General features: G+C 36.9%; 1 non-coding gene and 1 pseudogene across 1 annotated transcript; one reads left to right on the plus strand and one right to left on the minus strand.

Annotated features, from left to right (window-relative positions):
* LOC102173889 lies at positions 43,410 to 44,186 on the plus strand (annotated as a pseudogene).
* Positions 475,007 to 475,079, minus strand: TRNASTOP-UCA. The gene has a single exon. It is a non-coding gene; the product is annotated as a tRNA-Sec (tRNA).

The raw sequence follows: 576,716 nt of genomic DNA on the forward strand, positions 1-576,716 counted from the left end.
GTTGAAAGAGGGTGTTTTCTTGGCAAAACTCTGTTAGCCTTTGCCCTGTTTCATTTTGTACTCCAAGGCCAAACTTGCCTGTTACTCCTGACTTCCTACTTTAGCATTTCAGTCCCCTATGATGGAAATGATATCTTTTTTTAGTGCTAGTTCTAGAAGGTCTTGTAGGTCTTCATAGAACCATTCAACTTCAGCTTCTTTAGCATTAGTGGTTGGTGCACAGACTTGGATTACTGTGATGTTGAAGGGTTTGCCTTGGAAACGAACAGAGATCATTCTGTCATTTTGGAGATTGCACTCAAGTACTGCATTTCAGGCTCTTTTGTTGCTGTGAAGGCTACTCCATTTCTCCTAAGGGATTCTTGCCCACAGTAGTAGGTAAAATGATCATTTGAATTAAATTTACCCATTCCCATCCATTTTAGTTCACTGATTCCCAAGATGTCAACATTCACTCTTGCCATCTCCTGCTTGATCACATCCAATTTACCTTGATTCATGGACCTAGCGTTCCAGTTTCTTATGCAATATTGTTCTTTACAGCATTGGACTTTACTCACACCACCAAACACATGCACAATTGCATGTCATTTCCACCTTTGCCCAGCTACTTCATTCTTTCTTGAGCTATTAGTCATTGCCCTCCACTCATCCCCAGTAACATATTGGACACCTTCTGACCTGGGGGCTCATCTTCCAGTGTCAGATCTTTTTGCCTTTTCATAATGTTCATGGAGTTCCTGGGACAATCATTTCCTCAGACCACGTTTAATCAGAACTCTTCATTATCATCCATCTGTCTTGGGTGGCCCTGCATGGCATAGCTCCTAGCTTCATTGAATTACACAAGCCCCTTTGCCGCAACAAGGCTGTGATCATAATGAAACCTTGCACCCCTAATTGAGAGTCAAACCCATGGTCTTTTAACTGAGATCACACAGCTGGCTTCAGGATTTAGTGAAGCTCACATTCTTGATGGTTCATTGCAGAAATAATTCAGTGAGAGACAAAGTGATGGTCAAGAATTTTTTTTTTTTTTTTTTTAAGAGAGAACCACACTCCACAGAGTATGGGCTATGTAAGAAGGCAAAAATGACCCCATGGTATGGGGTTGTCAGATTTTATACGGGTGGGTAATTTCTTAGTCTAAAGAGTGAGAGGAGTATGCCAGCTCTTTGGGGGAAGCTGTGGAGATTTCCATGAATTGGGCCACCACCCACTTTTTACCTATATGGTTGGCCTTGGAACTGGGGGAAGCTGTGGAGATCTCCGTGAATTGGGCCACCACCAACTTTTTTACCTATATGGTTGGCCTTGGAACTGTCATGTACCTAAGCTTATGCCATTTAGCTTGCTGTTGTGTTACAGTGAGTGTATGAAAAAGTGAAAGTGTTAGTCCTTTTACTAACCCTTTCATGGTCCTCCAGGCTCCCCTCTCCATGGAATTTTCCAGGCAAGAATATTGGAGTGGATAGCCATTCCCTCCTCCAGGGGGTCTTCTCGACCCAGGGATCTGCGCTGCAGGCACATCCTGCATTGCAGGCAGATTCTTTACCATCTGAGCCACCAGGGAAGCCCACAGTGAGCGTATACTGAGGTTCAAAGCCTAGTGAAAGTTAACGTGTCTGCCATCTTGGGATCTGTTTTGTTCTTATCAGTTTATGTTGTGTTCTCGGGCAATGTCATTCTTTTAAAGGTTGTACTCTGCCCCCATTCCATCTTGTTCCCTCCATCAATATCACATATACTTTTAGCGATTACCTGAAGTTTTCTTTGTGTGGTCAATGTATTACACACACACACATACATACACATGTCCTATTCCTTATCATTTGTAAATTAGCAATCACATTTTGAATTGAAATTATTTAATCAATAAATTTGACAGGTCTGTTTATTCTATCAGCGGGTTAATTGTATGTTTTTTTGTTCGAAAAGCAAATTTCTTATCTATTCCAAGGCTTGAATATATCAGATGCCTTTCTGATAAAAACTGATGTTCTTAAAAATAGACTTTTAATAAGGGTTCAGGTTTTAATTCTGTTATGTCAAGAGCTTGAAAATGGTCATTCCAGTCAATAACATTTTAATTTCTTACAGTAAGGAAAACCTGAACAGACTCAAAAGTAATGGCTTTTCTTAGATCCATTAAACAATTGAGAACTTAGAGCAAACTGTCACCTTGAAGTTTAGGGAGACAGGTATATCCAGGGAGTCACAGCTGAGATCAGTTTATATAGAACAGAAGCTGCTAAAGTCATAATCTGGAGGAATACTTAAGTGATAATCACAAATTGCTAGAGGTTGAATGTAGACTATCTTAATCATGAGAAACTCCCAAAGGAATGAAGTCTTAGGGGTCCCTAACACAATTGTGAGTTCTCCCAGTGAAGTGTCCAAATACATTACTGATTCTGGCAGAAGGAGGGGAAAAGTAATCTGTTTCAAGAAATATGATCTGTTGGCTACAAGAACCACTGTAAATATTAAGAGAAAGGGATACAGAAAGAGAAAGCATAGTAACATTTTTTAAAGTCTTAAATAAACAAAATGTTGTTGCAGAGATAAATGAGACAAAATCAAACAGGATAAAATAGCTATATCCCAAGATTATCTCTAAGCAGAAGTTTCTTATAAGGCATTAATAGTTTTATTTAAATCTGCAGAACATAAATAATAGCCTTAAATTACTATGTGATCATGCCCTATATTTGCTTATCCCATAACTGCTCGGATCCAATGGACTAGTAATTCCTACACATTTTCAGAAAAGGTAACTACTTGAAGATCATAATACAAATATCAGTTGTAACAAGTCTCAAGTGAATTAATGCTTTCCTATTCATTGGATATTTAAAATACATTCAAATAAACAATGTGATTGTAACATAATTGTGTCATAGCATAATAATAGTATGAAGCATGGCTTGTATAATAATTTATTTTACCCATGTACATGACAACAGGTAAGACATCCCACTTGTTCCTCTCTTCAGGCACATGGGATTTTGATTATGACCCTAAAGTCACAAAAATTATTTTCTATCTCATAACGTGTAATTCATTTGTTAAATGCTAATATAATCTGTTGGGTTTTGCCACTGTTGCTAAGTTCATTCAAAAGAGTTATCAAATTATAATTAAATGAACCGGGATCTGCTTGCCCTGTGTAAATATTGTAATTGGTTCATAAATAATGTAAAGCCATTTGTGTTGTCCCAGGTAATGTTGAAATAAGTATTGCTGTCTTCATGGCCATCTTATACATAAAATATTTTATCTCCCAAGAATATAGTTTGAAAAGAAATTCAATGTTTAAGTAGAACTTTCCTATAAAGTAAAGACTAGGGAAATACTAGAATTATGTTTCACATATAGATGAAAATTGCCAAAGACTTTGATGGATTATTCTATAGGACTATTCTCCTTTACCATCATAGTTAATGGGAGGTGCTGCCAGACTTCCCATTCCTATGAAATGGCTACAACCCTACCCCATTAGAAATACCCATGGAACATGACAAGTTGTACCAACTCTGTCAATTCCATTTCTTTACAATTAAAAATTTATCTTCACAGAGAGAGTTGATTGGTCTTTAGAAACATATCATGCACATTTTTGCTAAAATGTTGCATTGTCATCATTTGTCTTTTCACTTCTATATGTTCTAAATATTCTTTAATGAGCAGATTAACTTTCAGTTTTAAAAGATTCAAGAATAGAAGGTTTTATTTTTTGCCATCTATTAGCTTCCCTGCTAGCTCAGTTGGTAAAGAATCTGCCAGGAATGCAGGCGATCTGGATTTGATTCCTGGGTTGGGAAAATCCTCTGGAGAAGGGAAAGTCTACCCACTCGAGTCTTCTGGCCTGGAGAATTCCATGAATTGTATCATCCATGGGGTTGCAAAGGGTCAGACACTACTGAGTGACTTTCACTTTCATTTTCTGTTCTCTTGGTTCAGATTTAAGAGAACAACGTGACAGATGGCTGTATATTTTCTTCTTTACTGGAATCACTAAAGATTTTACCATAATAGTTAACCCCTTTAAAAACTGGTAAAGCCATTTTACTTTCAGCAAGCCTGTTCATTCATGACTCTTCCTCTATTTTTATTTAATATTTCATTCAGTTCAGTTCAGTTCAGTCGCTCAGTAGTGTGTGACTCTTTGCGACCCCATGAATCGCAGCACGCCAGGCCTCCCTGTCCATCACCATCTCCCGGAGTTCACTCAGACTCACGTCCATCGAGTCCGTGATGCCATCCAGCCATCTCATCCTTTGTCGTCCCCTTCTCCTCATGTCCTCAATCCCTCCCAGCATCAGTCTTTTCCAATGAGTCAACTCTTCACATGAGGCGGCCAAAGTACTGTAGTTTCAGCTTTAGCATCATTCCTTCCAAAGAAATCCCAGGGCTGATCTCCTTCAAAATGGACTGGTTGTATCTCCTTGCAGTCCAAGGGACTCTCAAGAGTCTTCTCCAACACCACACTTCAAAAGCATCAATTCTTTGGTGCTCAGCCTTCTTCACAGTCCAACTCTCACATCCATACATGACCACTGGAAAAACCATAGCCTTGACTAGATGGACCTTAGTCGGCAAAGTAATGTCTGTGCTTTTGAATATGCTATCTAGGTTGGTCATAACTTTTCTTCCAAGGAGTAAGCGTCTTTTAATTTCATGGCTGCAGTTACCATCTACAGTGATTTTGCAGCTGAAGAAAACATTAGCCCAACAGAATAGTAATTCTGCTGATTTATTTATTCTGTTGATGTGATTTCAAAAAATAATGAATTGTGTCCTCATTAAATTGTTTGACTAAGAGTATAAAGTAAAAAAGGGGTGAACAAATAAATATGTTAAATTCAGTCATTAACTAGATGAGGTAACAGGCACTTTTTTGGGGGACTGAATAATGCTCCTTTCAGATCATATCTTGACAATTTAGAATAAGCACATTTCACCAGGAACTTCTGGCATTAATATAGCATCTATAAAATATTCATTCATTTGCAGATTTCATTTATGTCAAATCTTGTTAGAACAGTTAATTTTACATGAAAGTTATTCTCAAAGGAAGCTCTTAACAATTGGATATTAGCATTTTTGAATGAGTCAGCATTTTTCATGTAACAAGATTCCTGTCTTGTTATATTTGCATAATAGAATCATTGCACAGTACGGCATAGATCTAAGAATGCCATTTTCTTGGGTTAAATATCAAAATTATGTGTATAGTAAGGTAGTCAATTATAAGAGAATATATTTTATTAGAAAATTAACAGGAATGAAATATGGCCTTAATTCATTGTTTTTTACTCAAAATGTTAAATCATTCATAGGAAGTAAGAATTCTGTCATCTGGACAATAACTGCTGTTGCTGCTAAGTCGCTTCCGTCGTGTCCAACTGTGTGATCCCATAGATGGCAGCCCACCAGGCTCCTCTGTTCATCTTTGCCGGGATTCTTCAGGCAAGAATACTGGAGTGGGTTGCCATTTACTTCTCCAAGGTGAATAGCATGTATTCTTAATACTTCATTAACTGTAGTTACATTTTATAGACAGTTATTGTAGATTGTGTGGGGTGTGCTGTTCAATGCTAAATCACTTCAGTTGTGTCTGACTCTTTGTGACCCTATGAACTGTAGCCCACTAGGTTTTTCTGTCCATGGGATTTTCCAGGCAAGAATACTGGAGTGGATTGCTATGCCCACCTCCAGAAGATCTCCCCAATCCAGGGATCGAACTCACATCTCATGCATTGCAAGCAGATTCTTCCCCCCTGAGCCACCGGGATGTCCCTATTGTAAATTAGTGTAATAATTTGCCACACAAGATTATTTTGCCATTGAATTTAAATTTATACCCAATAGAAATACAAGTGTTTCTCTTAGTTAAAAAATATGTTACATTTACCACCTAATAAAAACCTTGAGATTTTCTTTGGTTTCTTTATTTAAAAAAAAGATAATGTTGCTAGTAACTAGGTTAATACTTAAGATTTTTTAGCAAATGGCATTCTGAGACTGTCTTCTACATCTTCCATTACTAGCTCCAAACATAAGCCTCTTCTCAGATGCTTGTTTGATATTAGAGTGGGAGTTTGGTCCTGAGAAAGATAGCCTTGCCCTTTCCAGCAGCTTAATTGAACTTTAGCCAGACTTCTTCTTGCCTCTAGACCCTGCCCTTCCTCTCATCAGGGCTCTTCAGAAAGACAGCCTAAGCATACAGGTCCCTTCTCTCACTTTTCTTAGAGTATTTACTAAGAAAACTTGCAATTATAAATCTCCTCTCTCTATATATATGTTTTTAAATATATAACTAAATCATTTTAAAAGTTTCTTCTCAGCTTTAAAACCCAGGACCTGGGACTTTCTCAACAACCTAGTATTCAATCTTTTGAAATGAATCATCAAAGATATTGTCTGTATCTCCTATCTTTGGGGCCTCCCAGGTGGTGCCAATGGTAAAGAACCCACCTGCCACTGTAGAGGATATAAGAGATTTGGGTTCCATGCCTGGGTCAAGAAGATCACCAGGAGAAAGGCACGGCAGCTCACTCCAGTATTCTTTCCTGGGGAATCCTATGAGCAGAGGAGCCTGGGGGGCTATAGTCCATAGGGTTGCAAATGGTCAGACACACATGAAGTAATTTAGCATGCGTCTCCTATCCTCAGTGAGGATCTCCACTTAGGTGGGCACCGTTCTCCAACTTGTAAACTACATCCTGTCAAACAGAGGTGAGAAAGTTGACTTTTCCTTTGGGTAAAGCCAATGAAAGAGCAGATGGCTTAGCGGCTCCAGCCCAGCTTTTATAACCTCTTCTACCTTTTGTCTCAGTGAAATTGAGTTCAGACTGTGTTGTGGTTTCTGTCCGTATTGAATAATTTCTTCCTAATTATCTCTGGTATGATTCTTGTTTTGACCATCACAAATAACTGATTTCCTTGGAAACACACATGGCAAGACTTGCAGATTGGATGTGCCAAGGTACTCCCATCCCTGAGTATTGGAGGGCACAGTGATTAGAGAAGAATGAAGTTTCCTGTGAGGGACTTCAGCCACAGACTGGAGGCCTTTTTACTCAGTTGGCTCATGGTGGGGAGAGACTGATTGATTTCCTTTCTCCACTTTCAGAACTGAAGATACTTAGAAAGTGAAAAGGAAGTCACGCAGTTGTGTCCAATACTTAGAATGAATAATAAAGACCTAAGTTGTGATATATAAATGAATACGGGACTGGTTAAACAAACCTACAAGTAAATAGCTAACCTCTCACAGGGCTCTGCATCACGAAAGAGGGGAAGTAGACAGGGAGAGAAGCCACATAATCCATAAAGTAGTGCTGCGGCAGGGAAGCAGATGGCAACATGATTTTTTAGGAAAGCAATTTAATGAGTAAATTGATGCTACCTTTAAGTACTGAGTACCTTTAAATGTATTCTTGAGGGTTTTTTAAAAATGATCTTATTTATTTTTGGCTGTGCTGGGTCTTCCCGACTGCGTGGGCTCTCCTCAGTTGCAGCAGGTGGGACCAGTCTCTAGTTGTGGTGCTCAGGCTTCTCATATAAGTGGCTTCTCTTGTTGCGGAGCATGGGCTCTAGGGCACCTGGGCTTCAGCAGATGCACGTCCCAGGCTCTAGAGCACAGGCTCAATAGTTGTGGTGCACATGCTTAGTTGCCCCACAGCATGGGAGATCTTCCTGGATCAGGGATCAAACCCATGTCTCCTGCATTGGCAGGCAGATTCTTTAACACAGAGACACCAGGGAAGCCCTTATTCTTGAATTTTAAGAATTTTTTTAAATATACATATATATGTGTGTGTGTGTGTGTGTGTATTGGATAACAGTCCCTTCCAGAAATGTCTTTTCATATATTTTCTTCCAGTCTATGACTTGTCTTCTTCTTCTTTGACGTTGCCTTTCACAAAGTAGAAATTTTTACTTTTAATTAAATCTACTTTATCAGTGATTTTTTTCATTGAGCAGACCTTTGGCATTATATCTAAAAAAGGCATACCATATCCAAGGTCATCTAGTTTTTTTCCTATGTTTTCTTCTAGGATTTTTTTTTATAGTTTTGCATTTTACATTGAGCTCTTTGATCCATTTTGAATGACTTCTGAGGAAGTGTATCTACATTCATTTATTTTTCTCCCCGTATGTAGATGTCTAGTTGTTCCAGCACCATTTGCTGAAAAGACTATCTTTGCTCTATTGCAGGGGTCCCCAACCCCAAGGCCATGGACCAGTACCAGTCCATGGCCCGTTAGGAACTGGGGCCATACAGCGGGAGTGAGTGCCGGTGAGCTAGGGCATGAAGTACCATCTATATTTATAGCTGTTCCTCATCACTGGCATTACTATCTGAGCTCCATCTCCTGTCAGATGAGCAGAGGCATTCGATTTTTATAGGAGCGAGAACACTATTGTGCTTGAATCATCCCCAAGCCATTCTCTCCCTCCACCCCATCCATGAAAAAATAGTCTTCCAAGAAACTGGTGTCTAAAAGATTGGAGACTGTTGCTCTATTGTATTGCTTTTGCTCCTTTGTCAAAGGTTAGTTGACTGATATTTGTAGTGGAGTATTTATGGGCTCTCTATTCTGTTGCATTATTCTATTAAATATTTTTTGCCAATACTGCACTATCTCTTTTCATTTTTATCTGTTTATTTTTAATTGGAGGATAATTGCTTTACATTGTTGTATTGGTTTCTGCCATACAGCATGAGTCAGCCATAAGTGTACATATGCCCCCTCCCTCTTGAGCTTACCTCCCACCCTCAACCCATTCCACCCCTCTAGACTGTCACAGAGCACTAGGTTGAGTTCCCTGACTACACTGTATTGATTACTGCAGCTTCATAGTAAGCCTAGAAATTGGGGGTTTCTGTTCTCCAACTGTGTTCTTCTCCTTCAATATTGACTGTTCAGGGCCTTTCATCATGCCATATAAACATTAGAACCAGTTTGCTGATACCATAATGTACTTGCTGGGATTTTGATTGGGACTGCATATAATTTACAGAGTTGGGAAGAACTGACATTTTGACAACATCGAGTCTTCTTATGCATGAACATAGAATCTCTCTATATTTATTTAGCTCTTTACTTTCATTCATCAGAGTTTTGTAGTTTTATTCTTGAAAATCTTATTATATTTTGATAGATATATACATAAGTAATTCAATTATGGTGTGCTGTGTAAATGGTTTTGTGTTTTTAACTTCAAATTTCCTCTTCATTGTTGGTAGAAGAGAAATTGACTTTTTCATATTAATTAGTTGATTTTAATATTAAATTAATTGACTTTTACATATTAATTAACTACACAGAAGAATATATAAAAAAGATCTTCATGACCCAGATAACCATGATGGTGTGGTCACTCACCTAGAGCCAGACATCTTGGAGTGGGAAGTTAAGTAAACCTTAGGAAGTATCACTATGAACAAAGCTAGTGGAGGTGAAGGAATTCCAGTTGAGCTATTTAAAATCCTAAAAGATGGTGCTGTGAAAGTGCTGCACTCAATATGCCAGCAAATTTGGAAAACTCAGCAGTGGCCACAGGACTGGAAAAGGGCAGTTTTCACTCCAATCCCAAAGAAAAGCAATACCAAAGAATTTTCAAACTACCACACAATTTCACTCATCTCACACACTAGCAAAGTAATACAAGAGAGGCTTCAACAGTATGCGAACTGAGAACTTCCAGATGTTCAAGCTGGATTTAGAAAAGGCAGGGAAAGCAGAGATCAAATTGCCAACATCCATTGGATCACAGAAAAAAAAGTTCCAGAAAAAACCATCCTTCTGCTTTATTGACTAAGCCAAAGCCTTTGACTGTATGTATCACAACAAACTGTGGAAAATTCTTCAAGAGATAGGAATACCAGACCACCTTACCTGCCTCCTGAGAAATCTGTTTGCAGGTCAAGAAGCAACAGTTAAAACTGAACACGCAACTCTGGGCTGGTTCCAAATTGGGAAATGAGTACACCAAGGCCGTATATTGTCACCCTGTTTATTTAACTTATATGTAGAATACATCATGCAAAATGCCAGACTGGATGAAGCTCAAGCTGGTATCAAGATTGCCAAGATAAATATCAACAACCTCATATATGCAGGTGACAACCTCCTTAATAGCAAAAAAGAAAAAGAACTAAAGAGCCTCTTGATAAAGGTGAAAGAGGAGAGTGAAAAAGCTGGGTTAAAACTCAACATTCAGAACACTATGATCATGGCATCCAGCCCCATAACTTCATGGGAAATAGATGGGTAAACAATGGAAACAGTGACAAGCTTTATTTTTCTGGGCTCTAAAATCACTGAAGATGGTGACTGCAGCCATGAAATTAAAAAACACTTGCTCCTTAGAAGAAAAGCTATGACCAACCTATATAGTGTGTTAAGTAGAGACATTACTTTGCCGACAAAGGTCCATCTAGTCAAAGCTATGGTTTTTCCAGTAGTCATGTATGGATGTGAGAGTTGGACCACAAAGAAAGCCGAGCACCAAAGAATTGATGCTTTTCATCTGTGGTGTTGGAAAAGACTCTTAAAAGTCCCTTGGACTGCATGGAGATCAAACCACTCAATCCTAAAGGAAATCAGTCCTGAATATTCATTTGAAGGACTGATGCTGAAGCTCCAATTATTTGGCCACCTGATGTGAAGAACTGACTTACTGAGGATCCTGATGCTGGGAAAGATTGAAGACAGAAACAGACAGCAGAGGAATAGATGGTTGGATAGCATCACCGACTTGATGGACATGAGTTTGAGCAAGCTCTGGGAGGTAATGAACGGGGAAGCCTGGCATGCTGCAGTCCATGGGATCACAAGGAGTTGGACTTGATTGAGAGACTGAACTGAAATAATATTAATTTTAAATTTTGAAACCTTGCATTAACCATTTATTAGGTCTAGGAGTATTTTTATCTCTTATTTCATAACATGGTCATGTTATCTGCAAAAAAGACAATTTTATATCTTCTTTCCCAACCTGTGTATCTTTTATTGCCTTTTCTTTCCATATAGCATTAACAAAGAGTTTCAGTATGACATTAAAAAGATGAGAAGTTAGCCTGGCTGAAACCTTGAATTTGATCTTGTGACATCCTCAGCACACAACCAAGCTCAGCCAACCCAAACTGTTTATCTAACAGAATAATAAATAATGACTGCATAATGGAACTATAACTGGATATGGTTTTAAGTTGATTGTGATAATTCGTTATGCAGCAAAGAAAACTAATACACTTATAATGAATCAGCTCTTATTAAAAATGGAAGCTTCATATGGTTAATCAAGTAGATTTGCCTGTTAACCCCAAAGTATAAAAACTGAGCAAGACAATAAAGTATTTCATATATTATCCTGGGATATTCTTTATGAATATCCTTAATTCACTCAGTTGAATTATGATGTTGCTTTTTTAATTTTTTTAATTTTTTATTATTATTTTTTTTAGTTTTTTTAAATTATTGTTATTTTTTTAAATTTTTTTAATTTTTTTTAATTTTAAAATCTTTAATTCTTACAGGCGTTCCCAAACATGAACCCCCCTCCCACCTCCCTCCCCATTACATCTCTGTGGGTCATCCCCATGCACCAGCCCCAAGCATGCTGTATCCTGTGTCAGACATAGACTGGCGATTCCATTCTTACATGATAGTATACATGTTAGAATGCCATTCTCCCAAATCATCCCACCCTCTCCCTCTGAGTCCAAAAGTCCGTTATACACATCTGTGTCTTTTTTCCTGTCTTGCATACAGGGTCGTCATTGCCATCTTTCTAAAGTGTGGAGAAAAGGGAACCCTCCTACACTGTTGGTGGGAATGCAAGCTAGTACAGCCACTATGGAGAACAGTGTGGAGATTCCTTAAAAAATTGCAAATAGAACTACCGTATGACCCAGCAATCCCACTGCTGGGCATACACACCGAGGAAACCAGAATTGAAAGAGACACATGTACCCCAATGTTCATCGCAGCACTGTTTATAATAGCCAGGACATGGAAACAACCTAGATGTCCATCAGCAGATGAATGGATAAGAAAGCTGTGGTACATATACACAATGGAGTATTACTCAGCCGTTAAAAACAATTCATTTGAATCAGTTCTGATGAGATGGACGAAACTGGAGCTGATTATACAGAGTGAAGTAAGCCAGAAAGAAAAACACCAATACAATATACTAACACATATATATGATGTTGCTTTTTTATGGTTAACTACTAATTTAAAATATTTCCAAAATGTCATGACGGACAATTTAAGTTTTTAATATCAGTTGGCTACAGTACTGCAGAATATTTTTTAATGTAGGAAAAATTCTTGTAAGCATTGAGATAAATAAAATACCAGTAATGTCATTGCTCTGTCTACAAAGTCATCGTAGGTCTTGTCTTGAAACCTAGGATGAAACTGCTAATTTATTGTTTAGTCACTAAGTTATGTCTGGCTCTTTTGTGACGCTATGGACTGTAGCCTGCCAGGTTTCTCTGCCCATAGTTTCCCAGGCAAGAATAGTGGAGCAGGTTGCCATTTCTTTCTCCAAGGGATGTTCCCAACCCAGGGATCAAACCTGCATCTCCTGCATTGCCAGGCAGGTTCTTTAACACTATGCCACCAGGGAAGCCAAAACTGATAATTAAAACTGGGTAAAAGAGGGCAGTGATTCAAGAGATGTGAAAAATGTGAAGTTTTCTACACTTTCTTGTTCAATGTATTTATAACGCTCTAACAGAACAGTCACTAAAACTAATGGCAAGATAAACTAAACGGGGAGCTAAACTAGTGCCTTACAATGAAAGTTCATTTTGCCTGATAAAAGCAAAACCTACTGCACTATGGAGCGCTGGATCCCACAGGTTCATGGTTCTTGGGATTTTTTTTTTTTGTTTAAATAGCTATTCTAAATTTATGCTCCATTGATTCAGTGATGATAATAAAAAGGTGTTTCTTTTTACACACTCTGATAACTGGTTTGTCAGCTTAATAAGCTTCATTATCCTAGTTTTTTCACAAGTATAAACAAAATGAGTGAGTGGATAAAAAAATGCATTGTAAAATAGCTGGTTAAAACATAGTCTTGATATAATGAAAGATTTCATATGCACAAGAACTAGACATTTAAGGAAATAATTTTAGGAAATAAAAATATTACTTCTCATATAAATTATTTGATTTGAAAGCAAATAATTGAAACCAAGGCATGTATACCCATTTTATGGCTGCCATTCTTTCTTGACAATGTGACTGGATTTTCAGTCCCAAGTGTTATCCTTTTTTGTAGAGAAGATAGATGGAGAAAACCTCTTTGAAATGATCAGTTTTCTTTGCTTCCTCAATAGCATTTGTTGATTACATATTCCATCAGTCATTCACTGCCCTATGAAATGTTTCATTGTCCAATTAAAAAAAACAGCTTTTGTTTCTAAAATTTAATTTCTGGAAAATACTCTCAAGATTTGGCTTCCCCATAGCTGATAAGAACTGAGGAGACAGAGGACAAGTGTAGTCTCTTTTTCCCAAGTGGATTTCAGTACAATTTAGTTTCATCATCCCATATAGGCACCCCATTTATCTTGTTGATTAGTGCAGTTGACACTTCCATTCTGGAATATCTGTAATGGTTTACTATATCTTCAGGATTCATTCCAGTTGGTATGAAATCTACTTCATCAAGACAATGGATTATAAATAAAACAAATAGTGTTATGGGAAATTTAAAATAGTCTGAGTCCAGTGTTAGGTTAAAGCAAAAAGATTACATTCCCAAAGCTATAAAATATAGTTTTAGAAGTTTTCAGTAACTATCTGCTAAGATAGTCTTAAGCTCTTTTACTGTAGACTTTTAAATAAAATTCTAGCTGCCAACATAAATGGGAAAATACAAAAAAGAAAAGAGTTAATTGGTTTTTTTCCTAAAGCATGGGCATATTTTCCATCCATGCTGCTGTTGCTGCTGCTGCTGCTGCTGCTAAGTCGCTTCAGTCATGTGCGACTCTGTGTGACCCCATAGACAGCAGCCCACCAGGCTCCCCGTCCCTGGGATTCTCCAGGCCAAGAATACTGGAGTGGGTAGCCATTTCCTTCTCCAGTGCATGAAAGTGAAAAGTGAAAGTGAACTTGCTCAGTCGTGCCCGACTCTTAGCAACCTCATGGATTGCAGCCTACCAGGCTCCTCTGTCCATGGGATTTTCCAGGCAAGAGTACTGGAGTGGGGTGCCATTTCCATCCATAGGGAACACAAACAAAACTCCCAGAGACACCAATTCAAGAACAGAACCAACAGCAAATAGTAAGAATATTAGCCAACAAACCTGAAACTAAAATTGACTTATGCCTGAAAAATCCTAAATATCAAGTAGTATCAAAAATGATATTATACTTTGCATTTATTTTACTCTCTAAAGTAAAAATAAAATAGTTTTCTGATGTGAGCAACTTTCTGATAAAGAGAACAGAGTATATTTGAAGGAATTTTCTTGTCGCTAGATATTTTTCATTACATTTTTTATTAAGAGTTAGATCCGTGAAAACTTACTGAATACCCAGCATCCAAAGAGGGAAGCAGGGAGCAGATGTTTAATAATGTATTCTTCTAATCCTCTATCATGAAAGATTTTGGTTACCTTTCTGGCATTAAAAAAAAAAAAAGTATGTACCAAATGAAGCGTTGAATTTTCCCTCTTTAACAGTGAATATTATATCTATTTTGCCACAATAGAAACAATTTAATTCATATGCCTTGAGGAAAAACACATTTTTCCCAAGCTCAATGAGAAAAAAAGTCACAAATATACCTATGGGACTCTCTTGGGATTGAAATCTGCGCTGTTTAAAACTTTTCCCCCAGTGGTCACACGTGAATATTGAGGCTTAATATGAGGCTACTGCAGCTATGCAGTGTTGCAAACACAGTGGGCCAACCTCCTGAAAGACCGTAGAAAGCTGACAGTTTTTATGAGTTAACAGCCAATCTGTATAGCCTCAAGACAGAACATTCCTGATGGAAGGTTGGTGTTAGGTGATTGATTGGGGCCTACAGGGAGTTTACTGGAGTGGGCATCTTTGCTTAATTTGGAGTCAGGAAGCTTGTTAGTAATGATCAGGGGCTTTTGAAATGGTTACCAAGGGTCTCAATGAACTTTGGAGGTGTCCTTGGCTCTGGGCTCCACTTTTGTGGCCTTGGTATAGGATTTCGTACCTGTGACCCTGGGGCAGGACTCAATGTCTACCCTCTTAATTATACAGCTGGAATATGTAATAGGTTGACTAATGGAAAAAAAATAGTTAAATAAGAGAATTATAAAAAATGAAACTTATAAGCACAATTTTAATAATTTATTTAAACTTACAACATAAGCTTATACTCATCCATTGATTGGTAGTTAGTTGTAGGAGCAAGGCCTATTCACCATGATACATTTTCTACCATTACGAACTTCAGTTTCTTTAAAATAATGTGACAGATTTTTTTAATGAATCTAAGAGCAAGCTCTTAAGATATTTTTATGTTTTTTTTCTCAGTCTTTCACTGTTTTCTCATCCATACCTAATTCAACTTTTAAAACTGAAGCATTTCCAAAGCATTCAGCCTTTTTTCTACTTTTCTATATCAGTTAACCTAAGTTTTAATTAAGTACACAACTGTACATGTAAATGTGGCATGGATATTTTGGGGACCCACCTGACTGACTCTTGATGTGTGTATAACCCAGAACTGTGAGAGTTGAATCCAGCCACAGCACTGAGCAAGAATAGGCTGGGTCTACTGGAATCAAGATTGCCGGGAGAAATATCAATAACCTCAGATATACAGATGACACCATCCTTATGGCAGAAAGTGAAGAGGAACTAAAAAGCATCCTGATGAAAGTGAAAGAAGAGAGTAAAAAAGTTGGCTTAAAGCTCAACATTCAGAAAACAAAATTCATGGCATCCGGTCCCATCACTTCATGGGAAATAGATGGGGAAACAGTGGACACAGTGTCAAACTTGGTGACTGCAGCCATGAAATTAAAAGACACTTACTCCTTGGAAGGAAAGTTATGACCAACCTAGATAGCATATTCAAAAGCAGAGACATTACATTGCTGACTAAGGTCCATCTTGTCAAGGCTATGGTTTTTCCTGTGGTCATGTATGGATGTGAGAGTTGGACTGTGAAGAAGGCTGAGCGTCGAAGAACTGATGCTTTTGAACTGTGGTGTTGGAGAAGACTCTTGAGAGTCCCTTGGACTGCAAGGAGATCAGCCCTGGGATTTCTTTGGAAGGAATGATGCTAAAGCTGAAACTCCAGTACTTTGGCCACGTCATGCGAAGAGTTGACTCATTGGAAAAGACTCTGATGCTGGGAGGGATTGGGGGCAGGAGGAGAAGGGGACGACAGAGGATGAAATGGCTGGATGGCATCACTGACTCGATGGACATGAGTCTGAGTGAACCCCGGGAGTTGGTGATGGACAGGGAGGCCTGGCGTGCTGTAATTCATGGGGTCGCAAAGAGTCAGACATGACTGAGCTATTGAAATGAACTGGCATCAGTGCTCTACAGAATGCAGACAAAGAGATGGATAAGTGGAAACTGGCTAAGGGAATTTCTTCTGCCCTAAGAAGAAATGACAGGCATTGGCATTTGATCTACAGAAAATAAGGGAACAATTCTGAAGTGGGAATGACTGGATGAGGCACTGTGTGTGTGTGCGCATGTGCTTCAGTCATATCTGACTCCTTGAGACTCCGTGGACTGTAGCCTGACAGGCTCTCCTGTCAATGTGATTTTCCAGGCAAGAATACTGGAGTGGGCTGCCATGCCCTTCTCCAGGGAATCTTCTTGACCCAGGGATCAAACCTGAATCTCTTTTGTCTCCTGCATTAATAGACGGGTTCTTTACCACTGGTGATACCTAGGAAGCCCTGTGTATTATTAGGTTGGTGCAAACATAATTGTGGCTTCAGATCAGCAATTTTAAATCATTATAACTAGACTCAAACATATCTTTATTAATCAAGATAGTAACCTTTACAATCAACACATTTTTGCCAATGAGGAATAAGTTATTTATTCTCATAACGTAAAAATCCATGCTTTGGGAGTCAATGCACTCTTGGAAAGCATTTTTGGCCTCCTGCTGGTTGTGAAAGTGTTTTCCCTGCAAACAGTTGTTGAGATACTTGAAGAAGTGGTAGTCGGTTAGCCAGAGGTCAGGGGAACATGGCAGATTAGGCAAACCTTCATCGATCAATTCATTCAAATTTTGAAATGTTGGTTGTATGACATGTATCCATGCATTGCTATGGAGAATTGGGCCCTTTCTGTTGATCAATATCAGCTACAGGCATTGCAATTTTTGGTGCGTCTCATCAAGTTGCTGAGCATACTTCTCAGATGTAATGGCTTCAGTGGCATTCAGAAAGCTGTAATGAATCAGATCAGCAAAAGACAATCAGTGACCACGACATTTTTTGTGTGCAAGTTTGCCTTTGGGCAGTGTTTTGGAGCTTCTCAGTCCAACCACTGAGTTGGTCATCACCAGTTGTATAAAATCCACTTTTCGTCATGTCACAATCTGATCTAGAAATGGTTCATTATTATTTCATAAATCAGATGACACTTCAAAACAATTTTTTTATTTACATTCAGCTCATGAGGCACCTACTTATCAAACTTTTTCACTTTTCCAACTTGCTTCAAATGTGAAATGACCTTTGAATAGACAATGTTGAGTTCTTCGCAACTTACCATGTGGTTGTAAGTGGATCAGCTTCGATGATCCTTTCAATGGGCTGTTATCAACCTCCAATGGACAGTCATTGTGCTCCCCAACTTCAAGGCTCTTGTCTCCTTTGCAAAACTTCTTGAACCTCTACTGCACCGTATGTTTGTTAGCAGTCCTGAGCCAAATACAGTTGTTGGGATGTTACAAGTTGTCTCTACCACTTTATGACCTATCTTGGACTTGAATGAGAAAATTGTTTGGATTTGCTTTTTGTCTAACATCATGTCCATAGTCTAAAATAAATATAAAATAAGCAGCAAATAATATTTCCAAAAAGAAAAAAACATTACATGAGAAAGTGAAAGTGAAGTTACTTAGTTGTGTCTGACTCTTTGTGACCCCATGGACTGTAGCCTGCCAGGTTCCTCCATCCATGGGATTTTCCAGGCAAGCATGAGAAACATGAATTAAAATGATGTGTAACATAACCACATTTATTTAAGAATGTATTCCAAAAGCAAAGGACAAAGTTAAACAATGCAAAGCCACAGTTTTGCATAAAACTAAGTTATCTAGTACTGCAAAACAAACTACTCTATGCTCAGCAAGTTGAAACAACACATGTTCATTCTCTAACAGTTTCTTTTTGTTGTTGTTTGTGATTTTAGTACCAGTTTTGGGTGGGGTTGTACAGCATGTTGATACATTTAAATATCACAATATGATTGTCAGTGTAGGTTTGGCTAACACCTGTTTGATATTTCCTTGATCAGTTTATTTAACTATAAGCAAAAACAATTCACCCACTTATATTTTAATAAATATAAGTTTAGACTAAAAATATAAAGCAGTACAAAATAACTTTTGTATTAACTCAATATTATTATTCTGGTAGGACTACATTTAACTTTAATGGTGGCATTGTATACAAAGGTATTATTGCTGATTTTTTGTGTGCCTGTCAGATGCCTACTTTGTTGCCAGAAATACACAGGAAACAAGTCACTTATCCACTTTGTGTCAATGAATTCATTTAGTATAATCAATATATTAATACTTTATACTCTAAAGGTGAAATGGTAAAATTGTCATGTGGTAATTTGGATACTTTATTCAGACAGCATGAATTACAGAAATACCTATGAAAATCATCAATGGTAGATACATTGAAAATAATACAAATTTTAACAAATTTATTTTCATGATTAAATCATAAACATAAATACATTTGAAAATTCAAAATGAAGACATCCTACCTACTGATGCTCTGTTAAGCAGAGATACAGACAACATTATGAAGATTAGAACTTTAAAGGAAAATATAGATGGAAAAAGGGTCTGTAACAAATATCATAGTATGAGAATCACAAATTGCTGTGACAGACAGAGCCCAACACAAATTTGTTTTTTGTGTAAGCTCTTTTGAAGATAATAATGTGGACAATATTAATATTTTCAGCAAAATGTATGAGCTCTTCAATTAAGCATGAAACATTTATTTGTAGAACATAAGCTTTTCTAAAAATACTGAGTATTAACTGAGTCAAAATTTGAAAATTAAAATTTTTCTTTAACATTACATGAGTCATGCATTATAAGACACTGAACCATTAATACTTTGTGTATGTTTTGTTTTATATGACTTCAATTCACTGCCCCAATAATCAAATTCATTTTATGAATATTTTAGAATCATCTTAATCTGCTAATAAATAATTTCAAGTAGATGTGAAGAAGTTCACTTCTGTAATTTTAAATAAAGTCTTCTAGTTATATTATCAAAAATCGGGGCTATTTGTACTTTTAAAATAGAGATAATTGTTGATAATTATATAAGATTCCACTATATGATGCAAAATGAAAATAGTGTGACCTTATTAAAAGTACCGTGCAGTTATTTAAAGTGCCCAATATTTATTTGTAAATACTAGTAATTAACTAACACAATTTGTTATTTCTAGTGACGATGCTGATGTGACCCTTGTAGGATCCTCACTGAACCTTTTGCCTCAAAAAGGCTCATTGAGCACTGCTATCTATTTTTACTAAAGAAAAATATCTGTGATATTCTGCTGAAAAATACATGGATAAATAGATAATGTCAAATACATGGATAAATGTTAACAAAAAGAATTTAGTGTCAGAAAATAGCAGAGTTTCTTTCAATTACAGTGGCAGTTCAATTATGAAAACTCTTGATGGTTTTAGGTATAAATTGAATATTTATTTTCTGTAGACTTTTTCACTAGTCAGCTTTCCTTCCTGCTACCTCCACCTCAGATTGTAGTCTTTAGGGATTTGTTGCAATTTGTTTTTCTAGTTAGAGCACTGGAATTAGTAACAGAGTATTAAAACTACATTAAACGTGATAGTAAATTTCATTTACTCTTTGCGTATTTTCATCTTGCACAATACACCAGAGTTTTGTTTTATAACACAATTCTTACAGAGCAGGTACAATAGCTACCAGGAAAGGAGGACTAAGAATTTACAGTTGAAATACATTGTTGTAATAATGTTTGCTGAATGTTATTAAAATAGGAAATAATTTGTCTTAGAACATGGAATATATGTTTTCCTTGGGAGGGAAGAAATTGAAGGATTTTTATAGTATAATTTTTTTATTAGCATAGTTAGTAATCATTGAAATGACTATGATTGCCAAAGTAGGCAGAAAGAAAGTTAAATCAGTTTTGTGAATCCTGTCTACATAATGAGAACAGTTGTATTCACATTGATTTACTCTTCAACATTAACTAAAAGTCAAAAAAACAGGTTTCTATGTAGACCTGGGTTGGAAATTAGGGTGAACAATCTAAAGCCGCTTTTTCTTGTTAAGTGAAGATTATTTCCTCATTAAAACTTCAAAAGAGCAACATGTAGAATTATGTCTTCTTGAGAGATGTTTTTTCTTTTTGTGTACAAAGTAATATTCCATTTATAAGTTAAAGATTCAGTGATACTGCTTCTAGGATGGCTTTGTAAAATTTTGACAAAATCATTTTCTTTCAAGTAAAAAACCTGGACATACACAAAAACTACAGGAGGGATTTGGAGAACAAAACAAAGTAGACATATTTAGGGAGGCAGCTGAATTTGGGGAGAAAGGGCTGATGTGGTGTGAGCTGATATTGCTAAAGGTCCTTCAGATGTGACACACGACGGCTAATGGCCTGAAAGTGGGAGCAAACTTTGGGAATTATATGGCCCATACAGAATGAGAGGGGTTACTGAGCAAACACAAAAAAACCAGAACTATGGTAGTCCCAAATTCTCTTTGTTAACTTTACTCATCTCTGGCTGACCTCAAGCAAGACGTGTGCAGACAGACTCAAAGCAATGAGTATGCAAGTATTAATGAGTTGCCCGTCACCACCAAGGTATAATAAAGCAATTTTTGCTGTTCGAATTGTTGTCATTGTTTAGTCACTGAGTCATCTCCAGCTGTTTTGTGACCCCATGGACTGTAACCTGCCAGGCTCCTCTGTCTACGGGATTTCCCAAGCAAGAATGCTGGAGTCAGTTGCCATTTTCTTCTTGGGGGAAACTTCCTGACCAAGGGATTGAACCCAGTTTTCCACATCGCAGGCAGATTCTTTACCACTGAGTCACCAGGGAACCTGCAGTTTGAACATAACCAGGTTAATGTCTTTCTTAAATAAAAATGTTGACAGTCTACCCAAGTATATATCAGAATGCTGATTTCTCATAACATTGACAATATCAGTGTTACACCAGAAATCAATAGGCATATAAAAATGAAATATATGACTCATTCTGAAGGAAAAGTAATATTCATATCAACAGAGGCTAGTGCACGATGACTTGATTTTGAGATTATTGGATGATGATATTAGAGCAGCTACTATACTTATGCTTAATGAGGTATATATTCACAGCAAGACAGTAGGCCTGTCTATGCCCTGACTAGTAATGCTGAAGAAGCTGAACAGTTCTATGAAGAGCTACAAGACCTTCTAGAAATAACACCCACAAAAGATGTCCTTTTTGGGACTGGAATGGGGACTGGAATGGGGACTGGAATGGAAAAGTGCCAGGAGCCAGCATGGGGAATCCCGCCCATGGCAAAGGTCATGAAGAACGGGGCCTGACAAAACGCAAAGGCAGGATCAGGCCTCAGGGGTCCCCCCTGGATTTTCTTGAGCATCTACTCCCAAAGCCAGAGTCTGCCTGCTTTACTATGTTATGCTTTCCACCTACTCTTCTGACAGGGGGCTGTCCCCCCACCACCTTTTTCTGGAAAAAGTTAATTTAGAGCTTTTAGATAATAAGTCTCCTGGGCATAATAAGAGTGTCTCAATCCAAAAGCCCCTCTGATGGCTTTCTAGCCTGCCTGCTGGACTTTTACAGCTATGCATGTGATTGTTTGCGGCCTCCCGACCGTGAGAGGCGCAGGAAGCTTAAAACATACTAGGAATGTAAGGGCTTCTGAGGAGTCAAAATCATTAGAATAGGACTGATTAAGGGTTTCATTTGTTGAGCCAATATTTGCTGCCAAATTTTCATATCTTTTATTTCTAGATATGGTTGGCATGTATAAAAAACAGGTAGTAGCCCTGGTATTAGCAACATTAGATCTTTGAGTTAAGTGCTTTCTTTGTTATAACACACTGCACCTTTGCTCTACAGGAATGTAACTTTATTTAGTACTTTGAGGGTGATGCAGATTAAAGAAAAAACACTTCAGGGGAAAATGAGTTTCCTGGTTGATAGACATTTATCTAGGAAGAGAGCCATAAAAATGTTAACAGGCCCCCTGGCCAGAAGATGATGTAAAACCACCTGAGACCTTTTGTATACGTGAAGGTATGCAAAAGGAAAGCCTGGTCTCAAAAAGGGTCAGGACTTCTGCCCCTGCATAACTCTTCATATTCCATTATTTCTTTATGTACAACTTGGGGTATATAAGCTGCTTTTGAAAATAAAGTTGTGGGTCTGGCACCAATGCTTGGCTCCCCCATGTCCTTCTTTTCTCCCTTTTCAGGCTGAATTCCCATCTGGAGTGCAGAGGCTCGCCAAGCCTACTAATTTTGCCTGGGCTTCTAAGATCTGAATGGGAGGGCACTTTGTGTTTCCACTCCTTCGGGAGACCGGGAAGACGCCTGTGGCCTATGTAGGTGGTGCAAACTCCTTGTCTCGGAGTTTTATTGGTTCTCCACGTAAACCAAGTTATTCAGCCTCTTTTCTTCACTAATTTTCTTACTACACTATTCTTTCCTAATCTCTCTTTATATTTCTAAATAAATAAATCTCTCCTCGCTGACTCCGTCCCTGCTTCTAATTCCCTGGATCCACCAGGGCTGGAACCCGGCACAAAAGTAGGAAGTCAAGAAACACCTGGAGTAACAGCAAATTTGGTCTTGGAATACGGAATGAAGCAGGGCAAAGGCTAATAGAGTTTTGCCAAGAAAATGCACTGGTCATAGCAAACATCCTCTTCCAAACACACAAGGCAAGACTCTACACATGGACATCACCAATCCTGGAATCAGATTGATTATATTCTTTGCAGCAAAAGATGGAGAAACTCTATACAATCAGTAAAAAAAAAAACAAGCCTGGGAGCTAACTGTGGCTCAGATCATGAACTCCTTACTGCAAAATTCAGACTTAAATTGAAGAAAGTAGGGAAAACCACTGGATTATTCATGTATAACCTAAGTCAAATCCCTTACAATTATACAGTAGAAGTGACAAATAGATTCAAGGGATTAGATCTGATAGAGTGCCTGAAGATCTATGGACAGAGGTTTGTGACATCGTACAGGAGGCAGTGATCAAGACCATCCCCAAGAAAAAAGAAATAAAAAAGGGCAAAATGGTTGTCTGAGGAGGCCTTACAAATAGCTGTGAAAAGAAGAGAACCCAAAGGTAAAGGAGAAAAAGAAAGATATAACTGTCTGAATGAAGAGTTCCAAATAGCAAGGAGAGATAAGAAAGCCTTCCTCAGTGATCAATGCAAAGAAATAGAGGAAAACAATAGAATGGGAAAGACTAGAGATCTCTTCAAGAAAATTGGAAATACCAAGGGAACGTTTCATGCAAAGATGGCAAAATAAAGGACAGAAATGGTATGGACCTAACAGAAGCAGAAGATATTAAGAGGAGGTAGAAAGAATACACAGAACTATACAAAAAAGATCTTGATGACCCAGATAATCATGATGGTGTGATTACTCACCTAGAGCCGGTCATCCTAGAATGTGAAGTCAAGTGGGTCTTAGGAAGCATGACTAAGAGCAAAGCTAGTGGAGGTGATGGAATTCCAGTTGAGCTATTTCAAATCCTAAAAAGTGATGTTATTATAGTGCTGCACTCAATATGCCAGCACATGTGGAAAACTCAGCAGTGGCCACATAACTGGAAAAGGTCAGTTTTCATTCTAATCCTAAAGAAAGGTAGTGCCAAAAATGCTCAAACTACTGCACAGTTGCACTCATCTCACATGCTAGCAAGGTAATGCTCAAAATTATCCAAGCCAGGCTTCAACAGTACGTGAACTTCCATATCTTTAAGCTGGATTCAGAAAAGGCAGAGGAACCAGAGATTAAATTGCCAACATCCATTCAATCATAAAATAAACAAAAGAGTTCTAGAAAAGCATCTACTTCTGCTTTATTGACTATGTCAAAGCCTTTTACTGTGTGGATCACAACAAACTGTAGAAAATTCTGAAGGAGATGGGAATATCAGACCACCTGATCTGCCTCCTGAGAAATCTGCATGCAGGTCAAGAAGCAACAGTTAAAACCAAACATGGAACAATGAACTGGTTCCAAATTGGGAAATGAGTACACCAAGGCTGTATACTGTCACTGTTTATTTAACTTATATGCAGACTATAAAGAAAGCTGAGCACTGAAGAACTGATGCTTTTGAACTGTGGTGTTGGAGAAGACTCTTGAGAGGCCCTTGGACAGTAAGAGATCCAACCAGTCCATCCTAAAGGAAATCAATCCTGACTATTCATTGGAAAGGTGATGATGTTGAAGCTGAAACTCCAGTATTTTGCCCACTTTATGTGAAGAACTGACTCATTTGAAAAGACCCTGATGCTGGGAAATATTGAAGCCAGGAGAAGGGAACAACGGAGGATGAGATGGTTGGATGGCATAACTGACTGAATGGACATGGGTTTGAGTAAATTCCGGGAGTTGGTGATGGACAGCGAGGTCTGGCGTGCTGTAATCCATGGGGTTGCAAAGAGTTGCACATGATAGACTGAATTGATCACGCACACACACATATATGTGTATATATATATATATATATATATATGGTATAAGTGTATATATACATATATGTGGAGAAGGCAATGGCACCCCACTCCCGTACTCTTGTCTTTAGACTCCCATGGATGGAGGAGCCTGGTAGGCTACAGTCATTAGGGTCACGAAGAGTCGGACGCGACTGAGAAACTTCACTTTCACTTTTCACTGTCATGCATTGGAGAAGGAAATGGCAACCCACTCCAGTGTTCTTGCCTGGAGAATCCCAGGGACAGAAGAGCCTGGTGGGCTGCCATCTATGGGATTGCACAGAGTCAGACATGACTGAGGCGACTTAGCAGCAGCAGCAGCAGCATACATATATGACATTAAAGTTAAAGGTTCACTTATACATTGTGTATATACACAATGAAGAATGAAAAGAAATTTCAGCAGAGGTCTACAAAAAACAAAATACTGAATGCAGATTTTAGAACTAAAAATTATAATGCAGAAATTTTAAAATAATTGGGAAAAGGGAGATAGACATGCTGAACAATCCCTAGATTGACCACCAAAACTAACTGCTAAGCAACTTCTAAATTAAAATTCTAAAAAGCTCATAAAATAGAGGACAAGAAAAAGAAAAGGGGAGAATGCCCAAACCAAAAATGTCTTTTCACATCATGTAACATATATTCTACAGTTTTTACTTTATATTTTATCACTCTTATCCTCCAGTGGAATGTAACTTATGTGAAAGGGATATTTTTCTTTTTTTATTTTAATGTATTTATTTATACATGTCTATAGGATTCTCTCAGGCAAGAATATTAGAGTGGGTTGCCATACCAAATGTGCCTGCAATGCAGAAGCCGCAGGAGACACACGTTTGATCCCTGGATGGGGAAGATCCTCTGGAGGAGGGATGGCAAGCCACACCGCTATTCTCGCCTAGAGAATCCCATGGACAGAGAAGCCTGGCAGGCTGCAGACCATGGGGTCGCAAAGAGTCAGATATGACTGAAGTGACTTAGCATGTACAAGCACAAGGTAGACCTAAGCATCTCTTGTGAGCAAAATATACTCACTTGAGATAATAAAGGAAATCGTTTATATTCTTTACCTGAGTGCTCAATTCAGTTGCATGTTTTCTGAAGCTGTCTATTATTATAATCATGCATTCTTTTTTAAATTTATTTTGTATGCAGGTATAGCTGATTAAAAATGTTGTGATAGTTTCACATGAACAGCAAAGGGACTCACCATACACATGTACATACCTGTGTCCATTCTCCCCCAAACTCCTCTACCATCCAGGCTACCACATAATAGTGAGCAAAGCTCCATGTGCTATCCAGTAGGTTCTTCTTGTTTTTCTTGTCCAGTTGGCTAAGTTGTGTTGGAATTTTTTGTGAACCCATGGATTGCACCGTGCCAGGCTTCCCAATCCTCCACTATCTCCATGAGATTTCTCAAACTCATGTTCATTGAGTCGGAGATGCCATGTAACAGTCTCATCTTCTGTCGTCCCCTTCTCCTCCTGCCCTCAATCTTTCCCAGCATCAGGGTCTTTCTCGATGAGTTAGCTCTTCTCATCAAGTGGCCAAAGTGCTGAAGTTACAGTTTCAGCATCGATCCTTCCAATGAATATTCAGGGTTGATTTCCTTTAAGATTGACTGGTTTGATCTCCTTGTTGTCCAAGAGACTCTCGAGAGTCATCTCTAGCACCACAATTCAAAAGAATCAGTTCTTTGTCACTTTGCCCTCTTTATGGTCCAACTCTCACATCTGTACATGACTCCTGGAAAAACGATAGCTTTGATTAGACAAACCTTTGTGGATAAAGTGAGTCTCTGCTTTTAAAATACTGTCTGGGTTTGTCATAGCTTTTCTTCCGAGAAGCAAGCGTCTTTTAATGTCATGGCTGCAGTCACTGTCTGTAGCAATTTTGGAGCCTAATAAATTAAAATCTGTCACTGCTTCCACCTTTTCTCCATAAGTTGATGGGACCAGATGCTGATCTTAGTTTTCTGAATATTGAGTTTTCAACCAGGTTTTTCCACTCTCCTCTTTCACCTTCATCAAGTGGCTCTTTAATTCCTCTTCTCTTTCTGTCATTAGCGTGGTGTTATCTGCATAGATGAGGTTGTTGATATTGCTCCCAGCAATATTGATTCCAGTTTGTGATTGATCTAGCCTGGCATTTCATGTGATACACTCTGCATAGAAGTTAAATAAGCAGGGTAACGGTAAACAGCCTTTTTGCACTCCTTTCCCAGTATGGAACTAGCCCATTAATCCTTGTCCTGTTCTAACTGTTGCCTCTTGACCTGCTTAGGTTTCTTAGGAGGTGGGTAAGGTGGTCTGATATTCCTATCTCTTTAAGAATTTTCCAAAATTTGTTGTGATCCACACAGTCAAAGGCTTTAGTATTGTCAATAAAGTAGACGTAGATGTTTTTCTGGAACTCTCTTGCTTTTTCAATGATACAGTGGATGTTGGCAACTTGATCTTTTGTTCCTATGCCTTTTCTAAATCCAGCTTGAACATCTGGAAGTTCTCAGTTCACACACTGTTAAAGTTGAAGGATTTTGAGAATTACCTTGCTAGCATATGAAATGAGCATATTTGTTCTGTAATTTGAACATTTGTTGGCATTGTCCTTCTTCAAGGTTGGAATGAAAACTGACCTTTTCCAGTCCTGTGGCCATTGCTGAGTTATCCATATTTGGTGGCATATTGAGTCCAGCACTAAACATCAACTGTTAGGATTTGAAATAGCTCAGCCCGAAGTCCATTGCTTCTACTAGCTTTGTTCATAGTAATACTTCCTTAGGCCCACTTGACTTCACACTAGGATGCCTGGCTTAGGTGAGTGACACCACCATTGTGCTTATCTATTTTTTGGTTATCCATTTTAAATATAGCAGTGTATAGTCACATATTATCAGTTTTTGAGTTGTAATTTCTGAGTAGTTGGCAGCTCAAATCCTATCAATAAAAGCCTGATGAAAGATGAATGACTCTCACTGAAATCTGGTAGTACTCAGATTAATGTTTCCAATTGCTTTATGGAGATATAGATGTTATGTGAACTTCTTAATTCTTAAACTTGTTCAGTTGAGCTACATAGTCCTTGAGGGACCGTGTTATAACATTTTGATATTCTAACATGTGGTCTTGGAAGCAGCAATTCAGTTGTAGGAGTATCTTAGAAGCTTGATAGGAGGGTTATTTGAATTTAATGATTTTATGTATATTCATCATTACTGGTTTTATCATTCTGACATTTGGAATTCATGCATATGTTTTACATTAAACAGTTTAAGTATATAAAGTACTTTTCAAAGTATCTGTCACATTATTTGTCTTAAAATATAGGTAAATAGAATTTGATGAACTTAAAACAATGATTTCTCTTATTTTATACTAGCTTTATCTATTTATTGTGGATAAGCAAGGCTAAGATTACCTCTGAATTTGCTAAGGGTCTTGATTGGAGACAGAGAGACAAAGAGACAGAGACAGAGTTTGAGTGAAAATCGTTTCCAATATTTATTTCTACATTTCAACAGATTACCACAGTGCAAGAAAAGATATGACTAAAATATTACAGTGTGTTCACTCAAGCCAACAACTATAGCTTCTGGGTATCTGGAAAAATTAGAATACAGAATGAGAATGACCCAAGAGAAATGAATTATTTCTATAGTCAATCATATTAAGGTGTTCCTTTTATGAAATACAAATTTTAGTAAATGAAGAAACATCAAGATAGCTCAACTGTCTCAATAAATCTTTAGCAAAGCCTCAATTGTGGGGTGGGGGGAGGCAAGGAGACAAAAACAAAACAATAAAAAGTCGATCAAACATGGCCTAATTCTTAACAAACTCAAATGGAAATTTTTCTCCACTAAAAAAATGAGATAATTATTTGTTTAGTTAAAGAACTATTAACAAGGCCACTTGGGAAGTTTCATTAAACCAGAAATATTCCTTAAAAAAAAAAAAACTAATTCTCAAACACTTTCTCATTAATTTAAACATTAAATCTAGTGGAAACTCTCTTTCTTAGAAGGACAGCTGAGTGCCTCACCTGCACACTGGAGGACTCACTTTCAGGATTGATCATTGTGGTGGCCACCATATGATGGCTGCTGTGGGCACAATGCTCAGCAGGGCACTTCCACTGTTCTCAAAGGTAGTTCTGCAGGTTACTTGAGCTTTTGCCAAGTAGGGTGGCTTGGTTACAAGAGGGATTATCACTAGAAGGCTGAAACATATACCATTTTTGTGACATCAGTTCAGAATTACACGGAATCATTTATGCTGCACTTCTTTATTGAACCAGTCAGGAAATTCTACCCAGTTTCAAGGGAAGAAGATAAAATCAATCCCTGATGCAAGAGTGGTAAAATTCTAGACACAGAGTAGCAGCTGTCTTTAGAAAATCCAGACTTCCACGCTTGGCCACTTTATGATCTACCCACAATATTTCTGTCAAAATAAGCTCTTTAGCCCTCAGTGAACATAAGAAAAGCTCACGTTTCCACACATATTATTTGAGCAATTTTAGATGCTCAAGTTCAACTTTGATGGGGAAAGTTTTAGTGATTCAGTTGTTCTGCTAAATTTATTCACAAATATTTATAATTGCTGGCTTATATTTACCCCTTTGCATAAATCTAGGAAATACCTTCATGCAAATATGCTAATTTTTATTATACTGAATTTAAAAATGTATGTAATTATTTCTAAAATTTACAAAATTCTTTACATCAAAGCATAATTAACCAAACTATTGACACTGATTTTTTACTTCCCTTCCTATTGACTTTATTTTTTACTTCTATTCTTTTTAATTTCAAATTGCCCTGTTCTAAATCATATTTACATTAGAAAATTTTTAGAACTTCACTTTTTGGCTTTATTTTAGAGACAGAGCATATCAATTTGGTATAACATAGTATCTCTTAGATATTTCTTGAACTTATCTTTGAAAATAAATGAGGAAATAGTTATTTCTAAATTTTTAAATTAAATTAATTTTGTTTCTTTATTATATATTAAGTTAGTAGCAGTTTCTGATTGTTTTCCAGATATATAAATACATTTTGATAATCTAGAAAAATTCAAGTGAATATTATGAATATAGTAATGTGAAATATACACAAATCTTCTGATATATACAGATATTAGAAACCTATCTCAGTACAGATGTTGGCCGTGATTGTAAACTGATAGCTAAATTGTTGATTTGGGGTTCTTTTGGGCTGAGCCAACTAAATGAGTCACCTGAATTCTAATCTACTGTATAAGATATACATGGTCCTCAAAAGTGAGTTCATATATCAATAAATATAATTATCAGTAATTATATTAGAACTTTTCCTGGTGGTCCAGTGGTTAAGACTTCATACTTCCATTATAGCTAATGGGTATTCCATCCCTGGTCAGGGAGCTAAGATTTCACATGCCTCCTTGTGTGGCCAAAAAAAATGATAACATGTGCAATAGTCCAATATAAGCTCTATTTTTCTAAGTGCAGTTTTTCATATATATGTTTACCTCAATATTTGTAATGAAGCAAGTCATGAATATAAGCAGTGACTAGAAAGCCTAAGATAATTGTCTTCAACATTCCTCTCATTTTCCAACTGAAATTAGTAGGATAATGTGTGGTGACAGTACAAGGCAAAAGGAACTGTACAATTGTTTTACTAAATGGATCAGATGAAATTTGTGATCAGATGCCCCGGTGGCTCAGACGGTAACGCGTCTGCCTGCAATGCAGGAGACCTGGGTTCGATTCCTGGATCGGATCCCCTGGAGAAGGAAATGGCAATCCACTCCAGCACTCTCGCCTGGAAAATCCCATGGAGGGAGGAACCTGAGAGGCTACAGTCCATGGGGTCACAAAGAATCGGACAAGACTGAGCAACGTTACTTTCACTTTACTAAATGGATCAGGTGAAGCCTTTTTACTTGGTTTGCTTCAGTTTTGCCTCTGCTTGCATTTCAGCAACTAAATGTGATTGGTAGCCAAAACAAATTTCTCTTTTGTTGAATTTCATTTTATGGAATTTCTAGGATCATGGAAGATTTCCAGTGTGTAGAGAAATGATTATAAAATAATAGGAATATTTAACCTAGTAAAATGTTCATCAGTTCAGTTTAGTCGCTCAGTCGTGTCCGATTCTTTGCGACCTCATGAATCGCAGCATGCCCGGCCTCCCTGTCCATCACCAACTCCCGGAGTTCACTCAAACTCATGTCCATCTAGTCAGTGATGCCATCCACCCATCTCATCCTCTGTCGTCCCGTTCTCCTCCTGCCCCCAATGCCTCCCAGCATCAGAGTCTTTCCAGTGAGTCAACTCTTCGCATGAGGTGGCCAAATACTGGAGTTTCAGCTTTAGCATCAGTCCTTCCAAAGAAATCCCAGGGCTGATCTCCTTTAGAATGGACTGGTTGGATCTCCTTGCAGTCCAAGGGACTCTCAACAGTCTTCTCCAACACCACACTTCAAAAGCATCAATTCTTCGGTGCTTAGCTTTCTTCACAGTCCAACTCTCACATCCATACATGACCACTGGAAACACCATAGCCTTGACTAGACAGACCTTTGTTGGCAAAGTAATGTCTCTGCTTTTGAATATGCTATCTAGGTTGATTATAACTTTTCTTCCAAGAAGTAAGCGTCTTTTAATTTATGGCTGCAATCACCATCTGCAGTGATTTTGGAGCCCAAAAAAATAAAGTCTGGCACTGTTTGCACTGTTTCTCCATCTATTTCCCATGAAGTGATGGGACCAGATGCCATGATCTTCGTTTTCTGAATGTTGAGCTTTAAGCCAACTTTTTCATTCTCCTCTTTCACTTTCATCAAGAGGCTTTTTAGTTCCTCTTCACTATCTTCCATAAGGGTGATGTCATCTGCATGTCTGAAGTTATTGAGATTTCTCCCAGTAATCTTGATTCCAACTTGTGCTTCTTCCAGCCCAGTGTTTCTCATGATGTACTCTACATATAAGTTAAATAAGCAGGGTGACAATATACAGCCTCGACGTACTCCTTTTCCTATTTGGAACCAGTCTGCTATAGAGTATCCAGTTTTAACTTTTGCTTCTTGACCTGCATACAGGTTTCTCAAGAGGCAGGTCAGGTGGTCTGGTATTCCCATCTCTTTCAGATGTTCTTAGAAATTTTTAAGTATATAAAGCCCATTAAATTGACCATCATTTGTTGTCTTTCACAAATGTTACATTTTTATTCAATGAAGTTTCAATTGATTAAATATTTTTGGTATTCTCTCCTTTAAAATGTTCCCAAAAGATATGACTAGAACACAGAATTTTATTGTATTTTATATCTTTAATGGGAAAAAAATATTATTCTTCTTTGTTAATTTATTATTTATTTAGTAATTTTGTGTTCTTGTTTAGTCTCTAAGTCATGTCTAGCTCTTTGCAACCCCATGGACTGCAGCATGCCAGCTCCCCTGTTCTTCACTGTCTCCCGCAGTTTCCTCAAACTCATGTCCATAGAATCAGTGATGCTATCCAACCATCTCATCCTCTATTACCCCCATTTCCTTCTACTCTTAATCTTTCCCATCATCAGGGTCTTTTCCAATGTGTCAGCTCTTTACATCAGGTGGCCTAAGTACTGTAGCTTCAGCTTCAGCATCAATCCTTCCAATGAATATTCAGAGTTGATTTCCCTTAGAGTTGAATGGTTTGATTTCCTTGCTATCCGAGGGACACTCAAGAGTCTTCTCCAGCACCACAGTTTGAAAACATCAGTTCTTCAGTGCTCAGCTTTCCTTATGGTCCAAATCTCACATCCATGCATGACTATACAGACATTTGTGGGCAAAGCGATGTGTTCTTTTTAATACGCTGTCTGGGATTGTCATAGCTTTGCTTCCAAGGAGCAAGCATCTTTTAATGTCATGGCTGTAGTCACCATCTGCAGTGATTTGGGATCCCTAGAAAATAAAATCCTTCACTGATTCCACTTTTTTTTTTTTTTTTCCAGAAAGTGATGGGACCAGATGCCATGACCTTAGATTCTGAATGCTGAGTTTTCAGCAAGGTTTTTCCACTCTCCTCTTACATCCTCATCAAGAGGCTCTTTAGTTCCTCTTGACTTTCTGCCATTAGATTGGTACCATCTGCCTATCTGAGGCTGTTGATATTTCTCTCAGCATTCTTGAATCCAGCTTGTGATTCATCCAGCCCAGGATTTCAGATGATATACTGTGCATAGAAATTAAATAAGCAGGGTGACAGTACATACCCTGGACATCCTCCTTTCCCAATTTTGAACCAGTCAGTTGTTCCATGTCCGGTTCTAACTGTTGCTTCTTAACTTGCAAACAGGTTTCTCAAGAGACAAGCAAGGTGATCTGGTAGTCCTGTCTCTTGAACAGTTTTCCACAGTTTGTTGTCATCCACACAGTCAAAGGCTTAGCAGAGTCAATGAAGCAGCAATAGATTTTTTTCTGGAATTACTTTGCTTTCTCCATGATCCAACCAATGTTGGCAATTTGGTCTCTGGTTGTTCTGCCTCTTCAAAACCCAGTTTGTACATCTGGAAGTTCTCAGTTCACGTACTGCTGAAGCCCAGCTTAAAGGATATTAAGCAGAAACTTGCATGTGAAATGAGCACAACTGTGCAGTAGTTTGAACATTCTTTTCATTGCCCTTCTTTGCGATTGAAATGAAAACTGACCTTTTCTTGTCCCATGGCCACTGCCAAGATTTTCAAATTTGTGGACATATTGAGTACAGCCTTTAACAATGTCATCTTTTAGGATTATAAATAGCTCAGTTGGAATTTTGTCACCTCCACTAGCTTTGTTCATAGTAATACTTCCTAAGGTCCACTTGACTTTACATTCTAGGATGTCTGACTCTAGTTGAGTGACCACAGCATCATGGATTTCCAGGTCATTAGTAATTTCCATGTATAGTTCTTCTGTGTATTCTTGCCAGCTCTTCTTAATCTCTTCTACTTCTGTGTTTTACCATTTCTGGCCTCTATCATGCTCATCCTTGCATGAACTGTCCCCTTGATATCTACAGTTTTCTTGAAGAGATCTCTGTTCTTTCTCATTCTACTTGTTTCCTCTAAATCTTTGTGTTGTTCATTTAAGAAGTCCTTCTTATCGCGCCTTCCTATGAAGTTGAAAGTTGGTCATTCAGTTGTGCCCGACTCTTTGTGACCCCATGGACTGTAACCCACCAGACTTCTCTGTCCATGGAATTCTCCAAGCAAGAATACTGGAACCGATTGCCCTCCTCCAGGGGATCTTCCTATCCCAGGGATCAAACCTGTGTTTCCTGCATTGCAGTCAGATTTCTTTACCATCTGAGCCATCTGGATTCTTAGCCATTGGCCCTTTCTGTCAGTATCTTATGCTAAAAATAAATCCAGATTATTCAAGTATCCATTATACATGGGAAACATTTAAACTATACCAGGTTGATGTGTCATAACATGTCTTGATGCCTTCCTAACAGACTATAAAGTCTGGAACCAGACTACTTGTGTTTCAATCCCTGGTCTACGATTCCCTCTCACCTTAGAAAGCATTTTACCAAACTCCTTCAGCGCTATCTATAAGATGGTTAAAGTGAAAAGCTATATCAGTTATGATATTGGCCTGAGAATTAAATGTTTTATCTAATTGTTTAGCATATAATCTTTTAAAAATGATGTAGCTTACTCTTTTTTGATGATGTTCTACCCAAGACCACATGTTTAGGTGATGCAAATTATTGTAGATTTGGTATTATCAGAAATAATTATTAGCAATGTAAATACTAATTTCTACAAAAATTAATTCTATCAAAAGCAAATAAAAATGACATTTAAAATTTCTTTTTGTTAATGTTTTTTCTGTGACTTTCATATATTAACTTGAAAGAAGTAAAGCATCACTTTATCTCATTGTTTCTGCCTCATGAACATTGACTTTCAGAAAACAGAAAAATAATCTGATACTGACTGCAGATTTTCTAGTGATTCGTTTCACTGATTCAGCACCCTTGTTGGATAATTTTCACAATTTATTTTCTGTTTGCAAATTTTACAGTGCAGTTGTCTCAGTACTCTACATGAGAAAACTCAATATTATAAATGAATTTAAGCACATCAAAGCACACTTGTGCTTTTTTTCTTGCATTTATTCATTTCCTTATCCAATAGAAGGAAATAAAACTCACAATACCTGTCCACGGTACATTATAATGGTTGGGCTACTAGATTTTATCAAGGCTGTTTACTCTGACATCTTTCTAGTAACTGTGTTCTTCCCTCAGAATCAGAGTAAAGCCAAGAGATAATAGTCCTTCAATTACTTGGTTTTCAGTATGCTGATAACCTTTCACCTCAGCTAGATTATTAAGAACTAAAAAATGAAAAAAGAAATTTAGGACACAAATTCATTTTACAGATGTCTCTTGGGGAAAATTAGAAATATATCTCATATATTTTGCTTTGTTGACTATGCCAAAGCCTTTGACTGTGTGGATCACAATAAACTGTGGAAAATTCTGAAAGAGGTGGGAATACCAGACCACCTGACTTGCCTCTTGAGAAACCTGTATGCAGGTTAGGAAGCAAAAGTTAGAACTGGACATCCAACAACAGACTGATTCCAAATAGAGAAAGGAGTACGTCAAGGCTGTATATTGTTACCTTGCTTATTTAACTTATATGTAGAGTACATCATGAGAAACACTGGGCTGGAGGAAGCACAAGCTGGAATCAAGATTGCTGGGAGAAATATCAATAACCTCAGATATGCAGATGACACAACACTTACGGCAGAAAATGAAGAGGAACTAAAAAGTCTCTTGATGAAAGTGAAAGAGGAGAGTGAAAAAGTTGGCTTAAAGCTCAACATTCAGAAAACGAAGATCATAGCATCTGGTCCCATCACTTCTGGGAAATAGATGGGGAAACAGTGGAAACAGTGTCAGACTTTATTTTTGGGGGCTCCAAAATCACTGCAGATGGTGATTGCAGCCATGAAATTAAAAGACGCTTACTCCTTGGAAGGAAAGTTATGACCAACCTAGACAGCATACTGAAGAGCAGAGACATTACTCTGCCAACAAATGTCCATTCAGTCAAGGCTATGATCTTTCCAGTGGTCACGTATGGATGTGAGAGTTGGACTGTGAAGAAAGCTGAGCACCAAAGAATTGATGCTTTTGAACTGTGGTGTTGGAGAAGACTCTTGCGAGTCCCTTGGACTGCAAGGAGATCCAACCAGTCCATTCTGAAGGAGATCAGTCCTGTGTGTTGTTTGGAAGGACTGATGTTGAAGGTGAAACTCCAATACTTTGCCCACCTGATATGAAGAGCTGACTCATTGGAAAAGACCCTGATGTGGGAGGGATTGGGGGCAGGAGGAGAAGGGGACTACAGAGGATGAAATGGTTGGATGGCATCACCTACTCAACAGACATGAGTTTGGGTGAACTCTGGGAGCTGGTGATGGACAGGGAGGCCTGGCATGCTTCAGTCCATGGGGCCGCAGAGTCAGACACGACTGAGCAACTGAACTGAACTGAGCTGAACTGAATGTACCTTATGATTATTTTAAACTAAAATAGTTTTATGCCCTTATGATTTATGTGTTGGTCTAAAATTTATGAGAATAATACTAATATCTGAGTATTTATAATTTTATTAATTTATTCCACATATTTTGCTGCAAATGATCATGTTCAGATGACTCTTCTAGCTGAATGCTGTGAAATATGAGAAAAGTAATTTAGGGAAATAATAATAACATAGTGTAGATAAATAAAGGGCCAAAATAGTTATAGCTTTTTTTTTTGGTCTTACTTTCCTGTTCCTTAAAAGGAAAGATTGAAAAGGATTTCGATGATTCAGTGCATACTAGCTAAGTCTGGTCTTAAGAAATTACTGTGTTGTCCTCAGTAAAATAAGATTGAAAAATGTCATGATAATGGGAGTGATTAAATCTCTTTTTCAGTCTTAGATGTATAACTTCAGAATAGGGCAGAATCAAAAAGTGAAAATAATTGTCAAATACATATATGTCACACTGAAGTATAAATTGTAAAATTTATTTTCTTTTTATAAAATGTTTATTATTGAAATTTTGAATGACAAAGTCACTTTACAAAATTAAGAGCATCCTTCCACTTTACCAAATGACTTGACTCTTTGGGTCTTGTAAGAATAATTACGAAATCAATTGAGGTGCTCAAACATGTTGAAATGCTAGTGGCAAATGTTCATTTTCCTTTCATAAATTCACATACACTCAGAATTGAAATGTATCAATTTTCTGTGTTCTTTTTTATCTAATCCACCAGCCCACTAGTTTCAGCTCAAGTATATATGTCCCAAATGGCTAAACATTTGTATTTGGAGAGGCATGTTGTTGTCACTTTTGTGTTATAGATGATATCTTTTATATGAAGTTTTATCATTAAAAAATACAAATATGATATAAAACTGTTAGCAAAGGTATAATTTTCATTGCTTTGTTATATAGCTATTATCTCCCTGCAGAATTACTGTTACTAGAGTTAGCAGTTGCTGTTCAGTGTTCAGTCGGGTCTGGCTCTTTGCAACCCCATGGACTACAGTACGCCAGGCTTCCCTGTCCATCACCATCTCCCAGAGCTTGTTCAAACTCATGTCCTCTGAGTCAGTGATGCCATCCAACCATCTCATCCTCTGTCATCCCCTTCTCCTCCTGCCTTCAATGTTTCCCAGCATCAGGGTCTTTCTAATGAGTTGGTTCTTTGCATCAGGTGGCCAAAGTATTGGGGCTTCAGCTTCAGTATAAGACCTTCCAATGAATATTCAGAATTGATTCCCTTTGGGGATTGGCTGACTTGATCTTCTTGCAGTCCAAGGGACCCTTAAGAGTCTTTTCCAACACCACAGTTCAAAAGCATCAATTCTTTGTTGCTCATCTTCTTTATGTTGCAACACTCACATCCGTATATGACTACTGGAAAAACCATAGGTTTGACTAGGTGTACCTTTATCAGCAAAGTAATGTTTGTTGTTTTTTGTTTGCTTTTTAATATGCTGTTTAGGTTTATCATAACTTTTCTTCCAAGGAGAAAGTGTCTTTTAATTTCATGGCTTCAGTCACCACCTGCAGTGATTTTGGAGCCCAAGAAAATACAGTCTGTCACTGTTTCGATTGTATCCCCATCTATTTGCCATGAAATGATGGGTCTGGATGTCAAGATCTCAGTTTTCTGACTTTTGAGTTTTAAGCCAGCTTTTTACTCTCCTCTGTCAACTTCATCAAGAAGCTCTGTAGTTCCTTTTTATTTTCTGCCATTAAGGTGGTTTCATCTGCATATCTGACATTATATATTTCTCCTGGCAATCTTGATTCCAGCTTGTGCTTCATCCAGCCCAGCATTTCGCATGATGTACTCTGCATAGAAGTTAAATAAGCAGGGTGACAATATACAGCTTTGACGTACTCCTTTCCCAATTTTGAACCAGTCTAACTGTTGTTAGACTAACTGTTGGTTCTAACTGTTGTTTCCTGACCTGCATACAGGTTTCTCTGGAGGAAGTTAAGGTGGTCTGGTAATCCCATCCCTTTCAGAATTTTCCTGTTTATTGTGATCCACAAGGCATAAAGTAAATAAAGCAGAAGTAAATATTTTCCTGGAATTATCTTGCTTTTTCTATGCTCCAATGGATGTTGGCAATATGATATTTTTTTCTTCTGCCTTTTCTAAACCCAGAATGAACACCAGGAAGTTCTCTGTTCATGTACTATTGAAGCCAGCCTTGGAGAAGTTTGAGAATTACTTTGCTAGTATATGAAGTGAGTGAAATTATGCAGTAGTTTGAACACTCTTTGGTACTGTCCTTTTTTAGGATTGGAATGAAAACTGACTTTTATAGTCCTGTGGCCACTGCTGAGTTTTCCATATTTCCTGGCATATTGAGTGCAGCACTTTAACAGCATCATCTTTTAAGATTTGAAATAACTCAGCTGGAGTTCCTTCACATCCACTAGCTTTGTTCATAGTGATGCTTCCTAAGGCCGGCTTGACTTTACATTCCAGGATGTCTGACTCTAGGTGAGTTATCACACCATCATGGTTATCTGGGTCATGAAGATCTTTTTCCTATAATTCTTCTGTGTATTCTTGCCACTTCTTCTTAATATCTTCTGCTTCTGTTAGGTCCATGCTGTTTCTGCCCTTTATGGTGCCCATCTTTGCATGAAATATTCCCTTAGTACCTCTAATTTTCTTGAAGAGATCTCTAGTCTTTCCCACTCTATTGTCTTCCTCTATTTCTTTGCGCTGATCACTGAGGAAGGCTTTCTGATCTCTCCTTGCTATTCTTTGGAACTCTGCATTCAGATGGGTATATCTTTACTTTTCTCCTTTGCCTTTATCTTCTCTTTTCTCAGCTATTCATAAGCCTCCTTGGACAGACAATTTTGTCTTTTTGTATTTCTTTTTGGGGGGATAATTTTGGTCACCACCACCTGTACAATGTCACAAGCGTCCATCCATAGCTCTTCAGGCATTCTATCAAATCGAATCCCATCAATTTATTTGTCACTTCCACTGTATAGTCATAAGGGATTTGATTGAGGTCATACTTGAATGGCCTAGTGGTTTTCCCTATTTTATTCAATTTAACTCTGAATTTGGCAATAAGGAGTTCATGATCTGTGCCACAGTGAGCTCCCAGTCCTGTTTTTGCTGACTGTATAGAGCTTCTCCATCTTTGACTGCAGAGAGTATAATCAATATGATTTTTGTATTGACCACCTGGTGATGTCCATGTGTAGAGTCGTCTCTTGTGTTGTTGAAAAAGGGTATTCGCTATGATCAGTGAGTTCTCATGGCAAAACTGTTAGCCTTTGTCTTGTTTCATTTTTACTCCAATGCCAAACTTGCCTATCCATCTGCTTATAACTGGCACTTTGTGTACTGAGAAAAATAGTTTATATAAGATTTTTAGTATTTTAACTTTTCATTGTGACATTTCAAACGCAGAGAAGACAGCAGAAATTAATATTACATATACCTACCAGTTTATTTTCATAACCAAGTGAATATTATATTACCTTTAGATGATTTTATTTCTCTTTTAGAAAGAAAACTTGCAAAAATGGACTTCAAGTCCACATATTATTCTTTCCTTTCTTATTATCTAGAGTTAATAAAATTCCTGAAACTGATGAATATCATTCCCATATTTCCCAGTATTCTTTTGTTGTGTATGATCAATATGTAATATATATAGAACTTATATCTTTGCTTTGCTTTGCTTCTTGAAATGTTACAAAATCATGGAATCAAGAAACTGTCTTATGTAGGATTTTTTAAATCAGTGTGAAGAAATGAAATTAGTCTGTATTATTCTATTCATATTTCCCTTTTTGTTTTTAGTATAAAATGAAATTACACTAAAACACATATTTTGGGTTCAAATTCTGGAAAAGCTATGTATACACACTACCTGTGTGTCCCAATGAATTCTGAGGGCCCTCACAAGCAGATAGAGCAGGCAGAATCTACAGGCAGTTTACCATTTCTTCTCCTCTGGTATGTCATGATTTGAACCCAAAGTGCCAGGAGACGCCACTGGGCACAAACAGAGGGAGCTCCAATACAAAGCTTAGTCTGGCCAAGGAGTGTGAAAGGGAACCTCTAACACTCAGAGAGTGCATATAACTATGTCTTTTGTTTTCTTCCTTCCATTTTTCTTTACTCTCATCCTTAAGCTATCCCATCACGGCAGCTTCAGCTGGCAACAATAGATCCTAAAGAAGCCAAAATTCAAAGGGAGAGGAATCTTCTGTCTTCTCCTTTGGAAGTGTGTTTCCAACAGAGTGGGTGGAATTCCATTTTGTTCCTTGTTTGTTTTGGTTTTTCCCTGTCCTTGTTTTGCTTGATTCTGTATGCAGGAGCAGTTTTGGGCCTGATCAGCAAGGCAGAGTATAGAATAGAGTTCCAGACATGAACCCAAAGAAACCAAAAGTATAAGAGATGATGTGTAGAGGGAAGCGCTGAGGAAGGAGATACACTAAGCTGTTTAAACATTTCTTAGCTCTTCCTCAAACTCTACATGTGTGCATCTGATCCCATTCAATACATCAAATGCTTTAGGAATTGAACAGGTAGACCACTACCTAGGTCTGGATATTGACTGGTACACACATGGAACATTTCTGAATAATGCAAAAAGGATTAGAATAAAAACTGAATTTAAAACAGTAGCTCATGGAAGGCTGTCAAATTAAATCCTGTTCACCACAGGATTTAATCAAGACTCAGAGTCTCATTGTCCAACAATAAATAAGTCTTGGGTAAAATTCAGAATTCCTTGGAATTTGAAGAACCAGGGAAATCTTATCTCAGATGGGGGAAAAAAATCAAGACACACCAGTGATGGAGTGACATATATATTGGAATTATTTGACAAAGACTTTAAAGACTATTAATTTCACAAAGCTCTAGAAAACAATTTAGAAAGCTACTTGAAACCAAAAGGAAAACTAGTTTCAGCAATGAAATGTAAGATACATGTTACTTGGGGGAGAAAAAAAAACAAACGCCAGTCACTGCACACAGGGAATAATTAGCAGACTAGAGATGACAGAGGAAATAATGAAACTGAAGATAAAGTTTATTATCTAATTGAAACATGAGTGAATAAAATTAATGACAATAGCTTTATGTCCTACAACAAAATATGTATATTAATTCTGTCTTTGGAGACTCAGGAGAAGAGAAAGAGCAAAGAGCTAAAAAAAACTTTGAAAAAATCAAGAACAGAAACTTCCTAAACATGGTGCTGAGACGTAAACTTACCAGTTGAAGAAACTTAGTGAATCCCAAAAAAGGTAAATAGGACTCCGTGACCAGACACTACTGAAAATGACATATAAAGAAAAGTAATATTTAAAAAATTATCAAAGAAAACAACATAGCAAAGCACTGTCTGTAGGGAACAAAAAATTAATGACTGCAGATTTCTCACTAGATACCATGGGCTCCTTAAAACAGAGGAAGCTGTGCTAAGTCCTGAAAGGAAAAAGCTGTAAACCCAGCTTCAGTATTCAGGCAGATATCAGTTAAGGATAAAGATAAAATAAGAGCTTTCTCAGATGAAGCAAAACTAAAGTCATTGCAAGAGAACTGCTCTAAAATAATCACTTAAAGGAGTTTCTTCAAAAAGAGAATGTTAAGGGTTGATGTGTCTCCCCGCTCATCTCCCCCAAAAAGGTATATTGAAGCCCCCAAATTTCTTACAGAGGGAATCATGTGATCATTGAGGTGGTCTCCAATCCAGTATGACTGGTGTCATTATACAAAGAATTTTGGACACAAAGACAAGGAAGGAGGGAAGACAAGATGGAGACACAGAGAGGAATGGAAAAATGTTCCTTCACAGACCCCAGATAGAACAAATCCTACAAACCACTTGATCTTGGACAACTAACATCTAGAACTTATGAGACAATAAGTTTCTGTTTTTGAAGACCATCCACCAAGTGTATGGTACTTTGCTTGGCAACCTTAGGAAGCGAATACAAAGGGGATATGACAACAGAAATTTGAAATATCATAAATGAAGACAAAAAGCAGTAGCTTAAATATAGAAATTAAGGAGAGCATTAAGACATTCTCAAATAATGGGAAGCAATTTGTTGCCAGCACACCTGCTGTAAATGAATGGCTAAAGGAAGTTCTTTAAGCAAAATGTCCGTAATAAAAGAAGGAATCTTGGGAGTTTAAGAAGAAAGAAAGAACATGGAAATAGCTAATATGTGGGCAAATTCTATTTTTTTTTCAAGTTTTCTATTTGATGAGTGAAGTACAAATTGGAACACAGATTCATGTAGAAGAGGTGATTAAGATATGCTTTCAAGCTGTGGTGCTGGAGAAGACACTTGAGAGTCCCTTGTGCAGCAAGGAGATCAAGTCAATCATCCTAAAGGAAATCAAGCCTGAATACTCATTGGAAGGACTGATGCTGAAGTTAAAGCTCCTATACTTTGGCTACCTGATGTGAAGAGCCATCTCATTGGAAAAAAACCCTAATGCTAGGAAGGATTGAGGGCAGGAGGAGAAGGGGATAACAGAGGATAAAAATGGTTGGATGGCATCACCGACACGATGGACATGAGTTTGAGCAAACTCTAGGAGACAGTGAAGGACAGGGATGCCTGGAGTGCTGCAGTCCATGGGGTTGCAAAGAGTAGGACACGACTGAGCAACTGAATGGCAACATAGAGAGTGAGCAGGCATTGGGAGAACTGTAGGAAGAAGGCGATGAGGGTGGGAGTATGCAAGCTATGTGGTGTGTGAGTCAAGCTAGGGCAGCTGCCTCTGGGCAGTGTTGAGATAACTCTAGTCCCTTTGATCCTACCCACCCTCTCCACCACCAAAAATTGAGTCTTTCAAACAGTGGGTTACCAATGAGGCAGAATATTTGGTGGAATACTTTTCCTCAAAGATGTTGTTATGACCTGTCAGTTTTTTGAATGAACCAATCCTAAACATTCATAACCTGACTCAGATCCACTCAGATCTGAGTCTGTGGTCCTTGGTCCTGTTCTAGTCACCAATAGCCACAATGGACTGGAAGATCCCACCTCCAAGTGGCGAAGATTGAGTGAGTGTGAAGAAGCCTTCCATGGAACCAGGGTGTTTGTGGTGCATGGAATGCTAAAAAGCAACCAGCAATTAGTGGACATCTTTGAGAAAGTGAAACCTGAGATGTGGCTGCTGATCCTGAAATGTGACATGGCAAAAATGTGGGTATAGCTCCTAACTCCTAGGATAGATGATGGGGATGACTTTGGGGTATATATTCAGGAGAAGACAGTTACAGAACGAAGAATGTTGAAAGCTGCATCTCATCTGAATCAATTTCTAGACATTATGTTACAAGAGCCAAATCAATTTTCAAAATAGCTAAATATCCCCACATGGAGGACTTTCCTCCTGAACCATGACAGAGATTGATGAGAAAGAATATGACAGCCTTCAACTCATTGTATCAGAGCTAAGGAATCACTATGTCACTCTAAATGACATGATCCTGAAAAACATCAAAAAGATCAAATGCAGAGACTCTGTACCAAGGCAAAGGCCAGGGAACTTTGTGAGTCTGGCTCAAGACCCAACATCACCTTGGTCTGTTACATGACTGTGATCATGGGGCTGCTGCTGCTAAGTCGCTTCAATCATATCCAACTCTGTGCGGCCCCATAGACGGCAGCCCACCAGGCTCCCCTGTCCCTGGGATTGTCCAGGCAAGAACACTGGAATGGGTTGCCATTTCCTTCTCCAGTGCATGAAAGTGAAAAGTGAAAGTGAAGTCACTCAGTTGTGTCCAACTCAGCGACCCCATGGACTGCAGCCTAGCAGGCTCTTCTGTCTGTGGGATTTTCCAGGCAAGAGTACTGGAGTTTGGTGCCATTGCCTTCTCCATGATCATGGGGCAACTGGCTGGAAATAGTAGTCATAATTCTCTGTTTTTAGCTGGAGTCTAATGAGACTCTCATGTAGTTCTGTGACAGCCTCATCTCTTTTTGCAGGCCTCAGTGCATGTGTACTAAGTCACTTTGTCATGTCCCACTCTGCAACCCTATGGGCTTCAGCCTGTCAGGCTCCTCTATCCATGGAATTTCCCAGGCAAGAATACCGGAACAGCTCGCCATTTCCTTCTCCAGAGGATCTTCCAATACAGGGATCAAACCCACATCCCCTGCATTGGCAGACAGATTATTTACCACTGAGCCACCAGGGAAGCCCTATCTTAAGTTAGTAGTGAAATGTATATTTAACCATAGTTATAAATATACATCTATTAGAATGTCTATAATTAAAAATAATGACAACACTAAAGACTGACAAGGACATGGAAAAACTAGATTGCTCATATGTTTCTGGAGGAAATATAAAATGGTTCAGTTGTTCCATAAAACAGATTGGCAATTTCTTAAAAACCTAAACAAGCAATTACCATCTGAACCTGCTATTGCACTCCTGGGCATTTATTCCAAGGAAATGAAAATGTATGTTCACACTAAAACCTGGGAATGGATATTTGTTCAAAGCAGCTTTATTTGTAATGGGCAAAATCAGGAAACAACCCAATTATCACTTATTAGTAAATGGTTAAAAAAACTGTACTATATACCTATCATGGAATACTATTAATATTCAAGGATAAAAAGAAGTAACAGTTGATACAGGCAACACATTGAATGAATCTCCAGAATATCATGTTTTTGTAGTGTATTCCTGAATTCCCTTATCCTCTTCTGCATCTTCAGATAAACTACAACTCTAAATTCTTGGCACAGGTTTTGCATTTGTAGAAACCTAAGATAAGTCCCATCACTTCATGGGAAATAGATGGGGAAACAGTGGAAAGAGTGTCAGACTTCATTTTTTGCTCCCAAATCACTGCAGATGGTGATTGCAGCCATGAAATTAAAAGACACTTACTCCTTGGAAGGAAAGTTATGACCAACCTAGATAGCATATTCAAAAGCAGAGACATTACTTTGCCAACAAAGGTCCATCTAGTCAAGGCTATGGTTTTTCCAGTGGTCATGTATGGATGTGAGAGTTGGACTGTGAAGAAAGCTGAGCACTGAAGAACTGATGCTTTTGAACTGTGGTGTTGGAGAAGACTCTTGTGAGTCCCTTTGACTGCAAGGACATCCAACCAGTCCATTCTAAATGAGATCAGTCCTGGGTGTTCACTGGAAGGACTGATGCTGAGGCTGAAACTCCAATACTTTGGCCACCTGATGGGGAGAGTTGACTCATTGGAAAAGACCCTGATGCTGGGAGGGATTGGGGACAGGAGGAGAAGGGGATGACAGAGGATGAGATGGTTGGATGGCATCACCGACTCGATGGACATGAGTTTGGGTGAACTCCAGGAGTTGGTGATGGACAGGGAGGCCTGGCGTGGTGCGATTCATGGGGTCACAAAGAATCGGACATGACTGAGTGACTGAATTGAACTGAAAATAATTCAATTCTATAATCTGTTTTTTTTTTTTTTTGTAGTTTGGTTTGTTTTGAAGAAATTCTGCAAAGTATACAGCATATTCTTAACTTTAGGAAGTGCTATTTCAACATAGGGGTGTTTCCAAGGTGGCCCAGTGAGAGTCCACCTGCCAATGCAGGAAATGCAAGAGACACACGTTCAATTCCTGGGTCAGGAAGATCCCCTGGAGGAGGGCATGGCAACCCACTCCAGTACTCTTGCCTGGAGAATCCCCATGGGCAGAGGAACCTAGCAGATGACAGTCCATGAGGTCACAAAGAGTCAGACGCAACTGAAGCAACTTAGCACCCACACAGTTCAACATAAATGCTCTTGGCACACAAGTGGAAAAATACTTAACACTGCTGACTTTGATATAACAACATTCTCTGAAATTGAGCTACTTTATAAAGCTACCTTTTGAAGGACAAATTATTCTGATAAAAACATGATTTGAATTAAATATAGTTTAGTTTGTTGCTCAGTCGTGTCCAACTCTTTGCGACCCCATGGACTGTAGCCTACCAGGCTCCTCCCTCCATGGGATTCTCCAGGCAAGAGTACTGGAGTGGGTTCCATTTCCTTCTCCAGGGGATCTTTCTGACCCAGGGATAGAACCCGGGTATTCCACATTGCAGGCAGACGCTTTAACCTCTGAGCCACCAGGGAAACCCTGGAATTAAATATAGGTACCAAAAAATATTGTAGCTACATGCATATCAATAACATAGTGTGATTTACATATCTTCCAAGATTATCAGCAAAATGTCTATCTAACTTGGTAATTTTATACCAAATAACAAATCTGTGTTTATATTCACATTAATAAGCCAATATACAAAATATTGAGCAGGTGATTTTCTGCAACCTTCATTGCAACTCTCCCTAGGAAGTATTAGCCCCATGTTATTGATGATATCATGGCCATGAGGACTGTGAGTACTTGTCTTAGCAAGTGGCAAATCAAAGAGCTCTTCATTGTTGTCATAGTCTCAAACTCTACACTCCTTTAACTCTGTGTGGTCTTACTAAATAAACCTCTGTATCTGTACTGCAACCTTGACCTCCATTCCCTGGGGTCCAGGTCTCTGCCAGGACCGAGGATTTGTCTGAGCCCCCAATCCAGTAGTAGTGTTTTCCTTTGTTTATTTAAAAATTTGTTTAGGTGTTATTTTTTTCTCTTATAATCAATCACTCCAGTTACAAAACTACTTTATAGATTTCACATAGCTGTGTACTACTCAGTAGGTTTGAAACCTCAATGTTGATAATTTAAATATCATCCCTTTTGCATCTCAGGAGAGCCTTTGGTGTTCTGCTCCTTGAAGCAGTTTATTCCATCTGCCCACTTCCTCTCCACATGAGATGTTTGTTGTAAAGTGTAGATTTCCTTCCATCTTCAACCACCATATTTCACTGAAAGCAGATCATATAAAGCTGTAATTGTATGAATATATGCAAATAGGCTTGTTGATAAATCTTTGAGGGGAGGAAGTGAAATGAACCTTAAGAAAGAAAAACAAAATCCGCCAGAAGATTAGCAAAGGGATGTAAAAACTAAAAATTGACATTTTCCTTTTTTAAATCCTCCTTATTCAAGAACCTAAAAAGAAAGAAAACCAGACATCCTGGAAACCCTAAGAAATGGAAAGTCACTTTGATCTTGGTGGGAAATCACCTAAATGATTAATAAGATGTAAACTTATAATTTGTATCTTAACATAACTATGGTAATTAAAATATAAGTGGTAAGAAATTGGCTTGGATTATTTAAGTGACTAACAAATTTCTAAAACATCTGATTGATACTGGAATATAAATTCTGATTAGGAGTCCAATACTTATTAATGATGGTAAGGAAGACTTTATTCAAGAAAGGACTACCCCAAGGAGGCGTTGCAGTAGAGGAGCATTGGACTCTACTCTGACTACAACCCCAACTAAAAAAAGAAAGTGGAGACGTATAGCCAAAAGCAGGATGGGAATCAGCGGATGGTTGCTTACTAAGGGGAAGCATCAAGGAAAAAGAGGATTCTGGCTAAACAGACCCAGTGAATTTCTTGCCGAAGGCAAGTCAGGGTTCTCAGATATCACCTGGGGACTGGCAAGGTGAGGAATCTGATCAGAAATGGAGAGTAGTCAGATATCAAGATCTCAAAGATGAGGATTCTGGCTAAACAGAGTAGGAATCAAGAATACAAAGATTGAGATGGAAATTCAAATCTAGAAACCTAGCTGAGAATATGTCTTAGAGGAGACTGGCTGAAGTTTGGTCAAAAAGAACATCTTTGTGATACTTTATAATGTACATCCTATTAAACTCCATTAGCTACAATATTATCATTAGATTTGTGATTTTTAAGAGCATGTATACCATCATATGTATTTGGAAATACAAAATGCTAGACTAGAAAGGGAACTTAATATGTGAATGATAACTAAGTTTCTTAGTTTTAGTTTTATATTTTTTTATATAAAAACTGAGATATTTTTAATGTTTAAGAGGTTTTCCCTTTTAGCAAAAGAACATTACATATTCTTAAGTGAATTTGTTCAAAAACTGCATCCAAAATGGAAAAACACTAACTTCATTTATAAATTTACCAGTTTCTCAAAAAGTAACTGTGGAAACATATTAGCAGTGTGTTATAGCTAGGTAGTCTGATTCTCATGAATTCCTTTGATTCTAGTTGTGTGAATCATTTCCTTTTCATAATGTTTATAGGTATACATGATTAATAACCTGATATTTGACAAACTTGTACTCAATTTTCATAAAAAGATTCTACCAAAATCAGATGTGTGGACTTTGTGCCACTGAAGTAAGGATGGTAAATCCACTAATATGTCAGTGGCTATTTCAAAATAAAATTGCGGAGGTTCTTTTTAAATAACAATCACCATTGACTTACATCTTCTACTTATGGCCAAGGAAATGTAATGAAATAATTGTGTTTAACCTTATATAGATTTTCCAGGTTCATTTGAATGTAAAATGGGACATATTAACAATATCCAGATTCTTGTGGAGGAAGAAAGGAGAAAGGGAGGGAGGAAAAGGGAGAAAAGAAATGAAGATCTATTGCCAAAGATGAGACAGATATAGAATAAATAATCAAGTGATGTTTTTCCTTCTGGCTTACTTCACTCTGTATAATCGGCTCCAGTTTCATCCACCTCATTAGAACTGATTCAAGTGTATTCTTTTTAATGGCTGAGTAATACTCCATAGTGTATATGTACCACAGCTTTCTTATCCATTCGTCTGCTGATGGACATCTAGGTTGCTTCCATGTCCTGGCTATTATAAACAGTGCTGCGATGAACATTGGGGTACATGTGTCTCTTTCAATTCTGGTTTCCTCCGTGTGTATGCCCAGCGGTGGGATTGCTGGGTCATAAGGCAGTTCTATTTGTAGTTTTCTAAGGAATCTCCACACTGTTCTCCATAGTGGCTGTACTAGTTTGCATTCCCACCAACAGTGTAGGAGGGTTCCCTTTTCTCCACACCCTCTCCAGCATTTACTGCTTGTGGACTTTTGGATCGCAGCCATTCTGACTGGTGTGAAATGGTACCTCACTGCGGTCTTGATTTGCATTTCTCTGATAATGAGTGATGTTGAGCATCTTTTCATGTTAGCCATCCGTATGTCTTCTTTGGAGAAATGTCTGTTTAGTTCTTTGGCCCATTTTTTGATTGAGTCATTTATTTTTCTGGACTTGAGCTGCAGGAGTTGCTTGTATATTTTTGAGATTGGTTGTTTGTCAGTTGCTTCATTTGCTATTATTTTCTCCCATTCAGAAGGCTGTCTTTTCACCTTGTTTATAGTTTCCTTTGTTGTGCAGAAGCTTTTAATTTTAATTAGATCCTATTTGTTTATTTTTGCTTTTATTTCCAGTATTCTGGGAGGTGGATCATAGAGGATCCTGCTGTGATTTATGTCAGAGAGTGTTTTGCCTATGTTCTCCTCTAGGAGTTTTATAGTTTCTGGTCTTACATTTAGATCTTTAATCCATTTTGAGTTTATTTTTGTGTATGGTGTTAGAAAGTGTTCTAGTTTCATTCCTTTACAAGTGGTTGACTAGTTTTCCCAACACCACTTGTTAAAGAGATTGTCTTTAATCCATTGTATATTCTTGCCTCCTTTGTCGAAGATAAGGTGTCTGTAGGTGTGTGGATTCATCTCTGGGCTTTCTATTTTGTTCCATTGATCTATATGTCTGTCTTTGTGGCAGTACCATACTGTCTTGATGACTGTGGCTTTGTAGTAGAGCCTGAAGACTAACGCATATATATGGAATTTAGAAAGATGGTAATGATAACCCTATATGCGAGACAGCAAAAGAGACACAGATGTAAAGAACAGACTTTTGGACTCTGTGGGAGAGGGAGAGGATGGGATGATTTGGGAGGATGGCATTGAAACATGTATACTATCATGTAAGAAACGAATTGCTAGTCTAGGTTCAATACAGGATATAGGATGCTTGGGGCTTGTGCACTGGGATGACCCAGAAAGATGATATGGGGAGGGTGGTGGGAGGGGGGTTCAGGGTTGGGAACTCACCAACCTGTGGTGGATTCATGTCAATGTATGGCAAAACCAATACAGTATTGTAAAGTAAAAAAAAAAAAAATTAATTAAAAAATCAATTAAAAATAAAAATAAATTTGATAAAAAATAATCAAATGAATGAAGAGAAATATAGCGGGCTTAAGAGAGTAAATATTATTTTTGAAAAGTGATAGCTAATTCCCTTTAACTATATACTTCTCTCAAAAAGTAATGCTGCTCTTACCGTAAAGAAGTCTCAACAGATAATGATTTCTCCTCCTCAAAGACAAGTGAAATGAAGTGAGTTAGGAGCAAAAAATTAAAAAAAAGTGGAAAATATGATGACTTGGGGATTTAGTTCGGTTGCTCAGTCATGTCCAACTCTTTGCAACTGTGGCCTCACTGTCCATCACCAACTGCTGGAATCTACCCAAACCCATGTCCATTGAGTCGGTGATGCCATCCAACCATCTCATTCTCTGTCATCCCCTTCTCCTCCTGCCTTCAATCTTTCCCAGCATCAGGGTCTTTTCACATGAGTCAGCTCTTCACATCAGGTGGTCAAAGTTTTGGAGTTTCACCTTCAACATCAGTCCTTCCAATGAACACACAGGACTGATCTCCTTTAGTTGGGCAGGTTGGACCTCCTTGCAGTCCAAGGGGCTCTCAAGAGTCTTCTCCAACACCACAGTTCAAAAGCATCAATTCTTCAGTGCTCAGCTTTCTTTATAGTCCAACTCTCACATCCATACATGACCACTGGAAAAACCACAGCCTTGACTAGATGGACCTTTGTTGGCAAAGTAATGCCTCTGCCTTTTAATATGCTGTCTAGCTTGGTCATAACTTTCCTTCCAAGGAGTAAGCATCTTTTAATTTCATGGCTGCAGTCATCATCTACAGTGATTTTGGAGCCCCCCCCCCAAAATAAACTATTTCCAGTTTCTCAACTATTTGCTATGAAGTGATGGGACTGGATGCCATGATCTTAGTTTTCTGAATGTTGAGCTTTAAGCCAACTTTTTCACTCTCCTCTTTCACTTTCAACAGAGGCTGTTTAGTTCTTCTTCATTTTCTGCCATTAGGGTGGTGTTATCTGCATATCTGAGGTTATTGATATTTATCCTGGCAATCTTAATTCCAGTTTGGGCTTATTCCAGCCCAGCATTTCTCATGATGTACTGTGCATATAAGCTAAATAAGCAGGGTGACAATATACAGCCTTGACGTATTCCTTTTCCTGTTTGGGGCCAGTCTGTTGTTCCATGTCCAGTTCTAACTGTTGCTTCCAGACCTGCATACAGATTGCTCAAGAGGCAGGTCAGGTGGTCTGGTATTCCAATCTCTTTTAGAGTTTTCCACAGTTTATTGTGATCCACACAGTCAAAGGCTTTGGCATAGTCAATAAAACAGAAATAGATATTTTTCTGGAACTCTCTTGCTTTTTCAATGATCCATCAAATGTTGGCAATTTGACCTCTGATTCCTTTGCCTTTTCTAAAACCAGCTTGATCATCTGCAAGTTCACATTTCACATACTGCTGAAGCCTGGCTTGGAGGATTTTTGGCATTACCTTGCCAGCGTGTAATATGAATGCAATTGTGCGGTAGTTTGAGCATTCTTTGGCATTGCCTTTGTTTTGGGTTGGAATGAAAACTTACTTTTTCTAGTCCTGTGGCCACTGCTGAGTTTTCCAAATTTACTGGCATATTGAGTGCAGCACTTTCACAGCATCATCTTTCAGGATTTGAAATAGCTCCACTGGAATTCCATCACCTCCACTAGCTTTGTTCCTAGTGATACTTCCTAAGGCCCACTTGACTTCACATTCCAGGATGTCTGGCTGTAGATGAGTGTGAGTGATCACATCATCGTGATTATCTGGGTTGTGAAGATCTTTTTTTGTATAGTTCTGTGTATTCTTGCCACCTCTACTTCTGTTAGGTCCATACCATTTCTGTCCTTTATTGAGATCATCTTTGCATGAAATGTTCCCTTGATATCTCTAATTTTCTTGAAGACATCTCTAATCTTTCCCATTCTGTTGTTTTTCTCCATTTCTTTGCATTGATATCTGAGGAAGGCTTTCTTATCATTCTTTGCTTGGGTGTATCTTTCCTTTTCTCCTTTGCTTTTCACTTCTCTTCTTTTCACAGATATTTGTAAGGTCTCCTTAGATACCCATTTTGCTTTTTTGCATTTCTTTTTCTTGAGGTTGGTCTTAATCCCTGTCTCCTGTACAGTGTCATGAACCTCCATCCACAGTTCATCAGGCACTGTCTATCAGATCTAGTCCCTTAAATCTATTTCTCACTTCCACTGAGGGATTTGATATAGGTCATACCTGAATGATCTAGTAGTTTTCCCCACTTTCTTCAATTTAAATCTGAGATTTGGGGATTATGTATAGATTTTTATGATGCTATTAATAGCTATTACCCTTTATCAAATGCTTGATATATTTAATGTACATCATATACATTGCTTACTACATTCAGACACATTATCTTCATTTGTCTTCCCTTGACAGTCACTTTATATTGAGGTAATTAATAACCTGTTCCTCTTCTGTCATTCATATTTCTTCTTTTAAGGAAAGACATAAAGAGATTAATGAAAAAGTAGAAAAGTCTTTTTGTTCCACTTTTACTATTAGATAGCATATGCTTGTTAGTGAAGGAAAGATTCTGTACTTAAATTTTGTATATCTTACCTTCATGTTTGATATCTTTTTCTATTTACAGATTTCTTTAATGTATTCATCCCTTGTCACTGGCAGTCTCAGCTTGATCTTGTCTCCTTTGCTCCGTGAGTGGAGTTGTGTCAGGTACAAGTCTTCCAGGCCCTTTGTCCTTGTCAGCTTTCCTTCCAGTGTCATGAGAATTGACAGCATGTCCCTGTTCCCACCTCCCTCTGCATGTTCACAATACAGGTGTCACCTTCCTAAGTGACACCTTTGAAAACTGCTTAATCTGAAAAACAAGGAAGCTTTTGATTTATGTTTTTTTTCCTTTACTTGCTTTCTGGGCCAACTGAATGTCCTGCAAATGTCTGAAGAACTCAGGTTCCTGATAGTTAAAATTGAGTTTAAGGAATCTAAACACAATCTGTACCCTTAATTTCAGCTGGAGAAAAGGCAAAGTGGTTACCTGAATCTATTAATTGTTAACATATTATAAGTGCTTAAGTTAACTTAAAAGTTTAGTACATGTTCTAAACTCTTTACTAGCATTCCTTCATTTAATCATGAAAAATGCACTGTGAGATGTCAGATTTGTGCACGTGTTTGTCTCATGGGAGAAGAAACCAAGGCACAGAGAAATTAACTGAGTTCTCTAAGCTCGTTCAGCTCACCAGTGGTGTCACACATTCTAAGACAGGTCTTTCTGACTGTAGATTTCTCATTCTGAACACTATGCTTTCTAGTCCCTTTGGGGGAAAGTACAACATTATCATTTTTCCTTCCTCTGGCAGATGAATCTTTGTGGTTAATGCTAATCAGTCTCTCTCTGTAAGACAACAGCATAATTACTTTGTGTTTTGTAAGATTTTCACTGTGACCTCTTACTTCTGTCTTTAAAAGGAGAGCAGGAGAAAATGTCACATAAAATCTGGGTGATTATTTTCAAAGCTACTGTAAAACAAAGGCTAAAAATATATTTAGAACAAGGCTGAGAAAGAGAATTGAGTGAAAATTAATTAGTTCCTAAGTCCCTTCAGTATTCCTGACAACATGGAGACCTATGATTTTACAGATCTTAGAGTTTATTTTATAATTCATAACTTATCTAAACATTTACGTAACTTATTTTGACTTTTTCCTGACTTATTTAAGGATTGAAGGCATCTTCTCACTCTGGGTGGCAAGTTTTTATTTTCAAACATAAAAACGTTTTCAAATGTTTCAAAATAAGACAGATGGAGCATAGGAGCCCTTCAAACAATTGTGTACATGCTAAGACAACAGACTTGTGAATTCTATTCATAGTCATAGTAATTAAAACAGAAGTTTATATAAATTTATTCATTTACTTTAAAAGTCTCCAGGTGGCAGTTACTATCATCAGCCTGATCCTACGAACAAATATATTGAGATTTAGATTGATGCAACTTGTATTTTAAGTAGATAAAAATAACCAGCAACTTGGAATGCAGAAAAGCTGAAGGCCCAACCTATGTTCCTAACAATTTACTTATCCTTATGCATCTTTTGGGCTTCTCTTATGGCTCAGCTGGTAAATAATCCACCTGCAATGCAGGAGATCTGGGTTTGATCCCTGGGTTGGGAAGATCCCCTGGAGAAGGGAAAGGCTACACACTCCAGTAGTCTGACCTAGAGAATTCCTTGGACTATACAGTCCATAGGGTTGCAAAGAGTCAGACATAACTGTGCAACTTTCACTCACTTTCACATGCATCCTTTGGCCTTCCCAGATGGCACTATTGTTAAAGAACCAACCTCCAAGTGCAAGAGATGTAAGAGGTACGGATTCCTTCCATCCCTGGGTTGGGAAGATACTGTGGAGGAGGGCCTGGCAACCCACTCCAGATTTCTTGCCTGAAGAATCCCGTGGACAAAGGAACCTGGAAGACTACAGTCCTTTGGGTTGCACAGAGTTGGACATGACTGAAGGGACTTAGCATGCATGTATCTTTTGTCACAATTAGTGGTTGAGGACAGAGTCCATGAACTATATACAGTCACTATCACTGTGGTTTTTACTAAATGTCGACAGTTTATATATACATATTTTAATTTGTGGGTATATTAATGAATAAATAATTGAATTAATAAATGTTCTTAGATATTTTTGCTCAATCTCAGAATATTTGTTAGAGTTTGTCTCATTTTGGTATATCAGTGTATCTGATATGGTGAGGATTTGTTTTTTTACTTATCTTTAACACTTGTCCTAGTTGAGGAGTTAACAGCTTTGAAGTAATTTTTGCTTTGGTCTTGAGAAGATGTTAGAAACGATTCCATTTTTCTCCCTATTTAATAAACTCATTAAGATGATTGTATATTAACCAACAATATAATCAACCAAGACAACAAAAGGTAAGCTAGAAGTAGAATAATGTTGGTGGTTATATAATAGTGTACTTCTGAGAAAAAGTGAGCTATTAGTTTTTCTATAACAGTTTGATAAAATATTAAAAGAATGATAGTAATTATATAAACTTGTCTGCTAATATCTATTAATAGATATTGCTCCTGCTGCTGCTAAGTCGCTTCAGTCGTGTCTGACTCTGTGCGACCCCATGGACTGCAGCCAACCAGGCTCCTCCATCCATGGGATTTTCCAGGCAAGAGTTCTTATCCCTCAATTCTTCTTTGGGTGTTAAACAATTTTATAAGGCTGTCCCTAAGTATGACAGCTCAGTTTGAGAGAAGTGCTGAGAGAAATGACTGTTCTACACCATCAGATTTTCTGTAAATTAATTCAGGTATATTTTTCCTCCCTATTCTCTATTTAGAAAGTATCCAAAGAAAAGCTCTTAAACTACGAGTTTTGTTAGGTGCTAAAATAAAAATAATATATATTAATTATAGTTTGTGATCACAACATATTTCAATGACTTTGTTGCTGTGCTGTCTCCACTTTATGTAAATATAATTTTCATTTAAAATACATTCTTAAAACCTAGAAGTCAGTTGACAAAATAACAACCTCTCTGGCTATTCTGTAACAAATATGGGTTACTGATTACAATCCAATCTAACTGTGGTAAGAAATGAAACATATTTTTGTTATATTTTAGTTGAAAAGTGAAATTGAAAGTGTTAGTCACTCAGTCTGTCCAACTCTTTGCTACTCCATGGACTGTAGCCTGCCAGGCTCCTCTGTCCATAGAATTCTCCAGGCAACAATACTGGAGTGGGTTGCCATTTCCTTCTCAAGGGGATCTTCCCAACCGGAATCAAACCCAGGTCTCCCACATTTCAGGTGGATTCTTTACCAGCTGAGTCACAAAAGAAGCCCAGCCCCTATCCTATAAATGAGTTAATCTAAGCAAACTGAAGAACAATTTTGCATTTTGTTAGATTAGATAAAAGAGTACTACTTAAAGATGATAAAAAATGTACTGTGTGGAATTACAGTTGCAAGTTATTACTCAAAGGAAGTTCCAATTATCAAGTTGCAATGATTTATCTATACATATTTATAATTTCAAACCAGACAGTGTCCTCTAGAATAGCCTTCTAAATAAAATAATCTCAAAAGCAATTTGTGATAATGAATAAATATTCAAGCTTAATTTATTTTGATAGATTTGATAGAGCTCAAATAGAGGATTTAATCTCTTGTTACACTAGAGAGCAAAATTATTTGACATGCAAATACATACTTTGAATTAAGATTCAAAGGGTTTACACAGCATTGATTTTTTTTTTCAAGTGGGAAGTGGAAGTTCTGGACAAGAAGTCTAAGGCTTGATTTTTCTTTTATTCTATGAAATAAGTTAAAAATGACTTTCAAATAATACACTTTTGAAGTGTTTTTCAAACTCTTCTAGAGAACAAAAGAATCAAATATTTCTAACTTGTTTTTATGATTCCAGCTACCAAAAAAGGAAAGTAATTGATATTAAGAAAGTCAAAATACATGATATCCATGATAAAGAAGGCAACTAGAAGTACATTTTTCTCAAAAATCCAGACGTGAACATTTTAAGGCAAATATTGTCAGGTCAAATGTAGCATTTACTGAATGATAGACAAAGTGGTTTTATTGAAGAATACCTGAATTAGAAAATATGTAAATATCAGTTACCATAGTACCATAAAAATGATGTTATATAGTCATTTCTCTAGGATACGAATTCACCACTAACTCTTCTATAGATTCAGTGTAGATTCGGTTCCAATAAAAATTCCAACAAATTTTTACATGAAAATTGTTAGGTTGATTTTTAAATTTACATGGAAGATTAAAAGGCTGAGAGAAGCTCATATCCTATATTCAGAAAAAGAAGAATATGAAGGGTAGACTTATCCTTCCCATCATGATATGTTATTATAAAGACCTTGTAAATAAGATATTATAATACATAGTTTTTTTTCCTTTTGGTTGGAGTATAGTCCATTGAAATGTAAAAAGAAACCAGACATAGAGCTGAGATAGGTATGGAAATTTTATATCTGCTGAATTTCATGCCTCATAGCTTTGGGTCAAGGAAGAATGACCCAACTTTACTAAGATACACTTAATGTACAAAAAGTTGCGTATATTTAATGTATACATTTGTATGAGTTTGTACATATGTATATACCCATGATACCATAACAAGAAGAAAAGGTAAAAGACATATCCATCACCTCCAAAAGAGTCCTTCGCTCTTCTATCTTTTCTCCTTTTTTTTTTTTCCTATGTGTGTGTGTGTTGGGGGAGGGGTGTTGGGGGGCAGGTAAGAACATTCAGTATGAGAGCTAAGCCCATAAGTTTTTAAGTGTACAATACCATATTATATCACTTCATGGGAAATAGATGGGGAAACAGTGTCAGACTTTATTTTTTGGGGCTCCAAAATCACTGCAGATGGTGACTGCAGCCATGAAATTAAAAGACGCTTACTCCTTGGAAGAAAAGTTATGATCAACCTAGATAGCATATTCAAAAGCAGAGACATTACTTTGCCGACTAAGGTCCGTCTAGCCAAGGCTATGGTTTTTCCTGTGGTCATGTATGGATGTGAGAGTTGGACTGTGAAGAAGGCTGGGCGCCAAAGAATTGATGCTTTTGAAGTGTGGTGTTGGAGAAGACTCTTGAGAGTCCCTTGGACTGCAAGGAGATCCAACCAGTCCATTCTAAAGGAGATCAGCCCTGGGATTTCTTTGGAAGGAATGATGCTGAAGCTGAAGCTCCAGTACTTTGGCCACCTCATGCGAAGCGTTGACTCATTGGAAAAGACTCTGATGCTGGGAGGGATTAGGGGCAGGAGGAGAAGGGGACCACCGAGGCTGGACGGCATCACCGACTCGTTGGATGTGAGTCTGAGTGAACTCCAGGAGATGGTGATGGACAGGGAGGCCTGGCGTGCTGCGATTCATGGGGTCACAAAGAGTCGGACACGAATGAGCGACTGAACTGAACTGAAGGTAGGAACTACAACTCAGTGGCAAAGGAAAAAAAAAAAAAAAAAAGGAACCTGGTTAAAAAATAGGCAAAAGACTTGAATACATATTTTGCTAAAGAAGATATATAAACAGCCAACAGGTTACTGAAAATGTGTTCAGTATCTCTAATCAGAGAAATGCACATCAAAACCACAGTATGATAGATGTATTTGCTTTTATTTCAGGCTCAAATGAAGTTCATATTTCCAATATGACAAACATGGCAGAGCAATGGCTAGGATCTTAGACTCAAGAAGGTAAAAGGAATCTGTGAGGAGACAGTGTTTTCTGAGTTCCTTAAAGTTGTAGCTGCTTCAGGAATGTTGTGGTTAATCTTTCCTTGGTTCATAATGATCACATTCGTGATGAAAAGACTAGAAATCTATATCAAATCTATATTTATTTATAGTTTATTGCAAGTGTTTATACACAGTTCAGTTCAGTTCAGTTCAGTTGCTCAGTCATGTCTGACTCTTTGCGACCGCATGAATCGCAGCACGCCAGGCCTCCCGGAGGCCTCCGTCACCAACTCCTAGAGTTCGCTCAGACTTGCGTCCATCGAGTCAGTGATCATTCTGCCAGGGTTTACCATATATTAAATAGTAATGGTTATCTGTACAAGAACTAGAGATAGTATCAAGAAGTTGATTACTGTATTGAATATTGGTTGGAAATGGATTCTAGCAGGAGGTAATATCTAAGTCCATTGATATGCATGGTAGTAAAATTCTTAGGCAAACATGAATATAATGTTGCATTTTTCCTTGCCAAGTTCACACATTTTTAGACCAAAAGTGCTGATGTGTGAAGAATCACCCTTGTTTCTTCTTTTCTGATTTCTGTCACTAACTCCCACTGGTTTAACTGGCTCATAAAATAATTAGAAAGAAAGTGATGCCACTTCATAGAAATAAACCTTCCAGGATACAGAGTAAAGTAGGGATTGAATCTAGAAAAATGGTAGAGAAATGGGAAAAGCAACACATCTATTTTAATTACACAGTTCCAGTAAATCACAGCCTCATGTATCCCACTTACCCTGTCCTACATTTAATTTGGCTCAGTAGTTTTCATTGCTGCCATTATTGTTTATATCTCCGCAGGGGAAAAAGGACCTTATCTCTTTTATTCACTTATGTATCCGAAGTGCCTAGAATATTGCCTAGCATGTGGTAGACACTCAGTAAATATTTGTTAAATAAGCAACATAAAATATTTCTCCATTTAAATTACTTCATTATCTATAAAACATCCTGCAAGTTAAAATAAAATTCATTTCAAGAAGGCTCAATCCCTGATATACTAACTATATCATATACTATTGATATACTAATTGATATACTATTGTGAAAAAATAGAATTTTTTTTGCAAATCTATGATATGTGCTCAACCTGATTATAATTTCCAAAGTATCTCATTTAGCCCTTCCATAGCTTTGTGAAGTATACTTTATTGTTTCCATTTATCTAGAAAATGTAGCCAAGAACTCATAAAGATTACATAACCAGCCCAAAGCACACAGCTGATATGACAGACTGGATTTAAAATAATTGATTTTTCCCCATTTTATTTTCCCACACCCAGATTAGATATATCATCTCCTGCTAGAATCCATTTCTGATCAATATTCAGTTACAGTGACCAACTCCTTGATACCACCTCTAATTCTTGTACATATAACCTTTACTATTTAATATATGGTAAACCCAGACAGAATGATTTGCAGTGAGTTGTGTGTAAATATTTGCAATAAATCATAAATAATATGTAGATTTGATATAGATCTCTAATCTCTTTGTCATAAGTCTGATGAAAATTCTTAGGCAAACATGAATATAATGTTGCATTTTTCCTTGCCAAGTTCAACAGAGTTCCTCTTTTTGTTACACTACTCACATTTTCCTATCTTTTTTTTTGGCTAAATATGATTCTAATTTCACAACAGTCTTTCCTAATTAAAAAAATGCTCTTTTTATTTAGGCCTTTTAAACTCCTTACAAAATACCTTTATTCTCTACTCATGCAGTTGGATAAAGTTCACTTAAGAGATTGTCAATACTTTATCACATTAGTTTGCTCATACTGCCAGATCCATGTTGTGCAAATGTGCATTATTTGCATTTTATTGTAACAATTACAGTGCAATGCAATGGTATTTAATATTGTTGGGCAGGGTGGTTGGTTGTTGTTCAGTCCCTCAGTCCTATCTGTCTCTTTGTGACCCCATAGACTATAGTATGCCAGTCTTCCCTGTTCTTCACTATCTCCTGGAGTTTGCTCAAATTCATGTCCATGGAGTCAGTGATGCCATCCAACCATCTCATCCTCTATAGCCCCCTTCTCCTCTTGCCCTCAATCTTTCCCAGCATCAGGGTCTTTCCAATGAGTCGGTTCTTCCCATCAGGTGTGCAAACAAAGTACTGGATCTTCAGCTTCAGCATCAGTCCTTTCAATGAATATTCAGGGTTGATTTCCTTTAAGATTGACTGATTTGATCCCCTTGCTGTCCAAGGGACTCTCAAGAATCTTCTCCAGTGCCACAATTTGAAAGCATCAATTCTTTGGTGCTCAGAGTCGGGCAAGGTAGAGGTAGTAATTCCAATGCACTATAAGGTCTATGTAACTAATTAATCTGTTCAGTGGAAATTATATATAGGTCCATTTGTCTATCTTTTTAAAGACTTTTTAAAGAGAGTTTGTATGTTTACAACAGAACTGATAGGGAGGTACGGAGATTTCCCAAACACCTCTTGCCCCCACACACTGCATAGCTTCCCATATTATCAACATCACCTACCACAATGCTACATTTTTTTCTTTAACCAAGTTTGTCAGTATGAACCCATACTAACACACCATAATCACCCAATGTTCACAGGTTAACTAAAGACTTACCTTGGTGTTGCACATTCTATGGATTTGGACAAATTTTTAATGACATATATCTATAATTATAATATCATATAAAATATTTTTACTGCCCTAAAAATTCACTGTGCTCTGCCTGTTAATCCCTCCTCCATCAACAACCACTGATCTTTTTTTTGTTATCTCCATAGTTTTAATTTCTCCAGAACATCATATGACTGGAATCTTACAGTATGAATCCTTTTCAGATTGATTCTTTCAGTTAGTAATATGCATTTAAGCTTCCTTATGTCTTTTCATGTATTGATAGCTCATGTTTTAGCTCTGAAGATTATATTGTTTGGATGTTTGTTCGTGCACAAAAAATAAATAAAACCAAGAATTATTTATCCATTCACGTTCAGGAAAACATCTTAGTTGCTTCCAAGCTTTGGAAATTATGAATAAAACTGCTATAAAAATCTGTAGGCAAGTTTTGATTCATACATGAGTTTTCAAGTCCTTTGGATTAATACCATAGAGTGCAATTGCTGATCAGATAGTAAGTGTGCATTTGGTTTTGTAGGAAACCACCAAACTGTCTTCCAAAGTGGCTGTACAATTTCACATGTGCACCAGACATATATGAGAGTTCCTGTTGCTCCACATCTTTACAGACATTTGATATTGTTCGTGTTGTCCATTCTAATAGGTATCTAATGTCATCTTATGGTTGCATTGTTTCATTACCCTGATGACATATGATGTGGAACATAATTTCATAAGTTTATTTCCCATCTGTCTATCTTCTTTATTGAGGTGTCCATTAACGTCTGTTTCTATTTGCTTTTAAGTCTTTGTTCTATTTTATTTTATTTTATTTTATTTTTTTAAATTTTATTTATTTTTTTATTTTTTAAATTTTAAAATCTTTAATTCTTACAAAATTTTGTTCTTTCTGCATTATATGAGTCACTAGAGGAAATCATCTTTAGAGTTAGGGATCAGATGACATATATTTGTGACAGAGGAGATTACAAGTTTTTTAACCATCTTGATTAAGGCCATAAATTGAAGTTAGGTGGCAAAAGTAGAAAAGAAATATAAAAATGATAAATATAATAAAATTACAGACATTTATCAAATGCTTGCTAGGTTTCATTATTCCTCAAAATAATCATATCATATGGTAGCTGATACTATTAATTCCAATTTATGGAGGTGTCACTGAAGTATTAAAGGAAAACAGCTTGCCCCAAATCATGCAGATAGAATGTTTCAGCTTAACACAGTGTCATAGTTCTATGCTATTAGCACTAAAGAATTTTTATAACACATTTAAAAATAATTTTAATTATTTACTGGCTATGTTGGGCCTTCGTTGCTGTGTGGGCTTTTCTGTAGTTGCTGCAAGTGGGGGTTAATTGCTCTGTGCGGACTTCTCATTGCAGTGGTTTCTCTTTTTCCAGAGCGTGGGCCCCAGGGTGCTCAGGCTTCTGTAGCTGCAGAGCTTGGGCTGAGTAGTTGAGGTTCCTGGGCTCTAAAACACAAGCTCACTTCTTTTGGCACACAGGCTAAGTTCTTCTGGGGCTCGTGGTATCTTACTGAACCAGAGATCAAACCCATGTCTCCTGGCAGGCTGATTCTTAACCAGTGAGACACCAGGGAAGCGTTATACCACTTGTTTTGCCTGGAAATTATTTGCTAATATGCGTTGACAGTAAAGATATGCTTTATTCATATCAGTATCCTCAGCTTCTCCTGGTATCTGGCCCATAGTTAAACACTCAATAAATTTGTTCATTCATGTATTAAATATTTACATTTCAGACACAAAGACTCATGCCCTCATGGAGCTAATGTTTAAATAGGAGAAGTAGCCAATGGAAAGAACAAATATCTAGCATGTTAAGGCTCCTGTGTGGCATAGGATCCTGTGATTGAAGAAGAGCATAAATGTTGATGTGGCTAGAAGTCAGAATGGTAGAAGTAATCACTGAGACTGAGTGAGGCCGCATAGTCTTTATCTTTGAAAACCATGCTAGAAATTTGGATTTTATTTGCACTCTTTAAGTCAATAAAGGAATTTCACAAGTAAATGATAGGATCTGACATATTTTTATAAGTCAGAGGAAGTCTATGACTGTTTAGTAGAAAATTAACTGTAAAAGATTAAAGTACATTGACTTCAATACTCATTTAATTACATGTGTCTTTAAAATTAGGATGTGATACTCATAAAAACTTTCCTAAAATTGGTTCAGTTCAATCATGTCAGTGATGCCATCCAGCCATCTCATCCTCTGTTGTCCCCTTCTCCTGCCTTCAATGTTTCCCAGCATCAGTGTCTTTTCCAATGAATCAGTTCTCTGAACCAGGTGGCTAAAGTATTGGAGCTTCAGCATCAGTCCTTCCACTGAATATTCAGTACTGATTTCCTTTATGATTGACTGTTTGATCTCCTTGCAATCCAAGGGACTCTCAAGAGTCTTTTCCAACACCATAGTTCAAAATCATCGTTCTTTGGCCCTCAGCTTTCTTTATGGCCCAACTCTCACATCCATACATGCCTACTGGAAAAACTATAGCTTTGACTAGATGGACCTTTGCCAGCAAAACAGTGACTCTGCTTGGTAGATGCCTACTATATAATAAAAGCAAACATAAACACAAAAAGTCATATTTAAGATATTTTTGTATTCATAAAGGGAAGAAATATTAGCTCTGATATTTTAAAATGCACATTAGCAATTAAGACTATTAACAGGAATAGGTAAAACAAAAACATTGATTAAGAGATACTTTTGTAGCAAGAGAAGAATATTTATAAAATAGTTATATTTTATGTTGATGTTTTGATAATTTTAAGATGAATATTTCACAGTCTGCAAAATGAATCCTGTTTTATTATTGTTTTTAATGTAACACAATATGAAATTTTTCTTTCACTGGTTACTGAACAAAGGGAATGATAACTTCTGATATTTGTCCGTGTCACTTTGACAATGTCTTTGAAAACATGGAAATGTTTAAACATGGCATTTATGTTTCAGAAAATTCTTTCATACTGTATGTGAATAGAAAAGAGATGAATAAATTCACAACTTTGACTTAAATTTATATGACTAGGAAATGAACATAATATTTTTCTTTCCTTCAGGCAAAAGTTGATACTCCTCACGGCACTGTTCTCTTGTGTTGTAAATCTTGTGCATGACAAGAAATTTTCCTACCATGACTTTGCAGAATTTAATTAATCTATAGGTATACAAGTGCACTCATGAGCTTAATTTCCATCTGTTGTATTTTACACTTGAAATATATACGTAATTGAATAAAAGCCCTTTAATTTTGTTTTATATTATTCATTAATGTGGTTTATATGACATAGAGGCAATCTTAAATACTTTATAGTCACCAGGAAATGTAAGAATCCAACCTATTTTTAATGATAAGTTTCTGAGAAAACTTTAGCTGCAATTGAAGCTTAATTAGTTAAAGCCCACAAATTATTTTTAAAATCTAGAAAGTTATTAAAGATTATTGTTTCAAGTTATGAGTATCTAAGGGATTTAATGAACATAGAATGTCCACAAAACTTCTTGAGAATAGGGATGTATTGTGTTATAGATAGACTATGTTTGTGGAGTCTGACAAAGTTGGCTCTGTAGCTGTGCTTCTTCACTTACTAATTGTGTGGCCTTAGACAAGTAATTTAATTCTCATTTTCAATATCTTTGTGGGGAAAAAAAATAAAAACAATGCCAAAAAAGTTTAAAAGAAAGAAAGAATCAACCTAATAGCAAAAGTATTTAAAGATTTGTAGGTATGTTAGTCTGGGTTTTCCAGAAAAACAGGACTGAGAGGCTATGTATGCACACACATAAAGAGATTAATATAAGCAAATGTCTTATGTTATTATGGAGGTTGTCAAGGGAAAGATAATTTTTCAGTGTGAGTCAGAAGGCAGGAAAAAAAGAAAATGATGTCCCAGGCAGAAGCCAGACAGATGGGAGGAATTCCCTCTTAACTCATAGGAGGATAAACCTGTCTTCTCTATTCAGGTATTCTACCGATTGGAGGATGTCCATCCATTGTGGAGTCTAATCGCTTTAGACTTTAAATGTTAATTTCACATAACCAATTAATGTTTGACCACATATCTGGTCACCTCATGGCCTAGTCAAGTTGAAACATAAAAGTAACCATTACAAGAGAGTTAATTTGAAATAAGATTGCTGTAAGGCCTTGAACAGGGTCTGGCACATAGTAAATACTAAATGGATTGCCTTCATAGATTACAACTTTGTCGTGAAGGGACTTGTGTAACTCAATGAAGCTCTGAACCATGCTGTTCAAGGCTATCCAAGACACACCAGTTATAGTGAAGTGTTCGGACAAAACTTGGTTCACTGGAAAAGGAAATAGCAACACACTTAATATTCTTGCCATGAGAAACCCATGGACTGTATGAAAAGACAAAACTAAATGATTCCAGAACATGAACCCTGCAGGTTGGAAGATGTACAGTATGTTACTGAGGAAGAGTAGAGGGCAATTACTCCAGTATGAATGAAGTAGCTGGGGCACAATGGTTGATGTGTCTGGTGGCTAAAGTAAAATCTGATGCTGTAAAGAACAATATTGCATAGGAACCTAGGATGTTAGGTCCATGAATCAAAGTGAATTGGATGTGGTCAAACAGAAGATGCAAAATGGTTGATACCTTAAGAATCAGTGAACTAAAATGGACAGGGACAGGCAAATTTAATCTGGATGACCATATATCTATGACTGTGGGCAAGAATATCCTGGAAGAAATGGAGTAGCCCTCATATTCAACAGAAGAGTCCAAAATATAGTGCTTGGGTGCAACATCTAAAACAATAGAATTATCTTGGTTCCTTTTCAACATCGGGGTCCAGTAGTCATATAGAGATGTGAGAGGTGGACCATAAAGAAGGCTGAGTGCTGAAGAATTGATGGTTTTGAAGTGTGATGCTGGAGAAGACTCTTGAGAGTCTCGTGGACTGAAAGGAAATCAAACTAGTCAACCCTAAAGGAAATCAACTCTGATTATTCATTGGAAGGACTGATGCTGAAGCTGAAGGTCCAATACTTTGGCCACCTGATGTGAAGAGCCAACTCACTGGAAAAGACCCTGATGCTGGGAAAGATTGAGGGCAGGAGGAGAAGGGGGCAGATGAGATGGTTGGATGTTACCCTCGACTCAATGCACATGACTTTGAGCAAACTCAGATAGTGAAGTACAGGGAAGCCTGGTGTGCTGCAGTCCCTGGGGTCACAAAGAGTCAGGCAGGACTGAACAGCAATAACAATAGCAATAGAAGTGATTTATTCCTGTGATCAAGCTCAGAAAATCACAGCCTCCTTGAGAAAAAAAATGTTAAATTTACTATTTTTAACCATTCCATATTTGAAAACAATTAAACATATTTTTTAGGTTTTTTTCTCTGTCAGGGTCTAAAATTAGTGTGTAAAAGCTATGACTTTGTTCCACACATAAATGGAACAAATATTATCTGAAGTCTCTTTACTGGCTCATGTCATTCTTCATTGAAATATAGTTGTGTTCATAGCTTCAATAAGAGTGAAACTACTTTCATATCTGGCTATAATTTTTTAAGCTTCTGAGAGCTCCAAAATTACAGATAAATTCCATTTTATTAGCTACAACAAGCTATGGAACTATGGAACAAGATCAACCCTTCATATATACCTAAAATACCCTGTCAGTACCAGGATGTTTAACTAGTATTTACTAAATGGTTTAGTTCACTCGCAGTTCTAGTAATGTGATCTCACATTAAGAAACATATGGGAAAACCTTGAGAGGAAACACTGGATTCTTAATTTCTGTCCTTTAAACATAAGAAGTGGTAATAGGGCAGTGAAATATCATTATTTTAATTTCTGAGAAAATAGAAGTAATCAAAAATATAGCTCTGGATTCCTGTTTTTAGGAATTGTCTTGACAGAAGTTCATTCTCTTACCTTAGTTCATATGCGTCACTTGTTAGAACCAAACCAGACCAAGAACTTTATGTGTGTTAATACTTCTCATTACACTTGCAAAAGAGAGAGAAGAGGGGAGAGAGGAGTAAAGAGGAAGGCAAATAAATTCAAAGATACAAAATATAAAGTTTCAGGTCCAAAGACTAACTGAAATATCTACCATGGAAATTGAATTGCAAAGAGATTTTTGTTTGGAAAATTTCCCTTATGTAGTAAAATTATTTAAGAGAATCATATCAATGTATTTACAATATTACTAGTAATTATGACTGCATATTTACTATATAAATTAGCCAATATCTGTATGGAATTTTAAAAGTAATAAAATAACCAACAAATCCAATTAATAACTTTTTCAGAAGTAAGCAGATATTTTATTCACTGGAACTGAAGAAAGAAAATGGTCCTAAGTCTTTTGGATACAGAACATCCTTGTAATTCAGCCATTTGTGTGCATATTTGGTATTCTGAATTAAATACTTGAATGATATTTTGATAGACTTTAATGAAACTAAAATTCTTTGGAAATTTAGGATCACTAGTCACCTGATAGGATAGTTTAATAACCTTTAGGCAGATAGTCCAGCATTTTACTATCTTCTTATTTATACTGCCTCTTCTTCTCTCCCTCCATACCCATCCTCCCCAAGCTAGGGCTTATTTTTCTTCTCTTCAAGTTTCAAATATAAATTTGATGCATGGTTGTAATGTTTTTTTTTAAGAGAAATTTATTTAACATTATATTCATCCCAATGAATGTGAATGCATACATTCATCAGTGAAAATAGTGCTATGCATTAAGTTTTTCAGAGTCAAGAGGTACAATAGATGGCATAACTATTGTGATCAGGTCTTCACAACGGTGGGAAATACATGATATGCTATGTTTTATATATTTGATTCATTTCAAGAAACCACAAGTTTCTTGAAAACCACAAGTTTTTCAGAATCAAGAGGTACAATAGATGGCATAAATTGCTTTTTTACCTGAGGTCCTCACTCCGATCCTCGGACCTTCCTTTGTTCTGTTTTCGCAGGCTTTTCCCTTCTTTGTCTTTTAGCCACCTCCATTTTGGACTCTTTTTTCCTATTCTAGCTACTTAACATGTGAGATTCAGTTCAGTTCAGTCACTCAGTCGTGTCTGAATCTTTGCGACCCCATGAATCGCAGCACGCCAGGCCTCCCTGTCCATCACCATCTCCCGGAGTTCACTCAGACTCAAGTCCATCGAGTCAGTGATGCCATCCAGCCATCTCATCCTCTATCATCCCCTTCTCCTCCTGCCCCCAATCCCTCCCAGCATCAGAGTCTTTTCCAAACATGTGAGATTAAGAGATACAAGCTGCATAAAAATCTTGAAGCTGCAAACTTTTAAGATCTGAGCGTGTGTTCATATGTCAAATCATGTAAGTTAGTTCATGCATCTGGCATATGTTGTCATGCGTGCATCCTGTATAAGTCATTGTGCTTTTGTGTACTTTACAGTACTGTATAGAGTACAGTAGTACAGTGTATTTATTTCAAGCCCAGGATATCTGGAAGCAACCATAAAAGCAGTGGTGATGTATCAATAGCTGGTACTACTGAAGAACCAAAGAGATTCACAGTGGCAAGGGGATTTCTTGAAGAGGCCCTGTTAGTTTTTGAAGCACAGGACCCAAACTTTTAAACCATACAGGAAGGTTGCAGCAGCCATTCAGAATGTAATCCAGTAATACCATGTCATCTATGATGAGACAAAAAGGACTGCTATCCAGACATCACTGTATCATTTATTTTGCACGAAAGTAGAATTGACTCCAGCAAGGAACCAGAACCTGTGCCATCAACATCAGGTGTGAGTGAAATTGCAGCCTGCTCTCTTTCCTGTATTGCTGATGACCCTTCAGCTCTACTGTCTCCCACCCCCTCTCCCTCCTCCAGTCAGTAACCCTTCTTGCCTATTCACTCCATGCGAGCCCCTGCATGTCAGCTATTGTACTGTACTACTGAACTTTTCAAGATATTGTACTGTAAGATTGAAAATGTTTTAATTTTTGTGTATTGTTATGTATTACTTGTGTGTACTCTATAAAAAGACTTTCTTGTCTTTCTCTTAACTGTAATAATATACAAGGAGGAGTTGTGGGGGAAAAAAGTTACTTCTGTGCTGTAATATACAAATAGGCAGTTTAATTGAGCATGTTCTCAAGTGGCATGAGATGGACCTACTCTTTATCTTCACCATAAGGCCTGATGTGTTTTCCTACCATATCTTTGCTCAGCTTTTACTGTGCCCACCATCAGCACTACAAGGAAAATTCTTTCGGGACTCCCTTTTGTTCATCCACACCCTTCTATTTTTTCCAAGATCATGAGGAAATTCTATCTGCTTTGCAAGTTTCCCTCTGGGTATTCTAGACAGCTTCAATATTTCTTTTTTGAACTTTATTTGAAATTACATATAATGTCTCACTGTATTTTTTATTTATTTCAAGAGTCTTCTCTTCCTGCTTTCAAAAAAAAAAAAGCACCTTCTTAAGTGAGACACCAAAAAGCAACAAGTTCTTTAGAAATAAGTACAAAGATATGCTTTTTGAATATGAAACAGACATGAAAGGTATCTGGCTAAGTTACTTGGTTTTTTAGATGAAAGTAAAGTCTTGGAAAACCTAAGGGACCTGTGTGTACAAGGTTCTTGGAGAAAATATATTATCTGCTTGAATGAAGAGAACTTGGCCTCCTGGTTGCAAGTCTTAATCTGCCACGTTTTTAGCCTTTCACCTTGGGCAAGTTTACTCAAATAATTTCTTCATCTATAAAATGTCCTCAACATTTTCTCTGATGAAATAGAACTTGGTCTTATAAAAATATTTGGAAGGACACATTTTAAAGGAGCATTCAGTATTTTAACATTTAACATTATATTTCTTTATTAAATCAAGAAAGCCATGCACAGTTTTTATAAATAATGTATGTAATATTTAGCTTATAACTTTTCTCCATAGACACATACCAGTTTATGCTATTTTTCTATAACAGATATCATTATTTGAGACAGAAATTATAGCAAAAATCCATCCATTGTCATGAAATCTAAGTAAAAATAATATGTGAGTAGTCTTAATTTTAAATTACATATATGTAGGTATATATATATATATATTCTAAGGCAAATGGAGGCTTATTAACAATTTAAAAATAACTAGACCATACAAATTATGCCCTTTTATTAAATTTTAAATCTCTAAGTAATGGAGATTGAATAACTGATGTTAGTGTTAGCATCATTGCATAGAGATTGTGGATGTTAAGTGCACATTTGAATTTTCAACAGAGTACAGTTTTTATATTGCTAATTACTTGATATTTTGCCTTGTAAGATAAAGCCCTTATTTCTCAAACAAATGAATTTCAGAAGATTAATTAAGGCTTCATTAATAAATAATTAAGCATTCTGTCTCTACATTGCCTGAAAGCAAGTGTAAATTACATCTTGCCTGTATTGCTAATTTGATGTACAGCAAACAGCTTTGCCTATGGAAATTTTGTAAATCAAGTTTGTGATATATTATCCATAGTTTTCTTGTCTTTTAATCCTTGGTTGTTGATAATGCAAATCAAGCCACACGAATGAAAACCTATCAGAAAACACTGCTTTGGAAAGCCATACTCACATTAATACTAACTGTTCATAGTAGCTCTACGGAACATTTCTTTCTATAATTAAAAAGTCAAACATGACAAAGAATATGCTGTTTCATCAAGTTTTGCTTGGGGATCATTCCCAAAGCAAACTTTTAAAGAAAGAATAACATAAAAAGTATCATGGTACTTTAATATAGCTAAATCAGCAAACAGACATCAATATGCATAATAAATTTAATATTTAATTATGTGTACTAGAAGTTTTAAACTAAATTCTGCTTAGATGTTAGAAGTGCACATGGTTTTATCAAGACAATAGTTGAGACTATTACATGAATCTCCAACATTGTATTCTAGGCACAGCTTTCTTAAAGCTCAGTTTCTCTATGAGATAAATCAATCCAATGAGACTGTATTTTCTTCATAGTTCTACTAACCACTAGATCATATCTAGTGAAAGCATTCAGTAAAAAGTTGTATGTAAATAAAATTACTATAGGAAAATAAGAAAATAGTTGCATTTATGAGCGAGCTTATTAAGTTTTATCATTTACTCTAAGTCACTTATTTCTGTTTGGGAAAACTAGTTGTGTCCTGGAGAGGTCACTTAACTAAAGAAAAGGAACATGAAGGAGCATCCAAATTAGCTATGCTTTGCCTCAGAAAGAACTGATGGAAAAGGAAGATGGAAAATGTGGTAGTTTAATCTGGTTAAGACTACTGACCTCAGAATGGACCAGGCAGAGACTCAATGCATGCCTTTCTTGGTTGAAGCCACCTGGCTGCTAAAACTCAGTGCACATCTTACTTTGGATCTGTATGTCAAAAGTGAGTTTCCTATTCACTGTTGTCAATTACTACCTCCTGAGTATATTTTATAAGACAGATTCCGAATAAAATGTTGCTTCACTAGCTTAATTGAAAGGAGAAAGCAATGGCATCCCACTCCAGTACTCTTGCCTGGAAAATCCCATGGACAGAGGAGCCTGGTAGGCTGCAGTCCGTGGGGTCGCACAGAGTAGGACATGACTAAAGCGACAGCAGCAGCAGCAGCTTAATTGAAAAAAGGAAACTTAAAGAAGGGTAGAAATGCTTAATACCATAGTAATGGAAATTTTTCATATACATAATTTTCAGAACAATTTCCTATTAATAATAATAGAGCTCAGAGTATATAATATATATAGAATATATACTATATAATGTATATATTATATATACTATGGAAATTTTTCAGATATGTAATTTTCAGAACAATTTCCTAATAATAATAGAGCTCATAGTATATAATAAATAATACCTAATGACTCAAAATATAAATTATATATTTAAGTTTTACACTTTTGCCAAATAGTAAAGTGAACCACTGATTTACATTGTTCTGTACTACTCATCTAGAATCATTTTGCACCTGTCTCTTAACAGGAATATTCACAAAAGTAACTGAAGAAATAAGCTATAAACTGATCAATATTTTATTCTTTTCCTTAAAGCCTCTTATTTAAACTGTGAAAGGTTTCAGTGCATTAAGGCAGTGCTTTATAATGTAAAATGAATCTAATAACATGCAAATATGACTTTATAACAACAAATCACATGTTTTTAGCAAGCGTTTGCTTGTGCATTTTTACATAACTGAAAATGTTCAATCTTCATGCATTGAAAGAATTTGCATTTAATAATGGCTACGGAGTTGAAATGTAGACTGTAAATTCTTAAAGGTTGGGACAGAAGTTATGTTCTTCAGAGGGCAGATGTCAAAAGACAAAGTTTAATACTTAATATTATTCAAAGTTTGAGTAGAAATGTACATATTTAGCCACTTCCATATGTATGTGTGTCTGAGACAGAAAATGCATGTCACTCTCAGGAGAATGATAAAGGGTAAAGCCTTATAGTGATGAGCACTCTGTGCTCTCCCACAGCTGTTCTTCCACTTAGAACACAACCAGCAAGAGACAGAGGAGACTGACAACTTGACTGGTTGTGCCATTTTCTTAATATTATGGGCTGTGTCACTTTTTGAGGTTTTTAGATAAGATCCAATTGCTCCTTGGTCCTTTTTAATTACCTTTCAGGATTCCTTTGTTACAGGATTTGTTACTATGTATCCAAGAGACCTTGTCTTGTCACTCTGACAGAAAGGATTGGGCTATTTAACCAGAACTAATGAATATCTTCTATTTCCTTCATGAACAAAAGTAATAAATGTTATGCTACTTCCTGGATTGCATATGTAATTGACAGCAAGTAACAGCCTTGGAATAGTAATAATACAAATCTTCTTTGCTAACTCCAAAGCTTAACAGCAGAAATTTATAGAAATATAATCTAAATTTCTTTCATTTTTCTTTCCAACTGAAATTTGCTGAGAAAATACTTATGAATGCCATGTCAATTTAGTTTTATAATGAGAAAATGATTTATTCCTGTTTTCATTTTAATTACAATTGACCAAGTAATTCAGGTTTTACACCAGGCGATGACTATCACATGGCATGTAACATGATAATAAAGAAAATAGCATTGATTTCTAACAAAAATGATTATTTATATTCTCTAACCACCAGTGACACATTTCAGAATGTGAGTGCATTGTTATATTATTTACATTGTTTTCTGTTTTCCTGGTTATGTAATTGGTCACTGCCAGGTTTATGATTCTTTTCTGTGCAATAAATACATCACACAATATGTGCAAACAATCTAATAGTAATGCAACAAGCCATAGTGAAATTTCCATTTCTGTAATAGATTACTTGAAATGTCAACATATGCTAAAATTGATATTATCTATCAATATATTGGGATTTCCCTGGTAGCTCAGTGGTAATGCAGGAGATGTGGTTTCAATCCCTGGGTCAGGTAGATCTGGAGAAGGAAATGGCAACCCATTGCAGTATTCATGTCTGGGAAATCCTATGGATAAAGGAGCCTGGTGGGCTATAGTCCAGACGGTTGCAGAGTTGGACACAACGATTACATAAGAATCAATATATTGCTCCAGTTTATAACATACTACAGTCGATAGGGTCACACAGAGTAGGAAATGACTCAAGCAGTTGAGCGAACAGATCTGAAATTTTCAGTCTTATATTTTTTCACTTTTATATAATTCTCCATCTTATTTTAAGATTAATATAGTTTTTATAAAAGTTTCTCTTTGTAAAGAAAGAATTTTGGCCTACTTTATTAAATGTGGAACCATACCTTCCATATTTATTTATGTGCTAAAATAGCTGGGGTTTTAGATGCAGAATATTATATTAAATTAATATATTTTATGCAATATGTCTTTTGTGCATAACCAGTTTAGATAACCTCTTTCAGTTATTTTATGTCTTATCCTTTGCAGTCCTGTATTCTAATCTTTGTTTCTTTTCTGAGTCAGAAAGAGGTTATAATTTTTGACTTTATGCACATTTTAAAACATCTTTTTGCTTTTTCTTCTGTAAATGTTAAAATTATTTGGTCCTACATTTTGGAAGAGAGAACATAACACAGCACCATAGTCCTTATTATAAAGCCTGAGGTCCTAGCTCTAATTCCTATGTCAATCATTTTATAAGATCTATCCTTGGATAAGAACTTTAAGCCATCCATGCCTCAATTTCCTCACTTCTTAAAGAGAGATAACACTAGTTCTTACCCGACAGGGATTTTGCTGTGAATAAACTGTGCCAGACACATAGTAAACCCCCAATATATAGTCATCATTGCTAACCCCAGTACTTGACACTGTGCTGACTTCTGGCATTTGAAAACAGAAATCCAAGGACAGTCTGAATTTGTTACACAGTAGTTAATATTTTCCTCTAATCTGATGTATATAACATTGACTTTACCTTGTAATGTTAAAAGACAAATATGTGACAATTATAGTTTACATTTTGGTTATTTCATTGAAATTTTTTCTTGAATATGTCAAATTTATTAACTACTTTCTTAGATTATCCTTCAGCTGAGAAAATGGCTTGAATCCATGTTCTATAATCAGCTGAAAGGTACATGATACTTATTCTCCATCTTTCTTTACTTAGTTATTAAGCGAATCTCCCCTCAGAGCTACAATCACAGCAGGAAGTCAGTTATAAGATTCTAGTCAATTCCCTGTGACGAATACAGTTCTGCTGTCTTGAGATAACATTATTCATCACTGAGATTCCTAGTCCTGTGACATAGAATAGAGTAGAAAAGTCTTGATTATTCTGTCATCATATGCTGATACTGAAGTGTTTTTCTTTAAATATACCCCATCAGTTATCTAACCTCAGTCCAACCCTGCTTCTCCTTTCTCCAACTATTTCTAGGAATGTGTAGCCTGCAAGTAACTGTATGTAATAAAAGAAAGTAGAATCTTCAGAAAACAGCTTTTACACAGATGAAGAATAGCTCAGATTTTTCACTGGTACAGGGCTTCCCCTGTAGCTCAGCTGGTAAAGAATCCGCGTGCAATGTGGAAGACCTGGGTTCAATCTCTAGGTTGGGAAGATTCCCTGGAGAAGGGAAAGGCTACCCACTCCAGTATTCTGACCTAAAGAATTCCATGGACTCTATAGTCCATGGGGTCGCAAAGAGTCAAATACAACTGAAAGACTTGCACTCACTCATTAGTACAAGACTTATATTTGTAAGCCAGATGCTCAGAAAATAATTCCAGACTCATACTCTTTTTTTAAAAATTATACTAAGAAAACTTAACAAGAGATGGACTCTCTTAATAGATTTTTAAATGTATAATACCCTATCACTATTTGTAGTTACAACTTTGTACATCAGATCTCTAGAACTTACTCATCTTGCATGACTGAAATTTTATACATCCTAATCAGAAATTCCCCATATCTACCTCCCTCAAGCCTCTGACAGCCAGCATCCTATCCTCTGCTTCTACATTTCATTATTTTATATACCTCATATAAGTGGCATCATGTGGTATTTGTCCTTCTTAGATTGGCTTATTCCACTATGTCCTCCAGTTTCATCTACATTGTCACAAATGACAGGATTTCCTTCTCTTTTCTGTTTTCTTAAGGTTGAATAATATTCTACTGAAATGTACAGTTGACCCTTGAACAACATGTGTTTGAACTGCCTGGCTCCACTTATACTCATTTTTTTTTTTTTTTTCAAAAAGTAACGCACACTATCTTTGATTGGTTGAATCTGAGCATGCAGATCTTGGAAATGGACAACTGACTATAAAGTTATGTGGAATTTCAAATTGCTAGTACGGTCATCACCTTAACCCCCATGTTTGTTGTTCAAGATTAACAGTATGTCCCATTTTCTCCAATTTATTCAGTACACTGAAGGATTTTTAGGTTGTTTCTACATCTTGGTCATTGTGAAAAGCACTGCAATGAATAGTTTAATATGTTTTTGAGACCCTGATTTTAAATATTTTGATAGCTAACCCAGAAGTGAGGTTGTTGGATAAAACAATAGTAGCTCTGTTTTTGATTAGCATTTTCTGATGATTAGTGATGTTGACCATTTATATGTCTTCTTTGGAGAAATATCTGTCCAAGTCTTTATTTCATTTTTTAAATTGGGTTATTAGGGTTTTTTTTTTTTTTCTTTTTGCTACTGAGTTGCAGGAGTTACTTATGCATTTTGGAAATTAACTCTTTATCAGACATAAGATTTCACAAATATTTTCTCCCATTCCATAGGTTGCCTTTCACTCTGTTGTTTCCTTTGCTGTGTAAAAGCTTTTTGGTTTGATGAAGTCCCACTTATTTATTTTTTATTTTGTTGTCTGTGCTTTTGATGTCATTTCCAAAACTAATATCATGAGGTTTTCCCCTTATTCTAGAGGTTTTATATTTTTCATTTTATGTTGAAGTTTTTATCTGGCCTGGAAAGTCCCCTGGACAGCGGAGCCTGGTGGGCTACAGTCCGTGGGGTCGCTAAGAGTCTGACGAGACTGAGCGACTTCACTTTCGCTTTTCACTTTCATGCATTGGAGAAGGAAATGGAAACCCAATCCAGTGTTCTTGCCTGGAGAATCCCAGGGATAAGGGAGCCTGGTAGGCTGCCATCAATGGGGTCGCATAGAGTTGGACTCGACTGAAGTGACTTAGCAGCAGCAGCAAAGCTTAATTTTGCGGATTGTATAAGTGTGCTGGTTGCTCAGTCGTGTCCGATTCTTTGTGACCCCAGGGACTGGAGCCCACCAGGATTTTATGTTCATGAAATTCTCCAGGCAAGAATACTGGAGTGGGTTGCTGTTTCCTTCTCTAGGTTATTGTATACGATAGTTTAATTTTGTGTATTCATTTTCTTACATGTGGATTTTCAATTTTCTCAGTGTTGTTTGTTTAACAACACTTATCCTTTGCTTATCCTTTCCCACTGTTTTTTCTTGGCACAGTTGTCAAAGATCAATTGACCATTTTTGTGTGGATTTATTTTTAAGAAGCACATTCTTAAAAGCCCTACCTTAACTTAGTTTAGAATGTTCTAAGTTGAAGAGGCATCTTAGCTGAAACATTACTCATAGTGTCTAGTAGATTATTAAGCACCCTACTCTGCTCTGAGGCTCACCTCTCGCCTCAACATCAGGTACTATTTTCCTATTCCTAAAAATAATCAAATTATATTCTTTGTCTTTTTTTCAGTATTTGTGCTCATATGTCTAAGAAATATGCTTGTACTGTATTTCCTAAATTTTCAGATTTGGCCATTAGCTATTTAGCAGTTACCTTGGGAAATGAGTATTTAGCTAACTTTTACTCACTTATCTTTTCACCATCCTCCACGTACAACTTTCCTGTCCCCCATATTTCCCCATATGTTTGTGTACATATACATAATGTACACATACATACTAGGTAATTTTATTTTCATATCTATATAAATGTAGTTCACAGCTAATCAATACAATATGACTATTTTTGCTCATTTTTGAGGTTTTAATTTTTCCTTTTTAATAAGCTTCCTTATTGTTGGTTGCTGTTAGGATTGTTTTCTCCATTCTTAAAGCTAATTCATATCTAAACCATACCTTAATTGTCTACATATTTTTCTCAGTACAGTAAAACATATCCAGTATTCTGTCAGTTTTATCTTCTTGAAATCATGTCTACCAGAATTTCTGACTTGCTTCATTAAAGATATGTTGCTCTAAAAGTCAGCTCTACAGTTATCATTTAGGGACTGTCCTTATCCTTAACCTAAGGTTTTCCTTTACTTCTCTTGTAGGTTGAATCAACTGCTTCTTGGATCCCAAGCTTTCCCTCTTGTTTTATTCCCTCATCTTATGGAAGCATCATGTCTAGTAGTTTCCTGAAAAAAAGATGGGTGTGGAATAAAATCCATGGAAATCTTGCATGTCTGCAAAGCTTTTTATAATTACATAACTCTGAAGTTTGGAATAGAATTCTAAGTGGGAATCTTTTCCCCACAGCTTTGGGACGCTGTTTCATTGGCTTTTGTTTACAGTGTTGTACTTAAAAAGTCCCAGCTCATCCAATGGTTGGTCATTTGTAAGTAAACTGTTTTTAGTTTATAGGACATGCAGTGTCTTTGAGAAAAGTCCTCAGATTTTGTGATTATTTAAGACTTGATAAGCATCTACTTGTATCTATCATACTTATATAGCTATATATATATATATATAATGCTTATATCTATTATATTTGATAGTCTCTTTCCATTTGAAATTCAAACAATGGTTTTCCTCCCATATCTTCATTTCTAGAAATCTTCTGTTTAGAAATAACTGCTCTTGGAATTAATTCTATAGCCACCTTTTCCTATAGACTGGGAGGTGACTATGGTTCAGATCATGAACTCCTTATTACAAAATTCAGACAAATTGAAGGAAGTTGGGAAAACCACTGGACAATTCAGGTATTACCTAAATCAAATCCCTTATGATTATACAGTGGGAGTGAAAAATAGATTCAAGGGATTAGATCTGATAGACAGAGTGACTGAAGAACTATGGATGGAGGTCTGTGATATTGTACAGGAGACAGGGATCAAGACCATTTCCAAGGAAAAAGAAATGCAAAAGGCAAAATGGCTGTCTGAGGAGGCCTTACAAAGCTGAGAAAAGAAGAGAAGTGAAAGACAGGAAAAAAGGAAAGATATATCGATTTGAATGGAAAGTTCCAAAGAACAGCAAGGAGAGATAAGAAAGCATTCCTCAATGATCAATGCAAAGAACAGAGAAAGTCAATAGAATGGGAAAGACTAGAGATCTCATCAAGAAAATTAGAGATACAAAGGGAACATTTTATGCAAAGATGGTCACAAAAAAGAACAGAAATGGTATGGACCTAAGAGAAGCAGAAGATATTAAGAAGAGTTGGCAAGAATATGCAGAACACACAAGAATACAACTGTACAAAAAAGATCTTCATGACTCAGATAACCATGATGGTGTGATCACTTACCTAGAATCAGACATCCTGGAATGTGAAGTCAAGTGGACCTTAGAAAGCATCACTACGAACAAGCTAGTGAGGTGATGGAATTCCAGTTGAGCTATTTCAAATTCTAAAAGATGATGCTGTGAAAGTGCTACACTCAATATGCCAGCAAATTTGGAAAATTCAGCAGTGGCCACAGTACTGGAAAAGGTCAGTTTCATTCCAATCCCAAAGGAAGGCAATGCCAAAGAATGCTCAAATTACTGCACAGTTGAATTCATCTCACATGCTGGCAAAGTAATACTCAAAATTACCCAAGCCAGCCTTCAACAGTATGTGAACCATGAACTTCCAGATGTTTGAGCTGGATTTAGAAAAGGCAGAGGAACCAGAGTTCAAATTGACAGCATCTTTTGGATTATTGAAAAAGCAAGAGAATACAAGATAAACATGTACTTCTGCTTTATTGGTTACATCAAATCTTTGACTGTGTATATCACAACTGTGGAAAATTCTTAAAGAGATGGGAATACCAGACCAACTGACCTGCCTCCTGAGAAATCTATATGCAGGTCAAGAAGCAAGAGTTAGAACCAGACATGGAACAGACTGGTTCCAAATAGGAAAAGGAGTACATCAAGGCTGTATATTGTCACCCTGTCTATTTAACATATATAAAGATTACATCATAAGAAACACTGGACTGGATGAAGCACAAGCTGAAATCAAGATTGCCAAGAGAAATATCAATAACATCAGATATGCAGATGACACCACCCTTATGGCAGAAAGTGAAGAAGAACTAAAGAGGCTCTTAATGACAGTGAAAGAGATGAGTGAAAAAGTTGGCTTAAAACTCAACATTCATAAAACTAAGATCATGGCATCTGGTCCCATCACTTTATGGCATATAGATGGGGAAACAATGGAAACAGTTACAGACTTTATATTTTGGAGCTCCAAAATCACTGCAGATGGTGACTGCAGCCATGAAATTAAAAGATTCTTGATCCTGGAAAGAAAAGCTATGACCAGCTTAGACAGCATATTAAAAAGCAGATACATTACTTTGCCAACAAAGGTCTGTCTAGTCAAGGCTATGGTTTTTCCAGTAGTCACGTATGGATGTGAGAGTTGGACTATAAAGAAAGTTGAGTGCCAAAGAATTGATGCTTTTGAATTGTGGTGTTGGAGAAACTCTTTTACAAGTCCTTTGGACTGCATGGAGATCAAACCAGTCCATCTTAATGGAAATCAGTCCTGAATATTCATTTGAAGGACTGATGCTGAAGGTGAAGCTCCAATACTTTGGCTACCTGATGTGAAGAACTGACTAGTTGGAAAAGACCTTGATGCTTGGCAATACCGAAAGCAGGAGGAGAAGGGGATGGCGGAGGATGAGATGATTGCATGGCATCACCAACTCAAAGACATGAATTTGAGTAAGCTCCGGGAGTTGGTGATGGACAGGGAAGCCTGACGTACTGCAGTCCATGGGATCGCAAAGAATTGGACACGACTGAGTGGCTGACCTGAACTGAACCGAACCTTTTACTTCTCTTAACTTTCTTTTACTTGTATTTTCTTTAATTTTTGATGTGTCCTTGAACTTACTCAAGAAATACTTATTGAATTATGCTATAATTTTGCTTTTAACATGTCTTTTTTAATATTAATAATGTGCTTTTACCAAAACACTCTTTTTTTCATGGATTTTTGTATTCAGTTATTCAGTGAGATTTTAGAATTATCTTTACTTTGTACAGTTTCTTACTCCTCCATGTTTCTATTTTTCACATATTTAATATGTGTATATATATATGCATACCTATATATAGTTTTATTTGTTTATTTTTGCTGTGCTGGGTGTTTGTTCCTGCTCAAAGTTTTCTCTGGCACATGGGGACTACTCTCTAGTTGTGGCGTGTGAACTTCTCACTGCAGTGGTCTCTGTTTTGGACGATGGGCTCTAGGGGCTCTAGAAGCAATAGTTGCGGCTCCCAGGCTCTGAAGCAATAATAGTTGTCGCACGCAGGCTTAGTTTCTCCGTGGCACGTGAAATCTTCCTAGATGAAGGATTAAACCCATGACTCCTTCATTGGCAGGTGGATTCTTTGCCACCAAACTCCCAGGAAAGCCGTATTTACTTGTTTTGATCTCAGTATTACTTCTTAGACATTTTCTTCAGATATCTAGCCTCACTTGACTGTCTATGAAGACATGAAGGCAGCACTAGATTGATGGAAATTTCTGTGTATGTGTGCATGGCCATCACTTCTGAGCATCAGTGGAGAAGCACATGAATGGGCTTTTTCCCTGAAGAATTTCCTGTCAGTATCTAAGGCTGTTTCTCTGGCATGTTCAGAGTTCATAAGGAAGCCTGAAAGTCTCTGTCTTAAGTAGAATAAATCTCCCTGTCAGTATTCTAAGAGTAAAGTTTGGATGAAAGCTGGTAGGTTTGGGACCCTGTTTCACAGAGTCCCAGTTTTCACTATAATATTTAACATCTACTGGGTCTGAATTTTCTAAATATCTCATACTCTCTAGACCAGAAGTCTCCAACCTCCTGGATCTAAAGCCTGGGGATCTGAGGAAGAGCTGTACATCATTATTATCTGATGTAATAATTATAGAAATAAAGTGCACAATAAAGATAATGCACTTGAATCATCCCAAAAGCATCCTTCACACACCATCCATGGAAAAATTGTCTTCCACAAAACCAGTCCCTAATGCCAAAAGGTTGGGAACTGCTGTTTTAGGCAATAATTCTCTAGTCTGCTTGTCAAGTTAAACGGGTGTTTGCCTCATAAAAACTCTCAGCTTAAGTTTTTCTTTTATGCTCCTCCTTAAACTCTGCTTCCAGAGGCATGTCCTGAGTTTTTTGATGTTTTCTTTGTTACTTATGTTGCTTTCAACTTCTCCCACCAAAGACTTAGAGTTGCCACATAACATAGAGGATTCTCAGTTAAATTTGAACAGACTTATTCTAAAATAATCATTCCTTGTTTTTCTGGGATTCAAATTTAACTGGACATCTTCTATTTTTATTTGCTAAATATTGCAATCCTATTTAACATATGACATCCCTGGGTTGTTCAATCAGCTATCACCTACCCTCTAGCTTACAGTTCCCAACATGTTTGGCTCTCATATCTCCTGTTCTCTTTGTACTTATGCATTTGCACTTTAAAAATTAGTTTTTTGTCACTTGTGTGACTTGAAGACATTAACTTTTGTTCTGTTCACTACCTTAATTGAAAGAAGTTGTTTTCAATGAAAAGTGCAAGATTTTTTTCTTAGTTACCAAAAGAGAACCTGAATCCTCTTGATTTAACTATGCTTAGAAATACAATTAACCTTTAATGAAAATATACATGAATTTGCTTTTAAAATGGTATCATCAGTGGGATTACAATGCCTCCAAGTCCAAAGGAAACACATTTCATGAGCTATGAATGTGCATGTTTGGACATGGAAGCTAAGTCATACTTTCTATATATACTAATTAAACAAATAGTCTCATAGAACAGGAAAGACAAAATTAAAGCTCTTCAGGAGTTATTGTTAATTCATTGTCCTGATTGTCATTTTACCAGAGTGCTGTGTTAGTTTTGACAGAGTGAGGAGATTATTTTCAGGTTCATTATATAAAATTCATGCCAAGTTTAATCAGTAAACCTGCCCATAAAATGACATATAAGAGAAAGGTTGAAATTTCTCTGGGACTAAAATATGAAAGCTAGAGGAGATCTTAAAAATCATGTTTTCTCTGTCCTTCTGATAGCTCTTTATATGACTCTTATCTCCTTTACATGTTCAACTTTCTGCAGACTTATTAAAGCATGTACATTTTAAAATGCATTCTTATAAATAGCATAATATACAACATGCCAGTTGGGATTCTTTTTCTGAATTCTTGGAATATATTTAAGTTTAAAATAACCTGATTTTACATAAAACCTTAATCCCTTGATTTTCATACTAGTAACACTTTTTTTTTCAAATACAGATTAAAATAAGGCACAAAGTATTTATTTATAAGTGACATAGTCAATATAATACTTTACTGTATATCTTAGGACAGCTGTAGTGAATCATGGTTAAGGAAAGTTAAACATATATAAACAGTGTCCATGCTGCTGCTGCTAAGTCACTTTAGTCGTGTCCTACTCTGTGCGACCCCATAGACGGCAGCCCACCAGGCTCCCCCATCCCTGGGACTCTCTGGATTTGGATTGCTACTGGAGTGGGTTGCCATTTCCTTCTCCAGTGCATGAAAGTGAAAAGCGAAAGTGAAGTCACTCAGTTGTGTCCAACTCCTAGCGACCCCATGGACTGTAGCCTACCAGGCTGCTCCATCCATGGGATTTGCCAGGCAAGAGTACTGGAGTGGGTTGCCATTGCCTTCTCAAACAGTGTCCATAAGTTTTGTGAAATTGTTGGAGAACTATTTCTACTACCCTAAATCACCTTGGATACCATTATGAGATGTTATCTTTTTAAGGGAAGTCTCTGGGGCATAGTTTATGATCCAATGTCTTTTAAGGGTGATGCTTAACTTCTACACATGAACTTCTTAATGTAGTTCAGTGCTGTGTGTGTGTGTGTGTGTGTGTAAAACAAGGGTCTCTGATGTGTTTGTTTCTCCTTTCTGACAGTTAGCATTATTGCACTCTGACAATTGGGTCTGTGCTACCATCTGTCACTCGGGGAATGTGTCTGTCAATTAGCACTTCGACAATGCTATCTGTCGACCCACAAAAATTACCAGGAAAATAACTTGAAAGCTACTGTCAGGAGGAAATTGAACTAGGTGTTGAGTTCTTTGGAAGTACATTTATTTCACAGCATCTGTGTGTCAAGTAGTGATGAATGCCCTTTTTAACTAGGTGAGAAAGTGAAATTTGTCTCCTTAAAGAAGCTTCTATAGTGTAGGCTATGCTCTTTCAGCAATGCCAATCAGTCTATAAAATGATTTTCATATTTATTCATTTATTTATTTATAATTTTCAAGTATACTCAGGAAAAACCTTATAATTTAAAAAATCTAGATTTAAGAAATGACTAGAATCTATATTTAAGAAGTGACTAATACGAAAATGTCTGATTCCATTTATTCTGGTGGTGGTGGTTTAATTGCTAAGTCATTTCTGACTTTGCAGCCCCAAGGACTGTAGCCCGCCAGGCTCCTCTGTCTATGGGATTTCCCAAGCAAGAATACTAGAATGAGTTGATATTTTCTCCTTCAGAGGATCTTCCCAGCCCAGGGATCAAACCCAGTTCTGTACTACAGGCAGTCTCCTGCATTGCAGGCAGATTCTTATCAACTGAGTCATCAGGGATGATTGCTTTTATTCTACTTTAACCTGAATGCATAATATCTTGAGATTCAGCTATTGAGGGTGAACATCCTTTCCAAAAAATTTATCCTTGTATTTTCATATTTCTCCAAAGATTGTATAGTCAGACCACTCAGGATGGCTGTTCTCCTGCTCTCTATACATCACTTGCTCAACCAACACCTGCTTTGCCCTCACTCTATTCACGTCTGACCTTCCAACCTTGCTAATGATTGTTCTTATCAAAGTGGCAGTAAAGTATGTGCCCCTCTGCAGGTTTCCCTGGTAACCAATGAGCCAACCTGATGTCACTTCCTTCTGAAACTGTAACCTCCTGCAACCACCCCCTGCTCCCCTGGGAGCAAGGACTGCCACCATGTCCTGACCACCATCTGTTGTACACAGTGGGGTGTTGCTCCAGGACTTTGCTTCAGACTTGTAAGATCCCATATCCATTAAACCACTGATGTCTCTGTTGCACACGCCAGGCTCTTTCTTTGGTCTTGAATTTGGGCAAGTATGGACCTGGGAGGCCCATGAAGTACAACCCAACAAGTTCATTTGAGATTACCCATAAAGTCCTAGGTCATAAGAGTATTATACCTATATCAGGCTTCCCTGATAGCTCAATTGGTAAAGAATCTGCCTGCAATGCGGGAGACCTGGGTGCGATTCCTGGGTTGGGAAGATTCCCCTAAGGAAGGGAAGGGCTACACACTCCAGTATTCTGGCCTAGAGAATTCAATGGACTGTATAGTCCATGGGGTCACAAAGAGTAGGACTTGATTCAGCAACTTTCACTCACCTATTCAAAGGATAGATTTCTAAAACCTAAATGCACTGGAGAACAACTGTGAAGGTATAAGGTATAGTCTTGTCAGTTATCTTCTTTTCTGCTTGTTCAAATACATCCTCTAATTATACATTTTAGAGCTCAAAAATAAAATCTCTTTAGTCCAAGGGTCTCATCAACAACCTTTGTTATATACCTTTCCAACACTAAACAGAATAAATAGATTTGTGAACAACTGTGAGTGTGTGTGTGTATATAGTATACACACTAACTAATATATAAATATATGCATATTGCTATATATACAGTTCTTATAATAAATGGACTTTATTGTCCTTTAAAACTAATTTCACACATTTTTGTAATTTTTAGTTTTTTCTAACCAGTTACACTGCAAATGACAAAAATATCTACACATGTGAAAACACATGTATACACACACACTTTAAGAAACATGCCATAATGTACATTGGAGTACACGTGTCTCTTTCACTTCTGGTTTCCTCAGTGTGTATGCCCAGTAGTGGGATTGCTGGGTCTTAAGGCAGTTCTATTTCCAGTTTTTAAGGAATCTCCACACTGTTATCCATAGTGGCTGTACTAGTTTGCATTCCCACCAACAGTGTAAGAGGGTTCCCTTTTTTCCACACCCTCTCCAGCATTAATTGCTTGTGGACTTTTGGATAGCAGCCATTCTGACTGGTGTGAAATGGTACCTCATTGTGGTTTTGATTTGCATTTCTCTGATAATGAGTGATGTTGAGCATCTTTTCATGTGTTTGTTAGCCATTTGTATGTCTTCTTTGGAGAAATGTCTGTTTAATTCTTTGGCCCATTTTTTGATTGGGTCGTTTATTTTTTCTGGAATTGAGCTGCAGGAGTTGCTTGTATATTTTTGAGATTAGTTCTTTGTCAGTTGCTTCATTTGCTATTATTTTCTCCCATTCCAAAGGCTGTATTTTCACCTTGCTTATAGTTTCCTTTGTTGTGCAGAAGCTTTTAATTTGGTACAGGGAGGGAGGTGGGAGGGGGCTTCAGATGGGGAACACGTGTATACTCATGGTGGATTCATGTTAATGTATGGCAAAACCAATACAATATTGTAAAGTAATTAGCCTCGAATTAAATAAATTTATTTTAAAAATAAAAAATAAAAACATGCCATATATATGTGTGTATGCATATATATGTATATATATATACATAGGTATACACATATACATACATATACACACAAACCTATGCTTTTATATATGTATATTTGTGATTGTGTATATGTGTGTATAAATACATGTGTGTATATGTGTGTATATATGTATGTATTTATCTTCAGTATAATTGGCTAGAAAAAATAGAAATCTATAAAAATAGGTTAAATTACTTAAAAAAGACGACAGAGTTCACTTAGCATGACAACTGTATACGTACTCGCTAGTGTGCAAGATGTCTTGGAATCAAACAATGACTCAGATCCACCACATTTTAGCAGGAAAATAACATTTTTTAAAAAACTTATCAGCATGAGGTTTCTAATTTATAAAATAAAAATATTCTAATGAGTATTAAGAAAGTAATAAATATAATGCTCTTAACTAGAAAGTGATACATGATAAGAACTCAGTATATTTTAGCTAAAAAATTTCAGACACCTCTAAAGGTATAACTGTATCATAACACAGTGAAATAATTCCATAATAATAACATTGAACTGTCTGAGTTATACATGATGAGATTGTACAAAAGGAAAAGGATGGATAGGGGATCTTCAGTCAGTCAGTTCAGTCGTTCAGTTGTGTCCGACTCTTTGTGACCCCATGAATTGCAGCATGCCAGGCCTCCCTGTCCATCACCAACTCCCGGAGTTCACTCAGACTCACATCCATCGAGTCCGTGATGCCATCCCGCCATCTCATCCTGGGTCGTCCCCTTCTCCTCCTGCCCCCAATCCGTCCTAGCGTCAGAGTCTTTTCCAATGAGTCAACTCTTCGCATGAGGTGGCCAAAGTACTGGAGTTTCAGCTTTAGCATCATTCCTTCCAAAGAACACCCAGGACTGATCTCCTTTGGAATGGACTGGTTGGATCTCCTTGCAGTCCAAGGGACTCTCAAGAGTCTTCTCCAGCATTATATAAAAATCTGAATGTCTGAAGTCCTTGATGAAGAAAAATGTAATTGTTTTTGGTTTTCTGTGTCAATTACAGAAATGTACAGTTGATCCTTGAGCAATATGAGGGTTAGGAGCACTGGCTCTCCAGGTAGTCAAAACCCTGCATGTTACTGCAGGCCATCTGTGTTTGCCTTATCTGACATTCTGCATCTATGAACGCTGTCAACCACAGATCACATAGTATTTCGTGAAAAAAACCATGTGTAAGTGGACTCATGCAGTTCAAACTCATGTAGTTCAAGGATCAATTGTATAATGAATTTTTGAAAACTACTCACAACATAGTGAGTATTTTTTCATCATTGGTGTCCTCTAGCTTCAGTGTTATTTAAATTCTTGGTGTCTGCCATTCCGATCAATAGGATGATATATTTTAGCACATCCTCTAGAGAACTGACTCTGCATACCACAAACTGTTCATCATTATATGTCTGCAAAGCAATGCTTGTAACCATAAAAAGGTCATGCTTACACTGGAGTTCAAATAATGTCTTTGGGGAGGTATGAGAGTTGTGATAAGCCCCAACTTGGGGTCTTCCAAATTCTGATATCATTGCCACCAACCTAAGTGTTGTTCACGTGAAAACTTATGTTGGGAAAGAAGAAATTTCTCTCTACCCTTCTAAGTTCTTCTGACTGATATAAGAACTAAATTGACATGATACTGAGCAACAGGAGAAAATCAAACAAATGTTTAGTGACAGGTATAAGTAAGAGAGACCCAGGAAAACCAAGTAATTCACTAAAATGTCCAAAATCCTCGCCTTAAATACCACCTACAATGAAAGACAAAAGAGAATATTTGGGGGTAGTAGTTTGGGACTTCCAAAGGGAGGAAGACGATTCATATGGAGATGGATGTTTATGTCAAACCTCCAGCCTTATCCTCTATGGGCTCCATTATATGTCCATCTTTGTTATCAGGGAAAATGTTTATGCTTCTCAGTGCAAGGTTATATGAGGAAATACTTCAATAAAACACAAAAAAGGAATTACTGCCTTTTACAGCAGTTTGAGATTCTCCCCAATATTATATTATAAAGTATAACATTTCGTTCAGAATATTTCCTTGTGGTCTGAGGTTCTTCCATTACGTCATTCTTCCAATCTTTTTTTTTTTTTTGGTAATAGTTTAGCCATTTTTAAAACTGTCTGGCTTGATCAATAAGCAAAATTTTGCCTACAAAATAGAAACTGTTAAGGTCAGGATGTATGAATGTCATTATATTATGTAATTTTACCATCAGAGCAAATGATTCTCAGTGTCCTTTCTTGTCTGTGTTAGAATTGGGGCAGTAAGTTAAAAGAGCTTAAAGAGATACAAAAGGATACAGAAAGATACAGATACAAAAAGATACAAAAAGATACAGATACAAAAGAGAAAAAAATGACTCATTGGTCTAGAGGGGAAAATGAAATAATGTGGTATGGAAGATAAGTATTAATGTCTGGGTTTTATTCCTCAGCAAGGGGGCAAGTCCCTTAAAGTCAGACCTGTTAAATTCAAGAAGAGTGTGTTGTTTTGAAAAAATAAAGAGTGTGCAGATTTGGAAGCTACTTGGAAATTTAAAATAAGAGACCCTGACCCTAAATTAGGCAAGTGGGGAAGATAGGCCATTTCTATCAAAATATTATTTTATAGGAACTATTTAGTTGCTGTGATTTGTGTTTTTCCTCTTATTCTCACTCTTAAACTCTCTCTCTGTCTTTCTTTTTGTGTAAAGGGGGAACATAAACTTCCACACGGAGGAAGAAATGGAGTGAGACACAACGAGTAAGAGCAAGACAGTTTTGAGTGACGTCAGCAAGATGGAAAACTAGATGTTTCCGGACTTCAGTTCCCCTTAAAGTGACCAGCATCTGTCCACAGACAAGATAGTTCTATGAAGATCTTAGAACCTGGGGGTGAAGATGAAACATCCTGCTAGACCACAAAAACTGAGAAAACCTACATTAAAAAGGTAAGAGGAGTGGTTTCGCCTTGACTACATTGCCCCTCCCCAGGCTGATGTGATGCTATAGTAAGGGGGTCCCCCTGGACTGACAGCGTCTCCAGTGGTAACACTAGAATTTAAGGCAGGCATTCATATTCCCCAGCATTCCCAGATGCTTCCTGAGAGTCCCATTTAGGTATTGCCTCATGGGGTTGGGGGCCCACAGCAAGAAGCACATGGATCTTGGCAGACTGCATTCTTATGTGGATGATATCTAGGCAGAAACCCTAGCTGGTGACTCTGTTCCTCTGCAGAGCCAAGCCTGGGGCACCATCTAGCCTGAGATCTCAGTTGGCAGTTATGCCCAGTTTAGGTCCCAAACCATTGATTGGACCATTCCATCTGTGGAGCTGTATCTATGGCCCTGTCTGGACAGGGAGCCAGGCCAGCAGCCGCACCCATCTTGGAGCGTAGCCTCTGGACCTGCCTGACCAGGGAGCCAAACCAGAAACCCTTGGCAGTCATCGGCCCTTCCTACAGACCCTGTAAGGCAGACAGCCACACCAATAGCGATACTCTACTAGGGAGCATGGCTTCTGGCCCCACCTCAGAAGGACCCTGAATGATGACCCTGGGCAACCCTGGAACTCAACTCCAAGATGAGGCTACCCTTGTTTACTCAAGGGTGCTTTACTCAAAATATTAAATGGCTCAATCTCCCTAAAATAGGAATGATTTTATTAGAAAAGCTGAAGTAATCAATTAAAGCTCCTCAGTGATAGCAGGCATTCATTACAGAATATCCAGGTAGGATTCTGACTGAATTTGAATCATCACATGTGGTTGCAATAACTATTTGGAACTTTATGTGTTCTTTTGGTGATTAAGCAAGGGTATCTTCATTTGTAGAAGGAATAGTTGTATTAAGCAAAAGTATGATTTGTTGTAATTTTGTTATATGAAAATATACATCTTGAAGGGATCCCCTAGTTGTCCTGTGGTTAAGAATTAATACTGACACTGCAGGGGATGTGAGTTCAATCCCTGTTCAGGAGAGTTAGATCAGAGAGTCTGTTGTTTCTCAGTATAGCTCACTTATTAGGGCTCTTTGTTATTAGGGCTGCAAGTCTGTAAACCAAATTTTCCAGATACACCTGCTAGTTGATTTCCTGTCAGGTTTTGCTTTATACTTGCCCTAAAAATTGCTTTTTGCAAAAGATGGTCTCATTCCATTATAATTGCATTGTTTAAAGGTAAAGTGAAGGATAACTGGCAATCTGAGGCCATCCAAGCCATCTACACTGGTTGTTTTCTGATACCCACCATGACAAGCAGGCACATTATGGTCATACTGCCCCACAGCCTTTAGCTGACAACCATTGCTTTTTGAAAAGCAAAGAGGAAAACACTGATCCACACAGGAAATGTTGGCAAAAGAAAGAGCACAAATCAAAAGCTCTTCCTTATCTTATCCCATAGTTATGTCATCTGGCTCTCTCCTTCTCTGGGACCTTTAGTTTTCTAAAAATCCAAAACATCTTATGGAATCATAAGACTGTATTTTATTTTCTTATATTATAAATAAAATCTAAAGGAAATCTAATGGTACTAGTTAGAAAATTAAGATTTTGGCATGCTATTTTATAGATTTATGCTTTTAGGACTATGAGCTACTCTTCTACTGTAATATTTCAGTGATATTTATAGATGTCAGAATATTACATGTCAGATTAACAAGATTGATTTTAAAGTGATTTTTTATCAATATATTTCTACTTTGCTCTATTGCAGAATATTGCATATTTGATAAAACACGCAGAAAATGAATCAAGCAGAAGCTTTAATAATCTAAGTTTTCTTTAAAGAGAAATTTCACCTATTTTCTCAGAAAAAGAGAATGTATTTTTTAAAGTGTATATGGGCTTCCCTGGTGGCTCAGAGGTTAAAGTGCCTGCCTCCAATGTGGGAGACCTGGGTTCAATCCCTGGGTCAGGAAGATCCCCTGGAGAAGGAAACCCACTCCAGTATTCTTGCATGGAAAATCCCATGGATGGAGAAGCCTGGCTACAGTCCATGGGGTCTCATATTGACTTATTATTCAGAGCTCTGAACAATAAAGAATGGCTCTACAAAATATGCATGAAGCTGATCCTCCTCCCTCCACACCACATTTCTTTCTCACCTCTGTCTTTTGGATCCTTAACTACAGTTGCCTTTCGCTCTCAAACTTCCTAATTCTAGTACTCTTCCCTTCTGGATTTGCCCACAGTCCAGCATAAATTTAAACCATCCCTCGTTTATGTATAAATGGCTGTTAAAAATCTTGGTGAGGGAGTCTATATGTGTGCTAAGTTGCTTTAGTCACGTCCCACTCTCTGTGACCTCATGGACTGTGGCCCACCAGGCTCCTCTGTCCATGGGATTCTCCAGGCAAGAATACTGGAGTGGGTTGCCATGCCCTTCTTCAAGGGGTCTTCCCAACCCGGGGATCGAACCTTCATCTCTTATGCTTTCAGCATTGGCAGGAGGGTTGTTTACCACTAGCATCTCCTGTAATCTATATAATGCCTAATTCAAAATAATTTTTGTTAGAGGAGAGTTTCTAAAATAAAAATTTTGGTAGAATGAGTCTTTGTGAAGAAACTCTCAATCACACAGACATAGTAGCTTGTAACTCTTTGTAGTCATAACTCTGGGAATCATAAAATGGAATACAGCTCGTTATAATGCAAGCAGATGAGCTAATAGAAGAGTAGACCCTATTGTACATGTACCATCACTGTTAACATTATTATAAAAGTATAATGCTAACATTTTACATTAAGTTTGAGCTATGTGATTTCTTCATAGACAGCTACAAGATACATTACCTATGGTATACAGACTTGACAAAAATGGTTCTTTTGCTGAAAATAGTTTCACATATTGGAAGAAATATATCTTAATCCTTAATATAAGTCTGTGATTATGGAACAGACATGATATTTACTTAACAGTTTCCAAAAAATCATTCATAAATGTTAATGAGTATTAAAGTTTAATAACTATCCAATATTATTAAATTTTAATTATAAAGTAGTAGGTGAATATGTTTTTCCTTATAATATATGCATATTGTTAACAAAATTAAAATTATCCCCTAATCATCATTCCAGACCCTTGTCACTTCACTTCCTCACCAGAGACAATCATTATTTTTTAAAATCATTCATGATTGATTTTGAGTTTTTATGTATAGTTAAAACATTATAACAATTGAAGATAGTATTTTGTATAATTTTATACATGTTTAAGGTAAATTATTCTTAAATACTGCTCAGAGACTTTTTTGAATACCCATAATAAGTTATGCAGATTGAATTTTCATTTATACATGCTTTGTATTAAATTGTAGGATACATCAAATTTATATAGGCATTTATTTTTGGTGGGTACTTAGGTTTTTTTTTTTAAAATAAGTGATACAATTAAGATCTGAGACTTCCAGTGTATAGTTGGATTTTTTTTTCCAATGTTAGACTTTCAAAGTAAAAGTTCTGGGACATAAGTATAAGCATTCTTAGTTTCAATTGATGGCACTATGCTACTGTGATGCTGTGATTTATAATAAATATTTATTTTATCCCCCCCATTATTGGTATATAATTCTTAAAATTTATAATTTCCTAAGGAATGAGAGAGATGGAGTATCTTTTGTTATAATATTTATAGAGTATTTATGTCTTCAAAAGCTACATTTCCTGAAATAGTTCCAGAGTAAATAGCTCCAAAGGTAAAAGTAAGTTTTTTTTGTTTTTTTTTTTTTTAATAACTAGCTCCTTTTAACCACCCTGGTAGTTTATATTAATAAAGTAACTTTTGGAAAGCCCAACTTTTGGAAGAGAGGCTAGAGGTTGAGTTAATCAGTAATAATCAATGATTCAACCAGTGATTTAATCAATCATGCCAACATAATGAGGCTTCCATAAAAACTCTAATTGAAGGGGTCTGGAGAGTCTCCAGGTTGGTGGTAAACGGTGGAGATAGTGGGCCGACGGTAACCCAGAGAGGGCATGGAAGTTCTGTGTCCCCTCCCACATACCTTTCTCTGCGCCTCTCCTCCATCTGACCATTCCTGAGTTATATCCTTTCAATAAACCAGAAATCTAGTAAGAAAACTATGATTTGGTTCTGTGAAGCATTTCAGAGAAAGACTCAACCTCGCTAGAGGGGTCTTGGGAACTTCTGGCTTATAATGGGTCAGACAGTAGCCCACATGATCTCCTGGACTTGCAGTTGGCATCTAAAGTTGGGGATAGTGTTGTAGAATGGAGCCCTTAACCTGTGGAATCTGATGTTATTTTCTAATAGTGTCAGAAGTTAAATTGTAGGACACCCAAGTACTGTCACAGACTACTTGGTGTGGAAAATCCATCTATTTGGAGTACAAAAGTATTCGGTGAGTTGAAGGAAAAAAAGAGCTCTGTTATTTGCTCTGAGTAGAAACCTTTTCTTCTTCAGTTATCGTCACATTTTAAGTAGAAGATCAGTGATGTTTCTAAAAAAAAAAAAAAACATTTTTTTTAACATTACAAAACTTAATTCAGGATCCCTTATGATGCTCTACTGGTGAAAAGTGACAAGTTTTACAATGTATATAAAATATCTTCTAAAAACCTCAATCATAACATAGGCTTGACTTTCTCTTTAAAGCCCCTGAAGAATGAGGCATCTTTTCGATTTATTATAGGGCTTCCCTGGTGGCGCAGTCAATAAAGAATCTGCCTGCATTGAAGGAGATCCAGGTTTGATCCCTGGGTGGGGAAGATCCACTAGAGAAGGAAATGGCTACCTACTCCAGTATTCTTGCCTGGAGAGTTCCACGGACAGAGGAGCCTGGTGGGTTACTGTCCATGGAGTCACAGAGTCAGACACAACTGAGCCGCTGACACTGTCACTTCACTATCAAGCAGGTATTCATCTGTAAACTGAGTTAGTTATGATGGTGGATTGGTAGTATCCCTCTGCCTCCATAAATGAATCCTAAAGATAAAGATATTTCTCCATAGAGAAATCCATAAAAGAAAACTCTGGTACAAAGAGGAACACAGGCAGGATGAAACAAAACTAATATTTCTATTTAAAAACCATTAAACAGAACCACAGCATAATTCACCAAAGTGTGACCATTAGCAGTTTATTTTAATTCCATGGGAACTCAGTTTCTATTCTCTATTCTCAAAATGTCTTCAAATTTACTACTTCATTTACCTAAATATCATTAGATTGTGAGTATGAAAGGAAGTATATCTTTTATTTTGTACAGTCTAGCAATTTATATTGAGATTCTGTTTTCATTGGCACTTTAAATATAATTCCACCAGGCTTTCTTTATTTAAGAGAAAATATTAGTGTATTTATTTGGCAGAGGGGACTTTGGTGAGGAATCATTTTTCCAGCAGAGCAAGTTAATGCAATGTCACTAAAATGTTATTTAACTACATGATGGTACATCTGGGAGTCCTCAGAAATGGACTCCTTTGTTTATATTAGGCATAAAGACATTTTAAATCCAAGACCTGCATTGGGGATTTACACACATTCTCTCTTATTGTGGCTAATAAAAGCATTTTGCTTTATTCTATCATTTTAATTATGTTGTCTTCGTTTGCTCTCCTCTAGGGATTTCATTACTTTATATGACTGGCTCCAACTGACATTTCCTTCAGTGTTTCATAGAGGGGAAAAAAGTAGGGAAACCATTTGTAATTTGGAAAAATAATGAATAGGCTATCATCCTCCAGCAGAGGAGAGCATGCCCCGAGGCAGAGGCACACACAGTGAGCTGCCAGACCCTCTCCTCTTCTCTCCATTGATCACAGTCTCTTTTCAGAGTTCCCAAGTAATCAACACAAGATATGCCAAGAAACAGTTCACAGAATGCCCACTTAGTAAATGAACATTTAGTACCAGGACTTTACTGAAAAAAACCCCACAATTCCCCAACTTGCATAATGGAATAAGTAAATAAATTTTACAGTTCCTTACTTCATTTTAAGCAACTTGAATCTAATTAGAAGACAATTGCTTGTTAAAGGCAGTCTAATCAAGGAAAAAACCAAAGTTTCCCTGTGATTACTTTTTCCTCATGGGACCAGCTGTTAAATCAACAGCACCTGTGTGCTAAATAAATGTGTACATTATAAGCATTAAAAAAGTCATGTATTAAATGCATAGTAAAGCGTAATAGAAGAAAAAAAAAAAACTTGATGAAACAACCTGACTTCTGAGAAGAATAACGCCTGTAGTTTGTAGTTGGTACTTCAAAACACTCCCATTGGTGACTAATGGGTCTACAGAATTTGCCATTCAAAAGCGTAGGAAATAGCAGCAGCTGTCATTGTAAGAAGATAATTGAACTAGAAAAGCAAAACAACAGAGCACAAAAGTTTATCAATAATGTATTTGAGATCAAGTAAAGTATGTGTGTATGTGTTGAGAGAGATTGTGGAATCAACAAAAGAAATACAAGTCAGGGCAATGCAGCTGAAGTTTCAAATGTCCATATGAAAAACAAAGAGAAAAGAAACTCGCATCATTAGTCAATATAGAAATGCAACTTGTAATGAAAACGACATGCCTCTACATATCCACTCGTGTTCAGTCACTCAGGCCTGTCTATTGTGAACCCATGGACTGTAGCCTGCCAGGCTCCTCCGTCCATGGCATTTCCCAGGCAGGAACACTGGAGTGTGTTGCCATTTCCTTCTCCATCACATTCACTAAAATAGCTCTAAACAAAATGACAAGCAATAGTAAGAGTTGGGGAAGAACTGGAAGTACTAAAACTCCCCTGTGTTTCTGATGTGAATATAAATGGCAATGTCACTTTGCAAAACTGTTTGGCAGTTTTTAAAAAGTTAAATAAATTTACCATGTGACCTAAATTTTCCACTTCTGAGTATCTATCCAAGAAAAATATAAGACCAAGTCCCTAAAAGACTATGCATTTTCAAACCTGTATTATTTATAATGTCCCCAAAATGGAACTATTGCAAAAGTTTATGGCTCATGGTTAATGGCTAATCAAACTGCGACAAATCTACATAATGAAATACTATTCAACTGTAGGAAAGAAATAAAGTATTTATACACAACAGAGATGAATCTTAAAAATATTACATTATGCTCAGTGAAAAAAAACCAGATGCAAAAAAATTACAAATATTATGCATCTGTTTATCTAAAATATCCAGGAAATATACAAAGTATATAAAGACAGAAAGCAAATTAATGAATTTGTGAGACTTGGGTGGGCTTTCGAGGTGGTGATAATGATAAAGAACCCACCTGCCAATGCAGGACATGTAAGAAACTCAGGTTCAATCCCTGGGGTGGGAAGATCCCCTGGAGAAGGGCATGGCAACCCACTCTAGTATTCTTCCCAAGAGCATCTCCATGGATGGAGGAGCCTGGTGGGCTACAGTCCATGGAGTTGCAAAGAGTTGGACATGATTGAAGCAACTTAGCAAGAACACACACACACACACACTCACTGGGACTTGGGTGGAAGCAGAAAACTGACTATTAACAGGTAGGAGTTATCTACAGAGTAATTGAAATATTCTAAGGTTTGTGGTGATGTATGCATATGTCTGTAAATTTCAAAAAAAATCATTGAGTTGTATATGTCAATATAAAATAGGTGAACTTTATGGTATATAAGTTACAACTCAGTAAAATTGTTAGAAATAAATGTAAGAAACATTTCAGCATATCCAAAAGAATAAAAAAGACAGAGAAGGCAAAGTTGGGAAAACTAAAAGCAGAAACTAGCAAATCACACAGAATCTAACCCATGTGGCACTGATTGCGTACTTTCTTCTGGAACTTGATGTTGGGTTAACTATAAAATCCTAGTTCAGTAGCTGAGCAGCAAATGCTGTAGATGGGGCAAGATAGGAAAAAAAAAAAAAGGCATGCATTTGCAAGCACTTCTTTTTTTTATTTTTTTTATTTTTTTTTTATTTTTATTTTTTAAATTTTTTATTATTTTTTTTAAATTTTAAAATCTTTAATTCTTACATGCGTTCCCAAACATGAACCCCCCTCCCACCTCCCTCCCCACAACATCTCTCTGGGTCATCCCCATGCACCTGCCCCAAGCAAGCTGCACCCTACGTCAGACATGGACTGGCGATTCAATTCTTACATGACAGTATACATGTTAGAATTCCCATTCTCCCAAATCATCCCACCCTCTCCCTCTCCCTCTGAGTCCAAAAGTCCGTTATACACATCTAAAGCAAAAGCTGAGAGAATTCAGCACCACCAAACCAGCTCTCCAACAAATTCTAAAGGATATTCTCTAGACAGGAAACACGAAAAGGGTGTATAAACTCGAACCCAAAACAATAAAGTAAATGGTAACGGGATCACACTTATCAATAATTACCTTAAACGTAAATGGGTTGAACGCCCCAACCAAAAGACAAAGACTGGCCGAATGGATACAAAAACAAGACCCCTCTATATGCTGCTTACAAGAGACCCACCTCAAAACAAGGGACACATACAGACTGAAAGTGAAGGGCTGGAAAAAGATATACCACGCAAATAGAGACCAAAAGAAAGCAGGAGTGGCAATACTCATATCCGATAAAATAGACTTTAAAACAAAGGCTGTGAAAAGAGACAAAGAAGGCCACTACATAATGATCAAAGGAACAATCCAAGAAGAAGATATAACAATTATAAATATATATGCCCCCAATATAGGAGCCCCGCAATATGTAAGACAAATGCTAACAAGTATGAAAGGGGAAATCAACAATAACACAATAATAGTGGGAGACTTTAATACCCCACTCACACCTATGGACAGATCAACTAAACAGAAAATTAACAGAGAAACGCAAACTTTAAATGATACATTAGATCAGTTAGACCTAATTGATATCTATAGGACATTTCACCCCAAAACAATGAATTTCACTTTTTTTTCAAGTGCTCATGGAACCTTCTCCAGGATAGATCACATCCTGGGCCATAAATCTAAACTTGATAAATTCAAAAAAATCGAAATCATTCCAAGCATCTTTTCTGACCATAATGCATTAAGATTAGATCTCAATTACAGGAGAAAAACTATTAAAAATTCCAACATATGGAGGTTGAACAACACACTTCTGAATAACCAACAAATCACAGAAGAAATCAAAAAAGAAATCAAAATATGCATAGAAACTAATGAAAATGAAAACACAACAACCCAAAACCTGTGGGACACTATAAAAGCAGTGCTAAGAGGAAAGTTCATTGCAAGCACTTCTATCTGAAGGACAGCAAACCCATTGAATCTTCATGGAATTGGTAAAATAGGTATCTCAGTGCCATTGGATGAGACTGCTAATCAGAAAGATACCTTTCTTGGGGGTGGGGGATGTTGGAGATACTTAGAGTTGGCTTCAAGTTTAGTGAGGAGTCTGACTCTGTTTTTGGATAACTGACATCTCTTAAGGCTCAACCCTCCCTCTTTCAAGTTGTGCCCCATATCTTGGCCAAGTGATAAGACAGCCTCAGTAGTCTCTGCTTCGGTGAAGATGGGAGATTCAACCCTCACCCAGGCCCCACGCCCTGACCACAATAAACATCTAGGTCAGTCTCCTTTTTTCGCACACTGAAGCTATTTCACATCTGCAGAATTTTGTAAGTAACATGCTTTCTATACCTTTTGGGGACACATCAGATATGTAGTGTCATCAGCCTTGATATCTGAACTGAACTTTGAATGGAAGGCCAACTGCCTCACAGGTGACCATAAAAATTGTCTTTTGTCATATAGAACCTGATGTGAAAATTGGAAAAGTTCATAATCCTTTAACATAGACATTTATATTGTGTGTGGTAGTTATAACTATTTTCTTACTCAATAGTTTATTCATTTATTGATCAGGTTGACAATTGACAATATACTTAATTTTTAAAAAGTCTCCACCTTTACAGCTCCACAGATTCCTTTTTAATTAAAGGAGATCCTTTGACCAAGTTCTGACCAGTGAGATGTAAGCAGACATATAAAATTAAGATTTTGCGGAAATCTGTTGTTTTCCTACCTAATGAAAAGGTTTTTCAGTGATACATGTCACTTCTCCCTTCTTCTACCTAGTAGGAGGATATGATGCTGAAAGTTGGTACAATTGTTGCATAAGGATAAAGATGTAAGTATCATGTTAAGACCAGTGGACAAGAAAATGAGGTCATGGTAATACTATTCCAGTCCTACTGTGCCTGCCTCATGATGCATTAATGAGAGAAACAAACAAACCAAAAAACATTCCTTAGGGTTGCGGGAAAATAAAAGTCACTAAGGAAAAAGACTTAATTCAGATAGCCCTCCTAAAAAGGCCATTATTCTGTGAGGAAGATAAGTTATGGTAATCAGCTGGTACTGGGAATTTAGATTTTTAAAAAGACCATTATAAACTCAACAAAGAATTAGACAATATACTAAAAGAGATGGGGAAGAGATTGTCTGAACTCAAGAGGGCTATTAATTAGCCCAAAGAAAATTTTCCAGGATACTAGCCCCAGGACCACAAGCTGTAAATCCTGGGAAAATCATGGCTCTCCTAAGCTATGGCATCTCACAAATGATGAATGCAATTTATGTATATATTCTCTTACAGATGAAAATTATCATTTAAATATAAATAAGACACATCAATTTGTACAGTTGATGATTATAAAAAATATATTGAATTTGGCTATTTTCCATAGAGGAAGGTGAAAAATAATTGTAGAAGAATAACTTTGAGAACATATATCAGACCAACATTTATTCAGAAAAAGTATTTTAGCAATGCCCACCAAAGATCTGGAATTTGGAACTTAGTGAAACTTGGTTCTTGACATATATTTAACTTTATGTTAATCTTGATATATGAGTAAAGGACAATTTTTCTGGGAAGGGATAGATATTCCTACACTAAGTTAACGTATTTCTTTTGTTAGTAATGAACACAATCCATAAAATAATTGTTTGTTAATATTTATTACAAAATTAATTTGTTTAAAAAACAAGATAATGATGTAAAACAAACCAGTTTCCACATGACACAGAAAATGCCACTTCTCGTATTAAAGCCCTAGATAATCAAAAGCATGTGTCTACATAAAAATGTGAACATGAAAGAGTGAAAGTGACCTAGGGAGAATCCTGGATAAGCATGAGGAGGTTAGGTTTAGAGTATGCATAGACAGAGGACTAAATCTACAGCTGAAAAAAGGGTGATCTTTTTTCAAAGAAATAAAAGAGGAGTATATAAGTATACTTTTGATGCAAAGCTGTTTTAGAGTACAGAAAATTGACACAGAGGGAGTTTTCTAATGGAATTTTTCAATAAGCCAGGTTTTATTCTAGTGCCGATAATAATGTGGTTTACAAGATGGCCAAGGATGGAGGTGGTTTATAGAAATAAGTGAGTGAAAGTGTTAGCTGCTCAGGTGTGTTTGCTTCTTTGTGATCCCATGGATTATAGCCTGCCAGGCTCCTCTGTTAGTGGGATTCTCCAGGCAAATAAGAGCTACCTAACTCATTAAGTTTAGGAGAGAAATATACACAGGAATAAACACCCAAATTGATTTTGATCAGCCTAGTAATCTCTTAAAACATAATCACATGCCCACAAATGCATATTTACATAAATAAAGTGATTTAATAAGAACTAAGTTATATGAGAAAGACTGATATAAATTTAGCTGGCCCTCCATATCCACAGGTTTCACACCTTCAGATTAAGCTAACTGCTAATTGAAAATATTTGAACAAAAACTTCCCAAAAAGCAAAACTTGAACTTGCTACATGCCAGCAACCACATGCATAGCATTTACATTGTACAAGGTACTATAAGTAATCTAGAGACAATTTAAGTATACAGGAGGATGTGCTGAGGTTATATGCAAATGCTGTGTCATTTTATATAAGATATTCAAGCATCCGAGAAATTTGAAATCCACAAGGGATTCCTGAACCAATTCCTCTTGGATACAGAGGGATGCCTATACCTCATGAATTCTTACCAAAAAGTTGCTAAAAATGTTATTAATCCCAGTTTACTTGTTAAAGTAATTTTTGAGTGTACATTTTTACTACATTTGTAGCTAAATCAGTGAGCACATAGTTATAATTCACATAAATATTGAATACAGGTGGTAAAAAGTCACAAAATATGGCTCTATCATATGCATCGTTAGTCACAATTATTTCAACTATGCACATGTTTTTTCTTTCAAGGCTTGAATCAATAGTCCCTTACAGAATAAATTTTCATATTTGAAATAAGTGAGGATTTAATCCCAGCTCAGATATGTTTATTTTATAAGATTGGAATTAAAACCCCTCAGTTCCTCTAGGCCACCAGTGATTGAGTTCAGTAAAAGATTCAGTTCAGTTCAGTCACTCATTCATGTCTGACTTTTTGTGACCCCATGGACTGCAGCATGCCAGGCCTCCCTGTCCATCATCAACTCCTGGAGTTTACTCAAATTCATGTCCATTGAGTCAGTGATGTGATCCAACCATCTCATCCTCTGTTGTCCAGTTCTCCAACCCTCAATCTTTCCCAGCATCAACACCTTTTCAAATAAGTCAGCTTCAACATCAGCCCTTCCAGTGAATATTTAGGACTCATTTCCTTTAGGATGGACTGGTTGGATTTCATTATAGTCCAAGGGACTCTCAAGAGTCTTCTCTAACATCACAGTTCAAAAGCATCAATTCTTTGGCGCTCAGCTTTCTTTATAGTCCAAATCTCACATCCATACATGACTACTGGAAAAACCATAGCTTTTACTAGATGGACATTTGTTGGCAAAGTAATATCTCTGCTTCTTAATATGTTGTCTATGTTGGTCATAACTTTTCTTCCAAGGAGCAAGTGTCTTTTAATTTCATGGTTGTAGTCACCATCTGCAGTGATTTTCAGTTCAGTTCAGTCACTCAGTCATGTCTGACTCTTTGTGACCCCATGAATAGCAGCACGCCAGGCCTCCCTGTCCATCACCAACTCCTGGAGTTCACTCAGACTCACATCCATCGAGTCAGTGATGCCATGCAGCCATCTCATCCTCTGTTGTCCCCTTCTCCTCATGCCCCCAATCCCTCCCAGCATCAGAGTCTTTGCCAATGAGTCACTCTTCGCTTGAGGTGGCCAAAGTACTTGACTTTCAGCTTTAGCATCATTCCTTCCAAAGAAATCCCAGGACTGATCTCCTTCAGAATGGACTGGTTGGATCTCCTTGCAGTCCAAGGGACTCTCAAGAGTCTTCTCCAACACCACAGTTCAAAAACATCAATTCTTCAGTGCTCAGCTTTCTTCACAGTCCAACTCTCACATCCATACATGACCACTGGAAAAACCATAGCCTTGACAAGATGGACCTTAGTCGGCAAAGTAATGTCTCTGCTTTTGAATATGTTATCTAGGTTGGTCATAACTTTTCTTCCAAGGAGTAAGAGTCTTTTAATTTCATGGCTGCAGTCACCATATGCAGTGATTTTGGAGCCCCAAAAATAAAGTCTGACACTGTTTCCCCATCTATTTTGCATGAAGTAATGGGACCGGATGCCATGATCTTTGTTTTCTGAACGTTGAGCTTTAAGCCAACTTTTACGCTCTCCACTTTCATCAAGAGGCTTGTTAGTGATTTTTAAGCCCCCCAAAGTGAAATCTGTCACTGTTTCCGTTGTTTCCCTATCTATTTGCCATGAAGTGATGGGACCAGATACCATGATCTTCGTTTTCTGAATGTTGAGCTTTAAGCCAACTTTTTCACTCTCCTCTTTTACTTTCATCAAGAGGCTCTTTAGTGCTTCTTCACTTTCTGCCATAGGGTGGTGTCATCTGCATATCTGAGGTCATTCATATTTCTCCTGGCAATCTTGGTTTCAGCTTGTGCTTCATCCAGTCCAGCATTTCTCATAATGTACTCTACATATATGTTAAATAAGCAGGCTGACCGTATACAGCCTTAATGTACTCCTTTACCGATTTGTAACCAGTCTATTGTTCCATGTCCAGTTCTAACTGTTCCATCTTGACCTGCATACAGATTTCTCAGGAGGCAGGTCAGATCATCTGCTATTCCCTTTGCTTGAAGGATTTTCCACAGTTTGCTGTGATCCACACAGTCAAAGGCTTTGGCATAGTTAGTAAAGCAGAAATAGGTATTTTTCTGGAACTGTCTTGCTTTTTTGATGATCCAAAGGATTTTGGCAATTTGTTCTCTGCCCTTTTGTAAATCCAGCTTGAACATATGGAAGTTGATGGATCAAGTACTGTTGAAGCCTGGCTTGGAGAATTTTGAGCATTACTTTGCTAGCATGTGAGATGAGTGTATTCATGAGGTAGTTTGAACATTCTTTGGCATTGCCTTTCTTTGGGATTGGAATAAAAACTGACCTTTTCCAGTCCTGTGCCCACTGCTGAGTTGTCCAAATTTGCTGGCATATTGAGTGCAGCACTTTCACACCATCATCTTTTAGGATTTGAAATAGCTCAACTGGAATTTCATCACCTCCACTAGCTTTGTTCATAGTGATTCTTCCTAAGGCCCACTTGACTTCACATTCCAGAATATCTGGCTCTAGGTGAGTGATCACACCATCATGATTATCTGGGTCATGAAGACCTTTTTCCTATAATTCTTCTGTGTATTCTTGCCACCTCTTCTTTATATCTTCTGCATCTTTTAGGTCTATACCATTTCTACCCTTTATTGTGCCCATCTTTGCAGGAAATTTTCCCTTCTTATATCTACTTTTCTTGAAGTGATCTCTAGTCATTCCCATTCTATTGTTTTCCTCTATTTCTTTGCATTGATCACTGACGAAGGCTTTCTTATTTGTCCTTGCTATTCTTTGGAACTCTGCATTCAAATGAGTATATCTTTCCTTTTCTCCTTTGCCTTTTTTTTTTTTCTCTTCTTTTCACAGCTATTTGTAAGGCCTCCTCAGACAACAATTTTGCCTTTTTAATTTGTTTTTCTTCGGGTTGGTCTTGATCCCTGCCTCCTGTACAATGTCATGAACCTCCATCCGTCATTCTTCAGGCATCTGTCTATCAGATCTAATCTCTTGAATCTATTTGTCATTTCTACTGTATAATTGTAATGGTTTTGATTTAGGTCATACCTGAATGATCTAGTGGTCTTCCCTTCTTCCTTCAATTTAGGTCTGAATTTTCCAGTAAGGAGTTCATGATCTGAGCCACAGTTAGCTCCTGGTCTTGTTTTTGCTGAGTATAAAAATAAGTAAGTCTCAGTAAATGATTGAGATCCACTTTTTATTAGTACTCTGTGATTGATTGAAACATCAAATTTCTAGCAGTAGAAGACAAGTCTAGCACAAAAAGTACAAGAAACAAAATTTATAATGGAAATTGATAGGTATGGCTATTTTGAAATAGTCCAAATTAGTAATTGTATAAAATAAATCTGTAAACACAAGCTAGGGATTCCCAGGTGGCACAGTCATAAAGAATCCACCTGCCATTGCAGGAGACACAAGAGACACAGGTTCGATTCCTATGTCAGGAAGATTCCCTGGAATAGGGAATGGCAGCCTGCTCCAGTATTCTTGCTTAGAATTCCGTGGACAGAGAGCTTGGCGAGCTAGTCCTTGGGATCACAGAGTCTGAGATGACTGAACATGCATGCGCACAGACACAACCTAGTTTGAATAATTGAACAGTTAATCAAAGCTATCAAACTGTGTGATTTGAAGCACATGTAGGGAGAGTGGGCTTTCTTCTCAGTATTAAGACACCCTGCTTTTCCAATACAGCAGTTCATTTCATACCCCAAGGAGTTTAGAATCTTAGTGTTAATAGTGCTTCCTTTACAATGTGAGAGAAAAAAATTTAAAAAAACACAAATTATTTACTAAATGGAGTGCACACAAAGTTGCTTCAGTTGTATCTGACTCTTTTTGACTCCATGGACTATAGCCTGACAGGCTGCTTTGTCCACAGTATTGTCCAGGCAAAAATACTGGAGTGGGTTGCCGTGCTCACCTCCAGGCTATCTTCCCAACCCCAGGATCAAACCCACGTCTCCTGCATCTCCTGCACTAGCAGCCACTAGCACCACCTGGAAGCCTGAATATTTGGAAATCTATTTACATTTGAGTCTTGTATATATTGAGACCACAGTATATATTGAAGTTTTTCATGTTTATGACAGATTCCAAAAAATTTTTGAATAAGAGTCCTTGCTGCATGCTAGGCAATATGTTTAATGCTGGGTATCAGTGAGGAATACTTAAGACAGATGTTCCAACTATTGTGGATATATATATATATATATATATATATATATATATATATATATATATATATATATATATATATTTTTTCATTCTGGGTTTAATTTGCATATAATATTGTAAATAAAAAAGAAATAGACACTTTGATTTTTTAATTTCATCAAATTAAGAACAAAAGTTCATCAGGATGTGTATATTTTAGAATTCTAAAATTTAATATATACCAAAATTGTATAACATAAACTATTCAGTTCAGTTCAGGCGCTCAATCATGTCCGAATCTTTGCGACCCCATGGACTGCAGCATGCCAGGCCTCCCTGTCCCTTACCAATTCCTGGAGCTTACTCAAACTCGTGTCCATAGAGTCGGTGATGCCATCCAACCATCTCATCCTCTGTTGTCCACTTCTCCTCCCACCTTCAATCATTCCCAGCATCAGGGTCTTTTCAAATGAGTCAGCTTTTTTCATCAGGTAGCCAAAGTATTGGAGTTTCAGCTTCAACATCAGTCCTTCCAATGAACATTCAGGACTGGTTTTGTTTAGGATGGACTGGTTGGATCTCCTTGTAGTTGTAGGGACTTCAAGAGTCTTCTCCAACACCACAGTTCAAAAGCATCAATTCTTTGGTGCTCAGCTTGCCTTATAGTCCAACTCTCACATCCATACATGACCACTGGAAAAACCATAGCTTTGACTAGATGGACCTTTGTTGGCAAAGTAATGTCTCTGCTTTTTAATATGCTTTCTAGTTTGGTCACACCTTTTTTCCAAGGTGTAAGCATCTTTTAATTTCATGGCTGCAGTCACCATCTGCAGTGATTTTGGAGCCCCCATCCAAAAAAGTCTGCCACTGTTTCCACTGTTTCTCCACCTATTTGCCATGAAGTGATGGAACCAGACACCATGATCTTTGTTTTCTGAATATTATTAATCAGTATCTATTTTATTTTATCCTCATCTAAAAAGGAAATCCCCTGAAGGTCCAATGGTTAGGACTCTACTTTTCCACTGCACGGGGCATGGATTCACAGCACAGCCAAAAAAAGAAAAAGAAAGCGTCAATAAAAATGTAATAGTTTTTTACAACTTATGCTATGAAAACTGTGAGTGGACACAAAATTCAAAACAGTTTATCCATACCTAAATCTAGTATAATAATAATTTAAAGAAAGCAAAGTTCCAACTAAAAAGCTCAAAGAAAAACTGCTACTGAAATAATAGCCATATTGAGAAAAACTTTGATTTAGTCCAATAAGATTTTATCTCACAATATTAAATAATTCCTTCTTTCTCTCAACAAGCATTGATTCAATTACATTAATCATTTTTTCCTTGTTACTACTCTAATCTACTAACAAGTATAATAGCAATTTCATTTGACAAATTGTATTTAATCAAGATAAATTTTCTATGAATAAAATAAATAGCTTCCACATCAAAGTTGCTCAAACCCTTTGTTATCTTAAAAGACATTCCTTCTTTTTGGAGAAAAACATATTAGTCAATATATTCTCTCCATGCAAAGTTATTTCAGGCCATCATTCTATATTATCAAGACTTAATATACAATTAGTTTCAAAGGGTATACATTAATAAAATTGGTCATTATGGAGTTCATAGCAATTCTTTGAAATTCTGGGTGACTTTTATCCTTGTTATATATTTGTTCTTGAACCAAAAAAAAAAAAAAAACCTCCTTTTATAAGTAGTGTAGTATTATTCATAAGAACTCATTCACAAAATCTTGCTAATTGCAAACAGAAAAAAAATCCGCCAGCAGATGTAATCTATACACAATTTATTCGAAACTTTAAAAATATATTTTACATTTTTCCCCAATTTGTGTTTCTCTCAATGTGTAGGAATTACAAAGGGACCAAAGTTTTGACTAAATAGAATTCATGTTAAAATATATGTTAAGAATAGGAAAACTAAGAAAGTACATCTCACCTAATTTCAGGTCATAATTTATTAAAAGTAGCAACTGTTTAGTTATTTAAACTTTATTTCATTTTGCAAATTTTTATTGCTTCTACTGAGTTACTAGAAATATTTAATTGCCTCAGACAATGAAGGGGACAACAAGAAGTATAACTTGCAGTAATCAGTGATGCCCTTGAGGAAAGCATTCAAAATGTTTTCCCAAACTTTGGTATTGTAATAATAAATGTTATCTAGAGGTGCTTGCTAAAATACAGATTCCTGAAAATCATCTTTCATATACTATATTAGAATGTTTAGACAAGAACTCTGCATTATTTTCACATACAAAGTTAAACCTTGAGTTAAGCAAAATTTATTAAGTGGAAATCTTCATTTTTGCAATGACTGGAATTGAAATAGAAATCTTGAGACCATAAGCTAAAATGCCACAAGCTGAGAAAGATTCAAGAGGAACGATTTTTTTTTAAAATTTTTGATTCTTTGAGCATTTGCCACAATTCTATTGGCTTACATCAGTTTTTGTTTTATTCGGTATTGAGCATCTCATAGGTAAATACTGTCCTACTTGATCCTAGTGCATTAGTCTGGAAACTAAAATATTGAAAATTTTAAATACATGCCATAAAACCCCTTATTGATTTTATATATTATTTATAGTAATATCTCATTTCTGATGTCTATAATTTAAAGTCTTTTTCAAAATTTATTGCTATGGCCTGTAGTAAGAGACAGCATGGTATAATAGGACCAACCCTAGCCTAGGAGTCACAAGTTCTGGTATCTTAAAGTTCTATTCCCTTACCATACAGTATATATAAAATGGAGAAATAAACTTACAAGATTATTCAGTTAAAATATTATAATCAATTATCATTAGTCTTTAGTCAATAAATGACAGCAATAATTAAAGGAAAAAAGTTTTTCAAATTTGGCTGAGAAGATGTAGATGCTTTATTATACATTGCTTTCGATGAAGTAGCATCTTATAAACGAATGTGGGAGATTTAGCAGATCTGGTAAAAAAAAATTTGAAACTGTAGAAATTATTAAATCTTATCATGGGAAATTAACCAATTTTAAAAGCTAAAACTTATAATTCATCAACATGGTGGTTAACTAATTTTTAACACAGATTTATTGAAGCATAATGGACCTACAAAGAATAGAACATATTTAGTGTATACAATTTGATGAACATAGCTATCTGCAAACACCTAGAATGCCATTACCACAATCAAGGTAGTAGACATATCCAGAATCTCCCAGGGTTTTCTTGTGTCCCTTCATTTGTGTCTGTGTGTGTGTGTTATAAGAATGTTTAATATGAATGCTGAAGCATTGCTGAAGTGTACAAAGCTGTATTGTTAACTATAGACACCGTATTGTACAGCAGTCTGTAGAATGTATTCATTTGCCTAATCAAAACTTTATACCCATTGAACTACAAATCTCCCAGCCCTGAGCCCCTGATTATCACTCTTATATTCTCTGCTTTAATAAGCAAAGGAACTTACTTATGAGGCTTGTCTTGAGTAGATCTCTGCACTCACCTGTCAAATCTTAAAACTTTAGGTGGATAACTTAACTGGGTTGAGTCATGTATGCTATCCAGATGGTCTCAACATCTTACTCTCTCAAGGATATGTCCTTGAAACAGCTCCTAATGTGGGAATGATGGGCAGAATATCATTCCAAAGTCAGGGGTGGGAGTGAGGAGCATTTGATCATCAGGATTCAGCTTGTGAGTAAACCAGCAATCATGTCCTCTCAATTCCTGACCCCCTCCACAACATTCTACCCTTCATGATCAGTTCTTAGAATCTTCTACCACCTTCTCTTCCCCAGTGTGCCCTGAGAGGTCAGCAAGGGGTTTCACTTGGACAGAGGTGGCTTGTCTGGTGATTATCCGTTTGCCCTGGAGGCAGATACCAGAGTAGTGATAGAGGCACATGCAAGACAAAGCACAGATAAAGATAATGATTATCAAATAAGTGACAGCTTTTACTACCAAGAGGCCCATATCAGAACCACTGATTTTTTAAGTTTTTATACTGGATTGTATCCTTGAGGGTGTTTATCTGTGCTTTCGTATGACTTAATAAAGATGATGCATTAGCAGACTCATCAAATATGAACACAGAACATCTTGTTTTAATAATGGCACAAGTGCCTTCTTGCAAAGCATCAATAATTTCCAAGTCCATCCTACTTTGGAAAACATCCTTTTTCTTTAGAGATATTTCAGTGTTTGATAAGGACGGGCATTGCTAGCTATCATCTAAGACTTGCTGAGTGAACTTAGTATGGCCTTACTTTTTTAAAACTTTTTATTTTGTGTTGGTATATAGGTGATTAACAAACAATGATATGATAGTTGAAGGTGAACAGTGAAGGAATTCAACCATATATATACATGTGTCCATTCTTCTTGCTAAGTTCACTCCCATCCAAACTGACACATAATATTGAGTAGAGTTCCATGTCCTTATAGTAGGTCCTCATTGGTGATCCATTTTATAGCAGTGTTTACATGTTCATCCCAAACTCCTTAACTATCATTCCTCTCACCCTTCCTCCTGGACTTTCTATTTAATACCCTCCAAGGCCAATGGAGGGAAAAAAGATGGTGGCCAAATCATATCAATGGAACACAGAACATGCCCACCTGGCCTTGAAGAGTAGAAGATTGGTAGCTTTAGGGACTTGATCTAGTCCTGTACATCATGCTTGTGCAAGAGGCTTGCTCCTTGGAAGAAAAGTTTTGACCAACCTAGACAGCATATTAAAAAGCCGAGACATTACTTTGCCAACAAATGTCCATCTAGTCATAGCTATGGTTTTTCCAGTAGTCACGTATGGATGTGAGAGTTGAACTGTAAAGAAATCTGAGTGCTGAAGAATTGATGCTTTTGAACTGTGGTGTTGGAGAAGACTCTTGAGAGTCCCTTAGACAGCAAGGAAATCCAATCAGTCTATGAAATCAGTCTTGAATGTTATTGCAAGGACTGATGTTGAAGCTGAAACGCCAATACTTTGGCCACCTAATGCAAAGCACTGACTCATTTAAAAAGACCCTGATGTTGGGAAAGATTGAAGGTGGGAGAAGAAGTGGGCAACAGAGGATGAGATGGTTGGATGGCATCACTGACTCAATGGACATGAGTTAGATTAAACTCTGGGAGTTGGTGGTGGACAGGGAGGCCTGGCGTGCTGCACTCCATGGGGTCGCAAAGAGTCAGACATGACTGAGCGATTGAACTGAACTGAACTGTACTTCATGAATGTTGCTCAGAGGAGATACCACTGTCAGGTATAAGGAGATGGATTAGGCAGGATATACCAGACCAGTACCCACTTTTTTCCTTTCTTTCAATGATATATGTTCCATTTCAGGTAGAGTGTCTTTCAACGTGTCCAGTCTGCTGCAGGACAACAGAGATTGAGTAGTTTCCCCTCACACAGGAGTGCAAAGTAACTCACCCATCCTGGCAGTATATCTCATTGCATATTCAAATAGACAGTTTCTTTTCCAGGCATGATGAAGTTTGATGTTCTCAGCAGCATAGCACATTGATCCATGGTAAGAGTCAGTGTTTATGTTATTGAGTACCTCAGTAGGGTAACCCAGTCTCTTATATGGGGCAGCAGGCCCTACTGGTTGATCATTCAAATATATTAAATCCTTGACAGTACTGTAGTTCATCCAGCCAAAGTGGTTTTATCCTTTAATAACTTTATCTGCTGCTTTAACTTTCCAATTTTCCTTCTATTAACCCTGCTGATTGTGGGTCATAGGACAGATGGAACCTCAATATGATGCCATGTTCTTTTTCCCAGACTTGCATATCCTGACCTTTGAAATGTGACCCTTGATCACTGTCTACTTGCCAGTAGCAGCTGTGTATGGTAGTCAGCTTCTCTAATCCTCTAATGGTGGCAGCCTGGTTTGCTTAGTGATAGGGAAAAGTTTGGGTTAAGCCAGACACAGTGTTCACACAAAGCAAAACATATTTCAGTCCTTGCTCAGAGCTTTCACTGGTTGGGAACTCTAGTGTATGGCAAAGGTATACATTTATTTTTTTCTTAAATCAATTTTATGTTTTATTGATTTTAAGCTTGTTACTTTGAAGATAATTTTAAAATTCAAATGTTATAAATTATCTTAATTTTCTTGTTCATATGCAAATGAGGTGAATATGCTGACTATGGATACAAAGGAATTATTCTTGGCAATGCCTCAAGAAAATCATTTATCTCAATATTTCCAGGGAAATGGAAATAATTTAATTACACTTTAAGTGTATGCTGTAATTTAAATCATAAAACCATAAATCAAAGTCAACTATTTCTGCCACATAATATATTTCTATTGTTTAAAAGAGAACGGAGACAATATCTATGATATAAAATATTAATTGTGATTATTTTTTTCTAATATGTACATAAAAAGTTCATCTGGTTTCTCCTGCTCTTACATGCATACAAATACATTTTAATTTATTTTACATTTTAATTTTTTTTAAATTATATCATTTTACTTGAATTCTTATATACTTTAAGGACAAAATATAGCCCACAAACCCTGAACTGCTACTGACTTACTTGGTAAATAAATAAACTTGCTTTTGAATGTCAATGTTTCATATTCCCTATTTTATCATACTGAAAATGTATTTAATCTATACTTATATTTAAATATTAATTAACTATTAGTTAATCATCATTGACTCTATTTTCCTAAATTCCTATTTGTGTCCAAAATTTCTGTTATTATTAAGTAACTAGCCTTTGTACTGGAATGTTTAATAATAGACTGAAATGAAACCATTTATTTAAAAATAAGTATATAGTCTTTTATAGTGATATATGATATTAAAATATTTGATCCATGATTGAGAATAATGTGAGTGATTATTAGATTTTCTACTTATTTCTGATAGAATATCATATAGTATCAGTGTGGTCTTCTATTTCATATTATCAACTTTTTTTTGTTCTGAAATTGATAATCCTCATGATTTATATACTAAATGTAACTTTAACTCTCTGATTAACATCTTTGTGAGTGGGTTAGTCACTCAGTCGTGTCTGACTCTTTGAGACCCCACAAACTGTAGCCTGTCAGGCTCCTCTATCCATGGGATTCCCCAGGCAAGAATACTGGAGTGGATTGCTGTTCCCTTCTCCAGAGGATCTTCCTGACCCAGGGATCGAACCCAGGTCTCCTGTATTGCAGGCAGATTCTTTACCATCTGAGCATAGCAAAAATATACAAGTGTAAATGAAAATCCATTGAACATGGTATTAAAATACTCCATAGAATAATGCCAAATTGGATATCTGGTAAAACTTAGTTTTTTAAAAAGAAATTATTTTGATGGCTATTTTTATGCTCCTGAGAATTAATTTTAAAATACAAGTATAACAATGCCATAAGACTAAAAAAGCTCCAACTTATAATTTGTATTTTAAAATAACTTTACATATTCATTGAAAAATGTTAAAATAACTTGCATGGTTTAGTGTAGGCGACAGTGTTCACGGATGCTAAAAGAAAAATTACAAAAGGATAGAGTGTATTTCTTATTAAAAATAATTTATCAAACATTTACAATATGCTACCATTGTAAACACAGTGCAATTAATAATGAATTATGGTCTTTGCCTTGAATCAACTCAGTCTAGGGGGATGAATAAGCACAGAGTTACAATTCAGTATGACAAATATTTTGATAGAAGTTGCTTTAGATACTAGCAAGGAAAAACCTATTGGTGGGTTATCAAAAATTTTCAGGGGGATATAACCAACCAACAGACCTTATGAAATTAAAAATAAAAATGAATTGTAATGCAACATTTTTGTTCCCCTCAGGAAAAGGGACTTTTAAGGTAATTAGTAAATACTTCTGGAAGAAGAAGACCAATGTTGGCCTTAACTCACCTTTTTTTTAATTTTTAATTTTAAAGTATCCTATTGTTTGTTTTAAAATCAACACCCATCTGTGTTTAACATATTTACTATTTTCTGATTAGAATCTTGAACAAATTAAAACCTGACATTGATTATATTTCATTAACAGTAAACAAAACAAAGCAAAATGTGTCTTCTTTATTTTACACATTGAAGCCAATTCAACTTTTAAGGAAAAAATAAATCCAGTTTTTTCTTTTCATAAAACCAATAATTTCTCACCAGTTATTAAACTCTTTATGTTGATGATTATCTTAAGAACATGTCTATACACCTTCTCTTACTGAAAAAAAGTAGTTTTGAATAGAGTTTCCATAGTCCAGATCTGTATTGCTTCAGACTAACTGCTTGGAATATTTTTAATGATGCTTCATGTAACAGAGTTCAAATACCTGAAGTCTCTTAGTCAATACCCTTGTAATATCTTTGAATTTAAGAATGGCACCTTATTGTAGATATATTTAATTTATATAACACTTGAGATAATATCTCAATGTCTTAAAGAACTTTTTAAAATCTATTTGGCATAGGTCATCCCAGCTATGCTGCTGCTGCTAAGTCACTTCAGTCGTGTCCAACTCTGTGTGACCCCATAGACGGCAGCCCACTACGCTCCCCTGTCCCGGATTCTCCAGGCAAGAACATTGGAGTGGGTTGCCATTTCCTTTTCCAATGCATGAAAGTGAAAAGTGAAAGTGAAGTGCTCAGTAGTGTCCAACTCTTAACTGCGGCCCACCAGGCTCCTCCATCCATGGGATTTTCCAGGCAAGAATACTGGAGTGGGGTGCCATTGCCTTCTCCAATCCCATCTATAATTATGGATAATTTGACTATGAGCTAATCCACAGTTTCTGTTCTGGTAACCATATTAAGCTACTGTTTTACGACTATTTAGTACATAATAAAGAAGTGAAAGTGAAGTCGTTCAGTCGTATCCGACTCTTTGCCACCCCATGGACTGCAGCCCGCCAGGCTCCATTGTCCATGGGATTTTCCAGGCAAGAGTACTGGAGTTGGTTATTGTTTCCTTTTCCAGTAGTACATAATAGGAACACAATAAGTATAGGATGATACGATATATTAAACATTTTCAAAATGGATTATTTTTAGATTCGTCTCCCTTGAAACTTTTGCAGTTATATTTGAGAATGAATATTCAAGCATTTATATACATTGCTATTATATTAAATCTTATAAATTTACCCCATTATACAAATCTAAATGTCATCCTAATTTTGTCATCAATTCTCATTATTAACAGCTTTTAATAACATTTCAAATATGTCTTTATTTAGGTCATTAATTTAAAATGCTAGAATGGGTTAAGGCAAAGTAGTGATTCTTTACACATAACTAAGAGTTCTCCTGGAGAAGGCAATGGCACCCCACTCCAGTGTTCTTGCCTGGAGAATCCCAGGGATGGGGGAGCCTGGTGGGCTGCCATCTATGGGGTCACACAGAGTCGGACACGACTGAAGCAACTTAGCAAGAGTCCTCCTAGAAAATGGCATTCTGTCTTTAGCCAACTCCTTCTAGTTGAGGTCGTTGATATGTTACTAATTTACCTGATTGATTTGGCATCAAACTTATATGATTCTTTATCTTAGCTATAAAAAATGTGAGAGACTTCATATTACATGTTCTGTGGATTTTCCAGTGATATACTGTTAAGATATTATTTAGGTGGAAGGTGGCTCTTCCTTTTTATTTAATTTTTAATTTTTAAAAATCTACTTATTTTTAATTGAACAGTAACTGCTTTAAAATATGTTGGCTTCTGCCAAACATTAACATGAATCAGCCTAGGTATACATATGTCCACTCTGTCTTGAATCTTCTTCCCACCGTCCACCCCTCTAGGTTGTCACAGAGCCCAGGTTTGAGTTCCCTGATTCATACAGGGCTATCTATTTCACATACGGTAGTGGGATATGTTTCATTGCCACTGTGTCCATAAGTCTGTACTCTATGTCTGTGTCTAAATTGCTGCCCTGCAAATAGATTCATCAGTCTTTCTAGATTCCATATGTATGTGTTAATATGCAATATTTGTTTTTCTCTTTCTGACTTAACTTCACTCTGTGTAATAGGCTCTAGGTTCATCCACCTCATTAGAACTGATTCAAATGCATTCCTTTATATGGCTGAGTAATATTCCATTATATATATGTAACATGCTCTTTTTATCAATTCACCTGTTGATGGACATCTATGTTGCTTCCAATGTCCTAGCTGTTATAAATAGTGCTGCAATGAACACTGTGGTATATGCGTCTTTTTCAATTATGGCTTTCTTAGGGTACATGCCCAGTAGTGAGATTGTTGGGTCATATGTGAGTTTTGGGCTTCCACAGTGACTCAGTGGTAAAAAGTCTGCCTGCAGTGCAGGAGCCGCAGGAGATACGAGTTTGATCTCTGGGTCAAGAAGATCCCCTGGAGGAGTGCATGGCAACCCACACGGTATTCTTGCCTAGAAAATTTCTGGACAGAGGAAGCTGGAGGGCTGCAGTCCATAGTGTCACAAAGAGTTGGACATGACTGAAGCAACAGCACACACAAAAAATAGTTTTATCTCTAGTTTCTTAAGTAATCTCCGTACTGTCTTCATGGTTGCTGTATCAGCTTACATTACAATAGTGCAAGAAGGTTCCCTTTCCTCCACACCCTCTCAGGCGTTTATTGTATGTAGATTTTTTGATAATGGCCACTCTGACTGCTGTGAGGTGATATTTTAGTTTTGGTTTGCATTTCTCTAACAATGAGTGGTGCAGAGCATCTTTTCCTCTGTTTATGAGCCATTTGTTTGTCTTTGCAGAAATGTCTGTTTAGGTCTTGTGCCCACTTTTTGATTGTGGTGTTTGTTTTTCTGGTAATGAGTTGCAGGAACTGCTTGTATAATTTGGAAATTAATCCTTTGTCAGTTGTTTCATTTGCTATTATTTTCTCCCACTCTTTGGGTTTTTTCACCTTGTTTATAATTTCCTTTGCTGTGTAAAACTTTTAAGTTTCATTAGGTCCCACTTGTTTATTTTTGTTTTTATTTCATTACTCTAAGAGGTGGATCATAGAGGATCTTGCCTTGCCTTATATCATAGAGTGTTCTGCCTATGTTTTCCTCTAAGAATTTTATAATTTCTGGTCTTACATTTAGGTCTTTAATCCATTTTGAGTTTATCTTTGTGTATGCTCTTAGGAAGTATTCAAATTTCATTCTTTTATACCTATTGATTTACTTAAAGTTTAGCTTTGAATAAGCTAGATATACTGGGGAATGTTTAGAGTTAACATGTTGCAAATAGTGAAAAATTGTTTACTTCAGCATTCTGCTTGACCTATGCCTGTTTTCCTTTACCTAAAAATTGAGGGGTTTTTGTCATTGTTATTGAGCTTTAGTGAAAAATTAATCCATATAAACTCATTAATAATGTTTAAATACATGAAATATTACCTCTCAAGTAACTTAATAGCATTTAATCTTCAGTAATTTTTTTCTGAAAATAATATCTTATGTTGAGACATCAAAAATGTGGAAAAGCTTTGAATAGATTATTTCTCAGAGTTGGTTTATGCCTCATAATTTGAATCCTTTGTATTTTTAACAGCAAAAACATTCTACAACATTAAATTTATCTTTTTGAATTTAAATACTTTCTTTAGATTGATTCCTCAGAAAGGAATTCTAAGATATCCAATGCCATATTATTGTTGATATTAAAAACACACACAAAATTTTATATGACAGGCACTGTTCACTTCTGTGAAGATTAGCACTAGAAAAACTAAATGAAAAACTTTCAACCATTATATTTTTCATATGACATACTTAAAAGATAAAAGAATATTGTACTTGGCAATATATTTTTTGAAATAGTTACTTTGTGTTGTGATCACTTGCCTGAACTCTTAAATATATATATATATATATATTTAAAATTGATGATGGCTGCTAGCAAACTTTCTGTTAGTTTATTTGCAGAATTCTAATGCATAATGTTAGTTCCAGAAACCACAGTTCAGAAATTCTCATTACTGGTTTATACTACGAACTTTCAGCTATGATAATAAGCAGTTTACTCAACATAATTTAGGAATTCATCATTTGCATTAACCTATTTACTATCACTTCTTATTGATCCAGGTTTTATTTTGAATTTATGTATCTGTCCTCACATGCTTCAACAATATAGATGGCAAATATGAATTGAAGAAAAATTAATATGAAGTTTGAAATAAAATTTCCACAATAAAATTAGAATATATTTCTTAAGGGGAATAGCTGGAACTGGAATACTGATAGTCTGATTTGAAAGCAAGAGCTCTTAACTACTAAGAAAAAAGAAAAACCAGGAAAAATTTCAGTACATGAAATTGATTTTACACGTTTTATCCTCTAATAATTTTAGTATGTAGCTCATCACCTTGATATCCTTTAAATATACACAGATTTATACATAATCCTTCTGGTATTAGTGAAAATAGTAATAGCAATGGAAATAATAATCATAATTAAAGTAACAAGAACAGAAAAAAAAACAATAACTTGAATAACATGCAAACATTTAAAAAATGTTTTCAAGTTTAATAGTCACACAGTAGTATCCAAGAGGTTGACGCTATGAGTATACACATGTGCATATCAGGAAATCAGATTAGCGGATCAGGAAATCAGATTTGTAGATCAGGAAATTAGGCAGAATAAGGCATTGCAATTTGCTGCACAGTATTGTGAAACCAGCTTTCTAACCCAGATGGTGTGAGCTTCTAATTTTTACTTTTAATGATGACAATATCTCTGTTTCCTATTTAATTTAGTCCCCTCCATCTCTTATTTCCATCAAATAGGATATAGAATCATGACTAAAATGTCAATCAGGCAAATAAAACTTCTTTCTGTAAGAAATTATAGTTTGTGCAGTAAATAAAAGCCTATGGCTATGTTTTATACTTGTATCTGGTGGCACAGTGGCAAAGAATCCACCTGCCAATGCAGGAGATCTTTGGAATGGGAAAATCCCCTGGAGTGGGTAATGGAAACCCACTCCAGTATTCTTGCCTGGGCAATCCCATGCATAGAGGAACCTGGAGGGTTATAGCCTCTGGGGTCTCAAAGAGTTAGACATGACTGAGCAACTAAGCGCAAACACAATCACATGTAACTTTAAGCCAAAATCAGCCATAACAGGCTTCCATGAGTAACATTCACAGTTCCCTTATTACCTAGTTATATTCAGTATGGTGAAAACAGGCCCTAAAATGATGAAGCAAACTAATACTTTAATGTTTTACATGTTTTAAATAAAAACTTGAGTTATAGATTTTATCAGTAAATTTGTTGACTATGTAGGAATTTGCTGAAATGTACAGCAGCCACCTTGCTACAGGTTGCTATTTGAGGGCTGCCAGGACTTTGCAATTCTCAGATAATTTCCCACTGATGAAATCCTAAATGCCAGCCCTAAACTCTTAAGGCTTCCCCAGTGTCTCAGCAGTAAAGAATCCTCCTGCACTGGTTGGATCTCTGGGTCAGGAAGATTCATTGGAGAAAGAAATAGCAACCTACTCAAGTATTCTTGCCTGCGAAATCCCATGGACAGAGAACCCTGGCAGAGAGACTCGTCTGAGCACACAATCATGCATGTCTTAAAGATGACCATTAAAGCTTAAATATGTTTCCTGGAAATGATAATGGTATAGTCCATTGTCAGTCACTTAACAATTAAAGTATTAATACATTTATTATTTATAAAAATAGATTTTTACATTATAACGGATAGTCTCTTCAGTTCAGTTAAGTCGCTCAGTCATTTTTGACTCTTTGTGACCCCGTGAACCACAGCATGCCAGGCCTCCCTGTCCATCATCAACTTCCAGAGTTTACACAAACTCAAGTCCATTGAGTCAGTGATGCCATCCAACCATCATCCTCTGTCATCCCCTTCTCCTCCTGCAATCAATCTTTCCCAGCATCAGGGTCTTTTAAATGAGTCAGATCTTTGCATCAGGTGGCCAAAGTAATGGCATTTCAGCTTCAACATCAGTCTTTCCAAAGAACACCCAGGACTGATCTCCTTCAGGATGGACTGGTTGGATCTCCTTGCAGTCCAAGGGATTCACAAGAGTCTTCTCCAACACCACAGTTCAACACAGTTCAACAGCATCAATTCTTCAGCATTCAGCTTTCTTTATAGTCCAACTCTTACATCTATGCATGACTACGGGAAATACCATAGCCTTGACTAGATGGACCTTTGTTGACAAAGTACTGTCTCTGCTTTTTAATATGCTCTCTAGGTTGGTCATAACTTTTCTTCCAAGGAGTGAGCATCTTTTAATTTCATGACTGCAATCACCATCTGCAGTGATTTTTGGAGCCCCAAAATATAAAGTCAGCCACTGTTTTCACTGTTTCCCATCTATTTGCCATGAAGTGATGGGACCAGATGCCATGATCTTAGTTTTCTGAATGTTGAGCTTTAAGCCAACTTTTTCACTCTCCTCTTTCACTTTCATCAAGAGGCTCTTTAGTTCTTCTTCACTTTCTGCCATAAGAGTGGTTCATCTGCATATCTCAGGTTATTGATATTTCTCCCGGCAATCTTGATTCCAGCTTGTGCTTCTTCCAGTCCAGTGTTTCTCATGATGTACTCTGCATATAAGTTAGATAAGCAGGGTGACAGTATACAGCCTTGACGTACTCCTTTTCCTATTGGAACCATCTGATGTTCCATGTCCAGTTCTAATTATTGCTTCCTGATCTGCAAACAGTTTTCTCAAGAGGCAGGTCAGGTTGTCTGGTATTCCCTTCTCCTGAAGAATTTTCCACAGATTATTGTGATTCACATAGTCAAAGGCTTTGGCATAGTCAATAAAGCTGAAATAAATGTTTTACTGGAACTCTCTTGCTTTTCTGATGATCCAGCGGATGTTGGCAATTTGATCTCTGGTTCCTCTGCCTTTTCTAAAACCAGCTTGAACATCTGGAAGTTCATGGTTCACATATTGCTGAAGCCTGGCTTGGAGAATTTTGAGCATTACTTTACTAGCATGTGAGATGAATACAATCTTGCAATAGTTTGAGCATTTTTTGGCATTGCCTGTCTTTGGGGTTGGAATGAAACTGACCTTTTCCAGTCCTGTGGCCACTGCTGAGTTTTCCAAATTTGCTGGCATATTGAGTGCAGCACTTTCACAGCATCATCTTCCAGTTGATATAGCTCAACTGGAATTCCATCACCTCCACTAGCTTTGTTCCTAGTGATGCTTCCTAAGGCCCACTTGACTTCACATTCTAGGATGTCTGGCTCTAGGTGAGTGATCACACCATCGTGATTAACTGTGCCATGGTGATCTTTTTTGTATAGTTCTTCTCTGTATTCTTTCCAGTTCTCCTTAATATCTTCTGCTTCTGTTAGATCCATATCATTTCTATCCTTTATTGAACTCATCTTCGCATGATATGCACATCCAAGGTCAGGAGTAGTGGCCGGAAAGAGACACCCCACATCCAGTGTCAGGAGGGGTGGCCGAGAGGAGTTAACCCACATCCAAGGTCAGCAGCAACAGCCATGAGGAGTTACCCCACGTCCAAGTCAGGAGCAGTGGCTGATAGGAGTTATCCCACATCCAAGGTCAGGAGCGACAGCCATGAGGAGATGCCTCACATCCACCATAAAGAGTAGCGGATGTGCTTTGCTGGAGCAGCCATGAAGAGATACCCCACATCCAAGGTAAAATAAACCTGAGTAAGACCATTGGCGCTGAGAGAGGGTATCAGAGGACAGACAGACTGAAACCACAATCACAGACAACTAGTCAATCTGATCACATGGACCACAGCCTTGTCTAACTCAATGAAACTAAGCCATGCTGTGTGGGACTACCCAAGATGGGCGGGTCATGGTGGAGAGGTCTGATAGAATGTGGTCCACTGGAGAAGGGAATGGCAAACCACTTCAGTATTCTTGCCTTGAGAATCCCATGAACAGTATAAGAAGGCAAAAAGATAGGACACTGAAAGATGAACTCCCTAGGTCGGTAGGTGCCCAATATGCTATTGGAGATCAGTGGAGAACTAACTCCAGAAAGAATGAAGCGATGGAGCCAAAGCAAAAACAACACCCAGCTGTGAATATGACTGGTGATAGAAGCAAGGTCTGATGTAAAGTGCAATATTGCATAGGAACCTGGAATGTTAAAGGCAAATTGGAAGTGGTGGAACAGGAGATGGCAAGAGTGAATTTCGACATTCTAGGAATCAGTGAACTAAAATGGACTGAAATGGGTCAATTTAATTCAGATGACCAGTATATCTACTACTGTGGGCAGGAATCCCTTAGAAGAAATGGAGTAGCCATCATAGTCAACAAAAGAGTCCGAAATGCAGTACTGGGATGCAATCTCAAAAAGGACAGAATGATCTCTGTTTGTCTCCAAGGCAAACCATTCAATGTCATGGTAATCCAAGTCTATGCCCCAACCAGTAATGTTGAAGAAGCTGAAGCTGAACGGTTCTATGAAGACCTACAAGACCTTTTAGAACTAACACCCAAAAAAGATTTACTTTTCATTATAGGGGACTGGAATGCAAAAGTAGGAAGTCAAGAAATACCTGGAAGAACAGTCAAATTTGGCCTTGGAGTACAGAATGAAGTGGGGCAAAGGCCAGCAGAGTTCTGTCAAGAGAACACACTGATCATAGTAAACACCATTTTCCAACAACACAAGAGAAGACTCTACACATGGACATCACCAGATCGCCAACACTGAAATCAGATTGATTATATACTTTGCAGCCAAAGATGGAGAAACTCTATACAGTCAGCAAAAGAACAAGACAAGAGCTGACTGTGGCTCAGATCATGAACTCCTTATTGCCAAATTCAGACTTAAATTGAAGAAAGTGGTGAAAACCACTAGACCATTCAGGTATGACCTAAATCAAATCCCTCATGATTATACAGTGCAAGTGAAAAACAGATTTAAGGGACTAGATCTGATAGACAGAATGCCTGATGAACTATGGATGGAAGTTCTTGACATTGGACAGGAGACAGGGATCAAGACCATCCCCAAGAAAAAGAAAGGCAAAATGGCTGTCTGAGGAGGCCTTACAAATAGCCGTGAAAAGAAGAGAAGTGAAAAGCAAAGGAGAAAAGGAAAGATGTACCCATTTGAATGCAGAGTTCCAAAGAATAGCAAGGAGAGGTGAGAAAGCCTTCCTCAGTGATCAATGGATAGTCTCTACTTTTCCTTTTATCACAGCCAGTCTTGAATTGTCTTTTGCAATATCTACCAAAATAAAGCTTCTCCAAAAGAGTAATAAGTATTTGCTTAAATAGAGTGTATATAGAGCAAGTCACTTTTAAGTGAGCTAGAAAATATCTGAGGCATGTGTGCCAGTGTAGGAAATGTTGACTTGGATTAAATATCCCAGGGGGTTGTTCCAAGCACGTAGGAAAAGAGCAGGAGGATACTGGTCAAAACAGCAGATCTCAGAGTAGGAAGTAAGGTGAAAGCCAGAGATTAAGCTAACTCAAAAATAGAAATGGATATGATAATGAACTATATTTATATCCACTTTTCATCAGAAGAGAATTTAAGGGGTTATTCTACTGAATATTAGAAATGCAAATACTACATCTCATCATTAAAAAAAGATAAGTCTACCCAGGAATTTTTATTTGAACTTTACCAGATATTCATAGAACAGTCCAATCTACTACAACTTTTTTTTTCCTACCAAAAAATAGCTGAAAAAAGAAACTGAATAACTTATTTTGTCAGGCAAGTGAAACCTTGATAACAGAGCCTGACAGGCTTGGCAAAGAAAAGAATATCATAGGCCAATCTTAATATTGAACATAGTTATAAATTATAACATAGTTTATAACAGTGATAAACAAGAAGTAGTCACAAAAATTTTTTGGAAAACACATATAGTACTCTAGATACAAAACTTAATGCAATTTAACCTGAAAAAGATAGCTAATAATTAAAAAAACACTATAGCATTCATTAACTCAATCCATTTAATGTACTAAAAAGTATAACATTAGTCAGTAACAAGACATAAGTTTCATACTACTTTTCTATTTAACAATGCAATTTTAGGCACCAGGTTCATACATACAGTTTTAGGCACCAGCAAGCAAAACAAAAATCAAAAATAATATGACATTTACAGATGCAATAAAAAATTTTAAACACTTCAAATAAGTAGAAAATATGTTCATGATCTTATAAAGAAAAGTTCAAGTGCTTTGAAATATATTTTAAATAGATCTAAATAAATAAAAGCTCAACATTCAGAAAACTAAGATCATGCCATCTGGTCCCATCACTTCATGGAAAATAGATGGGGAAACAGTGTAAGACTGTATTTTGGGGGGCTCCAAAATCACTGTAGGTGGTGATTGCAGCCATGAAATTAAAAGACGCTTATTCCTTGGGAGGAAAGTTATGACCAACCTAGATAGCATATTCAAAAGCAGAGACATTACTTGCCAACAAAGGACTGTCTAGTCAAGGCTATGGTTTTTCCCGTGGTCATGTATGGATGCGAGAGTTGGACTGTGAAGAAAGCTGAGCCCTGAAGAATTGATGCTTTTGAACTGTGGTATTGGATAAGACTCTTAAGAGTCCCTTGGTCTGCGAGGAGATCCAACCAGTCCATTCTAAAAGAGATCAGTCCTGGATGTACTTTGGAAGGACTGGTGCTAAAGCTGAAACTCCAATACTTTGGCCACCTGATGCAAAGAGTTGACTCATTGGAAAAGACTTTGATGCTGGGAGGGATTGGGGACAGGAGGAAAAGGGGATGACAGAGGATGAGATGGCTGGATGGCATAACCGACTCGATGGATGTGAGTTTGAGTGATCTTTGGGAGTTGGTGATAAACAGGGAGGCCTGGCATGCTGCGATTCATGGGGTCACAAAGAGTCAGACAGGACTGAGCGACTGAACTGAACTGACTAAACTGAAATAAATGAAGTTACCTACTATATTTATAAGTGAAAATATACAAACATAAAATTGTTAGTATTTCCTCAATCCATCTGTAGATTTATCGCAATTCCAAACTCATAAGTAGGATTTTCATGAAATTTGACAACTTGATTCTATAACTTATTTGAAGATCCAACTGTCAAGAAAAGCCAAGATATTTTGGAGGGCACAAAAAAGAGAAATTTGCCATAATTCTTTATGTTAATTATGAAACTATAGTATTTAAAATAATATGCTATTTTGTAAGGATAAAAAATTAAGTAAATAATAGATTTCCAGAAAAAATGACCAAAATCCTCAAAATCCTAATTAATGAAATAGATGGGAAGTTAGAGTGAGAGATAATTGGAAAATTGATTACTCTTATACTTACAGATAGAAATGCGATCTCTTCTTGACACTTTACATATATTTAATTTCTGATTGATTATGAACTTAGCATTGCTTATTTGCATTTACAGGATCATTTCTAAACAAGACATAAAATTACAAAGTATAAAGATTGATATATTCAACTACATGATAATGAAAATAGTATTAATATCACAGAGGTTTATTTACAATTGTTAACTGATATAAAATTCATTTTTAATACAAAATAATTTATGTAAAGTAGTAAAAATCAGTTTATGGGAAGAAGAAAGATGATGTCATTTTCACTGAAGCATAATATTGCAAACATATATGATAAATACTCTATCTCATAGAAATTGAGACATACAAATAACAAGATAAATGTTTGTACCCACTAGGCTGGCAAAAATATAAAAATAAAATAGTAGTAAATGTTAATGAAAAAGTGATCTTCTTTCCCTCCTACCCATAGTTTACATAAATATAGGTATGTAAAAACAGTTTTTCTTTACTAAATGTAAGTTTAAATGCTCATATACAATGATCTGGGCTTCCTTGGTTGTTCAATTAGTAAAGAATCCACCTGTAGTGCAGAAGACCCAGGTTCAATCCTGGGGTCAGGAAGATTCCCTGGAGAAGGTCTGGCAACCCACTCCAGTATTCTTGCCTGGAGAATTACATGGACAGAGGAGCCTGGTGGGCTCTAGTCCATGGGTTCTCAAAGAGTCAGACACAACTGAGTGACTAACACTTTCACTTTCACAATGATCTAAGAATTTCAAAAACAGTATGCACTACAAAAGATATTTGATAATTCACCCAATAGATATATTCAAGATTACTTCTTGCAACATTATTTGTAATAAAAGTAAATGTGGACACAACCCAAATCTCCATCAACAATGAAGGAGATAAATAAATTATTGTTTATATGCTCAAAAGAATCTCACACAATGGTGGAAATTAGGAACTAAATGAATCTCAATATAATATGGAGTAAGCAAACAATATTGTTTATGGTATTATTCCATTTACGTATATCTAAACTGATGATGCTAAGCTGAAACTCCAGTACTTTGGCCACCTCATGTGAAGAGTTGACTCATTGGAAAAGACTTTGATGCTGGGAGGGATTGGGGGCAGGAGGAGAAGGGGACGACAGAGGATGAGATGGCTGGACGGCATCACTGACTTGATGGACATGGATCTGAGTGAACTCCAGAAGATGGTGATGGACAGGGAGGCCTGGCGTGCTGTGATTCATGGGGTCGCAAAGAGTCGGACACGACTGAGCGACTGAACTGTACTGAACTGAAACTCAAGAGGCAGTTCAGGTGGTCTGGTATTCCCATCTCTTTCAGAATTTTCCACAGTTTATTGTGATCCACATAGTCTAAGGCTTTGGCATAGACAATAAAGCAGAAATAGATGTGTTTCTGGAACTCTCTTGCTTTTTTGATGATCCAGCAGATGTTGGCAATTTGATTTCTGGTTCCTCTGCCTTTACTAAAGTCAGCTTGGACATCTTGAAGTTCACGTTCACATACTGCTGAAGCCTGGCTTGGAGAATTTTGAGCATTACTTTACCAGTGTTTGAGATGAGTGCAATTGTGAGGAAGTTTGGGCATTTTTTGGCATTGCCTTTCTTTGGAAATGGAGTGAAAACTGACCTTTTCCAGTCCTGTGGCCACTGCTGAGATTTCCAAATGTGCTGGCATATTGAGTGCAGCACTTTCACAGCATCATCTTTCAGGATTTGAAATAGCTCAACTGGAATTCCATCACCTCCACTGGCTTTGTAGTGATGCTTTCTAAAGCCCACTTGACTTCACATTCCAGGATGTCTGGCTCTCGGTGAGTGATCATACCATACCATCATGATTATCTTGGTCTTGAAGATCGTTTTTGTACAGTTCTTCTGTGTATTCTTGCCACCTCTTCTTAATATCTTCTGCTTCTGTTAGGCCCATACCATTTCTGTCCTTTATCAAGCCCATCTTTGCATTAAATTTTCCCTTGGTATCTCTAATTTTCTTGAATTAGATTCTGAAAGAGATTGGAATACCAGACCACCTGACCTGCCTCTTGAGAAACCTATATGCAGGTCAGGAAGCAACAGTTAGAACTGGATATGGAACAACAGACTGGTTCCAATAGGAAAAGGAGTACATGAAGGCTGTATATTGTCACCCTGCTAATTTAACTTATATGCAGAATACATCATGAGAAATGCTGGGCTGGAAGAAGCACAAGCTGGAATCAAGATTGCAGGGAGAAATATCAATAACCTCAGATATGCAGATGACACCACCCTTATGACAGAAAGTGAAGAGGAACTAAAAAGCCTCTTGATGAAAGTGAAAGACGAGAGTGAAAAAGTTGGCTTAAAGCTCAACATTCAGAAAATGAAGATCACAGCATCTGGTCCCATCACTTCATGGGAAATGGATGGGGAAACAGTGGAAACAGTGCAAGACTGTATTTTGGGGGGATCCAAAATCACTGTAGATGGTAACTGCAGCCATGAAATTAAAAGACACTTACTCCTTGGAAGGAAAGTTATGATCAACCTAGACAGCATATTCAAAAGCAGAGACATTACTTTGTCAACAAAGGTCCATCTAGTCAAGGCTATGGTTTTTCCAGTGGTCATGTATGGATGCGAGAGTTGGACTGTGAAGAAAGCTGAGTGCCAAAAAATTGATGCTTTTGAACTGTGTTGTTGGAGAAGACTCTTGAGAGTGCCTTGGACTGCAAGGAGATCCAATCAGTCCATTCTAAAGGAGATCAGCCCTGGGTGTTCTTTGGGAGGACTGATGCTAAAGCTGAAACTCCAGTACTTTGGCCACATCGTGCGAAGACTTGACTCATTGGAAAAGACTGATACTGGGAGGGATTGGGGGCAGGAGGAGAAGGGGACGACAGAGGATGAGATGGCTGGATGGCATCACCGACTCGATGAACATGAGTTTGAGTGAACTCGGGGAGATGGTAATGGACAGGCAGGCCTGGTGTGCTGCAATTCATGGGGTCACAAAGAGTCGGACAGGACTGAGCGACTGAACTGTACTGATATCTAAACTCATGGCGAAAAACGATCCTATGATTTCTATGTATAAATATATGTGTGGAATATCAACTAGAAATTCAGTTAAACTACTCATTGATACCTTATTATAGTAGCTCAAGTAATTTAAGATTTTATTTTTCAGTGGAAAGAAGTTAGAGGTAGATAATCCAGAGGTTGCATGGAAATTCCAGTAAAATTCCTTTTTTTTTTTTTTTTCCTGTAATGCTTCTCCTTACTTAACATTGCTTCTGCATTCAAGTTGAAAAGGTGACTGTTGAAGCTTAGACATCAAGAACACATTCTAGACATCAATAAGAGGTAGAGAAAAGGACAAATAGAAAAAGAATTCTGCTGGGTGCCCCATTCAATGACTTTCACTTAGATCTTGTAGAGGTCACCATTATCTTCAAAGGAAGCCAGAGAAGGCAGCGTTTTAGCTGAACACATTGTCACCTACAATAAAATCAGGGCTCTGTACCAAGGAAAATAGGGGGAAGGGGGAAGAACATGGGATACATAATTGGCAGTCCTTCCCTCTTATGGTTGTTGAAAACAGTGCTGTACTTTATGACTTAGATTATCTTCTAGGAAGAGAGCCTAAACCTGTATGGGGCAGTGACATTGTCAGGCTCTAGATGTATACTTTACATTTTGTTATATGAAAAAAAAAAATCATTTGTCTTTTATTACCGGTAGATAATGTTTCTATTTTCAGAAGAAAACAAGGCAGCTTGCATGTCTCAAGTGGATCTTCCCTGACTATGACAGTTAAAACAGACCACGATACTTTTTGAACTCTTCATCTTCTTTATATCTTATATGTGTCTTCAAATAATTTATTTTCCATCTTCAGACAAGTCCTTTTCCTGTATGGATTCTTCATATATTCAAGTGCCTTACTGGTGCCTGACACATATTAATAATATGTTTTTCACATATATTATTAAATGGATGGATGCAATTGTGTTAGGCTATATCAGATTTGTTATTCCTTACTTACCTAGCTCTGAGGAGTTAAAAACAAACAAACATAACTTTCTAAGCTAGTTTTAGACTCTGAAATAAAAGAAAACGATTTAACCCAGCTGAAGTAGCTAATGCACTTGAAAAATCTGTTTTGGCACAAAGTACATTTTTCTTCTAGTACTTGATGTTTTTGTTATCTTTGGTAACATTGACAGAAGTAAGGACTAACAATAGAAATGATACACAGTACTCAGAAAGGGGAAGAAAAATGGGAGCTGTGAGAACAGGCTTATTAGAGGATGAATGACGGTGTAGATGGAACCAATCACAAAGCAAAAGTCAAACAAACAAAATTCACAGAAGCCTGAGTTGTATTGTATATATTCTTTCAGGGTTATTAGACTTCAGCATAAGCACAATATACCCATTTAAGAAGATATCTATTTAAAAATCTTATTAAATTATAAGAAATAAAGTCAGAACTTTATTATATCATCATTCATTGAAAGATTTTTAGAATTATTTTATTTAAAATGGCAAAAATTGAAAGTGTTAATCACTCAGTCCTGTCTGACTCTTCGTGACCCAATGGACTATAGCTTGCCAGGCTTCTCTGACCATGAGATTCTCCAGGCAAGAATACTGGAATGGATTGCCATCTCCTTCTTCAGGGGATCTTCCTGTCCTAGGGATCAAACCCAGGTCTCCTGCATTTCAGGCTGACTCTTTACAATCTGAGTCACTAGGGAAGCCCTATGTATAGTGATCTCTGTCCTGCTTCCTGGCACACAGCTCCTAAAACCCTTATAATTTCCTACGTGATAAGAACTAGGACCACCTATTATTCTAATATTTGTTTGACTCCACCTCTAAAACAGGATCCTAAAACCCTTGCACATGCTTAAATGGCAGGAGTACCAGGAGCATTTTTTTCCTGGTGAGGTGACTCTTGCTGGGCTCCTGGGAGGGGCTGGTTATCAAAAAGACAAAACCATGATTAAAAACTTAGTTTTCAGCTCCATCACTCATCTTCCAGAGCAGAGAGAGGGGCCGGAAATAGAACTAAGAATAATCATGCCTATGTGTGGATTCCATATCAAGAAGCAACAGTTATAACTGGACATGGAACAACAAACTGGTTCCAAATTGAGAATGGAGTACATCAAGTCTGTATATTGCCACCTTGCTTATTTAACTTATATGCAGAGTATGTCATGAGAAATGCCAGGCTGGATGAACCACAAGCTAAAGTCAAGATTGCCAGGAGAAATATCAATCACCTCAGATATACAGATGACACCACCTTAATGGCACAAAGTGAAGAGGAACTAAAGAGCCTCTTGATGAAAGTGAAAGAGGAGAGTGAAAAAGCTGATTTAAAACTCAACATTCAAAACACTAAGATCATGGCATCCAGTCCCATCTCTTCATGACAAATAGATGGAGAAACAGTGGAAACAGTGACAGACTTTATTTTTGGGGACTCCAAAAGCACTGCAGATGGTGACTGCAGCCATGAGATTAAAAGACGCTTGCTCCTTGGCAGAAAAGCTATGACAAAACTAGACAGCTTATTAAAAAGCAGAGACATGACTTTGCCAACAAAGTAAAATCATAGTTAAAGCTATGATTTTTCCAATAGTCATGTATGGATGTGAGAGTTGGACTATAAAGAAACCTGAGCACCAAAGAATTGATGCTTTTGAACTGTGGTGGAGAGACTCTGGAGAGTCCCTTGGACTGCAAGGAGATCCAACCAGTCCATCCTAAAGGAAATCAGTCCTGAATATTCAGCATCAATACTGATGCTGCAGCTGAAACTCTAATACTCTGGCCACCTGATGCCAAAGAACTGACTCATTTGAAAAGACCCTGATTCTGGAAATGATTGAAGGTGGTAGGAGAAGGGGATGACAGAAGATGAGATGGTTGGATGACATCACCAACTCAATGGACATAAGTTTGAGTAAGTTCTGGGAGTTGGTGATGGACAGGGAAACCTGGCATGCTGCAGTCCATGGGGTCACAAAGAGACACAACTGAGTGACTGAACTGAACTGAACTGAACTGATGTGTGGAAGCCTCTATGAAATTTCAATAGTATGGAATTTGGAGAGCTTTCAGGTTGGTGATGGAGAAGGTGATGGCACCCCACTCCAGTACTCTTGCCTGGAAAATCTCATGGACGGGGGAGCCTGGTGGGCTTCAGTCCATGGGGTCGCGAAGAGTTGGACATGACTGAGGGACTTCACTTTCACTTTTCACTTTCATGCATTGGAGAAGGAAATGGCAACCCACTCCAGTGTTCTTGCCTGGAGAATCCCAGGGACGGGGGAGCCTGGTGGGCTGTGGTCTGTAGGGTCGCACAGAGTCAGACACGACTGAATCGACTTAGCAGCAGCAGCAGCAGCAGCAGCAGGTTGGTAAACACGTGGAGTGGCTGGAAGAGTAGAGTATCCTGAGAGGTCATGGAAGCTCTGTACCCCTTCCCACACACCTTACTCTACAGATCTCTTCCTTCTGGATGTTCATCCAGATCCTTAATCATATTCTTAATAAACTAATAAACATAAATTTTTCCCTGAGTTTTGTGAGCCACTCTAACAAATTAATCAAACCCAAGGAGTTGAATCATTGGATCCCCTGTTTTCTAGCCTAATCAGAAACACAAGTGATACCCTGGCTAGCTATTGGTGTCCAAAATATGGGGGAGATGGGAGACAGTCTTAAGGGACCTAGTCCTTAATCCTCTGGGATCTGGCACTAACTTGAATAATACTGTTAGGTTTAAGATTAGTTTCAGGACACCCAGCTAGTGTGGGCTTTCCTGTTGGTTCACACAGTAAAAAAACCTGCCTGCAACACAGGAGACCCACGCTCAATTCCAGGGCTGGGAAGACCCCCTTCAGAAGGGAATGGTTACCCACTCCAATATTTTTACCTGGAGAATTCCACGGTCAGAAGAGCCTGGCAGGCTATAGTCCATGGGGTCGCAAAAAGAGTCAGACAGGACTGAGCAACTAACACTTTCACACTTCTTTAGCTGGCCTAGCAGAGAATTGCTTGGTGTAGGGGCAAACCCTCATACATACATTTGGAGACCAAAATTGAAGTATTTATGTGAGTAATAAAGGAGAATCACAGGAGAGAAAGATGCAGTAGGTAAGAACTGAATTATTCTATATATAGGCAGGTAAAATCTGCAGGTTTTTCCTTTAAAGTAACTTTTCTGGATATGTGCTTTTATACAAAAAGACTTATTTTCTGATATTACTGGGTGGGTGAGCAACATTATTGGATTTTATTTTATGCAAAGTTATTTTCATGGTTGTCTCAACAAAGTGGAAATTATAGGTTTGTACTTCCATAGCTAGGACTGTACTATAGCATTTCTATCTAAAATTGTCATAACTGTATTCACACAGACCCTTGTGAGTTCACAGCTATAAAGACCTTTAGGCAAGATGGTTATAAATAAAGTGGATTAAATATTTCAGTAGGGATATAAGGATTTTTTTTAATTACCCCAAACATGATTTCATTTTAAATTACACATAAGGAAACAATAAAGTATCTGGAAAAACCAAAAGAGGCGAAGTTAAGAAAAAGAAACAACTAGGAGATACTGCAATGACTTTAGTCTATACACTTTGGACTCTTCTTGAACTAATTTGTAGCTAAGGTCTAAACTTAACAAAGACTTTCCTGTAACATATAAGTTACAGAGTCACCACTGACTTTCTTCCTCAGCTGGCCTCCTTTCTCTACAGAGCAATTGCAACCCAGTTATACGCAGTATAACTGTATAAACAGTATCACTGTTTTTTCCTGTTGGTAGTAGAGCCACAGCAACATGCTTAGATATCAGCAGCTAATGATTTATACTCAAATAAAGCATCTCTGTTCATAAAATATCCTCCATTTTATTCTTAAAACTTTTCTTTCTTTCTTTCTTTGGGGTCAGAAACAGCTGGAGAAAATATTCTGAGGGTTCTCTTTTAATTTTTTTCTTCTGTTTAATGACATGAAAATTTTGCCTTTTAATCACTACCTGTTTAATGAGTATTTTTTAAAATGTAAGTTTATATGTCTGATACTATGCTTATTGCTCAGGATTCAGTCATGAGACGGAAGGAATATGTCCTTGGGCCCACCATGATCAAATCCTGGTGAGAAATAGTGTTAACAGACACCGAGACAATGATGACATTGAATGTATTGAGATAGCAGCAACAAATAGTCGATTTATTAAACGATTGATTGTCAGTGGAGAGAATGTGAAAGGAGTGAAAGTTCAAAATAAAAATTTTTATTGCCAGCAACTTTCATTTTGAAAAAATCAAATGTTAGGCTTATGTTAGTCTGGTAATGGTTTCAGTTACTGCACTTTGCAGATATAAAGTAATCAAGGAGGCAACTGCAATTGCCTGAGTGTCGTCAGATGTGGCTTTTGCCACAGGGTAGGTGATCCATGAGCGAAGGCAAACCAAAGGCCATATGTGTTTTATGTATTTTATGCTTTAGCACCAGAAGTCATGCACTGACACTTTTGTAAAGTCGTGTTGGTTACACAGCTCTATATAATGTGAGAGAGAGCTGCATAAGGAGGTGAGTGCCACCAGGAACCATCTTGGAAGCTGGCTACCACTTTCAGAATCATTTCAGTTACTCTTTCTTTGAGATATTTTCCATTGAAAGTCTGTTTTACTTAGTATCAGTGATGATCACATGCAACATATTTTCCAATCTATGTAACAGATGCTATCTTGTTTGTAATTAAATAAGTTTTTCTAAAGCCATAAGGCAAGACCCTTAGAATTAAACATGGGTTGTACTTCCTTTATTTATCATGTAATCTAAATTCTGAAGTCTATATTTGTTTCAGAAATTCATAGGCTGTCTTTTGTTCCTGATTTTAGCTTGTTTTCATGCAATGCTTTTGAAGTTAAAAATTATATATATATTTTAAATTTAGAGATTGCTTAGTGTGTGTGTATTTAACTGCTCAGTCATGTCCAACTTGTTGTGACCGCATGGAGAGTAGCCCTCCAGGCTCCTCTGTCCATGGAATTTTCCAGGCAAGGATATTGGAGCAGGTTGCCATTTCCTACTCCACGGTGTCTTCCTGACCCAGGGATCGAAATCACATCTCTTGTGTCTCCTGCATTGGCAGGAGGGTTCTTTACCACTAGTGCCTACCACCTGGGAAGCCTAAATATTGCTTTATCCTGCTCCCTGATTTTACATATGAGGTTTCTCATACCCAGACAGTTTGACTAACTAAGGATACAAAATTTGTAATAAAATCTAGGAATCATGATCCCTAATCCTTTTTCTTTCCTTTGCAACTTACTAGCAGCTGGTTAGTTTTCAATAATTTCATGCTACTGTAAGAAAGCACTCATAAATTCAGCATTAGAGATTTGCAGGATGTCTATAATGGAACACAGTGCCAAGAGCTATAAACTTTCGTGTATGATTACCTTCTTTTCATTACACTGGAGTTTCAGCTCAGCATTTCAAATCCCTAAAACAATGAAATAAGACTTCCCTCAGAGAAAACAAACAAGCAGTGCAAACATATGAGAGAACTGCAGTTTCAGAAATTTGTTGATTTCAAAGTTTTGACAACAAAGCAACATTTTAGGAATCTATGTATATAATTCATGTCCTGTTTGACATGCTACATTGAACAAATGAGAAGACTATGGAGACCAAGTTAAAACACACATATTATGGCTCTTTTAGCCCTTAATATCTACTTAGCACATCTATGTTTTCAAATATATTTTATTCCCTTTCAAATAAAAATAAATTTCTTGTTCCCAAACTAACTTATTGGTGCTAGAGGCAGTACACCTAAGGACTGAATCACTTCAGGAGTTGTATAAAATTAAAATTAATTTATCAGTGAGCAAAAATAATGTAGATACAATAGTGGATCACAAACTATTAGAACATGCTATTTTCTTGGTGTATTGGCATTTGATACAATATTTTGTGATCTTTATCACCTCTGGTCTTAACTTTTTATTCTGTATAATAAGATGTAAAAAAGAAAAATAAAACATGCCACAAAGCTAAATAAAATAAAATTATATACTTGAATACTTTAAACTTGGTTTTTAATAGATCATCTCATCAAAATAACTGCACTACAACACATCTGTAAAATAACTGTAGGGTAAGTAAGTTAAAAGAGCTGCCTTATAGTTCCCAAAGTAACGGTTTTGTAAAAAGGAAGAGAAACTTGTATTTATAATCAGAACTTAGTATTTCACTTCAGCATTTCACCCTAAATATCATAGTGCAGCTCCACTTTAAAATAAATTTCTGTTTTAGAACAGTTTTAGAAATATAAACAACTGAATAGATAGTCAAAAGAATTTCAACACACCCCACACTAGTTTTCCTAATATAATATTAATATCTTTTATCAATATGATATATTTTCACAATTATTAAATCAGTGTCTATATATTATTATTTTTATTAACCAAAGTTCACACTTTATCTATATTTCCTTGCTTTAATGTCATAAGGAAGATCAAAGGAGTAAAAAGCAATACTTTTGTAAAGCATGTATATAACTGACTGATCAATGTTGTAACACTATCTCACTCTATTCATTGTGAGTTCAACTTCATGTTTTCATGACTTATCATAAATCAAAAGAGCATTACCAGTCAAGTGTGTGGGATTAACTTCACGTCTATGAAGCATAGATGCCACCAGACAAGTTTCATAAAGTCTCTAGGCTTTTGTACAATTGTTAATTTTTAAAAGTCTGAATAAATTACCTAGCTTTCTTCATAAATATTGGAACCTGAAGCTCTGAAAATTATATTCAACTTGGTGACTGTAATAAATGTCATATCATTCTCTGTTGTAAATCTGCAAAACTACATCCAGAATAAATTTCCAAAGTTAGATTCTCTATGAATTAGTTTAATGATCCTTATGAATGATGTTTATTTCAAATTTGATAATTTCATCTATAAGATTTTTTGTTTCATAACAATGAATAGTAAAATTCAATTTTGATTAAGTTCTGAATATATTAGCTATATAATCTATCAATTTTGCATAATTATTTCCTGACAGAATATCAGAGGACATGTATATTAAATATGCTATATGTATATAGGTCATTGCTATGGAAGTGATCTAGATAGATGAAACATAAGTGCATTTATGAAATGTGATATGTTTGAATTTTACTTTATATTTTAGCTGTCATATGAAGTATAATAATATGTAATGTGGAAAAATGTTTCTTTTTCTGGTAGAAGCTGTTATCCTCAGAGCAAATATTATTGTCAAGCCTGAGATAAACTGAAAAATTCTATATCAAGACCCTTTAGATACACAGTTGACAAGACAATAATCACAATGGCTGAATCATTCCTTTTAAAGGAGCAACCAAAACATCTAATTTTTCTTTGAGAAAGAGAAGTTTTAAGAGTGAGTGAATAAACTAGTAACTGTTGACAGTACTAGTGAGTTGAAACACTTGACCTTGGTTGGAGTATAGTTTGAACAGAGATTCTCAAATTCATCTCAAGATGTTGTTAAAACACAGATTTCTGAGTCCCATCACTAGAGATTGTGATTCAGTTGTTTAGCAAGGGACCTGAACATTTGAATTTTTAAAGTCCCAAGTGTTGTTGGTGCTGCTGTTGTCCATCCACTTCATACTTTAAGAACCAAAGGCTAGTGTGTGAGCTGTGTGACCTAAAACAAATAGACCATCAGTTATTTCTCCAGCAAAAATGGGTTCATCTGGGATCAGCAAAGAATTTCAATTTGGAGTCTTTAACCATGGCAAACCATGTGCGATTCCCTAGCAAAAAATGGAAAGGAGACCTCTCATAGTAGGAAAATAAAGTTCAGAGGATTATCGGGAAATGAAGAGTCCATGATTTTTTCATTGGTTGAGTTATGACAGTCTCTCATTGGCTCTTGCCAGGAAAGAAGAGGAAGTCTTTTTCCTTCTTCCTGTTGGGCTCTGCTATCATCATATGACTTGAGAGCTCTCAGTTATGGTCTCCTGACTCTATTTGAGACTTATGTTTATTTATTTATTTATTTTTACTTTTCCTCATTTAAATACTTTTAGGTTTCAAATGCTATTGTCCAGGGGTCCACCTATCAAATTGGGTCAGGGTTGTTGGTCCTTAATAAAATATACAGGGCTTTGCCCATAGAAATGTGAAATCCAATTTCTATAATAACCAACTACCCCTAGGAAACCTTACAGTCAGCACTTAGATTTTGGAAAACTTAGAATACTATGAAGTTGTTGTTGTTGTTGAGTCGCTAAGTTGTGTCTGACTCTTTGTGACCCCATGGACTTGCAGTATGCCAGGCTTCCTTGTCTTTCACTATCTCCTGGAGTTCAGATTCATGTCCATTGGGTCAGTGATGCAATCTATCCATATCATCCTCTACCATAAAGCCTGTCAGTATCTAATGTAAACCTTGTTCAGGTATCAGACACCCTAAATATTTAGCCTGGGTTTGGACAAACTGCAAGGTTTGTTTTGTTTTGTTTTGTTTTTGGTAACCTCATGTAGCTTTAAGAGCTTCAGTGTAAAGCTTTCATGCTTTATCAAATAGATGCTGTCTCCCTTTAAAGAGGCTAGAGAAGGAGCACAAAGAAGCAAATCATTCACATACTGTGAGAAAGTAGAGCCTATATCATCCAGATCAATCCTCAGGATTTGTATGAAATAAGAACTCTCAGTAAAACTGAGTCACTACTGAGTCATTACTGTCCAGGTGAATTGTTTTTCTTCCCAAGTGAAGACAAAAATCCACTGACGAGCTTTATCAACTGCAATATTAAAGAATGAGCTGCACAAAGACATCACATTAAAGAATTTGCTTCTAGTGGGGAATGGATGTAATAATGGATGAAGATTGGGAACAAGAGTGTGGAGAGGGATAACAATGTTGTTTATTGCTCAGAGGTCCTATACAGAACTCCACCCTCAGCCTTTAGGCTTTCTCACCAGTGAAATACAATATTACAATATTAAAGGACTGGTACAGAGGAGAATGAGGCCTTGGCCCTTATAATCGTCTGCTACTGGCTTTATGCCTTGATAGACTTATTTACTTCTAAGGTATTGATTAATTCTAGGCAGAAGTTTTGTGAGATCTCTTTGAATCTTGATGGGAGGTGCTTCGTGAATTTTACCCTTGTCAGTTGGAGATTTTGCACACAAGACCTATGGTATAACTGTCAATAGGGACAAATGACCAGTGTTTCCAGAATCAGTTCTAATACTACCACAGATGGAGCAAATAAAAGATATCAAAGGCCATTTAATAAACCTGGTTGGCTGCTTTGATGACCACTGCAAACTTCTGCAATTATTTCCCCCCTTTTCATGAGTATCTGTCTCTGCCTAATAAATGGCACCAAAAGAAAGTAGGAGGAAAGGATATATATCACTCAAAGGGCCTCAACAAGAGGGAATAGTTTTGGAAACAGGAACCCCTTGCAGTTCATTAGACATCCTTAGAATCTGAGCTGTTTTTTTTTTTTTATAAGCCAGGACAGTGATTGTTTTATAGTAATAGGGTAGAGCACCAGGAGTGTGGCTCTGGTTTCAATTAGAACTGGAAGAGATTTTTCCTCAATCTGGAGAAATGTTTTTCTAAACTGATTATGAGGGAGAATTGGGAAGATCCCTTGTGGTTTCTCAGAGCCCCATCATTGATAATTGAAAGATCATTAGAAAGGCTGGCTAGAGGTCTGAGAGCAGCTGAAACATTTAAATCTGTAATATTCTGTCCATGTCCTGGCTTCTTGCAATAATAGCGGAAACTAGGAGGGTTTGGGTTTCATTTAGGGCCTTCAACTGCTGTTTTGAAGATTAAGAATCTTGGTAGTCTTACTTGGAGGTGATTCATTTACAGTATGAGAAAGCTGGTTTGATAGATTAACTAAATCTGGACGTTTTTCATTTCATCCTGGTTCTTTCTCACTAGAAGGGAAAAGTCCTGGTTCAGCCCATAATAAACACAGTGTTAAAAGCTACCTGGGTGGAATAAACATCTGAAAAAAGACCAGAATTTTCTCTAAAAATAATCAGAAGTCAATTGTAATGGTCATAAACCATTTATCAGATTTTTGTGTGTAAGTCAAATTTTAGTTCCCATCACCCAGCTTTGGAACAGATTTAGGAATTGGAACAGTCCAATGAAGTAGCCTAGTGATTTTCCAAGCCTGTTCATATAATAAGTTAATAGGCTAGTCTCCCAGTTTTTGCTGTAGAAACCTTGAAGATTTCCCCAATTAGCATTTTTCATTCAATGCTGGGACTGGCCTTTACTGACTAGTATATTAACTAGTTGAGTTCTCTGGTGGCTCAGATGGTAAAGAATCCACCTGCAAGGCAGGAGACCTGGGTCTGATCTCTGGGTTGGTAAGATCCTCTGGAGAAAGGAATGGCAACCCACTCCAGTATTCTTGCCTGGGGAATTCCATGGGCAGAGGAATTCTGGTGGGCTGAATGGGCTGGTGGGCTACATACAGTGCATGGGTTTGCAAAGAGTTGGACATGACTGAGTAACTTCCACACACACACACGAGCTAGGTGATGTAAGTCAGAGAAACCAGGTTGGTAAATTTAAATGACTGTATTAAATTCATCAGCAAATCTTTGAGAATCTTTGGTTACTTTAGGAAAATCTTTGACAATAGCTCACAGTTCAGCTTTCAGTTCAGTTCAGTCGCTCAGTCATGTCCAAATTTTAGCAACCCCATGGACTGCAGCACGCCAGGCCTCCCTGTCCATCACCAGCTCCTGGAGTTGACTCAGGCTCATGTCCATTGAGTCCATGATGCCATCCAGCCATCTCATTCTTTGTCATCCCCTTCTCCTGCCTTCAATCTTTCCCAGCATCAGGGTCTTTCCCATTGAGTCAGTTCTTCGTATCAGGGGGCTGAAGTATTGGAGCTTCAGTTTCATCAGCCCTTCCAATGAATATTCAGGACTGATTTCCTTTAGGATGGACTGGTTGGATCTCCTTGCTGTCCAAGGAATATAAGAATTAGTCCAGGGAATATAAGAAATTAAGAGTTATAGTGTTTAGATCCTCAGATGTCCTAAGTTTAAAGGGAGAGATTCTGAAAATTTCAGAGGACGATGGGGTGGAGAGAGCTTCAGGGAAAAAGGGAAGTTCAGGGAGATAATCATTATGGAGGAACTGAGGGTACAGAGGAGGTATCAGAATTATAAAAGGGAGGGAGGAAGATGGGGCCTAAATGTCAGGAGCCCACGGAGACAGACAAGATGGAGCAGTCTGAGACAAAGAAGCCAAGGAAGAGCATTAGGCTTTGGAAGTTATTTGATCTTTTTTTGATGTTTGTTTGCATGGGTTAATCTTAAAATCTTATTTGACAATGACACAATTTTAGACTTCTGATAACATTTGGGAGCCTCAAAATACCAATCAAAATAGGCATTTCATTCAGTTTGGGAAATTGTAGAGCTATGGTTGTTTGATTCTATTTTAAGAAATGTATGTTTGGGGATTTCAAAAGTTCCCCATAATGTCCATTGATATTCTGAATTCCCTTTGGTTAGATTTCTACATTTCATTAAAAATGTGCATGAGGATAGAGTGTGGTTTTCAAACATAAAATTGGACAGGGTTTCTGCAGGAGTAGGGGCATGGGGTGCCCATAAAACATTTATATAACTGAGATCCTGTTTCTCAGGGGTTTTCCCCTAGAATAAGAAAATAATTTTCAAACAGGCTAAAAAGCTGAAATAGCTTGAACAGCTAAATAACCTACAGGCCTAATACCAGCCAGTTTTAAGGGAACAGTCTAATCCTGGGGAAGCCAGGCCAAAAGCTGCTTAGCACAGTTCCAATAAAAAACAGCCTCTGCTCCAAAATGAATGGGCCAAAGCCTAGCCAGCTGCAGCTAAAACAGCCTACTTTCAAAATCAGGCTAAAATGTCAAAGGAGTACTCACATATAGAAAAAAGGCTTAACCAGAAAGGAAGTGTCCTTAAAATAGATCCTGAATAAAACCTAAAGGACTTTAAAAATGCAAACAGGATGGAAGCCGGGATCCAGGAGAGAGATTTGCCCTCCAAGCCCAGGTTTGTCAGGAAACATTGCTCATCTGTTTGCTCACCTGCCTCAGCATCATGAAGGGTCTTCTCTGGATGCCCGTGCAAGTTCCCAAAATGCTCACCTGAAACATAGAAACTGACAGTCATTTTTCTTTCAAAAATAGGTTCATTTGATGTTAGCAGAGTTCCAATTCAAGGTCTGCAACCATGGTGAGCAATACACGAGTCATCAGCAGAAATGCAGAGAACTCTTTATATTATAGAGAGCAAAAAGGAAGTTGAGAGATCTATAGTAAGCAAAATATCTATGGTATTTATTGGCTGAGTTGTGACAATCTCTTCTTGGCTGAGATCTTGCCAGGAAAGAATAGGGAGTCTTTCTTCTTGTTGGGGTTAGCTATCATCATACTGCTTGAGAACTCCCCTTTCTGGTCTCCTGACTCTTTTTTTTTCTTTTTTTTAATGGCTTTTTAAAATGCTAAAACTATGGTGATTCTTTTTTTTTTTTTTTTTTTTTTTTTCACTGAGAGATAATTGCTTTACAGAATTTTGTTCTTTTCTGTCAAACCTCAAAGTGAATCAGCCATAGGTATACGTATGTCCCCTCCCATTTGAACCTCCTTCCCATCTCCCTCCCCACCGCACCCCTCTAGGTTGATACAGAGCCTCTGTGTTTTCTGAGACACACAGCAAATTCCCATTGGCGATCTATTTTACATATGGTAATATAAGTTTCCACGTTACTCTCTCCATACATCTCACCCTCTCCTCCCCTCTCCCCATGTCCATAAGTCTATTCTCTATGTCTGTTTCTCCATTGCTGCCCTGTAAATAAATTCTTCAATATCATTTTTCTAGATTCCGTATATGTGCAATAGAATATGATATTTATCTTTCTCTTTCTGACTCATTTCACTCCATATAATAGGTTCTAGGTTCATCCACCTCATCAGAACTGACTCAAATGTGTTCCTTTTTATGGCTGAGTAACATTCCATTGTGTATATGTCCCATGCCTTCTTTATCCATTCACCTGTTGATGGACATCCAGGTTGCTTCTATGTTCTAGCTATAGTAAATAGTGCTCCAATGAACAATGAGATACATGCATCTTTTTCAATTTTGGTTTCCACAGGGTATATGCCTCGGAGTGGGATTTCTGGGTCATATGCTGGTTTTATTCCTAGTTTTTTAAGAAATCTCCATACCATCTTCCATAGTGGCTGTATCAATTTACATTCCTACCAACAGTGCACACCCTCTCCAGCATTTATTGTTTGTAGACTTTTTGATGATGGCAATTCTGACCAGGGTGAGGTGACATCTCATTGTAGTTTTGATTTGCATTTCACTAATAATGAGTGATATTGAGCATCTATTCATGTGTTTGTTAGCCATCTGTATGTCTTCTTTGGAGAAATGTCTGTTGAAGTCTTTTTCCCACTTTTTCATTTGGTTGTTTGTTTTTCTGGCATTGTTTTCTGGTATTGTATGAGCTGCTTATATATTTTGGAAATTAATCCTTTGTCAGTTGTTTCATTTGCTATTATTTTCTCCCATTTTGAGGGTTGTCTTTTCACCTTGCTTACAGTTCCCTTTGCTGTGCAAAAGCTTTTAAGTTTAATTAGGTCTCACTTGTTTACTTTTGTTTTTATTTCTGCTATTCTAGGAGGTGAGTCATAGAGGATCTTGCTTGGATTTCTGTCATTGAGTGTTCTGCCTATGTTTTCCTCTAAGAGTTTTGTAGTTTCTGGTCTTACATTTAATTCTTTAATCCATTTTGAGTATATCTTTGTGTATGGTGTTAGGAAGTGTTCTAATTTCATTCTTTTACATGTAGCTGTCCAGTTTTCCCAGCACCATTTATCGAAGAGACTGTCTTTGCCCCACTGTATATTCTTGCCTCCTTTGTCAAAAATAAGGTACCAATAGGTGCACAGGTTTATTTATGGGCTTTCTATTTTGTTCCATTGGTCTATATTTCTTTTTTTGTGCCAGCACCATACTGTTTTGATGGCTGTGGCTTTGTAGTATAACCTGAAATCAGGAAGGTGGATTCCTCCAGCTCCATTCTTCTTTCTCAAAACGGCTTTGGCTATTTGGGGTCTTTTGTGTTTCCATATGAATTGTGAAATTTTTTGACCTAGCTCTGTGAAAATTGTAATTTGATAGGGATCACACAGAATATGTAGATTGCATTTACTAGTATAGTCATTTTCAAAATATTGATTCTTCCTACCCAGGAACATGGGTATCTCTCCATCTGTTTATGTCATCTTTGATTTCTTTCATCAGTGTCTTATGACTTTCTGTGTACAGTTCTTTTGTCTCCTTAGGTAAGTTTATTCCTAGATATTTAATTCATTTTGTTGCAATGGTGAATGGACTTGATTCCTTAATTTCTCTTTCTGATCTTTCATTGTCAGTATACAGAAATGCACATGATTTCTGTGTATTGATTTTGTATCCTGCAACTTTGCTAAATTCACTGATTAGCTCTAGTAACTTTCTAATACTATCTTTAGGGTTTTCTATGTGCAGTATCATGTTTCCTGAAAACAGGGAGAGCTTTACTTCTTTTCCGATCTAGATTCCTTTTTTTCCTGTTTCTCCTCTGATTGCTGTAGCTAGGACTTCCAGAATTATGTTGAATAATAATGGTGAAAGTAGACACCCTTGTCTTCTTCCTGATTTTAGGGGGAATGCTTTCAGTTTTTCACCTCTGAAAGCAATGTTTGCTGTAGGCTTATCATATATGGCCTTTACTATGCTGAGGTAGGTTCCTTCTATGCCCATTTTTTGAAGAGTTTTAATCATAATGTATGTTGAATTTTTTCAGAAGCTTTTTATGTATCTATTGAGATTATCATATGGTTTTTATCTTTTTATTTATTAATATGGTGTATCACATTGGTTGATTTGTGTATATCGAAGAATCCTTGCATTTCTGAAATAAACCCAACTTGATCATGGTGTATGAGCTTTTTGGTTTGTTGCTGCATTCTGTTTGTTAAAATTTTGTTGAGGATTTTTTTTATCTATGTTCATCAGTGATATTGGCCTGTAGTTTTCTTTTTCTATGTTGTCTTTGTCTGGTTTTGGTATCAAGGTGATGGTGGCCTCATAGAATGAGTGTGGAAGTGTTCCTTCCTCTGCTATTTTTAGAAAGATTTTTAGAAGCATAGGCATTATCTCTACTCTAAATGTTTGATAGCATTTTCCTGTGAAGCCATCTTATCCTGGGCTTTTGTTTTCGGGGAGATTTTTGATCATGGCTTCAATTTCAGTGTTTGTACTTGGGTTGTTCATAATTTCTATGTCAGGCACATAGAGGGGCCTCCCTGGCTGGGGTCATACTCTGCAGATCAGCACATCAGGCACTTAAAAGGGCACCCTGTGTGGGGTCCTACTCTGTAGTTCAGTAGTCAGGCATTTGATGGGCCAGCCTCTCTATTGTTCAGCTGTATTGCTGAAGTGTGAGGGGAGAGAGGCTATGGTGATGGCTTCACCACCAACCCACGGCCCAGCTTTATTGTCTTGCTTCTGTGGCTCTCTGGCTTTCCTTCACAGGCATTTCCCACCACAGTTTCCTCCCTCACATGCCCTCGATCTGTCTCTCCACAGTCAACAGCAGACCTTGACCTGGGATTTCTCCAGAATCCCTAAACTCCAGCTCCCAGCTGTTGCACCTTCTAGGGGATCTATGTCCCTATCCAGGGTATATACAGCTGAGGAAAGGACTGTCTGATTCTTGTTCCATCTCACTCACTTCAGTTCAGTCCCTCAGTCGTGTCCGACTCTTTGTGATCCCATGAGTCACAGCACGCCAGGCCTCCCTGTCCATCACCATCTCCCGGAGTTCACTCAGACTCACGTCCATCGAGTCCATGATGCCATCCAGCCATCTCATCCTCTGTCGCCCCCTTCTCCTCCTGCCCCCAATCCCTCCCAGCATCAGAGTCTTTTCCAATGAGTCAACTCTTCGCATGAGGTGGCCAAAGTACTGGAGTTTCAGCTTCAGCATCATTCCTTCCAAAGAAATCCCAGGGTTGATCTCCTTCAGAATGGACTGGTTGGATCTCCTTACAGTCCAAGGGACTATCTAGGCTGCCATAAAGCAGCTGTTTCACTCTCAGCCTTAAATGTTTCTCCTCTGACTCAGACAATTGCCTCAATGTGGGGATCAGACCCCTGCTTCAGTTCCCCCACCCACTGAGGGCAGGTCTAGTCCTACTAACACTCCTGTTTTTATCCCTAGCTCCTTCGTTCTACTGAGTTTTACATGGGCCTATATATTCTTTTCCTCTGGTTCCACCGACTCTGTCCACTCTCAGCTGGTGTTCTGCATGTTCTTCTGTTTCTGAAGCTGTTTTCCTGATGTATTCATGGAGAAAGATGTACTCCATGTCCATCTACTCCTCCACCATCTGTTCTTCTCCTGACTCTATTTAATTGAGGCTCCTGTTATTGACTTTTTGCAGCTATGATATTCATTTATCCCTTCCTAAAGGGATATCTCTAAAGAAGAAATTATTATTATTTAGAATTATATTTAGAAGAGATTATATACATTAACTAAAGAACAAGTTCCAAGTGTGGAGAAATGGAGTTAATTCCTCCAAAATTCAAATAATCTGTCATATAAAAATCAGCTGTCTGTCCTCATAGTTATATAGTATGTTTTAAAGTACAATATCCAAAAGGCATGATGGCTGTGTATCACTGGAGGGATTTTGTGAGCAGATATCAAGAATCACTTTATGATCTTTAAATCTGTGTTATTTTTTATAGGTTATTTGTTCTGAGCATTACAAAATGGAATGCAATTAGGTAGAGAGAAAATTAAAGTACAGAAAAAAATTAAAAGCTAATAATTAAATGTTTTAAAAGTCATATTTTCCTACAGGTCTTATGTTATTCAAGTGGTATGTATTTTTTTTCTACCTTTGTTTAAACAGAAGATATCAATTATTTTCAGTGACACTGATGATTCTGTTAAAATTGGTATTTCTGAAATGGCTTTCACATAATTTAGATAATCAAAACGACCATTTCTAGATAATAACAGATAATTTTATATATAGTATTTCAAAAAATATTATCATTAATCAGCTATTATTTTACTTCAAACAGTCATGTAGAAGAGTTAAAAAAGGAAAATGAATATCATTCTATAATGGAAGTATCCATATAATTTTTATATTTAATGTGTATTGAAATTACCTTCTGAATTTTGAAATCACAATACATTCAAATATTGTCTGTGCTTTGAGTGAGTACAATACTACTAATATTATTTTAGCCTGTCTTTCCACTAATAAATATCCAATTTTAAATCATCACTAGTTTAGAAATAATATAATGAATACTAACCCTATATGCCTGTATATCCTATACTGGCATTCTCTACAATCAGTTCACAGCTCTCTACACAAAATTATTATGATTTCTGCAAAGATACCAACATTACAAGACTATAGTAAAATTTCCCTCACGTCTTCTTTGAAATATTGTCCCAAAGCATGTCTCATCAAAAAAAGAGAGTTTACAGATATAAATAAAATTGCTTTGAAATTTAGCTTAGATATTTTCATACTGTAACTTCTTTTTTAAAAGAGCATACCTTTGGGTATTTAGTAATTCCCTAATATTTTCATCATGAATTCATTTCAGTTAAGGAGTAGTTACAAAGTAAATCAAGCTATGGTGAGACAACAATCAAGATGAATGCTTAAATGCAATTTCCTGAGCTTAAGTCAATTCTCATTAAAGTTGCAGACACTACACATATAACATTATATGTAGAAAATGTTTATCAATAACCTAATGAAATATCTATTTTAGAATAAGTTATATATTGATATAACTATAGATCGACTTTAATATAATATATAAATATATTTTTCATGAGAGAGTTATATGTATTGAAATGGTGGAACCCTATCTGAATTGTTTTTTCCTTCAATACAACTGAACAACCAGTTTGTTTAAAAAATAATTGCAAATTAACTTTAAAATTAATTCCAATTAATTTGGACTCCTAAGGATAGTGAAATGTCAATGTTTAAAAATTCAACACAAATCATAACCTATTTTCTAACATCAAATATTTCAATATTATTTAAATCTCTCAGGCCATTTCTGAGGGAATAGAAGAACTCTGGATCCATTTGACAATGTAAAAATCTTACTGAGCATTTCTTATTTGATTTTACCTAAAATCAGACAAAATTCAAAATTATAAAAGTTATGAACAAAAGAACATACTTGTACTTTCAAAAAAAAATAAAAATCATTATTGCAAATGGTATAGTTTCAAATAGATACATCACAATTAGGTATCATTTATATATCTCTTCTGTCTAGCTTTTTCCCTGTGGTTAGAGAGGAGTGAGGGGAACAAAATAATACAAGGGGAGAGTTTGAGAATGGAAATTCATTCATTCGTTCTGTTGATGCCAGTGCAGGGATTTAACGAGTCAGTCAACAGTGGAGAGTTATCAGTTTTGCTGCAGAAATTAGACAACAGATGTCCCATAAATTCCAGCACTATAGCAACAGGGGTGTTAACCCCTTTTGATCATTTCCTGATTTGCTATATGACCAAGTCTGATGCACCCACGCACGTGCATGGTTTTTCTGATTCTGCCTTTCAACCGCTGTTTAAATTGATTTATTCTACATGATGTTATTTATGGAAAGTGTTCTAAAACGAAATAGTCCATTTATCTTAAAAATGGAGCTGAGTGTTCCCCAATGGGGATCATCCTTTATGAGCATGAAATTTGAATAATCTAATTAAAATCTCTTTTTTTGGTCATTTTTCTAGTGAAATGTCTTTGTAGCTTCTAGTTATTCGTTAAGTAATGTCACTGATACCTTGTGGCATTTGGATCTTCTGATTCCTGAATTCCAAAAAACAGTACTATATGTTTATTTTAGTAAAAACAAAACAGAAGTATGAGCTCTTGAGTTAAAGTTATCTAATTTCCCAATGAATTTCCAGTTTGGAGCATTTACATTTTATATTAATAATAGTAACCATGCTTAAATTGTGTATGCTATATGAAATCACTATAGATTCAAGGACAGCAATCAGCTAGGTCTTCTGTGTGGTCTGTTGATATTTTCGGTGTGTGTCAATGTCATAGTTGTGTCCGACTCTTTGTGACCCCATGGACTGGGACCCACCAGGTTCCTCTATCCATGGGATTCTCCAGGGCAAGAATATTGGAGTGGGCTGCCGTTTCCTTCTCTAGGAAATCTCCCTAAACCAGGGATCAAACCTGGGTCTCCCACGTTGCAGGCAGATTCTTTCCTATTTGAGCCACCAGGGAAGCCCCTGTTAGTATTAGAATTTTTAAATTTTATTAAGAAATATCTCTAGTCACTACAACTATATGCCAGTTTAGGTCCTGGCAAGAAACATAATTAAATTCCATCAACACAAATTAAAATACTTTAATACCAGAGCTATCTAGAAGCCTGGATTAAAGAATATACTAACATATATATATGGAATTTAGAAAGATGATAATGATAACCCTGTATGTGAGACAGCAAAAGAGACACAGATGTAAAGAACAGACTTTTGGACTCTGTGGGAGAGGGAGAGGGTGGGATGATTTGGGAGAATGGCATTGAAACATGTATATTATCATGTAAGAAATGAATCGCCAGTCTAGGTTCGATACAGGATACAGGATGCTTGGGGCTGGTGCACTGGGATAACCCAGAGAGATGATATGGGGAGAGAGGTGGGAGTGGGGTTCAGGATTGGGAACTCATGTACACCTGTGGCGGATTCATGTTAATGTATGGCAAAACCAATACAGTATTGTAAAGTAAAAAAAAAAAAAAAAAGAACAAACTAGGGATGATGCTGTGCTTGGAGACCAGCAACAGCAATTGGTCTTACCCCACAGCTGAAGGGACTAGGAAAAAAATTGTCACCAGTGCTAAGTGAGACCTGCTGTCTAGGTAAGGGGATGGGGGTGTCAATCTGGAGCTGTGGTCTCCAGGAATGCAACTAAAATGCAGAAGAGAGGCACTGAAGTAGGGAGTAGGAACAAAACACTGACAAGATAGGGGGAAAACGCAAGGAACTCCCTAAGCCCACTGTGCAGCTTTGTGGAATGTCTGCTCTTCACCCTATTTCCTTCAGATTCTATCACTTGCGTTTTTGTGTTCCTAGTCAGCTTCTGCTCCCTCAAGGGCTCATAGTGACCACTGACTACTTGAACACTTCCCTCAAGTGTCGTATGTTACAAGCCAACCCTGGATCACACTTAGAGGCATGATTAGCAACTTGTGGAGAGAAGGAGGAAGAGCAGGAGGAAAAAGAGAAAGAGAAGGAGGAGGCAACCAAAGAAAAGGAGGAGGGGCGGGAAATGGGGAAGGAGCAGGCAAAGGGGAAGGCTTTCTTGATCCTGGTCATGCTAACCGATTTCTCCTTTTTAATATGTTACTCCTTCTTCATTTGTGAGCGGGAAAGAATTAAATGTCCAAGCAGGTTTTCAGCAAGAGTTCAGATATTTGTTTTTTCCTTTTTCTCATTTCTGTAACTTTCTTTTTTACTTACCACTGAGCACTGCCTAGACTGAGCAAATGTTACAGGTTTCATAAGTTTTCCTGTAACATTTCTTAGATCTTGTTCTAATATCCAGGGGCATCTAATCTTGTGGGGAAGTTTGAAGCAAGCTTTATTTCTTTGGAGGATGATCTGTATTATTTCTGGATAAAATTAAAGATTCTGTCTTTCCTTAAATTTAGCGATTTCATCAAGATTAAATTTATTTTTTTTTCAATGATTTATGCTTCTTCTTTTTACAATATGTCTTTTCAATTTCAGGTTAAGATATTTCTTTATGTATATATACATATGTATGTATATGTGTGTGTATATATATATGTATATATATGATTTAGTCATGTATGAATGTTAGAGTTGGACTATAAAGAAAGCTGAGTGCCAAAGAATTGATGCCTTTGAACTGTGGTGTTGGAGAAGACTCTTGAGAGTCCCTTGGACTGCAAGGAGATCCTACCAGTCAATCCTAAAGCAATCAGTCCTGAATATTCACTGGAAAGACTGATGCTGAAGCTGAAGCTCCGATACTTTGGCCACATGATGCAAAGAACTGACTCATTTGAAAAGAATCTGATGCTGGGAAAGATTGAAGGTGGGAGGAGAGGGGGATGACAGAGGGTGAGATGGTTGGATGGCATCACCGACTTGATGAACGTGAGTTTGAGTAAGCTCCAGGAGTTGGTGATGGACCAGGACGCTGGGCGTGCTGCAGTCCATAGGGTTGCACAGAGTCAGACACGACTGAATGACGGAACTGATATATGATTTTCCCCTAACAAATAGTAAATATATATTTTTTACCTCTTTTTTCTTCCTTCAAAAATAGTTATCCTATGCACACTTAATCTTTGTTGATTCTTGCCTGTATGTAGTTTTTTCCCTCTAAATCATGCATATATTTCACTTTTTATTTCTTGTCTCTTGGAGTTTATTCCAGACATTTCATTGATGCTGAAGATTGTGAGAGGCTGCCTGAAATGGGCTATTGCAACAGGATAGAGGGCTTGAGTCTGTGGAAGCTACGTGGAGTCTGTTAGGACAAAGGATGTGTGGAATTGTCTCCTCAAAAACAAACCAAAACACCACATAAGAATCCACTAAAACACCCAGGAGAGAAGGATCAGGCTTGAACATGTGCTAAAGCCAAGACTGAGCAAAGCCAAAGTTGTGAAGTAAGAAATTTTGGGTCTCTCCTCCATCCTTGCTTTAGTTTGTATATTCTTTGTTCCAAACCTGGAGGTGAGAAAACAACTTTATTTAAAATGCACCATCTTGATAATTTGATAAGCATCCATACTATTTGACATTTAAGTCATAGAAAATTTTCCAGGCAGTAATTAAATGTCTTTTCTCATGAAATCATCAGAAGTCTGATTGAAAATTAAGCCCTCTTTGTAATACATTAGTTAAGCTTGTGTCCTAACTTATCTCTGAGTTTCACATCTAAATTGCTACTTGCAAGATTTGGATTATTATTCCTATATTTCATTATTCAGAGAATAGCTAGCCTATAGTATTATTAATTAGGCTAAGTACTGTGTCTATTGCTTTGAATAATTCTTTCTCTTCCCTTAAATACACACACCCTGAGACAGGAGAAGGCTGAAGGCAAAAGGAGAAGGAGGCAGCAAAAATGAGATGTTTAGATAGCATCACTGACTCAATGGACATGAATCTGAGTAAACTCCAGGATATAGTTAAGGATAGAGGAGCCTGGTTGGAGAAGGAAATGGCAACCCACTCCAGTGTTCTTGCCTGGAGAATCCCAGGGACGGGGGAGCCTGTTGGGCTGCTGTCTATGGGCTCACACAGAGTCGGACACGACTGACGTGACTTGGCAGCAGCAGCAGCAGAGGAGCCTGGTATGCTACAGTCCATAAAGTTGCAGAGTCAGATGTGACTTAGCAACTGAACAAAAACAACAAGCTATTAGAAAACTTGTATTTAGGTGTTTAGTCAACTCATGCAACTGTCCATTAACCGCATTCATTGTTTTCCCTTATGCACACAATATGTCAGCTCTTTCCTCAGGTAAGACTGAATTTAAGGCTCATCCATTGACTGTATCTGCCTTGAAATCGGAATCTAGCATATGTGGTTGTTGTATCTTAGGGTCTGATAACCTGTAACCTAAACAACAGTTTATGTTTGGCTAATACACACTCTACAGTGGCACCAAAGGAAAAGGAAGCAAGGCCTTTTCTTCAGAGGAGTCAAGGGAAAAACTTGAATGATTCATCTGTAATGATTCATCTGTAGCAAATATCAATGTTAGTTGATGTGACTGTGAGGATAGCCTGCTCTTTTAGCTAACACAAAAGCCCTGATTTCACTTTTGGAAGAATCCTACTTATGCATTACAACTCGTCGTCATTGTCATTTCTGAGTGGCTCACAGGGAACGACACTGGCCGATTGGGTGGATTTATCAACCCATTTTGAGTTGATGGAAATTGGAAGCTTATAAATTACTTTAGAGTTAGAACCATCACATGCTGTTGCAAGCTGTACCTGAAGTTCCATATTGGCAAAAGTGTTCCCTCAAAACTTTGAAAGATACCTATTAGCTTGAGTAGTGTGTGTCTCTAAATACAATCAGATCTTCCAGCAACAGTCTTTAAATTAGAAGATTATAATGTATCTTTTGCCTAACCTGTAGGTTAATGGCTACACCATTCCATTTTCCCACTATACAGAGTAGTTTTGTGGTTTCACTCTACCATTTCATTTGGCAAAAAAAATCTTATTAGATGGTGCTCAGAAGAGTTTGAGGTCTCAGTTATATATATTGTTAAAGCAATCACTTGACTTTCTCTACTAATAGAATCAGTATGTACAGAAATGCAGCTTTTTCTACCTGGCATGTTTCTGAGCTGGAGAAATCTGAGACAAGTTTTATTTCATGCTGTAAGCAGAAAGCACATCTCTTCACACAACTGATTTTATTCCCTGCCACCTCCCTTGGCAGTGAGGTTAATTCTGCCTTCAGTTCATCCATCTCTCCTAGGACTTTACTGAAAGCTGAACAAAATTAGCAAAATCAGACTAACAATAAGTTTTTGCTAAAGTTGTTATTGCTGTTTTGTGTTATACTATATAATCTACATTATGGTGCCACTGAGTGTATAGCCTGCATCCCAATGAATATAGCAAGTGATCTTGAAAAGTAATTTTCTATCACATAATGAGGGGCTGAGTAATTTTCCAACCTGCAGTGGGTATGTACTTAACTCTCACTGATAACCAGAGTAAGCCAGTATCATTCATTTGTCTTACTGCCTGGTACATTTTGAACATCTTTCTATAGCTTGGGAAATTCTCCACCTTATGTCCCCAAAGTAGAAACTAGAACACATGCTTCTCCATGCTTCTTTGCATCTTGGGCACTATCAGGTGATGCCCTTGAGCAATACAAAGAAATGAGAGCAGAGCAAAAGGAAGGTGGAAACAAGCATTCCAACTCTGAAGACATCAGAGATTGTAGGAGTGGCTATATTGTTTGTGACAGGAGCAGCAGCTGAAGACGATGTTCATGGCAGGATTATAGACACTAAATAGGAGCTTCCTGGCTACTGTATTCAGGGTAGCTGTGGCAAAGGCATTGGTGACCTCCTGTCAATTGTGCAAAGTTAGATTAAGGCATGATCCCCCAAACCCTAGCTTCAAGCAAGTTTCTCCAGCTCTCCCAATATTCCAGTGAGATCATTCCGCTTCTTTTACTGCACTCTTTTCCTACTTTTCCCCTCTTTCTGTCAGCTTTAGGGTTGCTTGAAATTAACAACATCAATATATAGAAAGTCAGTACATGCTGATGAATATGCTTGGAAGCACCAAATACATCTAAAGGAGAATATGAGAGTATGAAGTTATGATGATTAGAAAAAGTGTTTGTATGTTTGAATGTTTGTGTGTGTTTAGACATCATTTATTAAATGTTGCAAATGCCATCAGTTTCTGTTTTACAGTTATCACAGAGACAGACATGGGTGCACACACACACATGCACACACACACATATCAAAAAGAAATAATTATAAACATGAAAGTCAGTACTCCTAGGAAAATTGCTTATAGGGATGGAAGTATTTTGTCTTCGTTAAGATAAAGCATCTTGTTAGAAATAAAGGTAAACTTTTGTCTTAGGCAAAATTCATTTTTTCTAAACACTTTCATTCTCACAAAATACTTTAGAAGAAATAAACTTTATGTTCTATATTTATGCCAACTAAAATATAATTAATCATGAAAATTACTGATGAAAGAAGTTTTAAGAGAATTGATACAAATAAAAATTCTTGCTAAAATAGAAATGAAAATGTATTCATCTACATATAATGCATACTAAACATTTAATTATATAGATATATTATTTTATTCATTGGTTATTTTATTCATTTATTGTTGGTTAGGGGTCCTAATCTTGCTCTTATATTTTTACTAGATAAGTATAACACAATATGTTCTCTCCATTAACTGAATTAGTAAGACTGAGCTTCCTCAACTCAGTAGCTTGGAACATTGTTATGAGGTCATGAATCTGGTATGAAAGTACTGGCGCTTTCCAAAAAGATGCTGGGGAGAAAGTAAATAGTACTTCTTTCTGATTCTGTTACTGAAAGATTGTATATGATCACAGTCAACCAAACTTGTGACCAAATATGATTCGATTCTCTTGATGCTTTCTATTTCTATATGTTTTAAATTCAACCAGTGTAAATTCCTTAGGTTGTTTTTGTTTACTTTTTACCCTGAAAATTTGTAGCAGAACACAGGCAATAACAGTCTGCAAGTTAAGGCTATTTTGACTCAAAATAAACAATGCAAACCAGATGTACCTACTTAAATCTAAGGCATATTAAATTAGAGCTATAAAAAACATTCTACTTTCTTGGGGGAAAAATACTACATTAAATTTCCTGCAAATATTAAATGGAATTTGAAAAAAATGAACAGCAGAAGGAACAAATTATAAAAAAGGAAACTATAATATAAAAATAGTATTTTACTTTTTAGTTATTGTTGCCAAGCTATTAAAAATGAAGGAAAGCAACTTAAGTGCCTCATGTTAATCAAGAAGCATATGCATATATCATTTGTATAAAATAACTCCTAAAATGTTTAAATGTTTATAAAATTATCTATAATTTTCAGAAGAATCTCACCTTTGCCTGTGTTTCCAGATTTGACTGGGAAACATTCAGGAGAGGATTTTACCTGTCTTGATGCAGACTTCCTTTCCACCAGCTGATAATTCAGAATTAGAATATTTGGTTTTCATACACATAGAAAATATCTTTTCAGACCCTCCTTCCTGTAGTATCACTATTGGTAGGGAATTGAATGGAGCTGAGTTGATAATTTATTTAAAATATAGTCATAAAAGTAAAGAGAACTTTAATAATAGCTTAACAGATAGTTATACCCCCTATTACCCCCAAGAATATAAAAAGCTGCACTGATCCATTGATGCTTGCCCTTGAATACATTAGCTGTTCAGAAGTGCAGCATAATGTTAAATTTAATCATAATGCTAAATCAGAATACAGTGCTGAGGGGTTTTGCGGGTCTTGTGCTACTATTATATATAATTTGGCTAGTTTACCCAGAAGTGCCAAATTTCACCTTGTTAATCATCTGTCTTACCCTCTAGATTCTCAAGAAGATAAAAATTCTGCATAACACATACACGCAGAAATTAACAAATGGTACAGCAATGCCATACTGATTAGCAGCCATTCTAATGCCTGATACCAAAGCATGAGGTTCCCATATAGCTTTGTTAAATCCATTCAGTTTCATCCCTTAACAACAAGAAAAGACTACACACAGACTACTTCACAGAATCTGCCTACTTTGCCTTTATTATTTCTGATTTTGCACACTTGACTGTATGTATTGTATTCATTCACTTGAATCATTCTGAGTAACCAGGTAAATGGAGAGGAACAGATCTATACCAGGGCTTGTTTATTATAATTGGATGTTTATACCACTGACTTGGACCTCAGAAGTTGCAAGCAAATTTTCCAAAGTATTCAGCAATTTTGCATAGAATTAAAAATTTATTCCCTAAGTGTGAATATTGTTTTTGCCTTCTTAGTTTCTATTTTCTATGTGTGCATACATGCTAAGATTCTCAGTTGTGTCCTACTCTTTGCAAGTCTGCGTCAGTAGGTAGCCCACCAGGCTCCTCTGTCCAGTCTCCAGGCAAGAATACTGGAGTAGGTTGCCATGCCCTCCTCCAGGGGATCTTCCCAATCCAGGGGTGGAATCTGTATCTCTTATGTCTTCTGCATTGGCAGGTGGGTTCTTCACCACTCATGCTACCTGAGAAGCCCCCTATTTTCTATACTAATGGGTTAAAGAGAAGTTTATGGATCCCAGTATATAAGCCATTCTTGCAAAAATATGCTGGAATGTCATTCAGTATACTGGAAGAAGCAAATTTCTGTGTTCTGGGAAGAAACTGGTGAGTGATGAATTGGTTTCTATAAGTAATTTGGAAGAATATTTTCGCATTTATTTGTTGTGACTTTGTTGTTGTAGTTACTTAGGATGTGTTTAACCTGATTAGAGAGAGGAAGAGAAGGGAAGGCCAGAAAAGATGACAGAGTGGCTGAATATCATATATAATATTAGACACTTTATCTTTGCAGCAAAATAATCACTCTCCCCTCTCAAAATTTGGTAGAGTTGGAACTTCCATGGTGGTCCAATGGTTAAGACAGTTTCCAGTGCAGGGAGCGTGGGTTCACTCCCTGGTCAGGGAACTAAGATCGCTCATACAAAAAAAAAGAAAAAATAAAAATCGAGAAAGTCAGCCATATACAAAGACAATTTAAAAATAAAAATGGAAAAATGTTTTATATTATCATAATCACATGTGTACTTTATCCCATATTTGACACTAAGTACTTAATGGTTATTCTTTGTATTTTAACTATTCTTTATTTACTGAAGTGCCACGAACTAGTGCCCTAATGGGGTTCAATAATTGTCAAATGAAATTATATATTGGATCTTATATTTATGAAAAAGATACCTGAACTTTAAACATGAAAATTTGTTAGTTTTTAAGTCAGTTATTATTAGCAATCAATTAAAATTATGTATATAAACCAGGTTTCTAAAATTCACTCACAGAGAAGTTTAACATATAATTACAAATTCCTTGAACATTCTAGAGAGACTGTTATTACAATCAACATGCAGAAGCAAGTAGCAAAGTTAAACATGTGCTAATCTATTTATTTATTTATTTATTTATTTATTTTTAGTGAAGAAAGCAAATCCAGAACAATACTCCCACAAAAATAAAAACAGCCTTTCATAGTAAGGTACTAATTATTTATTCAAATATTAACAAATTCAAAAGATTTTGTTAAACATGGAATCACATTCTAGTTAAAGCCATTTTTTCTGTTGTAAGATGAAATTTAACTCATGATTTCCAAGTATGGGTTGAGGGCCAGAAAGTAAGAATTCCAGTTTTCATTTCTAGCATTTACTGGTCATTTGATTCTAGAAAACTCTCTCAACTCCTCTGAGTTTAAATTTCTGCATCTGCAAAGTATACAGGCCTCTTTGGTGGCCAGACAGTGAAGAATCTGCCTGCAATGCAGGTAAGCCCTGGGTCAGGAAGATTCCCCGAGAGTAGGAAATGGCAACCCACTCCAGTATTCTCTCCTGGAGAATTTCATGGACAGAAGAGCCTGGCAGGCTACAGTCCATGGGGTGGCAAAGAATTGACAGGGCTAGCGAGTAACACTTTGACTTTTCATGAAGTATACACTCAGTTCAATGTTTCAAAATAACAGGCTTTCTATAAATACTTAAAGCCTAAATAATTGACCATAATTATACATGTAGAAGAAACAAGCCATACAATTCCCATCAAATTACCACTCAGAAGCCCTTAAAATAATAGCTTGCAAAGTTGTGTTTTAAAAAGTTTGTTGTCAGTTTTGAGCAGAAAATTGGAGGTCAAATAGCTAGATATTAAGGTTTCTGAAATGCACTTATGTAATATAATATTTAGCATAATCAGTATGAAGTTACCATGTTAAATAAGCGGAGAAGGCAATGGCACCCCACTCCAGTACTTTTGCCTGGAAAATCCCATGGACAGAAGAGCCTGGTAGGCTGCAGTCCATGGGGTCGCTAAGAGTCAGAAACAACTAAGCGATTTCCCTTTCACTTTTCACTTTCATGCACTGGAGAATGAAATGGCAACCCACTCCAGTGTTCTTGCCTGGAGAATCCCAGGGACGGGGGAGCCTGGTGGGCTTCTGTCTATAGGGTCACACAGAGTCGGACACTACTGAAGTGACTTAGTAGCAGCAGCAGCAGCATGTTAAATAAGTGAAAATATTTCATCATGCAAACCCCTTTCTTCAAGATCTAAAACTATTTCATGATATTAAACCCCTTGCTTTAAATCTTTTAGTGTTGTCTTAATGCATAGAGATTAAACTATAAACATAGTATTATGATATTATCTTTTCCTTCCTTCCAAATTGTGCCCATCACAGTCTTATCTTTCCTGTCTATATTTCAGCTATACTGTTTATAACTGTGCCAGACTAGGTTCTATAATCAGTATTTGAATATGGTATTCTCTCTACCCAAAGCCTTTTCTCTACCATATAAATATAAATTTATATGTTTTTATGTGTGAATATGACACGTTCCTTCTATGAGACCCTAAAGTCGGGGGATCAGTTGAGCTACGTAAGAGTCAGGGTTAAGTTCTTTTATTGCTATGATTACCCTCTGTGCACCTAATACTTTGGATCCCTTGAATGATGTCCTGTGTGTAGAGGTGTGGGTTGAGATGCAGTATTTTTTTTCCTCAGGATCTGCTCTGCTTTCAGGGTGTATCTTTGCACTGTGAAAAGCACCTAACATATATTGGATGTTCAATTGCTATCTCGTGAGAAACAAAGAAGAAAAGAAAGAGGTTCGTCTATTAATCTGCTTTGGAAAAATTTCATCCTTCCAACTACAGAAACTTAGGGAATAACTGGGTTTTTTTTCCCCTCCTATGTGTCTTCACTTTTTTTTTTTTAAACTTATGAGTATGTAACAGGATGGACATCTCAGATTATAAACTGATAGCTTTTTTCCTTCTTTATATTTCTAAATTTAGGCATTTTCTTGGTTTCCAATATAATTTTTTTTCTTTTTAACCTTCAATTTGAAATAGCTTCAAACCTTTGAAAAGTTGTAAAAAGAGTACAAAGATATCACATGTGCTCTCATCCAGATTTTCTAAATTTTGATATTTTACCACATTTATCTCATCATTCTCTGTCAACCTACCAATGTAGCAATCTATCTATCTCCAGGTATATATGGATATATACATATATAATACTTTTATGAAACACTTATGTTGCAGGCACAATGCCAAACTGCTGCTTACCATTTTAGTGTGTATTTCTTACAGAGAGCAAGATTTCCTTTCATCACAGTAGTACAACTGTCAAAATTAGGACATATTCACTAGTAAAATTCTCTCCTCTATCCCTGGGATGTTAAATATTGCTGCTGATTTTAATATTTCATTTTATAGGTTCAAATCCAATTCAAAATCATTTAGTTGACATCTATTTAGGTTTCTCCAGTCTGGAAAACTTCCTGAGTTTTCCTGTGCCTTTCATTACTTTGGTATTTTTGACCCAAACAGGCACTTATTTTGTAGACTGTACCTTAACTCAAAGGTTTTTCTGATCACTTAAAAAAATTGATTCATTATGAGCATTATATTTGTTAATGACCAAAACATATATTAGTTATATTCTCCACAAAATAATCAGATTCATTTAAATATATACTAAAGGAGGGAAATAACTAAAAGAGATATTTACAGAGAGTAACATGTGTTTTATTTATTTACAAGCTATGTAGAATTATGATATGAAATGCTTATAAATCTGTTGAAGTCAAACAGCTAACCCTAGCAGTAGTGACTTGATTAATTCATCCCATCTTGTATAGATATAACATCTTTTTATTCTTCCAGATTTTCATATGCATCAGAAGAATGTGCGTGCATGCTGTCTCTTCAGTAGTGTCCAACCCTTTGTGACCCCATGTACTGTAGTTTGCCAGGCTCCACTCCTCATGGGATTCTCCAGGTAAGAATACTGGAGTGGGTTGCCATGCTCTCCTCCAGGGGATCTTCCCAACCCAGGGATCGAACCCATGTCTCTTATGTCTCCTGCATTGGCAGGCGGGTTCTTTACCACTAGCGCCGCCTGGGAAGCCCACACCAGGAAAACAGGACCAGTTCCTGAAACTGAGAATAAAGTACCAATTCCTTCCATGTAGTTTTGTGTAGAAGGTTGGATTCCTTTCATTCTTGCTTGGATAATGTCTTTTTCCAAGCAATGTAGTTTTCTTAATTACCTTGAATGTAGTAAGCTGGCTGATTTTATTTGGTAATTGTTCAAAAGTAGCTGTTCAATCAAACTGCTATTCCTTAGCTTCTGAGCTTCTCTCATCTGTACTTTGATGATATTAAGGCTGAAAACATTATTATTATGTTCTATGATCATGAATAAGATACACTAATCTTTGTCTAAAAGTTGATTCTAAGAGCAAGAAAGGGATAAATACCATTTATCATATACTGATGTGAGTATAATGCTTACTACTTTGTCAGACAGTTGGAGTTCAAGGGAGCACAGGTGGGCTCTTTTCTCCGTCCAGGTCTTAAGTTCAGGTTGGGTCTGTTCTGTGTATTTCTCCTTCTTGAACAAGGCTGTCCTAGGATGGTTTTCTCCTAGAGGTGGGGAAAATGTAAGAGGAAAACTGCTTGGTTATTGGAGCTTCTGTATCACTTTGTCAGCTCTGAAATGTTCTTTTCTGACAAAGACGTAACATTTTGGTATGGTAAATCAGCTGCTTCATGAAGTAAAGCAGTAAGAATCTCTAACATTTCAATAGGAAAATTTTTATATTTCTATAAGAAAAAGATATATTTAAAGTATAGGCTTTTTGAGTCAGAAAAAAATCTTGGTGGCATTCAAATTTTGGCAATAATAAATATAGCTACTGTAAACATTCATACATAGGCTTTCATGTGGAAATATATTTTTACTTCCTTCAGGTGAAAACTAAGGTGGCCACTTACTGGATCATATGGTAAGAGTATGCTTAGAATTGTAAGAAACTTTCAAACTGTCTTCCACCATAACAACAATTTGCCTTCCTTCCAGGAATGCGTGAGAATTTCTATTGTTCTACGTCTTTGCCAGCATTTGGTGTTCTCCGTGCTTTGGATTATAGCCATTCCAATAGGTGAGTAGTGGTAACCCAAATTTGTTTTAATTTGCATTTTGCTAATGATATAGGATGTGGAGCATCGTTTCATATGCTTCTTTACCAACTGCATATCTTCTTTGCTGAAAGGTCTTGGTTTGGGCTGCTATAAAAATCAGTATAGATTGGGTGGCATATGAAAAGCAGAAATCAATTTCTCATTCTTCTGGAGAATGGAAGTGTGAGATTATGGAGACTGAGTTCAGTCTCCATGAGGGAGAATTCAACTAAAGAAAGTAGGTAAGACTCAAAACAGTATTTTCTTAGTTTATTAGATTAACCTGGTTGTTTTTACTAAATGTGAAACTGAGGAATGAGACAATATGATATATAATTACCTGGGGAAAGAGGTACCACATGTTGCATATGTAATGTCTTATATGTAATTGTTTTTGGAACAGCGGGTAGCGTGAGTTCCAAACTCATTCAAGCATCAGGCTAGGCAGAGGCAAGAGGAAACAAACTGTTTGAAGATAAAAGACAATAATCCTTAGAGTTATAACCTAAGATAGAGAATAAATTCACTTTGAACTAGCAAGATAATTAAGAGATCAAATCATTTAAGACAGATTGACAACAAATAAAAGAAATGCATTTTGTTGTTTGAGATATTCATATTAAACACCATGGAAATTTAAAATAGCAACAGCTTTAAGGTGAAGCTGGATCAGAAAACTTTGCTGAAACATATATGGGTTTATTAACCACTATCTATTTATAATATTTTTATGTTCAATTTTCACAAATATTAAAACATATACTTGCAATACCACTTGCTGTTAGTTTTGACTGTGAACATCTTTGTTGGTCATTGTTTAAATATACAAATACAGTAATTGATTCTTTATAAAATTATAAAACTTAACTTGAAGTTAATTGCATAAACTAATTAAATTTGAGTTAAAATTTATCTGCTCTGTGTTTTTTAATTCTTTTTTAAAAATCTCATGAATTTTATTATTTGGGTTAACTGGTTATTCCATGAGCATTTATAATTTATTTCCCAGAGAACTAATGGAAATACTAAAATTTAATTTCAAAATTTATAAAAATGTGAAGCCTTAAATGCTAAAAGAGTAGAGTGATGTGAAATTTAGCACAGAGGAATGTGGGTAAGTTCTTTCCATGCATATATCCAGAGGCAGTTGCCACAGAGTAAAATATAAGTTGAACTGTACATACAGAATTTGAACTAGAGTTTGTCAGTCAAAGTAAACACAATTAAAAGCCAAATAAGAAAACGGAATTTTCATAGTCTCAAAAATGTGTCCCAAGATATTTGTTAACCACAGAGAAAAGACATTGAATTTAGAGTGAATGATTTTGACAGAAACCTTCTTAACTAATTGATCAATATCAGAAGTGAACTAGTATTAAAATATAACATGATGGATGAAAAAATACACATAATTTTTCTGGTTCCCTGAACAAGTAATTAATTTCAGTCCAATCTTTGAAAACTTCTGACAAAGCTAATTTTAGGGACATTCAGGAAAATGACTAGTGAACTTCAAAAATGTTAATTTTAAGATGGTGGAAAAAAAAAAAAGACATATTCAAGAACAATGACAGATTGCAGAAACCTGTGGAGAATAAAAGCAAACAATAACGAGGTTGGATTAAAAAAAGAAAGCAGTAGAAAACTGGTGAAATTCTAATAAGGTATTTAGTTTCCATAGCGGCCCTGATAATTTTGTAAATTGTGAAAATTACGTAAGATATTATCTTCAGTCTAAACTGAGTAAGGGATAAATGGAAACTTTCTATAATACTTCTATAACTATTTCCCTTTAGTCTAAATATAGTTTAAAATAAGAAAGTTATTTAGGAAAAAGCTACTGTGAAATTCAGAAAAATTGTATTTTGTCAGGACTTGGTGTAAGTAGTGAGATTGATTACCAAATGATAACAGGAGGAAATTCTTTTTGATTTTGGAATTATCTTGATTGTGGTGGTGGTTGCATGATTGTCTGCATTTGCCAACGTGCATAGCAAGGTAAACCAAATACTTCATTCTATTATATTTAATAATAGATAAATGCAAAAATAAATACAGCAAATAACCCTGGGAAAGCATTTGCAACAGATATATAATATATTAATAATGAAAAATAAAAGATATGTTAATAGAAATTCCCCTACATGAACAGCAATTCTTTCCACAATTCCAAATAACAGCTATAAAAATAATTGTGGTAACTGTTCAATATCTTAGTTATTATATAGAATTAGAGTGAAATGTCATGATAAAATAATATAAATATAAATAATATTCAACTCTTTGAAGATTTGATAAGGCATTGTTGGTAAATCACTGTATTAAAAATATTTAAATATAGCTATTATGTCTTGAGGGACTTCCCAGGCGGTACAGTGATAAAGAGTACACCTGCCCATATAGGAGACTCAAGAGATGAGAGTTCTATCCCTGGGTCGGGAAGATCCCCTGGAGGAGGAAATGGTAACACACTCCAGTATTCCTGCCTGGTACAGTCCATAGTGTCTCAAAGAGTTGGACATGACTGAGCGACTTGAATTCATTATATTTTGAGGCTTTAAAATTAATTGTGTCAATATATTAATTCAGTTTTTTTGAATCTCTCAATTTTATTTAACTAATTTTGGGGTAAATATAAGGTGAACTCCAACTGTGTACCAGGTACTATAAAATTCATGGGCTTACAATCATGGCAGAGACAGAGGTGATGAAAAGTTAAAACAATAAATACGAAACTAAATTGATGCAAAAACTCTCTGCTGCAAACAAGGAGTTATGCAAAAAAAAAATGTAAGATATACATATGAAACACATACACACCTCAGTTCATGTAAATGGACAGAAAAGATACCTCAGAATCAGAATTGAAAGTTTAGGCTGGTATCAAATTAACTAATGTTGTTCCCTGGTGGCTCAGTGGTAAAGAATCCACCTGCCAATGCAGCAGACATGGGTTCAATCCCTGGGTGGGGAAGATCCCCTGGCAAAAGAAGTGGCATCTCACTCCAGTATTCACTGAGAAAATCCGGTGGCCAGAGAAGCCTGGGGGCCTATATTCCAAAGGGTCACAAAGAGTTGGACACGACTTAGCAACAAAGCCCTGCCATTAGCTTCTGCAGCTGGGAACTGAGGTTGTAAAGTGCAATATGAGAAACAGCCTTCCATTGCGCAGCAGGACCTAGCACTGAGACTTCCAATTAAATGTGTAACTCTAAGTGGTCTAATCTTTCTACATAAAGGATTTCACAAATACTTCACTCAATGACCTTATAAAAGAGTGTGAAATGTAATTGATACCTTAAGATCTAGATGGATTAGAAGGGATCCTGTGAGAAAGCCCAAATTAAAGTATGCTGAATGTATCCTGCCTGCTCCTTATAATATACTTTCCCACAAATTCCTTCTTGCTCTCTGCCTGAGACTGACTTGGGTAGGTTAGAGCAATGGAACTCTCCTTACTGCATCTTCTGGTCACCTGAGTCAAATGGAAAACTAACTGAAAAGCAAAGAGAGTAAGGAAAGTGAATTTAGATTATTTAATCCCACTGCTCACCTTTCAATGTAGCATTGCTAAATTTAGAGGGGAAAAAAGATATTCAGATAACTGAATATCATATCAACAATTTGCTCATGTAACATTTGGGACATACTTTTATGCTGTTGTGTATCTAAAATTCAAAGTTAAATGGCAGCCTGTATTTTATCTGGCAACCTTACTTCAATATTTTTGCCATGAAGAATCCTTCAAAGATTATGTAATGTGGGAAACATATTAGCTAATGCTAGAGTGGTAATCATTTGCAATATATAAGTGTGTCAATTCAACATCTTGTTTATCTTAAGCTTTATGTGCGTGCGTGCTCTGTTGCTCAGTCATGTCCAACACTTTGTGACCCAAAATGGACTGTAGCCTACCAGGCGCCTCTGTCCATGGAATTTTCCAAGCAAGAATACTGGAGTGAGGTGCCATTTCCTACTCCAGGGGATCTTCCAGATCCAGGGATCAAACCCATGTCTTGCACTGGCAGGCAGATTCTTTACCCCTATGCCACTAATATGACAATTGTATCTCAATAGAGCCAAAAAAAGAGCATGAATATTTTCAAGGCAACTCCTACAAACAATTCCCTCATACAGGATCCTGCTGTTTTCAAACTCTCAACCCCTTTGTGGAGCCCTGGTCTCTCTCTCTCTCTCTCTCTCTCTGATAAGTGTACTCAGTTAAAAAAAAAAAAAAAAAATCCATGTCCATATCACTCTAAAATTCAGGTAATGTAGAAGAGGAAAATGGAATTTTTAACCCCCAAATTAGTCAACAACTTATAAATCCCTTATTTTGTTGATCTTATGAATTGCTTTTAGCTTTAGATACAGTGAGGTCACTGTTGAGATTCCACTGACGCTCTTCGTATGAATTGATAACTGGACATCCTATGAATCTGAAAATATTGGCCTCAACCTAGATCCTGTTTATTATGTACAAGTAGACTGTGAGATCATGAATTGAGGAATCTTAAGAATTACCTAGAAATAGACGATCTTGGTCTAAGAGCAGGTAAACCAACACCTTCAAATCAAAACAATATTGGCATATGATAGAAAGCTTCCATCTACAATCACAGAAAAAAGAATCTTGTTTTGAGATCTGTGCTATTCTTTTCTTCTTACTTTGTTATAAATTTTCTTATTTTATGTAAATAAACCTTAGCAATTGCCTAAAGGGATCTTTCAAAATTCTTTTATACTTTTCTGTTATTATCACACTCTTAACTCCCATTTACTTTTCTCTGTTGTGTAAGGAAGTCACTCATCTCTGCATTTATCTGAATCTATATGATTGCTGAAGCCAGTTTCGTTCACGTAAGCCCCTGATGAAGATCTGATTAATATAGAGTTTTAAATACTACAGAGAGCAGATTCCTTCCACCAGGTCTCTTTCTGCTTAGGAATTATTCTCACATGTTAATTCTCACTCTCAATCTTGTAGTAATTGGACCCTCAGCACAAATCACCAGAATGTTTCTGTATAGAGCATTCCACCCCGTGGGCATAAGTGAACTCACCAGGGGGAACAACTGATGCAGGAGCTATTCTCACCACAGTAGACAGTCTGTTCTTTTCAGAGAGTCTCCAGCCTGCTTCTCAGGAATTACTCATGTCTACTAAGAAAATCTACTAATCTCAAGGATGGATAATTGGCTTATCCCTGATGTGATAAACTGTACAATATGTTCCTCACCAGGGTATTAATTCTTAAGTGGAAAGCAGACTTTCAATTGTCTACTGCATACAACTTGCCTTGTGTTCATGCTACCGTTATTAAAGATTTCCATATATCCTTATTCCTCCAAGAGACAGTGTTCCATTGGGAACTGTACCTGGAAGTCTCCAAACTAAGGCATGCACATACCACTTAGGATTACTACCTGGAGGGACAATAAATGTTCATATGCACTATCTGGGCTGCTGTTCCAACACCAAGAAATAAGCAACGAGAAAAATTGAACTAAGAGTTTATCATTGAAACAGGTAGGAGTAAAAAAGAAAAAAAAAAAAATACTGATTTTGCTGTAGAGGACAAATTTGCATTCATTAACCAAGTTCTAGCACTGCTCTGGATTTATTTTTGCTGAGACAAGAGACCTAACAGTTAGTATTCCATGTTTACTAATATAAATAGCATTGGTCAGGTGAAACTATATGCATCTAAACTTAAGGTAAAGGACATCTGCCTTCCTAAGATTAAGCCCCATTTAACATTAAGACATGTTTATTATATTATTTTTAGAGGGATTTAATAATCCCTCACAAATTTAATTTTTTCTCTTATTTCAGTTGGTTTCTACAGCCTTTGAGTCTTAAATGTTAGGATTCAGTCATTTCACATCAGATGATTTAAGAGCTCTTGCTAAAATAAAAAGAAACAACAAAACATACTTAAGAATTGAAATTTTATTCCAAGTAAAGATAGTATTTTTGTAAACTGACAACCAAATCAAGATTTTGTATTGATATATAGTTAAATAATAATCTTTAAAGTACAAATTAGTGTTTTGTTTTTTCTTTTACTGTATTCACAAGGTTTGCAACTATCCCCACTAATTCCAGAATATTTTCTATTTGTATATAATTTTTATATTATTTGTGGAACTATCTATTCATATCCTTTCTCTATTTAAAAATTTGATTATTGTTTTTTTATTGTAGAATTATAGGTGTTCTTTCTATATTCTGGATACCAGAATTATACCAGCTATGTAATTAAAAATATTTTCCCTGATATTATGGGATGACTTTTCATTTTCACCATCAGTTCAGTTCAGTCACTCATCTGTGCCCAACTCTTTGTAACCCCATGGACTGCAGCAAGCCAGGCCTCGCTGTCCATCACCAACTCCCAGAATTTACTCAAACTCATTTCCATTGAGTCGGTGATGCCATCCAACCATCTCATCCTCTGTTGTCCCCTTCTCTTCCTGCCTTCAATCTTTCTCAGCATCAGGGTTTTTTCCATTGAGTTAGTTCTTTGCATCAGGTGACCAAAGTATTAGAGTTTAAGCTTCACTGTTTTTATCACAGTGTGCTTTAAAATATATTTTTAATTTTTATGAAGTCAGTTTATGTGTTTTATTTTTCACCTGTGGTTCTGGTGTCATATTTAAAGAGCCTTAATCTAACTCAAAATCTTGAAGATTTACTCTTTTTTTTTCTATGAGTTTCATAAATTTCTCTCTTTTATTTAGGTTTATAATTCACTTTTGAGTTAATTTTTATGTATAGTGGGAGGTCAAAAACTAGTTCCATGATTTTGATAAAGTTAATTCTTTGCCCCCCAAACCACCAGTCAGAGCAAGAAAAATCTTACTGTAACAGTAGTAAAACACTACTCAAGCATGAAAATATTTGAAATGCTTACTTTACAAAGATAAGGCTAACCATTAAAATTAGAAAGCACAAAGAAACAGTGATACTTTATAGTGATAATTCCTCCAAATAAAGTGGCCCTCTGACACATGATAGAATTTTATTATCTGCAGGTTTCTAATCAGGTGGGGCTACATTTATGGAAAGAATATGAATCTATACACACAGGGCATAATTACTTCACCAACCTTAATTTTTAAATCTAGGAGCTCTGCAGTGTTCCTCATTGAAGAATTACATATGTAAACACATGCACCATGTACACTGGACTCCCCCCATGTTGTCTTACTAGTTTGTCTTGAATGCCATAGTGGGATTTGAGGTCTCTGTAACATCCTTTTCTATCTCCACCTAGTATGCAATGTATGAGTGGAAGAGACATGACTGTTCCCTCTGCATTTAAACCATTTTGGATGATCTTATTCTTTTTACCTCCGTTACTGTTGCTATTGTTTAGTTGCTAGGTCTTATCTAGTTTGTAAATCCCAGGCAGAGAACAATGGTGTGTGTCTGTGTGACACTGGTCTGAGCACAAAAATTGGTTCACGCTTTGTTCAAAGTATTTGAATTTCAGAAAATTTGCTAAGAATATTGAAACAGATACTTTTCCTCATGAGATGATATGTAACTTGAAGCTTGGCTCTGCTGAAGCCATTTGCTTCTTTAAAACAAGCCAGTTTGAGGATGAAGCTGTCACAAAAAGGAAAGAATATTTGATAGGAACATAAAATAATGGAACTGTAGTCAAGAATCCTGACTAAAGGAGTAAGAGTCCATATCTTTTATTCACTTTTTAGTGAGTTTTAGTTGGGTTAGTATTTAACCAACTTTTAAGGCAGCAGATGCATAAATCATGCATTATTATTTTCTATATATGTTTATTAAAACATAATATACATCAACTGTCTATGTAGAACCTCTGCTGATTGACAAACTTTAAGGTTAAGAGCGGAACTTTCATATCACGTTTACAGTTGACTTTCACATGTCTAAAATATCAAGTTTCCATGAACAGGGCTTTCCTGGTGGCTCAGTGGTAAAGAATCCACCTGTCAATGCAGGAGACACAGGTTGGATCCCCGGCATGTAGAAGATCCCACACGCCATGAAGCAACTAGACCCATGCACCACAACTATTGGGCCTGTGCTCTAGAACCCATACTCTGCAACACGTGACATCACCCCAGTGGGAAGCTCGTGCGCCACAACTAGGGAGTAGCCCTCACTCACTGCAACTAGAGAAAGACTGCGCACATCAGCGAAAGCTCAGCACAATCAAAAGTAAACAAACGAATTAAATTATATAAAAAAGTTTCCGCCAATAAAAATAACATGCTCCTGATGTGTTTATGACTTGAATCTTCCTGACCCAGGTATCAAAACTCATGTCTCCTGCATTGGCAGGAAGATCCTTTACCACTGAGTCACCAGGGAAACCTGGGGATGACATTAAATCTCACTGATTTTGGAGATTTAGCTAAGTTTTTGACAGTGGTTTAATATTTGTATTGATATAATTAACATTTATTAAACACCTACTATCTAATAAGCACCATAATCACTGTAGCCAAATCCATTCACAGTTGATGATTTTCTTTAAAATTTAATCACAGAGGGAAATACATATTATTGTAAATGAAATAATGCAGAGATAATGACTTGCCCCAAGGAGAAGTCTGTTTTCACTCTGTTTCAAATATTTCACTTTGACTAGAAGGTCTTATCTTGGTAGAACCATGTGCTTTGTGCATTTCTGCTGACCTAAATATACTCTTTGATATGTAATGAATTAGTTTAAAAGACCATTTAAATAACTCCATCTAGAAAACCTATTTTCCCTCTATTCTTACTCAAGATTTTGTTTTTTATATTTAAAGAGATATTTTCTAAACATGCATTAAGGAAATTTTGTTAACTGCTCTATCCTATATATGAAAAGCATCTGCATAAATATATTGATGATAATAAATATCTATATTATCATACTTTATATACAATTCATATTATTATAATAATAATACTGGAAACATTTCTACCAAACAGATATATTTCAGTTTTGATTATGATCTGGCTTGTGGAAGCCAATGTGTACTTCTAACCATATTAAATCTGAACCCACTAAAATAGTCAAAAATTTTGAAAAATCTTTTTGGATCACATTATATGAAATATGTTCACTCATAAATGTATAAAATGAATATATGCATAATCTCACCACCTAGTACTGATGCTTAAAATTTTCATAGACCTCTTCTCTTCCTTAAAAAATGTAATACATACTGATATATCTTGTTTATTTATTTATTATATTTTTAATACTTAAAAGCTATTCTTCAGTACTCCAAGACATGTTTTAGTGACAACAGAACAGACTATTATTTTATAAGGATCCTTTATCATTTTGAAATTATGCTAAATTTGGGGCAATTATGCTGTTTCCAATGTATTGTTCAAGGTAGACAGAAATGTTATGAATAACCTATACTTAAGTCCTTAAAGAAGAAATATAGTATTTTGCCTTAGTTGAAATTTATTAAAAGCAGTCATATCTTTTTAAAGATGCTAAAACATTGTCAAATCACCTACCAAACAGTCACGTGTGTTCTAAGCCACTTCAGTCATGTCTAACTCTTTGTACTCCTCTGGACTGTAGCCTGGCAAGCTTCACTGTCTATAGGATTCTCCAGGCAAGAATGCTGAAGTGGGTTGACATGCCCTCCTCCAGGAGATCTTCCCACCCCAGGGATAAACCCTACGTCTCTTCTGTCTCTTGCACTGGCAGGCAGGTTCTTTACCACTAGCGCCACTTGGGGAAACCACACAGTCATACTGATTTACAAATGATATTATTTCAATGTATTAATTAAGATAGACTAAAGTTTTATAACAAAATATGTTGTTGTTGTTCAGTTGCTAAGTTGTCTCCAACTCTTTGTGACCTTACGGACTGCAGCATGCCGGGCCTCCATGACCCTCACCATTTCCCAGAGTTTGCCCAAGTTCATGTCTATTGAATCGGTGATGCTACCCTCCTCTCCTTTTGTCTTCAATCTTTCCCAGCATCAGTGTCTTTTCCAATAAGTCAGCTGTTTGCATCAGGTGGCCAAAGTATTGGCCTAAAATCATATAACTTGTTGCAAAAAAAAAATAGACATTTATGGATATTCCTTTCAGTGAGGCCACTGTCATTCAATCAGTCATTAAAGACCAAGTTTCTTCCTCTTTGGCATCTGCATCAAGGAGGCTTGGAGGTAGGAGAAATAAAGACCGCTTTGAAAACCTTAGCCTGAAATATATCATCTCTACTCACATTCCTTTTGCTGGAACTAAGTGTATGACTCCAAGGAGTCTGGGACACTTTTTTCTGAGCTGCTTCCAACCCACAGCAATATACTACGGGAGGGGACAGCCAGTAGTTTTTCTCTGATCCAAGTTTGGGCACCATTCTACCTACTGAGGACATATCCACATCCTCCCCACCCCCTTCCCAAGGAAGACAACTCAAATTTACCTCCCCTTATGTCCTCCAGCTAAAATCCAGGTTTATTGGATAATGTAGAAATGTGTTTCCTTTTGGTCTGGAAGTTGTTCAGGTTGAGGTCATTTCTCAAGAGAGCATTCAGTTTTTCACTCCAACCCTCAACTATCTGTGAATTCTCTGCCACGAAAGAGTGCTTCTTTTCTTAAACATGTAGGCTACAGTCCATGGGGTTGCAAAGAGTTGGACACAACTGAGCAAGTTCACTAACCATGCTAACAACTAGTAAAATTGGTAAGTTTAATCCATTAATGTGTTAGCTTATTTAACTGTCAAGAATAATTCCTGCATACTTTGCTTTTAAGTTAATATATTAGGTATATTTGTCATTTATAATTCTAAATTTCTATTAATTTTTCCCCAAGAACTACTATTAAGCCTGATCTCCAGCTCTGAATTATTTTGTTGCAAACCAGAAATATCATAATCCTGCTTATAATAGCTTGTCTCTTTAGATTTCCACTGTGTTTTTAAAAATATTTTAATTTTCTTTGTATAAAAATAGGCTCAGCAGAAACAGCTGATTGTCTTTACACTATGATGTCAGAATCTTTACTTTCATTCTTCAGCCTTTTCATAATATAGATTACCCAATTTGATATTGGAGTATTTTAACTTGCCCCTGTGGTCCAGTGCTGTTATACTTTGTAACATGTTCCCTGAATCCATATAATATCGATACTTTTCTAAACCTGTCTGAATACAGGTTTTCATATATCATCCCCTTTTCCACTCATAGTTCAACATCTATTTGTGGAATATAACACCCATAAAATTGCACTGTACTGAGATAATGAAAGTGATATGCCTCATCTTCAAAAACAAAGTTTTTACTATCCCATGTAGCATATTAATTGTTGATGACAAGGGAATGAATTCTGGAAGCATTGCTTTTAGAGTGCTTACTATTTGGGCATGGATACATACCACTCACATTTATACCACTAAGGTGAAAGTGAAGTCGCTCAGTTGTGTCTGACTCTTTGCGACCCCGTGGACTGTAACCTACTAGGCTTCTCCGTCCACTAAACCTCATAGAACCACTAAACCTCATAGAAAAAACTTGCAGTTAGGACAGGTGAAGATGCCCTCCTTAAAACCCAGTAGTTCAACTAAATTGCGAAAGCTGTGTATTGGGTATAAACAGGGCACGTTGCTTCACATCACAATGCCCTTTGTACTAGTTCTCTTGAGCTGGTATAATAGCTTGTCATAGACTGGGCAGCACATAAACAATGGAAGTTTATTTCTCACAATTTTAGAGGATGGGAGTCGAAAATCAGACTGGATTCTGGTGAAGACTCTCTTCAGGTGCAGATAGCTGCCTTTGGCAGTTCTCACATGACAGAAACCGTGAGAAAGTTCTCTTCACTTCTCCAACAGTAACTACTTTCAATTTGATCAAATTTACATCTGCATGCTTGAAGTTAGACCATAAGGAAAGCTGAGCACCGAGAATTGATGCTTTTGAACTGTGGTGTTGGAGAAGACTCTTGAGACTCCTTTGGACTGCAAGGAGATCAAACCAGTCCATCCTAAAGGAAATCAGTCCTGAATATTCATTGGAAGGACTGATGCTGAAGCTGAAGGTCCAAATACTTTGGCCATCTGATGGGAAGAACTGACTCACTGGAAAAGATCCTGATGCTGGGAAAGATTGAAGGCAGGAGGAGAAGGGGACAGCAGAGGATGAGATGGTTGGATGACATCACTGACTCTATGGACATGAGTTTGAGCAGGCTCCAGGAGTTGGTGATGGACAGGGAAGCCTGGCATGCTGCAGTCCCTAGGGTCACAAAGAGTCGGACATGACTGAGTGGCTAAACTGACTTGAACATCTATATGCTTGGACTCTATACATATACATATATACATTGATTTTCTGTTCTGAATGTTCTGAATCGAAACTCATCTGTTTCACAGATTATATGACAGTTAAACCTAACACTTTACTATCAACAATGCACTTAAGTGAACTAAAGAAACAAAATTATGACAAATATGATTTTTTTTTGTGCACAATGAGCAATGACAACTATGCAGTAACTATTCAAGCAGCAGTGATATTAACATCACTTTAAGACAAAGCTCAGTTTCAAAGTCATGTGGAATGCATGACTCTTAGAATTATGAAATGTTGTGAGATATAGATAGGTGTAATCTAATAGGTTTCTAGAGAGAACTCTAGGTAGAAAAAAGGAAAGAGGTACATTCTAAATCCATGATTTTAAAAATTGGCTTACTTTAGAAAAGTTATGGAGAAGGCAATGGCACCCCACTCCAGTACTCTTGCCTGGGAAATCCCACGAGCGGAGGAGCCTCGTAGGCTATAGTCCATGGGGTCATTAAGAGTTGGACACGACTGAGCGACTTCACTTTCACTTTTCACTTTCATGCATTGGAGAAGGAAATGGCAACCCACTCCAGTGTTCTTGCCTGGTGAATCCCAGGGACAGAGGAGCCTGGTGGGTTGCCATCTATGGGGTCGCACAGAGTCAGACACGACTGATGCAACTTAGCAGCAGCAGCAGAAAAGTTAAGTACTTTAATATCCTTCAGTTAGTTATTTGACTGTGGTGAAATTTAGAATGCAGTGATAAAGTGGAGACCAAAATATATTCAAAATGAGCATATAATACATTGAAATTGACAGTAAACATACAAAATTTCCTGTTACAATTTGAAAGCTTAACAAAATTAAAAATAATAAAATCAGAAAAGATGAGGACAATGTAATATGCAACGGGTTAAATTCTTAGAGCTTTCAAGTTGTAAATATCAAGATTTCAGGGCAAACTGAGCACTTGAGTGTCTCCCATTATGACCTACAAATTAAGTTAAGGAATTCATTTTTGGTCAGCGGGAATTCCTAAAAGGAAGACTGTACTAAGTATGATCGAATTTATTTTAAAAGCAGCAGTACAAAATTGACAGAGGGCAGCTCTTGATATAATTTTCTGACCTTTAAAAAGGCTTTTGTTACTCTGTTTTACAAAGGACTCTAATATAATGGAAGAAAGTATGGCCTTGAAGACAAGCTGCTTGAATCTGTGAAAGGATGCTTTCCCTATCAAAGGAAAATGATACTAATTGAAATGGTTTGGAACTGAATAGAATATTTGAGAACTTAAAATAATCTAAATTCTAATTATTTCCTTTACTTTAGCAGCAATTTAAATGAAATATCAAACAAAAGTGGAACATGTGTATCCATTATAAACCTTGCACACTGGGACAAATGAAGCTCAGTCATTGATAAAATGCCATTCAATTATTAATCCTAATTAAATGCATTAAAATAAAAAGGCAAACATAGTGAGATTACTGATATGAATATTCTATATTGTAAATACATATGTTATTTTCATACACATACCATAGGATAATTAAGTTTATGGGGAAGGTTGGCTAAACAAATATACATGTATATAGATTTATACATAAAAATAACTTGCAGCTGTGCTTACAGAAAAAGAACATAAAAAATAAAAATTTCCAGAGTTAAAAAAAAGAAAAGAAAAAAAACAGTCAAATTTTTAGCTCAAGACCCACCTCTGTTAAAGCACTAAGAGGTCCACATGTTGTTGTGCTTAGTGTTCTTGGAGATTGCTTTATTTTTTTATTTAATTAATGTTCAGTTCAGTTCAGTCGCTCATTCGTGTCCTACTCTTTGCAACTCCATAAACTGCAGCACGTCAGGCCTCCCTGTCCATCACCAACTCTAGGAGTTCATCCAAACTCATGTCCATCGAGTTGGTGATGCCCTCCAACCATCTTATCCTCTGTTGTCCCCTTCTCCTCCTGCCCTCAATCCTTCCCAGCATCAGAGTCTTTTCCAATGAGTCAACTCTTCGCTTGAGGTGGCCAAAGTACTGGAGTTTCAGCTTTAGCATCATTCCTTCCAAAGAACACCCAGGACTGATCTCCTTTAGAATGGACTGGTTGGATCTCCTTGCAGTCCAAGGGACTCTCAAGAGTCTTCTCCAACACCACAGTTCAAAACATTCACGGCATCAATTCTTCAGCGCTCAGCTTTCTTTATAGTCCAACTCTCACATCCATACATGACCACTGGAAAAACCATAACCTTGACCAGACGGACCTTTGTTGGCAAAGTAATGTCTCTGCTTTTGAATATGCTATGTAGGTTGGTCATAACTTTCCTTCCAAGGAGTAGGCATCTTTTAATTTCATTAATGTTACTTTTGTATAATTTACTTATGGGAAAAGCATAGATCTAAAGTGTACAGATCCACGAGCTCGGTAGCTTGGGGGAATGGCGGCAAATTATCCCTTGTCCTATGACCCCTCCCTTGGCCAGAATGGTCCCACACTGACTCTGGGGTGGCCTTGTGACTTGGGCTGGCCGATGGTATACTGAGCATGAAACATAAGCAGAGCTGTGAAAAGTCCGTTCACACATACTTGCTAGAGTGCTGCTTTTGACTGTGTGCATGTTAAGTCACTTCAGTTGTGTCTGACTCTTGAGACCCCATGGACTGTAGCCTGCCAGGCTTATCTATCCATGGGATTCTCCAGGCAAGAATACTGGAGTGGGCTGCCCTTTCATTCTCCAGGGGATCTTCCAGACCCAGGGACAGAACCTGCGTCTCTTACATATCCTGCATTGCCTGGCAGATTATTCACCACTAGCACCCCCTGGGAAGCCCCAGAGTGCTGCTTTTAGGAACCCTCAAAGTACACTTGTGTGAGGGTTGTGACTTTTGTTAAATTAACATTTGTTGGAGTAGAGCCCCGATAGAGTGTCAGCCGGTGGGCCTCTGTTCAACAAAGACAACATGGTCCTGGGGAAAGAACACGGCAGCCTTGAGTTGCCACTCAGAAGGTCAAGGCAGCTGCAGGCAGAGGGTGAGCCACTAGGATCTGGAGCATGTGCCTTCATGAGCCACAGGAGGTGGGGCGCTTTAAGCTTTCATGGGGTAAGGCCAGATTGTCAATCTAACCCAAAATAGTGAAATTATGGTAAGCTCCCAGGGGATCTTACCTAAGGGAGTATAGGAGGAGAAGGAGCTGGAAGGCGGGAGAGAGTTCTTATCATTCACGAATTAGGGAAGTCTTATCAGAAACTTACTTGTGATGCTACAATATAGATATATTTCACAAACAATATGGATTAAAGGAAATAGACACAAAATAGTGTGTACTCTGTGATTTAGAAATAAATTCAGGTTTGAGAGTGCTGAGGAGTGTATGATAGGCAGCTTTTTTTAAAAATCAGAATTTTTTCCATTATTTCATTTCTCATTTTATTTTTGTTCAATATGAAGCATACAGTTTAAAATACTGATCTGTTGGTTTGTTGTTATTTTTCAGTAGCGAGGTCAAATCCAACTCTTCGTGACCCCATGGACTGTTGCATGCCAAGCTCCTCTGTCCTCCACTCTGTCCTGGACTTTGCTCAGATTTATGTCCATGGAGTCAGTGATGTCACCCAACCATCTCATCCTCTGCTGCTCCCTTATCTTTTTGCCTTCAATCTTTTCCAGCATCAAGGTCTTTTTCAGTGAGTCAGCTCTTCACATCAGGTAGCCAAAGTACTGGAGTTTCAACTTCAGCATCAGTCTTTCCAATGAATATTCAGGGCTTATTTCCTTTAGGATTGACTGGCTTGACCTCTTTACAATCCAAAGGGCTCTTAAAACTCTTCTCCAGCACCAATTTGAAAGCACTAATTTGAAAGCATCAATTCTTTGGCGCTTAGCCTTCTTTATGGAGCAATTCTCACATCCATACATAGTTACTAGAAAAACCATAGCTTTGACTATGCAGACCTTTGTCAGCAAAGTGATCTCTCTGCTTTTTAATATGTTGTCTAGGTTTGTCATGGGCTTCTGGCAGTGGCTTAGTGGTTAAGAATCCACCTGCCATGCAGGAGACTAGGGTTTGATCCCTGAGCTGGGAAGGTCCCCTGGAGAAGGAAATGGCAACCCACTCCTCCAGTATTCATGGCTGGAAAAATTCTGTGAACAGAGGAGCCTGATGGGCTACAGTCTACAGGGTCGCAGAGAGTCAGGCATGACTGAGTGACTGAGCATGGACTAGGTTTGTCATAGCTTTCTTTCCAAGGAGCAAGTCTTTTAATTTCTTGGCTGCAATCACCATCTGCAGTGATTTTGGAGCCCAATAAAATAAAATCTTCCACTTTATCTCCTTCTATTTGCCATGAAGTAATGGGACCAGATGCCATGATCTGTCTTTTTTAATGTTGAGTTTCAAGCCAGCCTTTTCACTCTTCTCTTTCAACAACAGTAACAACAACAATCTATTGGTTATGCTATCTTAAATTCTCGGTGCTTTAGTCTTACTATTAGGAAATCCTATAGGCAGAGGAGCCTGGTGGGTTACAGACCATGAGATCGCAGAGAGTCAGATACAACTTAGCGACCAAGCGCATACACACACACACACACACACACACACACACACACTCCTATTATTATATGGAAATTTAAGTTTAGAATGATAATCTTACATTTCCTAAGTTGGTTGGTGGATATATAGTTGATTTCCCTTTGAGAGAATTCGTTATGCTGAACACCTATGATTATAGAACATTTTAAAAATTAAACAAGCCTCTAAACCTACTTTAAAAATGTAGATGGAGTATCCAATTTCCTTGGGAAAAAGTTACATACCAAAACTTACTGTACAAAAATTAAAAATTTTAATATCTTGATGAAAGTTGATGTAATGAATTTAACTGTTAAAAATCTATCTACTATTAACATCAGATCCAGATAATTTTACAAAATTCTTACCACTCAGGAATGCAATAATTTATACCTCTAATTACATTTAAACTAATTCTGGGAAAGGCAGGTGAGAAAGAGATGCTCGCAGGAGATTTCAACTACAGCCATAATGTTTATTTCATTAAAAAATCTCTAAAGAGAATACGACAGCATGTTAAGATTTAACATGGCTCAGCTTGAATACACATGAGTATTTGCAAGTATTAGACATCTCCATTCCCATAATGTAGTGATGGGCAATGGACGGTTTTCAGTTCACATATTCTACTGTTAAAAATTGGGCTGGCCCATCATCTATGGCTGCGAAGAGACCATGCCGATCCAGATAGAAGAGACCAAGAAAAATTCTGAGTTTTCTGATGCTCAGTGATAGATTATCTCTATAATGATATAGTAGGGCTACGTGCTTCCACCATTCAGAAGCTAATTATTTGGGGCTTTCCAGGGGGCCCCGTGGTAGCCAGTGCAGAAGCCTCGGGAGGTACAGAGTTGATCCCTGGACCAGCAAGACGCCCTAGAGTAAGAAATGGCAACCCGCTTCAGTATTCTTGTCTGGGAAATTCCATGGATAAAGGAGCCTGGCTGTCTATAGTACACGGGGTCGCAGAGTTGTGCATGACTGACCATGCATGCGCAAATCAAGCTATTATTTTACATGTGTTTATTATGTAAGTAATTGTGACTATTGTAGAAATGGGAGAAATGCAGACTATTTTTCACAGATTGTTAGACAATATGTCATAAGGTTAAAATACGATTTGTAAAGAAACTCTGTAACTTTATTACTAGCTCAGCTCAGTTCAGTCATTCAGTCATGTCCAACTCTTTGCGACCCCATGAACCACAGCATGCCAGGCCTCCCTGCTGGGGTCCTGCCCCGGTGGATCCAGGGAATTCGAAGCAGGGACGGAGTCAGCGAGGAAAACATTTATTTATTAATATAAGATTAGATTAAGAAACAGTAGTATAGGAGGAAAATTAAGTAGAGAAAGAGGGCTGAATAACTTGGATTGTGTGGAAGACCAATAAAGTTCCAGACAGGGAGCTTGCACCATCTACGTTAGGCCACCCGCGTCCGTTTGAATATCGGAGAGTGCCCCGCCTTGGGCTCTCTCTCTTAAGGATCTTAGAAGCCGGGACAAATAAGCAGACATGATGAGCCTCCCTGCTCCAGATGGGAATTAAGCCGGAAAAAGAAAAGAATGACACGGGGAAGCCCAGCATCGGCGCAAGACTCCAAAAACTATTTTTCAAAATCAGCTTATATACCCCAAGTTGTACAGAAAGAAATAGAGTTATGCAGGGGCAGCAGTCCTGACCCTCACTGAGACAAGGCTTTCTTTTTGCATACCCTCCTGTATATAAAAGGTCTCAGGTGGTTTACATTATCTTCTGGCCAAGAGGCTTGTTAACATTTTTATGGCCCTCTTCCTGGATAATTGTCCAGAAAACTCCTTTTCCCTAGAAGTGTTTTTTCTTTACTCTGCATCACCCTCAAAGCACAAAAAAGTTACATTCCTACAGAACAAAGGTGCAGTGGGTTATAACAAAGAAAGTACTTAACTCAAAGATCTAGTGTTGCTAATACCAGGTCTACTACCTGTTTTTCTATATACCAACTATACCTAAAAATAAAAGATATGAAAATTTGGCAGCAAGTATTGGCTCAACAAATGAAACCTTTAATCAGTCCTATTCTAATGATTTTGACTCCTCGGAAGCCTCGACATTTCAAGGATGTTTTAAGCTTCCTGTGCCTCCTGCAGTCAGGAGGCCTCAAACAATCACATGTGCAGCCATACGAGTCCTTCAGGCAGGCTAAAAAGCCATCAGAGGGGGTTTTGGATTGAAACACTCGTATTATGCCCAGGAGATTTATTATGTAAAAGCTCTAATTTTTTTCCAGAAAAAGGTGGTGGGGGGACAGTCCCCTGTTAATGACAGAAGAGTAGGTGGAAAGCATAACATAGTAAAGTAGGCAGATTCTGGTCTTGGGGGGTGGATGCTCAGGAATTTCCAGGGGGAATCCCTGAAGCTGAACACATCCTTGCATTTTGTCAGGCTTCCTTCCGCATGACCTTGTCACGGGTGGGATTCCTCACGCTGGCTCCCAACACCTCCCTGTCCATCGTCAACTCCCAGAGTCTACCCAAACCCATGTCCATCGATTCAGTGATGCCATCCAACCATCTCATCCTCTGTCATTCCCTTCCCCTCCTGCCCCCAATCCCTCCCAGCATCAGGGTCTTTTCAAATGAGTCAGCTCTTCCCATCAGGTGGCCTAAATATTGGAGTTTCAGCTTCAACATCAGTCCTTCCAATGAACACCCAGGATTGATCTCCTTTAGGATGGACTGGTTGGATCTCTTTGCAGTCCAAGGGACTCTCAAGAGTCTTCTCCAACACCACAGTTCAAAAGCATCAATTCTTCGGCACTCAGCTTTCTTTATAGTCCAACTCTTACATCCATACATGACCACTGGAAAAACTATAACCTTGACTAGATGGACCTTTGTTGACAAAGTACTGTCTCTGCTTTTGAATATGCTATCTAGGTTGGTCATAACTTTCCTTCCAAGGAGTAAGCATATTTTAATTTCATGGCTGCAGTCACCATCTGCAGTGATTTTGGAGCCCAGAAAAATAAAGTCAGCCACTGTTTCCACTGTTTCCCCATCTATTTGCCATGAAGTGATGGGACCAGATGCCATGGTCTTCGTTTTCTGAATGTTGAGCTTTAAGCCAACTTTTTCACTCTCCTCTTTCACTTTCATCAAGAGGCTCTTTAGTTCTTCTTCACTTTCTGCCATAAGGGTGGTGTCATTGGCATATCTGAGGTTATTGACATTTTTCCCGGAAATTTTGTTTCAAGCTTATGCTTCCTCCAGCCCAGCGTTTCTCATGATGTACTCTGCATAGAAGTTAAATAAAGCAGGGTGACACTATACAGCCTTGACGTATTCCTTTTCCTATTTGGAACCAGTCTGTTGTTCCATGTCCAGTTTTAACTGTTGCTTCCTGACCTGCATACAGGTTTCTCAAGAGGCAAGTCAGGTGGTCTTATATTCCCATATCTTTAGCTGATATTAAAATACATGATATCTGTTTGCCTCAACTTCCACATCAAAATTAATACCCATGAGAGGTTAATTCTCCCAGACAAATTTGTTGGGTTACTTAGGCTATCCAGCCAGTACAAACCCAGGGTCTCCCCAGGTCTAGTCAAGACAGCCCTGTTATACAAGCTTGTGTTTTTGCTCATTCAAGTCAATCATGTCTGACTCTTTCCAACCCTATAGTAGCCCACCAGGCTACTCTGGCCATGGGATTCTCCAGCAAGAATACTGGAGTGGGTTGCCAAGTCCTCCTCCAGGAAATCTTCCTGACCCTGAGATAGAACCTGCATCACTTATATCTCCTGCTTTGGCAGACGGGTTCTTTACCCACGGGCTCTACCAGGATGGTCATATAAATCACATGATCCCTTTCCAAGCCAGCTCCAGCCAGAAAGCAAGCAAGGTGAGCATGGAGGGCCCTGGTATTTGTCAGGGGAAGAGATGCTGGCCAGAATAAGTGAATTTGGATCAATAAATGCTGCTTTGAAACTTTTATTCTTAAAATTTACTGTATGTAACATTTTTTTTTACACTGAAGAAAATATGTCTTTACACTGCAACAAATATGTCTTGTAGTTTTTAGTCACTGGACTACTGGTGGGAGCATTTTTTAAAATCGTATTCCTTCTATTATGAATATTTTGAGTAAATATTTTTGCCACCAGATCTTTGCAGTCAGTTTCTGCATGTGGATTAGCTGTGTCAAATGCTACATACATTTTTATATATGTCATTTTATTGTATGTCAAATGCTACATACAGTTTTAAATGGTAAAGATGTTGTTAGTTTGTTTTCCTTCCTGAATAATTGTGCCAATTTACACTTCCTAAGCTGTTTGCTTTACTTGCCTACATATAGTCTTGTCAATCTGAGTTCTTAATTTTTAACTCTCACAGTTTAACTTGGGAAAAATATGTAAAGTGTTGTTTTTTTCATTTCATTTTTTAATTTTAAGTGATTTTGAATTATTTCCATTTTTTAACCATCTACACATATTTTCTCAATGATGTATATATTTTACTGTCAAAGTAAATTATTGCTACTATTATTTCCTATTGCTATTTAGCACACTATATTTAAGAACATACATCATTCATAGCAAATTCTTCCCAGCAATCATTTGCCTTTTCCTTTTTATTCACTGGTGACTATGCCATAAAGATCTATTGTTTTCCAGTTATTTTTAATAGAAGTAGATCTAACAGTTTTTATGTCTTCTCTTAAACATCATCTTAAAGAGACTTTCACATCATTATGGAAATATACATTTTCAGTTATTTTTTATTATTATGATGTTATTTATTAATAAATGTTTAATAAACTTAGATTTTGTGTTGGAATGGTGATTATAAATTATATATTACTAGTGGTAACATTATCTGTTCATAACTTTCTTTTACCTGAAGATTTTAATGTCATTTTTATCCTATGTTTTCTAACATATATTTACATCTCTTTCTGAATTTTCTGAATATAACCAGTATGTTGCACACATACCTACAGTATTAACATCACCTAAGAGCTTGTAAGAAATGTGGAAATGCAGAAAGTGTATTTTAACCAAACCCCAAGGTGATGCATAAACCCATTAAAATGTGAGAAGACTATCTTAGATAGAACCTCTGGAAAAAAAAACTAATTACGCTTTCCACATGCCATCCTCAGATTTGCGTGTCTTATCAGAGTCTGCTACTAGTGGAAACCAGCACTAAACTGGCTTGCTTTCTTTTCTGCCACCAGTTGTCAGTTCTTATGTGTCTTTCCGATATTCAAGTCTATATACCCTGAGTGTGTGCTTTTTCATTATAGATAAGGCACATAAATGAATTCTTTATTTTCTTTAGTTTTCTTTTTTGTCTTCTCTATTCGCCTGGACATGCTTCTTCAAAAAAAGAGAGAACCTGGCCTTTTGCTGCCTTCATTTTGTTCCTTTCTAAACTTAATATTGGAGAAGGAAATGGCAACCCACTCCAGTGTTCTTGCCTGGAGAATAAAAGAAATGACTCAATTTTTTATACAATATATCATTCTTAATTGCATTCTACTCCAGCATATATTTCATTCTTTTTGTGTAATTTTTTGGTCACCTATATGGGGTTCTGGTCATATAGGCATCATATTGGTTATTTATTGTCCAATAAATGAGTTGTTTATTGTTATTATCTGGCAACTACCAAAGTCCTGAATAATGAATCAACCAAGTAATCATATGCTTTCTGTTTGTAATAGTGGTATTTATCTTTTGGGCTTGGTCATGTCAATTCAGCCATTACAAATGATACAAAATAAGACTTACTATGAAAATTAAACCTTAAATTTATAGGTTAAAGCTGGGGAAATAAAGATCTGAAAGATGACAATTAACAACAACAAAGAAAAAGTTACTTACAATTGACCACAAACGTGTACTGGTGAAGAAGTTTATGGAAGAGTCTTATTCCTTTGTCCATGGTGGGTCTAAAGTTGCTATAGGTCAACTCTGTATGTAGTCTGGAAAAAATATGGACATGGGATTAAGGAATACTAGAGAACAGTGGAACTTATGAGGAAGAGTACCACCAGTGAGAACAACTGACAGCTACTCCTGCTTCACACGCTTTCCTTAATGTTATGTGTGGAATACTCGACAATTACTCGATTACCCCCGGTCCAGTCTTGACAAGTGGAAGATGGAAGCTAATAAATAAGTGTTTCTTACAGACAAACCTTTTATAAAAACAACTAGACAAATTTTGGATTCCCTAAGTTCATGATTTCTCAGTTTATTGCATTGATATATATTACTGAATAGTTACTCTTAAAAAAATGACAAAACTGATTTTAACTTTACATAGCTGCCTTAGGGCTCCCGCCGCTTATCAAGAACAGTCACTATGTGGTGGGTTTTGCGGTTATCATCATGGTACTTGCTAACATATTCTAACGATATCTATTGCTTTGCCTTTAAGCACACAGTGTAGACTCTAGTTCTAGTCATTTGTCCCTGTATTTTTAATCTGCCTATACTGCCATCTTTCAAACATTGCTGTGATAGACAAATGTCTTGTTCCACTGATACTTTGCTTCAAGTATGAGGCTCTTGCAGTGTTGGGAAAGTATCTTCTACCATATCCCATTTGAGTAGTTCACAATTATGACAGTAGCATCCAGACTTGATTACCTTAAATCTGTTCTTCAAAAATCTTAAGAATTTTCTTCTTTTTCTACTATGTTTTAGTCCCATGCTTTCTAGAACTTTTCTATCTACTTTTCATCTATATCTTGTTTTCTCAGGAATATGTTTCTTTCCCTATACACCTAATATGATAATCTCATACAGGCTCACAGGTGATCAATTTATATTAAAGCAATTCACACATACAGAATGAATATTGGAGTTGACATGATGTAAGTGAATAATGAAGATAGATTTTTTTTTTTTTTACTTTCTTATTATGGCTTTCTCTCAAGGAACATTTTTTAGCGTTCTGTATTTTTCCAATATATGAAAAGTGTACTGAAACCTCATCTCTCGGGAGATAATATTACTAATTCCAAATTAAGAATAAAGCTCAATAGTGTCTAGAGATATTGACACAAGATGGCAAGTGGCATTCTGAGGTCAAGATATGGTTGTCATAACTGTAAGTAAATATCTGCCCATGTGAGTCCATCCCAGGTTGAAGGATTGGGAAAGAACTTGAGGAGTGTTCAATATCCAGAAAGTTATCATCATCATAGTATATTTCTTAAGTAATGAGTAATAAGATGTTTACTTAACAAGATAAATACAGTAGTGGATGTAATTTTCTTTAATAGTTACTGTCTGCAATTTAAAAATAAGTATGTCTTTTATTGATTTTATTAGGTATTAAACCAAATGCAAACTAAGAAATCATTTAATTTTGCATTGCTGTATAAGAACATTTTGCACACACATCAAAAATTGCAAACAAGTATATAAACAAACTCTAAAAATTCTTATCAGAGGATTCTTTTTATGCACAACAGCTGTTCAGGGAAGTGACTTGGCTAATATTACTCTGTGGACCACTACACTCAGCAGTATCTAAGACAAATATTTAAAGCTTACATGAAATGAGTTGTTTGTAATGTGAAGAATATATTTTCCTTACATTTTGATAAAATTTGAAACCACTACTAAATCCTACTTTTATCATATGAAAATGGAGAATTAAAACTTTAATAGTTCTAAACTGGAAAAGGCAATGGCAACCCACTCCAGTACTCTTGCCTGGAGGAACACATGGATGGAGAAGCCTGGTGGGCTACAGTCCATGGGGTCTAGAAGAGTCAGACACAACTGAGCGACTTCACTTTTACTTTTCATTTTCATGCATTGGCTCAGATGGTTAAGCGTCTGTCTACAATGTGGGAGACCCGGGTTCAATCCCTCGGTCGGGAAGATCCCCTGGAGAAGGAAATGGCAATCCACTCTAGTACTATTGCCTGGAAAATCCCATGGACAGAGGAGCCTGGTAGGCTACAGTCCGTGGGGTCGCAAAGAGTCGGACATGACTGAGCGACTTCACTTCACTTCATGCATTGGAGAAGGAAATGGCAACCCACTCCAGTGTTCTTGCCTGGAGAACACCAGGGATGGCAGAGCCTGGTAGGCTGCAGTCTATGTGGTCGCACAGAGTTGGACACGACTGACACAACTTAGCAGCAGCAGCAGCAGTTATTTTAAACTATTAATAGAAACTTTTTTTCTATAAAACTTTAATAGAAAGAAAAATAGGACACATGAAGAATAGTGAATCATTAATATGACATAAAACAGTATCTTATTTTCTGGACTACAGCTGATATTATAAGCATGTTAACTTTTTGACAGTTTATCATCAAGTTCAGGAATGATGTGTCTTTCTGTAAAATTTTAATTCAGTTGAAAACCTTGAATCCAAGATGTGGTAAAATATGAGAAATACACAGATGAAAGTATAAAGAACAGAATATATAGATGACATAAACTATAAGTGACAGCATATCTGAAAGAGATTTTGGAAAGCGATAAATTATTGTTTCCTAAAATATGTTAACAAAATTAGAATATAAGCTATGGGTAAAAAAATTAAAGCTGAAATTTTAATAGCACTATGACTTCATATATGCTGATATGATTGAGAGACCTCAAAAGAAAAGTGGTCGTGGGAAAGTGACTAGCTAGAATAGGATTGTAAGTCAATAACAGAATATATAAATATAAATCTTAAAAGGCATGGTAAGATGTTGGATATTATTTAGATGAAGGTAAAACTAGTGAACTGATATAACTCACAAAGAAAGAGAGCATCATAGGAGATTCAAAATCTGCACCAAAAGAAATCATTGAAGGCAAGAAAATCTTGACTTTCATATGGTTATACCAAAATCAGATCATCTAATAAATTCTGTCTTTTCTGATAACCTGCATTATCATTGACTGCAATCACAACTGACTGATTAAACTTGAAATCAAGTTTAATACACCATAGTGATTATTCCATTTTGTTACACACAAGGACAAATGAAACAAAGAGGAAGTAGCATATCTTGAACTTCTATTTTTCCATTTAAAAAACCCAAATGAACCTTTTGGCCAACCCAGTATTTCCTTATTATTTTACTTTCAACATGGCTGTATTTTTACTTTAAGTTTATCCCTCGTGTAGTTTTAATACTGTAACCATCATATCCTTCACATCTACTGAAGCCCGTAATGTACTGTTTTAAAAGCTGGAATTAGTTGTGCTTCAAATAAGTTTTATGAATTTAAAATGTCTCATATTTTGCTGTATTTTAGATTTTTCTTCAGTTTTTCTTCTTTATCCAAACCTTTCCTGTTTTCATTACCTTTAGTTTGAAAAACTTGTTATTAATTCTTCTGCTAACAAACAATCGCATCTTTTGTATTTTAAATGTCTTTATCCCCCTCTTAAAAATATTTATCTTCTGGTCCCTATTATTTCTAAGACAAAATCAGATTTCGTTTGTATAGTTGATTTCCTTTATATAATGCATTCATATTTTTCTCTAGCTACTTTCAACATTTTAATTTTTTAGTTTTCAACAGTTTTTCTACATTGTAGGTGTGGTTTTCTTTGTATCATGTTATGCACCTGTTGAGCCTTTTGAAATTATAAATTTATATTTTTCATCAATGGTGAGAAATTTTAAACCATTAATTCTTTTTTATTGCTTTTGCTTAATTCTGCCTTTCCTTGCCTCCTGTAGCTCCAATTGTACATTTGGTATTCACCTGATATTTTTCTAGAGGTCGCTAAAGACATTGTCACTTTACTAAAAACTTTTTTTCTCTGTCATACAGATAGATTCTATTGGTTTATCTTCTAAGTTACCAACACTTTCTCTAACTTTTTCCAGTATGATATAAAACTCATACAATGAAGTTTTTATTTAAGATATTGTAGTTTTCACTTAAACAATTTATATATATATATATATATATATATATATATATATTTCTGTAGTACTTCTTCACCTGTTTACTCATTATGACTATGTTTTACTTTAGGTCCTTAAACATATGTATAATCCTACTTAAAAGCCGTCTTTGAATTCTAGTATTTGTATGAATTTTTTGTAATTTGTTTCTACTTATTTCGTTCTTATCTATTGGTCTACATTTTCCTGTTTCTCCATATAGCTCGTGTTTTTTTTTTTTTTCCATCATTTTAACTATTTATTTTATTTGTGTATTTTTGACTGTGCTGGATCTTCGTTGGTGTACCGCCTTTTCTCTAGCTAGAGCAGGGGCAACTCTCAAGCTGTGGTCCTTGGGCTTCTCACTGCTGTGGCTTCTCGGTTGTGGAGCAAGGGCTCTAGGGTGCTTGGGCTTCACTAGTTGTGGCACGTGGTCTCAGTGGTTGTGGTTCCTGAGCTCTTGAGCACAGGCTAAATAGTTGTGGGTCACGGGCTTAGTTGCTCTGCCACCTGTAGGATCTTTCTGAACCAGATATCGAACCCATGTCTCCTGCATTTGCAGGCAGATTCTTTACCACTGAGCCACCAGGAAAGCCCACCTGGTGTTTTAAATTGTGTACTCTATATTGCAGATGATGCCTTGTAAAATCCCTAATTCTGTTGTCTTTCACTGAATAATTTTTATTATATTTTTGCAGGTTGTTACCTGGGGCTTCTCTGCTGGCTCATTGGTAAAGAATCTGCCTGCAATGCAGGAGACACAGGTTCAATCCCAGGGTTGAGAAGATCCTCTGGAGGAGGGCATAGCAACCCACTCCAGTATTCTTGCCTGGAGAATCCCACTGACAGAGGAGCCTGGCAGGCTGTAGTTCATAGGGTTGTACAGAGTCGGACATGACTGAAGCAACTAAGCAGCATCAGGTAACTAAGGTTGTTGCCTTAGTTACATTGAAATTGCAAACTCAGTCTCACTTGAAACATCAGGGAATAGCAGCTGAAATTCCTGTTCAACCTTTTTCATGCCTCCAGCTGTTGTTTTCTGCTCAGACCCTCAGAGATCCTGCATATGTTCTGTTCAGATGTCTTTCAAGGAATTAAGCCTAGTTTAATGAACATTTTAAAAAATTCCAATACATCTTTCTGTCTGGTGCTCTCCTTCTGAATTTTCAGAAGCATGATAGCCCCAAACTTATTCCTCTAATGCCTGAATTCAATAAAAGTTTTATTTGAATTTTACAAGTGCCAGATTTTTTTTTTTTTTTTGGCTTGGATTATAGCTGTACTACATTCCACAATTTGAAGAAGGCCTTCAGGTAAAATCCATATGAATGTGAATCTCATCCAGCATAATTTTCATCATTTGTGAGTATATTCTCTAATTTCTGCCTACATTTGGTCAATCTCCAGTGTCTTTGATTATTATTTTTTTAATCTGAAGTTTACAAAATTGCTTTGCTACTGGAAGTTGTTTGTCTGATTTTCCCTGTAGACTTCCTTGAGTTTCATTTGCAGGAAGGTATTGCACATCATTCTTGCTCAATATGTGGGAGTCAAAATATGATTAATTATGCCATACATAATAAAAAACTATAAGTACAAGCCTTTGTATTTTATCAAAGTGAAAATGAATCGATTTTAGCATAAAGCAAGTGTTTTCTTAATAGCCTGATCTCCATGAAAATGTTTTAATTATTCTATAATTCATTAAAATACTTTTTTTAAGCTTTTATTTTTTCCTATTTTCATATGTACTGTCTTCACTGATTTAAGATAGTCCTCTATTTATTCTGTTTGACCTTTCCTTTTCACCTTGCTTGCTCCTAGTGTTCTTTAATGATGCACATTATTAATACTGACAGGAACATAGACAAATATAAATCTGATGCTCATGTAGAAGACAAACCTATATAGTCAAATTATCGTTATTTCACAATTTATTACCTGGATAAAAAACTATCATATGACATCTGGTTGATTCTTTGAAACACAGTAATAATCATCAGATATTAATTACATAATTGACTTCTTTGAATATTAGTGACTTATACTATTGATATGGAAACTTTAAAAAGCAGAAAGAGCTTTGAGATAGCAAATTTGAGAGCTACAGGAAAGTAGGATAATTAATGATAACTTTTGCTGATGCATTATCTTGTCTGGTCAAAGACCTAAGTGTTATGATTTATCATAGGAATGTACCAGAGAAAAAATACTTCACTTTTTTCTTTTCTCTTGACAAACATCAATTGTTGATAGGCTAGTTGAAGTCCCATTTATTGATTTCTGCTCTGCTGTGGGAGAATTCTATTGAATTAGAAAATATCACAGTCGCTGAAACTGCTACAGTCACAGATGCAGACTTTGAGTAAAATAAAGTGTGCATTGGTCAGTCTTTCTTTGTTTACTTTTTTTAGTCCATTCTCCCAACACCCTGAATTGCTTAATGCCAACAGTAGCTTAGCTTTCTTTCACCTTTAAGTATGCATCTTTATAAGAAGCAAGACGAATTCAGTGGTGTTTAGCTCAGTTTCCTGGCACTGTCTTATACATTTGTGGTATTCTCTCATCAATCTAACTACAGAGTTCTTAGTTTGTTTTTGGTATTTCACTACCTTCCTATTCCACCTCCCAAAAACTCAAGCCAAGTCCCCACCATTTCACTGATTTTATTAAAAGGAATTTAATTGTGTGCCCTAATCTTGAGATCTGTCTTAGTCAGGTTTGTGGAAGTTTTAAGGCCCTTCTCGGTACAAATTTAGTTAAACCTTGGGATATTCAAATCATTCATCTAGTATCCTTTCATGATTAATTTTTGGGGGGGTATGTGTTTTTTTTTTTTTTTTTACATTTGTTAAAATGTACATAACGTGAAATTTAACACATTATCCATTTTTAGATGCACAACTCAGTGGCAATGTACATTGGCAGTGTTGTGTAACACCACCCTGTCCATCTCCAGAACTTTCCATCATCTCAAACTGATACTCTATAAACAGCAAAAAATAATTTAGTATTTCCCCCTTCAGTCCCAGTTAAACAACTATTCTGTTTTTTGTTTCTATGATTTGACTATTCCAGGCACTTCACATAAATGGAATCACATAGTATTTCCTTTTTGTGACTGGTTTATTTTCCTTAACATAATGTTTTCAAGGTTCATGCACACTGTAGGATATATCAGAATTCCATTTCTTTTTAAGGTTGAATAATATTATATGGCATAGACCTGGGTAGGATTCCTGGGTTGGGAAGATCCTCTAGAGAAGGAAATGGCAACCCACTCTAGTATTCTTGCCTGGAGAATCCCATGGACAGAGGATCCTGGCAGGCTACAATCCATGGGATCCCAAGAGTCAGACACAACTTAGCGACTAAACCACCACATAACAAATTTTGTTTGTCCATTCATCTGTCAATGGACATTTGAATTGCTTCCATCTTTGGCTATTGTGAATAATATTTCAAGCAGGCTTAAATTATGGCTGTGTCGTTTGGCTCAGCTCTTATGATTCTTTCCTTATGAGATTTGTATATGCCAGCTATCTATCTACTAGTACTGACATTCACATGGAGCTGACCTGGTCCTAACCTGGAGTCAAACCTACCTTGAAACAACACTCTGGAGCCAAGCAGAGACTATCGATCAAACTACGCTCACCTTGGAAACCTGTGTGAGAAACCGTTTTTGCTTTCTAAGCTACTGAGCTTTGGGAATATTCCAGCATTAAGTGCATTACTGCAAAAGTAGGTAACAGATGTATGCATGCGTGCTAAGTAGCTTCAGTCATGTCCAACTCTGTAACCCTATCAACTCTAGACTGCCAGGCTCCTCTGTCCATGGGGTTCCCCAAGCAAGAATTCTGGAATAGGGTGCCATGTGCTCCTCCAGGGGATCTTCCCGACCCAAGGATCACACCAGCATCTCTTCTTCTGTGTAGACAGGTGGGTTCTTTACCACTAGCACTACCTAGGAAGCCCCAGATAACAGATATCATTATTTTTCCACCATGTACCACCTTGACAGTCTAATTAAGCTGCTAATATTTGCAAAAGACACATCTGACAAAGTCATGTTATCCAAAATATATTATGAAGAGCATTTAAAACACAACAGTAAGAAAATGAACAACCTGATTTAAAAACAGGCCAAAGACCTTAACAGACACCTCACCAAAGAAGATGTACAAAAGGCAAATAAGGATATGACAGGATGTTCTGTATTGTATATCATTATGATATGGAAATACAAATTGAAACAGCAATCATAGCAATGAGATACCTCCACACATCTATTCGAATGAACAAAATCTAGACCACTGCCAACAGCAAATGTTGGTGAGAATGTTGAATAGTAGGAACTCTTTCATTGCAAAATGGTACAGCCATTTTCAGTCTGGAGGTTTCTTACAAAAGTAAGCATGTTTTTACCATACTATCCAGCAATTGGGTTCCTTGGTATTCACCAAAAGAAGCTGAAAACAAGTCCACACAAAACCTGCACACAGATGTTTATAGCCTCTTCATTCATAATTGCACACACACACACACATACACACACACCAAAATTTGCATTTAGGAGTGTTTTGAAATTTTCCTATTTTGTCTATATATTAAATGTATATTATGAGTCACTCATAATGGTATATACCATCATGACATATATTCTTTTAAACATTTCATTATTTATAAGAGAAATATGAGACCTTTGATTTAAACTCATTATCATATGGAGATCAAGATTAAATAATATTTGCCTGAGATTATTCAAATATCAAATAATACTGAAGTATATTCTAAATCACCAACTCAGCACAACTCTAGTTAAAATAACTTTTTCAGTTTGAGCTTCAAGTGTTCAGGTTTCTTTTCCTAGCAGGATACCATAACACTGAGTTTTACCTAGGATGAAAGCAAGTGAGAAGACTAAAAATTGAACAGATCACCAAATAATCTGATATTTGAGTGAGAATACAGAAGAAAGGAATGAGCAATGGTTTAGGAAATATGAAGACCTGAATTCAATTTTTTTTTTAACAATGGTGTGAAATCATCTTATCTCTAAAACCAAAGCGGGCACTTACCCACCTGGAGTTGTATTAAGAATCAAAAACTTTATGTTGTCAAAATCTATTAGTAGATGTAGATTTTAGAAGACTTTAAGAGCTTAACTGGGAAACAGAGTCTTGTTAAACATTCATGTGCAGCATCACCCAGTTCAGGCAAGCCATTCACCACATTTCTCCTGCAATGTCTTCACAGAGAGAAACAAAATCTAGAGAAAACTGCAAAGACAAAAGGGTAATAAACAGGACAGAGATTGATCAAAAGCTATCCCCAGGATAGGAAAGTCCACTCTATGTATTAAAATACTGAAAAAGTCTATCGGTAGATCAAAGCACTAACTACAGAAAAGGAAATTAAAGGCACACAGGGAACATAAGACTATTGCTTTAGAATGATAATGCCTTGAGGACAGGAGAGAAATAGAAGCAAGTGTGAGGAGCCCTAAGGAAATAGGCAGCAAAGAGAACAACCACGACGCATCAGGGAAATTTAGTGCAGAACAACATCAAAAAAGAAAAGTAAAAATGGAAAGAAACACGAAACTCTCCCAAACTTTATTTGAAACAGTTTGTTCCAATAAAGAAACGATACTTGGCTATACTAACAGAAAGGAGTGAGTGAGTGAAAGTCACTCAGTCATGTCTGACTCTTTGCGACCCCATGGATTATACAGTCCATGGCATTCTTCAGGCTAGAATACTGGAATGGGTAGCCATTCCCTTCTCCAGGGAAAAGAAAGGAATGTTCTTGAATTAGACAGTTGATAAATGAAATAAAATTGTCATCCTTGTCCACAGAAGTGCAAAAGAGCAAACTTCTTCTGTATAAAGTGTATTTAATCAATATAAAACATTTAAAGATAAAACAGAAAATGAGAATCCCAATAACCCAACAAACAACCCTGACCCCTCCCCTGCACACGTAATAGCAAAGTGGAAGAGGTGTATAATGCAGCACCCCATACTGAATTAAATATCCTCTCTGCCTCTGGCCAGGAGACATGGAAAGATAACATCAAACAGAAAAGCTTTTTAAGAATCATGTCTGAAGATGACATGCATCACTTTCACTCATAACTCATTGTGCTGCTTTGCTTAGCTGTTCAGTCATGTCCGACTATTTGTGACCCCATGGACTGTAGCCTGCCAGGCTCCTCTGTCCGTGGGGATTCTCCAGGCAAGAATACTGGAGTGGGTTGCCATGCCCTCCTCCAAGGGATCGTCCCAACCTGGGATTGAACACAGGTCTCCCACATTGCAGGCGTATTCTTTACTGTCTGAGGCACAAGGGAAGCCCATGAATACTGGAGTGGGTAGCCTATCCCTTCTCCAGGAGATCTTCCCAGCACAGGAATGAAACTGGGGTCTCCTGCATTGCAAGCAGATTCTTTATCAGCTGAGCTACCAGGGAAGCCCTACCATAACGCATTGGCCAGAGCTAATTTCATGACGTCAACTAAATCTAAGAGGACTGACAAATGTACTGCAGCCAAACCCGGAACAGAAGCACGCCACAGATATTTGTGAGAGCCCGCAGTCTTTATCATGGCTTTATCCATTCGATGGACTTCACTGGTGGCTTAGATGGTAAAGAATCTCCTGCGATGCAAGAGACCCAGGTTCAGTCCCTGGGTCTGGAAGATGCCCTGTAGAAGGGAATGGCAACCCTCCCTAGTATTCTTGCCTGAAAAATCCCATGAACAGAAGAAGCCTGGCAAGCTACAGGTCATGGGGTCACAAAAAAGTCAGACACAGCTTAGTGACTAAGCAATAAATGGCTTGATCAGGGTGATGAAGGAAAAAGGACGGTTTCAGACCATAGTCAAGCAAGGATTCCATTTACTTGTTTGTTTTTTGGGTTTTTTTTTCCTAATTACAAAGTCAGTGAGATCCCATAGGGATAAAACTCAAATGAACAGCCAATGGGACAAGGTCCTAGGATGCTTCGAAAACATGGAAATGAGAGTAAGGCACCTATACCAACAAAGGAAATTGTAAAAAAGAAATATGGAGATTGGAGGAAAACAAAACCAAGGTACAGTCAAGGACTCCTTAGAAAGAGACATCCTATAAGGAATATTAATTTATTGCAAATTAAAATGTGGGAGGCTTCTGGGAAGACAAATAAAATGTGTTCTTAGAAGTAACAGTTGGATTAGGATAAGATGATGTCATTTGGTGGCATTTTTGTAAGAGTCATTGGGGATAAAAAGCAGCTAAAATGAGTAGAAGAAAGTGTGAGACCAAGAAGTACTACAGTGATTCAGACTGGTCCTTTAGGCTTTCCTTAATAAGCCATTACTGCTCTAAAGGAAGCACCAGAATAAATAAATTAATAAAACATAACTTCAGCTCTCGAGAAACCCGCAATTTACTAGCTAGCCAATTCACTAAATCCGATTTCATGTTTTCAGCTTTATACTAGCTGTAGAGAACATGGCTCACTGGGGAAACAAAGAAGGACACTATAAGCTTAATTATTCCATTGTCTCTGAAGACAAGTGATGAGTGAATATTTCTATCTGCTGTCAAAGTTAAAATATATTCCTGGCCTGACATGTATTGGTAGCTGTCATTCATTTATGCATTTAAATTTCTTTTATATAAATTTTTACCACTTGTCTTTGTAAATTTTAATATGAAGAAAATATTGAACTGCATTTACTATATAATATCACTTTGTATTCTCCTTAGCCTCTATATTATCTTCCATTTCCCTTATGTTTGTCAATGAATTATGCTTATCAGTCTGATTATATCTTTTGTCCTAAATTATGATAGTAAATGATGCTTTTAGAGGTAGTTTTAAAAGTAAGATTACATAAAAAATTTTTGAAATCTTATTCCTTAAGTAAATTTAGCAAAATAATTTTTGTGAAATGATTTAGGATCATATAGTGATTTATCTTTTTCCTCTAATATGAGGTCACTAAAGAGGAACAATTTAATAAAGAGCATTATGTTTCCTATTAAGTCATATGATAATTCAATATTGAATTCCTACCCAACTAATTAAGCTCTAAATGCAAAATATTTAACAAAGGCACTTGATATTTTGATTCTCTTTTTAAAGAATAATCTCAATAATAGGATATTGAGATGAACTAATAAGAATAAATATTTCATGGTCTTCAAAAGCTATATTACCTTATGTGGAAAACTCATAAAACTGATAAATAATGAAAACTCAATTATACTTGTTAAATTAACAAAATATGCTACTTCATAAACATATTTTATTGTATTTATATATCTAATAGCTTTTCACCAAAATCAGCAATTTGTAATATTTCTTTTCAATATTAATGTATACAAGTCATTATTCTTAAACCAGGTGAGTAGCATTTTTATTGTTATTAGATTATTGCTTTCTACTTAAAAATTGTTTTACAAGTTGTGAAAATTTTTTCAGTACACTTATAAAAAGCCAAACTTATCTTAACATTTAGTTAAAAAAAAACAAGCTGAAAATAGGATCGAATGCCTGCACTACTTTTAATGTGAGTTTGAGAAAAGACTTTTCTTCATAAATGTGGTTTAAACACTTTCCACATTTCAGACTTAATTATGTGATAATTACCCTAACCCCTAACCTGTAGGAAGCTAACCATAGCATTATAGTCAAATCTCCAGATATTATCTAATCCAATCCCTTTTATTTGTGATCTTGTGAATTTCCAACACATATAGCAAACACTGCTTGGAGAATTTCCTCATTTTGATATGAACCAGACATTTCCCTTTCAGTTCTACTGTAACTGTAATTGTTTATCACCAGTAGAACATCTGAATAGCAGAACATAAAACATAACTCTATCTATGTTATGCCTTTGTCAAGCTCCTCTAAGGCTATCCCTTCCCAGGGTGAAGGTCAACAGAGTTGCCCTGACCTAAGAGGCCTTCATGATCTGGCTCTAGGTTTGGAATCCGTCTTCATCTGTGACTCCAAGCCCATTTTTTTTTCTCTCTCTTTCTCCCAGTCACAGTATTCTCCTTCCTATTCCTTGATCACATCATGCACATCATCTGCTCTGGTCTTTGTTCTTAATCTTTCTTTCCCCATTGGAGAATAGTCGATTTACAATGCTGTGTTACTTTCAAGTGTAAAGCAGAATGACTCAATTACACATATACATATATCTGCTCTTTGCTTTTTGGTTTGAGATTATTTCCCATATAGGCCATTTCAGAGTACTGAGTTGAGTCCCCTATGCTATAGGGCAGGTTCTTATTAGTTATCTATTTTATATATAGTAGTATGCATATTCAAAAGCAGAGACATTACTTTGCCAACTAAGGTCCATCTAGTCAAGGCTATGGTTTTTCCAGTGGTCATGTATGGATGTGAGATTTGGACTGTGAAGAAGGCTGAGTGCCAAAGAATTGATGCTTTTGAACTGTGGTGTTGGAGAAGACTCTTGAGAGTCCCTTGGACTGCAAGGAGATCCAACCAGTGCATTCTGAAGGAGATCAGCCCTGGAATTTCTTTGGAGGGAATGATGCTAAAGCTGAAACTCCAGTACTTTGGCCACCTCCTGCGAAGAGTTGACTCATTGGAGAAGACTCTGATGCTGGGAGGGATTGGGGGCAGGAGGAGAAGGGGACAACAGAGGATGAGATGGCTGGATGGCATCACGGACTCGATAGACATAAGTCTGAGTGAACTCTGGGAGATGGTGATGGACAGGGAGGCCTGGCGTGCTGCAATTCATGGTGTCGCAAAGAGTCAGACATGACTGAGTGACTGAACTGAACTGAACTGAACTGAGTATGTATATGTCAATCCCAATATCCCAATTTATCCCTCCACTTCCTTCTCCCTTGATATTTTTTATCAATTTAGCCCATAAATTTGTTTTTTACATTTGTGACTCTGCTTCTATTTTGTAAATAAGCCTATTTGCAACTTTTTTTTGACTCCACATAAAAGTGATATCGTATGATATGTCTTTCTGTGTCTGACATACTTCACTCATTATGGCAATCTCTAGATCCATCCACGTTGCTACAAATGGAAGTATTTTGTAATTTTTATTACTGAGTAATATTCCATTGTTTACATGTACCCCATCATCTTTATCCATTTTTCGGTAAATGGACATTTAAGTTGCTTCCATGTGCTGGCTATAGTAAACAGTGCTGCAATGAACATTTAGGTTCATATATCTTTTTGAATTATGGTTTTCTCCAGGTATATGCCTAGGAATGGAATGACTAGGTCATATGCTAGTTCTGTTTTTAGTTTTTTAAGGAACCTCTGTACACAAAAATAAATTCAAGAAGGATTCAAGATCTAAATGAAAGGCCAGGCAGTATAAAACTCTTACAGAAAAACATAGGCAGGACACACTCTCTGACATCAATTGCAGCAAGATATTTTTGATCCATCACTGAGAGTAATAAAAATAAAGACAAAAGTAAAGGAATGGGATCTAATTAAACTTTAAAGGTTTTGCACAGCAAAGGAAACTAGAAACAAAATGAAAAGAATGGGAGTAAATAGAATGGGAGAAAATATTTGCAAACAAAGCAAGCAACAAGGGATTAATCTCCAAAATATACTAAAAGCTGATGCAGCTCAATATTAAAAACTAAGATTTGCCTCCTATTAAAATAAATTTAAATTAAAAAATGAATCATTCAGAACTAGAATAAAAGAAGAAAAAAGAAAAAAGAGAAAAGAAGAAAAAAATAGAAAAAAAATTAAAAAAAACAAAACTAAGATTTGGACACAACTGAGCATGCACATGCATGAGAAATGACTATTTTGCAGTAAATGCCTTCAATTAGATATTTAAGCTATATCTCATAGTGTAAATTTAATGGAAAAGAAAAAAGTATAGGTTCATCAAGAATCATCCTGAAAGAACCATTGGAATTCAAGCAAATATGTGTTTTTTAAAAATAGATCAATTATTTAACTTTATTTTCTAGGTAAGATGTATTCATAGGTACAAGGGAAAGTATTGAATTTAAATCTAAAAAGTATCCAAATTCCTTTTTAAAAAACATGCAAGTGACTCTGTGTTCTAAACTTCTAAAATTATCTAAAATTCTTCCAAATTGGGAAAATATCTACTTTCAAAGAGAACAGTAACACTGTTCATTATGTCTTCAGAAGAAATTGTCCTTTAATATCTTGTATGCATTAGAAAGGGTTTCCCAGGTGGCACTAGTGGTAAAGAACCCACCTACCAATGCAGGAGACATGACATATGGATTCAGTCCCTGGGTCAAGAAGATCCCCTGGGGAGGGCATTGCAACCCACTCCAGTGTTCTTCCTGGAGTATCCCATGGGCAGAGGAGCCTGGTGGGCTACAGTCCATAAGGTCACAAAGAGTCAGACACGACTGAAGCAACTTAGCATGTAAGCATGCATATGCATTAAAAATATATTATATGCATAAATATGTATATTATATAGATCCTCATTCAAAATGATAAGAAAACTGGATTGTTAATGATTACAAGCATTTGATAGCAAGCTGTATTGAGTGTCTGCAAAAATATCCATTCACACATTGACGGTATTGTAAAACTGCTATAATCTCAATGAACAGCAATATGAATGTAACTTAAAAAAAATTAAGTGCACATGGAGCAGAGTGGGCATACAGTTAGTTTTCTAATGTTAGTAAGTGAATACAGAGAAATTCTTATATGAGAAAGTGGAAAGCTTTTCAATGAAAATTTTAAAAACTAGATTTTAAATATGCCCTGTTTGTAGTCTGTTGACATCCAACTAGAATTGGGGCATCCTATGTGATTGGCCAGGAAAATATGTTTGGATTTCTCTGATTGGCCACAAATGGAAGTGAAACAAAGATCAAGAGGGAATGATCAGTTACTAATCAAGTACTGCTATTTGGAGCTAATGCTTATAGGGGTTATGTTTGGTTTCCTGGACCCATTGCTAGAGATAATGATCTGACTTTCCATAAGTCTGATTTATAGATAGCAGGCTGGCCTCCTGGGCTGGTTACTGGAAATAATGGATTGGTTATTTCAGAGAAAAGGGAACCCTCTTACACTGTTGGTGGGAATGCAAACTAGTACAGCCACTTTGGAGAACAGTGTGGAGATTCCTTAAAAAACTGGAAATTGAACTGCCATATGACCCAGCAATCCCACTGCTGGGCATACACACTGAGGAAACCAGAATTGAAAGAGACACGTGTACCACAATGTTCATCGCAGCACTGTTTATAATAGCCAGGACATGGAAGCAACCTAGATGTCCATCAGCAGATGAATGGATAAGAAAGCTGTGGTACATATACACAATGGAGTATTACTCAGCCATTAAAAAGAATACACTTGAATCAGTTCTAATGAGGTGGATGAAATTGAAGCCTGTTATACAGAGTGAAGTAAGCCAGAAGGAAAAACACCAATACAGTATACTAACACATATATTGGAGAAGGCAATGGCACCCCACTCCAGTACTCTTGCCTGGAAAATCCCATGGATGGAGGAGCCTGGTAGGCTGCAGTCCATGGGGTCGCCCAATTTGGGCGACTTCACTTTTACTTTTCACTTTCATGCACTGGAGAAGGAAATGGCAACCCACTCCGTGTTCTTGCCTGGAGAATCCCAGGGACAGCGGAGCCTGGTGGGCTGCTGTCTATGGGGTTGCACAGAGTCGGACATGACTGAAGTGACTTAGCAGCAACATATATATATGGAATTTAGAAAGATGGTAATGATAACCCTGTATGCGAGATAGCAAAAGAGACACAGATGTATAGAACAGTCTTTTGGATTCTGTGGGAGAGGGCGAGGGTGGGATGATTTGGGAGAATGGCACTGAAACATGTACATTATCACATGTGAAATGGATTGCCAGTCCGGGTTTGGTGCATGATACTAGGTGCTCGGGGCTGGTGCACTGGGATGACCCAGAGGGATGGGATGGGGAAGGAGGTGGGAGGGGGGTTCAGGATAGGGAACACATGTACACCCGTGGTGGATTCATGTCAATGTATGGCAAAACCAATACAATATTGTAAAGTAATTAGCCTCCAAAAAATAAATTAATTAAAATAAATAAATTTAAAAAATTAATAATGAGGTGGGAAATCGTTGAGGTGGGAAATCGTCAAGTTGGAAAGCCCAATAAGAAAAAGATTGCTTCATGACCATAGGATTTAGCAATTATAAGCTCATTAGTAGCCTTTGAGAGAATAAATTTTAGCCATGATATGTAGGAAAGGCAAGTGAAAGTAGATTGAGATGTGACTCAGGCCTTAGAACATAGAGGAAAATATGAATTAATATTTAGGGAAGTTTGGCAATGCAAAGGTAAATTATAGGACACATAAAATAGATACATTAGAAACAATGAAATTTCTGGTTTTGTTGAGATGAGAGGGATTTGAGTACACTTAAGTGAAAAGGGCAAGAAACAGTGAGGTGATTAAAACAGCCAGAGTAATTAAGCATAGTTCCTGGGAGACAAGAGGGAAGGAACAGGCTCTGAGCCAAGCCACAGATCTCCCTTAATGTTTAACATCTCTGAGGAAAGATAAGCCACACTTTTAAATGTGGTATCTCTGGAATGTTTCCTGAGATATAACATTTCTGCTCTTCCTCAAAGTGAACTCCAGCAGTGCTTCTCTTTCTGATCTGGTTTTGCAGAGGTTGAGGAAAACAAGGAGAACCTTTCTTTTCCTCTTTGCAGTGTAACTTACCAGTTCTTCATCTAAGAGACCTACCATTTACACATTCTCCCTGACTTCCAAACTGTCCTAGAAAAGGCACCCTCCTATTTGCTCGTGGACTGAGACTCATTCTGCCTCCAGTGCTTTTTTCTTCCCTCTCCCTTCCTCACTATGGAATGATTTGTGTGATCTTGCTCATGTATGGTTAGGATGGTTTCCCTTCTTTGGTTCTAATTCTGTACTGCTACCTATTTGCCTTCCTGATTGTACTAGTTGATTATATCCTATTTTTATTTTTCCTGTTATGCACATAAGTTACTACTTATCTTTATTACAGACTTTACTATTATATATTAAATTCAAACATAAAGTAATAAATCATAATCAAGTAAAGTCCCCTTTTTCATAAAACTGTCAAATTTTGCAGCATAAGCAGATTCTTAATCTTCCAATAGATTCCACAAAATTTTTCGTGGATATGCTCCTTACTTAGTGCTCTCTGATCTGCCTTTTTTTTTTTTTTTTTCCTTTGAATTTCTTGGAAAATGCCAGCTTCGGTTGGATTATCTGTATCACCCAGCATCTCTCCTGTACAGCTGCAGTGTAATACAGTAAAGACATTACTCAGGCTTTGTATTAGACAAGAAAAGTCACTTCTAGGTTAGATCTTAACTGGAAAATAGTACTAAAATGGGCAACAATTGTTAATATAAAATAACTTTAAAAAGCATACTCCCTGATAAGTGCTATGTGCTCAGTTGTGTCTGACTCTTTGTGACCCCGTGGACTGTATGTAGCCTGCCAGGCTTCGCTGTCCAGGGGATTTTTCAGGCAAGCATACTGGAGTGGGTTGCCATTCCTTTCTCCAGGGGATCTTCCTGAATCAGGGATCGATCCTGCATCTCTTGAATTGCAGGTGGATTCTTAACTTGCTGAGCCATCAGGGAAGCCCACTCCCTGATATAACAGCTCTTAGTTTTTTTGTTTGTCTACTTTCAGACCTCCACAAGATAAGCTGTCCCAAATTGAGAGCAAGCTTCCCTTTGGGAGTTTGCCTTTAGGAGGTTTATGAAATAAGACAGGTCGAGTGTTTCACAAACCTTTTATTGTTGTGTATACTTTGTGAAGAGGAACTAAAAGCTTCTTGATGAAAGTGAAAGAGGAGAGTGAAAAAGTTGGCTTAAAACTCAACATTCAGAAAACGAAGATCATGGCATCTGGTCCCATCACTTCATGGGAAATAGATGGGGAAACAGTGGAAACAGTAGCTGACTTTATATTTTGGGGCTCCAAAATCATTGCAGATGGTGACTGCAGCCATGAAATTAAAAGACGCTTACTCCTTGGAAGAAAAGTTATGACCAACCTAAATAGCATATTCAAAAGCAGAGACATTACTTTTCCAACAACGGTCCGCCTAGTCAAGGTTATGGTTTTTCCTGTGGTCATGTATGGATGTGAGAATTGGACTGTGAAGAAGGCTGAGAGCCGAAGAATTGATGCTTTTGAACTGTGGTGTTGGAGAAGACTCTTGAGAGTCTCTTGGACTGCAAGGAGATCCAACCAGTCCATTCTGAAGGAGATCAGCCCTGGGATTTCTTTGAAAGGAATGATGCTAAAGCTGAAACTCCAGTACTTTGGCTACCTGATGCGAAGAGTTGACTCACTGGAAAAGACTGATGCTGGGAGGGATTGGGGGCAGGAAGAAAAGGGGACGACAGAGGATGAGATGGCTGGATGGCATCACTGACTCGATGGAGATGAGTCTGAGTGAACTCTGGGAGTTGGTGATGGACAGGGAGGCCTGGCGTGCTGTGATTCACGTGGTCACAAAGAGTAGGACACGAGTGAGCGACTGAACTGAAGTGATACTTTACATCATGCCAAATGTGTTTAAATTTTATTTTTTCATACGTTGTATTATTGTTACATTTGGCTTTTCTTTTACAGCTTTTTGGAGATATAATTGATAAGCAAAGAACTGCACAATTTAATGTGTACAATTTGATGAGTCTGGATATGTGCAAATATCTGATATTATCACCACTCTTAAAAAAATAGAAAATAGACAACACTTTCCAAAGTTTCCTTGTGGTTTGTTGTTGTTGTTGTTGTTGTTGTTGTTAATTTGAAGTGCAAAATACTTTGTTAACTGTAGTCAGTATGTTTTACAGCAAATCTCTGTAACTTACTCATTATAGCATACACTTGACTTTTCAAAAGGAATATTGCAGTTTGAAAAAATGATTGGTTTTTAATCAGAAATAGGTAGCTGTTTTTATAATTATCTAGATATAAAATATTGATATTTGGTAACTTCATTATATAACAAAGGTGAAAAGGCCAACTGAAGGAAAATCAAAAAGGCAAAAGATTTCCTGATGCCTGGTTATAGTGAAGTATAAAAATAGTGAAAAAAGAAATCTATTAAGATGTTCATTTGAACCAACTTACATTTCCACCAACATTGCTTTCAAATTGGCTGGCATTAAAAAGACAAGAAATAGCAAGTTTTGGCAAGAATATGCAGAAAAAGGAAATATGTCTTTTATAAAGTACTGATATAAGACTGTCTTGATAAATCAGAAACATTGAATATAGGAAGACATTGGAACAAAATTTTTCAAAATTTGGAATTATTATTTTTATGGACCAATAATTGTATACTCCATTATACTATCAGGTAAGTGTGAGGCTCGGTTACTCTAGCAACAACAAAAAAAAAATAGCATTTTTGAAGGACAAAATTATTTCAAAAATTCACTACTCATTATGCCTTGACAAAAAGTAAGAAAACAAATATGAGAATCAAAGAAATGGATGTTAGAATAATAAATATATGTCTGAAAATGATTTTGCAATAAAACATACCCCAAATTAAAATCATATGGTGCACCTAAAAATCAGTTGGTAAAAGTTAAAATACAGAATTACTGTGCTTCAGTGGTAATATCTTCTGAAACAAAAAATAAAATACTTAAACTAAACTTAATTGAATCACCACTTGGTTGTATTTCATAAATATAGCATTTTCTTGTGAAAAAGAAAAAGGAAAGCTACAAAGTTAATTTATAAGAAAAAGCCATAATTAATATATTTTGCAAATCATGTTTTAATATTGCATGATTTTCGAAAAATCGATGACTCTATAACAAATACAAGTTAGTTTTACCTGTATAGTAGCAATGATTGTCTGATTGGAGCAGAGGTTATTAAATTTTATCTTTAAAGAAGGAAAAATAATTCTACCTACTGTTGGTAGGTAGAATTTAAAAATTGTTTACTACAAAAAAAATAGAATGCAAGCATTGTCTGTATATTCAGTCAACCTATAAAACATTCATAGAAGAATTGAATATTTTTACAGAATGTAATTTAAATGTTATCAACTTTGACAGGCACTACTTAAAATGAGAAATTGGTAAATGAAAAGAGTGAGGAGAGGAGCGAGATATCAGGGTGACACGCGTGTTATTCTAATATACTGAGTACATAAAAGGAAAAACTTTGGAAATATCAAAACTTTGAATGTCAATATAGTGGCAGCTATTGGGAAACCAAAACAACAGAAGTTCCTGGAGCAAATTATCTTGGTGTAGCAAGGTTTCTAATCTAAGACTTATCCTTCAGAAGCCCAAAATTAAGAAAACTCCTAGAATTCTCCTGAAGACTGTCCCAAATTTAAAGTCTTTTTAAAACTAAATCATTTTTCTTTTCCTGAATTAATGGAAAAAGTTGTGAAGAAATATGTGAATCCTGGAAGCTTACTCAAGTGCTAAACTTTTTGGCAGACATAGAGCATCTAGACCTGCAGTTTGAGAAAAGGATGTTGTCTGAAACTAAAGGATATTCCTGCAAGGGAATGGAATTCACATTTCAAGCAGTTGTATAAATATTGACAGAGAAATGAGAGCTGTGAGTGTGACATAAACACTTATGACGTGCACCGACTCCCACTTTCATCCTCTTCAGTTCAGTTCAGTTCAATTCAGTCGCTCAGTCCTGTGCGACTCTTTGCGACCCCATGAATCGCAGCACGCCAGGCCTTCCTGTCCATCACCATCTCCCGGAGTTCACTCAGACTCACGTCCGTCAAGTCGGTGATGCCATCCAGCCATCTCATCCTCTGTCGTCCCCTTCTCTTCCTGCCCCCAATCCCTCCCAGCATCAGAGTCTCTTCCAATGAGTCAACTCTTCGCATGAGGTGGCCAAAGTACTGGAGCTTCAGCTTTAGCAACATTCCTTCCAGTGAAATCCCAGGGCTGATCTCCTTCAGAATGCACTGGTTGGATCTCCTTGTAGTCCAAAGGACTCTGAATGCTCAAACTACCGCACAATTGCACTCATCTCACATGCTAGTAAAGTAATGCTCAAAATTCTCCAAGCCAGGCTTCAGCAATACGTGAGCCATGAACGTCAAGATGCTCAAGCTGGTTTTAGAAAAGGCAGAGGAACCAGAGATCAAATTGCCAACATCTGCTGAATCATCGAAAAAGCAAGAGAGTTCCAGAAAAACATCTATTTCTGCTTTAGTGACTATGCCAAAGCCTTTGATTATGTGGATCCCAAAAAACTGTGGAAAATTCTGAAAGAGATGGGACTATCAGACCACCTAACCTGCCTCTTGAGAAACCTATACATAGGTCAGGAAGCAACAGTTAGAACTGGGCATGGAACAACAGACTGGTTCCAAATAGGAAAAGGAGTACATCAAGGCTATATATTGTCACCCTGCTTATTTAACTTATATTCATTCTTTTGGTCTATTGTGAATATGGATAGACCTTAACTCTGAAGTTGTTCAATAACAGTTAATGGTAAGTTCAAAGGATAACTCAACTCTCTCAACTCTCTAGTAAAATTTGGAAGTCTATTTTTGAATACACTTTATAGACATGCAATAATTCCACCCATTTTTTCTTAATAAAGGCTTTCCAGGTGGCACTAGTGGCGAAGAGCACACACACCCATGCAGGAGACATAAGAGACGTGGGTTCAATCCCTGGGTTGGGAAGATCTCCTGAAAAAGGGAATGGCAACCCATTCCAGTATTCTTGCCTGGGAAATCCCATGGACAGAGGAGCCTGGCAGGCTACAGTCCACAGTGTAGCGAAGAGTCAGACACAACCGAAGTGACTTAGCACATGCACATTCTTCTTAAAACAGTTCTTTCTCTGGAATTGGTCAGAAAGGTTTGTGAAAATAGGTAGACGTTCAAAAATGTTTGGTACGGAAAAGCATGAACGTGAACTATGTAAATCGCTTTCAATTTCATCCAGCTCATTGCTGAATGTTTTCTTTATTTTTATTTAATGATTTTACATTATTACAAAGAAATCTCTGTCACAAGTTTTATGAAATTTTTTTTTTACCAGTTATTGAGAACCTACTGTAAAAATGGGACATTTAAAAATTTTGTTTTGTTTTTCAGGATGAGTCTTATATTTTTAATGAAACCTTCCATCTGTTTTGTCAAAGTAGCTTTTGGGAGATAGTTAAATCTTTATTGTAAATGCTGAATGAACAGTGACCTGGCCTCCAATGAAAGATAAAGGTACATCTTCATCACTCTCTAGGTAAAAGAAACCACTCACTTCCACTAGAAGGAGTTGTAGTTCTCATATTCGAAGATCCATGGATGACTTCTGAGCTGCAGTTATACTGATGCCTGACCAGGCACCACTTATTTCCTATCCCAGATAAACACATTAAAGCGCTTGTGTGTGGGTGGTGGTGGAGAGGGATGAGGAGAGAGACAGAGAGATTGATATTTGACTCTTGCTAAAGATACAATAATTGCAATATCAGTATCCACAAGGATATGTGAACTATGTAAATCACTTTCAATTTCATCCAGCTCATTGCTGAATGTTTTCTTTATTTTTATTGAATCATTTTACATTATTTTGTCTATGGTATATTTAAATATGATTCCTTGAGATTACACAGGCAAAAGAGTGTTTTTATGTTGTTTCTAATTTTAAAATCAGACAAAAACGGGATCTTTTACTTTTTAATATCATTTATTTATTTATTTATTTATTTATTTATTTGGCTGCTCTGGGTTCTGCTCGTGACATGGAGGGTCCTTAATTGTAGCATGTGGGATCTCATTCCTTTGACCAAGCATTGAACCCAGGCCCCCTGCATGGGAAACTCAGAGTCATAGCCACTGGACCACCAGGAAGTCCCCCATGTTGTTATACATATATATGTTCACATGGATGGGTATTTATTTATTTATTTTGAAGTTATTTATATGTGAATGCATATCACATAGAATATATTGTTCACTTGTGACAAATTCTTGCCCCAATCCTCGTTATACTCAGCCCAACATCTTCTCCATGTCCATACCAGGTAGCTGAACATGTTTGGGGAAAAAGACAAAACTGTGTCCACTGATCTCATTTTAACTTAATGACCACACACCTACATGAGCCCATAGTGTTAATATTAGTAAGTCTAATACGTTTCCTAGTTTGTTCATGTTTCCAATTTCAGATGAACATGGTCTCCTCTTTTCTCTTCTCGTTAATTTTCTAGCACCTCCTGCCTCCTCCTTCACCCCTTGTGGATAATCTTCTTTTCTGTTTCACTGATAAAACATGAAAAAGAAGAGATGATTTCCGCACATTACCAATCTGTCCGTATTCTCTCTCTGCCTTCTTTTCTGCTATTATGGATAAGTTGCCCATTCATATTTATGAACAACCCGTCATCCATTCAAGTACAGCACTGTATCAAAGTACATCATTGTATCAAAGTGCTCCGTTTCCATCCTGCATTGTCAACTTCTCCACTCTATTGAATCATTCTCATGATCATGTAAGTATCAGGTAATACTATCCTACTTAAAACAAACAAAACCTGAAGCACACATATCTTTCCAGATACCACCTGCTCTCTCTGTTAATGTCAAAAGACTTGCCTACTTTTGCTGTTTATAATTCTTTTTTTCTTGTTCTGATTTAAACCTTCTTAATTAAACTTGTTTTCATTGTTCTTTTGTAGATTTTTGTTCAAACCATCAATGCCTGTCATATCAGTTTTCAACTTATTTGACATACCCTCTCTCATCTTATTGATGTATTGACTTCATCACATTCTCCTTGATATGTGGTCCTGCCAAAATTTCTTTTTGTTTTCTTTCTATTTCACTGCCATTTCTTCACAATCTCATTCATGGGTTCCTTCTCATCTTCTTATCCCTTGGCTATCAGTGTGCCTCAGAGTTTAGTTGTGGCTATTTCCTTCATACCCTCACTGTCTTGATGATCTCATCACGTGGCTTTAAATACCAAGTATGTTAAGAACTCCCAAGTCTAGAACTATTGCCTGAAATTCATCATTGTGATTCTAGTTGTCCATTCAGCTTCATAAATTGTCTAACACACATTTCAAACTCAATGTATTCCCAAACAAACTTCTTGTTCTACATCTCTTCCGCTTGTGTTCTTTCCAGTCTTCCTCATCTCAGTATATATAACTGTTTTTTGAAAACTTTTTATTTTCTTTTGGAGTACATCTGATTAATGATGTTATGATAATTTCAGGTGCACAGAAGAGTAACTCAGCCATACAACAAAATTCACACTTAGAGAACAAACTTATGCTTCCCAGCAAGGAAGGGTGGGAGGAAGGGATAGTTAGTGAGTTTGAGATCAGCATTACACACTGCTAAATTTAAAATGGATAACCAAGGTCCCACTGTATAGCACAGGGAACTATATCTAACGTAGATATAATGCTTATGGATGCTTTATAACATTCTTACAGATACTCATGTGACAACCTTGGTGTCCTCTTTGACTCTTTTCTAATCACATTCATAAATCTGTTAGTAAGTCCTGCAATTTACATATTCAAAGCACATATAGAATCTTACCATTTCTGCAAAATCCGCTGAAACTACCTTGGTCCAAAATGCTATCATTTCTCTCCTGGCTTCTTACCTTTTCTTCTTAAGTCTCTAATATCACAACACCAGAAGGTCCTATTAAAACATATTTCAGTTGCTGTTACTTGTACTTTCCAAATACCCTAATGACTTCCCATTTCTCTTAGACTAAGCCATAGGTTTTTGAAACTAGCCTATAAGTCCCCTCTGGAACTTCTGTATTAAATCTCCTACACTCCTCCCCTTACTCCCTCAGCGCTAGAATGATGGACTGAATCATCAGATTATTTATTGAGTTCCTATAATGAGGTCACAGATAAGGCAATGGCACCCCACTCCAGTACTCTTGCCTGGAAAATCCCATGGACGGAGGAGCCTGCAAGGTTGCAGTCCATGGGGTCGCTGAGGGTCAGACCTGACTGAGCGACTTCACTTTTACTTTTCACTTTCATGCATTGAAGAAGGAAATGGCAACCCACTCCAGTGTTCTTGCCTGGAGAATCCCAGGGACGGGGGAGCCTGGTGGGCTGCCGTCTATGGGGTTGCACAGATACGGGACACGACTGAAGCGACTTAGCAGCAGCAGCAGCATAATGAGGTCAGGACTTTTGAAATACTATGGACAAACTGGTAAACAACTCCTGGTGGCTTCCTTGCATTTCCTCAAAGATAATATGCCTACCATCATGAGCTTTTCATTTGCTAGTTCTGTCGGGAACACTCTTCACCATATGTTTACATGGATGGCTACTTTCTTCCAGTCTCTTCTGCAGCAAAGACTTCGTTCATCTCACTTCTTCCTTTCCACCTCAGAAATATACCTTAACAACTGTTACCCTTTTTTTTTTGCTTTATTTTTTCATGCCATTTATCACTAACTGACATGCTTTACATTTCATTGTTTATTTAATTATTTCATATCTCCACCATTTAGAATATATCAAAAATTTTATGACCATAAAATACAATAGAATTGAGAAAGGAAGAATAAATATAGGCCACGTTTTAAACCAGGGGTATAAATAACACAGGCATAAGGCTATATTTATTACAATTTATTTCACTTAAGTATATGTTATTTTGTCTTTATACCATTTTTACCAATATTAAGGCAACAAATACCGTGTGACTTATTTGGGATCACTTGTGAATAATAATTCTTCATTAAGACAGATTTTTTTTAGGCTTTTTTAAAACAGAACAATAGTGCTGAATACAATATTTCTGATTATTTATCAAAATATTATCCAAATTCAAGCTCTATGTACACAGCCAAAATATTGTCTATGTTAATTAATAACTAGAGTCCTTGCTGGGAGGATCCAAGTGGCTCTCAACTCTATTCATGGACAGGAGCCAACTCTAATCTAGTTGTTGGCTGCATTCATCACCCCAAAATATTCTAATGTAGTCTAATGCAATCAGAGTCTTTATTTCAATGTATATTTATATTTTAGTTTACTTGTTAAAACACATCATAAAAACCTCTTAAATAATTTTCAGCCTTTGTTGTTTAAAGCAGTCATCTTTTCACTAGCAAGACAGAGAAATAGAAACCAAATCTGGTAGATAGATTGCTTATGAGGCAAATATCCCAAAGTTATCCCTCTTATCCCTCAGATGTATGATCTATAATTTGATAAACCATCACTAATCTGAGATAGGACTTTGAAGTTACAAAATCCAGACTTCTTTCTAATCTTGTTATCTACGTAATGGATAGTATACTATTGTTTTATAGTATTCTTTTAAAATATTTAAAAATAAAGCTTAAAAATTATGTTCATAACACAAATATGGTGCCAATATACCCTAACATATGAATTAGTCCTTTAGAAATTGATGGAAAAAAGGCCCCAATTTCTGATCACGGCATAGAAGCTCTTTCAAAACATACCCTCAATCTATCTTTGCAACCTCCTAAACCATCACTTTCTACAACTATATGACTAGGATTTTCACTATTTCTCAAATACCTTCATGTTTCACAGCCTTTGTGAGTGCTGTTGATTTTTGCGATTCCCTTATACTGTTTGTCTTTCAAGTACACTTATTTTGCTTCTTCTAACAGATTAAGTGTGCAATACCTTATTGTTAACTACAGATACTATGCTGCACAGATGATCGCTAGAAATTATTCATCTTGATTAATGGTAACTTTTTACTCATTGAACAACAAATCACCATTCCCCCTCCCCCAAACCTTGGCACCCACTATTCTATTTTATGTTCCTATAATTTTGACTATTTTATGCCCTTCATTTAAGTGGAATCGTGTATTCTTCTGTGGCTGACTTATTTCACTTCACTTAATGTCTTTCAAGTCCATTCATGATGTCATATAATAGAATTTCCTTCCCAAGTGGCACAGTGGGTAAAGAATCTGGCTGCCAATGCAGGAGGTATAGGTTTGATCCCTGGGCCAAGAAGATCCCCTGGAGAAGGAAATGCCAATCCACTCCAGTATTCCTCCCCAGAAAGTTCCAGGTACAGAGGAGCCTGGCAGGCTGCAGCCCATGGGGTGTCAAAGAGTTGGACATGACAGAGGACACACACACAAATCACATTCCATTGTATGTGTATACCATATTTTCTTTATCCATTCATCTACCCACAGGCATTTGGGTATCTATAATTGGCTATTTTAATAATGCTATAATGAACATGAGGGTGCAGCTATCTCTTTGAGATCTTGATTTCAATTCTATTGAATATATACCCAGAAATGGAATTGCTGAACCATATGATAGTTCAATTTTTAATTTTTTGAAAAAATTCATAGTTTCCAACACTTGTCACTTATCTCTTTGATTGTAGCCATTCTAACAGATGTCAGGTGACATCTCATTGTGTTTTTATTTGCAATTCCCTGAAGTCAAGTGGGCCTTAGAAAGTATCACTATGAACAAAGCTAGTGGAGATGATGGAATTCCAGTTGAGCTGTTTCAAATCCTGAAAGATGATGCTGTGAAAGTGCTGCACTCAATATGCCAGCAAATTTGGAAAACTCAACAGTGGCCACAGAACTGGAAAAGGTCAGTTTTCATTCCAATCCCAAAGAAAGGCAATGCCAAAGAATGCTCAAACTACTTGCACTCATCTCACACACTAGTAAAGTCATGCTCAAAATTCTCCAAGCCAGGCTTCAGCAATACGTGAACCATGAACTTCCAGATGTTCAAGCTGGTTTTAGAAAAGGCAGAGGAACAAGAGATAAAATTGCCAACATCCACTGGATCATGGAAAAAGCAAGAGAGTTTCAGAAAAACATCTATTTCTACTTTATTGACTATGCCAAAGACTTTGACTGTGTGGATCACAATAAACTGTGGCAAATTCTGAAAGAGATGGGAATACCAGACCACCTGACCTGCCTCTTGAGAAATCTGTATGCAGGTCAGGAAGCAACAGTTAGAACTGGACATGGAACAACAGACTGGTTCCAAATAGGAAAAGGAGTACGTCAAGGCTGTATATTGTCACCCTGCTTATTTAACTTATATGCAGAGTACACCATGAGAAACGCTGGACTTGAAGAAACCAGTGGAATCAAGATTGCCGGGAGAAATATCAATAACCTCGTATATGCAGATGACACCACCCTTATGGCAGAAAGTGAAGAGGAGCTAAAAAGCCTCTTGTTGAAAGTGAAAGTGGAGAGCAAAAAAGTTGGCTTAAAGCTCAACATTCAGAAAACGAAGATCATGGCATCTGGTCCCATCACTTCATGGGAAATAGATGGGGAAACAGTGGAACCAGTGTCAAACTATTTTTGGGGGCTCCAAAATCACTGCAGATGGTGACTGTAGCCATGAAATTAAAAGACGCTTACTCCTTGGAAGAAAAGTTATGACCAACCTGGAAAGCATATTCAAAAGCAGAGACATTACTTTGCAGACTGAGGTCTGTCTAGTCAAGGCTATGGTTTTTCCTGTGGTCATATATGGATGTGAGAGATGGACTGTGAAGAAGTCTGAGCGCCGAAGAATTGATGCTTTTGAACAGTGGTGTTGGAGAAGACTCTTGAGAGTCCCTTGGACTGCAAGGAGATCCAACCAGCCCATTCTGAAGGAGATCAACCCTGGGATTTCTTTGGAGGAAATGATACTAAAGCTGAAACTCCAGTACTTTGGCCACCTCATGCGAAGAGTTGACTCATTGGAAAAGACTCTGATGCTGGGAGGGATTGGGGGCAGGAGGAGAAGGGGACGACAGAGGATGAGATGGCTGGATGGCATCACTGACTCGATGGACGTGAGTCTGAGTGAACTCTGTGAGTTGGTGATGGACAGGGAGGCCTGGCGTGCTGTGATTCATGGGGTCACAAAGAGTTGGACACGACTGAGTGACTGAAGTGAACTGAACTGAAGGTTAGTGATACTCAGTATCTTTTCATGTGCCTGTTCACCATTTAAATGTCTTCCTTGGCAAAATTATTCAGATCCTCTGCCTAATTTTAACAGGATTGCTTGTATTTTTTTTTTACCATTGAGTTATTAATATATTCATTCTTCATATATTTTAAATATTAAGTATACTATCTTTGAGTGAAAACTAGTAAGTTAAACTTTATTAAAATTAAGAAGTTCTATTCTATAAGAGCCATTACTAAGAGAATAAAAAGACAAGCCACAGACTGGAAAAAAAAATATGATACAGGACTTATGTTCAAAAAATACAAAGAACCGTAAAAACCCAACAGTTAGGAAATTAACAACAACAACAAAATTATCCCCAAATCTAAACAGTTACCTCAGTTTAAAAACCTATAGATGGAAAAACATGTAAAAGGATGCCCAACATCATTTGCTGTAATAGAATTCAAATTTAAACAGTAATATATCATTGTTAGAATAGCTACAATTCCAAGCACGAGCAGTACCAGTTGCTGGCAATAATTAGAGCAACAATAATGCTCTTTCACTGCTAATGGGAATACAAAATAGTACAGCCACTTTGAAAGATAGTCTGGTACTTTCTTACAAAGTTAAATAGAGTCTTATGATTTATCTCTTTCACTCCTAGGTATTTACTCAAATTATTTGAAAACTTATTTCTGCAAAAGACCTCCACATAAATGTTTATATCAGACATATTCAAAAGTATCCCAAACTGGAAGCAATTAAGATGTCCTTCAGTAAGTGACTGGACTACCAAACTGTCATATATTAATACAATGCAATATTATTTGCTGATAAAATTCCACAAAAAGACATGGGTGAATCTTAAATGCTTGTTCCTTAGGGAAAGAAGCCAGTATGAGCAAGTTTTATCTCTAATTCCAATTATATGACATTCCAAATAGGCAAATATAGAGATAATACACAGATTCATATTTGCTAGGAGTTTGCTTGTGGAGAGGTGTGGTGGTTTGAATAGGTGAATCACAGGTGATATTTCAGATGGTAAAAATATTCTGTATGATACTGCATTGGTCAAACCCTTTGGGATTTTGTATGGGCTTCCCTCATTGCTCATTTGGTAAAGAATCTGCCTGCAGTGCAGGAGACCCAGGTTCAATCCCTGGGTCAGGAAACATCCCCTGGAGAAAGAAATGCAACCCACTCCAGTATCCTTGCCTGGAAAATCCCATGAACAGAGAAGACCTAGTGGGCTGTGGTCCATGGGGTCACAAAGAGTTGGGCACCACTGAGTGACTAACACTTTACTTAGACTTTTATAGCACAAAATGAGAACTTCACTTTATGCAGATAAAACAATCATTTAGAAAACTGAATGATGCAAGGATAGAATGCAGAGTGTAACGAAACAACTTAGTATGTCAACCACTCATAGGAAATAGCCTCAGTGAAGGGAGGTGAGGAATAGGCTGCTGACCTAATGACGTTGGGAAGGAGTTTAACATTATAAAGGGACACAATGCAATCCTTTAACATTATGAAAGGACTCAGCGCAAGTAAAACTGCACAGTAACACTGTACTCTAATTGATCAACCTGTTCCCCATGGGGTACAGGTTAATAATTATGGTACTGCTCATATTAGTTTCTAGGGACTACCCTAACATGTACCCCAAACTGGGTAGCTTAACTTCAGAAATGTATTATCTCCCCTTCTAAAGACCAGATATCTGAGGTCAAGGTGTACTTAGGGCCAGGCTCCCTCCAAAGTCACTAGGGAAGGTCCTGCTCCAGGTTTCTCTCAAGATTCTGGCAATTTCTTGGCTTGTAGCAGAGAGATGTTTAATCTTAACATAGTGTGTGTTAGAGGAAGTCATCCAGAAGATACAACCACCCACAGAGCCAGGATCTGGACCAAACCCATCTGAGGTTCTTCATCCCTCACATATGTTGGAATTTACCTTCTCTCTACTGCTCCCACAGTGGGAGTCATTTTCAAGGATGAAGCCCTGAGAGACTGATGTGCTACTGAGACCATCTGGATGGTATATGTGACTCAACCCAAGTGATCCCTTCTATGTAAACCCGTAAGATTCTGGCAGATGGGTATGGAGATCTACTCAACTTATCGCCACCCAAGACAAACCTTGCAAATTAAGTTCCCTTGCTTTTCAAAATTGCCACTTATCAATATGGCTAGATTTCCCTCTTTTTCTTGGTCTGTCCTTGCCTTGTATATATGTAGACCAGTTTCAGATTTACTGGGAATTCCTGAGGTTTTTGAATCAACTGTGTTGTCCTTTTGTGCTTATCTGTGTCCAAATTTCCCCTCTTTATCAGAGTCCCAGTCATAACAGATTAGGGAATCTACTGTGCTTCAGTAGGACAGCATCTTAACTATATCTGCAACAACCCTATTTCCAAATAAGATCACATTCTGAGTGAGGGGAGGAGGCCAGAAGTATCTAAGGGGGATTATTGGAAAAATATGAATTCTTTATCTTAATACACATATAAATGGTTATAGATATATTCCTCCCTCAAAGGAGTATACCTCACTTCTTAAGTGTCAGTCATTTGTGATAACTTTATTTTAAATAGTACAGCATGGAAAGGGGGAAATATCTTACAAGTGAACAAACCTGATAAACACCATCTTGGCTGGTGATAAAGGTTAACCTTTACAGTAAGTCACAAATGCTGTCACACCTTTGATATGTGATGAAAATGGCATTTTACCTCTGTAGTCTTCTCCAAAACACATTGGACCAGCTGAATCATGATAAAAACAACAAAATCATGATAAAACCCTAATTGAGGTTAATTCTTGACCAGTACTTCTCCAAACTGTAAAAATTATTAGCAATAAGTCTGTGAAATTATTGGAGCCAAGAGAAGCTTAAGAACATATGATAAATATACTATGATAACTGGATGGGATCCTAGAATAGAGAAAGGACATTATATAAAAACCAGGGAAATCCAAATCATGGAATTTTAAGTAATAATCTATTAAAATTAGTTAAGCATAGCAAACGTACCACACTGATACAAGTTGTTAATAATAGGGGAAACTGGATGTGTAGTACATGAAAACTTCTGTATTCACAGTTTTTCTGTAAATCTAAATTTATCCCCAAATAAAAACTAATAATAACAGTTTAAATAGGAGTGAATGTTTGCTTTGGGGCTGTAACCTATTCTAGCATCCTAAATACCTTTTCTCTAAGGCAATTAAAGATAATTGCTTATATATTTCTACAGCCTAGTTACTATTTAGAGAATATAAATTAAAACTGTTTTCCTTTGTTACTTTATTAAATTTGAAAGGCAATGCTATTACAATTTCTCCCTTGATGTAGTTGCTACCTTGAAGTAAAAAAACTTACTTCCCTATTATTCCAGAAAATGAATACTGGATTAAGATATGTCAGGTGTTTGTCTTCACCTTTTAACCACTAGATATTTAACTTAGGCACATCATTTAACACAAGATAAATAATTTCCAATTTTTAAATTTATCTTTTAAATTTTCTCTATATAAATCCTATACATACACGCATGTATGCACGTTTAAATTACATATATTAAATGATTCAAGGTCTCGTAAAGAATCCACTTGCCAATGCAGGAGATGCAAGAGACACTGGTTCAATCCCTGGGTGGGGAAGACCCCTGGAGGAGGCAATGGCAACCCACTCCAGTATTCTTGCCTGGAGAATCCCATGGACAGAGGAGCACAGTGGGTTACAGTCTGTGGGATCACAAAGAGTTGGATGCTATACTCACATAGCATGAGCAGGGGTATACTTGCCTCCACGAACTCAACATAATTCATATAAATTCAGCTAAAACAAAGAATCTTAGAATTTTGCTCACTCTGTGCAAATGTTTAGGCCTTTTGAAATATTAAAGCTAATGTGGATACTTCCAATACTATAGTAGCTAAATTGAGTCCACAAATCCCAAACAGAAAACTGCATTACTAAATGACCTCAAGTTCAATAATTCTACTAAATAAATAATTGATTGTATTTAGACTAATAAATCCCAATTCTAGATCTTTACCTTTCTAAAACGTCTGGATTGTATAAAGCAGAGGGGTCAAAAAAAAAAAGTATATATGTATTTATGGTTTCATGATTTCTGTAGTTTCCAAGGTCATTAAGAAAGCAACATAGGAAGATGCATTTGCAGTCAGCAGGAAAAAACACCTCTTCCACAGTTAATGATTTTTTTTTTTTTTTTTTTGCTTCACGCAGCAGGGGTTTCACATAAGTGGTAGTTTTAGAAGTGGGCCTGAAAGAAACTTTTTTCTTTGGAAATATAAGAAAGATTTCAAGCCAAAAGGGGAGAGCAGAGGGCATGAATGCATGAAAGCATCTGTTTTTTCTTAACAGGCACCAGCTTCCCAAATCACAATCTTTTCCTTCAGTAAGTCTTTTATAAGGTAAGTGTTTAATAAACATTGTTTTATCATGATAAAAGGGTAACTTTTAAATGGTTCTTCTGTGTATGATGAATTTAACCATGATTAGAATTTCCACTGCATTCTGAAACAAGATTTCTATTTTGTTATCTGGATCTATGTACTATAAACTCTAGTACTAGTTATTTCTTTGTCTCACTAGCTAGCTAGCTTTAATTAAACACACAGTTAATATGTGAAAATTAAGTGCTTTAATTTTCACACTCCAGTAAAAAGAAAAATACCATTTTCCATTAAATAGATTATGTGTTTTTATTATAGTATAATTCTACTTGAAAATATTTTGGTATATCTGCATCACTACTATGTGAGATAGCATCATCATTATGTTCTAATAATAGTATGAAGAATTATTACTTTCTAGATATTTCTGTTTTTCAGAAAATTATTATATTTTAAAATTAATAGCTCAATAAAATTGCATCTTATTGGGTTCACAGTTGTGAGTCACTTTTACTATAATAGCTGGTATTTTTATCCAAGTAGGCAAAACTTACTTTAAATCTCATAAAGATATTTTATAAAAATTAAATGAATTATTTTCTTTTACATTTTTGCTTCTAATGTTATCACAAATTATGTATATTGCTAGAGTATATATGTAACATAAGACAATTATATCTTATCTTTGATTTCATGTTTGCTTTAATATCTTAGCTATTCATAGTTACTGGTAATTTTAGACCTTCCAACTGATGCTCTCTTGAAAATCTGAGGAAAATATTGTGTGGCTTTAAGGAAGAAACCACTGAATGTGAGCACATTATTGTTGAAAAGCTGTTTTCATTTTGCGTTAATTCCAAAGCGATTGAAATTCTTCCTTGGAAACATTCTTTCAATGTGAACTACTATAAGAATTTGAAACTTAAATTCAATATGTTTAATAAAAAAGAGTTTAAATATTCTCTATTAAATCAGCTATCTTCATTCATATCTCCTTTTCCTATGTTCATAGACTAAGATGATTACTTCCTGATTGACTGATCGACAGTACCTAAAGACAAAATTAAATCTTTGAAAACAGGTGTTCTAGTTATTTTTAAGATATCCTATTCTTCTAATCCCAGCTCTTCACTCCATTACAGTGAAAAAGAATTCCATAGAAAGAGATGCTTTTCTTCTGCTTTTTGTTACCCAGATCATCCCAGACACAAATGATTTCTAACCACATGCTGGACACGCATCTCTGGCTCAGATTTTCTCACTATTGTCTCCAATGCATTTTTAGCAGATTGCACATATCTGTACTCTGAAAAATCCCTTAATTCACATTTCAGCACAATGCTCTGCAGACTTACTGTACATAAAATTGCAGATTCAAATTCAGTAGTTTTAGAATAGGATTTGATATGTACATTTCTATCTGTTCCCATGATACTAATGCTGTTAATTGGAGAACCAACTTTGTGATATTAAGGCAAAAGTATCACATTAAACCCTGATCACATGAATGTAACCCTGATCACATTAAAGCTTATGGTAAAGAAACCTATTTAACCTTCACCCAAAGTTTTATATTTTCACTAGAATTTTTTTTTTTTTTCTCTTTCCTGGGATACTATTTGATACTTTCTGGGGCTAATGATCCATGAAACACATTCTGAGAAATGTCGCACCAGGTTTAGTAGTTCTCAACCTTTAAAGTGATTCAGAATAATCTGAAGAGCTTTGATCGAATAAAGATTTCATTCCCTGCCCTGGGATTTTCTGATTCAGTAGAATTGAAATACGACCTTAGTAGTCACACACACTAACAAGATCTTCTATGATGCTAACTCTTCTGATCTGGAGACAACACCTTGAGAATCATTGCTTTAGTTTCCTTAAATTCTTCATCTGTGGCAAGTCAGATTATCAGCAACCTTTAATCTTATTTCATTTTCTTTAGTCTTCCATAGAAAGTTCCTTAGGGCTTTAATTTAAACTTATGCCTTTGGTTTTCTAGAAGGTAACTTAAAAACATCTATACAGATAATATGGAATATAATTTTATAAATATCTTGTTGAAAGACTTGCCCAGTACATAGGTCAGTATTCTTTAAATAAGAAATCTGAGATATTATTGTTAGTATTTTCATCTTGAAAAAAAAATTTCATGATAAGACAGAACTTTTATTTATGAGAGTACCTTTGTACATATATACATACACACACATACATTATTTCCTCTTCTCTCATTTGGGACTTGATTCTTTTCTGATCTCATTGTCTAATGTTTTCTGATGTCAGAGTCTATGTTGAATATATATGTGCTTAATATGCATATATGTTTATACCAAGCTTCACATATTCTTTAGAAAAAATCAACAAAATAAAAAATATACCACAGCATTTAAACTCACACATGTGTTTATTTACCCTATTACACATTTCTGCAACCTGAAATCACAAGAAATGTTATTTCAATACTATTCCAAAGCCCTTATTTTCTCAGAAATTATACATTGAAGAATTATAGCACAGTAGAAACATTATAGAGATCTGACTTGTAGACATTTTGGTTTGTAGCATAAAAATTATGCTATGTCATTAGAAGGAAACTTTGCATAACTAATAATTAAAATGTATTTATACATTCAAAATTTCTAAGTTCTATCCATATATTTTTGTTGCAGAATAAGTTAACTACACTAAATACATTTCTTTCTCTATGACCTTAATCTTGAGGAGGAATTAGTGGTGGGGCTAATGGTAAAAAATTTGCCTGCCGGTGAAGGAGATGTAATAGGCACAGATTCAATCCCTGGGTCAGGAAGATCCCTGGAGGAGTGCATGGCAAACCTCTCCAGTATTCTTCCTAGAGAGTCCCATGGACAGAGAAACCTGGTGGACTACAATCCATGGGATTGCAAAGAGCTAGACACAACTGAAATGACTTAGCATGCATGCAGGGTCCAAAAGAGTACATTGTCAGTTTGTCTAGCTATCAATGTCTGAAGTTCAAATTTCTCACAGTCTGTGTATTGCTAGGAATTTAGTAGGTATTTATTAATGTGATAATATAAACATAAATTCTTTGCTACTCCTCTTCAAAAAGTTTTATACTTTCTATTACTAAAAGATACAATTGTCAGAGAATATATGTGTACTTCTTTATGAAACTGAGTATATAGAAATTATGAGAAATATACTTTGTCACCTCACATTCTTCAGTTTAGTTATTGTTCAGATGTTTAAAAAGTTGGATGCATCACTCTTCAACATTTTACCCTTAGTAAATGGCAGGATATTAGTCAGCTGAGTGGCATTGCCTCTATAAAATAAGCATTTTGATTTAGAGTTTTCTCCTATTTTGCAAGGAAATAAAGTGTGTTGTCAAAAAATAAATAGCACTATTGCTTCACAATAAAATTATATATAGTAGATTTACAGTTTTTTGTTCTTTTATGTCAAGGGAGGATTTATCAGTTAAACTGCTTGATCAGTCTTAAAGAGACAAAACATTTTTAGCAGTGTTCTTTTTACTGCTTTCTAAATATGCTTTAGGGTTTACCACATGGAAACTTGTCTAGCCAGCACCTGTCAATCATTCAGAGGCTTTACAGTAGGCATCCAGGTATAGCATGAAAGAATAATGTGTTGTAAGCATTAGCTTATGAGTGCAAGGCATAGCAGAATGAAGACCTTTCATAAAACAATGAGAACTGGTTCTTCAGGGAAAGCAATTGTGGTAACTTTTAGACAGGGAAAATATCCATCTGAAAGTTGAAAGCAGCTCGTACAGTTCCTCTTGCATTACTGGTTTCTACTTTTGAGTAGTTGTTCAAAAATAGAATGCTAGGCAAAAAGCAGAAAATAATCAGTATCAGAGCAGAGATGGAAGCAAAGAGAAAAATAGACGAGAACTCTGGGAGACAATGACAACCAGATTTCAATGTTTTCTGAGCTAACCCAAATTAGGCATTTATCTCACTTGTGTAGAATTTTGCTTTATATTACTTGGGTAATTAGGAAATGAAAGCTATCCACCTATCCTAAAAACTCTGCTTAGTGATTTAGAATAATAATCAAGGTATGATTATTGTAGATTTTTATTCTCCAGACTCTATAGATTTTTAAAATTCTACATTCCCTCACTCATGTAAAAAAAAAAAAAATCATTCTCTTTAAACTTACGCAAGCCAAACTTGGGCTATTTCTACTACAAACGAAGAGGACAATTACAAGCAATTCAAGTATGTTTCTAGAAATATAGTTCCCAAACTATTATACATGTGATAATTTATCATACGACTTCAAATTTATTGTGAGAACTACAGTTAGAAAATACTAAAGTTGTCAATTTTAAGAAATTAAAACAGTGTTGTCTTGCCTTTGAAAGAAAATGTATTCTTCTTTTTTCTTTTGTGTCTTTAAAAACATGGAATATAAGTAGACTTTATTTGTTTAGAGTGCTTTTAGCTTCACGGCAAAATTCTGTGAAAGGTAGGGAGATTTCCCATCTGCCCCTGGTACAATGGAGAACTCTACACTGACACGTCATTGTCAGTGTGTCTAGGTATCACACTGGCGTTGCACCTTCTCTGGGTTTTAACAAAAAATGACCCACCATTACTGTAGCATACAGAATAGTTTTACCCGCCTAAACATCCTCTGTGTTTCACCTGTTTATTCCTTCCTTCCCTCAAGCCCTTGCAACCTCTGAACTTCTTACTATCACCATAGTTTTGTATTTTCTAGCATGTCATATCATTGGATTCATAACATGTAGGCTTTTTAGATTGGCTTTTTTTCACTTAGTAATGTGGTTTCCAGTGTCCTTCATGTTTCTTCGTGGCTCGAGAGTTCATTTCTTTTCAGCACTGAGTAACATTTCATTATGTAGATGTACCATAGTTTATTTATCTATTCACCTACAGAACAAACTGGTTGCTTCAAAGCTTTGGCAATTATAAATAAAGATGCCATAAACATCCATATGAAGGTTTTTGTGTGGACATAAATTCTCATTTAATATGAATGCATGCCAAGGAGAGTGCTGGATTGTACAGTGAGAGCATGTTTAATTTTGTAAGAGACTGACACACTGTCTTCCAAAATGCCTGTGCAATTTTGCATTCCACTGACAATGAATGAGTGTTCTTTGTGTTCCACATCCTTATCACCAATTGATGTTATTGGTGTTTCTGACTTTGGCCAAAATGTTTTTAGAGGGAAATAGTCTTTCTGGTTCATTCACTTCCTGTGAAACTTGGTTTAGCCTTTCTCATTTCTTGAATGCATTCTTTGTTCATCTCTGGACCAAGTGTGAAAGCGAAAGTCACTCAGTCCTGTCCAGCTCTTTGCAACCCCATGGCGCTCCAAACCTGTGTTCCACATTTTTCGCATTTGCAGGCACTTTTGTTGTTGTTGTTTAGTCACTCAGTTGTGTCTGACTCTTGGCAACCTGCAGCAAGCCAGGTTTCCCTGTCCATCACCCAACTCCCAGAGCTTGTGCAAACTCATGTCCATCAAGTTGGTGATGCCATCTAACCATCTCATCCTCTGTTATTCCCTTCTCTCCCTGCCTTCAATCCTTCAAGGCATTATGAGTCAGTTCTTCACATCAGGTGGCCATAATATTGGAGCTTCAGCTTCAGAATCAGTCCTTCCAATGTATGTTCAAGATTGATTTCCTTTATGATTAACTGGTTTGATCTCCTTGCAGTCCAAGGCCCTCCTTGAAAGCACTGAACCACTATTTTATTTTCCTTGTAGAGTTTTGGGCTGATTGTGTGTCTCTTATACCGTAGTTCCCTGTAAAGCCAAACTGTATTGAATCTTTGAAAAATGAAGCAGTATTTATTTTTGGTAGTGTGTGTTCTCTGTCTTTTTCCTGTATCAAGAAAATCATGTACGTAAAATGATGGTAGAAAATGTAGAGTGCTAAGATTTCTTTGGGGATATATTGAGGGATCTCAGTAGAAGAATGGTCATTGTTTCATTTGAAAAGTAAATTCTTGAACCTTTAAAATTTATGACAGCAGCTATGAACAATAGCTTGAGTAAAACAGATTCAATTTCAGTGCCTATAAACGTGAAAAATATTCTCCCCCTCAGGCAAACATATTTTCACTGCTAGGTTTTATTGAAAGCTGACTTTTTTTGTGAAAAAAAAAAAAAAAAGTAACAGCCTGAAGTTATGATCTCAATAATATAAAACTTTGCAGACAATTTTAGATGAATTTGTTCCTATGTACATATTGTTGGTCATATATTCAATTGTCTACTAAGATTAATCAGTTGGTAATTAAAGGGAATTAATGCATGAAAGTTAATAATTTGGAGGAAATTGCAATAAAGCGTCCAAGGTTTAAGTTCAGATTTTTGTTGTTTTCTTCGTACTTTCTCTTCTGGTTATTGTCTTTGTGACTTTCCATAGAATTATCTAGACTAGGTATACAAATCATTCCATCAACTTGATAGAGATGAAAAAAGATTTTGCTTTCATTATAGTCTGAAGTTTGTGTCTGCTCAGTTTACTATAAACATATATCTACTATCAAAATAAAGTTCCATCTGATAAAAATGTTTTTTCTAGCTTAATTTTGAAAATGTTCTTTATACCTTCTGTTCACTTTTCTGTTAAGTTTAAATAATTTTCCAGGAAAATGCTTTCAAGTTTTCCTGTGTCACATAATAGCACTATGCTTTTGAAAAAAAGAAACATAAAAATTGGCTTACTTATTTTGATAGCAAATAGGGATCTCTAAGGGATTTTGTAGTACTTGAAAGTGAAAGTGTTAGTTGCTCTATCATGTCCGACCCTTTGTGACCCTGTGAACTGCCGCCCACCAGGCTCCTCTGTCCATGGATGTCTCCAGGCAAGAATACTGGAGCGGGTTGTCATTGCCTTCTCCAGGGGATCTTTCTGACCCTGGAATCAAACCCAGGTCTCCTGCATTGCAGGCAGATTCTTTACTGTCTGAGCCACCAGGTTAATCTGTAAGTATATATTTGATAGCAAGTAGGTAGTTTTATTTTTCCCGCTGGTTTATGATACCTTCCAACAGAAGATTAATGTTTCTCTACATTGATTAATTTTCCAAAACAGTATACTGGAATCTGTATAAAACAAAGTATTTCATGCATTTCAAAATCTTTTCCACGTGTTGTTGGGCACATAGTTGACTCTTGCTGAATAACAGAATGTGAATAGAAGAATATATGGCAATAAAGGAAACTTTATCTAAATCTACTAGAAGAGACATGACAACATGTCCAAGTTAGCCTGTAAGAAAATTTCCTTGAAGAGCACCATGGCATCCTGGCCAGTAGCCTTCCTACTGCCAGTTATGAGAATAATGATATCTTAGACCATTTAGCTCTAGCAGAGCCACCAGCTGGTGGCAGCCACACGTGTCAACCAGGCAAGATCAGCAGAACTATTCAGCTGAATTTAGTCCAAATTGCTAATCTATGTTTTGTGAACTGATGAATGATGGTTTTTTTCAGTCCACTAAATTTAGGTGGTTTGTTACACAAGAAATTGCCAATACATATAGTATTCCATGTGCAATAGAAGTTGTTCAGAATAACTTAAAACATAATTGCAGAGATACTTATATAATGTTTAAAAATAAAGTGTGAATTGCTTTCACATTTAGAAATACTGAATTAGTGCAACAGGTGAAAACTTATTGTGAATAAATATATCTTAATGTGGCTCAGATGGTAAAAAATCTGCCTTCGATGTGGGAGACCTGGGTTTGACCCCTGAGTTGGAAAGATCCCTGGGAGAAGGGAATGGCAGCCCACTCCAGTATTCTTGCCTGGAGAATCTCATGCACAGAGAAGTCTGGTGGGCTACAGTCTATGCATGGGGTCTCAAAGAGTTGGACATGACTGAGCAACTAACACAGTTATTATGAAGAATATCCACCTAGTATATATCTATAATGAACCAATAAAATATACCAATATATAAATAAAATGTAGCAAAATATAATTGAATATAATAAAGAACATGTAGATCCTATTTGTCATGCCTGGGGGAAAGGTACTGAAAAACCAGTGCAGTTACAGGGACTACAAAATTCTCTATTGAGTCACATGGATTGGCTGTGATAAATCAGACTTTAGCATAAGTGTCTAACATTAAGCTTTTTGATTGTAGTGTAAATGCTTGATGTCAAGCTTTTGACTGCTGAGGTGTCTATTTCCAAAAATATCCATCTTGAATCATCATTGCCAGCTATATGACACAGCTATGAGCAAAATAATCAGTTCAGGAATTAGGTGCTGAGATCAGCCCTGGGATTTCTTTGGAAGGAATGATACTAAAGCTGAAACTCCAGTACTTTGGCCACCTCATGTGAAGAGTTGACTCATTGGAAAAGACTCTGATGTTGGGAGGGATGGTGGGCAGGAAGAGAAGGGGACGGCAGAGGATGAGACGGCTGGATGGCAACACTGACTCGATGAACATGAGTCTGATTGAACTCTGGGAATCGGTGATGGACAGGGAGGCCTGGCGTGCTGCGATTCATGGGGTCACCAAGAGTCAGTCAGGACTGAGCGACTGAACTGAACTGAAGCATGAAGGTTTCTCTTCCAGAAAGCCTTGGTTGCTTGAGTGATCCCACGTCTTCCTTCCCATACCCTACTTCCTTCTCTTAAACTTTAGCCAATAAAGTGTGCACCTCAATGGAAAAGACCCTGAGGCTGGCAAGGATTGAAGGCAAAAGGAAAAGGGGATGACCAGAGGAAGAGATGGGTAGATAGTATCACCAAATAAATGGACGTGAATTTGAGCAAACTCCGGGAGATAACGGAGGACAGGGGAGCCTGGAGTCCTGGAGTCCATGGGGTCTCAAACAGTGGGGTATGACTCAGTGACTGAACAACAATAACAAGGAAATTCTAGACATCCCACCCTTGTACACTAATGAAAGTAAAGCCCCAGGTCTGCTGTCTCATTTTACTTGAGATCTCACTGTGTGGCCCTTAAGCATACTGTATACCCTCCTGGACTTGCAGATATCACAAAAGTGATGCATCTTGTCAAAATTTCCTGAGAGCTTCTGCTAAAGTGCATTCTGCCATCATAAGAGCCAAAAGGGCCAGTCCAGACACAATATAGGCCCCAGTGGAGAAAATGTCTATAGTGGTTCCCTATGAGAAATACAGGTCAGGCATTCCTAGCCCAGAACATCACCTTCAGTACAACACAACACACACATAGACACACACAAACACAATTTTGTGATTCTGCTCTATGAGAAGAACTGAGGTATTGATGTGCCAAGGATCATCACAACCTACCCACTTTCCCTAGGCAGCAATTTCAAGACACAGCTCAGTGCTGCCAGTGAACATACCATGGAAAGAATGAGCAGCTCTACAGTGAGTCTGCTACTGTGCATTAGAGGCCCAATTAAACCAACACAACCCACTACGCCACTACAGCTCTTGTATACAGACAAACAAAACCCATATGTTTTCTCCCATAAAGGATTACAGGGCACAGACAAAAGGCTGATTGTCAGTATTTCAAATGGATTTGTAGACTAAACATGTTTCTTATTTGAGTTTTAAGCATGAGCTGGATTCCTCCAATGTTTTGTTCTTTTCCATTGTGTGAAGTCCCATTAGAAAAGGAGACAATCAGATACTCATACGTTTTTCAATCTGGAGAGGGAGCCTGAGAAACGGCTACCACATCCAAGGAAGGCAGCAGGCGCACAAATTACCCAGGGAAGCTCTTGTATGCAGATAAGCAAAACCCATATGTTTTCTCCCATAAAGGATTACAGGGCACAGACAAAAGGCTAAGATTTTCAGCATTTCAAATGGATTGGTAGACTAAACATGTCTCCTATTTGAGTTTTAAGCATGAGCTGGATTCCTCCACAGGACTTCCCTGGTGGCTCAGATGGTAAAGCGTCTGTCTACAATGTGGGACACCTGGGTTCGATCCCTGGGTTGGGAAGATTCCCTGGAGAAGGAAATGGCACCCACTCCAGTACTCTTGCCTAGAAAATCCCATTGACGGAGGAGCCTAGTGTCCATGGGGTAGCAAAGAGTTGGACACGACTGAGCAACTTCACTTTCACTTTTTTCAAACCAGTTTGGGAGAAATGTGAAGGGCAGTTGCAACTGTTCTTGGCATTAACACCAGTGGAATATCCCCCAGTAGGTTCACAAAAAGACAACACTACTATGCAATGTAGTATCAGCTGGTTATACAGGTAAATCTATTATAATATCTCCCAGTGCAGGCTGAACAGATCAAAACAAACAGAGCATTTACAAGGATAATTTTCATAAGTATCTCCAGTCCATTTCACAAAGGATGGTCTGTGGAGTATTAATATTATGCGAATTAATGGACAAGGTTTTCTGTGTGTTTGGGGCATGCAGTGGAAATGGATACTTCTGAATATTGTATACTTTATACTACTTTTGGAGATTTATAAATATATGATAGTTTCTTATAGGCTCTGCAGAATACAGTAGAAGAGAATTCTGTTTAACTTAGTTTAGCTCATCGTGTTCCTTGTGCATTCATCACAGAAATTTCTTGGTGTGTTTTCCTACTAATAATTCTTGGAATATTTATGTTTTTATGAACATAGTTTGAGTAATACTTGTCTGTAAAATAAATGCTGTTGCTCACAGTCAAGTCTTTAAAATTTCTTAAGTGGAAACAAGTTAAAGATTAATATACTGACAAAGACTTTATGCATAGCTCTTCAACTAAGGTTAGAATTAACTTTCCCTGTGACAAGAGTGTGTCCCTGCACAGATCACCTAATTGGAAGGGGGCGGCAGAGGGGGAGGTTGTATGCCTCACAATGAAAACATAATTTGGCTGAGTATAAAATTCTTAAGAGAACATGTTTTCTTCCTTATATCTTTGCATTCACTGTTGCTTTCTTTTAAAGTATTTACTGAGGCAGAAGCAAGCCAGAGTTTGTCCTGGTTTGTGCTTACTTATAAATAATCTTGCTTTACTCTCTTCGCTTTTTCCTCTCTAAATGCTTGTAGTTGTCTCTCTCAAAACTTTTGTTGTCTGGGCTGGAAAAATTGCAAATTATTTTGTTCTATAATTTGTGTCACTTTCAGATTGAGAGTATTTATTTTATATTTCATGACAGCTTTTGTTCCTGTTCTGCATTTTTTCCTCAGTACTATGATGAGGCCTCCATTTTGTTGGAGGCACATTCATCACCTTCTCACTCATCAGTTTTTTATCTTTTCCCTTTTCTGCTTCATTCTAGGAAAAGGAAAACTTACTAAGCTTATCCTCTTCATTACTTCTCCATAAACATTCCAGTCTTGCTATCTCAAGAAAGTGAAAGTCACTGGGTCATGTCCAGCTCTTTGTGACTCCATGGACTATAGTCCATGGACTTCTCCAGGCCAGAATACTGGAGTAGTTAGCTGTTCCCTTCTCCAGGGGATCTTCTCAACCCAGGGATCGAACCCAGGTCTCCCACACTGCAGGTGGATTCTTTACCAACTGAACCACCAGGGAAGCCCAGGAGTACTGGAATGGGTAGCCTATCCCTTCTCCAGGGGATCTTTCCCACCCAGGTATTGAACTGGGTCTCCTGCATTGTAGGTGGATCCTTTACCAGCTAAACTATCAGAGCAGCATTAATTCAGGGTGACAATTTGCAGCTTTAATGTAATCCTTTCCCAATTTGGAACAAGTCCATTGTTCCATGTCTGGTTCTAACTGTTGTTTCTTGACCTGCATACAGATTTCTCAGGAGACAGGTGAGGTGGTCTGGTATTCCCATCTCCTGAAGAATTTGCTACTGTTTGTTGTGATCCACATAGTCAAAGGCTTTGGCGTAGTCAATAAAGCAGAAGTAGATATTTTTCTGGAATTCCTGTTTTTTTCTATGATCCAACAGATGTTGGCAATTTGATCTCTGGTTCCTCTGCCTTTTCTGAGGAGAAGGCAAAGGCACCCCACTCCAGTACTCTTGCCTGGAAAATCCCATGGACTGCTCCTCTGTCCATGGGGTCGCTAAGAGTCAGACAGGACTGAGTGACTTCACTTTCACTTTTCACTTTCATGCACTGGAGAAGGAAATGGCGACCCACTCCAGTGTTCTTGCCTGGAGAATCCCAGGAACGGCGGAGCCTGGTGGGCCACTGTCTATGGGATCGCACAGAGTTGGACATGACTGAAGTGGCTTAGCAGCAGCAGCAGCAGCCTTTTCTGAATTCAGCTTGAACATCTGGAAGTTCTCAGTTCACATATAGTTGAAGCCTTGTTTGGAGAATTCTGAACATCACTTTGCTAGTGTGTGATATGAGTGCAATTGTGTAGTAGTTTGAACATTCTTTGGCATTGCCTTTCTTTAGGATTGGAATGGAAATACCTTTTCAGTCCTTTTCTAGTCCTGTGGCCACTGCTGTGTTTTCCAAATTTTCTGACATATTGACTGCAGCACTTTCATAGCATCATCTTTTAGGACTTGAATTAGTTCAGCTGAAATCCCATTACTCTACTAGCTTTGTTCATAGTGATGCTTCCTAAGGCCCATCCTCAATATGGGTTTCCCTAAATACTCTCCTAAAATTTCTCTATACTCCCAGAAGCCCTTAAATTTTTTCTCTATTTATTTCCCCCCATAACACTTGTCTTCTTTGTATCATCTGTTTCCCCTAAAAGAATGCAAGTTTCATGCATTTTGTCTGCTGTGTTTCCTACTTTCTCTCACACATGGAATAATGTCTAGTGCTTGTTCAGTAAGTAGGTTTTTTGGGAAATAAATTAATAGTGGGTCCAATTATGATATTATCATTTTATAACTAAGTAAACTGAAGCTCATGAACAGTATGAAAAGGCAAAATGATAGGATATTGAAAGAGGAACTCCCCATGTTGGTAGGTACCGAATATGCTACAGGAGATCAGTGGAGAAATAACTCCAGAAAGAATGAAGGGATGGAGCCAAAGCAAACACAATACCCTGTTGTGGATGTGACTGGTGATAGAAGACTCTAGAGAGTCCCTTGGACTGCAAGGAGACCCAACCAGTCCATCCTAAAGGAGACCTGGGTGTTCATTGGAAGGACTGATGCTGAGGCTGAAACTCCAATAGTTTGGCCACCTCATGCCAAGAGCTGACTCATTAGAAAAGACCCTGATGCTGGGAGGGATTGGGGGCAGGAGGAGAAGGGGACGGCAGAGGATGAGATGGCTGGATGGCATCACTGACTCAATGCACGTGAGTTTGAGTGAACTCCAGGAGTTGGTGATAGACAGGGAGGCCTGGTGTGCTGTGGTTCATGGGGTCACAAAGAGTCGGACATGACTGAGTGACTGAACTGAACTGAACTGAAACTGAGACTCAGAATTGTAGATAGTAAGTAGCAAAACTAGGATTCCAACACAAGTCATTCTGATTTCAAAGTCCGTGATCTTAGCTGCTAATCAGCCTTGTCATTAATAATGGTTAAGACAACTTAGTCTAATTTTGACATTTAAAATAATAAGTATATCTTGATATGTGTGTAGATATTTTCTCAGTTATCTAAAATGTGAGATATGGCCTAATATTCCTGGTGATTGAGGAAGCTCTAAAAAAAATGTAAAAAAGAAAAGGGGGACTTCCCTGGTGGCTCAGGTGGTAAAGCGTCTGTCTACAATGCGGGAGACCTGGGTTCGATCCCTGGGTTGGGAAGATCCACTGGAGAAGGAAATGGCAATCCACTCCAGTACTATTGCCTGGAAAATCCCATGGACAGAGGAGCCTGGTAGGCTACAGTCCACGGGGTCACAAAGAGTCAGGCACAATTGAGGAAGCTCTACCAGCAGCAAATAACCCCGCACTTCTATTTCTCAACTTCTACTTATTACTGTCTTCAACTTATAAATTTTCCTCTTCATACCATCAAATGGTTTAGAGAAATTAAATATCACCAGAAAAAAAAAAGATTATTTAATTTTACATGGAAAATTCTTGTTGCTTAACTGACCTTCAGAAAATAAAAATCCAATTCTATAAAGTCTTGTTTCAGGCTCTGTGATAGACAGAAATAAAGGTAATTTGGCACCTGACTGTTATCTATATATAGGCACCAGGTACTCCTTTTATTCCTAAAACTATCTGTGTACTTTGTACATAGTAACATGTCATTTGGTATTTCAATGTCCTTTTCATAGTAAGCAAACTTCTCTAATTTTTATAAGATGATTATATACACTAATTAGAAAATTAGAAAAGTTTTGGAAGATGAAAATAAATGTAAGCAGAAAATGAGAAAGGAAAATTAAACTAGGTGCTAGTTTGTGATATTAATGCCTTTGACATTTAACTTCTAAATTTGATTTTTGCTGTGGGAGTTTGCATCTGGGGGTCATCAAAATGCACAACTTTAGTGGTCTGAATATCACCATTTATGAGATAATCTATCAGGGAAGTCAATATGATGTTGGGACTCAAAGCATGAAAGATTGCAGGGTATTTAAAATGCTGAAGGAGAATATTTACTCTCTTGGTTATGAAACGTTCTAACTATGATGAATTAAAGTGCTAAATATAGAATTGTACACACTAGAGTATAACAAAAGTAGGATTACAGAAATACACAGAATTCAATATGCTGAAATATTTTGCTGAAATGTGAGATTGTCACTTAGGTTATTGTTAATTGTGTAATCCTAACTCTACTGCTCCCATGAAGAATCTATGAACATAGAACATTTTGGCTGCTCATTATTGGATCCCCATTTCCAGAACAGTGTTGGCATTTGCTGTAACTACTGAATGAACAAAGTGAAAAATTAATAATGTGGACCTTGAATGTGATTTTAGTCGAACAGACTAGTTTAGACAACTGGCCTGATGTTGAACTCCTTTGAAGTTTATATTTTCTTCACTTTCATAATTTATGAGTCAGGAATTTGACTGACTCATGAAAGGCTCAGCGAGAAAAATCTAGAAGAATTACTCATCTCCATGTGACACTTAATTGTGGTTCCTTCCTGATTTGTTGAGCAGCTGCTCTGGTCTTAAAAAACTAAATTGGTTTTATTCACATATCTGATGCCTTTGTGAAGATGACTGGACCCTTTTCCATTTCCATGTTATCATAAGGCCCCTAAAGACTCTCTGCAACTGATTATCAGAATTCATAAACAGTCCAGTCCCACAGCTTCCTACTGGTGAGGTTTTGAGCCAATTATTTAACCTTCCCAAACCCCAAGTCTTATTTCTAAAGTTGCTAAATGTACCCACCACATTATAATATTGTAAATGGTAATTTCATAACTGTTTGGCACAAGGCCTTGTACATAAATAATCATACTTATGAACCATTGATGACTTATGTGCAAGGCAAGTGAAAAACTGGCTTAAAACTCAGCATACAAAAAACTAAGATCATGGCATCTGTACCCATCACTTCATGGAAAATAGATGGAAAAATGGGGGAAAAAAAGATTTAAAAATGGATATAGTGGCAGATTTTATTTTCTTGGGCTCCAAAATCACTGTGGACAGTGACTGCAGCCATGAAATTAAAAGACACTTGCTGCTTGGAAGAAAAGCTATGACAAATCTAGACAGTGCATTAAAAAGCAGAGACATCACTTTGCCAACAAAAGTTGATATAGTCAAAGCTACGGTTTTTTAAGTAGTCATGCATGGTTGTGAGAGCTGGTTTCAAACTGTTAGCCTAGAGAACTCCTGAGAGTCCCTTGGATAGCAAGGAATTCAAATCAGACAATCCTAAAAGAAATCAACCCTGTATATTCATTGGAACGGAAGCTCCAATACTTTGGCCACCTGATGAGAAAAACTGACTCATTGGAAAAGACCCTGATGCTGGGAAAGACTGCAGGTAGGAGGAGAAGGGGGTGACAGAGAATGAGATGGTTGGATGGCATCATAGACTCAATGGACATGAGTCTGAGCAAACTCCAGAAGATAGTGAAGGACAGGGAAGTCTGTGTGCTGTGGTCCATCGGATCACAAAGAATTGGACACAATTTATAACTGAACAACAATAAACTGTTATTGAGTCGGACTTTTTAAGCGTTTAAGCATTGGGATATTTTGCTGGGTAAAGGAAAGAGAAAGGTATCCTGGTTAAAGTGAATGTTTTAAGCCAAATCAGCGTAATGAAAATAATGGAAAAATATTGAGGGGATTTATTTGAAGGAAATAAAATATGGGAGGTATTAAGAAATCATTGATGCATTGGGTGAGCATGAAATATAATAGCAGGTTTTAAATTAGTAGAAAGTAGCTTCACTGGTAATGACAATAGCACATCTTAGTAAAAATTAAAACCATATTGGATCACTGCTCAATCTGAATAGCTCAGCTGGTAAAGTATCTGCTTGCAGTACAAGAGACTGGTTTGCTTCCTGGGTTGGGAAGATCCCCTGGAGAAGGAAAAGGCTACCCACTCCAGTATTCTGGCCTGGATAATTCAATGGACAGAGGAGCCTGATGGGCTACGGTCCGTGGGGTCTCAAAGAGTCAGACACAACTGGGCCACTTTCACTTTCATTTTCTTCCCTGATAATGAAGATTTTTCTCTAAATATCAAGTATAAAAATAACTTCTTTTAAATAATCTCAGTTTCTTCACATGTGCAAATGTGTACCATGAACAATTGACATTTTATTTATGGCTAAGTGTATAAATTCACACTTCATGGAATAATATTTTTAAATAATTATGAGGTGATTGACTTTCAGTTCAGTTCAGTTGCTCAGTCGTGTCCGACTCATTGCGACCCCATGAACCGCAGCATGCCAGGCCTCCCTGTCCATCACCTCTTTTAATTCCCCAATATTCCCTTTTCTAAAGTGTTGTCTTAATAGGATACAGAGATTGGTTATCTTGCTTTAAGGAAGAAATATTTATCTAAATACTGGATTCTATGAGTCAGCAAGCAGTTCTATGTAAACCAAAGGAAGCTGCTAATACTGATATTATAAATGGGATTATATACTCCTGGAAGATGCTTCCAATTTAATCAAAGTGATTTGGAGCTTCGGAAAAATATCCTGATGTGTAGTTTAGCATGGAATTAACAGATTGTTTTAATTCTAAAGTCTGTAATTACTAATTTTCTTCAGTCATGGAAAGCAAAGCTTATTTTGTAATATTGTTCCATTCATTGGGTATAAAATTATAGTAGTTGCTTATCCCTCTTGGTAGCCCCAAATACTGTAGCTTGTAACTCGTATACTTATTAAAGTCTTTATTGAACTTCTACTACTTAAACATTACTTGTGCTATGCTTAAAGTTCTCTTTTTTAAATGTTTTTAATATTTTATTTTATCTTAAAAAAGTTTTTCCATGCTGTGCGGCTTGTGAGATATTAGTTCCCTGACTAGGGATCAAACCCTTGCCTTTGGCAGTGAAAGCTCAGATTTCTAACCAGTGGACCACCAGGGAATTTCTAAGAAATATCTTTTTTTCAAAGTTATAATGTTCCTAAGTTATATACTCATCCATGCAAACATATGCATAAACATAAACCCATATACACCCTAACTATTGATATTTTTTTTCAATTCTGTAAAATATAAGATTAAGTGAGAACACTGTAATTTTGGGTTTTCCTGTAGTTAAAAAAAATGTATATATTTGAATATGTAAGCACCCAAAGTATTTCTTAACATTTTCTTGGCAAACAAATATAGATTAAAAGTAGTTACTTGTGATATTTATAAACTTTCAGGAACAATGACTGAAATTAAAGTCTATACAACTATCAAATTGAAAAAGGGAATACTCTGAGCAATATAGAACAGGTATATTTTATAGGAAACCTTGTATTTTAGGAATGTTATTTATTACTTACATTTTAAGTAATACTAAAGCAGAAATCAATGTTAAAACCACTATTTTCATATTTTTCAGAAATTCTTGGCTTCATGTTCTGATTCCTTCTAAGCCCACCCTATACTATTTATACATATATACACGGGCTTTTACTCTGGTTGTAGCAAGCAGGGGTTTCTCTCTAGTTGTGATACACAGGCTTCGCATTACAGTGGCTTCTTTTCTTGCAGAACATGGGCTCTAGGGCATGCAGGATTCTGCAGTTATAGCTCATGGGGTCAGTAGTTGAGGCTCTCAGGCTCTAAATCAGGGGCTCAATATTGTGGTGCATGGGCTTAGTTGCTTCATGCCATGTGGGATTTTCCTGGATCAGGGATTGAAGCCGTTATCTATTGCATTGGATGGCAGATTCTTTACCATTGAGCCACCAGGGAAACCCCCTACCCCATATATTTTAAACTAAATTTTTTAATTTTTATCTGTTATCAGAGACAGTGGCCGATAAAATACCATGTTTTGAGAAACTCATCATTAAACTCATAATCATAATAGATATGACTTGACATGCCAAGCTAAAATCAAAATTAAATTTAGGTTATGGTCAGTCCTATGAAGAAATAGGTGTAGTCATATGAAGAAAGCTGGAAACCGTCATCATGAAACTGTATTGTTTAAAATATGGAGATTCTTTACCAACCTAAAAATAGAGTTACTATATAATTCAGCAATCCCACTCCTGGGCATATATACAGAGAAGGTGAAAATTCTGCAAACTGTAATTTGAAATGTTCAGAGCAGCAATATTTACAATAGTCAAAACATGCAAACAACCTAAATGTCTATCAATAGATGAATATGTGACCAACCTAGGCAGCATATTAAAAAGCAGAGACTTTACCAACAACAGTCCATCTAGTGTCATATATGGATGTGAAAATTGGACTGTGAAGAAAGCTGAATGCTAAAGATTTGATGCTTTTGAACTGTGGTATTGGAGAAGACTCTTGAGAGTCCCTTGGACAGCAAGGAGATCCAACCAGTCTATCCTAAAAAAGATCAGTTATGAATATTCATTGGAAGAACTGATGTTGAAGCTGAAACTCCAATACTTTGGCCCCCTGATGCAAAGAACCGACTCATTGGAAAAGACCCTGATGCTGGGAAAGATTGAAGCCGGGAGGAGAAGGGGATGACAGAGGATGAGATGGTTGGATGGCATCACCGACGCGATGGACATGAGTTTGAGTAGGCTCCCAGAGTTGGTGACAGACAGGCAGGTTTGGCGTGCTTCAGTCCATGGGGTTGCAAAGAGTCGGACACAACTGAGCAACTGAACTGAACTGATACACATAATGGACTATCACTCAGTCATAAAAAATGAAATACTGTCATTTCTGGCACCATGGATGGACTTAGAGATTATCATACTAAGTGATGTTAAGTCATACAAAGACAAATATCATGTGATATCACATGTATGTGGAATCTAAAAAAAAATAATGCAAATGAACTCATTTGCAAAACAGAAACAGACTAACTGACACTGGAAACAAACTCCTGGTTACCAAAGAGGAAAAGGGGGGAGGGATAAATTAGGAATTTAGGATTAACAGAAAAGCATTATTTTAAGTAAAACAGATTTTAAAAACAAGGACCTACTATATAGCACAGGGAACTATATTCAATATCTTGTAATAACCTATATGAAAGTGAATCTAAAAACTGCATATATATATATATATATATATATAAATCACTTTGCTGTACACCTGAAGCATTACAAATTAACTGTACTTCAATTTTAAAGGTATATAGGCCATATTCTTAGAAACAGAAAAAGAAACCATACTGTTTGGATATCTTTGCCTATCTACCGGATGGTTGATTTGATCTAAATCAAAACAAGCAAAAAGCAAACAAACAAATATACGACCCCCAAAACTCTGTGATTGGGAAATGTAATATAAGATATAATGGTGCTTTGTCTACATGAGTTTAAATCCAGGCTCGACAATTTTCTAGTTGGTGATCTTGGGAATGCTCCGCAACTTCTCTTCACCTCAGTTCTGACACAACTCAAAGTGTCTTGTGAGTATTAATTAAAATCATCTGTGGAGGCTCAGCATAATATTTAGTACATAGTAAATATATTAGCTATTATCTGTTATTGGTGATTTAAATGTTATTATCATTATGTTCAAGCAATAACCGATTTAGAATAGTTTCATTAAAATAATATTTATAAATTTGGAATTGTTATTTTTGCTTTTTATTCTGAAACAATTGTAGACTCATGGGAAATTGCAAAATAATATAATAGGAAGTTTCATGCATACTTTACCCAGTTTCGCCATAGTATAATATCAACACCAGGAAATTGACACCGGTACTATTGGTGAGGAAGAAATTTTACTCTACCCTTCTAAGTTCTTTTGGCTGTCCTAAGAATTAAATTCACATGATGATAGATTAACAAGAGAAAAACATACAAAAGTTTAATAACACATGCACATGGGAGAGACACAGGAAAACTAACTCGCCCAAATGGCTGAAATTCTCACTTAAATACCATATTCAGCTAGAGAAAAAAGAGGATATTGAGGATAATGGGTTGGGACTTTAAAGGGTAGGGAGGCAATTGACATAGATAGAAAAGCAAATCAGTTAAAAAAAAAAAGTTTGCTGGACCACATGAGGCATTGGGACACAAAGTGGCCTCTAATCTCTAAGAGATTCCCCCAAGCACATCTAGCCCATATTCACTGCAGATATCTGATAATAGTTCTCTTCTGGGAACAGACTCTCTAAATTCTTTAGGCAGTTTTGGGAGAGGTGAAAGTGTTTCTCTGATTCATCTGAGGCTTCATTATTTTCAGCATGAAATAATCTTCATCCCAAAGAGCCATTTTGGGGTGGCAAGTTTTGTTCCCCTACAATACAATCAACAGAGTTCATTCAGGTTTTATCAGTTATGCATATTCTTCCATTCCAAAATAGGCCGGAAATCAGAGGCATCTGTGGGACTTTCTATAAGCAGATTAAAATCTGAAGGGGCTAAAATACAGCATCTGTCTAGCATAATTTCTGAACTAATTGGAAGAAAACAAATAAATGTAGCTAATAAATCTTAAAATATCACTTTTATTACTCATAGAAACAAGATTGAAGGATGTTTTCAACATGTTCCTATTCTTTCCTTTTCTGGAATATTGGACTATCTTGTTCTTCATTCAGATGTTAACAAGGGAGTGTTTTCTTTTGGAAAACAGATGGAGTAATGTACCTATAAGTTGCAATTCTGTTTACTTATAAGTTTTCTATATTACATTATGAAAGTGAAAGTGAAGTCACTCAGTCGTGTCCTGCTCTTTGCGACCCCATGGAGCCTACCAGGCTCCTCTCTCCATGGGATTCTCCAGGCAAGAGTACTGGAGTGGGTTGCCATTTCCTTCTCTAGGGGATCTTTCCGACCCAGGGATAGAACCCGGGTCTCCCGCATTCCAGGCAGACGCTTTAACCTCTGAGCCACCAGGGAAGCCCATATTACATTATAGTTCAATAAAAAAAAAATTAAAGGTACAGAAAAAAGATTCTGTGTGTGGATGCGTACAGGAGGAAGCTGTAAAGAATAAGGATAGACTCAAGGAGATTCAGGAGGGATTTGCAGCAGAGTATGGCGGTTAGAGCCCAATGTCATACTAGCTATGTGTGTTCAAAAACACCAATGCATAACGCTTCTTTTGCTGTGGGATGACACTGATGTTTTGCTTTTGTGACTCTTGCTGAGTTGATAGCTAACTGTTATTCAGAGGTCTTAGATAATAGAGATGTTTTCACTGAAAATAACACAAACACAAAGTTTTGACCCATTTTTTCCCCTTTTCCTTTCAGCAGGATCTTTAAAGAGTTTGATCCCTCTGAGAGAGTATGATATAGTCTTCAGGCTTTATGTCAGCTATCTCTGCAGCATTTCAGCTACTGACCTCGATAGTTAGAAAACCAACCTGAAAAGTTACAAAATTGAAAAATGAGCAGAAAAGAAAGGTTGGGGTAAAAAGAAAATCGTTAATATCATCATCTCTTATATTCAATTTAGATCATGTATATATTTTCAGCATATTCTACAGACTTTATTTAACAATAAAACAAAGCCTTGTTAAAAAGGTCTGTCTGTGGAGAACAATCTACAAAAGGAATAGTTTTGATGCTATGCGTATATTGTTACATGGAAAATAATTATTTGAGGCTATTTTAAAACCACTGAAAAGCCTATTTACCTTAACAATTATAGCCTGATACCTGTATTGCCCCCAATTTGTCATTTTTATAATTATCTTCCAAAGGTTCCTATTACTCATGGTACTCTACATCTGTGTCTCAATTCCTGCCCTGCAAATAGTTCATCACTACCATTTTTCTAGATTCCACACATATGTGTTAATATATATTTGCTTTTCTCTTTCTGACTTCACTCTGCATAACAGGCTCTAAGTTCATCCATGCAGATGTGGACGCAGCAGTGGAAGGAGGGAGGAGATATATATATATATATAATTTGTGACTGATTCGCCTTGTGGTATGGCAGAAACTAATACAACACTGTAGAGCAACTTTCCTCCAATTAAAAAATAAATTAAAAAAAAATGATTCCTATTACTCATGGTAAGGGAGTATGCCCATGACAATATGTAAGCTCTGCCTTTAAAAATGAGGACTTAGATCATTAAATACACACATGGCTATATTCAAATGTATGACATTAACTGTCATAATTTGTCTTCCTCTTGACTTTGTCATGATTATCATGTTAGTTTATGAAAGAGCATTTTCAGTAATATTACATCTTACAGTAATAATTGTTTTATGATGTTTCTCTTTCTCTACATGGACTCAACTAGCTCTCCCTGTGTGAACATTCCCATGTGTCAATGTATGGAACTATATTGATCTTTTTTTCTGGGACTTATTATTTTCCGATTAGAATCTTATCAGAAGTTTGTCATTTTATTGTTGTTTTCAAGTACCTTCTTGGACTTATCCTAACTTACTCTGACATTTTTCACATTTCATTTCTAATTGTGAAAATCTTAGTCCTTCTTCAGAATACAGAGCAAATGACAATTTATTCATGATAACTTTCCCACTGACTCAGTTAAAAATTATTTTTTTACCTGTTCCCATGTAAAAATCTTTGAGCAGTGATTATTTCTAAGTAAGGAATCAGTAAGAAAAGCATAATATCATCATCACCAGCATCAACTTTGATACTGAGTACATGACTCTTGAGAGTCCCCTTGGACTGCAAGGAGATCCAACCAGTCCATTCTGAAGGAGATCAGCCCTGGGATTTCTTTGGAGGGAATAAGGCTGAAGCTGAAACTCCAGTACTTTGGCCACTTCATGCAAAGAGTTGACTCATTGGAAAAGACTCTGATGCTGGGAGGGATTGGGGGCAGGAGGAGAAGGGGACGACAGAGGATGAGATGGCTGGATGGCATCACTGACTCGATGGACGTGAATCTGAGTGAACTCCGGGAGTTGGTGCTGGACAGGGAGGCCTGGCGTGCTGCGATTCATGGGGTCACAAAGAGTCGGATAAGACTGAGCGACTGAACTAAATTGAACTGACACTTACATTGCCTTGTGTATTTGTGCCTGTGCCACTAGACCTCTTTGGCTCTGGAGAAAGTAAAATTCCAAATAATCCAGATACTTCTCAGTGGGCTTGCTCCAACTCATGTCCATTGAGTCGGTGATGCCATCCAACCATATTATCCTCTGTCGTCCCCTTTTCCTCCTGCCTTCAATCAATTAATTTGCCATATGAGATGATTGTTATCAAATAAAGTATTAGTAAAATTTTATATAATATGATTTTTCTAAGGAGAAAATTTTATAAAGTTACAAAACAGGATAATGAATAGGGGATGAAATAGCAGGATGTACTGCCATGCTGGGGGTGGGGTGGCCTTGGAGATCACTGAATAATTATGAAAGTTCTGGTCACCTGGGTACAGGGTTGTGACGAGGTGAAGATAAAGAAGAAAACCTTAGTGAGTGGCTTACTCAAAATAACTAAAAATAATTTAGGAAATTTCACTATGGTTATATCTGATAGGAGAAAACAAACCTATGGTAATGTTATGAATGCTGAAAATTATTAGACATATAATTGGATGTTATTGGATAACTGAATTTTGATTCCCAACTGATTCAAGTAGACTAGAATACAGCCAGTGAAGCCAAAATCTGATTCCAGTATACAGTGCATTAGTACTTCACTGCTATATTACACAGAGGTTCTGTGGTTCTATTACACTATTACATCATGGCTAGGCTGTAATATTAAATCATATATAACAGAAAATAGATAATTTAAAGTGTGATATTCAGAAATGGAAGTACCTTAATAAAATTAACTGTTTTTCTACTAGCATTGGTGAAATAGATTAGTTTTTATAGCACATGAAAAAAATGTGAATTAAGTATATGGAGACATTATATTTTGGCCTACTTAAAAAAAAGTGAATTTCAACCTGATTAATCATTATTATTAATATTTATTATTTATGGATCAATAAGACCCTTAAAATCTTATAGCTGGCTATAGATATAAAATATATATGACCTTTAGCAAAGAAATATTTTGAAAATGTCAGAATCATGGTATTTAATGTTAAGGTTAATGCTGCTCCATTAGAAATTATTTGTAAAAAGAAGGCGCTTTCCTTCTTTTCTAATGTTCCCTATTTGAAAATGAGCTGGCATTGATTTTGAATTCAAATCTCATATCAAATTAATGGATCTTTAAGAGTGCAGCCAAAATAGAAAATAACCTTCATCCTTATGTATGCAAGGGGGCCTAGTTTCTATTATACCTAAGTTTTGTTTTAGCACTATGTAATCTAGTCCCCATTTCAAAGGTTATTAGCTTATTTGGTGCCAAAAGGTCATCCATATTAGCAGTAATTGGCTTTTATAAATATCGCTCATTATGCAAATACATTATTTACAAGCACCATTAGGCCAAAGTGGATTTTAGAACTTGGTAATAGGTTCTCTGCATTCATTATGAGGCAAAATATTTGACAATAGATAAATTAGGAGTTCATCTTAGACATTAAAGTATAATTTAGAATATGAAAAGTTTGGGATATTTCCTGGCTTATAAGCACTGAAACAGGACTTTTGGGGAGACAGAAATGAAAACAGATGGGGTATGAATATCTGAATTTGGAGACTCATCCTTAACTATCTAAGTTGGAAGTACTTGTTAATGCCTCCAACCAATCTAGTATGTGGCCATAATATACCAAGTCAGTATCAGCTTACTTTGTTGGAACTAACACCAAAATATTTTGTTCTGAACACATAGCCTACTGGAAGCAATCTTGTTTTCAAGTTTTATGAACATGCAAATCTTACTTTCTTCTAGACTGAGAAAGACAATTTCTCTCTAGTTTAAATGATTTGAAGTCATTCTGATATACAGCATGCTGACCATAGTTAATAATACTGTATTGAATTCTGAAAATTTGCTAAGTGAGAAGATTTTAGGTGCTCTCATCATCCACACATGCAAATGGTAACTATGTGAGTAGAAGAAATGTCAACTAGCGTGTAGTAATCATTTCCCTATTTGTTGTTTAGTTGCTCAGTTGTGTCCAACTCTTTGTGACCCCATGGACTGCATCACACCGGGCTTTCCTATCCTTCCCATCTCCCAGGGTTTGCTCAAACTCATGTCCATTGAGTCAGTGATGCCATCCAACCATCTCATTCTCTGTTGTCCCCCTCCTCCTGCCTTCAGGAGGATCTTTCCCAGCATCAGGGTCTTATCTGATGAGTCGGCTCTTTGCATCAGGTGGCCAAAGTATGTTAATTTATCATGTGTACATCTTAAATACACACAATTTTTATTTTAAAAATTAATTTAAATCAACATAATAAGGGTCACTCTGCAAGAAAGCACAGGGCTAAAGAAACAAGCAGACCTCTACTGAAATTGTCTAGAACCATGGTGAAAGCAGCTATGGTAACTGCTAAATTGTGACAGGTACTCCTTGATCATTTCTTTTAGCTAGTATTTATTGACCTTTTTGCTCAATATTTTTGTATCATCTTAATCTATGTTGCTTCATTTCTACCAATTGTCCCCCATCTCTGCACAGCTTAGTGATTGCCGAGTACACTACACCATCATATTGTCTTCAAACCTTAAAAACGGAAGGCTTTTTTCTTTACCCAGTAGACCTTGGTGTGGGTTGCAAGCACATTTCAAAGTTCAGGTACTTTTTGAACCTGCCTTGGTTTATCCCTTCCTGTGTTTCCTCTTCACATTTGCAGTTTTCTGGTCAATCAGGAATGCATTTACATGTTGGACCCTCTTTGGTATCCCTTTGGATGCATGTAGTCTCACACTAGGCCCAGGGACTATGGAGAGAATATCAAACCCTCTCTGTGGCTTTCTCATTCCTAAGATTTCTCTTTAACTGTTTGGTCTTCCCCATTTGCTTCCCACTGAGATCACCCACTGAAACTGCTATATTTTATATCTTCTGCATCAGATCAAGTAAGCACTCCCCAGCAGCAAGGTTTCTTTCACAACCAGCCACACCCTTGGAGAACATTTTCCTTTCTAAAAAAAAAAGGCAATGCAGAATACTGTATTTAGTGTATTTCCAATTTTGCCTTGTGTGAATGACCAGGATAATTTATCAAAAGCCTCAAAGAGAGTATTGGCATTGAGGTAGGTATGAAAAAGAATTCCTGACCAAATATGATTTTATAAGAAATCTAGAGTCAGAACACGCATTAAGCTCAAGCAATATTCAGGTGCAATAAGACGGCTTTTGAATTATGGTGGAAGCAATAAGAATGAAGTATCTATGTGATACAATGTGAAAACATTAAACATATGATGGTGAATATAATTTTGGAATTTTTAGCATACAAAAAGGTAGAACAATGAATCAAAGGAGAATTCAAGAAAAGCTTGGTTCCAGAGGAGGGCAATACATTATCTTTTAGGCATGTTAAATTTGAAGTGCCAGTAAAGGACCTTCAGATGGTAAAATCTAATAGACATTGAAAAATGAGACACAGGTATTGGGAAAAAGTAAGATGTGGAGATAAGATTTGTAAGTCATTCTCACAGGTAAGATTATTTAATTTATGGGAAGAAATACATTTTCTAAGATTATATGTAATACAGATCATATATAATCTAGTTTTCTAATCCATATTGTGTGTATGTGTGTGTGTGTGTATAAATTCTCTCAAGTTCCTCTGAGTCAGAGATTGCTAAGAGAAATAAGAGGCAGAAGAATGACAAACTACTTGCCAAGGTCTAATTGAGAGAGAGAGAGAGAGAGGGAAGAGGGAAGGAGAAAGGGAAAGAGAGAAAGAAAATATAAGATAAAGAAAAATTGAAGAGGGTTCTCCCTGAAGGCAAGAGGAGGAAGGAATCTCATTAAAGGAGACAGAAAAAGAATGATCAAGGAGGAAGGAAATAAACTAACAACGTCTCCTGAGAATTGACGATGAACAAAGTTCGAAAGAGAAATCTAGATTGTGCCAAATGCCACAGAGAGAGAGAGCAAGAGGATGATGGAGCACAGGATTTTAGTCATTAGGTTGTCCTTGGAGATCTTGTCCACATAACTCCCAGGGAGTCTAAATTTGTGGTGGATAGCAATTTTAAGCAAGATTTTTTTACAGAAAGAGAATATTATATCTAATTAGATTAATGCAAAATCTTATTTTAAAAGTTTTTTAAAAACTATTTTAATCGTGATAAGAGTTCAAAATCTTTTCTACTCCATCTATTCAGCAAATACAGTAAGATGTAGTAGAATGATATGATAATCATGTTAATAACTATTCCTCTAAAGTTTGTCTTCTTTTTTCTCTTGATTTTGAAACATTTTTAAAAGGCTTTTTGAATACTGACTACCTGACAGACTGAACCCAATGCTTCTACTTCCTATGTAATTTCGTTATTATAACGTTCAACTGAATTAGAGACTGTGTAAGAGGTTTTCGCAGGTGGGATAGTTGGTTAGGAATCTGCAAGAGACGCAAGAGATGCAGGTTTGATCCTTCGGTTGGGAAGATCCCCTGGAGTAGCAAATGGCAACCTGCTCCAGTACTGTTGCCTGGAAAATTCCATGAGCAAAGGAGTCTGGTGGGTTACAGTCCATGAGGTCACAAAGAATTGGATACCACCGAGCACATACACACGAGAATAAGAGTGAAAAGGGTGGCAAATCACTTGCCATGATCAGATGGCCGATGAGTGAAGGAGCTGAGATATGAACCCGCATCTGTTAGAGCCAGCAGTCATTCTGCTGAGCCGCGCTGCTGAGGAGCAGAGGACACGCACGCCCATGTGCCCATACAAACTCACAGCATTGCTCACAAAAGCAGAATTTCATCCATGCTCACTCTCAGTGCTGTGATTCATACTCTGTGATTCATATTCATACATCTTACCTACGTTTCTTCCTCTGCTAATCATTCCCCACTTCTAATTTTACTTTCATACTGCTGTCTCCATGATCTTTTAAAAGTAAAATAGTTATTATCAAATCAGAAATATATATATATATCCTTGCCTTTTTCTGTGCTATTGTACATATTTGTTAACTTTTTTTTTTCATATTACATACATTTTTCCTATTTGGATTGTTATTGACTCATCTTACTCCTGTGTCCTATCAGTGGTATGTATGTGTCATTAAACACTTTAGTATGTGGCACCTTTTTCTCTCAGATACTTAATATATACTTATTGAATATGTTCATGGATATAGGCTGAAAGGTTGTTGTTGAATCATGATGCTGGGATTCTTGGCCCCCGGAGGAGAAGAATTCAATCCGGGGCCAGAGACGAGGCTTGATTGCTCAGAGCTTTTGTGTAATAAAGTTTCATTAAAGTATAAAGGAGATAGAGAAAGCTTCTGACATAGGCATCAGAAGGGGGAAGAAAGAGTGCCCCCCTGCTAGTCTTGAGCTGGATGGTATATAGTCACCAGCAGTCTGTTAATGACAGAAAGGAATGTCTCAAAACTTAGAATGGCAGCAGGCCCCTCACCCATAAGATGTATTTTGGGATAATCTTGGCACCAAATGGTTTATCTTGGACCATAAAAGGATTAACTTGAATCTTGAAGAAGGGCAGAGCACCATACAAATAGATTCATTTACATAGATTAGAAGAACAATATCAGAGTATAACATACTGGTTTATCAAGTAGCTCCTGAGCCCAAAAGGCAGAACCGACTTGAAGACAGAGTTTAGGGTAAATGCATAGTACGTTAGCATAGCTTAAGATAAACATTTCCATAAGAAAAAGACAATGGTTAACTTCAAGTGAAACCAGGTGTCATTATGGCAACACAGAATTTTAACAGAAACCTCCTTTTAAATGTGTATAGAGAAGGAAAAAATATCACTAGTTTGTTTCCTCCTGCCGCTTAAGAGAGATAAAAATGTCTGACGCTTGCAGGCTGTTTCCTCCATTTGGAGACCCCTGGCCTTCCTGCCTGTTACCCTCTCAGGACTAAGTGAAAAAGAAAATTTTAATTGGCTTCCAGGTGCGCATTACTCTTCGGGTATATACTGCAGCTTATCTTTATCTACTGTGTTTTTTTTCTTTGTTTGTTTGTTTTGTTTTTTAATAAAAGATCAGGATAAAGGAATAACACATTATTTTTGGTCTAATAAAGATATATTTCTTAGAAAATGGGAGTGATTATCATTTAACTAAACTACAATTTTTAGAGGCCCACAGACGTCTCAAGTGTATGTAATGTGTATGTATGTGTGTCAGTGAGAGTTGGGGTAGAGAATTATGTAAAAGACAACAGAATACTGCAGTTTTAAACTTAGGCCAAGTACATATGGGGCTTCCCCATATGGTGCAGTGGTAAAGAATCTGCCTGGATATTCTCATTTTTCAGGAGACACGAGAGACATGCGTTCAGTCTCTAGTTCGGGAAGATCCCCTGGAGGAGGGTATGACAACTCACCCTAGTATTCTTGCTAGGAGGATCCTCTGGACAGAGGAGCCTGGCTAGGCTATAGGCCATGAGATCACCAAGAGTTGGACGTGACTGGGGAACTCAGCAGGAATGCAAGTACATACTTTTCTATAGCTGAAGTTTGTGGTAACACGGCAACTAAAAGGTAAATTTAAAGAAAGGGTAGTCAATAAATTGGCTTTTTCTTAATAATTGCTTGTGATAAACACAGCTTTTGATTATCGGAATTTTTACTTTTTAATTAGTTGTGTTGAAGATTGGTACATGGTCCATAGTCAAGCACATTGTTGCAACTTTACATAATCCAAACTAAATGTGAGTAGAAATTACACTCAAAATTCCATGATATTTCGAACAGCATTTGGAGATCATTATGAAGACCAATCTTCTCTCCCTATAGCTAAACAATGGATAAAGTTGCCAATTACAAATTAGGAATAAGATGATAAAATTATTGGTTGTATTCTGATACTAGGACCATAATCACCAACAGAATATTTTTGCTTCGCTGAGTGCTGATGGAATTGCTCGAATCAGCAGGTGCTTCCTTTCTATGCCAAGAAATCTCTTATTGAAATCCACTAAAGAATTAGAGCTCTGTGATGGGGGAAAAATAATACGAAGCACCTGGATCCAGGTCTAGTTTGATTTTCAGGATTGATGAGGGGAGTTAGAGGTGGACGAATAAACAAAGACAACAGAAGGCTTAAATGTTAGGCAGGTATGTATTTTGGTACCCTTTCCATACTTAATATATGTACAATTTCCTAGAATATAAAGATTAAAATATGAAGCATTTTCAAGATAGTAATGGAATGTTAGCAATATTGGTTCCATATTAATTAAATTGCCTGATGGGGAATATGTACTACCTCTAGTTTTTCAACTTACTTTTTTCTCAGATTTTAAAATTATTGGGGATAAATAACAATGCCTAATTACACTTTATCTGAAATTTTTATTTCCTTTATTATATTTTAAAAGAGGCACATCTGATAATATGTTACCAGCTTTCAATTATCGTTGACTATGGAGGTTCATGTTATATCATTTTGGGGACTTAGTTTAAAAAAAATGTTTCTTGGTAAGTAAAAATATTTCAGTGATTTCCAATGTTCTCTTAAAAATAGTATAAACATTTCAAGATATTGTTTTGATATGATAATGATGTTAAGGGTGTTAGCACTCTGAAGTGTTTGAGGAAGCAGTTATACTTTTATTGTCTTCAGACTCTCAGTAAATAATTCCTTGTAAACTGAAACTGCAGTACCTCAAACAAAAACCAAAACTTAGGGATTCTTTGGAACACCATGGCTTCTTCCTTCTTCTCACCCCTTTTGTTGTAACTAAGTTTGCAAAGAGGAATATAACCACTTTTAATCAAATGTCCCTACATATTGAAGGATTTGTACACGTATATTCAATTTATTGGAAAAACTATCAATTTGTTTCATAACTATCCTAAAAGAACATCAGTTCTGTTGCTCAGTTGTGTCCAATTCTTTGTGACCCCATGGACTGTAGCATGCCAGGCTTCCCTATCCATCACCAACTCCCAGAGCTTACTCAAACTCATGTCCATCAAGTCAGTGATGCCATCCAACCATCTCATCCTCAGTCGTCCCATTCTCCTCCCACCTTCAATCTTTCCCAGCTTCAGGGTCTTTTCAAATGAGTCGGTTCTTCGCATCAGGTAGCCAAAGTATTAGAGTTTCAGCTTTAGCATCAGTCCTTCCAATGAAAATTCAGGACTGATTTCCCCTAGGATGGACTGCTTGGATCTCCTTGCAGTCCAAGGGACTCTCAAGAGTCTTCTCCAACACCACAGTTAAAAAGCATCAATTCTTCAGCACTCAGCTTTCTTTATAGTCCAAATCTCACATCCATATGTAACTACCGGTAAAACCATAACTTTGACGGACCTTTGTCGGCAAAATAATGTTTCTGTTTTTTAATATGCTCTCTAGCTTGGTCATAACTTTTCTTCCAAGCAGCAAATGTCTTTTAATTTCATGGCTGCAGTCACCGTTCTGTAGCGATTTTGGAGCCCCCCCAAAATACTCTCACTTTTTCCATTGTTTCCCCATTTATTTGCCATGAAGTGTTGGGACTAGATGTCATGATCTTAGATCTAGATGTTAGATCTATATTTGTATTCTACACACATATATCAGGCATAGAACTTGGTATCATTTCCCTTTATATTTTTCTCACATATCTTTTTCTAAGCTCTTCCTTATAGTATTTAATAACAAGATTCATGTTTTCTTCTTTAAATTAAACATACATGTGTAAATAAATCTTTTTTTGTTTGTGTGTCCATTATTGAATTATGTATTATTTTAAAATAGCATTTTCAAAACAATCCATATAAATTATAACTGACTTTCATATAAACACTTTTACTGTATTACCCTAAGTAATAAGGAGCAAAAACTAACTGGAGAGTAACTGTTTGCTTTCAAAGGCTATGAGCCCCCATTCACTCATGGGCTTTTCGTGTTCTAATGATCTAGAGTCAAGTATGTAAGAACTCTTTCACAGCCTGTATAAATGACATCACATGACTGACATGGCAGCACACAGGTCCATATACCATGTGTGAGTGAGAAGTGAGTGTGCGTGTTCAGTTGCTCAGTCCTTTCTGTCTCTTTGTGACCCCAGGGACTACCGTAGCCTGCCAGGACCTTCTCTCCATGGAATTTTACAAGCACGAATACAGGAGTGCGTGGCCATTTCCTGCTCCAGGGGATCTTCCCAACCCGGGGACTGAACCCAAATCTCCTGCAGCTCCTTCTGGACCAAAATTAGGATTTACTTCTCTAAGCTCAAACTATCTTTTAAAAGCATAACATTATCATGCTAAATAAAATTATGACTCTTTACTTGAGTTATTACATTTCTTCTGGAGACTATATAAAAAATTAGGTTCATAGTCTACCATTTCCTAAATATTGCTCAAAAAGTCATGCTATAATGCTAAAATTATGGTTCATTATTATCAAGTAAGAAAATAAAACTATAATTTTAGCTGGTTTTTGCATATTTTAAATTTTTTTCAATTCCAAATCTGATTGATTTATAATAAGTATTTTCTTCCTCACATAATATGCTCATAAGTATGAGTCATTGACTTATCAGAGACTCAGTGTGAAGGAACAGCCTCTATTTGGAACACACAGTTCTCATTTCAGAAGGGAAAGAGCAAGTTAGCTTCTGAAATATAATGACTGTTAAATCTTCTGCCAATGGAATATCTATTCACATTCTGTTGGTCAAAGAAAGTCACATGACCAAGCCCAACATCAACAGCAGGGGTTTATCCTTCTACAATAGGCACTGAAATTCCATGAAATGTAATCCTTTTACAGTCAGGAGGTAAAAAGCTGTGAACAATATCTATACATAGTGTTTAACACTACTCAGTGAGTGGTAAAATTGGACTTTTAATCTAAACCTACTTGCTTCTCTGGTTGTTCAGACAGTTAAGAATCTGCCTGCAGTGAAGAAGACCTGGGTTCAACCCCTGGGTTGGGAAGATCTGCTGGAGAAGGGAATGGCAACCCACTCTAGTATTTTTTCTCTGGGAAATCCCATGGGCAGAAGAACCTGGCAGGCTATAGTCCATGAGGTCGCAAAGAGTTGGATATGACTGAGTGACTAACACGTTCTCCTTCAACAGACCTCACAATCATTGGCTTTTCAAAGATAGCTTGTTTTATAGATTAAAATAGCATTATAAAATATGTGCATTATTTGTCCTTATGGTTAAATGGACAGAAGTTGAATTTCAATTATCATAGGGGACAGGCCCATTTTTAATTATAAATTCCAATATTGGTTTTCTTTAATGAATCACTTACTCTGCTTCTTCTGTCTTGGCAGAAATTATATTTGTATATTTCACATGACATTAAAGAAGATGTTTAGGAAGCAATAAGTGGTTAATATGACAGTTCTTTTCACAGTTTACTAATTGAACAAAGGTTCTATTTTTGTCAAAATAGTCAGCTGTGCCTGAGAATATTACCAAATAATTGAATCAAGGTTTTCTGTTTGTTTCCTGGGTTATGGCTGTCGAAAAACTGTATGTCAGGTCTATAAATGGGATGCAAAATATAAAGCTTGAAAGAATTAACCACCCATTTCAAGAAGCCAATCCCTTGCTCAAGCACTGAGTGACCAAGTGTGTTAGACTCATGAGATTAGAAATTGGAGATAATCAAAGGCAGTACAATAACCTTCTCTTTCATGTGTCAAGAACACATTGCAACAATGTCAAGAAAGTGTCATCACCAGTCCTGTTCTTCTTGTCTATATTCCTGGAGGTGTCTGGTATAATTAGGAATAATTAGCACTCTGCCTCCACTGTGTACCATCTACGTCAGTTCTGCCATTCTGATGAACAGAATCCAGGATGGTCTGGATGTTGCCGGCAAGTTCAGATAGCCAGACATAAAGAGAGTAGGAAGGAAACTTGCAGGATAATAAGCTCTCCATTGTGTGGAAGCTCAGAAACTTTTATATCTTCATTTTTGTATACAGAGAGGTACTATTCAGTTCAGTTCAGTTCATTTCAGTCGCTCAGTCATGTCCGACTCTTTGCGACCCCATGAATCGCAGCACGCCAGGCCTCCCTTTCCATCACCAGCTCCCGGGGTTCACTCAGACTCACGTCCATCGAGTTGGTGATGCCATCCAGCCATCTCATCCTCTGTCGTCCCCTTCTCCTCCTGCCCCCAGTCCCTCCCAGCATCAGAGTCTTTTCCAATGAGTCAACTCTTCGCATGAGGTGGCCAAAGTACTGGAGCTTCAGCTTTAGCATCATTCCTTCCAAAGAAATCCCAGGGTTGACCTCCTTCAGAATGGACTGGTTGGATCTCCTTGCAGTCCAAGGGACTCTCAAGAGTCTTCTCCAACACCACAGTTCAAAAGCATCAATTCTTCACAGTCCAATTCTCACATCCATACATGACCACAGGAAAAACAACAACCTTGACTAGAAGGACCTTAGTCGTCAAAGTAATGTCTCTGCTTTTGAATATACTATCTAGGTTGGTCATAACTTTTCTTCCAAGGAGTAAGCGTCTTTTAATTTAATGGCTGCAGTCACAATCTGCAGTGATTTTGGAGCCCAAAATAGTAAAGTCTGACACTGCTTCCACTGTTTCCCCATCTATTTCCCATGAAGTGATGGGATTGGATGCCATAATCTTCGTTTTCTGAATGTTGAGCTTTAAGCCAACTTTTCACTCTCCTTTTTCACTTTCATCAAGAGGCTTTTTAGTTCCTCTTCACTTTCTGCCATAAGGGTGGTGTCATCTGCATATCTGAGGTTATTGATATTTCTCCCGGCAATTAGTTGTTTTTCTCAATCCAGGCTTCTCTTTGCTCGAATCCCATTTTAATATTTTCTAGTTGTTGAACATTTTCCAAATTACTCGGTGTTACAGATTCTATATTTATAAAATGAGGATAATAGGTTTGTTTTGAGGATTCCATGAATTTTATATCTATGTATCGCTAATATAAATAGATATATACATATATATAAATTTTACATATAATAATTTATATATAAATTTGAATTTATCTATGTTTAAAAATATAAACATATTTTGTATGTTTGTATTTGTATCTCTAATAACTCAGAGCTAATACCATTTGAAAAACAGCTAGCTAAGTGACAGCTCAACTGAAAAGGATTCACATCAGAAGACAGTATATCATCAATATTAGTTTTGCCTGGGAAATCCCATGGACGGAGGAGCCTGGTGGGCTGAAGTCCATGGGGTTGCTAGAGTTGGACACGACTGAGCGACTTCACTTTCACCTTTCACTTTCACACATTGAAGAAGGAAATGGCAACCCACTCCAGTGTTCTTGCCTGGAGAATCCCAGGGACAGGGAAGCCTCGTGGGCTGCCGTCTATGGGGTCGCACAGAGTCGGACACGACTGAAGTGACTTAGCAACAGCAGCAGCAATGCTTCATTTGAAATCATTCTATAATTGAATGGCTTAATACAATAACAATAATTTATTATTTCTCATGGTTCCTGTGGAACTTGAGAATGGCTCAGCTGAGATTCCATCTTGGAGTCTCTTGTGAGTTTTCCACTGAATGTCAACTGATGCCATAGTCATCTGAAGGTTGGGATGGAGATGGAAGATCATTTCCAATGTGGTTTGTACATATAGTTGGGATATTGGTGCTTGCTGTTGGCTGGAGTCCTCTCTTAATTTCCACACTGGTCGCTCAGTGGTGCTGCTTGAGTGTTCCAACAGCAGGTGGCTAGCTTTCCACCAAGCTGGAAGCTGCAAAGCCTTGATGACCTAGCATTGAAAGTCATGGACTGTTATCTGCACTGTATTCTATCAGTTACTCAGTCTAGCACTGTGTCAAGATGAGAGGGTCTCTACAAGGACAGTGAATTCCAGGAAGTAAGGGTCCCCCAGGAACCTTTGGAGGGGCTGGCTAACAACATAAGGCAGTGAGCATTAAATGGAAAAGAAAATCAATTACTCAATTTGCAATGTGAAATAAAACATTTAGAAAAGGATCTGTATGCTTATGTTAGGGTAATCATTGTGTTCTCCTATTCATAGTATTTCCAAGGTGAACTTTAATAATAATTGAAGCACAGCTTGTTGATTATACATTTTAGCATAAGGAAAATTAGGTGGAAGTTTAGAATATTTAGTTGCAGCAGGCAATAGAAACCTGATACTTTCAATTTTGCAGTTGCGGTTATACCTGTTCCAGATTTAAATCTCTGAGCCAAAGCCCTACTACCCACTGACTTTCAGTGTGCTTTAGTTTCTCAGTCATGTCAACCCTTTGAGATACCATGGACTGCAGCTGGCCTGGCTCCTTTGTCCATGGAATTCACCACTGGAATGGGTAGCCATTCCCTTCTCCAGGGGATCTTCCTAACCCAGGAATCAAACCCAGGTCTCCTGCTTTTCAGGCAGATTCTTTACCATATTGAGTCACCAGGGAAAACTCACTAGCTGTTGCTGGATAAGATTTGTCTTCATTCCATTCTGCCATTCTTCAAAAATCTCTTGTAAACAATGACTGACTCTACATAAACGGCAACTCTTTTCTTCATTCAGGTCTTTGCTTGGGAGAAACTCTGTTCAATTAAAGCCAATTGAATACCTGCATTTGACCAGTTGCCTTACTGATCTTACAGTTAAATGCTTTGAGAAAAGTTTCATCAGAAATGATAGGAGACATCACAGGGTTCCCTCTCTGCACTGTGTATAAACCCTATGCTCTGTTCCATTCTTTCCCACTTTCCTTGGCTTTGTCAGGATTTATACTTCAGGCCCCACATGGTCTTATAGAATTTCTTCCCAAATTTAGCCTTTATTTCCTCCAGTGGGAGGCTATTAACCTATAACTCTTGGCCTCTCTCACCCAGTTCAGTTCAGTTCAGTCACTCAGTTGTGTCCGACTCTTTGCGACCCCATGAATCGCAGCACACCAGGCCTCCCTGTCCATCACCAACTCCCGGAGTTCACTCAGACTCACGTCCATCGAGTCCGTGATGCCATCCAGCCATCTCATCCTCTGTCGTCCCCTTCTCCTCCTTCCCGCAATCCCTCCCAGCATCAGAGTCTTTTCCAATGAGTCAACTCTTTGCATGAGGTGGCCAAAGTACTGGAGTTTCAGCTTTTGCATCATTCCTTCCAAAGAAATCCCAGGGCTGATCTCCTTCAGAATGGACTAGTTGGATCTCCTTGCAGTCCAAGGGACTCTCAAGAGTCTCTCACCCATCTCACCCCTATTCCCTCTAAGAGATGAAACACTGAATCTCTCTTGGAGCAAACTGCCTTTGGAAAGTACGTTTTCCTTTGGGTTTGAAAGCATTCAGGAGCAGGGCCTGTGAACAGAAGCTAATTCTAGTCTGAGATGATACTCCTGGCTTAGAGGGTACATTTAGCCAAGTTTTTCTTTGTTTTTGTATTTGGAAACCAAATTACCTTAAAATAAAATTTTCAATCTTTATCGTAATAAGATTATTTGACTTACTATGTAAAACTACCTAGAGTATTCTATTATTTACTCTTTCTTCAGGAACTTTCTCTTTGGTACCAAGGTGATGGGGAATAAAGGACCATACGGCCAAGATAGCAGGTTGCATTCCAACAGTGGTTTTTTCTCATCAAAAGCCCTTTTGTATGATAGATCCTATATGATTTTTATTTTTTGGCTTCATGGGATCTTTGCACATGAAACATGACTTTCCTTTTCTTGTATAGGATCTTGTTTATTAGTTAATTATTGTTATTTACACTTACAGTTTAAAAATTGTGGTTTAAATACTATGCTAGACAATACATTCTAAATGTCTTGTGAACAAATTCATTTTCTCTTATGTTGCTGCATAGTCCTATCTGTAACATCAGTTTTCCAACTGGCTGGATGGTATTGATGTATAGCTCAGAGACTTGAATTCAAGTCCTAGCTTATGACTCTCCAATTTGTGTATAATTATATCTATATATTATAATAGCTGTGAAGAGCAAATAAAATAATTTATGTGAAAGAAATTCAAAATTACTAAGAAAGATTACCACAATTATAAACCATTAGTATCATAAAGTATATCTCTAAGAGTTGTAAACTTAAGATACTTTTCCCAGTCTTTGGTGGTTATGGGGGAGATGACTATATTTCCATTCTAGAAGAAGTTTATAGTCAGTATTAAAATGATATTTTAAACATGTATGTATCATGTTAGACAATTCAAAACCTTTTTTTCAAATACAATACTTTAATCAGAATCTGGAGATAACAGCTTGAAGTTGTTCCTGACAAATGACTAAAAAAGTATAACCAGATTCCATAATGTATCCTTGCGACTTGCTGATGGTAGATAAAATGGTTATGTGTATATGAAACTTATTTTTAGTATCAGAGAAATACTTGTGCTAAATATAACAGGAATAGGAGTGCTAACCAAGTATGTTCACTGCTGATAGCTGTAGTTTATATTCTGTGTTATTCAATCCCAAATTAATTGCAGATTCATGACTGTGTACATCCAGTATTTCTATTTGATTTGTCTCATTGTAATTCTTACTCTAAATGTTTTTTTCTGTGCCCATTTTCATCCAGAGGTAACAACCTTGTGACCCAAGGACAGAAACTGGCTCAGAAATATATTAGATACAGGCTGCAGAATCCTCACATTTTTTTAAGGCAGTGATTAAAATCTGAACATTTTGTATAAAAATACACTGGCTAGATTCTTTTGAAAAATTAAAAATAAGAAGGATTTTAACAGTAATCATTTCTCCATGGTTGAAATTCAGTGGAGCCAATATTCCTTCTTTTAATGAGATAAATTCAAATTCACCATAGCCAAGTCTTGCCACATGCCCCAGATTCCCTCATCTTCTCCTCGTTTACTTCCTTTGTATGTTATCTGCTGACTCCTGGCTTCCTTGGTAGCTCAGTGGTAAAGAATTAGCATGCAATTCAGGAGACAAAGGAGACATGGGTTCAGTCCTGGATGGGGAAGATCCCCTGGAGGAGGAAATGGCAGCCCATCCCAGTTATTCTTGACTGGGAAATCCCAAGGACTGAGGAGCCTGACAAGCTACAGTCCATAGCGTCTCGTAAAGTCAGACACGACTGAGCAACTAAGTAGATGCTGACTCCTAGCTTTTTGGATCCTGTCGCGTTTTCATTCATTTGAGTATTTTTTCTCTTTGACTTTTGTTTACTATCCCTGAAATACTTCTTATTTTGAAGTAGTCCTTCTAATTTAAATCTTAATTGATGAAATTTTAACATAATTATTTTTTATTCTTAACATTTATAATTCTTTTCTTTTCTGGGCTCTTTGACTGTATAAAGGACACACAGAATAAGCCAAAAAAAAAAAAAATTTATGGATCTTCACAGCTTAAGGGTAGGAATTTATATAGTTAGAAACTTGAAGAGCAGAAGTGTTTGAGAAAAGCAAATTGAGATCATGAAGTATTTACTGTAATGTGTCAGATAATTCCAAATTATCCTATCTTTTGTTTCTCATTTTCACTGTGGCTAGTCAGTCTTGCCTGGGCTGCCATCTATGGGGTTGCACGGAGTCGGACATGACTGAAGTGACTTAGCAGCAGCAGCAGCAGCAGCAGCAGTCAATCTTTTCTTTGCCAAATCTGCTTTACAAAGCGACTGGCATTTTAAAAAAATATGAAATATTATCTGTTAAATGGACATTTTAAAATGAATGATCTTGAATTATAGGGGGAAATTTAGCAGGTTGTATGCAAAGTATTAAGTATGTTATGTCTCAGACGAGTGTTTCTTAGGTGGATTCCTTAGAGTTATTGAAATAATCCCACTGTTAACAGCTTCTTTGTTGAGTTTCCATATCTGTTTCCACACAAAGCAGGTTGTGAAACATCTTAGGAATGATTTTGGTTTAAACAATGTCTCAATCAGCTTCCCCAGTGGCTCACTGGTAAAGAATAAGCCTGCAATAAAGGAGATACAGGTTTGAACATCGAGTCAGGAAGATTCCCTGGAGGAGAGCCTGGCAATCCACTCCAGTATTATCGTAGAGAAAATCCCATGGACAGAAGAGCCTGGCAGGCTACAGTCCTTAGGATCGCAAAGAGCTGGACAAGACTGAGCCCACACACCACACAGTGTCTTGATAAATGGTTCCAGTTTAGATCATTGGGATGGGTGGAGCTTGTACCTAATAGCTCTAGTCAGGCATAAGGTAAATGTCTCACTAGTATGTCTTTGGTTTGGGATCATTTTGGAATGAATTTCAAAGAATACTGCTCCTCTATAGTGAGGACTACTGTTTCAGCATCTGAGAATAACCTGTCTTGTTATCTCTCAGGAATACTAGTACTCCTGGTAGGCACTAAAGAGAAGCCTTTTTACGTATGCACTGCATCCTTGGATCTTGTTTTCTCTGAGTTTGGTTAAAATATTTTATTTTCGAAGTAACTAGAATTTGGGGATTCCTAAATTTCAGGTTAGGACACTTATTACTCTTCCATGTGTTTTACACATCTGGCATAGAAATATGTTTTACCTTGCGTTTCAAATAGACCTGTACTTTGTATGTGTGCGTGCTCAGGCACTTGAGCTGTGTTTTACTCTTTGTGACCTTGGACTGTAGCCCGCTGGGCTCCTTTGTCCATAGGATTCTCCAGGCAAGAATACCAGAGTGGGTTGCCGTGTCCTCCTCAGACCTATATTCTATTTCTACCTAAAAATTCTTTACAATCTCATCAAGAATTTGTTCTTTACCTGTATTTCTGTCTTAATCTTCAGCTTGCCATTCTTTACCTGTATTTCTGTCTTAATCTTCAGCTTGCCATTTATTACCATGAGATCTTAAGGAAGCATTTTGCTTTTCTCAAAAATATAACAACCAAACACATCTCTATTTATACTTTTCAGAAAGGCCATACTTGATATGGTATAAACAGAGGTTTTAATTATAGAGAAGGTAAAAGGAAGATGCCCTATCTCAGACTTCCTGTTATCATCTATTATCTTGCAGGGCAAAGCTCCAAGCTCAATGCTCATTTATCTCAATTACTAATAGAACACTATTAGAGCAAATTAATTCTGTGACAAAAAAATCTCTTGGGAACTGGTGCTATGTTCCCAAACACTTACGAGTGTCTTCAACATTTTTTAGACTGTTGCTCTGTTTGTGGCTCACTACCGTGACACTGATTAGGACAGAGTATAATCCACATGAATTAAGTGGTCTGGTTAAGTAATTATGCATAACAAGATGGAAGGAGAATATTATATTTCATTTGTGTATAAGAAAAATAATTTATAAGCTAGTACCTAGTTTGCTAAATTTGCAGGAAGAACATTATTACATGTTAACAAGTAATTTCTAACTATTAAGTATTTGTCCAGAAAATCTGATTTACTTGATAGAGTTATTGATAATATATAATGCCTTTATAGAATTCTATTCAGTCACTCTGTTCACAGCGCATGTTCAACTGTCTTTTTGTTCCTTCCCTCTATAACAAACCCTCAAGCTCCTTATTTCAGATAAAGATTCCATTTAATGTAACCAGTTTAGAGATATGCTCTCTGATTGAATCCAGCCTATCCAGCTCATAGATATTTTGTCTCTAGTACCAACTGTCAGCCTCCTAATATTCTTTTCAGACTGAATGTCACCAGAGTGTTACTCGTTCTCAATAACATTGCTTTCACCTCAGAAAAAGGCCATACACAGACTCAGCTGCCTAGATGTTTTCTACCTGATTAACTCCTTTTCCCAGCAGTGGTGACAAGCTTTCCCTTTTATCTCCAAAATGGAGAAATTTTCATTCAAAGTTGTGTATCTGGGGATTTATAACGTTTTCTATTAACATGTGTATACCCTTTTCAAATAATACAACAAATCTTACCACATGAAATTAAATTAAAACCAGATTAAGCTTGAAAATAATAGCATTAATATATAGCTTCATTAAAAAACTATATGAAACTAAAGGTAATTATATTACTTCATTATTTTACAACTCAGGTGTATTCATATATATGTGGGTGGTGGTGGTTTAGTCACCAAGTCGTGTCTGACTCTTGTGACTCCATGGACTATAGCCTACCAGGCTCCTTTGTCTATGAAATTTTCCAAGCAAGAATACTGGACTCGGATGCCATTTCCTTCTCCAATATATATGTGTATATATCTTGTATTTTATTTTGTATATATACATATATATATATATTTTTTTTTCTCCTTTATTCAGTCTTTAACATTTTCAGGACTCCCAGAAGGCAGTTTCACATATGCTCGCAGAGTATTTGCAGTAATAATGTGGCAACTCTGGTTCTATATTTATCCTTTTCCTCAACCTCCTTTGAATGGGCACAGACAGGTGCTCTGGCCACCAGTGACCCTCTTGCTCTGTGCTATAGCTTTTGCGTGTTCCCTGGTGGATTTTTTGGATCCACTGTGTGTCCCATACAGCACCCAACTTTTAGACTGGCTCTGTGGTCTCCTGACTTCATTCCAGAGACACCAGAGACAAATCAGGTTGGAGGGCATGCCTCTTTCTGCAACAAATGGGCATTTAAGATTTTGAGTGTCTCTAGTGTAGTTTATATGGATAAATGTGGCCTCTGAGTTGGGAGAGGTTCATAGTGATAAACAATCTGCAACGTTACCAAGTCAGAGGAGGAAAAGACCAACCATGAACGGGTGAGATGTGACTGGCTGCTGATTTGGGGAAACCTAGAGATACAGTGGTCAAGCCAAAGACTTGGAAATGGGAACCATGGTCAGAAGCGATGTTTTGTACTTTAGTAGTGGTGTTTCATAAACATTGTTGGTAGGAAGTAGGGCTTTGATGCTTTAGACTAAAGCTTAAAAAGGGAGGCCAGGTTAATTTTGCCAAAACAGTGTATCTGTCCAGTCTCTGGGGAGCTGATCTACAAACGAGCCTTGAACCATGGACATGACAGAGTAGGTGCTCCTGCTGGATGCTTTGTGCTCACTCCGCTGCCCTGTGTATCTAGTTCCTTCTCTCTCTCATAGTTTTGTCCATTCATCCATTTCTATTCTGGGCTGATAGTCCATTTGTTAACATGTTCTACAATAAGATAACCACATGAGTGTTTAAATAAAAATACTGGGTTTTTAAATAAAAAGTATCTTTAAAATTTCAAATATAGCCACGTGCAGCTGATGTATCATCGGCTCAAGCACCTGGAACCGGGAGACAAATCTGAAAAGCAAGCATGATGTTTCCCTCAAAATCATCCAGTCCTCCTTAAGCCTAAATTTTTTATATTAGTTCAAACTCATTTGTAGTATTTTTCTTTGTTTAGACTGTTTTATCTTTCCAGGAAAGCAATTTCTGAAAATAGTCTTCTGTTGGACCTACACAAGTGATTCCCAAATATACCTGAATTGAACTGCAAATAAAACTCAGACCATGGAAGAGGCATCTTCTATATTTGTATTGTATGAACAAATAGCATTTGTTGACATAATTTACATGACCACAATATTTAGTAGCTATTTCAGATGTCACCAATCACATACACATTTCTGCATTTAGCTTTTGAGTGTTATTTACAAATTTCAGCATTATAAGTAGCAAAACATATTCTTTAGTTGCTTACTTGGTTTTATTATCTCCAAAGTCAAATATGAATAGTTTATAACTCATATATTCTTCCTTTTATGTTCATTCAAAAAGTTTATTGAGCAATATTGAAATTCAAGGCATTCAACTATAGCCTGGCTACATATATGGTAGACAAAATAGACATACTCGATACATTTATGGTGCCAAAAATGCAAGCCCAGAAAAATCACTGAACTACTAGATATACAAATGCAAATAATTAAATGATATAGTAGAGTTACAAAGAAAAAAAATAGGGAGAGTGATAATTTAGACCTGGAATTCCAGGAAGTTCCCTATTCTAAGATTTGAATCATCTATCTTCAAAGCCAAGAACCAAGGAAGAATTGCTGCATTTTAACAGAATGAGGGTCACTATGGTTCTATGGTAGTGAGCCACACAATAGAAGTGTAAGAAGAGGTGGGCAAGATGAAATGCGGGTATGTAGTGGAATATGGGCTACTGTAAGTATTTAAGAAGTTATCCCAAGTCTATTGGGAAGCAGTTGAAAGGTTTTAAGCATGAGACAGATAACAATTTTATTTATTTATTTAAAAAAAAATATCACTTTGTTTTCTGTTTGATAAATGGAGGGGTGGAGTGGAGAATTGTAGTTAGGGAAACCAATCTGCAGATATTTACAATAGCTCAAACAGTAGGTGATAGTAAGTGGTTCTATGTTAGTGGGAATGGAAATGGACAAAATGCAGAAAAGAGAATAATCTTTTGGAGGTAAAATTGTAGGATGTGGTGAGCGTAAGGTGTCAAATCTCTCTTTCATATCTAAGACTTGAGGATAAGCCTCAATTTGATGAATATGTGTTATCTTATTTAAAGTTGAGAATACTTAAAACTTACCCATAAGTTCATTTCTTTCTTTGAGTATGATTAATCAATTGTGCACTTATTCAAAACATTTATTAGCATAGCTTGTGTGCCAGGCATTTTACTAAGTATTGAAGATATAAAAATGAATAAGATACGGTCCTTGCTTCAGAAGCCATAATTATTCTGCAAGAGATTGACAAATAAACAATTATATGCAAGCAAATTTTGTTCATGAATATTTATGAAATAATCCAAACAAAGTATTAGCAAAACAAATCCATTGATGTACAAAAATGATAGCACATCATAACCTAGTTGGTTTTGTCCTAGGAATTCAAAGGTCAGTTAACATTAGAAAATATGTAATGGATTAAAGAGGAAACATATATAATCATCTCAGTGGGAACTTAAAAAAAAATCTGCAAAAATCCAATGCCTCTTCATGATTATAAACCTTAATTGAGTAAAAAGAGAAGGAAATTCCTTTCACTTGCTGAGAAACCTACAGTAGGTATTGTTTGGGAAAACTTTAGAACTATTCCTTTTAGAGTTAAGAAAAAGAAAAGAATGCCCATTATCCCACCTTTTTAAATGTAATTTAATTTGTTTATTTATTATTTTTGGCCTTGCTATTTCTTCATTGCTGCAGGAGCTTTTCTATAGTTGCAGTGAGTGGGGGTTATTCTCTAGTTGCAGTGGGATTCTCATTCCAGTGGTTTCCCTTGTTCCAGATCACGGGCTCTAGGGCATACAGCTTTCAAGTAGGTATGGTTCAATAGCTGTGGCTCCCCAGCTCAAGAGCAAAGGCTCAATAGTTGTGGCTCATGAACTTAGTTGCTCTGAGACATGTGGGATCTTCCAAGATCAGGGATTGAACCTGTGTCCCCTGCACTGGTAGGCAGATTCTTTACCACTGAGCCACAGGGAAGCCCTGTCCCACCTTTTTTTGTCACTACCCTGGGAACCTAACCAATACAGGAAAATAAGAAAGAATTATATTCCACAATAACAGGGAAGAAAACAAACAAGATTTAAGACTATTCTGTGTCAGGTTGGACTAAGCTTTTTAAGGTAATAGAAAAACACCAGGGGGTTAACATGAAAACTTTTTACTTCTTGATAATATAATACTGAATTCAGTACAACAAGAGTTGTGACGGATCTGATATTTTACCCTACTTGCAAGCAATAAATCAGCACAATCCATCAGAGGTAACTGATTTTATTACCCATGGCAGCAGGCAGCCTATAGATCATGTTTGCTTTGTTCCTATGGCCCAGTTCCCAAAGGATAACTCAAAGAGGGCAAAGTTGCATTCATAGTCAGGAGACTGCGTTATAGAGCCCTGAGCCTGAGAATCTGAATGTTTTATACTAGAGAGTAAGTGTGTCTGCTCTTTGGAACAATGCAAGACTAATTCAGTACTCCAGTGTTGTTGGCTACACAGACCTTCTTGAAAGAAAGAAAGTCCAAATAGAGATAGTCAGTGCCTTTGCTGGTAAAACGTGCATAAACGTGAGAAAACAATGAAGACATTGTCTCCTAAGACAGTAAAACTGTTGTTCTCATCCTTTCCTTGAGGATTCAGACTTTCTTCTACATCTCACATGTGATCTTGTCACCAAGTGAAGGGAAGAGAAATTTGTGGAGAAATCACATGTATGCATGTGTGAGTCACTTCAGTCATGTCTGAATCTTTGCAACCCTATGGACTGTTGTAGCCCGCCAGCTTCCTCTGTCCATGGGATTCTCCAGGCAAGAATGCTGGAATGGGTTGCTGGGCCTTCCTCCAGGGAAAAAATCACACCCATTCCCAAATGTTTCATTTCAGAAGTTTCAGGCATTATTTTCTCTCCTAGTCCATAGTGTAAATAAAACGCCTCAAAATGAAGGTATAGGGATTTGGCAAACATACAGTGCCTGCCATAATTTCAAATCAATATTGCACTACATGCAACAGTATGCAAACACACTAGAAACAATACTAAATGAAATAATTTAAAATAAATGTATGGGATAAATCTAGAAACTTATAAAAAACTGAAAATAAATAAGAAAAATATGAACGCAATTTCTGGGTGATTAGTTCTTCAGGGCCAGAGGTGGTCTGAAAAAAGAAAAGAGCAATTGGTAGTTTCAATGGTTTAAAAGTCATCTAGTCTGTAAGCCAAATGGTAAAGTATGAAGTGTTCATTTTATTATTTTTATATTTCAAAACATATTTGTGTGATAGCATGTTATACACACATGTGTATATTAGATATGCAACGTGAAAGGGATAAAAATTAATTCTCTGGGTTAATAATAATTGACTATTAATTCTCTGAGTCTAAGTGTATAAAGGGGACAACAACTGGGAGAGAATTTGCGAAGTACCTTTTCGTCAGGTTAGGAGAATGGAACAAGGCATTCTGGGCAGAGAGTATTTAACAAAGGCAAGAAGTTTGTAAAACTGCCTAGAATGTGTAGAAAAGTCAAGCATTCATGAGGGCTATGGTATAAGTTAGTAATTAATAATTAATAATAATGATTAATAAATAATAATAAAAAGTCTGAAAATTTTGCTAGGGTCAGATTTTTTTCTGAAATTATGTTTTTTAGTTGAAATATAGTCAATTTACAGTGTTGTTACTTTCAGGTATACAACAGAGTGATTCAGTTGTATGTGTGTGTGTTCAGTTGTGTAGTCATGTCTAACTGTTTACAGTGCTATGGACTGTAGCCCTCCAGGTGCTCTGCCTGTGAGATTTCCCAGGCAAGAATACTGGAGTGGGTTGCCATTTCCTCCTCCAGGGGATCTTTCTAACCCAGGGATCAAACCTGCCTCTCTTGCATCTCTTGCATTGTGTGTGCCACTGAGCCACTCAGGCAAGTCACACACACACATGCACACACACACACACACACACCCCTACCACTGCTGTCTGTTGTCTCACAAGAGGATGCCAATTTTCCTTGAAACCACTCTCCATCTTCTCCAGGTCAACGAGTTGAATTCCAGCATAGACAAAGGCAAGGTACCACAACTGTATGGGAAAATAGAGCCTATGTACTGAGAGAAGTGGGGCACTTTACAGTTAGTATTAGTAGGAGGCTGGGGAGTGTCTGAGTTGAATTAAATCCTCCCAAAAAGATATGTTGAAGTCCTAACCCACTGTACCTCAGAATGTGTTTTTATTTGGAAATAGTCTTTGCAGATGCAATCAATTCCAGTTAAGACCTTTAGTATAGATCCTAATCTGACTGGTATCCTTATAAAAGTGGGGAAATTTGGACACAGAAGCGGACATGCATGTAGAAAGGATGACTTGATGACAGTCAGGTAAAGGTGGCTATGTTGCTGGGATGCCGCTAAAAGTCAATGACACCAAAATTTGCAGGCAAATATTGGAAGCCAGAAGAGACAAGGAAGGGCCATGCTCTAGAGCCATCAGAGAGTTTGGAACGGCCGGCACCTTGATTTCGGGCTTTTAGCCTCCAGTTCTGTGACACAGTAAATTCTGTTATTTTAAGCCACCCAATTTTTGCTATGTTGTTAAAGCAGCTATAGAAAGGGGCTAATGCACCATGTGGATCCAGTAGCTCTTAAATGAGTGAAGTTGAAATATCAGATTAGTTAGAATCAAATTCATGGATGCCCTCACCTGGGATTCAGGATTTAACATAGTAGCTTGAGCATTTGGGACTGGTTTTTCACTACATTGGTGAACTGATGCCTGGACTCATTGGTGGCCTTGTAGTTAATGAGAGTGAATTTCTAGACTTTCACTGGCATGCTGAAAAAGAGTATGAATGTTTGGGAAGGTGATAGTTTTGAATGGGTTATGAACTAATTGCTCAACTACTCCCTCAGTATCCCCTTCACTAGGGCCCACAGGATATGCTCTTTGCCAAGAAGTAATGAATGGGGCCTTGATGAATTGTGGGGGCCATCATGGGAAGCCAGAGTTAGCTGTGGTAGATTTCCTAACCTTAATGGAAATAATGAGCCCCATGGGGATAGAATTAAATGGAAACACAATTATAAAAATAAAGTCACAAGGACAGAATAATAAATACACTTCTGACCTGTTGACATTTTGGGCAATGGCACATTGAATCCCAAAGATATTTCAAAATAGAATAGATGACACTTGACATATATAAGAGCTAATGTTAATCATTTTGGCTCTATAAATTACCCTGACATTTAGGAGCTTTAAACAATAGGCATTTATTAACTCACAGTTTCTAAAAATCAGGAATTTGGGAGCAACTTAACCTGGTGATTCTACATTCAGGGTTGCTCATGAGGTTGCAGTAAATATGTCAGCCAGAGCTTCATTCATCTGAAGGCTTGACTGAGACAGGAGAATCCATTTGCATGGCTATTGGCAGGTCTCAGTTCCTTGCTAACAGTTGGCAGAAGGTCTAAGTTTCTTGCTGCAGAAGCTCTAAGTTTCTTGCTACAGAAACCTCTTCATAGAGCTGCTTGTGTTTCTTTTATGACCATAGCAGCTGAGTTCCCTCAGGAAGAACATAAGCAAGGATGAAACCCAAGTCCTTTTGGTGATCTAGTTACAGAAATCATACAGTATCATTTCTGCCACTTTTTCTTTTCAATAGAAGTTAAGCCATTAAATACAGCTCACAACTAAACAGAAGAGAATTATGTTTCACCTCTCCATGGGAGTACTTGTACCTTTATTTGCTAGATGACACCAAACTTGAATCACCATAGTGATGAATTTCCCTGGGTCGCTCAGATGGTAAAGCGTCTGCCTACAATGTGGGAGACCTGGGTTCAATCCCTGGGTTGGGAAGATCTCCTGGAGAAGGAATTGGCAACCCACTCCAGTATTCTTGCCTGGAAAATCCCATGGACGGAGGAGTCTGTCAGGCTACAGTCCATGGGGTTGCAAAGAGTAGGACACGACTGAGCAAATTCACTTTCTTTCTTTTTTTAAAAAAATTTAAATTAATTTATTTTAATTGGAGGCTAATTACTTTACAATGTTGTACTGGTTTTGCCACACATTAACATGAATCCGCCATGGGTGTAGAGGTGTTCCCCATCCTGAACTCCCCTCCCACCTCCCTCCCTGTACCATCCCTCTGGGTCATCCCAGTGCACCAGCCCCAAGCATCCTGTATCCTGCATCCAACCTAGACTGGCAATTTATTTCTTATATGATATTATACATGTTTCAATGCCATTCTCCCAGACTGTTTTATACATCTGTGTCTCTTTTGCTGTCTTGCATACAGGGTTACCGTTACCATCTTTCTAAATTCCATATATGTATGTTCAGTTCAGTTCAGTTCAGTCACTCAGTTGTGTCTGATTCTTTGCGACCCCATGAATCGCAGCACACCAGGCCTCCCTGTCCATCACAAACTCCCAGAATTCACTCAAACTCATGTCCATCGAGTCAGTGATGCCATCCAGCCATCTCATCCTCTGTCGTCCCCTTTTCCTCTTGCCACCAATCCCTCCCAGCATCAGAGTCTTTTCCAATGAGTCAACTCTTCACATGAGGTGGCCAAAGTACTTGAGTTTCAGCTTTAGCATCATTCCTTCCAAAGAACTATGCAAGGCTGATCTCCTTTAGGATGGACTGGTTGGATCTCCTTGTAGTCCAAGGGACTCTCAAGAGTCTTCTCCAGCACCACAGTTCAAAAGCATCTATTCTTCAGCACTCAGCTTTCTTCACAGTCCAACTCTCACATCCATACATGACCACTGGAAAAACCATAGCCTTGACTAAACGGACCTTTGTTGGCAAAGAAATGTCTCTGGTTTTCAATATGCCATCTAGGTTGGTCATAACTTTTCTTCCAAGGAGGAAGCGTCTTTTAATTTCATGGCTTCAGTCACCATCTGCAGTGATTTTGGAGCCCCCCCCCCCCCAAAATAAAGTCTGACACTGTTTCCCCATCTATTTCCCATGAAATAATGGGACCAGATACCATGATCTTCGTTTTCTGAATGTTGAGCTTTAAGCCAACGTTTTCGCTCTCCTCTTTCACTTTCATCAAGAGGCTTTTTAGTTCCTCTTCCCTTTCTGCCACAAGGGTAGAATATGCATTAGTATACTGTATTGGTATTTTTCTTTCTGGCTTACTTCACTCTGTATAATAGGCTCCAGTTTCATCCATCTCATTAGAACTTTCTTTCTTTCTTTTGTAAACATACATGTCTGTTCACAAACTTGGAACCCTTCAAATGGTGGAGGTCAGAGTACTTTGAGTAAGAACCCTGAGACGCAGCCAATATGATACACTGTGACTTTTTCTCAAGTCTTTACAATTTATTGTGACTCTACTGGAGAAAAGAAGATGCTCCTACTTTCTGGAGGATATTAGATACTGATCCTGAACTACTGCTAATCCTCAGAAACACAAAATGTCATTGTGGCTTACTGTGCAAAGGAAGCCTAGTGATGCCAGACATTGTGTTCCAATTCCAACTCATAATATGATAGAAAGCTAATGAGGCAGTGGATAGCTGGATCATATATATATATTTTTCACTGTGGAGGTTGGTATTTTCATTCATACAGGTAACAAGATTAGGTACTGACAGAAAAGAAGTGCTGGACTCTGCTAGATACTGTTGGTCTCTCCAGACCCACACTTAGCCTTGTTTTGTGTCTGGGAAGGCTCAACTTAAGAGACTTTATCAAAAATCCTACCTTGACCTAGGCATCCCAATTAAGTGTAACCAGTAGAAAGCACCAGAGGAAAATGAGGGTTGCAGGAGAGTGAAGGTTAGATATTTATTCCCCTACATCCACCTTCTTCTCTTTCTGCAGATAAGCAGTGGCTGCTTCTCTGTTGGAGATCATGGCTCCTATAGCTACTGCTATCTCACTGAGTAACCAAGGTAACTAGTCCCTTTAGATAATAATTTCCACCGGGATATGTTGAATTTAAATGTGACTATCTCAAGCAGGTAGTTAAATACATGACTTTGAATCTCAAATATGCTGTGCATGTATATATATGTATATATATACACACACATATATATGATATGAATATTATCTGTTTAATGATGGCAGCTCAAGTGTTGCTGGTTGATGGAGAATCTTCATAGCAAATGTACACAGTGAGAAGAAAAGAGGACTGATGAGTTTCTTTGGGGGAAAACTCATGGGCTGTTTAAGTGACAGTCTAAGAAAAAGTACTTGAAAAGGAGACTGAAAAGACATGACCTGTTCTAATAATTTTCAATCAGGAGCAAATAGTTAAGTAAAAGACTTTATGAATCTTGTTTGTAGAGGAGAAGAAAATGATTAGAAGATGTACTGGGGGTGGGGAGAGAATGAGAAGTATATGGTGAGGAAGAATAATTTCCTTCTACCCTTCTAGATTTTTGGTCAAGACTCCTCTGTAGTAGAAGACAGATTAACAGGAGAAAAACAGAAGTTTAAAAGCATGTATACTTTCTGTATAGGAGGTACCCAGGAAAAAGTGAGTAACAAACTTTAGTGTTTCAGGATGCCACATTAAATACTATCTTCAACTAAAGGTAAAAGAGGTTGGCATTCAGGGAAGCCAGTTAGGGGAGACTGTCAGGAAAAGCACAGAAAACAAGAGTAAGATTGTTATAGAAATCTAACTCTTGCCCTTCTCCGTCTATCTAGAAATTTAGTCATCTTTCTCCTTCTGGGACAGAGAGGAAAACACTCCTACAAATGAAGTAAAAAGTTTTTATAAAACATTTACTCTTATAAAAGTAATGTCTCTTACAAAAAGATATATAACCCAATTATTCATTATAACAGAAATCAGGCATTCATGATGTTAAAGAAAATATTATTCTGAAACTTGTTAAAATAGTAAGAAAGACTTTGTTCAAATCTATTGCAATAGGGGCTAACTCTACATCAGTAGGAAAGAAGGATTTTAAAAAATTAATTTATTTTAATTGGAGGTTAATTGCTTTATAATATTGTGGTGGTTTTGCTATACATTGACATGAATCAGCCATGGATGTAATTTGATCGACTCCAAATACAGTGAAGACAACTGAAGATTTATAGCCAAGGAGCAGAGTAATGGGGGTCAGTGAAAGGTTAATAAACAGACTTCAAGGGATTTTTGCTAAACTGACAACAGGATTCTTGCTGAAGTCAGGCCAAAGTGACCAAATACCAAGGGTAGAACATGAGAAACTTGAGCAGATATCTAGGGCTTGTGGATTCTTGCTAAACCATCTAAGCAGTGTCCTTTGCTGAAGCTGTCTAAGGTAGAAGCCTGAATGAGAAGGAGAACAGGGGAGCCTAACTAAAGTTTGGTTGAGGAAGATGTTTCATCAATAATTACGGTGAGATTAACTAGTTGGATTGACTTAAATCTGATTAAAAATATTTGCTAATGGAATCCAGACAGTTTTATGCTCATATTTTATGATTGACCAGTGTAAATCACCACCTTGCTGCTGCTGCTGCTAAGTCGCTTCAGTCGTGTCCGACTCTGTGTGACGCCATAGATGGCAGCCCACCAGGCTCCCCCGTCCCTGGGATTCTCCAGGCAAGAACACTGGAGTGGGTTGCCATTTCCTTCTCCAATGCATGAAAGTGAAAATCACCACCTTACTGTATTGAAAATGATAGCATTATGCTGGAAGGGGTTCATACTATTGAAGAAACAATGAAAGAGAACAAAATAAGGTAATATCCTGTGTAATTATTTTATCACTTACAAAGTTAAACAGAACTATGTGGAAAATCATGCAATAACACATTGTTAATCATAAATTTCTCCTTTCATACTAGCTACATAAGTTATTTCCACATTAATTTGTCTAGGGGAACATTTAGTCAAAGCTGTAACTTTCTCTTTTTATGCCTATGATTTACTCCCCCAGAGAAGGGTATGTCTAACCACTACAGTATTCTTATCTGGAGAATCCCCTGGACAGAGGAGCCTGGTGGGCAACAGCTATAACTTTCTCTCTCTCTCTCTCTCTTTTTTTGTTTGCTTATTATTGATTCCTGTAAACAATAAAAAGGAAATAAACTAAGAGAGAGCTAGTCATAAAAGAAAGAAGTGCAAAACTCCAGTGAACAAAAAAGAACTCTCTTTGTTTTGCTTTCTTAGCATGTTATTTCTCTCAATTATATTATTTGGTAGTATGGAGTTTGCAAATCAACAGTTTAAATAATTTCACATTGACTATGCATGTCCTACTATTTAGAGGCAGTGAAAAAGAAGGCCTCAAAAGCAAAGTAGCAACAGAACTTAATATTTTTTACTGTTGTTCTGTTTCTGTTAAACTTGAGATAATATACAAATTAACGATAACTTACATCTCACTCCAGTATGCTTATCTGGAGAATCCCACTGGTAGAAGAGCCTGGTGGACTGCAGTCCATGGGGTTGCTAGGAGTTGGACGCAACTGAGCAATTAATTTTCTCTTTCATTACCTTTCAAATGCTGAAAGCAAAAAATGAGCTATAGTTTCTCCTGAAGCAGTGCAAGGTAGACATCATTGTTCTCAATTTTTTTTTTTATATGATATACCAGCAATTGCTTTTGAGTGGGAAGATATTAAGAATTTAATTAATCTTTCCAACTCTGATTAAAGAAATAATCATTCAGTAAAGCCAGATTGGCTCTAACAACCAGTATTTTGCTGCTTATTTATATATTCAGTCTTATGTACTTTGATGTAAGCAAAGCTGTTAGTGAAAAATACCAAGGGATCTTTTATAAGGAACTCTGCAAAATCTGTCAACTTTTTATATTTTCCAAATTTAAAAAAAAAAATTCCCTCTGGTTATTTCCACTTCTTTTCATCATGGAGACTGCATTGCATTTTGCAGAGTTAAACCAGATGGCTGGTAAAAGAAATTTATCATCAAGCTTAACTAGTACATTTCATAGAAATTTTTCAATTTATACATGGAAATTTTATGAAGTGTTTCTTCTGCAGATCCTTATGTAAATTAACACAGGCCCTAAAGCCCAAAGTTTGAAGAAAAAAAAAAAAAAAAGGCCAGACTTAAAATCCCCAGGCCATGCAGAAAGAAGCATAAAGTCAAGTCACAACACTAATCTATACTCATACCTTCAATTGTACTGACTCATAGTCTGGTCATGATTCTGCATAGAGGAAGTTAGAAAAGGTTGTCAACTGACAGGATTAAAAAAGGACATATAATCTTATCCAGATAGTTAAGCCTTCTTCATCTTTATGTCCTTGTTTTTTTTTTTTTTTTTTAATAAATAGACAATTTAAGTAGTTTAGCCAGTTTGCCAGAGCTAGCTTTCTCTCTCTATTGCTAGTCATTGCTTTTTTCCCCTTCCTCATTTCCCTGTAGTCATCCCTAGAATTAATATTTATAGCTCTGATGGTATGAACACTCTGATGAGATTCAATTTTCAATCTTCATTTTATTGCAGGGTACAGCTTTAGAGGGTGAAGAGTAGATCAGATTAGGGTTTACTCTGCCAGGAGTTTCTATTCATAGACTTTCTTTAAAAGCAGGATGTGAGAAAGACATTAATAATGAAGTACATCCTGTCCTTCATATTTGAGGATGATACTGTGACGTATTACCATTTCAGGTTTTGGGTGTGGTTGAAAACCAAGAGCTTTTTGTAGCAGGTTTTTCTATGCTCTTAGAATGTTAAAGAGCATCTTTCGGCCTGCAGCTGCTGATACAATTCACTAAACCTGATGCAGCTTGAGCTGTTTTCCATTTCTTTTTCAGAAATTAATTCAGAACATAGAAGGATTTTGGAATGAGCATATGTTGTGGCACACATGCTAATAATGCATCAGTGAAAAGCCTCCAGTTGTAAGTAACAGAATGTGACTCAGTCTAAATGAAAATAGATTTATTATCAGGACACTAAGAATCAAAAAGAACTTTTAAGTCTGAAAAACCTATGTAGCAATGAGGATAATCCATATTGAAAGTTAAGCACAGATGACTGGTCTTTTCTTCATCGATGTTGGAAAGACAGATGTCAAATAGCCTGTTACCTTTTTTGCAAAGATGCTTGAGATTCAAATTCTAGAAGGAGAGAATTTGATTGACTGGTTTGGAGACATAGTGAATGGCAGCTCTGCCAGAACACTGTGGAGTTGTGAAGGGTGGTAATTCTGAATTAATTGATCCTGAAAGAAAATGGAAGGTCTGATCAGTGGGCGATTGGTCTTATTACACTACTGCTACTGGTTTTTGGATATTGTGATCAATAAAGATTTATTTTTGGATCCTGGTTTCCACGGACTCTCCAAAAGATATCAGACATTAGACCTAATCCAACCAAAAATACTATTAAATCTAGAACAGAGAACTCTCCTACATGGGTAAGGGAGTAAAATATGCTTCAGTGATGGATGAACAAGCATTTAAACTCTGAACTGATTTTTGCCAATTATGGGTAAATATATAAGAAAAGTATAAGTGCTTTTGAGAGCCTCTGCTGAATAATATTAATAACATTCTCCAATATAAGGATACTTAATATAATCATATTTAAAAGGGTTAGACAGTTATTGGGGGAGAAACTATTTGATTCCTAAAATTTTTACAGACAAAGCTGTATGTGTTTTGACATTTCCCATTTAAAATTAGGAAGTGCTATACAGCAGGCATTTGTACCACCAGAGTCATGGAAATGGCATATCTTTCCATTGTGGCTCATTGCATCTTTAGTGATGAGAACATATATAGTTTTACACTGCTGAATTTAAAAGATTTTTTCTTCTTTATTTTCATAGATGTTAAATATCTGTAAAGAATCTTCTTAAAATTTCTGATAAATATATAAATAAAGATAATAACAATAATGACTAATGTATGTAATGTTGGGTATATGACATAACATTAAAAGTATTACTCCTTTAATCTTTACCACAAATGAAACAGATCTGAGTTTCTCAATTTCAGCACTTTTGACATTTTGGACCAGATACCTCTCTGTTGGGTTGGGAAATCAAGGGCCATCCGGTTCAATTAGATGTTTAACAATATCCATAGGCTCTACTCACTAGAGGCCATACAAGCCTGTCAACCTCCCCCCCAAGTTGTGACAACCAAAAATGACTCCATATACTGCCAAATGTCCCATTCAAGAACCACTGTAATAGATGCTATTGTATTCTGCCTTCAGAAAAATATGTTGGTCAAGAAAAGCTTTCTTCACTTAAATTTACTGCAGCAGGAAAGAATACCACTTCAATAGTAAGTTAACTCAACAGATACAAGTTCTGTTCCGTTCAGTTGCTCAATCGTGTCCAACTCTTTGTGACCCCATGAATCGCAGCACGCCAGGCCTCCCTGTCCATCACCAACTCCCGGAGTTCACTCAGACTCACGTCCATCGAGTCAGTGATGCCATCCAGCCATCTCATCCTCGGTCGTCCCCTTCTCCTCCTGCCCCCAATCCCTCCCAGCATCAGAGTCTTTTCCAATGAGTCAGCTCTTCTCATGAGGTGGCCAAAGTAGTGGAGCTTCAGCCCTAGCATCATTTCTTCCAAAGAACTCTTTGCAGTCCAAGGGACTCTCAAGAGTCTTCTCCAACACCACAGTTCAAAAGCATCGATTCTTTGGCACTCAGCCTTTTTCACAGTCCAACTCACATCCATACATGACCACTGAAAAAAACATAGCCTTGACTAGACAGACCTTAGTCGGCAAAGTAAAGTCTCTGCTTTTCAATATGCTATCTAGGTTGGTCATAACTTTTCTTCCAAGGAGTAAGTGTCTTTTAATTTCATGGCTGCAATCACCATCTGGATCGATGGTGCCCATGATGATTTTGGAGCCCAAAAAAATAAAGTCTGACATTGTTTCCACTGTTTCCCCATCTATTTTCCATGAAGCGATGGTACCGGATGCCATGATCTTCGTTTTCTGAATGTTGAGTTTAAGCCAACTTTTTTGCTCTCCTCTTTTACTTTCATCAAGATGCTTTTTAGTTCCTCTTCACTTTCTGCCATATCTAAGGTTATTGATATTTCTCCCGGCAATCTTGATTCCAGCTTGTGTTTCTTCCAGTCCAGCGTTTCTCATGAGGTACTCTGCATATAAGTTAAATAAGCAAGATGACAATATACAGCCTTGATGTACTCCTTTTCCTATTTGGAACCAGTCTGTTGTTCCATGTCCAGTTCTAACTGTTGCTTCCTGGCCTGCATACAGATTTCTCAAGAGCCAGGTCAGGTGGTCTGGGATTCCCATCTCTTTCAGAATTTTCCACAGTTTCTTTGTGATCCACACAGTCAAAGGGTTTGGCATAGTCAATAAAGCAGAAATAGATGTTTTTCTGGAACTCTCTTGCTTTTTCCATGATCCAGCAGATGTTGGCAATTTGATCTCTGGTTCCTCTGCCTTTTCAAAAACCAGCTTGAACATCAGCAAGTTCAATGTATTTTCAGAGGTTTCTTACTTAGGCTCAAGTAAGAAAGGTGGGTCTTTCAAAGTAGGGTATTATAGCACAGGGAACTCTGTTCAATATTAGGTAACAACCTAAATGGGAAAACAATTTGAAAAAGAATAGATACATGTATATATATTGGTGTTTCCCTGATGGCTCAGTTGGTAAATAATCCACCACCTATGCAGGAGACTTGGATTAGACCCCTGGGTCAGGAAGATCCCCTGAAGAAGGAAATGGCAACCCACCCCAGTATTCTTGCCTGGGAAATCCCATGGACAGAGGAGCCTGGCAGGCTACAGTCCATGGGGTCGCAGACTCAGACACAACTTAGGAACTAAACCACCACAACCACCACATGTGGATATATAATTGAATTGCTTTGCTGTACACTTGAAACTAACACAACACTGTTAATCAACTACACTCCAATATAAAATGAAAAATTAAAAAAAAAAGTAAACGAGGATTGATTAGGACTGGGTAAAGTTCATGTGAAATATTCAGGTTTGGAGGACATAGGAAGGAAAATGTCTTCAGGTGAGTCTTATTGTTTTAATGAAAAGAGAGCTGTTCTTGAAATGAGCAAACTCTTTGCCAGATATATTGATTTCCAATAATCTCCTCATGTAAACAGTAAAGTTATTTATAGTTTGAAGTCTCATCTTCTCCATAAGAATTTCCTGGTGCAAATTGTTTGATACAGGTTGTCTAAGTTTTCCATCCCACCAGTTACATCGATACAGGTAGTCTGTTTTCAGTCGTTCCAGTCTGGTCACATTGATAAAACTGTCTCGATTTTCAGATTTCTATTATCAACTCTTTCGAGTCTGTCCTCAACAAGGGTGCTCCCTTCCAGTGTCACGTTGAGCCAATAGAACACAAAAGAGACTGAGCTCAGTTTGGAAACAAAGGAAAATTTGACTCTGATCCAATAAAGTAGATGCCAGGTCAGGCCCTAGAGCTCCTCCTCTGTGGGACAGGCTGTGGGCAGGGATGCTTTATGAGATCTTGTCAGTGGAGAGAGGCAAGGAGGAGTTCCCAGGGTGGCACAGGTGTACTGCTCAGGGCAACAGATCCTCGCACCCTGGCACAGTGCTTTTGCACATGGTGTGCAGAACCAAAGCTCTGAGGGCAGCCATTTTGCACTAGGAACTCCGATCTGAAGACCCCAGCAAAAAGCCTCTGCATGCTGTACCCTGTGAGCAAGTAGAACCAGAGGAAGCATGCACAAAAAAAAAAAAAAAAAAAAGGTTAGACTTTATTTTAATTAACCAGATTCTATCGTTTTGTTTAATTTCCCAGGAATTGTTAATGGGCTTTAGTGGTGACAATTTTAATCCTTCTCTAGACACAGCTGAGCGGAGAAGGCAATGGCACCCCACTCCAGTACTTTTGCCTGGAAAATCCCATGGACAGCAGATTCTGGTAGGCTGCAGTCCATGGGGTCGCGAAGAGTCGAACACGACTGAGCGGCTTCACTTTCACTTTTCACTTTCATGCATTGGAGAAGGAAATGGCAACCCACTCCCGTGTTCTTGCCTGGAGAATCCCAGGGACGGGGGAGCCTGGTGGGCTGCCGTCTATGGGGTCGCTCAGAGTCAGACAGGACTGAAGCGAGTTAGCAGCAGCAGCAGCAGCAGATGGAGCTGAGGGGTATAGTTACCATATGGGACATGATTTACCCAAATCTGTACTGATGTATGAGGTGTTGGTATCATGTATTGCGCTTTGGAGAGTGGCCATTTTACCACCTTTATCAAATGTTTTTGTTCTCTCTTTCTCTCCATCTCAGTCATTTGATGGGACAACATTTTGATCACTGTAACTATTATGGGCTGAATCAAGTTTCTATCCTCTCAAAGCTCATATGTGGAAGCCCTAAACCTCAATTTGATAGTATCTGAATTTTGGGCCTTTGTGTGATAATTAGTTTAGGTTAAGGTAATAAATCTGCAAGCACCTTGATCTTGGACTACCCAGTCTCCAGCACTGTGAGATAAATGTGGTGTTTAAGCCACCCAGTCTATGGTGTTTTGTTATAGCCACCTGTGCTAAGATAGTAACATTGATAAATTCTAAGAAAAGAGTACAGCTGAGCTTCCCAGGTGGTGGTGCAGTCGTACAGAATCTGCTTGGCAATGCAGGAGACGCAGGAGACCAAGGTTTGATCCCTGGGTCGGGAGGAGTCCCTGGAGGAGGGCATGGACAGAGGAACATGGTGGGCTACAGTCCATGGGGAGGGCAAGAGTCAGATACAACTGAGCGACTAACTCTCTCTCATACCTCTGTGTATTAGATTTTATTTTTAGATGTATTAATGGTGTCACCTGTTTTTCCTTTGTCATACTCATAAAATCAGCACTTTTTAAGTTTTTACTTTATCTATTTCTCAACTATATGCTCCAAGAAGCTAGGATATTTAAACCCTTACTTTTATATCGTCAGTGTCCAGCAGAGTTCATGGCACATACCAGACAGACAGTAAACATTTTTTGTTAATTGATAAAATGACAAATGTTGCATTTAGAAATTACTTTAAAATCTAATGCATTGCACATAGCATCGCATTGGACATAGCATAGCATTGGACATCTCATTTATATTAGGTGTCTTTTTTTCTTCTTTTAATTAACTATTGTTTCCTTCCAGACAGACATAAAAGTACAACTATTTCCATCTATCAGAATTGTTCATTTCACCGCCATCAGCTGTATATAAGCAAGTTTGTGGAAACTTTCCTACTAAGAAAAGATTTGTCAGTTATCCCTGAATATATTTTAGGATACATTAATAAATTGCTGCTATGCCTAAAACTTCACTTTTTGAATTATCAGTTGTGAGATTATAAGTATTAATTATATGGTAGATAATATCTTAAAAATCCATGGCACATACCATTGTCTATGCTGTTTACTTTATTTATTTCATATGTCTCCTTTGAATGGAGATCTCTTACTGTGTTATTTTGCTTGGATGAGCCAAATATTGATTTACAGTTTAATATACATCATTCTATTAGAGAAAGTTACACATTCCCTCCAAAAAAACACATATTTACAGTAGTTCATTGAGCATTTTTTCTGAACTCTTTGCTCATTTTCTCCTTATCAAATTGTTTCCATGGATTTCTCACACTATTAGTATAATAGACTGGCAGACACTTTTAGGTTTGATTATTACACAGCTGGCTGTTGTACACTCTACACTGTATAAAAATGTGCTAAAAATAGCTTAATATTTTTATAGCTTGTATTGACTTTGTGGGCAGAAAGTAGACATGAGCTAAAATGTTATCAAGGAACCCCTGTTACTTCTAAGAGAGTCCTCCTGGAAAGTGAGGTATAAATACAACGTTTTGACAGATCAGATAGCAATGTCAACTGTGTCACTTTAGGAATAGCATTTTGAATCATTCTCTCTTAAATTTTAAATCTTAATGATTTACAGACATTTTGTAAAGTTGAGTAAACTGAATGTCTGTTCCGTTGCATTGAGAAATAGTCATTTTCTACATTAATAGTTTTAATGACATGGCATCTTAATTATCATATCACTCATGGCTATTTTATATAAAGTTTTATTTTTAAAGGAACATAAAAAAGGAAGTAATGATGAGGGATGGGAATACTAGGTGTGTTCCATGTACTGAACAGCTCTCGTGTGTTAGGGCTGGTTATAGATCTTCTGTTTGGTAAGGACATGTGTTCCTCTGGAAAATACATGGGGGAGAAATAGATATTTCTATCACATTTATTGCTTTCTGTATCTGCTATTTAACTTCAGAATGTATTAAAACTTCTCCTACTAGTCTTATGTATGGTCTATATACATTATAAAAGTGTTGTGATTTTGCTTTTCTCTGTCTTAAATCATGGATTCTTTACAACTGGCTCAAGAACACTCAATTTATATCTGTTTTCTTCTTCAACAATTTCTCATGAGGCTTTCACAGTAGCGATGGCTGTGCATGTCACTGACTCTTATGTAATCATTTGTGACACTGGATTTTAATTGTTTGCTTCCTGATCTGTGTATGGTCTTCTTGGGGCCAAACTGCATTTTAATTATCTTTGGTCCTCCTCCCTCTTCCCACTTCAAAGTTATCATGATGTATACAATGACCACAATTAAGTGGCAGGATCAATTCTTTCAATTTCTGTGTATGTCCTGTATTCCTTCCCCATTCTAGGGACACTAGCTTTGAGCAAACAGAGAAAAGAAACATATACTCTGCTAAAGTATGCATCAAATTCATATGTGGTCTATATCAGCAAGCAAAAGATTTATTTGTCTTGGGGACATTTTACCTGGAAGAGTGAGAAAGACAAATACCCTTTCTATTGACAGACTGACACTGATCCTATTTTATGAGAGTTACACTACATTGTGTTCAGTGGGGATATGTAAAATGATCTAGAAATTTCATGGAGAGATTGAGAAAGGGACCTGAAAGATAGCCATTTTAGGTTGACTTGATAGAGAAATTAAGGAACAGACATGTTAAAAATACATTGAGTACATTTTTTCAGTGATAATACTTTCTGATAATAGAGTGTTGCATTTCATTCACCTAGATATTATGGCCACACAAAGCATTTACTAAATTTTGTGACATAAACAACTAGTTTCACTTTTATAAAACTACACACAAATATTCTTTGTCACAAACTATACACACTCTGTTAAAAGATAAACTGAGGCATATTGCAATTTTTAGGTTTATTTGAGCAAAAGTCCACTTGAATTGTTGTTGCTCAGTTGCTCAGTCATGTCTGACTTTTTGCAACTCCATGGACTGCAGCATGCCAGACCTCCTTATCCATGATCAACTCCTAGAGCTTACTCAAACTCATGTCCATTGAGTTGGTGATGCCATCCAACCATCTTATCCTCTCTCGTCCCCTTCTGCTGCCTTCAATCTTTCCCAGGGTATCTTTTCCAAAATTGGGCAGCACCAATTAAGAAGTGGTTAGGAGTGCTCCACTCACAGGAGCTGAGGTGGGACTTTCATAGAGAAAATATGGAAGCAAAATAAGGAAATGATTGACTGAGTGTAGCTCAAATCCTGCTTTGCTGTTTGTGATAGTTTATCCTTAGGTTTTAATTTTGTAACCTTGAACTGTTTATAGGCTTAGATTTTGCTTTGTTTAAGAGGCATCCCAGGTCCTTAAAACAACCCCATTCTAACAGCTCCCTTGTTTAATTAATTTAACACTCCTAAAAATATAGTTTGTAAATAACATATTTGCTAACAAGTAATTCTTGATTTAAGGAATCATATGAAAACTTTTTATAAGAGTGAATATTCATGCTTTTTTCTGTTTTGCAAATATTAGTATTTTTATTGGTGATTTTCTTTGAAAACATCCTTCACTTAAAATGCATGTAAACTATAGATGGACTAACAAGGTTCAGTACATTTGCTTATGAAAAGATGATCATTTTCTACAAGTTTTTCAGAGTGGTATTATTTAACAAATCTGTCTCCTCTAATGCATTAAAATTATGTACTTTATTTTAAAAACCTCATTTTATAAAAAGCACATTTTGTGTACTAAATATTTTAGTTTTGTTAATATTTTGTTTTAGCAGATTTTTCCATCCGTTTATATGAATATGTTTTTCACTATTCCCTGACCTTTTGCTGTTCACTGACATTCACACAGTCAATCCTTTAATGATTTGATTATGGCAAAGAAAAATATCAGATTATTATGTTATATAATGTTGAGAGAAATTGGTAGGGTTATATGCTTTACTTTTTGAATTACAATACTTGAAATATTACCAAAAAAAACCACACCAAAATAGCCCAATAATGGCACTTACAGGGTTCATGAAAGCCTAATAGGTATGGTTCACACACTTTTGCTTTTCAATTTTTCTCTGAGAGATTGAGGTCTGTTCAGTGGTGTGTGCTGAACTGAATCACTTCTGTTTGCTAAATATATATATGCACACACACATACATATAGTTTTTGTTTTTAAAACATGCTTCTTTGCTAGATGATTATTAAACATAATTATATATCCAGAGATCTACTAGAAAATTTAAAATATGTTATTCTCATGCTTGTAAAAGAAATAAAAGCTCACTTTCTAATAAAGACAAATGCAGTCCTCTTTTTCTTCCAAGTATTCATTTTTTTCTGGCTTGCCTTTCAAAGGCATTGAGCTTCGTTATTTGTTAGCCAGAAGCTTGACAATATGGTTACATTATGATATTTATTAAATGTAGAGGAAATATTAGTATCTGATACTTATGTGAATGATCCCAACCCCAGAGCTGTTCATTAGTCCCTGTGTTTTATTTTTAAGGTCTTCATTATTTTAGAAACTGTGGTCACCTCATATTATTCCTCACCTCTCAAAATCACTTCAGCAAAATATTTTACCACAGAAACTGGCCCAGCATTACTTCAATATAAGAGGAGAAACTGATGTTTATATTATATATACAACTGAAGTTCATTCTTTGTGTTCTATTTTCTTTTAAAATACCTTGATATGAAGATAAGTATATGATGTAGATGCTAATCAACAGAATTACTAATTCCTGTCTAGGCCGTTGTGATTTTTGACCATACTTTATCATTTGTATTACTGGTTTTTTATCATGTTATATTTGGAGGTGTTGGGAGAGTGTGTAATTTCTTTGGTTCTGTCTCATCGCAACAAAAATCTGAAGCGACAGACCAGTGTTACAGCCCTCGGATGGACCAGTGTTACAGCTCCACGTTACAGCTCAGTTTTATTTAGAAAGTAGAGGAAATACATCCTCAAGGCATGAGGGCATGCTGACCTAAAAGATGAGCAGAGAGAGAGAGACCCCAGCCCTCTGGCTCCTCTTTTTGCATGTTTTCTCCTCCCCCCCGGGCCTGCCCTGTGTAACCTGGGCCAGTCAGGAGTGCTGTTTGTTCTGCCTGAGGTCCCCACTCCATTCCTCAGACCTTCCTTTGTTCTGTTTTCACAGGCTTTCTCCTCCTCGTCTTTTAGCCACTGCCATTCTGGACTCCCTTTTCCTATTCTAACTACTTAACAGAGGTGTCTATATGTTTTAAAATTGTAAGCTCCTCACGGTATAGAAGAACTATTTTTTTCAATATGTTAAAGAAAAAAAGATAGGCCCCAAATGAAGTTGCTTATGGTAGACTTCATGTCACCAAAACAATTATAGTTTTGGCTCACCCAGAAATGAAAAATTCAACTAGTCAATCAGGATTCGCTTGACCAGCGTTAGTTAGGTAATCCACATGATAACCTCCTGCAGTCTCCTATAAGGAAACTAACTTTGCAATAATCAACCCCTTTGTGTGACCAGTCCAACTTCCTTTTTCTTACTTCCTTTAGTCTATAAAATTTCTTCCCTTGTATGGATCTTCAATCCTTTCTGTTTGCTAAATTGAATATTACCTGAGTCATGAATTGCTAAAGTCAATTCAGATTCTTAAAATGTACTAAATCGAATTTTATTTATTTAAAGTAAAACGTCTGAGAGGATCATGACATATATTTATAGCAAGGTTTCTTTCTAATTTATTTATTTTAATTGGAGGTTAATTAATTTACAATATTATATTGGTCATATATGAATGAATCGCCAGTCCAGGTTCCATGCATGATACTGGATGCTTGGAGCTGGTGCACTGAGACTACCCGGAGGGATGGTACAGGGAAGGAGGAGGGAGTGGGATTCAGGATGGGGAACACGTGTATACCTGTGGCGGATTCATGTTGATGTATGGCAATACCAATACAATATAGCAAGGTTTCTTATTTTCTGTAATAAAAAAAAGAGTGACTTCAGTTCAGTTCAATTCAGTCGCTCAGTCGTGTCCGACTCTTTGCGACCCCATGAATCACAGCACACCACGCCTCCCTGTCCATCACCAACTCCCGGAGTTCACTAAAACACGTTTGTTGAGTCAGTGATGCCATCCAGCCATCACATCCTCTGTCATCCCCTTCTCCTCCTGCCCCTAATCCCTCCCAGCATCAGCCTTTTCAATGAGTCAGCTCTTTGCATGAGGTGGCCAAAGTCCTGGAGTTTCAGCTTTAGCATCATTTCTTCCAAAAAACACCAAGGACCGATCTCCTTCAGAATGGACTGGTTGGATCTCCTTGCAGTCCAAGGGACTCGCAAGAGTCTTCTCCAACACCACAGTTCAAAAGCATCAATTCTTCAGTGCTCAGCTTTCTTCACAGTCCAAGTCTCACATCCATACATGACCACTGGAAAAAAGATAGCCTTGACTAGACGGACCTTTCTTGCCAAGTAATGTCTCTGCTTTTGAATATGCTGTCTAGGTTGCTCATAACATTTCTTCCAAGGAGTAAGTGTCTTTTAATTTCATGGCTGCAATCACCATCTACAGTGATTTTGGAGCCCCCCAAAATAAAGTCTGACACTGTTTCCACTGTTTCCCCATCTATTTCCCATAAAGTGATGGGACCAGATGCCATGATCTACATTTTCTGAATGTTGAGCTTTAAGCCAACTTTTTTGCTCTCCTCTTTCACTTTCATCAAGAGGGTTTTTAGCTCCTCTTCACTTTCTGCCATAAAGATGGTGGTATCTGCATATCTGAGGTTATTGATATTTCTCCCAGTAATCTTGATTCCAGCTTGTGCTTATTCCAGTCCAGCGTTTCTCATGATGTACTCTGCATAGAAGTTAAATAAGCAGGGTGACAATATACAGCCTTGATGTACTCCTTTTCCTATTTGCAACAAGTCTGTTGTTGCATGTCCAAATTCTAACTGTTGCTTCCTGACCTGAATATAGGTTTTTCAAGAGGCATGTCAGGTGGTCTGGTATTCCCATCTCTTTCAGAATTTTCCACAGTTTATTGTGATCCACACGGTCAAAGGCTTTGGCACAGTCAATAAAGCAGAAATAGATGTTTTTCTGGAACTCTCTTGCTTTTTCCATGATCCAGCAGATGTTGGCAATTTGATCTCTGGTTCCTCTGCCTTTCCTAAAACCAGCTTGAACATCTGAAAATTCATGATTCATGTACTGCTGAAGCCTGGGTGGAGAATTTTGAGCATTACTTTACTAGCGTGTGAGATGAGTGCAATTGTGCGGTAGTTTGAGCATTCTTTGGCATTGCCTTTCTTTGGGATTGGAATGAAAACTGAACTTTTCCAGCCCTGTAGCCACTGCTGAGTTTTCCAAATTTGCTGGCATGTTGAATGCAGCACTTTCACAGCATCATCTTTCAGGATTTGAAACAGCTCAACTGGAATTCCATCACCTCCACTAGCTTTGTTCGTAGTGATGCTTTCTAAGGCCCACTTGACTTCACATTCCAGGATGTCTGGCTCTAGGTGAGTGATCACACCATCATGCTTATCTTGGTCATGAAGATCTTTTTGTACAGTTCTTCTGTGTATTCTTGCCATCTCTTCTTAATATCTTCTGCTTCTGTTAGGTACATACCATTTCTGTCCTTGATTGAGCCCATCTTTGCATGAAATGTTCCCTTGGTGTCTCTAATTTTCTTGAAGAGATCTCTAGTCTTTCCCATTCTGTTCTGTTCTTCTGTTTCTTTACATTGATCAGTGAGGAAGGCTTTCTTATCTCTTCTTGCTATTCTTTGGAACGCTGCATTCAGATGCTTACGTCTTTCCTTTCCTCCTTGGCTTTTCACTTCTCTTCTTTTCACAGCTATTTGTAAGGTCTCCCCAGACAGCCATTTTGCTTTTTTGCATTTCTTTTCCATGGGGATGGTCTTGATCCCTGTCTCCTATACAATGTCATGAACCTCTGTCCATATTTCATCAGGCACTCTATCAGATTAAGTCCCTCAAATCTATTTCTCACTTCCTCTGTATAATCATAAGGGATTTGATTTAGGTCATACCTGAATGGTCTAGTGGTTTTCCCCACTTTCTTCAATTTAACTCTGATTTTGGCAATAAGGAGTTCATGATCTGAACCACAGTCAGCTCCCAGTCTTGTTTTTGCTGACTGTATAGAGCTTCTCCATCTTTGGCTGCAAAGAATATAATCAGTCTGATTTCAGTGTTGACCATCTGGTGATGTCCATGTGTAGAGTCTTCTCTTGTGTTTTTGGAAGTGGGTGTTTGTTATGACCAGTGCATTCTCTTGGCAAAACTCTGTTAGCCTTTGCCCTGCTTCATTCTGTATTCCAAAGCCAAATTTGACTCTTACTCCTGGTGTTTCTTGACTTCCTACTTTTGCATTTCAGTCCCCTATAATGAAAAGAACATCTTTTTTTGGGTGTTAGTTGTAAAAGATCATGTAGATCTTCATAGAACCGTTCAGCTTCACCTTCTTCAGCATTACTGGTTGGGGCATAGACTTGGATTACTGTAATATTAAATGGTTTGCCTTGGAAACAAACAGAGATCATTCTGTCGTTTTTGAGATTGCATCCAAGTACTGAATTTTGGACTCTTTTGTTGACTATGATGGCTACTCCATTTCTTCTAAGGGATTCCTGCCTGCAGAAGTAGATATAATGGTCATCTGAGTTAAATTCACCCATTCCAGGCCATTTTAGTTTGCTGATTCCTAGAATGTCAACGTTCACTCTTGCCATCTCCTGTTTGACCATGTCCAGTTTGCCTTGATTCTTGGACCTGACATTCCAGGTTCCTATGCAATATTGCTCTTTACAGCATTGGACATTGCTGCTATCACCAGTCACATCCACAACTTGCCGGGGTCCAGCCCCCGCAGGATCCAGGGGAACCTGAAGGAAAAACGGCATCAGCGGATGATTTAGAGAGAGAGATAAGGAAAGAATATTATAGATAAGAAAATAGAGGAGAGAAAGAGGCTGATATTCCTTGGTTTACATAGAAAGCCAATAAAACTTCGAGACAAGAAGTTTGCCCTGTTCACGGAGGCGACAGGTGCCTTCCCAGTCTCCCAAGGGAGTGAAGACACAGAACGTCTTCCCGTTCAGGTCTTAGAAACCCAGGCAGATAAGTGAATGCAGGGGGCCTCTATGCTCCAAGAGATCAGCCTGAAAAAAGAAAGTAAGAGAGAAAAAAAGAGAAAAAAGAAAAACATGGGGTGACCAAGCTTCTTTAAGCAAGGCCCATTGTTTTTATTTTCAAAAGGGTCTTTTATACCTTTACTTGTACATAGAGGGAAATGAAAGATGCAAAGTCATACAGAGTCAGCCCAAACATTACATCTGTTTTGTCTTTATCAAAACCAGGATTTTTTCTGCAAACCTTTCCCATAAACAATATTGTGTACATTATCTTCTGGCCTTGGAGGCCTGTGAACATTTTATGACCCTCTTTTGATAGAGGCTTCTCAACCAGAAAACTTATTTTCCCTTGAAATGTTTTTTCTTATATTTCTAATCTATGTCAGCCTCAAAAAGTATTAAACAAGTTGCATTTCTCACGGAGTAAAGGTGCAGTGAGTTACAAGAAAGAACCAATTAGCTCAAAAGTCTGATATGGTTAATTTCAAGGCTACACTTGTTTTTCTTACTTTCCAACTATGTTAACTAATGCACTCCCAGGTGCACAGTGGATAAGAGATATGGGAACTTAGCAACAAGCATTGGACCAATAATGAAATCCTACATTAGCACTACTCTAATAACTTTTAACTCTTTGAAAGGCTCTATGTTTTAGGCTTTCTGTGCCTCTCACAGTTGGGAGGCTGTAAATAATCATATGCGTAGCTGCAAGTGTCTGAATATACCTGCCAAGCAAGCTATAATGCTAACAGAGGGGTTTTGATTGGAAATATTTTTCTCATGTCCAGAAGACTTATTAGCTATAGACCTAAGTTAATTTTCTCCAGAGAAAGGTGGTCAGGAATAGCCCCCTGTTAATGTCAGAGGAGTTGGTGAAAGTCACGAAATAGTAAAACAGACAGATTCTGGTTTTGGGGTAGATGCTCGAGAAAGCCTAGGGAGCCTGTTGATTTCTGAAGCCTTGCTTAACAGTTCTCTTCCACGTGACCTTGTCATGGGTGTGATCTCCTGTGGTGGCTCCCGGCAACAACTGGGTATTGTTTTTGCCTTGGCTCCATCCCTTCATCCTTTCTGGAGATATTTCTCCACTGATCTCCAGTAGCATATTGGGCACCTACCGAACTCGGGAGTTGCTCTTTCAGTATCCTATCATTTTGGGTTTTCATACTGTTCATGGGGTTCTCAAGGCAAGAATACTGAAGTGGTTTGCCATTCCCTTCTCCAGTGGACCACATTCTGTCAGACCTCTCCACCATGACCCATTTGTCTTGGGTGGCCCCACACAGCATGGCTTAGTTTCATTGAGTTTGACAAGGCTGTGGTCCATGTGATTAGATTGACTAGTTTTCTGTGATTATGGTTTCAGTGTGTCTGCCTTCTGATGCCCTTTCACAATACCTACTGTCTTACTTGGATTTCTCTTACCTTGGACGTGGGTTATCTCTTCACGGCTGCTCCAGGAAAGTGCAGCCACTGCTCCTTACCTTGGACAAGGGGTATCTCCTCACCGCCACCCCTCCTGGCCTTGAACGTGGAGTAGCTCCTCTTGGCCCTCCTGTACCAACTATGGATGTAATTAGGTCTTTTGTGAAGCCTTTGACTCTATTTGTAGATTTTTATGCACATTGCATTTTTCTGAAGAAAGAATTCATGATCACCTAAAATGTTAAGAAAAATGTTCCCTAAGTTAGTGATCTCTAAAGCCAAAGACAAAATAAGGAAGTTAGGCAATATTAGAGATAATATATACATGTTTATATGTATAAATATACATTTTGCAATGTAAAATATATACATTTTGGTTTAGGCTGATAGTAGAACAGCCTTAGCTTTTTCTTTTTTTTCCCCACTAAGCTAAGTCACTTCATTTAAGAGATATGTAGAAGTTGAAGAAGGGTGGAATCTTTTAATAAGAAACACAATTTCAGTATTTTGTAATAAGCTAAATGGAAGAATTTGAAAAATAATGGACACATATAACTGAATCACTTTGCTGTGCACCTATAACTAACACACCACTGTTAATCAACTGTACTCGAATATAAAAGTTAAAAGCAGGCAAAAAGAAAACCAAAATCTTTCTAGAAAAAAAAATCACAATTTAGACGGACTAAATGAATTCATGCCTAAATGTTATAAGTGGTCTCAAATAGTAACTGCTGGCTTTTCATTAGTAGGGATTGTTTCAGTTGATCAGAAAGTTCCGAGCAACTGCAAAATCTTGCTTTCTCTGCTTCCAAAATCTTGCCAACGAATGTCCCTGTCAATTTTTCATAAAGCAGCTAAAGAAAATTTGTATAAACTCCAAGCAGATAATAACCCTCCTGCAGAGGAACCCAGTTGCTTCTCATTCCAATTAGAACAAAATCTGAAATGTTAAGTATGACTTGCAGAGCAGGCTGTGACCCCTGCCTGTGTCTCCGATTTCATTGTGTACAGATTGCCCTGTTTTTTATGCTTCATTCTGAGGGGCCTTTGCTGGTCTCCAGAGCCTGTTCTCTGTTGGAGCCTTTGGATCATCTTACCTATTTCCTTTGCCTGAAATGCTCCTGCGCTTGACCATTTCAAGGAGGCTTACTCTATCGGCGTTCACATTTCTCTTTGAATGTAATTTCCTAGGACAGACTTTTTTGACTATATAAAGTTGCCCCCTCATTTTCGCTATCACTTCACCATGATTTATTTTCTTCCCATCACTCACTATTGGTCATAAATAGCTCATGTGTTTGCTCACAGTCTGCTTGTAGACAATTGAATGCAAACTTCCTGAGAGCAGGAATGTTGTCCTCCTTGTTCATCTCTGTATCTTCAGTGCTTGGAACTATGCCTAAATGTGGGAGAGACGCAACAAGTATTTATGAAGAGAATAAATAAAAGCAAGTCTTATTGAGTAAGAGAATATGTATATGTAGTTCCTAATTGTAGGTACTGAAGATTGGTGATGAGGAATAAGTAATGGTTAAGCCTTTGACAATAACGTGCCCAGTTGTGGTCCATCCAGAAGAACATTGGTTATGAGAAAAGTTCTGCTGTTCTTGTTCATACTCCACATCTTTATCTTTCTCTCTGAGATCTGCATGAAATGGAAACAACTATGGACCATATAAGGAAAAGAGTAAGCTATCTACTTTTCCCTGAATGACCTTGAAAATGGCACTGATATTTCACACTTCATAGTCCACTTCACTTTCTCACTCTGTCTCTCTTTCTTTATATGGAGGTGTGTGTACCTGATATTCCAGTTTGATCTTCAGGAAATGATTCAAAATCTCATAATTTGATGAATAAAATGTCTCTAGATACAAGGAAAAAGTAAGAGAGTTCCAGAAAAACATCTATTTCTGCTTTAGTGACTATGCCAAAGACTTTGACTGTGTGGATCACAAGAAACTGTGGAAAATTCGGAAAAGAGATGGGAATACCAGACCACCTGACCTGCCTCTTGGGAAATCTGTATGCAGGTCAGAAAGCAACACTTAGAACTGACATGGGACAACAGACTGATTCCAAATAGGAAAAGGAGTACGTCAAGGCTGTATATTGTCACCCTGCTTATTCAACTTATATGCAGAATACATCATGAGAAACGCTGGGATGGATGAAGCACAAACTAGAATCAAGATTGCTTGGAGAAATAATTTCAGATATGCAGATGATACCACTCTTACAGCAGAAAGCAAAGAAGAATTAAAGAGCCTCTTGATGAAAGTGAAAGAGGAGAGAGAAAAAGTTGGCTTAAAACTCAACATTCAGAAAACAAAAATCATGGCATCTGGTCCCATCACTTCATGGCAAATAGATGGGGAAACAGTAGAAACACTGACAGGCTTTATTTTTTGGGCTCCAAAATCACTGCAGATGGTGACTGAAGCCATGAAATAAAAGATGCTTACTTCTTGGAAGAAAAGTTATGATCTACCTAGACAGCATATTAAAAAGCAGAGACATTACTTTACCAAAAAAGGTCCATCTAGTCAAGGCTATGGTTTTCCCAGTAGTCATGTATGGATGTGAGAGTTGAACTATAAAGAAAGCTGAGTGCCGAAGAGTTGATGCTTTTGAAGTGTGGTGTTGGAGAATACTCTTGAGAGTCCCTTGGACTGCAAGGAGATCCAAGCAGTCCATCCTAAAGCAGATCAGTCCTGGGTGTTCATGGGAAGGACTGACATTGAAGCTGAAACTCCAATACTTTGGCCACCTGATGAGAAAAACTGACTCATTGGAAAAGACACTGAGGCTGGGAAAGATTGAAGGCAGGAGGAGAAGGTGATGACAGAGGATGAGATGGTTGGATGGCATCACCAACGCAATGGACATTAGTTTGAGTAAACTCCAGGAGTTGGTGATGGACAGGGAAGCCTGGCATGCTGCAGTCGATGGGGTCACAAAGCGTCAGACAAGACTGAGTGACTGAACTGAGATTCAAAGATGCATATAATTTGTATTCATTCTACAGAAGTTGATAAAATTTCAAAAACAAATATTTCAAATTACTAATGAAATATCATTTCAGTTCCTAAGAATGTAGTTATCAAAACATAATTTTTTTTAGTAACAGTGGGTAAGCTACCTACTTCAGAAGAAAGCCCATTCTAGTTTTAAAGTGTTTTTAATTTATTAAGTTTTTATGCCAACACTGAGAATAAAATGGTTTCTCTGTCGATTTGATTTACTAAAAATTCAAATTAAGTTCTTGCTGAACTATAAAATGTTGAAATACTAGATTTACACCTTTTATTCTTTCATTTCACAAACAACTACTAAGCTGTCTTATATTGGTAATAGGATATAGCATTTTTAAAATTTGACAAAATACTTGCTCTAATAGTATCTAGTACAAAATTTTCCCTAGAAGTGAACCTGGATTGCACTTTCAATAATAACAAGATTTTAATAATGAATCTTTCAGTAAACAAAACCATAATACATGAAAGAAATAATGATTTTATGAAAACATTGAAGAGCTAATAAGACAGAAGTAGCATTTGGCCAAAGCTCACGAGAAAGAGAAAATCCTAAAAGGTGAACATGGGATTTGAAACCACTTTTACCTTGGGAGAGTTTGCTGACCTATGAAATGTATCTTGGGATCTTCACACAGCTTTGAAAGCCTTGATAAGCTAGGGGAACAAAAGATGGAGTCTGAATGCCACCAGGAATATAGGCTATGCCATGTTTGGACTGAGAGGATGATAAACTGGAATTGAATAGGACCTATAGAATAATCACTCACTGCAGCACAGTCTGGCAGGCACAGACTGGTTGGATCTCTTTGCAGTCCAAGGGACTCTCAAGAGTCTTCTCCTACACCACAGTTCAAAGGCATCAGTGATTTGGTGCTCAGCTTTCTTTATAGTCCAACTCTCACATTCATAAATGACTACTGGAGAAACCATAGCTTTGACTAGATGGACCTTTGTTGGCAAGGTAATGTTTTCCAGGGAATAAGAGTCTTTTAATTTCATGGCTGCAATCACCATCTGCTGTGATTTTGGAGCCCCAAAAGTAAAGTCTCACTGTTTCCACTGTTTCCCCATCTATTTGCCATGAAGTGATGGGACCAGATGCCATGATTTTCATTTTCTGAATGTTGAGTTTTAAACCAACTTTTTCACTCTCCTCTTTCATTTTCATCAAGAGGCTCTTCAGTTCTTCTTTGCTTTCTGCCATAAGGGTGGTGTCATCTGCGTATATGAGGTTATTGATATTTCTCCTGGCAATCTTGATTCCAGCTTGTGTTTCTTCCAGTCCAGCGTTTCTCATGATGTACTCTGCATATAAGTTAAATAAGCGGGGTGACAATACACAGCCTTGACGTACTCCTTTTCCTATTTGGAATCAATCTGTTGTTCTGTGCCCAGTTCTACCTATTGCTTCCTAACCTGCATACAGATTTCTCAAGAGGCAGGTCACTAGGGCAGGTATTCCCATCTCTTTAAGAATTTTCCAGAGTTTGCTTTGGTCTACACAGTCCGAGGCTTTAGCACAGTCAATAAAGCAGAAGTAGGTGGTTTTCTGGAACTCTCTTGCTTTCTTGATGATCCAACAGATGCTGGCAATTTGATCTCTGCTTCCTCTCCATTTTCCACATCCAGCTCGAAAAGAGAACACACTGGTCATAGCAAACACCCTCTTCCAACAACACAAGAGAAGGCTGTAGACATGGACATCATCAGTCAACACCAAAATCAGATTGATTATATTCTTTGCAGCGAAAGATGGAGAAGTTCTGTACAGTCAACAAAAACAAGAATGGCAGCTGACTGTGGCACAGACCATGAACTGTTTATTGCCAAATTCAGACTTAAATTGAAGAAAGTTGGGAAAACCACTAAACCATTCAGGTATAACCTAAATTAAATCCCTTAACAGTGGAAGTGACAAATAGATTCAAGGGATTAGATCTGTTAGACAGAGGGCCTGAAGAACCATGGACAGAGGTTTGTGACATTATACAGGAGGCAGGGATCAAGACCATCCTCAAGGAAAAGAAATGAAAAAAAGCCAAATGGTTGTCTGAGGGGGCCTTACAAATAGCTGTGAAAAGAAGAGAAATGAAAGGCAGAGGAGAAAATGAAAGATATACCTGGTGGCTCAGAGGTTAAAGCATCTGCCTCCAATGTGGGAGACCTGGGTTCGATCCCTGGGTCAGGAAGATCCCCTGGAGAAGGAAATGGCAACCTACTCCAGTATTCTTGCCTGGAGCATCCCATGGACGGAGAAGCCTGGTAGGTTACAGTCTACAGTCCACGGGGTCGCAAAGAGTTGGACACAGCTGAGCGACTTCACTTAACTTCACTTTGCCTATTTGAATGCAGAGTTCCAAAGAATAGCAAGGAGAGATAAGAAAGCCTTCCTCAGGGATCAGTGCAAAGAAATAGAGGAAAACAATAGAATGGGAAAGGAGAAATAACAGATATCAAAAACATTCATTAGGTCTCCAGATATTGGAATTATGAAAATTAACTGTAAAGTGACTATATCTACTAGGTTCAAATAGAAAAGACAAACTCCAAAATTTCAGCAGGCAACTGGAATCCATACAAAGTGACATGGCAGAGATGAAAAGAAAATCATTAGAAATACCAGGTACTAGAAATTAAACGACTGATATTAAGAATTAGTATGATGAATTACATGGAGATTGGTGCATAATCTCAACTTTACTAGAAAACTCCACCAAATTACTCTCCAAATAACACTACGTCTGGATTTATACTGGCAAAATTGTGTGCACATTTGCACTAGGAGACACATGCAAGGATGTTTATAGCAGTGTCATTTGTAATAACTAAAACCTGTAGAAACTGCAGAAGTTTATTAAGAGATAACTGTCATATCATTATTCCAGTACAATATTAAGTAACAATTGCAGGACACAAACTATATAAAAACATAGATGAATTTCACAAATATAAATGTAAAAACCATTAGACATGAAATAATTCATAGATTATGATTCAAAAAACAGACAAAATTTAGTGACATAATTAGGAATGCTTATAATCTATTGGAGAGATATGACAAAAATAAGATAGAATTTATAAATTTCAGTATAATGGTAAAACATAATAAAAACCTTTATAATTTTAAATACACATGCAAGTGCGTTTTGGTGGGTGGTAACCATAGTCTATTTCTTAACCTGTATTTTGAATATATAGATTTTTTGATAATTTTATAGTCATACAATTATATTGTATAGTATTTTTTCTTTGTCTTCAGTGTTTCAGAACCAAAACTACCTAATCCTGAACACTGAACAAATATTTAATAGAGTATAAAAATTATATATATATATACATGCTGTAAAATAAATACACAATGGCACACAAAACATAAATATTCCCAGACATATAATTAGATAAAATAAAGGCAAAATAGTTTTTCTATATCAATATATTTTAAAATATTTGAAGATTTTTATAATGTCCTCCTGACCATCTTCTCTTCTTTGATCAATTAAAAAGTTTCTCATATTTTGCTTTATTATTCTAATCACTCTCTTCTAGACCAACTCCAAGTTTTTTATCAGGTATCGTAATAGTGATCTGAAGGTACTGTCATTACTGTAACATCTAGCATTACAGAACAGATTCTTTTCCCCAAAGAATTTAGAGACCAAATTTCTTCTGCTTTGAGTTTTCAACTTTTTTTCTCAGTTGTTGTCTTTGAATGTTTGGAGATTGGTTACTGCCGCATTTGTGTTCTAGTCAGTAAAAAGAGAAGTTCAGCTTCTATTCAGTTTGCTTTTAAGAATTTCCATAAAGAAACAATAATTAGATTTGATAATTATACCGAACAGTAACTGATTAATTAGTACAGGCCAAGTGCTAGTCTCAGAACTTTGTAATATGTATTTCGGTTCCTGGCATTGTTGTAAGTCTTTAAAATAAAACTCTTTTTTGCTAGAATTTTTAATCCTCTGGTTAATTCATCAAATCCTTCCCTAGTGAAGGGTGACGTTTGTTAAGCAGTGTATATGCTCCATAAGATCGATTGAGAAGGAGGTGAAATCAACTAGATAAACAAACATGTACTCTATAGATAGATAGATATAGATAGGTCAATATGTATCAATTTATTTATTGCCAGATCAGAAGAGATACAATATACCTGTAAGTGAAAAGTGTAACACTATGAACAAAATTAATGGAAAAATTATGGACTTTGAAAAAAATGTAAAACACACGTGAAAAATATTCCTTAAGGAAAATACTTCAAGATGCCCTGTGAATTGTGGGAGAAATAAAATAGTTTAGTGTTAGGAACTGGACTGCCATAAATTATTTTGATTTTTCTATAGTAGTAGAAGTTTGTAAAATATTCTTAATGTTTAAAGACATACATCTTTTTGTCTTTTTTATTTACATGTTAGTGGATTAAATTTAGTTTCTCATAATAAGCATATTTTATAGCTTATTGAACAGATATAGTGTCCCACATAAAATATAACTTATTTTTTTTATTAAGATATTTAGAAAAATATTTTATTTGAGAAAGATTAGTTAGGGTACACTAGCTGATGTAATACTATATCCATGTATATCACTAGTTAAAACAATGGAATCCGATCTCCTCCCAGAAAATGGTCACTTGTAGGTGCACTTGTCTCTATGTGGCTTTTCTCAATACAGAGACCCAGACTCCTAGTCTGCATCCTTATCATCCTATAAGGACAGAAATTGTTGATGGGTAGCTTGCTATGTGTGACATAAGGGGATGTCATAAAATAGAGGATCGTAATAAAAACTTGTATTGATTTGGCCTTAAATAAACCCTTGGATCCACTTGAGATCTATCTATTGATTCATCTATCTATCTATCTTCTATTTATCATCACCATCTTCTGTCATCACTAGAATGTAAACCTCTTTTAAATGCCACCTCCTCTACTTGTTGAGAAAAAAAAATTAATAAGAAAATTTAAGTATATGTGTCATAAAGATTATTCTGAGTTCTTCATTAATACAGTTGAAACACACGTGCATATATAAATTTATAATTACCTGAAAGATAAGGCAAAAATGGATTAAGAATAGAAATGGCAGGATAAAAGTGTACTGACTCCAACTAAATTTATTTATAAATTAAACTAAAAAGTGCTACTAAATTGTTCTGTTGGCAGGTAGGGAAAGTTCACTTTGAGTAAATCTTTTTATCTTGAAAAGATAACTCCTGTAATCTGTTTGGTGAAAAGTATAAAAAACAGTAAGCATCTATTGCCCTAGGTAAATAAACCCTGTGCTCTATGGAGCTCACCCAGAGCTGAGGTTTCTCTTGTTCTACAGAGATCTGAAAAACAGCCTAAACTGATTTGTATTTGGATGGTATTTTGCTTACTAATGAAGCACATGGTGTCCAGAGTCAGAGCTTAGTTGAATTCTTGGTTCCATCTCTTACTAACTGTGTGAAATTCAGTGAGTTTCTCAGTTTCTTCATGTCTCAGTTTCTTCATCAGAAAAATAATAATACAGAGTAAATGAGAGCATATCCCAAAATTCTAAGACTGACATCTTTGTAGTAGTGTTCAATATATTCTGGGTCAGTTAACTCATATTATTTTAAAGAAGTCCAGGATTTTCTTTTCCAGGAGAACTTTCTCTGAAGGAAATGGGATCACAGGTTCTTACGTCATGATAGGTTGCATAGGGGGACCTTTTGGAAAGAATAATGATAGTTTGATCAAAGTCTGGTGTTAGGTAAGGGCAATAAAACCTCTGATGAAATGATGAGTCTGGTCTATGATCTTGACTTAAAGACCAAACAGTATATATCAGAAGGCTCGCTTCAGCACAGTGCAGATGATACAGGAAGTTTCTCCATGCCAAGCCAACTGGCCATAGTGGGACTCTGGAAAAACATGTACATGTGAAATAAAAACATTTTTTAATTGGCAACCAACACAAGGCACTGTTACAGGCTGAGGAGAGAAGGTCCTCAGTGAGCTGCTGCAGATGCACGTCTCTGTGGATTTGGGCTTGACCATAAGGAATATGTATAAGTAAGAGGGAATATCACCAGCACTAACAACAATGGGGTCCAATTGCTCTCTCATCTTGCTGTTTGCAGATTGTAATAAGTGTCTTAAAATCATAGGGCCAAGACTTTAAAGAGGAGTTGTGAGGCTTCCAATTAGCAGATCTGGGAAACAGAAACAATACTACATATATCAGAATTGTATTTTCACTAATAAATAGGCTTATCAATTCAGTATCTCAAATTCCAAAATTATTTTTGAAGCATCTGCTCAGTGAAAAGGAGACTATGGAGTGAAATGTAGGAGCTAAAAGGATATTGAATTATTTCATTCTGCATAATGGTATTTATAAGAATGTATGTTAAAGAATGTTTTGGAAAGAATAACTATAAACTAGTATATCCTAGTATATCCTTCCAAAACATTGAGCATTTCATAAGCATTAAGTAGCTAGATGTCCAAGCACAGGAAATGAAGTTAACAGTAATATACAAAAACAGATAAAGCAAGGTGACAGAAACAAGACAACCTGTTTATGATAAAAGGTAATATTTTTATTATTAAAAAGAATAGGTAAAATGAATAAAGAAAATAAACATAAAGAAGATATAAAACAGCTAAAGAAGTTAAGAGAGAGAGAAGTTACATAGAAGGAATAAGGAGAGATAAATTGACGAAAGTAGAAGCAAGTGAATTAGAAAATATTTTTACAGTAAAAATTTGACAAGTACATTCAAAGAATAATATATTAATTATTTTTAAGTAACCAAAAATTTATTTAAGAAATAAGAATAAACACAAAGATATGAAGTTAGTAATAACCTAATAGTGCATGAGGTTAAAAAGGATAAATTATGTGTCAAGCGCAGTTATCTGGTCTACAGTATAGGTAGAGTGATTATTGAAACAGGCATAATCCTTACACTCATGGAATTCAAAATTTAATAGATGAATGTGACAATGAGAACCCAAAATATTGATTACACATATTGCGAACTGTGACAAGTTCACTAGAAGAAACAACAGACATCTTGTAATAAGAAATATTAGGCTGTATCAGATTTACATAGATGGTAAAAGCAGATTTATCTGAGGAGGCAGCATTTTAGCTTATACCTAAAAGATGGAGGAGGAGAATATGGTTGCAGTTAAATGAAACAGTGTATTCAAAGGCTCTGAGATGACAAACACTTGGAGTGTCTGGACAATGTTGATGTCAACATGGCAGAAGATTCAGTCGTGTCTACTTTAGTAAATTTGAGCAGATTCAAGATTGTATTTATAAGATTGTTTTTCATAAATTTTGATAACTAATACATTTCTTTCTTATACATATGAAAAATGATAGAATTACACTAAGTATTACTTGTGATCAGAATATGCCTGTTAGGGTTTGTTTTACATTTAAACTTCATCTGCCATATGAGTTTCAGCAATAAGGAAATAGCGGGAAAAGGCTCACTGCATAAGAATTAGGCTTCATTAGTCGCTCAGACAGTAGAGAATCTGCCTGCAGTGCAGGAGACTGAGTTCAATCCCTGGATTGGAAAGATCCCCTGGAAAAGGAAATGGCTACCCATTCCAGTACTCTTGCCTGGGAAATCCCATGGTCAGAGGAGCCTAGTGAGCAAGAGTCCATGGGATTGCAAAGAGTTAGACACAACTGAGTGACTAAACATGCACACGAGAATTAAGTAATGAAAATAAGTAACTAGACTTTTTCAGCAGTGACTTCTAACTTTTTGTCTAAGGACTTCTTTACACTCTTACTGATTATACTGAGAATCATTGAATATCTCGTCTACCATTGTTCTTTCTATGCCAAGCCTGTTTTTCTATGTAGAATGCAATTTTATCTTTATCTGAACATTTGAATCTTTTCCTCTAATTTTTCTGAGCACACTCTATTTTTTACTAGAATCTTTGCCTAGAAAATCAAATTTGGTTATTTTAAATCACCACATAACCTGCTACTTATTTCCCAGTCATGATAACTGAACTGCAAGGGAAAATTAACTTGTAGTCCAAATTTCAGTCTACTACGTGTGAGATTCTTGTCACTTGAAAGGGATATTGGAGCTATTCCGTCTCTGGGCATTTGTTGCCAAGTAAAACAACAGAGTTAATATCATAGTTTTTATCAGTTTCAGAAGGCTTTCTGTTACTTCTTTGATGCAAACATCAGGAAACCATATTAGTAGCACATGGACATCATGTATACCTGTGACTGACTGTACTTCTGAACAAAGAATTGCTGAGTACCACTGATATTTGACATGAAATATTGAGTATCTACAATCAGCTTTTTCCTAAACTTATTTATGGTTTTATAGAATACTTTGTGTTGCTTTTTTGTATGACTCAGAGTACTCTTCATGGAGTATTAAACCCATTCTCCTGATTCAGGGATTTAAGATTTCTTTTTTTATTATTTCCACAAAGAAACTACAGTTCCCTTGCCTCAGTTTCTCTGGATGTCTTGCCTTGTACTTGACTACGACATTCTAAAGCTCTATTACTTGTTTTCCTATTTCTAGTTGGGATATAGAAAAGATAGCACACATAAGTATTGGTTGTCTTAAAAAGGAAGACAAGCATCTTCGTGACTAGCAGGCACTGGAAGAATTACAAACATAAGAGCACATGTTGAAATAGCTCACTTGAAATAGCATTCAATTTATACATTCCATAGAAATTCTATATACTTTTATTATCTAAAGGCTTTTTTTGTACAGACATATGATTCTTTCATTCTTAGAAACATGCTTCTGCTAAAATGACAAGTGTTCATAAACAGCAATACTTTGTCCCATTTTTTTAACAGAAACCCATTATAACAAATGGCATCACATTGAAGACCCTCAACTACACTCTCAAAATGATCCATTCAAAATGCAAAAAAATGCTTTTTGCATTTCTTGCTGACAACAACAGTTTTATTATTTCAGTAGAGAATTATATTTTAAATATGCTTGAATGTATAGAGTTTATATCTCATATAATAGTATTTTCCAAATATGAGATGTCTCAGACTTATAGAGGGCATATGTAATAAAATTGCTCTTTACCTTTGTAGTATGTAGTATTATTTGTAATTAATCATTAGTGATGTATGTTTTATATGCCTCTCATTCTGTTCATGTCCTTTTCATGGATTTATCTTACAGGAAAAACCTCTATCTGTGCTTGAAATAAAATAGTGCTAGGTACTCAGTTGTTTCGGCCATGTCTGACTCTTTGCAACCCCATGGGACTATAGTCTGCCAGTCTCCTCTGTCCATGGGATTTTTTTCAAACAATAATGCTGGAGTGGGGTGCTATTTCCTCCTCCAAGAGATCAAGACCCAGGGATTAATCCTGCATCTCCTGCATTGGCAGGTAAATTCTTTACCACCGAGCCACCAGGACAGTCTGGTTGAAATAAAATGAAGAATGCTTTTAGTACTTTTGTACTTTCAGTATATATTCCACCTGAAAAGAATCATGATGTAGTGGAGAGAACATGACCTTTAGAGATTGTTAAAGGTGGATTTGAATCCTGTTTTCTCCCTTCTGATATGTGTGTATGTATAAAAATTTTAAGAATATTTTTAATGTTGGAATTTAAGTCAATATGTCAGTGAAATATTTTTTGATCAGGAAATAATTTGAGCTCTTCTTACATTATTCATCAGTCTGTCTATAAAAGACTTTTAGAAATGCCTAAGTGTGTGTTTTAGGCATTATTTTCCACTTTTCTTCCTTGTCTCATATTTCTATCAAAAGACACTAATATAGTCTGTACTTCGAAGATAACTTTTAATATGAATGCTGTTCAGTCCTTTTTCAAGCAGCCTAACTTCTTTCTGCTCCCATTCCTGCCTATCAAAATAATGTCTCTATTACAAGGTTCATCTTAAATTTGAATTTCCAGATAAAGACTTCCTAAATCTCCAAGTAGTTTCTCTTGTACCTATAGAATTTAACCAAGGTACCTTGATTCTTTTTCAAATATTAAAAAAAAGTTCTTAAAATATTTGATAACTTTCTTCATAATAGGCTGTGCTAGCCTACACTTGTTCTCCAAAAGTTTTTCTGCTCTTTCTCAATTTGAGACATTTCTTATGTTATTCTTTATGCCTGGTGCTCGCCTCATTCTTCATTGCTTTCATCTGGCAATTTTAAGCCATCTTTAGACATCTCTTTTACCAGGAAATGCTATATAATTTTCATGGCGCAGGCTGGATTAATGCACTTTGTACCATTTGCTCAGTTCCTTTTATTATGAATGCACAAACATCCTGTGAGCATGTGTCACATTGCAATGTATTTGCTCATATATCTGGCCCTTCTTCCATTGTAATGTAAACTTTCCTAGGAAAAATAATTTTTCCCGTTTACTATTATTGCATGCTTGAATGCCTGGCAAAGATATGGTTGCACATGAATATTGTGTCAGTATCCAATATGTCTCTATTAAATAAAAGATTAACTATAATTTAATAAACTGATGACTTTTTATATTTTTATATTTTATATTTGAAAGATGTTTTTATTTATCCTATTATATGTTAACTTGCTTGAAGTCAAGGACTTTTCAAAAAAATCTTTATTATTCACCAGCTACACTAGTGCTCAATTGGCATCTTCTAAATTTATTGTATTTATGTTCAAAGAGTTTGTATGTAATATTTTTGTAGTCATGAAAAATAATATTTATAATACTTTAAAATGTAAGAAGCTGATATCAGTGCTTTTTAAATGAGTGTACAAGAACATGCCTTTTTGATTCTATGGTAGACTAAGCAGAGAAAATGAACTCTGTAACTTAAATTTTTCTCCTAGGACTGAAAATCAAAATCTTTATTTGATAATATTGATGCCCAAATTAGGATGGAGAAATGCTTCTGTTGAACTATTTGGAAGAATTTATTTTAAAACATCAGATATATTCGTAGGTATTTCATCACTTAAATAAAATTGAATTAAAATTAGAGAACCCAAACTTAAAAGTTTGAAACTGACTTCTGGTCCTGTGGTAGAAGTCAGTTACTTCTAGTAACTGTAGACTTTGTGGCAAGACATCTAACTTCTGTGTATACACAAGAATGGTCTCAAAGTAGATGATTTTAAAATCCTTTGAAAGGATTTTTAAAATCCTTTTCAGCTCTAACATTATGATGCAACATGAGAGATCAAAGATGAGCATGCAGTGAACTCAAGTCATACTGTTTAATTTTATCTCTGTTTTAAGTTGACTAAAATCCTTCTTGGTGTCTAGTGGAAATGGCTGGAATATGAATTTAAAAATCATAATAGATATAAAATATGAAAAAAATAAAAAAATAAAAAACGAATTGATCTAATTATAATTGTATGCAATTTAATGTATGACAAATTCTCATGTATGCCTGTTAATTTATTTATTCTTGTTTTTTTGCTACCCTCTTCACATATCCTGGGTGGAGTGTCAGATTAAATTAGTTATCACCTGCAGGGTGTAAAAACTTTAATAAATAAGATGTCCTGGAGCTTACTTATTTATTGGGCCATTCTAGATGTTTATAATATCTGCATAATAACTGCACAGGAAGAATATTTTATTTTTTATGTCCTCATGGGGTATTTGTGTGTGTGTGTGTATGCATGCATACACATTTTTTAAGCCCCACCTATGGCCACAAAAACCCTATTATCATGAAACAGTAAGCGAACAAAATATGCTACGAGCAAAATTCTCTGAAAAGCAATTCAATAACAGCAGTAGCACTCATAAGAAACATAAATTTTAATAGTCATCTTGTCCATTTTTGCTAATGTAATCAACTAAGAAAGAGCAACAAAATTATTCAGCTATATTGAATTTCTGGCAGAGAAGAAAAACAAAAACAGTGGTGCTTAAATATTTTGTAACAACTCCTATTAAATGCAGCTGACCATTCTGAGGATAGCATTGTGATAGTGTAATGGAAATTTCTTTGTTTCTCCATCTGTATTTATATAACATAAAATAGTTTATAACTCATAGACATATAAAATGTTTTTATCTATCATTAAAGGCACATAATTCCTGCTTACAGTGAAGTATTAGTTTACTTTATCTCTGTTTGCAATAAAATATAATGTAGTATAATATTCATTCTAGGGGCCTCCCTGGTGGCTCAGTGGTAAAGAATCCACCTGCCAGTACAGGAGATGCTTGTTGGATCCCTGGGTGGAAAAGATCCCCTGGAGAAGGAAATGGCTACCCACCTAGTATTCTTGCCTGAGAAATCCCATGGACAGGACTCCATGGACAGAAATCCCATGGATCCTGGCAGGCTACAGTCCATGGGGACCCAAGAGTTGGACATGACTTAATGTCTAAACAACAGCAACAACATTCATTTTACACTCACTTCCTCTGTTGAAAACTATCAACAGTCTCAAAAACTTTTGTGACACTATTGCTCTGAATATAGTACCTGAGTGGCTCTGTTTTCATTTGGAAAAAAAAATTCCGCAGATTTTATGGTAGTAGGCATGATGATATATCTGTTAAGTAATGTCCAAATATTTGCCTTCTAAGAGGACTTTCTTATTTTCCTCTCAGAACTGAGTCCAGGGTCAATAAACCCTTTGATCTGCTCCAATATTTTTAAGGTTTTTCATTCAAAATGTAGCTTTAGTGATAAGTATAATTGCCTAGAACCTGACTGTGAAGAAGAAACAGTGATGCAACTTTTTTTTTGCAATACTGCCAGTTTTTTCAGTACCATTAGCTTATTATCCTAACAAACAGTTGTAAAATTCTCAACTTATTTTATTGATATATCACATGAATAGTTGATATCTTCAAACTCCCTACAGATTTTAACTTTTTTCTTGATTTATGGGAAATACTAGCGATGAGATGATTATCAGGCCAATGACAGGGGCACAATAATTGTCTACTAAAACAGTTTTTTACTGTTGTATATAATATATATCTAGATCCATAGATATCATGTTTTATAATTTTTAAACATTGAAGTATTGTTGATTTACAGTGTCATGTTAGTTTCAACTGTTCAGCACAGCGATTCAATTATGTGTGTGTTTGTGTATTCTTTTTCAGATTCTTTTCCCCTACAGTTTATTATAAAATATTGAGTATAGTTTCCTGTTCCAGATAGTAGGTCCTTGTTGGTTATCTATCTTATACTCAGTAGTGTATATATGTTATTCCCAAACTTCCTAATTTATCCCCTCTCCCCCTTCCCCTTTGGTAACCATTTGTTTTCTATGTCTGTGGGTCTATTTCTATTTTATAAATAAGATCATTTGTATCTTTTTTTTGGATTCCACATGTAAGCAAAATTATATATTTGTCTTTCTCTGGATAACTTTGCTTACTATGACCATCTCTAGGTTTATCTGTGTAGCTAAAAATGACATTACTTCATTTTTGTGGTTGAGTAATATTCCATTGTATATATGCATCACATCTTCTTTACCCATTCCTCTGTCGGTGGACATTTAGGTTGTTTTCATGTCCCGACTATAAATAGTGCTGCAATGTAAATAGTGCTACAGTGATTATTGGGGTGTATTTTTTGAATTGTGGTTTTCTCCAAACATATTCCCAGGAGTGGGGATGCTGGATCATAATGTACCTCTATTTTTAGACTGTTAAGTAAGCTCCATGCTCTTCTCCATAGTGATAGTATCAGTTTACATTCTCACCAACAGTGTAGGAGGGTTTCTTTTTCTCCACACTTCTTCAAGCATTTATTATATGTAGACATTTTGATGATGGACATTTTGACTGGAGTGATATGATACCTCATTTTAGTTTTGATTTGCATTTCTCTAATAATTAGCTATGTTGGGCATCTTTTCATGTACCTCTTGGCCATCTGTATATCTTCTTTTGAGAAATGTCTATGTAAGTCTTCTACCCATTTTTGATGATGATGTTTGTTTTCTGACATTGAGCTGTATGTGCTGTTTGCATATTTTGCATATTAATCCCCTGCCAGGTGCATCATTTGAAAATATTTTCCCCTATTCTGAGGGCTGTTTTTCATTTTGTTTATGGTTTCTTTGGCTGTGCAAAAGCTTTCAAGTTTAATTGCTGCTGCTTCTAAGTCGCTTCAGTCGTGTCCGACTCTGTGCTACCCCATAGACGGCAGCCCACCAGGCTCCCCCATCCCTGGGATTCTCAAGGCAATTAGATCTCATTTATTTATTTTTGCTTTTATTTTCATTACTCCAGGAGGTGAGTCAAAAAAGACCTTGCTGCGGTTTATATCAAAGAGTGTTCTACCTATGTTTTCCTCTAAACGTGTTGTAGTGTCTGGCCTTATCTTTAGACCTCTAATCCTTTGTGAGTTTATTTTTGTGTGTGGTGTTAGGCCGTGTTCTAATTTCACTTTTATATGTAGCTGTCCAGTTTTCCCAGCATCACTTATTGAAGAGACTGTCTTTTCTCCATTGAATATTCTTTCCTTCTTGTTGTAGACTAAAAGGCGATGTGTGCATGGGTATTTTTTCTGGGATTTCTAGCCTGTTCCTGTGATCTATATGTGTTTTTGTGCCAGTACCATAAGTGCTTTGGTTACTATAGTTTTGTAGAATCATCTGAAATCAGGGAGTTTTATTCCTCCCGCTCCATTTTTCCTTCTCAATATTGTTTTAATGAAATTAATAATCCCAGCAGTGCAGGGTCTCATGCTTTGAGACAGAATATGTAGATTGAGTAGTAAATTTCAATTAATAACTTTTATTATATATGACAAGTATATTACTTTCTTGCTCTCAAAATTTTAAGCAGTTTTCTAGTGGAAGGGAATGAGAGGAGCAAATCCTTTTTAACACACTGCATGAAAATTCATCAAGATAGTTGGAAAAAAGAGAGGCCTGGAGTTGGTTTACATACCTCAAAAAGGTATGTGAATAACTTTACAGTGTGTATAAATGCTGAATAACAGATCCAGTAATTTTAATTGGGAATATAAGCAATGATAGCCAACACCATGTTCAAATTGAATGTTAATCTTGCTTTATACCAAATATAAGGCAGTAACACAGAGCTATGAACTCTATGGGTGTTAGAACAAATCTGTGCGTACACACTCTGGACTATAGATGCATATGAATACGTGATCTTTGCAATTAAATATGAAGATATAATACATATCCTTTAGAGAACAAATTTAAAGTATCTTTTAAAATAGATCTATTCAAGGTCTAGAAGCACAATTTAAGAACAGGGGTTTACCTTGTTTTAAGAGTCAGGTTATATTTTGATGACTAATTATATCTTTTAAAAATAGTTTTGTAACAAGAATGCTACAGTGTTAATTTTTAACATTAATTTTGATTACGGAATTTATATAGCTGGAAGTGAAGTGAAGTGAAGTCGCTCAGTCGTGTCTGACTCTTTGTGACCCCATGGACTGTAGCCCACCAGGCTCCTCCATCCATGGGATTCTCCAGGCAAGAATACTGGAGTGGGTTGCCATTTCCTTCTCCAGGGGATCTTCCCAACCCAGTGATCGAACCCAGGTCTCCCGCATTGCAGGCAGACACTTTAACCTCTGAGCCACCAGGAATGAAACCTCTGGACTTTCATATAATATATAATTGTATATACAATGGTATTTACTTCAGTACATTTAACAAAATAAAAATTGCTCCTATGTTCCCTTTCTTTTGTTTTTATTACCTAAAACTCCTTTTGGAGTCAACAATTCCATACTTGCCTTTCTTTTTTTTTTTTTTTCTTTTAGAGCAAACAAACAAGAAAATAAACACATTTTTGATAGCAAAAAAATATCCAGAATAGTTCATACTGTGTAAGTAGAACATTGATCAATCTTATTATTATTTTTATTATTTTATTGGAAAGTTTATTTTATACTTTGTAAAGTATAAATTTGACTTTCTTACTCCTTCCTCAAATCATTTCTGATTGAAGCAGGATTATACTGGGAAGATCATTTAGATAACAAGATTTATGGTTTCATTTCTACAACTGATTTCTGAGAGATCAAAATACCCTCTTAGCATATGTATGCTTCAGTTTTTTTCTAATTCCTCTTTCTAAATGAGGTATTTAAAATGTGCAACTGGGATGTTGAGATAATTTTTTCCAAAGCATTTATTCTTAAATCTGAAAATTTTTATAGACAGTAAAATGGGTTTGTATAACTATAGCTTTAATTCTTTCTTTTTCTGGGAGAAATTACCAAATTATTATTCTTTCATCAAGAACTAAATATATTCTTTTATATTTCCAAAGCATGGTCCCTGCTGACAAGGACAATTGAACATAGTTAAAAAGGAAGCAGCTTTTAATTTATTTTCAGTTGGCAACCACAAGAATGGATTCTTTCTGTTATTTATTTTTATTTAATCTTTGAGGCCAATGGCTCCCTAGTGAGAGGATAATATGAATTCAGCAATCAGGACATTATTTTAACATCCCTTACATGCCATGTTAAGTTTCTGCATAGCATTCCCTTGTGTCAGGCAGAAGACAGAATGAAAAAAATTTTTTGCAGTATGATTTTTGAATGTTTGTTCATTCTTTAGAAACATCAGAGGTTCCAATAATACCTGAAAATACAATTGCAACCTATCAGATTATACGTGTTCCAGAAAAGTTAAGTGGCACTACCTGGCTCTGTGTTGAATGCACAATTGTACCAGGTATATTTCTGGCATTTCACAACAAATCAGAGAATAACAAAAGAACTGCAATTGCATTTCAAATAAAACCAACTCATAAGTGGACCATTAATTTAATGAACAGGAAGTTTCTGTTCCTCATCTTCCTTGGCCTTCCCTGATATTATCCTTATTTCATTTATGATGAGTTAATAGTGTATCCTGTGGAGATACGAGACAGCTGCAGGGGCAGGGACTCTGGGTGCAGCAGACTTGTGTATGGCATAGGCCCTCTTGGAGGAGGTTGCCATTAACCCCACCATAGAGCTGCCAGGCAGGAAGAGAAGGGGACAACAGAGGATGTGATGGTTGGATGTCATCACCGACTCAATTAACATGAGTTTGAGAAAATTCTGGGAGGCCCAGCGTGCTGCAGTCCATGGGGTTGCAAAGAGTTGGACAGAACTGAGTGACTGAACTGAACAGAGAGAAGCCAGAACTTACACAGGACTGGGGAAACAGACTCTTGGTGGGCACAAACAGGACGTTGTGTGCACCAGGACCCATGAGAAAGGAGCAGTGACCCCACAAGAGACTAAGCCAGACTTGCCCATGTGTCCAGGAGACTCCACTGGAGGTGTGGGTTGGCAATGGCCTGCGGCAGGGTTGGGGCACTGAGTGTAGCAGTGCATACGTGGGATCTTTTGAAGGAAGTCACCATTATCTTCAGTACCTCCACCATAGTTTGAAGTGAAGTGAAGTCGCTCAGTCGTGTCTGACTCTTTGCGACCCCACGGAATGTGGCGTACCAGGGTCCTCAGTCCATGGGACTTTCCAGTCAAGAGTACAGGAGTGGGTTGCCATTTCCTTCTCCAGGGGATCTTCCCGACCCAGGGATCAAACCTGGGTCTCCCACATTGTAGGCAGACGCTTTGCTGTCTGAGCTACCAGAAAAGGTGCCACCATAGTTTGGCCCCAGGTAAATAACAGGGAGGGAACACAGCCCCACCCATCAACAGAAAATTGGACTAAAGATTTACTGAGCATGGTTCTGCCCATCAGAAAAACACTCAATTTCCCTCTCAGTCAGTCTCTCCCATCAGCAAACTTCCATAAGCCTTTATACATCAGAGGGAAGACTGACTGAAAACCACAATCACAGAAAACTAGCCAATCTGATCACATGGACCACAGCCTTGTCTAACTCAAAAAAACTATGAGTCATGCCATGTGGGGCCACTCAAGACAGAAGGGTCATGGTGGAGAGTTCTGACAAAACGTGGTCCACTGGAGAAGGGAATAGCAATGCGCTTCAGTATTCTTGCCTTGAGAACTCCATGAACACTATGAAAAGTCAAAAAGATAGGACATTGAAAGATGAACTCCCCAGTTAGGTAGGTGCCCAATATGCCATTGGAGATCAGCAGATAAATTACTCCAGAAAGAAAGAAGAGATGGAGCAAAAGCAAAAACAACACCCAGTTGAGGATGTGACTGGTAATGATAGTAAAGTCCAATGCTGTAAACAGCAATATTGCATAGGAACCTGGAATGTTTGGTCCATGAATCAAGGTAACTTGAAAGTGGTCTAACAGGAGATGGCAAAAGCAAACACTGACATTTTAGGAATCGGCGTACTAAAATGGACGGGAATGGGTGAATTTAACTGAGATGACCATTATATCTACTATTGTGGGCAAGAATCCCTTAGAAAAAGTAGAGCAGCCATAATACTCAACAAAAAGAGTCTGAAACACAGTTCAGATCAGTTCAGTAGCTCACTCGTGTCCAACTCTTTGCCACCTCATGAATCGCAGCACGCCAGGCCTCCCTGTCCATCACCATCTCCCAGAGTTCACTCAAACCCACGTCCATCGAGTGGGTGATGCCATCCAGCCATCTCATCCTATGTCGCCCCCTTCTCTTCCTACCCCAATCCCTCCCAGCATCAGGGTCTTTTCCAATTAGTCAACTCTTCGCATGAGTTGGCCAAAGTATTGGAGTTTCAGCTTCAGCTCAGTCCTTCCAATGAACACCCAGGACTGATCTCCTTTAGGATAGACTGGTTGGATCTCCTTGCAGTCCAAGTTTCTCTCACAAGTCTTCTCCAACACCACAGTACAAACGCATCAATTCTTCGGCACTCAGCTTTCCTCACAGTCCAACTCTCACATCCATACATGACTACTGGAAAAACCATAGCCTTGACTAGACAGACCTTTGTTGACAAAGTAATGTCTCTGCTTTTTAATATGCTATCTAAGTTGGTTATAACGTTGCTTCCAGGGAGTGAGTGTCTTTTAATTTCATGGCTGCAATCACCATCTGCCACTGTTTCCCTATCTATTTCCCATGAAGTGATGGGACGAAGTGCCATGATCTTAGTTTTCTGAATGTTGAGCTTTAAGCCAACCTTTTCACTCTCCTCTTTCACTTTCATCAAGAGGCTTTTTAGTTCCTCTTCACTTTCTGCCATAAGGGTGGTGTCATCTGCGTATCGGAGGTTATTGATATTTCTCCTGGCAAACATGACTCCAGTTTGTGCTTCCTCCAGCCCAGCGTTTCTCATGATGTACTCTGCATATCAGTTAAATAAGCAGGGTGACAATATACAGCCTTGACATACTCCTTTTCCGATTTGGAATCAGTCTTTTGGTCCATGTCCAGTTCTAACTGTTGCTTCCTGACCTGCATATAGGTTTCTCAAGAGGCACGTCAGGTGGTCTGGTATTCCCATCTCTTGAAGAATTTTCCACAGTTTATTTTTATCCACACAAGCAAAGTCTTTGGCATAGTCAATAAAGCAGAAATAGATGTTTTTCTGAAACTCTTCTTTTTTTTCCCATGATCCAATGAATGTTGGCAATTTGATCTCTGGTTCATCTGCCTTTTCTAAAACCAGCTTGAACATCAGGAAGTTCACAGTTCACGTATGGCTGAAGCCTGGCTTGGAGAATTTTGAGCATTACTTTCCTAGTGTGTGAGATGAGTGCAATTGTCTGGTAGTTTGAGCATTCCTTGGCATTGCCTTTCTTTGGGATTGGAATGAAAACTGACCTTTTCCAGTCCTGTGGCCACTGAAGAGTTTTCCAAATTTGCTGGCATATTTAGTGCAGCGCTTTCACAGCATCATCTTTCAGGATTTGAAATAGCTCAACTGGAATTCCATCACCTCCACTAACTGTTCATAGTGATGCTTTCTAAGACCTACTTGACTTCACATTCCAGGATGTCTGGCTCTAGGTGAGTGGTCACACCATCGTGATTATCTTGGTCATGAAGATCTTTTTAATACAGTTCTTCTGTGTATTCTTGCTACCTCTTCTTAATATCTTCTGCTTCTGTTAAATCCATACCATTTCTGTCCTTTATCAAGCCCATCTTTGCATGAAATGTTCCCTTGGTAACTCTAATTTTCTTGAAGTGATCTCTAGTCTTTCCCATTCTTTTGTTTTCCTCTATTTCTTTGCATTGATCACTGAGGAAGGCTTTCTTATCTCTCCTTACTATTCATTGGAATTCTGAATTCAGATGCTTTGCTTTTCACTTCTCTTCTTTTCACAGCTATTTGTAAGGCCTCCCCAGACAGCCATTTTGCTTTTTTGCATTTCTTTTCCATGGGGATGGTCTTGATCTGTGTCTCCTGTACAATGTCACGAACCTCCGTCCATAGTTCATCAAGCCCTCTATCTATTAGATCTAGTCCCTTAAATCTATTACCCCCTTTCACTGAAATTCAGTACTTGGATTCAATCCCAAAAATGACAGACTGATCTCTGTTCATTTCCAAGGCAAACCATTCACTATCACAGTATTCTAAGACTATGCCCCGACCAGTAATGCTGAAGAAGCTCAAGTTGAATGGTTCTATGAAAACCTACAAGACCTTCTAGAACTAACACCCAAAGAGATGTCCTTTCATTATAGGGGACTGGAATGCAAAAGTAGGAAGTCAAATAATACCTGGAATAACAGGCAAATTTGGCCTTGGAATACAGAATGAAGCGCAGCAAAGGCTAACAGAATTTTGCCAAGAGAACGCACTGATCATAGCAAACACCCTCTTCCAACAACTCAAGAGAAAACTCTACACGTGGATGTCACCAGATGGCCAATGCCAAAATTAGATTGATTATATTCTTTGCAGCCAAAAATGTCGAAACTCTATACAATCAGCAGAAACAAGTCCAGGAGCTGACTGTGGCCCATACCGTGAACACCTTATTGCCAATTTCAGACTTATAGTGAAGAAAGTAGGGAAAACCACTAGACCATTCAGGTATGACCTAAATCAAATCCCTTATGATTATACAGTGGGAGCAAAAAATAGATTCAAGGGATTCAGTTGGATAGACAGAGTCCCTGATGAACTATCGATGAAGATTCGTGACATTGTACAGAAGGCAGGGATCAAGAACATCCCCAAGGAAAAGAAATACAAAAGGCAGATGGTTATCTGAGGAGGCCTTACAAATAGCTGTGAAAAGAAGAAAAGTGAAAGGCAAAGGAGAAAAGCAAAGATATATCCATTTGAATGCAAAATTCCAAAGAACAGCAAGGAGAGAAGAAAGTCTTCCTAGTGATCGATGCAAGGAAATAGAGGAAAACAATAGAATGGGAAAGACTAGAGATCTCTTCAAGAAAATTAGAGATACCAAGGGAACATTTCATGCAAAGATGGGCTCAATAAAGGACAGAAATGGTATGGACCTAACAGAAGCAGAAGATATAAAGAAGACATGGCAAGAATACAAAGAACTATACAAAAAACATTTTTGTGACCCAGGGAATCACGGTGGTGTGATCACTCACCTAGAGCCAGATATCCAGGAATACAAAGTCAAGTGGGCCTTAGGAAGCATCACTATGAACAAAGGTAGTGGAGGTGATGGAATAACAGTTGAGCTATTTTAAATCCTAAAGGATGATGCTGTGAAAGTGCTGCACTCAATATGCCAGCCAATTTGGAAAACTCAGCAGTGGCCACAGAACAGGAAAAGTTCAGTTTTCAATCCAATCCTAAAGAAATGCAAAGCCAAAGAATGGTTAAACTACCACACAATTGCACTCATCTCACAGGCTAGTAAAGTAATGCTCAAAATTCTCCAAGCCAGGGTTCAACATTACGTGAACCCTGTGCTTCCTGATGTTCAAGCTGGATTTAGAAAAGGCAGAGGAACCAGAAATCAAATTGCCAACATCCATTGGATCACTGAAAAAGCAAGAGAGTTACAGAAAAACATCTACCTTTCCCTTAGTGACTATGCCAAAGCCTTTGACTGTATAGATCACAACAAACTGGAAAATTCTTCATGAGGCAGGCATACCAGACCACCTGACCTGCCTCTTGAGAAATCTGTATGAAGGTCAGGAGGCAACAGTTAGAACTGGACATGGAACAACAGACTGGTTCCAAATCAGGAAAGAAGTATGTCTAGGATGTATATTGTCACCCTGCTTTTTAAACGGATATACAGGGGGCATCATGAGAAATACTGGGCTGTATGAATCAAAAGCTGGAATCAAGATTGCTGGGGAAATGTCAATAATCTCAGATATGCAGATGACACCACCCTTTGGCAGAAAACAAAGAACTAAAGAGCCTCTTGATGAAAGAGGAGAGTGAAAAAGTTGGCTTAAAACTCAACATTCAGAATACTAAGATCATGGCATCTGGTTCTATCACTTTGTGTCAAATAGATGGGGAAACGGTAGAAACAGTGACAGACTATTTTGGGGGTCTCCAAAATCACAATAGTCATGAAATTAACAGATGCTTGGTCCTTGGAAGAAAAGTTATGACCAACATAGACAGCATATTAAAAAGCAGAGACATTACTTAGTCAACAGAGGTCCATCTAATCAAAACTATGGTTTTTGCAGTAGTCATGTATGGATGAGTTGGACTGTAAAGAAAGCTGAGCACTGAAGAACTGAAGCTTTTGAACTATGGTGTTGGAGAAGACTCTTGAGAGTACTTTGGAATGCAAGGAGATCCAACTAGTCCATCCTAAAGGAAATCAGTCCTCAATGTTCATTGGAAGGACTGGTGCTGAAGCTGAAGATCCAATACTTTGGCCACCTGATGCAAAGAACTGACCCATTGGACAAGATTCTGATGCTGGGAAAGATTGAAGGCAGGAGGAGATGGGGAGGACAGAGGATGAGATGGTTGAATGGCATCACCCACTCAATGGACATGGGTTTGAGTAAACTCTGGGAGTTGGTGATAGACAGGGAGGCCTGGTGTGCTGCAGTCAATGGGGGCGCAAAGAGTCAGACAGGACTGAGTGACTGAACTGAATGGAATATAGTCATATTTTAGCCAATTTTTGGTTTTACTGAGCTAGCATTTGGTATATCGGTTTCATGTGCCTTTTCTTACTACAAATGAAGTACACCTTTCCAGACAACTTAGCAAAACAGGCTATTAGTATTCATGTATTATGAGGTTGGATGATAAAATGGCTAATTACAGAAAAATCTGATAGAATGTACTTCTTTGTCATTGTCTTTGTGATCCTATCTTTTTAGGTATTGATGGCAAAGCAAGGTATTACCTTGTTACTAATCCAAGATTTAGTGTCAGCATGTAAAATTCAAAATAATTATGATGGTCCATTTTTGATATATGAAGTATGTCACTTTTTATTCATGCTTGATTGCATTAATTTTTAGATGAATTCAGCCAAGAATGATATTGCACAAGATATGGATTTGGGGCAATGACAGAAAATGAAATACTGTTTTTGAGCTTTTTAAAAAGTGATTACTCATTTTAAAAGAAACCTAAGATTTATAAATAACAAGCTTAGCCATATCATCTAAAACTTCAATACAGATAATGTAATAAATATTATATTGTTATTAAAAAAGAAAACTTAAAACCCCTCAAATCTGTTTAGAATGTACTAATGTTTCACATAGGAAAAGGAGGATTAATTATATTCTATCAAATATTTTGCATTACCTAGTAACCTAGTTTTCAGGCTATTTATTAAAGTTAATAGTTTTGAATTTGCTTTTATTAAACAAAAAAACTGTATAAGAGCCCTTTTTTTATAAAACTAATGTAGCAGAATTTGGCATAAAGCTATTTGTAATCACATTGATAGAAGGATGCAAATGGAGAAGAGGAAAAGTTTCTAGTTGGATTATTTGTTGGTTGGCACACAGTGGAGAGAGTAGCTACCACTATTTTATCTGAATGAGACCTCATGAAATGAGTACAACTAAGAAAATGTTGTAATAAAACCAAGTGACTGACTGATTTTACTATATTAACATTGATTCATATTTTAACCATTTATAAAGGCATATAAATTTAAGGATCTCCATGGGATCAGATCCTTAAATTTATATGCCTTTACAAATCTGTATGCAGGTCAAGAATCAACAGTTAGTACTGGACATGGAACAACAGATTGGTTCCAAATTGGGAAAGGAGTATGTCAAGGCTGTATACTGTCACCCTGATATTTAACTTATATGCAGAGTACATCATGAGAAATGCTGGTGTGGAAGAAGCACAAGCTGGAATCAAGATTGCCAGGAGAAATATCTATAACCTCAGATATGCAGATGACACCACCCTTATGGCAAAAAATGAAGAAGAAATAAAGAGCCTTTTGATAAAAGTGAAAGAGGAGAGCAAAAATGTTGGCTTAAAACTCAACATTTAGAAAAATAAGATTATGGCATCTGGTCCCATCACTTCATAGCGAATAGATGGGACAGTTGAAACAGTGACAGACTTTATTTTTAGAGGCTCCAAAATCACTGCAGAGATATTAAAAGACACTTGATCCTTGGAAGGAAAGTTATGACCAACATAGAGAGCATATTAAAAAGCAGAGACATTACTTTGCCAACAAAGTTCCATCTAGTGAAAGCTTTGGTTTTACCAGTAGTCATACATGGATGACAGAGTTGACTGTAAAGAAAGCTGAGCACCAAAGAACTGATACTTTTGAACTGTGGTGTTGGAGAAGACTCTTGAAAGTCCCTTGGACTGCAAGGAGATCCAACCAGTCGATTCTAAAGGAAATCAGTCCTGAATATCCATTGGAAGTACTGATACTGAAGCTGAAGCTCCAATACTTTGGCCACATGATACAAAGAACTAACTCATTGGAAAACATCTTGATGCTGGGAAAGACTGAAGGCAGGAGGAGAAGGGGAAGACAGAGGATGAGGTGGTTGGATGGCATCACTGACTCGATGGACATGAGTTTAAGTAAGCTCCAGGTGTTGATGATGGACAGGGAAGCCCAGCGTGCTGCAGTCCATGGGGTCACAAAGAGTCAGACAGGACTGAGCAACTGAACTGAACTGATAAATTTAAGAAATTCAAACTTAGCTACCTATTTCTACAGTCTGTTTTTAAGGGGTCTCATGTGAGCAATGAATGCAGTGCTAATTTGTGAAGCCTTTTAAAAACATCCATTTATTGGTAGGTGTTTAGCTTTATTCTGAATAGCAATAAAATTGAGTAACTGGTTAATGATCAAGCTGCCATGATTTTAGGTTTCCTACATTTATCACAGAAATAGACTTTAAATAAATTTGGGGAGATGCTGAATTCATTTGTAGAAGTGTAAAATTAGACATCAGAGGTCTGTCTCTATTTGACTAGTTTTGAACTTTTATCATAATAAAAATGTACATTCCTTAAAATAAGTGCTTTGTATTTTAAAAAGGAATTTTAAGACATAATTTCCCAAACTGAAAATATTCAGTAACTTTATGTAGCCAAAATATTATTGTGACTACTCAGACATGGATTTAAATGCAGTCATATTAATATATATATAATTTTTATGTCCAAACCTTATCAATCTGTACTTCAAACCAGAGTTTCACGGACTCTTTCTTTAAAGCTACCAATCTATTTAACTGTTTAAAATCCAATAAATCCAATCTTTTTTCCAGATGAAAGTGAAAGTGTTAGTTGCTCAATTATGTCCAACTCTTTGTGATCCCATAGACTGTAGCCCTCCAAGCTCCTCTGTCCATGGAATTCTCCAGGCAAGAATATTGGAGTAGGTAGCCATTCCCTTCTCCAGGGCATCTTCCTAACCCAGGGGCTGTACCCAGGTCTCCTGCATTACAGGCAGATTCTTTACTGTCTGAACCACCAGGGAAGCCCAACATAATCTGTTTTTGGAAAGTATTTGGGAAATCACTGGGGCAGTGTTTCTCAAATTTAGCATGCATTTAACATCACCCAAAGAGTGAAGCCCATTCCAGAGTTTCAGTTTGCTAAGTCCAGGTCATAGCTCATTGTGCATTTCTAAGCATTTCTAATGTCCCAAGTTGACTCTCATGTTACTGATTCAGGCCTCTCACTTTGAAAACTGTTACTTTAAGGAATGCTTATGAATTCTGACTCATTTTGTGTTTTGGTCATTGCATTAGCATGCCAGCTGACTATAATTTTCTGAATTCAATTCCTTTCTTGTTTGACTGCTTCCCAGAAAGAGGTCACATAAGAAAGTATCTCCAACTGCTTCCTTTTAACTAATTCTGCTCAACCCAGTACCACTTTGTTCTACTTACTGACACAGGTCTACTTCTTTATTTTCCTTTACTCAGCTAAGGCTCTCTCCAAACCCACTTTAAAGTCAAGTTCATTAACAAGGGAAAATACCTTCCTATTCAGTTCACTACTTAAATTCCCCATGGATTTCTTTCTCCCTCTCTGAGTGTATAAATGTCCTAAGTTCCAGATGTTTCATTCTCTCTGTCTGTCTGTCTGTCTGTCTCTCTCTATATATATATGTAATGAAAGTGTTAGTCACTCAGTCATGTCCAACTCTTCACTGTCCCATGGACTGTAGCCTGCTAGGCCCCTCTCTCCATGGAATTCTCCAGGCAAGAATACTGGAATGGGTTGCCATTTCCTTCTCCAGGGGATCTTCCCAACCCAGGGATCAAACCCAAGTCTCCAGGATTGCAGGCAGATTCTTAACCATCTGAGCCACCAGGGAAACCATATATATTATATATTATTATATATCATATCATATCATATATAATATAAATTATATAAATATTTCTTGACATATACATATACTTACATACATATACACATGTCTCCAATTTTTGAAGTTACTCCTTGCCCAGTAGAACTGCTGGATTTCAATCTTGCCATGCTTCTTGCCACTCAACACTGATTCAATTTCTTTTCAGACATACTCTCAACATCAATCACTGTTCATTTGAATTCTTTTTATGAGAAACAACTTATCACCACATAAATATTTGAGACCAAAAGATGAAGTGCATTAATAAGGATCAGGCCCCAAATTCACATAAACAATCTCAAATTTACCTTAATGCTACCACTATCATTTCTAGCATAGGATCTGAAAAATCATAGCTTGTAAAAAATATAATTTATTACAGCAAGACATACTAGTAAGACATATCTCAGGGTTAATTTTATAGGTAGAAATCATGCATAGTAGAAATTGATATTGATATGAAGTGAAATATTGTTGGCATATTTTGCTGAGATGGTAATACATCCTACCACCACAAGTGACTTTGTAGTGATTATGATGATGCTATAAACAGTCATTCTAGTTCTGCTCAGTTAAGGATGGATTGTTTCTAAATTTAGAGAATTAGTAGGCACTTGGCTTCCCTGTGGCTCAGACGGTAAAGCATCTGCCTGCAATGAGGGAAACCCAGGTTCGATCCCTGGGTCGGGAAGATCCCCTTGAGAAGGAAATGGCAACCCACTCCAGTACTCTTGCCTAGAGAATTCCAAGGACTGAGGAGCCTAATGGGCTACAGTCCATGGAGTCGCAAATAGTCAGACACAACTGAGCAACTTCACTTTCACTTACACTTTAATCTATTAGCCTGATTATACATGAAATAGAAAGATAATTGAAATGTGGGAAATAAATTATTTAAAATAAATCTGTTATGTAAACTGCATAAACCTGAACCCGTTTTTCTTTCAGAGAAGTAAAAATAAATGGCAAGATTTGCAAACAAAAATTACAGATATTTCTCTGATGCAGGCACAAGTGTCATTTTACACTCTTATTTTTAGATCTTTTAGAAGGTATTGCAGCTCTTAACAAAGCAAAAGCTTCTTTCCTGAGATACACATTTATCAGTAGAAAATAAATGCTAGTGAGTGATTTAGCACCAATTCCCCTTACTTTTAGTTAGAAAACTTTGAATTTTTGCAAATTTCATAATAGGACCATGATCTAAGAAGCTACTACATGCAGAACTAACCTGAGGTAGGTAAAGTTTTGACTACTAAGAAGGCCAAGAGGTAGAGTGGGGTTAGGGTGTGGAGAAAGGTTTGAAGTAATCATGAGGTTACAGGCTTCCCTAATAGCTCAGTTGGTAAAGAATCTGCCTGCAATGCAGGAAACCCTGGTTTGATTCCTGGGTCAGGAATATCTTCTGGAGAAGGGAAAGGCTATGCACTCCAGTATTCTTGGGCTTCTATTGTGGCTCAGCTGGTAAAGAATCTGCCTGTAGTACAGGAGACCTGGGTTTGATCCCTGGGTTGGGAAGATACCCTGGAGAAGGAAAAGGCTACCCACTCCAGTATTCTGGCCTGGAGAATTCCATGGACCATATAGTCCATAGCATCACAAAGAGTCAGACGCAACTGAGTGACTTTCACTTATGACAACAGCGAGATTATGAAAGTCTTGCAGGCTGTTAGAGAGTTTTTCTTTTATCTTAAGATAAGAGGAGAGTATAGGCATTAATCTTGGGATATATGCTTTTTAAAAGTTATTCTAGTGATTTTGTACAATTAAGTTAGAACAGATAGGAAAAAAATTATTTCACTCAAACTTTTGTACATTAACTTTTTATTTTATTTCAGATTTTCTGATGCATGACTCTAGCATGTTACTTTTCTTAGGATATGGGAAAAGACTTAATTCTTAGAGCCGTCATATGTGCACTCTGTCACTCAGTCGTGCCTGACTCTGCGACCCCATGGACTGTAGCCCACCAGCCCACTCTGTCCATGAAATATTTCAGTCAAGAATACTGGAGTGGGTTGCCCTTTTATACTCCAAGGGATCTTCCCATCTTATCCATGTTCATTTCTGAAATACATGTTTCTTGATTACAACAAACATGAAAATACTAAATATGTCAATATATAATGTCCATAAATTATTTGAAATTTTGTAGTATCTTTGAATGCAGCAAATGTTATATTGCATAATTATTCTAAAATAGACCAAATTAAATATGGCTATTGTCTTAATTTCCCTACTGTGTTTCCCAATATCCCTATGGCTTTTCCAAATGTCCCATTACTATTTATCTGTATCTATATCTACAGTAAAACTAGCAAAATCCAGTGAAGGAGAAAAGGAGTATTTATCAATTCAAGAACCTTCTATCAAACACATAGTTCATTCAGAGGTCTCTGAAGCCCTTTGTAGATGAGACGATCTCAATAAGGGCTGCCTATGACTTTTTTTCTATTATGGTCAATGCTGAGATACTTGTTATTCAGTCTAAATAGTCGAATTGAAGGTGAGTAGCTTTTCTTCTATAGACAACTTATAAAACATAGCTTTGGAGCTCCTAAAATTATAGTCATTTGGAAATATCAGGTGGATGGGGAAAAAGGGCTTAATAGTTCATTATAAAGAATAAAATCTACCTGTGGAGAGTTATCTTCAACTTTTCTAGCTTCCCAATAAAGAAATAAACTCATATAGTATTTGACTTAGACTGAGTTCCACCATAAACAGACCCTAATTCAAGAGTTTTAGTACTGGTAGATTATTTGGAGTGATTCCTTGAACAAGTGAGATTAGAAGGGTATAAAAGTCATTCAAAGCATATTAATGAGGAGAGGCTCACACCGTGTCCAATGGGGGCTAATTCCCATTGGAGCCTTGGAAGCTATTTGGCCCATTAATAAGGACAGAGCTGTAGTATGTATTCACCAATTTCTGTTCTTCATTGGTTGAGAGTTCTTCTTGAGAATGTTAATTCTTGGCAAGTCCAGCCAAGGAAAGCTAATGGGCAAAGATCCATATGTTTATAGCAACAGTGAATGCTGAGGAAAAAAGAGAGACAGGACACATGGAGCATGAGTTGTAGCATTATTTTAAAAGTCCAAGTATCTACCTCAGGAAGTATGATTAACTATTTAATCACACATAGAACATAAGTCTTAGATTACCTGGATCTTTGCTTTAAGAGTTGTTAGCATGAGAAAGGAGAGATCATACATAAGGCAGAATGGGGATAGGAGAAACAAATTCATAACTATAGATACATTTCCAGTGCTTTACCCCATCATGTGTAAAACAGGGCCAAAGATAATCTGTCTCATAAAGTTTTTAAGAGAAATAAATATGGCTATGGCTGACAAATAGCAGGTTCTTACAACTGGTTAATATTTGTTAGTATTGTATCTTCAAAAAATCAGCTGTTAGTTTCTCTGATATTTTTCTGTCTCTCTTGTCTATATTTTTATCTTTATTTCAATCTTTGATATTATCTTCAGAAAATAAAATATTAAAAAAAAAACCTTTTTTCCTTTGAGAATAGTAACAAGACAAGATGACTACCCTAATCATTTTGTTCAATGTAGCATTAGAAGTCTTAGACAGAGCAATTAGGCAAAAATGTATTTAGAAAAGACAGAGGAACCAGATATCAAATTGCCAACATCCATTGGATCATAGAAAAGGCAAAGGAATTCCAGAAAAATATCTACTTCTTCTTCATTGACTATGCTAAAGCCTTTGACTGTGTAGATCACAACAAACTATGGAAATTATTAAAGAGATGGGAATACCAGACCATCTTACCTGACTTTTGAGAAACCTGTGTGAAGATCAAGAAGCAACAGTTAGAAATGGACATGGAACAAAGGACTGGTTCCAAATTTGGAAAGAAGTATGTCAAGGCTGTGTATTATCACCCTGCTTATTTAACTTATATGCAGTGTACATCATGCAAAATGCCAGTATGGATGAAGCTCAAGCAGTAATCAAGATTTTCAGGAGAGATATCAGTAACCTCAGATATGCAGTTAGCATCACCCTAATGGCAGAAAGCAAAGAAGAACTAAAGAGCCTCTTGATGAGGGTGAAAGAGGAGAGTTAAAAACCTGGCTTAAAAGTCAGCATTCAGAAAACGAAGATCATGGCATCCACTCCCATCATTTCATGGCAAATAGATGGAGAAACAATGGAAACACTGACAGACTTTATTTTCTTGGCCTCCAATCACTGTAGACAGTGATTGCAGCCATGGAATTAAAAGATGCTTGCTTCTTAGGAGAAAAGCTATGACAAACGTACACAGTGTATTAAAAAGCAGAGACATCACTTTGTTGACAAAGGTCGATCTAGTCAAAGCTATGGTTTTTCCAGTAGTCATGTCTGGATGTCAGAGTTGGACCATTTAAGAAAGCTGAGCACTGATGAATTCTTGCTTTTGAACTGTGGTGCTGGAGAAGACTCTTGAGAGTCCCTTAGACTGCAAGCAGATCCAACCAGTCAATCCTAAAGGAAGTCAACCCTGACTATTCATTGGAAGTATTGATGCTAAGGCTTAAGCTCCAGTACTCTGGCCACCAGATGCAAAGAGCCAACTCATTGGAAAAGACCCTGATGCTGGGAAAGATTGAAGGCAGGAGGAGAAGGGGATGGCAGAGGATGAAATGGTGGATGGCATCACCAATTCAATGGACACGAGTTTGAGTGAACTGTGGGAGGTGGTGAAGGACAGGGAAACCTGGGGTGCCACAGTCCATGGGGTTGCAAACAGTTGGACATGACTGAGTGATTTAACAACAATAACCACGAAAATAAAATTAAATAAAATAAAAGGCATTCAAATTAGAAAAGAAGTAAAATTGTCTCTATTTACAGGTGACATAAAACTGTATATAGAAAACCATAAAAACAGAGATATAGATCAATGGAATAGATTAGAGAGGCCAGATGTAAACCCATGCATATATAGTCAATTATTCACAACAAAGATGACAAAATAAAGGAAAAAGGATAGTTCCTTCCATTAACGGTGCTGAGAAAATGAGATGTGTTGGGGGGGTGTGCTAAAAGTCATTCCAGTAGTGTCCTACTCTTCATGATTCCTTGGACTGTGGCCTGCCACTGTCCTCTCTATGGAATTCTCCAAGCAATAACACTGGACAGGGCTGCCATGCCCTCCTCTAGGGGATCGTCCTGACCCAGGAAACGAACTTGTGTCTCTTAGGTCTCTAGCATTGGCTAGCAGTTTCTTTACCACTAGCATTGCCTAGGAAGCCCGAGAAAACCTGGTAGCCACTTGCAAAAGAATGAAACGTGGTCACTGTCTTATGTTGTTATTATTCAGTTGCTTAGTCATTGCAGACTCTGTGACCCCATGGAGTGCAGCACACTAGGTTTCCCTGACCATACATGAAAATCAACTCAAAATGGGTGAAAGACATAAAGTAAGACCTACAATCATAAAACCACATAGCACCTAGAAGGAAACACAGAGTAAAATTCTTTGACTTGGGGCTTGGCAATAATTTTTTAGATTCGATACCAAAAGGAAAGACCAAGCAAGAGCAAAAATAAAGAAGTAGATCAGCATCAAACTAAAAGCTTTGCACAGCAAAGGAAACTATAAATATAATAGACAGGCAACCTATAGAATGGTAGAAAATATTTGCGATTATATGCTGATGATGTGATGACATCCAAAATATATAAAATACTCGTGGCTGTGTGCTCAGTTGCTAAGTTTTCTCTGACGCTGCAACGCTGTGGACTGTAGCCCATCATGCTCTTCCGTCCATGAGATTTTCCAGGCAAGAGTACTGGAGTGGGTTGTCGTTTCCTCCTCCAGGGGATCTTCCCAACCCACAGATCAAACCCATGTCTTGTGCGTCTCCTGCATTGCAAGCCAATTATTTGTCACTGAGCCATAGGAAACATCCCTAAAAAACTCATATAACTAAAAAAAAAAAAATTTCAAATAACCTGATCAAAAGAAAAATTGGGCAGAGGAACTGAATAGACCCTTTTTCCAAAGACGACTTACAAATGGTCACAGATACATAAAAAGGTGCTTGACATCACTAATTATCAGAAAAATGCAAATCAAAACCATAATGAGATATCATTGCACAAATGTTAGAATGACATCATCAAAAAGACAAAGGATCCCAAGTGTTAGTAAGGATATAGAAAGAAGGAAACCTTCGTGCACTATTGGTGGGAATGTAAATCGGTACAGCCATTATAGAAAAAAATATGGGGGATCTTTAAAAATTAAGAATAAAGCTACTATATGATCTAGTAATTCTAATTCTGGGCAAATACCCAAAGGAAATGAAATCATTGTCTCAAAAAGATATATTCACTTCCATGTTTATTGTAGCATTATTTAGAGTAGTCAAGACTGAAAATAGTTCAAGTGTTCATCGAAGGATAACTGGATAAGGAATATATGATACACACACCACATACAGAAACATTGAAATGCTATGCAGCCATTAAAAGAGAGGACTCTTGCAATGTTTGACAACATGGATGAACCTTGAGGGCATTATGCTAAGTGAAATGTCAGAGAGAGAGAGAAATACTGTATAATCTTACTAATATGTGGAACCTAAACGTACTGAATCATAGACACAGAGAATGGACTGGTGTTGCCCAGAGGTTCTGGGGTAAGAGGAAATAGATAAAGGTAGTCAAAAAGAACAAACTTCCAATTATAAGAATAAATAATAGTACAGATATACCTTATATTGACTATAGTTACCAAAATGCTATTGTATATTTGAGAGTTGTTAGGAAACAGATTTTAAAAGTTCTCATCACAGGGAAATTATGTAACTGTGTGAAGTGACAGATGTTTACTAAACTTTTGTGCTAATTATTTTGCAAAAATGCATATATCAAACTATGTTGTACCAGTTAAACTAATATTGTTATATATCAATTCTATCTCAACAAAATATAAAAAATAGATATGAAATGTTCAGAAAATTGATAAGTAAACCTAAAAACAGTAAGCAATAGACATATGTTTATCCAAATTACTAGGAAGATTTATAAAAAACAACTTCTAAATCTAAGAAACATAGAAACTGAAATTGATGATGGCACAGTGAGTGGGTTAATTGATAGGTTACATACAGATGAAACAGAATTTGTAAGGTAGAAGAACTCCCTGAAGGAACTCCTGAGAATGCAGGAGACAACAAGAGACAGAGAGACCACAAAATGTGAAATATATCAGTTTAATAGATTTGGTAGATAGACTGAGTCATTTGTTAGGAATGGGAAATAGAAAAGATGGTTGAGAATTTTCCAAAATTAATGAAGGCTATGAATTCATTAAGGTAAAATTAACAGATCATCTCCAAAGGAAAGACAGTGATACTGGCAGTAGACTTCTCAAATGAAACAAGGGATGCTAGATAAGTAACATAATATTACAAAAGTACAGATATAAAGTTAAACCTTAAATCAAGTCCCAAGCAGATCTTTCATAAAAAGATCAACATTTTCAGATAAACAAAGGACCATTAACAGATGCACAGCATAAAAATACACTTCAGAAATAAAGGAAATTAGCCATAAGTTAGGTCTGAAGTTGGAAAAGAATGATAAACAGAACATTTTGCTAACTATGCAAATGGATCCAAATAAATATTGTTATAAAGCAATACTAAGACATCTAATTTATGGGCTTATAAGGAAAAATATCTAAAAAGAAATTGAATTAAAATTATAGTCAACCATAACAGTAGCCTACATTAGAAGGTAGGGATAATTAGATTTAATGTATTTTAAGTTGATGTTTTAGAGAGGTGTTAGGTTAGTAATTAAATATGAAATTTATTTAGCATTATTACAAATTGTGTTTAACTTCCTGTAATAGAAATACCAAAATGACTGCCTTAAATAGCTTAGGGACTTATTTTCTATCATATAAAATAAGATAAAAGGTATGCAGTCTAAGGGAGATGTGGGCTGCTCCACATTTTTTAGAAATCCAGACTCTGCACTGTTATCTTTTTCACTTGGTTGGAAGTCAGGGACTGTAATTTCTTGCACTGTGGCCAGTTGGCACTCACCAGGACAAAGACATCAGGTAGTAAGAGCTTGTCAAAGATAAATGATTTCCCGGTTAACTCAGACCACTCTTTGAAGAAAGCTTTGCTGGAAATCTTAACCCCAAACTTCAACCTATATTATGTTGGCTATATACTTAGTCACATTTGCTGAAATTTCACAGGAAATTGGAGAGTAGTTTTCAAATGGCCCCCAACTAGGTGAAGGTTCTCTTAGAGAAAGAAAATTTAAAAAAAATGATTATTGGTTAGAAATCTAGCAGTTTCTGTTTCTGACAGATTTAGTAAAACATTCAGAGCTATCAGTAAGTATAAACTAGAACTGACAACTTCCAAATCAGTAGGGAAATGGAAATGTACCATTTGTTGAAAATACCATCTTTTCATCAATGAAATATTGGAATCTTTGTGAAAAATCAATTAACCATATATTCAATGGTTTATTTCAGGAGTAGCAATTCTATTCCATGGATGTATATATTTTTTCTTAGGCCAGTACCACATAGTTTTGATTTCTGTAGCTTTGTAGTAAGCATGAACCCAAGAAGTGCAAATCTGCCAACTCTTTTTTTTTAGATTACTTTGACTTTTTTTGGTCCACTAAATTTCCCTGTACAGTTTAGTATCAGACTGTCAATTTTTGATTTTGACAAATATATCTTCAATAATCTTAAAAGAAACTGTATGGAATCATTTTGGGGAGAATTATCATCTTAATAAAATTGAACATTCCTATTTGTGAATGTGGAATTGATTCTCTTTTCCTTTAGCTTCTTTTTATTCCCTCTTTCAGCAATGTTTTAGTTTTGAGTTTATTAATTTTCACTTCTATATTTTGTCTTGTATCCTGCAAATTTGCTATGCTTGTTTATTAGTTCCTATGTTTATGGGTATATGTGAGTGTTTGTGTGTGTATAGTGTATATCTGTGTATGCATGCATATCCCCTTGGTTTTCTGCATAATCATGGCAGCTGTGTATAAAAACATGTTTAATCCTTATTTGATAATCTATATTACTTTTGTATATTTTCTTTGTCTGATTGCCTGGATAGAATCTCCAGTACAATGCAGAATTAAAGTGGTAGAAGTGGACATATTGCCTTATTCTCAATCTTAGGGAGAAAGCATTCATAATTTCACGGTTAAGTATGATGTGACATGTAGGTTGTGGAGAATTAAGGCTGCACACGTGGAGGAGGGGTTTTCTAGAAACTATGAATTAACTTGTTGAAAATGGGAGAGGGGAGTGAATAAAGCTGACTTGAAGATTGACATTTTGATACATAAATGAAAGAATGGACCTGCTGAATTGTTGCCGAGGCCTTTAAAAATGTTCTAATGTCCTAGGCTGCCGTCTATGGAGTCACACAGAGTCAGACACGACTGAAGCGACTTAGCAGCAGCAGCAATGTCCTGACAGGAGTTTTCAAACTGATTTCCACAATTTCATTGATTTTAAGGTATTCTGAACTAGAATCTTGTCCATTTCAAGTTTTAGGATCAGCACTACAGACTGCTTGTTGCAAATAGTTGCTATAAGTAATATAGTGTCAAACATGATAAAGTTTCCCAGATTGCTGGAGTCTATAGAGTTTTGTGCCCTAAGGCTAGGACCAAAACCTGGAATTATTTTTCAGAATTTGATCAGTATCAGTACAGGGCAGGAAGTACTGATGTGATGTGAGTTCAGTGTTCTTGTCCTCTGAAAGAACTGTAATTGCCACAGAAACTTCTGCTTATAGGATAGGAAGTGCATGCAGTAGTCTAAACAGCAGGCAGTGCTGAACGCAGCCCTGGAAGACTGAAATGATAATGGGAGTTAACAACAGACACTTTAAAGCAGAGATTAAAAATGACACTTTTTAAAAAATTAATCACTCTTTCTGTGCAGGAATTGAGAAGAAATTAATCTTTGAAGGGTTCAAGAATCTGCATCACCTTGACCATCTGTGCACTGCTTCCCTCAATCACAGGCGAGGAAATATTTCTTGTCAGGTTTTCAAATTCTGTTCCCTAGTCACTTAGCAACACTTTGGATTTTTATCATAATTGTGTCTGAGCCAGCTGGATTTCAGCTAGGTTACTGAAATGCAACAGTTGGAAGATTGGTTATGGAGAAGATGTCAGTTAGCTAGGGATCATTTTAATTTAAGTGGATTTGCCAAAAGAAACCTGAGGAGAATCCTGACATTCATAAGAAAAATCACTTACCATATTTTTCAAGATCTCACATTTGTGAATTACCACATAAGCACAAATATAGTTGTGAAATCGTGTTAAATGATAAACTGTGCCATGACAGGAGTGTTTGGAAGTTTTAATAGACTATCTGAGTGGAAGAATGAAATTTTTCATTTTCTTTTTTTGTTCCAAATTAACATAATTATAGAATAGACGTAACTGTAACACTCCACATGGCCACCAATATAGGAATCAGTATGTGCTTTGCTGCATTTAGCCACGATACTCCTTTTTCCTAGACATTTTGTCAGGAATTTCATCAGTGTTGAACTCTTGTTCCCGCTTATATCTCTTCCTTTCTGAGACCCACCTACTTCCCACTCAGACTGCAGGCCCTTCAGGAAGAAATGCTAATGCTGTCTCTTTTCCTTGTACTGTCACAGATGCAGAGAACTCTTTGAAATAGCCTCATATTTCCTGGGACTATATTACTTGAAAAGACAGAGTACTTGCTTTTTAAAATTTCACCTAAGTTCTATTACTTTTATTGGGCAACTTTTGCAGTAGGGGTAAAACTCCATATACTATGTTTGCTGCACGAATATATATATATAATATATATATATATAATGGTCTTGAATATCATAGATCCAGAACCTTTGGGAATTTGCTATTCAAAAAAATTTTTTTCTGGCTGAGAGACACTTTAGACTTCTTAACCTTACATTCAAAATGTTATTGTTTACTTTTTTAGCCTATGAAAATAGGACTTCATTTTTATTTTCATGAGTTATTACCTACATAAGCATAAGAAAAGAACAAGGAAACAAAATTGAAAGTTAAATGCTGGATGGTAAGCCAGATTTCCTCTTCAGGTATGGGCCTCTATTCCATATTAGCCTAATTATTTATGTTTCAGCAGTTGCAGCAGTATTAAAAATCATTACATGTCATGGACTTCTGGAGTGGTTTGCATTTTTCTACCAATCCACCAATGCAACTTTTAATTAATTTTTAAAGTGGACTATAGTTGATTTGCAATGTTGTGTAGTTTCTGCTAAATTTTCTTAAAGGTTTTTAGGACCCTCTATACACATACCAATCTCTTTACCATTATCAGCCATAAAACAGAATAAATGAGACTCTTTAAATTCAAGACTTTAGAACACAACCTCAGGTCTGTTTCAATTTTTAATTTAGTACATATTTTATTTTATTTTTTTTAATTTTTATTTTTACTTTATTTTACTTTACAATACTGTATTGGTTTTGCCATACATTGACATGAATCCATCACAGGTGTACATGAGTTCCCAAACATGAACCCCCCTCCCACCTCCCACCCCATATCATCTCTCTGCATCATCCCTGTGCACCAGCCCCAAGCATCCTGTATCTTGCATTGAACATAGACTGGCGATTCGTTTCTTACATGATAGTATACATGTTTCAATGCCATTCTCCCAAATCATCCCACCCTCTCCCTCTCCCTTAGAGTCCAAAAGTCTGCTCTACACATCTGTGTCTCTTTTGCTGTCTTGCATACAGGGTCATCATTACCATCTTTCTAAATTTCGTATATATGTGTTAGTATACTGTATTGGTGTTTTTCTTTCTGGCTTACTTCACTCTGTATAATTGGCTCCAGTTTCATCCATCTCATTAGAACTGATTCAAATGTATTCTTTTTAATGGCTGAGTAATACTCCACTGTGTATATGTACCACAGCTTTCTTATCCATTCATCTGCTGATGGACATCTAGGTTGTTTCCATGTCCTGGCTATTATAAACAGTGCTGCGATGAACATTGGGGTGCATGTGTCTCTTTCAATTCTTGTTTCCTCGGTGTGTGTGCCCAGCAGTAGGATTGCTGGGTCATATGGCAGTTCTATTTGCAATTTTTAAAGGAATCTCCACACTGTTCTCCATAGTGACTGTATTGGTCTGCATTCCCACCAACAGTGTAGGAGGGTTCCCTTTTCTCCACACCCTCTCCAGCATTTATTGCTTGTAGACTTTTGGATCGCAGCCATTCTGACTGGTGTGAAGTGGTACCTCATTGTGGTCTTGATTTGCATTTCTCTAATAATGAGTGATGTTGAGCATCTTTTCCTGTGTTTCTTAGCCATCCGTATGTCTTCTTTGGAGAAATGTCTATTTAGTTCTTTGGCCCATTTTTTGATTGGGTCGTTTATTTTTCTGGAATTGAGCTGCATAAGTTGCTTGTATATTTTTGAGATTAGTTGTTTGTCAGTTGCTTCATTTGCTATTATTTTCTCCTATTCAGAAGGCAGTCTTTTCACCTTACTTATAGTTTCCTTTGTTGTGCAGAAGCTTTTAATTTTAATTAGATCCCATTTGCTTATTTTTGCTTTTATTTCCAGTATTCTGGGAGGTGGATCATAGAGGATCCTGCTGTGATTTATGTCGGAGAGTGTTTTGCCTATGTTCTCCTCTAGGAGTTGTATAGTTTCTGGTCTTATGTTTAGATCTTTAATCCATTCTGAGTTTATTTTTGTGTGTGATGTTAGAAAGTGATCTAGTTTCATTCTTTTACAAGTGGTTGACCAGTTTTCCCAGCACCACTTGTTAAAGAGATTGTCTTTACTCCATTGTATATTCTTGCCTCCTTTGTCAAAGATAAGCTGTCCATATGTGTGTGGATTTATCTCTGGGCTTTCTATTTTGTTCCATTGATCTATATTTCTGTCTTTGTGCCGGTACCATACTGTCTTGATGACTGTGGCTTTGTAGTAGAGCCTGAAGTCAGGCAAGTTGATTCCTCCAGTTCCATTCTTCTTTCTCAAGATTGTTTGGCTATTCAAGGTTTTTTGTATTTCCATACAAATCTTGAAATTATTTGTTCTAGTTCTGTGAAAAATACCGCTGGTAGCTTGATAGGGATTGCATTGAATCTGTAGATTGCTTTGGGAAGTATACTCATTTTCACTATATTGATTCTTCCGATCCATGAACGTGGTATATTTCTCCATCTATTAGTGTCCTCTTTGATTTCTTTCATTAGTGTTTTATAGTTTTCTATATATAGGTCTTTAGTTTTTTTAGGTAGATATATTCCTAAGTATGTTATTCTTTTCATTGCAATGGTGAATGGAATTGTTTCCTTAATTTCTTTTTCTACTTTCTCATGATTAGTGTATAGGAATGCAAGGGATTTCTGTGTGTTGATTTTATATCCTGCAACTTTACTATATTCATTAATTAGCTCTAGTAATTTTCTGGTGGAGTCTGTAGGGTTTTCTATGTAGAAGATCTGAAATTGAAGAAAACAGGGGAAACCGCTAGACCACTCAGGTATGACCTCAATCAAATGCCTTATGATTATACAGTGGAAGTGAGAAATAGATTTAGGGCCTAGATCTGATAAATAGAGTGCCTGATGAACTATGGATGGAGGTTCATTACATTGTACAGGAGACAGGGATCAAGACCATCCTCATGGAAAAGAAATGCAAAAAAGCAAAATGGCTGTCTGGGGAAGCCTTACAAATAGCTATGGAAAGAGGAGAAGGGAAAAGCCAAGGAGAAAAGGAAAGATATAAGCATCTGAACGCAGAGTTCCAAAGAATAGCAAGAAGAGATAAGAAAGCCTTCTTCAGCGACCAATGCAAAGAAATAGAGGAAAAAAACAGAATGGGAAAGATTAGAGATCTCTTCAAGAAAATTAGAGATACTAAGGGAACATTTCATGCAAAGGTGGGCTCAATAAAGGACAGAAATGGTATGTACCTAACAGAAGCAGAAGATATTAAGAAGAGATGGCAAGAATACACAGAAGAACTGTACAAAAAGAATCTTCACGACCTGGATAATCATGATGGTGTGATCACTCATCTAGAGCCAGACATCCAGGAATGTGAAGTCAAGTGGGCCTTAGAAAGCATCACTATGAACAAAGCTAGTGGAGATGATGGAATTCCAGTAGAGCTATTTCAAATCCTGAAAGTTGATGCTGTGAAAGTGCTGCACTCAATATGCCAGCAAATTTGGAAAACTCAGCAGTGGCCACAGGACTGGAAAATGTCAGTTTTCTTTCCAATCCCAAAGAAAGGCAATGCCAAGGAATGTTCAAACTACCGCACAATTGCACTCATCTCAGACACTAGTAAAGTAATGCTCAACATTCTCCAAGCCAGGCTTTAGCAATATGTGAATCGTGAACTTCCTGATGTTCAAGCTGGTTTTAGAAAAGGCAGAGGAACCAGAGATCAAATTGCCAACATCTTGTGGATCATGGAAAAAGCAAGAGAGTTCCAGAAAAACATCTATTTCTGCTTTATTGACTATGCCAAACCCTTTGACTGTGTGGGTCACAATAAACTGTGGAAAATTCTGAAAGAGATGGGAATACCAGACCACCTAACCTGCCTCTTGAGAAATCTGTATGCAGGCCAAGAAGCAACAGTTAGAACTGGACATGGAACAACAGACTGGTTCCAAATAGGAAAAGGAGTACGTCAAGGCTGTATGTTGTCACCCTGCTTATTTAACTTCTATGCAGAGTACATCATGAGAAACACTGGACTGGAAGAAATGCAAGCTGGAATCAAGATTGCCAGGAGAAATCTCAATAACCTCAGATATGCAGATGACACCACCCTTATGGTAGAAAGTAAAGAGGAAATAAAAAGCCTCTTGATGAAAGTGAAGGAGGAGAGTGAAAAATTTGGCTTAAAGCTCAACATTCAGAAAATTTAGATCATGGCATCCGGTCCTATCACTCCATGGGAAATAGATGGAGAAACAATGGAAAGAGTGTCAGACTTTATTTTTGGGGGCTCCAAAATCACTGCAGATGGTGATTGCAGCCATGAAATTAAAAGACACTTACTCCTTGGAAGAAAAGTTATGAGCAACCTAGATAGCATATTCAAAAGCAGAGACATTACTCTGCCAACTAAGGTCCATCTAGTCAAGGCTATGGTTTTTCCAGTAGTCATGTATGGATGTGAGAGTTGGACTGTGAAGAAGGCTGAGCACTGAAGAATTGATATTTTTGAACTGTGGTGTTGGGGAAGACTCTTGAGAGTCCCTTGGACTGCAAGGAGATCCAACCAGTCCATTCTGAAGGAGGTCAACCTTGGGATTTCTTTGGAAGGAGTGACGCTAAAGCTGAAACTCCAGTACTTTGGCTACCTCATGCGAAGAGTTGACTCATTAGAAAAGACTTTGATGCTGGGAGGGTTTGGGGGCAGGAGGAGAAGGAGACGACTGAGGATGAGATGGCTGGATGGCATCACGGACTCAATGGACATGAGTCTGAGTGAACTCCGGGAGTTGGTGATGGACAGGGAGGCCTGGCGGGCTGCGATTCATGGGATCTCAAAGAGTTGGACATGACTGAGCAACTGAACTGAACTGATGTAGAGCATCATGTCATCTGCAAACAGTGAGAGATTTACTTCTTTTCCAATTTGGATTCCTTTTATTTCTTTTTCTGCTCTGATTGCTGTGGACAAAACTTCCAGAACTATGTTGAATAGTAGCAGTGAAAGTGGTCACCCTTGTCTTGTTCCTGACTTTAGAGGGAATGCTTTCAGTTTTTCACCATTGAGGATAATGTTTGCTGTGGGTTTGTCATACATAGCTTTTATTATTTTGAGGTATGTTCCTTCTATTCCTGCTTTCTGGAGAGTTTTTTTTTTTATCATAAATGGATGTTGAATTTTGTCAAAGGCCTTCTCTACATCTATTGAGATAATCATATGGCTTTTATTTTTCAATTTGTTAATGTGGTGAATTACATTGATTGATTTGCGGATATTGAAGAATCCTTGCATCCCTGGGATAAAGCCCACTTGGTAATGGTGTATGATCTTTTTAATGTGTTGTTGGATTCTGATTGCTAGAATTTTGTTGAGGATTTTTGCATCTATGTTCATCAGTGATATTGGCCTGTAGTTTTCTTTTTTTGTGGCATCTTTGTCAGGTTTTGGTATTAGGGTGATGGTGGCCTCATAGAATGGGTTTGGAAGTTTACCTTCCTCTGCAATTTTCTGGAAGAGTTTGAGTAGGATAGGTGTTAGCTCTTCTCAAAATTTTTTGTAGAATTCAGCTGTGAAGCCATCTGGACCAGGGCTTTTGTTTGCTGGAAGATTTCTGATTACAGTTTAAATTTCCATGCTTGTGATGGGTCTGTTAAGATTTTCTATTTCTTCCTGGTGCAGTTTTGGAAAGTTGTGCTTTTCTAAGAATTTGTCCATTTCTTCCACGTTGTCCACTTTATTGGCATATAATCGCTGATAGTAGTCTCTTATGATCCTTTGTGTTGTCTGTTGTGATCTCCATTTTCATTTCTAATTTTATTGATTTGATTTTTCTCTCTTTGGTTCTTGATGAGTCTGGCTAATGGTTTGTCAATTTTATTTATCCTTTCAAAGAACCAGCTTTTGGCTTTGTTGATTTTTGCTATGGTCTCTTTTGTTTCTTTTGCATTTATTTCTGCCCTAATTTTTAAGATTTCTTTCCTTCTACTAACTCTGGGGTTCTCCATTTCTTCCTTTTCTAGTTGCTTTAGGTGTAGAGTTAGGTTATTTATTTGACCTTTTGGTACATATTTTAGAAAAATGTCACTCTATAACCACCTTTATTCTTAAAGAAAACAACATGATAAAGCAGAAGAAAGAAAGATATGACTTCTAGGGTTAGGTATGTATTTATATTATATATTATTTTGTTATTTTTTGGTTGCCTTTACATGTTACTAAATTTGCCTTTACCTGCCTCCTGAGAAATATGTATACAGGTCAAGTAGCAACAGTTAGAACTGGACGTGGAACAACAGACTCCAGGACATGAAACCTCAGATATGCAGATGACACCACACTTATGGCAAAAAGCAAAGAACTAAAGAGCCTCTTGATGAAAGGGAAAGAGGAAGGTGAAAAGTTGGCTTGAAAACTCAACATTCAAAAAACTATGATCATGGCATCTGGTCCCATCACTTCATGGCAAATAGATCAGGAAACAATGGAAAGAGTGAGAGATTTTATTTGGGGGGGGGGGGCTCCAAAATCACTGCATATGGTGATTGTAGCCATGAAATGAAAAGACACTTGCTCCTTGGAAGATAAGCTATAACCCACCTAGACAGCATATTGAAAAGCAGAGACATTACTTTGCCAACAAAGGTCTGTCTAGTCAAGGCTATGGTTTTTTCAGTGGTCACGTATGGATGTGAGAATTGGACTATAAACAAAGCTGAGCACCAAAGAATTGATGCTTTTGAAGTGTGGTGTTAGAGAAGACTCTTGAGAGTCCCTTGGACTGCAAGGAGATCCAACCAGTCCATCCTAAAGGAAATCAGTCCTGAATATTCACTGGAAGGACTGATGCTTAAGCTGAAACTCCAATAATTTGGCCACCTCATGTGAGGAACTGACTCAGTTCATGAAAAGACCATGATGCTGGGAAAGACTGAAGGCTGGATGAGAAGGGGACAACAGAGGATGAAATGTTTGAATGACATGACAGCCTCAATGGACATGAATTTGAGTAAACTCCAGGAGGTGATGATGAGCAGTGAATCCTGTGCAGTCCATGAGGTCACAAAGAGTTGGACCTGGCTGAACAACTGAAGTGAACTGAATTTGCCTTTTCCCTAAAAAAATGTAAATAATGAATTAAAAGTTATATTTAGGATCAAATGAAGTAATGCTTCATTTTTGATTGATGAATTGTATATTTTTCTATCTGCTTATTCTAGGAAAAAAGTTATGTGGCTCGCAATGCTACATAAAGTGTCTAGCTAAAAATAGAGTGAAAAGAATTGGGGAAAACATGGTTGCAGCAAAATAGAGCCAGGATACTTACAAAAATTATATCAACTTCATAAGTACCATGATCATTTCTTTTGTGAGTGATGAGTACATAGTATGGTGATGACGTAATGAATAAACAGCCTCAGCAATATCTTTATAACAGTCCCAAATTAAATATTTCATGATTATTTCTTGCAAAATCTTTAATATAAATGGGTGTTATTATTTAAAAAGGACAGATAAAGAAAACTATACATCAGGAGGCCAAAAATGTGCAGTTTTGATATTCATATAAGTTTCTACTTTCTAAAAGAATAAATAACTAGTGGACATTTTCTCTGACACAGTCTGTCCTGAATACTCAGCTTTCCTTGCACTTCTTTCTATGTCATCCCTTCTGAAAGGCCAAGTTCCATTCAGTTATGCTATCTAGCTTAAAGCCCAGGAACTCTAGTAGATGTATAATCTTTCCTCATAAGTCTGATAGAGTTATCATCAGTCTAGAAACAAAGCATTTGCTGTTAGCATGCATGCTCAATAGAAAATGATGACATACACCAGGGTCAGCAAACTTTTTTTGTAAAGGGCCAGATGGTATGTATTTTCAGCTTTAAAGAGCATAATGTCTTGGTTACAACTATTCAACTGCCACTGAGGGGTGAAAACAACCAGATATAAAGCTAGATAGGCGTGCCTGTGTTCCAGTAAAAATTTCATTTACACAAACAGGCAAACTGGATTTGGCCTGTGGGTCATAGTTTTCTTCTCCCAACATATATGCATGAAATTCTCATTTAAAGAAAAGAAGAATAAGAAATATATAGTGATTGTTGTAAGTCTGTGGCAATGATCAAATCTTGCTGTATGTAAATCATAAAGTACAAGTTCTTTGGCTAGTTCAACTGGTACAACTGGTAATATATAGCTTTCTGGGAAGTTCTTCTTTGACTGTTTTCTTCTTTCATGATATCTTAAGTGAACATTGTCAAAATGTCCTTTTGGAGGACTATGTAATTTCATAGCCAGAATCCTAGTGATATAGCTGGTAAGTGTGTGTGTGTGTTGTGGGAGGAGGGAGGAAAAGCTGTTACTGTTAGAGTTGAATGATTACTATCCTTTGCAAGCCAAGATTGATTATCAAAGTAATTCTCTAAAAACTTAGTTTTCGGACTGTATGTAAATAAGGAAAGCTAGTGATCTTGCCTAGCTTGTGATCAGATAGTGTTTGAGTCTAAATGACTTTTTTTTTTTTTAACAGATTGTGCTCCATCCACTTCCTACATCCCAGTCTTCCCTTTTCACTGAAACTGTTGCAGCTATTTGGAGGCCATCTGATTAAAAAGTGCTCGAGTGACATGGTGCCATGTTATTTCCATCTTTGACTCCAGGCTTATCCTTTGGTGCCAAGGTAACTGTTTTACTCTTCTAAGGCTACCACTGAGAAAGCTTCTATCACATAGGTATACCTAGAGCCAAGGGAATAGAAAATGTAATATTCATACTGGTCAGAATGATATGTCCACCTAAAAATGAGGTCGTTTTTGTATGTGTGTTTCTGTGTGGTTGGGTAGAATGAGTAGCAGAGAAAGCCTAGTCATTGTCATAGCATCCTATTCTTTGTGGGCATAGCTTGATGTAGGATGTATTTTAGAATACCAAAATGACAAATATGATATATATATATATATATATCTCATATAATGTGATTATTGTTTCTATTAGCTATAACAGGACAGGCTTATGCAAATTATGTAAAAGATGAATAATAAATAATTTTTAAGAAAAAAAGGAAGAGAATGAGAAAATGTTTCAGTTCAGTTCAGTTGTTCAGTCATGTCCGACTCTTTACGACCCCATGAATCGCAGCACGCCAGGCCTCCCTGTCCATCAACTCCAGAGTTGACTCAGACTATGTCCATTGAGTCAGCGATGCCATCCAGCCATCTCATCCTCTGTTGTCCCCTTCTCCTCCTGCCCCCAATCCTTCCCAGCATCAGAGTCTTTTCCAGTGAGTCAAGTCATCACATGAGATGCCCAAAGTACTGGAGTTTCGGCTTTAGCATCATTCCTTCCAAAGAAATCCCAGGGCTGATCTCCTTCAGAATGGACTCCAGTCCAAGGGACTCTCAAGAGGAGTCTTCTCCAACACCACAGTTCAAAAGCATCAATTCTTCGGTGCTCAGCTTTCTTCACAGTCCAACTCTCACATCCATACATGACCACTGGAAAAACCATAGCCTTGACTAGACGGACCTTAGTCAGCAAAGTAATGTCTCTGCTTTTCAATATGCTATCAAGGTTGGCTATAATTTTTCTTCCAAGGAGTAAGTGTCTTTTAATTTCACGGCTACAGTCACCATCTGCAGTGATTTGGGAGGCCAGAAAAATAAAATCTGACACTCTTTCCACACTTTCCCCATCTATTTTCCATGAAGTGATGGGACCGGATGCCATGATCTTTGTTTTTTGAATGTTGAGCTTTAAGCCAATTTTTTCACTCTCCACTTTCACTTTCATCAAGAGGCTTTTTAGTTCCTCTTCACTTTCTGCCATAAGGGTGGTATCATCTTCATATCTGACGTTATTGATATTTCTCCCAGAAATCTTGATTCCAGCTTGTGCTTTTTCCAGCCCAGTGTTTCTCATGATGTACTCTGCATAGAAGTTAAATAAGCAGGGTGACAATATACAGCCTTGATATTCCTTTTCCTATCTGGAACCAGTCTGTTGTTCCATGTCCAGTTCTAACTGTTGCTTCCTGACCTGAATATAGGTTTCTCAAGAGGCAGGTCAGGTGGTCTGGTATTCCCATCTCTTTCAGAATTTTCCAGTTTATTGTGATCCACATAGTCAAAGGGTTTGGCATAGTCAATAAAGCAGAAATAGATGTTTTTCTGGAATTCTCTTGCTTTTTCCATGATCCAGCTTTTTCCATGATTCCAGATCTCTGGTTCCTCTGCCTTTTCTAAAATCAGCTTGAACATCTGGAAGTTCATGGTTCATGTATTGCTGAAGTCTGGCTTGGAGAATTCTGAGCATTGCTTTACTAGCATGTGAGATGAGTGCAATTGTGTGGTAGTTTGAGCATTCTTTGCCATTGTCTTTCTTTGGGATCGGGATGAATACTGACATTTTCCAGTCCTGTGGCCACTGCTGAGTTTTCCAAATTTGCTGGCATATTGAGTGCAGCACTTTCACAGCATCATCTTTCAGGATTTGAAATAGCTCAACTGGAATGCCATCACCTCCACTAGCTTTGTTCATAGTGATGATTTCTAAGCCCCACTTGACTTCACATTCCAGGATGTCTGGCTTTAGGTGAGTGATCACACCATTGTGATTATCTTGGTTGTGAAGATCTTTTTTCTACAATTCTTCTGTGTATTCTTGCCACCTCTTCTTAATACCTTCTGTTTCTGTTAGGTCCATAGCATTTCTGTCCTTTATCGAGCCCATCTTTGTATGAAATGTTCCTTTGGTATCTCTAATTTTCTTGAAGAGATCTCTAGTCTTTCCCATTCTGTTGTTTTCCTCTCTTTCTTTGCATTGATCACTGAGGAAGGCTTTCTAATCTCTTCTTGCTATTCTTTGGAACTCTGCATTCAGGTGCTTATATCTTTCCTTTTCTCCTTTGCTTTTCACCTCTCTTCTTTTCACAGCTATTTGTAAGGCTTCCCCAGACAGCCATTTTGCTTTTTTGCATTTCTTTTCCATGGGGATGGTCTTGATCCCTGTCTCCTGTACAATGTCACGAACCTCCGTCCATAGTTCATCAGGCACTCTATCTATCAGATCTAGGCCCTGAAATCTATTTCTCACTTCCACTGTATAATCATAAGGGATTTGATTTAAGTCATACTCGAATGGTCTAGTGGTTTTCCCTACTTCAATTTAAGTCTGATTTTGGCAATAAGGAGCTAATGTTCTGAGCCACAGTCTGCTCCTGGTCTTGTTTTTGCCAACTGTATAGAGCTTCTCCATCTTTGGCTGCAAAGAATACAATCAATCTGATTTCAGTGTTAACCATTTGGTGATGTCCATGTGTAGAGTCTTCTCTTTTGTTGTTGGAAGAGGATGTTTGCTATGATCAGTGCATTTTCTTGGCAAAACTCTATTAACTTTTGCCCTGCTTCATTTCTTATTCCAAGGCCAAATTTGCCTGTTTCTCCAGGTGTTTCTTGACTTCCTACTTTTGCATTCCAGTCCCCTATAATGAAAAGGACATCTTTTTTGGGTGTTAGTTCTAGAAGGTCTTGTAGGTCTTCATAGAACTGTTCAACTTCAGCTTCTTCAGCATTACTGGTGGGGCATAAACTTGGATTACTGCGATATTGAATGGTTTGCCTTGGAAACAGAGATCATTCTGTCGTTTTTGAGATTGCATCCAAGTACTGAATTTTGGACTCTTTTGTTGACCATGATGGCTACTCCATTTCTTCTAAGGTATTCCTGCCCGCAGTAGTAGATATAATGGTCATCTGAGTTAAATTCACCCATTCCAGTCCATTTTAGTTTGCTGATTCCTAGATTGTCTATGTTCACTCTTGCCATCTCCTGTTTGACCACTTCCAATTTGCCTTGATTCATGGACCTGACATTCCAGGTTCCTATGCAATATTTCTCTTTATAGCATCAGACCTTGCTGCTATCACCAGTCACATCCACAACTGGGTATTGTTTTTGCTTTGGCTCCATCCCTTCATTCTATCTGGAGTTATTTCTCCACTGATCTCCAGTAGCATATTGGGCACCTACTGATCTTGGGAGTTCTCCTTTCAGTATTTTATCATTTTGCCTTTTCATACTATTCATGGGGTTCTCAAGGCAAGAATACTGAAGTGGTTTGCCATTCCCTTCTCCAGTGGACCACATTCTGTCAGACCTCTCCACCATGACCTGCCTGTCTTGGGTGGCCCTACATGGCATGGCTTAGTTTCATTGAGTTAGACAAGGCTGTGGTCCTAGTGTGATTAGATTGACTAGTTTTCTGTGATTATGGTTTCAGTGTGTCTGCCCTCTGATGCCCTCTTGCAACACCTACTGTCTTACTTGGGTTTCTCTTACCTTGGACGTGGGTTACCTCTTCACGGCTGCTCCAGCAAAGCACAGCCACTGTTCCTTACCTTGGAGGAAGGGTATCTCCTCACCTCAGCCCGTCCTTACCTTGAACGTGGAATAGCTCCTCTAGGCCCTCCTGCATCCGCACAGCCGCCGTCCTTGTAAGTGGGGTTGTTCCTCACGGCCACCACCCCTGACCTCAGGTGTATGGTAACTCCTCTCTGCCGTTCCTGCGCCATCGCAGCCTGGCACTCTTGGCCGCTGCCCCTTACCTTGGACGTGGGGCAACTCCTCTTGGCCGCTGCCCCTCGGGCATGGGGTCCTCTTGGCTTCTGCTCCTGACCTCAGACGTGAGGTAGCTCCTGTAGGCCGCACCCTGTGCACCGTCGCAGCCGCCTACACTATGTGCGCGGTCACAGCCACCAGTGCTATGTGAAAATATTTACACCTCTTGAAATTTCTAGCTAGTCTACCTCAGCAATGTTCCTATCAAACCTGATTCTTCACTACAATATGTGATTCAGTTTCTGAGTGTTGAAAATGATCATGGTCTTTTTTGAGCTTGTGCAGATTGCATTATAACTATTATTTCTAGTCTCATGACCAAAGTCTGGAAAGGGTCAATATGTAAGATCAAAAATAACTTTTCCTGGAGGAGTTCGTAGGAATATATAACAGTAATCCGTGTGTAAAAGCAGTAACTAAAGTCATCCTGTTCTTTGGTCAGAGTGTTCAACCAGTAATTCCAGGTTACCTACTGGCAAGGAAAATAACTGGAATTTTATTTAGATGGAATATTCAAGAAAGAAACAAGTCAATGTTTTGTAAGGAAGAGAGGGTCACCATTTTGGAGCTGGTACAAATTGTTGGAGATTGAGGTGGACAGTGTGGTGTTAGTAATGCAGAGCTTGCTTGCCTTCTCAGGATACTTTAATGGATTTAGGATTTTAAATGAACTAAAAACTAAAAATATTAGTAGCCCACAATTATAATATTCTTTGAAAACTACAACCGTTGAATGGTTTCTAAATGCAGAGTTTAAGAGACCATTTCAGGAATCAGTGGCATTCTGTGCCTCTGTGGCTTCATTTACCAGATTTGTGCTTTGTCCAGCCCTCTGTGCCAAGACTAATTGCCCAGCTCAAGTTTCTGGTTCCTATGAATTTTTTCCTCAATGAGAATTTGTGGTTATACTTAAGATTTAATATGCAAAGTTGTAAAACATTTCAAATATTCCAAAACTTAAAGGCAGTTATACTTATTGCTATCTAATCAGTTTAAATGTTTTCTATTAAAACTAAAATGCTAAATATGAAAAAAGACCCACAGAGCACCTTTGGTCTCTTTCTTGTAAGACATAGGAAATATCCTGATTTGGTCATTTCATTCCTATGCATATTTTTCCATTTTACTAAACTAAATTTGGTCTTTCCTTATTATATATGGTATATATGTGCAAATCCACCTACATGCTGAATTCTATTTGTAATGCAAAATCAGTACTCATGCTCTTTTGTCATGTCATTCACTGACGTACAAAAGTTTTCCAGCTGAGGTTGAGCAAGACACAACTCTGCCTTCTTGTTTCAGTTCCCATACTGTGTAAACAAATGTCCTTTTCGTAGTCTATTTTGTACCACTTTTTAAAAATGTGTTTTCCTCTTCTCACGTTTGGTGAGTACGCCGTTTAAAATGGTTCCCAGTGCAGCACTGAAGCGCTGTCTAGTGTTCCCAAGTGCAAGAAAGCTGTGATGTGCCTTATGGAGAAAATGTATATGTTTGATGGGTTTCATTCAGGCATGAGGTATAGTGCTGAGGGCCATAAATTCAATGTTAACGAATCAAAAGTATCAAGAAAAGAGGAAACTTGCTGATTGTACATGAAACCACTTTGCAGCATCTACTACATGTTACGAAGCTACAAAAAAGACTGAAATGGGGCTAAATTTACGGATTCATGAGCTGGCAATCAGTTTTTTAAAAAGTGTAGTCGACAACATTGTTGTGAGGCTGTAAGCCAAAGAAATTTATGATCACATTACCCAGGGTCAGAAAAATGATAAACCCTTTTCAGCTAGTGCTCACTGGCCTACATGTTTCAAAAGGTGATGTAGCATAAAGAATGTTAAACTTGCAGGCTCTGTGTAACCAACAGTGCTGCCATGAGCATCATTGTACATATCTCTCTACACTCACATGTGGGGATTCATCTATAACAGACATAAGTGGACTTTCCATACCACATATTAATACATCTTCCACTTAAGAAGCTATATGAATCACTCATTTTCACACTAATGATGTGTGACAGATCACTGCAGAATTCAATGACATAAGGACAGAAGACACTAATTTTTCCTACGTGTCTGCAAGTTGGTTGCTCTTCAGCTGATGTAGGCTACATTTGGCAAGGCTTCGCTCTGAACTGAGCATTGAGTCAAAATCACCACATTTCTTTTTTCATTCTGTTCTTGAATCAGCAGCTACCTTGTACATATCCTTCATATAATAGAAGGAAGGAACCCTAAGGACAAATTTTTTTTTTCGCATTTACACTTTATTATCTTATTTGCAGTTGTTACAGTATCACTGTAATATGGGTGCTGTGATTCAAGGTGAGTTGTCTAGAGACATTTACCTAACAAAACAAAGATTTTTAACCCAAGGCCTTTCAGTACCTAAACTGTTTTCCGAATGTGCTAGATAGCAGCCTATAACAGCTGGTGGCAGAATTGGGGGATAAAAACAATATCCTAAAATTTTTATATATTTTTTGCTTATTCCGAAAAAGTATTGGCTGTGCTGTACTGTGCTTAGTCCCTCAGTCATGTCTGACTCTTTGCAACCAACAGGCTCCTCTGTCCATGGAATTCTCCAGGCAAGAATATTGGAGTGGGTTGCCATGCCCTCCTTCATGGGATCTTCCCAACCCAGGGATTGAACCCAAGTCTCCCTCGTTGTAAGTAGATTCTTTACCATCTGAGCCACCAGGGAAGCCCAAAAAGCATTTGAATATGTAGCAAGGCTCCGTAGAGAATAACAAAATTTAAAACAATTGCAACTACAGCAACTTGAAATTTAGGTTTGTTGTTCAGTCTCTAAGTCATGTCTGACTCTTTGCAACCCCATGGACTGTAGCATGCCAGGCTTCCCTGTTCTTCACCATCCCCCAGAATTTGCTCAAACTCATGTCCGTTGAGTGGATGATGCTATCTAACCATGTCATCCTCTGCTGCCTCCTTCTCTGTTTTTGTCTTCAGTCTTTCCCAGCATCATGGTCTTTTCCAATGAGTTGGCTGTTTGCCTCAGGTGGCCAAAATACTGGAGCTTCAGCATCAGTGTTTCCAATAAATATTCGGGATTGATTTCCTTTAGGATTGACTGGTTTGATCAGAATTCTTCAGAATGTGCAGTGTGACTTAGTCACTTGGCCTTGTAGATTGCCCTTTTACAGATTTGTAAGCATATTTGAAGTCTCTGCTTATGTCACCTTTGTTAACCTCTCATTGACTACAGCAAATTACCAACCAAGCAATATCAAAAACCATCGTGCAATATGCTCCTTCTATAGAAATTGGAGAGGAAGGGGGAATACCTATCTGCTGAACAATAGTCGAACTTAAGACTTTAGTGCTGTATTTCTACTGAAATGACTGTGAATATACCAGTTTGCATTAGTGAAACAACACATAATTTATAATAGCAATACCTATGATTTCCTTTTGCCTGTGTCTGTGCCAATAATAAATGTTAGCAGTATTTTCATTTTCTGACTCATGTTTTGTTATTAGGTAATACCACATTATTTCAGCTTGCACACTTTCATGGGAAGTGTGAGAGTGAGAGGGCCTCTTTGGCAGCACTGCAAAAGATTCCTCTCTGGCATCCGGATAGAAGACAGAGGTGAATATTAATTTTAGGAGTGACAGAATTTCAAAGAAGCCTCAGCAAGTCAGATACCTAAGAGGAAAGTGGTCAGATGTGAGATTTCAGATAGGTATCCCGGATGTATGCAGTTAAAATCCTTGAACTCGCAGATTCCCACAACTGGGGAAAATGTCAGCAGAATTCATAAGGAGTATTTCTGGGCCTATCAAAGGAAGAGAGAGATTCTGTGCAAAGAAGCTATAGGAACTAGTTAACGTTACCAGCTGGGACTGTGAAAATATGCCTGAGAATTTGAGAATCAAACTTGAGAGGCCTGGACCAAATAGGAGGAAAAAAGAAAAACGCTAGATAAACAAGAGGGAGTTTGTTTATTTATAAGCCCAGCTAGATTATGTAGAGACTTCCCCCAAATTGTCAGTTTTTTCAAATAGGAATTCTTTTCTGTGAGATAAGATTTATATCATATCAAGGGCCCAGGAGACTGTTTAAATACACTGCTTGGATGGATCTTGGAGGCTTTATAAAAGTGATGGCATACATGAAATGATGCCAGAACTGCTGTGATAGACTTTAGACGGAGAGGGAAAAGGCTCAGAGGAGGCATGCTAGAATGGATATACTAGCTCCCCAGCTGATTACATTCCATAGGAGGGCTCGGGAACATTCCACTTATCGGGTTAGTATGGAATGCCCTGATGAGAGGGGCACAGCTGTTACTGAAAAGCTCTAATTGTTGTTCTCTGGATGCCAAGGTGGTAGTAAGAAATGTCATTAAAGAGTTGGGCTTTTTAGTAATAGGGATAATAGGATGTCAGAATTGTGGGTCTTAGTGGAAGACCTTAACTGGTAGAAGCAATGTGGGTTAAATTGTAGCTTCTGAGTGGCAAAATCAGGATTAGGCCCACATCTATCTTCAAAATAAGGACTGTTGACAATACCTCAAGAGAGCGTTGCATCAAAATGTTGAGACTCAAGGCAGTCTGGATCCATGGGATCTTTGGAACTGGCTAAAAGAATTTTGTATTTATAGAAGCAAAATATTTGGGCAGCCAGCAAGGGCAATATATATAATATACATAAGGGTATATATATATATATATATATGTATGTATCTATCTATCTATCTTTATATATGTGTGTGTGTGTATATATATATGTGTGTGTGTCTGTATCTATATCTGCACCCATATCTATCTTTATATAACTATATTTTTCTATATTTTCCTATATTTATAGATCTACATGCATATATATACATATATACATTCTTGATATTTTATATATGAACATATATTGATGTGTGTGTATGCACACACACAGAGAAAGCTAACCTTAACCTTCAGCTCACTCATACTTGATCTTTTCCTTACATGTGGAATATATATTTTCTGAATATTTATTCTCTATATGTGTTCTATATGTACAGGAAAAGATCATGAATGGATGAAAAAGAAAACTCAGATTTTTTTAAAGGTTATTGATACAAGACCTAAGCTGATACTGATATACAGATAATTAGTATAATTATCGCCCCATTTTAGGGTATATAGAACTCTAACAGTATTCTTGCCTGGGAAATCCCATGGATGGAGGAGCCTGGGAGGCTACAGTCCATGGGGTTGCAAAGAGTCAGACATGACTTAGCAACTAAATAACAACAACAGAAGTCCACTCAAAGGGTTCATCTTACCTTCAGCACGCCAGTTATAACTTTTTCAGTTTTTGATGATATAATCATTGTGGATATACTCAGCATTTGGCAAAGATTTCACACTGGTTCTTTCACCACTGTAAGTACTAATATAATAATAGAAAAGGTCAATAGAACTTCCATCTGTAATGGCAGTGGGAAACATTGATTCCACCATTTACTGCACCATGCTCAAATTGCCATCAAAGAGCACATTTGAACTACCACTTGTAGGGGTACCTGAGGTGGCAGCTTAAATGATACCTTATGAGAATGAAGAATTATCCTTAAAGATATGGTGTATGTCTTAAGCAATGGTCATTTTGTTGTTGTTGTCTTGGTTCCTTGGTAGAATGTTTTCCAGGGTCTGGAAACCAAGTGGTAGAAATTTCCCTACTCACCATTCCTTTCAAAGACCAAAATAGGTGATCTGTACCCCTGTCCCTGAATGTTTAGACTCCTGGCTCTAGTTATCTTGGGTCCCTAAGGAGTGATCGTTTCCCCAGGGGTAAGGAGGGAAAATAAGAATCCCACTAAATGCAAAGCCTTAGTTTCCATTGGTTCATGTAGGATTTACTGTGGCATAGGGGTTATTACACGGTTGGAGATAGTTGACTCTGTTCATCATGAGAGTTAAGATGCTGCCTCATAATGGAGCCAGGGAGGGATATTCTTGGTACTCAGGTGATGCGCTGGGCCCTCTTCTGGTAGTCACCTGTTCTATTCATTTGTTCTTAGTTTCACAGAACAGGAAATTGTCTTTATTATGGGCTCAAATACACATATTCACACCCACATACATGAATGTAACCATACACATACATTACCCCCCAGCATTTCCATTTGAGGGATTTAATGTTTTCCTAATTTGTCACTAACAGACCCACAGATCAGAAGTTGTCACTATAAATCTTGTAATAACTCAGTAAATTTACTATGGGCCCTTGGTTATCTGAGCTCCTCAGGTGGCATTAGTGATAAAGAACCTGCCTGCCAATGTAAGAGACGTAAGAGATGCAGGTTCTATCCCTGGGTCAGGAAGATCCCCTGGAGTAGTAATGGCAACCCATTCCAGCATTCTTGCCTAGAGAATTCCATGGATAGAGGAAACGGGTGGGCTACAGTCTATGCAGCCACAACAAGTCAGACACAACTTAGCATGTGCACACACACATTTGGATATCTGATCTTCTAATACAAAAAGCTCTTCCCTGGTGGGTCTTCCCTGGTGGCTCAGAGGTTAAAGCATCTGCCTGCAACGCGGGAGACCTGGGTTCTATCCCTGGGTTGGGAAGATCCCTTGGAGAAGGAAATGGCAACCCACTGCAGTATTCTTGCCTGGAGAATCCCATGGACAGAGGAGACTGGTGGGCTACAGTCCATGGGGTCACAAAGTGTTGGACACGACTGAGCAACTTCACTCACTCAATACAAAAAAAAAGGGAGGGGGACTATATTTTTTGTGAAATGTCATTATTACTGGTGGTATTAAGTTATGCTTGATTTATTGGAAGTGAGGCAAGTGTCCTGAAAGATGCCAGCTATGGAATGTTAGTAGTTCTCAGTATCAGTAATACAGTTTGGATGAACTTCAGTGCAGGTCAAAAATCCCTACATTCTCCTGATTAGTTCTGTATTCCAGAACATATTCTCAGATTAAGTATCAAGAACAGTGAATTTCCATCAGATCCATGACACTGATTCTAGAAATAATTGGTCCTAGGGATAAGAAAAAGAGGTGGGTGACCACTGAAAATGATATTCTACAGCACTGGCACCCAGTTTGGACAGAGGAGTAGATTTGTAAACATGCAAATGTTCAGTGTCACCAAATTCAATTTCTTACTAGTTTTCTTCAATATTTTTACTTCTGATGAATATTTTTCTCTTTGTGGGCCAAGCACACTTCTCAGTTATCAACATCTGCCATAAGCATTTGAATAAATAACTACAAATATTTAGTTCTTCTATGGGATGCTTAAAATTAATATATTTCACATTTTCAAAAAGTGAGCCTATGTATGTGTAAACAAAGTAAATACAACTTGCAGAGGAAAACACATGCAGTAAGTCAAAGTAAATTATTGTGAAGGCTCTGAATCAAAATAGAAGAGAACGATTCATATTGGAGGAAAGGAGCAGGCTAAGAGAGATAAGGAGAGTCAATAGAAGTTGAACTGGACAAGTTCTTCCCAGATTGCTGAAGAGATTGTACAAGTGAACCCATTTCTGTGGGTTCCACATGATTCAACCAACTGCAAATCAAAAATGCTGAGTAAGGAAAACACTTCCAGAAAGTTCCAAAAGCAAAACTTGAATTTACCACTTGCTAAAACCTATTTACATAATATTTACATTATATTAAATTCATAAGCAATCTAGAGATGTTTTAAAGTATATGGGAAGATGTATATAGAGATACTATGAAATTTTACGTAAGGGACTTGAGCATCCACTGATTTTGGTATTTATAGGTGTCGTGGGACTAATCCCTAGCAGTTACTAAAGGACAACTGTACTCTAAAATTTCTAAAGATGGGAAGAGGGTAAATATAACTCAGATTTTTGCAGATACATCCTATTTTATCTACTTGTGATTACTTAAAATGAAGAATAAAAATATATTTAAACCTACATTTTTCTAGTTATCTGTATTAAAATTGAAACAGGATCATTTCTACATCAACACTTAGTACAATTTTCCCTTCCTCCCTTTCTTCTTCTATTTAATTTTCCTATTAAAAATACAGTCTCAATTTTAGAGATTTAGAATAATTTTACTAATTTTAAATTTTCAGTTTTTCTCAAAGAAGTTGCTTTGATATTTATATTAAAATTTGAGAATGATCATTCTAGAATTTTTCTATGTTTCATGATTTTTAAAAAATGTACTGTTTCTTAACCACCACTGCTTTTGAATCCTAATTTCTCTATTCTTTAATTGTTTATCTGACCAAAAGGAGTATGTCTTTCAGCATTTTTTTCCACCAGCAAGTCTGAGTGGGAAGTTTATTTTTTTTTAATATGGATATATGTAAATATATTTTGTCATGCTTTAATAGGAAGAACAATTTACTTAAATAAGATCTTTCTTTCTTTTTTTTTTTTTACAACCCCATGAACTGTAGCCAACCAGGCTCCTTTGTCCCTGGAATTTCCCAGGCAAGAATACTGAATGAAGATTAGGATTTTTTTTATATAAATTTATTTAATTGGAGGTTAATTACTTTACAATATTGTATTGGTTTTGCCATACATCAACATGAATCCGCCACAGGTATACACGTGTTCCCCTTCCTGAACCCCCCTCTCTCCTCCCTCCCCGTACCATCCCTCTGGGTTATTTCAGTGCACCAGCCCCAAGCATCCAGTATTATGCATCGAACCTGGACTGGCGATTCGTTTCATATATGATATTATACATGTTGATTCTCAAGCTTTTCACACAAAACTCTCTAGAGGCACTTGTCAACTATCCTTACTTTGAAGATAGACATGGGCTTAACCCTGGCTCTGCGATTCAGAGGCTCTAACTTTGGAAAAAATGCCCTACTTTTGAGTAGCGTTTATTCCCAGAGTTAACAGAGGCAAAGGGTTATCATGAAGGTTGTTTCTATTATTATATACCCTTCTTTATTATGGCCTTTATACTTGTTGAGAAGAATGAGGGCAAAATGTTTTTGTCTTGTTTCTGTTGCCCTGGCTTTACATAGAATTTTTTTAACCCCAAACTAAAAAATTCACAGTAGGATGTGTTGAGGTATCACCATTATTCTTTGGACAGTAAGTCCCCCTGCATGTGGACCTTCAAGTTGCTATCTTTCAGAGATGCAAATGTGTGTTTGCCTGTCCAATCACGTAAATGAATTCACAGGTCTGGCATACAGTGTTATGTGCATGCACCCTCTACAGGGAGCTGTGCTTTTGTGTACTTTGATGTACAGTCCTATATAGAGTACAGTAGTACAGTATCTTTATTTCAAGTCCAGGGTGTCCGGAAGCAAGGGTAAAAGCAGCAGTGATGTCGCTGATGTTGCTAAGAAGCACCAAGGGAGACAAGAGGAAGAGGTAACTGAAGAGCCAAAGAGATTCATGATGCAAGAAATGACAAGGGAATTTTCTTTATTTGAGGAGACACTGTTAGTTTTTGAGGCATGGAACCTGAACGTATTACAGTTTGCAAAGGTCTTAGGAGCCATTCAGAATGCAATCCAATGCTACTGTGCCATCTTATGAGAAAAAAAAGAGCTACTATCCAAATATCACTGGATCATTTCTTCAAGAGGCTAGATAGAATTGAATCCCTCAAGGAACCAGAATCTGTGCCATCAGTGTCAGGCATGAGTGAAATTGCAGCCTGCCCTCCGTCTCCTACTGCTAACAATCCTTCAGCTCTACTATCTCCCACTTCCTCTCCCTCCTCCACTCAGTAACTCTTCTTGCCTGGTCACTTGATGCCAGCCCCTGTATGCCAACTGTTGTACTGTACTACTGTACTTTTCAAAGTACTGTACAGTAAGATTAAAAATACTTTTACTTTTTGTTTTTTATGTATTATTTGTGTGAAAATTCTTATAAACCTACTACAGTACAGTACCATTTAGCTGATGATTCTTGTACTTGGGTTCCTTGGCTAACTTTGTTGGACTTAAATGAACAAACTGGACTTATGAACAGACTCTTGGGAACAAAACTCATTCATATCTAGGGGACTTACTGTATACTCACCAAAACAATTTTGTCAATAAGCCAAACAATCTTTCTTGACTTAGCAATTCTCTTCTAAATCCTTAACAAATTTGAACTGTTGTGCCATAGATGACATGTCCTCTTATCTTGTTGAGACTGTAAGTTAAATGTTTTATACAATCTTTTCCTATAAGCTTGCAATAATTCTATTACCTAGGAAAGAGTTTCTTCTGATTATTAATGTAGACTCCTTACATGTAAATATATTTTTCCTGCTCATCCTTACAGTGGAAAGCCTAGGCTTAATTAGCCCTGGAATAAAAGTTTGTAAATCCCAATCAGTCAAGGAGAAAAATCTACAATGAAGGGGAAATGAGTTTGGATTTGTTCTTTTATGACTTTGGTGGTTCAGCAGTAAGAGCAGCCCTAGCAGAGAAGGAATGTGCCCAAAGGGAGGCAACCATACCACTTTGGCAATGCAGAAAAGAAATGTTCTTTGTCTCTCTTTTAAGGGGTAACAAGCAGTTGGTTCCTACCATAGCCTCCCTCTTTGTAAGTCAGCTATAGTGTTCTGTGCTTGGCACATCCACCTAAACCAAGGGCCTTTAATGTATGATACCATTTCTAGAATAACTGGTTCTTCCCAAACGCACCTCTCAACTGCTCTTCATTTTGTTTTTGTTTCTCGGGTTAGCTGGAGTTATTGAGATTTTTGTGAGAATATGGTCTCCTCCACATAGGCAAAGGCTTTCTTCACAGACAGTGACATTTAAGTCACTCTTCCTTCATTATGGTCAACTAAAAAAATATCCACAGATACACAGGTCTATGTAGTAAAGAATTCAGCCTTGGCCAAAAAGATCTTTGACTTTAGTCCTAGGCTGTAGGGAAACTAAAATTGTTGGTAGCTCAGTCATGTCTGACTCTTTGAGACCCCATGGACTATAGCCCTGCTAGGCTTCTTGGTCCATGGGGTTCCCCAGGCAAGAATACTGGAGTGGGTAGCCAATCCCTTCTACAGGTGATCTTCTTGACCCAGGGGTCACACTTGGGGATCTTCCTTCTCAGGCAGATTCTTTACAACCTGAGCCACCAGGGAAGCCCAAGACTCCAGGGAAGTAACCACTAAATCCCAGTGATAGAAGTGCATTCCTAGTGAACCCTTCTGATCACACCTGATAGCTTATGCTAATAAGATGTTGAAGCCACATCCAATGTTGATCTGACTGCTGGATGAGGCACTGTTGGAGACCAAGTTCAACCCATGAATGATTAACCCAGTTAATAAACATACTTAAATGAGTGTGCCATAAAATCTCTGACACCTAACCTCATATGAGCTTTCCTGTTTGGAAATACTTTGTGAGTATCATCACACATCCTAACCAGGAGGAGGGAAAGCCCTTGATGTCTATGTAGGGAGAGGATGACCTACAGCCCTGATGAATTTTGATCCTCCTCCTAGACTCTGCCAGATGCACCTTTTTCCATTGCTTGACTCTAATTTGTGTCCTCTCTCTGTAATAAACATTGTGAATATAATAGCTTTCAGTAAACTCTTGGAATCTTCTAGTAATTTCCCTAACTAGAGGGTAGTTTGGTAAACCCTCAAACCTGCCATTAGTGTCAGAAGTGAGGAAAGTTTTGTGGAGAGTGCAGCCTCAAACCTCAAAATTTGTCAAACTTTGGCTGTGGTCTTTTTCCAGACCTTATATTCTGCTCCAATATCTACTTTTCTGTTTCTGCACAATCAAACTAATGCAATCAGTTTAAATTTGATGCAATTAAATACAACATATCTTTATATATGATCTATATAATAGAATGATTGACTCACTCTGTTCTTTTTCAAAATTGTTTTAACTATTTTATGTACATTTAGTCTTCTTTATAAAATTTAGACTCAGCTGTAAACCTCAGAAAATAAAACTCAACAGTGGCCACAGGACTGGAAAAGATCAGTTTTCATTCCAATCAAATGAAATGCTCAAACTACTGCACAATTACACTCATTCTCACATGCTAGCAAAGTAATGCTCAAAATTCTCCAAGCCAGGCTTCAACAATACATGATCCGTGAGCTTCCAGATGTTCAAGCTGGTTTTAGAAAAGGTAGAGGAACCAGAGATCAAATTTCCAACATTCATTGGATCATTGGAAAAGCAAGAGAGTTCCAGAAAAACATCTACCGCTTTACTGACTATGCCAAAGCCTTTGACTGTGTGGATCACAACTAACTGTGGAATGTTCTTAAAGAGATGGGAATACCAGACCACCTGACCTGCCTTCTAAGAAATCTGTATGCATGTCAGGAAGCAACAGTTAGAACTGGACGTGGAACAACAGACTGGTTCCAAATTGGGGAAAGAGTACATCAAGAATGTATGTTGTCACCCTGCTTGTTTAATGTATATGCAGAGCACATCATGAGAAACACTGGGCTGGAGGAAGCACAAGCTGAAATCAAGATTGCTGGGAGAAATATCGATAACCTCAGATATGCAGAAGACACCACCCTTATGGCAGAAAGTGAAGAAGAACTAAAGAGTCTCTTGATGAAAGTGAAATAGGAAAGTGAAAAAGTTGGCTTAAAACTCAACATTCAGAAAACTGAGATCATGGCTTCTGGTCCCATCACTTCATGGCAAATATATGGGGAAACAGTGTCAGACTTTATTTTGGGGGCTCCAAAATCACTGTAGATGGTGCCTGCAGCCATGAAATTAAAAGACGCTTGCTCCTTGGAAGAAAAGGTATGACCAACCTAGACAGCATATATAAAAGCAGAGATATTACTTTGCTGACTAAGGTACGTCTAGTCAAGGCTATGGTTTTTACAGTAGTCATGTATGGATGTGAGAGTTGGACTATAAAGAAGCTGAGCGCCGAAGAATTGATGCTTTTGAACTGTGGTGTTGGAGAAGACTCTGGAGAGTCCCTTGAACGACAAGGAGAACCAAACAGTCCATCCTAAAGGAAATTAGTCCTGAATATTCATTAGAAGGACTGATGCTGAAACTGAAACTCCAGTACTTTGGCAACATGATGTGAAGAACTGACTCATTTGAAAAGATCCTGATGCTGGGAAAGATTGAGGGCAGGAGGAGAAGGGGACGACAGAGGATGAGATGGTTGGGTGGCATCACCGACTCAATGAACATGAGTTAGATTAAACTCCAGGAGCTGGTGATGGACAGGGAGACCTGGGATGCTGCAGTCCATGGGGTCACAAAGAATCATACAAGACTGAGTGACCGAACTGAACTGAACTGATGTGTGATGAAATTATACTGAATTTACTAATTAGCTTGAAAAAACAATTAACTCCTGATTACTATGCAAAACTTATAAATTAATTCAACATTTATGATATTGAATCTTGCTATCTATAAAGATCATTAGTTATAGTGTACCTCTATCTGTACTTATGTATACTTATGTATAGATATCTACATATTACAGATATCTAAATATTAATTAGTCTTAAAATACAATATATTGTATGTGTAGTATTTTTTAGATGTGCTTATACACTGAGGTGAACAGAACAAATTGAGAGCTCAGTTTCAGCAGGAAGGGGCAGTAAATGTCAATTATAAAGTAATTTCAGGCAATAGATTGTTGCTATGAAGAAAAAAGATGAAGTTAAATGAATAGTGATGAACAAGGGGTTCTTTTATAGCTATTTGCTTAGGGAAGGCCTTTCTAGTAAACTGGTATTTAATCAGAGTCAGAAAAAAACTAAGGGAAGAAGGTAATTCAATGTGGAAGAAGAAGCATAATCAAAGACTATGATGGCCCAGAGATGTACACGGTGGCTAGCTGGCTCAAGACAAGTAAGTGAGTTGAGTAAAAGTGAGCACGATAAAAAATGAGGAGGAATAGGGACTTGGTGGTAAAGGGTCAAGTCTCTTAACTGATATAATTGACTGTTGGGTATTTTTGGACAGGAGAGGGACGTGATCTGTATATTGTTTAAAAAAGACATAATTCTGAAAAATAGATGGCAGAAGAAGGAGACATACAAAGAAACTCATTTTTATATAAATCAGTGAATGACTGCAATACAATATTTTATATTTAATTAAATTATAAATAATTTCTTGATATTTCTAATCCTTTTCTAACATATTTCCCTTCATCAATACATTCATTATTTAACTTATTCATCTACTTATTTTATTAAAAGTGTTAAACTCTGTTCTGGTCTTGAACTATGCTGTATGCTAGAAAATCAACAAAAACCAGGAGAGATGTGATTTACATGGAGAAAATTAGAAATAGTAATGATGTAACACAGTAACAATGACAAGAACCTGTTGTCCTTTTAGTCACTAAGTTCTGCCTGCCTCTTTTGCGATCCCATGCACTGCAGTCCACCAGGCTCCTCTGTCCATGTGATTTTACAGGCAAGAATATTGGAATGGTTGGCCATTTCTTCCTCCAGGGGATCTTCCTGTCTCAGGAATGAAAATATGTGTCTCCTGCATTGGCAGGCAGATTTTTTTTACCATTGAGCCACCTGGGAAGCCCTTAAAAAGTACAGTGATGTAAATCAACAAATGGTATTTATCAAATAGCCAAAGAAACAATATGATACGAAATTTTTATTTTTACTAATTCCTGTTTGTTCTAGTCCAGCTTCTTCATTTCTCCCGTTCAGTCTTAGGCCATCCATATTCCCCAGGCAGTTTGTCTTTATTCTGCAATTCTTGTTTTGTCTATTTCAATCTGTTTGGGCTTGCTCCAGCTGTGTGTGGGGGGAGCTTTGGAGCATTATTAAAGGGACTTAACTATGTGTTTGCAGTTTATTAGGGAGGAAGTGTTAATTTGTTTCTTTGCATTTTTAATTAGTTCTGGAAACCTCTAAGCATCTTTGCAGTAATTTCAGGGAAACTAGACCTTTGTGGTGAGTAGAGTGATCTTCTAACTACCTTTTCAGACCTTCTGGCCTGATCTGCTTCTTGTGGTAAAAACAGAAGAAGAAAAAAAAAAATCAGGGTTCTTTTCTGCCTGTTTGCATTTATAGCTTTTTTTAAAAATTTCATTCAAGAGACTATTCTCCTGAAAGGAAGGATTATATCACACCAACAGATGTCATCATCCATCTAATCTTTGAAGCTTGATTTTCTTGCAAAAGTGATTGTTCTGGAAATACTGAAGATTATTCATTAGGCAGGCTATACATTCATAATAGTGTTTCAGCTTATATGCTGTACATTTGCAAAAACTAGAAGTATTATAATAATACTTATTACAAAAGCTATTATCATTGTCATATTTAAAATATGTCTACTTTATAGTTTTTTTAAATACATTTTTACATTAAACAAAAAATGTTCAAATAGTGTTTAATTGTGATTCTTGCACCTATATAAAAATGAACAGATGGTGAAATTTTTATTTAACATATTTATTAAGAAGGGAACTGATAACACATGAACTCAGGTTTGTTTGGTTGTCACTCCAAGCTAAAAAGCCAATACTCGAAAGACAAGTGTTGGTAGGAAAAAAAGTTGCTTTAATCAGGAAAGCTAGCAACCTTCAGAAAAGGAATGTCCCAAAAAACAACTCCAAAGATTCTGCTCAGTCAAGAACATGTTTAAAGAGAAAAGGGGAAGTAATCTCTAATCATTAAGGCAGGAGGCCAAGCTCTGCTACTCTCCATTGTATGTGGGTTGGCTGACTCCTCAGAAGCTTTCTTTAGATACTATATGTTCACACAGTTTGTTTAGGAGATCATTGAGGGAGAAGCTAGGGAAGAGATCTGACCATTTGTTAATTACTTGACTCATTCTACTTCTTTGAATCACAGAAAGAACCCACAAGTTAGGCAGGCATTCATTGTGAGATCAAAAGATTTGAAAGGTATGCTTGGCCAGAGATGAGTAGAGCATGGGGGCTGGGGGTGGTGGTGGGGTGCCTGGTTTAACATTAGCTTTACTAAAGTGGCAAAACAAAAGGGGCCTCCTACAGAGAGCTCTTTCCTGCCAAAAGCTGCTTACACAGCTGGTACCAAGAAGAATTTGAGCAGAAACATATATTAGAAATAAGGAATTGTGCGATACATTTACAAGTAGATGCAGAATGGATATCCATGTAATAGTCTTGTCTATTGCACAAGACTCCATTAAGTTTGAAACTCTATAATCGATAATATTGTTGCAGAAAGAGAGACACCCTTCCAGGGCCCTAGCGTGGGCTCTTGTCTAACACTTGGAAACGAATTGTCCGAGGAGACACATGAGCTGATAAAGCAAGAGATTTTATTGGAAAGGCACCAGGGTGGAGAGCAGTAGGGTAAGGGAACCCATGAGAACTGCTATGCCACATGGCTTACAGTCCTGGTTTTTATGGTAATAGGATTAGTTTCTGGGCTGTCCTTGGCCAATCGTTCTGATTTGGAGTCCTTCCTGGTGGTGCACACATTTCTCAGCCAAGATGGATGCCAGGGAGAAGGATTTTAAGAGGTGATGGGACACATGGCATCTCCTTTTGATCATTCCCGAACTCTTCTGATTGGTGGTGGCTTATTAGTTTTGTGTTCCTTACTAGGACCTCCTGCCATAAAACAACTCATGCATATAGTTACTATGGTGCCTGGCCAGGTGGGCCGTTTCAGTCAGTGTGCTTCCCCTAACAATACTTTGCATTATTACCAGTTTTTTACATTATAGAGTTATAAAATATTTGACAACGAAATGCAGAGAAATGTAAGGGTGATCTGTACAATGTATCTGTTGCAGGCCTTTTCCAGGGCCCGAAACTGGGCTCTTGTCTAACACTCCGAAATCAATTGTCCGAGGAGACACATGTGCTGACAAAGCAAAAGATTTTATTGGGAAAGGACACCCGGGTGGAGAGCAGTAGGGTAAGGGAACCCAGGAGAACTGCTCTGCCACGTGGCTCACAGTCTCAGGTTTTACGGTGATGGGATTAGTTTCCAGGTGGTCTTTGGCCAATCATTCTAATTCAGAGTCTTTCCTGGTGATGCATGCATCGCTCAGCCAAGATGGATGCTAGCGAGAGGGATTCTGGAAAGTGGACGGACACACGGTGTCTCCTTTTGACCTTTCCCTGCTTCTTCCAGTTGGTGGTGGCTTTATTAGTTGCGTATTCCTTATCAGGATCTCCTGTCATAAAACAACTCATGCAAATGGTTACTATGGTGCCTGGTCAGGGTGGGCAGTTTCAGTCAGTGTGCTTCCCGTAATTCCCCCCCCAACCCCCCCCCCCCCCCCCGAGAGACTTCATACTCAAGATACTTCTTGGGAATTGGGGCGGAGATCTCTTTCTTCTGTAACTTCTTCCTGCTGTGCATGGGCGTAGGTCTGCCTAGCAGCGCAGAAATCTCTCTACCAGATCTAAGTCAAGGCATTTTTTGCCTGAAACCAGCATTCACTCTTGTAATAACAACAATTTAGTTTCAAACTGTTGTCCCCTCTCAGAGATGAAATAGACAGGGGTCAAAGAGGAGACCTAACAGGATGGTCATCTCTGGTCCCCGGAGACAGAAGGCAACATTTGGGATGAGGGTTGCAGGGTTTGTGACCCTTTTTGATTGGTTGGTGGTGAGGCAACAGAGCTGTGCTCCAGGAATCTTGTGTTCAGTCTGAGGTTACCATCCTCCACCTGGGTGGGGGCACAAAGACATTGTTATGCATATTTCCTTGCGTAGGAACCAGGACTCTGTCTGGAGGCTGTCCCAACCTTTGATTGTTTCTCCTGTTTCTGTATCCCCTCCCTTCCCTGATTAGCATTGTTTGAATCCACCCTTTGGAACTCAGAGAAGGTCAAGGAGGCTGAATGAAGCCTATATCCTACAGACAAGAAATGGAGAGCACAGAACTGATCTCTACTCCAGAGCCCCACAGAGTTCTACTCAGTTTTAATTTAGGGAACTAGGCAACTATGACTGTGATAACTTCCTGTCAAAATGGAGCATAGGACTGCCTCAGCTTGGAGTATAGACACTGAATTGGAAGTATTTCTGAGTTCCAAGGTCTAGATCTGAGTTTTGTATGATTAAAATCTCAATCCTTTGGTCTGCCATTTTGGTGTAACAGAACCAAATAGAAGTAGTTGGAGGAGTGATAACTGGAATTTAGTAGACAAAATAAATCTCATTTATTTTTAGAAGAATAGGCCTGAAACCCAGTCTGGACCTGGCACTTCAGGGAGACTTGTAGCCAGGTAGCCAGTTGCCTAGTTTTATAAAAAGTAAGGTTGCAGTTACTAGCTTCCAGGAGACATTGTTTTGAGAATGGCGGCATCCAAGCCTGACACGACTCAGAAAACTCAAGTGTTTAGCAATACAAGGTCTAATCTGAAAGTACAACCACAGCATCACCTAGTTATTCCCCAGGATATCTGAACCGTAGCTACTCTATTTTGACTTTTAATTGTAAACTTTTCCTTAATAGCCAAAGCAGATTTCACCGTTAATGATGTCAGTGTTTCTCTAGGTATGAGAAGATGCAAGAATTAGGACTCATAAAATCTTCTCCTGATAAGATCTAACTATCTGAAGGCCTGTTCTGCCAGTTTTTCCCAGAGCACAGAGAGCCTCATTCCTGATTTTCACCCTGAATTCCTTTCAGGAGCATTGAAAGTCAGCAGTTGCAGCGGCCATGATTTAATCTGTAGATGTAGATGGCAAGTGTCAGTCTTCAGTTGGCAGAGCCCCGTTTTGCTCATAAACTTGACCATCTTTTTGAGGGGTGTATTTCATGACCATTTTATCCCATGGTGCTGAGAATGTCCATTCTCAGGTTTGGCAAAGATTTTGTTGACAGGCTACTCAATGTGCTGTTACTGGACTAGGCCATAAAACAGTATCCAAAATTCTCTGGACCACTTTCTTACTAGCCTCTTGGTCCAGGAAAATATTCCCTCCTGTTGCTTCTTCCCATATCTAGAGTTACACTGTTACCATCATCGATCTCATATGGGACTATATATTATTCTATTAGAGGCCTCAGACAAACATTTGACAGTGTAAGAAACAGCAATTTTGTAAAACAGGTGAAATACAAATAATATAGCCAGCAGTTTAGTAAAGTCACAAGTAAGACTTAAGAGCTTCCATTAGATGTAGCCCAGTATATCTCAGGTCATCTGACTTAGTCTGCTCTGTAGAATCTTTATCTTCCAGGGAAATTATATATTGGCACCACTGTCTATAAGACACATAGCCCAGTTTTCTAGCGTTACTAGATTGATTGCCCTTAGTATGATTTAATTGTTTCCAACACAGAGGAGACTTTAAACCTAAATTACCATAGCCTGGTGTTATCTATATAAATCCATCCCATAATTGTGGGAGATATTTCCTCCTTTGCTGAAACTTTTCTTGTTGCTCTGATTGAGCTTGAGTAATAGAAGAAAGCTCAAATTTATGTCCAGAGTCAGAGCAGTCATTATTAATTGGCCCAGTGAGGGGATCCCATCTAGTAATATCACAGTGACATGAATATGACTATAATTTTTTTTTTAAGTAAATTTTCTCAGGGCCAACCAGTTAGAGTCTTGTATTAGAGAAATTTGCAAAGGTAACCCAGAGCTAGACACAGGTAATTGGCCACAAACCCAACAATTGAATTGATTTCTAAAACTAGCATAGAATCAGGCCTATGATAGAAAAGCATTTGATTTATATGCAAAGGTCTAAGAAGTCAAGAAAACATAAATGATCATACGAATCAGGTCCAGCATCTTGGGGAAGCTCTCTACCTCTGATGTCGTCATCTTCTCATCCTGGTATAGTGTAGTTTCTCCTGCTGATAAAAAAGTCCTTCCATCCAGGTTGGAGACAGTCCCTTAAATTATGTCTTTTTCCAGTCCTGGTTGCAGGTCATGAGGCATCTGATCTTTATCCAAAGATAGATTACTTAGATAAGCTTCAGAAACAAACTTAGGGTGTTCTTTAAGAATTCAATTAAACTTTACATTGATATCACATAACAGCAAAAAACTATCCAAGAAATGAGTCTTACTACATGCAGACCCCCATTAACAAACTGGGATTTAACATTTATTGAAACATCTTTTTCTCCCTAAGATTATCCTCATTTTTATCAAATATCACCAAATTAAGACTAGCTTGTTTGCAAAATAGGTCTGTTCTCACTAATTTTGGTCTGATGATTTATATAACCATACTTGATCATAGTATTTTTATTTTGGTGAAACATTTATAGAATCTCAGACTGAACTTTTAAAATAAAACAGGGCTGGGGAACTCACACCAAAGGCTTATCACAGATTTTGCCTAACAAATCTAGGTGAATTCTTCCCTTTTTAAGGTCTCAAAATTTCTTGAGATTTTTGTACCCGTGAGATAACCTTCCTAATTCATTTGATAAACTTACTGGAAACATAAGAATTTCCAATTTTTGGAGGAGTCAGATAGAGAGAAAATATAATTGTTTTGTTTATAACGTTTAATTTTACCAAAGTATTGTCATAATTAGTTTGAGAGGAAGGTTTTCCCTACTCCCTGAAAACCTGATTCAAACCTGTAATTTTTCAGATAGAAACCCATGAAAGTTATAAGTATATTCGCTGGTTCATCCAGTCCTTTTATTAATTTTTGTGAAGTCATCAGGTTTTCCATTAGAATACCAGGACATAGATCAATTAAAAGGATTTAGAACATTTGGTCAGATTTAGTCAATGTTGATGGGTGTATCATTTAGCTTGTTGATATATCACAATAGGCCTAAATACCAAGGCTCAAGGTCTAGTGAAAATCAGCAACGCCATCTTGGACCTAGTTGACTCTAACCAGTTTTCTTATGGCTGTGTCATTTCTAACAAAATCCATTTATCTAACTAATTGTAATCCAATTTTAGAAAATCCTGATCATGCACAACTCTTTTTAGTATTTTTTCATACCCTTTTTTCTCTTTTTTTTACCAAAAACACACTTCCTACTTTCCTTTAGCAACCAAGAATTAACTTTTATATTAGCATTTTATAGATTGGTGAGCATAAATACCAGTGATAATTTCTAAAATCCTCGCTTTCTTAGAACATTTTAGGATGATACCAAGTATTATTCATTTATAGTCCCAAATCGCTTTAGTTTCTCTGTAAAAGGAAATTAGTATTTAGTAGTAAGTGTTTCAAAATCTTATTTTATTTGGAAATGATCTAACTATTCAATAGACACCCAACACTTAGCACACTTGGCACAACCCTTAGAAATTTAAGTTACAGCAATCTGTAGAGACTATTTTAGACAGATATTTCTAAAGAATAGTTATTCTTAATAGAGTTTATATAAAAGCTCATATCTCATTTACATTTTTTAGAGGTTTCTTCACTCGAGGTAATTTCCTTGTTGATAAACTTGTAACAGATATAATATTTTACTTATATTAAACCGAGGTACAATGAAAATATTCTACTTAATGTTAATTACTCTAAGACATGTCTATATTAGATAGGTCAACAAGCAAACATTAATGTCAGGTATTTAATACTGAATATTTCCCAGTTCACATGAACCTGGAATTTATCGTTTAATTTAGAATTATTTGATTTGTAAGCACTTACCTTTTTTTAAGCCAAACAAATAGAGCTAATTTACAAATTAACCTCAAAAATATTACCCAGAGACAAAGACATACCAAGACATATTTAGACAGACACAGTGCAAGATTTAGCTTCATTTTCTAAGTTTAGTCATGAATTAGATATTACAATATAAAATTTACTAGTTTATAAAAAAACAGTTGAAATAAATAAAAATTTTAAAGTCTTTTTCCCCTTTTCCCTCAGTCTCAGGAATTAGAGATGGTCTAGATAAGTGTTCCTGAGAACCCTGGTCTCAAGGTACAGGGAAAGAAAATCAAGTTTTAACAAAATGGCGGCAGATCTAAACCAGTGGCCAGACAAAGCAAAATGGCCGTCAAAACTCACAGCACAGAACACAGAGTTAACACACACACATATAAACCTGGCAGTCCTCATCAGACACTCCCTTAAATACAAGAATACTGTCTCTCAGAAAACCTCCTTTAGAGACACTGAACTTCAGATCCAAGTACTGACAGAGTAAAGGAAAATATCTCAGGTTTTCAAAGATTTCAAAGGGAGGAAATGAAGCCAGGTTGAAAGAAGAAGGGGAAGGAGGTGGGAGAGAGGGGCAAAAGGGCTGGTCTTACAGAAGTCTCCTGCCACCTGCAGATAACCAGGCATTATGGGACTTTACCCTGGGCCTCCAGAGAAGGTGGGGCTGGAACTCGGCCCTACCAGAAATCAGACCAGACCAGAACCAGAATTAGAGTTTTCTGCCAAGAGGAGGTGATCAGTCTCCAATCCTCAGCTCAGGCTGAGGCCCTTCGACCAGATTCCTATGTCCACGACCAGGGGACTAGAAAAATGGGGAAGGATAGGAAGGGTTAAGGAGAGGAAAGAGAGAGGGAAGGGGAAAGAGGTCAATAAAGTCTCTTGTTCCTTACTGGTCGGGGCACTCTGGCCAGTTGTCCACGTCAGGAGAAGACCAGGGACAAAAGGGTCCCAGTTGCGGACGCTGGGTCTGGTCCATTGGCAGGCAAGCTGAGTACCCCGAGTGGTCAGGACGTCAGTCTCAGCAAAGAAAAATCCTACCAGCGTCGCCACTTGTTGCAGGAAGGGGGACCCCTTCCAGGGCCTGAAACTGGGCTCTTGTCTAACACTCAGAAATGAATTGTATGAGGAGACACGTGTGCTGACAAAGCAAGAGATTTTATTGGGAAAGGGCACCTGTGTGGAGAGCAGTAGGGTGAGGGAACCCAGGAGAACTGCTCTGCCACGTGGTGCCAAGATGGATGCTAGCGAAAGGGATTCTGGGAAATGGATAGATACATGGTGTCTCCTTTCTGCCTTTCCCAGACTCTTCCAGTTGGTGGTGGCTTATTAGTTGCGTATTCCTTCTCAGGATCTCCTGTCATAAAACAACTCATGCAGATAGTTACTATGGTGCCTGGCCAGGGTGGGCAGTTTCAATCAGTGTGCTTCTGCTAACATATCTACTAGTGTTATTTTATACTGAAGGAGGAAACAGACAGAACAGGCCCTGTCTTGAAAGCAGGACTCCAACTTGGGCTGGACCATGGATTTTGAGCTATATGCCCAGTATCTATGGAAAGAACATACCAACTGGAAAACCAGACCTCCCCAGATGGAAGAGGCCCAGGGCTCGTACCTAGACTCTCTTTCACCTAAAGGAATTCTGTGTAACCAAATACAATCATAAATTCTATTATGCTTATTGGAGTATGACCACAAGCCTATTGCTAACTGTCCACTGTTGACTACTTAGGCCTAAGGCATATGAATCACGGGTTAACTTTGATCTTTCTTTTCCTTTGTTGAGACTACTTTCAGGGAATTTGGGGAGGTGGGTTTGAGCAAGTACACTTAGGGTATATAAGGTTTTCACAAACACTGGTCGGGGTCCTTGGCTAAGAGGAGACTCTGGCTTGGGCCCGCCAGTGTAATAAACTGCACTCCACTATCTGCATTGTCCTTCTGAGTGAGTTTGTTTCCTGCAACTCGTGGCTATAACAACACATTTAAAATTTCTTCACAACCCACCTTATTCCAAAGAAATATAACTTTTAATCACAAAATCAGGCTGATCACATTAGATTTGGCCTGATTAGTTACATATGTATTGTTGCGAAGAGTTGGACACGACTGAGGGACTGAGCACAGCCAATACAGAAAGAATGTTAACTTGCTATATAGACTTCCTTAAGTTTTTTTTGTAAAATCTACAGCTATATAGTAGTGAACTGTTACTAAGACAACAAAATTAACCTCTGTCTGGAAGTTTTCATAAGGAATTTGAGATTGGACTGTCATAGGTCTCTATTATTTGATAACCTGAGGCTAGGAAACTAAGTCCAAGAGAATAATAAATGATCTCATGAACTAAAACCAAAAAAAAAAAAGTACTGGAAAATCCTTACTCAGCATATTGGTATGATCTGAATGTCATCTAAGCAATGGCAACCCAAATCCTATACCCAAGAATCTGTTCTTTGAAATGTCAAACAGCTTTTGTTTTCTACAAGAAAATATTTTTGTTAGTTGAGAGAAACTAGTCCACAAAAAAATGAAAATAAATAGTTCATGCTGATTTATCTATAACTCATTATAACACATTTTAGATAACAAAAAAGCATACAATACAAAAAAAAATTAGTTTAGAGCTTCAGATTTTTCCAGTCAGATTTGCATTTGAATCAGATGTTCAGTATATGTCAGGTAATAATTACTAAGTTCAGTAATAACACAAGTAAAATACTAGTACACTACCTAACACAGAATTATCTCAGTACACTTTAGTTGAATATTGAAATATGATTGTGTGTGTCAATTTGAATGTATTTTAGAGCAGGTAAATAAAATTACTAAATGTATTGTTGGTGTTCAGTTGCTAAGATGTGTCTGAATCTGTGACCAGTGGACTGTAGCAGACCAGGCTTACCAATCCTTCACTATCTCCCAAAGTTTGCTCAAACTCATATCCATTGAATCAGTGATGCAACCCAACCATCTCATCCTCTTTTTCCCCTTCTTTTGCCTTCAATCTATCTGACCATTGGGGTCTTTCCCAATGAATTGGCTCTTCCCATCAGGTGGCCAAAGTATTGGAGCTTCAACTTCAGTATCAGTTCTTCCAGTGAATATTCAGAGTTGATTTCCTTTAGGAAAGATTGGTTTGATTTACTTTCTGTCGAAGGAACTCTTTGATGTTCAGCCTTCTTTATGATCCAACTCTCACAACAGTATAGTACATGACTACTGGAAAAACTATAGCTTTGACTATATCCACATTTGTCAGCAAAGTGATATCTCTGCTTTTTAATATACTGTCAGCAATACGTGAACTGTGAAATTCCAGATATTCAAGCTGGTTTCTGAAAAGGCAGAGGAACCAGAGATAAAATTGCCAACATCCACTGGATCACCGAAAATGCAAGAGTTCTAGAAAAACATCTATTTCTTCTTTATTGACTATGCCAAAGCCTTTGACTGAGTGGATTACAACAAACTGTGGAAAATTCTTCAAGAGATAGGAATACTAGACCACCTGACCTGCCTTTTGAGAAATCTGTATTCAGGTCATGAAGCAGTAGTTAGATTGGGGTTGTCCCTTTCTTTTACTATGTGCGTATAAAGTAACATGGGCTTCTATCCCACGTGCTTGTTCAAAGACCAGGCTTCCCCTAATGGTTTCCAGAATTCACATTTCTTATTTTGTAAATGCTTACCCTCTTTTTTTAAATATTTAATTTTTTTTTTTCATTGAAGGATAGTTGCTTTACAAAATTGTGTTTCTGCCAAACATCAACATGAATCAGCCATAGGTATATCTCTCCTCCGTCCTTGAACCTCCATCCCATCTCCCTCCCCATCCCACCCCTCTAGGTTGTTACAGAGCCCTGATTTGAGTTCCCTGAGTCATAGAGCAAATTCCCATTGGCTATGTAGTTTACATTTGGTAATATAAGGTTCCATGTTACTCTCTCCATAAATCCCACCCTTTCCTTCTTCCTCCCTCCTGTGTCTGTTCTTTCTGTCTGTGTCTCCATTGCTACCCTGCAGCACTGGTAGTTTATTGTGAATCTCTGTAGAGATTTGAGTTAGAAGAGGAATTTGCTCTACTGGCCACGTAGTTATCCTGGTTGAGTGTTCTTCCCATTCTGATATATTGCATTCATAAGGAAGGCAGATGCTTAAGAAGTTTTGCTTAGTCAGCAGTTTGAACTGAGCAATTTGCCTTTCTCTTTGATCTTAAATTTATGTTAAAAGAAGAGATTTAAATCGACTTAATTTGGGGCTAATCTGAATGGTATGTCTGTAGCTTTTTTGAGTTCTCATTATCTATTTCAGAATTTAGGAATCTCTCTTCCATCTGCCTGTTATGTGTTTACTTCCCATCTAGTGAAGCATTCCCCAGCCCAGACCTCTGTCACTTTTTTAGCAAAAGGCTTAATTTGCTAAGCAAAGTGTATAGAATAACAAATAGAAATGTTATGAAAGAATGGAGATGAAACAGTAATGGTTACTGAAATGAAATTGTTGAGGCCACTTTCCTTAGAATTCTATCTGGCAGGCATGGGGGATTCATGGTCCATCTATATATTCTGACACATTCAGATAGAAGAGTTTGAGATGACACAATGCAGGCATCTTCTGTTATCCAATTCAATAACATTTGGGGTTGTTGTGAGCTCCAGCGACAGACTGTCATAGATGTCTTCACTTCTTTGATCATCAGGATTAATTGTACTGTTCGGATAAGTCATCAGATGAAGAGAGAATACTTTTATAAAGGTAGAAAAACACATCTTAGGAGTACTGTATTCACTTAGAACACAGGAATTGCTTTTTCACAGTAGAAGAGAACCTGAATCATAGTCATGAAAAGCCTTAGAAAAATGTGTTTTAAGTTGTTCTTTCATGTTCCCTGATGCCATGCCTATCAGACTCCTTTGCTTCTCTACTTGCATCTGGATGTATCTATGTATGTGCACATGTGTGTATGTGCACAGCAAGGATGTTTGAGAGAGGGAACTGCTGCATCAGTTAATAATCTTCTATAATTTAAGCATTTTGCTAGACAATCTGCTGTGAAAATATGATTCAAGTATAGGTCTCTTTTCCCCTTTAATTTAGTCAGTCTTATCTGCCTTTTATCAAAAATTCTATCTGTCCTGTTCTTTATCCCAACAGACTTCTTAATATCCTGTTACTTTCTTTTCTTTCTCTCAGTTTTTGTTTTCTAAAGGGGAATATATGATCAGTATTAGGGGTTGAATAAAATATTATAGTTGTTTCAATGACCACAGCTCTCACAATATATATATATATTTTTAACATTTTCTGACTCTCTGGGCAACTGGTAGATACAATTTTATAATTTTAGTAAACATCTTCAGAATAAAAATGCCAATGTCTCAAAATTCATGATACCATTTTTATAACTATGTATCTTATAAACCTACAGAAACAAATATCTAATAACAGGGTTTAATATTTTAACGTTAATGTCAGGAATAATTTCATCTTAAGATTCAACTTTTATTTTTTGCAATAACTCCTAACGCTGAAGTTTGTTATGGTAAAATTCATTTATGGGAACTTCCCTGGCAGTCCAGTGGTTAAGACTCCATGCTTCCATTGTAAAGAGCATAGGTTTGAGCCCTGGTCGGGGAACTAAGATCCTTGTATGTCTCTAGTGCAGCCAAAGGGGGAGGCGGGGGGGAAAGAGTCATTTATGAAGTTAAGAATTAACTTAATGATTTCATTATTTTAATACTTTTAACAATGTTAGTATTGAAATTTTTGAGAAATAAAAAACTATTGGAAAAGAAAATTAACTTTTTCTTTACAAAATCTTATAAACAAATAGGGTACTCTAGGGATACTCCAAAGAGAATATTGAAAATCATTTCTAAAACAAAAGGCATAGATAACAGTATGAAAATATGTAGATTAAAATATTTCTAGATGTCATTAGGAAACAATCCAAGTTTCTTCTTAGTACAAATATAGAACAAACAAAGTATGATAAAGCTCCATTATACTTTATACATATCTCTGCTAGTAATGTAAAGTCTGTGGATTTCAGGATTCTGAGTATGAGTGTTGTGTGTGATGAGGTAGGGAGATAAGTAAACATGTCAGAGTGGTGACTGGTGAATATGTGGTGTGTTATGGATGTGGAGAGTGTGTCTGTTTGGTGTGATTGACGTGTATGTAGATGATATTATGTGTCTGTCATGTACATATCCTATAACTAACATGAGCATGCTTTGTTAGTATGTACATATACACATACATATCCTATATATAAACTACAGCCTGTAGTATACTTTATATCCTTGACTATTTTTCACTTTTGATAAAACATTCCTATGCTACATGCAGGTCTGGGATGGAAAGAAAATAATTCCAAAGGAAAGATTTGAGTATTGGAGATAAAGATGAACTATGAATAGCGTGTTATTGCCTCTCTTGTGTGTGGCAGAAGGATGATTATCTTTGTCTTTCGGTCATTCCCAAACCATTCTTTCCCCATGGATGTACTGGATTGATTTTATTCCATCCCACCCAGCCACCTCTGTCCCATGTCTGGTTTTCCCTACAATCAAGATTGTATACTATACTAACTTATTAGAATGAAGAGCTGAGGAATAGGAAGACACTTAACATTTACAGTCTCCCAAAGTACTTAACAGGAGTGATATGCCATGAAGACGGAAGTTAGACTGAGGCAAAAGGCATCTAAATAAAAATCATTAAAGATAAGTGAATTTTGCTGATAACAGGAGGAATATTTCTCTACACAGCTTTCAAAAATGACCATGAGTAAGAAAGTTACATAACACTTTTGGCAGCTGACTTAGTGAAGTAGCTGGGCTTAAAGTAACAACAGATTGAATTTTACAATGAGCTAATTATTAGTGAGAGGAAATAACAGCTGTGAAATAACAACTTTCATAAAAGTTTACCCCCACACACAAAAAAAAAAGTGATGATCTATAAAAATGTAATTAGGAGGAGAAACATTTATGTTCATAAATATGCCTTATTTAACAGTCTTGACATTAGGTGACTTTGAACATAATTTGTTCCAGTTTTTCCATTCATGTTACTTTCCTTGCATTAATAAAAATTGATTTAAAATACTGAGTAGCAATAGAAACTTGGGGTGTAAAGTGTTTACTGGCTTATTAGATTAGAAGTGATAGTTATTAAAACTAAAATATTTTAAACTTTAAAAGAATGTTATTCTTTTTGGAGAGGAAATTTAACAACTAGGATCTGATTATGATTTTTATCAAAGAATCTATCAGGCCTTAGCTGTAGTCAAAAATACATTACTATTTATGTTTGCATAATGATTCCTAGGGTAGTGGATATCAAATTGAAATCATTAGTGCCATAACCTTAAATTGTAAGAAATATATATCTATGTAAATGGGAGAAAAATAATCTATTTAGTGAAGAAGGAACTCTGAGAGTAATTGAATCATCCCACTCCACCCTACCCCACAATCTTTTTAATGTGGAGGTTATATCCAGTGTTAGTATTTCCAACCTCCACTGCCCTGAGTACAAATTAGGTTGCATTTACAGTATCTTGCAGCTTGATACTTGGACTTCCCTCCCTGGTGGCTCAGATGGTAAAGAACCCACCTGAAATGGGTTGGGGGCAGGTAGGGAGACCTGGGTTCCATCCCTGGGTTGGGAAGATCCTCTGGAGGAGGGCATGTCAACCCACTCCAGTATTCTTGCTTGGAGAATCCCCAAGGACAAAGGAGCCTGGTGGGCTGCAGTCAATGGGATGGCAAAGAGTCAGGCACAACTGAACGACTAAGAACACACACATGCACAACTCGTACTGGTGACTTCTCATCATTACTTATACGGTGTCATATGACCAGAGTTAGCACAGGATTGGTGAATAGAAGTCATGTGTCATTGCAGGGCCAAAGTCTTTAGTGACTGGAGGGAGACATTTTCACACTGACTTCCTGTACCACAAAAACTAGGGAGACTATGAGTCTTGGATAGAGTACCCAGGGAGCGGCAGGAACTTCACTAGCTTGAATGGCTGAGTTGCTACAGAGAACAATTGCCCTGGAGAGTTGCTCAGAGCCTCAACCAACTTTGAAGAAATTAAAACTAAACTTTTACTGTATTAACTTCTAAGATTTTGGGGTTGTTTGCTATTTCAACATATCTTTTAGTTTATTCCAACCCTGGAGTATTCCAAGTCCCCCGTCAGAAGGAATTTCTGACACCTTCTAAGATTTTGAAGCATGTCTAGAATTTTATACACCTTTTGTATCCATTCTGCTTGCATCTAACCACATCTAAAGAACTGAGAATCCTCAAGAGAAGATTCTGAAACTCCTGCCCTTCTGCAAATCTTAAAATGAGATTTCTCAGTCTATTCATCCCTATTTTTTGATCTGGGTTTGTCAAGCACCCTAACACCTGTGGTCCAGGCAGGGAGTTTGACATCAGATGCCACTACTACCTCTCCCATATCAAAAATAGAGCAATACAATTGTCAAGGTTTATGCCTGAAAGTCCAAGATTTTATTAACAAAACCAGAAGAGACCTATAAGGGAAGCTATTTTTGGTCAATTTCTCATGCCTGCTGGCTTTTATGCAACAGGAGATTTCAGTTGATTTGCCTAGTTAGTAGCTGGCTCCATGAAATGAGGACAGTCTCTCCCAACCCCAAATATCTGTTGAGGAATGTATCATGATCAAGTGATTGTGGCACTGTGTTGCACATACTAGCAGAAACAACTATTTCAGTTCACAGAGAGAGCTATTACCCCAAACCATTTTTTTGAGTCCTACAGAATTTAAATCTTACTATGCTTGGAATCACCATGCATATACGTATACAATCATTCTCAAATTTATTTCAAAGTATCTCCAGATTTTCATTTGTGTGCAGAACATTTTTATTCAAGTTTTTCAGCTACTGTTTGCAGACTTTCCACCATAATCCACTGTACCAATATGACCTTTCTTGGAGCCCTTAATAAGAATAATGTTCCTCTGGGTACAAGCTTGATGACCATCTTCATTATATCATTTGCCAGACAGTAGGTGATGAAAAATTAATCCTTTCATGTCTATGAGTCATTTGTCTCCCAGAACATGAAGCATAATTATTGTTCCCAAGGCATCACATAATCTTTTGTGACAAGAAAGAATGCTCTTGAGTCTGGCTCCAGGCCAAAATCCTATGTCTGAACTTTCAGGACTGACCATATATAATTACAGAGACCATCTCAAAGATCTCATGAGAGAAAACTGTCTTCCCCACCATCACGCCTTTTACATAGAGTATGTCGCTGTCTGTAGTGGGAACTGTAGTCAAAGGCTCAGGCTACCTTCCCCATGAAGTGGAGTGAAGTGAAGTCGCTCAGTCGTGTCCTACTCTTTGTGACCCCAAGGACTGTAACCTACCATGCTCCTCTGTCCATGGGATTTTCCAGGCAAGAATACTGGAGTGGGTTTCCATTTCCTTCTCCAGGAGATCTTTCTGACCCAGGGACTGAACCCAGGTCTCCCACATTATAGGCAGACGCTTTACCATCTGAGCTACCAGGCAAGTCACCTTCCCCATGCTCATACACAGACACCTCATTTTTAAAGCCTTCATCTGAAAACCTTGACTGAGGCACTTTTCAACAACTCTGCCTTGATCTCCTTATTGTATGGTCTTTATATATTTTTCTCTTCTCTGACTTAGTAGTTTTCCACTCTTAGGTCTTTCCTTTGTCATCTCTCCAGCCTCTCCAGATCCAGGGAAACAGCTGGAAGCTCACTCAGGGCTCTCCTGTGGTGGGACATTTTCCATGCCTGTACCATATGTAATTCAAGTGACCCACACCCGCTGCTGTTCTGTGGGCAAAATGAATCATTTTATTTCTTTGGCTCTTACGTATACCATCACGGAAAGTGCATCGGGGCTTGAAAGTTACTTTTAGTTTGGGGATTGTCCTACCTGTATTAATCAACCACTTTGATACCCAAGAACTCAGCAAACTTTCCAGATATCTTCTTCCAAACTTTCTCCTTTAGTGATACAAAACTACTATGCTGATTGAGTTTAAGAAGAGGACTGGGTGCTCCATTAACTCTATTGTTCCTTTAACCTCACCCTTAGTGGTTTTTTTTCCCTTTGTTTGTTTCTATTTCTTTTGTTTGTTGGTTTGTTTTTGTCTTTGGCCCTAGAACAAATAGAAAGAGCCAATAGTTACAGGCTCATTAGCAAAACACAAAATCTCTATGAAATAACAGACTACAAACAGCTATAGCTATTATATTAAAAAGACCCCCTACCTGCCAATCAACATTTCCTTTTTTTTTTTTTTTTAGGGAATCAGTTTTAATGGTGTTATCTGTTGTGAATTCACTAGTGCTGTCTATTTCTTTGTGAATCTCATTGACTAACCATTTAAATTGGATGAGTGTTTTTCATCAAGAGTCTATAATTACACTATTACTTATCATCTTTAGCTAAAATCAGGTCTACAACATGAGGAATCTTTATAAATAGATGCATACATTGAAAATTCAGGTAAGAATAAATGATAGCTTAAAGAGATCTAAAAGCTTTGAAAACACTCCATTGCAACAAAAGTATTTTGGCATGAGTGCTAAGTCACTTCAGTTGTACCTGACTCTTGTGACCTCATGAACTGTAACCAGCCAGGCTCCTCTGTCCATGAGATTTCCCAGTCAAGAATACTGAAGTGGGTTGCCATTTCCTCCTCCAGTGGTTCTTTCCATCCTTGGGGTGAGCTTAAATTCAGAGCCAAAAGAGGCTCTTGAAAGTAGCAAGGTGACTTTGGAATGCATATCTCTATGGATGTTATTGCTCAGTTGCCATGTTAATGTCAGCTGCATAGTTTATATTCAATGAATATTTTTAAAATGAATCAATAAAAGGAGGATTAGGTTCATACTGAAACCATGATAGCCTAAGGTAAATGCTTGACCTAGTGTTAGAAACCCTTTCCTTGACATAAAAATCATTTCCTATTATTCCTCTAAAAAGCATATTGAAGAATATTTTAATATAAAACACCATTTCCATATTAAGCAGTGTGGACATATTATGAAATTTTATATTAAAAGAGCATGAAATATTATTTGCTATGAAATACTGCTTGCAAAATTGGTTCAGTAAAAAGCAATAGAATGGGATTTAGATATATATGGAACTGCATGTTGATCATCTGAATCATACTCTAAATATTTTAAAGGAAAAAGATTATTAATAGCAGAAGAAAAATATAGTTTTTTAAGTAAGTGTTTTACAATACAGGCTCATATTCAAATAGACTAGTTACTGTCAGCTGTGACAAGAAACAGTTGCTTAAAAAATATCCTCACTTATTTAGCATTAATACTTTCTCAAAACATACTAAAAGTTCTGCTGAAGACTTACTCGAAAGAACATGCTTATCTTTAATTGGACATTTTAGAGCATCAGTATTCAGAAATACTACAGATCATGCTGTTGAACATATATATCATGGTTTATTATTCTAAAAGAGAAATTAAAAATAGCTAAAATGAAAATTATTAGTAAGAATAGGAGCATATCTGTAACATGAAGGAGCAGGGGCCAGAGATGGAAAAGTCAAGTAAAGAATTTTTTAAAAAGGAAGAAAAATTTGATTTGATGTGAAAAGAATGATAACATAAGAGCCCAGTAAAGATACAAATTAGATCATTTTAGTGCAATTATAAGATTAAAATCAGCCCATCTGGCTGACCAACAGCACATACATAAATAGAGTGAAATAAGTATATAAAAGCAAACATAATTTAATGAAAATATTCAACAGTTTATAGAATAACTTCAATGTTGAGTCAAACCTCTTTGAGAATGCTCATGTTATTTTACAAAATCAACTATTTTAAAAAATTTACTCAGTTTACATGGAACAAATTGTAAATTATGTGTAAAATGCAGTACGAGTGATATGTTTTTAGCTTAAAATTTTAAATCTGATTATCTAATTATTTGATTGGTTTCAGAGGTTGGGTACCTTACCAGGTAAATTATTTTCTTCATCAAAATAGCTCATGATTTGCTTGTTTGGGAAATTGTTTATTTTTTTGTGCAAAATATTTACAAATAGGTGTCAATTTTGTGATAAGAAAGCAAGCTTAGAAGCTGGGAGGTAGCAGTCATTTTTGTTTAGATGATTGCTTCAACGCAAACTTCTCAGGTGTTGTATAACTCATGCTCCATTTCAGTACTTTTGGTTTCACCTCTATCCAGTACATTAGGTCACATAAGACTGAATTAACAAAGTCTACAAGTGCTCCAAATAAATATGTGATGACTCCGTCCTATAATAGTTCACCTCATACCCATGGAACATTTCTTGCTTCCTGCTCCAGCCCCTCCTATTGATATTAATTGCTAGGATGCTATGAAATCTACTGGCTTCATAATAGCAGAAAGTACAGGGGAATTTAGTGCTCCATGGAGCAAACCATTGACCAATAGGAAGTGAGAGTAAGTAAATTATTTCACCCCTTCATTCAATAAATGGTCTGGAGAAGCATTTATATAGTTCAAAGGATGATGATTCTAAGCTTTAAGCAATTTAAGTGGTTACACTTGATAGCTAGAAAATATCCAGTTGGTAAAACTCTCTTGTCTTGTCTTTCCCTCTTTTCTCTTTTGCTTCCTTCCCTCCCCCCCATTTCTGTTCTTTGGGATTGCAAGTCAAAGTAACAACAAAGTAGGAGCAGAAAAGACTCTGTCTTACATGCTACTGACATGAAACTAAGGCTAGGATGATGGAACTAGGGTGAGGCTGAAAAGCAGCCTCTGTGGATAAGATTCAGAGCCAGATTTTTCTCTGGTATGGCAATTAGGACCTTACTTCTGATGACAAGTGAGATGGCAATAACACTTTGCATATAGTGGCATGGTAACACCAATGCTTTAACTTGTGGTTAATTGGGATACTTCACAAGTACAAGGTGAAGTGTTAAGAAATGCTGCAAACACGATAACTGAAAAGTACTGGAGCAATGGCAGTTATAACACTGGGGCTCAGGATGGTTGCTCTTGTAAACAGTGGAAACTTTGGAGAAAAAAAAAAAAATAAAAAACAACAACAAAAAAAAACGGTGGGTAGGCCCAGTATAGCCAATTCTCAATAGTAAGATGTAATAAAGCTGCTATCTATAAATGGAAGATATGGAAGGCAGATGGCTCCAAAAAACAGGCCAAAGATCTAGTCATAAAGTTAGAAAAGCTGTAAAGGAGACTAAATGCACTTTTCTGAGATCTGAGATAGGAAAAATTGGGTGCATGAGCCTGTAAATCTAGTGTACAAGTTTTCCTGAAACCAATGGGAAGGAAGAAGAAAGTAAGATTAATCTACACAGGGTCAAGAAGAAAATCCTGAACCTGACCTCTTCCACTTCAACCAATATAGTAATTAGAAACGGCATAGCAAGAAGAAAGAATTTGGAGATTAGTGTCATCATAAACGACTTCACTTTGACTTTTCACTTTCATGCATTGGAGAAGGAAATGGCAACCCACTCCAGTGTTCTTGCCTAGAGAATCCCAGGGATGGGGGAGCCTGGTGGGCTGCCATCTATGGGGTCACACAGAGTCGGACACGACTGAAGCGACTTAGCAGCAGCAGCAGTCACCATAAAACACTTAAAGGTGTAGGGGAGGTAGACCCTGTCACATTCCTGTTTAATCACATATTTTGGCTAAGAGAAACTTTATGGATATTGAAAAGGGGAGATAGACTACGATAAACATAACCAGGCAATAGTCCCCACTGCAGGTGCTATGTTGAACTGGATATCTTTATCAGAGCAGATAAAATTCATACAAAACTTTTAGTTCTTACTATATTCCCATTGATGTGGCAAATTGTTTCTTCTCCAACACCATCAGTAGGGAAGATCAAGCACAATTTGCATTTATATGTTAATGACAGTAATATGCAATAAATGTTATTCATAGATAATTTGCTCATGCATTACCAGCAAAGGACAGGGGTTAGACTAAGTGTTAAACAGAGTGATTGTTTTCTCATTTTCCTTTTAAAATATAACATTTTCTAATAATTTCATGATGTCATGAAAAATTCTGCTTTGTTATTTCTTTGATGGAAAGATAATGTTAACAGTTGTGAATTTCCACAGAACTTCCACAGTTATAGGCACATGTAAAATTTGAATTTTAATTAACTTTAAGCATTTGGGGGTTTTGCTTCAAAGATTTCTTCCAAGATTCCATTCTCATCTGGAAACACTTTTCTTGTCAGAATTAATCAAAGACCTTTACATGTATTTAAAACTCAATCAATCACTATAGTGATCACTTCCCTTTTTTAAAATAATCCACTGCTTCTGAAGGCATACCTGTGTTAGGATGAGTAAAATGTTTTCTTTATCAGTTGTCACACTAGAAAAGTATCCCGTTAGTTAATTAACTAACAAGCTATTCCATTATTTATTATTTTATACTTTTAGCAACAATCATTATACTGAAGATTTTCCAGATTTTGTTTGCCAAAAGGTTCAAGCTTAAAACCAATTACACACTGAGATACATACTAAACTGTACTTCTTTATTTTTTTTTAAAGTTTTGAGTTTGGTTGAAATGAACATCAATGTACACCGGAGGGAGAAACAAGTGGCAAAAACAGTTCAGCCTAAAGGTATCAATGGAAAGGAAAGCATTGTAAACAAAAGAGAGATGTGAACTTTAAAATATCTGGGTTAAATTCTTGACCCTGTTGCTTTTCAGCTGTGGGACTTGGGGAAATTACTCAAACTCTATGAAAATGAGCTTTCTAATCTATAAAATAAACATACCTCCATCATAAATTACTCCTATGGAATTATAAAAAGCTTGGTGGAATGTATATAAATCACAGCAGGATCCTCTATGACCTACCTCCTAGAGTAATGGAAATAAAAGCAAAAATCAACAAATGGGACCTAATTAAAATTAAAGGCTTTTGCACAATGAAGGAAAGTATAAGCAAGGTGAAAAGACAGCCTTCAGAATGGGAGAAAATAATAGCAAATGAAGCAACTGACAAAGAATTAACCTCCGAAATACACAAGCAGCTCATGAAGCTCAATACCAGGAAAATAAATGACCCAATTAAAAAGTGGTCCAAAGAACTAAACAGACATTTCTCCAAAGAACACATACAGATGGCTAACAAACACATGAAAAGATGGTCAACATCACTCATTATCAGAGAAATGCAAAAACCACAATGAGGTACTATCTCATGCCAGTTAGAATGGCTGCTGTCAAAAAGTGTACAAACAATAAATGCTGGAGAGGGTGTGGAGAAAAGGGAACCCTCTTACACTGTTGGTGGGAATGTAAACTAGTACAGCCACTATGGAGAACAGTGTGGAAATTCCTTAAAAAACTGGAAATAGAACTTCCATATGACCCTGCAATCCCACCACTGGGCATACACACTGAGGAAACCAGAACTGAAAGAGACACATGTACCCCAGTGTTCATCACAGCACTGTTTACAATAGCCAGGACATGGAAGCAACCTAGATGTCCATCAGCAGACGAATGGATAAGAAAGCTGTGGTACATATACACAATGGAATATTATTCAGCTATTAAAAAGAATTGAATCAGTTCTAATGAGGTGGATGAAACTGGAGCCTATTATACAGAGTGAAGTAAGTCAGAAAGTAAAACACCAATACAGTATACTAACACATATATATGGAATTTAGAAAGATGGTAATGATGACCCTATATGCGAGACAGCGAAAGAGACACAGATGTAAAGAACAGACTTTTGGACTCTGTGGGAGAAGGCAAGGGTGGGATGATTTGAGAGAATGGCATTGAAACATGTATATTACCATATGTGAAATAGATCACCAGTCCAGGTTCTACGCATGAGGCAGGGTGCTCAGGGCTGGTGCACTGGGACAACCCTGAGGGATGGGAAGGGGAGGGAAGGGGGGTGGGGAGAGGGGTTCAGGATGGGGGATATATGTACACCCATGGCTGATTCATGTCAATGTATAGCAAAAACCACAATATTGTAAAGTAATTAGCCTCCAATTAAAGAAAAGCTTGGTGGAATGTATAGCAGTTGAAAACTTCTTCAGATCCCCGATATTAACTTACCCATGGTAACTGACAATTTATTTTTACTAAAAAATTGTTTAGGTATTATCTAGCTGTAGCTACCATTGGTTTTGATTATTGTTTTTACTTGTAACACCAGATGTGTTTAATGCTCATGTGGGATGTAAATTAGAAGTGATACATTCATGTCATGATAGCACTCTCAATACAAGTAATTGCTTACCTAAATGACACTGTCTCTTTCTTGACTAATAAGAACTCTGTATTTTCCCTGAGAGATATATACCAATTAAAAATATTTATCCTTTCACATTAATTTGGGACCACAGAAGGTTATTATGATGCAGTTTTGGTTCATAGACTTGAAGAAGATTCAGGGTTAGACTTGCAGAAATGTGGGGATCCTTTATAAAAAGAATTTCAGCTTGTTTGCTCTGTCTTTATTTGATCTTTATTTTGGTTTCCCTTTTCACTTTCAATATGATAACTGGATACCTGGGACCATAACTGTCAACTTCTAAACACCAGAATGAAAGCCACAGGCAAAGGTGACCGAACAGGACAATGGAAGTCACATAGATGCCTGGGACTTCCACACCAATGTAGACTATCAACCCATGGCTTTCCTATTGTGCAAGACGCATAAGCTCATTTTCTTCTAAGTCACTGTTTGTAATGCTTTCTATGTGTAGCTGACATACCATAATTAATAATAATGTTTAGGTAGTATAGCCCCTGACTAGGTAATACATCATTGACCATATGAGAATAAACATGTACAAGGAATCATTCCTTAAGGCAATTTATGGAAAGGTTATTAAATTTGTCCTTTAGGAGCAAATGAATTTCAATTTGATTTAAGGGCTACATATACAGTTGTATTGAAAGAGTAATTTCAACAGTTTATAAACTATGTATGTACATAAATGCATAGAGATATATGTCATTGTTAGGAAAAAGTCTACCTTGAATCCAAAAGTCAGTGTATCAATCTTGTTTCTATTCTGCCTTAACCTGTCATTATTTCTTGCTCCCCCTGTCTTTCTTTTCATGATCATCATTTTTATAAATTATATTATTTTTTTCACTGATATGGTTTGAAGGACTTGAATATATCCATGGCTGTAGCAGAAGATATTAAGAAAATTTGGCAAGAATACACCAAAGAACTATACAAAAAAATCCTCACAAACCAGATAATCATAATGGTGTGATCACTCACCTAGAGCCAGACATCCTGGAATGTGAAGTCAAGTGGGCCTTAGGAAGCATCACTACGAACAAAGCTAGTGGAGATGATGGAATTCCAGTTGAGCTATTTCAAATCCTCAAAGATGATGCTGTGAAAGTGCTGTCCTCAATATGTTAGCAAATTTGGAAAACTCAGCAGTGGCCACAGGACTGGAAAAGGTCAGTTTTCATTCCAATCCCAAAGGAAAACAATGCCAAAAAATTGCTTTGGCATCTCACATGCTAGTAAATTAATGCTCAAAATTCTCCAACCCAGGCTTCAGCAATACATGAACTGTGAACTTCCAGATGTTCAAGCTCGGTTTAGAAAAGGCAAGGGATCAGAGATCAAATTGCCACCATCTGTTGAATCATCAAAAAAAGAAGACAGTTCCAGAAAAACATCTATTTCTGCTTTATTGAATATGCCAAAGCCTTTGATGTGTGGGTCACAACAAACTGTGGAAAATTCTGAAAGAGATAGGAATACAAGGCCACCTGACCTGACTCTTGAGAAATCGGTATGCAGGTCAGGAAGCAACAGTTAGAACTGGACATGGAAAAACAAACTGGTTTCAAATAGGAAAAGGAGTATGTCAAGGCTGTATATTGTCACCCTGCTTATTTAATTTATGTACAGAGTATATCATGAGAAACCCTGGGCTGGATGAATCACAAGCTGGAATCAAGATTGCCAGGAGAAAAATCAATAACCTCAGATATGCAGATGACACCACCCTTATGGCAGAAAGTGAAGAGGAACTAAAGAGAAGAAAATGAAAGGGGAGAGTGAAAAAGTTGGCTTAAAACTCAACATTCAGAAAACTAAGATCATGGCATCTGGGCCCATCACTTCACGGCAAATGGAACCAGTGACAGACTTTACTTTGTTGGGGTCCAAAATCACTGCAGATGGTGACTGCAGCCATGAAATTAAAAGATGCTTGCTTCTTGGAAGAAAAGCTATGACCCACCTAGATAGCGTATTAAAAGCAGAAACATTACTTTGCCAACAAAGGTCCGTCTAGTCAAAGCTATGGTTTTTCCAGTAGTCATGTATGGATGTGAGAGTTGCACTGTAAAGAAAGCTGAGTGCCAAAGAATTGATGCTTTTGAACTGTGGTGTTGGAGAAGCCTCTTGACAGTCTCTTGGACTGCAAGGAGATCCAACCAGTTCATCCCAAAGGAAATCAGTCCTGACTGTTCAATGAAAGGACTGATGATGAAGCTGACATTAATACTTTGGCCATCTGATGTGAAGAACTGACTCATTTGAATCGACCCTGTTGCTGTTGCTGCTAAGTCACTTCAGTCGTGTCCGACTCTGTGCGACCCATAGACAGCAGCCCAACTGGGTAAGATTAAAAGCAGGAGGAGAAGGGGATGACGGAGGATGTGATGGTTGGTTGTCATCACCAACTTGATGGACATGAGTTTGAGTAAACTCCCTGAGTTTGTGATGGACAGGGAGGCCTGGCGTGCTGCAGTCCGTGGTGTCGCAGAGTTGGATGTGACTGAGTGACTGAACTGATTGCTGAACACTAGCAAAAGAGGGATTTTCACTCTAATATATATATAATATTATATATTTATATTAATATTTGCTGATGTATATATAATATAGAACATTTTATGTTCTTATTATAGCATATATTTTCTCTTCCTTATTGGTACTAGGTCTTTAAACCCCAGGGAACTGAATTTTTTTCAGATTAAAATTTTCTTCTATCAGAGGGAGAGTGAAAAACAGATTCATAATTACTGACTGCTGTTGTCAAACAACCCAACTCTGGGACATTTCTGGTGTTTCGAAGATGTAGTTTTGATAATTCTCCCAGGGCTGGTAAATTAATCTAACTTAGAGCAGTTTGAAACCCATCTTAATACTGGAAGATGGGTTTTTCTCCTGTATGATGTTTCAAGAAATGTTTGATCCCAGGGATGCTTGTGAACATGGTTCTAGTTCTATGGAGAAAATAAAATTTATAGCATGAGACTGATAAACCAGGAGACATATGGACCAGAAACAAAAAGAGAAAGGGAGGCTTGATAGTATCCTGTCTCTCTCTTTAGTGTAGCTGCCCCTAGGCTCTTGAAATAGACAGTTCCAAAGTTACTTCAGTTGGGTTTTAGTTGCTTAAAACAAACCAATTCCTGTTTTCTATAGTTGGAATTTTTGTTTTTTTTTTTTTTTTAGTTGTCTTTGATTTTTTTTTCCTTTGTTTAATGAGGTTGAAATTGCTCTCATGTTTATGTGGGAAATACAACCTCTACATAAATGTAAAAAGAAAAATTTCTCTCTCCCTGCACATAAGAAACATTTTTATCTAATCTTGAAGGCATAGCTTTTGCTTAGGAAATAGACCATTTAGGAAACTCTCCACCCAAGATAACCTTAGATAGTGTCTCTGAATGGTTCTTTATGTTTTTATGTACCTTTAACATCTGAGAGGGCTCTTTGACAAGAGACTGGATTTGCTAAACTAACCTCATTAGTATCATTATTTAAACTATATTCATGTCAACAGATTAAAAATCACCAGAAGTGAGTTATATATTTTGTAAAAGCTGCTCTAATCCACCCACCAAGCTTGCATGATTTGAAGAGTAATGAAACTAAAGGACAACCAATACAAATTATAGTCACAATGTCACATCACTTGTAAGCGAGCAGCAGAGCACAAAGCTGAACCCAGGGCAGTCCAAGTTCAAGACTGAGCCTTTTTAGGTCACCCTACAAAATGAAGGATGAAGAGAGAATGACCCTGATTTTCCATATCTCTGCCACAGCATATTCACTTGGCAAGCTGGCAATGTTTCATAGGCTAGTCTTACAGTTTCTTTAGAGCATAATCTCTTAATAGTTCATCTGATTTGTTCATCTGGTCTCTTTGTAGTTCAAAACTGTTGATTTTTCTCCACCAATTTTTCCATTAAATTACTCAGAACTTCAGCTTCCTTTGAAGGCATAAACTCTCACTGGTTTTGTAACCATAAAAAACAAAATTTAGATTCAGTTTTGAAGTCAATCCACATTAATTTTATCTTTTATGTTTGCTGATATTCCTGGATAATTCAGCAAATTTGCTTTTAAATGTGGGATTTTTTGGAGAATAGTTATTTGAGATATATATGCATACACACACACACACACACACACACACACACATGTTTTATTGCACATCATTAACCAGAACAGGCAAAACTCTTTAAAACTTTCCTGATAAATACAATTTTGAACAGTGATGTTTAAGCATAGTAACTGCTGATTATATAATAACAGCATTGCAGTAACCATAGGAAAGACACTCTGTGGCTTTGTGATAGATGTTGACAGGAAAATGATCATGAGCTGATGCAATGCAAGGTTCATCATGATGCCCTTTTGAGCTTGACAAGAAGAGGACATGCTTTATAGTAGAAGAAACAATAAAAATTGGGTATTGGCAATATGACATAGAAAGCTAAAATATGAATCGGTCTTTATTGTAGCAAAAATGAAAAAGTATTAACTCCTTCCAGAGAGGAAGTATAGCTTCAGTCTACTTTAGCACTTTAATGGAGGCAAATCATGCATATAGGATTTGTCTGATATAATTTGTTAACTCTTAGGACACTATATGAAAAGTATTAATGTGAAATATGCTGATCTTGTTTTCCTAAATTTTATTTTGATGACATTGTTGCTACAGTTCTAAAGTTCATTAATATCTTTGACTATGGAAAAACCTTCATGATTCCATAATCTCCAACTATAGTGAATTCGCTCAAATAGGTGCTTTAGTAAATTGAAACAGTCAAATGTCTACCGATTATTTAGTTCTAGAAATATATCTTTTTCAAAGAGATTAAATTTTGTCTAGATGTCCAATCTTCTCTATGCTTAAATTTCACTTAAAAATGTATTCCAGAGAAAATAACAGTATTTTAATTATTTTGATGAAGATGATTTTTTTTCTTTAACATGTTTCTTTTAGTTAAAATACGCAAGTCTGTTCTTACTTTCCATCTGTGGTTTATGTGGCAGATAAATCAGGTTCTACATTAAATACTGTCATTGAGATTTTACTGCTTTGCTTAGCTTAATTTTATTAATCAGGATTACATTTTCTGGAGTTGTTTTTTTTTTTTTTTTTCCCCTGCTGCTGCTATAGTTGTGCTAAATCAGAAGTTATTAAGTTACAGGGAATGAATGGACTGAGATATTACCGTGATTCTTTAGAAGGACATACAAAAGTGGCAGGGTCGAATAAGTTTTACTACACCTTTTCATTAAAACTGATCATTACTCATTTGGAAATCTGTAATACTGTGATCTGTTCTAGGTAGTCATTAGTATAGATTTGTGAAGGTCATTTTATAATGTATTATCAACTTACATTATATCTTCAGATGTGAAGGGAGACATAAAAAGGAAAAGAATGATCACAATTTTCCTAGTGCATCAGAGCCGTTTTTATTTCAACATTAGATCCTGTTTTACAGTGCCTCTTCGGTATTAACTCTGAGATGTCCAATTTGGCTTTTAATCAGGGAATTTTTACAATATATAGTTTCTCACATAAATACTTGGTCATTATACTGAGAAATAGTGTAAAGGATATATGCTACATAATCTCCTTGGGGATATTTTAATATCCATTCTTCCTGTCAGTATGATGTTACAGAAAAGCCCAGAGAAATTTTTTTGTCAACCCAATACTTAGACAGTTATCTAGGTAAGCTCTGCTAAAACAGTTTCTCTTCATGAGAGGCTTCTTTCTCTCTCTTTTTAAGCAAAAAATAATCAGTTTGTTAGTACATATGAAAAAGAAAATGTTTCCAGGACTGCTAACTTAAGGTGTGACTGGATCCAGGTGTCCAGATAAATGTCTAGTCTTTTACTTTATCTGGCACTTGGCTCTACTCTCTATGTTCATTTCATTCTTTTTCTTCATATGAAAAATAAAAATGGCTGCAGGCAGCTGCTACCTCACATTCTGTAACCCCAGGGGAAATAATTTTCCTTTTTTTTTCCTGAAGTATAATTGACTTACAGTATTGTGTTATTTTCAGGCATACAATAGAGTTATTCAATATTTGTATACATTATAAAAGGAACACCAAAATTAGTCTAGTCACTGTCTCTGTCAATTAAATTATAATATTATTGAATATATCCCCTATAAGATACATTGCATCCCCGTGACATTTGTTTTGTAATTGGAAGTTTGAACTTTTTAATCTCCCTCATCTGTTTCACTCATTCTCTCACCCCTGTCCCTGCGGCAACCATCAGTTTGTTCTTTGTATCTATGAAGAGACTTCATTTTTGCTTCTAATACTAAGTAACGTCTATATAATACATAAGCAGATTCAATGAGTACTGAGAAAATAAATAAAGGCATTCTTTCAAGAAAATGTAGAATTAGAGGGTAGGTTTGTGTGGTGTTGGATTTATACTATTTAAAAGAACTGAAGTTGTTGTAATCTGAGTGAAAAGATCAAGCTGAGTTGTAGAAGCTGATATTGCTAACATATAGTCAAGTCTGCTAAAGGTGGGTGGGGGTGTGTGTGGGGGGGGGGCTGTTACCAGGGAAACAGAGAGCTGAAGAGGACCTCCATTGGATCTCCATTCTTGGCAAGGACACAAAGAAGAACCTGAGGTCTTACCCGTGGCAAAACAAGTTTATTAAATAAAGAACACCTCAAGGGAGAGGAGGGCCAAGCCAAAAGAGGCACTGGCCCTAAAATAGTGAGGTACTGGGTTTTTCAAGGCAGGGTTTTTACGTATACATCTAGGTGGGTATGGATTGACAGTTTTGATTGACAGTTGGCAAGTTACATAACAGGCTGTATTGCACATTTTCCCCATAATTCAATCTGTTATAGTCAAATGTATGTATGTATAGAATATTTATGAACCCTTAGTGTGTTCCTGGCTGCCTAAGGTCACATGAGAGCATAGCTGTGCGTGAAGGGTGCATGGGCTGGAGTTGAAGGAGCCCCTGTGGTTGGTTAGTATCCAATGTGGGCTTAGGACGCCTGCACTTGAGTTAGAAACAGTCTCTGTGGTTATTTTCTGTCATATCTGTGAGCTCTCCTGGGCCACATTGGGCAGGGTCTGGGGTGAGGTTTAGAGATCAGTTCAAATCTTTTTCAGCTATGCCATCCCTCACTGATCATGCCTAACTTTCTGCCTAACAGGGAGCATCTTATTTTCTATGTTATCTGTCTAGCCAGGTGACTTTGGAGATGAATGGCAACCCGCTCCAGTACTCTTGCCTAGAAAATCCTGTGGGCAGAGGAGACTGGTGCAGGCTACTGTCCATGGGGTTGCAAAGAGTCGGACACGCCTGAGCGATTTCACTTCAAAAACCCTGTCTTCAAGGTCCTTTTAGGTCTAGTAGAACTTTACATGTTTTGCCTATTCTTGCATGCTCAGCAAACATGCCACTACTCTTCTGTCATGCAGGAGAATCTCAGTAGGGCATCTGAGGCCCTATCTTATAAACACTCCAAACAACATCTTCTGTTTCTGAAATATTGCTGCTTCCCTGGTTCTCTACCCAGGATGAGGGATTATCTTCCTTGATTTTGACATTTTTACAGAATAGCTTTCTGCTTGAATGGGGCCAAGACTATTGGGAGAAAACCATATGGGGAAAATTGTTAATATTTTAAAATATTCTCTGGAAAACAGCTCCTCTTCTTAAGATGTTACTGTGGTTCACATGGCAGAGTACAGTGCTTTTAACGATCTGACTTCTACTTAGATTTTCAGTCTTATCTCTCCTCATACTTAAGTAGTTGATAGATTCCATTCTGCTTATTTTTGAGACTCAAGTCTAATATCATTGTCTCAATGAAGACTTTTTATTAGTGAAAATAGGTTTTTTTTTTTTTTTTTTTCCCATAGTACCTACAGTGCCTTTTAACAATGAAGTGTATACTTTAGCACACTAATTTAGTTACATGGCTATTTCTACCTGATTTAAGAATAGCTGTTTCTCTCCAATTAGGATACCTTTGAGGTTTGTAAACTTGCTTTATTTCCAGGGCCTACTGTGTCTTTCAAACAGAAGGCAGAGTACTTCTTGAGTGCACTTTGCATACCACAGTGCTGACCTTCAGTCAGGAAGAACTGCTGCCCTACTCTTCATGGAACTTCAATAGATGAGTTTCAAATAAAGGCAAAAAAAAAAAAAAAAAGTTCATACCCTGTAGTACTGAGTGTTGCCCTAATAAGTTGCATATCCAAAGCCCTTTTCTAAACCTTCCATACATTGATTTTTCTACACACTTTATCCCTGTTGATCAAAATCTCCTTCCTGGGGTGCTCTTCCCTTAGCTTACCTAATGCTGTGTTCTCTTTTACTGTAATTGTTACCATGTTTTCACATAGATCAACTACTTTTTTATATACAAATGCAGTCACGCTCCAGGAATCTACTTTCAATGTACTTGCTCTAATCAAATCTCTCTAGAGGACCTTTTCCATTTACAGAACATCCACCATTTGCTTTAGTAACTTCCCAATTTTTGTCTTTTACGTGACATCTTACTTGAATATCAGAACTACTTTTCACAGAAATGTCTCATTTATACTTTAAATATGAGACAAAATGAACTATTTTTTTTCTATTGGCATGTTATTTTCCTACTAAGCCAGAGTGAATATTAAACATTTTACTTGATCCTTCTTTCATTTTCTCACACTCCAATAATCATGATGTGATCATACAATATGTTTTATAAACTCTTTAGAAGTTTTCCTCCTCTCTTTTTACATTCTATTCTTGCCATCCCACTTTAGGCCATTGATTCTTTATGCTAATTTCATATCATGACATTTCCCCATCTCTCTTCTGCTTTTTCTTTCTCTGATTTGTTTACCATATAGCAATGAAGGATTTTCTCTAAAGCATATTATCCTTCACGTCAGTTATCATTTTCAGAAAACATTTGATCATTTTCATTACCTATTAAGCAGAATTTGAATTGGCTGACTGGCACAACCTGCCAAAATCTGACACCAAGCTTCATTTTCTTGTTTTTCCTTCAAATTTATCCTCATCACAAATATAAAATAGTCCAGCAAATGTGGGTGTTTAATTCGTGGTCAAATAAGCAATGTATTTCTGCAGAAACTTGGAAGCAGGAAATAGGACTGAAGTGTGGATTTAGAAGTGATCAGAATATTTAATATATCTGTGTTCCATAGTTAGAATATAGAATATACAGATAGAATATAGATACAAAAATTATAATAAAGCTACATCAACCAATTATGTATATAACATGGGATAACTCTAAGACAGAACATTGGGGAATAACATTTGATTGAGGGGTGATAATGATGGTGGTGCTACTGAAGAAAAGGAGAGAAGTAGGAAACTAAGAAAATAATATTTCAAAACCCAGGGAAATTGAGAATATCAAGATGTCAATATTTCAGAGCACTCTCTTGATGAGAACCTAACAGTGCATTGGATTTGAATGTAGAGAAGTATATAGGTAATTGAGCACAATGATTTCAGTGTTTGTTTGTTTTAATATGATCTTAGATTCTGGAAGATGGAGAGGTGATATCCTGTAAATAGTAAGGAGCTTGTCTATAAAAGGAGAGGAGATATTAGGAAGTAGAGAAGATGGTAGGAGATATGGAAGTCACTAAAGAAAAGTAGAAGACCTGTGGTATCAGTACATTTTCTTATCACACTGGGGAAGTAGTGAGTTAGAGAGGGAGAAGTTAAACATACAGAGAAAGCAAGGTGGGTAGCTAATGGTGTAGATTTTGTTTTCCTAGGATGCAGACTTTTATCCAGGACACAGGTAGACGGGTATATGAGATATGTATGAGAAGACAGGATTTCTTCTCATACTTATCTATTTATCTATCCCTTACAACACATGAGTTAAAAAGAAAGCATGGTGCAGCCACTATTAAAAACATTATGGAGATTTCTTATAATTAAAATTAGAACTAGCATATAATCTAGTAATTCCACTTCTGGGTATTTACTTGAAGAAAATGAGAACATTAACTTGAAAAGATACATACACCACTCATTCATTGAAACATTATTTATAATAACCAAGATGTGGAAACAATCTAAATGACCATCTATGAATGAATGGATAAAGACAATGTGATATATATACAATGGAATACTATTGAGCCATAAAAAGGAATGCAGTCTTGCCGTTTGGTAACAACGTGGATGGATCTTGAAGGAATTATGTTAAGTAAAATAAGTCAAACAGAGATAAACAAATGTTGTTTGATTTCATTTACATGTGAAATATGATAAAAACAAACAAAAATTAGTTTATATTTATATATGCAGAGAGTACATTGATAGTTAGGAGAGGTCAGAAGTAGGAGGTAGTTGAAGTGGGTAAAGAGGGACAAAACATACAGACTTAAATAAGTCATAAGGATGTAATGTACAGCCTTATGACTATTGTTAATAACACTGTATTGCCTATTTGAAAGTTGCTGAGGGAGTAGATCTTGAAAGACCTCAACACAAGAAAAATATTGTAAATATATAATGAGCAGATGATAACTATATTTTGTGGTTATTGTTTTATAGTATATACAAATTCTGTTTGTATATACAATCATTCTGTTTATGTCTGGTACTAATATAATCATATTAATTATATCCCAATAAAGAGAAAAGAAATTATAGTGAAGATAATACAGTGATTACAACTGAATGAAAATAAGCTGACCACATATCAAAATTATGGAATAGAGTGAATGTAGTAATTACAAATAAGTTTATAGCATTAACATGATTTAGCTTTAAAATTTTTGAAAATAAACAAATTCAGCATTCATCTCAAAAAACTAGATACATCTTAACAGAATAAATCAAAGAAAGTAGAAAGAAAAAAATTCTCAAAGAGCTAAAAACCAGGGATTATTGGACCAGATAATAAAAATAAAGAGCTGGTTCTTAACAAAAAATGTAATAAAATCAATGTGCTTCTAGTAAGAATAATCAAGAGAAAAATGAGAACAATAATTATGAGAAATCATATTTTAAAAGATGACCTTTTATCTCAAGAAAAATAAATCATAAGAAAATATTAATTTCTTAATAAATAATCATAGAAGAAATTGAGCTAGTAAATAAACCTACCTGCAACAGTGACTCATGCTCCAGCTGGTATTACAGGTGGTTTTACAAAGCAGTTAAGGAAAAAATAACCACCATGTAAAACAAAATCTAAGACTGATATTTTTAAAAAAGGAAACTCTCCAACACAGCATTTAAGGGCAGAATAAATTTTATCAAAATATCAAACTACCAAAACAAGGAGAGGGTATATCAAATAGGAATCTTTCAGATCAGTCTCAGTGTTAGTATCATATGTCCCTCTACGAAATCACCACCAATTTAGCAGTTTCATATAATGTAATTTCTAAGAGTTTTGAGGGTCTCAAACCCAACATGGGTCTCACTGGACTAAAATCAAAGTGTTCCAGGACTGCCTTCCTATCTGGAGACTGTCAAAGACTAGCTGTTTCCTTGCCTTTCTCTGCTTCTCTGGGTCACCCATACACTTTGGCTCCCAGTTCCCTACTCCATTCTAACCATCTTCACATAGTTACTTTTCCCTTTGACCAGAGCTGGGACCTTTATGGATCCATTTAATTAGATTGAGCCCACTTGGATAATCCAGGTTACCCTCCCCATTTCCAGATTCTGAATCTCGTCACACCTACAAAGTCTCTTCCTTTTGAAACAACATCATCATATATTCTGAGGATTAGGATGTGGGTATCTTGAGGTAAGGGTGGTCATGATTCTGCCTACTGAAGTCGCTCAGTCGTGTCCGACTCTTCGTGACCCCATGGACTGTGCCCTACCAGGCTCCTCCATCCATGGGATTTTCCAGGCAAGAGTACTGGAATGGGGTACCATTTCCTTCTCCAGGAGACCTTCCCAACCCAGGGATCGAACCTGGGTCTCCAGCATTGCAGGCAGACGCTTTACCGTCTGAGCCACAGGGAAGCCCCTTGTGAATAAAAAAAATCTTAAAATTTCGTCAGTCCTTATCTAATTTTGTCTGTGTGTGTATCACAAACCTATTGACTTCACCGTAGTAATGAAAGCATAATATGACAAGAAAACCTATACTTGTAATGCATCACACCAGTAAAGAAAAGAAACAAATAATAATTGTAGTGGCTGGATGCCGTACAAGTGCGGGCGGCTGCGCTGGAACAGGAGCGCAGCCTGTAGAAGCTACTCCACGTTCAAGGTAACAGAAACCCAAGTAAGAGGGTAGGCGCTGAGAGAAGGAGGAGAAGGGGACGGCAGAGGATAAGATGGTTGGATGGCATCACCGACACAATGGACATGGGTTTGGGTGGACTCCGGGAGTTGGTGATGGACAGGGAGGCCTGGCGTGCTGCGATTCATGGGGTCGCAAAGAGTCTGACATGACTGAGCGACTGAACTGAACTGAATAATCTTAATTGGCACAAATTTTTTTTAAAAAATCAACAATCATTTTTTTAAAAAAGAAAATCACATGCTGGTAAACTAAGAATAGAAGGGAATTTTATTTTTGCCGTATGTTTACCAAAAACCTTGTTATAAATACCCCAGATACCTCTGGTTCTGTCTCAGACATCCCTGTGACCACAACCCTAATTTCCGCCGGAAGTGGGGTTGACAGTTCTGTTTGGATTTGACTCAGTGCTGTCATAGTATTTTGCCTCAAACACATGCCTGATGTCTTAATCTTCTCCTCAGGCTTCCTCTAAAATTACAGATGTTAGTGAGAATGTGCACAGTCCTTGCACTGGTGCAGATTGATGACAGAATTAACATCCCTGGGGCAGTCTTTGACCAAAGGAAGAAGAGGGTCAGACAATGATTGGAGACATTCTGTAAGCTCCTGGAGTTCCTTGCAAAATTGAGTCTCAGTGCCCACAGCAGTGACCTCAAAATTTAACCTTTATTTTGATTCTTTTCCTTCTCTTTTTACTCTCCCCAGTCTCTTATTCCAGTTTCCTGGGGTCACTTTTCAAATAACACAGCTGTGGAAGTCATCTTATGCTCTGCTTTTTAGGAATCCAAGTTAAGACAACAAGTAAACAAGGTGCCCTCATTCAGTCAAGGGTCAGTATGAAAACAAACTGTCTCTAAAACCCTTAGCTCTATGAAGAACATTTTAAAAGGTGAAATGGTCACAAGCTTGTAGAGAAAAATGAAATAAAACAAAATAAGCCAGTAAAGAAACAAACAAAAAACAAGAAAACACGATGAAGCCACCAGAAATAGCAACCACAGGGTGAAGGCTACCACTCCAATGGCTAATACTTGAGGGACAAAGGGAAGAGATGGCATTATTCAAGACAAAGATCTGGGGCCATCTATTGAGTCTTAGACCCAAGGTAGGATCTGAGGGAACTATCAGCACAGAGAGATGGGCTGTCTGGTAAAAGCTGGGATTATAGAGGAAAGCCGTCACTGCTGGAAATACACTACAAACCAGAGAGAAGAAACATATAAATATTCTAGGTTCTCTTTGCCATTTAATCTAATCTCATCTCAGTGTCTAACTTTGGCTCAAGCAAGATATTAACTAGTTGGCAAAGAAGCCTGTGAAATGTCGTTTGCAGATTCCTGAGTACAGAGCAGAAGAGGAAAAGAAGCAGCAAAGGGATCTAAAAGCAAACACACAAATTGGGCTTATCCAAGCAAATAAGAGGTTAAGAGTGGGAAAGAACTAATCTCATTTCAGATGATTTGAGTATCTATGTGGAGAATCCAAGGGAATTGGTAGATTAAAAACAGCTGTTAGAATTACTGAGTGCATAGCAATTTTGCTAATTACAACAGCGCAGTAAGAAAATGGTATTTTTATAAACTTACAGAGAACAGAAAAGAGCCATTATACAAGATAAATGTTAAAGATAAGAAACCTATGGATAAATCTAATAAAATTCTATAAAGAATCAATGAAAAAAGCACAAAATATTATTCATGGATAATTACACTAGATATTATTTAAGGCAGAGACATTACTTTGCCAACAAAGGTCTGTCTAGTCAAGGCTGTGGTTTTTCCAGTAGTCATGTATGGATGTGAGAGTTGGACTGTGAAGAAAGCTGAGCACCGAAGAACTGATGGTTTTGAACTGTGGTGTTGGAGAAGACTCTTGAGAGTCCCTTGGACTGCAAGGAGATCCAACCAGTCCATTCTGAAGGAGATCAGTCCTGCGTGTTCTTTGGAAGGAATGATGCTAAAGCTGAAACTCCAGTACTTTGGCCACCTCATGCGAAGAGTTGACTCATTGGAAAAGACTCTGATGCTGGGAGGGATTGGGGGCAGGAGGAGAAGGGGACGGCAGAGGATGAGATGGCTGGATGGCATCACCGACTCAATGGACATGAGTTTGAGTGAACTCCGGGAGTTGGTGATGGACAGGGAGGCCTGGCATGCTGCAATTCATGGGGTCGCAAAGAGTCGGACTGAGCGGCTGAACTGTACTGAACTGAAGAATATTTTGTGTATATACCTCAGTGAAGAAGCTATTTTAAAAGACAATACATCAGTACCTATTTGCAAAGCGGAATAGAGGGCACAGATGTAAAGAATGGACTTGCGGACATGGGAAGGCAGAGGGGAGGGAGCCAATGAATCGGGCAGCACTGACCTATATACAGTACCATGTATCAGATAGATAGCTAGCAGGAAGTATAGAACAGGGAGCTCATCTGGGTGTTCTGTGATGACCTAGAGGGCTGGAATGGGAAGGTGGGAGAGAGGCTCAGGAGGGAGAGGATATATGTATACATATGGCTGATTTGCAGTATTATACAGGGAAAATACAACATTATAAAGCAATTATATTTGAATTTAAAAAAAGACAATAACTATTTCCTTTCACAAAGCATCCTGTAGTGCCACTGATAGGAATGGATATTAGGGAGGAGCTGGGTATATGTCTAACTCTGGTAGGCTTTATTTTTTTCCACAATGTTATAAATATTGGTGGGTCTGGAAAAATGTGAATCATCAATGTGGTCACAGTGGATAGACTGGTAAGGAGAGAGGACCCTATTAAAAGTATATGGTACAGGAATCATCATTAAGTTCTGGAACATAATTTGAACATTGGTATAAAACTAAGACAGTAGGCCAGTAGACGAATAAACATTTTTTGCAAAAATTTTTTAAATAAATAATCCTAAATGAATCTTAGTAATTTGATGGCTTCTTCAACTACATAAACTTTGACCTTAATTACTAACATGGAAAAAAAAAAAAAAAACTGTTGTCATTCTTTTATATGGATTTTTGTCTTTATGAAACACACAACTACTACTCTTAAAGCCAGGTAGGAAGATGTACATGATGCTTTTGTATGTGTGTGGAGGCGGGGGCATGCTGGATTTTTGCTTTTGTAAGTCTGAAAGTTGGTGCAAGTAGGCCAAAAATAAGGTAGTTAAACATGCATGTGCAAAACAGAGAGAGAAAGGCAAACCTGTGATTGCTACTCTAAGGAGTCAGAATAAAGAAACCATTAGAAGCAAGGAAGGAAAGAAAGAAAAAATAAGAGAAAAGAAAAGGAGGGGGGGAATCTTTCAGGCAAAGATACCTGGACATTATAAAGGATATTCTATCTTGCATTCTCCCACAGTACACTCACTACATTGGAAAATATTGTCTTCTCCAGAGTGTTCCCTCTCCTAATTTCTCTCTTCCTATGAAGGAACTCAAGGCATGATTCTTTAATTGTGAACAACGGATGATGAGAGGTTTTGCTGGTCCATTCTTCAGTGAACACAGAAGTTTCCTATAGGTGAAAAAAGTTAATATATTATTTTCTGTTTTCCTCTTACAAAGAATGTCAAATGATAATTTACTTGACAACGATTACAGAGAATGTAAATAAACTGCCAGAGAATAAAGTCAGAGTGGCTATTTTCAGAGTGGCTATTTAGGAAGCATGAGACAGTGAAGATCTGCCCAAAGGTGAAACACAGTACAACAAAAGCAAGATAAATCTTGAGAGAAAGTGCTACATTGAAATAAAATTATTTACAGAGGCTGAGTTAGGAAGAAAAAAGAAAAGACTAATAGCACAACACCATGATTTCTCCTTTTGAATTCATAGGACATAGTAACCTTGGCTTTTCAATTGTAGAATATTTTAGACTCAGTGTAATGGATCTGCTCATGCATTCTATAAGTACCTATTGAGCACCACACTCCTCCTTAGGGCATGGGAAATACAATGATGAAGTAGACACAAGATCTAAGTTCTCATAGGTTTCAATTTAGCAATGGGCTTTATTTTTCAATAAGACAAAGAGATAATACAATATAGTAGTTAAGATAGACCCAGTTTTTAATGCCAAAGCTGTCAATTAGTAGTTTTGTGACCTTAAGCAAGTTATTCCACTTGTCTAAGCCTTGTCTGCTTATTTGTAAAAGAGGGATAATAATATTTAGCTCACAGAGTTGTTGGGAGTATTAACATTGAATGATGAATATATAGCAGTTCACACAGTGCCTAGAGCTTAATATTCATTAAATGTTAGCTTATTGTTTTTGGAATTTTCATTACTATGATTTAGTGCATATTGTGATGACTAAATTGTTTTGAACGAGCCAGAAACATTAGACATAATTCATAGCTCTACTTGGCATTTGTTAGGGGTGTGTGGAGGGAGGGAAATAGAGGGGTAAAGATAAGTTTGTATAAGGCTAGAAAGGAAAACAAAAGAAATGTCAGCTTGGCTTTGTTTCCAATGGAGAAGGAAGGTTTTTAAAAAAACTTTTTAAATGAGTCATGTCAACTTTTGTATAAATGTAACCAAATAGTAATTATGACCCTGGAATGTCAATATTTAGCTCATTTTTAGTAGCTGGTGTTACATAAGGAGGTGAAATATCAAAATTTTCTTGCATTTCAGCTTAATGAATCAACAAATAATTAATTTGAATTTTATAAATATTGAATTTCTGAAATATAATAAATAGTTGTAATTGGTAAATGTATAATTATCCTGAATTCATTCATAATCAGTAGTAGCAGTCAAAAATTTGCTTTTATTATGCTATTATTAATATTACTTTTAAAAGTATAGGAATGAAGACAATACTTTATGTGATGTCTAGTCTTATTTGATTTAATTGGAGATATCAACAAAAACATTCAAATAGAAATTAAACTTTGAATATAAAATTCCATTTATTATATTACTCCATTAGACAAAAATGATATGAAAAACTTTCAACTACTGTCTCTGAGGATCTTGTACTTTCAAAGAATTAACTTGAGATACAGGACAGTATTTTCTCCCTCCCTAATGAGACTGGTGCCTCAGGGTAAGCATAGAAGCCTAAAATACTGAATGAGTTTTATCTGCAGATAAATTATACTAATCACCCCCTTTTGAGCTTCATTTGATGTCTGTTTCTCAAATAGAACTGCCTATCTTCAAAAAAAAGTTTTTGATTTGTTGTTACCTCTTATATATTTGTACTTAGTATTTAATGGGCAAGTTCAAATACTTTTAATAAACTATCTAGGTTAATTCACAAAGAAGTTATATCTATTTCTAGAAATTCCACCATATGCATGTGTGTGTGTAATTTAAATTAAATGATTTAAGATTATTTTTTAAATAAAAATGGAGGTCATAGTTTTAAAAATTAAGAGATGGGAATTATTTTGATCTGCTCCAATGCAGCTAAATATCTCAGAAGCTGTGTGGTGTAGTTTCTGTGGACTCTTGGGATAAGATGATAAGCAGCATAGATTTTGAGTATAATTATTATCATAATCAAATCAAGTATTTCAAATCTTATTAATCCATTTGGAATCTGAAACAATTGTATGCTATTTTAGATACTCCCAAAGGTTTCAGAAGGGAGAGCATGTTGTTACAAAATAATTCTTCATCTTCCCTTGGAAGACTTTCCTCAAATGCCTTCACTATAATGTCAGCCAGCAGGGGAGTAAGCTTTGGTGCTTCAAAGTATAAAATCTTGCTGGAGAGTATAGAGAAGCTTACACCTGGGGAGGGGTATAAATGAAGGAAGCAGAGTGGATAAGTTAATCATTTATCCAAGGAAACAGAATGTACCCAGTTTTTTATTTCAGCAGGAATTTTATTAAAAAGATTAAGACAACTTAGTGTAATGCACCTGATTTATTTCAATACTAATTACAGACTTATATGAAGTAATATGGGATTCCCTGGTGGCTCAGATGGTAAGGAATCCACCTGCAATGCGGGAGAGCTGAGTTCGATCCTGGGTTGGGACGATCCCTTGGAAAAAGGAATAGCCGGAAAAGGGAACCCACTCCAGTATTCTTACCTGGAGAATTCCATGGACAGAGGATCCTGGCAGGCTATAGTCCATGGGGTCCCAAGGAGTCAGACATGACTGGAGGACTAACACCACATAATAATTTGTGACGCATTATTTTTGCTCAGTCATTAAAGAGTTGAGGACTCTTAGGCTAGGGTAGAGTCACTGGAGACAAAAACAAGTATAATTGAGTAACATAATTATGACCTAATTCTATACCTACATTTGCAAAATGACCACCATTTTGGAACAGCAGATATTAATTTAATGTCTTTTGTTTTAATAACAATGGATAGCAATTTTCACTTAATATTATTAATCATGGGCCTTATTATAAAGGCCCATGTTGTAAAAAGATACATGCATGTTATATAAAATAGCATTAAACTTTTAAAATTAAAAGTAGAATTAATTAGAGCTGTTTTTTAAAGGGAAAATATACTATTCATCAAAAGGTTAATAGAAAGTAGATATAAAAATTGTCTCAGGTTTGCATAATGTTCAGTTTACCAAATCTTTAATACACACACTTCTTTTGTTTTCTACAACCATATGAGGCTTTTATTTTTACTAGTATCCTTTTATATATGAATGCTAAATAGTTACATGATGTTTTCAGGAATGTTTTTTATAACCATACTTTTTGATACCAAGTAGTTTAACATCATATTTACATTGTAATGCATTTAGTTTTTCATTCCAGAACATCTTTTATTAACCACTCCCTATACCGCATGCTGGATATGAAAAAAAAGTCACATATTCCATAAAAGATTACTATTTAGGAATGGAAGATAGACATCTAAACAAACATAATGAAATAGCATAGGTCCTTTGGTATCGGTTCAGTTCAGTCTCTCATTCGTGTCTGACTCTTTGTGACTCCATGGACTGCGTCAGGCCATGTTTCCCTATCCTTCATTATTTCTCAGATTTGCTCAAACTCATTTCCATTGAGTTGGTGATGCCATCCAAATATCACATCCTCTGTCCCCTTTCTCCTCCTGCCTTCAATCTTTCCCAGCAGCAGAGTCTTTTCCAAGACTTGGCTCCTTGCAACAGATGGCCAGAGTACTGGAGCTTCAGCTTCAGCATCAGTCCTTGCAGTAGATAATCAGGGTTGATTTCCTTTAGAATTGACTGGTTTGATATCCTTGCTTTCCAAAGGGCTCTCAGGAGTCTTTTCTAGTAACAAGTTTGAAAACATCAATTCTTCAGCACTCAGCCTTCTTTATGGTCCAACTCTCACATCCATATATGACTACTGGAAAGCCATAGTTTTGACTATATGGACCTTTGCTGGCAAAGTGATGTCTCTGTTTTTTTGTTGTTGTTGTTGTTTTTTGTGTTTTTAAATACAGTCTAGGTACATCAGATGGTGATTGCAGCCATGAAATTAAAAGATGCTTACTCCTTGAAAGGAAAGTTATGACCAACCTAGATAGCATATTCAAAAGCAGAGACATTACTTTGCTGACTAAGGTCTGTCTAGTCAAGGCTGTGGTTTTTCCAGTGGTCATGTATGGATGTGAAAGTTGGACTGTGAAGAAAGCTGAACACCGAAGAATTGATGCTTTTGAACTGTGGTGTTGGAGAATACCCTTGAGAGTCCTTGGACTGAAAGGAGATCCAACTAGTCCATTCTAAAGGAGATCAGTCCTGGGTGTTCTTTGGAAGGACTGATGCTAAAGCTGAAACTCCAGTACTTTGGCCACCTCATGCGAAGAGTTGACTCATTGGAAAAGACTCTGATCCTGGGAGGGATTGAGGGCAAGAGGAGAAGGGGACAACAGAGGATGAGATGGCTGGATGGCATCACCGACTCGATGGGCATGAGTTTGTGTGAACTCCAGGAGTTGGTGATGGACAGGGAGACCTGGCATGCTGCAATTCATGGGGTCGCAAAGAGTCGGACACGAATGAGCAACTGAACTCAGCTGAATTGAGGTACATCAGAGCTTTTCTTTCAAGGAGCAAGTGTCTTTTCATGTCATGGCTTCAGTCACTATCTGCACTGATTTTGGAGCCCAAGAAAATACAACGTCTCTCACTGTTTCCATTGTTTCCCCATCTATTTGCCATAAAGTGATGGGACCCAATATTGTGATCTTAGTTTTTTGAATGTTATTGTAAGCCAGCTTTTCACTCTCCTCTTTCACCTTCATCAAGAGGCTTTTTAGGTCCTTTTGGCATTCTCCCATTAAGGTGGTGTCATCTGCCTATCTGAAGTTGTTGATATTTCTCCTGGCAGTCTTGATTCCAGCTTGTCCTTCATCCATCCCTGCATTTCTCATGATGTACTCTGTATATTTAACTTGTATGCAAAGTACATTATCCTTTTGAATAGGCAAATGTAGACTATAGTAGTGACGACATTTTAAGATAGGGTTAAATAATCTGATAATTAATAATTATTCAAAAATAATAATTTGACATTATCTTTTCTAAAACAGGATGTATTATTAGTGTAAAATTAAAAAGGATCTCAGATGTATAGGACTGAGCATTTTGAGGTGAGAAGAGGTCTCATTTTGAGTAGAGAACTGATCAGTTCATGTCTTTGTCACGTAAACTGAGGCCTTGCTATTATCTTTGTTTAATCTCCATTATGGAATAGAGACTGTAAGAATTTGCTTTAAAAGTGCATTTTAGTAGTCACTGGGGAGTTTGTGTTGGTGCTAATTCAGGTACCAATTTGGGCATTAGCTACATCACTAGTCACAAAGGGAAACAATGGATGGTTTAGAACATAAATGTATAAAACTCCAACACCATAACTGCAGATATATATGTTGGGGGCGGGTGCATTTGGGCTTGTGTATGTGTGTGTGTGTGTGTGTGTGTGTGTGTGTGTACTTGGTGTGTCCTATGTGCACACATTAATTGGACATTAGGAGAAACAATAATACAGGTTGATAGAGAAGTCTGTAGATAAATGGAAAAAAAACAGTAATTGATATCAGGAATATGTATCTAGGTTTAATTTTTCACTATCAGGAAGATTTTGCAAGCTCATTAAACTTTCTGGATCCTTGTTTCCTCTTTCTATGAGCACGGTCATGATTAAAATAACTGCATTCCTACTAGTATAAAGCCACCTGAAGGTATCATTAGAGTTTTCACTGTTTTTTATGTTATTTTGTATTTCCATTGGTTACTATTGTCTTTTTTGTTAATGGAAGCTCTTGTAATTCATTTTTAAAAACATTTAGGAAACATTTAAGAAACAAAAACATGGAATCATACAATAATCTTTAGCATAATCAGCCTATAAGATATAAACTTAAATTGGAATATTGCTTTAAAACTCTCATCCTAATATGTACCTTGGATAAATAGTTTAGCCTTTCCATTTCTTGGTTTTATCTTCAAAATTATAGCTACATTTATTCATCTCTTACTATGTGCTAAAGGATTACTATAGAAAATTTATATTTCTTAACTAATTTACTTCTTAAAATTATCCTGATAAATAGATATCCTTCTCACTTTATGAATGAGAAATGGAGACAACAGAAGTTCAGCAACTTAGCCAAGACTGCAAAGTATTTTATGGTGAGGCTTTAGAGAAAAGAAACATTTAATTTAGGGAGAAATGTTTAAAAAGTTGTAAATCACTCAGAGCCTCTAACAAAAAGTGAAAGTTAGCAGTAGTAACGTACGTCATTTACACACTGTTCCAATTCCTTTTTTTTGGTGAAATGAAAATTTCCACAATGATGGGCCACTTCTAGTCATCATTTACCACTGATATAATTTGACTAATATATATACTGTTTATCTATATATATAAGAACTTCCTATAAAAATAAAAGTAGATGAATATTACACAGCATGAATGGCTCTATTACTTATTTTAGAATATGCCTTCAAAGTAGTTTTAAAATTTGGTTTGTTGTGTTATGATTAAATGTGATTGCTCATATATGCAAAACAGAGTTGTAACTCCTGGACAGACAATTAAAGTTAAGGTACTCTTTCTTGAGGGCAGCCCCTAAATTACAATTATGAAACTATGATGATTTAACTGAGCATCAAATATACTCATGATGCTCATAAAACATGAGGCAGGTGTGCAGCTGTTTTTCCTTTGTAGTGCATGCCCACCCGAGTCCTGTCCTTTGCACCACTGCCTTAATGATTCAAAACCTGCTGTTTACTGTTGTCTGTACACCAGTTTACATCTGTGACCAATCTTTTTATTTATGGCACACACTGAGGTTGACAAAATTTGGTTCCATATGACAATATCCATTACATACCTGGGAAAAATTCCTGGAAAGTGGCATTACCACAGATGCCAAGCAACATGGATAAAGTCATCTATTCTTTGATTTCAATTCTGAACATTCTTATTTGGTAAGAGAATCATTTTGGGAAACAACGACTGAGTTTGGTTATAATGACATCTTCAAGTTATAAAAATGCTTTGTTCTGTTTCAATTGCCATAAAATATAATTCTTATGTAGTGGAATTTGTTTAATGCGATTTGAAATGAGAAATAGCTGGTCACAGAAGTCAGATTACAGGAGCATAGGTGAACACCTGAAATTTCAGAACTGCCAAAAATGAAATCTACTGCAGCTAACTTTTCTTCTCTAGTTATAGGATACTCTGATAGATGCTAGATCAATGGGAATACATGTGGGTCAATGTTTAATGGATTAAAAATATTTGTTTCATCTTCGTTCCTTGTAGTAACTATGCTAGAATTATTCTCTGTATAATGCTATCAATAGAGTTAATTGAAAAACTGATATAGAGAACAGCTTTAAGTAAAATGATAAATGAACTTGCAACAAAATAATTTTTCACTTACTGTAAAGGTCAAGAAAGACATGGATGATGTATTCATCATGCATTAAACAGAAAATATTTTTATCAAAATAACACCAAAATAATAATAATAATCCAAAAGGGTTATGTATTATATAGAACTTATAAAAGTATGATCTGTTTGGACACTATAAAGATAGATTACAAGCAAAATATAAGTAACCTAAAATTATAACTTACATTCCAAAATGGGATACTTTGATTATAAAATAGGAATGGTTACTTGTCTTGAGACAAGAGGCATAAACCAGTACTATCTAAGATAAGTTTAAATATATAGTCCTCTAATTATATGCAAATTTACTTAACATATAATTAAGAAAAGCATGAGTGCTGTGAAGTACTTATGCTGATAACTTTTAGTATTTTATTTTTGCATTTAAAGGCATATAATTACTCAAAAATTATGTACTGATATTCATGGAGAGTTTAAATTCTCCTTGTTATATTTTCTTAATTACTTTAATTGACATGTGTATGCAACATGGTTTACACATTTTCATGGCAGCCAGGGAGAGTCAGTGGTTCCTAGGCTGTTCTCTGAGCATCGGGTAATCCACCTCGCTCTTACCTTTGGTCTCCTCTGTTGATATCCACTGTCGTTTCTCTGATCAGGGCTTATTCTTGGAGAAGTTGCCCAGAAGAGCAGGGAATCGTCCTGTACTTTATATCAGTTCAGTTCAGTTCAGTTCAGTTGCTCAGTCGTGTCCGACTCTTTGCAACCCCATGAATCGCAGCACGCCAGGCCTCCTGTCCATCACCAACTCCTGGAGTTCACTAAGACTCATGTCCATCGAGTTGGTGATGCCATCCAGCCATCTTATCCCCTGTCGTCCCCTTCTCCTCCTGCCCCCAATGCCTCCCAGCATCAGAGTCTTTTCCAATGAGTCAACTCTTCACATGAGGTGGCCAAAGTACTGGAGTTTCAGCTTTAGCATCAGCCTTCCAAAGAAATCCCAAGGCTGATCTCCTTCAGAATGGACTGGTTGGATCTCCTTGCAGTCCAAGGGACTCTCAAGAGTCTTCTCCAACACCATATTTCAAAAGCATCAATTCTTCAGCACTCAGCCTTCTTCACAGTCCAACTCTCACATCCATACATGACTACTGGAAAAACTATAGCCTTAACTAGACGGACCTTTGTTGGCAAAGTAAGGTCTCTGCTTTTGAATGTGCTATCTAGGTTGGTCATAATTTTTCTTCAAGGAGTAAGCATCTGTTAATTTCATGGCTGCAGTCACCATCTGCAGTGATTTTGGAGCCCAAAAAAATAAAGTCTGACACTGTTTCCACTGTTTCCCCATCTATTTCCCATGAAGTCATGGGACCGGATGCCATGATCTTCATTTTCTGAATGTTGAGCTTTAAGCCAACTTTTTCACTCTCCTCTTTCACTTTCATCAAGAGGCTTTTGAGTTCCTCTTCACTTTCTGCTATAAGGGTGGTGTCATCTGCATATCTGAGGTTATTGATATTTCTTCCGGCAATCTTGATTCCAGCTTGTGTTTCTTCCAGTCCAGTGTTTCTCATGATGTACTCTGCATAGAAGTTAAATAAGCAGAGTGACAATATGCAGCCTTGACGTACTCTTTTCCTATTTGGAACCAGTCTGTTGTTCCATGTCCAGCTCTAACTGTTGCTTCTTGGCCTGCATACAGATTTCTCAAGAGGCAGGTTAGGTGGTCTGGTATTCCCATCTCTTTCAGAATTTTCCACAGTTTCTTGTGATCCACACAGTCAAAGGCTTTGGCATAGTCAATAAAGCAGAAATAGATGTTTTTCTGGAACTCTCTTGCTTTTTCCATGATCCAGCGGATGTTGGCGATTTTATCTCTGGTTCCTCTGACTTTTCTAAAACCAGCTTGAACATCTGGAAGTTCACGGTTCACGTATTGCTGAAGCCTGGCTTGGAGAAAGAGCCTCAGACTTTCCAGATAAAGATGGTCTTCTCAGAACTTCTTTGTTACCAGATCCCCAAGAAACACTGGTGTGTCCTCTGGCTTAGGGCGATTTATCTCAGGTCCACTACCTTGGAAACAGCTTTCTTATAAAGGTGTTCTCGTTTCCCAGATATTCTTGGTTTCTTTTTCAATCTATCTATGGTTTCTAAGTATTTATTGTGTCACCCAATTTAGAAAAAAAAAATAATAATTTTTTTCAGAACAAACTACAATAGAGTTTAAAAATCTGCTGAAAGTATCAATGGCTTGTCTGAGCTTTCAAGCCTGAGTTAAAAAATGTGATTGTGCAAAAAAAGAAAAAAATGTAGTACATCAACAAGTAAGAAGGTATGAGAATAGCAAAATAATAATGTTTTTCACAGTTTTTCCTAAATAGAATTCTAAATATTTCCATTCATTGAAAATATATTGTAAAATATACAGTCTGAATACAAAAATGTATTTATACAGATCATTAGAAGAAAAGACAATAACATACATATAAATGTAGTTATGATAAAGCTAGAAGACTGAAAAAACTCAATTTTAGTTATAACTGAAGTTAACTATTTACATTACCGAATTAATTTTTTTCAAGAAATAAATTGATTAATTTATACATGAAAAGTTTAAACAACAATGAATATAGTTTAACAAATAAATTTGTAACAATAGTGATCTTTTATTGAGACTATATGATGTCTTTTGCACATTATAGACTCATTATTTATAGTACCTCTAATGCTCAGTACAATTCTAGAAAGCATTCGGTCAACTCAGTTTGTACCTGAGAGATGGAAAATGAGAGACGCCTGGTACTTTGTCTAAATGAACATAGTAGTTCTTAAGTGGCACAGCAGAAGTTCAAATACAGGTTTATCTAATTTTAAACCTCTGAGTCTTTTTGTTTCTCTAGTCTCTCTTCACTTCAAAAATATAGACATTTACTAAATTTTAATTGTAACTGAAGTTTCACATTTTATATAATGTGGAATATGCTATTACCAAAAGAGCACCATCAGGAGTGTGAATAGTGAAAGCAGATATCAAGTGACAGTTAGTTCATTTCTACAAAATCAGTGTGCTGTTTATAAGATGAGGCACAACCAACAGAACTGGCAAACACTAGCTCTAAAACTAATGATTTCCCTTTTGAAAAATATCAGACAATTAGCTAATATTTTTGGCTGCATCATTAAAAAGAAACCTTCCTGATTCTTTCATTTTTTATATTTGACAGTAATTTTTGTATCGACAGTAATGGAGCCTTTGCTAGTAATCCATTAACAGAGTTTGGCCATTAAAAAGAGCATTTTAAGGTACCATTTGATAAGGTTCATACATTTTATTCTCTAACATATTTTAGAAATCAAGCAAACAGTAAATGATAGGAAATAGAAAATATGACAGTCGTTTTACCTTCCCCCCCTTAAATAAATAGAGTTCTAAAACACTGGATCATTTTTTCAGAATGTGTCATGTAGTATGCATAGCTGAATGATACTAATAAATCATTAATAATGTAGAAATTGGACATCTGAAATACATGGGACTTTATTTCACGTATGTTTAAAGTCAAGGTGATATAAAAGGAAAGCAGAGTAATTTCTCAATATGATGCACTATTGTTATGCCTTAAAAATATATACTTTCAATAGTGAAGTTTTGATTTCATAAATCTATATGATTTAGATCTTAAAAGAATTAAAATTCTACATCCTTCATATTTTCATTACTAATCCAGAGTTAGGTCTTTCTGTGAAGATATTGGAAGAAACATTAATTTTTCATTTGGCACAGATATTTTGATATGTAATCTCTAGTTATCTGAGCATTTCCTGAAACATCTGGACACTTGGATGCTTAATGAAGATGGGCCCAAAGCCAGTAGGAAGAGTATAATTATACAATGCACTTCATTTTGTGAAGTTATTGCATAGGAATTTATTCACACATACCTAGTATTCTATGTGCAAACAAAATATACTCAAAAGCTGAACAGTTAAACTGGATTTGTGCAAACTCTTTAAATTATAATTTGCTCAAATAATTAAGGTAAATTGTAAGATTGAAATGAAGCCATCGGAAAGAAAAAGATAGCTCATTGACTGATGTTATACTCAAACCAATAAAATTTTTTTAACCATAACCTGAACATGAAATGGTGTCTCATTTAATCCTATAGGATATGTCTTCCACTAGTAGTAGCAGTACTACTTACATTAAATTAGTTAGGGCAGTATTTTCTGATTGAATAAAAGGAATGTTTCATTAGTTTCTTTTAAGTACTACTCTGATGGAAAGGGAGGCCTGGCGTGCTGCGATTCATGGGGTCGCAGAGAGTTGGACATGACAGCGACTGAACTGAACTGAACTGGACTTCAACTGTTGTTCTTAGATATTTGAGAAGTTTTCCTCATAGGATGAATAGGACCCACATTAAAAAAAGAAAGGAACATGGAGAAGCAGGCTTCTAAAGAGAGACATGGGGAATGTGATCGACTGACAAGATATAACAAGGTATACCTTATAACAAGGTAACAATTCAATCTGCCACAGTGTGTAGATGGTGACAGAAGAGATGGGACTCTTGAGGCAGAGACAGGAATGTCATTACCTACTGCAGAAGCAGGAGCCAGTCAGTTTGTCTTTGCTCTCTGCCCCCCAATTCTGGTTGAGTAGAATGGAGGGACAGATGACACTTACCCATGCAGTGGATTGTCTTAAGGGAGAGGGACCCAGGGTCAAGGGCCCAGTTCTTTGTTTTTCCAGTTTTACTGAGCAATAATTGACAAAAAATGTTAGCATTTATTTTCTAGTGTGATATTTTGATATGTGCATGCACTGTGAAATGACTACTTAAACAAGTTAATGAACGCATCATCTCACAGTGTTGTATGTGTGGTGAGATCGTTTAAAATCTATTCTGTTAGCAAATTTCAGGTATACAATCCAATATTATTAACTATAGTCATCATACACTAGATCTTCTGAACTTTTTCATCTTGCATAAGCGAAACTTTGTTTTCTTTGACTAATATCTCCTTATTTCCCCGATCACCGGGCCCCTGCTGCTGCTGCTAAGTCACTTCAGTCGTGTTCAACTCTGTGCGACCCCATAGACGGCAGCCCACCAGGCTCCCCCGTCCCTGGGATTCTCCAGGCAAGAACACTGGAGTGGGTTGCCATTTTCTTCTCCAGTGCATGAAAGTGAAAAGTCAAAGTGAAGTTGCTCAGTCATGTCCGACTTAGCGCCCCCATGGACTGCAGCCTACCAGGCTCCTCCATCCATGGGCAACCATTATTCCAACTAACTGCTTCTATGAGTTTAATTATTTTAGATTCCACATCTAAGTGAGATCACACAGTATTTGTTTCTCTGCTTGGTTTATTTCCCTTAGCATACTGCCTTCCAGGATCATCAATGTATTTGAGCTAGCGTAAACGTTCCTGCATGCAAAGAACAAGCCAATTCTCCTCCCTGCAGGGAGAGAGCATTTATTCTCTCTGTCTCGACCTACTTAGTTGCTGCTGTGCCTAACTATGGAAACCACTCAGTGTCAGGAAAAGCATAAGTTTTGCAGTAGGGAGCCCTTGGCAAAAATGTGCAGGGACACCCAGGACCCAGAGTGGACCACCTCTCTAAAGAGCCAGTTATCCATTTAGTGTTTTTTTTTTTTTTTTTTGCTTAGTCTCTTAAAGTGAAATAGTAATCTGAATCTTTGGCATAAATATCACCCTGAGGAAATACTATCGCATGCGCTTCCACTGGAGTATTTAATTCTTTCTTTTGTAGGTTATATTTAACTGTTGTTGACATAGCTACCCATTGAGCTTTGTGTTGGTCCAGGTCCTAGAGAAGCAAAAATTGAGACAGGATTCAATGTGCAAAAATTTGGGTGCAAAAAAAAATAAAAAATTAAAAAAAAAAAATTTGGGTGGGGGCGGGGGCAAAATGCCTAGAAAATGAAATGTGGAAGAGACTGGAAGGCTGGAATAGCTTTATGATCACCATGCAAATATGACTCTAAGTAAAGGAAAAAGGGAAGGAAGATTGGTTGGGAAAGTCCTAGGCTACTATAAAGACCGAGGTGTGTCTGCTAAGGCCATCAGGATTCCAAGTCAAACCTGGCATTTCCAAGGAGTACCTTGTGTCCTAGGAGAGAACCTGTGGTCATCAGTAATTGGCTGGGAGCAGGAGAGCGGCCTCTGATCAAACACAGAGATGGATTCCCAGTCTCTGTCTGTCTGGTCCAGCTGCACTCCCTGTAGTTGGGGTCTGCAAGGAACATTCTCCTGGCTCCCACAGTCTCTTCCTGAAATAGATACTATTTCAGTGCTGCACTCTCCTGATGAATGGACAGCCACTCACAGTTTTTTTAGGATTTTACATTGATATAAAGTAAAAGCGAAAGTGAAGTCGCTCGGTCGTGTCCGACTTTTTGCAACCCCATGGACTGTAGCCTATCAGGCTCCTCCGTCCATGGGATTTTCCAGGCGAGAGTGCTGGAGTGGATTGCATTTCCTTCTCCAGGGGACCTTCCCGACCCAGGAATCGAACCCAGGTCTCCTGTATTGCAGGTAGACACTTTACCGTCTAAGCCACCAGGGAAGCCTTACATTGATATGTGAACCTTTAAATATCAGCTCCAACTTACAGCTATCAGAAACTGTGCAACTTCTAATGACTAAATTCCTTGAAATTCTTATTGAGGAAAAAAAATCAGTCCCCTTTAAAAACCTTGATAACATAAAAAATAAAATATTTCAAATAGTTTACCATGGGTTTAGAAAACATTTTCTAGAAATATATTATTAGCAACTTTATCATATCAAAGTACCCCACTGATATGAATTAAAATAGAATATTTTTGTATGTTTAGCTATATGTACAAACTGCTTCTTGTATTTTTGTTACATAGGCATTCAGTATCTATTTGTGAAGTCACTCAGTCATGTCTGACTCAGCGATCCCATGGACTGCAGCCTACCAGGCTCCTCTGTCCACGGGATTTTCCAGGCAAGAGTACTGGAGTGGGTTGCCATTGCCTTCTCCGATTTATTGACTAAATGACTGAATAAATCCATATGATTTTAGTTTTTCTTCTTTTAAATTGGCCTTTCCTTGTACCTCAGCTGGGAAAGAATCTGCCTGCAGTGAGGGAGACCTGGGTTCAATCCTTGAATTGGGAAGATTCCCTGGAGAAGGGAAAGGCTAAAACAATATATTCATGGTTATGCATATCAAGAATAAAGTACAATACTGTTGTTGTTCAGTTGCTAAGTTGTGTCCGACTCTTTGCAACCCCACGGACTGCAATACAGCAGGCTTCTCTGTACTTCATCATTTCCTAGAATTTGCTCACACTTATTTCCATTGGGTTGATGATGCCATCCAACCATCTCATCCTCTCTTGCCCCCTTCTACTCTCAGTCTTTTCCAGCTTCAGGGTCTTTTCAAATGAATCAGCTCTTTGCATCAGGCGGCCAAAATATTGGAGATTCAGCATCAGCATCAGCTCTTCCAGTGAATGTTCAGGGTTGCTTTCCTTTTCGATTGACTGGTTTGATCTCCTTGCTATCCAGGGGACTCTCAAGAGTCTCTTCCAGAACTACACCTCAAAAGCCTCACTTCTTCAGCATTCAGCCTTCTTTATTGTCCAACGCTCACATCTGTACATGACTGCTGGGAAAACCATAGCTTTGACTATACGGACCTTTGTGATTTTAGCAAAGTGATGTCTCTGCTTTTTAATACGCTGTCTAGATTAGTCAAAGCTCTTCGTCCAAAAACTATTTCCAACAGCTTTTTTCTTCCAAAAACCTTTCTTCAAGGAACAAGTGCCTTTTAATTTCATGGCTGCAGTCACCATCCACAGTGATTTTGGCGACCTAGAAAATAAAATCTGCCACTGTTTCCAATTTTCCCTATGTGTTTGCCATGAAGTGTTGGGACTTGATGCCTTGATTTTAGTTTTCTGAATGCTGAGTTTTAAGCCAGCTTTTTCACTCTCTTCTTGCACCTTCACCAAGAGGCTCTTTAGTTCCTCTTCACTTCCTACCATTAGGGTTGTATCATCTGCATATCTGAGATTGTTGATACTTATCCTGGCAATAATGGGGATGAACCAATTTTACAATTTACAAATAATTTTCATTGTATTTACTTATAGATGACTTGTTAACCTGACATTTAAATCATGTTTTCTTTGTGTTTTTCTTTCTTTTTTGCTTTGTGTATTTTTACATATTACTTTTCCATTTTAAGCAAGCATCTTGAGTTGGTTTTTGTAACAACTATTATAGATAGATGGAGATAATTGAAGAGTTTTATATATGGATTGACAAATTGCAGCCATCAATATAATACTATTGTAGCTGAGTAAAACTTGGGGATTTTAGAAGGTGTTTTCTCTTTCCAAAATTATTAATGCTGCCCCAAGTCTGTCTGTTCACTGGATAAATACTTTTTATTGATTTAGGGAGAGGGTGGATACAGTCTAGGAAATAGAAGTCAGTACAAATTCACAAAGGGGCTCTAAAAAACTCAAAGGGCAAGTATTAGCTTGAAACCAAACTCAGCCTACTGAAATTGAAAATAGTTCTTTGAAATTTGAAAGATCTTGGAGTAGAATATAAAGTCAGAGCATAGATATCTAAAGCGGAGAATTAATTGTACTAATGCAAATTGTAGAGATATATTTGAGATCTAACTTAAAGATGGTGTCCAACCCCAGTCAAATTCTTTCCCATGCTAGAAGAGGAGGATGAAGAATTTTAGAGATGAGATGGTTTTAAGGCCAACACCTTTTTATTACATGTGAGATGGATAACTAGAAAGCTGAGAATAGAAACCCTAAGGTAGTTTTGAGAATTTTAAAACAAAGATGGTTTCTGCCCTTCTATCTCCTGGGAATTCTTTGACCAGGTAATTGGAAAAGTGCCCCAAACAACAATAGAATTGAACTCAGAAGAGGATTAGAGATAGCCCTTCTGAGAGATAGCACCTCTATAGGCCTCCATTGTCACTGAATCCTTGTAATCTGAGATGGTGTGGAGAACATCAAAGGGATCACTGGCCCTAAAGGGCTGAGCGGCTAGTGGACTACAAGAGACAGGATTTGAATGAGGTCACAGAGTAAGCAGATCTTCCATCTGGAGATCTTGTGTTGAACACAGATAGTACCAACAATGATGCTTGTAAGTGTCATAGATCAAACAGATTGTACTACCAAATGGAAACCAGTGAGTTCCATTTCTATGGAAATTTTCTACTTTCTATGAATGAAGCTTGATCCCAACATGCCGGTATGATGTATAAACTACTCCACAAATCCAGGTGTCACCAAAGGAGAAGGCAAGGAGAAGGGACATGAAGAAAAACACTGAAAGACTAAGTATTGATCTAGAACAATTAAATTATTATCAAAAAGTTAAGTTTACGCTGGTAGTGATGACATTTGCATGAATGGGCAAGTTCATCTTGTTCAGAAAATAGTGTTAGACTGAGTTCAATTCAGAACAATGAAATCATGTACTCGGTTCAGTTCAGTCACGTCCAACTCTCTGTCACCCCATGGACTGCAGCACGCAGGCCTCCCTGTCCATCACCAGCTCCCAGAGCTTATTCAAACTCATATCCATTGAGTCGGTGATGCCATCCAACCATCTCATCCTCTGTTGTCCCCTTCTCCTCCTGCCTTCAATCTTTTCCAGTGTCAGGGTCTTCCAATGAGTCAGTTTTTCACATCAGGTGACCAAAGTATTGGAGTTTCAGCCTCAGCATTAGACCTTCCAATGAATATTCAGGACTGATTTCCTTTAGGATACACTGGTTGGATCTCCTTGCTGTCCAAGAGACTTTCAAGAGTCTTCCCCAATACCACAGCTCAAAAGCATCAATTCTTCGGCACTCAGTTTTCTTTATAGTCCAACTCTCACATCCACACATGACCACTGGAAAAACCATAGCTTTGACTAGACAGACATTTGTTGGCAAAGTAATGTCTCTGCTTTTTAATGTGCTATCTAGGTTGGTCAAAACTTTTCTTCCAAGGAGCAACCATCTTTTAATTTCATGGCTGCAGTCACTATCTCCAGTGATTTTGGATCCCCCCAAAATAAAGTCTCTCACTGTATCCATTGTTTCCCCATCTATTTGCCACAAAGAGATGGGGTCAGATACCATGATCTTAGTTTTCTAAACATTGAGTTTTAAGCCAATTTTTCATTTTCCTCTTTCCCTTTTATCAAGAGGCTCTTTAGTTCTTCTTCGCTTTCTGCCATAAGGGTACTGTCATCTGCATATCTGAGGTTATTGATATTTCTCCCAGCAATCTTGATTCCAGCTTGTGCTTCATCCAGTCCAGCATTTCTCATGATGTACCCTGCATATGAGTTAAATGAGCAGGGTGACAATATAAAGCCTTGATATACTCCTTTCCTGATTTGGAAACCAGTCTGTTGTTCCATGACCAGTTCTAAATATTGCTTCTTCACCTGCATACAGGTTTCTCCGGAGGCAGGTCAGGTGGTCTGATATTCCCGTCTCTTGAAGAAATTTCCACAGTTTGTTGTGATCTACACAGTCAAAGGCTTTGGCATATTCAATAAAGCAGAAGTAGATGTATTTCTGAAACTCTCTTGCTCTTTCAATGATCCAGTGGATGTTGGTAATCTGATCTCTGTTTCCTTTGCCTTTCCTAAACCCAGCTTGAACATCTGGAAGTTTACAGTTCACATACTGTTGAAGCCTGGCTTGGAGAATTCTGAGCATTACTTTCCTAGTGTGTGAGATGAGTGCAATTGTGTGATAATTTGAGGATTCTTTGGCATTGCCTTTCTTTGGGATTGAAATGAATACTGACCTTTTCCAGTCCTGTGGCCACTGTTGAGTTTTCCCAATTTGCTGGCATATTGAGTGCAGCAGTTTCACAGCATCATCTTTCAGAATTTGAAATAGCTCAACTGGAATTCCATCACCTCCACTAGCTTTGTTCATACTGTTGCTTCCTAAGGCCCACTTGACTTCACATTCCAAGATGTCTGGCTCTAGATGAGTGTTACACCATCATGGTTATCTGAGTCATGAAGATCTTTTTATACAGTTCTGTGTATTCTTACCACCTCTTCTTAATATCTCCTGCTTCTGAAATCATGTATGTGCTTACCCAAATTGTAATAATGCAGTTTAAACTCATTTTATAGGTTTAATCTCTCATTTATTCATATTTACTCTTCAATTTTGGCTCTTGGAGGATATGCCCTGATTCTTCAATACTGAGATTTTTTCTTCAGTCTTCTTAATGTGATGTATAATAACCAGAATATGTTTAATATATATTAATGATTTAGCTGTTTGACTAGTTGAAAGAAAACTCTTTGTGAGGATGCTCTTCCTTTAGTCTATTTTGAGTATATAACACGAGCTTGGAGTTTCAGTGGAATTGCTTGGCATTGACTATTTCCAGGGAGCTATCATAGGTGGGGCGCTAGTTTGTGTGTTTATTTGATTTGATGTGTGTCTGTTTGTGTGTGTATGAGAGAGGGCATGCGAATAAAATTGGACCACTTTGGGACATTCTCAATTAAAAATTCTTAGTCTTAAATGGTGTTTATGTGAGTTGCTATAAGTATATGTTCACACTGAAATCTATGTACTAGTCCTAGAATAGGAGGTAACTGATATCTGAGACAATGGCAGTGCCTTTGTTGCATGGAAGTGAATATGGACTCCTGCAGGTTAGTATGAGTTTGTAGGACTCTGACTCTGTGATAAGGATGAAGCTGCAGAGACCCTTTAACCTGTTTACAATTTTCTGGGATGATATTAGGGGCTTGTTAAAACCTTTAAAAAAGGAAAAGAATATGAATGAAACTCAATAAGAGCTTTCTGAAAATTAAAATAATTGTAATTTATATGCAGATATCAGGAAAACAGGTGTATGTAAAATTATTTTAACTGTCTTACTTAGGCTTTAATTGCAGCAAACAATGTCAAACCAGGTCAGACTGAATTTTCAGTCACATGTTCGTTTTGGACACCCACCTGTATGTATCAAGGATCCAAAAGAAAGAGACACTAATTAGTCTATTGTATAAATCATTAAAAAAGAGAGAAAAAAAAAACTAAACTAAATGGTATACACTCATGGAATGCTGCCCTACTAGCAGAGGAAAAGATGTGTAACACCTAACTATGACATAATCTAATATTCTGTAAGAAGAGAGAAGGAGATAAACAGAAGGCCTTGGGAACCTGATTTTCTCAAGGCTAGATACTTTAGATCATTTGTGAATCCAAATAGATAGGTCAGATGTCATATCACTTACTATGAAGTCCAAAAAGTGTGTTATTCTAATGCTAACATTGACTATTCTAACATCCTTTGACTTACTATCAGAGCCAGCGTTCAAAGAGTATGGGTGGTCACTAAGTCGTGACCAACTCTTTTGTGACCCCATGAACTGTATGTCGTCCATCTCGCTCCTCTCTCTAATGGGATTTCTCAGGCAAGAATAGTGGAATGGGTTGCCTTTTCCTTTTCCAGGGAATCTTTCTGACCCAGGGATAGAACCCGCATCTCCAGCATTGGCAAGAGGATTCTTTACCACTGAGTTATATAAAGGCTTCCCTGGTGGCTCAGTGGTAAAGAATCTGCTTGCTAATTCAAGAGGTGCAGGAGACACAAATTCGATGTCTGGGTTGTGAAGATCCTGTATTCTTGCTTAGAAAATTACATGGACAGAGGAGCTTGGTGGGCTACACTCAGTGGAGTCCCAAAGAGTCAGACACAACTGAGCATGCATCCTCAAAGAATCTGTTATTTTAAATATGTGCTAAAATATGGCTACTTTATATAGATAACATTTTGAATTCTGTGACTAGTGATATACTCAAAATACACAATAGTCTAAAAAATTCAAACATTAATTATTATTTAGCAAATATTGTTTCTGCTGAATCACTAAAATAATTGAATCACGTAGTATCACAAATTTGGGGAAAACAAACCATAAAAAGAGATCCCCTCTGAGGAAAATTAGGTGAACTATTTAACTTGTTAGTGCCTCAAAATCATTATCTGTAAAATAAGTGATGTAATGGAATATACCTAGAGTTACTATCATTAAACGAGATAATAAATTTTAAAGGCTTAGGCCAATTGCCGTTATTATCAGCACGATTAGATTATTTAGATTACCAATGGGTCAATTATACCAATTACAAAGAATTTGCATATATGTTATGGTTTAATATATACTGGGAATTTTTTTTTTTTAATGAGTTGAGAAACCAGATATCCTTTATCCACTCAATCTAGCATTATCTGGTCAACTGAGGCATAAATAAGAAGTGCCAAGGTCATAGGGAGCAAAGGCAGCCTGCTCTCTTGCCCCGTTTGTCTCTTAATGGTTCAGTGGGTGGCCTTTTAAGATTGTTTATTTCAGATCTCTGGCCTAGTCAAAAAGTTTATTTATGCATAGATGGCATCTTAGGAGGAACTTAGAAGCAGTTGGGGCAGTGCAGGTCAGAAGCCTCCCAGATTTATTGCCAGAGCATTGTGCCTGCTCGTGCAGGATCACACCCAAGTCACAAATCATGTGTCTAGGCTCCCTGGGCAGCACTACACACCACAATGCTGAAGAAGCTTCTTGTCTGGAATTGCATTTGTTTTCATTTGACCTCTCTCACCATTAGTTTCCTTCTCTGAAGATGGAGATGGTGTCATTACCTTATAGCCTTGATCTGAGAAATGAGAGTCAAACTCCGTAAATCAATTAAGTGGCTGGAATATAACAAAGAAAACTAACTGAATTCAATTAATTGAGAACTGAATTTACTGAAGGTTCACACTTTTTAAGATATAGCAGGCTTCAGCAGCAGCCAATAGTAAAGAGTGTCTCATTTCTTTCGCAACTTGGCTACATAGTGGGTGGCGTTCTCTAAAAAGCATAGTTTCTGACAGGTTCTGAAATTAATGAGCACTTACATTTGCTATTCATACTTCCATTCTTGGTCACATAAATTCTGCATGAATCAGGAATGGCAGGAGTGCTACATTGCCTCCTCTGCTCAGATTTTAGAGTTTTCGCTACGGTGATTAAAATGGAGTTGAACATCTCCAGTTTATGGAAACACTGGGAGGTGGGGGGATACAGAGTGATTTTAGGCATTCTTAGTACCAGTGTAACAATGTGGAGAAAGTTTTATTTTCTCTGCAGCTTGAGGTTTCTCCATTCTTTCATCCTCATTCCCTTCACTAAGATCTGTTTTATTTATTTTTTGGGGGAGACTATTTCAACAAATTCTTTGGAATTATACAGATGGTGGCAGGCAACGAGATTTATCAAATGTATACTCAAGTATAATAGATGGTCCTTGGACTGATTTTAGGAGAGGTAGCAGGAGGTAATTCCTGGACTTTGGAGCTTTATTAAAACTACAGATTATGAGTTCATAATGGTAATCCCAAGGTTGGGGGGCGGGGCACGGAAATGGAGATAGATGTGGAGTTAAGGGACTGACACAGAAATGAAAACTTTGGGGGAAAGGACAGATCTATTTAAAGAGATATATCCTGATATAGTTTTTTTTCTTGACACGTGATACAAATTCTCTTTCCCATATTCTTACTAAATAGTAAATTTAACCTCACTTCATAAGTACCTCACAGAGCTGGAGCTATAGAGCTGGGGCGGTAGATTTGCCACATTTAGAATTTTTCAGATGGAAGGAATTACGTAATAAATAGCAGTCAATGTCCTTTCTTGATTTTTGTGATTTCTGCAGAAATATGTTATATAGTGTTCGAGATATCTCTTGATTACTCCTATATATATATATATACATACATATATATATACATATATATATATGCAATGTTCATGGTTTCGAGGGCATTCTTGGTGGCTCAGACAGTAAAGAATCTGCCTGTACTAAGGAGACCCAGGTTCAGTCCCTGGGTTGAAGGGAATGTCTCCCCACTCCAGTATTCTTTCCTGGAGAATCACATGGACAGCAGAGTCTGGCAGATTGCAGTCCATGGGGTCTCAAAGAGTCAGATATGATTGAAAGACTAATACTTTTCACTTTCATGATTCCAAAAAGAGGAAAGTGTTCTTTCGTATGTGAAATTGGCACTGAACAGTGAACTATCACATTTTAACACATATAGTCTATGTGTACTATTAATAACTATGGTAATGGGCAAAATTCTGGGGAATTTTTAAATGTTACAATGAGCCTGCATGTTGTGTGCTCAGTTGCTTAGTCGTGTCTGACTCTCTGTGACCCCGTGGAGGCCCACCAGGCTCCTCTGTCCATGGAATTCTCCAGGAAAGAATACTGGAATGGGTAGTCATTCCCTTCTCCAGGGGATTTTTATGACCCAGGGATCGGAACCAGGTCTTCCACATTGCAGGCAGATTCTTTACCATCTGAGCCACCAGGAAAGTTCAATGTAATTATATATACACACACACAAATATATGCATATATATATGTATGTGCATATTCTTGCCTGGGAAATCTCAAGGACAGAGGAGCCTGGAAGGCTACAGTCCATGGGGTCGCAAAGAGTCGGACACAACTGAGTAACTAATACACCCAAAGAAACTGCTGTCACCATCAGAAATCCAAAACTTTAGGGAGAGTAAATAGATTGCAATAATGCTAAGATGAACTATAGTAACTTGAGTGTAATGGTATATTGACTCATTCAATGTCAGTCACTCTTCTACTGAAAAACATAGATAAAAATCTCCATTCTTATGGAATGTCAGCTCCAGCAGAGGGAAGACAGGAAGTAAATCAATCAACAAATAAATTATGCATAAGAATAGTAATTGCTGTAGCTCATAAAATTTTGTTTGCAGGATGATTTCCCTTATCTTACTTTTATACAGGAGTGTCTTTGCTCTTCTCTGACCTTGCCCATTCCATGTAAAAAATTAACTTGTAAAATGAAAAACTTCCAAGAGTCATCACTAAGATAATAGAAATTAGGTACAAAATTCCTAAACTGGTAGAAAAAAAATAGTAATGAGAAAACTGAAGTTCATTGACTCAAGTTCAATCCATATGTTTTACATCTTTGCCAAGAATTAATTATTATTACCTATCTTTTATATGTTGGCCTTCTGCATGGAATTATAGCAATATTCATTTCCCTGATGAGAACTAGTGAAATTAAACATCTTTTAATATGTTTACTGGTCATTTGTGGGTATCTTTGGCTATTCTTTGAAAATTGTCTCTTCAGTTATTCTGATCTTTTAAAAAATTGGGATGTATGTTTTTTTTATTGGTACATAGAACTTTTAAACATATTCTGTGAAAAAACTCCTTTATCAAGTGTATTTTGGACAAATGTCTGCTCTGTGGCTTGCCTTTTAACACTTTCCAGTGGATTTTTTAATAAACAGAAGTTCTTCATTTCTTGTGACTGAATTTACCAATTCTTCTCCTTGTTATTACTGCTTTTGATACCGTTTAGGAAATGGCTATGAAAAGGTAATAAAGATATTCTGTTATGTATATGTAGATATATTTTTTAATATTGTTGATTTAACCTCATACATTTAGATTTATAAATCACCTGAGATATTCTGTTTATAGTAAAGTTCACAACTAATTTTTTCCATGTGAGAATTCAATTGATTCAGCAAGTTCTATTGAAAATCCCACCCTTCTCCCATATTTTTTCAGCATAAAGTTCATCATAGATCATACAATGGGATATGACTCTAGTTTCCATTCTGTTCTATAGGCCTGTTGAACTATTTGGGAGCCAACACATCACCTTCTTATTTCCCATAGTATTAATAAATCTTATCTGGTCATGAAGTCCTACTGTTCTCTTTTTGCTTCAGAATTAATTTGTCTCTTCTCTAAACTTTGCATGCCATGTAAGTTTGAGATCAACTTATCTGTTGCCTTCCCAAAACCATTCTTGATATTTTGATTGTGATTTCAAATAAATCTTATAGATCAGCTTGGAGAGAATTGACGGTTTATGATCATGCTTATGGTCTATTCTTCCATGATTAATTCCTTAATTTCTCTCAATCAATTCATTTTTCCAAGTAGAAATATCACATAGTGTTCATTGAATCTTTTTTTGGTTATCTTATTTATTATGCTATCAGAAATGGTTCCCATGTTAAATTATATTTTCTCTTGCTACTGGCATAGAGAAATAGAATGGATTTTTGTTTACTGAACATGCTTCTGGCAAACTTGTTACTAATTTATTAATTTTAATAGTGTCTGCAGACTTTATTTCTATATTCACAATCATGTCTTTGGCAAATAATGATAGTTTTAAAAATTTCCAGATGAACTTTTATTTCCTTTATTGTGCTGGCTAGGACCTCCAGCTCTTTTATGCTGTGCCTCACTTACTACTTCTTTAACTCAATTTCAGAAGACTAGCCATTCCCAATGATTTATATACTCAGTGTTTTATACTCAATGCATTATATTTCTTCATGTCCCTTAGTATGATATTTGATGTCATTTCTCCTTTAACAGAATGATTGTAAGCTCCAAGAAGGCAGGCATAGTAGATTCTTTGTTTGCCATTATATAGTTAGCATTGTATTTAGACAAAGTAGATGCTCAATACATATTGTTAGGGGAGGAATAAATGGATGAATGAATAAATGAGATATATAATATGTATTTTTATTTAGAATCTTAGTAAAACATTTTATGTGTTTATAATACTGTCTGTAACAAAAAGCTCCCTTCAACTTTGTTTTCTTCCATTTAAAAATTTTTTTCAGGGAGTAAATATTTATGTTTCTTATTCCTCAAATTATACTGTAGGTTTCAGAAATTGACACTTCTTTGTTGAAAGGACAAGAATTTCTTATTACCTACTCTCAAACTGCTTTTGAAAATCTTGCACTAAGATGAACTTTTGTATTTATTGTGGCATGTGAAATAGTAAATGTCTAAATTGTAAAACTTTGCACTTGTTTATGATTTTTGCTAAAGTATCTGTTCCTTCCTTATTTATGATGCTGCTGTGTATTTTCCATTTTCAAGTGAGCTGGGCACAATTGAAAAATGCTTCAAATAAAAATAAAGTAATAATAATGATAAGCAGCTACTATTTATCAGATATGCTTTGGTATACATCAGTGATTGCAAACATTTTCTTTAAAATGTTAGAGGGGAAATATTTTGGGCTTCATGGGCTAAATTGTCCTTATTACAACTAAAAGTAGACACAAACATAGAGAGGAATGGATGGGACTTTGGATTAGATCTATAATTAGATCTGTAAATGTTCATTTCAGTAACTTTTATTTCTAAATCTCTTGATTACTGTTTTTCCTCCTATTTTTTGGAGAATCTTACAATATATGACTCGGAGAAGGCGATGGCACCCCGCTCCAATACTCTTGCCTGGAAAATCCCATGGACGGAGGAGCCTGGTAGTCTGCAGTTCATGGGGTCGCAAAGAGTTGGACACGACTGAGTGACTTCCCTTTCACTTTTCACTTTCATGCATTGGAGAAGGACATGGCAACCCACTCCAGTGTTCTTGCCTGGAGAATCCCAGGGATGGGGGAGCCTGGTGGGCTGCCGGCTATGGGGTTGCACAGAGTCGGACATGACTGAAGTGACTTAGCAGCAGCAGCACAATATATGACTATGTCTCATCTTGGTTTTTTTCATCTTTCCTCCTTAATCAAGATCTTTATTCATTATTTTCATTTCTTTTTAATCTCCCTAATTTGGTGAGCACTTATTAAATTTAGTTTGTCATTAAATTTATGGAATTTAATGCAGTTTTACTTTTTCTAGTGAATTACCAGAGTTTTTGGTAGTCTGTACCTTTGATCTTTCCCCTTTTATCTTGCCTGTATTTTGTATTATATTTTGCTTGTATTTTATATTATTTTGCTAGTATTTCATATTATTCTAACTTTTAATTTTTTAGCCATATTTAGGAAAAATATGTCTCTAATTGAGGGTTTGAGATTGATATATACATGCTGCTATATTTAAAATAAATAATCAACAAGGACCTACTATTCAGCACAGGGAAGTCTGTTCAATACTCTGAAATAACCTAAATGGGAAAAGAATTTAAAAAATAATAGATGCATGTATATGTATAAACTGAATCACTTTGCTGTACCCCTCAAATTAATACAACACTGTTAATCAAAGGTACATACTAAGTCACTTCTGTTGTGTCCTATTCTTTGCTCCCCTTTGGAATGTAGCTTGGATGGCTCCTCTGTCCATGGTATTCTCCAGGCAAGAATACTGCCTGGGTTGTTGTTTTCTCCTCCAGGGGATCTTCCTGATCCAGGGATTGAACCCAGGTCTCTTTCATCTAACGCATCGACAGGTGGGTTCTTTACCACTAGCCACCTGGGAAGCCCATACTTAGATGAAAAATAAAATTTTATACATAAATAAATTTTATGAAGGATTCCCTCCATATTTGAGTTGTTTCTTCTCAGTCCCTTGAATGAGTGACTTTTGAAGGTATATCTTTCTCTATATGTTTAGGATATTTACTTGTTTTCACCTAATTTTTTCCACATGGATTCCATTTTTTCCACTTATTTTGTACTTCTCAAATATTAAGCATTATCCTTCCATTCAAAGAATTTAATGACTTCTTATTTTATTGGTATATGGTATTATTTTCTTTTTTTATGTTATCTTTTTAAAACAAGTATAATTGACAAGTAAAATTGTATATTTTAAGTATACAGTATGATTTAATATATGTATACATTGTGAAATGATTACCACATCCATCACTTCATTAAGTTATCTTCTTTATGAGAATGCTTAAATTCTGCTCTCTGAGCAAATTTCAAATATACAAATATATTAAGTGCCATCACCATGCTATACATTAGATGCTCAGAACTTATTCATCTTATAAGTAAAAGTTTGTACACTCTGATCAATATCTCCCTATTTTCTTCAGCACTCCCCAGCCCATGGTAACTATTATTTTACTCTCTATTTTTCTGCTTTTAAAAAAAGAGATTCCACATGTAAGTGATATCATACAGTATTTGTCTTTCTGTGCCCAACTTAACTTCACTTATTACTTATTATAATGCTAAGTCTATTCATTAACTAAAATGCTTTTACATAGCAAACAAAATAACCAAAAAAAGGAAAGGCAACTTATGAAATGGGAGAAAATCTCTGCAAACTGTATGTATGATAAGGAGTTAATAACTAAAATATATAAGGAACTCATGCAACTTAGTAGCATAAAATGAGTATCTTGATTAAAAATAAGCAAAGAATCAGAATAGACATTTTTCTAAGATATATTAATAACCCACTGTTACCTGCAAAGATGCTCAACACCCCTAATCCTCAGGGAAATGCAAATCAAATCACAGCAAGATATCACTTTATGCAGTTTAAGATAGGTATTACAAAAAGACAAGAGATAATGAATATTGGCAAGGGTATGGATATAAAGGAATCCTTGTACACAATTGGTTGGGATGTAAATTACTACAACCATAATGGAAAATAGTATGAAGCTTCCTCAAAAATTTAAAAATAAAAAAAATCATGTGAGTCATTAATTTCATTTCTAGGAATATATATGAATGAATGAAATCAGCATCTCAAAGAGATATTTGCATTCCCATGTTCATTATTCATAATATGAAGTGGAAACAACCCAAGTTCATCCTGAATGAATGGATCAAAAATATCACACAAACCAAAAAAATGGGAATATAATTCAGCCATAAAATGAAAGAAACCCTGCAGTTTGCAACAACATAGATGAACCTAGAAGAAAGTAAATTAACTTACACAAATCTTTATAGTGAGATTACTCTGTTTCTTAAATTTGATTTCTGAACACGTGGCATGCTGCAGTCCATGGAATCGCAAAGATTTAGACATGACTGGGTGACTGAACAACAACACATTCATATACAAGTAAGTTTATATATTCAGTGGCTAAGATTCAACCTTTGTGTGTCTGCTTCCAATATTGACTTTTTCTGGATTGCACTTTTTGCATTCTCAGTAACAGTACATTTACTAGTGTTTCCCTATGTACAGCTCAAGTTATATCATATTGGGAAAATTTTCTTTGAGGTTTTATTCTATATTAGTGCTCCTGATTTCCTGAAGCAATTGTTTCCTATCATCCTTATGAAACATGTGCTTATGATAAGCCTTCAAAAAGACAGTAATTAACCAGGACCCAGTGAAGCAGAGAGTAGATCTAGATACTTGCTCTTCACCTCATACAGTGATGACATCTACCATTACTGTTGTTTATTATGACATGTTTTTTATATATATTTGGTCTAATTTTATCAATAGGCAATCACAGAACTTGTGAAATTAAGAAAATTACTCTTATCAAGAAAGGATTCAACTAAAATGTCAGAATCCAAATTCCTATGCTATCTGTCTATAATAGTTATGAGTTATTTTCCTACCTACTCATTCAGCTCTCCAGTCATCTAATTTTTCTTTGTGATTTATCCTGTCCCAAACACAATTTTGAGACCAGGGACTGTATCTTGGCATTATAATACCTCACAAAATTTGCAGCACATATCAAGACACAATAAATATTTGCCATTGAGAGTGAAAATAATCTGTGTTTATGGAAATATATTTATTGAAAACTTTACATCCCTTAAATTATGTGAACTTTTTGTTAACCAAGCAGGAGAACATCTGCTCTGGTATGGGGCTTATTTAAAATAGTTTCCTTACAGAACACTTCTTTGTGAGAGTGATAGCTATTGTTATCAAAAGCCCTGTTTATTCATGTTCTTGGAAACTCATGTTTAAGCAATGTATAACAAGGCATATCTGGCAGCTGCAAAGTGACAAACCCAAACCTCCCCCAATAATAATACTCAGTAATAGGCACAGAGAAGAGGTACATTCCAGCACGTGGTTCTCCAGGCTAAGTCATTAACTGAACCAGCTGTGATAAAAAACAGACATCATTTATAACCCAAGCTCAGCAGTCTCTCTAAAAAGTCTAGAGAATCCTAGGGACGGGGGAGCCTGGTGGGCTGCCCTCTGTGCGGTCGCACAGAGTCGGACACGACTGAAGCGACTTAGCAGCAGCAGCAGCAGTAGTAATCAAAAATTGCTTATGAGGCCAATGTACAAGAAATTCCTACCATAAATGCTACAAAATGCAGGGTGAACAGGGCATTTTAAGGAAATCTAAAAAAAATTAAATAGAATTGTAAACATTTTAAAGCCAAATGATGCGGCCATACTTTGTGAGAAAGTGCTTCTTAAAAGGCATCCATTCTCAAGTATATTAAAGTAAAATGGCACTTTGGGTTTGGATACCATGAATAAAAGTAACAGAATAATTTTGGTTTTAGTTTCTTGGTTTTATAAATGCTAATTTGTTTTTTGAGCAAAACCCATTTTAATATGAAATAAATTACAATCAACTGATCCATTTTAAGAAGCAGATAAAATTTATATCATCATTAAAAATGGAATTATAATGTGGTAGCTAAAATAGCACGTATTCTAGAATCCCAGCTCCATCACCAATAATGTATGTACTCAGATAGGATACATAGTAATTTGGTGTCCTGTTCCTCAGCTTCCCATTTGTTAAACAGAAATGATAATAGAACTTGCCTCAGTAGGGTTGTTATTACAATTAAATGAGACAGTATTTTTTAGTATATTATTCATATATATAATATATCCTGTCAAAAAACATTATGAAATAATTTAAAACATAAAAATTTGAGCATACTTCTGTTCATCAATATCTAATGTGATCTGAATTAATTTTTTTCTAAATTTTTTATTAAAAAGTGATTTCTAGTAAAAAAAAAATAGAAAAAGAATATGTAGAGCAAGTCCAGGTTAAGTTAAAATAAATCTTAATTATCTGATAGAGATAATCCAATTTTTTTCTTTTTTTTTTTTTGAGAATTATTTTTTTTTGCTATAGATTTTATTTTATTTTATTTTTAATTTATTTTTTAAATTTTAAAATCTTTAATTCTTACATTCTTATTTTTTTCTATATACATATATGATATAAACATTTGTATCCTGTTTTTTCTTATATAATGCTATTTTAGAGACATTTATGTTGTTTTGAATGTCTTTCATCTTTTGATAAACAACATTTTAATGAAAACATACATTTCATAATAAGAATACATCATGATTTATTTGGTTATCCCTATTTGGGAACTTTTATAATTGTATTCTAATCTATTATATATTATAAAATCTTTGTGCCTACATCTTAGCTCAGATATCAAGTTATTCTATTAGAATAAATTTAGGAGTCAAATACTGACTCAAGTTATCTTTCCTCCATCTCTTAGTCATAAGTGTATTTCCACTGAGATTAAGTCCACTTTTACTATTCATCTGGCCTACAAATGTGGTATAAATCCCAAGATTCCTTTAGAGAATAATAGAATTTTAGGGGGAAATTACAAAGTGACATTATCATTGACAAAGTGACAAATGATAGAATGACAAAGTAGTTCCTCAAATATGTTTGGTTCTTAGATAAGCTGAAGCCTGAAATCAGGCTTGTCTCTACTGAGATCTCATTGTAGTATTTGGGAATAGAAAGAACTACGTATTCTAACAAAAACTAGGCTGTCATAACAAGGGTATGTGACATTTTGTAACTGGTGTTCAAACTGGGTTGTTGAATTTGAAAGTTGATTCTAAAGAAATTGGCTGCAGATGGTGACTACAGCCATGAAATTAAAATATGCTTGCTCCTTGAAAGGAAAGCTATGACAAACCTAGACAGCATATGAAAAAGCAGAGACGTTACTTTGCCAACAAAGTTCCGTCTAGTCAAAGCTATGGTTTTTCCAGTAGTCATGTATGGATATGAGAGTTGGACTATAAAGAAAACTGAGCCCCGAAGAACTGATGCTTTTGAATTGTGGTGTTAGAGAAGACTCTTGAAAGTCCCTTGGACAGCAAGGAGATCCAACAAGTCCATCCTAAAGGAAATCAGTCCTGAATATTCATTGGAAGGACTGATGCTGAAGTTGAAACTCCAATACTTTGGCTGCCTGATGCGAAAAACCAAGTCATTAGAAAAGACCCTGATGCTGGGAAAGATTGAAGGCGGGAGTAGAAGGGGATGACAGAAGATGAGATGGTTGGATGGCATCACTTACTCGATGGACGTGAGTTTGAGTAAGCTCCGGGAGTTGGTGATGGACAGGGAAGCCTGGTGTGCTGCAGTCCACGGGACCGTAAAGAATCGGACATCCCTGAGCAACTGAAATGAACTGAATGGAAGGAAATTGGTAGCTATACGTACAATATCTTTCTTTTATGTACTGGAAGCAAAATATTTACTTGCATTAGCAAAACAAATTCCCCAACTTACAGCTATAAAAGATATGGGGAAACTATCAAGTAATCAGTACTGGCATTAAGAAAATTCATATAACCTGAGAAAATTGTAACAGCTTTTGGAATATACCAGGTAAATATGGGACTCCATTGTCAAGAAAGCATCATCTGCCTGGATCTGATAGGTGACAACAAAGCTTAGCCTACAGTGGAAGTGCTGGATGTCCTGAACAGGTCATCATCCCAAACCATCCAAGTCATATTCCAAGCATGGCATCTATGGGATCTCAGATTGTTTCTGTTGCTTGCAAATGTACTAGACTGAAGCTAGGTATTAATTTTCATCTTAATAAGATCTAGAAGACAGCCTCCAATTCTTACAATTTCCTGATCTGCTATTTCTGATGTGATCCTATCAAGTTCATTCTTGTAGAATATTTCTTAGGCTCTATTTCCCTGTGAGGCTTGGCTGGTTCATTGTATGAGGTAAACTCAAACTATGGGTTAGATATTTAGGCAGGGCAGAAGGGTAGGGCAAAATAAAAAAAAAAATTTTTTCCAGAAAACTGAATAGTATACACACATCTGTCACACAGTGTAAATCAATTATGAAAGAATGGTGTTAGAACTAGGTTTTTCTAGTAGACAATTTAAATCTTCAATAACTGGTTAACTTTTAATTATTGCTTTCTAATAACCTATTTTATAAATTTATATTCCATAAATAAAATAATTAGGCAAAATGTGTTAAACAGAATGAGCTATATTTTTAAAAAATTGATACATTTTTAAATGGAGGCTTCTGTTTGAAATTCTGCGGTGAAAAATATTTGAGGAGTACAACGTTTTGAAATGATACTTTAAAGTTTTCTGATTTAAATTTTTTTGAGATGCATATTTTTATAAATTTATAAGCATAAATAAAAGCTGTAATTTAAAATTTACCATTGCAAGGCATTAGCATATTTGACTAGAGTTAATGTAGGACATCATGTATGACCTGCACAATCCAAAGGAGCGAGATCCAATTCCTTTATTCCATAGTTTCCAAGACAGAAATCATGACCCCATAAAATAAATAGTGTAATTTTTCCATCACTGTGTGTGGTAATCCTAAAGTTAGTCTTAGTCATCAGTAACTCTAAAAGATTCTTAACAACTCAGTAAAAATGTTCTTAATTGCCATTTCCAGTGAAGAATTTTTCTACTCTAGAAAATATATCTGCTGATACTTTTCTGCTCCTTGGGCCAATTTAGGGATTCTTCCAATGATTCAGCAGGAAAAGATCTGCCTGCAATGCAGGAGACACTGGAGACATGGGTTCAGTCCCCGAGCTGGGAAAATCCCCTGGAGGGGGAAATGGCAGCACACTCTAATACTCTTGCCTGGAAAATTCCACGGATGGAGGAGCATGGTGGGCTACAACCCGGGGGGGTGCAAAGAGTCAGACACGCCTGAGCACATGGTACTGCGACGATTCAATCGAATCATATTTAATGATCTCCACAGGTAAAATGCTAACCTTTGGGGACACAAAAATAAAATTGACGCAAGACCTTCATTGAGGAACGTGCGATTTAACGGAAGAATTTTGATAGAGTGATTAATGCACTGAGAGCCATATGAGCATAGGGCAGTCGTTCTTTTCCTGGAACGAGGAAATTATGGGTTTTCCAGGAGGATGAATTTCTGAGAAATCTCAAAGGATGATTCTTGAAAAACTAACAAAAAGAAGGCATTCCAAGGAGAGGAAACAGAATGGGAATGAGCAAAGATACACAACATTTCATGTAGTGCTATGACACTACAATCATTTTTGATGGTACTTGAACGCAGATTGTGAGGTGGAGGTGGCAGAGATGATGCTCACTGTTAAACAGGAGAGAGGTATTGGAGGACATGGACTGGGAGGCGCAGAGCTTATGCTCCATCTGGCATGGTAAGTAAGCTTGAGAAGATTTAGGAAGTGAATGAGATTCTATTACTGGCCTGAAAAGAATCTGAGAAAAAAAAAAATCATGCAAAGAGAGATAGCAATTAGGAGCCTATTTAATAATCCAAGGGGCAGTTGGTGAAGGCCAGACTGCTAATATGGAGAGAAAGTGAGTAGGAGATGAGTTCAAGAAATACTTAGGAGGCAAAACTGACAAAAATTTGCATTTGATTGATACTGGGTGTTTTATGGGGCAGACATAACTCAAAATATAAGTGAGAGGATTTAAAGGAATTAAAAATAATCTTGTCAGATGATAACATTTGAAGTGTTTCTAAATAAGTAGGTCTCAAACCTGGATGCACATAAGAATCATCTGGGGAGATTTAAAAAATACCCCAAAAAAAGATGCTTCATTCCTCCTAAGGCCAATTATATAAGAATCCCCAGTGATAGGATTCAGGCATCTGTATTTTTAAAAAAGCTTCCCTAGTGATTCTAATGTGCATGCAGTATTGAGCATCACTGTTGTTTAAATCATTTTCCAGATGTGGTTTTGACTTACGAAACAAAGAAGAAGTATGTGGAAATGAAAGTAGCATTAAGAACCAAGTTGTATTCTATAGTCCTTACAGGAAGAATATGAAGACTAGTGCTTATTTTATATCACACTAATCTTGTACGTCTGTTTATTGTGAATGTTGAAGTCAATTTCTCAAAATCATCCAACCAGCACAGGGTAGTTTTGAACCAGAATCAGTCTGACTCTACATGTAGCTATTGTTCAGTTACTAACTCGTGTCCAACACTTTGTGACCCCGTGGACAGTAGCCCACTAAATCGTGTCCAAATCTTGTGACCCCATGGACTGTAGCCTGCCCGACTCCTCTGTCCATGGGGTTTTCCAGGCAAGAATACTGGAGTGGGTTGCCATTTCCTTCTCCAGGGGATCTTGCTGACCCAGAATCGAACCTGGGTCTCCCGCACTTCAGACAGATTCTTTACCAACTGGCTACCATTTCCTTCTCCAGGAGATCTTCCCAACACAGGGATTCAACCCACATCTCTTGCATTTCCTGCGTTGGAAGGCAGATTCTTTTACCACTGTGTCTCCTCTGACCTCTGTACTATAGCCAGATAGTAATTGCTTTACTCTGGAATTTATTCTTGTAATTAAAAAAAAAAAATTATAGACACTTGAAATGTTGTTCTTTTCTCCCTATAAGATTTTGGAAATTCTATGTAAATATTTAATAACTTGTTCCAGCATATATATAGTAAGTAGAAAAGTGGTCTTCAGAGAAATGAAAGTTTGGGTGATAGTAAAAGTGAATAACAGCTCATGGGTTTGTATTTTTTCCAGAAACCAGAAATACAGAGAAGATCACAGATGCACCTAGAAAATATCTTGTTCAATTCTTTTAGAATTGTCTCTGTCACTGACTTGGCACATTTCATGCCATATTTGCAAAACAATGAAAATTCTGTGAAATAAGGGATTTTTTTTTCCCGTTTTCCTGTTTTACTTCTTTATAGTCAAGGAACAATGTCTTATAGATGTAATATTATGTACTGACTATTCTGTATCAAATGTCCCTGGGAGAGAATTATCAAAACAACAACTTAAATACTCCCAATTTAATAGAAATCCCTTTGGAGTATATAATTGAATATATCTTTTTTACTATCTGTTGACTTTTCTGCTTCAGAAATACAGTTTAGTTTTATCTTGATTTTCTTTTGTCTTCCATACGTATATCTTGATTGGTAACTAGTTAATTGATTTGTTTTTCTTCATCAGTGTTCAGTTTGGTTTTTAAAGCTTTTTTTTTTTTAACAATAGCTAACTTTTCTCTACTATTGTATTCATACTTGCTATGTTTAATTAATTTAGTAAGTCTCTAGTGATATTTCCTCATTTTCAATATGTTTTCTCAGGTTTAGAATTTTACTTATTTTTGTTGTCGTTTTGTCATCTCATCTGTGTGATCTTTTGCTTTTACTTCGTTGATCTATAGCATTTGGGGGCATTCCTTAAAATTTCCTTTTAAGGTGGTTCTCTTTTATATATCTTTTCTTTCTTTCTTTTTTCATGCTGTAATGTTTTAAATATTTCCTATTTTGTATCTTTTCACCTTGCTCATGCTTGGATGTTGCTGCCAATATATAATTTTTCAAAATCTTTTGATTCTTTTTCTGTTATATCTCAGACCAGTTTGATTTTTCCCACAACTATATTGTGAGGACTAGGAATTTTGTATTCTCTGACATTTTTCTAGCTAAAGAAAATGGAGAGGTTTAGGGCTTGGTTTAGAGAGGCTGTTATACACCTGAACTCTGCTCTGCTGTCTTACTGAGTTAATTTTTTACACAGTGGTGGATGTCACAAATTTACTTGCTATATACCATACTCTCAGGTGTAGATTATTTTGAAGATTTCATTTTCTTCTTAGAGAATCAAACTCATTTATTTGCTTTTCTTACTTTGCTCTTGTCTCCCCAGCAACCAGTATCACTGAAAGTGAAAGTGATAGTGAAAGTCACTCAGTTGTGTCTGACTCTTTGTGATCCCATGGACTATATAGTCCACGGAGTTCTACAGGCCAGAACACTGAAGTACATGGCCGTTCCCTTCTCCAGGGGATCTTCCCAACCCAGAGACTGAACCCAGGTTTCCCACATTGCAGGTGGATTCTTTACCGGCCAAGCCACAGGGAAGCTCAAGAATCCTGGAGTGGGTAGCCTATGCCTTCTCCAGTTGATCTTCCCAACCCAGGAATTGAACCGGGGTCTCCTGCATTGCAGGTGGGTTCTTTACCAACTGAGCTATCAGGAAAGCCCTTTCACTTGATAGTCCAAACATATATAGATTTCCATTTAATTGGTTTATCTGAAAATTTTGTCATGTTTCTGAAATGTCCTAAATTTAGTCATCTCAACAGTGTACGTTCTAGGGAGTCCATGAATTTAGAGATGAAATCTTTTGTTCTTTGTGCCAATCTGAAATCCTTTCCTCACTTCTCTGTTCTCACCTTTTTGAAGTTCAATAGATTATACTTTGCACATTTTTTCTTCCATTCTTCCTTTTCTGATTTGGTAGCTGTTGGTATAGACATTTTCTATTTCTTTTTAGTCTTTTCTTTAACTGTTTCTTTTGAGTGGAAGGAAATTCTGAGAGTTCCACATTTTAACCTATTTTTCTTTGGAAACATGAACATATATTATAAGCTTTAAGAGAGAGAACTGAGACTGAGAGGTTAAACTGTTAAAGGTTACGAGAAGCTACAAAAACGCTATATGTGCTAAGTTGCTTCAGCAGTGTGATCCCATGGATTACAGTCTGCCAGGCTCCTCTGTCCATTGGATTCTCCAGGGAATACTGGAGTGGACTGTCATGACCTCCTCCAGAGGATCTTCCTGACCCAGGGATGGAACATGAATCTCTTAAGTCTCCTGCATTGGCAGGCAAGATCTTTACTATTAGCACTACTTGGGAAGCTCAGCTCTGTCTGAGCAAGGGAAATAGAACAATGAATGTAGATGGATGTGAATGTGAGTAAATTTGGGAGGAATGTGGGAAATATGAGGGGCTTCATACTTAAGTACTATATTTTTAAAAACAAGAAGGAATTTGGTGGAAAGAAAATGCATTTTAGTAGATGACTGAATGATTTGAAGGAAAAAGAAACTGAGAGAAGATGGTACAAAGTACCCTTTACAGAAACTTCCTAATGTAGCTTTTATATTTCCTTTCCATGCCTATCTACACAGGCTATACAATCGTTGTTTCCCTTTTTGTTTGATTGATTGCCTCCTTCTCTCTTTCTTGCTCTCTTCTCTATTAGAATGTTCTATGCTATCTGGGGATTCAGAGTCAACAACCTCTGCAAGGTAAGGTAATCTTAAGTGACAGTGAGCTATTGTACCATAAACTTAATTATTCAACTGAATGAAGGGGAAGCATTCATGCAGCTAAGAAAAACATAATTTGTTTGCTTTTGGCAGGTCCGTGATGTTGCTCAATTGAAACAGTTATTCTCCAATGTTTGATTTTCCTTGATTTATACAAAACTAATTCTTGTCACCTGGGCATAGGGTCAATACTAGTAAGGGATGAGTGGAAATAAATTTAATTGTACTTAGAATTATAAGGAAAGTCAAGTATAAATTATTTCCCCTAAAATATGTATCCAGGAAATGTGGGAAGCCAGATAAATTTAGCTTGTAATTTGCAAAAGGTATTATTCAAAACTAAAAAAAAAAAAACATTTGTTAATATTATATATATTACAAAAGGTGCTCTGGGGTTGGGAAGTTTTAAGTATTTCCTGTATTTCTCATCATAGTTAAAATTCATGTAATCACTTACTTTCAATGTTAGTGTGTGTGTGGAGAAGTAAGAATTGCTTTTATCTTGATTTTATATGTCAGAAACTAGAAGATTGGAAAACGATCAAATACCTTCATTTATTTCCCGTCAGTGTTGTCAGAATCCTGACTTTATCCTACTCTTGGGATGATTGAAATTGTGATTAAGAAGAGTAAGATATCCTTGCTTGGTCTAGGGCCCCTGCTTTTTTTAAATACCTTGCAATGGATCTTTGCACCTAGATTTTTAAAGGGCTGCTTTTCATTTGGAAAGGATGTATTTGTTTTCTGCATTTTTATTCTAGCATGTGGATAAGCTGTAAGGCATTTAATGTGATCTCAAAGCCATTCATCCATTGAACCCCCCTGTAGTGACAAACAATGAGAAGAGGGAGCTGTTTCTTAAGCTTGAGGCACGTGTATAAACTACTCGTCCTGGTTTCTTTATTTGAGCACGACTTCAATGATTCATTTAAAAATATTTTGTCATTTTTAATTAATTCTCTGTATCAAATGAGTGGAGCCTGCCTTAAACCCACTATATTCTATAAACTGTATGTATACATGGTATGAAATAACAATTCATTTTTCTGTCTGTATGGACACTGTGAAAACATACTTCTGAAAACTGCTTAGATGTATGATGAGAATAAACTGATTATTTGTGGTTGAGATGATTTTGCAGGGTGTAAGGCACTATCAGTACTTACTTTCTTTGTCTGTGTGCCATATACACCAATGGCATGAAAAAATAAATAATGGAAACAGCTTTGCTGAATATTGAAAGTGAAAAGCTTTACCAGATAAATACAGCGTAAATGCCATTTTTAGTGCATTTGTGTATTCTTTTTCTATATTTCTGACATATTTACATGTGTGTTTTATGATGAAGGAATAATCTGCAAGTAAAAAATGTTAATAAGCTTTGCACATTGGTTATATGAAGGATGTGGTAGAAAATTATTTCAGAGAAGAAATTAAGGTTATGAAGAGCTTGGAATTACATGCTGCAAAGTTTTATCACCTTTTTTTTTTTTTTTTTTTAGGCAAGTGGAGATACACTGATGAATTTAAAAATAAAAGAGGCACTTATATGGGCAAATTTACATTTTTGATAGCTCTTAAGATGGTAATGTTGAGGACTAATATGCTTGTAGTGAGCCAGAAGGCAAAGAAAGGATGACAGAACTGTAACATTCCAGATGAAATAGGGGGGATACAGGCAAGAGGGGCTCTAAGAAAAGGAAGTTTAAAGAAATAGAATCAAGTGAAATCTATTTAACATTAGTTGAATGAGAGACATCTCTAGAACAACTCTTGAGTTTTTGGTCTATGTAGTAAAGAAAGCTATTACTTACATCTAACACAGACGAAAAATGGAAAATGCTTAGGAACTAACCTGTAAAGATATTTCCTAGTTGGTTATGTCAGGGGATTGCAATTTGCAATTTCCTCTGTTCTGTCTCCTCGCAACATTAATTTGAAGCAACGGACGGACCAGCGTTACAGCCTTCTGATGGGCCAGTGTTACAGCTTCATGTTACAGCTGTTTTATTTACAAAGGAAAGGAAAATACATCCAAAAGACACGAAGAGAGGCCCCCAGCCCAATTTTGGCTCCTCTTCTTACCTGTTTTTTCTCCTCCCCCTGGGCCTGCCCTATGTAAATTGGGCCAGCCAGGAGTGCTGTTTGTTTTACCTGAAGTCCTCACTCTGGTCCTCAGGTCTTTCTTTGTTCTATTTTCGCAGGCTTTTCCCTTCCTTGTATTTTAGCCACCACCATTCTGACTCCTTTTTCCTATTCTAACTATCTAACAGTTAAATGGGTCAGAAATATAAGGGCAGATTTTAAGGTAGAAACCAGCTTTGGGAACCATTCACCTATGAGTAGTAGCAGTTAAATATTGTGTGTTGTTGAATGGGCATACAGAGCAAGAAAAAAATAAAAATACAAACCCCATTGAGAAATGAACTACAAATTGGAACACACACTGGATTTATAAAAATCAGTTATTGCTCCCTCTCATTCCATATATTCTTTTCCATTTGTTGCCTATCATATTGTGTGATTTACTTCTTTGCCATCCATTAAGGACCACATTGCTTGAGTTTCATTTACAAAGGCATTTGTTTCCTTTCATTCTGTTAATAACACTTCCCTGGAATACTCTTTATATTGATTAAAAAAGATATTTGTCCCAATACACAGATTAATATTTCCTCTGATGTGCTTCTTATTCCTAAGGTGAGTTATAGTGCTCTTTGTGGTGTTTTTCAGTAAGGTTTAGCAAAAAGTGATACATAACATCAACTAAGCTAAATTATGTTGCTGTAACAAATAACATCCAAATATCGGTGACTTAAAGAGAAAATGTTTATGTCTTGCTCATGCACCGTGCTGATGCCCTTTCCCCATTTCTCTTCACAGCAGAACCTTGAGGTGGCTCTCGCACATCATTGCTTTGCATGTTTATTGTCCAAAGCAAGTCACAAAGCTAAGCTTGAGGTCAGTGGGCCAGAGAAAGGGACAACAAATATTTTAAATAATACAATCTGCCAGGTAAGCTCTAGCTTATTTCTTTGATTACACCCATAAAAACATCTCAGCCACCTCTCTTTTTCTATCTGTCTTGTCCCTCTCTGACAAATTCCTCTCTTTCCAGGAACAGCAACATCCAATAATTTTTCCCCCCCAAGGGGAGATGCTATTTATCTCCTCTCTATCTATGACTCTGTTAGTGGCTATTTCTGGTAATTTTTTCCTTTAACATAGTTGTAACTAAACATTAGAGATCCTGTTTCTTGAAATAAATAGCAAACACAAAATTGCACCATAAGTTATAGGTCTGAGTTTCAGCAGTGATTTACTTCAGTTACATCTGCTTGCAATAAGATGCATAATTTCTTTAAGCTAGGGTCTGCTTAACATTTTTTAAAAAATTATTGTCACAATGTTGGTTCAACTTTTATCTTTGTTTTATTGTGAGACAGTTTTTACTGCATATATTTTGGCTAAAATCCTCTGCCAGTTTCAGCACAGAAATAATGATTTATTATTGTCCTGTGCTTACATATTTCTTCTTCTGTATGTGAATATAAATACCTTTCCATCTTATAGTTTCCTTTTAAATAACATCAGTGTCCAGTACATATCCTCTTATTAAGGTAACAAAGAATACCATTGATCAATCAATCCTATTTTATCATACTAGGAAAATTCTGCATATACTAAACAGGCTTATGTTTATTTCTTAAGATAGAAAATATTTAAATTAATTGAACTATTTAAAAAATATTATTGACCCTGTCTTTCACTTTTTCAATAAAATATCTAATTAATAGGTATCAATATATGTACTACCAGCAAAATTGTACTGTTGCTTCATTACTTTAACCTAGTACCAAAGACCTATTTAGTATTTTAGTCCTAAAATAGTTCTGTTATTTCATATAACCCCATTCCCTTCAGCCTTATGAGTCATAGTATTCTTATTTCTTTTGAAATAAGATAATAAATAAATGAGATAAATAAATCCTTTATTCTGTGCCGTGATATCAGCCCTCTGACTCTTGACCACTTCAATCATGTTTTCTGCCTCCAGATAACTCATATAGTTCACCATCTATTACCCTATACTTTTGCAAATCCACTATTTCTGATGATCCATTATTTTACATTCATCTCCACTTTCCCAACTTTATCACCCAAACTCAATGAATACAAGTCAAATATTCAAAATTGGAAGTTGATAATAAAATATATGGGCTAGAAAATTTGCATCATTGTCTTTCAATATAAAGAGATTTTAGTAATAGAGACTGAACTGCAAGGATAATTAATTCATATTTTTTCATATATTCTATGTTTATATACCTCATAGAAACTATAATCAACATGATTTCAAAAATACATGTATTACATTAATTTCATTTCTTTTAAACTATTCAATTAGCCTTTGATACTGATGTATTAACAAAGCTATATGGTTACAGCATTTTGGAAAGAAATTTAGATACAGCAATGACTCCGTGCATTTTTAAATAATTTAAGATTATGAGTATTGTAAAACTTAATAAATGTTCTTCCAAGTCAAGAACAATCTTCCCTAGTGGCTCAGTGGTAAAGAATCTGCCTGCCAATACAGGAAACTTGAACTCAATCCCTGAGGTGGAAAGATACCCTGAAGAAGAAAATAGCAACCCACTCCAGTTTCTTGCTTGGGAAATCCCATGGACCAAGGATCCTGGCATGCTACAGTCTGTGGGGTTGTAAAAGAGTCAGACAAAACTTAGATACTAAACAACAATATTCATTCCACCCCATATCCAACTTACTTTCTAATCCTCTAGTTCCTAACTTTACTTTTTCATCTGTAACAGTTTATTTTAAAGTAGCAGTAACATATAAAATGTTAGTTTAGGGGCATAAGGGACTTCCCTGATAACTCAGTTGGGAAAGAATCCACCTGCAATGCAGGAGACACTGGTTTGATTTCTAGGTTGGGAAGATCCACTGGAGAAGGGATAGGCTACCTACTCCAGTATTCTTGGGCTTCCCTCATGGCTCAACTGTAAAGAATCCTCCTGCAATGCGGGAAACCTGGGTTAGATCCCTGGGTTGCAAAGATACCCTGGAGAAGGGAAAAGCTACCCACTCCAGTATTCTGGCCTAGAGAATTCCATGAACTGTCCATAGGGTCACAAAGAGTTGAACATGACTGAGTGACTTTCACTTTCTTTCTTTCTTAAACAGAAACATTAAAATTTTAAAAAATAAAAAACATAAAAATTAAAATGGTTCTAGAACACCTACAAGATCTTCTAGAATTAATACCAAAATAAAAGGTGTCCTTTTCATCATAGGGGACTGAAATGCAAAAGTAGGACGTCAAGAGATACCTAAAGTAACAGGTAAATTTGGGCTTGGAATACAAAATGAAGTAGGGCAAAGGCTAACAATTTTACCAAGAGAACACACTGGTCATAGCAAATGCCCTGTTCCAACAACAAAATAGACTGCTTGACACATGGACATCACCAGATGGTCAACACCAAAATCAGATTGATCATATTCTTTGCATCTGAAGATGGAGAAACTGTATACAGTCAGCAAAAACAGGACTGGTAGCTGACTATGGCTCAGACCATGAACTCCTTATTGCCAAATTCAGACTTAAATTGAAGACAGTAGGGGAAACCACTGGACCACTCAGCTATGACCTAAAGCAAATCCCTTATGATTATACAGTGGAAGTGACAAACAGATTCAAAGGATTCGATCTGATAGGCAGAGTGCCTGAACAACTATGGAGAGAGGGTCATGAAATTGTACAGGAGGCAGTGATCAAGACCCTGCCCAAGAAAAAGAAATGCAAAAAGTCAAAACAGTTGTCTGAGGAGGCCTTACAAATAGCTGAGAAAAGAAAAGGAGTGAAAGGCAAGGGACAAAAGGAAAGATATGCCCATTTGAATGCAGAGTCCCAAAGAATAGCAAGGAGAGATAAGATAGCCTTCCTTAAGTGAACAATGCAAAGAAATAGAGGAAAACAATAGATCTGAAAGACTAGAGAGCTATTCAAGATACCAAGGGAACATTTCATGCAATGATGAGCACAATAAAGGACAGAAATGGTATGGACCTAACAGAAGCAGAAGATAGTAAGAAGAGGTGGCAAGAATACACAGAAGAACTATACAAAAAAAAAAAGTCTTGATGACCCAGATAACCATGATGGTGTGATCACTCACCTAGAGCCAGATATCCTGGAGTGTGAAGCCAAGTGGGCCCCTTGGAAGCCTCACTACGAATAAAGCTAGTGGAGGTCATGAATTCCAGGTAAGCTATTTCAAGTCCTAAAACATGATGCTGTGAAAGGGCTGCATTCAATATGCCAGCAAATTTGGAAAACTCAGCAATGACTACAGGACTGGAAAACGTCAGGTTTCATTTCAATCCCAAAGAAATGCAATGCTAAAGAATGTTCAAAGTACTGCAAAATTGCACTCATCTCACACGCTAGCAAAATAATGCTCAAAGTCCTCCAAGTGAGGCTTCAACAGCACGTGAACCAAGAACTTCCAGATGTTTCAAGCTGTGTTTGCAAAAGACAGAGGAATGAGAGATCAAATTGCCAACATTTGTTGGATCATTGAAAAAGCAGAAGAGGTCCATACAACATCTACTTCTGCTTTATTAATTGCACCAAACCTTTGACCATGTGGATCACAATAAACTGTGGACAATTCTTAAACAGATGAGAATACCAGTCAACCTTAACTGCCTCCTGGGAAATGTGTATGCAGGTCAAGAAGCAACAGTTAGAACCAGATATGGAACAACAAACTGGTTCCAAACTGGGAAAGGAGTACTTCAAAGCTGTATATTGTCACCCTGTTTATTTAACTGAAATGCAGAGTACATCATATGAAATCCTGGGCTGGATGAATCAAGATTACCAGGAGAAATATCAATAACCTCAGATATGCAGATGATACCGGTGACCCTTATGGCAGAAAGCAAAGAAGAACTAAAGAGTCTCTTAATGAAAGTGAAAGAGGACAATGAAAAAGCTGGCTTAAAGGTCAACATTCAAAAAACTAAGATCATGGCATCTGGTCCCATCACTTCATGGCAAATAGGGAAACGATGGAAACAGAGACAGACTTTATTTTGGGGGCTCCAAAATCACTGCAGATGGTGACTGCAGCCATGAAATTAAAAGACACTTCCTCCTTGGAAGAAAAGTTATAACTAACCTAGACAGCATATTAAAAAGCAGAGACATTACTTTGCCAACAAAGGTCCATGTAGTCAAAGCTATGATTTTTCGAGTGGTCTTGTATGGATGTGAGAGTTGGACCATAAAGAAAGCTGAGTGCCAAAGAATTGGTGCTTTTGAGCTGTGATGTTGGAGAAGACTCTTGTGAGTCCCTTGGACTGTAAGGAGATCCAACCAGTCCATTCTAAAGGAAATCAGTCCTGAATATTGGAAGGACTGATGCTGAAGTTGAAACTACAATATTTGGCCACCTAATGTGCAGACTTGACTCACTGGAAAAAATCCTGATGCTGGGAAAGACTGAGGGCGGGAAGAGAATGGGACGACAGAGGATGAGAAGGTTGGATGGCATCACTGACTCAGTGGGCACGAGTTTGAACCAGCTCCAGGAGTTGGTGATTAACAGCGAAACCTGGCATGCTGCAGACCATGGGACCACAAAGAATTGGACATGACTGAGCGAATGAACTGAACTGAAAATTTGATTTTCTCTCTTCATTCTGAAAACTTAAAATTTCTAGATGTTATCTACTTTCCTTCATCCCCTCATTTTTTTTTCACTTTTACACAGCTTGTTCTCAGTTTCTTCTCCAAAATCTACATCATATTGTATCAAATTAAATAACTTTCTTTATTTGTGTCATCACTTTTATCTTTTTGGACAATTAATTTATAAACATGGATCACAGAAAAGCAGAAGGGAGTTCCTGGTCTTGAATAGAATGAAACTCACTAGTGGATGTAGGTTTTCTCTTAATGATAGTGATGATTACTCTTAATGATAACTCAAAGCTTTTTTATTTATTTTTCATTGTGATAGTGCCTGAGCTTTATACATGAAATAAAATGGTGTTGTTGGAAAACTTTCTTCTGCTATTACCATTTATTTTTTTGAAGTGAATTTTGTCTCTTTGAACATTCAGCCCAAATTTTCGTCTGGAGACTTTCATCTGAATATCAATAAACTCTGAGTTTTATAAGCAAAACTGTAAATAAAACTCTGATCTCTTCTTTGGCAAACTTGAGATGTGTAGGACTCAGAAATATCCCCAAGATAAACACCCACCAGTAATCCTCCTCTTTAGAGATATCCTTTGAATACAACATGGCCTGAGCTCACTGGGTGTCAGTTCAAACAAATTTTAATTTTTTGAAGATTGAGATATTATAGCAACATTCTGTGAATTAGGATCAAGTTTCCTGAATTCTAACATTTAATCTTGCACTCTATTCCAATGCACAACTGGGCAGATTCCAATAGCAAAGAATATCATTTTCAGAAGTACCAAGAAGATATGTTCTCAGACACATTAGTCTCCCAAAGCAAGGCTTCTTTATTTTTGCAGCTTATTGACAGAAAGTAAAGTCAGATGCCTCTGAATGTCATATTGTGACTTTTTTTCTCAAAATTAGCAACAAGTAATCATCTTCCAAGAAACAACGAACAGTTGCTTGGTATTGGTAGTAACTGCCCACAGAGTCATAATTCCAATAACAGTATTTTTCCATGTATCAGAATCATCTGTTATTTCACATTTTAAGTGATCATTTTACTAACTGGACCAAAGATGTGGCTTTAATTTTTTTTTTTTTTGTATTTTTAGAGACAGAAAAATGTGTTATCATCTTTACGTAGCAAATTAAGCTTTGTGTTAAAAAGGGACAAGCCATTTGTATTTTCTTATTATGTGTCCCTGTTTTCATACGCAATATAAACTGAATATTCATTTCTTGCTGTTCTACTATTGCAAGGAAGTTACATTAACATCAAAATACTTTGTTAAGTTGATTTGGATCAGTCCAATATAATTGATACATTTTGCTGTCTCATGTGTGTTCAGTCAGATCTGATTCTTGGGGACCCAGTGGACTTTAGCCCGCCGGGCTCCTTTGTCCATGGGATTTCCCAAGCAAGGATACTGGAATGGCTTTGCCATTTCCTCCTCCAGAGCATCTTCCTGACCCAGGGGTCAAACCCATGTCTCGTGCGTCTCCTGTATGGCAGGTAGATTCTTTATCATTGCACCACTGGGGAAGCCCTGTGTATCTATATTGTATATAACTAGTTTTCATTTTGAATAGAAAAGAAAAACTACAGGCCATAGGTGTTTAGTTTATTGCTAAAGCTTTAATTATTGGATAAATTGTAAAGCTATTAAAGATGTCCCTATCATCCAGCATCAGATCAAGGAACAGAACCAATAGACTGAGTTGGTCAATGTGTGTGTGTGTGCTGTCGTGTCTGACTCTTTGCAGCCCCATGGACTGTAACCTGCCAGGCTCCTCTGTCCATAGGATTTCCCAGGCAGGAATATCTGAGTGGGTGTCATTTCCTTCTCCAGGGGATTTTCACCACCCAGAGATCAAACACGCAACTCTTGCATCTCCAGCGTTGGCAGGCAGGTTCTTTACCACTAGTGCCAGTTGGTCAGTAGCATCTCCTAAGTGGAAGATAAACTGTCCCTTCTCTATAGGATCTTGGCACTCTATTGGATAACCATTTACAGTGACCATTCTTCAGACTGGTGATTGGTGTGGAAAAAGCCAGATCCATGACTTTATCATGGCATTAATATAAACAGATGCATGTGTGCTTCTGGTCAGCATTAAAATTCCTCTAATGATGATGTTGGTCATTAATATAGCCCACTGCTATGCTGGCTGAAATAATCTCTCATAGGTAATAACCAAGAAATCAAGAAGCTTATCAGAGAAGGCAACGGCACCCCACTCCAGTACTCTTGCCTGGAAAATCCCATGGGCGGAGGAAGCTGGTAGGCTGCAGTCCATGGGGTCACTAAGAGTCAGGCATGACTGAGCGACTTCACTTTCACTTTTCACTTTCATGCATTGGAGAAGGCAATGGCACCCCACTCCAGTACTCTTGCCTGGAAAATCCCATGGATGGAGGAGCCTGGTGGGCTGCAGTCCATGGGGTCACCAGGAGTCGAACACAACTGAGTGACTTCCCTTTCACTTTTCACTTTCCTGCATTGGAGAAGGACATGGCAACCCACTCCAGTGTTCTTGCCTGGAGAATCCCAGGGACGGGGGAGCCTGGTGGTCTGCTGTCTATGGGGTCGAACAGAGTCGGATACAACTGAAGTGGCTTAGCAGCAGGAATTTTATGTTCAATATAAAAGTCTTTATCAGAATATCATCAATATGGTCCCACAGTCTAATTTTTAAATCAGAGGAACAACATACAGCAGCAGATAGTAGTTGGGTTGAGTTAGAATCCAGTTACCAAATATTGTGTCTATGCAATATGTTTACACATTCTTCATGGATACAACTTTATTAAAAGGACCCAAGAGACATTAGTCTGGAGAATCCCATGGACAGAAGAGCCTGATGGGTTAGAGTTCACAGGGTCACATAGAGTCGGACATGAGTGACACATCCACAGCAGAATACTGGCAAGCCACAGAAGCCTTAGTTTTCTCCTCCGGTTCATTCGATAGTGTCAACAGAAACCCTTTTAGCTGTAATATGCACAGACCTTACCCCTATGGTCGGCTGCTGCCAACCACAAAGAACCACACAAAGGCTCTCCTCCTCCACTCTATCTGCTCAGACACATGTGTTTACAAACTTAATTTTGATTTGATTAATGTGTTTAATAGAGAACATTATTAAATATTTACTTGTTTATTTGGGGAGAAATACTTAGTGTAGTTTTCTAAGATCTTGTATATAATTGTTTTTCCTTTGCTCACAGAGACAAAACTTTCTTTATTAATAGGTATAGAATCCTTGGGACACTACACTTTCCACTCCAAACATTGTTCAATGATATTGATGATACTGCTTGAATATCTTCTGGAATTTGATGGTGTAGATGCAAACTCTGAAGCTGTTATGATTCTACATTTGTGTTGTAAGTGTACTTTTTGAGGTTAGTTGTCAGATATTGTTACTTAGCAGTGAAATCATAATTTCAAGTGCAGAAAGATTTTCTTCCATTTTTTCTTTGTTTATCAAGTTTGCTTAAATTATTCTATTCTTTCTTTGGGAAAAGTTTTCAACTTGAATACTTTTTCTAAAGTAAGCTGTCTTTATCCTCATAACATCTTTATCACTCTTTGATTTTTCTTTATATTCTGAGAAGTATTCTCAGCTTTTATTAGATATTTTTTCAATCAGTGATTCAGTTTTCATTTGCCGGTGTAGCCCATAAAGCTCACCAGGATCCTCTGTCCATAGGATTTACCAGGCAAGAATACTGGAGTGGGTAGCCATTCTTTTCTCCAGGGGACCTTCCTGACCCAAATATCGACCCCTGTTCTCCTCCTTTGCAGGCAAATTCTTTACTACCTGAGCCACCAGGAAAGTGAATTTTTTTTTTTACAATGCTACTTCTATATAAGATATTAACTTTTCATATATCATAATATTTGCATGTCTTTATTTTTCTTTATATTCTTCATAGCATTTTATTAAACATAATATATTCTTTTTTGAGGAATGTTCAAACAAAACAAAATATATGTTCATATTTTGATCCTAAAGGCATGCTTTAAAATTTAATGAATATATAAAATTCATCCCTGAGAAAGGAAAATATTTGATTAAATAGTATTAGTTGGCAAATTTGTTGTACCAAAACAATAATTGACTAACATGTTCTCAAAATGGTGGTTGATGTTAGGTTGGTCGAAAACATTTTGACATTTTGAAAGGCTGGCTTATATTTGTTACTGTTACCAGGACAATCTCTCACTATTTATGCTCCCTAGAGTTGACAAGTTAATTAATGAAGGGAAAGATCAGAATGTCTTGTAACTTAGGAGATTTCATTATTTCCATAAGTGAATGAGCTTCATAGAAAGCATGCTTCCTGATTTCACACGCTCAAATGAAAGAAGTACATTTACTTTTTAAATCCATTATTTGTAGAATCAAACACACAAGTACATACAAACACATAAATACACACACACTTGCAATTCCCTCCATATTTGATATATTTTAAGCTAAGTTTTAGAAATAGCCTTTAGAAATCCTCTCTGTCTTCTAACATGAGAAATTTCTTTACTGTATGGGAATGGCTACCCACTCTAGTATTCCTGCCTGGAAAATTCCATGGGCAGAGGAGCCTGGTGGGCTTCAGTCCATGGGGTCACTAAGAGACAGACACACCTGATCGACCTTCATATGTACTTTCATATGTACTGTTCAGTACTATATTAGTCATTATGGCAGCCAGAACTAAAACAGAATGTCATAGACTGGGCAACTTCAACAACAGGCATTTGTTTTCTCACAGTTTTGGAACCTGGAAGTCCAAGATCAGAGTGTCAACAGGGTCAGGTTGCGGCGAGGGCTCTCTTCCTGGCTTGCAGATAGCCGCTTTTCCACAGTGTCTTCACATGATAGAGAAAGAGAACAAGTTTTCTTGTTGTTGTTCCATTGCTCAGTCATGCCCGACTCTTTGTGACCCCATGGACTGCAGCACTCCAGGCTTCCCTGTCCATCACCAACTCCTGAAGTTTGCTCAAACTCATACCCATTGAGTTAGCAATGCCATCCAATCATCTCATCCTCTGTCATCCCCTTCTACTCCTGCCTTCAATATTTCCCAGCATCAGGATCTTTTCCAGTGAGTCGGCTCTTTGCATCTAGTCGCCAGAGCACTGGAGCTTCAGCATCAGTCCTTCCAATGAATATTCAGGGTGGATTTCCTTTAGGATTGACTGGTTTGATCTCCCTGCAGTCCAAGGGAATCTCAAGAGTCTTCTCCACTACCACAGTTTAAAAATATCAATTCTTTGGCACTCAGCTTTCTTTATGGTCCAACTCTCACATCCATACATGACTACTGGAGAACCCATAGCTTTGACTAGATGGACCTTTGTTGACAAAGTTATGTCTCAGTTTCAGTACACTGTCTAGATTTGTCATAGCTTTTCTTCCAAAGAGCAAGCATTTTTTAATTTTGTGGCTGCAGTCACCACCTGCAGTGTTTTGGAGACTCTGGTATCTCGTCTTATAGGAGCACTAACTCCATCATGAAGGCCTCAGTCTCATAAACTCATCTAACCCTAATTACATCCCAAAGTCCCTGTCTCCAAATATTGGGGGTTAGGGCTTGAACATGTGAATTTTGGGGATATGTAGTTAGTCTGTAACAAGTACCTATTTTAAATAATACAGTATCTCGACTAGATCTGAATAGATATTCTAACACTAAATTCTTCTCCATATCGTCATTGACTAATAGAACTTATATGATGAATGAAAATGTTCTTTATCTGTACTGTCCAAAGGGATAATCACTGACCACATATAGCTAGTGAACACTTGGAATGGGGCTACAAAATAAATTTTAATTTTGTGTAATTTAAATGTAAATTTAAATAGATTTATATAACGACACTACTGGGGTGGTATACTCAGTTCATTTGCTGATCAACATCAATAAACCAATATAGATATGTATAAATACAGAGATACAGACTAAATGTAAAACTTAATATATAAAAAGAGAATATTTTAAATATTACTTAACGAATTAAAACAATACCTAATATGAGTAAAAAGAGTTTCATACCAGTAGTAGGTTAAAGTAGTATAAATATTGCTTGAAACTACAATTTTAAATATCTATAAAACATCAAAAAAATGTAAATACAACCTACTAGATATCCTAAAATGTATTTTAAAAGCATAAAAACAATAACCTACAATAGCAATTATTTCTACTAATTGTTTATTCATATATATGTAGTCATAAGTATGTAAAATATTCATTTGAAATTAAATGTGAAGCATACTTAAAATATCAACTCATTACACAAGCATAATGATATTTCTACATTTTGGAAAGTTACTCTTTGGTTAACTTTGATGCTCCCCTTTAGTTGAATGAGATCACAACTCTGAAAGATTAAAAAAAGGAAGTTTATAGTCTAAAATTTGTACATATACGTGAACTGTAGTGTTGGAAAAGATACTTGAGAGTCCCTTGGACTGCAAGGAGGTCCAACCAGTCCATCCTAAAGATCTGTCCTGGGTGTTCATTGGAAGGACTGATACTAAAGCTGAAACGCCAATACGTTGGCCACCTCATGCGAAGAGTTGACTCATTGGAAAAGACCCTGATGCTGGGAGGGATGGGGGGCAGGAGGAGAAGGAGACGACAGAGGATGAAACGGCTGGATGCCATCACTGACTCGATGGACGTGAGTCTGAGTGAACTCCGGGAGTTGGTGATGGTCAGGGAGGCCTGCTGCTGCTGCTAAGTCACTTCAGTCGTGTCTAATTCTGTGTGACCCCATGGACGGCAGCCCACCAGGTTCCCCCGTCCCTGGGATTCTCCAGGCAAGAACACTGGAGTGGGTTGCCATGTCCTTCTCCAATGCAGGAAAGTGAAAAGTGAAAGTGAAGTCGCTCAGTCATGTCCAACTAGTAGCAACCCCATGGACTGCAGCCTACTAGGTTCCTCTGTCCATGGGATTTTCCAGGCCAGGGACGCCTGGCGTGTTGCAGCTCATGGGGTCGCGAACAGTCAGACACAACTGAGCAACTGAACTGAACTGAACTGATGCATTTTATGTTAATTAAGTATTTTGAAAATATGGAGCAATTTATACATTTCAGGCATGGTGTCATCCCCTGAGAATATAATAATAACTAAAAATTGCTTCTTGGAGTCAAAAGATCATAATCAAGTTGAAGAAATGTACATGTAAAAAAGAACTTAAAATATAGAACTGTAAGTGAAATCGTAAGGCTATACTCAGAGCACAGTGCTGGTAGAAATGAAGCAGAGTTAGTATGTTCTGTGAGGTATGAGGATGATTTCCAGAGAAAGAGTTGCGCACTGATCAAGTAGCCCTCTTGGCATTCCTAGGCAGTATTAATCACCCCTGTTTTTGTACCCCTGTATATTAGTCATACACTGTGTAGAATAGTTTTCATTCTGGTTTAATTCTGTGCTTTATATTATTGACAAACTGTTTTCTTGTTTGAATAATTAATTCCTTGAGGTAGTATCGACAGAGAAGGCAATGGCACCCCACTCCAGTACTCTTGCCTGGAAAATCCCATGGACGGAGGAGCCTGGTAGGCTGCAGTCCATGGGGTCGCTGAGAGTTGGACACTACTCAGTGACTTCACTTTCACGTTTCACTTTCATGCATTGGGAGAAGGACATGGCAACCCACTCCAGTGTTCTTGCCTGGAGAATCCCAGGGACGGGGGAACCTGGTGGGCTGCCGTCTATGGGGTTGCACAGAGTTGAACATGACTGAAGTGACTTAGCAGCAGCAGCAGTATCGAATATCCTTTTCTATCTGTGTACATTCAACATGTAAGATCATTAGAAAGTGTCAGTGTTTGACATATACACATATATTCAATATTTAGGTAAATAACACATATGAAGCATATCTATGAAGCAATATATATATATTTATATTTTAGTTTCACAAAATTTCACTGAGATAAAGACAAGAGGGTTTTAAAATATGACTAAAAAGTTAAATATATTTAAATGACACCATTTTACATCTTGTAAGTTAAAATTTTGAAGCATTTTCCTATTATTTTTGAGATTTACTATAGCACAAATCAATAAGGTTTTAGTAGACTATATTCAGAGGGAGGCTTTTTATTCTATTCGTCCCATCAAATAAATGATTTTTATCTTCATATACTTAAATATGTAGTGGTATTTCTTATGACAGACTTTAAAATTATATGAAATAAGGAAGACTGTTCTTTATTAAACGTTATGAACATAACTAAGTTTTACAAAAGAGAATATACTTGTTAAAAGCTTTGCATATATGTGTGGATCTACAGAAAAATAAAGCAAGCATCCATAAAAAATACCTTTTTAGGAAATGCATGGAATAACATAACTCCACATATAAAAATAAAGTCAGTGTGTGTCATGTGCAGTAAAGTTGTGCTCCCTGAAAATATTATTATCTTCTCAAATTAGGCATATTAATATTAGCCCAACATATATGGTTAAGCATGGAACTATGGATTTTCAAAATAATTCTAATATGAAATTGTATATTCTTCTGTTCTTAATTAAATATTAAAATGTAACAAGAGAAATTGGAGGCTTTATTACTGAGCTAGAAAAATCTTGACAATGATCCTTGAAATTATCTTTGAATTAAGAAGTATCTGCAATCAAGAATAAATATGCAAGTTGGCTTTACTCAATGCCTGAATATAAGGAGTTGAACATTTACCATCTCAATATTTCAGCATTTAAATTATTGTATTTTTAAAGACCTGCATAAAGCACATTCTCCCATCATTAGCTAATAGCCGGAGCAATTTTACCATTATTCATTTTTTTATAGGCACATGAAATACACATCAGATAAAAACAGGGAAGGTGCTCAAAATGTAAATATGGAAAATCCTTTAAATGTAAAATTAACACAGCAAACTATAAAACCTCTTTTAATACAACCTTTATTCAAGGCAATCGGTTCTTCCTATGTCATGTTCTACAGCAATAAAAATCTTAACTGATATCCCTCGTCTAGAGGCTGAAGAAAACTGCAGCTGTTCATCAAGAGCTTTTTCACTTTTACCAGAGCCGCAGCTGTAATGCACATAATTCATGTGGTCCTTTGGAGCTGTCCATCTGCTGGGTGCTGTATTCATGGTTGACTAATCATCTGTAATAGAATGCCTGTCTAGTTGTTTGTGCATAATACCATATTCTAGTAACTCCAGATCATTTATCCTGCATGGATTTAGAGCAAAACATCACGCTATTTCCTCTGGAGAGATGCCCTGAAAACAATATTAAAACATAATTTCATTAGAAGCAGAAACAAAACTCTGCTCATTTCAAAGCATTTATTTTAGTACTGAGCAATCATCACCCTACTAACATGGACTTACACAACTTTAACTCTATATGAATTTGTAGTGTTCCAGAGGTCTCTCAATGCAACTTAATTTGGTTGACAATAGGTAATAGTAAGCCCTAACATTTATTGAGGGCTTACTATGAGTCAAGAACATGCTAAGGACATATGAAAGTGAAAGTGTTAGTCTCTCAATCGTGTCTGACTCTGAGACCCCACGAACTGCAGCCCACCAGGCTCCTGTATCCATGGAATTCTCCAGGCGAGAATACTGGAGTGGGTAGCCATTCCTGGCTCCTGGGGATCTTCCCAATCCAGGGATCAAACCTGGATCTCCCACAGTGCAGAAAGATTCTTTACCATCTGAACCACCAGGGGAGATCCTAAGAACATATACGCATCAACTTATGTAAGATTTATAACATTTCATTATTTCGGTACATTGATTATAATAACTATACTAATTTAGAATATTAAAACAATTAGCCTGATTATTATAGTACTATTATTGAGTTTTAAGAGGAAATACCAGTTGGAAAAGTGGTACAGTTAATTAACCTAATTATTCACTTATCCAGCAAGCATTTCATTTTAATTTGTAGATTTATACTCTAGCCACTTTGATGGATGCTTAGGTAAAAATAATAAACGTATTTTACTTGCCTTCTTTTGCCTTTAGGTAGCAAGGCAAACTACAGAGCATGCTAGCAGGAGTAGAGGATATTGGCTATGCACACAAATGTACTGCATATCTGTTTTGCTGACTCAGTGTGTCTATTTCTGTTCTTTGGATAACAGCATCCTACTTTGTTTAGGAAAACCACCTTTTCCTCTGATTTGAAGCACAGCTATTCTCCAGCATCAGGGATAAACAAGTAAACCATGAGTGGCTGATTAGAACATTCCATCCTTCTGGCCACAGTGATTTGTTCAGAAGTATAAGCCAAGTCAGGTCAAGAAGGCACCCTGGATAGTGTAAAAATAAGAAGGAAAGGAAAGTTCTTTTTCTCTGAACCAGAATCTGAGAGGATAAATCAAGCTGGAAATTACAGAGCCTTTAATACTGAGAGAGCTGCAGAGGTGAACAGTCAGCACAGAAAACATGATCATCACAAGGACAGAGAGACTAGGTCCTGGTAACATTATTGAAGGATTGGATCCATCTGTGCTCTAAGCCATCTCTGGATCTGTGTGTGTAGCTTTATCACTTAAAAAAAAAAAAAAAAAACTTAATTCTCCCTGAACCAGTTGAATCCGATTCTCTGTGCCTTGCAACCAAAAATCATGGTAGTTACACACATACACAACCGAGGCCTGGAGAATTAGGAAAGACTGAATCTTATGTATGAAAACACATGTAATTAAGCAGATGAAAAAGGCAGGAGGAAGAGTTCAGAGGAGAGGAAGAAGGTTCAAAAAAAGCACATTTTTTTGAAACCTCAGATATGAGAAAGAATATATTTATCACTTTTTAAATAACTATACAGTGCTATTTATGTGCTGATTTTCCTAAGTGCTGGCTAAAGAATGCTAATCAGGATGAAGAAAATCCTTATTCTTAGCTCAACATTGATCAGGTGAGCCTGAAATCATGGAATATATTATGAACGATCAAGCATTCTAAGTTTCATTGTTGCTCTAGCTTAGAATTTGAGAAAATAAAAGAACGAAATTAAACCAGACACAAATTTCAAATCTTGCAGTGACTGTTAAATTCTGTTCTGGTGGTTAGTTGTATGGGGGTTTCCCTGGTGGCTTCCCTGGTGGCTCAGAGGTTAAAGCGTCTGCCTCCAATGCGGGAGTCCCGGGTTCGATCCCTGGGTCGGGAAGATCCCCTGGAGAAGGAAATGGCAACCCACTCCGGTATTCTTGCCTGGAGAATCCCATGGATGGAGAAGCCTAGTAGGTTACAGTCCATGGGGTCGCAAAGAGTCGGACACGACTGAGAAACTTCACCTTCCTTCAGAGAGTAAAGAATATGCCTGCAAAGCAAAAGACCCAGGTTCAATCCCTTGATTGGGAAGATCCCCTGGAGTAGGGAATGGCTACCCAATCCAGTATTCTTGCCTGGAAAATTCCATGGACAGAGGAGCCTGCCGGGCTACAGTCCATGGGGTGGCAAAGACTCAAACATGACTGAGGGGCTTCCATTCATTCATACACTGTATGGCTCTGATCTTCAGAAGATAGTTATTAACCACAAACGCCATCAGTGACTGAGCCAGCCAGTAAACAAGCCTCCTGACTGCCAGTTTATATTTTTCTTCCTTCACAACGTTTATGAGCATATTAGAATTAATAAACATTCTTTATTATTCCAAGCTTTTGAATATGCCAGGAATGCTTTAGAACCTCAGATATTTCATTTTCCAATTGCTAATCACCCCCAAATCACTTTGTACTAAATAAACAAAAATGTGGATCCATGTTTTTAATTCTTGTGCCCCTGCTCTCTCTTATTTCTATCTCTATTTTTCTTTATCTCTCTGACCTCAAACACATATAATTCTCCTTTGGATGTTTCTCCTTTTCCTATTCAACTAGCCTAACTTCTGGCTTTAAATTAAAACTCAAAGTATCCATTTAAGCCATGTATGGGATTAGGGGACTAGTCATAACAGTATAAATTGCATATACCCTTTAGTTGATCTTGATTTTATGATTATATTAATAATAGAAATGTTGGTAGTATTAATAACACAATGACTTATAGTCAGGTAAAAGTTGAAAATAAAATTTAGGAAACTGAGAAAACCTATACTACTAATAATATCTTACTTTGTTGTTGTTCAGTTGCTATCATGTCCAACTGCATGGACTACAGCATGCCAGGCTTCCCTGTCCTTCATTATCTCTCAGAGTTGGCTCATATTCATGTCCACTGAGTCAGTGATTCTAACCATCTTATCCTCTGCCACCTCCTTTTCTTTTTGTCCTCAATCATTCCCAGCATCGGGGTCTTTTTCAATGAATCAGCACTTCACATCAGGTGGCCAGACTACTGGAGCTTCAGCTTCAGCATCAGTCCTTCCAAAGAATATTCAGGGTATATTTTATTTAGGATTGACTAGTTTGATCTCCTGGCTGTCCAAGGAGCTCTCAAGAGTTCTCCAATACCACAGTTCAAAAGCATCAATTCTTCAGCACTCAGCCTGCTTTATGGTTCATCTCTTGCATCTGTACATGACTACTGGAAAAACCATGGCTTTGACCATATGAACCTTTGTCAGCAAAGTGATGTCTTTGCTTTTTAGTACATTGTCTAAGTTTGTCATACCTTTCTTTCCAAGGAGCAAGAATCTTTGAATTTCATGGCTTCAGTCACCATCTGCAGTGATTTTGGAGCCCCAAATTGTCACTGATTCCACTTCTGCCCCATCTATTTGCCATGAAGTGATGGGACTGGATGCCATGATCTTCATTTTTTGAGTGTTGAGTTTTAAGCCAGCTTTTCACTCTCCTCTTTCAGCTTCATCAAGAGGCTCTTTAGTTCCTCTTAGCTGTCTGCCATTATAGTGATATCATCGGCATATCTGAGTTTGTTGATATTTCTCCTGGCAATCTTGATTCAGCTTGTGTTTCATCCAGCCCAGCATTTCACATGATGTACTCTTCATAGAGTTAAATAAGCAGGGTGACAATTAAATAAGATCAAAATTTTATCTCAAATGACAAGAAATCACTGTAACTTCCCGAAAAATTATTATTAACCTGGTTAAATTTGAGACAAACCAGGCTAGAAGCATAGTTTATAATACTTTAAAGTTATTTTTCATCTTATTCCTCAAAATGCCAAGTTCTAAAGAAAAAAAATGTTGAAAGTTTGAAGAATTTGCTTTGCCAGTATTTTTCAAGAAATATCCAATTCCACATATTGAACAAACCTCTCCTATATATTTGTATAATTTTTTACATTTACAGTGTGACAGACAGCTTCGGTTTGCAAAGATATTATTTAGCTTTGATTTAAAGTTTTCTTCAGGATTTTAAAATCTGAGAGAAGATCAAGCTTCTTTTTCAAAAATACGTTAAAGGGCTTAGTGTGCTAAACAGTGACATTTATTTTTATAACTTTCCAAAAGTTGTGTTCATGTGTACACGTTCACCTATTCTTTAGTGTCTTTATATTACAGGTAAAATTTCCCACATGATATTGATTCATTTCAGTAATTACATTATAGCTGTTACAATGTTAACATTAATGTGAGTCAGGTGCCTTCTGTGGAAAATAAAATCTCTCTGCCCATTTGCTCTCACAATTATTCTACTTTCAGATTTATTCTAATCTACCAGATAAAATATTATGAGATCCCAAGGTTCTGCTCTGGAAGACCTTCTCTTTTCATTCTACACTCTCTCCCTAGGTGATATAATCTCACCCAGAGCTTCTAAGACCTCCAGCTGCCCAACATATTTACCTCTCCACTCTGAGCCTCTCCGCTAAGATAGAGTTGACTTTGCATTCCCCTATTGGTTTGTTACAAGGCATCTCAAAGTGAAACTACAAAGTGAAACTTAAGATCTTTCTCATCTGAACATATTTTTCAGGCAAACTGCAGCATCACCCATCTTTTTGCATTGTCAGAAACCCGAAAGTTGCCTTTGTCATCTATATGTCCTTTACCTTCTGTCTCCAATTTTTCTGCACATTTTTAATTATCTCTCAAATCCAGTCACTTTCATCTCTGCTCTTACTATCCTAGACCAAAGCTGCCATCAACTGTCACCAAGATGGCTTCCCATTGATTCGGTAACACTAAATATTCTTATTTCCCCTTCCCTAATCCAACCTCTACCCTTCGTGCCAAACTTTGCCTGAATAAGCTAAATGGAATGTATTGCTTTTAGGAAAAAGAAAAAAATAAAGAAAAACCTTTATAGAGTGCAGGTCTGATCTCTACAGTTCTTTTTACTTCTTATTTTCCAGTTACAATGTAGGATTACACATTCCACTATGGTCAGAACAATATGTCACATGCCTCGTGATGACGTTACAATATGATGTTTGTTCCTCCCACCCAGAAATGGCATCTTTATTCTCTCATTCAATCTGGTCGGACCTTGGACCAAAATCTAAGTTTCTTGGATACCGTGGCAGATTTTATACTCTGCAATAGCCACAGCCTCTGACCCTCTTTGCCCCCTAGACAAAATTGTAAATCAAAACTAACAATGCTTCTGATGAGTTGATGATAGAGATTGCAGTCACCAAGCTAAAGGATATAGAGATGGAGAGTCCTCTTATGTATCCTTTTAATTCACCTCTGCAGCAATGGGATGAATCCTAGAGAAAAACTGTAAATTATCACAAACTCAGAAACATAGTAGCTCTGGTTACAGATGTACCATGCCGAATTTGACGTTGTTGCTCAGTTCAGTTCAGTCGTGTCCGTTCAGTTGACGTTGTTGCTCAGTTCAGTTCAGTTCAGTTCAGTCGTGTCTGATTCTTTGCAACCCCATGAACTGCAGCACGCCAGGCCTCCCTGACCCATCACCAACTCCCGGAGTTCACTCAAACTCACGTCCATTGAGTCGGTGATGCCATCCAGCCATCTCATCCTGGGTCGTCCCCTTTTCCTCCTGCTCCCAATCCCTCCCAGCATCAGAGTCTTTTCCAATGAGTCAACTCTTTGCATGAGGTGGCCAAAGTATTGGAGTTTCAGCTTTAGCATCATTCCTTCCAAAGAACACCCAGGACTGATATCCTTTAGAATGGACTGGTTGGATCTCCTTGCAGACCAAGAGACTCTCAAGAGTCTTCTCCAACACCACAGTTCAAAAGCATCAATTCTTCGGCGCTCAGCTTTCTTCACAGTCCAACTCTCACATCCATGCATGACCACTGGAAAAACCATAGCCTTGACTAGACAGACCTTTGTTGGATAAGTAATGTCTCTGCTTTTCAATATGCTATCTAGGTTGGTCATAACTTTTCTTCCAAGGAGAAAGTGTCTTTTAATTTCATGGCTGCTGTCAGAATCTACAGTAATTTTGGAGCCCCTCAAAATAAAGTCGGACACTGTTTCCACTGTTTCCCCATCTATTTCTCATGAAGTGATAGGACCAGATGCCATGATCTTCGTTTTCTGAATGTTGAGCTTGAATCCAACTTTTTCACTCTCCTCTTTTACTTTCATCAAGAGGCTTTTTAGCTCCTCTTCAATTTCTGCCTTGCTAGAACAGATTATAAAGGACTTAAGTATATAATATGCCATTAATTTGGTAAATTCATTCCTTTCCATTCACATGAGAAAAAGTGATCAGAATAGCCTGTGCTTTTATTTGAGCATAAAATTATCATTTGCATATTTTGTCTTCTTTTTTTTCCCCCTTTTCTTCCTCAGAGATAAGTCTCCTGTCCTGTCAGCAGGCGACCATCTGAACTTTCCACAGAACATCACCTTGTTGATGCGAAGCAGATCGGACAGGACCAATAAGAGCTGGTAAATACATTGGCGGCCCTGAGATGAATAAATAAATCTATGATGATTCAGGAACAGCTCTGTGATATGCCATTTCTGTGAAATGTCAAAGGATCCATTGGTCAGGAGGTTAAGGGAACATGGCCTTCAAATCAGAGGACAAATTGAAGTATCTCCTACCATAAAGCAGGCTACTTTGACCAATTAACTTAAAGATTTGGGTTCATATTAAATTTCTGGCTCTCCAGATTAGTCTTTTTCTACTGGAATTTTACTGTTTATATAGTAATTTCTACCTTTCCAGCATGCTAAAGAATTTACTTATCTTAATGTCTATTAATTATTGCCTGTTTCCTCCTGCTAGCATATAGGATTCACAAGGACAAGGATCTTCAAAATATATCCCATATACCGATATCAGTGCTTGGACTATAGTCAGTGCTTAATCAATATTTTTTAAATGAATGATTTAATTTTTTCAAATAAATATATTATTTGTCTGAGTAGATTACAATAACCTAGACTGCCATTGCCAAATTGAAGGAGAATTCTATGGGCAGAAGAAGCTGGTGGGCTACAGTCTATGGGGTCACAATGAGTTGGACATGACTAAGTGACTAACTTTCACTTTCAGTAAGAAGTAGAGAGCTGCATGTTTCTTTATAATTAAATCTTAATTTAATACAGTGGGAAAAAAGTGGGTCAGTTAAATGTTGTTTTTAACTGGCTAATTATATTCTGATATCAGAAGTGTAGATATTATGTTGCTTTTTGACAGAAGTGACTAAGATGTTTCATTAATATTTAAAATTATATTTTCTAACTTTGAACCAGATGCTTAGATATTGGCATTGAGTTCACCAATGAAATTTCCCAGATCATCCATTAAACATATACCACATTTCCTCCTCCTGGCTGCCCCACCACGTGTCTGTTTAGCATAATATGCCTCCACACATCACACCCTGAATCACTAACACCTGGTGCTCTACCAATCTGCTTCTTGGCCGTCACTTTTCTTCCTTACTAAAGACCCTTTTGTCCTATAGACAAATACATTTTCTGATGAGTACTGGTCATCATTTTTAATGTTTTTAAGAAAATATGTATGTTAGTGATCTTTCTCTGCTTATGGGCAGACTGAGGTTAGAAAAGAATGAGATATTCCATACTAAAAAGTCCGGAAAGTAAAACCAAATGGAATCTGTGTTTTATAAAGATCTTGTCACTTTTCCCAGTCCTAGAAAGGACTTTGCTGCCTTTATAGTTTTCTTCGGTTAGTATCAGGCTGAAGAAGATTCTCTAGTTAAGAACCCACCGCAACATACTCACTTGCCTTTTTCATGGCGTGTTTTTTGGGAGGGAAATTAAAGGTAATGTTGTCTTTCACCTGATCCTTAATTTTTCTCCCTGCCACCCTGTTTCTGCTTCTACTGCTTCCTCTCCCCCATCTTCCATCCCCTTTGTCCTCATGTAGCCCACTCCTTAATTTGTAATATTTTTGGCTTTAATAACAAAATCTCACAATTGCGTTGCAAAAAAATAGAAGAGTTTCATTGTTGGAAATCACTTGGGAAGCAGTTAATTTTATGACATTTCCCAAGAAAAGTTTTAATTCATTAAAATTGTAAAACCTTTGAATTGTGTACTTTATTTTCAGTGACTCACTGTCTGAAAATACTTTTACTGGTTCCCCATTTTCTGCATAATATATCCTACATTATGTTCATCCATACGCATTGTAACACATCTGTGCTTATTAAAATACACAGTAGAACATTCTGTGTGTACTTTTTATTATGTGCCTTCTGCTCAATTGTATTATTTTTCAATGCTAATATATATAATGTCATGATGATTTTAATTGATTTTCATTATTTGCCTAAAGCTTAAGAATGATTTAGGCATTTAAGTTAATTTTAAGTTATCTATATGATATTTATATAAGTGCAAAGATGATATCTAGAAAAATATTATTCATACATTTTGTATGTTTTAAAAAGTATTCCCTTAGGGGAATTTATATAATGATAGTAAATAAATTGTCATTTACAGCATGACCAAAGAAATAAATAATGAGCATATAAACTTGGAAATAATTTTCCTTGACCACTGCAAAATTCTAGCTTAATTTTTATTCTATAAAAGTTATGAAAAATAATCTTAAATTTGCCATAGGTAGGAGTTGGTGTTAAGACACACACGAATTGCCATAATATTATCTGTAACATTTACAACACATGAACAGGCATCAACCTCAAACTGAAGATATTGAACCTTACTTCTGAAAATAGGAATTATAGTGTAACACACAGATGTATGAGATAGAGCAATAAACAATGTGATCCATACGAAGATAAAATATGTAATATACTTGAAATACGTGGAATATTGAAATCTATATTGCCTTAATGCTATGGTTCAGTTCAGTTCAGGCACTCAGTCATGTCCAACTCTTTGCAGCCCCATGGACTGCAGCACACTAAGCCTCGCTGTCCATCATCAACTCCCGGAGCTTGCTTAAACTCCTACCTATTGACTCAGTGATGCCATCCAACTATCTCATCCTCTGTCAACCCCTTCTCCTCTTGCCTTCAATCTTTCTTAGCATCAGGGTCTTTTCCAATGAGTCAAATCTTTGAATTGGGTGGCCAAAGAATTAGAACTTCAGTTTCATTATCAGGGATTAATTTTCTTTAGGATTGACTGGTTTGAGCTCATTCCTCTCCAAGGGAATCTCAAGAGTCTTCTCCAGCACCACAGTTAGATAGCATCAGTTCTTCAGTGCTGAGACTTCTTTATGGTCCAACTCTCATGTTAGTACATGACTACTGTAAAACCATAGTTTGAGTATATGCACGTTTGTCAGCAAAGTGATCTCTGTGCTTTTTAATACACTGCCTAGGTTTCTCATGGCTTTTCCTCCAAGTAGCAAGTGTCTTTTAATTTGTGGCTGCAGTCACCATCTTCAATCATTTGTGCTGCAGTCATCGTCCTCAATCGTTCAATCCCCAATAAAAGGAAATCTGTAACTATTTCTACTTTGTCCCCATTTATTTTTCATGAAGTGATGAGACCAGATGCCATGAGCTTGTTGAGTTTTAAGCCAACTTTTTCACTCTCCTCTTTCACCTTCATCAAGAGGCTCTTTAGTTCCTTTTTGCTTTGACCACTAATGTGGTATCATCTGCACCTCTGAGGTTGTTGATATTTCTCCTAGCAGTCTTGATTCCAGCTTCAGCTTCATCCAGCCCCACATTTTGCATGATGTACTCTGCATATAAGTTAAATAAGCAGCATGACAATATATAGCCTTGACATACTCCTTTCCCAATTTTGAACTAGTCCGTTGTCTCATGTCTGTTTTTTTTTTCTTTTTTTAAATTTTTATTTTTACTTTATTTTACTTTACAATACTGTATTGATTTTGCCATACATTGACATGAATCCACCACGGGTGTACATGCGTTTCCAAACGTGAACCCCCCTCCCACCTCCCACCCCATATCATCTCTTTGGATCATCCCGGTGAACCAGCCCCAAGAATCCTGTATCCTGCATTGAACGTAGACTGGCGATTCGTTTCTTACATGACAGTATACATGTCTCAATGCCATTCTCCCAAATCATCCCACCCTCTCCCTCTCCCTCTGAGTCCAAAAGTCCACTCTACACATCTGTGTCTCTTTTGCTGTCTCGCATACAGGGTCATCATTACCATCTTTCTAAATTCCATATATATGTGTTAGTATACTGTGTTGGTGTTTTTCTTTCTGGCTTACTTCACTCTGTATAATCGGCTCCAGTTTCATCCATCTCATTAGAACTGATTCAAATGTATTCTTTTTAATGGCTGAGTAATACTCCATTGTGTATATGTACCATAGCTTTCTTATCCATTCATCTGCTGATGGGCATCTAGGTTGTTTCCATGTCCTGGCTATTATAAGCAGTGCTGCGATGAACATTGGGGTACATGTGTCTCTTTCAATTCTGGTTTCCTCAGTGTGTATGCCCAGCAGTGGGATTGCTGGGTCATAAGGCAGTTCTATTTGCAATTTTTTAAGGAATCTCCACAGTGTTCTCCGTAGTGTCTGTACTAGTTTGCATTCCCTCCAACAGTGTAAGAGGGTTCCCTTTTCTCCACACCCTCTCCAGCATTTATTGCTTGCAGACTTTTGGATTGCAGCCATTCTGACTGGTGTGAAGTGGTACCTCATTGTGGTCTTGATTTGCATTTCTCTAATAATGAGTGATGTTGAGCATCTTTTCAAATCTCAAAAATATACAAGCAACTTATGCAGCTCAAGTCCAGAAAAATAAACTACCCAATCAAAAAATGGGCCAAAGAACTAAATAGACATTTCTCCAAAGAAGACATACAGATGACTAACAAACTCATGTCTGGTTTTAACTGTTGCTTCTTGACCTGCATACAGGTTTCTCAGGAGACAGGTAAGGTGGTTTACTATTCCCACCTCTTTCAGAATTTTCCACAGTTTATTGTGATCCACACAGTCAAAGGCTTTAGCATAGCCAATGAAGCAGTAGTAGATACATTTTTGGAATTCTCTTGCTTTTTCTATGATCCAGTGGATTTTGGAGATTTGATCTCTGGTTCCTCTGCCTTTTCTAAATCCAGCTTGTACATCTGGAAGTTGTTGGTTCACATGTTGTTTATGCCTAGCTTGAAGGATTTTGAGCAATACTTTGCTAGCATGTGAAATGAGCACAATTGTGCAGTAGTTTGAACATTCTTTGGTGTTGCCCTCTTTTGGAATTGGAATGAAAACTCACTTTTTCCCACCTTGTGCCCACTGCTGAGTTTTTCAAATTTGCTGACATACTGAGTGCAGCACTTTCACACATCATCTTTTAGGATTTTAAACAGCTCAGCTGGAATTCTATCACTTCCATTACCTTTGTTTGTAGTGATACTTCCTAAGGCCCACTTGACTTAGCATTCCAGGATGTCTGGCTCTAGGTGAGTGACCACACCATTGGGGTTATCTGGGTCATTAAGACCTTTTTGTACAGTTCTACTGTGTAATGTTGCCACTCTTCTTAATCTCTTCTGCTTCTGTTAGGTCCCTGCCATTTCTGTCCTTTATTGTGCCCATCTGTGCATGAAATGTTCCATTGGTATCTCTGACTTTCTTGAAGAGATCTCTTGTTTTGTCCATTCTATTGTTTCCCTCTATTTATATGCATTTTTCACTTAAGAAGGCTTTCTTATGTCTCATTGCTATTCTCTGGAACTCTTCATTCAGTTAGGTATATCTTTCCCTTTCTCCTCTGTCTTTTGCTTCTCTTCTTTTCTCAGCTATTCATAAGGACTTGTCAGGCAACCACTTTTCCTTCTTGCATTTATTTTTCTTGGGAATTGTTTTAGTCACCACCTCCTTTATGACGGCATGGACCTCTGTCAGTTCTTCAGGCACTCTGTCTACCAAATTTAATCCCTTGAATTTATTTGTCACCTCCACTATATAACCATAATGGATTTGATTTAGATCATACCTGAATGGTCTAGTGGTTTTCCCAACTTTCTTCAATTTGAGCCTGAATTTTGCAATAAGCAGCTCATGATCTGAGCCACAGTCAGCTCCATGTCTTGTTTTTGCTGACTGTATAGAGCTTCTTCATCTTTGGGTGCAAAGAATATAATCAATCTGATTTTGGTGTTGACCATAGGGTGATGTCCATGTGTAGAGTCATCTCTTGTGTTGTTGGAAGAGGGTGTTTGCTATGAGTGTTGTGTTCTCTTGGAAAAATTTTAGCCTTTGCCTGATTCACTTTGTACTCCAAGGCCAAGTTGCCTGTTATTCCAGGGATTTCTTGATTCCCTACCTTTGCATTTCAGTCCCCTGTGATGAAAAGGACATCCTTTTTTTTTTTTTTTTTTTTTGGTGTCAGTTCTAGGAGGTCTTGTAGGTCTTCATAGAGTTGTTCAACTTCCACTTCTCTGGCATTAGTGGATGGGGCATAGACTTGGATTGCTGTGCTGTTGAATGGTTTGCCTTGGAAACTAATGGAGATCATTCTCTCATTTTTGAGACTGTACCTAAGTATCGCATTTAGGACTCTTTCATTGACTTCGAGGGCTACTCCACTTCTTCTAAGGGATTCTTGCCCAGAGTAGTAGATATAGTGGTCATTTGAATTAAGTTTGCCCTTTCCCATACTTTTTAGTTCACTGATTCCTAAAATGTCAATGTTCACTCATACCATCTTCTGTTTGATCACCTCTAAATTATCTTGATTCATAGACTTAACATTCCAGGTTTCAATGCAGTATTGTTCTTTACAGCATCAGACTTTACCACCTGACCTATCCACAATTGGCAGTTGTTTCTGCTTTGGCTCAGCCTCTTCATCCTTTCTAGTATTATTTCTCTCTTCTTCCCCAGTAGCATATTGGACACCTACCAACCTGGGTGGTTCCTCTTTCAGTGTCATATCTTTTTGCCTTTTAATACTATCCGTGGGATTCTCAGGGCAAGAATACCAAAATTGTTTGCCATTCCCTTCTCCAGTGGACCACATTTTGTCAGGCCCTGACTAGTAGGGACATGCCCTTTAGTCACTCTACGTAGCTGGATGACATGCCCAGTGCCCTGATTGTCCTACTGCCTGTCCTCATTGAGTGTATAAACCTTCACCAGCTTTTGGATATTGGTCAACATGCTACCTGGGGGCCAAGGTAGAGGCCCTGCTGAAGTCACAGGGAAGGAAATCCAGGGAAGGCTGGAGCTGATGTTGGAGAACACCCAGGAGCAGAGGGCACTCAGCCTCTTCACTGCCATTGGCCACCCTGAGGCCAATCCGTTGCCTAGGAGTGTAGGGCAACAGTTTTTATACTACCTCAGAAATGTACTATTCTAAGGAAAGCTATTCTAGACAAAGTATAAACTAATAAGTGGTAATTTGGCCATGATGTACAAATAATAAGTCCAATCCCTTGAAGTAATCTTTCAAAAGTCAGAGATCTTGCATAACAAATGACCAGAAATGTTTTTCTGTACTTGCAAGGCATCTATCAACTTAATTCAAAGAGTTTATATGAAAAATGATCCATAATCAGATATTTTCTGTTTTTCATCTTATGCCCTATCATGCCTTAACTTCTGTTTCATTTTGCTCTGAAATATTTCACTAGAAATAATTCATTCTAGCAGCAACTCATTCGGTAATCTCTGAATCTGTACTCTATTTAGAATGTGTAATATAAATGAAGACAGGAACACACCCATATGAATAAATCTGTTAATTGGTTTATAGATCGACAGTCCCCAAGTGTAGATCACAAATCTGTATGATATTCCTGGACCTACTTTCACATTCAGATTCAAAACTGGATGAAAGATGAGTGTAATTACGTGGAGCCAGATGGCTCTCTTGTGACTACACATTTACAGAAGCTTTTGCAGGTTGTTTATTCCAACAAAATTTGGAATAACTCAACCTCACATGAGGTTTTTCTGATTTTTTAACTGAAAAACAGAGGAAGTACTTTGTTTACTTAAAATAAGACATCTTTGCGCACAGAACATGTATATTTATAGCTATTTCACATCAAATGCTTTCTGGAAAATGTTAAGTCGGACTATACTTTTGTGCACTGATTTTTCTCCTTTTTGATGATTATTGCTTAGCATGTGTGAGATTATGCTATGCAGTTAAACTGAAATATTATTAAGTGGGATCAAATTATACAGTTTTTGAATGTGTAATTAAACACAACAGTCAACAAGACTTACACAATGGTCAAGTCTTAAATACATTTGCTATTGAAATATATAATGAAGAATCAAAATAATCTAAATTGTCTACAATTTACTCTGAAATACATTTTCTTTAGTGGGAGTTTGGAGTTAAATTTCATTTTTCTGGTTATTTTTGGATTATACTGATCATTTAACCATAATCATTATGTTTCATTACATGTGTAGTAAGGGTTCCCTTAGCTTTGGTGTTTTTGGGAAACATAGGGTATGTGAACAGAAATTATAAAATATGCACATGAAAGATATCTTCCTCTAAATCTTATACTGCTCACTCTTTTTAGAAGTTCCCTCTCATTTGATAAAAAGGACTCAATTTTGTGTGAATTTTTTATAGGCCCTGGCCTTTAGTTTTCCATGTATGAGAATTTATAGATCAGGTTTCATACTGACAAGAAATATGGAGTGAAGGATGTGCTGATCTAAAGATTAAACTACATTTTCTCAGTAATTCTTTTGATTTCATCACACTTAATCTACATTCTCTAGCCATTTTAGTTTTCAATGGGAGAAAACACTGACTGTATGAAAAGGGAAGTGAAATGTGAAGGTTTATGTCAATCTCAATATTGACTGTTGGAGATTCCTGTTTCTCTCCTATGCCAGATCTTTTAGTTTTCCTTATTGGCTGATACAAATCTAATTTGGAAGGGAATATGAATTCTTTTGGTCACAAATTGATTTTGCTATCTGTTTTTTTCAGAACAACTTTCTCTGGCTTATTCCTTTTATTATTCCCTCTCATTCTTGTATCTTGGACAACTATTCCTCCACTGGTATCCTGCACGTGCAAACTTATCACATAATAAAGAAACAGAATATCTCCATTGCTTCTCAGTTTGCATAATTTTACTTCCTCCTTTTTCAGTCGATCCTCCAAATGTAGAACGGGAGAGAGAATTTTACATTATTTCTTATCGGACTTTCCAACATCAGAGTGAAGACAAAGTTCCCTTTCTTTCTCCTTTATCTTCATTGCTCCAGGGATGAGAGCAAGATTATAACTACCTAGATAAAAAAAAGAAATAATACAAATCAAATAAAGCTTCTACCTCCACAAGAAAAAAATACATATTTTACTCATTCACACTAAGTAAATTTTTTATTTTATTTTCATTTTTTGGCCTTTCCCTCTGACTTTATTTTTTATTGGCATATAGTTGATTGACAATATAGTGTTAGTTTCTGCTGTATAGCAAAGTGAGTCAGTTATACATACACATATGTACACTAACTAAATCTTTGGCAAGAGAAGAAGTAATGAGTTCTTAAATGTGTGTTTGATCTCACTCTCTTCCTCTGGACATTAATACTCATAAGTGGTGGACGTTAGAGGGGGTTAGATAGATCGTGGAGAAAGATATCAGAAGGACCTTTTCCTTCATTCTTTTAAAATCTTGGTGTGAAAAGCACCCAAATAGTAGTCATAATAGTCAGTTAAGCAGTAACATAGTGAGGCTGAACCAAATGCTGCAAAGCAGTTCTCCTGGGAACTTACAACCTGGTTGTTATGTGCAAGAGACCCAGAAGTGCCTCCATATCCCAAGGAAGGATGTAGGGGGTAGCTCAGAGTCTTGACTTTGCAGTTAGTGTAATATAAGAACTGCATTGGGATAAAATAGCTTTGAACTTTGAGCATGCTAGGTGATATGATTGGCCCTGGAAAAGGTGGATTTAACCATGAGGTTAATGAAACTGAAACTTAAGAGCCTGTTAGTGTGTGTGTGTGTGTGTGTGTGTGTGTGTGTGTGTGTGCACGCACAGGAGCTCAGTCGCTCAGTTGAGTCCAAATCTTTGCAACCCCCATGGACTGTAGCCCACCAGGCTCCTTTGTCCATGGGGATTTTCTGGAAGGGAATACTGGAGTGGGTTTCCATTTTCTTCGCCAGAGGATCTTCCTAATCCAGGAATCAAACACTCATCTTCTGTGTCTCCTGCATTGCAGGCAGATTCTTTACTGCTGAGCAACTAGGAAGCCTGCCTTAGTGTGTGGACTCCTTCAAAGGCCCTATACCTCATTTTGTATCCAAAATTATGCTGCTCTTTTTCTCTAAAAAAAAAAGACCTAAAATTGCACAAGCTCTGCAGCCACAAAACATGAATCCAACCCTGGGTCTGGGGATTAAATATGAATCATTATCATATATTAAGTGTAGAGGTAGGGAAGTCCCTTTCTGTGGGAGAACAAAGCCAAATCACTAAGACCTAATTAAGAGAATATATCATTAGCTAACTCTGGACTACAGCAGCAAACACCAGAATGCTGCATATGAACAGCAAAAATCAAAACTTAAAAATTCAATAGATACACATCAGCTTAGGATCAAAGCAACCCTACTGCAAGGCAGTATATTACCAGAAGTCTTCTCTTCACCCAAATGCCATGATGACTATAATATTTCCCTTATACTCACATGTAATCTCTGAGAAAGGAGGTAGGAGATTTGATAATGAAATTGAAATGTGAATTAACTGAATATGTACTCAGTATTCATATCTCTAAATGTTTATGGTTAAAAAAAAAAAAAAGGAACTGCAGTAAAACAAACTGACCAGAGAATTTAAGTTAAGCCCCAGATATAAAATAAAATGATGCAATTATTAAAAAGTATTTACACATCCTTTTGGGAAAATTATTAAGAATGCACAAATAAAACTTTTTTTTTTTTCTTTTCAGCCAAAGCTTCATATAACTTGGAAATCTATTAATAGGTCAGGAAAAGTTTTAAGATATTTGAAGGCACAGCTAACTAGTATGTCCTAAACAACTCAGCCACCATTAGTAATCTATGGCTGCTATAATAAATTGCCAAAAGCTTGGCAGTTTGAAAAGCAACATAAATTTATTACCTCACAGTTATATAGATTAGGAGTTCACACAGATCTACCAGGCTAAAATCAAGTGATGACAGGCTTCATTCCTTCCTGGAGGCTCTATGTGAGAATCTATTTCTTTGATTTTTCCACCTTCTTGAGGCCTCTCAACTTTTATCATAGCATTAGACCCTGGTGGTGGCCAGGCAAGGAAATCCTTGCCTTCAAGTAAAATCATCTTTTGTTTTATCTGCCTAAATAGATAAATTTCTGCCATAAGGGTGGTATCATCTGCATATCTGAGGTTATTGATATTTCTCCCGGCAATCTTGATTCCAGCTTGTGTTTCTTCCAGTCCAGCGTTTCTCATGATGTACTCTGCGTATAAGTTAAATAAGCAGGGTGACAATATACGGCCTTGACGTACTCCTTTTCCTATTTGGAACCAGTCTGTTCCATGTCCAGTTCTAACTGTTGCAGATGACACCACCCTTATGGCAGAAAGTGAAGAGGAACTAAAAAGACTCTTGATGAAAGGGAAAGAGGAGAGTGAAAAAGTTGGCTTAAAGCTCAATATTCAGAAAACGAAGATCATGGCATCCGGTCCCATCACTTCATAGGAAATAGATGGGGAAAGAGTGGAAATAATGTCAGACTTTATTTTTGGGGGCTCCAAAATCACTGCAGATGGTAACTGCAGCCATGAAATTAAAAGATGCTTCCTCCTTGGAAGAAAAGTTATGACCAACCTAGATAGCATATTCAAAAGCAGAGACATTACTTTTGCAACAAAGGTCTGTCTAGTCAAGGCTACGGTTTTTCCAGTGGTCATGCATGGATGTGAGAGTTGGACTGTGAAGAAAGTTGAGCACCGAAGAATTGATGCTTTTGAACTGTGGTGTTGGAGAAGACTCTTGAGAGTCTCTTGGTCTGCAAGGAGATCCAACCAGTCCATTCTGAAGAAGATCAGTCCTGGGTGTTAAGAAATGATGCTAAAGCTGAAACTCCAGTACTTTGGCCACCTCATGCAAAGAGTTGACTCATTGGAAAAGACTCTGATGCTGGGAGGGATTGGGGGCAGGAGGAGAAGGGGACGACAGAGGATGAGATGGCTGGATGGCATCACCGACTCAATGGGCATGAGTTTGGGTGAACTCCAGGAGTTGGTGACAGACAGGGAGGCCTGGCATGCTGCGATTCATGGTGTCACAAAGAGTCAGACACAACTGAGCGACTGAACTGAACTGAGCATCCCAAATAACATCGTATTTTCTTATTCACCTTAATAATTAGTGGACTCAAATCACACCTGCAGTTTAATTGGGAGGACTTGTGATAGCACAGGTACAGTTCCTCGTACAGAGGGGTCTCCCTGTAGATAAGCCTCACTTCCTGTCACCAAGGGCATCTCCTGCAGGGTTGGGAAATAGAAGCTGTTCGGACTTTCAGTAAAGGTCTTGATGCTGTTGGTGCTACATGTCCTGTCCTGCATCTTTTCTTAAATAAATCTGGTGCTAGGATAAAGTTTATCTTATCCTGGAAATTCCTCTGCTAATATGAATCTGATATCACTGTTGGTTGTTGTTTACCATAGGAATGCCATCTTTGTTATTGCTGTGATATATGTGAAGAGTTTTACTTTTATTCTTGCTTTATTTAGTATCACTCTAATTATTAGATATATTGTGTTTCAAATTTTCTGTCCTCTAAATTTTAATTAGTGCATCTCTTTAAAGAACCTGTTAATACAAAGAAACATGTCACTGTCATTCATTTCCTAATCTGAGTTTTAAACTTTAATTTTCTAGTTTTAACTTTTATGCTTTCCCATAGAAAGGCTGGGGGTGTTACTGTAGTTGATTCCTAGGTGCATATCACTTCTTAACTCAATTTTGTTGATTCCAAACTTTATTTAATGAAACTCTTGCAATTTTTGTATATTTCAGTATTTTATTGCTATGTGATACCTATTGTTTCATATAAACATAAATTATTGAAAAATGGAAAACTCTAGAATATTATATGGAAAACAAATATCATTTCTTGTTTTACATCTCTCTAAGTATAGCTATAATTACGCTTCTCTCCAAGAAAGAACTGATTTTTAAGTGTACAAACTGTTTGATTTTGGTTTTTTACATATTAAATATTCTTAATGTGCTCTTTTATGGGTAAATACTTTAAAATATAGCTTCTCTAATAATATATTTAATGTTTCCCCCAATTTTGGACATTTCTGTCATTTCCAGCTTTTGCTGCTACAGAAGTGTTATCATAATATTTGGTCCAATAAAATGCCATAATAGAATTTGACATTTATATATAAATATCTAAAAATTTCATTTAGTAAATGAACATGTTTATTTAAAAGCTCAAGTTTGTAATATTTTGTTTTTTTAGATTCAACAGGTAGGCTTTGTGGTAGGATAAAACATAGCTTTGTTCTTATTATTTTTATTAAAAGAATAAGAGGAATTTGATTTTCTTGATTTTTGGAGGGTAGCTAAGATTTGTGTTCTGGGTCCTTCTAAGCTTGGTAAGCGACTAAGGGAGCTTGTGTCTTTTTGTTTTGTTTTAAATTTTAGGACCTCCCAATAGAAATTGCCACATACTCAAATGAAGGTCTCCACATTTTTTGGTTGATTTATTTTCGGTAGTTGTTTACTGTTGTTGTTTTCAGAATTTTTTCTGATTCTGGGGAAAACATTTTTATTTTCAGATTTTCAATGTGCTGAAATTAGTGCTCTGAACAAGGAGCAACTTCCACGTCCATGTGTGGTGCTATGGAAGTAGCAGAGTGGAAATGAGAATGTCTATAAGGTATAGCCAGGGAGTCAGGTGCCACCTAGACGAAGACCTCAGAGATTTGAAACAACCCACCTTGACAAAAAATATTTGCATTTTGAGGAGCAGTGTTAGCAGCCGTGGCCAGGGTCACCAAAGATCAGGGTATCTTTTCTGAATAATTAGGACTGATTAAAAGGAGATCAGTCCTGGGTGTTCTTTGGAAGGAATAATGCTAAAGCTGAAACTCCAGTACTTTGGCCACCTCATGCAAAGAGTTGACTCATTGGAAAAGACTCTCATGCTGGGAGGGATTGGGGGCAGGAGGAGATGGGGACGACAGAGGATGAGATGGCTGGATGGCTTCACTGACTTGATAGACGTGAGTTTGAGTGAACTCCAGGAGTTGGTGATGGACAGGGAGGCCTGGAGTGCTGCAATTCATGGGGTCACAAAGAGTCAGACACGTCTGAGTGACTGAACTGAACTGAACTGAAAAACCCCAAGACTATTGAACAATCCTAGGAAAGAGGAGGTATCACCATCTCTTGAACACTGAGGTATAATACCCTGCCAACTAGGAAGGTGTGACTTCAAAATAATTTTATTCAATTGAGGTAAATAAATACATGTGCAATTGAGTGGTAATCACTTTTGATACATCATTTGATATGTTTTGTATGTGATAACATTTGCAGTAATATTCCTAAAAAATGATGAGTTTCTGCTAGCCATACTTGTTGTTCCCATACTGGGAACTTATGGGAGACCTCCTTGTTAGACTTTTACTCTGAAAAATGGAACCCTGTCCTTAATATAACAATATGCTTCCTTCTCAATAGAAAATATTTGCTGCAAAGGAAATTTCGAGAAATAATTAGTAGATGTTTAAATTTTATCATACTACACAGCTATGAGTTTGTTTTGAATCTCTGATGTCTGGTGTCTTGTTGATGTTTATCTTTTTATTCAGTACCATAATAGAGTACTTCCTAGTCTCCTGGTGTTTGAGGAAACAATATTCTAGCTTACTTATTCTAAGAAGCAAAAATTTCCTAGTCAGTCTCTGCAGCCATGTTTTTCTAGCTCCCCTGTCAGAAGTTATTTTTCATTTCATCTGAAAAATTTATCCAAATTTTAAAACTTACTTTTTTATTTCCTCCACCTTGCTTAGATTCTCTCATTGTATTTTATTCTTCACTTATCATTGTAGATCTCTTTGTAGTCAATTCTATGGGGTGGTTATCTTTCGTTCCCTTCTTGCTCTATTCATTTTAGCTCTGTTGAGAGAATATCTCTGTGAAGCAACCTGCATTTCTATTAAATATACATAAGGAACATTTATGCTGATTCAGCAGAAGTATCTGTCTGATGGAAAAAGGAAAGCATGAAATTCACATATATTTGGGCAATGGATTATTCATTACATTCCCTGGCATATGATGGTTTTTAATAGATTATATCTCAACTTTTTGAGTTTTTGGACTGAGTTTTGCAACAATCCAAATTTACAATTTAGGCACCAAGTTACAAAGAGACAGCTGTTAATGACATCAATGAATCCCTCACCTCAACAAATCTCTTATAACAGTATATATTATGTTTGAAAGTTTTAAGATTTGGGTTTTTCATTTTCCTATGAACGTTTAACTTTTTTTTTAAGATTTTTTAGCAGCAGATGAAATAAGTATTTTGAAGAAATGTAGCTACTACTTTATAGAGCCTAGCTAGATGCTAATAAAAGTTTGGAGAAAACCAGTGATAGAAAGGTATAGGACACTTCAAAGGATAAATATACTTGTAATATATTCTGTTTTGGGAATGAGAATCTGGGGTTTTATCAAAAAGGAAAGATCAGAATTTTTTGCCCTTTGATTTAGTTTTTATGAATCCTAAATAAAAGAAATTGAGAGATAGCTTTCTGGTTTTTCAGTCACTCCATCATATCTGATTCTTTGTGACCCCATGGACGGCAGCACACCAGGCTTCCCTGTCCTTCATCATCTCTTTCAGAATTTTCCGGGTTGTTGTTATCCACACGGTCAAAGGCTTTAGCAGAAGTAGACGTTTTTCTGGAATTCTCTTTCTTTTTTCTATGATCCAACAGATGTTGGCAATTTGATCTCTGGCTCCTCTGCATTGTCTAAATCCAGCTTGTACATCTGGAACTTCTCAGTTCACATACTGTTGAGGCCTAGCTTGAAGATTTTTGACCATTACCGTGCTAGCGAGTGAGTGAGTGAGTGAAAGTTGTTCAGTCATGTCCAACTTTTTGTGACCCCATGGACTATACAGTCCATGGAAATCTCCAGGCCAGAATGCTGGAGTGGGTAGCCTTTCCCTTTTCCAGGGGATCTTCCCAACCCAGGGATCGAACCCAGGTCTCCTCCATTGCAATTATGGGATAATTTGAACATTCTCTGACTTTGCCCTTTTGTGGGATTGGAAAGAAAACTGATATTTTCCATCCTGTGGCTACTGCTTAGTTTTCCAAGTGATCACATCATCATGATTATCTGGGTTGTGAAGATCTTTTTTGTACAGTTCTTCCATGTATTCTTGCCACCTCTTCTTAATATCTTCTGCTTCTGTTAGGTCTATACCATTTCTGTCCTTTATTGTGCCAATCTTTGCATGAAAAGTCCCCTTGATATCTCTATTTTTCTTGAAGAAATCTCTAGTCTTTCCCATTCTATTGTTTCCCTCTGTTTCTTTGCATTGTTCACTTAGGAAGACCTTCTTATCTCTCCTTGTGTTTTTTTGGAACTCTGCATTCAGATGGGTGTATATTTCCTTTTCTCCTTTGCCTTTCACTTCTCTTCTTTTCTCAGCTATTTGTAAGGCCTCCTCAGACAGCCATTTTACCTTTCTTTTTCTTGGGGATGGTTTTGATCACTATCTCCTGTACAATGGTACAAACCTACATCCATAGTTCTTCAGGCACTCTGTCTGTCAGATCTAATCCCTTGAATCTATTTGCCACTTCCACTGTATAATCATAAGGGTATTAATTTATGTCATGCTTGAATGGTTTCAGAGAGAAGGAATTTAAGACCTCACTTTATGAGAACATAGTGGGAAAGAATAAGTAAGTAAGTACCAGTCTATGAAATACAGTTGAATGTTATGACTTTATGAGATTGTTTCCTGATGGATTTTCCATTTCAGCTTCTCTGTATGCTGTGTGGTTTAACTGATTGTTTTGATAAGGAGTTCTATTGTGATTAAATGTTTGATTTACTACATTTTCATTCTGTGTATCAGTGACTGCGTATCAAGTATTGGTCTATGTAATTAGGAATATAAAGTCAATGGAACCACAGTCCTGGCTTTGAAAGTGTTTCCAGTGTAATCAAAAGTGGTGACAAATAAGCCTTTACAACATATTGTAAGTGCTACAACCAAGCATTGCAGTTTTATTATAGGATAGATTTGGGTATGCAGGTCCAAATTTTAGATTGTAGAATACAATACTTCCTGAAGGAGGTGACATTTGGGCTGAATTTTGACATATTACATAGTATTTTAACTTAACAAATACCTCTTGTATGTACTATATAGCAAAGCACCACCGTATTATTACTCTAACTTGGATATTTTCCTGTCACTTCAGTCTGGTCCTTGTCTCCTTTTGTGTGCCATAAAAAGGTACCATTGCCCCCTGGTGGACTCCACTTTACATTGTTGGCATGAGGGACATAGAGAAAGGAACTAATTTCAGAGCCTATGACTTGATTTAATTTCAGTTCTCAAATTCTTTGCTTCTTTCACTTATGCAGGTAATGTAGCTTAGTGTGCTCTACATGACAAGTTACTCTTTCCCTATTGTTCTTAAAGTCAGCTATCCAAGAAACCCAAAAGACAGCAGTGCCAGGTTACCTTTAATATTGGTTTAGATGTTCTCATTTTAGACGAGGCATGCCTAGGAGATCAATGGGTGCTGCTGCCACTACTGCTGCTGCTAAGTCACTTCAGTTGTGTCTGACTCTTCACGACCCCATAGACAGCAGCCCACGAGGCTCCTCCACCCATGGGATTTTCCAGGCAAGAGTACTGGAGTGGGGTGCCATTGCCTTCTCCGAACGATTTCCTGCTTTTGTTGCAATTTTCAATGTAAGGAAGATAATCGGCTTGTTTATATACCAGAGGTTTAGTAAATTCCAATATATGGATTGACAGCAATGTCTTTATCTCCTTGTCTCCTAACAACCACCAATGGTTCTCAACTGAGGAGAGGATTGGTCCTCCTTCTCTTCACCACCCCAACCCCTGCCACAACTGGGGAACACTTGTTAATGTTTTAAGACATTGTTGGTTGTCACAACTGGAGTAGGTTTGTTTTTATCATCCAGTGGGTAGAGACCAGGGATACTGCTAATCACCCTGTGTCCATGAAATGACCCCTCAGAACAAAGATTTATCTAGCCCCAAACTGAAAGTGAAGTTGCTCAGTCGTGAACAACTCTTTGCAACCCCATGGACTGTAGCCTACCAGGCTCCTCTGTCCATGGAATTTTCCAGGCAAGAGTTCTGGAGTGGGTTGCCATTTCCTTCTCCAGGGGATCTTCCCAACCCAGGGATCGAACCTGGGTCTCCTGCGTTGAAGGCAGACGCTTTACCATCTGAGCCACCAGGAAAACCCCAAACTGCAATAGTGCTAAATGTGAGCATGGCTGCAACAGAGTAATATGATTTTTATTTTGCATTTCAAAAAAAAAACCTATCTGTACTTTATCTTGCTCATGTTACATCATTAGCATAAATACATTTTACATTCTTTTCATTAGTAAAAATTCAATGTACAAGCTGTAACACTTTTAGAATTTGTCAGATGAAAAAGGAAGTTTACAAGAGAAGCCTACAGTGCAAATTTTTAAGCTTATGAGAGATGATGTAATCTTAGTCAAAGATTCTAATTTTGCCATATCTCAAAGAGTTTTGCCACATAGTTCATAAAACCATGAGACTCTTGGTTGGTTGTGTAATGTTAGATGAGACTGCAGATGTGCTTTGTAAACCATTTATTTGAGTTCAGATTGTACAGATAACAGTGCATCATTTGGCACTATCCAACATACTTAATGTTTACTAAGGTAGGTATTAAAATGTTGCTCCATATATAGAAGATTTTCTGATTTCAAAAAAAAAAAAAAAGAAAAGAAAATAGTCATTTGAGATCTATCTTGTAAAGCAACAGGAATTTTCATGGTTATTTAATTTGAGACTTGTCAAAGAGAAATCATACTGGACACGTTTTAAGCAAGGACGCCTTTTTTCCAAGACTATTGTGGTGGGCACTCCAGCTATTGCAATAGAGAAGAGAGATTGAATTAAATTTTTCTGAAACAAAAACTTGAATTTTTAAAAAATATTTGAGGTGAGTTAATGGAAAAGTACTGAAAGGCATTAGAAAGGAAGATGGTAAAAGGAATTAAGCCATCTGTGTCTGCTAATTCTCACTTTCTGAAATTAGGTTCCTACCCACTTACTGAAAATGAAAGATAGGAGTGCTGTCCCCTCTGATGACTGCATTCAAAGGAATGACTTCCAAGTTCACAAAAAAGACATTTTCTGGGTTGTAGAGGATTTACATCTCAAAGGGGCAGAGGAAGAATTTACTGTTGCCAGTTTTCTGAAGTAAATGTTCTAAGGAAAGGGACAGCTGGGATCTGCAGTCAAGGCATAACCTGTCTAAAGTTTAGTAAAGCTGAGGGGAACGTGAAAAGTATTGTGATTAGACTCTAGGAAAACAAAATTATTAGGAAAGGTTAAACTAGCCACCTGGAATCCTAACTAACTTGTAAATAATATATTCAACATTATATAAAGAACACTTACTTTTCATATGAATGTCAACACCTATTTTTGAATGTTTAAAAACAGTGTATTTAGAATTTTAGAGTATGAAGTGTTCATTTTATAAAATAAAAGATATCTACAGAGGGCACTATTATGTCTTTGATGAAAGATGGAATACACCTTGATTTGAAAACCTATATCTTTCATTATCTGCATTTGAGTAGCAGATTATTTTCACTCTGCTGTATGTTGTTTCACAGATATCACTGAATCTTTTCATATTCCCAGGATTTTCTTATTCCAACCCATTGTAAAATGAAAGGTTGTTCTCTAGTGTGGCAGGCAGAATTCAAAGCTGGTCCCCAAGATTCTCATGTCTTGATGTACTCATGCTATAGAATGTTCTTCCCATGAGGCTGGACAGGACCCATGAATATATTAGAAAACTTGCTCCTTTGTGAGGTTACATCATATAGCAAAGGGAATTATTTAACTGCTCTGCTGTTATAATCTGACTTATCTGGGTCCTAGATATCCCCAATCATAAAATGAGAGGATTGAATAAGACCAGTATGTATCCCTAATGGTTCTTATGAAGAATATATTCTCCCTGAGATAGTAATTGTATTCTGAAGTGAAAAAAACAGTGTCCTTTCATCAAATAAGTTTGGAAAAGCTGAGTTAGACAAAGTAGAAGAGCTTTCTTTAGTGCAAGACAGCTTAGAGTCTTTAAAAGAATAATTTACATTGAAACTCTATGACTAGATTTTACTATTCAGGGATTCTTATTTTGCCAACTTATTTTTAATACTCTATTTGTATAAAACCAAATAAAATTCAATGGGGTCAATGTTTTCTGGAACAGATTTTGGGAGAAATTGTTCCAGAAATCTTGTTATTAAAAAGTAAAAGAAATATCATATCCTAAAATAATCATAATATTGATATTACCTACACAATGAATGAATTCTTGCATGTAAAATGAATGATAAACTATGTGCAAAAATGTTTTGATGTTGTTTAATATGAATGATACTGGCCATGAAGACTTTAATTTACTTTTCATTGCATTTAAATGTATCCCGGTCCAAAGATTTAAAATTTCTTAGTTAAAGTAAGATTCTCTAATATTTTTGAGTTCTTCAGATAGTCAATTTATCAGTTAAGCTGTAAAACTTAATTCATCTCTCTTCCTCTATATTTACACATATATCCATAAAAAATACACATATATATTTTCCATTTAACAAGCACAATTGAATGCACTGATTTTCAATCAAAGATTGTTTAATCACTGTTTATACTAAAGGACTCATTAACTTGAAATTACATAATTCTTCAAAAACATGTCTTTTTCAATGTAGACCTAATTACCTAAGACATTTTTCTTAAGAAATGTCAGCTGATGAAGCAAAAATAAATACGTAATATTTATTGTAACCTATTTTTTATATCTTATACTTGACTTTTTAGAGCAAGTTCCATATTTACAGGAAAATTAGGCAGAAAGTACAAAGTTCTCACCTCCTTTCTTTCACCCCACCCTATTTATTATTATCTTGCATTGGTATATGTACTGCATTGTTACATTTGATGAACCAATATTGATATCTATTATTAACTGAATTTCATAGCTTGCATTAAGGTTCACTGTGTTGAATAGTTTTATGGTTTTTCCAATTGCATGATGCCAGCATCGACCATCTTTTCAACTCAGCACAACTATCAGAGAAATTTTTTAAAATTATAGGACAACTCATGTCAGTGCCCTTCAATATCTTTCCATTTTTAGAAGGTAAAAATTAAAAGAGAGACTTTAGATTCAACACCAATAGGGTGAAATAATTTTAAAAATATTTACCATACAAAGACAAAGGAGGAAAAAAGCGCTGGGACATCTCTTAAAGTATGCTTAAAGGGAAAATTATAATTTTATATTTATATAAAATTTTTTATAAAAAAATTATAGGGGACTGGAATGCAAAAGTAGGAAGTCAAGAAACACCTGTGGTAACAGGCAAATTTGGCCTTGGAATATGGAATGAAGCAGGCTAATAGAATTTTGCCAAGAGAGTGCACTGGTCATAGCAAACACCGTCTTCCAACAACACAAGAGAAGACTCTACACATGGACATCACCAGATGGTCAACACCAAAATCAGATTGATTACATTCTTTGCAGCCAAAGATGGAGAAGTTCTATACATTCAGGAAAAACAAGACTGGGAGCTGACTGTGGCTCAGGTCATAAGCTCCTTATTGCCAAATTCAGTCTTAAATTGAAGAAAGTAGGGAAAACCTCTAGACCATTCAGGTATGACCTAAATCAAATCCCTTATGATTATACAGTGGAAGTGAGAAATAGATTTAATGGACTAGATCTGATAGATAAGAGTGCCTGATGAACTATGAATGGAAGTTTGTGACATTGTACAGGAGACAGGGATCAAGACCATCCCCAGGGAAAGAAATGCAAAAATCAAAATGGCAGTCTGGAGAGGCATTACAAATAGCTGTGAAAAGGAGAGAAGTGAAAATCAAAGGAGAAAAGGAAAGATATAAGCATCTGAATGCAGAGTTCCAAAGAACAGCAAGGAGAGAGAAGAAAGACTTCCTCAGTGATCAATGCAAAGAAATAGAGGAAAATAACAGAATGAGAAAGACTAGCGATCTCTTCAAGAAAATTAGAGATACCAAGGGAACATTTCATTCAAAGATGGGGTCGATCAAGGACAGAAATGGTATGGACCTAACAAAAGCAAAGATACTAAGAAGAGGTAGCAAGAATACACAGAAGAATTGTACAAAAAAGATCTTCATGACCCAGATAATCACGATGGTGTGATCACTCACCTAGAGCCAGACATCCTGGAATGTGAAGTCAAGTAGGCCTTAGAAAGCATCACTATGAACAGTTAGTGTAGGTGATGGAATTCCAGTTGAGCCATTTCAAATCCTGAAAGATGATGCTGTGAAAGTGCTGTACTCAATATGCCAACAAATTTGGAAAACTCAGCAGTGGCCACAGGACTGGATAAGTTTTCATTGCAATTCCAAAGAAAGGCAATGCCAAAGAATGCTCAAACTACCACACAATTGCACTCATCTCACATGCTAGTAAAGTAATGCTCAAAATTCTCCATGCCAGTCTTTAGCAATACGTGAACCATGAACTTCCAGATGTTCAAGCTGGTTTTGGAAAAGGCAGAGGAACCAGAGATCAAATTGTCAACATCCTCGGGATCATGGAAAAAGCAAGAGAGTTCCAGAAAAACATCTATTTCTGCTTTATTGACTATGCCTAAGCCTTTGACTATGTGGATCACAAGAAACTGTGGAAAATTCTGAAAGAGATGGGAATACCAGACCACCTGACCTGCCGCTTGAGAAACCTATATGCAGGTCAGGAAGCAACAGTTAGAAATGGACATGGAACAGCAGGCTGGTTCCAAAGAAGAAAAGGAGTATGTCAAGACTGTATATTGTCACCCTGATTATTTAACTTATGCACAGAGTACATCATGAGAAACACTGGGCTGGAAGAATCACAAACTGGAATCAAGATTGCCAGGAGAAATAGCAATAACATCAGATATCAGATGACATCATCTTATGGCAGAAAGTGAAGAGAAACTAAAAAGCCTCCTGATGAACATGAAAGAGGAGAATGAAAAAGTTGGCTTAAAGCTCAACATTCATAAAACTAAGATAATTGCATCTGGTCCCATCACTTCATGGGAAATAAATGGGGAAACAGTGGAAACAGTGGCTGACTTTATTTTTCTGGGCTCCAAAATCACTGCAGATGGTGACTGCAGCCATGAAATTAAATGACTCTTACTACTTGGAAGGAAAGTTATGACCAACCTAGATAGCATATTTAAAAGCAGAGACATTGCTTTGCCAACAAAGGTGCATCTAGTCAAGGCTACAGTTTTTCCAATGGTCATGTATGGATGTGAGAATTGGACTGTGAAGAAGGCTGAGTGACGAAGAATTGATGCTTTTGAACTGTGGTGTTGGAAAAGACTCTTGAGAGTCCCTTGGACTGCAAGGAGATCCAACCAGTCCATTCTGAAGGGGATCAGTCCTGGGTGTTCATTGGATGGACTGATGCTAAAGCTGAAACTCCAATACTTTGGCCACCTCATGCAAAGAGTTGACTCATTGGAAAAGACTCTGATGCTGGGAGGGATTGGGGGTAGGAGGAAAAGTGGACAACAGAGGATGAGATGGCTGGATGGCATCACCGACTCAATGGAAATGAGTTTGAGTGAACTCTGGGAGTTGGTGATGGACAGGGAGGCCTGGTGTGCTGCAATTCTTGTGGTGGCAAAGAGTCGGATGCAACTGAGCGACTGAACTGAACTGAAGAAAAAAACTGTTATTGGGGCTACAGCCAGACATCCTGGAATGAGAATTCAGGTGGGCCTTAAGAAGCATCACTACAAACAAAGCTAGTGGAAGTGATGGATTCCAGCTGAGCTATTTCAAATTCTAAAAGATGATGCTGTGAAAGTGCTGCAATTGCTATGCCGGCAAGTTTGGAAAACTCAGCAATGGCCACAGGACTGGAAAAGTTCAGTTTTCATTCCAGTCCCAAAGAAAGGCAATGAGAAATGTTCAAACTACTGCAAAATTGCACCATCTTACACGCTAGCAAAGTAATGCTCAAAGTTCTCCAAGCTAGGCTTCAACAGTGCATGAATCAAGAACTTTCAGATGTTCAAGCTGGATTTAGAAAAGGCAGAGGAACCAGAGATCAAATTGCCAACATCAGTTCGATCATAAAAAAGGCAGGAAAATTCCAGAACAACATCTACTTCTGTTTTATTGACTATGCCAAAGCCTTTGTCTGTGTGGATCACAATAAACTGTGGAAAATTCTTAAAGAGATAGCAATACCAGACCACCTTACATGCTTCCATAGGAATCTGCATGCAGGTCAAGAAGCAACAGTTAGAATTGAACATGGAACAACAGACTGGTTCCAAATAGGGAAAGGAGTACGTCAAGGCTGTATATTGTCACCCAGCTTATTTAACTTATATACAGAGTACATCATTTGAAATGCCGGATTGGATGAAGCACAAGCTGGAATCAAGATTGCCGTGAGAAATATCAATAACCTCAGATGACACCACCCTTATGGCAGAAAGCAAAGAAGAACTGAAAAGCCTCTTTTTCTTAATTAATTTATTTATTTAATTGGAGGCTAATTGCTTTACAATATTGTAGTTGTTTTTGCCATACTTTGACATGAATCAGCCATGGGTGTACATATGTCCCCCATCCTGAACCCCCCTTCCATCTCCCTCCCCATCCCATCCCTCAGAGTCATCCAGGCATCAGCCCTGAGCACCCTGTCTCATGCATCGAACCTGGACTGGTGATCTCTTTCAGAGATGGTAATATACATGTTTCAATGCTATTCTCTCAAATCATCCCACCCTCGCCTTCTCCCGTAGAGTCCAAAAGACTGCTGTTTACATCTGTGTCTCTTTTGCTGTCTCATATATAGGGTCATCATCTTTCTAAATTCCTTATATATGTGTTAATCTACTGTATTGGTGTTTTTCCTTCTGACTGACTTCACTCCGTATAATAGGTTCCAGTTTCATCCACCTCATTAGAACTGATTCAAGAGCCTCCTGATGAAAGTGAATGAGGAGAGTGAAAAAGCTGTCTTAAAACTCAACATTCACTTCATAGCAAATAGAGGGGAAACAATGAAAACAGTGACAGACTTTATTTTGGGGGGCTCCAAAATCACTGCAGATGTTGACTGCAGCCATGAAATTAAAAGACGCTTGCTCCTTGGAAGAAAAGCTATGACAAACCTTGACAGTAGATTGACAAGCAGAGACATTACTTTGCTGACAAAAGTCCATATAATCAAAGCTTTGGTTTTTCCAGTAATCATGTATAGATGTGAGAGTTGGACCATAAAGAGAGCTGAGTGCTGAAGTATTGATACTTTTGAACTGTGTTGTTGGAGAAGACTCTTGAGAGTCCCTTGGACTGCAGAGAGATCAAACCAGTCAATCCTAAAGAAAATCAGTCCTGAATATTCATTTAAAGGACTCATGCTGAAACTGAAGCTCCAGCTCTTTGGCCGCCTGCTAGGAAGTGCTGACTCAGAAAATATCGTGATTCTGGGATAGGCTGAAGACAGGAGAAAGGGATGACAGGATAAGATGATTACTTGGCATAACCAACTCGATTGACAAGAGCTTGTGCAAGCTCCAGAAGCTGGTGATAGAATGGGAAGCCTGGTGTGCTGCAGTCCATGGGGTCACAGAAAGTGGGACAAGTCTGAGTAACTGAACTCAGCTTAATAAAAGGAGATAGATAGATAGATAGATAGATAGATAGATAGATAGATCAACATAGCTTCAAAATACATTAACAAACATTCACGTAATTAAAAGGAGGAATAGGTAATTCAGCAATAATAGTTGGAAACTTCAGTAGCCCACATTAAATAATGGATAATATGACTAGGCAGTATAACAACAGGAAATAGAATATTTGAATAACCCTATAAAACAATTGGCTTCTGGTGGCTCAGTCAGTAAAGAATCAGCCTGCAATGCAGAAGACCCAGGTTCAGCCCCTGCGTCTTCAAGGTCCCCTGGAGAAGGAAATGGCAACCCACTCCAGTGTTCTTACTTGGGAAATCCCATGGACAATGGAACCTGGTTGGCTAAAGCCCATGAGGCCGCAAAGAGTTGGACACAACTGAATGACAAACCCTTCAAAAAATCAACTAGACCTAACAGACACTTATCAAACACTTTGCCCAATAACAAGTAAATAAATACTCATATCAAGTGCACACAAAATATTCTCCAAGACAGACAATATACTAAGCCATAAGATGTTTTAACAAGTGCAAATATACTCATAAAAGTATATTCTATGATAACAAAAGAATTAAAATAAATATATATTCCCAATCTACTCCTAATCATAGGAGAAAATTTGTATAATTCACAAAGTTGTGGAAATTGAACAATGCACTTATAAATATCCAATGAGTCAAAAAAGAAATCATTAATGGAAAAACAGAATGCAATTTGAGATAAATAAGAATGAAAATACAACATAAGAAAACTCTGGGATGCAGCTAAAGCAGTGCTTAGAGGAAACTTGAAGCAGTACATACCAATATTTCAAAAGATATAAAATGAATAACGTATCCTTCCGTCTTTAAAAAAATGTAGCAAACTAATCCCAAAGTATGCAGAAGTAATAAACATTCAGAGGAAATAATATTAAAAGAAAGAACAGGAAAACGATAGAGAAAAGTAACAAAAATTCAGTTTTTAAAATGATCAACAAAATTGGCAAATCTTTAGCTATACTGATGAAGAAAAAAATCAAAGAAAACTCAAATTGTTAAATCAGGAGTGAAAGGAGGTGCATCACTGCCAATCTTACAGAAATGAAAAGCATGTGAATTGGTACAGCCTCTATGAAGAAAAGTATGCTGCTGCTGCTAAGTTACTTCAGTCGTGTCTGACTGTGCAACCCCATAGACGGCAGCCCACCAGGCTCCCCCGTCCCTGGGATTCAACACTGGAGTGGGTTGCCATTTCCTTCTTCAATGCATGAAAGTGAAAAGTGAAAGTGAAGCCGCTCAGTCGTGTCTGACTCTTCGCGACCCCACGGACTGCAGCCTACCAAGCTCCTCCATCCATGGGATCTTCCAGGCAAGAGTGCTGGAGTGGGGTTGCATCGCCTTCTCCAATGAAGAAAAGTATGGAGATTTCTTAAAAAAAAAAAAAAAAATCTAAGACTAGAGTTACCATATGATCCTACAACCTCACTTTGTTGTTTGAAGATTCTAAAAGCCTCACTATCTAATCAGGCAAACATAAATAAACCTATGGAACCTGGAAATGGAAATGGGTTTGGGTGAACTCCGGTAGTTGGTGATGGACAGGGAAGCCTGGCGTGCTGCTATTCATGGGGTCGCAGAGTCAGACACGACTGAGCTACTGAACTGAACTGAACTGAACTGAACTGAAGACTAATGATGTTGAACATTTTCATGTGCTTATTGGTTGTTTCATATGTTCTTTGGGGAAATGTCACAAGTGATATTAGTCTGTAGATTTATTTTGGCAAACCTCTAAATTAGGTTTATATATATATATATATAAATGCTATAGTAATTCACAAAAAATAATCTGGTAGTTTTCCTTCTTTTTTTTCTGTTTTTTTTTTTTTCTTAAATAACATTAGGTTTATCTACTTTTTAAAGATTTATCAAAATAAACTCATTACCATATAATTTCTTTCAGGGAGTATATTTTTGAAACTTACTTTGCTTATTATATAAAATATATCTTTTGTTAGTCTTTGGTATACTTTGTTAAATTATATTTGCTAAGCCACCTGTTATTTTTATAATTTTCATATTTATTTGAATAATGGAGATTACAGGGTAGAATAATCAATATAATCAAAGAGTTGGACACCACCCCTCTTTGCATCTCCTGCATTGGCAGGTGGGTTCTTTACTACTGTCACCACCTGGGAAGTCCAATTATTTGAGTGAAATGAAAGTTGCTCAGTTCTGTTTCTAGGCCAGAATACTAGAGTGGGTTGCCATTTCCTTCTCCAAGGGATCTTCCCAACCCAGGGACCAAACCCGAGTCTCTTGCATTGTAGGCAGGCTCTACCATCTGAGCCATCAGGGAAATTATGTATTTGAATGGAATTATATAAATATTTTGGGCTTCCCAGGTGGTGCTGGTGGTAAAGAAGCTCTGGAGATCTGGGTTCTATCCCTGGGTCAGGAAGACCCCCTGCAGCAGTCATGGCAACCCACTCCAGTATTCTGGCTTGGAGAATCCCACAGACAGAGGAGCCTGACAAGGCTACAGTCCATAGGGTCACAAAGAGTCAGAACGTCTTAGAATGGAAGCATGCATATAAATGTTTTATATAATTAAAAAACAAAACTAAAATGAATTAAAAAAAAAACCTAAGCAGTGAAGGTAAACTAAAATAAAAGAAATCTCACTTTATATTGAATTGGTGGCATAATATTTTTAAAAAGAATTATTCCCAGAGACTTAAAACTTGCTAACAAACTATACATAACTATTAATGGGATATATACTAGATACAAAGAAATTGCAAAAGACCCTACCTCTGAGTAAGAAAACTGATATTCTTTGTGAGACTGTTGATTCTGTTATTTTGAGGCTGTAGTGTATATATTTTTGGCTAAATCTAATGACTAGTTGGGCTTCTCTGATGGCTCAGTGGTAAAGAACCCACTTGCCAATGCAGGAGATGCTGGTTCCATCCCTGGGCTGGAAAGATTCTCCTAGAGAAGGAGAGCAAAACTCACTCCAGTGTTCTTACCTGTGAAATCTCACGGATAGGGCAGCCTGGAGAGCTATAGTTTGTAGAGTCTCAAAGTCAAACACAGCTGAGTGACTGAGCATGCACAATGACTAGTTATTAGTATTACTGAGAATAGCATTTTTAGCATTTTTGAAAATAAATAGTGATATGAGATTAATGAGGTTAAGTAATACTTTATATAACCCTACTTGTGTAGTGTAAGTCTTGGTATAATCTCATATGTAATTTTTGACAGTATTTTATAGACCTTTCAAAGAAAGACCTAGCAACAATGATGAACTGATAGCATTGAGTGCTCAGAATGGAGTCTCAAAAAAAAATGTATATATATATATATATATATATAATAGGCTTCCCTTATGGCTCAGCTGGTAAAGAATCTGCCTGCAATGTGTGAGACCTGGCTTTGACTCCTGGATTAGGAAGATCCCTTGGTGGATGGAAAGGCTACCCATTCCAATATTCTGGCCTGAAGAATTCCATGGACTATATAGTCCATGAGGTAGCAAAGAGATGGACACGACTGAGCTTTTCACTTAATATATATAATATCTGTTTTACAAATATTTATATATAAGGCTTCTCTGGTTGCTCAGACTGTAAAGAATTTGCCTGCAATGCGGGAAGCCCGGGTTCAATCCCTGGGTTGGGAAGATCCCCAGGAGAAGGGAATGGCAATATGTTTTGCTGTGCTCAGTCGCTCAGTCACGTTCAACTCTTTGCAACCCCATGGATTGTAGCCCACCAGGCTCCTCTGTCCATGGGATTTTCCACACAAGAACACGAGTGAGTGGCCATTTCCTCCTCCCAGGGAACTTCCCAAGCCAGGGATCGAACCCACCTCTCTAGAACCTCCTGCACTGGCAGATGACGTCTTTACCACTGAGCCACAAGGGAACCCCCATATAAACATATACTAGTTGTATATAAATATATACACAAGTATATGTATACATATAAACTGTCTCTCTTTCTCTGTATATATGTATATATATTTAAATGATTGAAATATGTGAAATTAATCCATGGTGTAATATTTACACTATAAGAGAAAGAAAAATGAAAGAAACTAACTTCATTTGGAGGGTTCTAGGGAAACTTTGCACAATTCTGAAACTAGTAAAAAAAGAAAAGAAATAAAAAATATATCCCTGAAATTTCTATACAATTGGTTCCTGCAATTAAGAAGTAAAAAAATCATAACGAGAAGTCTTTTTAATAAAGATAATATGGCGTATAAACAAAGAAGGAATACTAGAACTAGAAAATTGTCATATTGAAGCTCCTTGGACTTCCTAGTGGCTCAGTGGTAAAGACTCTGCCTGCCAATGCAGAAGCCATGAGATCAATCCCTGGTTCTGGAATATCCCCTGGAGAAGGAAATGGCAACCCACTCCGGTATCCTTGGAGATCCCATAGACAGAGAAGCCTGATGGTTTACAGTCTATAGGACTGGAAAAAGGGTCACATATGACTTAGCAACTAAACAACAACATCAGCAGCAATGATATAATGTATCTGGGCAGTATTATATATAGATGGCAATATCATGAGAAGAGAATCACCAAACATTATGGGACTACTCACAGAAATATGGGGAGGGAGGTGGGAGGAGGGTTCTGGATTGGGAACACATATATACCCATGGAGGATTCATGTTGATGCATAGCAAAGCCAATACAATATTGTAAAGTAAAAAATAATAATAATAATAAAATAAAAACATGAAGTTAAAAAAAATATGCAACGTAGCATTGTAAAGAAACAAACTCATAAGAAAGAGATCAAATTTGTGGTTATCAGAGGCGGGAGTTGGGGAGACAGGGAACTGGATGAAGTGGTTAGAAAATACAAACTTGCAGTTAAAAAATAAGTCCTAGAGATATAACATACAACATAATTAATATAATTAACATTGCTATGCTATAAGAAAATAGTGAACAAGGAATTTTTTTTTAATTTGTATCTATATGAGATGATGGATGTTAACCAAACCAAAAGTCAATGCTTTAAATCTCATACCTTACCAATTTACAAGAAATACAGGAGATGAAGAAACAGATAAAATCACAGTAAGAGGGAGTAATTGGCAAAATCCACATAATGAGAAACTGTATCAGAGAAAAAAGTCCATTTTCTTTCACAAATACAAAAGAGAAAAGGGAATTTATAAAATTATGAGAACATTTTTAAAATAAGATGAAAAAGGAAACAAAATGTCAATGAATCTGAAAGACTAAAAAAAAATAGTCAAAATTATACTGAAAATGAGAAACTACTAAAGAAGGCACACATGGATAATCTTATGTATATAAAAGGAATATAACTCTTCCTAGAGAAGTGAAATGATAAAAGCAAATGTTATATAAGAAATTAATGTAAAGATTCTGAATCCTAGACAAATTTATTTGGCTAAATATATGGACCTAAGAGAAACTAAACTATGAAAATTTTGTCTACATTTTCCCAGGGCAGGATATTTTTAGTTTTTTAAGTTACTGCAAATTTGATAGGTAAAAATTAACATTGCATCTCTATGTGTATTTCTCTCCTGTTGGAGAGAGAGGCTATCTCCATATATAAGCATCAGCCTCTTGTATTTAATATTTTATGAATTGCATTTTTATATATTTTGCCAAGTTTTATTTGTAATAACTCTTTATAGATTAAAGTTGTTAGCATTTATTATGCATATGAATAACACTTTGTGCCAATTTCTCATTTGTCTTTTTAAAGAACTCACAAATTTAGTAACACTTCAGTTATTTATTCAAAGAAAAATTTACTTTATTTCTTGATGGTTTGAATGCTCTTTATTTGCAGCTAACAGAGATAGTATAAAAAACACCTTACCTAAATAATGTGCTAAGTCGCTTCAGTAATGTCCAACTCTTTGCAACCCTATGGACTGTAGCCCACCAGATTCCTCTGTCCATGAGATTCTCCAGGCGAGAATACTGGAGTTGGTTAACTAAATTTAATGCAATCAGTTAAATATTCTCTTTAAATAGTGTCTTCATGGTTTAAATTTCTACTTCCCCTCCCATCTAGGCTGCTAGATAACACTGAGTCTCCCTTAAATTCTAAAATCTTCTATGAGTGCCATGAAGGTTAACTTGAGAGGTGCAGTGCAAGAGTCTTACCCAAAGGTATAAGTAGGAGAATTGGTTGTTGGTTGACTGATGATTCAAATTCCTCCTGGGTGTGCAACAACATATTGGTTAACCTCTTTATATTTTTAAGTGCATGATGAGCAGTAGTCATCAACCATCAGTTGATCAGACAGATTTTGCCAGTGCAATTGTTGTTTAGGTGGATGAACAGATCCCAGGTACTGCCTCCTACTCCACCATCTTCCCAGAGTCCTTGCTTATTTCCAATTACTTTTGAATTTCAATTTGAAATTTATTGAAAATCGAGCATGTTACTTTCACTGTGATATGTAATATGATTAAGGCCTATTTTTACTGTTGAGTAGCTCAGAATATAGTGTGTGTATGTATATGGCAAAGAATGGATACCACGTCATTTATCTACCAAGAATGGTATCATTTGATGAGCTCTACGGTGAATTTAGGATGGACACAATTGTTACATCTGTTTAGAAAAGGTGGGAGTAACCTTCAGGTGAAAGTAAGCACGGAAATGAATAGGATATCTGAGATGAACCTTCCTCCAACAAACATAGACTGAATGTCCAAAATATTACTGGCATTGTGCTAAGTGCTAGGTTTACATATTCACTTAAGATATGAACTCAACCCTTATAGAGCCTGAGACAATCTATTAAGCACCTTAAAGGGTAAATGTTTGTACCCTATTCAACTTCTAAACACTGATGCCAATTCTGATGCTAACTAATGATTCTCACACCCATTCTGACACGGAGATACAGAGATTTTTCCCACATCACTAGTAATTCAGCAATACTACCTGGGCGTCCCACAATCTAACTCAATGTTAACACGATCTACCTGGAGATAACATCAGATCCCACAAGTTAAGGACTCAGTCCTAAAAGACTGCCCCTCATCATTCCAGATGCCAATTTCAAGTCCAGGTTGTTACCTGTGCTTCTGAGCCACTGGTTGTAGTTTGGCGGTTCTAAGACCCACCTCCTCCACCTTGGGTTCCATTAATTTGCTAAAGCAATTCACAGAATTCAGAGAAACATTTTCCCCAGTAAATTACCAATTTATTGTAAAAGGTTATAATTCATGAGCAGTCAGATGGCAGAGATACATAAGGCAAGATATAGAGAAAAGTGCCTGGAGCTTCCATGCTCTCTCCAGGTATGCCATGATCCCAGCACATCCTTATGCTCACCAACCTGGAAGCTTTCTGAACTCAGTCCTTTGAGTTGTTAATGGAGGCTTCACGGCATAGGAATGATTGATAAAATAATTGGCCATTGGTGACATAGTCAATCTCTGTAGTGTCCAGCCCTTCTAACTTCTCAGGAGGTCCAGGGAAAGGAAGGGTAGAAAGCCCTGTGGTCATTTGGTTGATTCTCCTAGTAACCAGCCCATCCTTTGATTACCTGCTTGTGTGTGTGTGCTAAGTCACTTCAGTCATGTCCAACTCTTTGCGACCCCATCGACTAGAGCACACCAGGCTCCTCTCTCCATGTGATTCTCCAGACATACTGGAGTGGGTTGCCATGTCCTTCCTGAGGGGATCTTCCCAATCCAGGGATCAAACCCACAATTTTATGTCTCCTGGAATGGCAGGCGGGTTCCTTATCACTAGTGCCACCTTTTCAAAAGTCTTCTCACTTAGGAAGTTTCAGGTTTAGGACCAGAAAATATTTCTGTGTCAGAAAAAGGTGGAAGACCAAAGGTATATTTCTTATTATAAATTGCAATATCGCAAAAGGCGAGTAAAATTTTATCAAGATTGATACAAATAAAAGAAAGGAAAGACAAGTCTACTAAAAAATACTGCTGGCATAAAGGCAAGAAGACTCCAAATGTCCACATTTCTGTTATTTATTAACTGATCAGTGTTGCTGAAGGCTGTGAGACATTAAACCTTTCATTTAACGTCTTTAGCCATAGGACAAAATTTCTTTTTTTTTTTTTTAAGATTTAAAATGTTTTACTTTTTATTTATTTATTTTTTAAATTTTAAAATCTTTAATTCTTAATTTAGGCAATAGTGGTTGGATATATGGGCTTCCCTGATGGCTCAGCTGGTAAAGAATCTGCCTGCAATGCATGAGACCTGGGTTTGATCCCAGGGTTGGGAAGATCCCCTGGAGAAGGGAAAGGCTACCCACTCCAGTATTCTGGCCTAGAGAATTCCATGGACTGTATAGTCCATGGGGTCACAAAGAGTCAGACATGGTTGGATATATATTTATATTTCATTCTACTGTAAAGTGCATTGTTTTTAAGCCTCTGTAAAGAACTTTTTAAATTTTTCTTAATGAATTGAGATCATTTGAACTAAATTAAAGATACCTAGGTCATGTTCAGTAAAAAGCTGAATTGCCTAAGAATTGTTTCTTTTTCTTTTTTTTTTTTTTTTTTTTTTTTTGCTTCTGCTTCTCTCAAACACTTTCCCATTTTCATTACTCCAAATCTTTGCAATCACCTGGTGGCTTTATTATTATTATTATTACAATGCCAAAGTTTTTCTGAGCAACTGAAGGAAAGAGTCACAAAACAATATTTTGCAATAATAAGATTAAAATTGCTCATCCCTGAACCATCAGAGAATTCTTTTAAAACTACTAGGAAAATTCTTACACTTTACCTGTCTTTGGGCATGTATATTTTAGAACTAAAATTTGCATCAGCCAAAGCTAGGGATTTTACAGATGACTGATGCCTGTGAAAATGAGATTTTTCCCCTGAACTTGCTTTAATTAAAATGCTGTAAGTAAGGAAAGATTTTAAAATGCCAATCTCCATGTTTGGTTAGTGCTGGCTTTCTAGAAACATGGCTTTCATTTGCATATCAAAGAGCTCAGGTGCACAGGTTCTGCGCTGTATATATACTGGCTGTTTAACACTCCTGGTATACATACAGGATGGACAAATGAATAGAGGTCTTTAGTTAATTACACACCTTTTTTTTTGTCACCTCTTTTTTTATATTATGTTAAGTACTTAAATTGGTAATGATAAACTTCTATACCAGGGACCTTGAGGTTGAATATAAACCTAGATTGAGGACCCAGAGAAGCTGTGTTTGAAATGACTCTTCATCTTTTCTTCATAGGAATTAGAACTTTGATAAGCACCACGTCCTCTTACTCACAGTAACAGAAAAGTTCGTTTTCCACAGGTCATTCTTCCTGTAATTTCAGGTCACAGGAATATTCATAGGCAGATTGGTCAGGGTTATCTAGTAATAACCAAGGAAGAACAATTTTATCACCTTGTGATAATTACTTGTGGATGAAACAAATACTGTACATTGTATCCTCATTTAGTCCCCTTAACACATTATATGTGTAAGTATGTATACCTTCTGTTGGATAAAATCTATGCTCATATCCATCACAATTAAATTATAATATGTATATGACTATATTTATATATAGGTTGTAAAATATAAGTATTAATAATTATATTAAGATCAGCAACTGAGCTCAGTTTCAAAAGCAACAGCTTAGTTAACTTTCCTGTGAAAATATCAATGAAAGAAACAAATATGTCGATAGACTATAAGCTTCAGTTTTTATTTGGTTTTTCAATATAGAGACATTTCTATAAAATATCTATGCACATTATTGTTTAAAAAGGCAAATGAATTAAAGATTTAAAATAAAAAAAATAAAAATAAAAAAAATTAAAAAAATAAAATAAAATAAAATAAAATTCTCCATACAAGAAAAAAAAAAAGGCAAATGATGTTTATTATATACTTCCTTTGTCTCTAGGATTGTACTAAATACTTCAATATGTTCATTTCTGGAGCCCACAGAATAAACCTATAAAGTAAGAATTTTGCTTTTATTTCAAAACATGAGGCACTTACTAATTATGTATCTTCTCAAGTAATTAAGCCAAGAAATGAATCCAGAAACTCTGCTTTTACCGCTTTAATCTTATGTTTTATGAATCAATTATTTTTCTATATATGTATTTATTTATTTTCCCCCTTCCCAAATAAACAAACGTCAGAGATATTAGAGGCAGGATATGTCTTAAGAGTTCATATTCTGAGTCATCCTGCTCTAGTGTCTGCCAGACGTGAGAGTGAAAGGAAGGGTGCAATGGGAAAAGTCTCACTTAGAATGGGAATGTAACGTAAATAGTGTACAGTGGAACTCTTGGATGAACTCTAGAGATGAATTCTTGGTGAGTTCTGCTTTCTCCCTCTCTTTTTCTCGCTTGTATTTTATTGTACAATAGAATGCATAAGAAATTATATATTCTTACTATATATGCATATTTTATACACACACGTGTGTGTATGAAGAATTACATTGTGAACAACATCACAGATCAATTAATTAAACACTAATGGAACTGCTGAGGCCTTTTGCTTCTTTCTGATCCAACTTGCTCATCTAGAATTTTGTGACAGTTATTTTCCTGATTTTCTTTGTATTTTTACTAGCTATGCATGCATTCCTAATCCTTACAGTTTAATTTTGATTGTTTTAAACTTTATGTGAATAGAATTTTTTGATATATGTATGACTTTAAATTTTTATATTAGTTGTATTTCTTATAAATACATGTATATTCAGTTTTAATGAGCCTATAATTTCATGCTATTTTCATTCAGAGATGAATCAAGATTCTAATAAATATTTAAAACTGATGGAAAAAATTCCACCTTATTTATTTGATCTAGAGATTTTTTATTGGGGGATAATTCATTACAATGTTGTGTTGGTTTCTGCCATACAACAACACAAATCAGCCATAAGTATATATCTATCCTCTCCCTCTTGAGCATCTCTTGACCTAGAATGTTTAAACAGCATTATCTTTATTTGTGGAGCTTCCCTGGTGGCTCAGACGGTAAAGAATCCATGGGACTCTTCAATGTGGGAGACCTAGGGTCGAAACCTGGGTTGGGAAGATCCCCTGGAGAAGAGCATAGCAACCCAATCCAGTATAATTTAAAAGAGCTTGTGCATTGAATGTTATGGGAAATAATTCTATAAAAAATTCTTTCCGTGTTTTTGTTTATACTGATTATTTGATGTGGATCAATTTTTTAATAATGTTACCTATTTCATATTCATATGAAATTCTAAATACTCCTCTGTTAAATGTGTTTATCTACTCCCTTTTAGTGAATCACACATTTTTCCACTCATAATTTTTTATCATATGGGTGAAATCTCTTTTACTTTAAAATTATTTGACTGAATTATCTAATAGTTAAAAGGTAAGTAAGCATTGGTTAATTGGTGAATAACTGATGATATCTCTTACTAATAACATTATCTTGAATAGCATTAATTTGTTTTTATTCTGTAATTGCAATCTTGATGTTTATTTTGACAACAAAAATTCTTTGAGAAAGTGTTTTTAAATTGCTACATGGCTGAAATAGTTTATTCATTTATTTTGTATTTATTTTTATTTCTTTACAATAGCAAAATATATCCTTTAGTGTTTCTCTTATAAAATTCATTTAGCTATATTTCTAGTTGTTAAGGCTTCTTTCTATATTTTCTTTAATGTTTTCTTTTTAAAAATTTGTAGTGTGGAAAGCAAAAAGATAACATCTAAACAGTGTTTAAAGTAGATTTATATTGCTGTAAGACAAAACTTCCTTATTTTATTGGAGTAATACTTTCAGTCAATATGACCAATATATTTGTCTAAATCATTAAGATTCTGTGACTTTGCAGAATACAATTAAAAATTTGTAATATAATATTAAAATGAAAATATTAAAACAAAAATTTATTTAAAAGTATGTTGATATGGAAATAATTCTAAACTATTTATCCTAAACTATTTCTTTCCTTTTTCACAATGTTGAAAACCTAGAAGAAACAGGAAAGCTGATATATATATATATATATATATATATATATATATATATATATATACACACAGCATTATAGTTGCCCTGTCAATTACCTTGTTAACAAAATTACCTCCTTCCAGAACTATTTTTTTAAAAATATGTATTTATCTTCAGGGGAAAAGTTAACGTCTTACGCATTTTATAGTAAGTGAAAAGTAGCCTCTCTCTTATAAAATATTATAGAATTCTATCTAAATTGTCTTTCATTTAACTGGCAACAGTATCAGAAAATATATATTTTCCCAAAAGTTTAATAACATGACCTCAGTAGGAATCAGATATATACAACCGAAAATTGTGTCTTGTAACATAAATTCTGCTTAGCGAACACTTTTATCAAAGACATACAAAACATCCTTTATTTTTCTTCACAGAATTTGTTAAGTGATGATAAGATTTGCTTTCACTCTGGGAAAATCTGGGGAACAAGATAGCAAGTCAGTCTTATGATATGATAGTTATCTTTTAATTAAGGTACACGTTTCTTTACTATTACTATTATATCTCTTCAGATTTTCTATAAACTAGATGAGGAAACAGTGGAAACAGTAGCTGACTTTATTTTTTGGGCTCCAAAATCACTGCAGATGGTGATTGCAGCCATGAAATTAAAAGATGCTTACTCCTTGGAAGGAAAGTTATGACCAACCTAGATAGCATATTCAAAAGCAGAGACATTACTTTGCCAACAAAGGTCCATCTAGTCAAGGTTATGGTTTTTCCAGTAGTCATGTATGAATGTGAGAGATGAACTGCGAAGAAAGCTGAGCACTGAAGAAGTGATGCTTTTGAATTGTGGTGTTGGAGAAGACTCTTGAGAGTCCCTTGGACTGCAAAGAGATCCAACCAATCCATTCTAAAGGAAATCAGTCCTGGGTGTTCATTGGAAGGACTGATGCTAAAGCTGAAACTCCAATACTTTGGCCACCTCATGAGAAGAGCTGACTCATTGGAAAAGACTCATGCTGGGAGGCATTGGGGGCAGGAGGAGAAGGGGACGACAGAGGATGAGATGGCTGGATGGCATCATTGACTCAATGGACGTGAGTCTGAGTGAACTCCAGGAGTTGGTGATGGACAGGGAGGCCTGGCGTGCTGTGATTCATGGGGTGGCCAAGAGTTGGACACGACTGAGCGACTGAACTGAACTGAACTGATGTGCTTGACTTTGACTTAGAAAGGGGGATTAAAAAAAAAGTTAATGTACTTGAAGAATTAAATTTACCAGAGAGGAGTTATTTTAAAATATAATGAAAAGATTTGGAATGATAGTGGAACAAAATCTGTATAGATGAGAATAGGTTAGAAATAGAAAGAAAGAATAAAAATAGAGTTGAAATTTATGCTTATTCTTTGTATGCAAGATTTTCTATTTTCATATTATAATTGTTTACTTAGGATAGAAAATAAAAGCAATAATTTTCCAAGGCATCATGCATGTTTTTAAAACTCAGCTGTCATTCCTATTAAAGTTATTTACATAAAATCTCCAAACAAGGAAATACACAATCATTGAGAAAGGAAGTTCATAAAATGTTCTGCATCTTAAACTTTAACAGAAAATGAAATATTTACATTCAATAATAATAGGTAATTGACATATAATTTTCTACAAATTTACATGTTAAAAGCATAGTTTTAGAGATTATGCTTAATAAAATTTAGTATTTTATTCTTAATATGTTAAAATTAAAATCTATTACACTTATTGTAGATATTTTAAGCATGAATATAAAAAACAATGTATATCCCACAGTTTAGTACCAATAGAAGACCCTAGTTAATATTTTGGAATGTGTATTTTTACTTTATTTTATGTTGTTTATTGTGTAGGGGAGATAGAGTGAGAAAGAGTGGGAAAAAAGAGAAATTTATCTTCATTAATTCATAACCAAGGATGGGCAATAGTAGTAAGAATATTAGATTATCTCTGGAAGCTAAGGAAAGAAGAGATTAAGATATAAGAACTTTAATAAGTTTTTCATGTGTGTGAGATACATGGGATTAGATTAACAAAAATGAGCAATAATAATTGAAATACCTACTGACTAACAAACATACAGGGCCATAAGAAAATCTGTATGTGGATAATTCCATATGATTGAAACTCCATGCTTGAAAGAACAAAGGTAAGGAAATCAAAACAGAAATTTCCATTTGAAGGTGTTTAATTGCTGTTATCTCTTTTTTTTGGGGGGGGGGCATTGTTAGTTCTAAAAGGTCTTATAGATCTTTATAGAACTGTTCAACTTCAGCTTCTTCAGCATTACTGGTTGGGGCATAGACTTGGGTTACTGTGATATTGAATGGTTTGCCTTGGAAACAAACAGAGATCATTCTGTCATTTTTGAGATTGCCTCCAAGTACTGCATTTCAGACTCTTTTGTTGACCATGATGGCTACTCCATTTCTTCTAAGGGATTTCTGCCCATAGTAGTAGATATAATGGTCATCTGAGTTAAATTCACCCATTCCAGTCCATTTTAGTTTGCTGATTCCTAGAATGTCAACGTTCACTCTTGCCATCTCCTGTTTGACCACTTCCAATTTGCCTTGATTCATGGACCTGACATTCCAGGTTCCTATGCAATATTGCTCTTTACAGCATCGGACTTTGCTTCTATCACCAGTCATATCCACAGCTGGGTATTGTTTTTGCTTTGGCTCCATCCCTTCATTCTTCGTGGAGTTATTTCTCCACTGATCTCCAGTAACATATTGAGTACCTACTGACCTGGGGCGTTCCTCTTTCAGTGTCCTATCATTTTGCCTTTTCATACTGTTCAGGGGGTTCTCAAGGCAAGAATACTGACGTGGTTTGCCATTCCCTTCTCGAGTGGAACACATTCTGTCAGACCTCTCCACCATGACCTGTCAGTCTTGGGTTGCCCCGTGGGCATGGCTTAGTTTCATTGAGTTAGACAAGGCTGTGGTCCTAGTGTGATTAGATTGACTAGTTTTCTGTGATTATGGTTTCAGTGTGTCTGTCCTCTATGCCCTCTCACAACACCTACTGTCTTACTTGGGTTTCTCTTAGCTTGGACGTGGGGTTGCTCATGGCTCTTCTTCACAGCTCTTCATGGCTGCTCCAGCAAAGCGCAGCCACTGCTCCTTACCTTGGATGAGGGGTATCTCCTCACCAGCACCCCTCCTGACCTTGAACGTGGAGTAGCTCCTTTCAGCCCACCACAGGACTAGAAAAGTCAGTTTTCCTTCCAATGCCAATGAAAGGCAATGCCAAAAAAATGCTCAAACTACTGCACAATTGCACTCATTTCACACGCTAGTAAAGTAATGCTCAAAATTCTCCAAGCCAAGCTTCAGCAATATGTGAACCGTGAACTTCCAGATGTTCAAGCTGGTTTTAGAAAAGGAAAAAGAGATCAAATTGCCAACATCCGCTGGATCATGGAAAAAGCAAGAGAGTTCCAGAAAAACATCTATTTCTGCTTTATTGACTATGCCTAAGCCTTTGACTATGTGGATCACAAGAAACTGTGGAAAATTCTGAAAGAGATGGGAATACCAGACCACCTTACCTGCCTCTTGAGAAACCTATATGCAGGTCAGGAAGCGACCGTTAGAACTGGACATGGCACAACAGACTGGTTCCAAATAGGAAAAGGAGTACGTCAAGGCTATATATTGTCACCCTGCTTATTTAACGTATGTGCAGAGTGCATCATGAGAAATGCTAGGCTGGAAGAAGCACAAGCTGGAATCAAGATTACCAGAAGAAACAGCAATAGCCTCAGATATGCAGATGACACCACCCTTATGGCAGAAAGAGAAAAGGAACTCTTGATGAAACTGAAAGAGGAGAGGGAAAAAGTTGGCTTAAAGCTCAACATTCAGAAAACGAAGATCATGGCATCTGGTCCCATCACTTCATAGGAAATAGATGGGGAAACAGTGGAAACAGCATCAGAATTTATTTTGGGAGGCTCCAAAATCACTGCAGATGGTTATTGCAGCCATGAAATTAAAAGACGCTTACTCCTTGGAAGGAAAGTTATGACCAACATAGATAGCATATTCAAAAGCAGAGACATTACTTTGCCAACAAAGGTCTGTCTAGTCAAGGCTATGGTTTTACCAGTAGTCATGTATGGATGTGAGAGTTGGACTGTGAAGAAAGCTGAGCACCAAAGAATTGTTGCTTTTGAACTGTGGTGTTGGAGAAGACTCTTGAGAGTCCCCTGGACTGCAAGGAGATCCAACCAGTCCATTCTGAAGGAGATCAACCCTGGGATTTCTTTGGAAGGAATGATGCTAAAGCTGAAACTCCAGTACTGTGGCTACCTTATGTGAAGAGTTGACTCATTGGAAAAGACTCTGATGCTGGGAAGGATTGGGGGCAGGAGGAGAAGGGGATGACAGAGGATGAGATGGCCGGATGCCATTGCAGACTCGATGGACGTGAGTTTGAGTGAACTCTGGGAGTTGGTGATGTACAGGGAGGCCTGGCGTGTTGCAATTCATGGGGTCACAGAGTCAGAAACAATTGAGTTACTGAACTGAACTGAACTGAATTACTGTTATCAGGAAAAACTGACAAATACTTGAAATGCACTGGGAGAATATTGGGTACCTTCCTTCTGGTTATCTGATTCTACAGGTGGCTTGTACCTTTCATTGTTTTTGAGATATTTTATATCCCTGTAAACTGCAGATAACTCACGATTAGTATAGTTTATGTTTTCCATGGGTGTGTAAACTCTGTTGGAATGCAATTGCTTATTGCCTTGTGGATATAAAAAGATTTAACAGTTTTTACTTCTCTTTTTAAATGTACTTCAGCATTTCATATTTAGCTACATAATTATATTCAAAAACTCAAATGTTTCCTTTAAACTGGCTATAAATCTTTAATTCCAGTTTCCCTTATTATTAATGAGTTGAATAGATGGCATATGAGCAATTTATATTCCCATGAGAGTTATAGTATTACCTTCTTAAAAGATTCTTTAACATTTTTGGGTATTATTAACTGAGATGACCAGTGGATTCACCTGAAGCCTGTTAAAACATCTTGCTGGATAAATGTACAACTTGGGGTTCTTAAGTTCAGGCACTACTTTTTTTGTCTTCCACAGGGAAGTTTCAAGCCTCAAAATAATTTAACTCTGCTGATCCTTTGTTTCTCTAGACTTTTTGAGGACTTCCCAGGTAGTGTTAGTGGCAAAGAGACCACCTGCCAATTCAGGAGATGTAAAAGATGTGGGCTTGATTCCTGGGTTGGGAAGATAACCTGGAATAGGAGAAGGAAAGTACTGTTTACTCTCCTTTATTGATTTTATTTTGTTTCTATTTCTGCTTTGCTTATATCTGATAAATGATTTCCCAGCTGTGACAGTAATGATGTTTTATGATGTGGTCATTTCAGTTCAGTTCAGTTGCAGAGTCATATCATACTCTTTATGATCCCATGGACTGAAGCATGCCAGGCTTCCCTGTACATCACCAGTTCCCAAAGCTTGTTCAAACTAATGTCCACCCATCAGTGAAGGCATCCAGTCATTTCATGCTCTGTCATCGCCTTCGCCTTCTGCCTTCAATCTTTCCCAGAATCATGGTCTTTTCAAATGAGTCTGTTCATCGCACCAGGTGGCCAAAGTATTAGAGCTTTAGCTTCAACATCAGGCCTTCCAATGAATATTCATGGCTGATTTGCTTTAGGATGGACTGGTTGGATATCCTTCCAGTCAAGAGAGTCTCAAAAGTCTTCTCCAACACCACAGTTCAAAAGCATCAGTTCTTCAGCGCTCAGCTTTCTTTATAGTCCAACTCTCATATCCATATATGACTACTGGAAAAGCCATAGATTTGACTAGACAGACCTTTGCTAGCAAAGTAATATCTCCGCTTTTTAATATGCTGTCTAGGTTTGTCATTGCTTTTCTTCCAAGGAGCAAGCGTCTTTTAATTTCATGGCTACAGTCATCATCTGCAGTGATTTTGAAGCCCCCAAAAGTGAAGTCTGCCACTGTTTCCCCATCTGTTTGCCTTGAAGTGAAGGGACCAGATGCCATGATCTTAGTTTTTTGAATGTTGAGTTTTAAGCCTACTTTTCCACTCTCCTCTTTCACTTTCATCAAGAGGCTCTTTATTTCAGTCCAGCATTTCTCATGATGTACTCTGCATGTAAGTTAATAAGCAGGGTGACAGTATACCCCCTTGATGTACTCCTTTTCCTATTTGGAACCAGTCTGTTGTTCCATGTCCGGTTCTAACTGTTGTTTCCTGACCTGCAAACAGATTTCTCAAGAGGCAGGTCAGGTGGTCTAGTATTCCCAGCTCTTTAAGAATTTTCCAGAGTTTGTTGTAGTCCACACAGTCAAAGGTTTTGGCATAGTCAATAAAGCAGATGTAGATGTTTTTCTGGAACTCTCTTCCTTTTTTGATGATCCAGCAGATGTTGGCAATTTGATCTCTGGTTCCTCTGCCTTTTCTAAATCCAGCTTGAACATCTGGAAGTTCTTGATTCATGTACTGTTGAAGCCTGGCTTGGAGAATTTTGAGCATTACTTCGCCAGCTTGTCAGATGAGTGCAATTTTGCGGTAGTTGGATCATTCTTTGGCATTGCCTTTCTTTGGGATTGGAATGAAAACTGGCCTTTTCCAGTCCTGTGGCCACTGCTGGGTTTTCAAAATTTGCTGTTATATTGAGTGCAGCACTATAATAACATCACCTTTTAGGATCTGAAATAGCTTAACTGGAATTCCGTCACCTCCACTAGCTTTGTTCATAGTGACGCTTCCTAATGCCCACTTGACTTCACATTCCAGGATGTCTGGCTGTAGGTGATTGACCACACCATTGTGATTATCTGGGTCATGAAGGTCTTTTTTGTACAGTTCATCTGTGTATTCTTGCCACCTTTTCTTAATATCTCCTGCTTCTGTTAGGTCCATACCATTTCTGTCCTTTATTGTGCCCATCTTTGAAGTCCCCTTGATATCTCTGTTTTTCTTGAAGAGATCTCTAGTCTTTCCCATTCTATTATTTTCCTCTATTTCTTTGCATTGATCGCCAAGGAAGTCTTATCTCTCCTTGCTGTTTTTTGGAACTCTGCATTCACATGGGTATATCTTTCCTTTTCTCCTTTGCTTTTTGCTTCTCTTCTATTCACAGCTATTTACAAGGCCTCCTCAGACAACCATTTTGCCTTTTGCATTTCTTTTTCTTGGGGATGGTCCTGATCACTGCCTCCTGTACAATGTCATGAACCTCAGTCCATAGTTCTTCAGGCACTCTCTCTATCAGATCCAATCCTTTGAATCTATTTGTCACTTCCACTGTTTAATCATAACGGAGTTGTTTAAGTCATATCTGGATGTTCTAGTGGTTTTTGCTATTTTCTTCAGTTTAAGTCTGTATTTTTCGGTAAGGGGTTCATGATCCAAGCCGTGGTTAGCTCCCGATCTTGTTTCACTGACTGTATAGAACCTCTCCATCTTTCACTACAAAGAATATAATCAATCTACTTTCAGGGTTGATCATCTGTTGATGTCCATGTGTAGAGTTGTAAATGGATTAATAGATTTATAAATTATTATTTTATTTATATAAATTGTTTAATAAATTTTTGTTTAAAGTATAAATTATAATAAGAGATCTGTAAGTGAATTAATAGGTTGATAGAGATCTATTCTCTGTTGTGGGTCTTACCTGGTGGCTCAAAGGTAAAAAATTCCCCCAGAATTCAGGAGACAACCTGCAATGCAGGAGATGTGGATTTGATCCCTGGGTTGAGAAGAGCCCTTGGAGAAGGAGATGGTTACCTACTCCAGTATTCCTGCCTGGGAAATCCCATGGACAAAAGGGCCTGGTGGCCTACAATCCATGGTGTCCCGAGAGTCAGACGACTTAACAACTAAATGACCACCACATTCTCTGTTGGTTTAGAGATAACAGTGATTTGGTTTGTTAGGCTTGTCACTATTTTATATATATATATATATATATATATATATATATATATTTATATTTATATTTTAAACACATATCAACCCACTGGAGAGCAGAATTACTCTTTGATATCAGGATCAATGAATTTGGCCTGTGGCCAAAACTGTATAATGCAAAATATCTCCATGTCTATGTGTCTGTGGTTCAAAAAACAACCTTTCCTTCTCATTATATGATTATGTAAAACTGATCTATTTTCAGAAAATATCAATAAATTAGATTTAAAGGAATTATTTTCTGGTCAGCTTAGAGAGAAATACTCCTAAAATTATATAAGATAAAGAAACTGAACTTATAAAACTTTAAATATATTTGAAAAGTTATTCTTACAGAAGCTCAGAACTATCTTAAAAATCCAAGATATATATTTTCAATAAATCTATAGTAAATAAGACTAGTTTAACAGTTTTGGCTTAATAAAAAGTCTCCTCTGATTTATGTGTTAACTATAATTCAAGTTATGAAGTTACATTTTATTCTACTTTGATTTACCTTTCCCAAACATATAGAAATATAATAGCTAACATAAATGTGTGCTCAATTCAATATAATAATTATTTTGACAAACTTTAATTTCAAGGTAATTATGTTTTAGAGTATATCAGACTGAAGATAATTTTCAAGATCTTTGGGTAACTTAAAACTTTGGACTGATACTGAATGGTTATTATTGATAGTAATCAAATACTTATATATATTCTAGTTAATATAGAGCAATTACATTAGTTAAAAGCATAATTTTAAAGTTATATACTCTGTTCACATGTTTATATCTTACAGAGACTCTGTAACTATGGTTCATGTCAATGAATATTATCATTTTGTCAGTTTAAGAAGCTGCATATGGCATTCTTAGGCTATAGAAAGTTGTTTTATGTATATTTATGAATTCTACTCAGAGAAGGCAATGGCAACCCACTCCAGTACTCTTGTGTGGAAAATCCCATGGACGGAGGAGCCTGGTAGGCTGCAGTCCATGGGGTTGCTAGGAGTTGGACATGACTGAGCAACTTCACTTTCATGCATTGGAGAAGGAAATGGCAACCCACTCCAGTATTCTTGGCTGGAGAAACCCAGGGACGGGAGAGCATGGTGGGCTGCCATCTATGGGGTTGCACAAAGTCGGACACGACTGAAGTGACTTAGCAGGAGCCGCAGCATGAATTTTACTGGAAAACCAAAATGGTAGGGATGATGAATGATCTAATTTATCCACCTTCTAGTTTTATCTGTGAAATAAAAATTATTCACTGGATTAAATGTTATAATTGATTTAGTGGTTGATATGCTGCCAGGAATGATAGTGAAAGAAAGATACAAATGTGAACGTATTTTGATTTTTAAGAAAAAAAAGAAAGAGTAGTTTTTTCATGAGGTTGTGACTTAAAGCTCTTCTTCTTCTTTTTTTTTTTTTTTGCTCCTGTACCCTTTACAACTCTTAATTATTGAACAAATAATTAAAGAGTTTTATTGTTAAAACCCCAAAGAGTTTTATTGTTAGTATTATTGTTGCTTATATTGGTGTGGGTTATATCTACAGATATTTACCATGTTAAAAGTAAAAGCTGAACAATATCTAAATGTGTTTATTGATAGAGGCACTTGAAGATAGAAAGAATTAACATAATGCATATCAACATGATGAGCATCAAGATACATAAATTTAATTTTTCTCTCCCTGGAGATCTATCATTAGATAAAGTGTCAGATTGCTCCAGAATATGGAAAAGCATAAGAATGAGAAAAAAACACAAAAAGTTATATTTTTTCCTTTGTTTTATGTTCAGTTCAGTTCAGTCACTCAGTCGTGTCCGACTCTTTGCGACCCCATGAATCGCAGCACGCCAGGCCTCCCTGTCCACCACCAACTCCCGGAGCTCACTCAGACTCACATCCATCGAGTCAGTGATGCCATCCAGCCATCTCATCCTCTGTGTCCCCTTCTCCTCCTGCCCCCAATCCCTCCCAGCATCAGAGTCTTTTCCAGTGAGTCAACTCTTCGCATGAGGTGGCCAAAGTACTGGAGTTTCAGCTTTAGCGTCATTTCTTCCAAAGAAATCCCAGGGCTGATCTCCTTCAGAATGGACTGGTTGGATCTCCTTGCAGTCCAAGGGACCCTCAAGAGTCTTCTCCAACACCACAGTTCAAAAGCATCAATTCTTTAGCACTCAGCCTTCTTCACAGTCCAACTCTCACATCCATACATGACCACAGGAAAAACCATAGCCTTGACTAGGCGGACCGTTGTTGGCAAAGTAATGTCTCTGCTTTTGAATATGCTATCTAGGTTGGTTTATGTTACCTGAATCTAAAAAGAAACTATGAAATATGTTAAAATCTTAGCAACTTTTTCTTTATTTCCATTACCTTGTTTCTTTGGTTTATTGACTAATATACTTTCCTAAAATAGATATAAGAGATTCTGTGTTTTATTAGCCACCTCATGTGAAGAGTTGACTCATTGGAAAAGACTCTGATGCTGGGAGGGATTGGGGACAGGAGGAGAAGGGGACGACAGAGGATGAGATGGCTGTATGGCATCACAAACTCAATGGACATGAGTTTGAGTGAACTCCGGGAGTTGGTGATGGACAGGGAGGCCTGGCATGCTGCAATTCATGGGGCCACAAAGAGTTGGACATGACTGAGCGACTGATCTGATCTGATCTGATGTTTTATTAGAATAACATTCTGTGCTTCAGTCCATGGGGTTGCAAAGAATCGGACATGGCTGAGCCACTGAACTGAACTGAACTGCATTTCAGACTCTCTTGTTGACTATGAGGGCCACTCCATTTTGTCTAAGGAATTTTTGCCCACAGTAGTAGATACATGGTCTTCTGACTTAAATTTGCCAGTTCCCATCCATTTTAATTCACTGATTCCTAAGGTTTTGATGTTCAATCTTGCCATCTCCTGCTTGACCACATCTAATTCACATTGATTCGCAGAACTAACATTCCAGGTTCCTATGCAATATTGTTCTATACAGCATCAGACTTTACTTCCACCACATCCACAGCTGACCATTGTTTTTGCTTTGGCCCAGCAGCTTTATTCTTACAGGAGCTATTAGCAATTGCCCTCTGCTCTTCCCCAGTAGCTTACTGGGACTGATGTGGGTGGCTCATTTTCCAGCGTCCTATCTTTTTGCTTGTTCATACTGTCCATGTGGTTCTTGCAGAAAGAATACTGGAGTGATATGCTATTTCCATCTCCAGGGGACCACGTTTTTTCAGAACTATCACTCATCTGTCTTTACCCCTGCAAAGCACGGCTCATAGCTCACTGAGCTCATAGCCCATAGCTCATTCACATACATAAGTCTCTTTCTCATGACAAGGCTGTGATCCATAAAGTGTGTGGTAGTTTTATTAATTTCATTTTCCATGCCATGGAAACAATTGTATTTCCTTGTCAATTGCACTAATTTTATTGCAAATTCTAATTAGACTTTTCACATCTGAAATTTATTATTAGAAAAAAATAATAGAAAACCATAGGCTTCTTGCCCTAGCACAAACAGTATTTATTTCACTCTGATATAGGTTAGACATCCTATTTTCTGTTGACCATAGTTTTATCTTAAACAAAAAAAGGATAACTTCAAAGCCCCAAGAAAAAAGAGAATAGAAGGGGCTTAAACTCAAATATGGACTCTTCTTTATAGCTTCTGAACTGATATTGTTTAGACACTATTTAAACTATATCAGTAGAATTAGAATTTTCATGATTCCATTAAATCAAGAATGCTGATATTGAGTTCATGCCAAAACAGCATGGAGTGGAATAAGGGTTAAATACATAAGATTAATTAAACTAGTGAAGGAAATTTTATTGTGGTTTTTTACCTGTAGTACTATTTATGTTGTCTTAATGTTCTATTATTCATATAAGTTAGGAAACTCTTTTTGCTTTATTGACTGTGTGGATAAAAAGCCTCTGACTGTGTGGATCACAACAACCTGGAAAATTCTTAAAGAGAAGGGAATACCAGACCACCTGACCTGCCTCTTGAGAAATCTGTATTTTCAGGTCAGTAAGCAACAGTTAGAACTGGACATGGAAAAACAGACTGGTTCCAAATTGGGAAAGGAGTACATCAAGACTGTATAATGTCACCCTGTTTATTTAACTTATATGCAGACACATCAAGAGAAATGCTGGGTTGGATGAAGCACAAGCAGGAATCAAGATTGCCAGAATAAATATCAATAACCTCAGATATGCAGATGACACCACCTTTATGGCAGAAAGTGAAGAACTAAAGAATCTTTTGATGAAAATGAAACAGGAGAGTGAAAAAGTTGGCTTAAAGCTCAACATTCAGAAAACTAAGATTATGGCATCCGGTCCCATCACTTCGTGCAAATAGATGGGGAAACAGTGGAAACAGTGGCAGACTTTATTTTGGGGGGCTCCAAAATCGCTGCAGATGGTGACTGCAGCGATGAAATTAAAAGACGCTTGCTCCTTGGAAGAAAAGTTATGACCAGCCTAGAGAGCATATTAAAAAGCAGAGGCATTACTTTGCCAACAAAGGTCTGTCTAGTCAAAGCTATGATTTTTCCAGTAGTCGTGTATGGATATGAGAGTTGGACTATAAAGAAAGCTGAGTGCCAAAGAATTGATGCTTTTGAACTGTGGTGTTGGAGAAGACTCTTGAAAGTCTCTTGGACTGCAAGGAGACCCAATGAGTCCATCTTAAAGCAAATCAGTCATGAATAGTCATTTGAAGGATTGATGTTGAAGCTGAAACTCCAGTGCTTTGGCCACCTGATGTGAAGAACTGACTCACTTGAAAAGACCCTGATGCTGGGAAAGATTGAAGGCTGAAGGAGAAGTGGATGACAGAGGATGAGATGGTTGGATTGAGTCACCAACTAAATGGACATGAGTTTGAGTAAACTCCAGCAGTTGGTGATGGACAGGGAGGCCTGGCATACTGCAGTCCATGGGGTCACAAAGAGTTAGACACGACTGAGTAATTGAACTGAACTGAACTGAGGAAACGCTTTAAAGCTCTCTAATTTTAGTGTAGTGACTTTGCTTTTGTAAACTCAGATGATACACCATGCCATCCCAGAAATAATAAACACTTATTAAATCTAATTAATTTTCATGGTAATATATTTATTTGCATAAATTCATTAAGTATCTGCTTTTTTTTCACGATAGAATTGGATAAATTAATCATGTGACTAATGTCTCAGTGGAGTATATTAAAAATGATGTTCATTTAATCAGTTATGACCATCACTTTAAGGAGCTAAAGTGTGTGCTGTGCTTACAGAGTCAATGCCTACTTAGCCCTCCTATGTCCTGGTGTGTTGCTTACAGGAGTTCCAACTTGAGGGTTAGTAAGGAAGTTCACCTTTTAGGCCAGGAAATTTAGGATATTTTGAGAACCTCTGAAATAGAAAGATTTACCCCAACTTCAAATTAAATTAGGTGAAATTTGATGGAGTTTCTTGTATTGTTTTCTGGTCTCAAATAAGAGAGACTTTATAAATTCAATCTGAGGTTCCTTATAGCCTTATTGAAACTTCCAGACAGAAGTTAATCTTGCAGACATTAGTTTTTCAATACCATATAACTCCAGATTTGAAAAATAATCTCAAGGAAGTATGTGCAATTAATCAACCCTCTTGCAGCAACTAATGTAAATAATCAGCTCAAATCAAATGAAATAGCCTGATTTGGGGATAAAAAATTATGTATTTGAGATTACTATAGTTACAAGGAGGAGTTGGTGCTGTGAAGGAAAAACAATTAAGATTTTGAAACAGAGAAAAACATTCCTGGCTTGGTTTCTTTTTTTCTAGGTCACTTGATCCCTTGGAAGCTCTGCACATTGCTTCTGAACTACTCTGCTGTTGGTTGTCTTATTAGCTCACTGCTACCAGTTATAGAAAATTGGAAGTTGTTTCAATGATTTCTTTCCATACATATAAAAGCTGATCAAATGCCTGTGAATATTTATGTTTCATGAATTTTTGCATCTATTTGTCAGTTCATTAAAGCATTTTTCACCTGACTGTACAAGTATCATCTGAAACAGTTGAAATATTAATGAATTAAATACATTTTTGAGGGATCTCCCTGGTGCTCCTAGTGGTTAAGAATCTGCCCTCCAAAGCAGGGGACTTGGGTTCCATCCCCGATTGAGGAACAAAAGTCCCACATGCCATAGGGACTCTAAGCCCATGTGCTGCAACTACTCAGCCCTCATGCTCTAGAACCCACACGTTGCAACAAGAGAGAAGCCCACACCTCATGACGATGACTCAACGCAGACAAATAAATGAATAAATACTTAAAAAAACAACACATCTTTGGTGCTTGAACCATTTATATTTGTATGAACATCATTAGGATGAATAGACTCTAAGGTAATCTCTCTGCAATGATTTCCCGGTTCTAGGGTCTACATCATTGTGTAATCCCCTCACACTGAGTGCCAACAATATGTGTAAATTGTTTCTAGCCACCAGAATGTAGCACTTCTATGGGAATGTACGGATGCCACTCCCTTGATTACATGATATGTGAGACCACTTTAGCCGACTATAGTGAAGGATTATCCTTTCAGGTCTGAGGAAATAAGCAACTATGTTGAAGAAGTTCTTGCGGGAAAAAAAGGAAACAAGAGCTGAATGGGACCACAGGAGACTATGAGTGACTTCTAGAACCTAAATGTGGCCTCTGGCAGAGAGTCAGAAAAACACTGGAGCTGTCAGTCATTCAAGCACAGAGTAGTTCAGTTCAGTCAGTTCAGTTCGGTCACTCAGTCATGTCCGACTCTTTGTGACCCCATGAATCGCAGCACACCAGGCCTCCCTGGTTTTCCCAGTGGTTGCGTATGGATGTGAGAGTTGGACTGTGAAGAAAGCTGAGCACCATAGAATTGATGCTTTTGAACTGTGGTGTTGGAGAAGACTCCTGAGAGTCCCTTGGACTGCAAGGAGACCCAACCAGTCCATTCTAAGGGAGATAAGTCCTGGGATTTCTTTGGAAGGAATGATGCTAAAGCTGAAACTCCAGTACTTTGGCCACCTCATGTGAAGAGTTGACTCATTGGAAAAGACAGAGTAGTTACTTCTCCCAATAATTTGGATGCTTAGAAGTATATTCTTCCCCATGCTACCCTCCAGATGAAAACTCAGCTGGGCCAATACCTTGATTGAAACCATGTGAGACACTGAGCAGGAAATTCAGCCACATTAGCAATATTATGCCATCTCAGACTGTAAGATGATAAATCTGAATATTATTTTAAGCCACAGAATTTGTGGTAATTAGTTACATATGTAGCAATACTGAACAACTTATATAGTCATGATTTTATGTTTTGTTGTTAGTTATTTTTTAATAATCTGATTTGTAATACTTTATTTTGGGGGGCTCCAAAATCACAGTAGATGGTGACTACCATGAACTTAAAAGATGCTTGTTCTTTGGAAGGAAAGTTATGAATGAACAACCTAGACAGCATATTAAAAAGCAGAGACATTACTTTGCCAACAAAGGTCCATCTAGTCAAAGCTATGGTTTTTCCAGTAGTCAGGTATGGATGTGAGAGTTGGACTATAAAGAAAGCTGAGCCCCGAACAATTGATGTTTTTGAACTGTGGTGTTGGAGAAGACTCTTGAGAGTTCCTTGGACTGCAAGGAGATCCAACCAATCCATCCTAAGGGAAATCAGCCCTGAGTATTCACTGGGAGGACTGATGCTGAAGCTGAAACTCCAAGACTTTGACCACCTGATGTGAAGAACTGACTCATTAGAAAAGACCCTGATGCTGGGAAGGATTGAAGGCAGTAGGAGAAGGGGATGACAGAGGATAAGATGGTTGGATGGCATCACCAACTCACTGGACATGAGTTTGAGTAAACTCTGGGAGCTGGTGATGGACAGGGAGGCCTGGCGTGCTGCAGTCCATGGGGTGGCAAAAAGTTGGACATGACTAAGCAACTGAAATGAACTAAACTGAACTGAATTATTATAATTGCAGTTGCAACTGTGCATGTAAACAAACGGAGCAGAAAACATAAGGTAGCTCAATTATTTCCCCACTGCAAAGCAAATATCTTAGTGTGATGATTGTTCCTCAAACTATATACCCTAGTTCACCTTACACTAAGCAACAAAGTTTGGGAGAATTGTAACAATTGTAACAATTGTAACAATTCTGAGAGAAATTTTTCAAGGGAGTTATTTTCTTTTTTAACTTGTATTTTAAAATATATATATATATATATATATATATATCCTGTACCAGGAAGGAGGAAAGCCATAATCAATTGACCATATGGTATATTGGCTTTTACAAAAATAGAGCAGAAACTGCTGAAGGCTAAAGCAATTCATAAATTATATTCTTCTTATGGGAATACCATGGATCTGATGCATTCCTTACTTATTTTCAGTTTTAAAGTTGAGAAGATTTATAATACTTTAGGAAGGAAAAAAGAAATATACATTTAAAAAATTAGTACATAGGGATTATTGTCTATTGAAGGACTATTCCTGAGTAGTAAAATTAACTCATTATAGAATTATGCATTGCAGCATTTAAAATATGATAACAAATATTAAATAATATTTCTGAAATAAAATACAAGTACTATAATATGATCACTTCTGAAATGTTATATTATCTTTTCCAATATAAGGAAAAGATATAGAAGACGTGGGGAAATCAAAAACAAAAACATGCTCATTGACTTAATAGGCTAATTGATCATTCACCCAGAGCCAGACATCTTAGAATGTGAAGTCAAGCTGGCCTTAGGAAGCATCACTACGAACAAAGCTAGAGGAGGTGATGGAATTCCAGTTGAGCTATTTCAAATCTTAAAAGAAGATGCTGTGAGAGTGCTGCACTCAATTAGCCAGCTAATTTGGAAAACTCAGCAGTGGCTACAGGACCGCAAAAGGCCAGTTTTCATTCCAATCCCAAAGGAAGGCAATGCCAGAGAATGCTCAAAATTACTGCATGATTGCTCTTATCTCACACGCTAGCGAAATAATGGTCAAAATTCTCCAAGCCAGGATTCAACAGTATGTGAACCATGAACTTCCATATGTTCAAGCTGAATTTAGAAAAGGCAGAGGAACCAGAGATCAAATTACCAACATTTGTTGGATCATTGAAAAAGCAAAAGAGTACCAGAAAAACATCTACTTCTGCTGCATTGACTAGGCCAAAGCCTTTGACTGTGTGGATCACAATAAACTGTGGAAAATTCTTCAGGAGATGGGAACACCAGACCACCTGACCTGCCTCCTGAGAAATCTGCATGCAGGTCAAGAATCGACAGTTAGAACTAGACATGGACTGTTTCCAAATTGTAAAAGGAGTATGTCAAAGCTGTATATTGTCTCCCTGCATTATTTAACTTATATGCAAAATACATCATGAGAAATGACAGGCTGGATGAAGCACAAGCTGGAATCAAGATTGCCAGGAAAAATATCAATAACCTCAGTTATGCAGATAACACCACCCTTATGCCAGAAAGCAAAGAAGAACTAAAGAGCTTCTTGATGAAAGTGAAAGAGGACAGTGAAAAAGCTGGATTATCAACATTCAAGAAAATAAGATCATGGTATCCAATCCCATCACTTCATGGCAAATAAATGGGGAAACAATTAAAACTGTGACAGAGTTTATTTTGGGGGGCTCCAAAATCACTGCAGATGGTGACTGCAGCCATGAAATTAAAAGTTGCTTGCTCCTTGGAAGAAAAGTTATGACCAATCTAGACAGCATATTAAAAATCAGAGTCATTACTTTGCCAACAAAGGTCTGTCTAGTCAAAGCTATGGTTTTTCCAGTAGTCATGCATGGATGTGAGAAAGAAACTGAAGTCACTCAGTCATGTCCGACTCTTTGCGACCCCATGGACTGTAGCCTACCAGGTTCCTCTGTCCATGGGATTTTCCAGGCAATAGTACTGAAGTGGATTGCCATTTCCTTCTCCAGGGGGTCTTCCTGACCCAGGGATCAAACCCAGGTCTCCTGCATTGTAGACAGACGCTTTACCATCTGAGCCACCAGGGAAGTATGGATGTGAGAGGTGGACCACAAGGAAAGCTGAGCACTGAAAAATTGATGCTTGTGAACTGTGGTGTTGGAGAAAATTCTTGAGAGTCCCTTGGAGTGCAAGGAGATCCAACCAGTCCATCCTAAAGGAAATCAATATTGAGTGTTCATTGGAAAGATTGATGTTGAAGCTGAAACTCCAATACTTTGGCCACTTGATGGGAAGAGCTCACTCATTTGAAAAGAACCCAATGTTTGGAAAGATTGAAGGCAGGAAAAGTGGACAGAAGATGAGATGGGTGGATGGCATCACCTACTTGAAGGACATGAGTCTGAGCAAGCTCCGGGAATTGGTGATAGCAGGGAAGACTGGCATGCTGCAGTTCTTGGGGCCACAAATGGTCGGGCATGACTGAGCAACTGAACTGAACTGAACTAAATTGACCTTAATAAGAGATAGTAAATGCATTTATTTGTGAATACGTCATTTGAAAAATCCTTAAGGCAGTATATAGGTGAAATCAAATATATATATATATATATATATTATGCAAATCATTACGGAAATTTATCCCCACACTAAAAACCCCATGATCTATGAAATCTTCCTAGCCAAAGTCAAGTTTTTGTTGTTGTTGTTATTAACTTTTTAAAATTCTCTGAAGTTTAAAGAATGGGATGGTTTCAGAGGACAGTTAAGCATTACAAAGATAGCTTTGAATAAGGGTGCTGGAAAAGACTTGACAGTCCCTTGGACAGCAAGGAGATCAAACTGATCAATCCTAAAGGAAATCAACCCTGAATATTCATCGGAACGACTGATGCTGAAGCTGAAGCTCTAATAATTTTACCACATGATGCAAAGAGCTGGCTCGTTGGAAAACATCCTGGTTTTGGGGAAGACTGAGAGTCCCTTGGACTGCAAGGAGATCCAACCAGTCCATTCTGAAGGAGATCAGCCCTGGGATTTCTTTGGAAGGAATGATGCTAAAGCTGAAACTCCAGTACTTTGGCCACCTCATGCGAAGAGCTGACTCATTGGAAAAGACTCTGATGCTGGGAGGGATTGGGGACAGGCGGAGAAGGGGACGACAGAGGATGAGATGGCTGGATGGCATCACCGACTCAATGGACGTGAGTCTGAGTGAGCTCCGGGAGTTGGTGGTGGACAGGGAGGCCTGGTGTGCTGCGATTCATGGGGTTGCAAAGAGTCGGACATGACTGAGTGACTGAACTGAACTGAAGGCATGAGGAGAAGGGGGTAAAAGAGGTTGAGGTGGTAGGACTGCATTACTGACTCAATCGACATGAGTTTGATCACACTCCAGAAGATAATGAAGCAGTCGGACACTACTTAGTGACTAAACAACAGCAAAGCATTAAATGTAGGAAATCTGTGAAATAGTATATGTATTATAATAATCTGTTGAAGCAACATAAGGAAGAAAACTAAAACCAGCATATAAAGTTTAGAGACTTAAACCATTCAAGACAATATGTGAAACACTTTTTGCCAGCTGACTTACTGAGTTCGTTTCAATTATTTTTGAAAATTTTATCTTTTATGATTAAATTTAAATCTTTATAGCAGAACATCTTTGCAAATTTACCTTTTTAAAATTCAGGAATAAATTTGCTAGCATTATTCATTCTTTTGTGTTTTTATACATATATAGGTTTTGCATCTGTAATACTGGTAGTGATTTTTTTAATCAGAAAATAATTAATGCAAAGTATTAGATAATTCTGTCCATGCTTGTGTATTTCCTTTCTTCTCAATGACATTCAGTGCTGTCAAATGGTCGTATTTTTTGGCTCTCTCTTCATTCTTCATTTTGTATTTCATGGCTTAACGTCTCCTTTCCAGCACAGCACTAATATTGGTATCCCTTCTGGTATCTAACCCCTTTGCCTGACCTGAAGTCTCTTGTTAGATGAGATTGTTAAAGATTGCATCTTTTCTGAGTTCAGAGCAACAGCGGTTTGCTCACTAATATTTGTGGAATTAATAAAGCCGTCTCATGCTGCTAATTTTTGCCTGCAGACACAATAGCAACACAGGCACTTATTTCTTCCCTAATCTACTCTTTTTTATCCAGCATGTCTTTTGACTTCAGAACCAATCAGCAGACAGGGTAGAGACAAAGCTCATGGAATCACAAAGCTGGAAGTGTCTGAAATGTGTCTAAATTGTGTGTATTTATCTTTCTGCGAAATATCTTGCTGACTTCCTAGACTTTGTTGATAGTTAATGTTGTTCTTTTTCCTTCACCTGATTTATGAATAAAAAGATGATTTTAATGATAAAGGATAGAACTTTCTCTCATCTACCCTAAAATGTATATTCCTTATCTTAGGAATGAGGTTTGTGAGTCCCAGGAAAGAACAGGAGAACTGCTTCTTGATTATAGGAATTGAGCACAGAGTATGTCAGGAGAGGTGAAAGTCTGTTCACTGTGTTCATTGCTTGTCGCTCAGTCATGTCTGCCTCTTTGCGACCCCATAAACTGTAGCCCACCAGGCTCCTCTGTCCATGGAATTATCCAGGCAAGAATACTGGAGTGGGTTGCCATTTCCTTCTCCTGGTGATTTTCCCAACCCAGGGATCAAACTCAGGTCTCCAGCATTGTAGGTGGATTCTTTACCATCTGAGCCACCAGGGAAGTCCTCACTGAACCCTCTGTTCACTGAGCTGTCTGTTCACTGAACCTGGGCCATTTTGGCCATACAGACGGCTAAGGATTATATAAAACTTCACACAGTGTTTGAAACAGCACAGCGAATCCAGCTTTCTAATTAAATGCACAAAAACTCAAAGAAATCTAATATAATTTTATAATTTATGATTTGTTCCCTGTTTTTCCTGACTTATCATTACAACTTTGTTACAAAATGTGATTTGGCAAAGCAAGTGATACTGTTGTTTCAGGCAAAATATCAGAGCATTAAGATTTATGTTTATGACAAGTAAAAGCTGGAACTAAAAGAAGAATCCTGGAAAAGTGAATCTTTGGGGATCAGAAATGTTTTGTCAACTAAGAAAGAGAGAGGAGAACCATCAGGGACTGTAACTGTACATTTTTCAATTTATTTAATACCATTTCCCCCATCCACTCTCAGATAGCTTTGAATAATAGCCAATGAATCATCATTTTAACTGAAAATATTCAGCAGGTATCCCTAAATAATATGCACTCTTAAAACACAATCATAACATCACTATAAATCTAAATATTAACACCAATTCTTAATGTCTTCAAGTATTAACTTTTTGTGTTTCTTTGTAGTTTTAAGTAGTTTAAAAATTGTGACTAAAATATACATAAAATGAAATTTACCATTTTAAACATTTTAAACCATATGGTTCCATAGCACTAAGTAAACATATTGTTTTACAACCATTACCATCATTATTTTCTGACTTTTTTTATCAACTGTTTCTAAAATATTTTGTTTGAATGATTATTCAAACAATTTTCATACATTGGACTTGGAAAAATGACTCAAATTTTGTTTAACATTTCAAGTTCTCTTATATATCTTTTATTTTTCTTGAATATTTTATTGAAGAAAACAGTTTCTAAATCTTACAAGGAATCATATTCTGGACACGGATAATTATAGACACAAAGTAATTTCTTATGACTTGTTAATATACTTGGTACTACTGCATATAAAATTTTAGGTAATTCATTTCAGGGGCATGATTGTTAATTTTATGTCAACTTGACTGGGCCACAAAGTGCCAAGATATTTGATCCAACATTAATTTGAGTGTGTCTGTGAGAGTATTTGTGGATGAGATTATGGTAGGCTAAGTAAAGCAGATTGCCTTGCCCAGTGTGGGTGAGACTTATCTAATCAGTTACAGTCTGAGTGAAATAAAAAGGATGATCCTTCCGTGAGGAAGAGAGAATTCCTCTTGCCTGACTGACTGAGCTGGAATATTGATATTTTTCTGTCTCCAGACTGAAATGGAAACATACCTTATTGGATTCCAAGCCTGCCAGATTTCAGATTGGAACTTAAAAATAATGGCTCTTCTCATTCTTGGACCTTTGGACTCAGATTAGAACTAAGCCATCACCTCTCTTCTGAGATCTTGGGACTTCTCAACGTCCATTTCATGTGAGCTAATTCCTTATAATAAATCTTTATAAGAAAAAAGAATCATGTTGATTCTGATTTTCTAGAGAACCATGATTGATACCAGGGATACATATGTCTGGTTGCCTTCCTTTTTTGACATTGCCTCCGATGATCATTATTATATGTCTTAACTTAATTGAGGATTACAAAATAGTGATATTCTTATTTGTTCACTTATTTATGTAATATTTTATAATTAAAAACTTTCACTGACCAAAACATTTATTTATCCTTATGTTCCAAACATATTGGAATGAAAAATAAATGAACAGCAAAGGAAGCCATCAACAAAATAAATAGACTTACAAAATGGGAGAAAATCTTTGCAAATCACATACCTGTTATGTGATATCCAAGATATAAAAAGAGCAAATATCCAAGATATGAAAAGAACATTTACAACTCAATAGCAAAGAAAAAGACATTTTTTTCTTTTTCCAAAGAAGATATACAAATGAACAATAAGTGCTTGAAAAGATGCTCAGTGTTACTCACAGTCAGGGAAATGCAAATCAAACCCACAATGCAATATTTTCTTAAACCTGTTAGAATGCCATCATCAGAAAGACAAGAGATAACACTGCATATCACATTACATATATTTGCATAACATGAATGGACTTTGAGGGCATTGTACCAAGTGAAATAAGCCAGACAGGGAAAGACAATTATAATATCACTTATACATAGAATTTTTTTTAAAAGATGAACTCATAGAAACAGAGTAGAAAAGTTATTGCCAAGGACTGGGAGATGAGGGAAATAGAGACAAGTTAGAAAAACAGCACAAACTTTCAGTGATAAGAAAGAAAGGCATGTATAAGAAGTTTAGCTTTCATTAACCTTTACTTTTTTCTAAAGGGAAAAAATTATCTAAGTATATTTATGGTTTACTTTTCTATTTTTTAAACAAAGAAGTATTATAGAATCAAATAAGGCAAAATGAGAAAGCAAGTATGAGACCAAAATATATTCTGATCAATGTTTGAATGTAATAAACAATAAATCAATTTTTTAGTAATTTTTCATCTGTAGAAATCAAGAGGTTTTTTAGTATCAGTAGTGTTCATACCCATTTGGTAGAAAAATTTGGAAAACCATATTGTAGTTATATTGTAGTTATTTATGTGAACATAGAGCACTTACTTGTCAGTTAAATAAGCTTTATCCCCTTTGGTAGCCTTTAAGGAACTTGAAATACATGATTTTATGGAGCATATTTTACAATGAATATTCTCACATTATTTTGTTTCTACATTAGTCTTATGTTAAGGACAAACTGTGCCTACCTACATGTGGAAAATTTTGGTAGTATATATCATAACAATTGGAGAAAGTCAATATTGAAACACAAGGAACAAGACACAACAAGTTTTTTTCCTATGTTCTACCAGAAGTATAAAGTTGTAGCTGAGTCAATTAGAAATTTTTCACCTAGACATAAAATGCACAATGACTAAAAAGTACCTTTCAGAGTATAAATGCTGCATAGAAAAATGCAGTTAAATATATTACTAGTTTCCCCCTAAATTTAATTCCAGAATTAAACATGTTTAGATTAAACTACAATTGTTATTAGAAATATATTCTGATTATTAACTTAATGGCTTAAAAATTTTATGCCAACATTTATGGTAATTCCATGATATCAATAAAATAATAATGCCTTATCAGAAATTTAAATATAGTTTTATATACAAGACATTACATAAATTTCTGTGACTATATATATCTTATAGAACATAAGGTTAAACATGATTCAGCTTTCTAATCAATCTTTAATTCTACTTGTGTTTCATTTTAATAACTATTTCATAATTAACATGAATGTTTTCTGGAGACTTGAAAATATTTTTTCAGGTGATTTTTGCATATACACCTACTTAATCTAATTATGAGGTTTGGTCCAATGGTATTTTTTAAAATTGGTGGCACTTGCTGCTATAACGTATGAAAAATACAGATCAAAAAACTATTTGTTTATAAAGAGAAAATGTCATTATAAAGAAAATTTGAAATAACTAAGATTTCATATTACTTTCATCTGTTATATTTAAGTATCCACTTACTAATTCAAAATTTTCAACATAAACTAGCTGCTTGAATGAAATATATAGAGTATCTTTTATTAATGAAGGAAAAATAAATGGTTCGTGAGACTTAAAAATATAATGTAGAAAAATAAAGCAGAAGGAATAATTTGAATAGCCAAAAAGCCTCTGGGCTAACATCCAGTATGAAACTTGAATGAACCAGCCTCTTTGACAGAGCATCGTTAGGTTATTTGCATAATATTCATTGGATTGAAGCTGAGCTTCTAGATGCAGGACTAAATTTTTTTTACACATCCACTTCAGTGCACTAATGTGGAATACCTTTAATATTTAAAACTCAGATAAACATCTCTAGGTTAGAAGTAAACTGCTTGTCAGAAACAAAAATAACACACATAAATATTACATAGCCCTAATACAAAATATGATAGTTTTGAAGGATTTTAAAATGTGTCCACAGAATGTCTAATAAAATAGGTGCCCCCAAATCAGACCACAATAGAATAAAAATTTGCTATCCAGTTACATTGGAATTTTAGTTACATTGGTAGTTCTCCACATTTATGCCTATTTCTTTATATTTCAAATTAGGTAAATGATATTTACTTCTACTACCCTGCAAGGTGTTTGTCAACAATTAATGAGATATATTTTATTTTTAATGAGATATATAATTAGAAATAATGTAAAATGTTCCATATACAAAAAAAGTTATTATAACCCACAATGGATGGGTATGAATGGAAACAGATGAAAAGCATTATAGAGATTAATAGAACATTTCAATGTTAGTTATAAGTTAAGAATTTATTCTGGCTTCATTGTTTTATTATTACATTGTGAACCTCATATGCTATGAATGGGCCTTCTATGCAGTTACAGGATAAAAAGATTTAGGGTCTTAAAATAAAACTATTTGACAAATATCATCCATCACTCACTATTTTCTCAATAAATTATCTGTTCCAATAGAAAACACGCAAAAATATTTATATTTGGAGCATTTCCCCCAAATTATGTATTGTGTATATCCTGCCCCACTGATGATTTCAGGTCAGATCTCTTGTATATACTGCCTACAGCAGCACCCATTTAGTAAACAGCAATGTATTATACTAACATGTGAAAGATCAGAGACTTTCTCTATATTAAAATCCTGCTCATTTTTAAACATTGTGTTTAAACAGAATATAAAACACTTCTAGTCACAGAACCTCTATAAATGTTTCAGGAACCAGTTCTTTGAATATACTTTGGAAAATATGGAGGTAGAAAATTGCCCATGTTTTTAGTTATCTTCTTAACTCATACGCCAAAACTGCATTGATTTTTTTTTGGCAAATTCTAGCTAAGCTTTCCTGCACTTCTGAAAGAACTTAGACCATCTATCTCCTTTCAGTGCTTTCCAGAAACGTGTTCTTTCTGACTCTACCATTTCCATTCTTCTGATTATCTTTTCTAGATCTTTTATTTTTGTAGGCACTGGCCAATTAGTATTTTATATAACTTGTTTTAAAGAGTGGCCTCTCAATTGTATATACCTAGTTCCAGAAAACTCTTCTCTCAACTATTCAGTTTAAAATATTGGATGCTACATAACCTTATGAGAATATTTTTTATATTCTCATTGTATCATAATTATGTCATAGAAATATTTATATATAAGTTTTCAAAACATTAAGACATATTTTGCATTTTGATTGTGCTTTCTTGATTTGTGTACTAAACAAATATCCATAAAGCACTTAGAGCATTTTAGGAAAAAGTTAAATTATTTGTGAAATAGATATTATAGTCTATATATCCCAATATATAGGCTGTATAGTCACAAATTAGTGAAATAAAATTCTTCATTTGTAGACTCTCAATAAAACACTATGATTTATAATATATTTATAAAAGATATATTATTATCCATAAAATTCAGCTACTGATATTTACTAGAGTAGACTTCAGCAAATGAGAAAAAAATTATTATGACCATCATTCTTAAAATTGAAGATAATCAAAACATGTGGCTGGGAGAAGTTCTGATATAAGTGAACAAAAGGAAAGAGAGAATATAGTAAGAAATACTCTAAAACATGAATTTCATCAAAAATCTTGGCAATTTCAAGACATTAAAAAGTATATTTAACTTACATTGCTTAACACAACTATTGGTAATTTTAAATTTAACAATTTTGGTTATCTTCTAAATTATATTATTAATATTTCCTACATTGTATAAATTTTTAAAGATATGAACCCATAACTTTTGGGGGGAAAGAAAAAAACTTGTGATAGTAGAAGGATCCAGTTTGTAGGAAATTTCCCTTTAAATATTTCTTTATAGATGTATTTTTTTCTATTTCTTTTAAAACTCCCTGTGGTAAAATTTTTACATGCTTCAGCTACCAACACAGTTACTGAAAAAGATGTGTAAAACATTTATCCTTAATGGGCTATGGATGGAACATTGATTGTAAAGTCTCTGAGGAAAACATATAATGGGGTTCATGTAATTTAATTGGTTCTAAAGTTGATAGATTACATAATCCACATTTTCAATAAATGCTATGTGAATTTGAGTTTTAAAAGAAACATTTTATATTTTAAAAATGTATCTTACTGAACAACATATTCTTTCTCCCCCCCCCCCGCCCCCCAACTCTCTCTGCACTTAGATTCTGCTCCTTCCCATGGAAAAATAGTAAACTAAAAAATTAAACAATACAGTCGTCCCACAGTGTATGCAGGGCATTGGGTCCAGGACCTACCATGGATACCAAAACCACTGAAGCTTTAGTCTCTTATATAAAATGTCAGAATATATGCATACAACCTACACCTACTCTCCCATATACTTTAAATCATCTCCTTTTGCTTTTTGGAACTTTCTGAAAATAAAAAGAAATTTTTTTTCATCCATGGTTGGTTGAAAGTGCAGATGAAGAACCTGCCGACACAGAAGCCTGACTGTATAATATTTAAATGTTTTACATATAGCTTATATATTTTTTGTTTGCAATACCAAGAAAACTTTACAATGAATTGTCAGATTTTTTCTAAAAAATAAATAGTACTTAAGTATGAAATAACAAAAATTCAAAGAATTTTTCACCTAAATTTTGGAGAGTAAATAGCATATATTTGATAAAGCTCTAAACAGAAACAATAAAAATATTGTAATCTCTGTTTATAATGTCAAATGCATGTAATAAAGTTGGTCAGTAAGTTCAGGCACTAACATAATGAAAGATCTCTTAATAATCTCAGCATTAGTATCAACAATGTGCTACAACAGAACTTTGTAACTCTGGTATTACTAAGCATTTCTGAAAGAAAAGACCAGCTCCTCATAAACTAAGAAAATTTATGGTTATCAATTACAACAACTATGGAAGAAGTTCACCCTTCTTTTTTGTTTTTCAATTAGAAATGTTATTCCAAAAGAAATAACTATAATGTTTAGTACCTTATCATTTGAATGATATATAACAAAAGTTAATTTAGGAATATCAAATTTTATAGAAGTAATATTTATATACCAAAATGATTAATTTGAAGTTATATAATCATCCATATATGGGATTCTTAGTTATTTAAGAAAGATTATCATTTGACATGCTTTTAGAGTCCACTAGATTCTTACTGATTCAGCTTCAGGAAATATCATGTATGTTTCTAGCATAGATAGATAGAGTCACTAACCTTAAATAGTTCACTGTGGAGTGGGAGAGACAGGTTAAACAATGTGACGCATAGGTATCAGTGAAATGAATGAAACATTATGGAGTCATTTGGATTGTATAGAATCATTAAGACTGGTTGGAAACCAAGAAGTTGCTATGATTTTGTAAAATAATAGAAATTTTTCTGTCCTTAAAGTAAAATTTCTTTTGTAGAAAAAGAATTGTGCCTACAGGACATGTATTTTCCTTTAATGAATAATGACCATAAAGCTTTTTAACAATCCCTTCAGCTTGGCCAAATTTTAAACAGGCTTCTACCTGACTCTGAGACCCTGATCCCATTTTTCCTAAATCTTTACTTTAGAAAACTTGCAAGTTCTTTCTCTGCCCTTAGGAGATTTAACTCTTTTAAAAACCTTCTTACCAGTTTTATAACTCATAATTGTGTTTTTTCAAGAACCCTAGAGCCATCCGTTTGAAATGTAATCCTCAAGGGAAATAGTGCCATAACTTACAGTGTCTGTGGAGGAAAAGGATTGTAAATTCAGGGGAGCCTTGCTCTAGACTATGAAACTGCCTCTTCAGGTACCTATCATGAAGATAGCAGAAAACTTCCTTTTTATTTGAATAAAGACAGTTAGCAAACACAGATGGTCTATGATCTCTCCACCACAGCTCTTAAACCTCTCCCACCCTTTATTTCAGTTTCCAGACCTGGCCTATGTTCTCTTCCTTATTACTAGCAATTGTATTAAAATGTAATCAACTTCTGTTACTCACCTTGTATATCAAAATGTTTTCTTTAGCAATAGGATAGGCTAGTAAAATGCCAAATATTTTTCTTTATGTTGCTGTACCATCTCTTCCACGTCCGCCCTCTTCTCCTGCCTTCAGTCTTTCCCGACACCAGAGTCTTTTCCATTTAGTTGGCTCTTCACACCAGGTGGCTAAAGTATTGGAGTTTCAGCTTCAGCAACATTCCTTTCTATGTATATTCAGGGTTTATTTGTGTAGGGTTGAATGTTTTGATCTCCTTGCAGTCCAAGGGATTCTCAAGTCTTCTCCAGCACCACAATTCAAAAGCACCAATCTTCTTACTGCTGAGCCAGCATAAAAGTTTATCTAAGTCAAAATTTTGGGGGGTTATGTTTGATTATTTTCTGAGTGGAGCTAATTAAATTTAGTATATAAGGAACTTAATTAGTTCTCCAGTATTTTAGCATTGTGGTACCATATTTCATATTTCCAGGTCTCCATCATAAAACCCATTTCTTCTCACTACCATATTATCTTAAGAGATGAAACACAAAATATAAATTGAGACTAAATTGGGCTACAAATCAAGAACATTTCAAGAAAAAAGAAATGTATTTATATTTCAGTTAGTACATTAAGAAGCTACTTTGTTGAAGCAGATAATATTTTTTAATAGTCTGAAATATGCATAATAATATACCCTAAGAAATATGAAGTATAAAATGAGTTTTAATATAAAAGTACTTCAGGGAAAACAAAATATTATAAAAATGTTAAGCATTATTACTCTTCTGAACCTTCTAACACTGTCTTCCTCATTTATTAATGAAACTGTACACTATTGAAATGGTTTTATTTTTAATAAGGCCTCACAAAATATGACTGTTTTTGCTTCCATTGGGGGATTATCCACATTATCAGGCACAGCTATTTGCAGATGAGTGACCAAGCAAGAGTCTGGCTCCATGTTCTGATGTCTACCTGCTAACAACTTTTAGGTATCACCCCTCCCCTATTCCTGGTGCCCACATCTGGGCAAGCTAATAAGAAAGCCTCAGTGCTTTTTCCTTTGACACCTGCAGGATATTCAAATGACACAGGCTTCCACCTCAGCTCTGTCCCATCCCAACCACAGTAAAAACCCCTGAGCCAGCCTCCTTTCTTGGCTCTCTCAAGACATTTGAGACCTCCCTGAGAGCCCTGCCCTGTAATCTGACACCACTCTTGACATCCGATGCAAAATTTACTGGAAATGCCCACTGCAAGTGCTCCGCTGCTTTTTCAGGGTGACTTTAGCAGACAGAGCTTAACTCAGGCAGGACCTAATCTATTGAGTAAAACAACCCATCAGCTATATGATTGGTAAATAACCAGAAAACTCTTTCCCCTTTTATTACTTTGGTGTCATACAAATGTTCAGAAAGTAATGTACACAATACCTAAAATATCATTTTTAATATTTCGCATGGAGATAAATACATCCTAATAAAGTAAGCTAAGAGTTTCTACTAATTTTGAATATATAAGATATTAAAATATTGATGCATGCATAAATACCTTAATTTATTTAAATAACTTTAATGTTCAGTGTTAGCTAAAAAAGTACTTGAAACAATACGTATCCAATAATCAATTTTCATTGACATATCTATTTCCTTCATATGCTGTTATGTGTTTTTAACTCCATAATGCAAAATAAGCAATGATATATATCTCTGACTGCAAAAAATTTAGTGAATATAATGGCTTCCTTTTTTATGGAAATACTCCTTTCAGAGGTTTATGAAATGGTAATAACAATTACTAGTTATAATGTTCTTTTAGTAAAACTTTCAGTAACTTTGAACAAGCCAGCATCTTAATCTGTTAAAGTAGTGAAATAATAATTGTGTTCCTTTACATTCAAAAAGCTGTAAATTGCTGCTCTCGGAATAGTTTTGGACTTTTGTGCAGATAGAATATGTATTTATGTAATAAAAATTTCTTATTATGAAAAAGTTTCAGCACACACTAGATAATAAGGTTTGAAATCATAAATAATCCAAGCTAAGTGATAAGCGTCTAGAAGATTTAAGTGCTCTAGGGGAAAAGATTTTTACCTTAAAAGCCAGATAACTTTTTTTTTAATATTTTATTTCAATGCTATTCATTTATATATATTTTTAATTTTAAAGAAATTTTAGAGAAAGATGGGAATTCTTACAATGTCCATGGACAGATAGCTTCTAGTTCTGGTTAGCACTAACCACTTTCAAAACGTAAGTTGCAGAGACTTGAGCACAAATATTCTGCATTGGGTTCTCATCCCAGGCAGGCAGATAGAATAATAGTTTTTTAAAAATGGTCACAAGTTCGTTTAGCCAATGGTAGTTTCTATAGACTAAATTTTTGGCTCCCCTTCGAATTTATATGCTAAAACCCTAACTCCTGATTTGATAGTATTTGGAGCGGGGTGAGGTGGGAGGAGTTTATGTGAAGTCTCCCATGAAGGAAATTAGTTCCTTATATAAAAGACTTCAGAGAGCTTCTTCACTCATCCTGCCACGTGAAGACATAGCAAGAAGTTGGCCATTCATGAACTAAGAAGTATGCCTTAACCAGACATTGAATCAAGATGTACCAGCATCTTGATCTTAAGACTTCGCAGCACTGTTAGAGATAAATCTCTGTGTCTTGCAAGTCATCCATCCTTTGGTGTTTATGTTACAGCAGCCTGAAAAGGCAAGACAATAGTTGCTGCTAGAAGTAGGTTTTATTGTAACAAGTAACTGAAAATGTGGAAGTGGCTTTGGAACTGGGTAATGGACAGAAGCTGGAAGAGTTTTGAGGTATAGGCTAAAAAAGTCTACCTTGCTATGAACTTTGAACAGACAGGTAAAAGTGATTCTGGTAAAAGCTCAGAAAGAAAAAGGTGAGCTGTAGAGAATATTTAGTCTTCTCAGAAATAACAGTTATGAAGTAATCACAAACAGAATGCTGATAGCAATGTGTATCATAAAGGCCCATATTGATAAGATCTCAGATGAAAATAAAGTATTAGCTGCTCAGTTGTGTCTGACTCTTTGCAACCCACCAGGCTCCTCTGTCCATGGAATTCTCCAGGCAAGAATACTGGAGTGGGTAGCCATTTACTCCTCCAAGGGATCTTTCCAACAAACGAATCGAACCCGAGTCTCCCACATCGTAGGCAGATGGAAATAGTTTCATGTTATTTGAAACTGGGAAAAAATGTCACCCTCGTCATAAAGTGGCAAAGAAGTTGATTGAATTGTGTTCGTATTCTAGTGTTTCTGGAAGGTAGGACTTGTGAGCAAGAGATGAAATTGTATATTTTGCTGCGATCTAAGCAGAGTGGAAGCTGTGACTTGGCTCCTCCTGACTGCTTATAGTAAGAAGTGAGAAAAGAGAAATGACTTAAAGGTGAAGTTGCTGAGCAAAAGGGAAGCAGAACTTAAAAGATTTGGAAAATTCTCAGCCTATCCATATGGAAAAAATGAGACCACTGTGGATATGGTCAAGCTGCTGCTGCTGCTGCTGCTAAGTCGCTTCAGTCATGTCCGACTCTCTGCGACCCCATAGACGGCAGCCCACCAGGTTCCCTTGTCCGTGGGATTCTCCAGGCAAGAACACTGGAGTGGGTTGCCATTTCCTTCTCCAGTGCATGAAAGTGAAAAGTGAAAGTGCAGTCACTCAGCTACTGCTTGATGAAAAGATTAACATGGATCAGCCATCTCAACAGAAGCTGGAACTATTTTCCAAAACAATGCAAGAGTGACTTGGAAGGCAGTTGAGGGAGCCTCAAGACTGCCACTCCCAGTATTGACCTAGAGTATAAGGGCTTATAAGGACAGAGTGCTTTCAAAGAGGGGAGGAGGGGTGCATCTCCAGTTCTGGTAGGCTAGGATGACTCGACCTACTGGCCCACAGATGGGACTCCCACAGAAGCTGTAATGTGGGCTGCAGCCAGCAGAACTTTGAAGACGTGGCTGCTTTTACTCAGATTTCAGAGGATGGGACCACCTATCAGAGTCTCAGACTCCAGATCCCCACCCAGCTCTAGAAAACAAGAACATGGAGCCATTTATACCCTCTAACTCTTGGTTTGGAAATGTTTATTTTTAAAGAACTAGATACTAAATGTTTTGGTTTGGCATCCATATCTTTACCACATCTATACACCTCGGTCATTGTAGTGAAAAGCAGATTTTGACAGTAAGTTGGTGATGTTCATGGCTATATTCCAGTAAGAATTTATTTATTGAAATTTAACTACTGTCCCTATATTCAAAAATTACTTAAATTTCACATCATAAAATATTACTTTTTATTCAACCTTTTAATTATATTAAATTATGCTTAAAAAAAAAAAGGTGGCTAGCCAGATTTGGCAGCAGAGCTGTAATTTGCTGACCATAGCTCTAAGTCATAGTTCTTAATCCTATGTCATAATAAAATCAGCAAGGGACTTCCAAGGCTCCCAGACCAATTACATCATTAATTAAAAAGGAGTGAGGTCCATGTATTGATGTGGTTTTAATACTCTCTGTTGACAGAGAAATGACATATAAGCTGAGGTATTCTATTTTGCCGCTTTTCAAACATTCACCCTGACTACCACTCTTTTGGATTCATCTGGCTTTCCTTGCACAGAGAACCATTTAATTTTTTAAATATTTTATTTATATATACAAGATTACATTTTTGCTATATCTACTTATTCATAGATACAGAAGATATTCATTTATTTAATTTTTAACAGCTTTATTGAAGTATAATTTGATATATAAAACCTGCACATATATAACGCATACAATTTGATGAATTGGACTTAAGAATATACTCGTGAAATCAAAATGAAAGTAAAAGACATATTCATCGTCTGGTGGGCTACAGTACATGGATTCGCAGAGTCAGACATGACTGAGGACATACACACATGCCATAAACACACCATAAGTTTCCTCGTGCTTTTTGTGTGAGAGAGATAAGAACATTCAACATGAAACCTACTCAACAAATTTTTAAGTGCAAACAATCATATTCTTAACTCTAGGCATTGTGTTTTACAATAGGTCTCTAGAACTTATTTCATCTCCCATAACTGAAAAGTTATACTCATTCATTAAAAATTTCCTATTTCCATTATTCCCCGGCCTCTGAAAACAATCATCCTATCCTCTGCTTTAATGAGTTTGATTATTCTCAAACTGTGTGCTCAATTGGTAAGTAGTGTACAGCCCTATGCAACTCCGTGGACTGTAGCCCATCAGACTCCTTTGTCCATGGAGTTATCCAGGCAAGAATACTGAAGTGGGTTGCCATTTCCTCCTCCAGGGGATCTGCCTGACCCAGGGACACAATCTGCATCTCCTACATTAGTAGGCAGATTCTTTACCTCTGAGCCACCTGGAAAGCCTTCAATTACTTTAGCTACCTCATATAAATGGGATCGTGCAGTACATGCCCTTCTGTGACTGGTCAGCTCAAAATGGATTAAAGACTTAAAGGTAAGACCTGAAGCAATTCATTTTGCAAACTTCATTGTATTATCATTTTCTTTCCAGCAGGTATGTAAAATATACATTCATACATGCATTTTGTTGTTTAGTTGCTAAGGCATGTCCAACGCTTTTACGACCCCAGGGACTAAAGCCTTCCAGGCTACACTGTCCATGGGATTTCCCAGGCAGGAATACTGGAGTGAATTCCCATTTCCTTCTCCAGGTGGTCCTGATGATCCAGAAATGAAACTTGTGTCTCCTGCATTTCAGGAGGATTCTTTACCACTGAGCCACCAGTTCAGTCGGTTAAGTTCAGTTCAGTCACTCAGTTGTGTCTCACTCTTTGCAACCCCGTGAATCACAAAACCCAGTCCTCCCTGTCCATCGCCAACTCCTGGAGTTCACTCAAACTCATGTCCATTGAGTCGGTGATGCCATCCAGCCATCTCATCCTCTGTCATCCCCTTCACCTCCTGCCCCCAATCCGTCACAGCATCGGAGTCTTTTCCAATGAATCAACTCTTCACGTTAGGTGGCCAAAGTATTGGAGTTTCAGCTTCAGCATCAGTCCTTCCAATGAACATCCAAGACTGATCTCCTTTAGGGTGGACTGGTTGAATCTCCTTGCAGTCCAAGGAACTATAAAGAGTCTTCTCCAACACCACAGTTCAAAAGCAGCAATTCTTCGACGCTCAGCTTTTTTGACAGTCCAACTCTCACATCCATACATGACCACTGGAAAAACCATAGCCTTGACTAGATGGACCTTTGTTGGCAAAGTAATGTCTCTGCTTTTCAATATGTTATCTAGGTTAGTCATAACTTTCCTTCCAAGGAGTAAGCGTCTTTTAATTCCATGGATGCGGTCACCATCTGCAGTGATTTTGGAGCCCAAAAAAATAAAGTCTGACACTGTTTCCACTGTTTCCCCATCTATTTCCCATGAAGTGATGGGATTGGATGCCATGATCTTCGTTTCCTGAATGTTGAGCTTTAAGCCAACTTTTTTGCTCTCCTCTTTCACTTTCATCAAGAGGCTTTTTAGTTCCTCTTCACTTTCTGCCATAAGAGTGATGTCATCTGCTTATCTGAGGTTATTGATATTTCTCCTGGCAATCTTGATTCCAGCTTGTGCTTCTTCTAGCCCAGCGTTTCTCATGATGCACTCTGCATAGAAGTTATATAAGCAGGGTGACAATATACAGCCTTGACGTACTCCTTTTCCTATTTGGAACCAGTCTGTTGTTCCATGTCCAGTTCTAAGTGTTACTTCCTGACCTGCATATAGGTTTCTCAAGAGGCAGGTCAGGTGGTCTGGTATTCCCATCTCTTTCAGAATTTTCCACAGTTTATTGTGATCCACCCAGTCAAAGGCTTTGGCATAGTCAATATAGCAGAAATAGATGTTTTTCTGGAACTCTCTTCCTTTTTTGATGATCCAGTGGATGTTGGCAATTTGATCTCTGGTTCCTCTGTCTTTTCTAAATCCACCTTGAACATCTGGAAGTTCATGGTTCGCATATTGCTGAAACCTGGCTTGGAGAATTTTGAGCATTACTTTACTAGCATGTGAGCTGAGTGCAATTGTGTGGTAGTTTGAGCATTCTTTGGCATTGCCTTTCTTTGGGATTGGAATGAAAACTGACCTTTTCCAGTCCTGCGGCCACTGCTGAGTTTTCCAAATTTGCTGGCATATTGAGTGCAGCACTTTCACAACATCATCTTTCAGGGTTTGAAACAGCTCAACTGGAATTCCATCACCTCCACTAGCTTTCTTGATAGTGATGCTTTTAAGGCCCACTTGACTTCACATTCCAGGATGTTTGGCTCTAGGTGAGTGATCACACCATCATGATTATCTGGGTTGTGAAGCTTTTTTGTACAGTTCTTCTGTGTATTCTTGCCACCTCTTCTTAATATCTTCTGCTTCTGTTAGGTCCAGACCATTTCTGTCCTTTATCAAGCCCATCTTTGCATGAAGTGTTCCCTTGGTATCTCTAATTTTCTTGAAGAGATCTGTAGTCTTTCCCATTCTGTTCTTTTCCTCTATTTCTTTGCATTGATCGCTGAAGAAGGCTTTCTTATCTCTTTCTATTCTTTGGAACTCTGCACTCAGATGCTTTTATCTTTCCTCTTCTCCTTTGCTTTTCGGAAATCCTTTTTGCAAAGAAGAGAAGCAAAAAGCAAAGGACCCACCAGGAAAGCCCCTATATACATGCATATATTATATATAAATACACATATATATTAGGGATTTTTTTTCTTTTAAATTTTGTTACTATACTTTTTATTTTTGGAGAATTTGTCAAAATTTCTCTCTGCCGATGCCATTCATCTTGTTTTACTTCATTGTTTTTAATTCATTATTTTTCTCATATCACTTTATCATTTCTTCAGATGATTTGTGTAGGTATTACAGACTGTTCAGTTCATATTCTATTTTCAGTCTTGTCTTTTTATCTAGTTTTCATTACATTTTGCAAAATAAAAGGCAGTAGTAAGAAGAAACACTACATAAAGTAATTGTGAAAGAAATGTCTGTATTACTTGATCAGCAAGCTACTTATTCTGTTTTGTTTGTTTTTTGTTTTTGAAAATAAGTCCAAAAGATTTTCTATAATGAACTTTTAATCCTATACAGCAAAACAGAGAGCAGAAAACATGGCTAAAAATATTTTAGATACATTATAATTATAAAAGAATATCACAGATTTTAAAATATGAAGTAATTTTGAGAACATCAAAATAGTTAACTTTCTAAGTTTGCTTTGGTCTCGCCTGGTAAATTATTTTTGAAAGTGAATTTTTCTCCGACACCTTTCCTGTTATACTCATGCTATAAAATATTTTTAAAAGGCATGTATGAATGAGAAGACGTTTATCCTCAGATTTGCCAGTGGAGAGGAAAGAAAATCCCCTCTCTTCGTCTTCAGTATACATTTGGTTACAGTCAGAATTCGCATCTTAATCAGGCATCTCCCCTAGGAAAGTCTATTAGAGACTTATCTTGAGAGTCTCTGGAATGGAAGGGATGTTTCATTTTTATTTCTCTTGCTTTTCCTGGAACTGCTGTTGTGACTGAGATTGTTTTTCTAGAAGTGCTCTGTTATATTTACCACAATAAAATGGGCACATAAAAATGAAAACAAGACCGAACAACAACAAATATAAGCATTGCCCCCTTAGATATTCTTTCATCTTCACTGTGATAATTCCTAAGACTCATTCCTGTATTTTTTCCTACTTCTTTTTCAGCATTTCATTTTCTCAAAGATATGTAATAAGAGCTACTCATTTTGTTTGTTTGATAGATATATAGACTTTTAGCCTAATAATTGCTATAGAGTAGACAAATGCAGTGTAGGAGTACAGAACAGTGTGAATATAAACTATTTTCTACTTTAGCTGTGTTGTTGTACTTCATCAATCCATTCAATCTTTCCTTAGAGGTAATTTCTCTATGTTTCTGGAAATGGTTGATTGATACCTGATTCCTCTAATGTCACTTTTATGAGTATTTCAAGAGAGACACAGCAAAGAAAGAAGGAAAGGGAGGAAACCGTTGCTAGCTAGTTAATATTTTAATGTGAGACAATAATTGTGTTTTGTTTCTTACTTAATGAGAATGATGAGTCTTTCTAAGTTAACAATTCACACAGAAACAAAACATAACACAATAATAACTCAGTAATAACTCTGAATTTAAAAATATGCTATTTCTCATCAATAATAATGAAAAAGGATAGAAATATTTCACTCTTGAGTTTTTAAAAGGCAATATGATTCAACAATATAGCACATTACATTAAAATCAAACATAAACATAGACCTCAGTTTTCACATGTGTTTTCCTAGAATATTCACCATTGTCCAAAAAGTTTAAGTGTGGGATGATATTGTTTTCCTGTATTTCCTCCTTAAATAAAGCTGAGGCTGTTTTACTAAAAACTTATTAATATATGTTTGAAAATACAACTATATTCTCTGCCATGGTCTGCCCATTTAGTTATCCAGACATCTGCGTTCATCCTTCTTCTTATTATAAGTATATACACAACCAGTCCTGAAACAAGGCATACCTAATGTTTCATCCAGCTTCTGCATCACAGCCCTCCCAATTAGCAACTTTCCTGAGGTTCTGGGATCTATAAACACTCTGGGCAGAGCTACTTGCTGTTCTCCCTGGGCCTTGGTTCTGCTTTCTGAGAGCCTTTTCTTTGTCATTCTTCTCATAAAATGGGTAATAGAACATACACCCTCCTGAAGACTGTGGACTTTCCACAGTTTTCTACTTGGGGTAGAGTATTAGAGAAATATGAGTTTAAATAAGCTTCAATCCATATTTCAGTATAAAAGCTTCCTTTCTTTCTATGAGAATAGGTATCAGTTATTCATTAAATTGAATGTAATAAACCCTCTTTCTAAACTAACCTGTCTCAATTGTTTGCTTGCAGAGATTCCAGGGATTGGTTGTCCGTGTATATTAAATTGGCTGTGTCACCATGCCTCTTGCTGGATTTGTGTGTGTGTGTGTTTGAGTCTACACACATGTATGAATACTCTGTTATATATAGGTATGTGTACATGTGTATATTTGTATAGAGATAGATATAAAGACTGGGACAATTTAAAACATTTTATTTTGATGTTTAACTCTAATTAAATATCCTTTTTCTGATTTGGCATTTAATGCCTAGAACAGTCTAAAGTATCTAGGTAATGAAAAGGTATTTACTTCTTGACCAAAAGACTAAAGCCAACAGTTTTTAGGTATCTATTATCACTAAAAATGAGAAGTTGAAAATTTTCCTTTGAATCACTTTCATTTGCTTCTTTTAAGTAAGAGTAAGCAAATGACATAATAACATAATTCTCAATTTTTACACATTATTACATTCCAGGAAGAAGGATTTTCTGAAAAGAAACATGCATTTTGAACTGTGAAGAATTTTGTGCCATCTAATTAAGAAGCTCAATGAAAGCATAAAAGCAGAAAATGGAATTACTTGTGTACTTAAATAATAATTAAAACTTTCTTTCTAATTTATAGAATAATGTGTCATATTCATATGCCATTTTACATGAATTATAGAGCATTTTTAAACATAAAATACAATGAATTTTCCTAAAAATTTGGGGTGAAAACAGTAAGAAAAACAAACTATTCACACACATTATTCAAAATATATTATACATTATAAATTATTCATTATAGTTTATTATCAGTTCAGTTCAGTCACTCAGTCGTGTCTGACTCTTTGCGACCCCATGAACTACAGCACGCCAGACCTCCCTATCCATCACCAGCTCCCGGAGTTCAGCCAAACTCATGTCCATTGAGTCGGTAATGCCATCCAACCATATCATCCTCTGTCGACCCCTTCTCCCACCTTCAATCTTTCCCAGCACCAGGGTCTTTTCAAATGAATCAGCTCTTCACATCAGGTGGCCAAAGTATTGGAGTTTCAGCATCAACATCAGTCCTTCCAATGAACACTCAGGACTGATCTCCTTTAGGATGGACTGGATCTCCAAGAGTCTTCTCCAACACCACAGTTCAAAAGCATCAATTCTTCAGGGCTCAGCTTTCTTTATAATCCAACTCTCACATCCATACATGACCACTGGAAAAACCATAGCCTTGACTAGATGGACCTGAGACTTGAGAACCCCATGAACAGTATGAAAAGGAAAAAAGGTAGGACACTGAAAGATGAACTCCCCAGGTCAGTAGGTGCCCAATATGCTACTGGAGATCAGTGGAGAAATAACTCCAGAAAGAATGAAGGGATGGAGCCAAAGCAAAGACAAAACCCAGCTGTGGATGTGACTGGTGATAGAAGCAAGGTCTGATGCTGTAAAAAGCAATATTGCATGGGAACCTAGAATGTCAGGTCCATGAATCAAGGCAAATTGGAAGTGGTCAAAGAGGAGATGGCAAAAGTGAACGTCAACATTATAGGAATCAGCGAACTTAAATGTTCTGGAATGAGTGAATTTAAGTCAGATGACCATTATATCTATTACTGTGGGCAGGAATCCCTCAGAGAAATGGAGTAGCCATCACAGTCAACAAAAGAGTCCAAAATACAGTACTTAGATGCAATCTCAAAAATGACAGAATGATCTTTGTTCGTTTCCAAGGCAAACCATTCAGTATCACAGTAATCCAAGTCTATGCTCTGACCAGTAACACTGAAGAAGCTGAAGTTGAATGGTTCTATGAAGACCTACAAGACCTTTCGGAACTAACAGCCAAAAATAATGTCCTTTTCATTATAGGGGACTGGAATGCAAAAGGAGGAAGTTAAGAAACACCTGGAGTAACAGGCAAATTTGGCTTTGGAATACAGAATGAAGCAGGGCAAATGCTAACAGAGCTTTGCCAAGAGAACGCACTGGTCATATATTATTATGCATTACTCAAATAAGCAATGAAGGCCAACATACACTAAACAAGTTGGTATGGTAAAGATGGCTAGTTTTTTCACTGAGTTCATTCTGCATTGCTCACATGACCATCCAACAAGAGTAAATTCTCAAACTTCCCTCCAACTGAGAATGACCTTATGACTAAATAATGGCAAATGAAATACTGACCAAAAGAGATATTTGTGATTCTGACTTGTACTTTTCTATGGAAGAAGCATATCTTTTCATCACTTTGAACTGTTTCTTGTCAATTGGATACTAGTCACATGATGAGCCATTCTGACAATATAGATAAGGAAGGGTAAGCAGAAAGGTAGAAGCAATTTTGTCACTTTCATATTCAATGTAGCTAATTTTAATTAACATGTTTAATTAAAATAATAGTTAATAAAAATGGCATGTAAAATAAGTAGTTTATTTAATAAATTTTATAAAATGCATTTATACTATGATTTCCATCAAACTGAACAGTTTAAAGGCCATAGCAAAATGTTAGCAACTTTATAAAAATTAAAGAAAAAAATGTATCTTTACCTGTAATATATAAGATTTAATTTTAAAGATGATAATATTTTCTGATATTTTTTCTGCTGATGTTTTCACATTTTTGCCATATGCAATAATAGCATGCAATAGATTGCAAATATGGAAACTAAGTGAATGTGAATAAAAATATGCCCCTGGTTATGGGTAGAGAAACAAAGTGAAATATTCATGAAACAATGGAAATACTTTCAATAAGATAACTTACTCTTCATGCATATTTTAAAGTCCCTTGAAAGTTTGGAAACAATTCCATTCAGAACTTTGTTTTGTTTTGCTTTGAGCACTGATTAAGTTATCAGAAGGAAAGGGAAAACACCCAACTGAGATTTAACAAGACAGGGGAAAAAATTAGATTTAAATAGTGGAAGTGATTCTAGACTCAAGTAATCAGTGTAGGAAAGCACATAAATTAAAGACATAAGCAGAAATAAAATTTGAAGCACATCTTAAGGAGATAATTTTAATGTACAAAACTCATTTAGAAAACAATTTGTATTTTGTCATTTCAAACTGCTACTATATTTACCTCAATAGATAATTACTCCTTAAGAACACATTGGTAGCCATTGGATCACCATTTTTATTAGCCCACACTTCTCTTTTCGCTTCTATTATTCTTGTTTGCCGTATCAGTTAAGTTTATGAATAAGATGGCAAACAAGAAGAAATCATTCTTATAAAAGTATTTCATGTACATTTTCTGGAGGAAAAATAAATATCATTTCCATTAAACCATTTGATCTAAAAGTCCAGATACTCCATTAACCAAAAAATGATGGCTATCAGGTATTGGCAAGACTGCCACTCCATAGTTGAGAAGCATTTTTCATACTTTCACCTGGTTAAGGCTATGTTCACTGATTGATAAACTTTAATAAAATATTATTATTTTCTTCGCTTTCTTTACTTCAGATTCTTCTAAGGCCAATTTGAAAAGATATTTGACAGACATTAATTTACAAATAATAATGCATTAGTGCTTAGTCAGAGTTGTCATGTGCGACTCTTTGTGACCTTTTCAACTATAGCCTGCCAGGCTCCTCTGCTCACGGAATTTTTCAGGCAAGAATACTAGAATGGGTTGCCATTTCCTCCTCCAGCGGATCATCCAGACCCTTAGATGGAACTTGGGTCTTCTGTGTCTTCTGCATTGCAGGCAAATTCTTTACCCTCTGAGCCATCAGATTCATTTGGAGTTACTCTTAAATGCATATGTTGAGTTCTAATTCAATGTAAATTCAATGTAAAAGGTCAACTCTGAATATTCCCTCACAGGTTCATTCTAAATTAATAGTGTTAGGAATAAGTCCACACAATCAGTGGTGATATACAATATAATGTCAAATATAATTAAAAAGCAATTTAAAAAAATAAAGATACTCACCTTTGTCATTATGAAAAATACACCTATTTATATCAAGGTCTAAATTACATGGCTGATAAGAAATAATGGAACATAACAGTTAATTTTATTTTAAAAAATTGATTTACATTTTAAAATATAAAAATGAAATTCAAGAATGTTCATTTAATATATGTTAGAATTTTAATCTGCATTGTGCTTTTAAATGGAAGTGTTGATAATAGGATGGTTGAGAATTTGTAGCTGATAGCAAGTGATTGGTTCTGTTCCAATTGATTTTATTCTTAGTAAGATCAATGTTTGTATCTTGCTTTTATTGTGCACAGGAAAAGCAGACAGTGATGAATTACATGAATGTCTTCCTGATTTATTTATTAACCACTGTCAGTACAGCTGGTCAGTTGTGCTAGCTGACCTATTTATTGTCCAAATATTTGTGCTCTCTTTTCCAAAGGATTAAACCATACAGGTGAGAAATTGTCTTTCACTCTGAAATCAAACAGTTGTAAAATATCCAAAATTCTGAGGCTGTATCAAGGGACTGAAGTCAATGTGTTGATACTGCAGAAATATGTCCTGCTACTTCACTCAGGCATCTACCAGGAGACTGCTGTTTTTCTAGAATACGTTCTCTAGCCAGACTCAGCAATTCTGAAGTCAGAATCCTGACAGGCTCTAACTAAATTTCCTCACCATCTGTGTTTTCTGAAAATGATATTATTCGTGGATAAGAGTTCCTTCCCAGTGATTTGAGTCCTGGACTTTGGGGAGCTGATATTCACAGAGGATTGGGCAAAAATCTATGAAATGCATTAGCACAAATTTCTTTTCAAAATAGAAAAATGTTTAGAAAACATTACATTATTAAGATTTAATTATGTAATAAAAAGCAATAGCTTTCTTTTTAATTATAGATTTCATTAGGTACCCACCATAGGAAATTAAATGTAATGCTCATTCTGGGAAATACAGAGGAGAAAGTAAAAGAAATAAGTGAGGGGGGAATAAAAAGTATTTCTCTTGTGATCACATATTTATGTTTAAATGATGGTCCCTTCATTGGCTGCTTGTGTAGATTTAGGTAAGTGGTTTAATGTTTTTGACTATTAAGTGTACTCATTTCCAAATGCTAGTAATAATATGTGAAGTCTTTATTGTGAGAAATGTTGATGTTGTTTAGTTGCTAAGTCATGGCTGACTCTTGTGACCAGGCTCCTCTGTCCGTGGGATTTCCCAGGCAAGAATACTGGAGTGGGTGGTTGCCATTTCCTTCTCCAGAGGATCTTCCCCACCGAGGGATCAAACTCTCATTTCTTGCACTGGCAGGAAGATCCTTTACTTCTGAGCCACCTGGAAAGCCCAGTTGTGAGAAATAGACACATGTTGGACACACGTCCAACAGGGAGCTGGTTGCAAACTCCAGATGACGCATGGAGAATGTAAAGATCCATCAGTGGAGGTAGACAAGCAGTAAGCAGCTGTCTTTGTTAAGAGCGGCAGGGCAGGATACACAGGGACTTTTATGGTTGCTGTTACCTCTCAACACTAGCAGAGGACCGGGAATTAATAAGGAAACACTCTATTGCAAAGGTTACAAAAGTGAGAGATACTGAACTGTGATCCAAAGTTCCTGATGTGTGTAAACCAGTGAGCAGGGAATCTGAAGTCAATTTTCAAGCATTCAATCAAGTTTCTTTCAGGTATACAGGGAGGATACCTAAGAACAAGAACACTGCCATCATTTCTCCTGTTCATAGACCTATACACAGCAAGGCTCAGGGATAATGCATTACATTTAAATCTAATTAATAATCAGAAATGAATCAACAGAGGATGTAAGCAAAAATAAGAATAGCAAACATTATATTTTAAAATATTCATTAATGTATATCTGGTAAAGGAAGGATATACCATGCCCCAAGCAAGTATGATCAGTATTATAGAGTTTCAAGTTCTCCCAAATTATTTCTTAAGGGCCCATTCAATGGGCACAGTAATTCCACAATTTTGAGGACACAGAAAATCTCAAAGATTCTGAAAAAAATGTTCAGATAGTTCATTTTTCCATAGCACTAAAAATAATGAGCTATCAGAAGAGAACAAAAAGCAAAAAAGACCTATCATACAAGTTTCTCAGTGAGCATAGTATACACTCTACATATTTAACTCAATAAGAGTAAAAAATTCTATAGCATTTCTGAACTTCAGAAGCAGGTTTTAATTTTCCTATATAAAAAATACATTTGCAATAATAAAAAAAGTAGTAAATTTAGAAGAAACTTGCTATCAACATATATTTTAAAATGCATATAATTTAATTAAAATAATGCAATATAGTCAAATAGTTCAGCAGAAAATGAGTCTAAAATATTCTGAAATCCGTATTAATAAATGTGTTATTGCTTATCCATGGAGGAAATAATAGATTTATAGACACTTTTTTATAGAACTGCTCTTTCTCAGAAGAATTAAAATTTGAAAGTCATAAGATTAAAAAGGGATAAATTTACCTGCATATAAAGAACAAATTGTTATATAGTTAGAAAAAAATACCATGATTGGGTATAAAAATATAAAGGAAAAGAGAAGACTCACAGCATATAACAAAGGGATAAATTTTAATCTTGTAACAGATCCAAAGACTCATTAAGAAAAGTAAACCAATGGAAAATAGTCAAGACTTCTCACAGGAAGACATCATCAATCTGATAAAGCTTTTAGTGTTAAAATAACAACTTTGTCCAAGAAAAATCACTATTTTCCCAAACCCAGATTCAGTATTTCAGCCATCTTGCAATCAGGAAGGCTAGATCTAGAGCCTTGTAGACATCATAACATCCTAAATTTCCAAAACAGCTGCAAATTTTTGAGCCAGTTGGTTATTGCTGAAATTGGATTCCAAATTTCTATTTTATGGACAAATTTCTGTGCATGCTATGTGCTCAGTCATGTCCAACTCTTTGTGACTTCATGGACTGTAGCTTGCCAGGCTCCTCTGTCCATGGAATTCTCCAGGCAAAAATACTGGAGTGAGTTGCCATGCCCTTCTGCAGGGGATCTTCCCACCCCAAGGACTGAACCTGTGTCTCTTGTGTCTTCTGCATTGGCAGGCGGATTCTTTACCACTGAGCCTCCTGGAAAGCTCAAATCTCTGTATGTTTTACTAAATAATAACAACTCCAACCCAATTATTTTGAAAAGAACTGGAAGACATACCCTTAAGTAGTTTGATGAACCCATCTGCCCTTGTGCATTCTAATGATCAGATTCCCTTTTTTCTTTTTTTATATGAAAAAGAAGGGAATGCCCTTGGGGTACTCATCCCAAAACTCAGGGACCATCATTGACCCATTGGGCACAAGAGTCATCAACTGGACTTTGTGGGATGAGGATACCACCCTTGCCTTAGAGCCATCACTGTCACTGCCCTTTTGGTTAAAGCCACTGAGAAAATGATCATGTTCCCATTAACCATTTCTGTACCTGATGCAGTAGACACTTTCCTGAATTCTCATCACACTCAACATTTCTCAGTCAACCACCTCACCTCCTATGAAGTTTTTTGTTAGCTTCTTCTCTTCTTTCCTGGCAGGGACTTAGCCAAAGAAAGGCCTTGGGCTCATTGTTCTCTACAGTCCTTCCAACTTCCTTTTTCCTCTTAATAAAAGAGTTCTCTTCCTTTGCTTTGTGAGGACTTATACTTCAACTCTTCTCTTTATCAAACCTGAGAAAGTTCTCCACATGTTTAAAAGTTAGATTCAGTTCAGTTCAGTTCAGTTCAGTCGCTCAGTCGTGTCCAACTCTTTGTGACCCCATGAAGTTAGATTGGACCAATCCAAATAATCTTTCTGCTTCAATGTTCATAATCATAATCATATATTAAAATTTCATTATTCCATAAAATGCAACATATTCACAGATTCCATGGACATCTTTGGGAGGCCATGATTTTGACTACAACAAACATATTCAAGAAAATAAACTGAAAACATTCAAAAGTAGAATTAAAAGAGGGTAATGTAATACACACTAAAACACCAAATGAGGCATATATATATGTATATGTATATGAGTAATTGTTAATTCTTTTATTTCTGAACACCATCAGATATTTCTATATGTTTTATTCCAATGAACCAATGTTATTAATTGGTTTATGCTTTTATGGAAAGTTTTAAAGTATTATGGTTGAATATATTCTTGTTTTTAAAAATTCCATTTCATATTTCATCATATCTGTTCCCCTATTTTATTTTCTTCAAATTACATTACTCTTTGTTATTTTTTCAGACTTTAAATCATTCCTCATGCTCTCCCTTCCTCTAAAAGTTTCTTCCTAATCATTATATATATAATTTTTTCCTGGTTCCTGACTTACAATTTTCATTTAAAATTTGTTCTCATTTTTCTTTTCGCTTTTCTGGTACTGTTGAAGTTATGCATAACTCTATAGGCTATTCAAAAACATTAATTCTGTATTTTAAAAATTATAGTATTACAAATGTTATCCAAATCATTCAAAGACATACTTTTTTGCATAAAACTATTTTCTCCATTCTTGGTATTTCTTAGTATGTTGTAGTCTTTCTACACACTCATCATTAACTACTCTCAGTTGGTGAGTTTGGAGGTAAAAAGCCAAGCATGTGTTGTCTGGCTGCAATTTTCATAGCTCGTTCTGGAATCAGTTTGCCTGCAGAATATCCCCTTTGCTGTTGGCCTACCATAAGCTTAGCCCTGTCTTTGTAGGCCAGGCCCAGGGATTTCTAGCCAGCTTTGTAAGGAGGAATATCAGTTACACTCTGAATTTCACCAATTGGGAAGCCACTTTTGTCCCATAGATCAAATTCTTTACTCTCTCTAATTGCATTGATATTTGACTTCCATCAATCACTTTTTATTTTCCAATTATTTATGAACCCAGGGAGGGAAAATGGTGCTATTTATTGGATCCCAACAAACCTCTAAATGTACAAAAAGTCATCGTGGAGCTGAGACAGAATATAATATTCTCTAGTGCCTTTTATGCAGAGAAGGCAATGGCAACCCATTCCAGTACTCTCGCCTGGAAAATCCCATGGATGGAGAAGCCTGGTAGGCTGCAGTCCCTGCTGTCGCTGAGAGTCGGGCACGACTTCACTTTCACTTTCACTTTTCACTTTCATGCATTGGAGAAGGAAACGGCAACCCACTCCAGTATTCTTGCCTGGAGAATCCCAGGGACAGGGGAGCCTGGTGGGCTGCCGTCTACGGAGTCACACAGAGTTGGACACGACTGAAGCGACTTAGCAGCAGCAGCAGTGCCTTTTGTGTGGTCAGGTGCTGAAATAGCTATTGTGTGTGATTTAGAACACTGAATTCTAAAAATGACATTGGAAGTTAATTATTAACCTGTATTTTAATGAAGAATGCACAAATAATTTAATTTGCCAATAGTCTCAGAGATAGGAATAACCAAGGTTGAAGTAAGAAGCCATCGTATTAAAAAAAATGTAACTTTTGGAGTAATTTTGGTGCCATCTTCTGTTTATCACAAGAGATCCTGCTATTTTATTGCTTCTGCAATAATTTATACATATTTTTATTTTGAATTTTTTACACTGAGTACCATATTATTCATAGAAGCTCACTGTATTTGTAACTCAAATTATAGTCAAGTAGCAGTTTCTCATTAATTAGCTTTTAATCAGACATCATCTAGCAATTTCTTTTATTTTAGTTGTAAACAGCAAAACTAAGCCTGAACATTTTCATTATAAAAATGCAACTAGAGGAGGAAAAATAGGATAATTTTCAGAATTAAAGGAACTGTTGAAAGCTAAACCTTCAGAAGGATAAGGACCAAGGAAGATTCTGGGACCTGAGCAACAAGAATGTCCATGGATCTTCTTTCCAGAGTACTCCCAATAATACAATTTAGATTCAAACTCTCCTTGGTTATGTTTCTCTTTTTCGTGTTTTAAAATTCTGGGACAGAGCATATGATTGATTAGACTTGAATCACAACATTTATTTTCCCCCTGACCTGTCCATCTTGAACATGGGAGAGAAAAATCATATGTGCAGATGCACCCAATGGAGGTCCACTCATGTGCATTGAGGGACATGTCCAGAAAAGGAGTACCACTGCCAAAAGCCTGACATAACCTGTGTTGAATGAAATACCTGCATGAATTATCATTCCATTTTTATTTCAGACATAAATACTGTTTAAATCTTTACAACTTTATTTGTTCCTTAAATATTCATTGATAATAGCAGTGCTATTTTGAAAATGAATTTAACCTACAATAGAAAGGATACAGTGTTATTAAGACAAATTTGGAAATGCAGGGTAGAGTTCCTACACTCATGGAACCAAGTTAGATTGTCTATTTATGTCTTTCAGTTCAGTTCAGTTCAGTTCAGTTCATTTCAGTCGCTCAGTCATGTCCGACTCTTTGCGACCCCATGAATTGCAGCACGCCAGGCCTCCCTGTCCATCACCAATTCCCAGAGTTCACTCAGATTCATGTCCATCAAGTCAGTGATGCCATCCAGCCATCTCATCCTCTGTCGTCCTCTTCTCCTCCTGCCCCCAATCCCTCCCAGCATCAGAGTCTTTTCCAGTGAGTCAACTCTTCCCATGAGGTGGCCAAAGTACTGGAGTTTCAGCTTTAGCATAATTCCCTCCAAAGAAATCCCAGGACTGATCTCCTTCAGAATGGACTGGTTGGATCTCCTTGCAGTCCAAGGGACTCTCAAGAGTCTTCTCCAACACCATAGTTCAAAAGCATCAATTCTTCAGTGCTCAGCCTTTTAGATGGACCTATTTCTACATTTTATATTCCTGTTAAATATTTATTGTGGCTTCAATGTTAACACTAAGAATGGCACTGTAACTTATTTAAAAAAAAAAAACTTGTTATCTAAGACAATAGATGTGACACCCCAAAGAAATCTGACCACCTACTTTATATTTTCTCTATTGTATTGTCCAAAGGCATGGTTAACATGATCTGATAAGCAATATGCCTTAAGGTATTCCATAAATCAAAAGGACATACAATGTTATTTAGTCAAGGAAATATATGAAGATAATGGTGATATTTTATTTATTATAGTAAAGTCTATCACTTTTATCTTTGGCACCAACATCCTTTTCTTAACTTTTCCTATATTGGCCATCTGGGTAAAGTAGACGATGTTATATAAGTGACCAACAAGCTTTGCTGCAGACCCTATATATGCTTTCCTTCAACATTTCACATTCTTTATACTCTGCCACAGGTGTTTTATCTCACTGACAATTACTGCATTAATAGAGAATGAAGCATAACTATCTGAAAATGTCTATCTACCTTTGAGTCAGGAGCTTCCCAGGTGGCTCACTGGTAAATGCCTGCCAATGCAGGAGACGCAAAAAGGCAGGCTAGATGCCTGGGTTGGAAAGATCCTCTGGAAAAAGAAATGGCAACCCACTCCAGTATTCTTGCCTGGAACGTTACATAGACAGAGGAGCCTGGTGGGCTACAATCCAAGGGTTCAGAGTCGGACATGATTGAGCACACATGCACCTTTACATAATTACTTGAAAATATAGGGTTGTCCTGATAACTCAGTTGGTAAAGAATCTGCCTGCAATGAAGGAGACCCTGGTTCTATTCCTGTTCCTGGGTCTGGAAGATCTGCTGGAGAAGAAATAGGCTACTCACTCTAGTATTCTTGGGCTTCCCTTGTGGCTCAGCTAGTAAAGAATCTGCCTGCAATGAGGGAGACCTGGGTTCAATCCCTGGGTTGAGAAGAACCCTCTCCAGCATTGGGTAGGAAGGCTTCCCACTCCAGTATTCTGGAATGGAGAATTGCATGGACTATATTCCATGGGGTTGCAAAGAGTCAGATACAACTGAGTGACTTTTGCTTTCATAAGCAATATTAAAGAGAGATGCCCAGTTTCTGAAAAAGCCAAACACATTTTTATACATGACATAAAATGTTTTAATTACTTTTATTTTCCTTTGATACCCAGACCTTTTATAGTATAGAATTCCTGGAAATTTATTATCTTCATAGACTCTAATGCATTGTGTATTTCTTTTGATAAATACCTATATAGCATTTGCTCTCTGTCAGGTGCTATTCTAAGTGTTTCTCATGTATGAAGTAGTCTTATATCTATTTCATAGGTGAGAAAATTAATGCACAAAGAGCTTAAGTGATTGCCCAAGTGCTGAAAAAAAAATGGCTTTGCCATTTATATAAATGTGTAAGACACAAATTAAACTATATCTGGAGTCTGGAAGAAGCTATGGGGAGTGAGACTTTATTAACTTTCTTCAGTTCCTTTATATTTATTCCTCTGTAAGAAAATTTTTTTGTTCACTTACATAACATTTTAGGATTGTAGTGAATTGTTATCCTTAATGAGATATCCCTCTAAAAGTAAATAAATCTATCACAGTATTAAAACACTGCTACATTTTTATTATAACAGATGGTGCAAAATACTGATTCATTTTTATGGCAATAAATACAATTTCCCTCCTTATAATAAAAGAGTATACCATTAAAATTGTAATTTAAAAAATAAATGTTATATAGTTAAATATTACTTTAATTAAAAATTGTTTTGGCTACATCTCTCATTGACCACAAACTCCGTTACTTTTTCTTGCTCCCTTGTCTCTTTTTTTCTTTAATGTGGGCAACTACATGCCTAGACATAGTTTTGCTCTTTTCTTTTTGTTTTTATTCTTAAAGAGTTCAATGATTATTTCCAAATTTATTTATGTTTTAAGAAATATAGAGTATTATATTTAAAATCTTCTCTGTTCAATTGTATAACCAGAAAAACTGAATTTCTATTTCTCATGATCACCATAAACATTCTAATCTTTCCAATATTTATTCATGAAATTTGTTCATTCTCTGATGAAAATGTGATTGTGTGCTTTTAGCATCTGAAGCTTTTGCATTATTAGTCTTTCTTGACTCCTTTTGAAGTAAAATAAAGGTTTATCCCTTAGGGTAAATAAAGGCAATAAGTTGTACAAAAACAGCAAAATTTTTGTGTGCTATTCTTAGAATGATATACACATGAAACTTCTAATACTTTCTTTCATTGAACATTATCATATGAAATCTAATTTTCTCCTCTTCTGATCACTAGAATTCAATATCCGCACAAGAAAACATTTTCAATTCCAACCCTATAATTAATAACACGTGAGAGCAGAGCTCAATAGCTGTCAGACTTATAAAAAATAGACACCTTGAAATCTCTAATTAAATAAAGCTAGCATAATTTACCAACAGAAATACTGAATTTTAATTTTGCCAAGGGGTAGCTTTAGGGCATCATTTAATCCAATAGATTGCCATCCAAACAACTATCAAATCAAAGTCTATTAGCTAATATTCAGTGAGAAACTGAAGATTTGAAAAGTTTCCTGAAACACCCCTGAGGTGAAGACTGATGATTATTTTATCTAAACAAATATGAGTGTGATTTATTTTCTTTTAGTGTCTTTGTGACCAGACATCAAAGGCTATGGACTTTGATGTGGTTTGTTTTCCATATGAGAAATCTAATGTGAGAAAAACTTATAGAGAAAGAACTGAACTGCACTTGAAATTCTATTGCACTTCCAGGTACAAAAATTTCTACCCGACTCATTAAGTAAATATACTCATTATGTAAATCACTGAATAAAGGCATATGTGTATCCTTACTTTACCAACACAAACCTTTCTCATTCAATAAGCAATCTTGAGTGAAAACAATAAAAATCAACAGTTATTTATTGACAGTTTGTTATTATATATAAAATGCATTTTAATGAACCATAAAATTATGTTTTGTTGTTGTTATAGTACAATTTTTCTGATGACTTGTAAAATAAGAACCAGTTACTTAAGCATACTTTGAGCATAAATTCTTTGATAACTACTTAGACTTGTTAGTACCTTTAAAACTCTGAATGCTGCTCCAGAAAATGATGGCACCTCTGGCAGATTCTATTGGCATGCCACTCATATCCTCTTGGACTTCATAGTTTCTAACCGTGTTTACTTGAATTCCAACTGCCACCACTTGCGTGCCTTTGCACTTGGGCTTTTCTGGCTGACAAACCCTGCTCTGCCCACAGGCAAGGCACGCAGGAAGCACCAGGAGTCATTACCTTCATACCTCAGAAGCATTCCACAGGAGACTGAGAAATTAGGAAAGCACTCTACTGATGGAAAGTATTAAAAATAAAAAAAATCCCAGAGTCCTGACCAGGGTATCCTTAAAGCTCCCCTCTACTTGGCCAAACTTCACAGTATTATTCCTTATTCTAGGCCACTGATGTTCTTTTTCTTAGTGTTATTACTTTAGAAAGATTTTAATTGTAAATAGGTCTTCTGCCACTTTGAGATTTAAATCCTTTAGAAAGCCTCTTCATAGTTTGAAAACCCCTGTCTGTCTTTAGCCAGGACCTCAGAACCATCCCTCTGAAAGGTAATCAAAGGGAGATAGAGACCCCATCTCCAGTTTCTGAAGGAATATTGGAACCAACCTCAGACAGCAGCCTTGCTTCAAGTTGTAGAATACATCCTGTTAAGAAGATGGACTTCCCTGGTGGCTCAGGTAATAAAGAATCTGCCTGCAATGCAGAGGACCTGGGTTCAATCCCTGGATTGGGAAATTCCCCTGGAGAAGGAAATGGCAACCCACTCCAGTATTCTTGCCTGGAGAATTCCATGGACAGAGGAGCCTGGCCCGCTATAATCCATGGGGTCGCAAAGAGTCAGACATGACAAAGGGACTAACACTTTCAATTACAAGAAGATGGGAGGTTTATACATCATTCCTTTATATATCCGAAATAATATGCCAAGTGAAAAAAGCCAGTCACAAAGGCCATATATTGTGTGTTTCATTTACAAAAAATGCAGAATCAACAAATCTGAAAAGACAGAAAATAGACAAGTGATTGCCCAGAGTTGGTGGGTGGGGAGTTGGGAGTGAAATGAGGTCTAAGGTCTATCAGTGAGATGGGGTTTCTTTTGGTGAAAAGAAATGTTTTAAACTTGATTGCGGGAATGGCTGTACAACTCTGTCAATAGATTAAAAACCACTGCATTGTTCACTTTAAATGAGTGAATATATATGAGCTATATCTCAATAAAGCTATTAAAAAGAAAACTTCAAATTAAAAAAAAAAGTAAGAACCATTTGGTTTTCATTTGGGAGACCACAAACACAGATAACCTAAGGTCTCTCCCTTACTCCATTCTTTAAAACGCTATTGCCATTTTTTTCTTTTCTTTCTAAAAAATTATTTCATGATTATTGAGTGCAGTCTGAAATCTGGCCTCTCTCTTTGGGTCTTCCTTACCTATTTAATTTTGGTGTAGTTTTTGCTTTGACAGCCCCTCAATACAAGACATTAGGAGTGGTCACTTCTGTGTTTGTGAAGAGATGGGTGTTGTTTTGTGTCTCATTTGTTTTTTAAGGGACCATATTTTGACTGAATTTTGGACTCAAATCTGCAAGCAATAAATGCTGGAGAGGGTGTGGAGAAAAGGGAACCCTCCTACACTGTTGGTGGGAATGCAAACTAGTACAGCCACTATGGAGAACAGTGTGGAGATTCCTTAAAAAATTGCAAATAGAACTACCTTATGACCCAGCAATCCCACTTCTGGGCATACACACGGAGGAAACCAGAATTGAAAGAGACACATGTACCCCAATGTTCATCGCAGCACTGTTTATAATAGCCAGGACATGGAAACAACCTAGATGTCCATCAGCAGATGAATGGATAAGAAAGCTGTGGTACATATACACAATGGAGTATTACTCAGCCGTTAAAAAGAATTCATTTGAATCAGTTCTGATGAGATGGATGAAACTGGAACCAATTATACAGAGTGAAGTAAGCCAGAAAGAAAAACACCAATACAGTGTACTAACACATATATATGGAATTTAGGAAGATGGCAATGACGACCCTGTATGCAAGACAGGAAAAAAGACACAGATGTGTATAACGGACTTTTGGACTCAGAGGGAGAGGGAGAGGGTGGGACGATTTGGGAGAATGGGAATTCTAACATGTATACTGTCATGTAAGAATTGAATCGCCAGTCCATGTCTGACGTAGGGTGCAGCTTGCTTGGGGCAGGTGCATGGGGATGACCCAGAGAGATGTTGTGGGGAGGGAGGTGGGAGGGGGGTTCATGTTTGGGAACGCATGTAAGAATTTAAGATTTTAAAATTTAAAAAAAAAAATAAATAAAAAATTAAAAAAAAAAAAAGGATGTGGGTTCTAAAGTGTTTTTTGGTTTGTTTGTTTTTAAAGTACTATGATAGATAAGATATTTTCTGCATCAAGCCAATTTCCTCGTTTCTTTCAGCATTTCTAGTCAGGGGGAGAAAACAAAAGTTTACACTTTGGACATAGAGAATGAGCACTCTGAAAAGAGCTTATTAAAAATTTTAGATGGGTGCTAATCCAGACAAAAGAAAAAAGAAAAAAAAACAAACGTGATCCTTCTGTTACTGTCCCTCTTTTGTTGGTCTCCAAAAAAGGTCCTTAAAGGGCTTCTCTGATAACTCAGTGGTTTAAGGATGTGCCTGCAATGCGGGGCACCTGGGTTCAATCGCTGGGTTGGAAAGATCCCCTGGAGAATGGAGTGACTACCCACTCCAGTATTCTTGCCTGGAGAATTCCATGGATGGGGAAGCCTGGTGGGCAGCAATCCATGGAGTCTCAAAAGAGTCAGAGGAGGCTGAAGCATCCAACACTACTGAAGAGTCAAATGCAACGAAGCAAGGCTGCTGTGTAGTGTTCTTGGCAGCAGGGAGGGGCCAGAGTTCTCACAGGAAGGGTGCAGGTGTGCAGCTCACATCTCACACGCAGAGCCAAGTGCAGCCTCTCTGCTCACAGCCCACCGCCATCTTGAGTTGAGTGCATTTCTGCTGGCCGCCCGTGGAGCTGAGGTGTCTGACTGCTGTTTGGCGCTAGGAACTCTGAAATGTCTGGTGAGAGGCCCTGTGAGCACAAGAACTAGACTAAGCCCAAAGGAAAAGAAAAAGGTTAGATTTTATTTTATTACCTAGATTTTTCTCCCTCTAAACTGAGGTGTCTGACAGCTGTTCTGCTGTAGGATCTCCGGTCTGAAGTACCCGGTAAGAGGCCCTGTGAGCAAGGGAAACTAGACTAAGTCAAAAGGAAAATAAAAAGGTCAGCTTTTATTTTTATTACATTACGCAGACTTTATTTGTATGTCCAGGGAATTGCTAATGGACTTCAGCTACATGATGTTCATTGATGGTTATGGAACTTTAAAAAAGATGCATGGAAATTATTTGAAATTCCTTCAATTCAAAGAGGGTATGAACTAGACTTTGTGATGTGGTTCTAATGAACAGAATATGGCCAAAGTGACTGATTTATAAACTAAAGGGCTCCTACCAGACTGCGTCTATCTTGGGATACCAACCTTTGGAACCCAGTCACCAGGTTTTAAGAAAGCTCAAGCCTTGTGTCAAGTCCAGGTCCTCAACCCAAGCAAGTTACTGTCAGTCTTTGAGTTTTCCAGTTGGAGACTTAGTCATCATAGAGCAAAGACAAAATTCCCTGAAGTCCTGTACACATTCTAGAACCACATAATCCATGTGGGTTGATTTATAACACTATATTCTGTAGCAAATTTATTCTGCAACATTACATGAATGGAATACATACATACTCTTATAAGACTTATTCAGATGTTCCATAAACCTAAGAAAAATGTATGTATATTCTTTTCAGTAGTGAAAAACATTTGGTAAAGTTCATCAATCTTTTCTTCTTTCTGTATCAATTTATTTTTAAGTAATTTTTTTAGAGAGTTTTAGGTTCACAGAAAAATTAAAAGGAAGATATAAAGATTTTCCCTATACTCCCTGCCCTTATACATGCAAAGCCTTTCCTCTTAATCAAAGTTCCTCACCTGAGGAGTACAAACATTAAAATTAGTGACCCGCATTGACACCATGATTAACCAAATTCCATAGTTTATATTACAGGTAAAGGCAGAGGAACCAGAGATAAAATTGCCAACATCTGTTGGATTATCATAAAAGCAAGAGCATACCAGAAAAACATCAACTTCTGCTTTATTAACTCTGCCAAAGCCTTTGACTCTATGGATCACAATAAGCTGTGGAAAATTCTTAAAGATGTCGGAATACCAGACCACCTGACCTGCCTCCTTAAAAAACTGTATGCAGGTCAAGAAGCAACAGTTAGAACCAGACACAGAACAGAGTGGTTCCAAATCAGGAAAGGAATACATCAAGGCTGTATATTGTCACCCTGCTTATGTAAATTATATGAAGAGTACCTAATGAGAAATGCTGGACTGGATGAAGGACAGACTGGAATCAAGATTGCCAGGAAAAATATCAATAACCTCAGATATGCAGATGACACCACACTTATGGCAGAAAGCAAAGAAGAACTAAAGAGCCTCTTGATGAAAGTGGAGATGAGTGAAAGAGGAGAGTGAAAAAGTTGGTTTAAAACTCAACATTCAGAAAACTAAGATCATGGCATCTGGTCCCATCACTTCAGGGCAAATTGATGGGGAAACAGTGGAAACAGTGTCAGACTTTATTTTCGGGGGCTCCAAAATCACTGCAGATGGTGATTGCAGCCATGAAATTAAAAGATGTTTGCTCCTTGGAAGAAAAGTTATGACCAACCTAGACAGCATATTAAAAAGCAGAGACATTATCTTGCCAACAAAGGTCCGTCTAGTTAAAGCAATGGTTTTTCCAGTAGTCATGTATAGATGTGAGAGTTGGACTGTGAAGAAAGCTGAGTGCTGAAGAATTGATGCTTTTGAACTGTGGTGTTGAAGAAGACTCTTGAGAATCCCTTGGACAGCTCAAGGAGATCCAACCAGTCCATCCTAAAGGAAATCAGCCCTGAATATTCATTGGAAGGACTGATACTGAAGCTGAAACTCCAATACTTTGGCCACCTGGTATGAAACCTGACTCACTGGAAAAGACCCTGATGCTGGAAAAGATTGAAGGCAGAAGGAGAAGGGGACAACAGAGAATGAGATTGTTGGATGGCATCACTGACTCAATGCACATGAGTTTGAATAGGCTCCAGGAGTTGGTGATGGACAGGGAAGCCTAGCATGCTGCAGTCCATGGGGTTGCAGAGAGTTGGACAACACTGAACAATTGAACTGAACTGAACTGAACTATTTGGTATCGCACATTCTACGGGTTTGAACAAATACATAATGACATGTTAGAGGGCATGGTAACCCACTCCAGTATTCTTGCCTGGAGAATGCCATGGACAGAGGAGCCCAGCAGGCTACAATCCATATGGTCTCAAAGAGTCACACATGACTGAAGCAACTTAGCACAGCATATAATGACATGTATCAACCATTGCATAATGAATTAGAATATTTTAATGATTATCAAACCAATTAGAATAATTTAATATGCCAAAGCCTTTGACTGTGTGGATCACAATAAACTGTGGAAGATTCTGAGAGAGATGGGAATACCAGACCACCTGACCTGCCTCTTGAGAAATCTGTATGCAGGTGAGGAAGCAACAGTTAGAACTGGACATGGAACACCAGACTGGTTCCAAATAGGAAAAGGAGTACGTCAAGGCTGTATATTGTCACCCTGCTTATTTAACTTATATGCAGAGTACATCATGAGGAACGCTGGACTAGAAGAAACACAAGCCGGAATCAAGATTGCCGGGAGAAATATCAATCACCTCAGATATGCAGATGACACCACCCTTATGGCAGAAAGTGAAGAAGAACTGAAAAGCCTCTTGATGAAAGTGAAAGAGGAGAGTGAAAAACTTGGCTTAAAGCTCAACATTCAGAAAACGAAGATCATGGCATCTGATCCCATCACTTCATGGGAAATAGATGGGGGAACAGTGCAAACAGTGTCAGACTTTATTTTTTGGGCTCCAAAATCACTGCAGATGGTGACTGCAGCCATGAAATTACAAGATGCTTACTCCTTGGAAAGAAAAGTTATGACCAAGCTAGATAGCATATTAAAAAGCAGAGACATTACTTTGCCAACAAAGGTCCGTCTAGTCAAGGCTATGGTTTTTCCAGTCGTCATGTATGGATGTGAGAGTTGGACTGTGAAGAAGGCTGAGCACCAAAGAATTGATGCTTTTGAACTGTGGTGTTGGAGAAGACTCTTGAGAGTCCCTTGGACGGCAAGGAGATCCAACCAGTCCATTCTGAAGGAGATCAGTCCTAGGATTTCTTTGGAAGGAATGATGCTAAAGCTGAAACTCCAGTACTTTGGCCACTTCATGTGAAGAGTTGACTCATTGGAAAACACTTTGATGTTGGAAGGGATTGGGGGCCGGAGAAGAAGGGGACGACAGAGGATGAGATGGCAGGATGGCATCACTGACTCGATGGACATGAATCTGAGTGAACTCCAGGAATTGGTGATGGACAAGGAGGCCTGGCTTGCTGCGATTCATGGGGTCGCAAAGAGTTGGACACGACTGAGCAACTGAACTGAACTGAATAGCTTCTTTACATTAGAAAAGACATCAGTGTTTTCACTGTCCTAAAAATTGTCTGTGCTTTGCCTATTCATTTTTATGGTTTCACAGTTTTGCCTTTTTCAGAATGTCATATAATTGAAATAATACACATGTACTCTTTTCAGTTTGGCTTTTGTTTATTTGTCAATTTTATGTATATAAAGAGCTGACTCATTGGAAAGACCCTAATGCTGGGAAAGATTGAGGGCAGGTGGAGAAGAGGGTGACAGACGATGAGATAGATAGCATCACTGACTTAATGAACATGAGTTTGAGCAACCTCTGGAAGAAGTGAAGGACAAGAAAGCCTGGCTTGCTTCAATGCAAAGAGTCTTTGCAGTGCAAAGAATCCAACAAGAGTTAGCAACTGAATGACAACAACAATACATTTATTTGGTCTTATTTACAATACATTTTGTAAATAATTTTGTCTTATATGTAGTATATACATATAGTATATATATATGTAGTATATACAAGCATATATATGTACAGTTTTATATCAAATATGTTAGTTGTGGGCCTCTGTATTTTTGGACTTACATATGTAATTTTAAATTCTTCCCAACTTTGAACATATTCCAGGTGATATAAATGAAATACAAGTATTACATTTTAATCAGACAAATACTCAGATGTTTATCATTTTTATTTAATAAAAGGAGGAAATTAACAGCCATAAATATTTTACAGTTGGAGATATTTTAATGATTACCAAACCAATTAGCACAGTTTAATGGCTTATTTACATTAGAAAAGACATAAATAAGTATTTTAAAGTTATTGACCTATCCTTTTTTGATTTAAGCATGCAATTATTTCTCAATAATTTCTCAAATAAATGAAGATATATCAGGATTGTAACATAGCAGGAAAATGAAATAATTATCACCCCAGCATGAAATTATTTCAAATGATGCTTTTAGAGTTAGAAAGTAGTTCTAAGTGTATTTCAAAGTTTTGTTACAAAATATCATAAACAAGGAAATAACGGTCAAAGGCACTGCCTGTACTGTGCTTTCTTTGTATATTTTAATGTGCTTAGAATGAAAACTATTTCTGTTTAGCTGATCAAAGCTGTTTTGGATTTCTTATTAAGAAGGCAGAGCTTCACCTGTGAATTTTTATAGAAGCCTGGGGAAACACTCAGCAGGATCTAACTTTTTGTTGTGGGTAAAAAACGTTTTCCTTCTATGTGAAAGTTTGCTCTTTATTTGGCAGACAGAATCCCCTGGTGAGGTGAGTTTTAGTAGAAAAAATACAGTAAAACATACATCTTGAGAATGGAAGACCTCAAAGTGAGGAATGCACAATTGACCATTTATTCATTATCTATGTTATCAAAAATAATGTTCTGCTTTTGAAATAGATGATAGACCCTTAAAAGCATACCTGTTCTATGAAGCATTTAGCTTTGTCTTTTCTTTAAAGGAGGATTTATGGATCTTATACAATGTTAAGTTCAAAACTCCTGGTTGCATTCTCCCCACTCTATTGTTTAATTTGTATACAGTATTAGCCAGTATACAATCCGATCATATATGTTTGGTAACGATAAAATTTAAGACATATAAAATTCACAGACAAATTACCAAAGATATGCTTTCAGATTCAATGGTGGGGTTTTTTCGTTTTTATTTTCAAATGGAAATTTATTTTAAAAATAAATATATTGTCAGATGCTTAAAGAAGTATTTGTACTATAGTCACGGATGAATATATCCCCCCTAATTCATACATTGAAGTTGTAACCCTCACTACCTCAGAATCTGATCTTATTTGGAAACAAGGTCATTGCAGATGTATTCAGTCAAGATGAGGTCATAGCAGAGTAAAGGGGTGCCCTAATCCTACGTAACTGATGTCCTTACAAAAAAGGGAAATTTGGATATACCAGCAGGGAGGTTACCAGGTGAAGGCTGAAATTATGCTGCTACAAGCCAAGAAAGATTGCTGATAGACATGAGAAAGACTCTTCCATAATGACTTCTAAGGAAGTATGCCCCTGCTGACAGCTTGATCTCAGATTTCTAGCCTTCAGAACAGTGAAACAATAAATTTCTGAGTTTAAGTCATTCAGTTTGTGGTACTTTGTTCGAGTACCCGGAGAAAGTTAAAGATAGTTAACTAATTTGATAAGTAGAAAACTAACTAATTATCAGTAGAATAAAGTACGGATACATGTCAGAGAAAAGTATTCTAACAATTTTAGTTTCACAAGTGTTGAATAGAGGTCAACATCAATAGCTCAAGTTTACTATTGGTATTTAATCCAAGACAGTTCTAATAAATAACTGCTTTCAAATTACTATCTAATTATACTCAGACAGCTCTAATACTATATATGCAATTATATTCAGACAGTTATTTCATGAGTCCTATAGAAGTACATCTTTCAGGGAAAAAATTTAAGACTTTATATGACTTCTGGAATTGATTTTAATCTTGCTACAACTTTCCTCCCAAATGATTAAGAATGAAGTTACTTCCATGTTGACCTGTAAAAATTATGTTAAGAATTAAAAAGTACTGATCAAGGGATAGTCAATCAGCTTCAAAATAATTTAAGGAAAATCAATATATTTATTGATAATGAGCAGTTCACAGTACACATGAGGATAAATTATTCTGTACTGTGTGAAATATCACCACAGGGAACCATTGCACTGAGCTCTAGGACTGGTGGGGAGAGAGGACGATGCCTCCTGGGAACACTGGAGTCTCTATGCTGCTGCTGCTGCTAAGTCAGTTCAGTCGTGTCTGACTCTGTGACCCCATAGACAGCAGCCCACCAGGCTCCGCCATCCCTGGGATTCTCCCAGCAAGAACACTGGAGTGGGTTGCCATTTCCTTCTCCAACGGAGTCTCTATAATTTAGTACAAAATAAAGAATTGATGAGGGACTCAAATTTCTTAGTGTAAGATATTTCTGTTCTAATCATTACACCATATAACACTGGTTTGCAATTCAGTTTTCCAAGGAAAAAGTGTCTCACCAATAGTTATTAACAGTTATTAGATAGGATACTGATAGATACTTGCCCAAATCCACTATTTTAAATGCAAGCTTCCCAGGTGGCACTGGGTTGGGAAGATCTCCTGGACGAGGGCACCCCAACCCACTTCAGTATTCTTGTTTGGAAAATACATTGGACAGAAGAGCCTGGTGGGCTATAGTCCATAGGCTGGCAAAGAGTTGGACCCAACTTAAGCAACTTATCTCACATGCACACACTATTTTAAATGCACTGAGTTTATAAATGTCACATTTATATAATAGATAAAATTAGTATACTTCAAATAATTCTGAGACAAGAGGATATTAGCAAGACCTGATCTCTATTCTGCATATGATATCTCAATAAATACATTGTAGGAAATAATTGCTTTATTAACATAGCTATGTCATCATTTTACTGTTCTTAGTTATTTGTGTATTGTAAATAAAATTCATTACTAAAAAAAGATAGAGGAGAATTAAGAGGGCTGGATTAAAAGATAAAATGTCACTACAGTGTTCCCTAAATTATAAAAGGCAGTTTTTTTTTTTAAATTTTTTCTCTTTGTACACAATATTTCCTCACATCTTACTTTCTGTCATAAAGATGTTAATAATAATTGCAGAGTGAGTAGTTTTATTTTGTTCTGTTTTTGTTTTTTGTTTTGTTTTTTTTTTTTTTTACTGGCTCCCTGCTTTTAACATTTCTTTGAAGATCAGAAAGATCCTACTTCTAAAACTTTTTACTTCCTATCAGATACAGAAGTTTCTTGTTATCTGCAAATCTGTGCTAAACTTACATTTTTAATCTATGATGAATTGTATCCAAAGAAAATCATTTAAAACTACTTTTATAACTAGAAATGTATGCCACTTTAGCCATTGTCTTAGTTCAGGATGCAAAAATAAAATATCATAGACCAGGTACCTTAAACAGCAAACTGTTTTTCACAGTTCTAGAAGAATGAGAGGTCCAAGATCAGGTGTAGGCAAGGCAGGCTCCTGGCTCTCATCCTAGCTTTCAGGTGGCTGCCATCTTTATGTGTCCTCACAAGTGGAAAAAAGAGCTCTGGTTTCTTCCTCTTTTTATATGGACGCTAATCCTAAACATGGGATTGCATCTAAACGTAATCACCTCATAAAATCCCCACCTCCACATATCATTACACTGGGGATTTGGGCTTCAACATGTGAATTTGGGGAAACACATTCAGTCCATAACAGCGAGGGAAATATTTTTTAAATGTTCGTTGTTGAAAGTGATACTTCTATAATAAGATAATATCTATAGTGAAGATCATGGCATCCGGTCCCATCACTTCATGGGAAATAGATGGGGAAACAGTGCAAACAGTGTCAGACTTAACTTTTTTGGGCTCCAAAATCACTGCAGGTGGTGATTGCAGCCATGAAATTAAAAGACGCTTACTCTTTGAAAGGAAAGTTATGACCAACCTAGACAGCGTATTCAAAAGCAGAGACATTACTTTGCTGACTAAGGTCCATCTAGTCAAGGCTATGGTTTTTCCAGTAGTCATGTATGGATCTGAGAGTTGGACTGTGAAGAAGGCTGAGTGCTGAAGAATTGATGCTTTTGAACTGTGGTGTTGGAGAAGACTCTTGAGAGTTTCTTGGACTGCAAGGAGATCCAACCAGTCCATTCTGAAGATCAGCCCTGGGATTTCTTTGGAAGGAATGATGCTAAAGCTGAAACTCCAGTACTTTGACCACCTCATGTGAAGAGTTGACTCATTGGAAAAGACTCTGATGCTGGGAGGGATTGGGGGCAGGAGGAGAAGGGGACGACAGAGGATGAGATGGCAGGATGGCATCACTGACTCGATGGATGTGAGTCTGAGTGAACTCTGGGTGTTGGTGATGGACAGGGAGGCCTGGCGTGCTGCAATTCATGGGGTCGCAAAGAGTCAGACATGACTGAGCGACTAAACTGAACTGAACTGAACTGATAGTGAAGTCATAACTAAAAGTCAAAGATTATAATAATTTTCCAGGCTATATAGAAAAATTTCTTCCAAATAAACCTGAAAAATATTAAAAAAGATACCCAACTATTATTCTTATAAAAAATATCTAATTCAATAAAATGAGAAAATTTAAAAGTTATTTCCTATTTTTTTCTTCTAACTATAAAACTCCTGGGACATGTTAATTTTACTGAAAATTGAAATACTATAATTATGGGTGCTTCCCAGGTGGCATCAGTGGTAAACAACCCACCTGCCAATGCAAGAGACATAAGAGATGCAAGTTTGTTTCCTGTGTTGGAAAGATCCCCTGGAGGAGGGCATGGCAACCCACTCCTGTATTCTGGCCTGCAGAATCCCACTGACAGAGGAGCCTGGCAGTCTACAGTCCATAGGGTCACAAAGAGCTGGACACAACTGAAGTGATTTAGCACACATAGTTATAGGAGGATCTTAAGGACTCATAAAAAGAAGTTTGCAATTAAAAAATATTGTGATGCCATTAAATTGCTTTAAAACTTGCATTCACAGTCATCTCAGTTCAGTTCAGTCGCTCAGTCATGTCCGACTCTTTGCGACCCCATGAATCGCAACACACCAGGCCTCCCTGTCCAACACCAACTCCCGGAGTTCAACCAAACTCATGTGCATCGAGTCGGTGATGCCATCCAGCCATCTCATCCTCTGTCGTCCCCTTCTCCTCCTGCTCCCAATCCTTCCCAGCATCAGGGTCTGTTCCAATGAGTCAACTCTTCGCATGAGGTGGCCAAACTATTGAAGTTTCAGCCTCAGCATCAGTCCTTCCAATGAACACCCAGGACTGATCTCCTTTAGGATGGACTGGTTGGATCTCCTTGCAGTCCAAGGGACTCTCAAGAGTCTTCTCCAACTGCACAGTTCAAAGTCATCAATTCTTCGGCACTTAGCTTTCTTCACAGTCCAACTCTCACATCCATACGTGACCACTGGAAACACCATAGCCTTGACTAGATGGATCTTTGTAGGCAAAGTAATATCTCGGCTTTTTAATATGCTATCTAGGTTGGTCATAACTTTTCTTCCAAGCAGTAAGCATCTTTTAATTTCATGGCTGCAATCACCCTCTGCAGTGATTTTGGAGCCCAAAAATATAAAGTCTGACACTGTTTCCACTGTTTCCTCATCTATTTCCCATGAAGTGATGGGACCAGATGCCATGATCTTCGTTTTCTGAATGTTGAGCTTTAAGCCAACATTTTCCCTCTCCTCTTTCACTTTCATCAAGAGGCTTTTTAGTTCTTCTTCACTTTCTGCCATAAGGGTGGTGTCATCTGCATATCTGAGGTTATTGATATTTCTCCTGGCAATCTTGATTCCAGCTTGTGCTTCATCCAGCCCAGCGTTTCTCATGATGTACTCTGCATAGAAGTTAAATAAGCAGGGTGACAATATACAGCTTTGACGTACTCCTTTTCCTATTTGGAACCAGTCTGTTGTTCCATGTCCAGTTCTAACTGTTGTTTCCTGACCTGCATATAGGTTTCTCAAGAGGCAGGTCAGGTGGTCTGGTATTCCCATCTCTTTCAGAATTTTCCACAGTTTCTTGTGATCCACACAGTCAAAGGCTTACAGACATCCATTTAGGGAATGAGAAGATATGGTTTAATTGAACTAAAGATATTGACTTTTGTATATACCCCATTTTTAGCATACTCCTTTATATTCCCTCTTTCTACATGTAACTATTTTCTTTCTCTCACTCTAAAGTAATATATCTATTATTCCACTACATAATGGATGGTATTTATAATCCTCACTTATTTCTGAATTAATATTTATTGTTATATTTGTTTCACAGGTGTCTAATTATAAATAATGTGCAAAGAACAAACTAAAAGCTCTACAAAACTACCATGGCAAAAGTAGGGCACATTAGAAAAAGAATTAAATAGAGCCACCATAAGGGAAAATTTGCAATTTTTTCCCCCCCGAGGGGCCAAAAAAGTTTAGTTTTTTTATTTTATTTTTGTGTGTGTGTGTGTGTGTGTTTCATTTCTTTCTCTCTTTTTTTTCAATTTTTATTTTTACTTTATTTTACTTTACAATACTGTATTGGTTTTGCCATACATTGACCTGAATCCGCCCTGGGTGTACATGAGTTCCCAATCCTGAACCCCCCTTCCACCTCCCACCCCATATCATCTCTCTGGGTCATCTCCGTGTACCAGCCCCAAGCATCCTGTATCCTGTATCGAACATTTTTAAAATTAAACAACTATTAAATAGTTGAAACAAAAAGACTTCAGATGACAGATTCAGCAGGCAAAAAACTAAACTAGAGGAAATCATTTGGAGTAAAAGAGAGACATGGACAGTCAAATGAGAAGGACAAAAATAACACTCTTAATTTGTGAAGGGTTAAAGATCTTGTTTGAGAGGTATCATTGAAGGAAATAATGAGTGAAAATTTACCAGAATTGTTTCCAGAATTATTTCTCTAGAAACTTAAAAAAAAAAAAAGATGGAGAATGGAACATACATACTTTTTTTTTTTCCAGGGTAACTGAAATCCCATGAAGCAAGTGCCCTTTAACTTGGGAATGATCATAGGTAAGGACAAGTTCTTGCTCCTTGGAGGTATTTCCAGAATCCATGTATCCATTGTCTTTCATGACTTCTGCAGTTTGCTTTCATGGAGGTTATCTCTTTACAATTATATTTTTTAACCACATCTGAGAGAAGATATAAAATGTGCAATCCCTGGAGGCTGAGTAGCCCTCCCCTTCTAATGTAGAATTTGAGGGGTAGAGGATGACTTCACTGGAGAAGGCAATGGCACCCCACTTCAGTACTCTTGCCTGGAAAATCCCATGGACGGAGGAGCCTGGTAGGCTGCAGTCCATGGGGTCGCTAGGAGTTGAGCATGACTGAGCGACTTCCCTTTCACTTTCCTGCATTGGAGAAGGAAATGGCAACCCACTCCAGTGTTCTTGCCTGGAGAATCCCGGGGACGAGGGAGCCTGGTGGGCTGCTGTCTATGGGGTCACACAGAGTCGGACACGACTGAAGCAACTTAGCAGCAGCAGCAGTAGCAGGGTGACTTCATTTCAGTGTAGGTCTTTTCAGTAGATCTCCTTTCCCAAGACTTAGACTTTCACTTGTCTTTTTCTTTTCCAAGGAACCACATCTTTGCTAAGAGCTGATTCAGTTCCATACTTTTCTATTTCTAGAATAAATTGCACACGCCTTGAGCCTGTTAGGATTTCAAGGGAGACCAATACTTCTAGAATTATTTAATCTTTTTAGTATTATATCATCTTTTTATTTAACCATTTACCCAGCTGAAATGATTCCCTCATTGCTCTGTAAATCCAATGAGGATTTTTATACGAGAATGGTGGCTCTTTTCTTGATCTAATGCTTAGCACTAAACCAAGCTTTAAGTCACCCATGTCACTCAAAGCATTCTTAATTTTATTTTTATCAATTGGCGATAATTAATCCTAAAAGTTTCTAAAAATGTGTTATTCCTTTTCATCTCTGCTTAAAAAATATGAGCCAATGAGCCAGTTGTTTTGGGGGTACATAAAATTACTTTAATAGCCTATCAAATGCAAGAAAGAGAATATAACCCACCTTTTCGTTTTTAACTTCTTTAAAGTGAAAGTTTAGTGAATACACCTTAGACATTCCAAATGATCACATGTTACAATTTTAAACACATTTTTTACACTTCATAATATGGCTAGATATCTTTGACTTTCGTTAACAGTTTCCTTAGGCTTTCTGCCTAACCCCCAAAATAGTGCCACATATTTTAATTTCTGTTACAGCAACAACTCAGTATTAACTTCTATTTTGGATAGTTTATACAAGTTATGTAGCAGTGAAAAGAATGTTAAAATTTCAGCAGCTTACAAAAATAGGTATTTATTTCTCTATCACATTACATCATGTCACAGACTGGCTTCTGTTCTCTTCTTCATTCAGGGGTTCAGGCCGTTGGAACATTGACGAAACAGAATGTTTAGTATTTACTCAAAAGTTACTAGCCATGCCTCAAAATGGGGCTATAAGAAAAAAATCAATTAAGCAGATTCATAGTTGATTCTACTTATTAGCATTATCACAATTTAATTTAAATATATATAGAATTAAAATATGATAGCCAAATTTCAAAATTTGTAAACACAGGAAAAGACTCTAAAGGGTTTTAAGACCATTATTGAGAAGTACTAAGAGATCTGATAAATTAGAATGTAGCTTGTCAAGAATACCTATTGAATTTGTAAAGTAACTCTTATGATTAATATAAAAGAGTGCATGACATGGGGAATAGAGGGTGAGCTGAGTAATAATTAATATTTAATTACTCTAAAAAAGTAGAAAAGCAATTTTAAAAAATAGTAAATTGTAAAGTATTTAAAATATTTGTTGCATTTTACATTTAGTATGCTGATTATTGTGTTATCTTGTTCAGAAAATATATTTTATCACTGTGTGTTGTAAAGTTGTTATTTTGATGTTTTCTCCCCCCACTTATTTTAAATAGAGCAGAATGTTCATGTTTTACAATGTCTCTGGGAATAGGATTGGTAGTCAGCTACTGAAGGAGGTGTCAAAGAACCAACTATGGCTTCAAATGTCCTGTTTAGAACCCAAAGTCTACAGCTTGGGTCCCTGTGACCTTAAAATATTTAACACACTATGCCTTGGTTTCACCATTTTTAGCATGGAGAATAATAAACCTTAAGGGATAAATTTGTTATGAGTTTTAAATAAGTCATCTGTGATGGTTGATTTATGTGCAAACTTGACTGGGATAGAGGATGCCCATATAGCTGGTAAATCATCATTTCTGATTATGTCCCTGAGGGTTTTTCCAGAAGAGATTAACAATTGAATATGCAGACTGAGGAAGGAGGTCACCCTCACCACACTAATGCACATGAACATCACCCCAAACTTTTGGGGGCCTGAATAGACAAAAAGGCAGAGGAAGGACAGATCTGTGCTTTTTCATAAGCTGAGATATACACCTCCTCTAGCGCTTAGATATCAGTGCTCCTAGTCCAAGGCCTTCGGATGCAGATCAGGTCCAATACAATCCAACCTCCAATTCTAGGACTTTTGGAATTGAACTTTCACCATGAGTTCACCTTGTTTTCAAATCTTTGGATTCAGACTGAATTTTCCCATAGGTTTTCCTCTTTCTCCAGTGGGTGGCACATCATGTACTTTCATGACTCAACAATCCTGTGAGACAATTTTTATAATAGGTAAATATCTATACTATTGGTTATGTATCTCTAGAGAACATTGACTAATAAAAATCTGTATAAAAGTAATAAACACAAGCTCAAGCATAGAATCAGTGCTATATTATTAGTTAGAATGTATGGTTTTCCCAGTAGTCATGTATAGATGTGAGAGTTGGACCATTAAATAAGACTGAGTGCTGAAGAATTGATGCTTTTGAACTGTGGTGTTGGGGAAGACTCTTGAGAGTCCCTTAGACTGCAAGGAGATTAAACCAGTCAATCCTAAAAGAAATCAATCCTGAATATTCATTGGAAGGACTGATGCTAAAACTGAAGCTCCAATACTTTGGTCACCTGATGCGAAGATCAAATTCATTAGAAAAGACCATGATGCTGAGAAAGATTGAAGGCAGGAGGAAAAGGGGATGACAGAGGATGAGATGGTTGGATGGCATCACTGACCTAATGGACATGAGTTTGAGCAAGCTCCAGAAGGTGGTGAAGGACAGGGAAGCCTGGCATGCTGCAGTCCATGATGTTGCAAAGAATCGGACACAACTGAGCAACTAAACAATAACAACAAATTATTTCTGCACATTAAGTAAGTAGGAAAAGTGAATAAAAAGCACTGGCTCTTAGTTGTTGAATTTAAAAAAAAAAGACAAATCCTGCATTCCATTGTTTACGAAAGAAGAACTGAAGATTGGTGGTCTGAGAAGCAAGTTTTCTAAATAAAATACAATTGCATTGAGTTTTCCCTAAGGAAGAGCTTGCCAACGGTAACCTGGACCCACTGTCAGGTCTCAGCCCATGAACTCTTCTTGGATGGATATAACAGAATTCTTCAGTAAATGGAGAAGACTTTACTCTTTTTAGATTTAGAAAGATATAGGAAACTTCTAATTGTAAGGAATCAAACTTAACAATCAATCAATTATTTATTCAAATTGATAGGAACATCTTCTGTTACTATTCAAAAAAAAGTTATTGGCCTAAAACTATATGAATTTCCCAAGTTTCATAAAATAAGCCTAATTGTTCCTTTGTATAATGATAATTCACTTTTGCAGGAAGACTGTTTCTCTCTGACTTTTGAAAATTACTTCTAATTTTAAATGCTTAAACCCTTGTCTCTGTTTCAGTTAACTGACTGACATATATGAGTTGTACTGAGTTATGAAATCTATTTATGCTAGACTTTTCATCTGGGCTCTGCTATGGGAATAATGCTATTATAATTGTACTGTCATATTGCTATACAAGACCCTCTCTTTTCTATGTTTAAGCTAGTCTTTCTTTGTTTTGTAGGCTAAACTGAAATGTAAGAACACGACTTGAATATTTCATGCTGTACTGGTATGTATAATTCATGATTAAATTCTTCAAAAAGAAATAGATAAGAAGTACTGAAAGCTATAAATGAAATATTTTTATACTTAACAGAAGCACTGCATAGAGATCTTTTAAGTCTTGTCTGCACTGATACCATGAAGAATCATGAAAAATAGCAAGCCACTAAAAAGAATCAAAGAGAGATAGAGAGGGGAAAAAATAGAAAGAAAAGCAGAGAAACAAGTAAACAGAAGAACAGACAAATTTCCATATAAATTGCAGAAGTAGTTTTCTCACAAGTAATATATGAAAATGTTAGCAAGTTCTAACAATATAGTTTAGTCTGTTGCTCCTTTCTTTCCTGTTGTGGATGCAAAGTGATTGGTCAAGTTTTTAAAAAAGAGTATGCTCCAAAATATCTTTTAAAAAAAATTAAGGATAACTGGAGTAAGTTCATTCATTTACTTACTTTTTAAATTAATTTATTAATTCCATGAATCATTGAGTGATCATCACATTTACCAGGCTATCTGGTGGTTGTTGACCATCTGGTGATGTCCATGTGTAGAGTCTTCTCTTGTGTTGTTGGAAGAGGGTGTTTGCTATGACCAGTGCATTTTCTTGGCAAAACTCTATTAGTCTTTGCCCTGCTTCATTCCGCATTCCAAGGCCAAATTTGCCTGTTACTGCAGGTGTTTCTTGACTTCCTACTTTTGCATTCCAGTCCCCTATAATGAAAAGGACATCTTTTTTGGGTGTTAGTTCTAAAAGGTCTTGTAGGTCTTCATAAAACCATTCAACTTCAGCTTCTTCAGTGTTACTGGTTGGGGCATAGATTTGGATAACTGTGATATTGAATGGTTTGCCTTGGAGACAAACAGAGATCATTCTGTTGTTTTTGAGATTGCATCCAAGTACTGCATTTTGGACTCTTTTGTTGACCATGATGGCTGATCCCTCCATTTCTTCTGAGGGATTCCTGCCTGCAGTAGTAGATGTAATGGTCATCTGAGTTAAATTCACCCATTCCAGTCCATAATAGTTCGCTGATTCCTAGAAAGGCAATGCCAAAGAATGCTCAAACTACCGCACAATTGCACTCATCTCACATGCTAGTAAAGTAATGCTCAAAATTCTCCAAGCCAGGCTTTAGTAGTACATGAACCGTGAAATTCCTGATGTTCAAGCTGGTTTTAGAAAAGGCAGAGGAACCAGAGATCAAATTGCCGACGTCCTCTGGATCATGGAAAAAGCAAGAGAGTTCCAGAAAAACATCTATTTCTGTGTTATTGACTATGCCAAAGCCTTTGACTGTGTGGATCACAATAAACTATGGAAAATTCTGAAAGACATGGGAATACCAGACCATCTAACCTGCCTCTTGAGAAATCTGTATGCAGGTCAGGAAGCAGCAGTTAGAACTGGACATGGAACAACAGACTGGTTCCAAATAGGAAAAGGAGTATGTCAAGGCTGTATATTGTCACCCTGCTTATTTAACTTCTATGCAGAGTAGATCATGAGAAACGCTGGACTGGAAGAAACACAAGCTGGAATCAAGATTGCCGGGAGAAACATCAATAACTTCAGATATGCAGATGATACCACCCTTATGGCAGAAAGTGAAGAGGAACTAAAAAGCCTCTTGATGAAAGTGAAAGTGGAGAGTGAAGAAGTTGGCTTAAAGCTCAACATTCAGAAAACAAAGATCATGGCATCCAGTCCCATCACTTCATGGAAATTAGATGGGGAAACAGTGCAAACAGTGTCAGAGTTTATTTTGGGGGGCTCCAAAATCACTGCAGATGGTGACTGCAGCCATGAAATTAAAAGACGCTTACTCCTAGGAAGAAAAGTTATGACCAACCTAGATAGCATACTGAAAAGTAGAGACATTACTTTGCTGACTAAGGTCCATCTAGTCAAGGCTATGGTTTTTCCTGTGGTCATGTATGGATGTGAGAGTTGGACTGTGAAGAAGGCTGAGTGCTGAAGAATTGATGCTTTTGAACTGTGGTGTTGGAGAAGACTCTTGAGAGTTCCTTGGACTGCAAGGAGATCCAACCAGTCCATTCTGAGGGAGATCAGCCCTGGAATTTCTTTGGAAGAAATGATGCTGAAGCTGAAACTCCAGTACTTTGGCCACCTTATGAGAAGGGTTGACTCATTGGAAAAGACTCTGATGCTGGGAGGGATTGGGGGCAGGAGGAGAAGGGGACGACCCAGGATGAGATGGCTGGATGGCATCACTGACTCGATGGACGTGAGTCTGAGTGAACTCCAGGAGTTGGTGATGGACAGGGAGGCCTGGCGTGCTGCGATTCATGGGGTCGCAAAGAGTCAGACACGACTGAGCGACTGAACTGAACTGAACTGGGGGTTGTTAGGCATATAGAATTTATAAGTAGAGTAGCCATATAATTTATCATCCATACTGGGACCATTTTTTATATACAGGATGTTGAAGACACAGTTAAAAAATAAATCTCTGGTAAAGCAAGATATATAAACAATGTATTTCCAAGACTTGCTCTTTGACTTCAAGGACTTCATTGTATACTTCAAAATTAACATTAAACTATACTGTGGTGTGACACCTTTTTAATGTGAGTAGCTCCAGTATAGTACAAGTGTGTATAGAATGGACGTGACCAAATTGTTTGAGATCATAAATTTTGTTTGGTGAAAGTAACATTAAGCTGAGGAAAGGGTAGGAAAAGGAAAGTGAAAATGAAGTCACTCAGTCGTGTCCAACTCTTTGCAACCGCATGGACTGTAGCCTACCAGGCTCCTCTGTCCATGGGATTATCCAGGCAAGAGTACTGGAGTGGATTGCCATTTCCTTCTCCAGCAGATCTTCCGGACCCAGGGATAGATCCCAGGTCTTCTGCATTGTAGACAGATGCTTTACTTTCTGAGCCACCAGGGAAGTCCAATATTGGTTAAATCACAACCATATAATAATTGTATATCAGGCTTAGAAAACTCCTAAAAGTAAATCTGAAATCCTCAATCAAATGAAATACCCAGAATAGGAAGAAGTTATGTAATTCCTTCATAAGAAATAACCAGAATTTTTTTGTCTGTGCTTTCCTACATGTTATTCTGTGGATTACCGGCCTTCAGTTTCACTTGGTAATCTCTGAAATATCTAATCTGATCATCCTATTGTAAGGTTATTCTGCCTTACCTGCAGTGATGGCTGAAATGCTAAGGTTTGAAATACCATTTTCTCATTGGAATTTAGGAGAAAACAGATGCCTTCATCATATAGGGCAATACTATATTTTATGCAATATCTGCTAAACACTAGTGAATTATAAATCTGTTTCTCAGTTGGTGTTGCTCGTTTGCTAAGTTATGTCCAACTCTTTGAGACCCCATGGACTGCAGCATGCCAGGCTTCCCTATCTTTCAGTATCTCCTAGAGTTTGCTCAAACTCATGTCCATTGAATCAGTGATACCATCCACCCATCTCATCTCTGTCATCCTCATCTCCTGCCCTCAATTTTTCCCAGAATCAGGGTCTTTTCCATTGAGTTGGCTCTTCACATCAGGTAGCCAAAATATTGGTGCATCAGCTTCAGCATCAGTCCTTTCAGTGAATATTTAGGGTTGATTTTCTTTAGAATTGACTGGTTTAATCTCCTTGTGGTCCAAGGCACTCTAGTATTATAAAGCCCTAAAAAGTGATGGATATGTCTAAAAAATTGACTGATGTTTTAAGCTAGAACTGTAGCAATATCTCCTACTCTGTCCTATTATATAATGAAGTCTCTGTTTTTGAACAATACCTTCAATTAGCTTTCATTAATTACTTAATAAATGTAAATGCATGTATTTGAGTAAAATAAATAAATTATTTGTATGTGCAAGGTGTCTGTATATTATCTTGAGACAAAAACTTTTTAAATAATTTTTTAGAATTTTCTAGAAGCTATGTATTTTTCAGGAATGTTATTTAATCTTTAAGATGTTTCCTTTAACTTTGTTCTGAAGTATTTTATTACCTCTTTAAAATAGCCCTATACATTATATAAGGCTTCCCTTGTGGCTCAAATGGTCAAGAGTCTGCCTGCAATGCTGGAGACCCAGATTAGAGCCCTGAGTCAGGAAGATTCTCCTGGAGAAAGGAACGGAAACCCACTCCAGTATTTTTCCTGGAGAATTTCATGAACAGAGGAGCCTGGCAGGCTGCAGTCCATGAAATCACAAAAAGTTGTACATGACTGAGTGAATAACACACTATATATCATATATGCATGTATATATCTTTTCTGTTTTTTTTTTAAATCTTATAGTAAGAAACAATGACTATAAACCCTAGATTGTAGTAATTGCCTTTTGCCCTAAGTTTGCTTTTTTTTTATCAGTAGATCGGATCCCCTTCCATATCCACATCAATGTGGAAAAGATTCTAATGTTATTATCCCACATTAGGCATGTCAAGAATTGCCTGGATGGTCTGAATTTTACCCTAAAACTGATGAACAATTTCATTCAAGCTGACAAGAAACAGAAGACTGCTGGATCAGAGACAAAATCTATTTACAGCAGAAGTAGGACCCTCATGTTCATGCCAGTCATTATCCCTCGGCTCCCGAGTCCTTGGTGGGCCTGGACGAATTGGGTACACAAAATTGATTTGTGACACAGTAGCTGAAACCCCAAATTAGTAATTCCAGCCTTTAAAATGGAATGCAAGCAAGCCTGCTGAACCTTTGCTCTTCAAGAAAATATCTTTATTCTGTCAAACAGTATACAAACCCACCCTCTGTAGCAGTAAAAACTCTTTCTCCCAAGGCTGTTTGATTTATGAACTTCTTTGGAAAAGTAATCTGTAGCTAAGGGACATCAGGGCCTCTGCTGACAAGATAGACAAAAATGTGAGTGTCCCGTAGAGAACTGTCTCCCAACAATGCAGAGTTGCAACCAGTCTCATGTGGTTTCACTAGAGGGAGATAAGAGTTTTTCCTTTTCATATTATACTTTCTGACACTCGTTTGGGAATCTGATCTCAATTTTTAAATTTGCTTTTACCTAATAATACTTTACTTCTAGAAGATGACTTATTGAGTTCAGCACTTTGGTGGGCTTCCCTCATGGCTCAGATGGTAAAGAATCTGCTTGCAATGCTGGAGGCCTAGGTTTAATCCCTAGGTTGGGAAGATCCCCTGGAGAAGGAAATGGGACCCCCCCTGCAGTATTCTTGCCTGGAGAATTCCATGGACAGAGGAGTCTGGCAAGATACAGTGCAAGGGGTTGCAAAGAGTCAGACTTGACTAAGCAACTAACTATGGCTTTTTAAAGATTTTTAAGAGCTCAGCTCACATTCTGTCACCTCCACTATCTTTGTTCATGGCAATGCTTCCTAAGATCCACTTGACTTCACACTCCAAGAGGTCAGGCTCTAGGTGACTGACCACATCATGGTGGACATCTGGGTCATTAAAACATTTTTTGTAAGTTTTTTTAGTGTGTATTCTTGCCACCTCTTCTTAATATCTTCTGCTCTTTAGGTTCTTATCATTTCTGGCCTTTATCATGCATATTCTTACATGAAATGTTACCCTGATATCTCGTTTTCTTGAGGAGATCTCTAGTCTTTCCCATTCTATCATTTTCCTCTATTTCTTTGCATTGTTTACTTTAGAAGGCCTTATTGCCCCTTGCTGTTCTCTGAAATTCTGCATTCAGTTGGATATATCTTTCCCTTTCTCCCTTGTCTTTCATTTCTCTTGTTTCCTTCACTATTTGCAAAGCTTCCTCAAACAACCACTTTGCCTCTTGCATTTATTTTTATTTGGGACGTTTCTGCTCACTGCCTCCTTTACAGTGTTATGAACTTCCATCTATTGTTCTTCAGGTCCTCCATCTACCAGATCTGCTCCCTTGAATCTATTTGTCACTTCTGCTGTACAATCATCAGGGATTTGATTTAAGTCATACCTGAATATCCTAGTGGTTTTCCCTACTCTCTTATTTTAAGCCTAAGTTTTGGAATAAGGGACTTCCCTCATAGCTCAGTTGGTAAAGAATCCACCTGCCATGCAGGAGACCCTGGTTTGATTCCTGGGTCAGGAAGATCCTCTGGAGAAGGGATAGGCTATCCACTCCAGTGTTCTTGCACTTCCTTGGGGCTCAGCTGGTAGAGAATCTGGCTGCAATGTTGGAGACCTGGGTTCAATCCCTGGGTTGGGAAGATCCCCTGGAGAAGAGAAAGGCTACCTATTCCAGTATTGTGGCCTGAAAAATTCCATGGACTGTATAGTCCATGGGGTCCCAAAGAGTCGGACACAACTGAGTGACTTCCACTTTCACTTTTCTTCTGCAATATGGAACTCATGATCTGAGCCACAGTCAGTTCCAGTCTTGTTTTTGCTGACTATATAGAAGTTTTCCCTCTTTGACGGCAAAGAAGTTAATCAATCTGATTTTAGTATTGACCATTTGGTGATGTCCATATGGAGAGTCATCTCTTGTTTTTGGAAGAGGGTGTTTGCTTTGACCAGTGTGCTCTCTTGACAAAACTCTGTTTCCTTTGCCCTGCCTCCTTTTGTACTCCAAAGCCAAGCTTGCCTGTTAGTCTGGGTATCTCTTTACTTCATACTTTTGCATTCCAATCCCCCATTGTGGAAAGGGCACCTTATTTTTGGTGTTAGATCTAGAAGACATTGTAGGTCTTCATAAATACAGTCACCTTAACTTCTTTGGCATCAGTTATTGGGGCATAGACTTGAATTACTGTGATGTTGAAGGATTTGCCTTGGAAACAAACTGAGATTATTGTGTTGTTTTTGAGATTGTACCCAAGTACTGCATTTCAGACTCTTTTGTTGATTGAGGGCTACTTCATTTCATCTAATGGATTCTTGCCCATAGGAGCAGATAAAATGGTCATCTGAATTAAATTCACCAATTGCTGTTCATTTTAGTTCATTGATTCCTAAAATGTTGATGGGACTATTTGGCCACCGGCTGTGAAGAACTGACTCATTGGAAAAGACCCTGACGCTGGGAAAGAGTGAAGACAAAAATAAAAGGGGGCAGCAGAGGATGAGATGCTTAAATAGCATCACTAACTCAATGGACAGGAATTTGAGCAATCTCCTGGAGATAGTGAAGGATGTAGGAGCCTGGTGTGTTGCAGTCTGTGAGGTCTCAAACAGTCAGACATTACTTAGCCCCTGAAAAGCAAACAAAATGTAGATGTTTAGTCTGGCCATTTCCTGCTTGAAGTGAAAGTGAAAGTCGCTCAGTCAAATCCAACTCTTTGTGACCCCATAGACTGTTGCCTGCCAGGTTCCTCTCTCCGTGGAACTCTCCGGGCCAGAATACTAGAGTGGGTAGCCGTTCCCTTCTCCAGGAGATTTTCCTAACCTAGGGTTTGAACCCAGGTCTCCTGCATTGCAGGCAGATTCTTTACCACCTGAGACACCAGGGAAACCTGCCCGATCACATCCAAAATACCTTCTTTCACGAACTTAATATTTCCGATGCCTACACAGTTTTGTTCTTCACAGCATTGGACTTTACCTTCATCACCAGACGCACCCACAACTGAGCATCGTTTCTGCTTTTGGCCTTGCTGTTTCATTCTTTCTGGAGCTATTAGTAATTGCCCTCTCCTCTTTCTCAGTAGCATATTGGACACCTTCCAGCCTGGGGGGCTCATCTTTCAGTGTCTTATCTTTTTGCCTTTTCATACTGTTCATGGGATTCTAGAGGCAAGAATACTGGAGTGGGTTGCCATTTCCTTCTCCAGTGGACTATCCATCTTGGGTGGTCCTGCATAGCCTGGCTCATAGCTTAACTGAATTACATAATCCCCTTCACCAAGACAGTTTTCCATGAAGAAGTTGGTCAGGTTGGTAACTCCTGTTTGAATGTAAACTATATTGTGGTATTATAAAAAATTAGGTCTTATGCAACAAACCTATAGTAACTTTTATTATAAGTTTACTAAACCCTGCCTAACTTCACTATGTCTTAAAAGTATGATTTACCACTCCTCTGAAAGATCCCAAGAGAGAATAAGATTTTGTTTACTCTCACACAGACACTGACTTATTTTTTCCCCATGACTTATATTAGGGACCATCTCAGACTAATAATCTTCTTGAGGTTAAAAAGTATACAAAAAGCTGCATATGATTTAATTACACAATATGATAAATTTTGTCCTATGTATATACTCAAAACCATCACTGTCATTGAGAAAATGAATATATCCATCATTTCCAAAAGCTTCTTCTTGCCTGTTTATAATCTTTCTGCCAAGCCTTTCCCAGCTACCCCCACCCCACCCAGAGGCAACCAAATTATTTACTTTTTATCTTTATAGAATAGCTGTATTTTTTCATAAGTTTGCCAGATTTAATCCTGCAGCATTAATATTTGTCTCTACTCATTCAATATAATTGTTTTGAGATTCATGCACATTTTGTGTTTACTTTTATTTCTGAGGAATATTCCATTTTATGAAAGTACAATAACTTTTTTATCCATTCACCTGTTCACAGATGGGCTTCCCAAGTGGCTCAGTGGTAAAGAATTTCCTGCCATGCAGGAGACTGGGGTTGGATCCCTGGGTCAGGAAGGTCCTCTGGAGAAGTATTCTTGCTAGCCTCACTCCAGTATTCTTTCCTGGGAAATCCCATGGACAGAGGAGCCTGGTGGGCTACAGTCTATGGGGTAGCAAAAGAGTCGGACATGACTTAGCAACTGAACGACAACAACAGCTGTTCATAGAAGGTTGTATTGTTTCCACTTTGGAGCTATTACAAACAAAGAAGCTAGACATTTGTATGCAATTGTGGATATATGCTTTCCTTGGCATGAAATGGCTGGGAGATTTTATGCATATATCTATCTTTTCCATAACCTGTACTTTTATGAAGAGTTGTATTAGTTTACATCCCCGCCAACATTGTACGAGAATTCTGGTTCCTCCACATCCTCACCAACAGTTGATATGATCATCATTTTTACTTTTGTCCATGCCAGTATGTGTACAGGAGTAACTCTGTTTTTAATTTCATTTCGCCAATGGCTGGTGATGTTTAGCAGCTTTTCCTAAGCCTTTTTGTCTTTCACATGTCCTCTGTGATCGTTAAAAATCTTTTGTCCGTTTGTGTTATTTTTTTTATTATTATTGAGTTGAGAGAGGTCTATGTTCCACTTGATATTCTTTGCCATATACTGTTTGCACTTTACACACTTTACTCTAATGGTAACATTTGGCAAAACTCTCTTATAATATCACTACCAGGATACTGATATCTGTACATTCCTCCATCTTATTCAGATTTTCCTATTATTATCCATATGCTTGTGTGTGTATCTGTATTAAATCCCATACAGTTTTTCCCATCTGGGTTTTTGTATCTACTATCATGATCAGTATTCCGAGAAAGAATCCCTTTTATACACACATCCATGTCTTTGCCATCACTTCCCAGGACCTAATTTTGGCAATCGTGAATCTATCTTTCATTTCTATATTTTGTCATTTCAAAAATGATTTATAAATATACTAAATAGTAAACCTTTTGTAATTGGCTTTTTTCCCCACTCAACAGTATCTCTTGAGATTCATTCAACTAGTTGTGTGTATTAATAATTCCGTCCTCTTTACTGATAAATTGCTTTCTGTGTTATGTTTGTACCACAGTTGAATATTTTACTGTTGGAGGAAATCAGGACTGAGTACAATTTGGGGCTATTACAAACTAAGCTGTTGCAAATATTTGTGCATAGGTGTTTGTATGGTCAAAATTTTTTATTTCTCTGAGATAAATACTCTAGAGTACAATTGTTGTGTTTTACAATTGAATATTTAATTTTTTAAGGAATCGACAAATCTTTCAGAGTAACTGACCATTTAACATGAGTGGTGGTTTCTCCCTATTTTTACTAACATTTGGCGTTGATTTTTTTTTTTTAACCATTCTGTTAGGTTTATAGTAATATAACCACCATGGTTTTAATTTGCATTCCTCTAATGGCTGGTGATGTTAAATAGCTTTTCATGTTTTCTTACTAGAAAGCTAATTTTCCCAAGATATTAACTTCATAAATGTTTTGAGTTTTGAAATTTTACATTTAGAAATATAAACACATTTGTAGTATAGTTTATTCCTATTGATTCTTTTCTGCCTGCCAGAAGACGGAACAACCTCAGTCAGTACCAGAGGTCACAGAGCTTCCATCCTGATTCAGTGTTGCCAAATTTCGTGGACAAATGGAGGTGGAAAAGTTGGACATATAAGAGCTCCTATAAATCTTTCTCTGGCAGAGTACATCATTACAAGTAACTATTAATGACCACAGATTAAACTATTACAAATATGTATGTGGGCACAAAACATGCAATGAAATCAAAAGGAGATGCATGATAACATTGGCATGAATAATATATTATTATACCAAATTACTTACTGATTAACTTAAGAGGAATCTTCAACATACTTTATTTAAGAAACATCTGCTTAATTTCAAAGTGAAATTATCATTATGCCATCCTTATCTTATTTTTATAAGTAGATATAGTTTCCCTGATTACTTAGTTGTGCTAAAATGCAGGGAAAATATATTCTCCCAGCTTAAGTAATATCGCATTTTATCTGCCTCATAATTAAGAAATTTTGAACAACATATAAAAACTGTAAATTTGTTTGCTAATAGTCAAAATAGTTTTTAATTTCTTCAATGGTGGTTAAAGTCATCTAAAATTAGACATCTTTATTATTAAGTTTTTTTTTTTTCTTCAGAAGTTAGGATGGTCAACTTTTTAAATATGAATAAGTAGATCATCAGTGAATGCCCTGTTCAATGCTGAGCCATCCATTTCTAATATTTTGCTATTTAATCTCATTTTCACCAAAGCAGAGCTAAATCTAAATTATTCACTCTAATTGTTTTTAAGCCAGTACTTAATAAACGGCTTCCATAAATCTTGCAATTTAGAGTTTAATTGTAATTATCTATGATAATCTTTTTTGTCCTTGCGAATAATGTAATTTTTGAAGTTTTTTTTGCAAAAGCTTTAAAAAGAAAATAATAGCTTTTCAGAAAGTCAAACCCTGACCTTCAGAGCACTCATGTAAAGAAGTGCCAATAAAATAGCACATAAACAAAATTACTAACAATGAGGAACCAAATAGGAGTTGATTGGCAAGAGAACTCAATTTAGAGCTAAGATGAATATTTTTGCCTCACTGATTTTCATAGCTCATTGAACAGTTAGCATTGTTTGTATTACATCTCTTTGAGTAGTGATTGTGCCCCAAGCTACACTAAAATTGTGGTCAGACTGCCTCCTCGATGGTGAAGAATCAGGTTGAATGCAATATCCCATAACTAAGTTTTTAGGTGTTTCCTTTCAGGGTAGCTTTTAGAGGAGAAAAAGAAAACAAAGATTTCTGAAAGGCCATAGGATTAAGACTGTAAGT

The sequence above is a fragment of the Capra hircus genome, chromosome 21 (assembly GCF_001704415.2).
Source record: "Capra hircus breed San Clemente chromosome 21, ASM170441v1, whole genome shotgun sequence".
In the NCBI taxonomy this organism is placed as follows: Eukaryota; Metazoa; Chordata; class Mammalia; order Artiodactyla; family Bovidae; genus Capra; species Capra hircus.